General features: G+C 46.3%; 29 protein-coding genes and 1 long non-coding RNA gene across 79 annotated transcripts in view; 16 read left to right on the forward strand and 14 right to left on the reverse strand.

Moving 5' to 3' along the window:
* The window catches only part of mosmoa (modulator of smoothened a), a 25,721-nt gene extending 6,676 nt beyond the window's left edge, over positions 1-19,045 (reverse strand). For all 3 annotated transcript variants that reach the window (XR_009770117.1, XR_009770118.1, XM_061701414.1), the window contains exons 1-3: positions 18,196-19,045; positions 7,676-7,888; positions 1-540 (exon numbers count right to left, since the gene is read on the reverse strand). The exon at positions 1-540 is cut by the window's left edge. Coding sequence is in view for 1 of the 3 variants with exons in the window: in XM_061701414.1 (XP_061557398.1) it covers positions 356-540; positions 7,676-7,888; positions 18,196-18,301 (504 nt within the window). In the remaining 2 variants the exon portion in view is untranslated. The remainder of the gene's footprint in view (positions 541-7,675; positions 7,889-18,195) is intronic.
* A 449-nt stretch (positions 19,046-19,494) lies between these two features.
* Positions 19,495-25,638, forward strand: si:ch211-256e16.3 (kelch-like protein diablo). The gene is made up of 12 exons (XM_061700273.1): positions 19,495-19,583; positions 19,851-20,120; positions 20,441-20,575; positions 21,444-21,635; positions 22,085-22,228; positions 22,316-22,502; positions 22,672-22,818; positions 23,416-23,544; positions 23,684-23,860; positions 24,083-24,229; positions 24,875-25,040; positions 25,121-25,638. Exons 2-12 carry the CDS (start codon positions 19,872-19,874, stop codon positions 25,275-25,277), a joined length of 1,830 nt encoding a protein of 609 aa, XP_061556257.1. The 5' UTR covers positions 19,495-19,583; positions 19,851-19,871; the 3' UTR covers positions 25,278-25,638.
* A 1,191-nt stretch (positions 25,639-26,829) lies between these two features.
* Positions 26,830-33,978, forward strand: LOC133414718 (cytochrome b-c1 complex subunit 2, mitochondrial). Its single transcript, XM_061700279.1, has 14 exons — positions 26,830-26,899; positions 28,550-28,651; positions 28,729-28,878; positions 29,157-29,221; positions 29,306-29,362; positions 29,472-29,596; positions 30,163-30,260; positions 30,568-30,625; positions 30,728-30,823; positions 30,896-31,095; positions 31,577-31,657; positions 31,740-31,816; positions 32,038-32,191; positions 33,668-33,978. Exons 1-14 carry the CDS (start codon positions 26,867-26,869, stop codon positions 33,749-33,751), a joined length of 1,380 nt encoding a protein of 459 aa, XP_061556263.1. The 5' UTR covers positions 26,830-26,866; the 3' UTR covers positions 33,752-33,978.
* An 888-nt stretch (positions 33,979-34,866) lies between these two features.
* Positions 34,867-38,211, reverse strand: anks4b (ankyrin repeat and sterile alpha motif domain containing 4B). Its single transcript, XM_061700861.1, has 2 exons — positions 38,035-38,211; positions 34,867-36,076 (listed from the first exon to the last, which is right to left on the reverse strand). The coding sequence occupies exons 1-2, from the start codon at positions 38,193-38,195 to the stop codon at positions 34,954-34,956; spliced, it is 1,284 nt and encodes a 427-aa protein (XP_061556845.1). The 5' UTR covers positions 38,196-38,211; the 3' UTR covers positions 34,867-34,953.
* Positions 38,212-38,924: 713 nt separating this feature from the next.
* slc25a17l (solute carrier family 25 member 17-like) lies at positions 38,925-47,054 on the forward strand. Of its 2 annotated transcripts, XM_061699966.1 has the most exons (9): positions 38,932-39,214; positions 39,327-39,387; positions 40,741-40,807; positions 40,888-41,042; positions 41,180-41,296; positions 41,380-41,525; positions 42,226-42,321; positions 43,244-43,326; positions 44,555-47,054. In XM_061699966.1, the coding sequence occupies exons 1-9, from the start codon at positions 39,140-39,142 to the stop codon at positions 44,700-44,702; spliced, it is 948 nt and encodes a 315-aa protein (XP_061555950.1). In that variant the 5' UTR covers positions 38,932-39,139; the 3' UTR covers positions 44,703-47,054. The 2 variants fall into 2 exon arrangements, with proteins under 2 accessions (XP_061555951.1, XP_061555950.1); XM_061699967.1 differs by lacking the exons at positions 42,226-42,321; positions 43,244-43,326; positions 44,555-47,054 and adding an exon at positions 41,695-42,199 and having other exon boundaries at positions 38,925-39,214; positions 41,380-41,559.
* On the reverse strand, positions 45,808-51,019 carry LOC133414538 (decapping and exoribonuclease protein-like). The gene is made up of 7 exons (XM_061699965.1): positions 50,777-51,019; positions 49,903-50,201; positions 49,025-49,254; positions 48,219-48,438; positions 47,135-47,270; positions 46,962-47,056; positions 45,808-46,395 (listed from the first exon to the last, which is right to left on the reverse strand). Exons 1-7 carry the CDS (start codon positions 51,002-51,004, stop codon positions 46,287-46,289), a joined length of 1,317 nt encoding a protein of 438 aa, XP_061555949.1. The 5' UTR covers positions 51,005-51,019; the 3' UTR covers positions 45,808-46,286.
* A 7-nt stretch (positions 51,020-51,026) lies between these two features.
* Positions 51,027-57,058, reverse strand: LOC133414537 (decapping and exoribonuclease protein-like). 6 transcript variants are annotated; one of them, XM_061699964.1, is made up of 7 exons: positions 56,742-57,058; positions 55,231-55,688; positions 53,967-54,193; positions 52,863-53,082; positions 52,583-52,718; positions 52,416-52,510; positions 51,029-52,338 (listed from the first exon to the last, which is right to left on the reverse strand). In XM_061699964.1, exons 2-7 carry the CDS (start codon positions 55,680-55,682, stop codon positions 52,230-52,232), a joined length of 1,239 nt encoding a protein of 412 aa, XP_061555948.1. In that variant the 5' UTR covers positions 55,683-55,688; positions 56,742-57,058; the 3' UTR covers positions 51,029-52,229. The 6 variants fall into 6 exon arrangements, 5 of the variants coding, with proteins under 5 accessions (XP_061555944.1, XP_061555948.1, XP_061555947.1 ...); XM_061699963.1 differs by having other exon boundaries at positions 53,967-54,226; XR_009770043.1 differs by having other exon boundaries at positions 52,249-52,338; positions 52,863-52,991; positions 53,967-54,226.
* A 205-nt stretch (positions 57,059-57,263) lies between these two features.
* Positions 57,264-62,249, forward strand: stk19 (serine/threonine kinase 19). Its single transcript, XM_061699660.1, has 7 exons — positions 57,264-57,596; positions 57,943-58,038; positions 58,486-58,628; positions 59,331-59,566; positions 60,423-60,520; positions 61,461-61,608; positions 61,879-62,249. The coding sequence occupies exons 2-7, from the start codon at positions 57,945-57,947 to the stop codon at positions 61,922-61,924; spliced, it is 765 nt and encodes a 254-aa protein (XP_061555644.1). The 5' UTR covers positions 57,264-57,596; positions 57,943-57,944; the 3' UTR covers positions 61,925-62,249.
* LOC133414370 (ras-related C3 botulinum toxin substrate 1-like) lies at positions 62,166-67,267 on the reverse strand. The gene is made up of 6 exons (XM_061699661.1): positions 66,947-67,267; positions 65,349-65,420; positions 64,723-64,840; positions 64,588-64,650; positions 64,308-64,467; positions 62,166-63,423 (listed from the first exon to the last, which is right to left on the reverse strand). The coding sequence occupies exons 1-6, from the start codon at positions 66,979-66,981 to the stop codon at positions 63,293-63,295; spliced, it is 579 nt and encodes a 192-aa protein (XP_061555645.1). The 5' UTR covers positions 66,982-67,267; the 3' UTR covers positions 62,166-63,292.
* An 820-nt stretch (positions 67,268-68,087) lies between these two features.
* Positions 68,088-69,381, forward strand: LOC133415442 (small integral membrane protein 10-like protein 2A). The gene is made up of 2 exons (XM_061701504.1): positions 68,088-68,756; positions 69,181-69,381. The coding sequence occupies exons 1-2, from the start codon at positions 68,577-68,579 to the stop codon at positions 69,199-69,201; spliced, it is 201 nt and encodes a 66-aa protein (XP_061557488.1). The 5' UTR covers positions 68,088-68,576; the 3' UTR covers positions 69,202-69,381.
* Positions 69,382-76,214: 6,833 nt separating this feature from the next.
* LOC133414407 (cytohesin-3-like) lies at positions 76,215-104,915 on the forward strand. 5 transcript variants are annotated; one of them, XM_061699741.1, is made up of 13 exons: positions 76,215-76,780; positions 92,067-92,149; positions 92,284-92,348; positions 93,463-93,529; positions 93,911-94,029; positions 95,410-95,490; positions 95,696-95,808; positions 97,286-97,434; positions 97,706-97,817; positions 99,756-99,832; positions 100,716-100,787; positions 101,717-101,871; positions 102,753-104,915. In XM_061699741.1, exons 1-13 carry the CDS (start codon positions 76,762-76,764, stop codon positions 102,823-102,825), a joined length of 1,185 nt encoding a protein of 394 aa, XP_061555725.1. In that variant the 5' UTR covers positions 76,215-76,761; the 3' UTR covers positions 102,826-104,915. The 5 variants fall into 5 exon arrangements, with proteins under 5 accessions (XP_061555725.1, XP_061555727.1, XP_061555726.1 ...); XM_061699743.1 differs by lacking the exon at positions 76,215-76,780 and adding an exon at positions 82,435-82,564; XM_061699740.1 differs by lacking the exon at positions 76,215-76,780 and adding an exon at positions 87,526-87,688.
* A 2,401-nt stretch (positions 104,916-107,316) lies between these two features.
* Positions 107,317-177,209, reverse strand: prkcab (protein kinase C, alpha, b). Of its 3 annotated transcripts, none has more exons than XM_061699737.1 (16): positions 177,040-177,209; positions 176,935-176,966; positions 154,682-154,764; positions 129,942-130,053; positions 127,579-127,707; positions 118,534-118,690; positions 118,216-118,350; positions 117,386-117,479; positions 114,149-114,463; positions 113,223-113,314; positions 113,059-113,121; positions 111,948-112,086; positions 111,040-111,120; positions 109,948-110,055; positions 109,002-109,142; positions 107,317-108,443 (listed from the first exon to the last, which is right to left on the reverse strand). In XM_061699737.1, the coding sequence occupies exons 1-16, from the start codon at positions 177,207-177,209 to the stop codon at positions 108,279-108,281; spliced, it is 2,016 nt and encodes a 671-aa protein (XP_061555721.1). In that variant the 3' UTR covers positions 107,317-108,278. The 3 variants fall into 3 exon arrangements, with proteins under 3 accessions (XP_061555721.1, XP_061555723.1, XP_061555722.1); XM_061699739.1 differs by having other exon boundaries at positions 117,356-117,479; XM_061699738.1 differs by lacking the exons at positions 111,040-111,120; positions 154,682-154,764; positions 176,935-176,966; positions 177,040-177,209 and having other exon boundaries at positions 129,942-130,047.
* A 939-nt stretch (positions 177,210-178,148) lies between these two features.
* On the forward strand, positions 178,149-281,380 carry cep112 (centrosomal protein 112). 8 transcript variants are annotated; one of them, XM_061699733.1, is made up of 27 exons: positions 178,149-178,194; positions 178,498-178,603; positions 179,592-179,782; positions 179,893-180,056; positions 184,374-184,461; positions 188,258-188,326; positions 192,226-192,273; positions 192,347-192,421; positions 198,771-198,857; positions 203,213-203,312; positions 203,745-203,863; positions 204,184-204,327; positions 208,742-208,896; positions 209,627-209,756; positions 210,502-210,594; positions 210,678-210,737; positions 212,235-212,314; positions 223,870-224,005; positions 227,620-227,727; positions 233,384-233,566; positions 239,726-239,944; positions 249,680-249,742; positions 257,898-258,047; positions 274,827-274,916; positions 277,790-277,891; positions 279,193-279,257; positions 280,146-280,235. In XM_061699733.1, exons 1-27 carry the CDS (start codon positions 178,165-178,167, stop codon positions 280,147-280,149), a joined length of 2,859 nt encoding a protein of 952 aa, XP_061555717.1. In that variant the 5' UTR covers positions 178,149-178,164; the 3' UTR covers positions 280,150-280,235. The 8 variants fall into 8 exon arrangements, with proteins under 8 accessions (XP_061555717.1, XP_061555713.1, XP_061555716.1 ...); XM_061699729.1 differs by lacking the exon at positions 279,193-279,257 and having other exon boundaries at positions 280,146-281,380; XM_061699732.1 differs by lacking the exons at positions 274,827-274,916; positions 279,193-279,257 and having other exon boundaries at positions 280,146-281,380.
* A 9,887-nt stretch (positions 281,381-291,267) lies between these two features.
* LOC133414377 (axin-2-like) lies at positions 291,268-353,825 on the forward strand. Of its 12 annotated transcripts, none has more exons than XR_009770008.1 (14): positions 291,268-291,526; positions 292,330-293,266; positions 294,709-294,834; positions 297,625-297,727; positions 299,288-299,428; positions 299,510-300,018; positions 300,198-300,371; positions 300,801-301,022; positions 301,099-301,242; positions 301,675-301,818; positions 305,011-305,249; positions 307,812-307,908; positions 309,745-309,860; positions 329,835-330,091. XR_009770008.1 is itself a non-coding variant. In XM_061699672.1 (14 exons), the coding sequence occupies exons 3-14, from the start codon at positions 309,847-309,849 to the stop codon at positions 350,879-350,881; spliced, it is 3,534 nt and encodes a 1,177-aa protein (XP_061555656.1). In that variant the 5' UTR covers positions 305,137-305,249; positions 307,812-307,908; positions 309,745-309,846; the 3' UTR covers positions 350,882-353,825. The 12 variants fall into 12 exon arrangements, 10 of the variants coding, with proteins under 10 accessions (XP_061555664.1, XP_061555663.1, XP_061555665.1 ...); XM_061699672.1 differs by lacking the exons at positions 291,268-291,526; positions 292,330-293,266; positions 294,709-294,834; ... (6 more) ...; positions 301,675-301,818; positions 329,835-330,091 and adding exons at positions 340,494-342,126; positions 342,743-343,015; positions 344,228-344,579; ... (6 more) ...; positions 349,539-349,659; positions 350,729-353,825 and having other exon boundaries at positions 305,137-305,249; XM_061699678.1 differs by lacking the exons at positions 291,268-291,526; positions 292,330-293,266; positions 294,709-294,834; ... (6 more) ...; positions 301,675-301,818; positions 329,835-330,091 and adding exons at positions 340,494-342,126; positions 342,815-343,015; positions 344,228-344,579; ... (6 more) ...; positions 349,539-349,659; positions 350,729-353,825 and having other exon boundaries at positions 305,137-305,249.
* A 412-nt stretch (positions 353,826-354,237) lies between these two features.
* LOC133414380 (uncharacterized) lies at positions 354,238-355,009 on the reverse strand. The gene is made up of 4 exons (XR_009770011.1): positions 354,820-355,009; positions 354,608-354,703; positions 354,399-354,433; positions 354,238-354,304 (listed from the first exon to the last, which is right to left on the reverse strand). It is a non-coding gene; the product is annotated as an uncharacterized LOC133414380 (long non-coding RNA).
* Positions 355,010-355,140: 131 nt separating this feature from the next.
* On the forward strand, positions 355,141-371,557 carry LOC133415163 (serine/threonine-protein kinase/endoribonuclease IRE1-like). Its single transcript, XM_061701001.1, is given in 23 exon segments — positions 355,141-355,381; positions 360,632-360,752; positions 363,098-363,131; positions 363,265-363,337; positions 363,455-363,527; positions 364,153-364,275; positions 364,675-364,776; positions 364,849-365,113; positions 365,500-365,578; positions 365,832-365,991; positions 366,072-366,187; positions 366,328-366,522; positions 366,747-366,854; positions 366,856-367,012; positions 367,100-367,190; positions 368,343-368,532; positions 368,627-368,726; positions 368,806-369,005; positions 369,216-369,363; positions 369,449-369,576; positions 369,822-369,945; positions 370,277-370,344; positions 370,427-371,557. Coding segments are annotated over 23 exon segments (3,129 nt in total). The 5' UTR covers positions 355,141-355,306; the 3' UTR covers positions 370,826-371,557.
* A 73-nt stretch (positions 371,558-371,630) lies between these two features.
* gaa (alpha glucosidase) lies at positions 371,631-380,890 on the forward strand. 12 transcript variants are annotated; one of them, XM_061701437.1, is made up of 19 exons: positions 371,642-372,815; positions 372,909-373,060; positions 373,627-373,792; positions 374,074-374,170; positions 374,262-374,381; positions 374,469-374,587; positions 375,015-375,146; positions 375,225-375,335; positions 375,421-375,534; positions 375,660-375,744; positions 375,926-376,043; positions 376,414-376,547; positions 377,288-377,439; positions 377,509-377,657; positions 377,928-378,069; positions 378,146-378,244; positions 379,351-379,515; positions 379,884-380,036; positions 380,113-380,890. In XM_061701437.1, the coding sequence occupies exons 1-19, from the start codon at positions 372,333-372,335 to the stop codon at positions 380,200-380,202; spliced, it is 2,781 nt and encodes a 926-aa protein (XP_061557421.1). In that variant the 5' UTR covers positions 371,642-372,332; the 3' UTR covers positions 380,203-380,890. The 12 variants fall into 12 exon arrangements, 11 of the variants coding, with proteins under 11 accessions (XP_061557424.1, XP_061557425.1, XP_061557418.1 ...); XM_061701436.1 differs by having other exon boundaries at positions 371,640-372,815; positions 374,074-374,381; positions 375,015-375,130; XM_061701435.1 differs by having other exon boundaries at positions 377,928-378,285.
* Positions 380,522-383,653, reverse strand: galcb (galactosylceramidase b). Its single transcript, XM_061701445.1, has one exon. The coding sequence runs from the start codon at positions 383,651-383,653 to the stop codon at positions 381,533-381,535; it is 2,121 nt and encodes a 706-aa protein (XP_061557429.1). The 3' UTR covers positions 380,522-381,532.
* Positions 383,533-408,649, forward strand: tbc1d16 (TBC1 domain family, member 16). 2 transcript variants are annotated; one of them, XM_061701443.1, is made up of 13 exons: positions 383,533-383,935; positions 385,772-385,973; positions 386,697-386,859; positions 387,673-387,924; positions 392,646-392,822; positions 392,896-393,043; positions 394,279-394,443; positions 396,069-396,217; positions 398,505-398,639; positions 400,677-400,863; positions 400,954-401,133; positions 402,267-402,413; positions 403,528-408,649. In XM_061701443.1, exons 2-13 carry the CDS (start codon positions 385,802-385,804, stop codon positions 403,795-403,797), a joined length of 2,145 nt encoding a protein of 714 aa, XP_061557427.1. In that variant the 5' UTR covers positions 383,533-383,935; positions 385,772-385,801; the 3' UTR covers positions 403,798-408,649. The 2 variants fall into 2 exon arrangements, with proteins under 2 accessions (XP_061557427.1, XP_061557428.1); XM_061701444.1 differs by lacking the exon at positions 383,533-383,935 and adding an exon at positions 383,962-384,457.
* A 27,288-nt stretch (positions 408,650-435,937) lies between these two features.
* cbx4 (chromobox homolog 4 (Pc class homolog, Drosophila)) lies at positions 435,938-444,272 on the forward strand. Of its 2 annotated transcripts, XM_061701145.1 has the most exons (5): positions 435,940-437,080; positions 437,237-437,280; positions 437,773-437,838; positions 440,718-440,784; positions 441,734-444,272. In XM_061701145.1, the coding sequence occupies exons 1-5, from the start codon at positions 436,844-436,846 to the stop codon at positions 443,138-443,140; spliced, it is 1,821 nt and encodes a 606-aa protein (XP_061557129.1). In that variant the 5' UTR covers positions 435,940-436,843; the 3' UTR covers positions 443,141-444,272. The 2 variants fall into 2 exon arrangements, with proteins under 2 accessions (XP_061557128.1, XP_061557129.1); XM_061701144.1 differs by having other exon boundaries at positions 435,938-437,280.
* A 7,747-nt stretch (positions 444,273-452,019) lies between these two features.
* On the forward strand, positions 452,020-456,286 carry cbx8a (chromobox homolog 8a (Pc class homolog, Drosophila)). The gene is made up of 5 exons (XM_061701465.1): positions 452,020-452,163; positions 452,255-452,298; positions 453,111-453,176; positions 453,487-453,553; positions 453,760-456,286. Exons 1-5 carry the CDS (start codon positions 452,095-452,097, stop codon positions 454,426-454,428), a joined length of 915 nt encoding a protein of 304 aa, XP_061557449.1. The 5' UTR covers positions 452,020-452,094; the 3' UTR covers positions 454,429-456,286.
* A 3,860-nt stretch (positions 456,287-460,146) lies between these two features.
* arhgap17b (Rho GTPase activating protein 17b) lies at positions 460,147-477,568 on the forward strand. Of its 5 annotated transcripts, XM_061699903.1 has the most exons (21): positions 460,147-460,491; positions 463,708-463,747; positions 467,821-467,943; positions 468,876-468,952; positions 469,038-469,149; positions 469,221-469,297; positions 470,409-470,511; positions 470,603-470,671; positions 470,772-470,853; positions 470,928-471,055; positions 471,286-471,397; positions 471,494-471,575; positions 471,659-471,739; positions 471,841-471,954; positions 472,047-472,138; positions 472,476-472,608; positions 473,147-473,377; positions 474,240-474,361; positions 474,872-475,249; positions 476,889-476,940; positions 477,365-477,401. In XM_061699903.1, the coding sequence occupies exons 1-20, from the start codon at positions 460,439-460,441 to the stop codon at positions 476,894-476,896; spliced, it is 2,217 nt and encodes a 738-aa protein (XP_061555887.1). In that variant the 5' UTR covers positions 460,147-460,438; the 3' UTR covers positions 476,897-476,940; positions 477,365-477,401. The 5 variants fall into 5 exon arrangements, with proteins under 5 accessions (XP_061555887.1, XP_061555885.1, XP_061555886.1 ...); XM_061699901.1 differs by lacking the exon at positions 476,889-476,940 and having other exon boundaries at positions 477,365-477,568; XM_061699902.1 differs by lacking the exon at positions 476,889-476,940 and having other exon boundaries at positions 467,839-467,943; positions 477,365-477,568.
* Positions 477,569-479,706: 2,138 nt separating this feature from the next.
* slc5a11 (solute carrier family 5 member 11) lies at positions 479,707-486,476 on the reverse strand. The gene is made up of 14 exons (XM_061700075.1): positions 486,447-486,476; positions 485,858-485,962; positions 485,713-485,772; positions 485,535-485,639; positions 485,353-485,458; positions 484,415-484,495; positions 484,115-484,320; positions 482,878-483,013; positions 481,838-481,945; positions 481,603-481,753; positions 481,317-481,485; positions 480,598-480,813; positions 480,021-480,135; positions 479,707-479,936 (listed from the first exon to the last, which is right to left on the reverse strand). The coding sequence occupies exons 1-14, from the start codon at positions 486,459-486,461 to the stop codon at positions 479,707-479,709; spliced, it is 1,803 nt and encodes a 600-aa protein (XP_061556059.1). The 5' UTR covers positions 486,462-486,476.
* A 4,097-nt stretch (positions 486,477-490,573) lies between these two features.
* On the reverse strand, positions 490,574-520,766 carry grid2ipa (glutamate receptor, ionotropic, delta 2 (Grid2) interacting protein, a). Its single transcript, XM_061700980.1, is given in 27 exon segments — positions 490,574-490,870; positions 491,173-491,337; positions 492,708-492,826; positions 492,898-493,027; positions 493,651-493,737; positions 494,057-494,212; positions 496,105-496,301; positions 496,449-496,538; positions 496,665-496,752; positions 497,052-497,597; positions 497,652-497,712; positions 497,714-498,265; positions 498,365-498,951; positions 499,018-499,260; positions 499,735-500,069; positions 500,851-501,001; positions 501,100-501,206; positions 501,801-501,959; positions 503,060-503,211; positions 503,308-503,604; positions 504,077-504,146; positions 504,250-504,335; positions 505,540-505,815; positions 513,790-513,944; positions 516,109-516,441; positions 517,763-518,016; positions 520,685-520,766. Coding segments are annotated over 27 exon segments (5,562 nt in total). The 3' UTR covers positions 490,574-490,786.
* Positions 520,767-521,887: 1,121 nt separating this feature from the next.
* e4f1 (E4F transcription factor 1) lies at positions 521,888-531,161 on the reverse strand. The gene is made up of 14 exons (XM_061701502.1): positions 531,029-531,161; positions 530,684-530,805; positions 528,676-528,754; positions 527,814-527,998; positions 527,609-527,729; positions 527,375-527,527; positions 526,657-526,838; positions 526,336-526,560; positions 526,072-526,171; positions 525,289-525,506; positions 524,191-524,389; positions 523,937-524,118; positions 523,639-523,701; positions 521,888-523,009 (listed from the first exon to the last, which is right to left on the reverse strand). Exons 1-14 carry the CDS (start codon positions 531,123-531,125, stop codon positions 522,629-522,631), a joined length of 2,307 nt encoding a protein of 768 aa, XP_061557486.1. The 5' UTR covers positions 531,126-531,161; the 3' UTR covers positions 521,888-522,628.
* A 902-nt stretch (positions 531,162-532,063) lies between these two features.
* narfl (nuclear prelamin A recognition factor-like) lies at positions 532,064-538,426 on the forward strand. The gene is made up of 11 exons (XM_061700233.1): positions 532,064-532,172; positions 532,915-533,010; positions 533,086-533,229; positions 533,403-533,535; positions 535,261-535,395; positions 535,515-535,633; positions 536,281-536,410; positions 536,486-536,558; positions 536,644-536,781; positions 536,843-537,000; positions 537,996-538,426. The coding sequence occupies exons 1-11, from the start codon at positions 532,107-532,109 to the stop codon at positions 538,235-538,237; spliced, it is 1,434 nt and encodes a 477-aa protein (XP_061556217.1). The 5' UTR covers positions 532,064-532,106; the 3' UTR covers positions 538,238-538,426.
* On the reverse strand, positions 538,402-542,768 carry LOC133414692 (hydroxyacylglutathione hydrolase-like protein). Its single transcript, XM_061700235.1, is given in 9 exon segments — positions 538,402-539,748; positions 539,819-539,899; positions 539,986-540,092; positions 540,643-540,746; positions 540,832-540,940; positions 540,995-541,099; positions 541,101-541,113; positions 542,445-542,509; positions 542,611-542,768. Coding segments are annotated over 9 exon segments (840 nt in total). The 5' UTR covers positions 542,716-542,768; the 3' UTR covers positions 538,402-539,597.
* A 148-nt stretch (positions 542,769-542,916) lies between these two features.
* LOC133414691 (hydroxyacylglutathione hydrolase, mitochondrial-like) lies at positions 542,917-549,572 on the reverse strand. Its single transcript, XM_061700234.1, has 9 exons — positions 549,451-549,572; positions 548,829-549,013; positions 547,753-547,817; positions 545,231-545,348; positions 545,054-545,162; positions 544,813-544,916; positions 544,034-544,135; positions 543,887-543,966; positions 542,917-543,807 (listed from the first exon to the last, which is right to left on the reverse strand). The coding sequence occupies exons 1-9, from the start codon at positions 549,515-549,517 to the stop codon at positions 543,708-543,710; spliced, it is 930 nt and encodes a 309-aa protein (XP_061556218.1). The 5' UTR covers positions 549,518-549,572; the 3' UTR covers positions 542,917-543,707.
* A 641-nt stretch (positions 549,573-550,213) lies between these two features.
* Positions 550,214-552,047, forward strand: fahd1 (fumarylacetoacetate hydrolase domain containing 1). Its single transcript, XM_061700669.1, has one exon. It carries the CDS (start codon positions 550,255-550,257, stop codon positions 550,915-550,917), a length of 663 nt encoding a protein of 220 aa, XP_061556653.1. The 5' UTR covers positions 550,214-550,254; the 3' UTR covers positions 550,918-552,047.
* A 6,073-nt stretch (positions 552,048-558,120) lies between these two features.
* The window catches only part of LOC133414892 (heparan sulfate glucosamine 3-O-sulfotransferase 6-like), a 13,069-nt gene continuing 2,433 nt past the window's right edge, over positions 558,121-568,756 (reverse strand). The window contains exon 2 of the mRNA XM_061700595.1: positions 558,121-558,808. Within this exon, the coding sequence (XP_061556579.1) occupies positions 558,190-558,808 (619 nt within the window). The 3' untranslated portion in view covers positions 558,121-558,189. The remainder of the gene's footprint in view (positions 558,809-568,756) is intronic.

Below are 568,756 nucleotides of genomic sequence, written 5' to 3' on the forward strand. Positions count from 1 at the left end.
CGGCTGTGTGTCGAGGGCGACGTGGCCCGGCGGGCTGCGGCGGCGTGGGGGTAGTCGAGGCCTTCAGTGGTCCTCCGCTATCCCTGCAGTTGCCATGGCAGCGGCACCCTTCCCAGTAGAACCACAGAGGCGCCCATGTATGAAATGAACAGTGGCAGGATGCCCGCCTCCCCCGCACCCCTCCGCGCCCCCTTGCGCCCGATGGACGTATTGTCATCATTTAGTAGTTCAATACTTCACCAGGTCCCAGAAAATCTCGGCCCAGAGTTTGTCATGTTAAGATTTTCCGTCGTTGCGTGTCCCGTAAATCCCGACAAATTAATTGGTGTGTCCAAAGGCGGGCACGGTCCAGACTTCAGCCCGGGAGGCAAACTTTGCCGGCGAACAGCAGTCCCACTATCGTGAAGAAGATGGAGAGGACGAAAAGCACGTAGGAGGAGCCCACCACCGTGTTGTTGGGCAGCTTGTACGGCTGGCCTCCCACCTCGTTTATGTAGAAGCCTATGGGGAAGATGAGCGCCGCCATGCAGAATAGGATCACTGGGGGAACGACACAGAAAACAGATCAAGAGGTCAACACCCACATTCATCAGACACTTTCTTAGGAACAGCAAGATAGAAGGACCCCATTTTGCCTGAAATGTTTGTGCCACACGCCTCTTTCCTGCCGAGCAGATTGGTTAAGTAAATGCTCCCTAAATATCAGACCTGTACGTATTTCTTGGGGTACCAGTCGCAGTGGTAAAGCGTCAATTCATTCCTTAAACCACTATGGGGACAACTGATATTTCTGTTTCAATGCGAGTGTCGCAATAAGCAGAATAATTAATATTGCTCTGAGTCGACAGGAAAAAATCCAAACAATTTTTCATAATCAATTTCTTTTCACTTAACACTCCTCTTGTGTTCATTTTCTTAGGTACACAGACATTGGTTATGGGTCAGTGTGAGCCCCTGTACATGTATTCATCCCAAAATATAAAAAAAGATCATGTAAATTCACGTTTCTTTAAACAAAAGGAAGAAACAAGGCCAGCAGAATAAATTTTATCTCATTTTATTTACTGATTTTCAAGAAATTAATTTGATCTGCAAAATAATCGGAAGGTTCATCAATAAATTTTAAATAATACATTATTTTTAAAAGTTTATTTTTAACATAGATATTTTTTAATAAATTAGATGGTTTGACAATTGTAATCTTTTTTTAAAAGAAAATTCATTTTCAAGTTTTGAACCAGTGTCTCCTAAATGCCATTTATTCTGAAAGTGTGCACTAATATGAGTTGGTATTTACATTTGTGGGCAGCTCTGTACACTGCAGAAATAATGCTCATTTGTCTACATTAGAAGATTGGACGCTGTCATGAATCACTGTCAAAAGCATGAAGTTTGAATTCTCTGCCGTCTCTAAAATGTTGCTTATGTTTTGTTAACATTGCTCAAAGTAAGCGAAGGCAGCATCTCCCTCCACAATAACATTTTTAGGTTTTGGATCAAGCTCAAATCCTCACTTGGATCCTCAAGCTCAATTCTCACAGTAAATGTTGTTCCACAGACACTAAGTAAGCTCTTTAAATCACTTCCTATCTGAAAAACAGATTTAAATTCCTCAGCAAGCTTAAAAGATGAAAAAAAGTAATCACGTTTCAAGCTTCCAAAAGAGAACAATTCCGCTCCGTATATTTACAGCAGGTAAGACGGATCTTAAAATAGTGAGAGAAACATTGCCGGAAAAAAAACATGTCAACGTCCTCAGCGGGAAGTTTAGGATCTCCTCAAGTGGAAATATTCACCAATGAGTTCTTGGCCGTGGTTTGATAAAAGGAAAGCAGCCTGTACCCTTTACCATTAACAGTAAGCTGGTCTGTCCGTATAGGAATATACAAATATGGATGATCAGGATCTCTGCTTCTGCTAACAAGGAGTAGCTCTAGTCGCAGGTGGAGTGGCTTAATCCACCTACTGGTGCTGTAAAGATGAATTGAATAACTTGATTACAAAATAAACCACAAACAGGTAGTAAAGCACCTTCATACATGAGCTGAGCGCACACTCAAGACGCAGATTGGCTAACGGTTAAACGGTTAACCAGGCGCGAACCTGAGCTCACAACGGCCGACTTTACACTGTCATTCGCTGACGCCCTTGTCACTCACCAGGCCGGGCTCCGTCTTTTAAAGCCACCGACATGCACAGTTAAAGATATTATTAAAATGAGGATGGCGACTTCAAGTGGACAACAATACTTACCTGCACCTCGCAGGATTATTTTGTTGTTGACTCCATTGATCGACGGAATAATTGATTGGAAAAATACTTGATAGTGGCAGCACCAAAACCTATACCAATATGATTCCATACTCTGTTTGCATGACATATTGTCTGAGCATCGTCATCACGATGTACGTGTGCACAACAGTCACATCGCTCTTCAGAATGACACTAATGCACGTCGCAACAGATTGCATTTGATGAGACAGGGAGGGATGAGAGCTATGGCTACTCTGAAGAGACAAACTTCAGGTGTATACAACAATGTGTGTCATTTTATACTAATGCACTCAGATATAGAAATATGAATGCATATTACATTAAAACACGAGTTTAAAATAACAGATTGATTAAAAAAATATGTATTGTTAGAAATGTGGTAATGACAATACAGTATAATTGGGCGTGAAAAGAAATTCTTTCAACTTCATGTCTGGACTGTTACCTACTCAATACTACAGTGCATTTAAATACTGGTAGACTTCACGCAAATGACTCGGTGTACTTTTTTGCATAATTTATTTTCTACCAAAACTACTATAAACTGCCCAAACAACATAGAGGACAAAAGATAAATGTGTGCTGATTTTCACGTAGAAATATGTTACCCTGAATTTTTGTTTTTGTTTTTTACATTGTAATATATATCCAGAAAAAAAACATTTCCCCCCCCAATATCATGCAGCCCTATTCCATACATACTGTTTTTGATCCGCCTGTGTTTTCCATTCGTTTTACTCATGGTTCTGCACTGACATGCTCCACGTTAACCACATTCATTGTTTTGGGAAGCTAACAGGTCGGTGTAATGAACAACATCTGGCCTCATTTGTTTGAGCTGGAGCTAAGTGGCGATATAAATATGCATTTGATGAATAGATTGGGGAAGAATGTAAAGGTCCAATCGACCGAGCTAATGATAAAATGTCTCGTCTGGGTTATATTTCTTCAGGGAAAACAATGTTGGGGACACATAATCAGTAACTGTTAAGGCAATGCAAGCATTTACTGTTGATTGGTAAGAATATTAGTGCCACTCCACTCCCACAGGTCACACCCAAGAGAAAACACCCAAGAGAAACACTCAAATAGTTGCTGTGGGTCACACAAAGCTTTCCATTCAGTACTAGTGGCTGAGAGCCCAGTTCAACTATTAGCTAGACTGGCCACCTACTGACCTCCTTAATCACCTGCTTGGCCCACCTGCATCGCCAACTCGTCGACTTTCTACCGGATTAATTTAACCCGGTGCTGCTCAAACCTTTTACTTTAAATACCACCTCATAAAAAGTCTTGACTGATATTACAATACAGTAGTATTGGTTAAATATTCATTGATAAAAGGCATTATTTAATAATTAGACTTTGTAACAATTAAAATGTATTGCACACACGTAAAATGATGACTTGAAAACAAACCGTTCTAAAAGATTAAATGTAAATGTATTGTGGTTAAAACTACAACTGAACTGTACTTAAATGTACTGTAGTGGGTAAAAAAAAAAAAAAGGTTCAAGCCACAGTAACATTACGCAGTTTTGATATTTAGTTCAGTGATTCTTTACGTATGACTATAGGGAGTACCACACTTTGAGAATCACTGACAAAACACATTGTTTTCTATTCTATTTGGGTCTATTTCTGCTGCATTGGGAGGTTGCATCCTGGTAACTTGCACCCAGGAAGCAGTACGATTCCATTGGTGCGGGACTACAACTCTCCGAGTCACTTTTCGGCACTCTTTCAATGGGGTACGGTTCCCAGTACTACGGTAATGTTCGGGGTATAGGGCGGAGCATGACCCTCTGCTCTCGGTTGATTGGTTGAAAGACAATTACGACTTTCAAAGGCAAATTCTAAAAATATATGGTGGATTACGACGTGAAGAGGAATTTTGTCGCCTGTCTCGCTTGTTTACAGAAACTTTCTGCACCCAACACTGCTCCGCAGGGATGTCCCAATCCAACTTTTTCACTTTCGATCCGATACCAATATTGCAGCCTTGAGTTCGATCCACTTTCCACTTTCAGCCATAATCATACATCATTTACTTATTTTGTAGTATGGAATGTTAGAAAAGGCTTGATGAAGTGATACAGTATTACTCAAACTGAGAACAATAATCAGCAACAGTACATAGAGGAAAAACGGACCCATTTATTATTAACTAATAGGGTACATAAAGTAACTGCTGTGCACATCTTGACCTTTGAGGGGCACTGTGGTACATGCAATGACATACACAATTGCAGTAACAAAGAAAGTAGAAGTCACGATCGAATATTGTTATCATTATTATAACTCGTTTTTCACAGTTGGAAGAATATATGCCAGTGACTATTCTTATATTGCCTTTTTGTACGTGTTTATACAGCGTTTGTGTACCAATATTATTTATTTTGAGAGATATAAGTGCCACAATTTCGAAACTAATTTTCGTTAGCTTGTCAATGGTGTTTTTTGTTCATTGTGTGTTAGCTTCGAGCTAGCAATTTTTGTGAACAAAAAAGAAGAAAGAAACTAAGTCTGTGATGTATTTGAACATTCAATAGGTGTAATTCTTTTTCCATTTGCATTTAGTTTTACAGTGAACTTCAACTGGAGTGTCAATAAAGGATTTTAAGCAAGCAACATTTACTCTTCCTCCTTGCTACTATGTTAGCGCCTTAGCAACCTGTTGTGATCACGAGGGCACTTGCACACCGTCCAGTACTGGAGCGGTACATGGAATGGACTGATTGTATAAGAATAGTAAAATTGGACATTTTAATTCCAGTCCGATTCGATCGTTGTTTTTCTTCTTGACATTGAACTCCTTTTCGATCTTCAAGATCGGATCGGGACATGCCTACTCCTCCGAGTCACGTCTCCTTTGTTCAAGTTAGATCAGGATTTTCTCCACCCAATCTTACGATAGCGAACCAGACTGACCTGAATCGCTTGATGGTGTTTTAATTAGAGTACCGGTGCAAAGGTTAACGAGTCTCTTCAGGTTTCTCTCTCTAGCGCTCAAATTCCAGTAATTAGTAAGTGTCATATTATATTACATTAGGCTATCTAGGTTGCATCCAGCCTAATTTGCAGTGATCGTTTTTTCTGCCAATTGGCCAAGTAACACAGCTGGTGCTCAGGGTGAGGACTGTCAATTTAATCTTTTTATCATCCCTCTGAAATCCCTCTTTCTCCTTCTCATGTTCAGTGGCCAAAAGGTGTGATGCTCATCATCACAGCACAAGCTCAGCAACCTTGAAAGGACAAAAAAACACATCTACCTCCTCATCCCTCTGAAGCCTAAAATAGAATGTTGACTGAGCAACTCTATCTTTGTACTTTTTGTTCCCCACAAAAATATATTGCAGCAGTTTTCTTTTTCTCATTTAACCGCTTATGATTTCCATGCTTTAATGTTGCGAGGAAACAATTGTAGTACTCTATTAATACATCTCATGTCTCGTTTGACCACTTGCAGCATGGCAATGGCTCATGATTGCCATGGCAACAGCTTGCTTTTTACTCTACTGGGTGTAATTGTTTGGATACAAACTAGGGACATTACATACGTCTGTATTCATACTGGTAAAAACACTGATACTACAACACCTATACCACTTCACCTGCCTGACATATTGTATCTGTATACAGTACATAGGAGCAACGTCGGCTGTGTGGAGAAACATTAAGGTAAACACTTGGGGTTAAACTCATTAGTTGACTTTACAACTCTGCATCGACATCAAAACGTTATGTCCAATAAAGAGTAGACAACAACTGTGTTCAACTTTGTAAGAACAAATTGGACGACGGTCGCAGACGGGGGAGATGAAAGGCACACAAGCTGAGACCGGCCGGCCCGTTAAAGAGAAACATGCAGGCTCCCACTAATTACAACATCTATATTCAGCATTATGGTGAGTTGGATTTTTGATCATTTGTTTTTATTTGTTTTCTAATCCCATTTGTCAAAATATGTCTTCACTTAAAACCGGTCAGTGACACAAAAAATGTTTGAAGAGCCCTTTGCTGTCCCGAAAGAAATATCAATGACACCATAGATTAATCAACTTCGACTCAACTTTCATCACAATGGCGTTGACTACAAAAAATCTATAGTCAAATCTCACTATTCATGGGGAAAGTACTCCAAGCTTTCAGGTTTGAAGAGTGCCTTCTGCAGACTTGATGTTCCAGCTCCTTTCACAGATGTCCACCAGTATTTACATCAGGATTCTTCAAAATTGTCCATGTTTTGTTCTTAGCCATTCTTATTTATTTTATTAGCTATGTGTCTGTGTCTTTATCCTGTTGGGAAGACCCTAGACCTACAACTGCAACCACCCTCCAGAATCTCTTGTTCGCTTGAGGTTTATTTCCACCCAACACAGGTTCAAGACATCATGTGCCAGATTTAACAAAGCAGTCCCAGAACAGAAATGAGCCCACAGCAGTGTTCTTTTCTTGGTACATTTCAGCACATCCAAGGCTCACCAGTTTCACGTTATTTCAGTTATGATTGTGGTGGATTTTTTTGTTCTAGATGTTATTCAATCTCTGATTTAAAGAAACACATTTTCATCACAACTGCAAGATGTAATGGCATTATCAAATATCGGTATGTGGTACTGACGAGTACTCAAATGTAAGTACTTGTACTCGATCTGGGGGGAGGAAAGAAAAAAAAAAAAAAAAAAAAAAAAGTCTGCGGATTTACCCGAGGACACAAATGTGGTCACTGAACATAGATATTTTACTGTTTTAGATGGAATTCTTGGGGGGGGGGGGGGGGGGGGGGGGGGTGAAAGAATCTGAATCAGCTTTTCATCTGACATGTAAATCACAAGGGAGGGAGCATGTGCTTGTCGAAACAGCCAAACACAGAAGTCAGCATTATAAAACGCATCCGGCAATCTAACAACGCATCCAAGGCTACAGTATGCCGTGGCGTCATCTGTGTAAACGTGCTCGCGGCTGTCTATTCTCTCAGCTGAGCGACTTTCCAACTCCCACACAGCCTCATGAATGCGGCCCTGTCAAAGAATGAGATGGAGAAGCTCATCTATTCTACAATTCTGTTGACAAAACAACGAGTGGTACTGTTCAAACGAAACAAATGGAGAAGACCACAGTATCTTACACAGAAGTGGGAAAAAAAATGCCTTTTGGATTATTCAGCTGCAGGGAGCACACGGGTTAAATATAATAAATAACACTGTTCTCTTCTATATGGCAGACTTAGAAGAAGAGCATAGTGCAATAAATTCGAAGAAGCCAAAAAATACTGTGTGGGAATATACTGTCATGGCGGATTCACTGAGACGAAGCAAAGCGGTGAATGTTTCGGGGAGAATATGCTGACAGCGAGTCCAGCAAAGCGAAATTAACTCTCATTGTGGAGCTCACTTACTGCCAGTGAAGGCAATCCAGCGGGCGTATTTAGTGGCCTCTCGGCGCCAGTGTGATGCCACCAGGAGTCCGCAGGTGACGGTGAGGGAGATGATGCCCATGATGATGAAGAAAAGCGTAGTGACCCACTCAGGGGGCAACCGTGGAGGGATGCAGGTCCGGTCCCTTCCGTGGATGGTCTGACATTGCCGGACTAGACCGACCGTGAGGGCACCTGGAAGGAGAAATTGCATTTGGATTCAGTTCAGCTGAGCTATCAAAATTTCTGCAAATAGTGGCCAGGGCAACTGCAGATGGGCAGGGAGGTCCATCTTTTACGGGTGTGCCATTTTTGGACCACATCATCACCCAAAAAAATGCATGGCTTACAGATTGATTGGATTTTTGAAAAAAATAAAATAAAATGCACACGCAGTGAAGACTATCCTAACCTCCACTAACAACCCAGGCTAAACTTAGCTCCTCCCCAACATACAAAGCTCGTTTTTCCAGTCAACATATACAGTATTATTTCAATATACTTCATTGAGGATAATTCCTCCACCATCTTTTGGCGTCTCAGGGCTTTGTAAAATGAGCACAAAAACTGTCAATATGTGAGTTTTGAAGCGAATACAAGCGCAAGGAGCTGCGCCCTGACATAGAACCGGCCGGCATTCACTCGGCAAGGAATGCATCTTGGGGGAGATATGGAGAAGGACGAGAGCCCAGGCTAAAATGAAGTCAGAGAGAGACTGAATGGGGAACTTGAACCTTTCTTTCTGTATGTGTGTTACTCGCCAACAGACGGACTTATGGCTGCGTGTAGACTGCTGTTGTTCGTTTACATTCAAACTTTAGCTTGCAGAGTGTCATCATGGACACCCGGTGAATAATTGAGGCACGACCAAGTTTTTACAGAAATACAGTATTTGACGATCTATCCATGGACATTATACCGGCCCAAAGTCCATCTCACATCAGTAACCTCTGGGCTGACTATAACTCAGGGGAAAATAAGCAAGGGAAGTTAAAATAGGACAGTGTCACACTGTAGCCACGCAGCGACAATTTCAGGGAATTTGTGTCTAGAATAATGACATGAACCTTAGAGAGAAGACCAAAGACCAACTCGACAAAGCACGGCACAGGCCAAGCAGGAATGGAAAGGCTTCTTAAATTGGACTGCTGAGGTGAGGTGATGTCCTTCTCCACAACACTGGCTCTAATTATACCAGTGCCAGAAAGACTGACTTGCTCATACATTCTCCATTGTACAGCAGGACAGCTTGGGAAACAATCAATTACTGATGACTTGTGCATTGTTCATATCAGCCTTTCATTATTATTAATTGTTATGTACCCCAGCTAAATACAATGGCAGTATATCATAAATCTCCGGTATATATATGGGTGCCAGGGGGAATCACATTTGTAATTTGGTTCAGCAGCAGGAAAGGTTGTAAAACTCTGGTTTGTATTGACATTACTGTGATAGAAGGCATTGTAGTTCCAAGAATAAATTATATTGCAACAATTCTCTTATCAATTTACACTAGCTGACTTATTTAAACAAACAAAAGAACAAGATGGCCAATAGAAATCAGTGCAAACTGAGGTTCAAACGTTTCAACCAAAGGTATCAAAATGAAGTCTGACAACCTCACGCCAGTCATACCAATTGTTGTTGTAGGTGTATTTTTGGGCTGTGCAAAACGGTCCTGCACCAAGCTTTTGCACTCTTCAAATTCTTTACGTTTGTAAAGCAGCAAAGTTTGTTAGTTGGGCCTGAATTGCTCCTTTTTAAACTCCTTTCACATTGAAAATGAAAGCCAGCTTTTTCACAGCGTTTTCCCCAGGTTGCTGTCCTGCGTGAAAGGCACCGATATGGAACGGGTGTTAAAGTTGACGAGCAAATTTGCCAGTTCCAGACGTAGTGTCAGAGGCATAAACGGGATAGCGGGAAGCCGGAAAAACTCATGAACTCAACTCAATTCTGTTTGATTTATAGAGCTCTTAAAAAATAATCGCAGCTGAAACAAAGTGCTACGTAAAAATCTAACATAAAATGTAAGACAATTGAACATAACATAATTTACATATATAAAGTCTGAACCCCTCTGAGCTTCTGCATGGACTCTGGTACCTCCAGGAGGAGCTGGTCAGCTAACCTGAGGCACCAGGCAGGAGGGTAGGGGTGGAGCCGCTCTGAGCGGTAAAGCGGGGCGAGGCCATTTTGAGATTTGACAACAAACAGCAGAATCTTAATATTAAAATGCACAGGCAGATGCCAGAATAGGAGTTATGTGCTCACTCTTGTGTTCCAGTTAAGAGGTGAGCTGCAGCATTTTGAATCAACTGAAGAGGTTTGAGGGAGGGCTGGCTGACTCCAAAGTAAAGTGCATTACAGTAATCCAGCCGAGACGTAATAAAGGCATGGATTACTGTTTCAAAGTGCTGCTGTGTAAGAAAAAGCTTCGTATTTGCCATCTGCTTGAGGTGAAAAAAGCTTAACTAACACACCAAATTTGCCGATCCAATTTTAAAATCACTGTTCGATTTAAAGCTGTTTAAAGTCCACAGGAATGTCCCGCTACAGCGAGTTCTGTCTGAAAAAAACAGGCAAATAAATGCTCGCCCTACCTCTGATGCGCCGATTTTGCGGAAAGGCAGTGTATAAGTGGCTATTGTATTATATATTATATATTGTCAATCAAACATTGACCCTTGAAGGTTTCTCCCACACCGACTTTAACCGACAACCCTTAGAACTGCAATCAATCTGTTGACTTTTTGCACATCTAGCATCACAAAGCACACTGCAACATGACGCGAGTATACTGGACATGATTACCATATCGGATCAGACAGAGCGACAAATGTATAGCCTTGGGTAGCGAAATGAGGAAGAGCGGCGTCACGGCAAAGTGTCAGCAGTCAGAGCAGGAACCTGCTTCACTGGCACTGGTGCAGCCACCCTAGACGGCGGAATTCAATTAGGCTGTGCCTCAAGGGAATTTCTACCTGACTAAGCAAAAGCAGATTAGTAAAGTGCTTACTTGATGCCTGCTCGTGCTTTCAATCAGTGGGTTAGCCGTCACACGTAATTACCAAATGTAGACAAATAATGGGGTGCCGCTGCTGCTCCACTGTGTAAACCCATGCAATTGTCTGGCATTGATTACAATTAGGCAGTACAGTCAGTCAAACAAAAAAAGTTTAAAATGGTTCTCATAGTGTCATCTGGACACTGCAATTGCAGGCTCTGGTAGTGGAAAACTACTAAGCTCTGGTAGTCTAAAATGATTAGACAGTGATGGTGGTAAAAACAACTGTTCCTTACTACCTGCCAATCAAATTGATTTGAATCCATCAAAATGCCAACCATAGACTGAAGGACGGAAACATATATGTGTGTGACGTCCATTTTGGAAAGAGCCATTGTCACCCCAGGGGTGTGGTGGGTTCTGGCGGTCGAGAGGAAATCCTGCCCCTTGTATAAACCCAGCGATAGCCCGACTTTTACTGCAACAGCAAAACACAACCTCTAATCAGCCCATTCAAAACATGCCAGTGGTTCTAAAGTAACACAAATCGTATGGTTCAATTTGAGCTAAATACGACAGCAAGGGGAAGTTCTGCCTTAGAGCATGTCTTATTGCCATGGTAATTCCCTTGTCATTCAGCAGAACACTTATATAATAACTCCATGGGGGAAGAAAATGGAGGTCACGGCCAAAGACAAAAACGGCACCTAGATGACTCACAGGCTATTTCTAAAGTCACCCTTCTATTACAGAGTAACCTTGGCCATGTTGGAGAACAGGAGGTGAGCGTGGCCAACTTGGGCTGAGAACAGGAAAAGATAGGACTTCATGGCACCACCACTTCCCCAAGATCTCTGGGTATCCTGCTGTTTCACGGGCTCTCGGTGGAATGTCTGCCAACCAGAGGGCAGATGCGTAACATTCTACATGGACCACGCCACAGAAAACAAGCAGCCTGTTGCGGTTACAACTTTTTCAGTGCAAAATGTAGGGTTTTCAGATCAGCAAAGTCTGAGTGTGTTGTGACAGGATATACCCTTTTTTGTAGTGCTTCACTGCAATGTTTATTTACACAGAGTTTGTACAAGTCTGCCTATGTTCTGAGAAACAAACTCCCCCTTACCGATTTGAAACAAGGATTTTTTAAATGTGAGAGACCCCACACATGACTTACTGCTCTTATAGTTCGTGATGTAATCAACATGACCAACATCACACACTTGAGGTTGAGCTGATTGCCAATCACACGTTTTGGCATTAACAACACAGATGCCTCCCTGAAAACAACTGGTTGTGGGTCCACGTACAAACAAGCACCGGTGCCTCAAGCAGTCACTTGCAAAGTATGCCGGGCAGATCTGGGGGAAAAAGAAAAACACTTTTAACACACCCCACACCACAGGATAATCACTCAGGATAATCTTGGAGACATCCGAAATTTGTTTTTTGCTGACTTTGATTGCAAGGCAGTGAAAATGTTCATTTTTTCCCCCCAGATTGTTGGTATGCGTGTAACCTGCTTAAGTCAAGCATTACTGTTCATGTTTGAACAAAAATATCAAAATTGCAACGTATCCTATCATTATCTGTATCACAGCACAGTATTGATACAATAGAATGAAAGCTCTATGCATCACTCTACCATTGTGAACACTACAAAAACAAACAGTAACAGACCAGCAGTGAACGGAAGTTTGTTTCAGTTGCTTCTGCACAATCAGCTGAATTCTTGATCATTAATTAATCGATTACTCATTCCATCCTACTTGTGTTACCTTCTCCAGTTACAAAGATCTCCCATGTGTTTCCTTAAATAGCTTCAGTTATTCTGCGACTGCGAGCTACAGTTTCTAGTTCTTCCTGGATTTACGTTGACATTCACTCAGCTCTGAGACAAGATGTGGGTCAAATGTGTATTAAAATGAACGCCCGAGAAAATAAAAACCTACACGGAAAAGGTGAGAAAGAGCTTCAACCACTCTTAGTGATCCGAACACAATGTTCACACGGTGTCGCATGTACACGCCTCGAGCTTTTAACATCCAGAACCGACAAAATGTACGCCCATTAGGTAGCAGACATTGCCTGCATTACTTCCCTGTGGCTTGTTTACAGACACTTTTCAATGATAAGGCCTGCTAACTTTCGCACCTCTACTGTGCCCTTCTGGCCTGCAATGAACTCACATGGATAACAATGAGCCACTTTCCATGCGTCGGTCCAAATGAGAGGAAATGACTGCGTAACTGCCCGTCCTCAGCACGGCGATGCTATCATTAGCGGGGCATTGAGGGCACTGCTGTTCGCAAACTCTGGAGGGATGAGTCAAACGGGCTTCTGAAATGCGTGGTGGGCAGAAAGAAGAGCAGCCAGAAGCTGTTTCTTGCTACTGCTCGGGGCTTTAACAGCGTCCAACGACCCTAGAGCACAAATGAAGCCCATATTTGTTCATACGTTCTCTTAAAATGGTAAATAAACCTTAAAAGTTCATGAAAAACATCTCTTTTCCAGGGTCTTGACACACACTTACTTAGATTTGGAAGAAATGCCCTTGAAAGGTGTTTGTTATGAATCACAGCATTTGCAAACTAGCATTACAAATATTACTTTTAGGAAATGGGTTCAGTAAACCAATGTGCACTAGGCCACTGAATAACTTTTGCCTTCATATCAAGCATTGCAGTCTTTCAAGCACAGCATCCAAATGCAAGCATGACAGAAATTTAACTACCATAAACTTTCTAATTTAAAAATGAATCGTTGTGAGGGATGCGCCTTTAAAACTACAGTTTGATGGACTGCAAAATGTACAAATGAACTCTTTTCTATTAAAGTTGTCAAGTCACTGGCAGCTGAAGAGCATCTTTCATTTCAAGCAAAGAGAGTCGAAGCTAGGGATGGGCATCATGATGGATTAATTGATTGTAAAGATTAGATTGTGAAGGTATCTCAAGCCTCTTTACTAGTCAAGGCTGCAGTTTTCCGTTTCAAAATACACACCGAAGCAAGAGAATTACACGTTGTTTATTTAACCAAACACCACATAAATTTGTCTAATGAAATGCCGCTAGCTTGATGCTAACACACAACGCAAAACGCCATGAATAGGCTAACGGAACTTGCATGAGAGTTCTGTCTTGTTGTCTTTAACCAACGGATATTTGAAGCAACACAGTGCCCCAACACAATATGACAATCCTCAAAGGCATTCTCTCTATCGTCTGGGAAAACGACTAATAGTAGTGTAGCTTCCTGAGCAGTTTCGACCATCTTCATACGTATGCATGCATTATACTGCCCCCTGGTCGTCAAGGTGCGTAGCCCAGAAGGACAATGAAGGCGTGAAATCATGATGCACAAATTGTTTACTTCTTCACATTGCATTTAATTATGTTATTACTGTGCATTTTTTTAAGTACCATGATATACAGTCCTATTTTTTCAGGGCTCCTTGTATATAATTAATGTCACTTAATTCGTACCAAAGTTCAGGCCAGAAGGATGTACTGGCATCCCCCTCTTCACTTTTACACTTTTCAATTTGTACTCGAGGTATTTATGGCATTGCATATCCGTTTCATTTCCACCAAACAATGCTCTCTTCCTTTTTCACATTCGGTTCGATATCGACTTCTGCGTAATTATGCAGCGAATGAGTTGGGCCTGCATTCATTGTAACCTATCCACTGCCAGTCGCTGCAAGGTAGGGAAATCTATTATACCTCGCTTATATGCTTCGAGTACACGTAATCAACTTGTTGATAGGAGCATTAAATTGATTAAACTGCGTTGGTTGGAACAAATCCATTTCTCATGCCCATCCTGTGTTAGGATTCAGCCAACAGAATTCACACTACTTCCATAAACAACAGGAAAGATGGTGAGTGGTTAAAAGAGGCTGGTGAGGATAACTTGGGGGGGGGAATGAAGTGCCAGAAATGAAACAACGAAACGTACGAAAACAGCGTCGTATTTCGCTTCTTGTAAGAATCCATCACTGGTCTCGGGTCGTAACGTAAGGATAAGATTGGATATGATTTAGCAGTTTTCAGATGGGTGTACAGAATGATTCAGAGGTTACTGAGGCTCTGGAGAATGACATCCATATTAAGTGGAGAGTATGGAGGGCAGTTGTTCAGCGGCGCTGCCAAGAATCACACTTTTCTGTCTGCAGACTGCAGCAACAAAGGCTCAGCACAGGAAATCAGCCTCAAGTGTTATTGCCCGAGGATATCACGCTGACGTGAGGGCAATGTCAAGGCTCTACACGTCTTTGTGGTCATTCACTGCACCCGTTCTCATCTGACGTGTTTCTGCTGGACTGTATGTTGATTCGCTGTATGACGCTTTGAGGATCACAGAGACATTTTGAGCTTCACATTTCATTTTTTTCCCCCCAGCGTTTTGGCTCATTTTAATTACAATATATTATGGAATCATATGGATCCAACTCTTGAGCGTGATAGAGTGGCTCCGGTCTCATTCAGTGGTACCAGGTACTTATCTGATAAGAATCTTGAACTGTATTCCTCAAAGTGTACAAGAAAATGTCTGGTTTTGATCAAATTTTCCTTTCCCTCCATTAAAGTATACTGAAAGTGATACATCTGCTTATTTATGTTAACAGTCGAGTGATTCTTAACTCATTCACTGCTGTGGAAGAGGGTCTCGCCCAGCTTGTCTGTGAAATTCAGCTTTGCAAACCACTGTAATGACTAATAAATCCCAACGAGTTGGAAGTTGGACAAGTTTGGGCACCTGAGAATCAAACAGAGTATGTATATGCGTGGTACAAAGGAAGACTGTCACGGTAGGTAGTTTAGAGTGCGTGTCGCCATCGTGAGAAATGATGATGCAGTTCATGAAGTGAATAAGGAACACCATGTGAAAAAGCCACCGATGTTCAACACGAGCCATACAATGAGTCAGTGTCCTTCACGGCGTGTTCTTTAATTGTATGTGTGTAAATTACATTATTACGCCATCAAAAGTCCTCTCAGTCTTGTTTTGTTGTTTTATTGTCTGAGGTGTCACAAAAAAAAAAAATACAGTACCAGCGTCAAAGTCACTGTTCTGCTTGACATGTTTTCTCCACTTTTTGTTCAGAAACCAGTTTAGGGTGAAACCGACCCATGTTCGACTATTGATTACTAAAGATTGTAAAAGGCTAAAAACTAACTAATTATGCTCATAACGTCATATAAGCGATTGTAATAAATATCTGAACTAAAAGGTGAAGTGTGCCAGGCTTCAGATCCTTAAACTGTGTTTCTGTATGCAAATGACTTCCGAGCAGGTTGTGTGCATCAGTGCGTGACAAATCTTCGCTTCAGTTCAGTGAACCTCTCAAAGATAAACTCCACAAGGAGGTTTTACTTTTTCATTGAGTTTTGATGAAAAAAAGAGAAATTTGATGACGACCGCAGAACCAGAAATCACCCTTTTTGCGACTTAGGATAGAAGTACAGTTAAGTTAAAAATGACCTACGCAATTATGCTATTAGGCTAACGATTTGAAGACCTCCCAAGCACTTGTACCGTAACACGTTTTTAACTGTGTCACGACAAATTAAGGAGACTACACATTTGGTGGTTTTTAAGTTTTAATATGCAGTATTTAACTAAGAATGTTAAAATGTTACTTAAAAAATTGCGTATACCGTGAAAAGGTTTTACGAACTTGACCAGGGAACTATGTCATTCATTTTTTATTATTAGGAAACAATTGTTTCTAAATACAAACAAATCGAATGTTAACTAGCGTCCTGGAATGGAAATAGGATTTTGTTTTAAAATAAAATGATTTTTTTTCAAGTCATATTTAAAAAAATGTCCGTCAATTCTTTCGATAGAGTAAGCCTAACCATTGTGCAATTACTACTTGTATGATTAAAAGTGACTAACTGTCCAACGCAGGTGTTTGCTTATTAAACCTAAAAGAAACTACAATCAGTGTCAGTGCTGGCACAAACACTTTGGCCTAGAACATGCACATAACGAGTGGAAAACAGTCATTTGGACGCTTGTTCATTTGTCTGCACTTGTCTTTACAGTCATCCAACGCACAAAGCACATCCAAATCAGCCCGACACAATGATCATAGAGATAAGGAAGTGACATCTGAAACAGTCAGACAGAGGAAGTTGGTCACTACTCGACACCCACGTCGCCTTACAACACTGTATGGTCGTCTATTTTGGCTGCGGGACAATAAAGCGAACAGCATGGCAGCCATGATCCATCACCATTAACTTGCATCCCGTAATTCATTACATGCAAAATTGCTAATTCTGTGGCGTTAATGCGTTGCGGAATGCGTGTTTGTTGACGATGAACCCTCGCTGACCCAGTTGCTAAGCTGTCATCCTGTAGCGGGAACAAAGACACACAGCTGTCTATCAAGAGAACCAGCACGTTTTCAGGACAGCCGCTTGAATGCCACATAAGCTTCTGTTCAAAATAAATCGCTCAGGACAAAACTAAACTAAAACAACAAGCTTTGGAGCATTAGGGATGGGCATAAGAATCGATTCATTGAGTAATAAGAATGTGGCCTGTGTGTGTGCAATTGAGTTGATTTATGCAACTGAGGCAAAAGAGACTTGGCTGATGATGCGCTGTCGATTTGGTCTCAACCAGTTTGCTGTCTAAAGAAGCCAATATGGTATCATATTCTGATTAGGGTTGTGGCTAGGCAGAGGCCCATATCAGACTGACGGTATGATAACCGTGAGCAAAAATATTGTGGGTTCACGGTATCACAAGCACAGCTCGAAAACGTATCATTTTGAAATGTTTGGATATAGAACTCATTTCCATTGAATGCACTACGGACATACATTAGTAAATGTAAAAAGACAATTAAAAAATACAATTAAAATGCATAGGATGAACATAAAGTATACGGTACTTCATTTAATGATAAAATGTTTCAAAAAACATGGAAAACCTGAATCAAGAAGTCAAAGACATTCATTTTGGCAGCATGATACTGCCACTCGCAGTCGAATATATTTACATTTCATCTTTAAGAGTTGTTGAGGACCTGAAAGCAGATGTTCATGTTTAGGAAGTTGCCACATTGATTGATTCTCACAATATGGTATGCATGTGAGGATCAAGCGGTACAGAATGAATGCATGGATAACACTTGTGGAATCTCGCCTTAGTACAATTCAGTTGGACTATTTAACTAAAGTTCAATACATTTGCATGCAATATTTTAAGAACTCATTGTTTTAAACATTTATTAAGGCAAACAAAAATTCTATTGTTCTTTACGTGTTAATTGAATGATGGTGGTACTGGGAGAACTAAGTATTCTTTTTAGGTGGTAAAAGTTTGAGAAGCACTTCTGTATGGGGCATCAAACTGCACATAGATGAAAAGAAAACACAATTCTGCGGAAGGACTTTTTAGCGCTTGTCATTGTATATCTGCTGATAAATGCACCTGCAGCTCTAAGAGAAACAGGACTAACTGAAGCTCCATTTACCTGCTGACTCGCCAGTGTTGATCCAGTCTGGGTTTGCAATGCTGGCGATTGCAAAGATATCCGCCGCCAGAAACAGGCACCCTGAAATGATGGTCAGCTTATCCATATTTTCTCCTTCATCCAGCGAGGCTGTCAATGACGACGGTGGGGAGGGAGGCAGGGATTAGAGGGGGGGAAATGTGGCGGCCGTTGTCCAAGTCTGACCCCGGGGAGAGGGACACAGTGAGCCGGCTGTTGTCGGTCTAACCTCGCCCCCTTCTACCACCACAGCGGGAGCCCCGCTGTTGTGCTTCCCATTTTTTTCGCAGCAATGTTTCAGCGCCCTTCTCCACGCCAAAGCATCACATCTCAAATGCGCCGCACGTCAAACAATAGCTCGCGGCTAAAGCGCTTGTGTTGTCGCTCGGACGCATCGGGCGCAGCTGGAGCTAGCTACTTCCCAGATTCGGCCCGTAGGCTGCTCGAAGGCGGAGACCACGACAGCATTTCACACACTAACCGAGACGCCTGAGAAGCGGAGCAGTAGTATCCGTTGGGTTTCGTTGTCCCCCGAAGTCACCGTAGCTAACGAGAGCTCATCACCGTCTCGGCTCCCCTGGTTCTCCGTCAGTTTGTTAGCCGAGCAGGCTCACTCCTCCCCGCTCCGTGTTCTTCTTCCATGGAGCGGTGGTGGGACACGGGCGTATTCAAGTCCACAACACGCCGTTAAAGGTCCGAAAAGTGAGCGTCAAAATGGCACCGCGGTTGTCATTACGCCTCCCAGCCGTGTACCCGCCGCCGCTAGCCGTGCCTCCCGTTCCGCCTCATGACATCAGGCCGAACATGAACACCCACTCTCCCCACTTGGGCCACACACTGCCCCGCGGTGTTCGCGTCCTACAGGGGGGGGCTTCGTGCACAACTCTCGCGATATCGCTTCAAAATAATTCGATGGGGGTCTGGTCCCAAATACAGTACCACGGAGGACAAAGAGTGACAAAATTAAATCAATCAATATATCATTAAATGAACAACATATTAAATAAATAAATATGTGTCATGAAATATTTAAGTATTCCAACATTTTGAAGTAGGTTTTATGTATTGACATATTTATTTTTTATTTCCATTTTCCTGTGTTTATTCAAATATCATGTATTCATGTATTTTTTTTAATGAATACATACTGTTTCATTGGCCGTCTGAGACGTGTGGAAGAAAAACTAGCACAATCCTCTGTTGCACCACACTTCTCTGCCGGCGAGTGGCAGTATTTAGCCTGACAAGCTGTTGGCTAACCGCTTATAAGGAGAGGAAGAAGCAGCGACCTGCTCAGTTCACTTGTGCTGTTTACCTGGCCGGATTGAAAGTGTTCTTAAGCAACTGGTCCTTCACGATTATGTCTACAGGTAAGTTGTTTTGAAGTTCGTTATTTCACCACTACGAACTCTGTTGTAATGAGGGGGAAAGGTTACTCGAATGCGTCCAAATACCGATCGTGAAACTATTACCGTAACGCGGCTAAGCCTAATTAGTGAGCGAGCTAACAAGCCAATCCCAGGTCGTCAGCTGTTAAAATGGACTTTTCTTTCTTGACTAGATCGAGTCACCGCATTTCATGTTGAGCGCATTTGAAAAGTGTCGCCTTTTCCTTTCTTTCCGGGTTCGACTCGCAGGTTTGCTCGCCATCGTCGGAAATGTCTGAGCTTGTGGCAGCCGACTCTTTAATTGGCAACATCCAGGAGGAGGCCAGCGCCCCCGCTGCTCCGGCGTCCCCGGGCGGCGAGGACTACCTGTTCGTGGAAGCCCGGCATCCCAACACGGTGCTGCAGGGCCTCAACAACCTGCGGCTCGACAAGACCTTCTGCGATGTGACGCTGTGCTGCGGCGGGCAGGAGTTCCCCTGTCACCGCATCGTGCTGGCCTCCTTCAGCTCTTACTTTCAGGTTGGCCTGAGTCGATGTCACCACACTTCCCCAGTTCGCCAAAACAAACAAGCGTATTCAAGTACTGTAGATGTTCTGCTCTTAACGCGTTATGAAGCGCCTTATCATTGTTCGGGTAAGTGTGCAAATGTTTGGCACCTTTTTAATAAGACCTCAGAGTTTCATTCTTCTGCTGCATTTGAGTGAATACTGTCACTTGATTCTGACGAGGACACCAGAGGCACCTTATAGTGCTATTGACCCGCTTGCTACTTTTCCTCACTCCTGTGGGAACCTGTGCGTAACTGTTTATTGTGCGCGTGCCCTCTCCCTCCCACCAGACCATGTTTACTACTGACCTGAAGGAGGCCAAACAAGAGCGGGTGGCCATAAACGGACTTGAGCCGCAGATGGTTGGCATGCTGGTGAGCTATGCCTACACATCAGAGGTGTACATTTCCAAGGCAAACGTACAGGTAGGTTCTCCCAACCGACTGTTTTGCGTTTGGGGGACGTGTACGTGTGCCACAAATATGCGTTCATCATCTTAGCGAGGCAAAAGAGGACGTGGCCAATAACACGCCAGCGAAAGGCAGCCCACTGGTTGTCAGTTTAACAAAAGCCGGGCTCATGCAGGTCTAATTTTATAGTGATGTTAAAAAAAAAAAAAAAAAAAATGTATGTGAACATGAATTTCTTGGACTTGTCTGGTTTTGCAATGAAATTACATCTAATACCGCTCTGAAAGACTTTCCAGAAGTCATTTTTCTTCCGATTTAGTCGCTCAATTGCTTACTATATATTAACTGAGAATAACTTTTTAGCCTTAACCTGGATACCAGAAAAAAAGTTGTTTGAATTTGGGCAAACATCTTGGGAGAAGTACTCGGCTGAAGTCTTCTTGTCATAGGAGATCGCAAGTCAGTCTGAAGATGACGAAGTCTGTTACGCTTTTTGCACAAAACATATTCCAGAAGTTGGTGTGCTGTTGTGCACGAACTTGGCGTACTTCGCAAGAGAGCATTTAATTGAAGACTGAGAAGTTTGCCTTTTCTTTGACCTGTGTGGATTATTATTTTTTTTAATAACACTAAAAGACCAACATGAAAAGAATGTATGAAGTAAGCAGTCTGTTATTCAAAAGAATGTAAGATCCCAGCATCACGACATGTCAATTGTTCTCAAATTTGGGTTCGTGGCAAAGGCATCTCCATCCCACCTACACGCCCCGCGGTGGACACGAGCCCCGCCAGGCTTGACCCTTCCGAACCATACCTCGGCATGCTCGACGGAACCGTACCGTTTGGTGGAAATGTAACTCTTAACGACCTCTCCTCTGTCCAGGCGCTGCTGGCCGCGGCCAACCTGCTGGACGTGATGGCCGTGCGAGAGGCCTGCTGCCGCTTCATGGAGCGTCAGATGGACGTGATGAACTGCGTGGGGATCCACTGCTTCGCTGAGGCCCACTCCTGTAAGCTGCTGGAGAAACGAAGTATGGACTACATCCTCGAGCACTTTAGCGATGTTTGTCAACAGGTGAGAGGTCACTAGTGCCCCCATACAGGAGGTCCTCAGTTTACGATGGTCCGGACATCCACGGTTTACAGGTTACGAACGACGCACAATTAACTTAATCAAGAAGGCACGCTTGCTGTACTTGCTGTTTATCATTTACGTTTTGTATTTCTGTCCTAGAAGTATATTGTCTCAATAGTTATATACAATCTAATGCTAACTTCACTACTGTTTTAGTGATGCGTTCAGACTTGCGTACGGTGTCGTAGGAATGGAACCCTAAAGTCGAATGCCCCAAAAGTGCTACAGTTCAACCAAAACGCTTAACGCGAGATATCATCGCAGTCTCCCGCCGCTGTGCACACCAGTTCTTTGCGTGCCATTGGTGTAGTACTATGACATGGCTCAGACAACATGGATGCGATGTTTTTAAGCAGCAGTTTAATCAATGCTTGAATTCTCTCTCCTAGGAGGAGTTCTTAACTCTGTGTGTGGACAAACTAACGGAAATTCTTGCCAGTGACCACCTCAACGTGTGCAGAGAGGAGTTGGTGTTCGAGGCCGCTTTACTGTGGCTACATAAATGCCCGACTCGTAAGCAGAGCTTTGACAAGGTCGGATTAAAATACAGTAGTACAATATACCGTTTGTGTGCCCTGTGCAGTATTTGAAGCGCTCTATTCTTCACTCTTTTCTCAAAGGTCTTGGAGCATGTCCGCCTGCCCCTCGTTAGCCCCTACTACCTCCATGACATGATCGAGTCTTTGGATGTGGTGAAAGAGAACCAGGGCTGCCAGAAACTCATCTCCGAGGCCAAAGACTACATGCTGCTGAAGGACCGTCGCAGGGAGCTGTTCTGCTCCAGGATGCGGCCGCGCCGATCCACAGGTAAACATTATTACCATTTAGTAAACGATGTGGCGCGTGGGAGTCATTTATTTAGTTTACCATAAAATAAATGACTCCCGTGTGCCACATTATCATGTGATATCACATGGGGGGGAGGGAGGTGTTCTCTCGCCTCTTTAATACTCCTCTTCTGTTTCCATGGCAACAGGGACTTCGGAAGTCATCATCGCAGTTGGCGGGGAGGACGACAAAGTGGTGCTGCGCAGCGTGGAGAGCTTCGATCCTGTGACGAACAAGTGGCGGGACCACGCCTGCCTGCCGTTCGCCGTGAGCAAGCACGGACTGGTGGTGTCAGGTGGGCCGGCACGCCAAATCACGTACACGAATTGAAATTGAGCCAAGACTGAGCGCAGGACAATATGGTCTTAAAATAACATCTCCAATGTATTTATTTTTATTTTTTTAATTTCGTTTACAAAAATCCAATTTCAGGTTTTAATATCCCCCCCGATGTCTGGGATTTGCTTTATTTCCTGCTACCAAACAAGCTTAGAATTTTATTTTTTATTTTTTTTTTCTTCTCCCCCTTACAGATGTGGAAGACTTACCAACATATCAATTAATGCGTGGTTTTTGGACATAAATGGGTACCATTTTCTGTGGCAATGTTCTGAGCGATCGACACTGATTGCGTTCCACCGGGCTCCTTTCTTGTGATACGGAATCCAACATGAAAATTATTCCGCTCATGTTGTCATTGACTTTTTGGGGAAACTAGCTCATCTCCGATCATACTGTAAGCTGTGCATGACAGCCAGGACTCACTTTGAAAGCCTCTTCCAAAATTATTATTTTTTTTTTATATAAATCATCCTGACAAACTACAATTAAGCGATAAAATTGTTGAATGATCGAGGCCTACTAAGACATGTTGGCTTATCTTCCCCTGCAGACTCCATACTGTATTTAGCGGGAGGAGAGTTTCCTGACGGCTCGGCCAGCAGGGAGATGTGGCGCTACGACACGTGCTTCGACACCTGGATGGAAATGGCTCCCATGAACGCTTCTCGCGCTGAACTCGGTGCGTCCGTCTCAGTGTGCGCCACCGTTTAACATCACAGCAGTCGGCAACGTCTCCCCAACAAGTCTCCGTTCCCTGACTGCTTTAGCGCTCATTTATCCGAAACGATGAAAATCAGTTTCTCGCTGTTTCCTGGCAGGCCTGGTGATGCTGGATGGTTTCGTGTACGCTGTGGGCGGCTGGGAAGGCCGCTTTCGTCTGGCCTCGGTGGAGTGCTACAACCCTCACACAAACTCCTGGCAGTTCACGGGCTCGGTCAAGATGGCCGTCACAAGTCCCGCTGTTGTGGCCCTGGATGGGCTTCTCTACGTCACTGGTAGGACATGCCGCTGACGTACTGGAGTTGTAATTGTACAGGGGTATCAGTCATAAAGGTCATTACAGTTGCCTCCAAACTTGAGGCGTGTGTTTGTTTTAATTAGTTGAGACATGGCTTATACAGTATTTGCGTGGCGGTCCCTATGGGAGGCTTGAAAAGGTTCTGTATTGTCAAATGTACCTGCCCTCATGTTGACTGTGTGTTTTGTCTTTCTTGCAGGTGGCGCGGTTCTGGAGGATGGCGACGGCACGGACCTCACCCAAGTGTACGACCCTAAAACCGCCACGTGGACTGAAGTTTCCCCCATGCAGATTCCTCGTTCTGGTTCAGCCGCTTGTACGCTGAAAGGGAAGATTTATGTCATAGGTACAGTATTTCACTTGGCCGTCCTCCCAACACGACTCCCATGCATGGTTTAGGCTTTTTCGGGATTTTCAGACCTGTATCCCACTGCAATAGATTCGCCCTGCACTGAGCGGATCTCCACATTCAGAACTAAAACGAACAATCCGTAGTCAGCTGACGATCTTAAAAGCAGTATCTTTATTCAGTGGGTGTGAAGAAGACAGGTTTTGTTACGGTTTCAGTTGTAAATCTATTTATTTTAGTTTTGTTTTTAAAGAGCTTTTCTAAATGTGTATTTTTTTTTTTTTTTTTTTTTTTTTTTTAGTGGTGGTAGTTATCAGAGGTGTTGCAACCCCCTTTTGGTTTTTTCACATCCACACTTGAATCCGCCGGTGTGGAATTTCAAGTGTGCCCGCTGCATGCTAGAGCAGTCATTCTCGGTCTACTCTAAGGTGGGCGGGCTCCCTCTAGTGGTACATAAAAGAATCACTAACTTGAATGTTCAAACTGCATGATGTTCCAGTGGCTTGCATTAATATAAACGTACATTTTAGGAATCAAACCTGCCTCGTTTTTAATGAACAGAGGCCTTCTACGCTACTGTATTTTTTGAGTTTATATTTGGTGTTGGAGAACTAGAGTAAATCATGCCATTTTGAACTGTAGGTGGGTGGCACGCCTCAAAGGAAAACACCGACAAGGTGGAGTGTTATAACCCCAAGACCGACCAATGGACTATGTGCGCCCCCATGAAAGAACGACGCTACCGGCCCGGTGTGGCCGTGGTGGACGGAAAGATCTACGTCCTGGGAGGAGAGGAAGGATGGGACAGGTGAGGTGAAAACAAAATCCGAAGGCACCTCGCATTCTGTCAGGTGAACTTGCCACCCGATCACCCCCCTCCCCCGTCAGATATCACGACACCATCGAGAGGTACTGCGACGAGACAGACTCGTGGGAAATCGTCGGGGAGATGTCCACCAGCCGCAGCTGGCTCAGCTGCGTGTCGCTCCTGCTGAGGAAGGACATTTTGTCGCATATCTTCCCCTCCACGTCAAACGGCAGCTAGGAATCGCGCCCCAGAGGGTCGCCGTTTTTGCCAACACACACCCTCAAGGGGGACACGGCACTACCAAGCTCAGAGCTGTATTTTTCTAGTATTATTATTAGCTACTGTATTTATATGAACTGTATATAACTGTGAGAATGAGATGCTGACATTGTTTGCTGTCCACGAGATGCTGTGTGGTCCCAAAACTACAACTGTGAATGTTTTTAGTAAGGGGCCTGTGCAAAATGTATGGAAGCTATGCTTTGTATTCAAAATGTTTTTTAAGGATTGTATTAACTTTCTGTTAATTATATTTTTGTAACTTGTGTCAGTAACGTTAATTGGAAATGACTAATAAAATGTTAAATTCTCTTTGAAATGCCTACCTGCAGTGGTGTGATTGCTTAGTTGAAGATATTCATTTTATACGCCCAGCAAACCAATCGTTAGGGGGGGGTGCGTCAAACTTTGTCATCCTTAATCAATTGTCGAGTGGGGCTGTGGTTTGAAGTTTTTCATCGTTAAAAAAATAAATAATCGTCGAAGGGCGTGAGGGTGGATCGATTGCTTCCTCCCCAGGTGTCTATATGTCGGTCTATATTTTTTTTTTTTTTTTTATTTAAGGATTTAAAACAACAGTAATACATCAAATGTAAATGTACGCTAGTAAAAAACATAATGAGTCAGCCACAGCAACCAATGTCTTGTATTAAAGCTCAGATTTGGGCAGCAGTAGCACGTAGTAGAGGGTGACTGTTCAGGTCTTGCTTCTTGACTACTGTTGAGGTGCTCTTGTGCAAGGCACCAACTCCACCCTTGAGCTCAAGATGTTCACCACTGTCTGCGCACTCCTTTCATGCTGACACTTCATTTCTCTGTATGAGATGTGGTTCACTGTATGCTATGCAGCACAAATATGCACACAAATGGAATTTTCCCTTCAGAGATTATAATAAAATAAAAAAAAAACACCAGAATTACAGTGGCGAAGTACTGAAATACAGTTTAGTTAGGTCTCACAAATTGGCAACAAAATGCTCAGTTTTGATTATGAATTGAGAATGCATTTACACTAAATTGTGGTTGCATTTTGCATTGGGTGGCTAAAAAATATTTTTAAAAATCGGTTAGTTCTAGTTATTCCAGGTTTTTTTTTTTTTTTTTTTGTGGTTTGGCTCAAGAGATTTAATTCCCACATCTGTAAAGAAAAAAAATGTATATTATATTTCTATGGAAGTTGAAGCTCAGGGAAAAAAAACAAAAAATATATTCAAACATTGTTTTGAATAATGTCATTGTCATTTGTGTTTTCGAACAGGGGAGGGGTGGAAATAAATAAAAATCTGCCCATTATTTTGAGACCATCTCGACAAACCTTTGATGTTTATTCTACAATAATAAACATACACAATTTGTATTTCCCGGACAGCGTCAATCAAAACCTGACCTTTGTGAAGGCAGAATGTTTGATAAAAGATCTTGTAACTTTGCCCAAGTGTAGCTAATGTGGCTGGTGAATGGGCTGGATGCCGAGTTGGATTGTGGGTAATGACGTCACCCGTCCGCCATATTTGTCCTACTGTGGCTGTCAGCGGGAGTTTGGAGTCATGCGAGCAATTCGCCCTTTAAACAATTTCTCTGTGAGTTGTGGCGTTTCTTTTTCCTCCTCATTATGTCACGGATGTTAATTTCACGTTGGTCATCGCGTCGTTACTTGACAAATATAAACGAGAACTTACATTTAGTTAGTCGTTAGGCGGCCGGCTAGTTAGCCTCCGAGATGTCTGGTTAATGCGGGGTATTTTTATTGTTATTTTTTCTTCCCCCTTTAAATTAAAAAAGCAGTGCGACCGTTTGTGTCCATTTGTGTCAGTCGAGTCATGACTAATGTCGTGGAGCTTTGAATATGTATCAATGTGCGTGTTTTTATTTCTGCTCTACACGACTTGAAGGTCACGTTCGGACTCTGGCAATTGCACGTCAGTCTTTCACAACCTTTATTGAGTCCATAACATATTTTACAGGAGAAAAATCTCACCAGAATGTATATGGATTGAAATAATAACAGATACACAGTTTAATTGTACCTTCTGCCGTCCTGTGGAAGAGCATTTAATTGGTCTGCCTGTCACTATACGTCGCTGGCATAAAGAGATGAACAGCCATCCTTTGCAATGGATCCAACTGCATGTCAGCTAATTGGGTTTCCATGTTTAAAAAAAAAAAAAAAAATAGTCTCTTTACATAAAAAAGCAATTGATGAGCTATGTTAATGAGATTTGTTTTGTTTTGTTTGTACTCTGTGGTTATCAAAGTTTTTAATGACGTGTGTATTTCAGGTACCCTGTTGATAAAGTCGCCTCACATAAATACCCCCCCCCCCCCCCCCCCCCCCCTCAAAATACTGACTCTAGTCTTCATGGTGGTTTTCTGTACTTAATCCTGTGCATTTGCTGAGTCTGTGTATTCCATTTAGGTACAGTGAAGCACGATACACGTCATGCCTTTACACGAGGAGTCACCATTTTTAGGAGTTTATTTGTCACAACCGTTTCGTCAACAGAATAGCTGAAACACACAAATGCGACGTGATTCATGACTTTGACAACCACTGACTGACTGTGTAAAACAAATCTGATCAACATATCTCATCAATTGCTTTTGAAATCCATTTTTTAAATTTGTAAATAGCCTTCATGGACACACTATATGTTTTCACTAGATATTATCCTCACCACTATTTGTAGCAATATTGAACTGATGCTCAAATGATATGGTGTAATAATCTGGTTTAGAATACACGTCCTCATAATGTAAAAGTACCTGAATTACACCTACTCTGAAATTTTCAGTAACTATTCTGTTACCTCTCATCAAAGCTGCGTTTGCTCCAGTTTTTCTGGGGGAATGTGTGCAGTTAAAAGTTGTTTAGTGCATTTTTGGTAGGGCTAACTGATTGGTCAATATTTTATCAATTTCTGTTTATTTTTTCAGGACGATTTATTATTTTCATTCCTTGCTGTAGCTCTGAGTGCGTCCTCGGTAACGTGCACTGCTTGCGCTAACGATGTGCTAGGAGAAATAAAACAATCCTAAAAGAAAAAAGCCAAACGGTGATCTTGTTTTGAATGATGTCACTGTCAAATGTATATATATATTTTAAAGAAGCAAAATGGGAAACAAATCTATTTAAATCAGTAATTGTGAAGGGGGGAAAAAAAAAGGTATTTTATTTTAATGCCATATCGCCGAGCCTTCATTTTTCTTTTTTTCTTTGGTCACTCATGCAGAAACGGTGCTATGCTGCTGCCAGGCCAAGTGACGCTCGAACTGAGGCCGACGCAGGACATAAGTCGTCCGCAGCCGCGCTGCCCGCTCCTCAAAATGTCCAGGTGGGTGCTGCTCTATCGCACGTGTAAACTGGTTTTCCTGCCGTTCGCCACGCATAACCATTTAGTTTTTGTGTCAGGTGTCCAAGCTCCCAAACGGTTTGGTGATAGCGTCCTTGGAGAACTACTCCCCAGTGTCCAGCGTGCGGGTGTTTGTGAAAGCAGGGAGTCGCTATGAGACTGCGGAGAACCAGGGTGTGGCTCACGTGCTGCGACTGGCTGCAAACTTGGTAATTTGTCAGGCACTTGCCTTGTAACATCCGTTTGTATCATTTGTGTATCATCGCCCATACATTTGAATCTGTCGTAAATTGCCTTTCCTGGATAAGTAAAGGTTTATTAAGAAAAACACTAACAATTAGCATGCTTTTTTTTTTTTTTTTTTAATAGACAATTTTAACACAATGAACAACTTGGGTTCGAAATCTGATGAATACGGGACAAACATTTTGATTGACTATTGAGAGGAGGAAAACAGAATTCTAAACACCATCTTTCCATTTTGCAGACTACTAAAGGCGTTTCTGCCTTCAAGCTCTGCCGCGGTGTGGAAGCGCTCGGAGCCAGTCTGAGGTTGGTGCGCCCGGTGCCGACCAAGTGCTTATCTAACAAGCGTTGAGCGTAATCCCGTTTGTGTTCTCGTGTGTTGGCCTGCAGTGCTACATTATCCAGAGAAAACATGGTCTACACTGCGGAGTGCTTTAGAGATGACCTGTAAGTGCGGATGCCGTGAGGCTTTTTTTCTGTGGAGTTAGCACCAAAAGCTTTCCGAGCTGGATGCTGTGCCGCTGCTGACGTAAATGTTGTATTTGTGTGTGATCAGTGATAATATATTGGAGTATTTAGTCAACGTGACCACGGCGCAGGACTTCAGGCCCTGGGAAGTGAATGATCTGACACCCAGGGTGAACATCGACAAGGATCGGGCAAAGCAGTCTACTCAAATAGGTCTGTACCAACCCCATTACCAGGGGCTTCAAAGTGGGGGGCTGGGGCGGACAGTCCCATGGCCGTGAGCATTTGCAGGGGGCCCTGAGCGGATTGTGTTGTTTTCACTCTTTTGTCCAGTGTAGTTAGTCTGGAGACTGTTCCTTTTGACTGGTCAAACGCTTTAGAACGTGCCAATTTTTTCCATACATATGTTTTTTAGATTAAAACTCAAGTAGTTCAAGTCCAATGAGTAGGTTGAAATGATCCAAACCAAGTGGTGAATTTCCAGAGATTGAAAAAATGAGGCAAGGTTACACAAAACTGAAAATGAATGTACATTTCAGAATGATACAAAAAGGCACAGTCTCCAGACTTGAACTTTAAACTTGACAAAAAGAGTGAAAGAAACACAACCTCCAAGTGCCACAAAGTTAAGGGAACTTCCACCACAGAGATGGCAAGAAGTTGAACATTATTCACGTGATTTTTGCCAATGAGGTTGTTGAAAGTGATGGCATTTTGTCATCCGAGCAATTGTGCTTAATACAGATTCTCAAATGTCTTTTTCCATTTCCTCCATTCAGGTGTCATTGAGAAGTTGCATGAAGCAGCTTACAAAAACGCCCTGTGCAACTCTTTGTACTGCCCAGACTACATGCTCGGCAAAGTCTCTCCTCAGCAAGTATGGATCTGCATTTTTTTAATTTAATTTAATTTTTTACTTAAGAACTGGCTTTTCCAAACTTAGTTTCTTGACGCAAAATGTTTGTGGGTCATTTTTTTTATTGGCAAACAAGCAAATCTTATTGATCGTGTCATTGATACGTTAGTACATTTGCATCAACGGGAGGAACCAAAATTCATATTTGGGGTCTTCTAGCAGAAAAACGTTTGTTGAAACCCTACTTTAGAAGATGAGGCAGACTCCCTCAGAACTTTTTCCATGAGTCTCACCTGAGCGCCTCCATGCTGTTTTCTTCCACACGAAGCTGCACTCATTTGTCGACGACCATTTCACGACTGGCAGGATGGCTGTGGTCGGGCTGGGTGAGCGTGTGCTTCTCGTGGATATATTTGACCTCTTTTTTTTGTTTTGTTTTTTCTTTCCTCCAACATTGCTCATCTCGACGCCGATCTGTTTGCATTTAGGTGTGGCGCACTCCGACCTGAAGCAGCTGGGCGAGAGGTTCCTCAGTGTCCGCAGCGGGGCCGGAGCTCCTGCAGTTAAAGCATCTTACCGCGGAGGTAAAGGCCGCCGTGCTCGTTCGCCTCATAAGAGAGCCGTCCCCGTCTTCTATCACAACGGTGTTCGTACAGGCGAGCTTCGTGTTCAGACCAAGGATGACCTGGTTCACGCATTGGTCGTCAGCGAAGGCGGCGTGGCGGGCAGCGCGGAGGCCAACGCGTTCGTCGTGCTGCAAAGGATGCTGGGAGCAGGGCCACATGTGAAGCGGGGCACCAGCATCACCAGTAAACTGAGCCAGGGTATCGCCAAAGCAACCACACAGCTCTTTGATGTAAGGAAAACTTTGACGTGGGGAGTTGAGTTCTTTTGTCGCTGTCAGATCGTAACCTTTTTTTTGGTTTTGTTCAACTGTTAAAAGGGGTTGGTAACAAAAGAAATGCTTGCAATATCTCAACATTGTTATTTCTTAAATATGACCATTTAAAATTTTGGTACAGATTTTATAAGTTGACGCACATGATTTTGCTTCCGCGGGCCACAGCAAATTATCTGGTGGTCCAGATCTGGTCCCCGGGCCTTGAGTTTGACGCCAGCACATTGAATGACTGTTGTTAGACAGAATTGGCGCCACACAAATAAATCTGTCCCCAGGCATCACTGTTTGTTGCATGTGCATATGTTTCAATGTTCACACAGAATTGTCTGGAAGGTGATTAAAAGTTCAAATCATACGGGCATACAAGGTTTTGCGGCACACTGATCAGTTCATCTGTTGCCGTTGTCCCGCCTCAAAAAGACCGCTTTTCTTTCAGGCCTCAGCCTTCAATGCCTCCTACTCCGACTCGGGTCTGTTCGGCGTCTACACCGTCTCGCAAGCCAATGCCGCCGATGGCGTGAGTGCGCGTGCACACGAAAATGTAACTAATCTTCGCTCGCAAATCACCGAACACTCCTCGTTGTCGCCACATCGTACAGGTGATCAGAGCGGCCCTCGCTCAAGTGGGCGTCGTGGCCGAGGGCGGCGTGACGGCGGATGACGTCGCCAGAGCAAAGTGAGTTTGGATTGCGGGGTGTGGAGATGCAGTGTTGGCGTCAGAGCACATTTCACGAAAGGGCAGCGTCGCTCAAGACGTGTTTGAGATGATTCCTTTCCAGCCCCCCAAAGAACACCAACAAAAAAAGATTTGTCACGTTTTGACCGTGAATGCCCCCTCCCCCCACCCCCCCATGGCAATGCGGAGATGTTCACTGGCGGGCAATACTTTGTGTGCAGGACTCAGGCCAAAGCGGATTATCTGATGTCAATCGAGAGTTCAGACGGTCTGATGGCGGAGATGGGCGCTCAGGCTCTGGCGACCGGAGCGGACCGGCCGCACGAGACGCTTCTCCAGGCCGTCGACGCCGTCACCCTCGACCGTGTGGTCAAGGTGGAGAACGTCTTAGCGCCTTTCGCTGTTAGCCAACATTGCACACATTTTTATTTGAAATAATAATAACAATCGTTTGTCACTGAATGAATATTATTCAGAATCTATCAACTTGAATCTTCTTTGACTTAAATCTTGTTCCGAGTCCAGAATGTTGTCATGTGGGGGGTGTACACTTTAAAGGAATTTTTTAAATGAGGAAATAAGAAAGGATGAAGGATGGTATGAAAGGAAGGACAGAAGGGAGGAAGGAAGGCAGCAGGCGTACAGGATGGAAGGAAGGAAACAAAGGCTGTTATGAAAAGAAAGAAGCAAAGATGGATGGAAGGAAACAAGGGTGGAGGGAAGGATGTACAGTGGGTACGGAAAGTATTCGGACCCCGTTAAATGTTTCATTCTTTGTTATAGTGCAGCCATTTGCTAAAATCATTTGAGTTCATTTGTTTCCTCATTAATGTACACACAGCACCCCATATTGACAGGAAGAAAAAAAATGGAATTGTTGAAAGTTTATTAAAAAAAGAAGAACTGAAATGTCACACAGCCATAAGTATTCAGACCGTTTGTTGTCACACTCCTATTAACTCGGGTGCTGTCCATTTCTTATGCTCATCCTTGAGATGGTTCTCCACCTTCATTCTGAATATTTTCCGTACCCACTGTATGAAAGGAAGGAAGGATTGAGACCTCTCTTTCCCTCCCTTGTTTTCTTTTGTAGGAGAATGGATGGAAGGAAGGAAACAAGGGAGGGAGGAAGGAAGGATGGATGGAAAGAAACGATAATATGAAAGGGAAGGAAAGAAACAGGATGTATGTCATGGAAATGAGGGAGGGAGAAAGGATGGCAGGATAGAAGAAAGGAAACACGTTTTTTTTAAAAATTATTCATTTAAGGGACATGGGGCATACATGCAAAAAAAAATGCAAAAATGCCCTTGTAAATGCAAAAATGCACTTGTAAAGTGCAAGAGCATTTTATTCCTTTTTTTTAAGTGCCACTGTGTAGTAGAAAATACGATTAAATAATCCATGTTGCTCTACCGGATATCACAAAGAAAGTACGGCTACATATGAATATTGAAGTGCTATATTGCATATTAATAAGTTTTACAAAAGTACTAAACAATATTGCAGGTTGCCCTATTTAAAAAATAATAATAATAATAATCACTTTACAAAGCTACGAGTTCAAAATATAAAATTGCACACTGGTCTGTTACATCAAGTATACATAAGCGTATGGTCCCTGATGCGGTTTGTGTTAATCTGCGCTTAGTTTCGGATCCTGCTGCTTAAATGTTCTGAAGCTGGGAGAGTTTGGGACAGAGTGGAATTCTATTCCAGCGCTTCCCATGGCTTGAAACTCCGTACTTTGAATTTACAAATAGTACATATCATTGTAGTAAGTGTAAAATGAAGCTACTTTTGGTCCTCGTTGTATGTTTACATCTAATTCAAGTGTCCTTTCTCTTCAAGGCTGCAAGAAAATTTGTGGAGGGCAAGAAGACCATGGCAGCGAGTGGACATCTTATCAATACACCTTTTGTGGACGAGTTATGAAAGGCCTTTTTATTTTTTTAAAGATGGGTAGGCGTTCAGCGCCCGTCAGGTCTGTGAAGAATAAGGAGGAGGACTTGAATTTCATGTGAGCAGCCATTCTTTCTGTCCAACCGCGGTGAGTCTCATCAGCAACAAAAGGCGGCGCCGCCCCATCGAGCCACTTGTTGCTCTTCTTGTCCGTTTCTGTGAATAGCTGTGTAAATTAAACACGATGAGAGTAAAACCAAGCGTGTGTCACATGTTGTCTTTTGTCTTGAGGCGTGTTGACTCGCTTACACAGTGGGGAGCCCAACGCCTCTGTCTTCCATCTACATTGAATATAAACAGATTTGCGTACAGTATTCCACTCACGGGACATATTGTTAGGTACACTGACGCAATGTAATTGAAATGTCTGTCATGAAAAAAAACCCCATCCTTTTTAGTATTGGATTAGTATCTATCGCATATTGTGTTACAGTAGCATTTGTTGTTTACTATTAAGTTTACTTTTCCCATTACATGGCATCTTCCACGATCATTTCCATTAGCCAGTCTATGGCGTTTGGCATTACATGTTGGCTTTATTTGGAGAACTGGGGCAGCTCGAATCCCAGGCAAACGCGCATACACACGGTGCACACACACACACACACACACAGACTCGCCGAGGTCACACAGCACACCATCAGGCCCCGCCTCTTAAAGGCACATGACGATACATGAGTGTTTTCCAAACATTTTCTGCTTGCAATTTGTTTTTGGGTGCACTAATATGTGCATGTGCAATGTGCTTCAAAGGTGTTTTCGTGAGTTGAAAATATGTTTAAAGCGAATGAGAGGCAAAAAAAAAAATGTATAGAAATGTTTGACTTTTGCTAGCTGATGTTCCCAATTTTGATTTGCTGCTCTACTTCTGACGTCATGAAGCTCTGCCCAGCGCCACAATTCCATTTATTTTGGCTATGGTTCAGGTTATTGATCCGGTGCCATTAAGCAAGCATGTAAATTGGACACACAACCGAGAAGAGTAATGTTAACTGAACTAATGAAAAAGTGACCAGGGGACGTAAGTAAGTTGAAAAATTCGGTACAGCCAAAGAAAGTCAAATTGTTAACATTTTATTCTTATTTTTTTAACATATAGCTTGTTTGATCACCGAATCGTCTTTTGTACATTACAGCAAACACCCGATTGTAATTGTCGTCTTTTATGGAAGTTCTCACAGGCAGCTGTCTCCCATCGCGCCCGGCCTGTCCAGCGCATTCTTGCGGCGCGCAACAGCTTCCAGGATCTTCTTCCGGGGCCCCAACTGGATGCGAATGCTTTTCAGGTCTTCGTCGGAGCAGAGCATGAGCGCCTCCAGGTCCAGGTGCTCTCTGGTGAACGCCAGGGCAAACTCGGACAAGGAGACGGACGACAAGAAGGCGTCGAGCGGAGACGTTTCCTCCTCGTTGTCATCCAGGCCTAGATCGTCCTGCTCCCACGGGACCTCCGTGTCGCCGTTCCCTTCCGAGCCAGAGTGGTCTTCCTCTGCCTCCAGCGCTTCGTTCTGAACCAGGTAACCGAGGTTTTCGTTGTTCCCGCTCAGAACGTACTCTGTCTCCAGGCTCATCCTCTTCATGAAAATAAGACCGCCCAGGCCGGGCCTGTTGAAGATGGACTGTTTGACTTGGCCTGATTCGTCGTCGCCACAGCCGGCCTCCTCTTCCTCTTCGAGCGTCCTCTCGTCCTGCTCGTTGAAAACATCCAGAAACTCCGGATTCTCCGACGCTGCGTCGTCCTGCTTGAGGAAGATGACGTTCCCGTCGCCTGCAGATCTCTGGAGGGTTCCCTTTTCTTTCTTGCCGAGCTTCTTCTGCAGTGTGCCTTTAACCCTGGCCGTCAGCGAGCCAGATTTGTCAGAGGCGATGAGTTTGGAAAACTGCTCGTTGACGCCCGACACGGCGCCGACGCCCGACGAGGCCGACGTATCGCTCGCCTCTGAAGCGGACCCGGCGGTGTCTGCCCCGCGGTGCATCTTATCCATCTTGCTCTGGTGTCGCCGCTTCACCTTCTCGCAAAGCTTCACCCGTTTCTCCGCTTCCTTGCCGGCCTCCTTCTTTAACCTGACGACCCTCTTTGGATTCTCGTTGGTCTGCTGGGAGGCGGCGGCGTCCAAGAAGCGCACACACTCCATGCGGTCCCGCGAAGCAGCCACGTCCATCGCCGTGTGCAGCTCGTTGTCCAGCGCGAAGAGGTTGGCGTCGAAGCTGACCAGGAAGCTGAGGATGTGCATATGGCCGTTGGCGGCGGCGTGGTGCAGCGGCGTGTTTCCCCAGATGTCGCTTCGGTTGGGGTCTCCCCTGTCAACACAGACATTTGTTTGGGAGACAAAGTATTACGTCAATAGTCCAAACATCGCTATCCGTTTTCTCGAAGGCTCATCGTCCTGCGGGTCACAGGTAAGCCGCAGCGCATCCCGGCTGACTTTGGGACTGCTGGCCAGCCAATCAGATTGCACAAATAGACAAACAAGCGCGTAAACCCACATTCACACCTAAGGACAATTTCGTCTTCAAAGAACCTAACATGAATGTTTTTGGAAGTGCTATTGAAAATGAATGACTAGAATCTTGGAGCATTTTTGATGCACAAGATCACAGGGCTTGAAACGACTAGTTGACTCTAGTCATCTAGTTGACGTGTCAACTTTACCGCTCCGCAATGACAGCCAGAGCTTGAAGTCGATTAATCGGCAATAACTAACAACACAGACGCCTCACTGACGGCTACGGGCGGTGGGGACAAGCGCCAAAGTACCGGCGGTGCTGCACGTGTGTGGAAAGACTTGACTGGAAATGAGAACACTGTCACTTGCAAAATATGCGAGTCTATCCTCAAATATCACAAAAGCACAAGCGCTACGAACACCCCTCTGAAAAGGCAACTGCTGACGCTAGCTGACAAACAGCCTACATCCTCGTGCTACAAATTGCAAAAAAAGTCCCTCCTGTGATTTCTCCATTTTTAATTCTAGCACCAGCGAGTAGCAACCCTAAATTGGTGTTTGAGTTACATAGGGTACGACTATCACCTAGGTCCTGAAAGTGTCCAAATGTGATTGTTGACAACTGAAAAAATAGCAATAGAAATATCAACGGTGAGTCAACATCAACTCGACTATCGTCGCACTTGCGTCAAATTCAACAAACGGAAAGCCGTTCGACCCCTAGAACAGCGAATGTTCGAAAATTAGATTAATAAGCGCAACGAGGCCCACTAATCCTTCGAAATTCAAACACAGACAAGAGTAATCGGTAAGCCATTAAGATGTAAAGTCCTCTACGGGTGCGCCTCGGTGTTCCAGCAATAAAGGTCAGTACAGCAACGACTGTCGTGCGGGTCGTGAACAATGCGTCAATTATTTATGGCCGCGTTATTGAAACGAGCCTCGCCTTCCACCGGGAAGCTCATCAGTGAAAATGACGTGCTCGTTAGTGACGTGCAGGCTCCTCTGTGGTGTCTAATGAGGCCTGGAAATGAAGAAAGAGCTCTTTTGTTTTGCTGGGATTTTTTTGGGTGCTTGCTAATTCGTTGGGCCCAGCCCATCACACAGTGGCCACGTAAGTGGAATCAAGTTTTAGTTTGGTTTTGACAAACATCGTGGACAGAGGAGGACTCATGGCACAACACAAAAACATCTTGTATCTCATAAGGAAACATTAGAGCTTACTTTGTTGGACTTTTTAGGCTCGGTAATCGTATTATAGATAGATAATTAGATAATAACAATTATTTCATACATAATGGCAAAATATTTCAAACGGAGAAATCTTCACTTTGCTGCACTGGTCCCATTTCTTGGTGTCCTCTTGAAGAATAAAATAACTGATAATCATAACATTTGTCTCAAATTTGGCCAATCATTGAGAGGTAAATACCGGAAACACTCAAGTATAAAAAGGAAATTCATTGGGGTTTGAATGAACAAAATTGAAAAAATAATGGACTTTTCAAATAATTACATGCACAAGTAATAAAGAGTAGGGAATAAAAACAACGATATGATTTAAACTATTTTTGAAAAAGCAAATAAAGTAGAATAATATGTAAAGTATTTCGCTAAGCATATGAAATGTGTTCAAAATGTCACGTGTGGTGATGCCCCTTGAAAAACAATCATCGCCGGAGGATAGGTGGGTTTGATCAATTATGATCGTAACTCAGCCATCACACTTCATTTCTCCCCCGAATAAACGTGTAATGCACACACAAGGATACTGAGACTGAGATAAATGCGGTAAGGCGCAACAATTCTCACCCTCTGCCGCAAATGAGCTGGAGCGCATCCACATGCCCGTGAAAAGCAGCCAGCAGGGTGGGCGTCATGCCGTCTTCGTCCGGAGAGTTCAGGTCCTTCCTGGTGGCCTCCTTCAAAAGCTCCAGGTAGCCGTCAACGGCCGCCTTGTGGTACCGAGACATGGCGCACAAATAAACGGTTCACTTCGTCCGGGGGCACGGAGCCTGCGGGCCACGTGAGCTGTGCGCGCAGGGCGTCGACATGCCAGCAGCTCAGAACCATAAAACCATAAAACCAAAAAGGCAAAGTCCGCCCGGTGCTGCATTAGGGGACAATTGGCCTGCTTTACTGACTCCAGTCGACAATACTTCTCTCTTCTATGACAACTGCTACAGATGGTCATTTATCATTATTATTATTATTATTTTATTTTTTTACCATATCTACGGCTCACCTGCCCATTTTTAATATCAAATATGGCCACCCCTGCCTCTTGAGCGATGTGATGATGATGATGACGATGATGATGGAAACCTAATGTTGCTTGGACACCCTGTACATCACTGTCAATATTATATTTGTCCACTTTACACTTGTACAAATATTACCGTAGCTTAATTAGACAATGTTTTTAATGTTCTGAATCTGATTTAATAATTAGCGTTATAGCATAATTGCCCAAGTCATTTTTAACATAGGTCTACACATAAAATATCATTAAAAATTCAACGTGCTTGCTTTTTGTTTTCTGGAAATGTTCAAATATGACTTACTTAGACAACACTATTAAACTAAATAACTTATACCGACCTCCAACACCCTCATACTCTATCAATTTATCGATCTAGCTTTCTCCAGTAATCGGCAACAATCGAGTGTACTTCCCTCGCGCGGTCCTTAGATGGCGCGCGCGTGTAATTCATTCTCCGCCGCAAAGAAGAAGAAATGCGGAAGTCAAATGGATGGGGGAGTTCGCGGCGGTTTTGTGTTTATGTGACACTTTGACATGTCCGCGTGAATGTTTGACGACTAACAAGCATTTACTACGCAAGTCGGACGGATCCGACTCAACAGAGTTGTTGCCGGTGTTTGGTCCGCGTGCTGTGACCGGGAAGAGGCAGTAAAAATGTCCACTAATGGAAGCCCAGCGGTCGGCTTGTTGTCTTACGAGACTCTGGTTCACGCTGTGGCAGGTGCAATGGTGAGTTGCCAGAGAGGGAGAAGCACGATAACAAGGCGCCGCGTGCTCTTCGCGTGATATTACGGTTTACTAACTTGTGAGTCTCGGTTGGTCATTTTATTTGTGATTTCAGGGCAGCGTGACAGCAATGACCACATTTTTCCCCTTGGACACAGCGAAAAGTCGCCTGCAAGGTGAGTACCACCTGAAAGCGAAACCTTTTCCTGTCATTAAACAAAAAAATGTGATATTTAAAACGTTAACTTCTGAGCCCCTTTGAAAGCCGTTGCCAACCAAATCAGCAGGACCTTCTGAGGCATCTAAACAGTGTCAGAAGAATTAAACTGCGGTGTACTAATCGCATGTTGCAAATGCGTTCACTGCGCAGTACTAAAGTTGATCTTTTGTAATGTGGTGACGTCACCTTGCTCCGCAATGTTGTGTCCATGTTTATGTTCCTGGCAACTAACTTATTAAACTTGGGGTGAACTTAGCGTGTGTTTTGATGCTTTTATTTTTTGTTATACAGTTTCATAAATGATGTAATATTCTTAATGGACAAATGTATAGACGTCTAATATATCCCTCCTCAGGGCAGTTCCAACCTCATTTTCTTTATTCAAATATTTTCAACCGTTTCTTATGTAACATTCAGATTTCTTGGAGATGCTAAAATGTGGCTCTTTTTTTTTTTTTGTTCGCTGTAAGCTAAAATCATCAAAACAAGAATAAAAGCATAGAATATTTTACCGTGGGCGGCACGGTGAGCGACTGGTTAGAGCGTCAGCCTCACAGTTCTGAGGACCCGGGTTCAATCCCCGGCCCCGCCTGTGTGGAGTTGGCATGTTCTACCCGTGCCTGCGTGGGTGTTCTCCCGGCACTCCGGTTTCCTCCCACACCCCAAAAACATGCGTGGTAGGTTGATTGAAGACTCCAAATTTCCCGTCGGTGTGAATGTGAGTGCGAATGGTTGTTTGTTTCTATGTGCCCTGTGATTGGCTGCCGACCGGTTCGGGGTGGACCCCGCCTCAAATATTACAAAACCTTCGCTAATGCTAATTCCAATGTGCTTGCTAAAAAATGTTTTTTATTAAACGTTGTCTGTGGAGATCAGGGGTGGGCAAACGTTTGTGCTCAAGGGCCACATTTGATTTTTAAACTGCACAGGTAGGCCAAGTCATGTGGAAATGAGTCAAAGGAAAAAAAAGTGTAAGATATGCAAGATAGTGTATTTTAATCATTCATACGCTTTAATTATGATAACCAATATCAAAATTATTACCGCAACCAATATTACAGAACTCTTGGTAATGTAAATGCACAGTGGGCCAAAACTTTGCCCACCCCTGGTGTAGGTTGTCAGTCATCCAAGTCCTTGTTATCTGTAAAGGTTGAATGAAGGCAACACGACTCTTCGTGTTTGTTGAATTGTTTGTTTTTTCTTGTTTTCCAAAAGTGTTCAAAGTGATTTATTTATTTATTTGTGCACAATGGACTGGATCTGATGTTTTACTAAATAATAATTGCTTCTTTGCGATGCTTTTCAGTTGACGAGAGTAGAAAGTCTAAGTCCACCCCCGTCATCCTGGCCGAGATAGCGCAGGAGGAAGGCGTGTAAGTATGCCGCTGGATTTGAGGGGTTGGGGTGACGCGCGCAGATGAGCGAGCACTCTTCAAATGATGCGTCCTCGCAGGCTGGCTTTGTACAGAGGCTGGTTCCCGGTCATCTCCAGCCTCTGCTGCTCCAACTTTGTCTACTTTTACACCTTCAACACACTGAAGAGGCTGACGCCCACTGCGCCTCACCAGTCCAGGCTCAGCATAGACCTGCTCACGGGCATCGTATCAGGTGAATCGCAATCCGCTCCGGTGACTTCCGAATCGTTCCTACCATAGCAAATATTGCTAAGCGGATTTGTTCCATGCCCGAACTGTCGCCACCGTAATTGGGACTATAAAAATCATTGGTCTCTGTTGCTCGTGCAGGGGCGGTGAATGTGGTCCTGACCACGCCCATGTGGGTGGTCAACACTCGTCTGAAGCTCCAGGGGGCCAAATTCAGAAATGAGGACCTTCAGCAGACGCACTACAAGGGCATTTTCGGTGTGTGTTCTGTCACGCTCAAGGTTAAATCAAAGTTATTTTGGGGGGCGGAGGGTTACTTTACGGTTGCTTTCCCTCTTCAGATGCCTTCTGCCAGATCATAGCGAGCGAGGGGGCGGGCACGCTGTGGAACGGCACTCTGCCCTCCCTCATCCTCGTCCTCAACCCAGCCGTGCAGTTCATGTTCTACGAGTCGATGAAGAGGAGGGCAGGGAAGCGAGGCAGGAAGGTGAGAGGAAACTCTTGCACCATAAACTTGACAGGTGAACTTAATTGGACCTTCTGTAAACTTTTGGATGCATGTCCAACTGCAGTGGCGGTTTCTGGCATGCGCGTCATGTGCGGCCAACTGTTCAATGTTTTGCTACTTTCCGTTTGACCCTTGGCCGGACCACTAGATTTCCTGCTTCAAGAGCGCAGAATTGGTACTCAAACATTCCTCCTCATCATGCTGTTCTCATTTCCACCTCAGCATCAGAATCATCTTTATTTGCCAAGTATGTTAAAAACACACAAGGAATTTGTCTCCGGTAGTTGGAGCCGCTCAAGTATGACAATAGACAGCCACTGTAACAAAACATACTTTTAGGACATAAAAACACACGACGGAAAATCACTGAGCAATGAAAGGTTACCGGTAATGCTGATGCAACTTTAATGATTTTTTTTTTTTTTTTAGCAGTTTAGAGCAGTTTGAAATGACAAATAGAGCAAAAATCTAGGACAGTGCCAACTGTGCAAATCTTGACGTCTCAAGACGGCTCCTCACAATTAATTGATCGGTTCTTTTCCGTTCTTGAAAGCATGGGCTGAAAAGGGTTTTATTCATTTCCCTGCATGTGTATGCTAGAAACGGGCTGGCGAGTTTTCTCATGAGTTCCCTGAATTCTGAAAATGTATGAAAACTACTCGCTGGCACTCTTCCACAGATATCGTCTGCAGAGATCTTCCTGATCGGAGCTGTCGCCAAGGCCATCGCAACCACCGCCACGTATCCACTGCAGACAGTTCAAGCCATCCTCAGGGTAAATACTGGATGGGATGGAAAGTCACCTTTCTCTGGTTTAGTTGCTTCAAGTGTTAAATGAAAGTCGATCCTTTTTAGAAACTACTGGGTAAACGGAAAGCCTCACAAATGAATGGACAACCATTTAGTCAGTCAGTCGTGTGGAATGTTGTGATTGTTCGATATTTGGTCAATTGTGAGGTTAACCGATTTATTGATTAATTGAGCCTGGAAAAAAACTGAGGCAAAATGAAGTGCACTTTGGTTGTGACCAGCAGAGGTGCTATTGAATAATGATTTTCTTGTTTACGATATAAAGAAGAACAGCATGATGTTGAGTTACATCCAGGCAGTATTATTCAGCGCTTGAAACAGGAATATCAGAACATTCAGAGAGCAATTCTCTTATTAATAGCCTCAATAAATAATCAATGAATTTATCATTAATTGCCTCGCAATGAACCTCCCACGTATCATTACTTTTGCAGTTTTCAATTTTTTACACATGGATGTAAACTGATATTTAACTGCCCATTTAAACTGCCAATTGCTCATCAAAACATCAGCACAGATCGAAGTACATAAGAAATCTGCCAGACGACAAAGTGTCCAGACGTACGTACTCATGACGTAAAAGATTTTGCTGAGAAGATTTTACCTTACAGTATGCGATGATGCCGTCTTGTGTGCGTTATGTTCCGTTAGTTTTCCCCGAGTTGGTAAAAGTCTATCAGATTTTGTAATTTAGTTTTACATTTTTTTTTTTTTTTTTTTTTAATTATTGAAGAAAGTTTGTACTTCTGGGGCCACGGTAGATTTTGCTTCTGCTGAGTGTTGTCGTACTCGAGCGGCTCCGACGACCGGAGACAAATTCCTCGTGTGTTTTTGGGACATACTTGGCAAATAAAGATGATTCTGATTCGTCTTTGCCGTCTTCTCAGTTTGGCCAGTACAAAGGTGATGGCAACGGCGGCCTGATGGGAAGTCTGGCAAACATTTTCTCCTTGCTGATGGAACGAATTAAGTAAGTGTTGCTCTCAAAACACAAGTACACTCATACTGTTTGGTTTGCTTACTGTTTTGCTAAAGAGGAAATATGGAAAATTCAGTTTTTGGATAAGTGCATAATTATACCAAATTGTTTTTTAACCTTTCCACATATGTTCTGAAGCAAGCCATTCATATTTTGGCCTTCGTGTTGCATCCAATTGGAATAATCCTGAATTTGTCCAACGGTGATTTGCGAACAACCTGGGCGAAACTGCAGCGTATTATTATTATTTTTTTTTGTGTGACAGCGCCGCTCTCAAGTCAAAGCCAAAAGCTAATCAGAGCGGCAGTGTTGTTGAATGCACAGATCACCGCAGCCAGAAAAACTTTGCAGATGTGCCAACATAAAAGAACAGAACACAACAAACCACAGTGACATCATGTTAATAAGTTCAGTAACATTCTGTCATATCTTTCGCTTGCTTTGGGTCTGACTGGTTCAAATATACAGTGGGTATAAAAATGGGATTTTCTGAGGCCGATGCCAGTTCCGATATTTGTCAGAATAAAATAACATACTGTATTTCGTGGTCCTTTAACACTTGCAACACTAAAGATATGAATTGCAACTTGCAAGCAGAACATTTGACAGTTTTACGATAGTTTGCCCTTTAGTATGAGTTTAACTTTCCAACCTAGACATATTTGGCCATTTTTGTTTTGTTTGCTTCCATTTCGTTATCTTTGTCTTGCATTGTAATGTGTTAATTTGTAAAAAAAAAAAAAGAAATGTTGCGGATTTGAAAAGGGCTAATATCGGCCGATTGCATCGTCCGGCCGATTAATCGTTTGGGCCCTGCTACGTTCAAATGGCAGGTTTTTGTGACGCGCATAATGAGAGCAAGATAAATCATCGCTGTTCTAGTAATGCAAAGCTGTACTCGCTCGGCATTGGCGTAGCCTGCAGTAGATGGGTGCACTTGCTCCTTTGCACGAGCCAGTGACAGACGGTGAAAAGTATGCTGTCATTCTTGATCATTGGTTTTTTTTGACTGGAGCATATCGGGCATCTATTAATGCATCTGGGCACAGTTTTTATTTGTTGGAAAATCACATAATATTAACCGGAGTCTTTGTTGCGCTGCAGCAGGAGCTAAGTAGTCTGGTAGCAGTCTGAAGTCCAGATCAGATTTGGAGCAGCAGTCCGTGTATGATGGCTGGCTGGTGGCTCATTGAAAAACAAGGTGTTCCTTTTGTGACAGAAAGCACGGTGTTCTCGGGCTGTACAAAGGCCTGGAGGCCAAGCTGCTACAGACGGTGCTGACGGCCGCCCTCATGTTCGTCGTGTACGAGAAGATGGCCGCCGCCACCTTCGAGCTCATGGGCCTGCGCGGCAAGCTAAGGAAGTGAGCGTCGCGCAGCCGCCTGCCGTCAAAATGCGCACGTGCCGGTGGATGCGCTGACAGATGGAACTGGCGCAACTTCAAATAGCCACCGTAACCAGAAGGAAGTGCAGTACGTAAAACACACCAAATGTTTCATTTGTGCATTTCCGTGCAGGTGGACTCTTAACATTCAGTTTGGTTACCATGCTAAACCAGCTAACAACGAGATGAAACAACTGAAATTACCGGCAAGTTACCTCTACTAGGGCCGCTACCGAACCATTCCTCATCCAGTTTTTGTATTTTAGAGATTGCTTAAGATGACTATTCATCTTAATATGATTGGATAGGGACGTTTAATAAGTTGTCCAAATGAATGAGCTTAATGAAAAGTGCTTTTAGGGATGTTGTTTTACACAGTGAATGATGTAGCAACAATCCTCATTACTGTCAGCGTGAACTCTTTTGAGAAACATGATGCTGTCATATTTGTGTGTGTTATATAGATGATTGTCACGATACATTTAAGCCAAACATTATTCATACTGCGGCGATGAATGGGATATTGTAGCTGGAATTGAAGCAAGAATGTGGCAAGACCTGTTAATATTTGTTGATTGGCTATTTATTCATATCCCGCCTCTCGCCCAAAGCCAGCTTCGATCGTCTCCAGCTCACCCGAACCTTAGCGAGGATAAGCGCTACAGAAAGGGAATGGATGGATCGCAAACGCAGCTTTTGCCATGTTCTTGAGTTACTTCCAGCCCGAAATCACCCATTCAACTCAAAAACTGTCAATAATGCCGATGTTTCTTCCTTCAAATATTTCTGAAAAACAGTCCAATGTCTTGTGTTTGTTACACTGTTAAAGTCGAGATGTTTCCTCTTTCACGGCACACTGAACAAGTGCCTGTGTGGTGCGAATGCTGCACCGGACACGCTTAGCCTACATATGGCGCTGCCTCGCATCACTTGGGTGCAACGTTTACATGAAAATAACTTCTACTTGAAGCCGTCTTCACTTATTAAGTACATTTTTAAACATACTGTAGATGGTCCAAAAATTCTGTTCGGACTGTTTTTATAAGAATAAAAGTGGGTTAATACAAAAATAAATCAAATACAAACAATTCCAAGTCAGAGACTGCAGGTTTATTTCTTATCTTAGAAGCAGGACAACACAGGAGTTTCTCAGTTGTTGTTTTTATTGTACGTAGCAGAACGTAACGCCGACTGGCCCCCCAGATTTACCGTAATTTGACCCATTAAATACGAGCCGCTGACGGGCACACTAATACATTTCATAATCCATCATCAGTTTAAAAACAAATAAAAATAAAAATGCACCAGGCGACGGTACTGATCAACAAGCACGCTCCTGTTTTCTCTCCATGACTTGTCTGTCAGCTGAGTATTGGACTCTAGCTTTATTACACAGCGGTGAACTTATTTTCTAATTCATGACAGTTAAAATGTTAATAAAGGTTTTATGATTGTGTTAGTTGCATCAAGGTAAAAAATTGCTTTGCATAAGAACAACTTGTAAGTCCCACAGCATCTCGCAGACTTTGTGGAGCTTCCGCTCTGTTGTTTATGCAAGCGTGACTCTTTATCTCATTTTCTCGACGTACCAGTCTGGCAGGAAGGAATAAGGGGAGTCCTTGTGTACGGTGTAGGTCAGTTCACAGCGCTCTTTCCGGGAGAACAGATACACCACACTGGAAGACCAGAGATGAATTGTTATAAAAAAAGATTACAAAACGAGACACTGCTACTTCTGTACAAAATTGTGTGTGAATGCTGAAGAGCAGACACTGAACTGAAATGACATGCAAAGGGGAGGGACAGTAGAGAAACATGGAAGGATTCGATAGAAATCTGTATCTATTGGGGAATTTTGTCTTGGAAAAGGTGTGGAATACTAAAATTTTGTGGATTGTGAAAAATATTTCCACAGATGTAGCTGAACAGTTTGAAGTTGGAGAGAAATGTGGAAGGATGTACATTGATTTCAGTCGGCTTATTTCATGAAACATTTTGAAACGTGGGAAAATTGAGAATTTGGAGAATGTGTAAAAGCGGTGCCCGAATGTCCCGGTTTTTGGGAATATTTTCATGTTGGAATGGTTTGAATCGGTTGAGAAATGTGAACAAAAAAGGCCCAAAAAGTGGTAGAAAGATAATAAAAAGAGATATATTTGGTGCAGAAGGAAATATGTGTGTCAATGGTCTTCAGCAATCGCACAACTAAAAGAAAGTACCGGTACTTCTACTGGGAACTCACTGAGGATTGTCCTCGGTCACCACACGCTTGACATAAGACAGGAATTCGCGGCAGAAGTTCATGCAGACTGCGGGCGTCCACCCCAGGTGCTCGCCCTGCTCGAAAGACGCAAACCTCGTGTGGGTCTGGTTCACTTGCACTGTCTCGCTGCGTAGTTACAACAACAAGTATACCTCAACCAGCTGTGGAATTTCGGCGGTGCGGTAAGTGCGCACAGACACGACGACCCCGTCGTCGTTCTTGATGCCCGCCACGATGCGAGGGACTCCGAGGAGGAAGGACTGTGCCCACCACTTGAGCAGCTTGAACCTGATGAGCAAACGAGCCAAGAACAAAGTCACGGCCGGGAACGAGTCGCTGAGTTGTAAGATGTCGTTCGTCGTCTCTTGGGGAGAGTTGGGGGAACCGAGTCGCAGGACTTGGAACTTGAGTCAGACTTAAGTCGCCAATTTTAGGACTCGGGACTTGCTTGGCTAAAACCTGTGAGAGACACAACTTGACTCAGACTTGAAGCACCGTACGTGACTTGACAAGTCTTGCCTGTTCACATTTGAAAATCTGCAGAGAGAAAGTAACATGCAAGGTTTTCCACTCCCAAGACAAGACAAGAACGAAATCGGACTTCATCTTTCACGACAGAAAGTCACGAGCACGGGTAAGCTACACTAACTTCGTCATTTGATTCACCGATAGCTGGTCAAGCATGAACTCAGCTTCATGTCGGTTAACTGTTGGATTGAGAAGACGAGAAGTAATACACAATACAGAAACTCTTGAAACTCATGCTGTAGCTAAAACACACCGAGTGCAAAGTGGCAAATGTGCGAGCATATGTTGTGACGAATGACTTGCTTGAAATTTTGTGGGTACTCGACATCGTTGAATTTTGCCACAGCAACTTTGGACTTGCTTGAAACTTGAAGGTTAAGACTTGGGAAAAGTTCCAAATGTTACTTCAAAGATTTCCCTGTTTGAAGTAATCCCCCTGGAGTCCAACGCACTTCCCCCTCACTTGAATCCAACTAGCTTTTGTGACAGTCCTGGAACTTTACTGACAAACCTCGCATGTGACTTAGTACCATCAGTTACGCGGCCCCTCCCTAATCCATCTTTAAACAATTTGGATTTAATCTACATTTGTTATTTTTGAACAGCAATGCTATTAGAAATGAATAGAATTGTCTTTTCTTCCTTTGTCATCTTTTTACGGCGCTTTCAGATACATTTGTCCCATCTCAGCGATTAGGCTTCTCAAACCTGTGGAACTTGCTACGCTGTTGGCTCGTGTGGATCTCTCTTGTTGTCTTGAGCTCCAAGTAGCAGGCGGGAGGAGGCGGAGCTTTCCGATCTTTGTCCCGGCAGTCCACTTCGCCGGAGAACAGCAGCCGGTGGTTCGAGAGACGAGTTCGGACCACGCTGTAGAAGGCCTCGTTGGAGTTGACCACGCCACTCGTATCGGGTAAGCCGTCAATCGTGTCTTCGGGGGGGAATGTATTTTGAATGGAACAGAACAGATTGGTTGTCAGTGTTGAGCAACTTACTTTCAAAATAAGTCATGTTTGATATATTACTGACATTTTGAAAGTCATTGGTTATACAGTATATTTTTGTTTTTTTCTGTGGAACCCATCTCCAGCTATCTGCTGGGAAAAAAAACTGTGCTCTTTCTGAAACACTGATGCCGCAAAATCCGTGTCGTAATAGGAATTGGTGTCAAGGAAGTATGTGGACGTGCTATAGCTTGACTAAGAGATAAGCTTTGTATATTGGCGAAGGGCTAAGTTTAGCCTGGGTTGTTCGTGGAGGCGAGGTGAGTTTTCGACATCTGTAAGGCATTTATTTTGAAGGGTAATGCATGATGAGTTTGAAAAGATTCAACTGTTTTGGAATCACAGTTTGAGGTATAGTAACCTTTTAATATACGGAATTGGGGTGTCAAGTACTCGGCAAGGCTCTGCAGTAATTCACGGTGGACTACTCTATTATTGACTGATATAATATTCACAAAATTAGCTGTCCACACATTAGTGTAACAGCAAAGAGCTAAACGGAGCAAATCCTACCTGCGCATATGTACTGCTCAAACTTGTATCCCCAGTACATATTCTCCTCGTGACTCTCAGTGCGTTTCTCTCGGCCCTGGCGAGCACTCGCCGTTTCCACTTCGTTGATGTAAAGTACTCCGTTGAACTTGGTGACGCTCAGCTCCCACTCGGTTAGGCTTTCGTAGGGTGTGCATAAAACTTTGGTCAAACGGCCTCGCGACGTCACAAAGTCAATGTCGTTTAAAGCTCTGGGGAGAGAAAACACCAAACGTCATTTCGGGAGTCGGTGTACACCGGTGCCTTGAGATACGACTTGGACGTGTTCCGTGACCCCCTTCGCATCTCAAATCACATTTCCCCATTGAAATACCATTAATCCCTTCTAGCCTCCTCCCAAATAAAAGCAAATTTTTTAATTAGAATAATAGCACTCAATAATATTGCACTTCATAAAAGCATACAGCAACAACATAATTAACTAGAATGTAAAGAATTAAAACAGTTTTTACCACAATGTTTACTTCAATTCAACGGACATTGCGCTGCTCCTTCTGTTGTGCGTACCTTGGTCGACTGGGGGCAATATTATATAGACGTACGGCAATATACAGTACATGAAAGAGACGGTCACAATTGCTGGGTAAGCAGGAGGAATAGGAAACATTCTTTGTAGAGGATAAAGAATATATATCGGATATGTGTTGCTCCACCGTTCGTGTGGATTATTGGAATGAAATTTGTTAACCCGTCCGTGGCGTTTTGCGTTGTTTGTTAGCACTAAGATATGCTATGTGGTTGTTTTAAATGCACGACGATGGCTCATATCTAATAAAAAAAAAAAAAAACCGTAAATCTGGTCAGTCGTATCTCGAGGCAGCACTGTCGTCGTAACTTACGATGTGGCCGCATTCTGCATGAGTTTGGATTGGTTGGCCAAGATCCAGTGCAGGATGTGTTCCATATTTTTCCTCAAATTCTCGTCTCTCTTGATGTAGCGGTCGTTGTAGCCGTCCCTCAGGTCAAAGTTCGGAGCCGTGTCGGGTTCCGCGTAGTATCTCATCTGACTGTTGTCGTGGTGGAATTGGCGCTCGGTGTCCAGGGAAAAGAAACCCACCTCCACGCGCTCCTCGAACCGAGGCGAGCCTCCCTCGTAAGGCACCTTTCTGGTGCTCAAAGTCTCGCGATACATTGTCGGCTGAAAGGGACACAACTTCAAATCAAAACCGAGGAAAGTCACGCAATATGCGCGTTCCGACGTTTGGAAAGGTTATCGTGCCTTTTAGGTTCATCCGAAAGGCCAAAATGCCAATTTTTTTTTTAAATTTTTTTTATTTTTTATAGGTGAGTTTAGGTCTCATCATAGATTTTCACTCCAGCACAACACATTTCTGCTTGATCGAAATACTCGATAAAACAAACATTGTGTGGTTCCCCACTTCCCAAAAATCCGAATCCATAATTGATACTGCAATCACGTTTGTTCAAATGCCCGCCATCCCGGGCAAAACCATACGATCACACCCCTGGCCACAAGTTGGACTTTTACAACACTGCCGACTAGAACCACAATCGTTGTCTTACTAAAGAATATAGTCAGCACTGTCAGGCCAGTACCACTGAATATTCAATGGGAGATTTTCAGCTAAAACGTTAAAAGCACCAAGAATATTTGTTGAAACCCATGATTCATATATATCCAAGTATATTTCTGTTGCCCTTTTCTAGTCTATCAGCACAAATGAAAGCAGGTAAAAATGCGGAGGGTCTCACCTTAGCTGTGCTCGGGCGTGACGATCCCTCAACACTGTCAACACTTGCGCTTCTTCTCCGAGGCGGTGCAAGTCTGACTTTCGTTTCTGCGGAATGGCGCAGTTTCAAGGCGAGCCCCGCCCCCCCTTCCCGTTTTCTCTTCCGCGATGTCTCTGTGCCTCCAACACGCACGCGCACACGCACGCGCACACACAGTTTTTGGCCCGACGTGAGACAATTTGAACCCATAAAAAAAAAAAGAAAAACATGCCTGCTGTTTGTTTCAATTCCTCTGAAGAGAAAGTCACATGACCTGAATGAAACTACTTTTCCCAAAGTCAGTCTGAAGGAAGACAAAGAAAAAAAGAACAAACAGAAACAAAAAACAAATGTGGCCCAGATGTCAAATTTGGCTTCATTGTCATTAGAACTTCAAACCCCAATAAAGTGAATTCAGAGATTTGTTTCTAAATGCATGATACAAGTTTGAAGGTAACTGGTTTAAACGTGCAAACTGTATGTTGTGCTGAATGGTGGAGATATCAAGTTGAAATGTTTTTCGCCATTTGCTTTCTACAATTTTTTTGGGGGGTGTGTGGCCGAAACGGCGCCCGGTGACGCACGCACGAGTCCCTCCTCCGCCACTGTCAACGGACACCTTTTCGCGGCTCAAACAGGTACTGTCGGCAAAGTGCGGCTCACGCATTCATCCGACATGCCCGCAATGTTTGAGAGCGGAAACAAACGCTTGATTTTTCCCAATTCTGAAGCCTCATTTTATATACTTATCATTCCAATTGGCAAGGTTGTTAACAACACTCATGTCAGTTTCACCGATGACAAAAAGGAACCCAAAACTTCTCAAGATTTGCCGTCAACGTCGATGTTTATTCCCCTTGTAAAAAGAATACAAGGCTTTTTTTGACCGATTCAGCACAAGCCGTCTATCCGCCCGTCGTGATGAGCACGAAGCTGGCGGACTTCCCGCGTCAGCTCCTGAGGTGACGCTAGACAAAATGATAGTTGCACGAGTTATATAAAGTGAACCAAACACTGAGAAATGTGTACTGTGTAATGTGTGTGTGTGTGTGTTTTTTAGTTTTTATTTTCCTGAAAATGATGACAAATAAAAGTGACAAACGATCTGAGTTTTACAATGCACTGCCTGTTCTGAGCGGCTCTTCAAAAGTGACTGTGACATTTTCACACTCCTCACACTTTTCTCCCGCCCTGTTGTGTTCGTCACACCAGGCGCAATAATGCGATTGCGCCATGCCGCATCGCTGGGTTCTGTATAAATGGCACGGGCGCGTACACGCCGTTTCTTCCGTGATGGCGCTGATGCTGCAATTTGGCGGAATCTTCGGCGCGTTTGTTAGCATTGTCCTTGTGAATGGATGGAAAAAAGAAATGCAGCAAAAATGGATCAAGGGTCTTTGCCGAGCACATCGGGGAACTTCTCGGCCGAGAATCTTTAGCTCATTTCCTTGACGTACCAGTCTGGCAGGAAAGTATAAGAGTCGCCGCTGTGGACAGAGTAGGTGACGTCACAGCGGGGGTTCCAGCAGAACAGATGCACCACGCTGGAAGAGGGACAACAACTGTTAGAACCCAATAGATTGTCATCATACGTCCGAGTAGCGCCGTACGGGAAACTCACTGGGGATCGTCTTGGGTGACCACACGCTTGACAAAAGACAGGAAGTCGCTGCAGAAGTTCATGCAGACCGTCGGCTTCCAACACTGGTCCTCGGCCTGCTCCCAAAGACGCAGATGCGTTGCTGCGAGCGTCCGCTGCCCGTACGCACGGCCGGCGGCGATACCTACCTTGACGAGCCGCGAAATCTCGGAGATGTGAAAGGTCTCCACGGAGACGACGACGCCGTCGTCGTCCCGGAAGCCCGCCACCACGCGAGGGACTCCGGGGAGGAAGGACTGTGCCCACCACTTGAGCAGCTTGAACCTGATGAGCAAACGATCCGAGAGGTTATTCCAAGGCGAGCCCGGAAACACTTTCCCGACCTCCGTCGAGCCGAGGCACATCTTGTACATTTTTCTAAATGCTGCCGGTCACCACGCCGCTTTCTTCTCATTCTCAATCGATCACCTGTGAAAGTTGCTCCGCCGTTTGGGGGTACAGATCTCCGCCGACGTCTTGAGCTCCACGTAGCAGGCGGGAGGAGCCGGAGCGTCCGGACCTTTGTCCCGGCAGTCCACCTCGCCGGAGAACAGCAGCCTGTGATCGGAGAGACGGGTTTGGACCACGGTGCAGAAGGCCTCGTTGGTGTCGACCACGCCGCTCGGATCGGGAGAGCCGTCCGTTTTGTCTTTGAGGGAAACGCATCGTACATTTGAAATGGATACAATACCGGCGTTTGCCACGTTCGGTTGTGTCGCATCAGACACTGGAACAAACAGTGCAGCAAAACGCAATAGACAGGCAATATCACAACATTCTTTATCCTAAACAACTAATATTACTGCAGCTTGCCGAGTTCAGCTGGGAATGTCGTCCCGGTGTATTTGTCTGTATTCTAATGTGCGAAATAAAGCAGGAAATCATGACGCACAAACTTTGCATTCTATTTAGAAGTGCAACAATTATTCGACAAATTAATTGACAGCTATTTTGATAATCGATGTATCGTTTAGAGACCTTGCTTAACTCCAAAATGTCCAAATCCTTTGAATTTTGCTCTCAACAATCTCCGATTTCTGTAGTCATTTGCAAACATCTGCGTTTACTTCGGAGAACAATGGTCAACATTTTGCCCATTTTCTGACAAAACCAGAAACTGAATCATAATCCATTTGTTTGTGCATTTTCTACCCTGTCAATTTGAAATAATCTCCTGTTTTGGAAGAAAGAGATGGAAATAATTGTTTTCCCCGTCATCGATTCATTGAAAAAAAATAATGGGCAGATGAATCGATTATTAAATGAATCATTATTGTAGCCCTAGTTCTATTTAATTATGTTTCGAAAAAGAGTGCCATTTTATTTATGGCAAAAATGTGACACATTTTTGATGGTCCTTTTTGGGGGGCTGAAACGAATGAGTGGTATTTTTATTTCTTTTGCATTTCTGTGGCGAAAGATGATTTGAGATATGAGGGTTTCCAAGTCCTACGTCAAGGCACCACTGTACTATTATGTCTCAGTTGAGTAAAGAAACACACGTGGCCACTATATGAGGTCATAGCTCGCTACCTGTGCACATGTACTGCTCAAACTTGTACCCCCAGTACATCATCTCCTGGTGCCGGCCGGTGCGATTCTCTCGGTCCCGGCGAGCGGCATCCGTTTCCACTTCGCTGATGTAAAGCGTCCCCTTGAATCTGGTGACGGCCAGCAGCCATCCTTCTCGTGTCTCGTAGGGTGTGGTCAGAAGTTTGGTCAGATGGCCTCGCCACGTCACGAAGTCCACGTCCAAAGCTCTGCGGGCGAGAAGACGTGCTTGTCGTCTCTTGCTGCCAAATTGTGGAACAGATGATACTGTATGGATACACATACTGTCAAATATTGGCAAATCATCAAGTTTTGCTTTTCTAAAAACATCATTCTGACAAATTCCAATTTGTAATCGCGGAGCGCTACCATAAACAAAGGCTTATTTTAAGTTTTTCTTCCAATACAGTTGACCCCCACACAATGTCAATTCACCACCCGCAGTTTCAGCTATTGATGGATTTTCTTTTTTCAAAAATGTTTTTCAAACTTTGTGATTTTTTTTTTTGGGGGGCGGCAACCGACCCAAAATGCTTATTGGCGGTTTATTCCACTTATTCAATAATTTTGGGGATTAAACCCCCCCCCCCCAAAAAAATGTAGCAGATTTACGCTATTCACAGTCCAGCCCGATTCCGATCACCTGCAAATTGCGGGGGTCCACTGTTACTCGATCACCATGTACCCCCAGCTATTAGCGATTCGCCACTGGCTGGCCACAAATTCACTTCTTCACCGATTTTGTTTGGTTTGTGCTCTTTCTGAAATGCCCTAAAATGCCACAAGATGGCACCTAAGCCCTGGCTCACTGGAAAGTAGGGCTTTGCTACCATCTTATTGCATACCTAACCGTCCACTAGCTTAATGCTAACACACAATGTCAAATGCTAAAAAACGGGCTAATGGAACTAGCGCTGATGTTGCAGTCGTTAAGCCACATATATATATTTGAACACAAAAGGTGCAGCAGCACAAGAGTACTCACAGGTATACATTCTTTACCCTCTGCTAAACACGACATTGTGGCACTCTTCTTCGTGTTACACTCAAAAATAAATGTATATCTGTCCGTATCATGCTACCCCCTGGTGGGCAAGGCGCCCGGAGCAGGCCCATTGAAATCAAGCATACAATCACGATGCAAAAACTGTCTAATTCTGTACTTTATATTACTGTATGTGGAATTGCGGAATGAATTAAACTGGTCAATCGGGTGCGTACGTCTGCGATTCCCACGTCTACTTACGATGAAGACGACGCGTCCGCCTTCTGCGTGAGCTTTGGTCTGTTGGCCAAGATCCAGCGGAGGATGTGGTCCAGCTTTTCCTTCACGTTTTCGTCCCGCTTGATATAACGGTCCCTGTATCCGTCGTTCAGGTCAAAATGCGGACTTTTCTCCGGTTTGGCGTAGTACCTCATCTGCCTGCTGTCGTTGAAGAACCGGCGCCGAGAGTCCAGGGAAAAGGAACCCACTTCGACGGGCTGCTTGTACAGGGGGAAGTGTCTTTCGTAAAGTTCCCTTCTGGCGCTCAAAGCCTGAGCGCTCGGTGGCGTTTGCCGAGCGGACGCCTCGGGGCGGTGGTGGTTTGCTTTGGAGGATTTATGTCCCCTGTCGTTTTGTTCACGATCATCTCTCCATCTCTTGGATGTTTGCCGCTGGTGCTGAAAGCTGGAATTGTGGGAGTGGTGCTGATTCATGGTCGCCTGACGGGGAAAGAAGTCACGCTGATCAATCGTGCTGATGCGGTGAGGCTGAAGACACAACCATCCGTCCGTACGCTGCACCGCTTAACCTCACTGCCATCTGTCGATTATCTGGGACTTTCTTTTATTTCCATCCCTTCATTCAACAAGACGTTATTTCAAATTGACAGAGAAGGAAATGCACAAACAGAAATGAATGATGATTCCGTTCCCGGTTTGGTCCATAACGTGTCAGAAAATACACAAAAATGTTGATCATTGTTTTCCAAAGTAGAAGCTGATGTTTGCAAATGTCTTATTCTGATTCAACACAAAGATAAGCAGTCAGTTTTCATGGAGGACTGCAGAAATCGGACAATATTTACTGTTGAGAGGCTGAAATTCCAAGGGATTGGATAATAATTGGACAACTAATCGGTGAATTGTTGCACACGTCTTTTCAAATGCTATTTTTGAACAATAGACATTCTCTAATATTCTTAACTTTCAGAATTGTGTCGCAAACTTTGCAACAATGTGAAAATGTTGGGCCAATGCACGAATGTGTGCACATCCGGTACCTAGGAAATGACATTCAATTCAATATACGTACTGTAGGTTTATGACATATATATATTTCCGCACTCATTATCATCATTTTGCAAACTCCAGTGTTGAAAGCAAGGTCCAGAAAGACTTTGGTACACCCTCGATGGACTCGACTGGCTTGCAACAGAGTCCTGACTTCAACCCGGGCCTTTGCGACCAACATCAGTGTGTGACCTCACAAAATGCGAAAACATTCTCCAACACACTCAGAAACCTTGTGGAAAGCCTTCCCGGTAGACTTGAAGCTGTTATAGCAGCAAAGGGTCGACCGACATAATATTAAACCTTATGGATGAAGAATGCGATGTCACTTAGGTGCTGAGCGAAGACGTGCAATAAATGTGCAACACATGTTGATGAGCTGACATGCACACACGCCCATATGCAATATTACCACTGATTCGCTCAAACAATTACAATATACTTATTATTAATATATAGTCATATTTTTTTTACGCAACTCACCTCAGTGAGAAGTACCACAGCCGGTATCGCTTAAACACGAATCAAGAATGCTATATGGGCGACATTTATCTGAATAGAAAAGGGAGCGTAATGGAAGCTAGCAAGCTAACTAGCGTTGGGAGCTAGCCCCCAAAACTGCGCTACCTCTGCTTCGTTTGGGTTCCGAAGCGGCGTTCACTTTAATTATTTATCACTATCGTCTATTCCGGAACCTTAGACCACATGCTAAAAGTTTAATGCCGATTTATTCTGCTTGTGATATTCAGAAAAATCTGCCGAAAGAAACACAACAACAGTGACGCGACTTGCAGAGACCACGTTCCACCAAAGGGGGCAGCATTGCCATATTAGTGTTGTTTCGTTCGGAAACGGAACTGCTGAAGGGGTCTGTCGAAGGGTTCTGTCACTCACTTCTGAATCTTCGGCGACTGACCAATGAGCAGCCAGCGTGCAGACGGGGGCGGGTCTTCATTAAACGCCCTGCCCTGTGATTTGCGATTCGCCAGCGTTGTCAGTCTGTAGTGAACACATTCAACTTCTACTTCAACTGAACGATTCGGTGAACAACTCTTTTAATGAACTGATTGGAATGATTCAGTACACTCAAAAGAACTGCGTGCCCATCACTCTTGCCATAGAAATGGGCTTGACTTCAGTAGTAGAAGAACCCATAACAGTACAACGGGACATGTAATCACGGCTGTAACCAGAGGGGGCAGCATTGTCGATCGGCATGACTAACTTTTCAAGAGAAGAAGACTAGTAGGCCGTAATAGCATTCGAGCTAACCCCATCGACACGCAGTTGGATCGAAATGATGTATATTATGTTGTTTTGTCCACAACAGCTTTCCAGGTGAGCTATTTAACGTGCATAAATACGTGTTATTATGTTACTTTCAATTCAAATCCCACCATTTCCTTCTGATTTACGATATATCACGTAAATAAATGTAAATAAAATCACCACCTCTGGAATGATTGGGCATCCCATTTCACACAAACCTTGTATGAATCAGATCAGTGACGTTTGTACTCTTGTTGTGATTTTAAATAGTTCATTTTCGTGTTCTCAGTCGGGATAGAACGCCAGTAAGCGGTAACACGGCTACAATAAGAATGTATTTGTCATTGTAATTAATCGGCACAATGACATTTATGTTACAAATCAAATGTGGATAGCCGCTTTTCTACTTTTGCAGGTATGAACAGAAAACGAGCTCTGATTTCTGACATTTTCAAGGTGAAGAAAAGACGAACTGGTGCTGACAAGTTTGGTATCAAGAGTGATGAACTAGGTGGGTGCCATTTCTCTGAGGAATGGGCGAGTTCCGATACCCTGGTATCGGTATCGGGCAGACACCGGCCTTATTTCAAGGCTTCAGGTACTCGTGAATGCTTTTGATACTGGCTACCGGTACTTAAGGCAAAAAAAAAAGAAAAAAGAATAATCTGATATCGAGTAAGTCCTCCTCGCCAGTAGTTGGCGCTACACTGGGGCGGTGATGTGTGTCAGAAAGAAAGAAAACTCGTCCTTCACAATTATTGGGCATTGTGCTAATGGAAATGTTATGTATTAAAAGTACTAGTGGTATCAATAGTCTGTATCGGTGAGTACTCAAAAGTGAATAGCTGTACTGGTAACAAAACAAAACAGTGGTATCGACCATCCTTAATTGTTTTAAAGTTGTTGTTCAATTAGAGGGTAACATTCAGGGAAACTGAGATGTTTGCTGTCCCAAAAGGTCCGACTGACGTCCGAGCCAGCCTGGAGTACCTCATGACGCTGTTCCCCAGAAAGCTCTTCAATGACACCTTACCTCAAATTGTGCTCAAGCACCAACTGTACAGCATTCATCATGACAAGACTCTAGTGGACAAGGAAGTGGTAAATTGACTTTTGTTTCTATATTGAAAAACAATCTCCAGGTGCTGTCTTAATAACACATCTACGACATGCTTTTGCCAAGGATCAAGAATGACATTTTACACACCCTGTTTGTCTTGATGAAATTTGTTTTTTTCTGGGGTGCAAATGGGCCACTGCTCACCGTGCCCCATGTACTGATGGGCCATTTGCGACTCCAGATTTTGTTACCATGACAACTAGGGGCAGAGCTAAGCGTGGCTGCGTGTTCAGCGAATGTTAACCTTTGAAGCGCACACGAGCCCCCACAAAGAGTGCGTGGATTTTATTTCCCCCTTGTGCAGGCAGGACTTCATCACCTTGCCAATTAATGTGCGAATCCGTGAATAGTGAATCAACAAAAGTAATTGATGCATCAACAGTAAAAATAAATGTTTTACAGATGATTTGATTTTGAAAAATGCATTTAGGCAATTTCTAATCCTGCAGAACCTCCACAAACAATTTGGGCTAAGTTTAGCATCTCCCTGACATACAAAAATTTTAGTCTCTCATTTGAGATGTATCCCTTCAACATGGTTCCTTGACACCAAATACGACTTTACAATTAGCCAAGGCTTTGGTGGCATCTTGTGCCATCCTTGAGCTCAAAACCGAATGGGGAAAAACTACTGAATACAGTTGTTCATTGGGTTAATGATTGCGTAAACAAAACGCCTGCAGAATAAGCTGCGGGAAGACGGGGAGCTGCTCATGTTCCAGCTCGGCTTCGATGCCGAGGCTTTCGCTTTGGTCTTCACGGCCGACTACAAGGCCAAAGTGTCGGCCGGAGAGGAGGGCAGAGACACCCGAGGGGCCGTGGACAAGTTCTTGGAGAAGGTGTTATCACCTTGCACAGACCTGAGCTTCAACAAAGACCAGATGATCAGAGAGTTCCTCTTCACGGACACAGAAATCACGTATGTAAAGAAAAATCACTTTTCATCTAGCCTGTTAAATGCCTCAATAGTTGATGGTGAAACTAAATAGGACCTTTGGTAGTGCCGTGGAGTATTGTGGCATAGGATCCATTCCCAGCCAATATGCTTTTCACGGTCGCCTTTGTGATGGCAGCTGCATATAGTACAGGGTTAGTGGATGGATGCTTTCGATTTTTATCTTACAAGATTTTAATAATAATAGTATTGAAATATTATTTAGACAGATTTCATCTTGATTCCGTAACTCAGATTGGGAATGAGCATTGGTAAAAATGTCCTAGGTAAATAAATAATAATTAAAAAAAACAGATTAACAAGCTTTGATGGATACTTTGTTTTATCACTGCCATAGTATCAATTCAAAACAATCTAATACACATTTCCAATGTTATTTTGTTTTAATGTACAGTATCACAATTTAATGTTGACATACTTGAATTTGTGTATTTCAAATGGTATAGTTTTATTTCAAATGTATTTTTATAAATACAAATGTGAAATGAATCAATTGTAACACCATTTTTCAATGTAATCTGTTTATTGCATTTTATTGTATGTTTTAGTTTAATTTATACCTAAGAATTTAGTTATATTTCTAGATTTAAATATTTGTCTTTGAGTATGTAGTGCTATTTATCACCTATGAATTAAAATGTGTATTTCTCAATGCGCTCTATTTTTTCCGGCTTTTGTAATAAATGTGTTAAATTATAAAGAGACTTTATGGACGCTGTGTTATTGATATAATAAGGCACAGAAGACCAAAAATATTTAGTGGAAGCAAAGTAATCCCAAACAAATGGCGTCCAAAGCACGTTGTTTTGCTGCCTTTCAGGCAGCTGGTGAAGGCCGGGGTCCTGACCGTGAGGGACGCCGGCAGCTGGTGGCTCTCCATTCCCAACTCTGGCAGATTCACCAAGTACTTTATACAAGGTGGGCGACGAGGTCGGCAAAAGCAACACCAACACAAGATTTTTGTGAGCGGGTACTTCCGGGTGGCAGAACAGTGAGTGCCGACCACTGACCTGAACTGAAACAATGACAAAAACCTGTGCTGCAAGATATATACCCCAAACAGTTCAGGTTCGATTAGAGAGAAAAAAAAAATAAAATAAAATAATAATAATAAAATAATTAACTAAATTAATCCAGCGTAACCTGTGGGTGAGGAGGATAAATCGAGTGGATGTTGTAAATAGTTGTAAAAGAGAAGAGCGCAAAACGGCCTAGCCACTTCTAAGGGGACAGACTGCGAACCAAACCGTCCATCAGCAGGTTTGTGGAGGACTTTCCGCAATTTAGCAAAGTGGGATGACTAGCCTGCTAGCTAGCGACAGATTAATTTCCATGCATTTCAGCATCAAAAAATCATGTCCGTGCCATTAATCCAAGCAACAGAAAAGTCAATTCATGAGTCACTCAATGATCATGTCAACTACAGTGGATATAAAAAGTCGACACACGTCAGGAAAAAGCCCACTAGAACATCAGAACTTTATTTGGAGTCGATCAGAAACAGTTTAAATAGTGGCAGGTGTGTGCTGACTCTTGTTTAACAGCTTGAATGTGATTGGTTAATTCTGAGCACAGCCACATACCCAGTTATAAGAGGGTGTGCACACTTTTGCATCTGCATTTCAGTTTATTTGTGCTGATCCTTTCGAAAATATTTCTCTCTTGTTCAGTTGCGTTGTACAAGTTGCAAGTCACAATAATGGATGTAAAAAGTTTTGAATTTTATCTTGGTCTCATTTGTACCTGGAAGTAGAGTTCGGGTGACAACACATCACGGTGAAAAAGGTTTGCACTAATATACTTTAACGGAAAAAGGGTGTCCCTTATCGCCTCCTCCCGCACTATGCCCGCTTGCTAGGTCGTAAAGGCGCGCTTGGCATGGTGAAGAAGTCCCGGTACGGAGAAGTGTTACAGGCCGAGCTGGAGGGGCGGCGGACCGCCTCGCACGTGAAATTCCACATCAAGTACCACATTCACGATCTGGTCGGCGCCGAGCTGGTGGACAGGTAAACGGCAAAACTGTAGCACATCCTTGCCGTCTCTCATACTTGACTTTTATTCGAAAATTCTGACATTTACTGTGGAACCCCACAAAGTAGAAACATTTGGAGTTTAAACAAAATTTTGTGAAGAAAAAAAAAAGGGGGGGGGGGGTGTTTCCACCTTCTGGCAATTAAAATACATTTGTAAAAGAGGGTATTTAAATTGTGTGAGGATAATGTTCAACTTGGGGAGGTGCCACTGTATCAAATTCATTCAGCTGTTTTTCTCTCCAGCATACCGACAACTTCGGGGACTTTGTTGCGATTTGTTGACTCCTGAATCGCTGAAGATAAGAAATAATTTCATTTTGTAAACACAAAAGGCCTTACAAAACCCCGTGGGTTTAAGAAATATACTTGATGTTCCAAACCTTATCAGGTTTTTGCATTATGTAATAAAAATTATCTGCATTATTTGTTTTTCTTTTTTTTCTCCATTCTTCCTGGCACTAGCTGCTCAACCTAAGATACAGTAAATGCCAAACTAAAGATAGGAGTAAAAGTGACAGCGCACAAGCTGGTTCAATTTTGTTGAAATTTATTGGCTTTTTCAAAAAAAAAAAAAAAAAAGTGACAATAGCTTTGTATCTGTAAATCTAAAGGAGTCACAATGACATTGGCTTGAATGATAGCACAGCTTGATGTCGGAATACAAAAAACAACAGATAAGCAATGTGTTCTTTAACCCATTTGTACTAGTACTTTAAATACATTTTGTAAAGAGGCAAACAAAATATAAATGTAGCGATCCTAATCTTAATGTTTTTCAGTATACGTCGCACATACATGCCATCAGCGTAATTACACAAAGATAGGCTTGGGAGAGTAGTTAAGGTTGCGTTAGCTGTAAAAGAGGTGAAAAACAAACAAAAAAAAAAACCATATTCATAGTGTTAGTCCAAAAATACAGTGAGTGAAGTGTAAGATACAAAAACAAAACAAAAAAGTCAAATCACGATTATAACAAAGAGTACACTGTCTACTACACCACAACCGACAGTAGCTTTGTTACTAACAGGCACGGATGCTCGTCTAAGTGATTTCGCTTCGCCAGTAGTGATGCGATAAAAAAAAAAAAAAAACAATGCTGATAAATGCCCAAGGAGCATCGAAGGTGCTCTTGTTCCCCACCACCAACAGTTACAATAATCTACAATGTGACATGGTTTGAGACATGTCCGGGGAGAGGAGGAAGAAAATGCTTTGTCTGGATGGTTTTAGGAGTGTTTAAGGGTTTTAATAGCACTGTCGGTGTTTAAAAACAAAAAACTGCTGGTGAGGGACTTGCGAACGATTGATTGTGGGAGCTAACAAACAGCAGCGTGGATGTGTTTTCATAGCCAGGAGAGGGGGTGTATTTGGCAACGTGACTCCCACTGAAAAGAACCCAGACTGTAAACAAAATGAGAGCAGGGGGACCACATGGATCTGATGTAAGGCCTCATGAAGTTCAACATTTTCAGACTTGTCTTTACAGTATGCAACGTTACAATCCTCTCAATCTTGATTCAATGTCGTAACAAGGAGGGGGAATATAGTCGCTAGAACCGCTGCAGCTATGTTTACGTGAAGCAAAGTACGTTATTGTGTGGGTATGTGTATACTGGCGTTGTTTCAACCTGCCCCCACGTCGCTACGAGGACTCCCCTTAGAGGAGGCTGCACTTCTTCCCCTTCTTCTTGACGGGCGGGGGGCACAAGACAGCGCGGATGGCTTCGTCAAACACCGTTTTAAGGCCGCGCTGAGTCAGGGCGGAGCACTCCAAGTACTTGACGGAACCTGTGGGAGTGGAGAGGGGTTAGAGACCTTTAGAGCTGGGCCTCACTCCCCCTTTTAATACCACCACTATCGCATCGCTATTATAGAAACCAATATGATACAATTATGTAATATAACAGCACAAGTCTGTACCACGTACATCTGGAGCTGTTCACAATCTAATACAGAGGTACTTTGTCACTATACAGTAAATGTGTTAATGTGTACAGATAGCTCTCGACTTTTTTTTTTTTTTTGCTCGTGGGAGTTGGTTGTAACACTTATTCCTTTTACCAACCAACCAAGACAGAATAATGCTGATTTCATTGAGAGCCAGATGACAAATGTGAAATCAGAAATTTAAGAGAGTGCCATTGCTCCTGTAGTTGAGCAATGGCCACGACTGATTCTGAAGGCCCTGGGCAGCTTCGGCCTGCCGCACGCTGCGCTCCAACCTGATCAATTTTGGCCACAAGCTTCGCTTTTTCACCCACAGACCACAAGCGCATTAGAAATGATAAATAACGTTAAGTATTGTTGTAAAACAATATTTGATGGCTCACTTAAAACCCGAAAATGTATTTTTAGTGTGAGTGAAGGCTTTGTGCCTTTTGATTGGCTGTAATCTGCGATGGCAATTCAAATTTTGAATGGCCGACTGATCGCTCACTCATGCAAACAGTTGCCAAACTACACACGCACACACCGCGCAACAGTTAGTCTGGTTCAGCTGTGCGGCAGCCTTTAGATTGACATGGCAACACACACAGGCTGAAATCTGATTTGGGGGGAGGAGGAATCGAATCAATAAATAGCAGTGCAGCCAAGCGAAATGCTATGAAATGAAGAGAATAGACTACTGGGAATACATGCTTGGAGGGAAACGGCAGGAGTAGAGTGCTTACCGATCTCTTTGGCCATGGCCAGGCCCTGGGGGTAAGTGATTGGAGCCAGTTTCTTCTCCTTGAGCTTCTCGATGGTGTCTTTGTCATCTCTCAGATCCAACTTGGTGCCCACCAGGATGATGGGAGTGTTGGGACAATGGTGTCTCACCTCAGGGTACCACTGCGTGCGCACGAGGAGTCAGGAGTTTAGCTTCCAAAAATCACTATACTCCAATCCTTACAGCTTCTGTTCATCATGACGGGTCACAAAACAGATCCAGGCAGCACCTCATTGACTCACCTTGGCACGGACGTTTTCAAAGGAGGCCGGACTCACGAGAGAAAAACAGATGAGGAACACATCCTGGGGCGTGGCAGAAGAAACGATAACGTCAGTCTAAAACGCGAATTCAACCGTGCCGTTCCGTTTCCTTACCGTCTGAGGGTAGGAGAGCGGGCGCAGTCTGTCGTAGTCCTCCTGTCCTGCCGTATCCCAAAGGCCCAGGTTCACCGGCTTGCCGTCCACCATCACATTGGCCGAGTAGTTGTCAAAGCTGGTAAAGTGCACAATTGTTCGTCAACTAATGCGAAGGGCTTTCGGAAAAGTAACAACAATGATGTTAATGAGAAGCTGGCTGATCCACTTTCACACACCTGCGGTGAAACCCGGCCACGGCGTAAACAATTCATTCACCTTTCGTCAAATGAGATCATTTTGAGCGCTTTCGAGGTTTTCCAGCTGCTTAAAGCTGGAATAATCATATAAAAGGAATAAATAAATACTGAAACTTATCTTACGATATATATGTGCAAGTTTTACTGTGTAATAAAATCAACGCGTGCAGCGGAATAAATTCTAATATGTACAGATTAAACACTTTTCAAGATTCTGACTGAAGTTAGAAGCGTACCATATCAAAATCCTACAATTTCCGGAGTTTCACGCCCCCTCGGGAAGCTTGGAAAATGATTCGAACCGGTTCTGCGAGCGGCAGAGATTTCCATCTCGCCGGGCCGCAAATGCTGTTAGCGGGAGGGTTGAGGCGGGCGGCGGCTACTCACACAGTGGGGATGTACTCTCCGGGGAAGGCATTGGTGGTGTAGCTGATGAGCAGGCAGGTCTTACCCACGGCTCTGGAGGAAGGAAGGGGGAGGGCGACCAAGTCAAACGCGGACACTTGTTGGATACACGCTAGATCTGCAAGGCTCATTTGGAGTTGAAAAATGTGCCTCAGATTTCAAACAAAAGCCATCAAACATGAGTGATGTGGTTCTTCTTTGGCCAGAAGGTCCCACTGATAGCAATGAGGAAATGTGTGACGATAGCCAAACAGGAAATACAAATTCAAAGCCACATTCGCATCTGCTCGGTAAAACGAGAGTATTTATATTCGTCCGTATTGTCCTATAGAGCAATACAGATTAATACAAAAAAAAAAAAAACTTTTTTTTTTTGTCAGTCTGTCGGTCTCTTCAAAAGGGCGAGCGGATTCAGTTTTATTGTACTCTTTGAACCTCTTTGAAAGTTAATAGTAACCTACACGGTAAATACAAGTTTTATGGTTACGGTTTAGCCTGGAACAAATGTGTTCTCCTTCCAATGGGGAACATTCAAAAAAGAAATGTCAGGGATCTTCAAAGAACGAATAGTTTTACTTTGTTTCAGTTTTATTGTACAGTGGTTAACACTTGTTTGGCAGTTAATAATAGTTCTTTCTTTAAAACCGGTTTTATAATGGTAACAGTTTGAACTTGTTTGATAGTTAATAGGAACTGAGAATAACAATGACATCATTAAAAAAAAATATATATATATTCCCCTTCTGGGATTTGCTTTATTTCTCCTGATACAAAAGTAGCTTTTAAGAAAAAAAATCATATTTTCCCGAGCATCAAATTTACTGAATATATAGAAACAAATGTAATCTTTAAAGGTAGAGTAGGTTTACTTTTTTTTTTTTGTATTATATATAAATGTGTGTGTGGCCAACACATTCCACTGCCTGTTACACATCTGTCATGTCTTCTCTTTCCACTTGTCTAACAGTTAATAACAGTTTTTTTTTTAGATGTAATGGTAACAGTTTGAGCCTGGAACGGTTTGGTTCTACTTCCTAATGGCGAACTCAATTGACCGAAGTAGGCAGGCAAATTGTAATGTGGATTTATGGCGGAATGCTGCAGTTCGCTCGAATCAAGGTGAGAAGGAAGGCAGATAGATCCACGCGTGACTCTGCCGCTGTGGCATCCGACAGCAGCGCCGCCACACCCAGAACAACAAGTTCGGGGCGTGGGCGCGACCTCCCACGCGCGCGCCCATTTTGGGCCAAGGGGGAAAGGAAGGAATGCAAACAGAACAAACTGTGGCTGCGAAGCCTTGCAAACACCAAATCGCCGAGAGAAAACTTAAGAGTGAAAGCTGTGTAACAACGGAGGCACACGCGACATTTGGATCATTTAGCGAAACGGAATATTGGATCATACGAATGTGCTGACTTTTAAGCTACTTAAAACAGCCAAGTTGGGCGAGCGTTCGAGAGGCTTTAAAAATGTTAACACGTTGGTTGATGCAATCGCATGGAAACGCTCGTATAAGGCCTCCGTTCAAAATAAACACAATACGGGGAAGAGGCCCACTGTCTCGCCATAAATTCACTCACCCGTCCCCGACAACGACACACTTGATGGCCTGCATTGTGCCGCACTCGAAGGAGGAATGCTAAGCTTCGCCCCGGGAGCTAGCCGACGTTAGCTCACAAGTCTTCCCTTTGTCCGCTCCTGCTTGGCCGCTGAAATGTCGCTCGAGGCGCTCCGAAGATACGCAAAGAGGCAGTCGGGCAACTTGCGGGGAGTAAGGAGCACTTCGACGCAAATTGTATCCGGGAGATTCCCTCGCTTACATTCCCATGCTGCCGAACGGGAAGTTAACCGAGCAAAACAGCGGCCACCACCCCTGAGAGCGAGAAGAAGAAGGGGGAGAAAGGGCAAGCTACCACTATAGACAGGCATATGTAGATGCGACACACCACTTTCGAGATGCGTGCCTACGGCGACGCTAAGATAGGAGGGTCAAAGTCGTCAGTGCATACCATGGGTGTGAACGGCAGCAAGATGGTTGCCGGTGATATTGTGCTGCTGACTGCTGCGTACGGTTGCTCACAACGCCGTACAATTAACAACTGGGAGTAACGTTTCACGGGTGAGAAAAAGAAATACATTTTTATGATTTTTTTTTTAAATGTCCTGTAGTGATAGCAAACGCTTTGACCATGACAAAAATAATAAACCTCATGGAAAACGGTTGAGAAATGTGCAAATTACGACTTAATTTCGATGTCCAAGCATCACCCTTAATGGGAGCGTCGACCTCCCCAATATGGCCGCCAGGTAAATACGTTGCGTAGCCCGGTCGCTGGTATCTAGTCTTCAAATCTATGGGTACGCCCACGACTTGTCTTAAACGTAGATACGGTAACTTTCACTTCACTAAATGAGAATGTTTCTACGACGATCAATAATTTCACATGTGAATCAATGTGAGGTAGTACTTTGGACGAAAGCGCAAGTTTAGTTCGGGGTACGTTAAAGTGGTGGGGTGGGGGGTGGGGGGGGGGGGAGAGAATGGCAGGCGGACAATTTAATATGTCACACATTACGCATAACTGCTGCTGAACCCAAAACCTATTGCAAGTATGAAACAAACAAATATTTATGTCTTTATAGATCACAATGTTTTGTTATCAGTTTATTTTTTTTATGTACATTACAAATATGCGGTTGATTCCAAAATATTGACCTATGGTTTTAATCCTCTTTTAGAGGAAACATCCAAGCGTTCTGTTGATGCATTGATTCAAAATGGAATAAAATTCACCATAGTCATATTACTTTGAGAAAGTAATTGAAATAGTTCCACTACTATTACATTTTCAACGGGGTAACTTGTCATTGTAACCAACTACATTTCCAAAGTCATCTTCCCAACACCGGTTGGGGATAATGGCTTCTTTTCGCCTGACAGTCCGAACTCGGGGTTACGCTTGACAAACGCGCTGACTTCCGTGTGTCACACCGTTTTGGGTCCCCCCGAATGACAACACCACCATCGACAGCCGCCGCGGTGGAGCGGGTGGAGCGCAGCTGCCAGCTGCCAGCACAGCGAGTCAAACAAAGCCGCTGTCAACACTTCCGCTCGGTTGTCATTGGGCGGCGGAAGAATGAAGAGTCGTTCCCGAGGCGCCGCTTCTGTCCGCGCTCAGCCCGCCGAGTGAGCCCGCGGGCCGGGCATCTATGACGGGGCTGTCTCACTTGGTGCTCCGCTTCTCGGGCACCGCGGGGCGCACCTACGGAGTCTTCTCCAAAGGCCTGACCAGGACTTTGTTGATATTCTTCGGTCTGGCCTGGCGACTGCGAATCAGGTTCCCGTACATCTACCTCGTCGCCTCCATGATGTTTAACGTCAGGCTCCAGGTAGGCAAACACACACGGAACGATTACGGTGGGGCCGCGAGATGCGAGTCTCGTGCCTTCCTCGTATCTCAAATCACGGTTCTCCCACCGAACGCGTGGAAATGCCGTTCGACATCTGGATCCAGCACGTGCGCGTCTCGCGCGTTCATCAAGCGTCGGGAAATCCCGAGGAGCCCCGCCCCCTTCGAAATCCCAAACCACATGCTGCTGCGACCTCAGGTGACCGGGGAGCCCACTGCACGGGGCCGCGACGACCGATCCAGGTTACACGTTCGTTTTGCATTCATTCCGACGGGGCACCGTGATTTGAGATGCGAATGTTTGGAGTCGCCAATGGAGCTCGGCTCGTATCTCAAGGCGCCAGCGTATTTCTCCTACAAGTTCCGATTGTTGACTTTCCTCGCGTGTGCTCGTTGGTCGTCAGGTCCACATTGAGATCCACTGACGCCGGCGGCCATGACTCGTGCGCGACCGAGCGCCGCGCCTCCGGACGAGGACGACGACGAGGACGCGGCGTTTCCGGGGCCGTTCGGGGGAGAACGGTCGCGATGGCGGCGGGCCCGGAGATGATGACGCGCGAGAGGGGCCCGCGGGCCCCGCGGGCCCCGCTTGAGCTTCCGGAGCTGACCCGTTGTTGTTTTTTTTTTTGATGACGCTGCCTTTCTGATCTCCGCTTGTCAGAATATCCACCGTCGACTTTCACACACGACTTCAAAACAAGTTTGGGATATTAAGTTTGCGGCTGAAATGTTCACCATGAACCTCAAACACAATATTAGACTGATTCATGAACTTTTTACACCTACCAAAATTAGTTTTTTTTTACCACTCTCATGACCAACATTAACGTACATTAGGGTAAGTAGTAAGTCTTAATAAAAAACACCTAAAAAGTCCATTTATTATTATTGTAAGCCACTGTAACATTAGGCATTTTGAACATCAACACTGCGCTTGAATACAGAAAGAAGACAAACTTAAATGATTCAATTAAAATGTATTGCAGCCAGTTACCAAAGCTGGTCCTAAATGAAAAAGAATATCTTAAAAATGAGATACATTTAGGCACCACGGTGGACGACCGGTTAACACATCTGCCTCACAGCTCTCAGGACCCGCGTTCAAATCCCAGCCTCGCCTGTGTGGCGTTTGTAAATTTTCGCCGTGGCTGCGCGGCTTTTCTCCGGGCACGTGCCAAAAACATGCGTGCGAGGTTGATTGAAGACTCTCAAATTGCCCGTAGGTGCGAATGTTTTTTTTCCCTATGTGCCCTGCGATTGGCTGGCGGCCGGTTCAGGGTGGACCCCGCCTCTCGCCCGAAGTCAGCTGGGAAAGGAAGCGATATGGATGGATACTTTGATATTGAACTTCAAAGTTCAATACAACTGAAGTGTACTTAAGCAGTGATCCTGTCAGGTAACACTAGAGGGAGCCTGCGTACCACGAGTGTTATTCGTACCACACTTCGAGGCTCAAAAGCAGTACAACCTTTACAGATGAACTTCATGTGACCTTTAGTGAACTTCGGAACGCACGTGGCCAACCGCAGTGGCGTTCCCGGCATGTGCGTCACGTGCAGCCAACCGTGCGGCGTTTCCGTTCTTTTTGCCTCACGGGCTGCGAAATTCACAGCAGAAGTTCGACCCGCGCGTCGACCAATGAGCGTCGCGGTTCGATTACGAGCGGTGTTCGAACAGCCCTGCTCATCCCGCTGTTGGCATTCTCACATCGTTAGCCGGATTCCCATGCAGACTTTTTGGGTCATTCCGATTGCAGATCTCGGGTCGACTTTGTGACGTACGCGATCTATGAAACACACGTTTCATCGGAACAGCCGTTTTACAGACGTGTGACACCCACAGATCAATGTAAACGCCACGTGACTAATCAAGATGGAGGTCAGTCGTCTATTTAACACAGTAGTTATGATTGTTTTTACAATCTCACGAAACAACAACTTGATCAAAACGTGTCGTTAAAAACATTTCCGTCTCCGACCAGCTGCGGTCGGAAGCCGCCATGTTTTCAAGTCCGTAAACGGTGACGTCGGCGCCATTTGCGTAGCCAGACGCAATTTCGATTCGCCGTTTACTTGACGAAAATGTACTCCTGATCGGTGCGACGAAAGGAATACTCCGCCGCCGCGAATCCGAATGAAATTCAATTCGGAATCAGCCTGTTGATTCCGATGGAGGAGTTTATATGGAGCGTTTTCATTCGGTTTGGACGTTTCACCCGATTCCAATCTGAACACAAGGCGCCGTGGAAACCAGGCTACTTTTGGGCCCGGCTGATATTCGCCCTTTTCAAGTTTTTTTTTTTTTTTTTTTTTTGGCCCGAGTTTTTATGATAGATTCTTACTTTCTCACGAAACAGCAAATGCTGTTAAGTGTTGGAGTCGCGCAGAATGATGTTTGCACTGTCTGTCCACCAGATGGGGCGCTGCCTTCATTCAAGCCAATAGCATCTTTCCTGATGATGTGGTCGTACGAGGCTTAAGAAAGGAAGCGGCCGCCGAGCTCGGCGTGTCGTCAGCACGCTGCAACAGAGAGACTGGAAGAGTCACAGAAAGGCGTAAAGTGGAGCTCTTCGTAAATGTTCTCGGATCAGACACCGATTGTGAATTTTGCCGTTCAGCTCTTTGTTGTCGAACAGCAAATTGCGACAAGAGTACTGAAAGTTTCAGCAGTTGGCCACACATCGCGCACATGCCAAAAAGGTTCGAGTGCGTTTTAGCTTCATCCGGAAATTCTCCCCAAATCATCATCATATCCCAAACTTTTGGTGAGCAGTGTATCTTTTGCTATCAAGTTTGACCTTTGTGTGTCTGCTGTGACGTGTCCACACAAGCGCACAAGCGGGACTTTTTGTGTGGACGCTTGAATTGAGGTTGCGCCTTTGAAGTACTGGAGAGCGAGTACACCGGCTACCTCGACACAGCGCCCCCTCGTGGAAACATGTGGGAAATGCGGCACGTACTCATCCAGTCATCACCTCACGCTTTATTTCTGCTCATCACGTGGTACTGGGAAAAAAAAGAAGAAAACAAGGGTGGCATTGAGAAAGAAAGAAAATGTTCTTGTTGTTTTTGCTCAGTCTTGATTGCGGCAGGATCAAGAGGAATGAATTTGTAAAAGCAATAAATTCATCCAATCAAGCATCGGAGCATTTTCACTGAATCGCTGATGCAAATTCGACAACATTGCTTCCAAAAAAAATGGTTTTTTTTAAAGGCAGTTAATTTTTAGAGGTGTAAAAAAAAAATTATAAAAAAAGCTGTGATAAAAGTCACTGTCGTCGTTGATGAGTATTCATACATTTTTCAAAAACAAAAACAGAAAAAAGCCAAAGAAAAAGCCAAACTCGTGGACCCTTCAGACCAGGAGTGGGCAGACCTTTGTGCTCAAGGGTCAAGTTTAAATGTGCACGTAAAATGTTATTTCAATGATAAAATAATAATTCATGCTCATTTTGTAATGGTACTCAATATTCATAATTAGCTAATTATTTAATGAAATATATTTAACTAATATTTTATTTACAATCAATCGATTAACCAATTAATAAATTAGACGAATGAATAAAAAAAAACAATATTAAGAAAATTATAATCAATAAAAAAAGGTTCAAATATACTGTGTACTGTTTGTTCTTTCTTTTTTTCATTTGTTCTATTTTGTTTCATTTTGGAAAGCAAAAATTGTCTCTGTGTAGATATAATTATTTCTTTTACTAATATTTTTATTATATATATATATATATGTATATATATATACATACACACACACACACACACACACACATCGATCTCTGGGTGTCACGTCTGTACACACACACAATTTGCAGTAAATCAATTAACCAACTAATGCGCTAAATAAATAAAAATAACAAGGAATGAATAAATACATTTGAAATAACCAATTTTACGACCAAAATAGCTCAATTAATGCATCAGCTATTTCAGGCCTGGTGATAATCGGAAGGACTCAAATCTGAATTGGTGTAAAACTTCATGTGCTGTAAAAACCGATTTGTCCACACGGGGGCAGCAGAGATGAACTGCATTGCTCACATCCATCCATCCTTTTTCTCTACTGCTTCTCGAAGACTCTAAATGTGAGCGCGAATGGTTGTTTGTTTCTATGTGCCCTGCGATTGGCTGGCGACCAGGTCAGGGTGTGCCACCCGCCTCCCGCCTCCCGCCTCCCGCCCGGAGATAGCTGGGACGGGCTCCAGTGCGCCCGCGACCCGCGTGAGGAGAAGCAGAACCGAAGATGAATGAATGAATAGTAAATAACAAAATGAAAAGAATTGTAAAATAAGTCATTTATGACTTATTTTTTTAAAAAAGTAAATAATTGGTTCATTAATAATAACTACATGAATGAAAAACATGACACTTAAAATGAGCATGAATTGTAAAATTCAAAATCCAAATAAACTATTTTACATTCCATATTTTTTTTTAGATCTTTGAACGAATAAGGGGTTAATGTGATTACATTAAGTAGACATTTTAACCGAAAAATGAGAATTAACTATACATGTATTATTAATATAAACCTTAACATCATTTTACATGAATTGATGCATCTATATTATTTATCGATATTTTTCACTCATTTACAAATTGTTCTTCTGTACATTGCCTCGGCCTCACTTTCTTTCATTACCTTCCTCGTCGTTTTATTTCTTTTATATTCTTTGTGTGAATTGAGGGAAACGAGCAAAGAATTCCATTGCTCAGTGTTACTGTTTATGTCTTATTTGAGCACATCACAGGTAAACGTTGTGAATCTTAAAGATGATCTTTCCCATCAATCCATTTTCAACATCCAATGTGGCCCTTGAGCACAAAAGTTTGCACACCCCCGTTTGAGTCCCAAATGAATGTTTCCACGAAGAAACCTCTTGCGCTTTGTTTCCCTTCTTTTCCCAACTCGTGACTTCCTCAGCGGGCACAAAATGTTCCACGCGGCAAACGCCCGAGCCGGTCGCAAACACCATCGCACGTTGCCAGGGCAACCGCATTTCTCTTCGTGACAGACAAGCCTTCCCAGCCCCCCGCCTCTCTCTCTCTGGGGGGGGGGGGGGGGGGGGGGGGGGGGGGGGGGGGGGAAGAGGATTTATTTCTCAGGGATTTGCCAGAGGAAAATATTTGAATATACTTATGGCGGAGAGGAGGCTGGCAAGCGGCGACGTCTAGATGAAGGATAAGTCAGCTTGTGCCCGCCCCCTTTTATTGTTGTTCCGGTTTCAAAACAATTTCCAAAGTGGAAACATCTCTTCCAGCTACAACTCGTCACCGTCGGGAAACTTTTACCGGCGGGCAAGGATAAAGACGATGAGATTTGACGGATAGCGACGTTCCTTTCCGATCCGATGAACAGTGCGCACAAACATAGCGCACGGATTCATATGACGTTTTTGGAATAAGAATTCGAAGCGATGAATTCCTCGCTTTTCGTCCGTCTCGGGGGGCCGCCGCGTTGGCCAATATCGCCCTCTGCTGTCGAGCAAAGTTCACGCCGCGTCGTTGCGTTAGCTAGACGCGGTAGCTAGCATCACTAAGCGTTGTTGACATGATGGTTTGAGCCCAAACTTGCTCCAATTTGGGTTCAGAGCGTCGTGTTGTGGGCCGCCTACGATGTATTCTTGCATTTGGGTTCCCTTTAAGGGGAGTTCGAACGTACAATTCGAAAGAGTGCTATTTTTGTTCTCTAATACAAAACAAAACAAAACAAAACAAAGCAATGGACCGATTTTTTATTTGGAAGAAATGAAGACATCCGGGGAACGCTTTTCAATTGCGAAACGACGTTCTATGTCTCCTTTAAATCCTATTCATATGAAAGCGTTTGACTTATTTCCATATTTTGAAGTTTGTCAGTTGACAGTTTGAGGCCGGAAAAGATGAATTGACTTTCCGTGATTCCAGTTGGGATTTTGTGTTTTTTGCCGATCCCACTCAGACTGAGTCGGTACGCGCGGGCTGGCGACGGCTGCGGCGCCCCACGGCGGTCGGAACAACGCAGAGTGGGAAATCCTGCCGCTCTCCGCTTCCCGTTCCAAACGGGGAGCCCCCCCGGCCCCCCGGCCCCCCGGCCCCTCGCCCCTCCGCCCTCCGCGACAAGGAGGATGCGCGAAAGCCGCTCACATCCTTCATAGCTTGAGGGATGAAAACAAAGGCAGACCGGGTCCAACGGGGCCTCTGCGGAAAGTTCCGACACTCGTTTTAATCGACTAACGTCCAATGAGTGCAGAATTAAGAGACAGAAATTGCGCTGACGTCATACCCGTTGCACGTAATCCGGTTGAGCCCCTTCCGGGTTGGCCAACTCCGACAGCCGTGAATTCAAAAGTGTCGAGTTTACAGCCGAGCGCGAGTCTAAAAGACGGACTCGCGGCGCGGCGCGGCGCGGTGTGCGAGCCTGCCTCGCAGTTCTGAGGTTCGGGGTTCGAACCCGGGCTCCGGCCTTCCTTCCTGCGGTCGCGGGGCCTGATCCGCATCCAGAAGCACCAAGCCCACCTCGCCTTTGACTCGGGTTCGCAGCGTTGACTCGAACAGGAAACTGCAGTAAAGCGAGTTGACATCACGTGTGCGCGGTCTTTTCTTTATCGGGAAGACTATTAAGCGCACCGGACACATTCGGGTAAACACTTGAAACACATTTTCCGCTGGAATACGAAAATGGAGGGAGGCAGGAATGCAATCACGGGGAGCGTGTGTGTTGTGCAAACACACCTTCGTGTCTTCCGTTCGTCCATTTCCTCACCTGACTGTTCTGCACGATTGCGGAAGACTCCTCGCCGTCGAACGGAGAGGCAAGCGGGCAGCTCGTCTGCCTCGCGGTTCTAACGTTTGGGGTTTGAAACTCTTACTTTTGTTGCCCTCGCGATATTTGCGCAAAGAAATAGACGTTGAAGAAAATGGAAGAAACAACGGGGGTCTCATTGTTTTTTTCCCCATGACCGAATGGATGGTTCCCTTCATTTTATTTCATGATCCCAAACTTCCATCAAATTGTCGGGCTCGTATTTGGAACATTGGACACAAGATACAAATCCTTTCAATGGACAGATTGAATACGTTGACCTCAACGTCAACATTTCGCAGCTCCATCGCTGGAGAGAACATACCGCGGTGTGCGTGTGTGCCAATGCCAAAACTAAATCTTGACATTGATGCTTGAAAAGGGAATATGCCACTCGATGATGTGCGTGAATTCCAATTCCATTGCAAAAAAGTTTCCAATTTGGAATATTTCCAAATGGGCCAAATTGCCTGGAAATTCACCGTCAAATTTCCCAAACTTGTCCGACGCCGCAACGCATTTCATTCTGTCCTCCACTTGGAGATGGAGTCATGGAGCCAGTACGGTCGATGCGAAAGAAAAGCCGAGCGTCCCTGAACGCATCGCTCGCAATCAACATGACCTCGAATCGCAAATGGCCTCGTGAGCCATACAAAGCCTCGTTTGTTTCAGTTGAGTTCGCGCAAACGGCAAAGTGTTGCATCGAAGACGGCATTCCGTGAGTTTATTGGCAACCGCGCGCTCACGGTTAGCGCGCGTGAGGCGGATCGGACGTCGAAAGACAACACATTCCGGTTTCGCCTTTCACAAGAAAACCAAAAGCGAGTCGCCTCGCCCGAGTTTCGCCGTTCGAGTGGACTGTTTCATTTTGAAATGACACCGCCGCACTTCCGGGTTGAGCTACGCGGGGAGTGGAAGCGAGTTGGGTAGTTAGTTAGTTGCCCGTTAGCATTGGAGAAGAGGAGGCGGACTTGAGGACCGACGACCGAGCGACGGGGGCTCCCGCGTCCTAAAACGCAACGGTGGCGGTGGGAGGTGGCCGGAAGGCGGTCGAAGCCCAAATGGCTAGCATAGCCCCCCCAAACGAGACGCGCTTGAATTAGGACGCGCGATTCCAGCCGTAAATTGAAAGCTCATCCGTGGAGCGGAACTTTCTGTCAGCGGCGATCCTGAATGTGCGGGCGGTGAGCATGGACGAGGACAACCAAGGTAGCGCACTTTCCTACGGAATATGGAATGAATGCCAATGCCAATGGGTGACATTTTCCCACCCTGCGTGAGTGTCGCGAAGGCATCTCGTGGCTGAGTTAACCGATGCGTCGCGCGTGATATCGACGTCCACCTGTATTGTATTGTCCAATGACGCTCGCCGACAGCCCTCCATGCGACGTCATCGTCATCATCTTCACCATCACCATCACCATCACCATCACCCTCATCCTCATCCTCATCATCGTCATCATCAGTAGTGCACGTGAAGCAAATCAAAAACATTCCTTCCCAACAAGAAATCAAATCAAACTGTAGCACGAAGGAAATATCTTCGAACCGGTGCCAAGAACTTGAAGGGAGATACAAATGAAAGTACACTTACAGTTCAGTTGTATTTCACTTTGAAGTTTGCATTTAACATCTTAGAATGGTTTGGTTTTCACACTTATTTAGGGATCGTTTACACTGCATTGATTTATTTTTATTATGGGCTGGGCCTAAACGGGACTTAAAAAATGAATGATGATGATGATGATGATGATGATGATGATATTAGGCTGCAGAAGAGGTCATGCGATATCAGGATTTTATTCTTATAACATGACATTTCTTTTCCCTTTCTTTTGTAAAATCACAACTTTCGACACACAAATTACAAATGTAGTCTCATTCAATTATGAACTTTTTGGAATATTAAGACTTCAGTCGGTAAAATGATGCATTTCCCCCCATCAAAATATTACAAATGTATGCATATAAAATGATGACATTTTGTGTGGAATATGATGACTTTCTTTTTTTCAAATTACGATATTGTTTTTTCTAGAAAAACAACGGAATACTGTACCATAAAGTGAAGACGCACACGTCTATAAAATTGCAACTTCTATATAATAGTATGAATTTATTCGAGTAAAATGCCGCCTATGTTTCTTGTAAGACTATGGTATAATTCTTTGAAATGAATACCTTTCCCCCATAATACTACAACTACTCCATACGTTGTATTACTTTGTATTCTACTAAAATGTTTTTGTCTTCCTTAATCCATAAAATTGTAGCTTTTTTGAAATACTGTAATTTTATTCACCTTAATGTATGTCTTTTTTCTTGTAATATTATGACTTTATTCTGTAAAACCTTTTTTTTCTCCATGTTACAAATTTATTCTTGTAAAACAAATACTTTATTCTCATAAAATTATTGTATTGTTGTAATCTGAAATTGCATTTTCCTCCTGTAATATTAGGAATGTTGCATAAATGTATGATTATTTTTTTTCTCTTGGTCATAATATTACAATTTTATTCTAGTAAAAGAATGACAAATTGTGACTTTTTAAAATTAGTTATTTATTTATTTTTACACATATTAGGACTTTATTCTATGTCATTATGACTATTTTTTTTCTCGTCAGAAAATATTAAGTGAAATCAATACTTTAATCTCATAAAATGTAGCCTCTTTTTCTTCCTAATGATGATGCTGTCAAGAAATGGGAGACAATGCATATCATATAACATCACTTTGAGGAAATGAGGACTCGCTCGCACAGTTCTCCAAATAAGAGGCGCAGCGTGCTTGCTTCAAGCTGTTTGCCACAACAGTTGAAGTTTACTGCAAAACCATAAGAAAATGTTCAAGCCCACCATGTAATTGTGCCGAATGAAAGTCCGCTACCTTAATGCAAATATAGAATGTGAAATGCCATAAACAGGCTACAGGAAATTAGCATCGATGTTACAGTAATTGTAATTCTTCAAGCAACTGCTACTTAACACGCACGGAGCGGCGACGCTCCGGAACGTCGGGAACCTCCGAGCGTTGTCGGAGCGTGCCGTTCGGTTATTCAGAGCGCCGCAATTTGGGAGTGGCGGACGGAGCGCATTCCCGCCGCTCTGACTGAGAAGACGGAGCGGCGGGCGGGACGAGACGTTTACGGGCGGGGCTGACGCATTCAATACGGCGGACGCACTGACGGATGCCTGCCGACGGCCGAGACGCTTGTTCGTAAATCCATAGAAAATGGAGCGCGCTCTGCCTCTCTGAACAGCGAGAGAGGCAGATCGACTTTCCGAACGTGCCCGCTTGTCTCTTCTTCTTGCTGTTAATTACGCTGCTTCCCTTCCAGTAGACATCACTGCTGCCTGCTTTGTTGTGGCATAACTCGGTACTACACTCTAGCCACGCAACTTTAAATCGGACTTGCTAATATTTTGTAAAAACCCACAATAAAGGAAAACATATGTATGAGGATGATAGGCGGTGTGAAAAATGTGTGTATATATAGTGTTTGTGTGTGTGCGTTTTCTCGGATGTACAATAACTAGGTGTACGGCTGGGTGGGGGGCGGGGCATAAAGCCATTACTGCGCCGTGTGCCGCCGGCTCGGCCTCCGGAGGTGGCGCACGCGCGAGCGCGTGGTAAAGCAAACGACCATATGACGCAGTTATTCTTGCGGACGTGTACTCGATGCCTGGCAGGGCGCAAAGGTACACGCGTGCGCCGCGTCCCGCCTGCGGCACTGTCGCCGTTCGTCTCTTTTTTTTTTTTTTTTTTTACTAGCACCCACTCGAACACCCCCGCATGCACCCGCACTCAAGTTGGCCATGGAGGGAGGGAGGGAAGGAAAAAAGAGCGAGAGGGGGAGGGAGAGAGCGAGAGAGAGACAGAAAGAGAGAGTGTGAGAGAGAGTGCGTGGAGTTGGGAGAGAGGGAAGTGAAAGAGAGAGTGGGGGGAGGGAGAGAACTCGGGAGATTGGAGGAGAGAGTGAGTGAGAGAGAGAGAGTCTTTTCAGCCATTTATTAAATGTCGGGAGACCAGCCAAGCCCATAAACACTCACGCTGTAGCTGCTGTTGGCCACAGCTCATGAGCAGACACTCACATGCAGACTTGCAGACGTCAACAGAAAGTCCATCCATTTTCTGTCGCGCTCGAGCTGGAGACGCTGCCTGTCGACTTCGGGCAAGAGGCGGAGTATATCCTGGACGGTTCGCCAGCCGATCTCAGGGCGGGCCTGAAGTCGTCCCACAAATTTAGCAGCTTCTGTCGTATTATCAGAGGCGTAACATAGGCGGGTAGCGGGAAGCCGCGGTCCGGGTGAGAAGTCTAACACCTAAGACTCGCTGCCTACGCCGCTTTGTGTTGAAAACAATCGTCTCTGTGCCACACATTGGCGCTGACGCCGTAACGGGTGTGTGAGCACGCGCTACAGGCGATGTCTTACTTCGGCGAGTTCTGGCAGAAACCGATTTGCCAGGCAGGCGGACTTCGCTCTCTAAATGTTGGGTGCTGAAGGACGTGTGTTTGAAACATTAACATTCGCTGCCATTAACGGATGTTGAATTCAAATCTTCATGTTATCATGGAGGACTGGAGGTGAATGAGTTGGGGAGACCCTACGAGGTCCAGGGCTTGCTCAAAGATGAACAAGCAGGAACCAGTCCATGTTTTGGTCCATCACAGGACTTTAATTTGAACCAGTGCCAGTTTCATGGTTCACAATCGGGTTGGACTGGTTGATCGGTGACCAGTCCAGGGTAAAATCCCTCTGCAGCTCGTCTGTTAGCCAAGTCTTCCAGACAGAGCTATGGAGGGTTCTGTACGTGTTACAATGAGTCGACTTGTTTCAAATGCTGGCAAAAAGCTATCGGCCTTGGCTTGTGTTTGGGGCTCTGACATCAGAGCGCCCTTGTGGAGCTCACAGATATCACAAATCACATTAACTTCGCAGAGACGTCCTCTCAGTCAGGTCAATTTCATCAGAGATTACGCCGGACTGAGCCATATGGAAGTCAATGTTCTGGACTCGGGCGCCTCCCATACATGATAAGCCTGAATTGGTAAGAGCTACTTGAACCTCCAGTAGTTTGGACTTTTCATCAGCGGCCGGTGCTGTTTTTGTGTCCGGAGCAGCTAACCGAGAAAGCGCACGTTCTTTTCGAGTACGTATCCAATTTCCTCTCAGCGGAACAAACAATGACATGCGTTTAAGATCAACTGCGAGAAGATTGAGTGGAAAAGATCTGAGACAAATTGGGCTATTTTAGAGCGTGCTTAATGTCTCGTGAGTCTGGAGTCTTGGATACCAGACTCCAATTGGGGCCATAGTTGCGAATGAAGTTTTAGTAACCGTGTGGGTAGTGGCGCGGCGTTCAGGTTCACGCAAAGGAAGAGATTTTCTTTCAGATGCCGTTACTTTCTTGGTGAACGTTGACGGATCCGATGCGCGTCCCGTGAAACTCCGTCCGGGTTCCCACTTAAGCCACGGATCGCTTGGAACTGAACTGAACTCACAGGGTCAAGTGATCGGAAGTAGGACATTTCTGACTTTCGACAAGGAAAAGTGCAATGTGCGCCCTTGGGGAGCCTTGAAATCGGGGCCAATCGGTTTCACCCCGAAGCAACAATGTGATGTCACACAACAAGGCGCTCACAGTGGATGTAAGACATGAATTAAGATTAGGATTGGCGTGCAATGAACTAGTGTGCTCAGCGGTCTGAGGATACGTCGTCATTGGACACGAGGAGGCGCACATCATTACTGGGGGGGGGGGGGGGGGGGGGGGGGGATTTATGGCCTACAAGTGTTTTTGGTACAAATATTAACTGTGAGTGACTTTGATTAGCGCTGGACTGCTGCACGTTCCAACAAATCGGGGTCACGTTGCCGGCGTAGGAGCGGATCTCCGTTGTAAACTTTCAGCATTTATCACAACCTGTTGTAGATTGTAGATTCTGACAGAATAATCGGTCAGAATATCTACTAGTTTTCCTCATAATTGACGATGTTGATTTTTTTTTTCACCATCTGGAATGCTTTGAGGTCAGAAGTTGTATACGTCCAACTTTCCAGCTGTTTGAAATGCGGCAATGGAATTTGTTGAGCACAGATCACCGTTCAAAATGGTGTCAAAGGATTTACATGACCCCAAAATGGTATCTCCCGCTTCAAATTGGAGGACATTTCCTCTCATCGTTTTTTTGCTGTCATTCCACAGATTCTCCTCGGTTTGGTTTGAGCCGACCTCATCGTCGAGAACTGATTCTTTTGACGCTTTTGCGGGACGGATCATCGGAGGGTGCCTGGCGGAGGTCATGGATTTTTGTCTTAATATTGATTGCTTTCCTAGTCCCTGTGTGTCCTGATCTGCAACAACCAAACAACATTTATGATAATAATGTTATACAGTATGTCACAGATTGTTGTTTCATTTTTTGGGCTCAGTACTAACAAAAAGATCATTGGGCGTTTTATTCAAAGTGTGTGGGGGGGAAAAGTGTTTTCTTGCAGGGGAACCTTAACACGGATTTCTTCTGATAGGCTTTTTGCAAGTGTTTGATCGCTTCCAGCATGCCTTTGAATTTGCAAAGCAAAAGCAAGCTTGTGTTCAGCCCTCACCTCCGTTGTTTTGTGTGTGTGTGTGTGTGTGTGTGTGTTTGTGTGCGAGCTGGCCGGCCTCCAGCATCTCGCAGCCCCTCTGGGCCTCTGGCCCCTTCGCTGCCACAGAAAGGATTTGTAACACTCAGTGAGTCGCTCAGTGGGGGTCAGTGAGTCGTTCGAGTCATTGACATGGCTCAGCACATCTTTGCCATCTTTTTGATTGTTTTATTTTGTATTTTTTCGCCACAGTGCGCATGTTTCTGCCCCCGCAGCTGCAAAATTGCTGCGACGGCGCTGACGGTGCCGCGGAGGAGACGGCGGCCGCGTCGTCGCTCTGTAGCGCCGAGAAGGACGGCGGGGCTCGCGGCGGCAGGGCGGCCATCTGAGCAACCTGTCGGTGTGTTGTGTGTATGCGCAGTAGCTTGGTTTGTATACATCCAGGAGAGGGGAGACGGGGGATGGGAAAAATTGCAAGAGGAGGATAGCGAAGCGGACTCTGCGATCAGACGGTCGATGTCACGAAACATGGCCGTGTATAAATCTCGCTATCTCACTTGTGGAGGCATGTTCGTGCGCGGGCATGGGCACGCACGGCGGTGTGTGCGCAGTCAACTCTCACTATTCATCGCGGATAGGGAGGGAGACCTGCTGCGAAGAGCCAAAAACCGCCAGTAATTGATGCCTCCCAAGGGTTTAGAATTGCCAATAGACCTATGATCTATGATCTATGATCATTTCAAACTCATCTTACAATATTACCCGTAAGAATAAACGGCTTACGGATGATTTTATTTTGAACACCTGCAAATCCGCCAAAGACGCTCCGTAACTTCCACTAACAACCCAGGCTAAACTCAGCTCCACCTCCACATACGATGACGGTCACAAATGCAATTTAATTTTTTTTTATTGAATGGGACAAACACTAGAACACAAATACAAAATAAAAATACACTCGCGAGGAGCACGGAGAAGGCGCTAACACTAAAACTGAATTCTGTTTTGTTTTTATATTTATTACCCAGTTTTTCTTTCTTAAAGATGTAACTTATTTTTTTCGGTGGGGGCCGGAACAGATTGAAGGCATTTCAATTCTTTACAATTTTGAAAAATTGAATATGTAAGTCAATACAGAAAATGCAGCTGAATTTGCGAACCACGAATAGGCAGGAGTTCAACGTGTACGACACGCACACACGCGCACACGGGAGGGTTAATGTGTGCCGCGTAGACCGGTACACGAGATCGAGTGTGAAGGGTAATGGATGACAAGCTAGTGGATCAACGGTTAGCGCCGCCTGAAAAACAAATAAAAGAATTTCCCTTTGTGATCACACACTATGAAATGAATCGCTTTCTGAAAACCTCCAAGCAAACGGAGCATTATTATCTTTGGAAGAGGCCCGCTTTTGGATACACGTCGGTTGTCACGAGATTGTGCCGGTGTCGCTAACGTTGCGGCCCGTGGGAGATGACGGGCCTTGCCGGAGCGGGTCACGGTGATGAGCGCCACGCACGCTGCACCTCAGGCCGGCGTCTTGACTCAAGTGCCGTGCGCGCACAATCCTTTCATCCGCAAGCACATAAGTCACCGCTTGAGCGTCACCGGCACGCCCACAGATGATGATCTATTATGATTGATAAAGCAGCGATGAAGACTTTTAAGAACACCTGCCAAGGATGCGGGGAATCGCCAGTCTGAACCGAGCGGGGTACAGTCGGTGTTCACCCGCTATGTACGGTCATTTCTATCCATTTTATTTTTTGCAATTTGTTTTTTTTGGCCTCAAATATTGACGTGGTTAGGAAAGGTATTTTGATAAGTTGAAAATGGTTTAAATTGAGTGGGAGGGAAAAGAAATATATATATATATATATATATATATATATAATAAGCTTTTCATCTAGTCTGTCTATATCGCAGATTTTCACGTATCGCGGGTGAGAATTTTTGTCAACAAAGGTCTGATTATCGGACGGGTCTCAAAAATGATCCTGAGCGATTATCCTTTCGTATGTTAAGAGTAATATTTCCTCCCCAAAATGCTTGGAAAACTATCGGGGTGGATAATAGTAAACGTTAAACCTGTTCAATAGTTCCGGTGGCAAATTCTTGTGTGTGTGTGGGCGGAGCCATGGGCTCCACGATAGCCAATTAGGAAGCTAGCTGAAGCTCAAGCTGTTGTCGGACATAAATGGAGAAGCAAGGGTTTGTGTTGAGTGTTTGTATAAAATGTTTCACAAGCCATTCGCCGCAATACAAATGACAAGGAAAAGAGTTTGCAATTGTAATGTAGTTACCGAATACGCAAACAGCTAGCCGAGCTTCTATTTTTTCCTCGTTTTTTTGTAATTTCTGGCAGTCAAGGTGGCACCGTGCTGCCTCTTATAGGTCAGTCTTGGTACTACGACAGAGAGATTCGGGTGAGGAGGCTCGTTCGCCAATGTCAGCGGTGTTGTGTTGGTCTCTCGTGTTTTAAAAATTGGTGAAGATGGTGCAAATCGTCGTACGTCTGCCCAGCGGAACTGTTGTGGTTTTGCAGGGATTACATGTTAGTGACATTTCCATCCACTTTGCCACACGTCCTTAATTGTCGCGTGAAAAGGGCGCCTTAATCTGAAGCAAACGTTAATCGAATTGGATGTTGCCAGAATGTCGAACGATTCCAAGTAGGAGGCTCAATAAAGTGTGGGGAACGTCGCGGTCAGGCTGAGCCACCAGACAAGGAAAAAAAATCAACCTGTCCACCTCCTCTTCCTCTTCTTTTTTCCCTTTGACTTGGCAGCTTCAATATCCTCTCGTCTTCCGTCTTCCGTCTGTCCGTCTTCCCCAGAGTCACGGCTCGGACTCCAAACACGTGTTTGAGCGCTCAGGACGTCGGTTATTTCCTGAGCGAGTCGCTCAGGACCGAGGCCCGCTAAAGTGTTTTCCGAAGACGTGTTTGTCCTCACGGCGCTGTTGCTTGCTTTGCGCTGTGGATCCTGAGCAGCCCAATTGGAGAACTTTGAGCGACACGTCCCGCCAATGTCAGTCGCTGGCACCTCTCTGTAGGCAAAGATCGCAAATGCGTCCTGTATTAGTGGAAAATCTGACATTTTGCTGGCTTATTTTTGTTTTGTCCTTTATAAATCATATACCGTCTCTCGGAAACTTTAAACACTGAAGTTGTTGCCGTTTATTTGATATATTTGTATTGCTTTTTCATCGCAAAATATAGCTTTGTCTACTGTGTTTGTGGCCAGGCCCTGAAACATAAAATGCTTATGGTTTTTGTATGATTTCGAGAATGAAAGTGATTTTCAATGGGGAAGTGTTACGACGAGTGACGGATGTTTGACCGTCTTTGATCGGCTGTGGGGAAAATTCTTGTTTGATTTTCACAGGGATGGAAAAGACATGCTGATTGTTGCGAAATTCTGTTTCTATGCCGGTGTCGTATTGAACGGAGTAATGCTGCGCGGACGAGTTACGCCACAGTGAATGTCTTGACATGCTCTTTAGGCAGCAGATTCGCTGACCTCCATTTGACCTCAGTTGCTTACCACACCGAATAAACAATCAATTCCACGCAGAACTCTTATCATCAGATCAATAAATGGATTTGTATGCCCGTTCCTATTTAAGAGCACTGCAGTCATGCGCAAATGTCTTCATTTAAGGGACGTGATGTTATCTGCGTAACAGCGGACTAATCTGCCAATTAGCAAAGAGGTAAGAGACCGTAAAGACCGAAACCACCACGCGGCGATGACAAAACAAGGCAGCATTGCGCTAGACGGCAAGCACGCATGCCAGCCGATGCTTGCCGTGGATGAAATCGGGCCGTTATTGTGAAACGTGACAATCGGGCGAGCGGGACGTCAAAGTCTGTGCGACATGGGGACAAAGTGATAAGAACGCTTTCCGTCCACGGTCGACAGATGGCACGCTGACGGATGGCCTCGTCCGTTATCAGCTTGCGAAACAAGGTGACGACACATGTAAGGAGGAAATGATGACGCACGAGGTAAAAGGCGGCCTTAACGGAGCAACACCCCCCCCCGCACTGACTGTCCTGATAAAGCGAAGGTGAAGAACAGGGAATTGTGCCGCCAAAACCACTAAATAAAATAGCCTTGACTTTGCCTCGGCGTCCGTCCGTGGGAAGGATCGCAAAAAGGCCTCTCGTCTCAGAAACGGGTTTAGTCTAAAAACAACAACAACAAAAAGCATTTTACGTTGACAAAAGTAACGTAGGCCCGTTTTTGTTTTGAGCTGAAGTGAATAAAAAAATATTTTAAAAAAAAAATGGCGTTCACACAAAACAAAAAAACAACTACATTACTGGAGTAACCAGTTCAGATTGTGGTGCTTACACTTGATCGGTTAAACTTACACTATCCGAGCAACTGCACAGAGTTCGGGTTGTAGCATTCACACTCGATCAAACTAGTTGCGCTCGGTGACCAAAAGCACAATGACTGTGTGTCAAAGGAACCGCACCATTCGAGCAATTGCGCCAGAGTTCAGATGATTAGTACACGCTTTCGCAAATGAACTTGAAATGCTCTCATTCTTCACTTTCCCGAGACATTTTGGACCAAACCAATTCCGAGCAAGTGCACCAGAGTTCAGCGGAGAGCGTTCGCACTTGATCGAAGCAACTGCATTATCGGACCAATCACAGGCACATTTGTATAATATTGTTCACACGGGAAATTTCCTAATTCTCCATCTTCCCACGACATTTCTGGGCCACTCTACGCTTCCTTTGCGGGAACGGCTCAACTGGATGCTTGGATACGAATTTGCAACAAGTGCACCAGAGTTCAGATACTGGCGTTGGCGCTTGATCAAGCAAACGGCGTTGTCAGAGCAATCGTGCCACAGTTGGGATGATTACGTTCTGATGGTACCAGAGTAAGAGCAAACCCTAAATCTGAATCTTACCGAGGCATTTTGAACCGTCCTACGCTCGTCTGGATGAATGGGCAAAAATTCACTTCAAGTCTTGTTGTAAGTGGTGCCGGGAGAGAGCACGCAATTATCGCTGCGAACAGGAAACCGACTCGGTGTTTTCTGCCGTTTCCAGCCCCCGTAGCTGATCTCAAGATGCTGACAGTAGGGAACGATCTGAACCGCAAGCGGAGGCATCATTCTGCAGACGCGAGATCTTTTCGGCCGCCTGCTTTGTGTTCTTGAGCCAAAACACGGCATGCCTCTGCGAGACTGACTGAGAAGAAAAAGCGGGTGCCGACGGACGCCAGCGTGACGAGAGACGAGATGAGTAGCGGCAAGGTGGACCGGTTTGTCTCGACCGTCTGGTTGCTGTCGGAGGAATGCCGGCTATAACTGTCACGTGTTCGGAGCCGTCGTCGTGTGTACGGGTATGCTAATCTGCTCCCGCGTAAGCATTAGTGCTAGTTGCGAGTGGGTGTAATGACATGTAGCGCACTCCGAGGTTGTACAATGTTCAACTCCCCAAGGGAATACGTCCGCTGATGGCACGGGAGCCCGACAGTGGAAGAGGCGATGTGGTAAGTGAGTATTTTCGTCCGGCGTAAATTTGTCCTCAGCTTGTGTCGCGGTTCCCAAACTAGCTATACCGTGGCGGGAAATAGCCGCCCGTTTACGTGGTTGCCATTGTTACGGGAAGGACCTGCCCAGCACGCCCAATCAAAGCGTTCATTGTCTTGCCGAAAAGCTACGGAAAAATCAGGAAGCACTTTGCTGCTTTGTTTTTTGTTTTCATGTTTGGCTAAAACGCTCACTCTCATACATGAAGCCAATCTGCATCAAAATAATGTTTGCTCATCAAACAATAGGTCGCAAACCCAGTTTTGTTACTTTTGAGTCGGCCGAATGCAGAATAAAGTGCGATGCCTTGCAGTTGTACAATTCGGAGTTTTTGCTTCGAAATGTGTGCCCTGAAGTGCATTTTGGGGCATTTGAATGCTCACGTGAGCTCTCGGTGCACCTCTATGAACCTCGGCTGTCGTGGAGGCCTTCCGGAATGTTTCAGGGCTGTGATCGTCGGAGACGATCCCCAGTGGTCACACGAGCAGAAGCGTTTCCGTGAGCTTGATCGTAACGCAATGACCAAGGTTTTGTGAGTCGGACGACTCTGACTCGCACCTGCTCTGACTCCGTTTGAGTCCATCTCTTGTGCTGAAGGAGAACAGAGGGAAGATGGAGAACGCTATGTTCGCCGCCTTGGGGATGTCACTGCACATCATCGAAGGTTCACTTTCAAATGAGCGTAGATGGTTTTTTTTGTGAGCATTTTATCATTCAGCAAGTAGGGTCATTTTTATTCAATATTAGGATTGCGTTTAAAAAGGAGTGATGGGGAAAAATGAACAAAATACACAGTGGAGGTAAGCCATCCTAATATAAAGCTGCATCTCAATAATAAGAATAATATTGGTTCATTAAGCACATGGGAAATGCTAAGCTCGTACCTAATTGTTAGAAATCATTTTGATTTGACGGTATGTCGTTAGCTCAACGCTATTATGCGAAAAATACAATTGTGGAATATTTCACTCTGTGCTTAGTGAATCTATGTAAGTCATGATTTTCACTTTTTGAATTGAACTACGGAAATAAATTCTGTTTTCCGCGATAATATCCAAATGTATTGAAGCGCGCCTGTATTTGTTGAAGTCGACACGGCGTCGATAATATACGGTGTGTCCGTGTGATGCCTTCAGGTGCGCTTGGAAGATTCAGCGTGCCGTTGAGCATTATATGGGTTTGCTCTGTTTGGGAATGTACACAGCGCAACTTGGAAATGTCACGTTTAATACATCAGTTGTACGATCTCCCGCCGACAGACGAGAAGCGAATGATATCCGGTGACTCGGCACTTCCCGCATGCGGCGCGGCGCGTGTCCATCATCTTTGCAGAGGACTTTTCTCGTCCTCGGGGGCCCGGTCGGCCGCTTTCCGACCTCTGCGAGACCGCGAGATCTTCATCGCGCCCAAATGGGAGTGCGTGAGTTCACAATGAAAGTCGACTAGTGCCTCGACTCACGAGCGCTCCGACGGACGGTTTTCCAAGTTCCGAGCGACGGCTGGGGCATTATATTAAATCTGCAAAGTAGTGACCAATTATTTACCATTTTACCTAAAGGTACAAATGTATACATTTCATATATGCATCTCAATACTGATTTGTGAAAGTGCACTTTCGAGAGAGGTGCAGGTATTTTATTTGTCCACTCGAGGTCACCATCCGCGCACACACGCAACACAAGCCAAGCACATGCCAACTAGGCATGGCCTGCTTGAATGACATGAACAACTGCCCGTGGTGTGAACAGGCGGTTTTCCAGTTGACCATTTGCACCGTTCCTCGCGCTCACGGTCCTGGGAATGCAGTTAGCAAAAGCATTATGGGTCCACAGAATACATTGCGCTATTTTAAACCACAGTACTGTAGTTGTAGAAAAGCAAGCTAAACATTGCTCTTTACTTGCATTTGTTCGAAATGAGGCTATTTGAATGCATCCTGGGAGCATATGTGAGCCTTTATCACCTGTATGGCAACATTGACATTTTTCTTAGTTCAGTATCTCAATAACATTTAGTCAAATCATCTTTATTTTCCTCACACGGCGCACTTGCGTTAGTGGGAATGTTTGGGCCCGAGCATTTATTCAGCACTACAAAGGCATACAAGCAAACCCAGCGTAGGGAATAATAATCTGGAGGCAGCAAAATGAAGTCTTCCAAAACGAGATGAATACCTCTCTGACGGTGGCGAGACAGAACCTCATACAACCGTTCTAATTGTACGACTCTCTCAAGCGAAACGGCTCCCCCTTGGTTTCCTCGCATTTTCTTCATCAAGCGTGATGGACCATTTGTACGGCTCCGTAGCCCCTGTAAATGACGGCGTTTTTCCCGCCTTCGGGATAATCGTTTCAAAGTCGTAACGGGTCTGTGGAGCGAAGTCGAACTCCTGAGACTCATTCTCTCCTCTTGTCGCGTTAATTGTCCAAATTTGGCAACCACCAGCCGATGATTGCAAACGGCGTCCCGCTATTATTGTGTGTAAAAGGAATTGGGAGATTGGTTTCGAAATATGAGATGCATATTTGACAACAATTGCTGAGAGACATCATCGAATCCTAATTGCAAATAATCGAATCGATCGAATAATCCTTGCAGCTGGAAAATCAGTTTACAATTCGCAAGTCATCCGAAGCCATCTGGATCTCTGCTCTCTTGACCGTCTGTAAAAAAAACAACAAACAAAAACAACAGCAACAACAAGAAAAATGAGCATCGTGCCCTCAAAGCTGATTGGCCAAATGGTCCGCGCTGCTCCCGTCGCGCTAAAGCACAAACGAGAGCTGTGGAGGTGGCTTTGCAAAGAACTGCGAGTTAAGAACGGACAGTGAGATCCTGCAGATCGGAAGAAGCGATCATTATTTCCACTTAAGGGGAAACAAAAGCGGCGGGGGGGGAAATGTGTGAATTGCAAAGCTGCTTAGCGAATGATTCACTCGGGGCTTTTCAATCGGCGCACCCCCACTTTGTGCTGGCCTTGTGTGCACATGTGTGTGAGTGAAAGCACAGGAGACGCACATCTGCTATAACTCCATGTGAAAATGACCTACTTCCTCTCTCAACCGGATTGCTGTTTTTTGATGTGTGTAAGGGGGGGATGGTGTGTGCGCGTGAGTGCGTGTGGGTGTGCTCGCACGTGCGTCCTGCAGTGGAGGTTGCCGCGGCACGGTTAAATGGCGGATAAGCGGGTGTCCCTGGGGAGCTACAGAGCAAGATAGAATATATGTTTGTGTGCGCGCATGGGTGTGTGCGCGCTTACCATCTCCCTGCAGTGTTAATTAGCCAAAAACAAGTCAATCAAAGAAAATATTTAAGCAGCCAGGCTGTGACAGATGCTCAGATGTGTGTGTGTGTGTGTGTGTGTGTGTAACTTGCTCTAACGTAACACTCTTACTCTTCCAACCGTGTCCTCGTGCTGTCAAGCGGTAATGCAGTTTGTGCCTTGAGATACAAGTGACCCAACTTGGTTTTATTGACATTTTTTTTGCTTTGACTTTCGAGTGCAAATTTGAGATGTGAGCGTTCAACTCAATTCAACTCGCTTCACAATAAGCAGCAGTTAGTAAATGGCGAAGAATTCATCAAAAAAGAGCCTTCATGCTGATTAACGCCACTCCCAGCTGAAGTTTACTGTCAAACTCAACATGAAACAAACTACAACCAAACCATGTTGCCTTAAGAGCAGCCCGCTAGCTTAAGGCTAACATATCAAAGAAAATGTCATTGACATCCTAACACTGGCAAAGATTGTCACCGTTTTGGAACCCAAAAGATATTTAATTGTAAACGGTGGAGGAACAAACGCACCCAAAAAGGTTTCTCACAGGCATTTTTTATTTATCCTCTCCAAAAAATGATTAATATTACAGCATCGTACAGTAGTTGTAGTAGTAGTAGAAGAAGTCCTGCTCTTCTTTGTTTGTGTCTGCGTGACTGTATCATACTGCCTCCTGGTGGTCAAGTTGCCCACACCAGAAGGTACAGCGAATTATGTTATTACGCTATGTTTTTACAGAGTACAGTATTACAGAGCTATTTTTCCTCATTGAAGAACACAAACACACGGATTCATGGCATTTCCGTTCATTTCAATGGGGAAAGATGATTTGAGATCCGATTGTTTTGAGTTGCGAGCATGGTCGCGGGACAAGTGAAACTCTTATCGCAAGGCACTCGTGCATTGTGCCGTCTTTTGTCTGTTTTAATTTAGGTCATCGTCACGAGTACATTAGCTGTGCGGCGCCAGGCGTAATCCGCGCGACTGTGACTGGCGGATGGTCCTCTTCGCATATCGCCGGGCTTGCCTCCTCATCCTCACTTTCCCTCTCTGCACATTCCGCAGTACCTGACGACCTGTCGCCGGAGGAACGAGATGAGCTGTGCAACATCCGACGCAGGAAAAAGGAGCTGCTGGATGATATTGAAGTGAGTCGTGGCGGCTGTTTGTTTTTTCAGCAGCGTGTCATTCCATTTCATGACTTGCGCTCGCTCGCTTACAAAGATGCCCGTTTCCCACCATACTTTGCATCAACAGCTACTTTTGCTTTTTGGTCCTGCAGCGGCTGAAGTTCGAGATAGCGGAAGTCATGACGGAAATCGAGCAGTTAACATGCGTCGGGGAGAGGTGAGTTTTCATTGGGCTCCAGTTTAATCCTCCTCGCGATTATTGTTCCTATTCATTTTTTAAAAAACATTTTTGTACTTGTACTTTGTAGTTTTAGGTTGCAGTTCGAGCACCTCAAAAGTTGTACAATTCGGATTTGGGACCTAAATTTCATAGGGGAGCACGGCGGCGGGGTGGTTAGCGCACCTGCCTCACGGTCAAGAAAACACGAGTTTGAATCTTGGTTCAGGTCCTCCAGTTTGGAGTTGGAACTTTCTCTCTGTGCTTGCGTTGCCCCTTTTTTTTTTTTTTTTTTTTTCTCTCCTCTCTCCAGGTTCTCTGACTTCATCCCACATTCAATTCCATTGCATCGATGTGAGCGTGAGTGTGAATGTTTGTCTGTCCATGTTCGCCCTGCGATTGGCTAACGAAAAACTGTGCAAATAGGTGAATCCGTGAACGAACGGCGAGTCTACGGCGGCCCACTGTGCACTGCATACAGTATGTGTCAGTTGCATTTGTGGTTCGTTTAATTGTACAATTATGTGACTGTAAGAGCATACATCACCTGCCCAACAGGAACATATTGTGTTGTTGCACACAAAATCTGGACGCAAAAGAGGAAAAATTGCAAAGATGCACAGCAGCATTAATGTTAATCCGTCTCTCAGCAATTGTACACTAAGAACACAGTTTGCGCTGTCGCTGCTTTCCCTCTTGTGTGAGGAATGGCCTGTGCGTGCGTGCACGCGAGCGTGTGCGTGTGTTCTAATCCCCCAGACTAAACATTAGCTCGGCGCCTGGCTTCAGAGGCTTTCATCTGATTGGTCGATGAGGTGGGGTGAATTCTCGTGTCCCAGGTGCAGCGGCTGAACCGCTTGGGACCGGTTTGGCTCCTAGCGACCATGGGGGACCTGCGCCAAGGTGGAAAGCTCCGTGCAGGGCTCGCGCAAAACGTGGCGTCGACCGCAATTCCGGCTTTTACTGGACCGGCTCTATAAACGTGCTCCTAAACAAGCGTCGTTGGCCAGCCGGCGAGGTGTCAGTTGAGCAACGAGCAAACGTGGCGAGCGGGCTGTCAGCGCCGCGCAATTCAAGTGTCGCGTCACGGCGGCGTCTGTGTTTTTCTACGCAGCAAAACCACACAAAGAAACAAACAGATCGCCATGGGGAGGAAGAAGTTCAACATGGACCCCAAAAAGGTCAGCCAAGGCCCACAAATGATTCCTTTTCCGTGCGCACATGGTATGTTCCGAGCTATTTTTGACTTGTGTCAAGAATATACTCATATTCATTGTCTATATCAAATGATGGACGACAGAGTCTGTCCTGTCTGACATTATTATGTGGATGATCCCCCGTGACCCTTCAAAGACAAACGGGTGCATGTTTCTTCCGCATGCGGTGGGAACACAGACAGTTCTCGGGATGGTTTCAACCCCGCACCCTGCGAACACTGTCACCTCTTTAGGAAAATTCTTCACATTTCAGCGAGAAAGAAGGACATTTAGGGTCTTTCCATTGGTGTCACATTGAACCCAAACATTTTGTCAGAGTTCAGATGATTTGTGTTGTGCTCGAAGGGGATCCAGTTCCTTCTGGAGAACGATCTCCTCCAGAACACACCGGAAGACATCGCACAGTTCCTGTGCAAAGGCGAGGGCCTTAACAAGACCGTGATCGGGGACTACTTGGGGGAGCGGTGAGTCCTCGTCCGGCAATTTCCATCCTCTCATCATCACTCTGTCACGTACGGACGGTATGCTTCATTGCTTCGGAGTGAACACGAGGAGAAATTAGTTGTGGATTGGCGATCAATGAAGCGGCGATCCAATCGTAGTGCGTCGCATTGGGTTTCCTCTCGGCTCTCGGCTCACCTCGCTCACCACCGCCCGCATTCTTCGTTCCGGCGGTTTTATTCTGCACTACTTTCGGGCGATCTTCTTTTCAATTTTCGGCGCCGAACGACTGGACCACAAATAATAAAGCTCGCCTCGTTCGTCCCAGTAATATCGTTTATTAAGTTTGTGAAGGATAATACGCATGATCGCAGCGCCTGCTTACGACCTTTTATTCACCAATTGCTAAGAAGTAATGTAATATAGAACGTTATCACGCAGCACAATTTGTTGTCTATGTATTTGTATTTGCTTTTATTTTGCGTTGTTTTGCGCCGTCATCTGCTGCCAGGTCACGTTCCAAAAGAGAATCTGTTCTCAATTGTCTTACCTGGATAAATAAAGTTAAAGAAATGGAAACTACAAAAATAGCAATTTGAACACAGGTGGCAGAAATATTCACATTCTGTAATTGAGTAGAAGTACAGGTACTTGTCTAATTCGAAGTAATGTGAAATGTGCCTAAGCACGAAAGCCGAGAGTCAAAAATGGATTTTTACTGTCGATTATATACAGCTCGTGTTTTAATAACTTCTTAAAAACCTCTGCACATTTCCCCCCCCCCCCCCCCCCCCCCTCTTTTATTAACTTGCATAATGCTTGTACTGGGAAGAAGGGGGGGGGGGGGGGATCACGTTATATGTAGTTGACTTTTATGAACATTATCAGAAATTCTTCGTATGACTTTGTTAACATTTTGGACTGAGTAACACACACACACAAAAAAAAAAGAGCTAATGATAATGACTGAGAGAAAATACACCTGGTGTATGTTTTTTCAGATTAGACGGAATTTTTGAACGTCAGAAGCTGTTTTTTTTTTCAGGCTGGCACAAGACACAACACATTCGCCACGAATCACATCAAAAATGCTCCCAAAGAAGTGCACGGATGGCGACTGCGTTGCTTTTCCCAATTTGTTGTCGTGCTCCCGAATGCCCCCCGGTCGATGTTCCTCCATGTTGCCGCTGTCCCTCTTTTTGGCATCGTGTCGTCATCCGTTGAGGTTGAAAAAAGTAACAGCGGAGTAGAAAGTACAGAAAATCGGTTTTTAAACTGAAAGTAAAAGTAAGAAGGAAATCCTCATGTAGACAGTAAGTGAAGTGCTCGCACTTTGTTACTTGAATTTGAATGGCAAGCGTGTCGCCGGCGGAGCTGACGCGGCCGTTCTTCTTCTCCGTCAGGGACGACTTCAACATCAAGGTGCTGCAGGCGTTCGTGGAGCTTCACGAGTTTGCCGACCTCAACCTCGTACAGGCCTTAAGGTGAGTTTGCCCGAAGCGGCTGGAGCCATTGCAAATTGCGCCGTGCAAAACTCATTTTGACCAAGTGAAAAGTCACGAGTAGGACACGTTGCAAACGAGACGTCCGCGAATCGTATTAGAGTCGAGGGCGGCGGCGCTCGTGAGAAGAATCCTCACCGCACGCCCCAAACAAGAATGCCACAAAATGACCGTCTCCGTGTTGCAGGCAGTTCCTGTGGAGCTTCAGACTTCCGGGCGAAGCTCAGAAGATCGATCGTATGATGGAGGCCTTCGCCTCCAGGTACTGTCAGTGCAATCCTGGCGTCTTCCAGTCCACAGGTAACGCACGCCCGCACACACTGTGGTTGATATTTGAATCTACTCGGCCTCACATCAGTGCAGCTTGCCGCCAAAGTATCTTATTAGAACTTCGTGTACAATCTACACAGCTTTTGAATGAATACATATCGTATTTTGGCTGGGTTTAAGCTCTTTTTCGCCTTGCCGCCGTCCGTAGCTGCGTTCGCTCTCACGTGTTTGTGCAACAGGTGAGCGAATATTCCTCCCATCGACCACAGCCGAGAACATTTCTCAGCGTGGACGCTTTGCGAGGCAATTGTCAAGTCTCGTTCGTACGCTCCATTGGCAAAGTCGTCAGCATTTACGTCTCCGGCAGCGATCAATAAATCGATCGGTGGGTCAGCAGTGGTCCCGAGTGCAGACGTTGCTCATCCCTCGTCGCCTCCTGTCTTTACACGAGGGATTGTCGAAGGGGGCCGGGGGGCTTCTCCAGGCCAGCCCGCGGGTCGTGAATATCGATGCGTTTCCGCGGCGACCCGTCCAGACTTTAGTTATTGGCCTCGTCCAAGACGGCCAAGCGCGCACACGGGGTCATGCGTGACACCGCGGCTTGACCGAGGTGTCTAGCGTGGAGTCGTGATGATGATGATGGTGACGATGATGGTGATGTGGCTTCATGAGATCAATGCCGCAAGTGCGTCTGGAGGCTGTTTGTCGATGAAAGCGAGTCCAGCGGTGAAGGGAAATGAGAGATTGCCGTCGTCCAAATCATTCGTTCTTGTCATCTCGCTGAGGGGGGAAATCAACGCCTTCCACTGTGCAGCCAAGGAGAAAACCGCTTTCTAATTGTGTCCACTCGGGAGACGCTGATTTGGTTTTGCAGTGTGCAAAATGTGCACAGACACACTACATGTAGATTTGGTGACGAAACACAGAAGAAGACCGGAGCAACTAAGCTGTAGTAACATTACGTTGTATTTTCTTCCGAGGATAAAGAATATATGCATGTCAGCATTGTTGTATGCTTTGGCTGCTGTTGTTACTACCGCTTGTGTTCAAATACAAATCTTTTCAAGGTGTAGAAGTACTGCAACGTCGATGCTAATTTTGCTGGTCCGTCTGTGACGGTTTGCATTGCGAGTTCGCATGAAGCTAGCGGACTTTCGTCAGGCAAAGTTGTGGTTCGGTTCCAAGCGCGTTCTGAAATTCGCAATGCTATATTGACTTATACAGTAAACGTCAACTGGGAGTGGCAGTAGGCGCCTCGAAGCAAGCACTTGGCCCGGCTTTGAAGGATTTTTCGACTATCTGCAAAACTGCTTCTCGTTGTGACCATCTAGCGCGTGTAACTCAAACGTTTGCTCTCAACTCAAGACAAAAAGAATTGGTACCGCCGTCATTCATGTCTACGACTCACTAACTATCAACCACGCTAGTTGGAGAAACACTATAAAATAGCAAAATGGAGCTTGTGAGTGTTTGCTGTTGAGTGTGCGTCTGCGCTCGGCCTGGGCAGACACCTGCTACGTGCTCTCCTTCGCCATCATCATGCTGAACACCAGCCTGCACAACCCCAACGTCCGAGACAAGCCGCCCGTGGAGCGCTTCATCTCCATGAACCGAGGCATCAACGAGGGCGGAGACCTCCCGGAGGAGCTGCTCAGGGTGAGGCCTTCCACGCTGTCACCTCCGATATTTCCCCACCAAAGCTTCGCGGAAGCTCGATCCGGCCTCCCGTGACTCTCTCCGTGTACTCCGCGTCTGACTTGAGTAGAAAAACGGGCGCCGCGTGTGCTCTTGAAATCAAAGCAGATCCCGGAGTCACCGATCACGACCTGAACGCCGATCGCTTGGCGTCTTGAAATTGGAAGCGGAATCCGTCAATGTCGTCTTGCGCGCTCATCCGGCCAATGTGAACGCGTCGTCTTTTTGTCAGAATCTGTACGACGGCATCAAGAGCGAGCCCTTTAAGATCCCGGAGGACGACGGGAACGACCTGACGCACACCTTCTTCAACCCGGACCGCGAGGGCTGGCTGCTCAAATTAGGTTGGTGGCCGCACCTCACTTCTTATCGATAGCCGTCACTCCCCCGCTTCCTCATCGACAACTTTTCCTCCGCTCCACACGTTGTACGCGGTGGAAAGGACAGTGAAGTCGAAGTGCGAGGAAATCATGACATTTTGGGTGTATTCATTCATGATGTATTATAGATATTCTGATAAAACCACACGTGTCATTGGACTTTTTACGACAAATTGTATCTATGTAATGATGATTGTTGTAAATACAACAATTTGATACATTTAGTTCTTAATAATATTGCAACACTTCATTGTTTTTTTTTCTAGGTGCGCGACGGTGCAGAAGTCAGGATTCATGTTTTATTATTTTTTTTAGAACCTTAAGGATGCTACAATATCAATTTAGCTGATTGTATCAAATGCAGAAATGAGCCTGTGCCGTTCAACCGACGTCGGAACATTGACAATTATGGATTGTAATTGCTGAAAAAGGGATCACGTAACGTTTCATCCCGTTTGAAACCTTCGATTTCCTCACATTGCGGTTGTCCCGCTAATAAACACCACAGCCCAATTTGTCAAAAAAAAACAACCCCAAAAAAACACAATTTGTGACCAATCAAAACACCCCCAAATAGGCCCCTCCCCTTTCCACTCAGAAGTAAAACAAAAACCAAAAAGCACAACGGCAATTTGCTGTCATCAACACACACACACACACACACACACACACACACACACACTGTTCACGTTTTGAACACTGTGGTCAAATCTACTTTGGACTTTGAGCGTTATCAGCAAAAGGGGAAAGGCCTTCCCCAACCCAATTCAGACCAGGTCCCATCTGCAGTTGAGTCACTGACTCCCCCTGACCACTTTGGGGATTTATTTAGTCCTATTTGTAATTGGGCCATTTTAAATAGGACATTTTTAATTCATTATTTTGGACTGCAGAAGGAAACAGAGGATTACTAATCTGTGGACTGTTCTCAGTAAAGCGTCTCTCGCACGCACGCACTCGCTTGTGTGTGCGTGTTAATAACGGGTTAACTATACGCTGTTTGTTTCCGTGCGGTTTGAATTCGGAGCACGTCATAGGTTTGGGACGTTTCCTGCCGCTCCTTGCGTACGTCACTGAGAAGCATCTTCACCTTTCGAGGTCTCAGCTCACCTGATTCTTGACTTTCGTCACAGTCACGGCGTAAAAGCGACCGCGCCATTCGCCCGCGCATCTGCCGTTACGTGCACATTCCGCCGCTTCTTGACGTATAAACTAGCGAGTATGGATGCGCGTTGCTCCATTGCGCCTCACGGACCCGAACGCGATTACGTTCCGGAACGCCCCCCCCCCCCCGCGCTCGCGGCCATATCTTGCACCGGTTTCTGCCGTAAGATCCCTCATTTGACTCTCTAAAAATAACGCCCCGGAGGCTGCGAAGGGGATAAATGCCCGTGTACGCATAGCGGAAAATTGGCCGGGCTATCGTTCAATAGCCGGAGTCTATTGAAATGGAAGGAAAGCCACTTGTGGCCCATATATTGCGGGCTCGTGATCGGCGCCAAGGAAACAGGAAGGAAATGCTGCAGCAGAAAGCTGGGTCCAAATTGCACGGGATTTTAGGTCCAAACTGTTACATGGACAAAAATATTTTGGTGGCAAGAATACAGTTTTAGTGTTATGAGAAAAAGAACCAAAAATTGTATGAGCGCTAAATCAAATACATTTCATGAGAAAAAGGGGGGAAAAAAATCCATCCATCCAAATGATATTCCAAGAAAATGCAGAATTGGATGAGAATGAAGTTGTAATATGACACATTTGCAATCCACAATTCCGAATATTATGTATGTGGACCGAAAAACCTATTTTGGCAGACTAAGTCTGACTATCAGGAGAAAATCCTCAAAATGAGAATGAACGTCCAACTTGCTGCTTCCTGCCAACTTCCTGTCTTCCCCTCAGGCGGCAGAGTGAAAACCTGGAAGAGGCGATGGTTCATCCTGACAGACAACTGCCTCTACTACTTTGAATACACAACGGTGAGTTTGACACACAACCTGTTGTTCAAATTCAAGGGCGGGACTTCGCCTACCTCTTTTAATACAACCGCGTGGCAAAAAATGTGACGGCCTGCAACTGTTCCACGTGGCTCCTCTGAGTTCACAACGATTATTTATCTGATAGCATATCAAAATGAAAATAAAGTACATCGTACTCACCAGAGGCGGCATTAATGAGTACAGACATGTTTTGCTGGTCGAAGTCGGCGCTGACCAGTTTTTCTCTCACCGACCAATCAGAGGACGGAGAAATGCCGATGTCATCGAAGGCCAACGCTCTGGCCCTGCGGAGTCGAATTAGAAACGAGTTCGTGAAACGGCGCCGTTGGCGACGTACGCGCGTGGTTGCAGTTCCGTGTGCGGGCGCCACTGATTCCGAAGGCCCTGGGCACCTTAAAACGACATGGCAACAGGTAGAGGCTGAAATCTGATTGGACGAGAAAAATAGAAAGCCTAGATGTACTTGAAGCGGTAAAACAAAGCTGTACAGTGTACTCTTAATAAAGGGTTTATGGTGGTGGCGTCAATAAATTCGCTTCACGTTATTTCCTCTGAGAGAACAAGACTTCCGTTCCGAGCTCATTCGTTTGCGTCGAATGCGATTGTGTCCGCTTTACGCGTCTGTCGATTCCCGCCTGTCGGTTCGTGTCGCAGACTTCATCTGCGCCCGTGTCCTCGCGAGCTGCTACATGCGCGCCGGCTATTATCCTTGAGGTTACGACCCGCCGCTCGCGCGACGACGAGGCCGCTTAAACGGCCGAGTGACGGAGGGCGTGGGCGGGGCCGCGTTTCTGTTGACTCCAAAACGCCAACACGCTCATCTCCTCGTGCGCTGCTCCTTTCTTCTGGCTCTCCCGTCCAGGACAAGGAGCCTCGCGGGATTATTCCCCTGGAGAACCTCAGTATCAGGGAGGTGGACGAGCCCAGGAAGCCGGTGAGTGTCGCCCCCCGCAGGCCAAGCGCTCAACTGTTATTAGCAGAGGTGGCGAAAGTGCGTCGAGATCCTGTCATGCCAATTCACAGATTTGTTTTTACAGACATCATACATGTGTGAAGATAATTGCTCAAAACGTACAAAGACTGAGAACTAATGGAGTCATGAATTGTGGAGATATAGCGTTAAACCGTTTTTCTCTTTTTTTTTTTTTTTTTTGAAATCTCCATCATTCAAATGTTCGCAGGCTTTTTAACAACGTTATTCCCTATGGTGTGTCAACATTTACTAGACACAGTATATATGACTGCAGGTAGAAGTGCAGATAGTTTAAATAATAATAAATGAATTTTGATACAAAATAGTCATTTTGATAACCTGGCACGATGGACACAAAACTCATTTGCATGGTGCTCCTTCTGAGAAGAAAAAAATGGGAACTCCCAAAAGAACAAATGCCAAATTAGCAAACGATAGCAACTAAAACAATGTACCTTACCCGTTTGTGTTTTCTCCGATGAGACGGATCATGTTTTCATTTTTGAATGGCGGAAAGTCCGTTTTTAGGCCGGCACCGCGTTCACCGTGAATCGTCTCGGAGCCGACAGCATCGAACAATAATCGGAAATCGGCCACGGATGGGAAACTCGCAGTTTAGCAGCCGCGCGGTCACCTATTTGTGCCTTTATTTCCAATTTTATTGTATTTTTTCCGCCATTTCCCACCCCGGAAAACGCTCACTGGCTATTTATATGGAATCGTCATCCTTTGACTTCGAAACAAGCAACGAGTCTATTTTGACAAAGGAGTCGCCAGCGCAGATGTTTTCAAATGTTGACAGTTGAAGTCTCCAAACTAAATAGCGACGTGAACTTGTTCCGTGCAGTAACGTCGCGTTTGCACTCGTGTCGCCGTTTGCCGTCGCGCAGAACTGCTTCGAGCTGTACAACCCCGACCACAAGGGTCAGGTGATCAAAGCCTGCAAGACGGAGGCGGACGGCCGCGTGGTGGAGGGCAACCACGTCGTCTACCGGATATCGGCGCCCACGCCCGAGGAGAAGGACGAGTGGATCAAATCCATCAAGTAAGACGAAAAGTGCACATGAAACGGTACGAAGAGCGGATCTCGAGCGCTCGAGAAATGAAACGAAAGCCCCAACGCACGTTGAAAGCGGCGTTCGGAGCGCTCCGAGTGCGCGATACGTCGGAGGTTAGTGCCGTAGTCGGCAGAAAAAAACGAACGTCCCGCCGCCGTCGCGCGATAGCTCCGAACGGGCTCGTGTCCACCGCGTCTTTTGGGAATGAGTGATACATATTTTAAAGCTACGTGAACCTCCCCAGACTCTTATTCATCTCCGCCACACTCCTATTAACATCCGCTTATAAACACTTAACCCAACTCGTGAACATACAGCAATGGACAGTAGTGCTGTACGCCGTAGACTTTTTATTCCTTGTAATATGTGTTTTCGTGATTTTATTTTGTTCCTCTTGATTTTGACCGTTTTCATGTCTAAGGCTAAGTAGTGCTAATTGTACCACCCCAAACAATTGACAGGATACCCTCAAAATCTCACCATATGGCAAATTATGCGCAGTATGAATATGACAAGTAACCAATGCACTGCATCCGCAACGGGCGAACGGCGATATAGCAAGGGAACACCGCGTCCCCGTTTTTCTCCACGTGTTTTGGCGCACTTCTCAAACCCGATCACGGCTCGTCGTCAGCAAAAAAAGCACGCGAGATTGCGTTTTACTCCGTACTCGGCCGCTGGAGGTTAGCGGGCGTCACTTCCGCCCAGAAAACCATGGAAACCAAACTAGGTCACCGCACAAACTTCTTCCTCCTTTTACCCCCCCCCCCCATCTAATCAAAGCAAGGGTTTGTATGCGCTTACATCATTTCCATATCAAAGATGCTCGAGACCCCCCCCCCCCCCCCCTCTCGTTCCTCATCTCCAGGGCCAGCATCAGCAGAGACCCCTTCTACGACATGCTCGCCACCAGGAAGAGACGTATCGCCAACAAGAAGTGACGAAGAGGGCCAAAAATGGCGACGGTTTTTATTATTTTTTTCGGAGAGGGGGGGGGGGGGGGGCTGAATGGGGGTGCGCCCTGTGGGAGGGGCCAGCTGTGTGCACGCACACACGCAAGTGGACTTTTTGTTCACGCGCGCCTCATCCTCCCTCGCCTCATTCTGCTAAAACAAGTTCCTATCATAGACCGATGTGTTTCTTCTCTCCACTGTGCTGCATGACGGAGATGTCGGACTGTGACCTCAGCAAGTGAGCAGGTTTGGATTTTTGAGAAAAAAAGAAAAAGACAACCCCAAAAAACAACAACAACAACAACAACTCCAGTCTTGAGTCAGCTGGACTGATTTCGTCCAATCGTGAAGGGCGGACAATTGCCTACTGTGCCGCGCACCTTTTGTTTGAAGTCAAGAGCGTCTCCTCCGAACGCGCGTCTGGGCTGCACTGAAAAGAACGACGCCAAAATACATATTACAGCAAAGCCGCAAAAGTTGTTTCGCATCAAGCGAGTTGTCATCTTATGAGGAACAAATGGCGCTGAACAAGAATGCAATTTTACAAGAATTCTTCATATTACGAGAAAATGGATTGTGGAAAAAGTATTTTACTAGACTATGGTCTTAATATTATCATGATAAAATTGTAATTTCAAAACAATCAAGTTGTCATTTTACAAAAAAAAAAATAGTTTCAATTTTCCGGAATGAAGTCATTATTTTATGCTCATAAAGTTCCAATATTACAAGAAAATAGTTTACATTTTTTTGTATGTATAACAAGGATAGTTTTAATTGAACCAGAAAAAGTTGCAATTTTTAAGGAGGAAAAAGACTTGACTGAACTTGACTTTATTTGCTGAAGTAACTTTACTCTTAAATATGTGTGTGTGTGTGTATATATATATATATATATATATACACTTTAAATATAAGAGTAAAGTTATTTACGCAAATCATGTCAAGTTCCATTTGACAAGAATGAAGTTATCATTTTACAAGGAAGAAGTTTTCATATTGGGAAACAGACGTGGTGATATTTGATTTCGACTTTATTTTAAATTTTGCAAATCCAAAGATATTTTATGAGGACAAAAAGTCGTAGTTTTTGTAATGGGAGAAAATGTGGCGATTGTACAAAAAGAAAAACAGTACAAAAATATTTTCAGGAATAAGGACGAAAGATGAACTTGTGGATTTTGCCAAGTTATCAAGTAATATTGCAAATATATTCCTATAAGACGTTTATTTGCCCTCAATACTCCATTTTGAGGACTTTGTTGTCTTCTGGTGATTCTTTCAATTGTTTTCAGTGTGGCCTTGGCAGTTTCCAAACTTCCCGAAGGTTTTAAGAGGACGCCTGATGAAGCTTTTGTTTGTTTGTTTGTTTGTTTGTTTGTTTGTTTGTTTTGCCCCCGTCGTTGTCTTAACGTGTTTCGGTGCATAATTCGCCGATCTTTGCTTGCTTTTTGTGTTCATATCAAATATAACCTAATTCATCTTTTTTTTGTTTTTGTTTTGGTATTTATTTCATCCTGTGAAACGATTTGATGCCACCTGTAAATGTTCAACAATGTATGCTTAAGTTATGTACGTGGAGCGTTTTGTTATTTGCTTCGGTTTGGGGGTGGTCTTCTTTACAAAACGCCTTAAAAAAATCAATCATTCAAAAAAACAAACCAAAAAAAAGAATGAATGACGACAATATTTGCAAAGTGTTTTTTAAAAGCCATGACTGACGTGTGACTGACTGGGCGATGCATTTGCGATAGTCAAGAAAATGGTGCTTGATGTGACATTTATGATGATGAATTAATTCTAACGCTATATCTCATGATGATGATGATGATGATGATGATGACGATGATGATGACGATGCATATTTCCTGGATAAAAATGTCAAAAATGAGCAAGTCAGAAGTTTTCTTTGTAATTGTAAATTCTAAGGAGATGCCTTGTGGTTCAGGGCACATTGTTATTGTTATTATGATTATTCTTATTATTATTATCATTGTATTCATGTTTTGATGGTTTTGTATGTGAAGCGATCGGTGGCGTGCACGTGTACATAAAGCTTCCAGCAGATGTGTCGATTAGTCACGCCTGAGTTTTTGACCTCCATATTTGCATGCGTAATGAGCGCTCATGAATGAATTCTGCATATGCAAATCCATATCGCGAGGAGCCGGCGCGTGCTGCATTTGAAAGAGTTTTTGGGGACATTACTATCAGAAGGAAATGGGGGCGACAACCGTCAGGACATGAGTGGGGGGGGGGGGGGAGCGAATGAACACGTTTCATTTTGATCGAAGGGATCAATTATTATAATTAATGAGCAATCGGGTGCTAATTTGCTTGTCGTAACGCTCAAAATAAACTGAAATATTTGTATTTTTCCAACTAAATCTGATATTAGTGCAAATGTGAGTTGGCCCATCTCAGGCAACTTATTCCCCCCCCCCCAAGTCATTTGTTTCCTTGGAATGAAACTCCTCGTTTGAGTAACAGAACTGTCTGAAAGGACCAAGGAAAATGAAAATGGCGCTTGACGTTTCGTGTGCAAATTCCAGCTTGGGTGACTGCGACAATGATGCAAACGTTCAAACAAGTTAAGACCCACAGTGACGCACAGGTGCATATTGTTCATACTTTATTCATGTACCGTAGACGTCAAATAGCACACAAAATAAATACAGAAAAAAATAAAAAGGAGGAGGAGGAGGAGGAGCGGGCCAGCGAGGGACGCAAACATTCCCGACATCCGACTGGAGCCTTTTCGGGCGTCAGGCAACGGAAAACTCCGGGTAAAATAACACCAACAACAACAATAATAATCATACAAAATGGGAATTGGTGGGAATGAACGTTAGGTGAGTGTGGAACTCGGGAACTTGAATGTTGTTTAAAACGCATATCGAAGCAGCAAGATGATGAATCGTCACTTCGTGTCGATTGGAGGCAACTTGCACGTTTTCGCTGGGAAATTTCACACCAAAACCAAAGCAATTTGATCGCGTGTCGGTACGAATGAGCGCACATTCCCAGGGAAATAACGCGAGAGAAAATACCATCAATGTGGACCGATATTTCTGAAAATAGGAATACATCAAACTCAAGATCATTCAAACTAATCGACCAGTCATCTGGCTCCACCTTTCCTGTCAACTCGATAAAGGATACAAAAGAAAATAGAAGACAATAAGAAGAACAGGATCAAATAAAATGAAACAGTCAAAGAAAATGGAATAAAAAAGAAGGAGGAGGCCTGGATCCATTTTCCATTTGCTCCTTTTCGGCTCAGCTCGGAAACGTTTTAGCTCGCAGAGTCTTTCCTAGCTGGCTCACATCCCGCTTACACCGCTTGGCGCAAACATGGAATCCAATCAAAATGATCGGATGACAAGTTTTCCGAAATGCGCCGAGGCGTTTCGACGTTTGACGATCTCGCGGCATCCGAATTCCTCCCGTTCTGATTCTCAATGTGAGACCCGTTAACGTTCTTGTTTTGGTGCACGCGTTGCGAGTGCAGCAAAAAACCTGCGCCAGTCAATCCAGGTGAAATTTGGCAGTCGTTCGAGCGCAGTTGGATAAATCTGCGTGACAGAATTGACCGGAAGCGAGGCGGCTCCTTTTTGTCTGTCGGAGTTCGGAGTTTGTTTTTGCCGGCGAGATGGAGCAGACGACGAAAACGCAGGACAAGCGCGAAAAAAAAATGTACGGCGTGCTCCGCCCCCGAACGGAAAACGGACGACATGCTCCTCCCACAAATGCAAAACGGAAAGCACGTGGTGTCGCGTCGCGAATTGCGGCACATCGACCACGCGGACGTTTTTGTACACGCTTCGAACACGCAAAGAAATCCGGAAGTGATTCTCAATGCGGGCTCCCTCTAGTGGCGCGCAAAAGAATCACTGTCAAAATACAGTCCAGTTGTATTTCACGATGAAGTCATTTTTATTGACCTTTTCTGTGCAATACATTTTAACTGAATTATTATTATTATTTTCTTTAAGAGCTGTGTTCATGTTGAAACTGCATAATGTTACAGTAGTGTATAATTCATTGTGTGACTACATACACTAAAAACGTAATTCAACAGAATCTAAAGAGCTAAACAGTTTGTGGATCATGATTCATTCATTGCGCCGTGTTCCGGTGTGCGTGTGGCTTGGCCACCGGGGGGCAGTATAATCATCTTGCAGACAAACCAAGAAGAGTTCATTTGCTTTAAGTGACTCAGTAATATTTTTTGTTCCGGAAAATAAAGAATATATGCCTGTGAGTATTGTTATGTTGTCTGTCTACTTGTGTTGTTGCACTGTTTGTATTCAAATATCCGTTGTCCCACCATCACATGCTATTCGTTAGCCTGTCTATGGCGTTTCCCATTATGTTTGAGCAGACCTGCCGCTATGGGTGGGCCCTAGACACTTGTGCCCCCCCACTGGAGACAACACAGCTCTCTCTCTCTCTCTCTCTCTCTCTCTCTCTCGCCAAAAAAAAAAAAAGAGTTCACTGCCGCCATACAGAGCTCATATCTCAAAAATTTGCCCGCACGTCAAAGCAAAAAAATCTGTCCAACAACCGCACGGCTCGGATCCGAAACACTCTTAAGTCGGGTCACTTGTATCTCAAGGCGCCGGTGTGTTAAAGATACGTTCCAGAAATACATTTTCCGTGTTGCTTTTAATGAATATGTTGGTCATGACGGCGGTACTTGGCGAGCAAAGGACTTTCTGAGGTGCTACTTGGTGTAATGAGTTGGAGAAGCACGACTATGGGGAGTAAAGCGTTGCGTTACAACATTACTGCAAAGCCAAATCTCACCTTGGCAATGTCGAAACAGACGGCTTGAAAAAAGCACATTCAGTTCTTCATAGAAAACCTCTTTTTACGCGGAAACGTATTTACAAAATTGTTAACAGGGACGGCCGACATACAGCACAAGAAACCTCGCACGTCGTCGTAGGACGGAATCCCCATGAGAGTCGGAAAGTAAGCGCGCGACAGCGTTGGGTGTTTGGAAATAGCTTCACGATACCGGATGAGGCCGCCGCCTGGCCGCGCGTCGCCCTGCGCGGCCTCGCCTAGCGAAAGGACACAAAACCAAAAGTTGTTCCGCTCAATTTGCGCAAACTGCGACGGGAATTTCCATCCGCTCGCACTTTGGCACTCGCGTGTACTACTTGTGTTGTTTGGAAATACGTGGAGGAAATGTACAGCGGATGTTCTCGTCGTGCGTTGCAGCGTGTTGCAGGAAGGAGAACGGGGGAGGGGCAGGTTCGGGAAGGGGGCGGGGTCTGCGCAGCACGGCCCCAGTGCGCTCCTCAGTCACGTCTGCGCAGTATACAGAAGTAATACTTCCATGTCTGACGTTTGCGGAGGATTACGTCAGATGGTTGTTTTTTTTTTTTGGGGGGGGGGAGAGATTTCGAGTCCGCCGTGGTCCCGCGCGGCGCTCACACGACGCTGTGCAGCGACGGGGGCACGAACTGCGGGTTGATGTAGGAGAAGCCGGCGAACTCGCTCTGGTCGATGTTGGCGATCATCATCTGGTCCGGCGGGGTTAGCATGGGCTGCGTGCGCGTGAAGAACTTGTCAAAGTTTTCCGCTCCTTTGCCACCCTGCAAACAAAAAAAGTTATTTCTCGTGTATAATGCGCTTTTTTTCACCGACAATTCATACAAAGTCGATAAAGCGCGTTATACACGGCTATATGGAAAATTAAACATTTCTTCCAAATTGTATAAATGCACACGTTTGGCACCTGCAGAGTCACCTCGTCATGGGTTAAACCGAATTTTAAACCATTTAACCTCAATGAAATGAAATGTCATCCCTATACAAGTATGTCCTTCTGTTGACTTTTTTTTTTTTTTTTTTTTACCATTAGAAGAAAAATGTGAATGTGATACACCTCAAATGACGAGAAACAATCTTTAATTAAGAAACATATGTTTGACAAAGTTGTATTGATATGAGTCTGTCTTCATCATATTTGTAGTTATTTCTAGTTCTGAGTTACTTCCACTCAGGGAAGTGTATCGCAAAATGAACAAAGACTCACAATTGAATAAAAAAACAAACTTGTATTATTATTAAAACACCAGCATTCACTCATCTGCCGTGACTTCTCAATGTTGATTTTGGGCGAATAAACGGAACCGTCGCTCAGCACGAACCACTTTGGGCTTGAACGGCGGCTGTATCTCCCCGTTGGCCAGCCGCTCCCAGTCGATGCGTCGGAAGAAGGCCTGCTCCCGGACGTCGCGCTCGCCCTCGGGCCCGCAGCCGAGCCGCTTCGAAGGGTGTTTGGTCATCAGCTGGCGGACGACGACAACAATGTGACATCGCCAAAGGGAATCACGTCGCGCTTTTGCAAGTTTTCATTTCTGTCAACAACACGATGCAAACGATACGCGTTTCCACATTATCTCCCGTGCCGCAGCTCCCAGACAATAGGGGAGATCTTTATTCATTTATTTATTTTAAACTAAGGGCTAGCTTTAAAAAAAAAAAAAAAACTACTAAAATGGTACTTATTTGTGCAAATAACACGAAAACGGGGTGCAGTCAACCCTCGTTTGTCATGGGGCACACATTTCCAGACCGACCCACGGTAGGGAAAAATCCACAATATACAGACCATTCAAAAAAACGCATTTGAAAAGGTTTTCCCTTCCAAGGCGCTTTAAACATTTCAACTTAAAACAAACCCACACACACATTTGAAAGTATCCTTCATGTCTGTTGTCACTCTTTGGCTGTCAAGGAATGGGAGCCTATCGCATAACATCACTTTGAGCCATATAGTCTATCTATTGCATCTTAGTAGGAGACCTTATCTGCCTCTTCTTCGTGCTCTTAATCACACTGTGTCCTTTATCCAGTAGACCTTAGTGCTACCTGGCATCTTGCGGCAGAATTTGCCCGTATACTGTAAAATCCCATTCAGAAAATGCTTAGAAATCTCCATATAGCGGCGGTGCGAAATGTGAATGGCGATATAGCGGGGGTGCGAAATGTGAATGTCGATATAGCGGGGGTGCGAAATGTGACTCAATATAGCGCGCGTTGACTGCCATGACCGTGACAGCCGCAATGTGAGGTCCTTCATTCCGCGCGTACCCCTTTGCAGATGGACACGGCTTCTTTGGACATGGACTTGGGGTAGGACACGTTGTGCTCCATGATGGACTGGAAGAGCTCGTCCTCGTCCTCACCATCAAACGGCGGCTGCAGAGGAACAAATAGAAATAGTGGTACGTAATATGTGAAGTCAATTTAACTTGAGGCACGAGAAAAAAAATGATCAAGAAATCCTGTTGGAATTGTCGAGATCCAGCATCAGTATTTTCTGTTGAAGCGCTAAGTGATAGCTTGTACCTGAAAAGAACAGCATCGAATCCATGAGTGGCTCTGTCGTTGCCATGGCAACCCACAGATCACCTGTTTTACGCCGTGTTTACACGATGTTCCTGGCGGCCACGTCAGCCGTTTGCCCGAAACGGGATTTTGTATGTCGTTTTCCTCCCTAGTAAAGTCTTGAAAGGTTTTCTGACGGTCGATGACAAGCTCTGTGACGGGCTGTGGGGGAGGGGGCGGGGCTGCTGAATCCCGCAGGCTCAGAGGCGCACTTTGATTTGGCTCGCAGTTTACCACGGATGTCTTTCTACAGATGCAACGTGGATTTGGGGGCAGTTGTAGAGTACGGTTGTTTCCCCGGCGGAGTCATATGAAGCTCCTGCCTGGCCTGGCCCCAGAGTCGGCATCAGCGCAGGAGGGGGGGACACCACGTATACTGCCGTTCAACGACTGTTTGTTGAAATTTCTAATTCACCAGTCCATCTCATGTACCAAAGCACGTGCGCGAGAGTTGGTTATTCACGTGCACACACTGCACAGAGCGTCTCTCTCGCTCTCTTTTCCACACACACACACATTACCACACCTCCAAATCCAACATTAAGCATTGCAATCAGGTATGGCACGGTTGACGGAGACTGGATGGCTTCATCCTTATAAAACAACAACTGCGGGGGAATTCGCAGACATTCTTCGAGGTGTTGGGAAAAGCGGAACCCGTTCTGTTGCAGCATCTACGCATATGTCGTAATATACCATCAGGAAGTCATCGGGAACAGCTTGCTCATCATTCGTGTCTCAATTGTCTCTCAGCATTGACATTCATTTCATTCTGATGTTTTAATATCGATTTACCTGTCCCGCCAGCATCTCATACAGAAGAACTCCGTATGCCCACCAGTCCACTGACTTTCCATACGGCTGGTAGGCTATAATCTGACGGAGAAAACAAGAGTGGGGGTTGAAAATAACACCTGAGGGTTATTGGGGGGCAAACAAACCCGGGTCGTCCAAGCCCAGCAAATCGGAACAAAATTGCAGCTGCACTTGGCGGGGGAAAAAAAGAGAAAGGGATCAATTTGTGCTGGCCCCTCAATTTACAATTCGAGAGGAAAGCACAAAAATAGACGAGTGTACTCTTGAAACAACACGACTATTATGTGAGTGACGACAAACACAATTCAGTGTTGTCAAAAGGCAAAATGAAGTGACACCACCGTACGGCAATTCCTCAGGCTGTGGCCGAGGCATTTATCCGTTATTATTATTATTATTTTTACGATACATACTGGAGGCCGGTGTTGAGGAGTAACGAATTACATGCAACAAGATCGCATCATTTAATTACAAAATGTATTGAAAATGTGTCATTGAATTACAGTTGCCTTTGGATATTTCCACGTTTACAATTTTAGTTACGTTTAAAAAGAAAACAGCCGCGAAAGCTCCAATTTAATTGTATTTTTTTCATATCGAAAGCCGCCGCTGGTGATTGGTTCTCTCTGGTCATTCTGCTGTCGTCTGAAACGTGAAATATTTAAGCGCCACCCCGTGGCGCAATCTATTAGTTTGTCGGAGATTTTGAAAAGGTCGGACTCACAGTTACACTTCGGAAGACATAAAAGAACATCGACTTTTGAGCAGTTGCATCTTCATCCTATCATTTCTGAGCGTTTCTTATGGTACAAAATGACACAAGATGGTGCGCATGGGTCCGGCTATCTTCATTGTGGGTGAGCGTTTCCTCACCGTGGGCGCCTCACCTCTGGTGCGATGTAGTCGGGCGTGCCGCAGAAGGTGCGCGTGGACATTCCTTCGTACATGTTCTCCTTGCACATGCCGAAGTCGGCGATCTTGATGTGGCCTTCCGAGTCCAGCATCACGTTGTCCAGCTTCAGGTCCCTGCGGCGCAGTCGCACGTGTTCCAAATCCTTTATTATCAGTCTATTGTTCTGTCTTGAATGCTGCTTCGACTTGTCTTTTTGTGTGTTTGGCACTCATTTCCCCTCCTAATCCATCCCGTTTCCTTTTCCTACATTTAAAACTCATCGGCCACACATTACGACATCCGCGAAAAGGAAAAGTAGGAGGTAAACATTTAAGTTACAAAAATAAAGTTGTGCGATATCAATTGTCCACAACAACTTCATTCTTTTCTGTTTTTGTTCATTCATTAAAAAAGAAAAAAAAAAATCAGTCCTGAAATTGGGACTTTTCCCTCATAAAGTTCATTAAATGTATTTCTTTTTAAAAATATATCCTATTTTTTTAAGAAGAAAAAAAGTTCCTCCTAAAATTCAAACATTTTTCTCAAAAAATCATGGCTTTATTCTTAAAAATAATTTGACTAACGCTCCCACTATTCTTGACATAATTCGACTATGACTGTATTTTCACGACTTAATATCATTGCACAATTTATTTTCCATTATGTCTCCTCTTGGAAATTACAACATTTTTATGACTATAGCACTTTTGTGTGCTATAGTCATAGAAAGTGCGAAAGTTAAAATACCCAAACACAGACATAATAACAATAATCATAATAAAGAATATCCATCCATCCATCCATCCATGCGGGTACTTCCAAATATTGTGTCCCTTGATTATGACGCAGCGCAGTCGAACGCAGTGCTAACTGCAAACGACAAGCACGACGGGTGCGACATCTTGGCATTCCCATGTGAGCTCTTGCCTGGGACCCTGTGGGTGTACCTAACGATGTGGCCAGTGACCGGACCGCCCTCAGTGTCCACCCTTTCCATTTAACGTAAGCGTTAACGAAGCAATCCTAATTTGCCGCTGATTCGAAAGTGTTATTTCATCTCATGCCTCGTTTACCGATAAGCGTGCGTTGCAGTCAGTCTCACCCACCTGTAGATGATTCCCTTCCGGTGCAGGAAAGAGAGGCCGACGGCGATCTCGGCTGCATAAAAGCTGTCGGCGGGGGGAAGCCAAGAAGGAATCATAAGCGAACAATAATGAGTCCAATTGTATTGCATTGCAAGAATGAAGAGAAAAAGCCTCCTCCAACGTACACGGCCTGCGGCTCCTTGAACTTGCCCATCCGCTGGATGTGATACATGAGGTCGCCTCCGTTGATGTACTCCATCACAAAGTAAAGGCGATCCTAAACACAGAGGTGAGATTCGTCACAAATGAAGGAGGTACGAGCACAGCAGTCTGTTATCGGCGGAAACTCAAGCCAAAGTCACAAAATAATGACTTAAGTATTCAAAGTACTTCCGCTTGATCTCCTTTTAAATTCATGTCGAAGAGACAAAAAAAATAAAATAGGAATCTGCAAATTCAAATAAAACAATATCTCCTTGTTTTCAACAAAATCTCTTGATAACAAGCGATTTTTCAAATGAATGGCCTTCAGTGAACTTCCTCGCTTTCCACGTGAAACAGCACAAGCGGAGATGACGAATGATATCATTACAAGTACACTGATTGCCATTGATTATTCACCCACATTCTCTTCTTTCGTTACTGAAAAACAATTGGAGTTGTGTCAACTTGCACGTTTCCCCTCGGTGCCGAAATGGGCGTACATTGCGGATCGCTTCTTCTTCCGGTTCCGAGTCCCGCGATTTGCATTCGCAGAGCGTTAGCGTTTACAAATTTTGGGGGGAAATTGGCTCCAAAAAAATTGCGTTTACAGTTTGCAAAGGCAGACCGAGACAACATTTAGCCTCTCAAGCTCCAAGTGGAGCCCTTGTAGGCTGAAATGCCGACGCAGACGTACAGTGGCTGTTGTTTTTCGGAATCCGCCCCATCCATTTTCTATAGCTTCAGAGGTGGAGGTTGGCGAACGTTCCGGCACGGGAACTTGACACTTGGGGAGAACCCGCGTCTCCGCGTACTTTCTGGGCGCCGCGAGACTCGGGGGTGTGCTACTTGTGAGAGCCCTTGGCGACTTACGCTATGATGTCGCAAAGCGGTGAGAGTTTTCACCCACCACGGTCTGGAAGCAGGAGTGGAGCTGCGTGAGGAAGGCCGGCTTGTCTCTCTGCGCCAGCACCCTCTTCTCCACCATGGTGCATTCCACGTCGTCGTCCTGGATGACCACGTCCTTCTTCAGGATCTTGACGGCGTACAGCTCCTCCGTGGACTTCATCTCGGCCAGCATCACCTTGCCGAAGCTCCCTTTCCCCAGCAGGGCCAGGAAGTTGAAGTCGCTGAGGCGGAGGCGCTCGGCGTTGCCCGACGGGAGGCTGAAGCGCCGGCGGTCCGACGGCGCGATGACCTTCTTGCCGTGGCCCAGCTTGGCTTTCTGCGGCGGTCGCGAGCACACGCGGACAGCGCGCGCGGCGTCAGCGGCGTGTCGACAACTTTCACGTTTTCTATTCCGTTTCGCAGCCGAGAGAATTGAGCGGGAAACTGCGTCTTCACAAACACGTGCCGGGCTAACAAAGAGAGCAATTCCAAAATGTTTTTTTTTTTTTTCCGACGAATGACAGTATGAAATCCGACGAAATTCTCAAGGTGACAAGTTCAAATGTTAAAAGAAGATCCTTATTCGACAAGACGGTTGTTTTCCTCTTCAGTACAAAAGCGTATGAAAGATCGCTTACTCGCCCCGTAGTCTTGAATTTGTTTTATTTCTTGTATCATTCTGTTTTTAACGTCGTTTCATTGATGGACGTTTGTCCTTGAGGGCCACCGAAGGCGCTTGTCTCCTTGTAATAGTGCCCATTGCAAACGGCCAAGATTTAAATGCGATGATGATCGCATTTTCCAAATGACGTCAAGCTCCTCGACAGTGACCAGACGACAATTTGCCCTCACTGAAACAGACGCCGCGTGTCGTTATAAAAACTGTCTCGAAGGTGTCTTTGAACGACGACGACGAGGGGGAAAAAAAAGGCAATTAACGGCCTCACCCGCTGTCTGCCAGCGTCAAAATCCAAGGCGAGCAGCTGTTGCCAGGCCAACGATCTCTCGGATGTTGCCGATTCCCCTCCCACCCTAGAAATAAGGAACAATCGAAGTAGCGCTACACGTACGCTCGCTTCGGCCAATCGAGCGGCCGCTGATGTAGGCGACGGCGGGCTCTCGTGGAGAATAATGGCAGCGCTCGTCAGGGGAAAGCGACCTTCCGAGGGACGCAACTCCGCTTGTCAACTGATCAGAACAATTGCGCTTTTCCTTCCGTGGCGGATCAAAAGGACAACAAAGACAACGAGCGTGTCCGAAGCGGAAACAGTGCTGCCTCAGATCATCCCTCCCCTTTCAACTGAATGGATATGACAAGAACAATGTGCTTCATAAAAGCGTACGGTCATAACATCATTAAAAGAATTTCAAAGTTTGTACATCATGATTTCCTGTTTCAATGCCCATTGACGTTGTGCTCCTTCTGATTTGCCACCAGGGAGCAGTATAACAAAGATGTACATATCACACGGAGAAGAGTTTCATAACTGCGTGACTTGGTAAGCTGCGGTAATATTCGTCAAGGATCAAAAATAAATGCCTGTGAGAATTGTTACAGTCTCTATCGACACCATTGCTAAACAGGTTATTACCCTCACGCTAGTTTTGTTAGCAGTTTATGGCGTTTGCATTGTGCATTAGCATTAGGCTAGGAGGCTTTTGCGAGTAACGTGGCTTGATCAAACGAAATAATATGTAACTCTTTGTTTTATGTTTCAACTTTAACTTTGAATGGCGTGAAACAAGCACTTAGCTTTTCTGAAGAAGCTGCTGAGCCTGACTGATTGTAAGACGGCAGGGTGAGGGCTTGGATCACACAAAAATAAAACCCGAAGTCGTGTCACTTGGAATTCGGGGAACCGCTGTTTATTCACATATATATATATATCAATATACGAGTAGTACGTCGCGAGCGTGACAAAACTAAACTCTCGGTATCGACCGAGAGTCCGAGGCACGGAAATGAACGCCGGCGCATTTGACCGCGTCTCGCTCTCGTTCCCATGGCAACTGCGCCGCGTTGTATAAAGGCGCGGTCCTTCGAGGCGAGGCGAAAGGCGGGCAGGCAGGCAGGCAGGCCGGCTTATGAAGAGAAAGAGGACAAAAACAATACGAGGCTGCGCGTTGAGACGGGCTAATATTTTCACTTGGCATTGGCAAACATGAAGATGGATTTCATGAGCGTGCCCACACACGTCTCCATTTGCATGATGAAGTTCGGCAAGGGCTTTCAAGTGAGTCTACGCACTCCAACTGGCCACAATCGAAGGTACTAGTTCGACAACAGGTGTCACACTCGAGGCCCAGGGGCCAGTTCCGGCCCGCCACCTCCTTTTTTTGGGGTGCACATGAAGTGTTGTTTAGTTCTAAATTGATTCTTGTTCTTTTCATTTTGGCTGAAAATCTGAGACAGAAAACAATCTTAGACACAAGTAGTGCTTTGCTGCCATCTTGTGACATCTTGGTGTCAAGGAACTATCTTCAAATGAGTTCACGAGCTTCATTTAGACAAAAGCAGTGCTTTGCTGCCGAGGAACTGAGTTGAAATGAGTTGAGAAGCTTCATTTGGATACAAGTAGTGCTTTGCTGCCAACCCGTGGCCCTTTTTTTTTTTGTTTACTGGTGACAGGGCTCGGTCCCGTCAATGTGGCCAACTATGGAAACGAGCTTGACATCCCCTGTGCTGTTCCAATTTGATCCACAATAAAAATCTCGCCTTTAAAAAGACAATATTGCTCATTTATAATCGTCATATTTTGAAGTATACATTGAACCTTGTTTATGTTTGTGGTTGCCAGCAGAGTACGGTGTGTCTAGATATTTTGGTTACATATATTCTGTATGTAATGTGATACAGTTCTTCTTATTAGAGTGTGTAGGTGTACCTAATTAAGTGTCTGTGCACGTGCAGCTCAATCAATTGGAATGACATAGAAAAGTTCATTTATTTCAGAAGGTTCACTTCAAAAAGTGAAACTTATATGTATTATATCAATTAATAAAACAGGAAAATACATTTCCGAAAACCAATTATGACCTCATCTCTATGCTAAAATGACGTTGTATTATTTCTTGTATGTAATTCAGGCTTAGGTTTATGTCAGCTATATACTATAATCATCAAAATATATACATAAAAAAATACAGTATATACAAAATATTGAATCTGTATAATGTGTTGAGTTTCACTTTTTGAGATGAGCTACTGAAACAAACAAAAGTTTTCCACCTTTATTGAGATGCCACAGTACAAGCTGACCTCAAACTTTTGTCGGAGCTCCAGATCCACGTCGTCCACCTCTGGGATGGGCACGTTATAATACTCGCCCTCCTCTTGGTTCAGCAACTTGTACCTGAGAAAGAAAAACACGTACAGTATTTACATTAAAAAAAAATATATATATATTTTGGCGTTTTTAAACAATTCTATTTCTTTACATTTAACCTCCACTGGTGGTAAAATTGGCTCAAAAGTCAAACAAATCTTGTGAGATCAAATCGTCACAATGCGGGAGGTCATTTTGAGAGATGTCAACAAATCTCGAGAGACTTCAGCTCCATGTATGGCGAACGTGGTCCACGTCATACATCCAACATCTCTTTTGTACTTTGTCACATTTATGACACACACAAACGTCTGCTAACTCCCACAACCCATACTCTGCGAAATCTACAGACAAACATCATCTGTGCAAGTGTAAAATGTTTCAACTTTTCCGCCTCCTCATACATTTCTCCACATCTGAATGGGTTGGCCTGAACAAACTGGGAATGATCTCGATTCTAAAACGGCGCATCGCTGCCACGTGTTGGCGATTGTGCCTCATTACCATTGTCTGCAAGCTTGACAATGACAGGAGAGCAGCATCAGACTGCCCGTGAAAATATGTCAAAGACGTGAAAACACGTTCTTGGCACTGAACATTCTGATTCTAAAATTCGCATTCACATGGCCTTGGTGCTGACAGAGTTAATGAGATATCTGAGAGCCTCCTAAAAGAATGGCTGCGATAGATATACACCATTGTGTCCCATTTCATTTTGGAGCTGGCCAATGTATTTGCTGGCCTGAAACATGAGCCAACTGACCAGCCGCACGTGTGAGCTTTCATCAGCTCGGACACTCCAAACGACATCGAGCCCATGAAGTCGTTCCTGGTGGTCCGGTCCCAGTCCCACACCTCGATGGACAGACGACGGTCCTTGTCGGATACTTTCATCTTACTGAGCGCACACGCAGAGGAGGGAAGATATTTTATGTGAAACTCGAGACACCAGGAGTCAAGCAATGTCTTTAAAATGTGACACAGAAAAATAAGATTTCAGTTGGACTTTTATTACGTTTATGTAAATGGGGAAGCGCACAAAACAAACAACGGCAGCACGGTGCGTCGGTGCGTGACTCACAAGGTGAAGGACTCGTTCCAGCACGGGTTCAGGGATGAACGGATGGTCCTGGTCTTCTGTTTGGTTGCGTTCTTTGGGTCCGGGATGAGCTTGAGTTTGACGTAAGGGTCTGATAAACCGTTTGGGTCCATAGGGATCAGGTTTCTGGCTTCGCCCACTGGGGGAAGGAGAAAAGAGGAGATAAAAACAACTTGCGCAGATGGTCACCGCTACCGATAAAAAGGGGACGGCAGCGCTTCAGTGGGTCTTTGCAAGTTATCTTGAGAGACACAACAGACGCCAGCTCATCGAATGAAACCTCATGGAAAAACTGGAAGTAGTGGGTGTAGCAGTAGTAGTCGAAGCACAAGTAGTGGTAGCAGTAGAAGTAGTAGTAATGGCAATAAAGAAGAAGGAGTAGTATAAGTAGAAGTAAAAGTAGGATTACTATTAGTAGTAGAAGTAGTAAGTAATAGAAATAGTAATAGCGGTTGAAGTAGTAGTAGCTGGAGTAGTATTAGTCGTAGTAGTGGCAGTAGTAGGTGTAGTAATTGTAATAATAGAAGTAGTAAGTAGGAGAAATTGTCCATATAGAAGTAGACGCAGTAGCAGTAATTGTAGTCAGCAGTTACAGTAGTAGAAGTAGTTGTAATAGAAGAACAGCTGCTTAATGATTTTATTGAAAATGTATTGCACACAAGAGTTAAATAAACATTTACCTACATATAAAAGATTAAAAGATGACATGCAAATATATTGAACCTAAAAGTGAAATACAACTGAACTGCACTTAGGCAGGAATTCCTCTGTGCGCCACTAGAGGGAGCGTGCGTACCGCACGGGTGTACAGAACCTGGTTCTTGCAAACACAGTAGTAGAGCACATGTACAGAAATGTCATCCGCCACACGCCGCACTGTACGCCGGCCGCTAACGGTTGCCGGGAAACGGCCGACGTGTCGCCATTCGCGCGGCGCGAGACAGCCGCTGCATCGCAGCCGCCCCGAGTGGGCGCCGGGCCGGGAAATCGTCCCGAAAAAGTCAACACGCTGCGAAACGTGCAAGCGTGTGTCTCGCACCCTTTTGAATACGAGGCAAAAGAACAACAAAAGAGCCGACGTCACGTTTTCATCCGCAGGGACGCTGAGGCAAAAGTGTGACATTTCCTGTGCGATAACGGACACGTGGGAGGGGAAAGAGGGTTGTTACATAGCAACAGCAATGTCATGGAGAAGCAGTGTGTGCGTGTGTGTGTGTTGGGGGGCTTGCCAACTTCACCATGGCGACAATGTCTACAGTAAATGACCAGACAGGCTCTCCTCTTTTGAGATAATAACAAAGGCTGGAACAAATGGAATCTTTCACAAGGACATTGAAACAACATTTGGGTCTCCTTTTCAATGTACGAATTGATGAAGTATATCCCATCCATTTTCTTCCACCGGGGTCGCGGCAGCTCCACAGCAGGGAAGCGCACACTTCCCTCTCCCCGGCCACTCGGTCCAGCTCTTCGGCGGGGGATCCCCGGCTGTTCCCGGGCCAAGCCCGGGGCACCCTCCCGGTGGGACGCGCCCGGGACGGGGGCAACTAACCAACTCGCTCACTCCTCATCTGGCTCCTCCCGGATGAGCGAGCGTCTCAGCGTCTCTCGAAGGGAGAGCCCGCCCACCTTGCGGAGGAAACTCGTTTGGGCCGCTCGCATCCGCCATCTCGTTCTTCCGGTCACAACATTAAGTATATTATTGTCATTAACTTTCGTTATCAGAAGTTATTTCGCAAGCAACCACAGTGTTACATTCTCCTCTATTTTCAGCAGCTGACCTTCAAAGTCTGTGGCAGTTCCTTTAATAATGGAACAAAGAGAAGAAATGAATCAAAGAAACTAAGCAAAATAAGATTCACATTTGAGCTTAGAATCGAAAGAAGTGCCCCATCTAGGATTGAAGTAAACTTCCCCTTCAAAGTTCCATCCCCCCAACAGAGGGCAGTGTAGTTTGTTTACATGTTTCCATGCACGTGACTCAACCGCATCGTTTCCATCTATTTCCAATATATATATACAATCGCTTCGATGACAGATATGTCATCAAGCACACACGCGCGTGCGTGCGCGCAAGCACACCAAAATGAATTGCAAGGAGGACAATTAGGAAAAAGCTCAGCAGCCCACGTTATTATCTCGACCCTGCTCCCCATTGCTCACTTCCATGGCAACGCGGAAGCAACTTTTTGCATTTAAAAAAATCCAGCAAACACACGCACGCACGCACACACAAAAATGGCAAGTGCGGGAAATGTAGGAAACCCAAAGAAGGCATTTGCACATTTATTTACGATCCTTGACGTGCAACTTAAGGTCCATGTACTAGAGCGCTCTTTGTCCTCACTGTAAGACAATTCAACATACTAGTAACATTTTTTTCAGACTACTACTGCCACTGTTGGCCTACTACTACGACCGAAAGCTTGATATCAAGAGGTTATCGAATAAATGCTCAACTGGCTTTACCGTGAGCCGTTGGAGCATTTATTTGACATCACTGATATCGTATTAAGCCACTGTAACATCTTGCACAGTTTGAAAATGTTAATTCCGTGATTCTTTCACATACCAGGAGAGGGAGCCCACGTACCGCACTTGCGCTTTATGAGTCGATGAGCTCTCCCAGTAACATGTCCGACTAGTACGACGCCAAAGCTGTCCTACTAGCGTGCAGAAATGTCACGATAGCGGAAAGACATTACCGGCACGACGCGGGTGTTCGACCAGTGGGCCCGAGTTGTTCTCCTCGTGTGCCGAATTGTCTTACTCGTGGGGACGAAGCGCGTGCTACTACATGGGCCATAAACTGGGTATCGAGGTTGTGAATGAAATGCTCAAAAGGGCTTTCCGTAGGCAAGCAACTTGTACTGAATTTAATAACAAGCGCGCGCACACACAACAAAACTGTGATCAAGGACCGACTCGACTGTCGGTTGTTGCTTGGATACGAGAGCGCGTGTGTGCGTGTTTCGTCCCCTCTGCTGGCGCCGTGTGTGCGACTCGCCATCGCAGAATATGCGTGCACGCGCTTTCTTGCATCCGTTTGCTTTTTGCGACTCGTTTGGACGAAAACGATGACAACACGCGTGGAACGTGAGTTCCTGAGCACGCAAGAAAGAAATTACAAGAAATTATTTGTATATAATATATCGTCTACAAAAAAAGGATCACTGTTCATGTTGCCCAGTGTTATTAATTATAACATTATTGCACAAGTCATTTTGAACTTATCTGTCACCGCAGCAATAAAAAAAATACCAATTTCCTTGCAAAAAAAAAAAAAAAATATATATATATATATATTTATTTTTTGTTAATGTTTGTGTCGATTCTTAGTCATCGGGGTCATCTGTAAAAGGTCGAATCGAAGCAACTGCACGCTTTGTTGAATTAGCTGTTGTTTTCATTAATTTTTTTTTTGCCCAAAAAACGTTCCATAATGATTTAGGCAATTATGCTAACAACAATATGAGCGATACCATGATTTGAAATTTCACACAGGTTTTACATTGTTGTAAAATTGTATTATATTATTGTTATTATAGAATTATTTTAAAATATTTAATAAAGTGTGAATGTGAAAAAAGACAAATTGGATTTTCAAGTTCCTCAGAGTTGAATTGTGTCAAATGTTCAGAGGATAGTTCGATTAAATGTATTTATTACCGTATATTGTTGCTGTAACTTGAATTGTTTTCAATTCATGTTTTATAAAATGTGAAATGTTTTTAAAAAATAGTGGAAACCTCTTTTCTTCAGGTTTCAGATTAAAAAAAGATTTTTATTGGACAGCAGCAATATTTTACATTGTAACACAATTGAACATTGCAGCCTATGTTACACTCATTGTCCACTGTGAGTTTTTTGTTTTGTTTTGACCATTCTCATAAACATGTAAATTGGCTCTTGCCTGTACCAAACTTTTGGTTGCGCTGCGCTTTATTATTTTTTATAAAGAAGCCTCGTTACATAATACTACATTATTTCATCATATTTACATTGATTATGCACAACAATCGCAAACGTTTACCGTGTCGACTGTATGTACAGTAAATGGAGTGGTTCCCAAACGTCAAAACCCAGGTTCATAATCTATCGAAACAAATCTTTGACACCTGAGTTCAATAGTTGCTTGGCATCCGAAATAAAAGCGGCCAAATGTGACACGTCACCCGGATCCCCGCTTCGGGCGGCCGTGCGTGCGGTGCAGCGTGATCTCACGAAAAGGCTTTGAAATTCAAATGTGTCGTTGCATAACAATGCCATGTGCGAGTTAAGGATGTCTGATAATCTGGAGGGGGAGGAAGGAGGGGGTGGGGGGCAGCGAGGCCAAAATATGAGCTGGCCGCATCCCCGCTGTGCGCTGCCAGAGATCCGAGCGAGCACGCAGCGACGACAGCGAGCATTTTGTTGTCTTCTACTGAGTGTTAAATTTGAAGTTAAATTGGCAACTTTATTTACGTACCTAAACACCTTTTGAACCACTGACCTACATTAAACAACCTGCATTCACACGTGAATTTACATTCATTTATTTCCAACAGTCTATTCTCTTCATTTTGGAAACATTTTGTTGCACTGCGTCCAGCCAATGTAAATGTATGGTCCATTGTTCTGTCCAATCAGATTTCAGCCTGTGTGTGTGTGTGTTGCCATGTCAATTTAACCTGCCCAGGGTCTTCACCATCAGTCGTGTTGGCCCATGTAACTTCAACTTCATTAGCAAGGGGCACGGCAACATTCACTCCAGAAGCCCGATCGTGACGGAGAGTCCGCTGCCGACCCGAGGCGAGCATGTCAGCCGTGGGAAACCTCGCCCTGAGCGAGCCACTGTGTGCGTGAAGCTCACATGCGTGTTTGCAGGCCTTTTCTTGACACTTCAAAATAAAACATCTGCCGATGCCCTCTGGTTACTTCTCTGGGAAAAAAAAAAAAAAGTGGTGGTGTTGGCAGGAGGTAAGGAGCAGACTTTAGCAGTGATGACAGAAGGAGGATGAAATGAGCAACACTACATCATCAAAACACCTGGAGAGCTACAGGAAGTCAAAATGGAGGAAAATGTGGAATTTGGAGCAAGAACAGCTCCTGGGAAGACTTTTTACTGGGAGCCAATGAATGCAGCTCAAACGATTTCTCCTGGTGTTGCCCAGGGCTCCGTCTGAGAGCCTCTTCTCTTCATAACTACCTCCTCTCTACAATCGTTCCATCAGTTCAATGTACATGATCAGCGTTAAGCAATGTAACTTCAACCAGGGGTGCTTGAAGGGGAGGAAAGCGATGACTTCTTTCACGAGGCTGCAAATCACTGGCCACCCTGAATTCCACTTCCACCTCTGTGCCAACAAACCCTTCCTCCTTCATTGCTTGTTGACAACCTCTCTTAAATGACATCCAATTTGAAACGAGTCCAGACTCATTCATTGAAGATGAGCATATTTCAATGAACCTCATTGAGGCTCACGCATGCGGTGCCTTCTTGGAATCGATTCGCTCCGTTATTCGTCGTCATTAGTTTGCAGCTGTGTGCATCCTGGTGAAAATTTGAATTGTTAGCACTTAGCAACATGAAATCTGGTTGGCATGTCGAGCATAAGTTGACCTACCAAAAAGTCACGCTTGAAAAGTCTGTCATTCTGGTGGGAAGTGGCCATTTCCAGGTGTTCTTCCGATACAAACTTGTGCTAGATAGTGTGTCTGATTGCTACCAGCCGGAAGGGTGACGTTAAATTGCTAAACATCGGCGTTTTTGTCATTGCATTGAAACTCTAATAACTCAGCTCCGCAAGGTCAGAGCTTGACTAAACGCTTTATTCATAACGGTCATTTCCTGAAAAGATAGACGCAATAACTCAGCACCTGATACTGTACAATGGAATCAAAGCCAGTGAGGACGAATGAGGGCTAACTGGAAATGAATAGAGAAAAGGCAAAACTCTGAGGAATACTGGTCTGAATCAAGGTTTAGTTCCAATTTGGACATTTAGCGGGCAGTCCGTTGTTGCGCTCAGCACTTTTTCCTGATTCATCAGTGCAACAACTGGGCCAGCTCCCATTTCCAAGATGGCCACACCCGTGAAACCAGGCTTCACCTGCCGCAAAAAAACATCCCGCAAAATACGGTTGCGATATTGCCGGAGGACTCAGAAAGTACAGGAGGTAGTGCTTGAGCTTGGCTGCCGGTGCACGTTAGCCAAGCGGATGTTATTTACCATCTTTCGTGAAATATCCATACATCGTACAAATGTCTAAAGGTTAGAAATTTAAATTCAGGGGCAACAAAGAGAGAATTCAGGAAGAGTTGTGCCTCAATACTTTTGTCCGTAGAGTCGTGCAGGATTTGCAATGAAGCCGAGGGACAAGCGACGTTAATATGACGAGAAGGGAAATGATGACGAGGAACGCGGTCCTGCCCGGGAAACCTGACAGATTTGCATGTTTTGTTGTCTGGAAAGATTTCATCGAGTTCACGCTGAACCACACAGAACCACCCCCCCCCCCCCCCCCCCCCCATCTCCCACCCCACTTGTCCGCAGAAGCCAGAGGGCAGACGGAAAAAAAAACAAAAGAAACAAGAAGAAGCGGCTCAGGCTGCACAGCGGCCATTAGAGAGCTGAGCCTGAACCAAAACACGACACACACAAAAGAACATCCACTTCCACTGCCTCCAGTTCTCTTTTCAGACCCAACATATATTGGAGCAGTGATTTTGGTTCTTTCCTAATGCTATACATCATCCACATACGATAGTTATTCATTCACACATCTTACTTACTTTTCAACTTTTGCCATACATCAGTTGTATTTTTTTGTACATCATTATTTGACAAAACGGACGCGTGTCGGCCTTTCCGGTTCGGAGAAACGGTCGCTCCCCACTTTGAGGCCGACAACAGCGTCGGCTCGTCTTCTGCCCCATTTTGCTTTTATTTTACGGTTCCCACTCATTGACGACGACACGCAGGACATCAAAAGGAAACATCGTCGTCCTCAGGAGACGAACTAAACACTCACCAGTGTAAATGAAGTGTGAAGTAGAGTGTACGCACGATGTAAGACCACCGTGGATACACGCCTTCTCCATTTCCAGCGGGGGGGGGAGTCCACAAATCAATCACACTCTCGCTTTCTGCTGTGTGTGTTTTTCCTGTTTGAGAATCGCTCAGCACCGCATCAATCACTCGCACCTCATTTCGCTGCGTGCGTGTGTGTGCATGTGTGTGCGCGCGACAGAGAGAGGGCGGAAGAGGTTACACGAGTGACCCAGCTGTCACTTTCCGTTACCTCCCTAAGGGTTATTATGCTGCGCTCTTCTCCAGTCCAGGTGCAGCTTTTGAGTGACGGGCTCTTTCGGAAGCGTTGCCACGCCAACACACAATATAGCGAGGGAACACTGCATATACAATATAGATAGATACTCATCCCGCGATGGAAATTAAATCAAAGGTTCCATTTTTTTGTACGGCTCTTGTACTGGATTTCATGACATTGTGCAGTCGTTCCTAATAAAGTGACCTTCCCTTTTTCTGAATGGCCGTCAGAGGCCTTCTCCGCTCCCATTGGCCGTCGCCTCCATCTCTGCGCTCTGCGTTTAATTGGTCCCCTCTGACGGGGAGCCGCACTCTCGCCGCTCTCCTCCTGTGAGTCTTGTGTGTGAGGATGGTAACCATGGAGACGGCCACTCTATCCCTCCGGGTTCAACTGTATTTTCTTTCAATGGAGACATGCCTCCCCCCCACACAATTTGAAACAATTCCTACATATTTTAATAACAAGGTTGTTACACGCTTTGGTTAAAATACTCCAAGGGTTAAAAAAAAAAATACAATAAAGATACTTTATACACCCTATTTTTTTGTCTTGCTGATATTAGCCAGTTTTTAGAGGCACGTCGAGTGCAAGTAAGTGACGGAACAACTAATCAGACTCCAGCTCCTGATGTCACTCACTCGGCCACACCCATTAAAGGCACACATGCAACACAAGAATACAACGGTACATAGACTAATTACACTTTTAAAGTTGATTGATTTGCATTCTCTTTTTTAAATGTTTCATTATTGTCACGATGAGGGTTGTCGAAGGCGAGGACGGCAAGGCAAAAAGGTGGAGGTCCCGAGTGCAGGGAAGCAGGGACGCAAGGCAGGAATGCAGGAGTCTCAAAAAATTATATTTCATTTCCAAAAAAGGCAAACAGGGAACACCGATAAAGCGAACTCAACGAAGTCCAACAACAGATAACCAAAGAAACACTTCGATAAACCTAAAACTGGAAACCAACTATGACTCTGGTGGGTAAGGCGTGGAACAGACAGGGACAATGACATAGTGCAACGACAATGAACCGGCAAGAAGTGAAAGAAACCAGGGAACTAAATACAAACAGATTGACGAGACAACGAGGAACAGCTGGACAAGACACCAGCCGCCGGAGGGAGCCGATTGGTCGACACGAGGCAGAAGGTTGACCGCAACAGGCGGAAACAATGAACTAAACGAGCGCACGACAAACATGGAACACAGGAAAACATGGAACAACACTAAACACAACCCAAACCGTGACAATTATATTTGTATACAATACAGTGGATTTTGTTTTTGGGGCAAAAATCAAGGTAGCGCTTATTTTTTGTATCCGATTCATTCAAAAGTCCATTTCCCATAGGACGTCCTCTTAAAAGCTCACCGTGGACGTGAATAAGTGGTGCACCAAAGACAGCCTTCCTTTTTAAAATTCACCCCTGGTCGTTATTTTGCCTGTTTTGTCCACATGAGGTGGCACATCGAGGTCGAGGCGGCGCATATGCGCACCCAGAATGCATCGGCCGTGTCCCAGTGTGCCCGGCGCACGAACGCACGAGTCCGAAACCCTCCGCTTTAGAAACACCAACCAGCACGGAGATTAGCGTGAATAGCGCGCAAATCTTTCACAACATCTCCCAGTCACAGCAGGGGAGTCGCTTCCGCACGTCATCCTCGCACGCGCGCGCGCGCGCGTCAGTGAAGCCACACTGCGTTGCGACCGACCTGTGACGTGAAGCCTGTCGCCGCTGACCTCAATCTTGAGGAAGAGGCGACCCCGGCGCTCCGTGTGGTCCGTCCCGCACAGGCTGGGCACGTTGACCACGCACGTCTTGTGCACGTTCATGTCGCAGGCTGGACGCGACGAGATGAAAGGCAAAGGAGAACAAAAAGCGGTTAGCTTTCAAAGAAAAAAGAAATAAAAACGATCAGCATTGAGACGTAAACAGATGGAGATACTTGGCTTGCATTCAGGAAGGAGGAGAAATGAGTTGGAAAAACATCTTCTGCGAGTTGATCTGACGGTGGTGTAGGGCAGCGTGGGATCAGTTCCCACTCAGTGACGGTGTGAATGTGAGTGCGAACGGTCGTCCGTGTCTACATGTGCCCTGCGACTGACTGGCGACCGGTTCAGGGTGTAGTCCGCCTTTCGCCCGAAGTCAGCTGGGATAGGCTCCGGCGCTCCGCGACCCTAACCAGGATAAGCGGATGGATGGAAAATGGACGGAAACGGATGGATCTCTACCGGCGACGTCTATCGCCGTATCTATTTTGATCTACATCGGTACATACTGTATGGAGTGCACTCACGGGACAAGTCATTAGGTACACTAATGATATCATTGGAGGGGATTATTATTATTATTATTACATTTGTGTGACACTTCATAGATCCACCACACCCGCAACCCTGGTGAGGATAAGCGGTACAGCAACTGCGTGGAAGAAACTAGAAAAGGTGCTCATTGGATCGGGTGTACCTAATGCTGTGTCCTGTTAGTGCAGAAGATCGTACATGACAAAGTACACGCAAAGAAGGAGAAGGGACATCGTCTCTCCAGCTCCTGTTGATCTCCCGCTCTTTTCCCCAACACTTCACGTCACCTTTCCCGCCTCCGCTCGGCCGACCTGTAAATCCGACACGCCGCGAGGAGACAAGGACACGGACGAGCGACGGGCGGGGGAGAGACTCGCCATGGCGATGGCCTCCCCCGTGCCAATTTGTTCTGCCCTGCTCCCATTACCATCTGCGATCAGGCCTCCGAGCGGAGACCCGCAGATGGATGGAGAGAGCCAGAGAAGGCGATGGATGGAGATGAATTGAAAAGATGAGGGGGCCGCCGTACCGAGAGGAAAGAAATGTGAAAAATGGGGGAGAAAAATGGGGATATAAGAGGAGGACAATCCATCCATCTGCCCATTTTACAGACAGTGAACCCCCGTTTTAGACACACTTGCCAAAGGTGAAAAGCTGTGTTACAGAGACCATAAAACACTTTTTTGGAAACATATTTCAAGAGCACACATCCATCCATCCATCCATCCATTTTCAACCGCTTATCCGAGGTCGGGTCGCGGGGGCAGTAGCTGCGCAAACCACTTCCGCATTCGGCAAACCTGGTCAAAGCCCTTCCTTCTGGTGACTGGCGCAGCCCTATGGCAGGAGACCCGGGAAAAAAAAAGCGCCCGCCGAAATAGTCAACGTCAACGCTGTCTTTTGTTTTACACAGGAAGTCTTCAAGAGCTGACAATATCCCATGTTTGGGCTTTGTTCATGTTTACATTTATGATATAAATTTGTCCCAAAAAATGATATACGTTACACATGACTATATTCCGCATATAGCGGATTGTAAGCATAAAATGTATAGAAGATTCAAACACAGAACGCAGACACGCTAACCACTGTCGTGTGGCGCAGAGGACTATACTGTGGTAGCTCAAACGTTTGGTGTTTGACCAAACATTCTGTGAAAAAAATATAGCCTGAAGTTCCATCTATTTTGCATACGTGAGCCGTCAGTGGCCCTCAGTCGACCTCATTTCAGCCAGCATCGATGTGTGGACGACGCATGTGTTTTTTGCTTTTTCTAGTTTACACCTTCACTTGACTTGTTTGCGCTGTTTGACAAGAAGGACCCCTGAGTGAAGATATAGACTATCATGCTAGCTTCTCATGCTCACGAGCTAGCTTGTCACTTCATCAAAAGCTACTAGTCAGTCATCAGCCAGCTAGCTAGCACAAAATGCTAACATAGCAGTCAACACCTTCCATCTGTGCTCCTTCACGTCCATCAGCACAAACAGATGTGGACTCCGAGTTCTTTGTCATATGCGTGTGATATGTTTTCATGTTTTCCATGACATTTTATACAAGTGGCGTGGTTCAAGTTTGGTAGTGCAGCATTAATTAGCCCTCTTCGAAGTAGGAAGAAGAAGGCACAGGATGTGAATCCTACTAAGAAAGACGGCGAGAGGCATTTGAGCGGAAACTGTGGACTCGGGTTCATTCTTTGACCGTTTACTGCACTCCCATCTGTTCTCGTTAGGGATGGTACAAAGAGAGGATCCACGGGCGCCGCACTCACTGTCACATTTCATGCCCTGGTGGATGAGGCCGTACAGCAGAGAGCCACAGTGGTCGCAGAAGGTGGGACTGCCGTAGGAGTGGATTTTGAACTTGTGCTTGCTTCTGGGATCCTGGAAACACGACAGCACGAAGCACGGTTAGCATGTTAGCGCGAGATCGTGATGCGCAACCAGTCAATCACTTCATTGGTTCCAAAATGATTATCGATATTTATGACAAATAATAGATCTTTGTAAGGTAGCGTCCTGTGAGACCTTTCCAAAATAGAACGTGCCCAGACACCGGTGTAATGAACGCCTTACGGCTGCATAATCTCAATAGAACCACTTCTCGCTGAACTTTCCTCCTGAACGGTAGCCGCAGATTACAAAGAATGTAAAAGACCCATCCGTCCATTTTCTGTGGTGCTTATCCTCAACAGGGTCAGAGGTGAGCTGGAGCCTATCCCAGCTGACTTGCAACATCATCTCACAATTACACGCACAAACAGTGAATGAATGGCCAGGCGGAGGAAAAGCAAATAAAGCAGAAATATCCATCTGGAAGGGAAATGTCAGGCCTTTGTCAGCGTGTGGGAATGTGTAAAGTTTGCCTTGCTCGTGTGTCACTTCTCTCCATCTTGTCATTCTGGAAGGCGTCCCGGCATCTTTCGCCCATTTCGGTGCGCCAGTGTTGCACGGGCACAAATACGCGCAGTGAATGGACAGCGCGTGCCGCGTGCCGCGTGCCGGGAGACGGCGAATTGAGCAGCTGTTTACGTTGGCCGGCACATCTGGCGCAAAGATCTTTTCTGCAAGCAACTGGGGATTGATGCTCTGATAGCCTTCCTGGAACCCAAATTCAAATGTTGACACTTGGTTTTGATTACCTCTGCCGAGCGCCAACGTGATAGGTTTGCTCTTCGGATTGCACGAATACTACCAAGACGATTTCCTTGAAAGTGTGGAATGGTGTCGCGCGCAGGGAGAAACCATTTGGGGCGAGAATAGAGAGAATTACGGAAGTTTTTACGGAGAATTAATGGAAGTCCTGTCGATCAATTTCTTTTAATGAGCCGGCGACACATCGACAACCGCACTGCAACAGAAAAAGGTGACCCCGCATCGGGTTTTGAGGCTGCACATGCAATATGCTGTCCTTTATTATTCATTTTTGAACCACAAGAACGTGGCGCGATTCTCAAGGAAGAAACGGACGGCCACAAAACAGCAGGCGAGTTTAAACATTTGTTGTCGGATGTCGGCAATGATGGAGCCGACGGCACAGAGACTCTCCACGCTTTGCTTTCCAGCCACAAGTACATATAAGCGCAGGTATTTATGGCCAATCAAAATAGCAGATTACTGTACATAACAACAATTCGCAAGAAAGCCCGTCCGCCAAGACACGCTATTCACAAAACATTAGCGATGCAGGGCTTTCAGATCAAATTTCGGGATTCACCTAAAATGCACAACCTGCTGTTCCCTAACAAGAACCTGAACAGCAAAATTCACAACAGGTGTTTTTCCTTTGAATTTCCAAGGGCGCCCACTTCTGTGCCTTTCTGTGAGTCTCCCAGTCTCTGCGTCTCTATTGCAACCTGCTGATGACGCTCTGTGACACTCGAAACTCGGTGGCCACTTCCCTCCGAGGAAATCCTGTTTGAAGTACTGTTGATCAACTGTTACGTGTCGATTTGAATGGAATCAGGCAATACTGTGTATTGGTCCAATCGACGATCAAAAATGTTGCTTTTAGCCCTTGATGTTAACTCATCGGGCAGAATGGATTACGTTTGATCTCAAAGGACCTACTTTCAACATTAGTTTCTCTCCATGTTGACACGCACTTATAAAAAAATAAAAAAAATAAAAAATGCATAACATGGCTGCATAATGTCGAGTAGTTATTGTGCGATTGGCAGGAAATGACGAGTCCAGGAAAATTCTAATTGGCATGATGCCTTGCTATTTTTGCTCGTTGGCACCAGCCCAACTTGGGGGATGAGGGAGAAAAAAACAAACAGATGGTGCAGTAATTTATGCCTCTTCTGTCTCGGGGCCTCCTGGGTCTTCCTCCATTCTTTTGGGCTCCTTAAAGCCGTTCAACAATTGTGAGGATAGTCAATTTATCCTTAAAGAGCCTCGCTGAGAGACAGCAATAACGAAGATTCTGGCTACCTTCCGTCGATTTCTCTCATTGCCATTATCGTCCTTCCTTTACTACAGATGAAATATTTACAGGTTTCTCACACATCTGCGCCTTGCCCTCACTGTCTGTGTTACAATGTCGCTATTTTGCATCTTAAGTCACAGGTCATTTGAGATCCTGCAGAAGCGCAAAGAAGTCACAGGCGAGACGTTAATTCTGTTTACGGACTCGCTCGCGTGCGCGCCTTCATTATTTACCCTCCCTGCCCCGTGTTGATGTGCAAGAACCTGGAAAAGCGCATATAAACCCATTTCGTCACCTCGTCTGACCCATATAGAATCAGTTCAGTTCGTTTGTATTGTTTGTGTACACACAATTGGGTCTCCAGGGTGCCTGCCCACCCAAATGTGAAATTAAACAACCGAGTGGGCTTAAATCTTAAATTTGCCCATTTGTGAAAATGTCTCTTTCTCCGGCCAGCAGACGACATGGAAACACTGACGAGTCTGTCGTGTCCAAGCCAAAAAAGTCAACGGGGCTGCAGTGTTATTAGCCGCTAGCATTAGCTAACAGCGCTGCCAGCGTTAGCGTCTGATAACTGGCACAAACTCAATTGTCGACGTGGGGGAGGCTTGCTGAAGTCATGCGCCAGGCCGACACGAGCGCGTGCACGCACACACAAACGGACGAGCTCATTAGAGGGGGGTGGGACACGAGGCCTTCTCTGAAGCAGGCTCACCGGATTACAGATCGGCGGATTTGTCAACGATGAGATGCGTCGTCGATTACGGGGATGATGTCGACGTCGTTCTCCGATAACGTCGCGTAAATTGCTTAGCAAAGAGGTGGGAAAAAAACAAACAGAGAACACGCAGGGCTTTGGGCCTTTATCATGCCCGCTGTCGCTCTAATTAACAGGGGAAATCCCGTGTTTACATGGACGCACGCTGCACCTTTCATCACAAACCGACTTTGATCATCAAACACGGCATTTAATGAGGCCGACTAGGATATACACTAAAGTTTTCATCATTTTTGCAAACAATAGGAGCCGGGGTACTTCCAGATGCCCGAAAGTGACTGACTACCGCTGACCAGAACTGAAAAGCATAACAAAAACATTTGGACCAGCACATATACATTGAGCCCCCGCTCTTCGCAGGGGTTGGGGTCTAGGCCCGCTCACGAACAGCAAAAATCCCCGGATACCCATTAGAATTGCATTGAAATGGCTTTTTTTGTTTTTGTCCCCCAAAATATTATTGAAAAAGCAATAAGACAAACTGCCACTCAGCGTTTTTAGTGTTATTCCCCCCCAAAAAAAGAATAAATTGAAAATAAAATTGTAAAAAAAAAAAAGTGTTTTAAAATAGTGAAAATCAACCCAAAAGATAGGTGAATCTGCAGGTGCCAAACCTGGAGTATGCGGCAGTCTCGTGCTAGCGAACATCAGCGCGCTATTCATGTCACCGTCAAAGGAGCATTTTGCTATCAATTCAAGGTACAAGGAATCAAAAATAATAACCAGACAACCAGCAACCCTTTATTGCTCAGTGACTGTTTTTTTTTTTTTTTTTTGGTCATTGTCTTTATGTCACAAAAGTGTTCTCTGTCAATTGACCGTCTGTTGTCGTACTAGAGCGGCTGCGACTACCGGAGACAAATTCCTTGTATGTTTTTTGGACACACTTGGCAAATAAAGATGATTCTGATTCAATGAGTCAATCCCTCATTGATCATGTCTACCTGTCCTCAATGTTATTTTTTTAATCAATTTACCTGTTGAAATGAAAATTTCAGTCTGTATTCCCTCGGAAGCAATTTGTAACATGAACATGTAACGTCTTCTTTTCGACTTCGACTTTCCACATTCAAACAACGCCGGTTGAGAAGAAGCTGCTGTCCAGTATTTCTCCCGTTGTCGCAATTGTGCTGCCTTGGTCAAATGACATTTTGTTTGTTTGCTCGTAGTGTCGAGTTATTTTTTGCCACCCGGAAGAACAAAGTTTCAAGGGAGCAAAATGGGGATCAACAAAACTTTTGCAGACATCAATCGACCTTTCTTTTCTCCCAATGTGCTTTGCTGAGTCCTCATTTTACATGTGCTTTTATTAACGCTTCGACTTTGCTTCGCAAAGAAAAATAAAGGAGCGCAAACCTTGCTTTTTACATGCCTGCACATTAATCAGTGTGACATTGCCATGGAAACCGTGGCAACCGCATCCCCAGGTGGCTATTTCTCTCGATCCCTCTCTCACACGCATGCCGACGTTGCCTTTTGTTCCGGGTAAATTTAGGGACGTTTATTAGACATTTAGAGTCATTTGTGTGGGACTTCCAGGAAAGCATCAAAACTCAGCTTGTTTGTAATTGGCTCGAAAACGTTGTTTCACAAGTGAGGCTTTTATTTCGCATTCATTGCAGCCTTTCATCCACGCCCGGCCGTGACCACCTTATTCCGTCGTGCGCCGCTGAGGCCTTCTGTACTGCACACCACCCAAATGACTCAGCCTGAGAAGCCACAACTTCTTTTCCTTGCTGCTTTCTGCTGCGGACGAAAACATCAGCATGGAATAAAATTGCGTACCCACACTGAGATTTCGCTTCAGATGGAAATTGAATGTGCAAAACATGAACCCTGCGCTTAATTATACGAAAATGGAAAAGAAAAACTGGACATGGACAATGGGTCTTGGACATAAAAGTTAAAAAAATGAATCTAAATACATTTTTGAAAAAAAACCTTTTTGTTAAAGATTGAATGCCAATGTATTTATGGTTAAAATTTAAAAACAAGTGCAATGTACTGCATCTTCGAGTGTGCCTAACAGTTTTAAATGCACTTCATTTGTATCTCCCTTCATTTTATTGCCATCAGTTAGGATATTTTCATTCATTTTAACATGTTGGATTGTATGTTATAAATGCAATTCATGTATTGTAACCATTTTCTATTCTATTTAATTCAGTCACTCTTTTGCATACCACTAGAGGGAGCCCACATACCACCCTTTGAGGATCACTAATAGAGACACAGTATATTGATAGCAAAATAACTTTTTAAACTTTTTATTTGAAACATCGTTTGCACAGTTAATAAAGATGTTACGACGATTTTTTTCCCCTTCAAAATCTCTTGGATTTTGTTTGACAGTTCCACTGACACGAGAAATTATCTGGCCTATGTGTGTTGAAATTAAGAAAAACAATGTCGTTTTTGGGGTACAGTAAAAAAATCCTGCACAATTACACACACTAAATTTGTGTGAGAACATATGGATCATTTTTTAATTGATATAAAAAAAAACTAAATTGGGTGGTTGACGGAGCAATAGTATGGATAAACACTAAACGTTCAACGAATGTAACAAACTCAATGTCAACTGTCGAGAGAGCACGCATCTACTGTACCGGATAACACGACAACACCATAACCTTCTATTACAATAATCACAATACATTTGAAGTGACAGGCAGCACCCACAGGATTCGATAATAATCATCTTTCTCTTCGCTGAGGATGAGCGCACGGAGCGCAGGGCTCACGGGGCATGGAAACGTCAACAAGGCAACGAAGCCGGGGGGATTTCGGGATGCATACTGAGTTTATGGAATACAGAAGCTAAAGAGTTTGAGCCCCATTGCAGCATGGGATGCAATTAAGCACTTCGCACCTCCGTGTGCATTCTGTGACAGTGATGTGTTAGGGTTAAAAGTTGGTTTGATAATATTGTGTATTGAGGGCAGAAGTAACGATGGTGCTCAGAATTGTCCACTCGCAACTATCATCGAAATAAACCTTACCGATGCCATTTCTGCACCTGTAAAGTTGAATGAATTGAATTGACTTCATTTCGATAGCATTTACAGATTGGACAATAGGGGTCTCAGGATTGACCCCTGCGGAACCCCACAGGTCAATAAAAGACAATGTGAAGAAATAAACTGCTTTTTTCAAGTGTACTGTACATTTGTGTGGCATTCGTGTGTTGGATTTGTGCCTTTAAGGGGTGTGGGCTAGTGAGTGACATCAGAAGCTGAAGTCAGGTTGGCCAGTTAGTCTCTGTGTGAGTGTCTGGGCGTGTGTTGTGGCTTACAGCAGCTAGTGGCTCCATTTTCTATTTGTGTTTGACTGTTTGTCCTGTTCAATAAATGACACATAGTGCATTGGCGACTGTGGCTCTCCTTGCCCACATCTGAGGGCATTAAACCACTTGAATTGCTCCAACTTTCAATCAAGCGGCGGCGACTCTTAGGCTTGCTCGTATCTTGAAGTTGGGCTAATATACCAAAAAATGACCAGGCGACAGGTCGAAACTTGAAAAGTTGGGGCACAACCAAAACCAGGGGAGAAAAAGTGTTTAGTTAACTGTTTGGTTTATCGAGAAAGAATGTACTCAAACTGCTCACATTCAAATGTTTTTGTTTTTTCTCTCACAATTTTCAGGCACTTTATTTCATTATATTAGAGCACTCCTCAAATATTTGTAAAGAATCAACAATTTGCATTAGCGATTATTGATTCTAACCCCAACCCTAACCCACCTAATTTCTATATTAAAAATCACTTAGTTTCTTATGTAATATTAAAACTTTTTGAGTTGGTGAATTTCCATTAGCTGTCATTCTAGCCGGCTATAATCATCAACATTATCCCCAAAAAATATAAAATACAAATTATTTGACTCTGTGTGTCTTGAATGGATTATATGAATTTCACAGGATACTCTTATTTATTAAGATGCAGCTGTACGTCTCAAACATCCATCTCGGCCATGCGTACGCGTTACGTTGGAAGTGCGAGCGACCACTCTGGCCGTCCAGCAGAAGATTACCGATGCGCCGCCGCTCCGCTGCGTACGCTATGTGCGACCTCACGATTTACTGCGGGGAAATTGCGTAAGCCGCAGCTGTTCTCTGTTGGCTTCGTCGTGAGTGACGGAGACGCAGCTTTGCTCCCGACCGACTAAGCTCCAGGCGGCTTACGAATCTGACCATTTCATCCGAGCCCCTCGCCTCCTTGTTGAATGACGTCCTTTTTCTCCTATCTGTCAATTAATGACAGATAGGTGAAAAAAAAAAAAGATCGGCGGCGGGCCGCTAATCCGCGAGGTGTTAGCGAGTCGGGAATGCCGGATGATCCGTACGATCTATACTTTCATGATTACACGGGGGGACGTGATGACATGAGATGATAAGATGGCCTACGACTGTACAATTCACTCAAGATAAATGCATACAGCTTTGCAATACTAAAGCTTTACTTGTGCTTTTAATTCGCCCTCTACTATGTTCATCTAACACTGTGTGTTCTCACATTACGGTGAAAATACCAAACAGAATTGATAAGGTTAGAACGTAGCAAAGAAACGTTTTATTTATCGATCAATTATTTTTTCGATGAATCGAAGAATTGGATAAAAAAACAGTTTAATTTCAATCCCTTTATTAAAAAACAGGACATTTCAAATTGAAAAAGTGCACAAACAACAGGTCTTAAAGCTCTTAAAGTCAGTCATTGCCAACTGTGGGCCTGTGAAGCCCTTTGAGACTCTTTTGGGATTAAGGGCTACACAAATAAACTTCAAGAAAAATAACATTTCATAATATTTGACTGAAAACACATGCAGTAATAATGTAATTAAATAGAATGTAGCAAATTAAACAGTGTGTGCATCATGATTCATTGAATGCCGCTCCTTCTATTGTACGTGACGTGACCACCGGGGGGCGGTATAACACAGTCATGTGGAGACAAACAAACAAGAGTTTTACAACTGCTGTAAATGACTCAGTAAACTGCAGTAATGTTAGTCAGTTTCCACAGGTGATATGGCTGTGAGTATTGTTATATTGTCTGTCTACATGTGTTGCTGCATCGTATCGTTATAACGCCGCCACAAACAAGCTCCTCCTATTATTTCTTCATCTTGATTGAGGCAAACTGATGCGTCAGTCAGAGTCCCCGCCAAGCCGAAATATTCCCCAGAAACACAAGCGCCAAACACCCATACGTCCCGAAATAAACACTCCCTCCGGGGGGGGGGGGGGGGGGGGGGGGGGGGGGGGGTTGACATTCAGCGTCTTCACCGCCACTTAACGCAATGGTGAAGGTTGAGGATGAGACCCGTGACGTCCCCGGCGCAGCGCCGCAAACTGGCCCGGCGCCTCGTGGGGAAAATTGATTGCCGTGCTTTGTCTGTACTTTCATCTGAGGGAACCGGCAGCGCGGCTCTCCTGCTCGCGCGACGACGTGACTTACAGTGCTTGTTAAAGGCCTACGAGGAGCTACAGGAGGATTGCAAATGTCAGCTTGTCGCTCCGAATGAATGCAAATGTGACTCATGCCGCTTTGCGTAAATCTTACGAATTGCGAACAGACGGAACAAAATCTCGTTTAAGGTGGATAAAAAAAAAGCAAAGGGTCCAAGTGAGAAGGCCCCGTAAAACACGGAGGCCGTCAAAATTACACACGGCATTAATTCTACGCAAAAACGCAGTATAACAGCACGCAACAGTGCCACGTACATCATGTGGAGCAGTTCACAATCAATAATTATCCAATAACATGACAAAAATGCTGAGTATCAAATGTATTTATTAATGGTGCAGCTTGCTACAAAGTCAAAGTTGGCAGTAATAAGATTTGCTCCTACCAAGCCATTCGAGGATGGAATTTGGCACTGGGAGGGCGAATTTGAAATCTGATTTTCTTTTTCATTTCTAAAATTGTTTGTTACCTCGACCAGCACTGTTGTTCTTCTTCCTGGGCAACTGAGTTTGGCCTGGCAACAACTCCAGGCTGTAATCTGATAGCATGTGGTTCATCATTCGTTTATATTGCACATTTTTAAGCTGCAGTAACAATCGTTGCAAAGACAACACAAGGAATGTCTGTAAATACTGTTTGTATGCTTTGTTTGTATGCGTTGCTGCTCCGTGTGTTTTAAAGTAGCAGTTGTTTGAAGATTTATTATTAGCCGACCATCTATGTTAACTTCCGTTAGCCCGTCTATGGTGTTTCAAATGATCTGTTAGCGTTAAGCTAGTGAACTTCCATTTCCGAAAATTAGTTGAACATTTTGGTGTTTAAATATGCGATGTGGAATTCAGTTTTACAATAAACCTCAACTGGGAGTGACAAATAAACACAGGTTGCCTCTGATTTGGACAGTCTTCTTTTCATTTTCTCAAAGTGATGTTATACGAGAGGCTCTCCTTTCTTGCCTCCAAGAGTGAGAACAGGTGCGAAGGAATACTTTAAAAAGTGTCTTTTAATAATAATTACTAATGCGATTAAATGTGTTGGAAGTGTGTGGGAGGGGGTAAAAGTATTTTTTAAAAAAATTTCGGGTCTCCCTATATTGCAGATTTTCACCGATCGCAGGTGGGTCTGGAATGCATCCCAGCATGATAAACATGAGTTCACTGGATTGGCCAAATATCACAAATAATAATATTGCAATTGTTCTGTGCTTCCCATAGCAACACGTTTTTGCAAATGAGCATTTCCAGCCTTTGTTCAGTTTCCAAAAACCCAGAGAGCCATCGTCAAATATTTCCAAGCTTCTGACAAAGCAAAACAAGGGTGGCAGGGGCCCGCAAGGACTCTGCGCCTCTGTTGAGTTGCAGAGGACAGCGGCGGCATGTGGAGGAGTCAAACATCGGGAAGCAAAACACATTTTTTCACACCAACACGTCAACAGCTTGTGACTCACTTTCCCGGGAACAAAACTGGGAGGTGACGACTGCGGTTACTGGTCACAACGGGGAAAACGTCGACGTTTTTAGACATCGATTTGGCACAAAAACATGAAAAAAGCCCCCACAAAACACATCGCCCCACCCGACCCCGACTGATGTCCCCTGTGGTCTCTCCCGGTGGTGACATTAAACACTCCGCCGTCTCCGCCTCCAGACGGAGGAATAGGTCAGCTCCCCGGCTGCATTCCACACGCGCGCACACATTGTTTACCTGTTTGTTATGAACACCATGAATAGACGCATTTCATTGGCAATATACAGTAGCTAGCCAGCTCTATAAATGATTCATTAAATCCCATCGGATCAATTTTATTGCATGGCATTTACAGATAAGCCAAAACAAAGATCATTCGGGCAAATATTTGCTCTACTTTCATGTCTGCAAATTATTTTTTGGCTTATTAGGCTCCCTTGCAGCTAAAATGGTCGCCCCAAAATTGAATCATGTCGGCAGCTTAAGAAACCAAGCCAATACATGTTTACGTGCTGAAACGTGAAATGAAGTCTTATCTGATCAAATTTGCCTCAAGGTTTCCACAGATGTTATAATAATATAGCGCACAAGTTGCAAAAACACGGCAGCTACAACATTGAGCCGCCTCGTGGTCACAAACGCAAAATTGTTCCCCTTTTTTTGGAACCGAGTGTTCAAAAGGATGTCGGATAATGAGCCGCATGCTGCTTCACCAAGTCTACAAACAGACATTATCATCATCCGATCAAATGAAGCAGCTTGTTCTGGTGCATTTGCAATACCTCGTTACAGAGTCGAAATTGTGCAATGGTAAAATCTTGATGAGCTCCTTCAGTGCCAACCGTTTTCAAAGCCGAGTTCCCCGTTTTGCCTTCAGACGTTTTAGAGCGTTTTGACTGATCTTGTGAGACTCGCATAATATTGTGTTCTGTCACAGTACAAGCATGAAACCTATCAAAAGAAAGAGAAGACTCTTCTTTCAACCGGAAAAAAAGGGTTTTCTACTGCTTTTTGTTATTTACTAATCAGCAGAAGAACATGGGTTGGTTTCAACAAAAAACAGCGGTTCTCCGACCACAAAAGCAGAGAAAAAAAGGTTTTGTTGTGAAAAGAAAAACATGTCAAGAAGAACAGCGACCATTAAGTGCGTTATCTTTTCTCACACTGGGGACACACACTTTCTACAACTACTTCAACAAATACTCTGTTTATACCATACATACACTGTTGGAGCGTGAGGTGAATAAGTTTGTCCGCAAATGTTTATCTTCTACTCAAAAGCTGTGCTGATCTCAAATCCACAGCGATGCAACATCGCCATCTACAGGGATCTGTTAGTCGTTACAGTGCTTTACATACATCATAGTCATAGACAAACTGGGTGAAAAACTACCCGTTGAAAAACGTAGCCGACGTATACATGCGTCGATGGCAGCGAACGCTTTGATTCCATGTGCCGAATAGAAACGTCCGCAAAAGTGAATGACTTAAACGTGCTGGATATGTTTTAAGTCACATTTTAACATTGTTAACCATCACTCAAGTATAAAATCAACCACGTATGTAATCTTAATTTGTAACCCGCATACTTGTGTAACCCTCAACCTTTCAATCACAAGCATTTGGGAAGAATAGCTAGCGTGCAAAGCTAATGTCCACATCTTTTTTTCAGCGCTCCTTGTCAAAAAGTGCAAACAGATGGACTCAAATGCTCGACACCAGTCGAAAAAGTCTGAAAGTCGGTGAGACTGAAAGTCCGATGAAGCCAACAGCAACAAAACGCGAACTCGGCACGTTCGAGAGTGAGTTGTTGGCACCTGCTGACCAAATACTTCGCACGCACACACACATGCTTTCTTTGTGGGCGTCCATAATAGAGAAACGCATTTATGACAGCAAAGCAAATCCTCCGTCCCCCGACAGTCTTGAGGCTGGCGTTTGTGATGACGGGACGACAATGAAGGCGAAGTGCAGGAGTTGCAGGAAAGAAGTAAAGACTTCCAGGAAACATGAAGGGTGGAGGGGGCAAAGGGAGAAGGAAAAAAAACAAAACATTTCTGATATTAAACAATTACCTCCAGTACGTCAGAATTGGTCAGCTTTGAAGGTGACATTATGGAAAAGGGACTTTTTATTGTTCTGAAAATGCTGTTCTGCACGTCCACAATACCGTTTTAGCAACAGTGGGGGTCATTTGCATAATAATAAGCCCTTCACAGAGTTTCTCAGTCAATGACATGGTCATCTAGGCCGTCGGAAGATCCAGAGCAAAATAGCTACTTTCAAGCAGCGGCCCAAACTTCTCTTTGCCGAGAAGCGGCTTGATCGCAGTACGGTGTAAAAACTGCTGCCTCCAGGAGTTCGTAAGGGTGCTTTTGTTTTCCACAATCAGAGATGTAATTGCAATACAGTGGAACCCTGCGTACGTGCGCTTCGGCACCCGTCGATTTAGCTGTTCGCAGATTCTGTTTCCAGATTAAAAAAATAAAAGTTGTTTCTTTTTTTATATAGTTCATTTTGTGTGCGTGTGTGTGTGTGTGTGGGGGGGGGGGGGGCAATTCCCCCCATTTTCAACACAATTATAATGGCCATCAATTAACCGTGGATTGTGGCTATTCGCGGTCCGGCCCAGTCGTTATCCCCGGCGGCCCACTGTACTGTGATAGTGCATGACCGCAATATATTTGCTTCAGGTTATCATACCGTTGGAATCTGGACCGTGGCTCGTCAGGATTATGCAAAAATACATCTTCCACAACTACCATATTTAAGTTCCCTAATAAGAGCCAATCTTTCATTTTTGGTTCATTCCCGTAGATTTTTATTTTTGAAGAAGCTGTTTTCTGCAAGATGGGAAATAAATGATACTACAACTGCAATAATACTTGATTATTGTGGTAGTTTGACAAAAGCATGACAGACATGTTATCAAGATGCCTGAAATTGTGAAAAAAAAAAAACAAAAACAAAAAAACGTCTCCTTTAACTACTGGTGGAGAAGAGCACAAATCCACAGCCAATCTTGTCGTTCTTCTGCAAGCAACAAAGAAAAATAATTCGGGACTGGAGAAATGTCAACAGCGAGAAACTGTCACGGTCTGTGTTTTGGTTTGGGTTGTGTTTAGTTTTGTTCCATGTTTTCCTGTGTTCCATGTTTGTCGTGTGCTCATTAAGTTGTTGTGTCCACCTGTTCTCGTCTGCTTTGTGTCGACCAATCGGCTCTCTCCAGCCACTCATGTCTCGTCCAGGTGTTCCTCGTTGTCTCGTCTATCTGTTTGTATTTAGTTCCCTGGTTTCTTTCAGTTCTTGTCGGTTCATTGTCGTCGTCACACGTCTCTGCCATGTCATAGTCGTCAGTTGTCTTATCATTGTGGTATGTCATTGTCAGGTGTCATTTTCCCTTTCTATTCCACGACTTACTCACAGGTCATAGTTTGTTTCCAGTTTTAGATATTCGAGTGTTTCTTTGTTACTTTGATTTGATTGGTATCTGTTGTGGGACTTTGTTCAGTTTTCCCTTTTCTAAGATTAAATATTGTTTTGAGACTCCCGCACTCCTGCCTTGCCTCCCTGCTTCCCTGCAATTGGGTCCACCATGTTCTTACCTTGTGTTACTCGCCCTCGCCCTAACCACGTACGTGACAGAAACACATCCAACAGTGGAATTTGAATGTGTAATAAAACTTCATTCGGAGAGCAATTGCAAAATGTCTTTTGTTTGCATTATTCCAAAGTTTCAGTCTGCGGGGTGCAGGTTGGACTGCAGCGATTCATCCGCGACCGTTCGTCGGCAGGAGGCACAACGCGACGCTCTCATTAGTGCGTCGGCACTAAACGAGACTCATTAAATCCAGCGAGCGCAGAGAGAAGTCATTGGGTGAGGCTCAAGATCTTTGCGACACTTCACACGCGTTCATTCCCGTGGTTCATTGCGCCAAAGGAGCCCTGACCTCTTCCTGGATGTAATCAGGACTAACAGCTGCTATCATAGCCCATTAAATAAGCTAATGTATATTGAGAAGGGCCACGCTTTTGTTGTCGATCGGACAGAGCGGACGTTTGCTCTTGAGGACCGGCGGCGATCAAACTGGGTCAGCGCCAGGTGCACGCAACCCGTCGAGTGGACCCGGGAGACGTAAACGTGTCAGCTGAACTCTTTTTTTTTTTTTTTTTTTTTTATACTACCTTTCGAAGAAACTAGCTTCCTCGCTCATAAAAAAACTGTGCTGTGGTGACATTTCCAGGGCAGCGATATGTGCGTGTATGTCTCTCTTATTGTGGGTTTGCATCCTTTTGCGGTCATTTCTATAGCTGACTGCAATGCAACCCAACACAAAGAGAGAGAGAGAAAAAAAGAGTCTGCTCCCAGGGGATTTTTGTAAAAATTCTGCAAATCATCCCAGTATAAAACAAAAAACAAACTTTAACTTACCAAACCACACTTTTTAAAAGCCTTGTAAATGTATTTGAATTCATAGCAAACAAATTACAAGCATAAAACGTACAGAAGAAATGTGTGTGTTGGTCCGTGTACATGTATGTGCCTTTAAGAGGCGGGGCCCGGTCGTGGCGTGTGAGGTCAGCAGGTAGCAAAGAGTTCTTCAAAAACGAGCCGCCAAGTTGTGGCGGTGTTCTTCCGCTTGAAGCTGCGGATAATTGAACACAAACGATGCAGCGACACATGTAGGCAGACAACAATGCTTCCAGGCACATATAAGCAATATCATATGAGCAATATCACTGCAGCTTACTGAGGAGTGACCGCCTCATGCATATCTTTTTGTCTGTATTATACTGCCCCCAGGGCAGGGGGGGGGGGTGCTTCAATCCATTTCAATGGTGAAATCTGATTTGCAATGGGAGATATTACTTGTCCCAGCTTCTATTCCACCACCGTCTTCTTTGTATGATGTCATCAGGCCGGTTGAGTGAGGACTTCCTGTCTTGCGCGCTTCCTTCATGTCGCACTTCATCCGTGACATTCATTAGCAGTCCTCCCTGAATGTTCCCTAAATCGCTTTCTCTCTTCTCGCCCCGCTTACTCGATTTAACTTACAAAATGTAACGAAACAAGCCCACGTGTGCTATAACCTCTTTCCCCCCCCCCCCTTATTTTTTTTCCCTTGTGAACTTGCGAAGACAAGCGCGTTTCAGCACATGCATTGTTATTAAAAGTGGATTCCATATGCCCATTAATTAGTCGGACATAATTAGCATGCGTGTTGATTGGCGAGATTAACCGTAGTTTATCTTTCATGATCATCGGGGTTTAATTAGCCTGCAAAACAATCACACTGAATATGTCGTTTGGGGGGGAAAAAACAAAACAGTGGAAGTGATAAGAGCGCTGGAGGATTTTCTCTTGATTGCGTTCTCGAGCACAAGTGCATTATTGCAAGTCACCCGTGTGGGTTGCGGGTATGCCATCATCGCAGTTTTCCAGAAGCGGCACGATTCCTTCAAGTTAGCGAGCGATGACCTCGCCGCAGTGCTGAAACTCTCCACTTAATCTCCTCCATCCTCCTAATTGCTCGGCTCTCATCTCCCGCTGCTGCGCGCTCATCTGTCTCAGGTCTGCAAGCTCCATTTCGGCAAAACGGCTTCCGTCGCCGTCAGCCGGCGAGACGACGACTTTTAATGACACGCGACGTTAACGCAGGGGGGAAAAGCGCACGGGCTGCTGTTACATAATCGCATCATCAGACGTGTTTTGGCACGCGGACGAGAGGGGATGGACGCGGTCGGTGTTGTTCGAGGCGGCTTCGTGTTCATGTTCCGCATTTTCTGTCGCTCAATGACAAAGGGCAGTTTTAGTTATTGTCTTGACAAATACAAACACCAGGCGTCAACAAACTGAGAGCGACTTCTTGGGTGCTGCCAGTTTGAGACACACTTCTGAAATAACACATTTGGTCAAAATGAATGATATCATGTTCATCACAATCGTCATCAACAAGGATGGGGAAACGGGTCATTATCAAGCCGCATTTTCAAAGGTTCCCTCCTACAACATTCCTAGGACGGCACGATGTCCCATTACCGGTGGGCTATTTTTAGAAGAAGCGACTCACGCGAGCCTTTGGGGCCGTGAGAAAAGCAATCGGCAGAGAAATTAGTTGGGAAAAAAACCACGCAGCTCAGTTTCTGTTTGTTTGTCCATATCAAAAGGGCAAAAAGGGATTCGCAACAAATCACAACGAGTCATTAAAGTCAATTAAAAAGTCAATTAAAGCCCTCGATGAGCGTTTTCCATATTTGTAACTATAGTGTAAATATTCCCTCATATGATGACATCATAACAAAAGCAAAACCTCCCAGAACCGAAGCCCCGACTCACAAATCAGCACTGAATCACTTGATGTTCACCATATATACCTTCTTTCATTTCCAACTGAACATTTTCCATACGTTTTCATCCAATCTTGGTAGTCGATAGCGATTTGATCAACTTTCATCGGTAACAAGGTCAAAAATCTTTTCCCAACAAACTACATTGAATCAGATAGCAAATTAAAACCCTTGATTAGGCCTTTCCGAATCTGTAATTATGATGGTAATATACCTTCATATGTTGACCTCAAAAATCTTTTTTTTTAATGAAAGGTCCCCAATCTGAATTGATCAGATCAGCTCTAAATCACTTGAGATTGATCATATTTCTTTGGATCTCTGGTTTGAAACTTTCAATCGACCGTACTACCATCTGATGGTCTCCTTGCTCGGTGCATACAAAAGCAGACTTTTATCAAGTACCGCGGTCAAAAATTCATTGGCAACTAAACTACACTGATTCACAGCTCTTTTCTTTTATTTTTTTTTTTTTTATTTTTTTTATAGATGCTGCCCAAAACGCAAGCGTGCTGAATTTTCTCAATATGTTTTCCAAAACATTGAATAAGTAACACAAACTCACTCTAGTGTCAACTACTCACTCAATTGTACGGCACCTAAACTTCGTGTAGAAATGTTGGTCTTATTCCTTCTTAATTGACTTTGCCGACCTTAACATAATGTCATAATATTAACATAATTGGATATAATAATATTGTAGGGGACATTTCCTCAGCTGTGGGGAAAAAACATCATAACGTCACAGCGGCGTTGGTAAGATGGACATTTTTAGCCACGACAGATCATAATAATAATGATGACAAGGAGAGGGAGCTGACACATTACTTTCTGTTTCCACGCAGTACTGCCTCGACACGCACGCACGCAAACGCTTCTCTTCACACTGCAGCATTTAGACATGTGCCGCTTTCATCAACGACCGCTGACACCAATGATTACATCAACACACTTCTTAAAAAGGGAAGCGGTGACAAGGATAACACAAACTAGACGTGTTTAACAGGAAAGTAGACAACAACGCATTTTACGGTGTGTAATTTAACCGTGCCCACTTGTTTACATGTCCTCTGCAAATTCCTAATTTATGCAGGCCGTACCGTAATATCCAAGACTCACTTTGTTAGCTGACTAGAAAATTGTGGGATTGTTGTTTTAGAGGTGTCACAGTGCATTTCACTTATTCTTGTTGACAAATGAAATCAAACATTTCAAAGAATGAGGACGTAACACATGAATCACTTCCAGCAAGTACATTTTGGTCATAAAAAAAAAAATAGTCAGAGTGACCAAATCGCACTTCCCTAATTAGCAATTATGTCGTAACTTGTGACTAATTGCGACGTTGGAAGGGAAGTTATTATTGTAACATAATGTAACATATGTTTTTTCAATGTGGCCCCAGTAGTCCTCTATATATTCACATTTGATGGGATGCAGAATGCCATCAATGCCACAATGCATGTTTATGCAATCACCTTAATAACTACAGTGAGTAGTTTGTTCATTTTATGAGGCACAAAGGGCTTGTACTTTCTTTACTTTAAAATGTGAAAGGCCAGTTAATGCTTCTTGCATCATGTAACATGTTGTTTCCTCAGTAGCACATTGCTGGAGAAGCGCTTTCAGCCTGATGGCTGCACTCGGTATGATCTGCTAAATGGAAAAATAATCGGAACATTTACTTGTACCGGCTTCAAGACATATGAAGAGACTTCAAAGCGATAGCGTTGGGAGCATCATCATCGTCATCACACTTAATCTAACATGCGATCTGTTACTCTCGAGCGACCTCCGTACAGTTTAAGGCCTCCTTAAAAGTTAAGTCAGCGTATCTTGATGATCAGCGACGTGTTGATGAGGTGAGAGAAGGTGAGAGAGAGGGAGAGAAAGGGAGAGAAAGAGAGATAGAGATATTTGGTGTTGCGTAAGCTTGCGAGTGGAGGGTGGGTGTCGCCCGTGGAGCTCTTCCAGCTGTTGCTGCAGGTTACTGAGCCGCCGCGGAGATGTGACGGCTCGAGACGGCTAGGAGACATCCATCCATTCATCCATCCATCCATCCATTTCCTTTAGCGCTTCTCCTCACGCGGGTCGGGGGCGTGCTGGAGCCTATCCCAGCTATCTTCGGGCGAGAGGCGGGGTACACCCTGAACCGGTCGCCAGCTAATCACAGGGCACAGACCCAAACAACCAAACAACCATTCGCACTCACATTCACACGTACGGGCAATTTCGAGTCTTCAGTCAACCTAGCACGCATGTTTTTGGGACGTGGGAGGAAACTGGAGTAAAAAGCCACTCAGGCACGGGGAGAACATGCAAACTCCACACGGGCGGGGCCGGGCTTTGAACCCCGGTCCCCAGAACTGCGAGGCAGATGTTCCACCGTGCCGGCAGGCTCGGAGACAGCACAGCTAAATACATAAACACAGTAGGCTCCTTTGTACAGAAGACACATGGATATACAGCTTTGCCTTGAGAAACGAGCGACTCCACTTATGAGAAACCCGATTGACCGAAACGAGCTGTCGTTCGGTCAATCGAAAAACTTCAGGTACGAACACTGTAAGGTGGACGATTGATCAAAAAAGAAGTTTCAAGCCGTTTAATGCCACTCCCAGTTTGACAGTTTACTTAACATAAAACCAAGAGAATGACACCTTGTGTTTTTAATATAATCACACAGCTTTGCCTTAGAAATGTTCATGCGAACAAACAATGCAAAGCACACATGCTAACACTTAGCATTGAGAGTCGCGGTTTTACAAATAAAGGCTATTTAGCACAAATGTTGAAGCAACACATGTAGACAAATATAGCAACACTCACAGTGTATCTCCGGTGGACTTGACTATTGTAATGGTCTTCTGACTGGACTCCCCCGGAAGAGCATTAAAGAGCTGCAGCTCGGTTTCTGACCAGAACAAAGAGGTCAGACCGTAATACGCAAGTTTTAAAGTCTCAACACTGCCTCCCGGTCAGCTAAACAATGGACTTTAAAGTTCTGTTACTGGGCTATTAGTCACTAAACGGTTTAGGTCTTGAATACAGGACTCTGAGATCTGCAGACTCAGATAGCAGTCAAGTCAGCCCCAAGTGTCAATGTTTTGAAGTCCATTCTAACAAATATTCTTTTTTTCTCATGCTTATGATCGAGCAGTTTTATGGAGAAAAAATCTTTCTTGCACTTTACGTTTTTTAAAAAGTAATTTTAGAAGCTGTCGTTTCTGTACTTGGTTTTAAAATGTCTTTTGCTGTTTGTATTTCAATGTTTTTAATCATGTAAAGCTCACGGAGTTACCTTGCGCATGAAATGCGTGATATAACTACATTTGCATTGCCTATTCTTCTTTGTTTGTGTCTGAATGAGTGTATTATAATACCCCCTGGTGGCCAAGCCGGGCACACCAGGAGGAGCGACGCAATGAATTGGATTGCAGCATTAAATCGATAAGCACAAACTGCTGAATTATTGAAATTCTATTTATTTACAGTATGTTATCACTCTGCGTTTTAAGAACACAATTATGTAGTGCTACTTTTCCAACAACAACATTTTTTTGGGGGGGATTGGAACGGATTACAGGCATTTCTATTCATTTCAATGGGGAAAGAGGATTTGTGTGGTCAGGGAACGAATTAAACTTGTATATCGTGGCAGCACTGTGTTGTATAATATTAATAATAATAATAATAATGAGTTATTATGGAGTTATTATTCACCACTGAACTGGAGTCTTCTGCATGGCTGTTTTGCATAATGACTGCGCACATTTGCAATCCCCGCAGGGCCAAATGAAAGCAGCGGCGTGCGTAATATATTTAGAATGATATGCCGTACATCTTCAATTCGCCAATGTGCATCTTTTCCATTCTCGTTCTTCAAAAGAAAGGTGAGTTTTTTTCAGTTAAGAGGCATGGACGGCAGGAAGTTTCAATAACCATTATGAAGCTGCCACGTATGTCAACGATGAGACGAGGAGAAAGAAAGAAAGGCAGAAGTTGCGTCACGTCGGTGTGAAGCAACACGAGGCTTTCAGTCCGCCAACGTTGTCCCGCATTGTGAGCAACAGAGTATTATTTTCGACAGCCTAAAGCATCCGCGTCCAGGATATCAGAACGTGTACTTTATGACGAGTAACACGCTGCGGTTTCTGACTTGATCACGTGTCGTCTTCCCCGGTTGACATTTTTGGAACTTGGGCAGTCGCAAAAGTCATCTAAGTGACAAATTGCAGCTGATTTACACGCGACCTCGTTTGGCTGCAGCTGATTTGTAACGACTGAACTGGAAGCAGAGGCCCAATCTCGCTTTGCTTTTTTTTTTGCTGCCCTCGCCGTGGATGGACACGACATCTAATGAGACACCAAGATAACAACAAAGCTGACTTTTGATAGACAGATGCTACTAACATTAGGCAAATACGTGGAAATGAAAGGTTTGACCCCAGAGATGTTACTTCAGTTTTACATTTATTGAAGTAATAACTAGTGAATATTTTTTGATTTACCAAGAGGTGTTTTTGAATTACAATACAATAGAAAAATTGTTCTGCGGCCTCTTTACAAATGGATGTTATCATCTCGCTTTTCCTCTTCCTGCCACCATCGGTAGACTTTTGGGGCCTATTTTTCCAGAAAACTGCTCGAATGAAACCTGATTTTAAATACCTCCACTGTGTTCTTCCTTTGGACTGAGTGCTTTCATACATCATTGATTTCAATAACAGACACTTTCACGAGGAGAGCCCATAAAGTTGGTGAATAGTTCTTGCTCGCAACTCCTTCCATAATCATGTACGCCACCGAATTGAAAGCTTATTTTACGATGATGGGAGGAAAATTAACAGAGACATTCATTGGGCGAATGAAATATCGAGACAAAATATGCAAAGTGAAATCATAGTACTCTGTATATTAGGGCTCGGTATTGTTACAAACCTCATGGTTCAATTTCACTTTTTTTAGGTTATGACTGAATTCGATTGCAATACTTCAGGCTGTGTTCCCATTTGATTCGATATTGATTTAAGCGCTTTGATTATTTGGTAAGAAGAAGAAATACAGAAATAAATAGGGTACCAGTAGATGCCCATGTAAAAATATTCTATGTCACCTCACGTTATTAAGCAATAAATATCTTTAAAAAAAACACAATAATAACTTACAGTATTTGTGCATATGTAGTACAAAATTACAAAAACGACGGTTCTGTATAGACATATAAAGTGAAATAATGTTTCTTTCTTCTTGGAAATTGTGAGGAAAAAACAAATTCTGCTTCGCACAGCTTACAAAAGACATTACTTTTGTTTATTCACGGATGGTGGTCTGGATTTACCGAAAAGTTGAAGGCGCTGGCTTCACGCCGTTGCGGCTCGATTTGGTCGCTATTTTGTTGTCACCTCAACTAACGCGCTAGTCATTTTTTACCACCTGTCGGCGAAACCACTTTTGGGTCCCGAACCGCCAGTTGAGGATCACTAGTTTAGAGTTTTCAATTAACCTAATGTGGATGCTTTGGGAAATTGGACAAAATGCAAACTCAAACCCAGAACCTCCCAATTGTGGGACAGGAACAGTAAGCACTACTCCACCGTGCCGCCTATAGCAGCATCTCATCTTTGCTCAATATTTCTCCAAATTTGTCCAGGAAGGCATCGAGGGACACGTGACGCAAATGTGCTAACACATGCTGTAAAACGCCGCGCAGCCGTGTCGCTAATCAGGGCAAAAGACAGATGGTTGGAAAGAGGATTTTGCAAAGCGAGTAACGGCCACATGCAAAACGCAAACTGAGCCCAAATCTATCAGCGGCATGAAGCTGCATCAAAAAGCAAGATTTGTTAGCGACCTGAAAGACGAGCGACCGTCGTTTTTGTAACGTGGTTGCGAAACACGGGATTGTTTCTCTGTGGCTGAGTCACAGGTTTCGGCGGGGCCCTCGACAGACAATACCCGCTATTGACCACCTCCACTCCACAAAGCGCTGAATGAAAGCGCTTTGCCCTCAAATGCTAATGCCAACATCTGTCCCTTTCCGACGTGTGAGCGCATCAAAGCATCTGCCGGGCGCGTGACGCCATTCACGCAGTGGGGCGGCCCACACGACCGCCGTGCAAAAAAAAACAAACAAAAAAAAACAAAACGTGTGCATGTGATGACACCTGACTGATTCAGAAGATGACGAGCAGAGATGGAGGAGTGGCGGAGCGATGGGGGGACGACGGACGGATGGGCGTCAGTGAGTCAGAATCGCTCGGTCGCCGTTGATGTGTGTTTCCGAAATCCGCCCTGTGAATAAACGGGTCAAGTTCTGCTTTCACCACTCAGCTTGTAGTCATTGATTAAAAAGGAACACGAATGGAGACATATTATGAATTGATTGGTTCATTTTACAGAGTTCAGGTGTCTTAACTCATTCACTGTCTGCCGTTTTAGAACATCTTGACTCATCTTTGACATGCCGAGCTTCACCGCCTAATCTTTATGTTCTACTGAAAAGCTGTGCTGACCTCAAATCAGAAGCGACGGAACGCCGCCATCTACAGGCATCTGGTCGTCAATACAGTGATTAACGAACATGAATTTCACAGACAAGCTGGGCGAGAACCTCTTCCACGTTGAAAAACATACTCGACGAATATAAACGTCCACGGCAGTGAATGTTTGAGGCGTGTCCAAATACTGTATGTACCCTAGCCATTTTCAAGCCTCCTGAGACTTAGCCTGTTTTGAGGGGGCGGGGTCTTGTCTCATGTCAATGACTGGCTTTAATTACAATGACGACCGCTTGAACGAAGCAAGCGGCTTCTGTATGCGGAAGCGCAGCCCAAAGTGTGGGGAAAAAAGCGAGTTCCCGGAAAGACGATCAAAGCATTTTCATCTGTGGAGGCAGCACTTCCAACACATCTAAGTAGTGTCAGCTCATGGACACATTATTTGGACTTATTTTTAGATGAACCTAAATCTCTCTGCTTCGGATTCATATGAAAATATGACATTTTTCTTCGGACAAGTAATCATAAGATTTGCATAAATTTGGATACAAATCAGCCTTGTAGCTGTAACAAGACTTAACAGACTCGACGGCCGTCCAAACTCTGGACGCGCCGAGCGCACCGGCGGCTCTGCTTGATCACCACCTCTCCGTTAATGAGCACAGGGACGAACCAGAACAAGGTCGAGGGTCGTCCGCGTGAGCGCATAAATACTGAGAGGTAAAACTTCCCCAGCGGGGGCAGCACAGAGTTCAGATGTCAGCCTTGTGGGAAAGAGCCGCTAACGAGAGGCCAGTGTTGTCGCATCTGACGTGTTGATGGAAACACGGTGTAAATAGCTCGCTTGGATAATGCGACGCCTGTGCGGGAAAATGTGCGCCGACGCCTTGATGTGGTCATCAGAGTTCCATTGATGAAAAACAAACAAACAAACAAAAATAACAATCTGGTGGCTAAATAAGCCATTGAACTGTGAAGAATGACGCCAATTTCAAATGAAAATTTGAATGCATTGTTATGATGACTTTGTGAGCTATGTGGAAATACAGTGGATAGAAAAAGTTTACACAACCCTGTAAAAAAAAAAAGAGAGGAAAAATGAATCATTACGCTAACATTTCTTCACTAAATGTTACCTATAACCTGTACAACCTAATTTATATATATATATGTAAGAGAGGAATTAAAAATAAACAACTGAAATAATGTGGCTGCACAAGTGTGCACACCCTCTAATAACTGGGAGTGTGGTTGTGTTCAGAAATCACATTTAAACGTGTGTTAAATGGGAGTTAGGGCACACCTGCCACCAGTTAAAGGGACTCTGATTTACCCCAAATAAAGTTGAGCTGTTCTAGTAGGCTTTTGCTGATATTTATTCTTTGCTTTTTGGCAGAAGGCTGAAGGTTTTGAGCTAACTCTGACTGCTATTTGGAACTGTTCCTAATTCCCTCCATCTTGACTAAGGTCCCAGTTCCAGCTGAAGCAAAACAGCACAAAGCATGACGCTGCCACCATCTTGTTTCACTAGCTAGCTATGGTGTTCTTTTAGTAATGAGCAGTGTTGTCTTTGTGCCAAACATGCCTTTTGGAATTATGGCTAAAAAGTTCCACATTGCTTTCATTGGACCATAAAACATTTTCCCAAGTGTGCTTATTGGCCAGTTTGACCCAGCATTCGGTATTTGCGACGGGGGGGATGAGTTTGTAAAAATGGGCTGATTTCAGCAAGACCAGAAATAGGGTGTGTAATGTTTCTTGAGCCTTTGGGTATTTGCACCCAAAAAAATGTTAAGACCCCTGGGAATTGTGAAAAACAAAAGAACAGTATGTCTCCTTTCTTCAAAATTGGCCACCTCCAGAGGCCGCCACACTTCGCAATACTGAAAAGGAAAACAAACAAACAATTCCTGTTCTTTGGAATAACTCCATCTTTAAAACCTTCAACTAACTGAATCAGTCAGCGAGTGATTGTGACTCACAGCGAGCGAGCCACAACGCCAAGTATTCAGTACTTACGTCTGTGTCGGGACCCTTGTCAGCTCCGGGACAGGAGAAGGTTACAAACTCGTGGCAGCGCTTGTGAACCACAAAACAGCACACTGGAAAACAAAAGAGAAAGGGGGCGCTTTTCAGGTCACAAACAGAGCAGGCTGTCTTCAGCAAACAAAAACTGTTGTTTTCCTCTATTTCAGTCAAGGTCAGCAAAGGTCAGATTGTCTGATGTCGCCAAAGGTTTTCCTAAGCGATCAGCCAGCGTGTCAAGAGTCATTTTCCCTCCCCAATCGGCTCGGAAAACGGTCAGTATTTCCGATCGATCGCAAATCCTGGGCTAAGCCGGGCACTTTGTAATTGTGACATGAAACTGAACGATAGCCAATCAGGAGGCTCGCTGAAGGGCGCAACTAGACGAGCAATCGATTGTATTGAGCACTTTTATAACACGTCTCGCAAGTTGTTCACCGCATTCAAAGGAGAAGAGTTTGCAAGTGGAGTGTAGTTACTAGAAAAGCTAGCGAGCTAGCTAGATAGCCTAATTGCGTCTGTTGCTTCCTCTACTACTGGCAATCCTTCAGCAGTTTGCCATTCACAAATTCACCTGGTCACCTTTTTTATGCGGAGCCCTTCCTCAGCTACCCACTGAAAGCGAGTTGAGGAGCATCATACAGACAAAAGTAGTGCTTTGGTGCCATCTTGTGGCATCTTGGCTCCAAGGAACTATGTTGACGCGAGTTGAGGAGGTTCATCTCGACAAAAATAGTGCTTTAGTAGTACTGCTCGTGTATTTTTGGTATTTACAGCACAGCTCGGTCCTGAACACGATAAGAGCAGTAAGAACGCACGTGGCGTTTTTTTCCTCATGACGAGTAGGCTCTCTCACATTTCCGAAATCGTTGACGAAGGAAGTTAAACATCGCTATGTGCGCAGCCCCGCGTTACTCGTAAACAAGGTGCACTCGCGAACGATTCGCTTTGCTTTCGCGTAATCGAGCTGGCGCGATCCCACGCACAAAATCTCAGCGTCGTCGGCTATTCGCGAGGCTCGGGCGGCGCGGCCGACGTGACGCCTGAGGCGCCTCCCGTGTCGTTTTTCTTATCCGGGGGGCGGGAAAAGCCAACGCACGGACATCTGTGACAACACCGAACTCACTCCCTCCGTCTTCTTTTGTTTGGAATTATTTGTCCTTTTCTCACACAATCTGTCTGCTTGGCTTCGTGCCCGAACGCGAGAGAGCTCGTCGCTCACGTGCGCTTTATTTAGTGCAAAGTCACGTTTGCCGCGACATTTGCCCACTGAGAGGTCCAGTAAAACAGCAGGAGGAGTTCTTCTGCATAACTCTCTCATAATGAGCATTCTCGGGAGTAATGAATGTTTGCGCAAGTCCGGTCAGGAGTCGAATGCTCTCCGGGAGATGAATTTCCCCGCCGAGTGGTCGGGCAGCGGACAAATGAATCTCTTTCACTGATAAAGAGCAAATGCGAGCGACAGGAGAGGGATAAACAGCTCAGCAAAATAGTTACCCTCGCGCTTGTCATTTTTATGATCAAGCGCGCCACCAAAATAAACTGTAGATGCAAACTGGATTTAGCCGGCACACAACTGGAGCAAACAAGCTCGCAGAGAATAAAGAGGACGACGCCGGGCCCAGATAACTTCCATTTTCCACGAAAGGTCCCCTTCTGTCAAAATGCAACTTTTGCGCTATTTCATGCAAAACACAGGTCAAAATGAGTCTGTGACCCGGTTCAAGTTTGACATCGCTGCGGTTTGTCCATTGAATGCCAAAGCCTTTCGTCACCAAACTGCTCGCAAAACGCACACATTAAAATTGCCGTCATTGTTGTGACGCAATATCCGCCCACTCGGCTGCATCTTGTACAAAGCTTCAACTCTGCGTCGCCTCCCAACCTCGGAGTTGAGGAATACACGGCTTCAAATTTTATTTTATTTTTTTTGGGGGGGGGGGGAAGAGATTTCAAAGCACGTCACTGATGGTGTAGCGGTCCACTCGCCTGACTTTGGTTTGGGCAACGTGGGTTCAGTTCCCACTCAGTGACGGTACGAACGGTTGTCCGCGTCTATATGTGCCCTGCGACTGACTGGCGACCAGTTCAGGGTGTAGTCAGCTGGGATTGGCTCCGGCGCCCCGTGACCCTAACGAGGATAAGCGCTGTTGAAATCGATGGAATATTCGAAGCGCAATTGTGCTTTGTTCGGATCAATTTGGCGGAGGATGACTTCGTTAACGTGAACTTAACGAAGGGGTTTGGCGCAAGCGACCTTGTCTCAACCATTTGTTATTATTACTTTTTAATAATCCCACAAAATATGTCCATTTCATATTAACTCCACATGATTTAAAAAAAACAATAATGTTACTACATTCTTCTGAGAACAGGGAAGATGTCTTCGTGGAACATTCCGCCGCCCTTACGCAAGCATTGCTATCTACTATGGTCTCCTCTTTAAGAAATACTGTACTTTGTCATTGTTGTTTTTTAATTGATTTTCTTTCCAAAAGATATTCAAATGAAACAACATACAATAAAATATTCAAACAAAAGCCTGGTATGTTTTTGAAGTTGAGTAAATAAATGAAATGAATAGTGGCCACGATTTGAAGAAATGCAGTACGGTATCACAAGCCCCTCAAAAATATAAATTCAGCTTTTCAGCTAAAAAAGCTAAAAAAGTCATGAATTTCAGCTCTTTATTTGGACAAGACAAATGTTACCGCGACCCTTGTGATCCACACGCTGCCACCAAATGTGACTTGTGGGCTCACACCAGATGGAAGATGCTTTGCTGTAGGAGAACACTCCCACAAGCAGCCCTCTTCATTCTTCCAAACGAGGAAGAGACCAAATACAGATCACAACCTAAAAGTCCTGGTTTTTTTCCTTTTTCTCTTCTTTAGGCAAGGTTTTAAAGATCTCCGCCGTCAACGAAATGAAGAAAGCATTTGCATTCAGGAACAAAAGCGGGAGAGCGTGAATCGTCCTCGCTTTTGCCGCAGCGATTAAATAAGGACGAGGATTCATTGTCGCCGATCAGGTTTCTCTTCTTCATACAATCTGGGAATCGTCGACACTTTCGTCTCGCGATCCAGCGGTCGCTTCTTAAAACACACACATGCGTACCGTACACGCGCACACGCAGAACTCACACTCTCAGTACTGGGATGTAATTACGGGTGACAATTAGCTGGCAAATGCTCAGACCTGCCTATTGGCACACTGCAATGGCGCTTGACGGTGGAGAAGGGAAAATCCCTGAAGCCTTACTTGGTCAGCAGCAGTCTGACATGACGCTGGGGCAGGTCCTTGAACAAAAAAAGACTTTGGGGAAATTTAACGATTCATATGTACATTATTATTTTGGAAGTCAGCATTGACGAATTTGCTGATTTTTTATTTTTGTTTTGTTTTGTTGGGTGAATCTCTGCTCTCTTAGTCACTGCAAAACAAGACAAAACCATATGTGATGTACAAGTATTGCTTTGGCACCCTCTGGTGGCACCTGGGTGCCGAGCAACTACGTTGAACTGAGGGTAGGAGCTTCATTTAGTCAGGGCCTAGCTTTGTCTAACAACAAGAAGGAATACAACTTTTGTTCCTGTATGCTAAATGCCAATGTAAAAGGATCTCTTGGATCTGTTGAATTGATTGTATAATTACCGGGATTATTTTAATCATTGTCTTTAATGTTGATGCACTGCACTTTGAGCTCTAGAGTTAAAAGTTGATTTGAGTAAAGTAAAAAATCATGTTCCTCATATGTCTCCTTCACTGGATGCGACAGACGGAACATCCGATTTTTATTCCAAAACCGTTTCTCCTGGCACTTTCCCACACAGATTTGTGAGACATTTTGTCAAATAAACCTTCTGGCGTGTCAGGTTAGCTTTTAGCAAACACGCGGCGGCAAAATGACACCCCGGGTCGTACCCGTAATTGTACAATAAACTAATAACGTTATCCTGACAAGTTGGACGGGAGAAGAAGGAGAACAAAGTGAAAAGGAATAAATCTCCTGGATGACTCATGTGGCGACTGGCGAAGTGAAAGGAGCGCGGCTCTCCGCAGAAGCTTGCGTCCAAACATCGAGGAGTGTGCGAAGAGAGGCGACACGCTGACATACTGTCTCGTCCGCGATGCTACGATTCATTACTGTTAGCTTGTTTTGTTTTTTACCAGCCTAATTGCCTCGGCGCAGAGATAAGGCCGTTACAGAGCACTTTGCGCAACAGCGACGCTTCCTTCTAAGGGGATGCGTGTGTGTGTGTGTGTGTGCTGTGTTGTGTGCGTCAGGCAAATAGAAAAAAAATTAAATAAATAAAAGATCATTTCGCATCGTGTTTGTATGAATAACACTTCCACGTGAAAACGTCAGACATCACAGTGCGGAGTCGGCTAGCAGTAACCCTCTTCGCCCTCGCTGACCCTTTTCAAGTGTATTTCAACAGCGGCTAATCTGGTGATCTACCAAGTTGTAGCTATAACACAATTATGGCAGTTCTCCAGGAAAAAGGGTTATGGTGGATGGAGAGAGAGCGAGAGAGAGAGAGAGAGAGAGAGAGAGAGAGAGAGTAAATTGACTGTCTGTTGTACTAGAGCGGCTCCAACTACCGGAGACAAATTCCTTGTGTGTTTTGGACATACTTGGCAAATAAAGATGATTCTGATTCTGATTCTGATTCTAGCGAGAAAGATAGAGGGAGATAGGAAAAGAAAGACATTCATTCCAGTCATCACATCCTTTGGGGAGCCGGTTGGGCCGGGCGGGGGTCATCATCGCCCCGTGACCGTCTCGCCTCACCTCCGCCAGTCTCCCCAATTTGACTGCGTGGTGCAGGGATAACAATAGTAATAGGGTGGGTGGCGGGTTTTCACACTTCTCTCGCCTTGACTCCCGGGGCCCTCCCGGCGGTTGTCGGGCCGTGGGGAGATGGGGGTTCTCGACCGTGTCCCGTTTTGTAAGGAGCTGGCACGTTGCGGCACGAGAATCTGCTTCTTCTCACGACATCCTTCAACGGAAGAACAAGGCTGAAGGCTGACCATGCGTCCGCCCGCAGCGGCAATCCCCCAGTCAGCACGTACTCACAGTTACGCTTACTTCAGTTACTTTTGGGATAAATTGTATTTGTCAAGAGTAGTTTTTTGACGACATACGTTTTACTTCGACTTGGTAGTAAACGCCCATAGAAAAGAGATGATCAAGATGTAAGTTGGCAGAAGTCAACTTGTTTCTGAGTCATAAAATAAATGTCAGCGTTGCAGATAAATGTGCACGGGTGCATCCTGCTGGTGAAGATCAATATCATCAAATGATATATCATTCATTATTATCTCTGCCTTGTGGCCCTATTGCTCTGTTTCATATGTGTAAACAAAGTTAATTCGAGAACATTAAATGTGGCTGAATTCGCCTTAGTTTATGTTAGAAACAAAAAAGCAGTGGACTAGAGGTTGGCATGTCGGCTTCACAGTTCTGAGGGTCTGGGATCGAATCTTGGAACAAGTTTGCATGACCCCCACCCCCCCACATGCACAATTTTGGAATATGGGAGGAAGAAATGACCAATAATGATGCACGACCGTCTTTGTCCATCGTATAATATAAAACACTCCTTTTTTCTTTTGAAGGGGAGAGGCAAGTGCATTACCTCCCTCGGTTATTTTTAGAAGCAGGTTGGAACAGAGAGCGAGAACGTTTCCTCCCCACCTGGCTGGCGGATATTCAGAATTAGTACACAGGTGGTCCGCTGCTGATACAGGCGTCCGTGTGCAAGCAAACGCCGGCACAATGTGTGTGTGTGTGTGTGTGTGTGAGTGTGAGAAAGAGAGAGCAGTGAACGATGAGTCCGACGCCATTTCTGTCATCAGCTCACAAGTGGTGGGGGGAAATAAAAACAAAACAATGGTAGATTCATACAAAGGGCGAGCGGGAGCGCGGCGCAGAAGCGTTTCCCCACTGGGCCTGTGTCGGGCTCTCCTGAAAATTGGAGGAGTTCAAAGGTGAACCGTATCTGTTTACCATCGCCAGCACTTGCGCTCAACAGCGCCTCGGCACTGGAGCTGCTACAGGCGAAGTGTAAGAGTCAGAAATTCAAGGTGCTTTCACACTCACACTTTGGTGCCATTCCTGTTTACGTCAACGTCGTGCATTCGAACAAAGTGCAAACGACACAGGTCAAAATGGCTTGTAATACGCCGAACTTTGAATTGTGGACATTTTAAAACTTAATCGAAATAGCCACAGATGAGAAAAACACAATTAAAAATTATTTCACAACATTTGGTGAGATGTTAGTCGTCTCTAGTCAAGATTTGGTCCAAATAAAATCAAATAACCCAGTTTTCAACTGTGTCCCGTTCCTACGGTGGCCACATCACCTGAATTTAGACGGACGTTCGAATGGTCTATCACTAACTTATGGTAGCGCAGCAGTGAAGTCCTAATTACAGTAAATATTTGGATGAAAAATACTTCTAGGCTTTAAATATGAAACAGTTAACGCAGTGAGTACGGCGGAAAGCAGCATAATAATGACGTGACGAAGAAGAGTTTCACAACTAAGTGACTCAGTATGCTTCAGTCATATTAGTTGTTTATTGCGGAAGATTAAGAATAAATACCTGCGAGTATTGTAATATTGTCTGTCTACATGTGCTGTGTCCCAGTTTATGTTCAAGCCGACATTGAGCTAGTGGACTTTTCTAAGTTATGTTCTTTGCTCAAATGCACAATGTGCAATTCTCTTGATTTGAAGTTTGAAAAGCTTGAAGCAAGCCGTGTGTATTGACACCATTTTGTGCTCTGAAGTCACATTTTTATTCGCAACTCAAAAAACAAAACAAAACGGCAGAGTGACTGCCGAGGTACCACTGAAGTGTATCCATCCATCCATCCATCCATTTCCTTTAGCGCTTCTCCTCACGCGGGTCACGGGCGCGCTGGAGCCCATCCCAGCTATCTTCGGGCGAGAGGCGGGGTACAACCTGAACTGGTCGGCAGCCAATCGCAGGCACATACAAACGAACAACCAAGGGCAATTTAGAGTCTTCAATCCACCTAGCACGCAGGCTTTTGGGATGTGGGAGGAAACCGGAGTGCCCGGAGAAAAGCCACGCGGTCACGGGGAGAACATGCAAACTCCACACAGGCGGGGCCGTGGATTGAACCCGGTCCCTCAGAACTGTGAGGCTGACGCTCTAACCGGTCGTCCACCGTGCCGCCAGGGAACAAAGTGGTCGGCCAAAACAATTACAAGGATTACAAATACGCGAGCCTCAAGCGGGGGAGAAGTACAAAGAACAACGGCAGCCGGATCCGCAAACCGTGTAACCTCGTACGCACTCGTAAAGCGCTTCACAAAGACCGCGGATTGGAATAAACACGCAACGCTCAAAGAGACCAAGATAAGGTAGGCAAAACGATGAATAATCTTCCTCCTTGACGCAAAGAACGAAAAGTTCTCAAGGATTTATCATCCGCCACAACCTCAACATTCGTCTGTATGAATAGAACGACAAATCGCAGAGCAAAGCAAATCGCTCAAAAAATACTGCGCCAGTGTGCCTGCACAAAGAAGGGGGGGCATGGCAGGAGTACATTCGGCCTCCTAGACGGCCCCCGCGTCTGCTTCGGCACTGGGCTAAGCAAGCTTGACAGGCCGCGGCAGTTATCACTTTCTTCACAGATCTGTGTTTGTTTAGTCGTGTCAAAAACGCATATCAACATTTTTCTATGCCATTGTACACACGCTCTGGATACCGCACTAAAGCGTAATCAGGTTTTAATCCAACTATTACTCACATGTAAGTCTTAGTCAACCTTTCCCATTGATATACATAAAATATGCGGATGAATTCAAGCGGAGGTCTGGATCAATTATTCCAAACTGCAGGTGGGAGTGTTTGGCTGCCAGACATTTATGAGTCACGCAGTAGATACAATGACAAGGCATCATGAATCAAACATGATTGCGAATGTGCGCGCGCACACGCAGACACACGGCTACACGTTTATGCTAATGGGCGGACACTGAATGAATGCACTGACTTTTTTTCTTTTTCTTGCAAATACGACGTATTACATGCATAGGTTTTGGTCTTTTGCTCTCCTGAGCTGCAAGTATCAGGTGCCACATCGGTAGTAAGCTAATGCATCTGACTAATTGTGAGCCTTCTCGACGCTCTCGAGTCTGACACGGCGAGACGGGCTGTCGACGGGAGGCGATAACGAGCGCACGTGTAAACACGTGCTAAAAAAAAGCACAAACCTAATTATGCATAAATGTGGTAACACAGTCAGTGGCCGGGGGGCAATGAATTTCTTTATGGCTTCTAAATAGCAAAGGCTGAGGAGAAGATGAGGGACAAGTCCAGTTCTGGTACCTGGGGAGCGTCTGCTTCTTGTGAACACGATGAGTCCAAAACAAGGAACCTTTCTTACTCTTATGACCGCAAAGTTTGACATTTAAAAAAATACAAAAGCAGCAATTCAGGCTGCACTCAAAGGCTGAGAAAACTTCTTGCATCACCTTACAATTGCATCTTATGACAAATACCTCATCGGCTGAGAGACTCGTCCAACTTACGTATATCAATTGCATTTGACGAAACGGTGCGAGACGTCAGCTTGAACATTAACTCCGCATGACATTTCTTTCTGGAGGTGCCTCGGCTAAGTAGCGTGAATCAAACGCCAGCTCACGCAATAGTATGATTCATATTGCTACGCGCTGTGAAGAGGCAGGTCGCTCGGGCGAACAAACACGGCGCTCCAAAATTAGGCTGAATCATTCTCACTTTTGGCGAGTGTGGAAAATCAGGTAGGAAATCACAGGTGGAAAAAAAAAGAAAACAATGTTGGAAAACAAATATTTATCTGTCACATTCACACGCGCACACGCAGCCGCAAATGAAGATGTTTACAGCAGAAAATCACACGCAACAGCTCGTTGGGGGCAGGCCAAAGCGCATATAGGAAGACGTTCGGATGCTGCAATGACGACGGGCAATAGCTGAAACAAAGACTTGAAGACAAAGTTACTTGCGCATTTATGAGCTAGCTAAGAGGTGACATAATTTTGACATGGAGGCCAAGAGGGGTCTCAAAGACGCATTTTTATACCTTCGCATTAAATGATCACTGCTGCGATTCACTATACAATATCAAATGTGAACGTTTTCAACACAACCCCTTTAAGCAGTAGTAAGAAATATCGTTCTACGTTGCACTGTGGTTTTCATATAGACAACAAATAAATGAGTACAAATAAACGTGGCAGCATAGAGGAGATGTGATTAAAACCTCAAGAAGCAAACAGAAGTTTCTTTGCAAGCGTTGAAGATCAGGGGCCGGATCGATTAGTCGACCACTCACGTCTCGTCTTCCTCTTTATAATTGGATTATATTGTGCACAAACTGTTGGCTCGCTCTGCAGTGCCATCCAAGTCCATCTTTAGTTGTCTGCCGATTTCGCTGTGCACTCGCTCCCCAGCGTTACGGTAACACGCGAAATTAGCCGAGAGGTGACTGCGCAAGTACTTTTTATTTGCAGTCTGAACTGCACATCAAAGCCAAAAGGTAAGCGGTACCGCATGGAGTTTTGTCGGGTGTGCAGATTAGCGCCGGTTGACGGCTTCTGAAAGGCCTCGAAAATGGGCTGATTTCAGCAGGACGAGAAATTGGGTGTCTTCTTGAGCCGATTCCTTTTCACTAAAGCCTGACATTAACTTTAATGAGCCAAAACATCACAGCACCCCAACAAACAAGAATGTCAAAAAAATGCGAAACTTTATAATAATAATAATAATTTTAAAAAGCTCTCAATTCACACACAAATGCACTTACTGAATGTGAACTGTTTAGTTGAAAACAAAGCAGATATAGCACACAGAGATCTTCAAAGAATTTTCAGACCTTTTGGCACGAATGAAGTGAAATGAGATCATTTCCCGTGGCTCAGCGGTCCAATTGGGAATCACCGTGTTAAGACACCTGTGAACTGTTTACAAAACAATCCCATTTTGCATTCAAATAAGCGGTACAGAAAATGGATGGAAGGACGACTTGATGGCTGCCATTTAAGGGCAGAGCTACTCCGTCACGTTGTTACTTGAACAGCGCACTTGAAAGCAAACGCAGTGTGCGCTTCTCTGTGGCGTTCTTAAGCCCTCGAGAAGTGTACGTTGTTGTTTTTTTGTGGCATGAAAAGTGCAAAGCCCCAGAGAAAGGCAGTCATGTCGTATTGAGGTCAAGAGACTTGAGCCAGAAAACCTGGCCGCTGTGAGCGTAAAGCAATTGGCTCCACTGTCGTGTTGCTTCAGCAGCTTTCGTGCTGATTCACGGCACTGGACGGGCAGAAAGAACAAGAAGAAAGAAAGGGGAAAAAGAGCACGGCTCCTCTCATCACTCTGGATCTCCGCGCTGCTGCGAGCTAATTGGCTCAGTTCATCCACGCGGGCCGCGGCTTCGGCGGTTCGGAAGAGAAGAGGAACTCAAACAAAAGGCAGCAGCTGCGGTGAATTGGAGTTTTTTTCTGCTCACTGCCTCAATTAACACTTGCAACCTCGCCCATTTCTTGCTTTCGATCGATTATTTCGGTTTTTTTTGTCATTTCATTTCCAAAATTGGTAGAAATGCTGTCACTGAGCTGAAATGCCAAGTTCAGAAACACCTTGGGAAAGTATTTCACAGTGCTTCACTTTTTCCACATTTTGCTATGTTGCAACTGGGTATGGGCCGGTTACCGGTTTGAAGGTATACCACGGTTTTACAAAGTCCCGGTTAAAAAAAAAAAAAAACACTAAACACTACTTCCATCAGAGGTATGAGCTGTTTTTTGATTCTTGAGTCATCGGTGCTGGCAAAGCGTCATGACTCGTGACCCCCTCCGGCTCGCGACGGCGCCACCTCGGACTCCTTCGCTCGTCGAAAAAGTCGGTTCTATCGGGAGGAAGCGATACGTCCGACACGACGTCACATTTACTGTACAAACTCAAGGTAACGTTAATATGTATATTAATATAACACTGGCTTTGAATGAGCATTTGCAACCAGCTATTAGAGGTGACAACTGGTGAAATGAATACTAAAAACTTGCAGACTGGCAGATAACATGGCTAGCTCGTTTCCATATATATATGTATGTATATATATATATATATATATAGTGGTTTACAGAAATATAGGAATGAAATCCAAGCAATCTGTTTAGTAAGCGCTACAATGTTCCCCGAGACCATTCCATTATAATAAAAGGAAAGAATGCTGGCCACGACATCTCAACTGAGCGTTTGTGTATGTCCACGGATCAATAATGACATCACAGCAGATGTCCGCCAGCGGCGGGCATCACCGGGTAATTAGGAGCAATTTGAGATCCGCGGACAGTTCAAGGTTTGCAGCGTTTTTGTGGCAATCCACATAAATTGCTGCAAATACATTGAAAACACGAATGGGCCCCCCAAAAAATGGAGATAACGAAAGCTTTTTAGAGCCGGGTCTCTTTCCACTATGACCCCGTCCTTTTGATTTGGATCGCGGGCAAACACTCTTGTGACTGCGGCGGCGTCACGTATGCAGTTCACCCCTCCTTTCAGATCCAATTCCCCTCACCTAGTTCCGCCACCTCCGCGGCCCGCCGGGACAGATGGAAGTGCGCTGTCTTTTTTACTCCGCATCCCACCGGGACGGACTCAGCCGGCTGCCTTCCGACGAGCTGCCGACCGTCTGACATTTTGTGCCAATTACAGTCTGGAAGGGCAAAGAAGTCCGAATGCGCTTGTCGCGGCTACGGGATGGAATGTTTCGTATCAAAGGCAGAAGGCGCTTTGCCTTGTCATCGCATTTTGAACATTGGAATGCATGTAAATCAATGGGAACAAAACCAAAAATGTACAAGATCTCAGGTTGGCTCCTGATAGGTAATTTACTGCCAATTTACTGGAAATTCCCCACCCCTTCAATCTATACTCACGCACCCTCATTGTTGGATTCTAAGGTAATTGCTGATACCATTTGCAGAAACACAAAGGTACCGGTGCCGGTATGTCCTTTGGGAATCCCCGTTAGTGCTCGTGCAGCGGCATTAGCGCCTAAAAGCATCTCTAAGATGAACGACAGGGCCGTCCGTCCCTATGGCAACCTTTCCCTGCAGCAGAACCATTCCCACGGATTGAAACCGGCCGATCGACCAACTTTTAATTCCTTCGTGCCGAAGCGACGCTGAAGTTTCTTGCAATGTGATGTCAACTATCAGCCAAGGGTCGGGCTAGCTCCGCAATGATCAATTTATCATAATAATACGTTGAATGCGTCGTTTGTGAATGTGATTCAAGCGAGGCGTACTTCGGCCTTGGTTCACAACATTCTCAATCACGGGAGAGCGGAAATCTCAATGAGGAAACAAATCCACACAAAACAAGACAGAGTCCAAGACAAACTCCCTCTGGAGACTTCATCGGTGGGACCCTGTGCAAAAGAAACGCTGATCAAATGGAGACGAATTCCTTCTCTTCAATGTTATGGGATGGCAAAATAAACAGGGTGGCATATCGCTGACTCTCCCCTGTGGTGCCTGTTGCTATATTTGCTCGGAGCGGAGCAGGAAAGGCTGGGAAAGACGAGGACGAGGACGACGAGACGCTAACGTGACACCTTCAATTACACAATTTTGAACCACCGTTGGAAACATGATGGCATTCCCATAAGTAGCTGCTCGGCTCTTTACGTATTCAATTGCAGATGAGTGGAGGCCTTTATTTGTATGCATTTTGCCATCGTATGAAACATTATTAGCAGTATCTTCCAAATCCCGGGTGAAAGGCAGGCAAGCGTACGTAGGCGTAACACAAGCTCACACAAGCTTTTCCGCGTGTGTGAGCATTTTTGAAATGCCAGAAACAAAATGTCATTTTTGGAGCAATGCAATTTTGCCGCCTCTGAATGATGTAAAAGCGGACTCGGAGCCAAGTCGCAAGAAGGAGTCAGGCCGTATCTCTTACGACAAAACCGGGTCATTTCGGGTCACTGTGGAAATTGGTGCTGGGCACTTTTCCAGGTGTGCTGTCCCAAGTTTGAAAGACAATGGGCACCTGCATCCACGTCCCATGTACTCAGCGAGCGCTAAATCAAAGAAAACTTTGATGCAGTTTTCGGCTTCCCCCAAATTATCGGAGCGATTGATCGTAATTCATCATTTTGTTTGCCTCTTCCACTGGCACTTCCAATTCCATCACTTCAAACTTGATTTTGCACGTGCGGTCTTCACCACTTTTGCACCCGTTGCCAACAGTGGGGTGTGCGAACACATAAGTTAGCGGCCGCTATTTGGGATCTTAGTAAATCAGGCACTTAATGCCTTTGTGTCAACAATAACGTCTAGGAACTGAGATAATGACCCAATCCCAAATCTGACTCTTGCGTGTTTGGTGGAAAAAGTTCGATTTTGTGCTCCCGTCTTCACCAGGTCACTCTTGGAAAAGAGGTTTGAAATCTCAAGGAGGTTTTTTTCGGGTTAAATAAAGGATACTAATTTTCAGTCACATGAATGCATTAAATCCACTTTATAGGCATTTTCTGTATCGTGGGCTAATGTTCCAAAAGCAGCACGGTACCGAGCGGTCAGCATGTCCGCCTTGCAGTTTTGAGGCTTGGTGTGCAAATTTGAGCAAGATTGTAAAAACCTATGACTACATGAATTTCCCTCTTAGACAATCAAGGTGATGTATGTAGCCAATTGCCCAACTCGGTCTTATTTCCAGTTTAACAGTTCCTGAATGAAATGCGACCCTACTTGAAGTTGACAGCTTGTGAAAAAACAAACCATTTTCAGCACAGTGTGTGTGTGAGGTCACACGTGGGAGCAAATGTGCATATTTTGATGTGTTTACAGCATGGGATGTGTTTCCTGTGATGTAGACAGATGGAGTGGAAGGTAAAAAGAAAAGAAAAGAGCGAGGTGTGATGATGACTAAAAGCTGCGCCTCAGTCTCTTACTGGTTGCCCCTCAAAATGCGTACACACACGCACACGCTAGCATCCAGCACTACGGGAGGAGGAAGGAGGAAAACACGCGTCAGCAAACTGGCACACACATTTTCTAACCCCCCTGGATCTTTGTCCTGGTACACAAATATGATTTCTCTGAGGCTGGTGGAGTCCCACGTGTTCGTCTGAGGCCGCCGCTCCATTCCAATATTGTGCTTTTTTACACCGCAATACATTCGTTATTTAGCTTTTCCCGCGGATGTGTTTATCTCTGCACATGATACACTTTTCCCTTTGGCTTTTTCAGGTCACTTCACGAAAGAAGGACGATGCTGAGTGGCGGGAAAACAAATAAATAAATAAACTTCCACAACTGGTCTCACGCTTGTTTGATGAGAAGGCGCAAGAGTGAACCTGTAGACTGCTGGGTTAGCATCACGCGATAGCCGCTAGCTAGCTACCCTAACATCCGTGCGGAGATACTTTCAGGTAAACATGGCTGACAACGCTTGTTTTAGCCGACTGGCAAAATGGATGACGAAGTCCGCTCGAGTTGTGGCAAGTTTTCGTCGCCCACTTCGCTTCCCGCTGCTCACAGCACGTCGAGTAAAGAGGAGTCAGCGATGAACCATCGCTTCAGTTATCTTGTCAGTTCTATTTTAGAACTTGTTGGACTCTAAAAAGCAGACTTGTATTTATTTTGACTCACTTTTTTGTTGTTGTAGTTCACACACAGAGGTTACATGGCATCTTGTATAATGTGTAACTCGACCAGACTGTACTTTCTTCTTCATCTCTCATTTCTCCTCTGTCTCTTATCTATGTACTCCTTTTACACAGTGCCCCCTAGTGTTCAGACGGAGAAAATAAAATGAAATTTATGGCATGATTGTTAGAAAAACCTGCAGTTGGATGTTAAAATGACAGTAATGACAAGTTGTTACTGTAACAAGTTTGAGCAAAAATTTGAGCAAAATCTATGTCATGTTCAAGAAAATAGTGTGTTTTTGAACAATGATTGTTTCAAAAAAGAAAATCACATTTCATTAGGGTTAGTTTTGCCAGACACAACGGCATTATCAAGTGTCGGTACTTGGTACTGGTCAGTAATCAAAAGGAAGTACTTATACTCCTAACCAGTGTGAAAAAGTGCAGTGGGTTTTCTCTGGCTTCCTCCCACATTCCAAACAAACCCAAATGACGAAAAGTGCTACAACAAATTGTAGGACGACTGTTTTAAAACAGAAAACAAAACAACCTTTCCTGCTCGCTACTGACAAACACACACAGTATAATCTGCAACATACTGTATATGATGGCGTTCATCTCCCAGTGATCTTTTCATAGACGAGTAACACCTTTTATATGTATTAAAAAAAAAAAGGTCTAACTGTAAGCCTGATTACTTTCTGTCCTTGCAGCCTCAAGCATCTCTCATTTAAACGGGCGGCCCTCTGCTCGCTTCATGTGGGTCAAACCTGAACCTCTCTTCAACCCCAAAATTGCCGCAGGTGTAATCATTCAGCACAGCTGGAGAGGTGCGGCGCGTCGACGCGAGCCGAGCGCTCCGCTCTAAATTCCCCCCGTGGAAACGGCAAAGCACGCACGCACGCGCGCACACACACAGCACTACTTTATTGATCTATTCAGCGCCGGTCCAAGACGTGAGGTCACACCGACGGCTTATGATCCGTTGTTATGGCAACTGATGGGCAAGGTGGATAAGAGTCGGGAGCGTTGACGGGGTTAAATGTCTCACGCTGATTCCGTTTTTGCTGTACATCCTTGCGGGCTTATTACGCACTTCGCTCGAGAAAAACACATCGAGCGAGTTGTATTCCCTCTTCAGGGGGCCTCTACTTTGGACAATGACGGCGACGTGTGTCACATGACCACTCGGGAACGCAAACACATTCGGCCTGTTCACTTTTTACTGCGCAAATTCACGGTTAAAGTCCCTGTAAAGTGAAGATAAATATGTCTTTGAAATTTGACGCACCAGAGAAGAATGTTGTTAAATATTAATGAGCAGACAGGGTATCAGTATTTCATTTTTTTTAAATCATGATTATTATTAATAGGTTTTCACATGCTTGAAATAAAACTGACTAAACTTAAACTGTCTTCTTTCATCTGTGTATGTTTGCCATGTTTTGCCTAGTTCTCGTCAGAACCTTGTTTCAGATTGCAGAAACTGTCACACGCAAATAAGATGCTTGATGCTTTGAAGTATTTTTTTCCCCTTTTGTTAATAGGTATGGGCTCACACACACACACACACACACACACACACACACACACACACACACGTAAGGAATAAAGCATCCTTTCAATTTCAAAAACAAAAGCAGCCACAAGACTTCTCGTTTCTTCAAGTACTGTTTTGCCTCTTATGTCAGAGAGGGAGGTTATGAGGGAAAGCGCATGTGTCATCTTGTTACACAGCTTTGCGTCTCAGCGAAAACACGGCGGCAGCTCTCCCGACAATTAACGATGCACTCCCGCCTGAGCGATGCCTCCCCAAAAAGACGTCTTCTGAATGTCACCGGATGAATTTGTGTTATGCAAGCACAACACGCTGACATGATCTTCTCAGACAGTCAGCTAAAATGAAATATTGCACTTGTGGCGGTCACTGCTGCGCGGAGAGATGTGAAAAACATCCTGGTGGGGCGCACGGTTTGGAATATCGCGGCAACGTTCGTTTCGGATTCAAAGCAACTACAGAAATGAACGCTGGAGAGCCTCCGGCGAATCCTCGCTTATGGATCGTTTTGGATCGAAGGGATTCATCAAAGGAAATGCTCACCTGGGGTACACGAGCGCCGTTACCTTGGTAACCTTGACACCCCACGCTGCCTTATCTGAATCAGGAAATCAGGCAAAACGCCGGTGGTGGACTGCAAGATTGTGTGACAAGGCAGGACAGCGTGCAGGCCTCACGCGTGAGAAGTTGTGGGTCACTTGTGGCGCTGGGACGGGCGGGCACGGTGGCTACTTGCATATGCGCCTAAAAGTCGGTCTTTTCTGGCCGATTAAGCCCGCGGGGATTTACAGACGCATGCTGACACACAATATGCTGTTTAGATACTTGTAGTACACCACGAGATTGTAACGTTCTTGATGTTGCCTTCAAAAGCAAAATATACACTATGTTTTTTCTCTCAACCGCTCAGTCAGGAAGTCGCGACGGAGCCATTTTGGGTGGGTCACGGACATCCATCCATCCGTTTTCTGTGCCGCTTCTCTTCACGCGGGTCGCGGGCGTGTCGGAGCCCATCCCGGCTACCTTCGGGCGAGAGGCGGGGTACACCCCGAACCGGTCGCCAGCCCATCGCAGGGCACGTAGAAACAAACAACCATTCGCACTCACATTCACACCTACGGGCAATTTAGAGTCTTCAATCGACCTATAGAACGTATCAGATTAAACGATATAAAATCCAAATCAATTACATATTGATTCTTGATCAATGGATGTGCAGATGGAATGTTGGCCATACGTTGGCAGCCGTCACATGACTTGCGACCCGGCACGGCCGGCGCCGGCGTTCCGAACGCCCACGCGCTTCTGCTCCTCGATCGGTTAACGAGGCCCGCCTACGTGGCGGCCATTGGGGCTCGGCGAGCGGCCTTGGCGGAGTTTTGCGTTTGGACCGTGTCACAACGCGAAGCTGACAGGAGAAGACGCGGCGGTGCCCACGTGCGCGGCCGGTGACCCGAAGAGCGCCGCGGACGACTCCAACCGCGCTCGGTGGTGCGCTGATACGTCGACGTTTCATGTGATTGGAAAAAGTTTGGAAAATAAAACTGAACAACAACACGGACACTTGGACTGTTACTACAGGCTGCAATATGCTTCGTTTTGTAGAGCATCATAAAATACGTCAAACACTGAATAAAGTCGCAACTAAACTACAGTGGATACGTTGTACTGCGGAGATTAAAGTGCTGAAGTTGTGTTTTGCGCTTGACTTGCACTTGAAAAGAGCAGAAAACGTGCGTTTTCATCAGCTCGATATGGAATGACCCATTTAGGGACATTTGATTTTGGCCATACAGAAAGAAAGAAAGAAAGAAAAGAAAGAAAAGACAGAAAGAAAGAAAGAAAGAAGTGCCTTTGTAACAAAGAGATGAAGAAGATTTGCTCCACTAAGAAGCAAACAGGGAGCCAACGGTGCCCTGAAGGTCCAACGTAAAGTAAACTGAATCTTAATTCACTCCTTATTCATCTTTGTCCTGGATGTTAAAAATACACTTGTCTCCAATATGTAAATGTACGCATTTATTTCAGCTAAAGACTCACTTATTACCTATTAAGGGCGCTTTATTTGTACAACATTTGTGGAATACTTTTGACATTAAAGACTCCACATATTGTAACATTATAGGGAACTGCTTGACAACATTCTGTAAGATTCCACATTTGAATTAATCTGACAGACTGTTTAAATGGCGCAAGAGGTGCTGCTGTTTTGGTGAGCAACAGTCAATGTCCGCATGTGAACAGTAGCAGCCGAGAAAGCGAGGTCGGGAAGCTTCCTCGAATTGACACATTTGACGGTTCCTTTCCATCCTTTCACCCTCGTCTTCTTCCTCCTTTTCTACTTCCAGCATTTCTCCCCATCGCTCGTGTTCAGCCACGTTTCTTGCTGCCAGACATAGGGCCCTCCTCTCACCCCTCCAGAAGGCGCTCTGATTTCCCACAGACGCTGAACTTCAGAAACCGCGGGGGGTTGGGAGGAAGAGTACAGCAGACCGCGCTAACCGCGACCTGCTCGTTCGCTTCTTTATGGCCTAGCCAAAATATGTTTTTCATACTGTTGTCTTAAAACTGGACATCGAATGTGTTGATATTCCCGACGGGTGGCGCATGGGCTAAGGAAGTTTAACTTGGGCGGATAGACAAGAATGGATTTGACCTGTTTGACTCACTGAAGCAGGGGCATCAAACTCATTTTGTCTCTCCGAGGGCCATTTTGACTGGGAACTCATCGAAATGTATGAACGCCTCACATGATTACGTATACACAACAAATTGATGGATCATCTGTCCATGCAAGCACAACACCCTAAGAGATCACACATCTAATCCGTGCAAATCAACTAAACTAAACACAAACATTGGAACGCATGCGAGCAGGATGAATTTATTCCTTCCCTGAATTCAAAGTTCAGTAGCCGAGTCGTTCAAATGAAAATGTCTGCCCTAACTGCCGTAACGTATTCAAACGCTGAGACGCCAACAGACAAAGTCACATCCTGGATTATCTGTAATGTCAGAAGCCGGGAATTAAAAATAAATCCTCGGACGAAATGGAGCTTTCCTGCTCGTTAAGGCGTTATCGGTACCGCGCAGCCGAGCCGAGGCCTCTCGTGCCGTGCGGTCCAGCTCGGGCCGCCGAGCATTTGCTAGGCAGAGCGCTAAGCGGTGTTTGGCAACAACGACAAGCAACTGTTTGCTGAAGAAAACATCTTGGACAAAAGAGAACCACTATTTACCTTTCCCTGAAGGTTTGGTCGGGAACTCATTAACTGTTCAAAACGTTCCGAATTGTGAAGCTCCAATTTCTCCAATTTACAGCTCGTGGCAAAACAATGCAAGTCTACAAAACCCAACTTCTACCGAGTCCTCTGAATTTGTGATGCATTTGACTTCATTTCCTTGGTAACTATTGGACAATTAGTATCGCGATTAATTGTTACTTTTTAAATCATGTTTTAAATGAATGCTGCCGACCAGTTGAGGGTGTTTCGCCCGAAGTCAGCTGGGATAGGCTCCAGGTGTCAAACTCAAGGCCCAAGGACCATATCCGGCCCGCGGCAACATTTTAAGTGGCCCACGAAAGCAAACGATGTGTCAACTTTCACGATTCTTGCTAAAATCTGTGCCAAAATTACAAATTGTCTTATGTAATAAATAATGTTGAAATATTGCAAGCATTTTTTTTTTTTTTTTTTTTTTTTTACTAACCCCTTTTCACAGTAACAATAGTTGAACAAACCATTACCCTTCTGATTTCAGAACTAGTTATCCATCAATTTGTAGCACGCACAGGAAGTCTGCTATCCCGTCTTTGGGGGTCGGTCACGTGACCTCGTGCACAGCGCGCAGTCCAATGGCGAGCGTCCAGAATGCGTGCAGTCCGTCACACCTGCGCCTTGTTGAGCACTAATTGCTCATCAAGGCGCAGGTGCGCTGTTGCTAGGAAGGATAAGAGCGAGCCTCGCACGCTTTCTCTCATTTCGGTGCTGCCTTCGCTCAGGGTGAAACTTCTGAGGCGTGCATGTTGCATTGACTTTGTTTGGGTTTTTTCCCCCCTTCTCAGCTGGCAGCCATGACTCTTCGAGCTCTTTTATGGTCTGTTTTATTCATTTGTTATGAGACATTTATAAGGCTACTTTAAATTCCCTATGGTCAATCTTGACATTTTAACAAATGCTGGGATATTAGTGATTGAGTTGTAATTTGAGTTTGAATTGTACTGTCCAAAAGAAGTATTAAAGGCTTTCACAGTGATTGCAGACTAATTGCAAATGAAGTCCAACTCTTGAAATAACTTTGCAGTGCTGTATGTTGCACCTGCGGCATCTTTAACTTTTGAATTGCTGATTTTTAGGGTAACTATGGTCTCTTTAGGGAAGACGTCATTTTAAGAGGAGGTGACTTGGCTCAATTGTAAATGGAGACCAGGAGTGTGCAATGTCGGAAAGTTTATATAAACTTAGAAATGTTGGGACTTTTTAATATGTAAAGTATGAAAGACTTTGTTTTAAAAGGGGGCTTTTGCAGACTTGAGTACCCTGAGATGACCTTCAATTTGGTGCTATATTAAAAGTCTCCTATTTTATTGTGACCCTCTAACATGGACTTGGTATAAAAGTGTCATTCATTTGGGGGGAAAAACCACCTTTTGTTTTGTCCAGAAAAGGCCCCTCCCTCTGACAGCGACTTCTGTTTGAGCCACTTTTGTATCCACTTTGTCTGTATTTGGCTAAGACCGCCCCTTTCCTCTGATTGGTTGCCTCCGTGTCGTGAGCGTGCGGGAGTGGAGCTCTTTGTAAGTGATTTAGATAAGCTGGAGAAATTTCAATGAGCTGATTTTAAAAAAAATAATAATAATAATTTGCAACTGGGGAACACGTGGACCATTTGGTTTCATATTTCACCTTTGAGGCGCCATAGACATTACCTCCCAAAATACTAGAAAGTTTGGCAAAATGTCCTTTATTTTTAATGACTGGTTTTAACTAAAAATAATAATTTGAGGACTGTTATTTATTTTTTTGCAGTGGTTCCCTGGTTTGTTGTCTGCTCTTTAATGGCACTGCTGGTTTGTCAGTGAAAAAAGGTGAGGCCTTTTATTGCAAATCATTCCATTTAAGCAACATGTAATTGATTCCAACTTTTTGTTGTAGTTTACGGAGCTGGACAAACTCCTAACGCGCAGAACCCACTGGCTGCTGAAGACCCTGCCAACGTCTGGCAACCTGCCCCACGCACACTTGGGGCTCCTGATGCAGAGGGGCCCAACATGAGTGGGTACTCTGCACCGGCGGAGCCTCGCAGCGCTCCAGAGTACCTGCCGAGCAACCCGGGGCGGCCTCCTCGCCGCTTCTATCCGCGGCCAAGCGGGTCTAATGCGGCGCGGTCTGGTCCCGGCCATCGAAACCAGAACGGAGGCCGCAACGATCCCTTCTTTGAGAGCGTCTATCAAGTCCACCTCGAGGGGTCTCCGGTCTTATATTACCCCCCCGTCGGAGGTGTCCGACCTGCATACCCATCCGAGACTGGGTGGCCCTTCAAAGTTCCAAGAGACCCCTCGCCCGGCGTTCCCGCCTGGCCTCCGCACGATGAAGAGGACGAGCTCGAGGATGAGCTGGAACCGGAGGAGTCGCCGACCTACGTGGTCAAGTCCAGAAATGGCCACGAGCGAGGCGGCTTTGTGTTCACCAAAGCCAGCTACACGCCTCGAGTTGTGCACCCACTGGCTGGGTACCCCTACTACTACTATGCCAAGAAGCGCCATGCAGCCAACTGAGGGCGTGCACCGAATTTGTCTTCATTTGTAAACTTTTCTCACGTGAATTAAAACGTGCACTTTTCACATTTTGGTGTTGGAATCGTCTTTGCGATCAAAATGGAGCAGCTGCACAGTAGCGCGCCCCATTTGTAAACTAGCAACCAGCTTACTCCTTTCTGCCTGTAAATAAGACAAACTGGCATTGTGCCAGAATGTCACGTTTCAAACCATGCGTGAAAGTTTACCTTGGCATTGGAATCCTTGTTTGCCGAATCCCCTGCAATGTAAACAAACGAGTCAGAGCTGCAGCTAAACTTCAGTTGAAAGCTGAAGCCCGACTGTGAACTCACCAGATGAAGTCCGTACAGTGGCTGCAGAAGGTCGGCTGCTTGAAAAACCTCGCGGTGAATTTGTGATTTTTCACTTCGTGCACGTTTTTCTGCCGCAAAGCGCCTTTGCGGGCGAATCGGTTGCCGATCCCCGCGGAGTCGTTATAATGTAAAAGGTGGTGGTCTGCCATTGTGGGTGGTGGGGGGGGGGGGGGGGGCAACTAACCCAAAAAAAAAAAAAAAAAAAAACCGTAGACTGCGTCAACTTGTGTGGAGCTGTTGCCTCTTCACCCCTCTTGACAGCTCGCACGTCGCTTCTCTGTCTGAGCCACCGGCAAGCGCTTCTTTTTCATTCAGGCTGACGTTTGCGACGACGCGTTCACCGACTGTGGGATTTCCTCGTTTCCACTGGTACAAACCCGAGCAGTGGCGTACAAGACCACTATTGAAAAGAGAAATGGACGTCACAGTGCTGAGTATATTATTCGGGCTTTTTGTTTAAAATCCACTCAAACGGCCTGAATGGTAGGTAACACAAACTGTCATTGAACGCGGCAGAAACCAACCGAAGCCTTGCAAGTTGCAGGTGTTTGGCGTCGCTGTGTGGACAGAAGTAGTGTTGCATCCAAGTTGTCCGTAAAGCACAATGTGTGGTCACGTAATAGACTTGAAACTTTTACTCTCGGTTGACCAAAGGGTGATACAGTAATGTAAATACTTGAAAATGAACGGTGAAAGTCACTGAAATGGCACTCGGATCCCCAAAATAGTCACCATTTGTGTCCAATTTTATGACCCATATTTGTTTTATGGGAACCGCTGTGTTATGTATTTATTGCTTGCTTTTAAAGTGCTTCACAAGTACGGATCGTGGCTAACATTTTCTTGATTTACAGACTATGAGACCGAGCTATGCAACTAAACAAACACGCAGTTTATACATGTGCGGGTTAAACAAACAAACAAAATCATTCCGTGTCTTTATTTTACCTTTTTTTTTTTTCCCCGTCAAATTTGGGATAACTACCACCTCATTTCAAATTTAAGAAGAATTTGCAGACTAAGAAACTAGCGAAGAAGAAGGTTTCCATAGCAACCGTCATGGGAACCGGAAGTGGCGTAAAGCGGGGGACGCTGAGATTTTGAATGGAAGTCAACTGTGTAGCGCTTCTCAAGGTAAAAAGCAAACGTAACCAAAAGTCAACTCATTTGATTTTGCTGCGTACTTGTCGCCATTATTCATTTCCGCTTATGAAGTGGATGTTGCGTTGTAAGGAGCAAAAATGTCTGGCGAACTTTTACGCTGACTTCCTTTCACTCTGCTTGTTTGTTGTTAGCCTGCAATGTTTTGTTTGCTGTCAACAATGTCTCTGAGCTCCCAAAACAACCTTATAACAGATTGTATCAACCTAACGGGACATCATGTTGTGCTGCCGGCACGACGCAACTATCATTTGTCATCTTTGTTTGACCTTTCAGGACGTGATGAACAAAAATGAGGATTCGGTGGAAAGACTCAACTCGGAATTGAACAATTGGGTTCTGGAGATGAAACCGTATGTCCTCAAACACCCCAACAAGACTGGTAAGAACTTTTACTCGATGTGTTTTAATTTGACATCTTTACTATTATTGGCAGTTCTACCGGTGTCAAACTCAAGGCCCGGGGGCCGGATCCAGCCCGCCGCATCATTTTATGTGACCCGCGAAAGCAAATCATGTGCGTCGACAAAATGCTTTTTTGCTAAAATAGCAAAATTGCAAATTGTCTTCACTTTTAATAATGTTGATATAATGTGAGCATTTTTTTTGGTTACCAAGCTCCTTTGAACGTAAATTGAATAATAGTTGAATAAATCATATTTTACTGGCTTTGTTGTGATTTTCAAACTATCCATCCATCAATTTGTTGCGTATATGTAAAAATAAACATTTACATGGTCTTACTGTCATAACGACCCTCTGAGGGAAAACTTACCTACGATGGTGCACACGACAAAAATGGCTGTGACACCTTTGCCCTCGTGGCTCGCACGTCTGCTTCACAATTCTGAGGTTTGAATCTGTTTGCATGGTTTTACTCCGGGTACTCTGGCTTCCTCCTGAATTCCCAAAACAAGCATGCGAGGTTCATTGACGACCGTAAATTGTCAATCTGTGGGAATTCAAATAGTTGGTGGTCTCGATATGTGCCCTGCGATTGGCTGGCGACCGGCAACCCTGACCCAAAGTCAACTGGGATCGGCTCCAACTCACCCGCGACGCTAACGAGGGCAAGCGTTACGTTTACTATTATGGTTGTAGTTTTCAGAGCTGTAAAACTGCATCTGTGCACAGCAGCAATCGACCGAAACCGACGAATGCTACCGTTTATTTTTAAAGGCAGAATCTGTGCTTTTGTATTGGAGCCCACTACATTGTGTAGGTTTATCAACACTTTATATCCCCAATAATTTTGTATCAAAGGAGAAATAGTACACATTTTTCTTCGGACGCCCAACTATTTGTATACAAGCAATGTAAATGATTTTCCATATATGTTTTACAATATATACCTCCTTCTTTGACAACAGAGCGTCAGCACTGCGCCCTGTGGATAAAGAAGCTGTGCGACCCGGCAACATGCGGCTCAAGTCTTCCGGGTCACAAGAACCGCAATCTGCACGCCCGTTTGCTTCTTCACATGCTTCAACGAGGCGTCCTGGAAGGCCCGTTTGCCAGCAGACCACCTGCCGGCAGCCTCAAGACACTTCCCGCGTACATGGTAACAATAACCAGTGACACATCTCAAGCCTTCTGCGTTGAAACAAAATGAAAAATGCTCATTAACTGACAGAAAAATCTTAAATGCGCCATTTTGTATGAATGTTTTAGTCCATTTACTTTGACGAGCCACTGATTGGTCGGCCCGTGGACCACAGCGAAGCGACTCTGCCCGCCTGGGTGGCGGGAGAGCTGGACGACTGCGCCGATGACAGTTTGGGTGCCGCCCTGCTGAAGGACAGAACCGCTTCCACGCCAAATGCTGCTTTTACCAGGTACTGTTTTGCTGTACCATTGTCCATGTTTAACTCATTCACTGCCATGGACGTTTATATTCGTCAACTGGAATCCAACTTCTTTCTGCCACCTACATACAGTGTATAGACATGAAGTACATTTCAACGGGTAGGCGTGGAAGAGGGTCTCGCCCAGCTTGTCTGTCAAATTCCGGTTTGTAAATGACTGTAATGACAAACAGATCCCTGTAAATGGCAGCGTTGCATCACTTTGGATTTAAGGTCAGCTCAGCTTTTGAGTAGAAGATCAAAATATTGGGCAAGCCCCAATATCCCGTCGAGTGTGAGGAAGAGAAATGCCGTCACGATTTAAAGTCCGATGCCTGGGCATGTTTCTTTCACAAAAAGCTTGTTTTCTCTACTTTTTGGTTGAAAGATTACAGTGGATAGAGAGACTGCTGTTGTGTAGGCAGAACAAAAACCCTGAAATTTTCAGAGCAAAAGCCTTGAAACATTTCAATATTGCTCTGGAAAACAAAAGAACTATCTGGAAAAATGATTTTCAAAATCCATTCATTATCCATTTTTTTTTACCACTTATCCTCAGTAGGGTCGCGGGCTGCTGGAGCCTATCCCAGCTATCTTCGGGCGGGAGGCGGGGTACACCCTGTACCGGTCGCCGGCCAATCGCAGGGCACATACAAACAAACAACCAGTCGCGCTCACATTCACACCTACGGGCAATTTAGAGTCTTCAATCAACCTACCACGCATGTTTTTGGGATGTGGGAGGAAACTGGAGTGCCCGGAGAAAACCCACGCAGGCGGGGCCGGGAATTGAACCCCGGTCTCCAGAACTGTGAGGCAGATGTGCAAACCAGTCGCGCACCGTGCTGGCGATTTGAAAAATATGTAATATTATTTAATATTATGAAATTGGCCTTGCCCCTGATATACACCCTCAGAGAAGTAAAGTTGTGTAAATAACCCCCCGACCCCCCCGTCTATAGGAGGATATACAGTACAGCTCTCCTGCCTAAGACACATTCCATATTTACTCAAGCAGTTGCTTTTGATGCTCCTTAACCGTGTGAAAACATTGAATGTGGCAGCGAAGGCAGAAATTCATGGCTTATTTAGAGATGGCCTTCACATTTGCTCAGCGGCGCGATATCTGAAGAGCGAAAGGCATTGCCCGCTCCTTGCATCAGTCTGCGGGAGCTGTCCATTTGGACTGTTCAAAGAGGCAGCGCTTCAAAACAGCAGGAGAGCACTGGGAGACGCTCAAATCTTTTTCTTTTTTGTTTCCCATCCGTCCTCTCCTCCCCGCGCTTTTGCTGTCATTGAGGAGAAGGCTCAACAGCTCGTTTGGCCAACCAGTCATGCGATGTGAGCTTTTGATTTAGGGCGAGGTCGAGCCGATCCCAGCCGACTTTGAGTGAGAGGCAGGGTACTGGTCACTAGCCAATCGTAGGGCACATTATAGACTGCTATTCACACTTGAATTCAACCCTATTTGAGTCTTTAGTGAAGCTAACATGCGTGTTTTTGGAATGTGGGAGGAAGCCGGACGACCTGGAGAAGGCTGGAGCTGAGATTCAAACCCAGAACCTCACAACTGCGAGGCGGCCCACTGTGCTGCCCAGCTTTTTATTTACTGTATTCCCACCTTTGCCTTTGTAGCTAGGCTGGGCGAAGATCCAGAGCCACTTTCGAGCAATGGCGGGCACATGCAACAGATCTGCACACATATTGACAAGCTGGCGGCTTCGTAATGAAGTGCTGAAGTCTGCCTTTTTACACGCTCATTTGACCAAGAATTGCCTCTGTTAAAAACTATCAAATGATGTCAAATTCCATGTATAATTATTAAATATCTGATTGGAATGTCTGAACGCAATGCTGGAAACCTCATTACAATGGGGGCGCAATCCTTAAAGGAGCCACACGATGGAGCCACTGGCTAATATGACGCCCGGGTCCAAGTGGAGGAATGTCGTGGAAAGAAATGTCTTGGAGGCGAAAGGATCATAGCAGTTAGCTTTGGGGATTAATGTCTAGTCTGATCACGTTTCACTGATGTCACATTCTGTCCGGACAAGGCAGGCGATGTTTGAAAGAAAGAAAAGCGGCCATGTCCGAGCTCATTTTGACCGTCTGGCTTCCAGCGTTAAGTTCACCGATGTAGTTGAGTTGATAGCTCCACTCTCTTGGGCCTCCCTTTTATGTCCTTTTTTTCCCGTCTGACCTCTGTTTCCCATCTATGTGCTTTTTCATCCGCATGTGAGAACTTTTAACCCTTCACCCGCTTTCCCGTCGTCCTCCTCAGGTTTTTCTGCGACAGTCAGATGGTCCTTGCGGTGGCAGAAGACGGTCACCGGTGTCGTTAGAAAACCCCGAGCGGCCCCTGGCTGGCTCACTGATCTTGCCTTCGAGGGGGTGCGCGTTTGGCGGGGTGTTTACGTCCCAAGGTCAGACTGATTTCCTGGTGCTGCCCGAGGCCGGCTGCGCACCTGGAGGTCAGGCCGGCGCAGTGATGTCAGGCTGCTTTAATCAGCCGAGCTGCAGCTTCTGAGGCTCTTCGTGCTGTTCTCATTTTCCTCCCTACGTGCGTGTGCGTGTGTGTGTGTAACTGGCCTGACTTGCCACAGCTTTGATCTTGGAGCCTCAGACTCCAGACACATCTGATTCAATTATCCTCATCCACCTGTTGACTTAGAGGCCCGAGATTGCGAAGCTCGACACCCACCCGCTACCCCCCCGGTCCAAGTTTCATGGCTGGATGTGCTTAAGCACGACTCGCGCTGCAGCTCAGACATACCAGAATGTGAGCCAGCACACAGTGAGACATTTTAATAGCAACGTTTCGTCAGGAAAACCAATGAAGCAATATGAAGTCATTAACAAGTTATTTTATTTATTTATTTTGTTTTGCGCTGTCTCAGTTTGGGCTGGGCATTCAGGCCTTGAAATTCAATCTCAGATCTTCCTCACAAAACTCGTAATAATAATAATTTTAAAGACCCTTTAAAGGGAGTTCAGAGATTTGTTTCAAAATACATTATCCATTTGTTATTGTTTCCAGATTTTTTTTTTTGGGGGGGGGCATGACTAAAATGGCACCCAGTGACGGCCAGCGAGTGCTTTCGTTTGCATCAACAATTATCCAGCGTAAATGTTAGCTAGCTGTGCTTAACCCCGAATCTTCCCTTCAGATAGTTCGCTGGCACGGCCGCTTTAGAGCGCCTCGTTGTCAGCCATAAGTGTGCGCACGTTCAGCAGATGAAGATGGAAAAGGGGTGACTAAATAAAGAAGTCGTCGTGGCAGCTAGCGTGTTGACCGGCACTTTCGCGCTGTCGTGTCTGCTTTAGAGCGCCTCGTTGTCGCATGTGTAGAAAAAGCCTTATGACGATATTTTGGCGATGTATTGTAAACATTCAATTTTGGTAGGTTGTTATTTGTCCTTTGCAGCGACTGTAATTGATTTATTTCCCCTTTGCTTATTTAGATAAGCAAATGACAATTCCGCCATTTAAATCAAGTTTTCCTTTTTGTTGTTTTTCACCTTCTAGGATTTGCTTTATTTCTCCTGATACTAAAGATGCTCGAACCTTTTTTCTCCCAGCAATTTCTTTTTCCTAGCAATAACGTGCATCCACTTTCACAGAAATGATCGAAGTTTGTGTTTCCTTTACAGACTGATGGCCTTTTATTGTGTGCAGCCTAAGGCACACCTGTGCAATAATCATGGCATCTAATCAGCATCTTATGTGAGGGAGATCAACTATTTTGGCAAAGGAGAAGTGCTCATAACAGATTTGAGGACAATATTTGAGAGAAAGAGGGCTTTTTGTTGTGTTTACCTACTGTCCAAAAAGTTTGAGATCGTTCAGTTCAGCTCTTGAAAAATGGGAGCAAAACGAAACTGTATTTACATTTCCTCTGAATTTGAAGAATCTTTTTGCTTGCATACTTTTCACCCAATGTGTTCGTGTCTTTTGTCAGCCCGAAGTGAACCGAGCAACGGTGTTCTGTTGTGAGGGCGCGCGTGTGTGAACCTAATTAGGTTGTACGTTGCTTGTTTGAGCCACAATTGATGTGAAGAGGCTCTGATTGAGGTGTGTGACGTTGAAAACGCTGATGTATGGAAACGGGCTGATGTATAGCTGCGGTGTTTATCATCCAAATGGGATGAGATGCAAACCGCAAACTATGCAAGCAGTGCCAGATGTTGATGTGTATACAAAGCGAGGAGGCTGCCATTGCGCGTGCTTGAGCATAAACTGAAGCTTTATCTTTTGCTGTATTTCTAACCCTTTTGTATGACTTTGTCCCATGAACCCCCTCTTTTCCAGGGCCAGCCATTTGAATGAGGAGAAGACCCCACGAGGAGAGAGCGCCTCCAGCCCACGCAAGTCTTCACCCAGACATGAAGGCAGAGCGGTGAGTTCATTCAGTCTCTGGCATCATCATTCTATATTTGATCAGCATATATAGGATGCAGATTTATACGTCCCCGTGAGGCGTTTGTGGTGACACGTTGAATTATTCGTAGCAAACCCGCTGGTGCCATCTCAAATAGTCGCCGCAGTGATTGGCTTTCTTCTTTAATGTGGGCTGAGGGGGCATTTTGGAAAGTCCAGAGGTTTGTGTTTCCCACGAAGATCCAGGAAATTCCCTCCATGTATTCTGTGCAGACAAGAATAAATACAAATCTTTGACCTGAAAATGTTCCAACATTTACGTCATAATGTCAGGGGGGAATGTAAAAGCTCACAGGCTGGCATCCAAACGCCCTTCAAACTAGGACTGGGCGGCACGATAAATAGTTTGAGCATCGTCATCGCAATAATCACCTCGTAGGGTCCTGCGTATTGATATGCAGTCAATCAAGTGTAATATTAATAGGTGATCAGCAGAGGGACCTGGTTGGAAAAGCTAATAATATTAGCACCAATGTTACGGTAAATTATAACCTATCAAACAACAAACACGGAGCAGCCCAGAGTGTTTTATATATATTTTTTTGTATGAGAACTATTAATGAGGACACGCCTGAATTGTCTCTATCTGTCTTCAGAATGTGACCAATAGAATGCATGCCGTAACAGATAAAACTTGGGGGGGGGGGGGCATTATTGCAGGGTCAAACTTGAGGCGTACACAACGATGTGTTTTGCTAAAACTCAAATCGAAAAAACACTAATGCATAAGTTAAAACATACGTGTAAAATAAAAACAAATGAATAGTGTTGGGAATGTGCTAATGACTGGACAGTATAAATGGGCATGAAAAGAGAGGATTTTAACTTCATTTCTGGCTGGACTATTGCTCCATGAAAGTAGACTGATAAGCTTTGTGATTAGTAAAAATAAGCCATTTGCAAACATCTGCTTTTACTTTGGAAAACAAAGATCAACATTCTTGATGGACGTTACAGACCAAACCAGTAACTGAATTATAATCACTTTATGTTTGTGCATTTTCAGCACTGTTAATCTTGATAATGTCCTATTTTTGAATAAAGGGATTTTTTAAAATCCGATTCATCGATTAAACCTAAAAAATAATCTACAGCTTCATCGATTATTCAAATAATAGTTAGTTGCATATTTGTGTAAATAAATGATATACATGTATTTAACGTTTGCCGAAAGACACCAGCCATAAAGAAAAATCATTACAGTCATGTAATCAAACCGTAGTCATGCTCGTTAGCGTAGCATACGCAGAGGTCACGTGACGTTCCGCATATAGCGGATTGGCCGATCGGAAGACGAGATGCCAAAAACACGATTAGCACTGAGTGGACTTGACACTTTAAATGTCTTCCCGGAGTAGGAAAGTCAACTCATCGGTTCAACCTCCAGTATACATGCAACTACAAATTCCATTTTCACTAATGTCCTCTTTGATATAAATATTTCCATGAATCAAACCCAATCCCTACTTGAAGCATACATTTACAGTACAAGTCAACATTTAGCGATGACTTCTGCGAGGCACAATTTATTCGTTGAACTGGCGGCTGGCATGCTGCAAATAACCCAGTTTCAACATTCTGAGACACTGCAATGAGAAGTTTGCGCTATTTGTGTCTAAAGTGTCTAAAGCTTTTAATACCCTTTTAATCAGTATTAATCGGTCATTTCATCCTTAGGTATTCCATTCACTGATTCCTGGGCAACGCCCTGCAAGTCCACGTCTCTTCTTACCTTATCACTCTCTCTTTGTGTTATTAGATATTTCCTCCTCCTCAAAACTTGCCGCTTGAGTAAACTGTGCTTGTATCAACACGCACGCACACACGCACGCACACACACACACACACACACACACACACACACACCCCCCTCGAAGTTGAAATTATACAGTATAAAAGTAACAGCAGACTGTGGGAGCGGGAATGGTTTGCCATTTTAGCTGCATTATTCCCCTCTTGTGGAATTCCCGGCGTGACAGAAATTTCGCGGAACCGCCAAACATCTGGAGCGCCGAATGTGCGAGGGAGGAGCGTGACGGCGCGCACACGGTGGTGAGATGGGAGATAACGAAGGGAGGACAACACTCTTACTATTGGAGGGGAACACCTGTGTGTGGGACGCTGTGTGTTTAAGTTTTGAAAGAGGCGGATTTGGGGACATCTACCCCATGAATGAGAATAAGAAATGTGTGGAATTGATGGGGGAATATTAACGTCTTGTAGTAATTGAAACAAAATGTGCTAGGACTTCTCTGCTGCACGGCTGGTTGATACCCGGAGAGAAAAAAACGCAGGGAGCACATGCGACTTCCACACAGGAAGACTCGAGCCCCGAACCTCAGAAATGTGAGACAGACATGCTAACCACTAGTTCACCCTCCTGCCAAAATCTTTACATCAATAATCTGAAAAAACAACAACAACAATCGATCAGTTCATCTTTAATTTGACCAGTAGTCAATCAATTTACTGTAGATGGATGTCCTTTCCTGTAATACAAACCCAACCAATTTACAGTCACATACACACTAATCGATACATACAGTATTGGTATACTTTATTCATTCAGGAAATAACGTCAGGCGGAAACCTTGCATGTCCAAATGTGGTCAATTTCCTATTTTTCCACAAATCTAGTGATTTGCCGTTGGTCTGGTCCCCCACGCCGTCTGTTGTTCTCTGCATTATTGACCAACACAAAGTGTTGCAAGTCGCTTGAGAATAAATCTATTCACGCTCTGGGACACTTGAACTGTTTGAGACATGTTATAAAACTCCGCAGGAGCTGGGCGGCATTATGTCACCTCAAGTTTGAAAGTCTGTATGCTTTCGAGACAATAATGAGTGAAAAGAGTTACGTTAGATACATTTGGAGTAAGCCTATTTTGTTAAAAATAGTAATCTTAGTCAGCTCATTGTTTCATTTATTGCATCACTCTTTTGGGAAGATGATTTGCTTGTGTGAAGTTTTAAAGGCTATTTCTCTGGTCGGGCGTGTAAGCGTGAGCGCAGGTTATTTTTTTTTTTTAATTATTGACTGAAAAGTATTGCTTTTGGAGATTCCGCCTGACCGCGACGCTATATAAAATATGCATAACATATACACTCGTATTAAGATATATGGGCGAACCACCGAAGACACAAAAGCAAAACGAGCAGAATTGAGGAGGAATTAAAGGCGTACGAAGATTAAGATACCATACAGCGAGTCTTTATTATATTTGTACATAAGTTCAAATTTAAGCAGTACATTCAATTATAACATACTAAATATGTGGAACAATAATATGGGACAGCTATTAACGTACATAATATTGGTGGTATATTTCCATGGCATATTATCCAAGAAAACTTTCAAGAGGAATTAAAGACAAAAAAAAAAAAAAAACACACCAGCAAATGAAGCATTTATGCAGTGGCTTACATGCAGGCAAGATTATCCAGTGAAGTATGCTTCAGTCACATCTGGACAATGATAACGATATTGTGAATGTGGACTTTGGTAAATGTGGAACTGCCTTTTAGAAGCAACAAAGGGATGATGATGTTGAAAATTGAGGGCCGGGCATCATCTGTCTGCATTTTTGCCAAAAGGGTTTCTCTGCTGTCACGATAATCGACTTCTTCAGGCCGAACTGCCAATCAAAGCGCGGCCACGGAATGTTCTCAATTCCCTTGTTTTATTGCATCATCTGCATTTGATTCCCAATTTGTAGCCACCTGTTTTTTTCCGCCCCCCCTCCCCCACTCATCAGGGGGATGCGGGGCAGATGTCTCCCGATGACGGCGACCCGGAGGCACGACTCAACAGCTGGAACCTGGAGGTGCGTCCACAGGCTGCTCACAGCGCACGTGTAAATGTCACCCAGCGTGCAACGTATGTTCAGTGACGGCAACATCTCAACTTAGTAGGAATACGAGACAACTTGCTGAGTTGACTGTATTGTTTTGTTGTACCATAGATATGAAAAGTCAACGCACCTCTACTAGGTGTAAAAATGAGACCTAAAAATGAGTCGGCGAGAAGTATAAGGAAGTTATTAATAAGCAATTGTAAATGTGTGTATGCAATGTCCAATATGAAAGTGTTTAATTATGTCCTCTTATTTTGGATAGATTTCTATTGAATAGAATATTATACTGCTACTGCATACATTTAATTTACAGTATCTTTATATTTGGCAACTTTAAGCTCCTGCCACACTTTATGATGATCTGTTTTGTGGTTTTGTGTGAGCCGCTGCTATGAAAAAGTGGCAAAAAGAAGCCCTGTATACATAGAAATGTAAAGCAGTTATTTCCTACGAACGAAGGTGTTTTGGCATCACTATTTGGCAAACAGAGGGTGACTCTTGCTGTTCCGATTTGCCCAGTTTATTTAACAAACAAATGTACAATGGGCCTAGTTAATCAGTTAAATGCACAGCTGTGTCTAGATGTTAACTCGTAGTCAACACAAAGCTACTCGCATGAAGTCACTGACAGCCAAAGCCATCCGCGGTCCAAATATGCTTGACCAGATTGATTTGCTGCAAGTTATCAGTCAGAAGTGTCCCGCGGAATTTCTAAGGCGCTGTACGTATAGACCATCCTTTCCCAACCTTTATGGCGCCAAGGTACATATTTTCCCGAAGAAAAATCCAAAGGCACAACTAAAATGTCATATAATGATGATCTTGTCTCAATTTACTCGCAAATGTATTGACTGTTTGACTGTATCTTCTGCCATCTAGTGGAGGAGCATTTCATCCTTCTCCCTGTCACTATATGTCACTGGCATAGCTCGATGAACAAAAACATTATGAGTAAACCGCAATTTTCGGACCATCCATTTTCTGTAGCGCTTTCCCACATCAAACTGATTTGTTGGAGATCGCTGTTATAGACGACAATCAATAGTGAAAAACGTCGAGGAGGAACATGACAGATTTCGAGCACTTCTGGCAATTTAAAGGCGTGCACGCCCCTAAAGGTTTTGTGCGGGTATTCACTGAGGAGAAAGAAGGTTGTGCAATTGTTTCTCTCGGTCTCATTCATTTCACATTGTTGCGTCCAAGACCACCTTCTCTGCTGTTCTGGGTGGTGAGCGTGTGGCGGTGTAAACTCACCATCTGAGGCATATTTGCTTCTCTTATCCGCTCGGTCTGGAGTGCATGAGGCCAGAGCTCAATAAACACTCTTATTCCCCCATACTCTCGCTTTCTGCACCTGTATGACCCACGTTCACAATCCAAACTTTTTCTCTGCTGTACCATCCTTAAACCTGATCTCTCCTTCAGTACCGCACTCATCTCTGTTATCCATCAGGAGTTGTAAAGCCGTGGACACAGTGGAGCTCCTCTCTCCTCGTGTGTTGCGATGCTGATAACGGTTATTGCTTGGCTGCGCTCCCCCCGTGACCGCCTCCTCCAAATCAACAGATGTGTCTCAGCACATAAATGCACACAAGCCGACCCCTTCAAGTTTAGAGAAGTTTTATTGTAGTGGCTCCCTTCAAAGCGGCCTCTTGGTGTGGAATCGCGGCAGCGACGAGCCTGCACATGCTCTCGGACGGCTTCAGCTTTTGCTTCAGATGTTTTGAAGCTGCTCAAATTGGTTTCGTTATTTTACCTGAGCTGTAATGAAATTGGCTCGGTGCACGAATACTGAACACTTAAAGATTGCCCAAGACGGTTTTTGTTTTGTTTTGTTGTTCCTCTTTCAAAGATGAAAACATTTACTCAGCTTGTCCACCATCCCTTTCACATGTACTTTGGGAAAAAATAACATTATAGAATGAAACCCAACAACGGTAGAAAGTAAGGAAGGAACCGATAAGTCGACTAATCCACATTCAACTCTTGAAGTCGACTAATTAATAACTAAGGCGCCTGTAATAGATTTTTTCATGTAACGACTTATGGGTGAGCTGAATAATAGCGTTTGTTTTTTTTTTTTTTTTTACCTTAAATGGTAATCGCTAGCACACTAATGCTAATCGTGAATGCTAACCATTTAACAAAGGCTATTTTTTTGTCGTGCTTATACCATACACTCGATGCCAACATATGCGGTTTAAGGATAGAACTCCAGCCCGCAGGAATGAGTATAAAATTCATGTTTATAGTAGAAAAGTAAAACATATATATATTTTGTTCTTTTACTCTAATACTCGACGGAAATACCTATAGGATAATTGATCTAAAAAAGATTCGATCGTGACAACCCTAGATCCAACCCAACTAGAACACGCATGAGTCTCTGTGTGAATTTCAACATCCATTGACCTTGCAGTAAAAAAAAAAAAAAAAAAAAAAAAAGCAACAACAATGCTGACTGTTCAGCGTAAGTCCCTGCCACTTGGCCCTCCATTGTCTGTGGTCAGGCGGGAATACTGAGAGGTTATTCCGCGCTAAACTAGGAAGCCATCAATCACGGCGTGTTTGTTTGGCCGGCAAGCCAGGCCTTGTGATGTGGAGCCTTGTCGTTTTTTTCTGTGTTTGCAGCAGAGCCGTCCATCCGCATCAGGCTTCAGTGATGCCCTGCCAACTGGAAGGCTAGACGTTGCGCGTGTGCACTCTAACGTGTGTGGGCACAGGGGAAGGTGTGTCTGCGTAGCACACGGGCACACGGACAGGTGTAACACCGCTTTGCCAGAGGTGCACCGCAACATTTAGCCTACTTGTCTATCTTGGCCCGCGCTTGATTTCAAAGCTGCTATTTTAAAGGATGTTGCTTGATTCATCGCTTTAAGGATTCAAATTATAGCACCAGTGATTCCTCGCTGTACTGACTATATTTTTCTGCATTCTTAAAATGTGATTACAGTCAAGCTAGGCATCCATCATACAGTACATCAGAAAAAAGATCCAATTTAGCCCGTATTAGAATTAGGCAGATGATGCGTTCATCTATTTCCTGACGTCATCCCTCTGCAGAAGATGTAACAATTTTCCATCCCAAATCCGTCTATTCCTGTCCCCTTATCTTACATCCATTGTGGATTATCTTCCTGTGCCACTTGACAACGTCAGATGTTGTTTTACTTGCGTACTTTCCTCCCTTCTCCTTCTCCTCCTCCCGCTTCATCCTCACGTCGAGGAGATAAGCAAGGCAACTGTTTATTTGGCGCCACCGCTGTCAGTCATCTCCAAAGTCTGTTTGCAAGTGCAAGGCCGTGATCGACCCCTGCAGACACAGAAAAAGGCTTTATGGACGGAGTTCACAGGGATGTAAGTGGGTCATAAACAAATACAAAATGGTGTAAGGAAAATGGCGAAACAATGTTCTTTCCCTCCCTCCTCCAAGTCAAATGTGATGGATGATTTAATGCTACAGAATCACTTCAACTGTGACCTTTATTCTCTCTCATGTGGTTCGCGTTTGCTGTTTCTTGAACTCCGTGCTCGAATCAAAGAATGTCAGTTATTGGCAAGGACGTATACACATTAGCGTCCATCTGCAAGTAAACAGAGCGGAGATGGCTTACGGATTAGCGGTCCCGAGTGTTGACAAAAGACACGGCGAGAGCGGAAATAGAACCGCTCGCATACACAATGCCTGTTTTTCTAAACAGACAAGATTTGATGGAAGAGATTCCTGCCACAAGCGTTTGATGTGCCTCCCGCATTGTTTGTGACAAAGTGAGAGAGTCTGGAGGTTAGCCTCGTTGCGGTGAGGGTTTGTCTGGAGAGGAAGGTGATAACAAGATGACTAACATGAGTCTGTTTTTGTCCTGTTTCAGTTCGAGAACCCGAGGTACTTGCGAGAAAAAACTATGCCCCTGTCGCCGGTAAGTTGTCTCTTGTGGTCTGTGTGTTTCCCCTCCGTCGCCGCAATTCACTATTGCAGATTTGGTATTGTAGCTTTTCAAGTCCAGCCTGGTAAGGAACAGCGCCTTGACTGATGATGTGGACTTGCAGCTTTTGGAGAGCAAGGAGGTATGCACTAGAAAGACGCGTATTGCAAAGGACACAAGAGTTGCATCCATCCATTTTCCGTACCGCTTATCTTCACTCCGGTCGTGATGGCGTGACGGCGTCTATCCCAGCTGAATCTGGGCGAGAGGCGGGCTACACCCTGAACCGGTCGCCAGCCAGTCGCAGGGCATATAGAAACAAACAGCCGTTCGCACTCACATTCACACCTACGGCGAATTTAGAGTCTTCGATCAACCTACCACGCATGTTTTTGGGATGTGGGAGGAAAGCGGAGTACCCGGAGAAAAGCCACGCAGGCACGGGGAGAACATGCAAACTCCACACAGGCTGGGCCGGATTTGAACCCGCAACCTCACAACTGTGAGGCAGATGTGCTAACCGGTCGCCCACCGTGCCTGCCGGACACAAGAGATGATGATGATGATTATTATTATTACTACTATTATTATTATAGTTTTGTTTGCATTTTATGCCCAAAATATTGAACCATAGTTGAAAATTAGCATATTATTTTGGGAGAATTGGTCAAACTTGAATTTACTTTTTTTTTAATTACTTGTTTAGCGTCAAATAATAGATATGACAAATGATGGGCATTTGAATGGATTCATTGATCGGGCAGAATTCAGTCGGTTGTGTGGAACTGATTGTTGATCAATCGAGTCTAAACGGAACTATTTTTGTCATTGTGCAGGACAGTGCGTTAAAGTTGTACGGCTGCAGGATTTATATCTTGGTGATTTCTATGGCAACGATTACTTCTGGATACTTGTTTTTATAGAATTTTGTAGTTTTTACTCGGATTTTGACATTTTGTCAAATGTAATCATTTTGGACTTGGATCATATTGAATATTTGAATTATCATATCTTATATTGCAAGCGCTAGTCTTATCTACAACTGAGATACTGTCATCATCTTCAGTTTCATAGGTTGGATCCCGGTCAGTGTCATCTAAGTTGCCTGAAAGAAAAGAAACAAACTGGAATTAGAAAAAAAATCCATCAATCACATTTCACATAAGATGATAAATAACATTCACTTATGCCAACATACTGATGCACTGTCACCCAAGCTAAAGTACTGCATACTTTTGGATTCTTCTATTAACCCCTGTACCTCAATTTCTGGGATATATTTGAGGGAGCTGTAGCCTGGTTTCCAAGGGCGTGGCCGTCTCAGAAATGGGATTTGGCTCAGGGATTTGAATCAGGAAAAGAGCTGTGTGAAATTAAAAAAAAATACAACAACTCCACACTGTAACCAGGCTGTACCCAGCAGAGGTGCTGTTTATTCACGCTCAAAGGTTTTGGTGGTCAAAGGAAGCCCGACGTAAAATGAGCTACATCCACGCAGAACGCCAGGCAGCATTCTTCTGCTCAATACGACACCGGAATGGAAACCTCATTGAGGTCAAGGGCGAGCTGGCGCCTGTCCCAGCTGATTTTGGGCGAGAGGCAGGACACACCCTAGACTGGTCGTCTGCCGATCGCAGCAGTCGAGAATACCTTACTAGGATTTCAGAAACTCTTGAGTTTCACAAGCTACAGCTTGTGACCACGCGCGGTATTTTGCTACGCAATAGGCAGCAAATCTCACCTTAAGCATGTCGCCTTCGCTGTTGTTCCCGCAAAGAAAAAGAAGAAGAATCTTCAGCGTTGGATGTTGCTTCGCAATGACATCACTTCCCCTTAATCCGCCTGGTTTAGCTGAAAATTGACTCAAGCTTTAAACGTATACGCCATATGCCATTGAACTCACGGCGGCTTAATGAACATCTCAGCTTTCTCGCTCAAGTCGTCCTCATCCGTCCGACCGTGCCAGCAGCTGCATGCGCACAAATCTTCTCTTCTCTTCTTTTGCTTTGGAACAACGAGTGGCAGCTGAGAAATCTTGGCGTGAAGCCGCCTTTGCTTTGACTCACGTCGTGCGCTGTTTGAGGAGTTGAGGAAAATGTCTTCAAGTGCTCAGCGTTAAGTGAACGCCCCTTGAGTTGGAAATTCAATTAAATGGCGACGGATGGCTGAAGCTATTCTCTTGAGAGCCCGGTGATAATCTACTGATTAAAGCACCCCCGTCATCCGCGGGCGTATCCCGAAAACGAGAGCCGCTTGCTACCTGACCACGCGCGTTGCTGTCAAGCCGTCGCTCTTTAAAGGTCACGAGTCCCCGACTGGGGATCAGAAGCCTTTTCGCTTCCCGATGCCGTCGTGATGCGATCTCCCTAATCGACGGATCTTCTGGGACGGAGCTTCAGCTCAAGCCTGTGATTTCGATGAATTTCTTTTAATGGGGATAAAGAAAGAAAGAGAGAAAAAAAAAAAAAAAAAAAGCCGAGTAAGAGATGATTTTATAAGAGGACCATTTCTCAATTCAACTTCGTTGATAGAACACTTTAAAAAAAACAACAACCGCAGCTGCAAGAAAAAGTAGAAGAAAAATACAATATTTCAAATAGTTTGAGGGTGTGCGTGATGTCACTCACTATGGCTACAAGCTGAAGTTTGAATGTAAACAAATAATCAGTTTGTCTTCAAAAAGGCACCTTACAGTGTGAATGGAAACACGAGCGTGAGGCTAAGATAGATCCGCACATACTGGAAACTCACACTGGCCATCTAGTTGGCTTCTTCCGGGACGGGAGCTTGGAGTTGACCCGCGAATTTGCTGACTTCTCGTTCGTATCAGAGGTGAAACGGTTCATGATACCATATATAAAAATGATCTTTGTAATATACTGCTGAGCAAGTGGTGAGTCTGGCTGTGGGGTCTCCTCCAGAGCCCAGAGTTAGGAAAATAAGCAAGGACCCGGAAAGACAAAAGACTGCATTTGCAGTCTTGAAGGCAGTAATTCCCAGTTTATGTGCTGCATGGACACATCACAACTTCACCGAGCAATCAAGTAAGCGTCGCTTACCGGAAGCAAATCTGCATCCAGAAAAACTCAGTGCAGCTCTGCTTACCTTTTAGCTGTGCCACGATGACATGTTAACGCACCCGCGGGGATGAGGGTCTTTCTCCATGATACTATTTCAGACTTTAGCCTCGAAAGTGGCTCTGGATCTTCGCACAGCCTAGCCGATCATGATATGGGCGGAGAAACTTGGTGTGGGGGTGGTTATTATGTACATTAGCCCCACTGTTGTGTACAAGTGTGGCGGAAGCGCAGAACAGCTCACTCGCAGACAAAATTTCATTGGTTGTTTAATGTCACACTTAATGCGTGGGAGAGAGAGAGATCCAAGTACTTGTATATAATTGATTCAAGTCCATGTTCCTTCAAATATCCCCTTTAACATTGCGTTTATCATCACCGTTCATCATTATTGTTGTTGAACAATTTTATAGGACAATTGCAGTGCTCTTCAAACTAATTAGGTCGGATTACTTCCTCATCCTTTGACGGAAAGTCGTTTTAGGCAGTAGGCTGTACAGTAACAAGCAATAAATACCAAAACCATCGCCTTGCGATACTTAATACCGATAACATAAAATACTCGATGATCAAAGATTTAAACGCAGTGACTATTCAGTGTAAGCGTTTGGACAAACTCCACTGAATGAGAACTGTTGCCAGACGGCATCCGGCTGCTTGCCAGTCGACGGCAGAATGCCGCACCCAGACTATCCTTGAGCGTCTGTGTTTACAAAGGACGCGAGAACATTGTACGTCTCAGACAAGACAAAAGGAGATGCACAAAAGCAACCTTGCTTTTGAAGGCTGAACACTTTGCAGGCGTTTTGCGAGCCCCCCCCCCCCCTTGACCCTGCGCTGGTTTGGAGGGCAACTGTTTTCCATCTTCGCCTCACGTTGCCTCTCCCGTACACACACTCCCGCACACCATCGCCTGCTTTCAAGAAAAGATGGCATCTTACGTCTTGCGAGCTATGACTCTGAAGAAGAGAGAGCGGTGCGAAAAAAGCAGCACCACCCAGACGCGCTGATTGATGGCGTCTCTGAAGCCTTAGGTGTACGACATTCCTCCTCCTCCCTCCTTCACTGACGCCTTTTATAAACAAGTTTGCAACGCTTCTCATCTAGTTTGACAAACTTTCTCAAAAGCGCATTTGAAGAGAGGCTGCGAAAGTGACACCTCCACATGTGCCTTTTTTTTCCCCCCCCCCCACATCCCATCCATTTTTTGTGCGCCTGCAGAATCAGGTCTGCGCTATCTCTCCTGCTTTTCGATCACCGCCATCTTGCTATCTCCCTCTCGTTCTTGCCTGTCCTTTGCAGTTTTTCCCCCCTTTTGTACTCTGACAGCGCTCTTGTGGTCCTTTCGCTTGCACCAACAAATGGTGGCGAATCCACAAAAAAGAAGGCAGATGACTAAATAGAACATCCTCAAGGGTACACTTTTCAGAATGGAGTGTCGTCTAAGTGCATTAATGATGAATGCACATCTCACAACCTTATTTTTATACTCATGATAGCTTGATACTTTATCAAGCCCTGGGGGAAATTACATCCTGATCGTGGCTATTATTAATGACAATGGAACCTCAGTTTTCACATGCTATAGTTATCGTATGATTCAGTTTTCAACAATTGTTTTAATCCAAATTTTGTCCTGGTTTTTGTCCTCCCAAAAAGAAACGCCGCGTGACTCGACCATTCATGTCTCGGGATCGATGCGCGTTCATCTGAAGCATTTTGTCAATTGTGTATGAAGGGTTCAACGGCGGGCACGCCGTGTTCCACGACGCAACACATCCTGTCATGAGTCGGATCTTCAATATCACAGCATGCGGAAGAGCAACACAATTTCACCACACGTTCTTGAGCCACGTGGTGGCTTACTTAACAGTTACACTCAATAACAAGCACAAACTAGTTTGAGTGTGACTGTGAAATAAGCCACCATAGGGCCCAATAAAGGGTGGGGAAAGTGCTATTATACTGTCTTGCTTTGACTTTTGACCACCTGATTTATATATTTACATTTTTTTACAGGAAGTTATGTCTATTTTAAGTACAGTGGAGCCCCGCGTAGTCGCCACCCGCGGATTCACCTATTTAGCTGCGGATGTTCGCTCTTCGCGGTCTGGCCTCGCCCCTATCCCTTGCGAATAGCGGTGGTCTACTGTATTCTGTTACTTGACTGTGCTGGAAGCATTGTGTTGGCAGTTTACTTTAAGACAATGAAACACACGCACGCACGCACTCAAAGGCCTTCCAGTTGTCACTCTGCCCCGGGGATGATGAACACACCGGGACCAGCCGGTGACCAAACATGAGTCGCCACATCAAACCGACTGGCGCCTTTCCTTCCATTGAAGCTTCCCTTTGTCTTTGGAAGGAGAAACACATTGTGTCAATTTCCAGCTTAAAAGAGTAGAGAAAATACGTCACGTTCCAAGCAGGATGACATAGTAATCAACCAAATAAAACAACAGTATTAGCAGTTGGCACTCATGAATGCTGCTTGAAATAACGTGGCCATTGAGAAAGAGCCTAGCAAACATAATTGTTTATACTTACTTAGAAAAGTGTTCAAGAATAACCTTGAACCATGAGTAAAAAAAAATATTATCTGAATGCATGTAGCAGCCTTTTCTTGTTAATTCCCATTAGAATTATGAAAGTATTTTAAAAACTCCCAATGACCCATTATTGATTAGCAGTAGCTACAATTGAATCCTATCTGGCTCCAACTGTATTGCAGTGATGAGCATTAATGTGAACATTGGGGGCGTAAGTTTCCCTTTATGAATGAAATTATGGATTTTATTGCATGTCATTGCAAATATTAAATGGGCTGTATTTATATTGTGCACAAAGGTTCATGAACTTTTTTGTCATCATATTTTTACCAATAAATAGCTAAAAAGGCATCGGTTTTGGTATGCAACATAGCATGACCTGCTTGTCACTTGTTTCACCACAAAGCAATGGGAATTTAGTCCAACACACTGTAGATGATACTGAACTTTTCGACAATATTGTTCATGCCTCCCCGATATTCATTTTGCTCTGATTGTAAATGAACAATTGATTACAAACATTTGCGCACCTGAACACGCATGAGTCTTACACATTTCTGAAGCTATGCGTGATTTTTTTCATTTATATTTTTTTAATTGCATGTTAATGTGTGCCATTTCATCATTGGGAGCGAGACGGAGCAAATGTGTAACTTCTTTCATTTGGAATCATGTTATCTTTGTCATCCTGTCACTCAGTGTGATGATATGATATGAAGATGTTCGGGTAAAATGTGTTGTTTATTTTGATGCTCGACAAAAACGCTATTTCACCCATTATGCAGATTCTTTTGCTTAGCGCGACTTCTTATGCAAGTAAGAAATGAATGTGATTTCGCTTTTCTCGCCGGTTCCTTGTTTGCAGGTAGACATGAGGGTGAAAGTTTTAGAGTCCAAGCATCAGGAGGAGAAACTAAAACAGCAGCAGAAACACGATGCAGATGTCGACAAAGTAAGAACCCAACATTAAAGAAGTCAAATGCCTTTTTTTTTTCACAACTGAGAACAGTTCCCTATGCGTGACATGCTTTTGTTAAAGGATACGAATAGTACACTTTACACACCGTAAAACTGACTATTTTGCTCATCAGCAAAAACCTCGTTTTGTAGCGAATAATATTACTTCGTACAAGTTAACCCTTATTTAAACGTAACTTTCGAATGGAAAACTGTTTGTTATTCCTTGACCAATTGCATACATGTCACAATACCGTAGTAAGCAATCCTTTGTATGCGCCTATAGCAAATTCAAACATGGAGAAAATGTAAAGGCAAAACACGACTTACTTGTGTGACAGTGAATTAATGACTTAAGCGCGAGTCAGTTGGTGCGCAGGCATGACGAATCCGACCCGCGCCGCTGAAATATGCGGGGCGCAACATCACGCGGCTCGAGCGGTTTCATTAAGTGGCCGAACTGCACGTCTTCGACCACAGAAGGCGGCTGGGAATCTTTAGCGCTGCTCGGGTTTTGTTCATTTGTTTCTCTAAAGTGCTACGGTTGGTGTGTTGAAAAGCGTTCCCAATATAGACGCTTGTTGTTTAGCTGGCGTTCACTTTTCGAGTCACTTCTCTGTCGTTTGTTACGGCAGCATACGACCACGGGAAGCTTGGTCATGTTGCTTGTGTATACTTTATATAGTACGACACGTTCCACGTCACGCTTGCGGACAGTAACATTTCTGTCAGGTTTTTCGCTCTCTTGTCGTAGTATTCAACGGTTAATCCACATTGGAGATTTGAATGAAGATGGGGTGCTTCAAATTTGAGTAAAACCAAATTGCGAGTGGTTTTACGTTTTGCCGTGTCCGTGAGCTGCACTTTGAAGCCGGATACAATTACAAGCTGTGAGTGTGTGAACGCGCAACAGACGCGCACACACGCAGCGTCAATGCAAAGTGAATGGCGGAACTCAAAAACCGCCATCCGGAAGAATGTATTGTCCCGGGCAGAGCGTACCGAACCCTACGTGTCCCATCATGTGACGACGAAGAACAAAAACTGCTCTATTTTTCATTCATTTGAAAGCGGTTAGACTTCGGGTGTATTATTTGAACCCTTCTAAATTACCCTCCTTTTTGGGTCAGCTTTCAACTACTCACAGTGGATTTCTTTCCACATAAAATGTTGCTTGGGGACTAATTGAGTTAAGATATAACCCAGTTTTGATCAATTGTCATCTTTTCCAGTGGTTGCCATATCTTTAGGGTTGCCAACTTGAATGCTCTTGACATCTAACTGCATTATAACACCCACGATGGTCTCTTATCCCCACTTGGTGGCTAATGAAAAGGAAAGGACTCGCTCCTTTCCTCTCCTTCCAGCCTGCAAACAATCTTCTCTTCAAAGCGTCGGAGACGGTGTACTCCGCACCGGGCGCCCGTGCTGCAGAACGAGCACCTGGTATCTGTCACGTCCACGGCACGACTTTCCTTTGCTGTGACAGAAGCTTTTAATAAAACGGCAAAGAGAGAGGGGGAGAGAAAAAAAAAAAATCTCTCCTCGCTTTAAGATGCCCGTTGCTTTGTGCTTGACGAGACGGAATGACAGCTAGCATCTCCCTCCCACCCTTTAATTAAACACAGATGGTGAGTTATGTCTAATTTCATTTCCTCTGAATCCGACTCTGTATTCCATCTAATGGCTTCAAAGAGAAGGGGCGCGCTCGTGACGAGCCTCATGGAAGGTTTCATTTTAATTAGGACCGTTTCAATAACGTAAAGGGCGATGAAGGGCTGGACATTGTCCTCCTCCCTTTTTATAAATGAAGAAAGGCCAGACTGTTGTTCAATCATGTTAAAAAAAAAAAAGTAGTGTACAGTAAGCCCCCGGTAGATTGCAGTTCAGGCTTCGCGGTCATTTTTTAAACCATTTTCATTTTTGAAATATTTTTTCTTTACCAGGTAAGGCAATTGATAATAGTCTCTGCGGGATGCAAACACATTTAAAAAAAAATAAATAAAAATAATCTAGTTCTGTGGGTATTTCCATATCGCGGATCGGGGGTCTGGAACGTAACCCCAGCGATGGAGGGGGACTTACTGTATGCATATAACTGGTAGCTTAAAGTAACAAGACGAACAGAAGTTGTTTTGAGTTCTACCAAAAGGAAACGATTTAAAATGAATTTGAGTCCACTTTTTCTAACCGACGTCATTGCAGGATGGCGAGTGTTGCTGACAAACGTCTCTCGTGCAAAACTACTATTTGTCAAGAAGGACGACAAAAAGCGCTCCTCCGATCCATGCGTTCTTGTCGTACTTATTTCAATCAGGTTGTCGCCCACACCGCAAATGACTTTATCGCGGACCTTTTCTCCCGAGTTCATTTCTCCCCCACGCAAGAAGACGATTTTGCTCCAACTGTGTCCAGACCGGAGCACGAGGATGAGGTATGAAAAGGAATAACGAGGCCAAAATTGCCACCCTAAAAGCCGCCATTTCCCAGCGTCCCGTGCACTCTCCCTGCCACTGTGTCATCACATTTCTTCATGGACTCCTCAAAAATACATTTCCACTGGCTTGGTGAAATGGGGGTGAAAAATGGGGTATTCCTAAATGTGTTATGAACTTTGTTCCAGCCACTCCCTCTTCCTTTCATCACGCGTCCATTTTCCAGCAAACACAATGACAGGGTTAGCTGCTAAGTGTGCTGCTGTAGAAAAATAAATGATGGTGGAAAAAAAAGACTGCACTATTGGCTTTGGAAAAACAGTCTCGTCTAATTATGTGTTAATGATTAAATAGGAAATCCGTATTAAAGAAAAATGGTGTCGTATTATACGGTATTTACCCATAATGCTTTGGAAGCCAGAAAGCTTGCTGTGCTTTTGATAGTCTGCCACACACAATTGGCAGCATCAGTCGCGTACATGCCGTTAGCGCGTCGCACCTCAGCACAGGTGCTGCGTTCAGGGGCCATTTTGCTCATTTAGTGGACGTGCGACATCCTAAGAAAGTGCTGTGCGTATGGAACGAGAAGCCGTTTCCCATCACACGGACAATAATAAGGCCTGAGTCCCGCCGCCCATTTCTGTGCCAGCATGACAGTTACCCGGGCACAAAACAACCCCCACGCAGGCATGTTTGCTCGACTTTGGTGCAGAACTGTATGGAACACCATCGGAGCCCTTTCGAATCTAATAGAACAAATATTGTCAAGTGTCCGCAGATCTTGAAAACATATGAAATTACATTTTCCGAAATAAATGTTCAACAGTCCTAAACATGCCACATTTTCATCTGAAGCGTGGCGCGTGCATTCCGATAATTGGCTGTATTCGAGCCTTTCGCCCTCATTCCGATCAAAGTCAGCAAAGACGTGATCTCGTACTTCTGTGAAAGTTGAACCTCCGCAATATTTCCAATTGCAAATCTTTGCATGCGGTCTCCACCGAGTTGTGCCGAGCCTCGGACTGCGTGATTGTGATGTGGAACGTAACCGCGGGCGACTTGAAGCTCCCGCTGTTGCCGGCCGGACACAAATAGAGGAGCAATTTTGCCCTTTTTTTTTTTTCCCCTTGTCATGACATGTATATGGGGTATGTCACGTTTTCAAAAATCCGTTGCAATGTTACAAGTCAGTATGTGTGTACCCAGCTTAGGTTAAGCGAGAGCAATGTATAACACCAAAAGGTTCTACTAAATAGAGTAACAACTGTCATACAAATCTGCAATATAGCAGGACAGCGAAGCAAAAGAAGCGTGATATCGCATTGGATTACTGTATCTGTCTTTCGTGATGATAAATTGCAGGGACTCATTGTTCCAGGGCTGGGTCTCGTGTCCAATCATGTGCATTCTTGGACTCGCATAGTTTCAAGTGTAAAATGATCTATGGATATGCAAAATGTATTGAACCCGATAGACTAAAAAATATTGGAATAGTTGTTCAAAGATTGTTTTATGATCTTCAGCCCATCCTCACCCATTCTTTTTCCTTTTCATTTAGTAAAGGAGAGATCTTCAATTTCATCGAGGTGACCTTAAAAAATGTCTTCAATTTGGCTTCCTTCCACCTGCAGATACCCTTGAGAGCGCAACATGAACATGGGCCAAAAATGTTTTTCCTCATAAATTCTACATCACTCGTAAAACACTAAGTTTACACTATTTTCAGTCCTATTGTTGATTTATTTTGCTGAATAATATTTCACAGTTGGAGGCTGCTCAATACAACATATATTGTTGCTTTTATTCAGACTATGTCCCAACGATGTACATTTACATCCAACATTGTTATGCAATCATAAATGTTGGTCTCGTTTGCATTGAAGATTATCCCGCAGTCAAATCTCCCCCTACTCAGATTCTGCACCGACGGAATGTGGAGATTAGCGAGTTGAAGAGTCGACATCGGGCCCGGCTGAAGGAAGCCGAAGAGATGATCCACAAACTGGAGTGGAAAGGTGAGGGGGGGGTCACAGGATTGCAGGGTTAACTGCAAGGATGTTTATATGAATGTCAGAGAACACTCAGGGGGAAAGCCCCCCGTCACCTAGAATTCCTTGAGATGCGCTGGTGCTCAGTGACGCTCTCCAGCTGGGATGCTCGATCCAAAATGGAAGTAATCTTGTCATATTTTCATGGAGAGAATTCCAATTGTTCAGTTTTCTCCCCCTGAATTCTCTTCAAGCCACTGATGGAATGCAAAGAAAAGCACCACCGGCCATCTGACAGTAGCAATTATTGACATTGATTCACTATTGCATCAGTCGGCATGTAGCAGGACGTAACACGTCTTGTGTTTGTGTGTGTCCATGTGCTGCAAAGCCCGAGGCGCATGCTGAACGCTCCTTATGCTTTTTGTATTTTTTTTTTGTCTGTGCGCTCGCCCGCAGTTCAAAGTGTGCTGAAGGAATCCCAGGTCATCCGCGAGAGCAAAGACAAGCAGATTGCCGAGCTGAAGAAGATGACAGATCAGAGCGCCGACTGCTTGAAAAATGAGTGGGAGAAGAAGGTAAAGTCGAGGCGCTTGGATGTTCTGCTGTAGCCTCGAGCCAAAGGCGGATGGGCGGGGGGAGTGTACAATTGCATAAGACTCATCACGAACATCGCTGCAAGTGGTTGACCTGGTATTGTTTTTAACAATATGAAGTTTTATTGCTATAAAATTAGCATCTATTGTTCACTTTAGCTGACGACACTTTTGAGATGAATCCTTCAATTTTACTCGAAAGCCCATATTCTTAACTTTTTGTTCGGGATCTATGTGTGTGCAATTTCTTCCAACAAATAGAATATTAGAATCATTCGATGTGATTTTGCTTGCACTACTAGCTGCATGCAGCGGTGGCCGAGGTGGAGAAGGAGAAGTTTGAATTGCGGAAGAAGCACACCGACGACATCCAGGAGCTGCTGGAGAACACCAAGATGAGGCTGGTGAAGATGGAGGCCGAGTATAACGCTCGCTCACAATCCCCCGTTAGTACACAAATGTGTGTGTGTGTGTTTGTTTAGATTCCGACAGCTTTCAAGCCTAATTAAGCGTAAGATTTGTCAGCACGTCCGATTACATGGCTTAAAGCCACTTGGAGCATTCAACACAATGCTGCATGTCGAAACGGCTTCATATCTAACAGGTGAGAAATAATCTCGCCATTGTGCAATTGCATCCTAAGGAGCTTACAATATTAACGGCACTCTCTGTGTGAGCAGATGATATTTTCATAACACCGCCAGTATTTCATTCCAAAATAATAAAGCAGACATTGACATGATAGCTTTCTATTTGTACAGTGAAACACAATCTGTTGCATCATGCTGGTTGTCTTCCAAGTTGTCTTTTCATTTTAAAACCAATTTTCCACTGGGAAATAAAGTCAAATGAATTCATTTGATCCGGGCCCAAGCTGACAGTATCGTGAAACCCTTCCTTAACAAAAACGTCGAACGTAACGCACTAACATTCTTAAAGACCGTGTGCAGTGAATGCAGAGATTCGTTTCCAAATGCATGATACATTTTTGAAGATAATTCCTGAAAACGTGTAAAGATTGAGAACTTTGAAGAACCGAACTGTGGAATTTGTAGCGTTAGAGGAGGGGGGGTTAAAACGGGGCCCAGTGATGCACTTTGGAGTCCCCTCCCCCAATACATAAACGCCTTGGTCAGCAGTTTTTAAGTCTACTGGGAACATTTTAAGTAATATTTTAACTTGCTTAACTGCTATACAAGTCTAAAAATGATTGACCTACGGCTCGTAGTTACCTATTTTTAATGACGAAGAAACACAATTTCCGAATTGTCCAAACCTAATGGGTGTTGCACTTCCACTGTACAGAGAACTCCAGTTTATTGTGGAGTACACCCCAGACCCGCCCGCGATAAGTGAAAATCGGTGAACTATAGAGAGAGAAATGCACCAACAAATGGCTCGCATCTCAAAATGTTGGGCCGCTCACAAGTCAAGATACAAGTGTGTCCTGTGAAAATTAGAGGTCAAACAATTCATCGAATAATTCGAAGCAACATCTCTCCCTCGGAGCTTCGCAGTGATCCTTTTTCCACACAGACTAAAGTTAGCAGCATGGCGGACGACCGCACGTTCTCTCCGTGCCTTTCATCGGGTACTCGGGTTTCCTCCCAAATATTCCACAAACATCCATGCACACCCGCAGAACACCCGCGACCCGAGTGAGCGTGAGCGGGACAAAACATGGATTTAGTCTGTCCATTTTCCATGTTACTGCAGACTTGAGCGCCACTCAGCTTAGAAGTCAGTTGGCGCGATGGTGGCAAGTTAGGAGGAAAGGGTGCGTAAAAGTCCGAATGTCAAAAGATTGGGATCATCGATGTTTGCTAACTTAATCTAGCGTGCCGCTGCGAGTTAGAACGTATCGTAATGTCACAAAAATAAACACGTCATAAGCACATTCGTACACAAGCTGCTAACGGTTAGCCAGTTAACAGCTAGCTGCTAACGCTCACGCAGCCAACTCTACACTCTCATTCGCTGACTCCCACGTCACGCACTAGGCCAGGCCCCGCCTTCTAAAGCTACACACACTCAAAGTCACAGATATTATAGCGCGGAATGTGAAGATGGCGACCCCAAGTGGACAACAATAGCACCTCGCATCCACGTTTCGCTGTTTAATAATGCAAAATACGTTTTTATCCGATTAATCAATGGTATAATCGATTAAAAAAAGGTTTGATAGCGACAGCCCTAGTAAAAACCCTTTAAAAAAATATATATATATAATAATCATTGCTGAAAAAAATGTGGGACCACTATTTGAAATTGTTTGTGCTGCTCTGTCACTAAGTTCCCAACAATAACGCGTACGCATCCATCCGCACAGCGGCCAAAACGTCAGGAGATGGTTGACATGGTCTGTCATCAAGTTGCTGTTTATTATTTTGTCACATGCAGAATATTTTTGGGGGATCTTCAAAGGCTTCACTTTTGACTCTAAAGGGCAGAAGGAGTCATAATGTGGCTTATGGAGCCTGTAGTTCGCACCTAGTAATTCACGTTGGGAACACCTAATTATGGGATGTAATTTGGCTCCCACTGAGAGTGTGCAGGTGTAGAAGCCGAGTTTGGGCAGGTGCTTCTTCTCATCTCCTGCCAAAGTGTCAGCGAGTGCGTGGCAACGCAACACAGACCTCTTTCTTCTTTCTTCTTTCTTTCTTTCTTAGCACGTTGCTCTCCCTCGCCGTCTTTGCGCCCCCCGCTGTCATCGTGGGCCTCTGTCATCGTCCACATCTGCGAGCACGCTCCATTTTTAATCAGAGTACCGTCATCGGCCTTTATCCGCCTGCCCGTGCAGACTTTCGAGCTGTCGAAGTATACACAGCGTGCGCAGAAGCCATATTTCTTTTCAAACCCCCCACCCCCAAAAAAATGTCCGGTATAACCTGTCTGCACGCACAGGACTTGGATGGTTTTTAGTTTAAAACTGAGCGCTTGACATTCAATTGCACCACCCAAACCTTAGCAAGACTTTTTTACAGACACGATTTACACTGCAGGTCCAAGGCTCGATTCCAATTTAATATCGACTGTATATCTTTCTTTTATATTTTTGGACTGTCTCGTTTCTGCACATTTCAAGGGACGCATATCCGAAATCGTCACGGAACACGTGAAACAACGCACACGTGAGGATGCATAAATTGAAAGTAAAGTATTCCACAAGCAAAGTATAATACATTCATAATTCATATAAAATATTAGTATTAAATGTTACTTATGCATATTCACATCTTGCCATTTGACCAAAAAAAACAACGCAATTGTGTCACGTGAATTATGCAGTGTAAATCCAGACAAGGACAAATGCAATTGTAATTTACAATATTTAAGAAATGGATTTCCCAAACTGTTTTTTCATCTCGCCATCATTGTGAATGGTAAAGAGAAAATAGAATTTAATCGGATTTGGATTACAGCTGTTACATAACTAAATGGAACAAGTGAAGGGAGTTGACAAATAATGCCAGGCACTGTTAGCATGTTCCTTCTACTAATTGTTGGAATGTGAAGGGAAAGTTTCAAACGTGGCAAATAGGGTGCAAACACGAACACTACTTTGTTCATTTCAAAGTGTTTCGGATCATTTGTATACATGATGAATAATACAACAAAACTTGGACAAACGTTCGAACAATTTGTACAATTTTCGGGTGTTACAGGTGCATCTCAATAATATAGAATATCATTCAAATTATTATTATCTTTAGTTCAGTTCAAAAAGCCAAAGTTATATCTTATATATAGAGAGAGATTTATTCATTCATGAAGACAATTCCTACCTCATTTCTGTATTAAAAAATCTAATCATTTGGATTGTTTCTTATATTCTGTTGCTTATATACTTATGTACATCGATGGATGGAATGTTCAAATTGCTCGAGATGAATTACAATTATGTATTTATTCATTTAACTGAGACATTGTCCTTCGGAAAAGTATATTCCTGTGTGTTAAATGAATCTATATAATGAGAGTACTGAAAGAAATGAACTTTTCTGCTATATTCTAATTTGAAATGTACCAGCATATGAGTTTCACTTTTTGAAATGAACTACTGAAATAAATGCAATATTCAACCTTATTGAGATGCACCTGTATGTGCAAAAATGTTCCAAATGAAAGACTGCGTGGGATGTGACTTTACTTGTCAATTAAAACAAAACAAAAAATGTGACTTACTAAAGAAAATGAAACATTGATGAAACATCCTTGATCCACCTGTACAAGCCTTGAGAAAACGCTGGTTTTAAATGTGCAGTCTGCATCCAAGCAAACACCCATTTGCATAATGTTGCATGTTTTACTGACGGCAATGTTGATGTATGTCCTTGAAGTCGGCCGTGCTACTAGTACGCTGTAAGGATGTCCCAAAAAGAGTGTTTTTTTTTTTTCTTCCCCCTCCCTCCTATCAGTTCAGCCAAGACTGCTATTTTAAATGACGGTAAAAGTATAGCTTGAAGTCACAGCTCCAATGCTCAAAGCCGCAATACTTCACAAACTGCTGTAGTTGAGGATTTTTTTATTTTTTTCGTTTACAGTGGGGGGGGGAGAAGAAAAAAAAAAAAAAGTCTTCTAAGACAGTTTCACACGATAAGATCTTTCCCATGCTGCCGCAGTGCTGGTTTGACCTTTGGCACAGTTTGTGTAGTGAAGATGTTTTTTGCTTTTGATGACTCACATATCTTGGAAGAAAATCAGTGCGAGAGGGAGTTTATTTGAAGTCGACCTCGCCGCAAGTTCAGACTCGCTCCGAAACGGCAAACATGCACCAGCTGACAGACTCGCACTTTACAATATATCAAGTGGATCTTGCGCATGTGATGATATTTTCCTCTTCACGTGTGTGGTCTATAGGTGCAAACGGCCCGCGAGCTGGAGCAGCAAGTGAAAAAGCAGCGTGCCGACGTGGAGAAGAGCAACGCGTCGCTTCAGAAGGTCACGCAGGAGAAGGCCCAGCTGGAGAGCCACCTTGCGGCCGTCGCTGCCCAACTGCAGGAGGCCAGCAGAAGGTCTGGAGATGTTGGGCACAAAGTTAGCATTTATTAACCCTTCGCAGGAGGTTTTGAAGAACATTTTCGAAAACCGACGTACGCGTATAAAGACAGGTTGGATGAAAAAAAAGACATAAGAGAGAGGCAGGCGGCACGGTGGGCGACTGGTTAGCACATTTGCCTCACAGTTCTGAGGACCCGGGTTCAAATCGGGCCTCGCCCGTGTGGAGTTTGCATGTTCTCCCCGTGCCTGCGTGGGATTTCTCCGGGTACGCCGGTTTCCTCCCACATCCCAAAAACATGGATGGTAGGTTCATTGAGGACTCCAAATTGCCCGTAGATGCGAATGTGAGTGCGAATGGTTGCCCTGCGATTGGCTGGCGACCAGTTCAGGGTGTAGCGCGCCTTTCGCCCAGAGTCAGCTGGGATAGGCTCCAGCATGCCCGCGACCCCGCGTGAGGAGAAGCATTGCAGGAAATGCGACCGTATTGAGGACAAACGTGAGAGAAACCTGATAGATGGAAGGAATTGATTGTATTGTAAATGTAAATGTATTGCTCATATTATGCTCAGATGATTTCCTGTGCTGTTTCCGGTACTGCCGTTGTCCTTCTACTTTTCCTCTTAGCCAGCGCTGCTACTCTAATGTGGTGGCGTGAGAAACAACACACAAGAAGAAAAAACAAATTAAATCCAGGCAAAAGTGGTGATTAAGTGGCAGGTTTGATGTGTGTGACTTTGTTTACAGAATGACGGTCCTCCAGAAAGAGAAGGCTGAGCAGAGCGCGTTGTTTGAGGAGACTTTGCAGAAGTTCCAAGCCAAACACCAGGCCGATTTGAACCATTTACACCAGGAGCACGCTCTGTCTGCCGCCAAGGCAATGCCTGAAGAATTTGATTTCACACCACACTTGTGTCAAACACTAACTGTGCCTTTGCATCCCAGCACCAAAAACCTATTTTCGCCTTCATCTAGGAGGAGTTTCCTTTTGCAAAAATATCATGCAAACAGTTCAAAAATACATATTTTCAGGACTACGTGAAAAAGAGAAAAATATTGGAAATCATGGGAAAATAAAGGGCTTTTTGATTGTAGTATTCCATTCTTATTTATGGAAAACGATCATCTTTTTCCTGATGAGATTACACCTTTTTGCTTGAAAAATACGACTATTGAAAAAAAAAATGCACGTTTAGTTTATTGTCGTCAATATCTTCCTTAAAACATTTGGACGTTCTTATTTTTTACGGAAATCAAAGTTTTCTAAGCATTTTCAACTTAAAGAATACAACTTTGTTTTACCACTTTTATCAAGGCAAAAAAGATTTCTCATTAAATGACAACTTTTTCGTAAAAAAAAAAAAAAAAAAAAAATGAGTTCATCTTGTAAAAATAGACTTAAAAACAAAAACAATTTTCTGTTCATAAAATTATGTATGATGACTTTTCTGGGGGGGGGGGGGGGGCAATGACTTTATTCTGGTGTCTAAAAAGTCTCGAAGAAAATGAGCACACCATTCCATTCCTACATGTTTTATTTTCTTTCTATTGTGTCCCTAATATTCCATTGCGCTTACTAAATTCAAGGTCAAGCACGCTTGAATTCTTTTCTCTTTCTGCAGGCCTCCGAGGTGATGGAGGACTTTGAGAAAAGTATTGCTCAGCTCAATCAGCAGCTCCTGGTCAGTGAACATCAGAGACAGACACAAGTTCGGGTATGAGACGCATGATAGTAGCGTTGCGCAATCACATTTGTGATTGATTATATGTCCCGCCGCTCTTCTCCGCCTGTGTTCAGGATCAGGATTTGAAGTTCCGGGAGGAAAAAGATGAGCTGCAGATCAACTATGACAAAAAGGTGCCTTGCGCGCTCCTGCGGGGAAACTCATCAACAAAACTCCGACTTGAGCAAACCTAGAAAAGAGGATTTTGGTCTAGTGGAGATCAAAGTCCCGAGTCACACGTTCCTTTTTTGGGTCTCCCACGCGCGTCTGTTCTTGTTAAATCGGCGGTGATTCACTGGCAGTCTTCTATAAAGTTCCGGAAAGCGATACTTGAGTAAAAGTCTCAACAGAGAATCATTTTTGTAGAAAGTCATCTTGTAGAATATTACTGGAGTAAAAGTCTTAAAGAGTACGATAACTAAAAGAACGTTGACACTTTGACTTCACCGGATTAACAATTTAATTGACGAAGAACAATTGTGACTCTCTAATGGTAATAAACAACGTACAGACAATGGAAGTCTGCATGTGTTATACAGTGAAAAAGGTTGCACATACTGCACTTGAGACATTAACATTAAGTCTCTTAACTAGCCGAGATTAACTGACAAGTTATCACACAGCAATAGCAAATGGTGTGACGTAATACAACAAATGTGCACGAGACCTCGCTAGCAAACAAGCAGGTACTCAACCATGTACATCCAGCTCCCTTTTTCACAGTCATTTTAGTCGGGACTGTTCTTCTTCTTCTTTATGCTCCATGTTTCAGGCATTATAGCCGTAAGCAATTGATTTGGATTTTACTTTGTAGTAACATAGTAAGGATGGTTGGGGAAAATGTGTCCCCGTAAAAATATACTAAAGAAATGTAGTGGAGTAAAAGTGAAAGCTGCCATGAATATAAATAATAACTTAGTCGAGTGTTGCCTTGAAATACGTTACATTGCAAGAATGCTAACGGCCGGAGGGGCTTGCACCCAAACGTTACCACGAGAGGGTCATTTCTGTACAAACACAAATCCCCCAAATCCAGGAGAACAGGAGACATCCACAACATGAAATTTTGGCCCGCACCTAATTGCGAGCAGCACCGTTCCGAGCATGAAGAAATCAATCCTCTTCAAAGCACTCGTAAAGTGGCCTTCGTTAATGAGCTGAGCTGGACCAGACTTTTTAGGTTAAGATCAGGTTTAAGGACTGGACCTGCACCTGGGTCATCTTCAAAGTACAGTGCGTGTGTGTGGCATCCCCCCTGCAATAGTTGATACACCTGCAAGAACTTAGCAGACCCCAGCACCCTTGATTCGAGCGCAGTTGAATTGAAGTCTCTGGAGATGAAAGGCAGTCATGTCTTATTGATGATTCTCCAATAGTCGAGGCCACATGCTAACAAGCTGTGTGGAGTCTGTCAAGTATTTCCACAGTGGTCACAGGGGCAGTATGTGGACATGAAAAGGGGCTCATATGGCAGCCATACCCTTCCACGGCCCTGACAGGCCCAAATGCTACTTTTGATGGGGCTCTCCAAGGATGGCAGACAACCTCGTGCACAAGGTCACCTACGCCTTGTTTGAAGGCCCTTCGCATACGCTTACCTTCCTTTCTCTTGGCTTTTGCTCTCTTCTCAGGTTCTGGCGCTGCACAATGAGGTGGAGAAAGAGCGAACACAGTCCAAGAGGAAGATAGCCAAACTAGAGGATGCACTCAGGTACATTTCAAAATACTTTTTTGGGGTGTGATATCCCTGTAAATGTGATCCTCTTACTTCAAATTTGAAGCATACTAGCAGCATGTTACCACTGAATGTCAATACAATATTCGTAATTTGACCTCTTGTGTGGCTGACAACTGACTGTCCCTTCTTAAAGAACTCAACACGATTCACGTTTTCTGCCTTTTCTGATGATACAGCCTCATACCATTCCCCCCCCCCAGGACATGCAAAAAACTAATCCAGACTTGAATTCACTTGAGACACTGCTTACATCCCTCACGAGGTGCTGCTGTTTTGGTTAGCAGTGAAGTTAAACTGTTAAGTCTGTTTGTGAATGACAGCGCCTATGAACTAAGGTAACTAAAGTTGGAATACTACCTGTTTCCCTTGGGGGGAAAACTTACCGTTTGTCTAAATTGGAGTATAGCAGGGATCAGGAAATGCGGAATAAGGTTTGGCTCAAAATGAGAAGCTCTTGCTCTACCCCGATACCCCAATCACGCATTTTAGCCTTTGTGATGTCAAACGGTACTGAAACCAGTCTTTGATGTTAAGAACAGTCGCTATGAATCCTGATTGCAGGTTAACAAGGCAGCCCTTTCACTATTCCCTTTGAAGCGTTTCAAAAATGTCTCTGAAGAAAAATGACTCTAAAAAGTGAGTTGAGAAGCCATACTGATCAGGACATGGTGTGAAACTTTGCAAATTCGTATCATTGCTTTACGGTCCAAACACTAACACAAACACTCCTGTGACACACACAGTGTTCTCAACTTAAAAGTGGACTCGACTTGGGGATTTTTTTTCCCCCTTAGCTGATTCTTTTTTGCTTTGACCTGAGAGCAGAAATTTGAGATACGAGCGCCAGATGTCCGCAGCGATTTCAACTCTCGTCGCACTAATCAGCAGAAAGAGAACAATTCTTCCAAAAAGAGGCTTCAGGCTGTTTAAGGCCACTCCCAGCTGACGTTTACTGGCAAACTACAAATAAAAGAAAGATAATTACAACCAACCACAGAGCCTTACCTCAGGTATGTCCACTAGCTTAATGCTGACTCATAATGAAAAATGGCATAGACGGGCTTTCCAATAGCATCAATGACAAATGGTAGAAAACACATCCAGACAAACAATATTACAATACTCACAGGCATATATTCCTTATCCTCTGTGAAAAACAACTCTTACTGCAGCTTACTGAGTATTTGTAACTGTTTTTGTGTGTGTGTGTGTGTGTGTGTGTGTGCTCGCGCGTGTGTTTGTATTGTACCCCCCCTGGTGGCCAAGGTGCACACAACACAAGCAGCTTAATGTGGGTCTGGAACCGATTAATGGCATTTCCTTTCATTTGAATGGGGAAAGATGATTTGAAAGATGAATGTTTTGTGTTTTATGTTACAATGTTACTTTCTTATCAGTGTTTGGCCAGTTGAATAAATCGCAGAGAGAGGAGAACTAAAGTCATTTATGGAAGTAATGCTTCAGTTGTCAGAGTAGAAATTCATAACATGTAAACCTTTGTTTCTATGCCCTTCTGTGTCTCCCTCTTCTCCGTGCCATTTTGCCGTACAATAGCACAACATTCCCCACTTAGCAGACAGCACTTTCAATACAAAGCGGAACATTAAGGGAACTTCACAAGCACATTACGCTTTCGTCGGTGGAACGACAGCAGAATGCGGAGCTCCAACTAAGCCCATTCTGCAACCTCAGGCCGGCTCCGAGCCCTGCGCTGTCCAGTCATGGTGCCGTCGGTCCCGTTGAGAGATTTAAAACTGCTTGGCTCAATAGCAACTCAGAAGAGACAAGAGATTTAGCTTGTGCGGGGCTCCATTTTCTTTCTTGGATCCTCATCAGTGGTTGGAAGCGCTTTGTGTCTTCGCCCAGTTCTCTCTCCAAATGTTTTTGCTATTGCACACGTGGCAAACCAGCCCGAGTTCTGCCTTGCGTAGCCAAAGACCCCCGATAATTGACGACCCCGCCTAAAAATCTTCCTTGGTGCCTATATTAATAGTTTAAAGTGTAAATATACCACAAACTCTGATCCCAAAATAGTGTGCTGTATTGCCATTTCAAACTCATCTTGTAACATTCGTATAACAACATTGTAACATTAGTTTAAAAAAAAAAATACCCCGTAAGTGCAAGACCTTCCAACGATTAAACCTAGCCCCCCCCCCCATCGACATACAAAGGTCTTACAAGATGTAATACTTCAACATACTTCCTTGCTACCAATTACCACCTTCCACTGAGAAATGTATTTGCCAAATATGTTTTTCAACTGGTAGGCGTGGAAGAGGGTTTTTAAACCACTGTAATGACTATCAGTTCCCCGTAGATGGCGGCATCGCATCGCTTTGGATTCGAGATCAGCACAGCTTTTGAGGAGAAGATAACGATTAGGCGGCGAGTCTCGGCTTGTCGTGTCGATTATGAGGGAGAGAAATGCCAACACCTTGGAAGTTGGACAAGTTTAGGCACCTCCCACTCCAACAGAGTATGTACACAACATGTTATCATGCTATCAACAGAATGTGTTGTTGTTGCGGGAGTGAGTAGAAAGTGTGTATCACGTTCGCAGAAAAAGATGACGCAGTTCATGAGGAACGTCAGCGTTGCTCACGGCGCGTTTGATAGTTGTATATATGTAAATTACTTATTATTTTGCTATCAGAAGCACTTGCACACTTTTGTTTTTGTTGTTTTACAGTTTGAGGTGTCACAAAACTGAAGACTATTACCGTCAAAGGCAGCGTTCTGTTGACGTTTCTTTTCACAAAGCGGTGCTTTTAGTGAAAGCAACACTGCTCTACTGCTGATTACTAAAGAATGTCTTTTTTTTCTGGTAAAAGAAATCTGTCCTTTCTCTTGGTACGTTTGTTGCTTCTATTGTCACAGAACACGATATTTTATGGGTCTTGAAAGCTCAATCAAGCTGGCAATAAGCACAACTCTGCTTTGAAAATGGCTGCCAGCGTATGCGTTAATATGTGCCTAATTGAGTTGAGTTGGAGGATATACTTTTATTTACAGTCACTTTGTGTTCAATAGAATGAAAACTCACTTGATATTCAGCGTACAACTCACAAGGGGACACTTGATGCCTACGTCCGCTTATGTTTGCGCTTGTCGAAGTCCGCCCGGCAACAAAGCTTTTAAACGCCAGCAGACGCATCCAGCGGCGCCTTAACGACGGGCGCTGTTAGCGTCAGTGAGGAGTCAAGTCGCTGCCTCGTTTAGCCGTTAACCACCGAGAAAGTGGCCCATCAGGCTGCTGTCTAATTAAGCGCTCGTGCTCGGTGCGCCAATGCTCTGAAGATGTGTGCTACCTGCCTGCTGCCGTGGCAACAGCGAAAGGCCTTTAAAGGCAATCCGGGAGAACTTCAAAGTCAAAGCGACACTGCATGCGTGCGTGTCAAGATGGAAAGACTTAAAGATACAATTAAACGAGCACATCTACTCAACATGCCAGCGAGAAACGTAAGGTGTGCTCGCGAGTGTCTGATGTACACACGCTGGGTATTATTCTTTGTATTGCGGACACTTCGATAATATATATATATATATATATATATATATCCACTTTTGTTTCCTAGCATCACTAGTCTTCTACACTAACCATTTTTCTTCTTCTTTCTTCTTCAAAGTCAACCTGTCCTGTCATGCAAATAAGCATTGCTGCATCTATTTGAGGTTTTGGGTGATGTTACCATAGCAACAAGAGGGAGCACTAAAAAGGGAAAAAAAAAAAAAAAAAAAGCAATGTTGAGGTGATGTTTGCAGTAACCGTTTTAACTATAATTTGGGTAAAACAGAGCTATTCTTTTCAAAATTGCAATATTTAGGCGTCATATTTCATCGGTTGTACTGAATCCTACAGAGAAATTTATATGTATACGACAGATGAGAGGGTTAAATGATGAGCAACACGCCTCCGTATGATGTAGCCCAGTACAACTCACTAAAAGCATGAGCACATTGACAACAGGATTTCTGCACAGCCTTAAAAAGGGGCAAATTCCATTTACCCAAATTCTGTAATTCAGACATTAGGAAAATGTCATGAATGAATACATCTTTTTATTTTAACATGATTGAGAAGACTGTGGATAAAAACACAGCAAAAAAAAAAAGTGTGAATCACTGTTTGAAAATCAGTACCTCAATTACATTTCTGATAATTCTTCATTCTTAACATTGAAAACAACACATCAATAAATAATATTGGAAAAAGAAAAACAACAGCTCACAGTGCAGAATATCGACAATAGACACTTTCCTATTAAAAAAAAACAACAAAACAATGCTGCCATAGCGATGTGAAGAATTTAATGAATTTGTGTGTTTTAAAATGATGGTGGGATTGACAGAAATATGTCTCACTGAAGCCCGAACTGGAGGTGGCGTGAGCTGCAGTGAAACGTGTATGGCACTTGTCGCTTCCTGAAATAAAAGCTCTATTCTCTACCAGTTTTACAGAGGCATTTTGCAGGTTTAGGAAATGCGACATGGAACAACGCCGCGATCTATTTTGGTCTCAACGGCGCTTGTCGGCTTTTTGCGCATGAACTGGTCGCGTTGGTCCAATCCTGCGCATGCTGTGGGCCTTTTTGGAAATCCTCAAATGAGAATGCATTCTCCGTTTGTGTAGCATAAAGCAACTGTCCTCCAGCTTGGATCCCTGATGGATGGCAGCCTTTGAACTGCTAAACAGCCAATCTGACTGTTAAGTCATTGCTTGGTCACGCATGCCACGGTGCTCGTCTACTTTCAGGTGGATCGTGCACGCGCTGCGTTACTATGTGTGCGTGCGCAGCTCCGATTCGTGTTTTTGAAGTGGTCTTATCTCCCCCAGCATTGCTTCTCCCACAACAGCGCTGACGGACGAAAGGGAAGGCAGGCTCGGCGGTGTAGATGATGGCGGGCCACAGAGGGAACAGGGCTAGTCAGCAGAGGTTTAGGATGCTTCAGTTAGAGCTGAGCTGCAGGAGCAGGTGGAGGTGGAGGTGGAGGTGTGGATCCGGAATATTGGAAAAGCCTCACCCGACTCAATATTTGACTCCCATGGAAACTGCTAGTGAGAGGTCTTATTAGGAGGTGGCTTAAGCATCAATTCGATACCACCAACCTGACAGGAACAAAAACATTTGAGGCTCCTTGAGTTGCGGGTTGTTCCAATTCCAACAAATCTTATAATATCGATTTTAGCGTTGATTCTTCGTGCCTTTTACGTACTGTACACTCACTGGACAGTTTATCTGGTACGCCTCCATATTCCTATGCGATCCAAACAGTTTGAAATCAGCTTTTACATTATAAGGCTTGTTATGAATTGACACAGCCAAACAAATGTTAATATTTCAAATAAGATCGTTATTGTATTGTTGTCTTGTACTGGAGAGCCGATAGAGCTGGAACCTCCAAACAGGAACGAAATTGGTTCTGTGAGATGACGGTTGACTTCAGTGTTGTTCTGATTTCAAAACAAATGTTCCCAGGAGGAAATAATGGCAAGGGAATTCATTTGTTCGAGACTTAACACTTTCATCTGTCAATTTCAGCGACTGTCTACCCCCACTGCGCACCTTCATTTACTCCTGGGCTCGTGTTGAGACCAGCTTTTGACACCAAAAATGTTGTGGAGGCCGTACTTCATATTGTGTGAATGTGTCGCGGGGACACATCCCCAAACTATTAAGAAACTATTATAATGAAGTGGAATTCAGTCACACACACACACACTGGAGTACACGGATGCGTTGTGCCTTTCATTGGCAGGGCCTAGAGCAGTGATTCTCAACTGGTGGGTCGGCACGCAAAAGTGGGTCACTGAGCCATTTTGGGTGGGTCGCAGACTGGCGCTCCAAAATGACAGGGGGTGTCTCGGTTTCTGATGGTACCAACATACAACATTTTGAGGTTACAAACGGCGCAAGAATACGTTTTCATAGAAGGCACGCTCAGTTAGCGCTTTCTGTTTGTCATTGGCTTGTTTTATATTTTCGAAGTTTGACCGTCAAATGAAAGTGACTCTGAACCTTCACCCAGCCTCGCCGGCATGTCACGGGCGGAGAAACTCAGTGTGGGGTTTGGTTATTGTGTAATTATGTAAATGAGCCCCATTTTTGCATAAGAGTGGAGCGGAAGTGCAGAATGGCTCGCTCACAGACACATTTTTAGAAACAGACGGATAAAGTTTGAGGCACTCACAGACCGCAGATCATTTTGTATACAAACAAAAGGAAGTCCACTTGAACTCTTGTATTGGATCTGATGACATCCTCTTGTGGAGGTGTACTTAATGGTTTGGCCCGCCATGAGCTCTTCGTGAGCACGCTTGCGCTGGTGTGTGTTTAAGCCACTTAATGCTTCCCTCCTTTATGACATCAGTCATTGCTTTTCTTCTACGTTCGCTTACTCTCTTATTCTGCCTCAGTCTTCTTTCAGCCCACCTCTCTCTCTCTCCCTTTCTCTGGGGATGTGGATGAAAACCAAGCCTGGTTTATTTTCTTCTTCAGAGGACGCTGAATATTTCAGTTTTGCATTTTGCCTCTTTCCGTACGCTCCCTCTTTTGTTTCATCCCGGGCCCCTTTGAAGTGTCTGCGGATTCGTTATCATTCCTTTTGAATGAGTTCACAGACGCAAATGCTTTTATACAATTAGAAACCAAAGGCATCTATATTTAAGAATGCTTTCTGGCGTGCAGTGCTCTACCTACATTGCGTCTTTAAACTCGTAAATTCTTCTTCGCAAATGAGCGTGAGCAAACTAGAATAGCAGCCATGAGAGCGGAGGGAGATTTGTGTCCTGCTAAAAGTTAAGTTAACCTTTGAATTAAAGCCATGTTTCCCACGAGTTCCATTCAGTTTGCCACGGCTTGGGTAAACCTCGATAGCCGCTGCCGCGCGTGTCGGCGGGGTAGCGTGGCGTTACATTAGCATTAGCATACCACTGAGACAGCGTGTCATTTGCCACTTAATTAAAGAAAATAAATGTATCCAACAGGATTTCTTTCTTTGAAATTGAACTTTTTATTTTCTTCCCGTTCAATCATTTTTTTTGTTAGACTGGAGACAGCGAGTGGCACTCCGATGACGGACCACTGAAAAGTTTTGTGTAATTTGGGACCTTTACAATGGAAATGTTACCGCACCAAACTGGCCCCAAACAGTCCTGCTTTGGCGGAAACCTCAAGAACACCAATCCTAACATGTAGGATGATGTACGATAATGTTACTTTCAGTCATGTTCCTCAAATGAGGGGTTTCAGGACAGTGGACCCCCACATACTCACGGTTCAGCTCCCACGGATTCACCTGTTTGTGGATTTGTTTCCTAATTTTTTTCCCAGTTTTTGTCTTTTTTTGGGGGGGGGGCAACTTGGAAAAAGCTTATTGGCGGTATATCCCCAATTAATCAATAATTTGGGGGGTTTAAAAAGCAAAAAAATGTTTTCCATGCAATTATAATGGCCGTCAATTATCTGCAGATTTTTGCAATCTGCGGTCAGGCCCCCCCCCGTCCCCCGCTGTACTGTTCAATAAAACAATAAAGTTGTCTGAGATGGGCTGAGTAATTCAATATGCGTATTATTAGATTTAGAGTTGAAAAGAAGACAGACATGAGAGTGAGAACAAGCAGAGAGCACAGATTGGGTGGCATGGCCCATAACTCCTTGCTGTGCCATTTTTGCTGGGTGACGTGCCGTGAGATTTTGACTCATGAAAAATGTGCGCCTTGGCACAATAAAGGTCAGCAAACACTGTACGACGCAACCGACAGACATTCGCCAGAACAACACCCGTCGCCCTTGCCGGCGAATTAGCAACGGCGCGTTTATTTCTAGCACGTCTGTCTATCTCCGGCCCGTTCCGCGCGGTCACCTCAGTTCCGAAAATACCGCAATCGTAGATTGCAACGCCTTCCCGTCTGCCTTGCCGGCGGTTTGGACGGCAATGGACGCTTCACCCGGCGCTTCCCTTTCACCTCCCCCTCTTCCTGCCCGTTAAACAGCCGTTGAGAATTGAAGGATGAGAAGACTTCCTCTTTGGCCAAGGCACATCTTTAATTTGAGCCTCGTCTCCTTCCAGTTTCCTGACCAGGGATCCGTTTCAAGCCGCGTGGCCGACCCTGGCGCTGGCACCCTCCGTCTTCCTGTCGCTAGCGGGGCTCCCCGAGTCTTTTTCTCTGTCCTCTCATCTTGCCCTCATTGCTCTGTTATTGACGGTGACACGCTGTCTACCACCCTTATGACCACACACACACACACACACACACACACACACACAGAGAGGAATACAGTTCTTCTGCCAGGAATGGCTGTCGGTTCCATGTGGTCACGGACTCTTCGGTGTTGGAGGAGAATATGTTTCAGTGTGTCACACACTTTTGAAGTTTGTTGCGGGGAATTTTGGTGTGCGTTTCCAGCTTAGCCAGCTCCCAACCTAGTCATTCCGCCAGTGCGGCTGTCAGTCAAGTTCGCTCGTCTTTTCCCACTTTTTTTCCTCTCTCTGGTGCAACTCGCAGAATTCATTGCCGGGCTTTCGCGGAAGTTCCACGAAGACTCTCTTTATTCCCCTCGTCACTTTTCTCGTCTTCCGGCTTAATCTCTCTGCGTATCCTTTTTGTCTGTTTGAGCCCGTGAGGCAGCGGAGTCATTGAGACTGATTAATAATTACAGAGTACACAAAATTGGGAAAGGCAAGTAGAGAAAAAAAAAACAACAATTTCTTTTATGTTTGATGTCTGACATGAGAGAGACCAAAATTATAAAGACGCAGAACTCTATAAAGAGATGTGAAAGCGTACATATTCTTTTTTTAAAATCCTCTACCCTCATTCCTTTTTTATGTTCTCCGTCCTTTATGAACTGTACACACACACTCGCACACACAAACGCGCATACACTTGATAGTCTGCTAAACACAGATTAATGTGCAGCACTGTATCTAAGTGCTCCCTCACCCCCTTTGTGTTTTTCTTGTAATTGGTTTGAAGTACCATCCGCCAACCCGAAAAATAGATTCTCCCTCCCGCTCTTCCGCCTAAAAGCAAAAATTCATCATTCACATTCAGAATATTCGTTAGAAGGGTGCAGGAAGTGAGGGTTGAATTTGCGCTGTGTATGTCCAGTTCTGATTTAGTGCCAAAATGCAATCGATTTATATGCATTTTCCTAATAATACTGCGTGGGCGAAATTACCACAGAAAAAAAAAAAGAAGAATAATCAACATTTCAAACCATTTCGTTGGCCTGGACTGACTCTTTACCCGTTGGTTTAAATGTCGGTAGTCTACGTGTTAAGATTAAAGGATAGAACTCTCCTTTAACCAGAAAGTTTGTTTCTGGCTTTTTGCGTGTTTAGCAGTACAAGATGTGTCGCTTTCACCAAAAGCATCGCTTCCTGGCCGAAGAGTATTCGTTGATCTCGAATTCTTTCGCGGCTGCTCCATTCCCATGTTCCTCCGCGTAACTGACAGCTTGCGGTTTAAACTGTGCTTCGTAAGCGTGTCTCTTCGTAGGCGCCATTTTTGGGGGTCCTTAGCCAAACCGATGTCGTTTTGCACAATGCACATACCGGCGCTATATACCTACTGGGCGCGTGCCTTTAGCGTCCTCTGTCACACGCACCCTTCCCCCTTTAACGTCCGCCTTTCCTCTATATAAGCAGCGTGTCGGCAGGAAATGCTCCCAGTCGGTCAAGCGGCGCGCTCATCAAAGTCACACAACATTTACAGATTTTGGAACTCGCCGCCGCATTATAAGGCGCCCCCGTCCATTTTGGAGAAAATTGAAGACTTTTAAGTGCGCCTTATGGTCGTGGAAATACGGTATGTGACACGTTAATCTACAAAACAACGAAACAAGACCGCAAAAGGTATTTTGATGGGAAAAGAATCATTTATTTAGAGATGCACAACTAAGAAACTGAACACCAGCGGCTTTTTTCGTTCGTCATTCCCTCCATTTGTCACGATCATGACACACATTTGCAACCTACCGCAACACACTGTGTTTATAGCAGGCATATACATATTCTGTTGGCGTGTGAGGGGACTAAATTGATTTCCAACGTGTTGTCATTTCTCGCTCACCCTCTAATCTGTGCGGATCGCAGATCCAAAGCGATGCAACGTCGCCATCTACGGGGATCGGTTAATCATTACAGTGGTTTACAAATCTGAATTTCACAGACGAGCTGAACTGGGTGAGACCGTCCTCCACAACGACCCGTCGAAAAACGGACTTGATGAAAATATTGTATTCGTCGGTGGCAGCAAACGTTTGGGTTCTAGTTGACGAATCGAATCGTCCACGCCAGTGAATGAGTGAATGAACAAGTGGTAGACACACACAAATGGTGATTGAGTTGTTTAGATCTCAGGAAACACACTTGGGTTTACTCCGTCTTCAGCCTCGCCTGACTCTAAAATGTATTTTACAAAAATATCACCTTCACCTTGAGCTGCTGCGTGCATCCACCCTGGCGCGCACACGCGCCTCGCAGCCCACCTGGAGACTTGACAGCTGCCCGCCGCTGTCGCGCAGCACGTTGCGGGCGGCTGCTTCGGCACTGACAGCTCTCAGTATGCCTGTCAGTCGGCTCGCCCTGCAAACCGGATGACCTGACATTTGCCAGCGATAGCAGCGTGAAATCTGCGTTGAAGACACGCGCGCGCACAGCCCAGGTGTCAGGGGGAATATATTCAGAAACTTATTTTGTCAATACACAAAATAAGAAACACTAAAAAAAAAATATATATATATATATATATATATATATATATATATATATATATATATATATATATCAAGAAAAGGTGATGTGTATACACGCTCATAGATTAAAATGTACATTTGGATTATCACACGGATTTATGACACTTAAGCAATGTGACCAGCATCACACACAGATCGTCTTCTACTGAATTGCGATGAGGATGATGGAGTCCTCTCGGCAAGCGGTCGTTTGCACATTTATGATTGTCCAGACCTGTTTGTATGTCTTGTATTGTCGCAGAACAGCCGGTTCATCTCGGTTCATGCTTGACACATCCGCGAGGTCCGCACGGCTAAATTGCGTCATTTCACCAACTTTACTGCTCTGTGCGACGTCTGCATGGCCCACAATTTCCGCACCGCGCACCTACAAAAACCTGCTTTTCTATTTCTATTAAGGTGTAGTGTCGTTCGTATGCCGTAGAGGCTCCACACTGCCGCCTATCGTCTCGGAAAATATTGGCTAACAGCGCGGGCAAGCCGCGCACAATATAAATGCTGCAAAAGTTGTGTCGGCCTGGTTGCGCGTGCGGGTCTGCTTCAGGTACCGTGACTTCCTTCCACATTCAACGTTTCTTCGGTTAACCGAAGACTCTACATTGACGATGGGTGGCAGTGCTCGTCGTCTATAAACAGTTTACGCCCCTGCCTCTCGGCCAAAGTCGCCTGGGATCGTCTGCGGCTCCCCCGCAGTTCTAACGGAGGAATCGGCGTCGGCTTGCCGTCTCCTTTTCGTGTTGACCCGTGTCCGTCTTGGGTCGGCAGAGACGCGGCGAACCGGCTGGACCGAACCGGAGAGAGCCATCTTGTGCGCCTCCAACAGGCCGACACGGCGCTGGAGCAATTCAGGAGGCAGGTGAAGCTCAGCTCCGAGAAGGCCGAGGCTGAACTCAAGCTCCAGGTTTGACTGTGACACGCGCACGCATGCGACGCATACGCAACAAGCAGAGAGACGCATAATGCAGTTGAAAGCGCAGAAGCGCAACACAACAAGTGCACCTGTTTCTTATTATATTTCTGCTTCAGCGAGTTGCCGACAGTCATGCATTAAATCCATTTAGTCTTGCATGCCGCCGCAAATGCATTTACATTTATGTGCGTTTAACCTCCCTGTTGTGATTACGGCGCCGTGAGCGAGATGTTCGGAAGGGTTTCACCAAGACAAAGCGGACGCACGCACTCGAGCGCCAGATTTTGCTTTGGAGCGGTGGAAGCACAGCCTGACCGCAGCTGTACGAGGGCGCCACGCTGGCTGTCCTGGAATTCTTCTTCTTCCCTCGTCACTCCTTTTTATTCTCCTCTTTTATCCACTTTATTACATCACATACATACTTGTTATTTTGCATGCCCGGCCGGTCACCAGCAAAAACTGGAGGTAAGAAGGCGTGCAGAAACAGCAACGCATCATACTTGAAAGTGTTTCTCATATTTTGACCCTCGTACGGAGTTTAATAACGGATCTCGCAGTGGCAGGCCGCGCGTTTGGTGCCTCGGCCCTCGGTGGGGATTTACGGACAAACGCATACAAAATTTACACTTAAAATACATAAACGAACGACATCACCAGAGAGGATGACTAAGAAATGTATTAATATGTGAAAATTGCTACAGGCGTTTTGCTCATCGAAGTTGGGCGCAACAAGTAACACGTTTTGCTCTGACCAACCAACGAGTGGACGCAAAAATGCTGATGTCATCGAGGGCCGGCTCAATTTGAAATGTGATTGAGTTCAAGAAACAATCCCATTGCTAAAACACTTTTTAGTTACGAGGGCCAGCACGACTGATTCTGAAAGTCTTCGGTTGACAGAGGCCGAAATCGGATTGGCCGAAGAATCTAACATCCACATGGACGCGGTGTCGCCAATGGAAATGCTGCCAAATGAAGAGAATGAATAAATTCACACAATTTAATGGAACAAATATTGTATTAGAATTGAGATTGTAAATCTGATAGCGTTATTGATACGGAAGTACGGTATATCCGAAACAAGTGCAACTCAATACTGCTACAACCGCAAGAATAAACGCATACCTCACCAATGACATAATTGTAGGGTTGTGCTTTTATAATTTATCAAATGAACTTTTGCTCGATGAGCGTGATTGCTCAGATGTTTCTGCAGGTGCAGCGGCTGCGTTCTCACAGTCAGCGGGTGTGGCAGAGGCAGCCGCTGTGTATTCCGCCAGACAACGCTTACAACGTCAGCCGCTCTAATTAGTGCCTCACTGTCAGCCCTCCAAACCGCGTGGGCCGCCGCCGCCGCCGCCGCTATTTAGGCAAAGCTTCTCCGATCGATGCAGCTTTAAAACTCCCAAAGCTGTCCAGAAAGTCAGTTTGGCTACAGGCGTTTTTCTTTAGCGTGCGTGTTTTTAAAACATTTTTTTCCACGTTGCGCGTGTGCGTGTGAGGCGGCAAAGAGTGTGATCATGAAAATTTGAAAGACTTTCATGTGTGGGAGAGCAAGCAGTCTTTCTTTTGAAACACTAATGAGTGAAGATTGTTTTTTTTTTTTTTTTTTTCCAGTGTTGATGGAAGAGCAGTGATCGCCACCCACTGTCCCGCGGCACATTAGTCGGATCATCATAAGTTGTGCCACGGGAAATGATCCAATTTCACTTAATTGGTCTAACAATGATTATCAATTACTGCAAATACTGTTCCAGTGACGTATAGTAACTGACAGAACCATTAAATGCTCATCCACTAGACTTGTGTATTCATCAATTTTTAAGTACAGTGGTGCCTTGAGATACGAGTGATGCGACAGCAGTTTGGCAGATCGGAAGTAATTTCTTAAAAAGGAAACTTTCAAGCCGTTTTTTGTCACTCCCAGTTGAAGTTTACTTTCAGACTAAAAATAAAACAAAGACAATTACATGCTGCGCCGTTAAACAACCACATTGTTTGTCCTTTCAGCTTAATGTTGCAATGTTCTTACACCGATGATGTTGCCTGACTGCTGCCAAGTAGACCGGGAGGGTTCTTGCCTTGAGTTGTTATTAAATGTTTGCAATTTGGAAAACACCTTGCCATCTGTTGAATTCACCAAATGCTTCGGATGAACGTGCATCGATTCTGGCCGAGTCACATATTTTCTGTTTGCATTTTTAATTTTTTTTTGTAAGGAATCAAACCTGGACATAATTTAGATGACAAAACAATTCTGAAAAAAGCAAGTTTCCACCGACCATCTATCTACCTTATACCTCACAAATGATCTTGTGGATGCAAAGACAGAAAAACGCCACTGACGCACATAGTGGAAGCTGATATCGCTGCAAAGATAACCCAGCAACAGATTTTCTTCCATCTTCACTTCCTGTAGGCATAATTTACGTGTCCCAATACTTCTGTGCACTACATTCTGTCTAAGGAGTCGAGATAGAATGATGGCCAGCTCGTCTTTTATGGCAAAGTTTCACAAAGACTTTCTTGCTTTCAGTTTTGAAGTGTTCTCTGTCTATGTGGAGGATTTCATTTTGATGCTTGGAAAATGTTTGTATTGATGTCTTCCTCCCCGCCTCCTCCTCCATCCTTCCTCCCCCTCGCATGCTTCCATCTCTTCTGCTGCTCCTCCTCATCTCCCCGATGTGACTTCGTCGGCCCGCATCAAAGCCACGGGACAGAGGAGAACAACCCTGTCATCCTCGTCCTTTTCGGCCTTTGCCGCTTTCAAACATGCCCCCCGTCATCGCAGAACATTTTCCAAATAACGTTTCCATCCTCTCTCCTCCTCTGCCTGTCGTTCTCCCATTGTCAAATGTCAATGTGTGCTGCATTAGCTTGGTGGAAAAAAAAGAAACCGCACAAAATAGAAGGCATTCTGTGTTATGTGAATGGTTTCAAAGGAAGATTAGCATATTTGTATTTGTTTTGGAGAGGGGGGGGGGGGGGGGGGGGGGTCCGTCAAAAAAGTCCAGAAGTCCACTCACCCGATATGACCCACATACAGAAAGCGTTCAGTATTTCGTGATTAATTCCTCAACCTGAAAGTGTTGCAGATGAGTCTGTTAGTTTTTGTGAATTTAGAAGTAGAGGAGAAACAATGAATCGACAACTCAAGGATTTATCAAATGAATGGACAACTATTTTGATGATCGAATAATCGTTTCCAGACTTTGTTTACCTTCAAATTGTCCAAATCCTCTCAATTCCTGCCTCTCAACAGTAAATATGCTCAGATTTTTGTAGTCCTCCATGAAAGCAGACCGATAAGTTTGTGTTTAATCAAAATAAGACTTTTGCAAACATCTGCTTTTACTTTGGGAAAGAATGATCAACATTTTTACGATTTTCTGATGTTACGGACCTTGAGTAAGTGAATCAAAATCAATTTGATTGTGCATTTTCTGCACTGTCGATTTAAAATAATGTGCTGTTTTGGAACAAAGGGGTGGAAATTAACAATGTGATTCATTGATGAATCCAAAAATGAATCGATTCTTCAAATAACCCTTAGCTGCAACGCTATTTCGAATGTCCCACACGTTGTTGTCATATTGGTGTTGCAGATGGAGAAGGTGGAGGAGGACCTGCAGCACTCCAGGTGTCTCCGTGAAAATCAGTCCAAGGAGTTCTCGCTACAACTCGACACCCTCCGACAAAAATACGAGCAGCAGGTCTGTGTTGACATTTGAACTCCACGTGTTGTTAGCACGCTTCGTGGCTAGCAGCCGCCGGAAACTATTTTGTCTTTCTTTCATTTTCAATTGGCGAGCCTGCCACGGTGACTGACGTCCAAGTGGAATCGTCTTGTTATTCGTCGTCGTCCCCTCCTCTCATCTGATTTCCATCAGATTAATTTCTCGTGATAAGTAACACGCTTTTGATTAAGCTTCCATCGCGTCTCAATAGCTAAGCTGCCGCCAAACTGAGAGTGAAAAGTGAAGGTAATCCGCATCGCAGATGCGCCGTGACCTGATCATCCCAACCGTCCTCCCGTATTAGAGGTCGAGAGAGCATTTTCAAAACCCATTTCAATCTTCCCCGGGGGTAGGATGACATCTTTATACGGAGTACTGGATTCAATTAAGCCGCAGCTTTGGATATTATCTGGGGAGGTCACGCAGTAACCGGTTATTCTCGAGAAACACATCGCGACTCGAGTATGGCTTCGTTCGGCTTTTACGTCAAAACAAACCCTAACGATGAGAATGAGAATGAGAATGTAACAGTTGACTGCAAAAAAGTAAATATACAGTAATGGCTGAATTCTTAGTTTTTGTCACAAGATTTTCTTTGAAAATCCCTTAAAAATGCCACAGAGGAAATAAATAGCACTGACATCATTTCCTGGAAATGTTCATAAATATTTGATGAATATGCCTTCTATTTCTTGTCTTTTTGCACAATGATGCAAAACCACAAATGATCATATCAACAATATTAAATCCAAATTTTCTGATATAATATTGAGCCCATATCGAACGGTCGTGTTCAGTATTGGCTTTAAAAAATTTGAAAAAGTCTTTCGACACACGACACACCGTTTTGGCGGTATATTAAAAAGCTCAATTTTGCAGTAATGAATTTAGACATTGTTTTGTTTTGGATTGTCTCAGTCGAAACATCATTACGAACAGACGTACGGATATAAAGTACACGGAGTCCGTGACAAATTGCGGCTCTGTAAGCCGCAACAATAATTACTCGTTCTTCGCAGAGGATAAAGAATACATGTCTGTTTGAATGTCCCTTTTTGCTATTTGTTAGCTTTTCTATGGTGTTTTCCACTGTTTCTAAGGGTTTTGAAAATGCTTTCTCGACCTCTCTTTCCACTGTTTATAAGCATTAGGCTAAAAGGACTTTAATAAGGGCAAGATGTGTAGTTCCATTAAATACACAACGTGTAATTCTCTTTGTTTTATATTTGTTTTGTAAGTAAGCCTGAACTGGGATGGACAATAAACAGCTTGAAGTCCGGGGTTCAATCCCCGGCCCCGCCTGTGTGGAGTTTGCATGTTCACTCCGTGCCTGCGTGGGTTTTCTCCAGGCACTGCGCTTTCCTCCCACATCCCCAAAACATGCATGGTAGGGTCATTGACAACTCTAAATTGCCCGTAGGTGTGAATGTGGGTGCGCATGGTTGTTTGTTTGTACGTGCCCCACGATTGGCTGGCGACCAGTTCGGGGTGTACCCCGCCTCCTGCCCGATGACAGCCGGGATAGGCTCCGGCACGCCCGCGACCCGCGTGAGGAGAAGCGACTCAGAAAATGGATGGATGTATTTAATTTTTTCCTCGTAAGTCAAAGCAAAAAAATCGACCGAACGATGGCTCGTATCTGGAAACACGCAATGCAAGTCAGGTGTGTCGTATCTGAAGGTGTCACTGTTCCGTGCACTGAAATAACGATGAGCTCGTCTCACCGTTGTACAGGGAGGGAGGGAGGACAAACTCCACTGAACTTTTAGCATGATTTCCTTCAAACTTTTCCCACGAGCATGTTTCTTTGAGCGGTGCAGAATCAAACCTTTTCCCTTGCATGCAAAATAGTTGCACTGTAAAATTTGTGATTTATGAAATCATGTCGCCTTTGATTGCCGTGAAATGTCCTTCAAGTAAGGATTGACTCATGTTTTTCCTATCAGAGCCCATTTCATTTCTTGTAAATTCATCTGAGGACTGTGCTAAATTGATGCAAGGATCAAACAACTGTTTATTGTTATATCTTGAGAGCATTTGTGGGCTAAATGTTTATCGGCCTTATGTAACAGTTGCTGTGAGCTTTTATTCGTTTTTAGAAAGCACGGCGGGCAGCATGAAACGGGCCGTCGCCAAGCGCCCCTGCTTCAAATAATAGGAACGGTTGCATCTTTTGTTGTCTTTTGAAACAAAATGAGCACAGCGTGCATCGCTAACAGGTGTGACGTTGGTATTTACCAACCGTATCCGTGTTCACAAGCGTGTGAACTCTCATTTGCAGAGCGGAGTAAGTTGTCCCGCCGCGTGGAAATTGCTGCAGATCGAGGGTGAAAAATTGGAAATAAACATGCAATATGTATTCATTGTATGCTTGAACATTTAGGGAGGTAAATTCAGACATCATCACACAAATGGCACTTAAAACCATCAAACTGATTGCATTTATTTATAGAATGAAACATATTCCGACTGCTGTGCAATTGAAGTAATTGTATAGTTTTACGGCTGCTTTGAATGCCCACTTCCCATTGTCACTAAGAGAAATGATTAAGCCCGTCGCGTAAGGAAAAGGTACACAATCAAAGTGGGAATTGTGGGAAATATGGCAGAGTGGCGGGGATGCGGTTGACAGTAGGCTACAAAAGGTTAGCGGCACATCAGGAAACCTTTTGTCTTCGAGATAAGGGATGACGGGCCTGTCGGCGTGACGACGGGCCCGTGAACGCTTGTGACGCTGATTAAAGGGAAAGCAGGAAAAGTACACACCGTGCCGTGTGGAGATTATTCAGGAGACGCTGTCATCTGGGTCGTCTGAATGGAAACTTAGAGAGCGCCGTTAGAAGTTCAGCCTCTGTAAAGATAGCATTGTCCATATTTTTCAATTAGCCCTTGAGGGGTATTCATTTATCAATCTGTTTATTATTGTGGTTGTATTTGCCGAGGTGCGAAGCTGAGAGAAAATAGACCAGTCGTGATTACATTTTGAATATGTGGAACTTTCATTCACGATATCTGTAACGTTAATTGTGACGAGTCGAGACATCTGCGACGTCATTTCGCATATGACGTCACTTTTGCCATTCACGTGTGTGCAGTTTCTCATTACGGATGCCTACAATATCGCCAATGAACCTGACAAGCATGTTTTTGGAATGTGGGAGGAAGTCAGTTGAGAGCAAAATCCACGCAGGAAGGCTGTTGCCGAGATTGAAGGCCCAAACCTTAGAACTGTGAGGCACCATAATGCCCATTTTACAGTTTATGTTCTTGCAGCTCCATGTGAATGTAGATTGTCTCCACGTGGAATGCAAAGTATCCAAAAAACAAAATCCATTTTTTTTTCCCCCTCGTCAAAACGTACCCTCAGTGCATGCCGGACGCTCTTGCTGGCATGCGGGCACGTGCGGCCCCAGAGAGTTTGCCGTCACGACTTGGGCAACGGCTCATTGCGACATCCATGACGAATGTTCTTCAAGGGCGGCCTCAGCCACGCTTTCAAGCGGGATTTTTCTATGACCGAATTGTTTTGCGCCTCATGACTCCGGCGTGACGCGGTGGGGTTTGACGGCCTCTTGGGAATTTGGGATGGCCTTTACAGTAAAGGGAAGCGCTTGTCAAGGCCCGTGTTGTTAGTTTGTAGAAATGCAAGCGCGGGGAAGTAATTTGCACACTTTGATCTGCGTGTTGCGCCCACTTGACGGTCATCGGCGCTGGAGTCGCAACAGCGAGAGCTGTCATCCTCTCCTCTCCTCTCGCGGTCACCTTCTGCCGAGAGCAGACAGGTCATCTGCTTGATTGTCCTCCGCAGCCTCCCGCTTCCCAAACATTTCTGATCGCGCCCGTTATTCGCTCAGTGTCCCGCGCACGCATCCACGTCCGTCGAGGCAGGCCGACGGGAGCCGCGCCGGGCGCCGACACGCCGCACCGCTCGGCATCTGTGGCACCGAGCTGTGCCGCGACCTCCTCTGCCTTCCCTTGGAAGCGTCGCAGCGGCTCCTTTAAGAATCGCAGCATCCTTTCGCTGCGCTGCATGCTGGTACCGTGTGATGTCACAGTCAGGCGCCTCGCTGGGTCGGCTCTCCGTCATCTCCTGCCCGCCCGTCGTCTTTCCTTTGCTTTTCCGTTCAATGGGTGTTTCTCGCCACTTTCTTCTTCATCCTCCTTTCGCCTCTAATCCCTTCTTTTCTGCAAATTCCTATTGGTCCAGGGACAGTTAGCAGGCGCGTGCAGTAAGCCGAGGATGTCCTCCACCAGTGTCTGTTTCCGCATGTCCCGCTGAGGAGTTGTCAAAGAATTTGTCCGCTTACGTATCAGTCTGCTTTCTGACCGTGGATTTGATTTGATTTTCGTTTAAGAAGCAAGTGCTAATTTGGCCGCAAACAGCTCGCTCGCAGAGTCCTCTCATAGCATTTTCTGCCTGTGTTTGTCCGCCACATTGGTAACTGATCCCAAGGAATTCAATAACTTTTATCCGACTGTCATTCTCCCCAAAAGCCTTTTCGGAAGCAATGTAACGAAGCGGCCGAGAAAGCTGCAGGCTTGATTCTTGGCCACTAAAATAAAGTGTCCGTTGTGGCCTTCGTCTCAAGAGCGAGGACGGAATCCGGCTTCCTTATTCATCCCCTGCTCTGAATAGCACACGAGGTCTGGAGATAGGTTTAGGGATAGACCAGGCAGCGGGCAGAGAGACGCCGGCGAGCCAGGTAGGGTGCCGTCAAACACAATGCGCCGGGGGGATTAGCTTCAAAGCGGGGAGGCGAATAGACCCCGGGCCCCTCGCTCTCCTTCCAAGCCTCCGGCTGGGGCCGCTCGGCACGCCGGAGCGGGGGTTACCGGTCCCCTTGGCCACCGGCCCCGCCACGGGGGGCGTGAGGAGGGGCACAACAGAGCAGAGCCTGGGAAAGGCTCGCTGGCTGCTGGCGAGACTCACCTCTCAGCAGGTGACTTTGCTCTCAGCTGTGATGGGATATAAACTTGAGCTCGAGCTGCCAGCATGATTAAGCTCTGACAAAGAGCGGAATTGAAAAGAGAACAACAGAGAAGCGGGGAATTGTTTCTAGCGTCTTTTGGAAACTACTGTACATTACTGTCCTCGGTTGGGGTATGCAGCTCGTTGCTTCATTAAAACCGGATTGACCCAAGATATTTCAGTCTTTCTTTACCTCATTCAAGTTTCTGCCGTCTCCTTTTTTTCGTAGTCGTCGCCTAAGCCGATTTTCACATGCTGTCAGACGCTTAGCACGGGGCACGGGGTAGTCGCCGCAGCCAGATGGCTAACCCCTGCCAGCTTTCATACACGGCCCGAGCTCGATGCTCTTTTATATGCCAATCACACAAGAAGAAGGTGAGGGGGGGACAGATTGGAAGAGAGACGAATGGCACGTTCAGTGCCGGCCTACGCAGGCGGGCAGGCGAGGTGAGAGGGCGGAGGGACTTCGCCAGATGTAAACACGCCACCTCGGGACGACAACGCCAAGAAGAAGCCGGGGCAACTTTTTGAGGCGGTCCCGCCGTCCGGCCGAGCCCAATCGTAGGGTCGCGGACCGGACGGACGGGCAAGTTGTCATGACGACAGGGTTTGCCGAGTATGTGTTGGCTGATGAAGTCTTTCTTTGCCCGCTTGTCCAATCAGATGGCTGAGCAGCGCGTGCAGCACGAGCAGGAGAGGACGCGCCTGCAACAGCGGCATTGCGCCGAAAAGGACAGCCTGGTCCAGGAGCGCCAGCGGGAGGTGAGCAGCCTGGAGAGCCAGGCAAGGGCCGCCCTGCAGACGCACCAGCGGCACACCCGGGAGTGGAGGAAGCGTGACGGCCAGGTAGGGGGTCTCCACTGATCCGCGCGCGCCGACTCGCCTGTAGACCGCCGTTTCGTAGCGTCCCCGTTTTCCTGCTGTTTCCAAGGCACAGCGGGTTTCCACACTTGCTGCTGATATTCCAACCTCCTTGAATATCAGTTGACATTTGGGTAGTGCTACTACAGAAAATAAAGGCTTAATAAACGCGGTTTTAATTCAGACAATTTACAGCAACGCAAACTGACTGACTGCAAATCGGTCGACCCGAACTTTGGATTTTATTGAAATATTTTCGGGAATTTGTGCTAGTATTGGAAGAAATTCAGAAATCAGTGGTAGTTGAGGTGTAAAACATATTTTCCTTTAAGTGCTTCTCTTTGTGGGCCCAACCGGTTAAGCTTTTAATGCTTTTTCTATATGTTCGTCTGGCACTTTTCCATATCCCTCTGGTTAATTTCTGATGACAACATGGACTGCCGCAGTGTTGTATGACGCTTGGCACCATATTAACGACGGCTGCTTTTTATTTTCATTCGATTTTTGTTGGCCAACCAGCAGCAGGTCTTCACCCCGTAGCCCCCTCGCTGACATTCGCCTCGTCTCTCCAGCCGCGGCTCGCTTTGCGCTCTGCGGGAAGCCATTTGAAGAACCGGCATGCAGTTGGAGATGATAGAAGCTTCAGACTTTGCTTTTTGGCAGCTGGCAAAAGACGTCCATTGAGAAATGATTAGAAATTCAATGTAATTCAGAGAAAGCGTTGAACGCTTTTGTCACTCGTCAACGGTTCTTCAGAAGAAAACAAAACTGCATTTAAACTTTAGACGACTTGGATGTTTTGCATAAAGAGTTGTTGTTTTGAATTGCTTTCAGGTAAAAGACTATTGTGGATAGCGTAAACGTAGCAATATTCTCGTCGTCTCTTAGCTCCTTTGAGAACTATGAATTGTCGTTTTCTGTCCCTTTCGTTGTGGCGTTAAAGTAAAGTTCTCCGTGACACGAGCTAGAATTTGTCCATTTCAGCATTGCTGTTGGGAGGCGACAGAGAACAAACTTCCTGTCCTCTCATCTCGCCGTTCAAAATTCTAGACTATAGCGATCAGATCCCTGCCGAGTGTCAGGCGTGGAAGGAGCGAAGATCCCCAATTTTCATTCAGGCTTCACACAGATAAAGGACAGGACTGCGATGTTCTTGAAAGTCACTGGCACGACCACTTGTAGAACTACCTCCAGAGAACTCTGGAGTCTGCCACATGATAGCCAAATCACTCCGAAATCCTCTTTTCATCATGCTAAAATAAAAAATCTGTTACTTGTCACTGCACACGGCAATTATAGCAGTATAGCACTGCAAATATGTCACACGAGTGCGTTGCTTTCAAAACAGTGCATTCTTAGTATAAGCTGCCACATCGCCTCATTGGCTTTCTTTTTCCCCCCACTGCATCGCTGTCATGTGTCAATAATACGCACATTAAACAATTAAAGCACATATGTGCACCGGAGGCAACGTGGTCCGACGTGCAATCTTCTGGCTCGTTTCACATGATGTGTGTCCGTGCTATTGTTAAAACAATGAGTACGCACGCCGGGCTTGTTTGAAAATATGCAATTTAAGTCAACACCACAACAAGTCGACAACACTTTTGTCATGTATGCATGTATGCAAGACAAAGACCTGCTCCACCCTAACTAACACATTGGCAGCCATTTTAGGGGCGCCCTCTGGCCAGCCCTAAAAATACCCCCGGATGGAGCTTTCATCATATTTCCTACCTTTCACAATCAGTCCCAGTGTCATGTGCTTTTTGAGAGAACACTACATGTCCCAGAATGCTTTGCAAAATCCAGTGTGTTTCAGTTGAGTATCAAATGATGGGTACCAAGGTCAAATTTGAAGTGCCGTAACGTGAACATGAACGTGTTTTGTTTTGTTGCAATAGTAAGAATTGAAGAAGTTAGCTTTTTTTTGGGGGGGGGGGGGGGGGAGAGTGAGAAATCTGCAAGTATTAAGAAATAAACGCTTTTGGACACTTTTTTTGTCCAGTGCTTACCATAAATGAGTGCACTGTAGTTATTTGTTGGATAAGCATGAGTTTCCTTTACCAATCAGTTTATGCAAAGATATACTCTCACAAATGTGGGCCATTTATTGCAAATGAGATGAGTCAATGTTCACGTTGTCCTTTTTTTGACAAATTCATTTGTCATTTGTTGTCAGTAACATGAGTGTGTGCTAAAGCCTGATGCCAAAAGCTACAAAAGCTAATATTCCATACATTGGCCAATATATCGGCCGATATATCGGTTAATCGGTCGGACTCTAGTACATACCAATGAATGTCTTAAAAATGATGAAAATTGAGAAACGCATAAAAAGCTTCCGTTTCAAAGGGTGTGTACTCATTTATGCTGAAAACTATTTCTGAAATGGCATCTTACATTTTGCCACCACTTTCTTGTGTCATTTCCAGCCAGCCCAAAGATACTCACGCAACACATACAGATTCCCTTTCATCTCACAATTTGGCCAACGTACGAATCGTTTGGGGCTCCACCATTGCTGCTCTTCTTTCGGCCGTGTTACCTTAGCACTCCTGCAGCTCATTTGAATCGAGTTTGTCTGCATTTCTGGGGTGCCAAGTGCAGATTAGAATCATGAGTTTTGGCCAAAGTTGTATTGACTAGGATTTCATTATTGAGCGCCAATGTGTTGACGTACTAATACCAAGGTACTGCATGCGTGACATTGTGGAAGTTGACATCCTAGAATCGCCTTTGTGAAGAGTCATTTTAATTCAAGATGGTCATTTGACATGTCCTCGATCGATTTTGGGGAAATAATCATTTTATATATAGATATATACACACACACACACACACACACGTGTATTATGTCAAATGGAATGGGAGAAGTAAACTACATAGTTAAAACTAAAACAACAGCTTCTTTGCCAGTCGCAGTCAAGTAACCCGCTCTACTTTAACTCTGTTGCTTCAAGACAATCATGCCCATCCTTTCGCTGAAAACATAATAGCAAGAAGAGTGTTTTTTAGTCTGTATGATAATCGCATCAAACATGGATATTAGGGAACATTTAAAGGGAATTTTCCTTTAAATGTTTTTACAAGCCTGCACTGCCATTGTACTACGATACATTCTAGTTAAAGCCTTCTCAGCTAATTGTGCAACCCGCCGCTGCAAGGAAGAGGAAAAGACAAATCGGGCATCATTATCTGTGTCCTCTGGGAGAGAGGAGAGGAACAGGTGCTGCCGAGAAGTCGGGAAAAGTAGCATCAAATGTCAGAGGAGGGCTGACTCCCACTTCTTCTCATAAATAGCATTCATGACGCTCGCCTAGAAGATGCCAGTGCTGACTAAAGGAGTCCGTCCCCTGGAGAAGTCGCACAGGGACACGTTGTCGGCATGGCTGAAGTTCACCCCCCCCACCACCATGTGGTTGTGGTACGCTGCAGATAGAAATTGCAAGGATGACAAGTTGAATTAATGACCGCCACAGTTTTCTGCTGGAATGAGGAACATTTATAGTCATTGTTGAAGAAGTACAGTGAAATGTCCAAAGCTGAATAGACTCATTTTAGATTGTGTTTGAAGGGGGCTTTTTTTTTTTTTTTTTTTTTTTTTTTTTTTTTTTTTCTTGGTCATTACCAGTTATGGCCAAGGAGAAGAATGTGAGCCGTAGAACTAGAAATTGAATTGTGAAATAGGAAAGGACGACTTCACAGAACATAGTCTTCCCCTCTTTTTTAAAATTTGTTTGCATACTTTAAAAGGATCATTGGATTGCATCAGGGGAAAAAAAAACATTCTGAGACATTGACCGATGGGCCAAAATTGGAAACATTCATTTATCTTTGTAAACAATGGCGTAGCTGTTCCATGTGAATGTCATTTTTTCCCCCCGTTTTTCCTCCACCATTAACTCAAATCGTGTCTTGACTAATGATCGCTTCTCTAAGTACGTCCCATCTGCTCATCAAACGGCACCGAGTGCCACTCTTCTGAGCGCTTTCCTCAGACTGAGTAAGGACGCTGTCAGTTTTTCAAAGCATTTCAATCCCAGGAACTTGATTAAGACGACAAAGAAGCGTGACAAGGAGAACAAGGTGCACAGCGTGACAGATTTTTTTATTGAAATGTTTTTTCTCCCAGTTTGTGTGTATTGTCATTGACTGTATGACTGCTCCCTCAGATTTCAGATTGTCAAGGTTCTGATTTGGAGCAGTAGACAAGTGTCCCGCCGAGCTCGCGTGGCAGCGTTTGATCGTCGCTTTTGCGATTGCTTGTCGTCTCACCACTATTGATTCTCCTTTAGAACATCGGCCAATCATATAGGAAGTCATCGATGTGTTTTGAGAGCTTGAAATCAGTGTGAATGCGAGCGCCTCCATTACATGTGGAATTTGAGCCTCGTGGATTCTGTTTGACCGACAACACTCGAACATTAATGAGACTACCGAACATCCGGCTGGAGTCGCCACTGAGCTGGGGTTGCATATCTAATGTGAACCTTTTTCATATGATACTCTCAGAGGCGGGTTTTTTTCAATAATTGATGACATAATACTATACATACATAAATGCCAGAGATTTGCCCATACCCATTCAGGGTGTACCCCGCCTCTCGCCCGAAGTTAGCTGGGATAGGCTCCAGCACGCCCGCCACCCTTCTGAGGATGAAGCGGTACAGAAGAAGATAGTATCATCCATATTTGTTCGTGAGAGAATTGTGCATTAAAGACTGTGGAGCCAACAAACAATGGAAAATGCCAATATGGGCTAACAAATAGCATCGGGCGTTATAACCCTTCGTACCCTTGAACAGATCATTTACAAATCCTCAAAGGGACGTGTTCTTTATCGTCTGCATAGAACAACTCATATTATTGCCATTTATTGAGGAGTTACGACCGGCTCCATGGAAATCAGTCCGTCTGTATTATACTGCCCCCCGGTGGTTCAGGGCGCATACCAAAACGAGCAGCACAATGTCCATTGAATTGAAGCAAGAAAGGTGGCAAAAACTGTCTTTCCATTCTAATTGTCAATATCGTACGTTTTTATAAAGTACAATATTAGAGACTGCTATTTTTCATATTAAATAAGACAAGGCACTTTTTTTTTTTTTGGTGGGGGGGAAGGGATTAATGGCAATTCCGTTTATTTCAACGGGGAAAGATGAGATGGTGTTCTGAGTTAGTCGTGGTGATGGAACATATTAATGAAACTCGTATCTCAAAGCCTCACTGTATATACCGTTTGTGATTTTGTGCTTCTACGGTGGTGTGCCGTGAGATTTTTCAAATGTCAAATATGTGTCTTGGCTCAGAAAATGCCGGGAAACCATGAGTCGTTTCAATTTGTTTCCACGGGCAAAAACTAACACTTCCCACCTGTAGGGGGAGTGCAGGTGCCAAAATGAAAACAGTAATTCCCAACATGACTGCTTGAAGCCATTGAAAAGAATCATTCGTTCAATCGTTGGGGCAAAAAGCGCATTAATTCCTTTTGAAGTGTTGACACGTTCCAAACTCTTGAGATGGGACTTAATTGCATCTGTCAAGTGCGGGTTATTTCTGGGGTTTCCGTGGATCTCGTTAGCATTCCCTCTTTGTAATGTTGACGCTCCCTGGCAGCTATTAGCGGGCTCTTCCGGGCAAAGTCAAGGCTGAAACGTTAAAAAAAAAAAAAAAAGGTCAAGAGAGGTGGGCGGCCATTTTAGAGGTCCTCGCAACTTATGTCAGTGGCACACACGAGGAAAGCAGATGACTCAAGTGTGTTATGTTTGAGGAAACGCTCCACGATGTTGCCATCCTAAGCCATCTTTTCCTGTATGTAGTGCGAGTGGGCTAGACACACACAAAAAAACATGAATACTGTGTGAGTGGGACTTGGACACCATGGGAATGTCCAGCCATCATACCTCTAAGAAAGGAGACAGGTTCTGTGTCCCAGAGATGAACGTGCTTCGCGTATGTGTCTTAATATAGTGTACGTAAAAATCTGGTTTCAACTGTAATATTGACTATTCCACAACTGCTGTAAGTGATACATATGCAGTATCCAGTATCCAAAGGCCAGTAATATGAAGTCAATGTGTAAGGAGCCACACATCTGTTCTGATTCCATAAGACAACACCTGTATCTCTTAATCTTTCCAGACAATTTCGGAGTTGGAGGCCCAGTTGTCGTGTTTGCGCGAGGAGCTCCAGGTGGCCCGCGTCCAGCACAAGCAACAGCTGGCCGAGATGGCCGCGCTCCGCGAGGAGGAAAAGCAAAGGGCTCACCTGGACAAAGAGACGCTCCGCTGCGACACGGAACGCCTCGTCCGTGACTTTAAGAGAAGGCAGCAGCAGGAGAAGGAAGCGGCCGAAGAGAAGGTAAACTGGCAATTTGGCACGAGGCTTACGCTATCTTGCAGAGTCTTCGTATAATCGCAAGCAAGCACATGCTGCAAGGTTTATCCTACCAGCTGGGGGCCGTAGACTGACCTGACCCACAAATACGCATTTCCATGTAACTTTGCCTCCATCGTAGTTGTAAGACAGCAAATGTATTGAAGGTCATCAATTTTTGATCATAAACTCATTCACCGACTGTCATATTCAAAGCGCAGCCGTTTTAGAGCATTATGGTTACTCAAGAGGAATAGAATAGAAACGAAAAAGACACGGGGAGTATAATTGGGAAACTTCTTCACAAGTTCCAGAAATTTCTGTAGGGGTCAGGCGTGGAGTGGAAACGGCACTTTTCCAGTTGATCCTTCATCCAGCTGTGCATTTTTGCTTTCTCACGCAATCCAGGTGAACTTAAAACGTGACGCACGTTTTACCGTGCCGCCGCCGCTTCCGCCGTAATTTTGTGCGGCCCTTGCAGGAAGCTAATTTAAGGTGCTGTTGATCAGACGGTATTTCCCCCCAGCCAAAGCCAGCGTTTTTCATGAGACACCATCCATGCTCCAGATGTGCAGCATTAACTCCCAAATTCAGGGAGCACCAAAGAACCAAAGTGGCCTTTTCTGGCTTCATGTGGCACATAGAACCGGGGAGGAAATGGACTGGGGGGAAGAGAATGAGCTTATTACAGGGTCATTCTCATTTGAAAAGAACCAAACCATTTCCCCTTACTCTGCTTTTGGATACGTCAAAGCACTTTTTTTTTGGTATCTAATCTTTCTTCTACTATTTGTCCCGCAGTCGTGTGGGAATCTGGAGTGGATTCAAAGCGATGAGTGTTGAACTGGACTGATAACACTATCAAGCTATGTGCTGCTTTTACTTTATATTTAAAAAAAAAAAAAAAAAAAGATGATTTCACCATCCTTTTTTGTCAGTGTAGGCTTGTTGAAAAGGGGAAGAAAAAAAAAAGACCAAACGTCTTTTACCTATGTTTTTTCCCCCTACTTTCTAATCCGACTCCAAGTTTGGCTTGGTAGTGGCGAGGGAAAACTTCCTACTTTGTTGCGCCCTGTTTTTGCTCCCACATGGGACAGAAGTCAGCCAGGCGTCAGATCTATATTGACTGCATCGCCCTGTTCGCCAAGCTTCAAATGTCTGGTTCTTTTTGATGCACACGAAAAACGCTGTCCTCTGCAGTCCACTGTGCTCTTGGAAGCAGAGCCTGCACAGGCCATTTTTTTTTTTTCCCTACAAACACATCCCCCAGATCGTGGAGGAAAAAAAAAAAAGGCCAGAGAAATCCATTAAATCCATGAATGGATTCTCATCAAAGACATTTAAGAGAGGGGGAGACAGAGTGGTGGGGGTGTTTTGGGAGTGAAATAAGGAGAAACAGAATATCAGAGATGATAAGAAAAAGCTAGTCCCCTGCGGTTTAGTTTTATGGTGAAAATACTGAGGAAAGGGATGATGAGGAGAAGGTGTGTAGGGAGGGGCTTCTGAGGTATTGCCATTGAACTTTATCTTTGCGAATGTGTGTGTCCTCCAATCTTGGTGCTGCACTGACGGGCCTGTGAGGCCACGTTTGTGCCTGATAAAGGCGCCTCATCTCTGGGCTGCAGTGGAGCTCCGACTCCCCTCCCTCACCCACACCATGGAACCTTTCTTTTTCTCTCGTGCACACCGCCCTGTGACATTTGTGTACGCGCACACAAAACTGTCTCCTCCCAACAAAGTGCGGTTTAAATGGGATGACAAGACTACCCACATACACATACAGTTGTACTTCTAAGTTTGACAGCAATACGTTCAGTGAATCGGCCTTTTATTGGAACTCATAATAACTTATTCCAGAGTCTAAACTGTTGTCATCATTAAACCTGTAGTCAGAGATTTGTTTCTAAATACATTGTACGTGTTTGAAGATAATTGCTAAAAACGTGCAGAGACAGAGAACTGTGTAGTCGTGAATTGTAGCGAAATAGCAAACATTTTTTCACCATCATCACAAATACGACGTGCAGTTTGCTAGCGAGCTATGCCGACTCCCAAAAATGAGTCTGTCTTTTGGCTAGTCTGCTGATGTGGCCGTTTTGGAGCGCCTCGTTGTCGACCCTGAGTGTGCGCACGTCATAGAAAGAAAGCGGAAGAGCTAGGTGGGCGGGGGAGTCTGAAATGACAGCCCACGTGTGGACCGGGGCTTTGTGTTGGCGCGGCCACTTTAAGAGTGTTTCCCAGTCGATGGTCAGCGCAAGACGCTAACATAGCGGTCTCTATTTTCACTCAGCTGCAAGACAAACGATCAGATTTGAACGTGAAATGAAAGTCCTTTGTCCACAAAAAGCTGCTTGATAAACGGGGTGAGACTCCAGTCAGGTTTTCTCACATTGCACTCGCCTCTCCTGCCCTGTTGTGTCAAAAGCAATTCTCGTTGTATTTTATACAGACACTCAAAGAGCACACTTGCGTCTTGTGTGATGAGGCTTCCAACTCAAATTTCAAAGTACCGCTGTGTGACTGCTCCTCTGTACACAGGCACCTTTGTTTGCTTCGAGGTTGCTAATGAGGCAAGCCGCTATAGGAGCTTCAAGTTTGTTTCGTGGAGAAAAGAGTTGCGCATAAGAAACTTGCTAAATAAGATGAATTTCTGATGATTATTTTTTGAATACACGTGTCTTTACCCTTATTGATGAATTGATATGATAATGAGCCCTATTTTCGATCCCAAATTTGCCTGCGGACTCCAACTGTGTATTAATACTTTCCGACTTGCTCAATGAGGACTTTGCGATTTGAGAACGAAGTTGCAGTCAGCGTCAGCGTGACTCGTTCATCTCCTTTGCCCCCACCCCGTCCGTCACTGCTGACTTACCGGGTCGGTCCTCTGCCATTTGGAGATACACTAAATCACATTAGGCCCTCAGTCATGGATTAAGATGAGGAACATGGGCCAAAGGATGATCAAAGAGGGCCCACATTCACCTCGTGCTGACAAACCAACTTACGGGACAAAAGAGATGACGGAGGCAAAGAAAAGGATCCCAATTTTGGAGAGAAAGAGTTCAAGTTTAAGAATGTGGGCGGATGAATCCCGGTTAACCAGTCAGGTGCTTTGATGTGACTGAACTTTGACTGTTGTGATATTATTATGGCTTTGTTTCAAAGAGAAAGAGATGTTCCCCGTTGTTATTTGTTTTATTTTGATACAAGCATTAGTGTTGATTTGAGCAACCGGGCCCGGTGGCGGTGAGGGAGTGACTCACCCAGCAGATGAAAGAGTCAAAGTAAAGGCTGTGCCATAAAAAACATCACACTACTCAGTTACTCCCTTTTTTGAAGTCCTCCAAAAGGAGGGAGGAAAACGACACACTTTCCCAATCGCATTAAAACATGGCGTCAGGCCGCTTCCATCTTGTGGCGCGCTGCGGATTACACGTCGGTTTGAAGTGGAGTCTTAAATGGGACACCAGGATGTCGGGCCGTCCGCTTCTCAGTTCCTCGTTCAGCTCCGAATCGTCTCGCATCGTCACATCAGGCGGATTTGCTGATCAAAGCGGGTAAGCAGGCGTAAATGGGGGGACGCGAGGGTCCGCCTTACGCAGGAAAACAGAATGTTGACCCAGTTCAATCCCAGTTTAATGACCAATTGGATCAACTTGATTCTCTTCACCGGGCTTGCAGTGATTAACCTTTTATCGGGCAGGGAACGTATTTGATCATTTACTCTAACTAAGGGGCGGGGGTTCATAATGGGCCCGTCACGCCTCACTGTGTGGCAGTTGGAGCGTGTTTTCTCCAAGCCAGTCGGCGATGGAAAGAAACAAGAGCATTGTAAAGTCAGTGAGTCTTAAGATGTTAATAGTAGAGCTACGAACGAATCAGTGGTGATTCCAATACACTTGTGAATCCCCAATAAAAAAAAACAAATCCCGAATCTGAATTTTCACAATTGAATCAGAGACTAACATACTACTTACTTTATTCTGACAAGAGCTGCTATGCTGCCACTTCCGGTGTTTTACGGGTGCCACCATTTTGACTTAGTGTGCATCGCTTCTGCTCATGTACGCATTCTAGCTACAACGAGATCTCCATAAAGTTTTTTTTTTTATTTTTTTTTTATAAAAGAGCTCTCCACGGAAGGGTAAGTCTAGCTCCAATGACTTGTAAAAATAACATTGAAGCGCCACCACGAGAGCCGAAAAGGAGCCATCGCTGGAGGGGGTGACCGTCGCAGATTGAAAGGAAGAAAGTTGAACCAGCACGGCAAGAAAGATGAGGCGAGCGGCGAGGTAGCCAGCAGGCTAAATAACACAAGGCTAGCTGGAAAGGCGGCAGCTTGGTCAGGTCTGCTAGGATTTATGGCACCCCCAAAAAACATTTCTTTGCCCCACACAAAAGAACTCCTTTTTGTCCAAAAGCCATCATCTGAGTTTCTAAACTTTTGGTGCGTTGTACTCGAGTTGAAGTGGCAATTCTAACCAGACTCAGCATTTTGACAAAGTGTCACTTCGGCAAATCTTGTCACGTTGTCTCTATACGATAATAAAAGTTTTTCATTTTGTTTTGTTTTTTATCAAGGCCATCAGAAGGGTTTGCGGGACGGCTTGTTGGCGTTTTTTTTTTAAACAAATGAATTCATTATCCACCTGTGTAATGCAATGATGCTATATTTTGTTTAACTAATATTTAATTCATATCAGGTATAACTCCTGCAGGCGTCGTCCTTCTGGATTTTTCGGGAAACGAGGCATCTTGCGCGTCTTGTCCAAGAGGAGAGAAACAGCCTACGGCCACACAACAAACCATTTTGCCCAATATCGCCAAAATCCACTTACAAAAAGCCAAAAACTGAAATCTACCTCAGGCCCGTACTATAGGAGACGCTGGTTAAAGACCTAGTGTCCATAAGTCTTGTGACGTCGATCAGTTGAAAGACTGTCCAGACTTTGTTTTCTACAGATTTGCCCCTGCGTGATAGTTCCCGGTAGTGCTGCCATCATTGTAGGTTTTCCAACCCAGTAGACCTTAAATGAGTGCGTTAGGTGCCACGTAACTAACGGTAATGGTGTCAGAAGCGGGACGGAGAAGGGAAAGATGCGCAGTCACGATGGTTGACTTCTTCTACGCATGCCAGAGCCTACCTGGTGTCAATGTCACGTTGAGCCGCCTGCCGGTAGTAATCGGATGGATACCGGTTAAAGATGTAACCAATATTTAGCGTCTAAGTCTTCTTGCATGATGTCGCTGTATGCTCACACGCACCTCATCTGTGTCGCGTGGCTCCGTAAGCAGGCGGGGATGAGGAGAATTTCTACTGACAGACAGCCATGGCGCGCTGAGAAATGTAACAAAGTCTCTCGTCATTACGGCAGCAGCTCCCTCGCTCGCAGACGCCGCTACACAGGGAGTGCAGCAAGACACCGATGATTACAGACAAACGAACAAATAGTGTCTCCCCCAGCTCTTCCTCGCTGCCACATCGAACTGTTTTGCGAGACACGTTGGAACACACGGTCGTTTTGAGTGCTCACAAACGCTGCTGTCACTGGAATTGAAGGCGAGATGGAAGAGGGAATTCGTTTTCCGCGCGAGCCCGACAAATCGTCATGAACGCGCGTCGCCTACGCCCGTGAGCCGATTACCTGCGGACCAACCCGGACGTGTCCTCGCCCGGCGCCCGCGCCGCTGACGTCATCCTCTTGTCAGCGAGTCTGCTTTCATATTCCCCACCGAGTTCGGCTGTAGGACAGTGCTGAAAACCACAAGTGCTCCTCAGCGATGCGCGATGATTGGAAACATATCGGAGGGGTGGGTGGGGGGGGGGGGGGGGTGGGGGGGGGGGCTAGTGACATATGGATGCAATATCCTGTCCGGGGTTATAGACAGATTGTGAAAATTCTTTCCCATTGAGTTGAAAAGGAATGTAGAATTGAATGTGTGTTTACGTGAGAGGTTTCTTCCTTCTTTGGTGGTAACATTGTGGAGTGACTGAAATGAGGCTCACACCTTGGGCAAACTTCCTCTCTAGAGATTATTTGTGGCTTTGGCCTTGAAACATCATTTCTGTCCACTGTGTGTGTGTGTGTTTGGCCTGCTTCCCATTCCTGATGATTATTAAGTATGGTGAACGCGGCATGCCTGCCTTTAAGATCTGCACTGCTAAACGCACACGCTCTTCAAAGCGGCGGCGGCGGGATGACGAGGCGACTCGAGAGCCCGATGTGGCCGCAAAGTGCCTTCAGCGCTATGAAAATGCCTTCGGCGAGGCACAGGTAGTCGCTTTGAAAGTGCACGCACGCAGGCACGGACACGTACACTAAAAACGGTTCGGCGTTCAATTTTGCGCTCAGTGTTTGTGTTTTTCTCTCCCCTTTTCACCTCTGTCGTATTCCTTGCGTGTTGCACATTGCGATCCGTCTTCATCAGTGGTCGTCCACTGACTGGGATTGTTGTGTGTTTCCAGGGGCGGCCGTCGCTGAATAATGCATGATGTTGTGTAATTCTTCCTGCTTGATTCCCTCGAGTGGCTGTCGGTAAAGGGAATTTGATAGTCGCGAGCGTTCTAACAAACATCTGAGCGTGTTGACCAATGTTGGGCAAGTTACTTCAAAATGTCTACAAATTATTACTTGAACGTATTTACGAGCAGGCTGTGACCGTAAGTCATGAGTATCATTTTTAACCCACGAATGACGTATTCGCCAGGTGTTACCTGCTTAGAAAGACTGTTTAGCTGAATCATCCATCAACAGTCAGTGGAAATTCAGCCAACGGCTGTGCAGACAAATGTCGTGTAGCATATATCTTGGTACGATATAAAAATGTTATTTTGACGTGTGGGGTGTTGGATTAGCTTTGTTGCTACGCTAATGTTATGTCCGAGACGGTAACACAACAGCGGCTTTCTATTAACGCCGTCCTCGTGCCCGGAAGTTGCGGCGCAGGGATGACGTGCTAAAATGTTGTGCTACGCTCTTCACTCCAAGAGAGTTTGTGAGTTTGTGAGCGGCAAGAGTGACTTTAGACGCCTTACACTTCAGACACTAATGAACGGAGGTGAATGTAACTGCAGCGACGCCACTACTTTGCGTTAGCAAGTTTACGTCACCCACAAATTTGCGGCACTGCTAGAGGAGCATTGGATGTCAACAACTTTGTACCTTACAACGTAAACAACAACAGTGTATATTACTTGAAAACTAGTTGTACTAGCAGATACTTTGAATGCTATTTTTCCACCGTATATTTGTGTTTTATTGTATTTTTCTCTATACAATGTATTTTGTAAATAAATAAGAAAAGGTAATTTTAAGGAACAATATCACTGTAAGGAATTCCAAACGAGGCCCGAGATTTGCCCAGCTGCCCTCGCAAGAAGAAAAAGTCCTGATGGAATTCCTCCTTCCTGGTTCTTTTCATGTTTGCTCGGTTATCTTGTTTGCAAATAAGAATTCTGATACACTGAACTTGTCTTTTGAGTATTTAATACAACGCAATCGCAAATACAAGTTAACAATGCTTTGGTCAAGTGGAAGACACGACGCGCTGGACTCCCCCTTCTTTCGTGATATCCGGAAACCGAGTGCGTCCTCTTTTCAGTTTCAGCCAGTCCCCTCAGCGGCTCCTTATCAAACCGGTTCTTGCCTGTTCTCAGCCTGAATGTTATCAGTATGCCTGTAGTCCGTGTGTGTGTGCGTGTTCATGACATAGTGTGGTCACTTTTAACTAACAAAAAAGCTAGTGTGTCTGCGTGCTAGTGTCCTCTAAGCAGCAGCATAGATTTTTATATATTTTTTGTATTTTTATATCATGATCAGGATCTAAAATTCTGTCCATATCGCACATCACTAGTGCAGTGATGTAAAATGGATTTTAACACACACACATAACACATTGTAACAGGTGTTACCACAATGATATTAGTATTGCCTTACTTACAAGCTAGAACTACTGTATTGTTACTTTTGTGCTCTCAGTGGACATCAAGCATGCCTCCATGAATATACTTTTATGCAGAAGCAGACTCATAACTGATATCTGCTTTGGAAAAACACTTTCCGCTTACTTCTGATAGCAGAATATTTGATTGTTCTTCGTTATCTTTCTAAGACGGACTGTCGACAAAGCCATTAGGAGATTTAAAAAAAAATAAATAAATGAAGCGAAATGATAACGAAATAACAATCTAATAATAGCTGCTGCATTGTCGGTTCAGTCGCAATACATAAAGACAACAAATGTGTCAACTGCAAAGTAGCTTTCAAGGAGCCCCGCCCCCTCCGAGCCCCTCTCCCATTCGCCGCCGCCTTTGTCCGCCCCTCTCTCATCAGCTGCAACGGGCCCCCGAGGGACGAGCGCCACCGCTGAGTCCCGGCACAGGAAAACAGGCGGGCCCGTATCCTTGGCGATGGCTTTGCGTTACCGTGGTGACAGGCGTGCCCGCTCCGAGCGGGACGTCAGGAAGCGTTTGGAGTCCAATGGTCGGCTTTGTTGATTGTAGCCGGCGGTGTGTTCACTGACGCTGTGTTTCTCAAGGGAGTGAGTCGTCTGCCTGTCGCTGGCTGTCAGGACAAGAGGATCGACTTGGGAAAGAAGTGGGAAATAAAATCCATCAACTTGGTGCCAGAAGTACAGTGAGACCTTTTGTGACATCCCCTGTTAAAAGAAAGACCGAAGACCAAGACAGTGTCGGGGTCAACTGAACGGACCAAAGTTCAAATCCAGTCAGTTCAGTGACAGTTGGCGTCAGAAGTGGGCTGGAACCGCGGGCCACATAAAAAGATGCAGCGGGTTGGATCTGGCCCCCCGGGCCTTGAGTTTGACAACTGTGCTTTTTACATTTTTGCTACCTTGTTTCATTTCCATGCATCAAATAAAAATCAGCCTTTGACTTTAAACCGAAGAACAGAAGTTCATAACGATTGTGTGTGTGGTGTGTGTCCTCCATATACAGTGCTGTGAAAAAATGAGCCCCCTTCCTGATTTTGGATTTTTCAAACTGCAGTTTCCTATTTCACCAGCCGTTCAAGATCTTTCAAGACCCACAGAATATTGCGGTTCATGACAAGAGTAGATGCTCTGCTTTCACCAGACAAAAAAAAGTTTTTTTTGAGCTTCTTTCATTCTTTAGTAATCAGCTGTCGAACGAGCAAAAATGTGCTTTTTGTGAAATGTCAAGCAGAACAGTGACTTTGCCAAAATAATCATTTCTTAACGGTACATTAGACAAATCTGAACCGTGCTGTGAGCCCAGTGTCTTTATGGGTGAGTCATGAACGGTGACCTGAACTGAGGCCAGTGTGGCCTGCAGTTCTTTGGATGTCATCCTGGGTTCTTTTGCGAGTCGTCGTCGTCGTACTCTTGGACAGGTACTATTTAAGGCACTTCTTGTTTCAACAAAGCTGGCGGTAATCAGACCTGGGTGTTGCCATTGAAATATTACACAGCTTTCTAAAAAAATGTGGCAGTTACCTTTTGAAAATATGAAAGATATAGGGTCAAAAGGGTTTGGATTACATTTCACTTTAGAAATAGAATTATCGTTTAGAAACTGCGTTTTGTATTTACTTGGGTTGTGTTTGAAAGATTAAAATTGGTTTAATGATCAGAAAAGTGAAGTGGGCAAATATTTTTTCATGGCACTGATTGATTACAAATCTGAGCACTGTGCGATCTCACTCTCTCTCTGTCTCTTGTCTTTTTCTCTCTCTTCAGACCAACAGCAGGTTGAAGCACATTGAGAAGGAGTACAGCCAGACGCTTGCCAGGTCTGCACAGGTAATCACTTGTGCACACCAACGCAACGTTGCATGCCCACACAGACAGATGTGAGGGTCTGAGGTGACTTACTAGCTGACTTTGGGGAGAGGCGGGGCACACCTTGAACTGGTTGCCAGCCAATCACAGACAAACAAGCATTTGCACTCTTGTTCACACCTATGGACAATTTAGAGTCTTCAGTGTTCACTCACTAATGCATGCTTTTATCTCCAGTAGACTTGACTATTGTAATGGTCTTCTTACTGAACTCCCCCAAAAGAGCATTAAATAGCTGCAGCTCATTCAGAACGGTGCAGTTCGGTTTCTGACCAGAACAAAAAAGTCAGAACACATTACTCCAGTTGTAAAGTCTCTCTACACTGGCTCCCAGTCAGCCTCACAATACATTTTGAAGTTGTTCTTCTGGTCTATTAATCACTAAATGGTTTAGGTCCTGAATACATGAAAGAAATACTAATGGAATATAAACCCAGTAAGGCTCTGAGATCGACAGACTCAGATCAGATCGTGGAGCGCAGAGTCCAAAGCAAACAGGTGACATGGTGAAGCAGCATTTGGCCGTTTTGCTGCACACAAATGGAAGACGTTGCCAACAAAAGTCAAGTCAGCCCCAAGTGTAAATGTTTTGAAGTGCAGGTTAAAAACGCATTGAAATGCTTTTCATCACGTAGAGCACATTGAGTTAACTTGTGCACGAAATGTGCCGTATCAATAATTAGCCCTTGCCTCACTGTAATAAGAGTTTTCAGGTGTAGAAGTGGTCGAGTCCACTGTCGGAAAAGGCGGTCTTGTGCTTTAGGAAGCTCTGACGGGTTTTGCCGTGGAACGTTTGGGAGAGCACCGAAAGCGCAGAATGAAGTTTGAAGTGATGGGATCGGAAGTGTGAGTTGAAGAGGCAAACATTTTGGGGAAGCCAGCAATGGCATCGAAGCAATGTTTTGTTTGATTTAACGGATGCGCAGATGCAGTGGTGTGAAAAAATGTCTGCCCGCTTCCTGATTTTTTATTTTTGCTTCCCTAGAATCAAACGCTGAACCTCTCGACTTTGAGGCAGATGCGCTGTCCACTGGGGTCACCGTGCCGGTGCCACTTATTCACTTGAGTGCAGTGTGTTGGTTTTACGTCCGTCGTCCGCTCTCTACGGCACTTCGTGTTGTTGTAAATACGTTTATGCGGGAAGTGGGCGTTTTTGTACAAACAACTGCATATGTGTGATTAATGAAGACTATTTGTCACAGGTTAAGTTTTCCAGAGGTAAACACCGGCCAGAGGGTCCCGTGTTTGCGTAGGCCCTTGGGGGCCAGCCCAGTCAAATGTAAACAAGAGGCCTCTGAACCACAAAGGCTAACCGCCGTTGTTAAGCCCTCCTCGTCTGACAGGGTGCACGCCGCCGCATGCTTAATAACCCATTAAAAACATACCGCGGCCATAGATTATCCGGAGGGAGCTCCATTAAGGGCACGTTTACACCAGCGCACTCCCACGTCTCCGTATCGCACGGTGCCGCTCGGCTTTTGTCTCACGTACACAAACTGCCGCTAATTAGCGTCTCCTGCGCGGCATCTCCCTGTGAGTGGCTGACCTGTGAACCTCTCTCTCTCTCTCTCTCTCTCTCTCTCTCTCTTCTCTCTTTCTTTCTTTCTTTTTCTTTCTTTCTTTCTTTCTTTCCTCCGCCGTCGGAATGATGAGGCTCCGGCGGGTTGGTAGCTGTGATACTGCTGGGAGATCATTACTTTTATCCGTGACCGTCCATCAAGGGAGGGAGGAGGCGCGAATTGGCCACGGGGGGGGCAAACCGCACCCGATACGGAACGAGGATATATCACGCTCTCGGACGAAGAGGTCAAACTTCAGCTCGAGTATGCAAATATGACTCATTTATTTCTGCCGTAGCATCACTCGATCAGCTACTCGAATGATGTTCACATATCACCTCGGAGGCGCCAATAAACAAAATAAGATTTATTACTTTGATAAATTTCACTTTTGTAGGGAAATACTTGGCAACATTTAATGGACATTGGCACGTACTTCTTTCTACTCCTTCAAGCTTTGAGACCGTTTGTGTGATGTTAGCTTTTTTTAGGCAGTGTCCACTGACACATTTTTTTACGTTTTGCCTTTCTCCCATTCAAACTGAATTGTAAAAAAAAAAAAAAGATGAAAAATGTTCTAACATTCTGTGTCCCATTGATCATCTTTTGTGAAACGAGTAATTAGTTGTATTGTTTTTAACTTGTTTTACTTTATTTTCACTATTTATTGTCATGGTCAGCTCATCAGATAATGAAATTTGATTGTCGCAAATCTGACAATGAGCAGGACAAGGTAAAGAGACGCATTCAAAATGTAAAAATGCTCTTGTCATATGTCATTTTGCCTTTTCCGTAGATTCCTTTCTTCGAGCTTGTGATTGGCTAAAATTCCAGTTTGGGGTTTAGCCCCTCCTTCTGCTTTGTCTGGATAAAAGCGTGCGTTACGGGATTTTTTCTAACCATTTAATGGAACCATTGATCACCATGAATCATGGCAAACAGACACAAAAACACAAAAGCAACACTACTGAATGCACTCTGCAGCTATATTGTGGCCATCATAGCGTTGCCAAAACAACAAACATCGTCTATCATGCAATCTGTCGTGATGGTGATGTCTGACATGTTCAAGTATGTTGTAGTCCACTATGCTATCAGTCCACACGTTTTCCTTCCATTGTTGTTGTTTTGGTATTTTCCGGGAATTCCTTTCTTCTGGTTCGTGATTGGCTAAAATTTGGTTTGGGTTAGAGCGCCCCCTATTGCTGTTGTAATACCTTGACTTCTTGAGAATGCATACATTTTATTATTACGCCTTTGATATGTGCAGAGATCTTGGTTTGTTTTTAATCGCAAAAAAATGTTTCTTTAAAATTACGTGGTGAGAGTAATACAGTTAATTTGCACATTGTGGAGTGGCCCTTTATTGTGGGCGACCTGAGGCACACTTGCGCAATACTCATGCTGTGTAATCAGCATCCTGATATGCCACCTGTGAGGTGCATGGATTATCTTGGCAAAGGAGAAGTGCTCACTAACGCAGCTGTTTGAACAATGTTTGAGAAAATTTGGACTTTTGTGTACATAGAAAAAGTCTTGAGATCAGAATCAGAATCAGAATCAGAATCATCTTTATTTGCCAAGTATGTCCAAAACACACAAGGAATTTGTCTCCGGTAGTTGGAGCCGCTCTAGTACAACAAACAGTCAATTTACAGAACACTTTGGGGACATAAAGACATTGACAAAAAACAATTGTGCAAAAAGATGCAGAGTCCTCTAGCACTTAGAGCAGTTCGAACGACTAATATTGCAATAGTCCGGTGCAATGACCATTGTGCAAAGGGCGCTGAGACTTCAAGGAGTGTATGCGGTTTAAAGTGACAAGTAGTGCGATCATCTGGGACAATGTCGGTTGTGCAAATGTTACAGATACTCCTCAATCAGTGTGCAAATGGAGCAGATGCTACTCTGGCATGAGTGGCCAGTATATGCAAATAGTGCAGCATGGCGAGACAACTACAGTGAGTGCACAAGTAATAAATAATTGGCCCCACAGAAATGTGACAACGAACTCAAGTCAAAAAATTGCCAGCTTGTTGTAATGGAATTATAGGTTAGGTGTTTAAGAAGTTGATCGCAAGAGGGAAGAAGCTGTTGGAATGTCTACTAGTTCTAGTTAGCGTTGATCGGTAGCGCCTACCTGAGGGAAGGAGCTGGAAGAGCTGGTGACCGGGGTGCAGACGGTCCGAGAGGATTTTGCACGCCCTTGTCTTAGTTCTGGCAGCGTGCAAGTCCTCAATGGTGGGTAGGGGGTTACCGACAATCCTTTCAGCAGTTGTGATTGTCCGTTGCAGTCGGAGCTTGTCCTTTTTTGTAGCAGCACCAAACCAGACTGTGATGGAAGAACACAGGACCGATTCGATGACCGCTGTGTAGAACTGTCTCAGCAGCTCCGGTGGCAGGCCGTGCTTTCTCAGAAGCCGCAGGAAGTACATCCTCTGCTGGGCCTTTTTGAGGACGGAGTTGATGTTGTTCGCCCACTTCAGGTCCTGAGAGATTGTAATTCCCAGGAACTTGAAGGTCTCGACGGTTGACACAAGGCAGCTGGACAACGTGAGGGGCAGCTGTGGCGAAGGATGCCTCCTGAAGTCCACGATCATCTCTACCGTCTTGAGCGTGTTCAGCTCCAGGTTGTGTCGCCCGCACCACAGCTCCAGCCGCTCCGCTTCCTGTCGATATGCAGACTCGTCACCGTCCTTGATGAGGCCGATGACAGTGGTGTCATCTGCAAACTTCAGGAGCTTGACAGTCGGGTTCGCTGAGGTGCAGTCGTTCGTGTAGAGAGAGAAGAGCAGCGGAGAGAGGACACAACCTTGGGGCGCCCCAGTGCTGATGCTGCGTGTGGATGAGGTTGCCTCCCCCAGCCTGACCTGCTGTGTCCTGCCCGTCAGAAAGCTGTAAATCCACTGGCAGATGGCAGGTGAGACGCTGAGCTGGAGAAGCTTGGTTGAAAGGAGTTCAGGGATGATGGTGTTGAACGCTGAGCTGAAGTCCACGAACAGGATCCTCGTGTAGGTCCCTGCACTGTCGAGGTGTTCTAGGATGAAGTGCAGTCCCATGTTGACTGCATCATCCGCAGACCTGTTCGCTTGGTAGGCAAACTGCAGGGGGTCCAGCAGGGGACCTGTGACACTCTTGAGGTGGTCCAGCACGAGACGTTCAAAGGACTTCATGACCACAGATGTCAAAGCGACAGGCCTGTAGTCATTCAGACTAGAGATTGCAGGTTTCTTGGGGACTGGAATGATGGTGGAGCGTTTGAAGCAGGATGGAACTTCGCACATTTCCAAAGATCTGTTAAAGATCTGAGTGAAGACTGGAGCGAGCTGGTCCGCGCAGACTTTGAGGCAGGATGGGGACACATGGTCCGGTCCTGTTGCTTTGTTAATCTTCTGTTGTTTGAAGATGCGTCTCACATCCTGTTCATGGATGGTTAACGCAGAAGTCAGAGGTGTGGTTGTGGTCGCGGGTGCGGCCGGGTTGGTGTGTGGAGTGAAACTGTCCTTTTCAAATCTGCAATAGAAGGTATTCAAGTCGTTGGCTAGTGTGCTATTGTTCTCAGCTCGGGGGGATCGTCGCTTGTAATTAGTCAGCGATTGGAATGCACGCCAGACTGATTTCGAGTCGTTCGCGCTAAACTGTTTTTCCAACTTTGCTGCATAGATCCTCTTTGCAATGTTAATTTCTTTAGTAAGCTGGTTTCTAGCTCGATTATACAGGGCCCTGTCCCCGCTCTGATATGCATCTTCCTTAGCTTGGCGAAGCTGCTTAAGTTTAGCAGTGAACCACGGCTTGTTGTTGTTGAATGTCCGAAATGATTTTGTTGGTACACAAACCTCTTCACAGAAACCGATCTAGGATGTGACAGTGTCCGTATATTCCTCCAGGCTGCCAGCTGAATTTTCAAAGACACTCCAGTCTGTGCAGTCTAAACAGCTTTGAAGGTCCATCTTTGCTTCATTGGTCCACTTTTTGACTGTTTTCACTGTAGGCTTCGCACATTTAAGTACTTGCTTGTACGTCGGTATTAAGTGAATTAAGCAGTGATCAGACGAGCCCAGGGCTGCACGAGGTATAGCACGGTATGCGTTTTTTACCGTAGTGTAGCAGTGGTCTAAAGTATTATTTTCCCTGGTAGGACAGTCGATGTGCTGCTTGTATTTAGGGAGTTCGTGGTTGAGTTTAGCTTTGTTAAAGTCCCCGAGAATAATGAGGGGTGAGTCAGGGTGTTTTTTTTCAATTTCGTTGACTTGTTCGGCGAGCGTTAGCAATGCGGCGCTCGTGTTAGCTTGCGGTGTGATATAGACTCCAGCCAGTATAAACGATGCAAACTCACGTGGCGCGTAAAATGGTTTACAGTTCAGAAACAGCGACTCCAAATGCGGGCTGCAGTGTGTGCTGAGCACCGTGACGTCCGTACACCATTTTTCGTTTATATGGAGGCATATCCCGCCGCCCTTCGTTTTTCCCGATGATTCCATGTCGCGGTCCGCTCGATGAATGTTGAAGCCGGGAAGCGTGACGGCGCCATCGGGTACAGCGTCGCAAAGCCAGGTCTCCGTGAAGCACATGGCCGCGGAACGTCCGAAGTCTTTACTGGTCTTTAACAGAAGATGAAGCTCGTCCATTTTGTTGGGTAGGGAGCGTACATTCGCGAGGTGGATCGACGGGAAGGCCAATCTGTGTCCTCTCTTGCGGAGTTTCACCTGAATTCCGGCTCGTTTTCCTCTGTGGCGCCGCTTCCGCATCCATGCGCCGAAAACCGCGGACGCCGCTCCGGTGAGTAACTCGGGGAAAAAACTGAGCGGATTTTCGAAAGTTGGTGACAGAAAGTCCGGAGTAGCCTCCTTGATGGTTAGCAGGTCTCCCCTTGTGTAAGTGAGTCGTGTAAGGTCTCCAAAGACGGACGAAAAACACAAAAACGAAGACAATACTAGAGAGCGCGTTACCGAGGCGGCCACACTGGTAGGCGCCATCTTGAATGTGTGAGTTTAAGCTCATGGACATGGAAGCAAGCATGAAAGTGTTTTGTTCAGTTTTTATTCCGTTTCCAGCTAAAAGTTAGAAGAAACAAAGCAGGGCCTTTTAAATAAAAAAGAAAAGGTCCTTAATACTGTTCCTCCTTATACAAAAACAAAGATCAACTCATCAGTGGTGAATAAGAGGACATGTGCATTTACAAGCGAAAACGCCGCGCCAGAGCTAAACGGAATCCGTATTGCAAAGTCATTATTCTATCTGAAAGTGATGTATTAGCTTAATAATGTGTCATCAGTAGGGCTCATGCGGCGATCCCCCTGACAAAAAAAAAAAGCCTAATCTTCCTCCTTTTTTTGCGTTTCTCTCACACAGTGCGCAAATTCCAGCAGGGCTGCTCCAACAGTAAACAATTATCTGTCTCGCCCAAAGCGAGGAACAGCGCCGCCACGCCCCCCTCCTCCTCCTCCTCCTCCTCTTCCCCCCCCCACCACCTCTCCATACCTCTGTCTGCTCGGCTTTCCTCTCTCATCTCGCCTTTCCCTGACGCCGCCTTAAATAGAACGTTCATTTTTGACTGGGAGATTTGAAAGCCGAGGCAGTCCCTTTTCATCTTGCGCTGCACCGCAAGTTCACCAACACAAAGTGGCGCAGCGCTTCCGGAAGGAAGTTGCATTTCTACCCTTTCTCATCCATTTTGTTCTTCCTTCTCCTGCTTCCTTTTTTTTTTTCCTATTCCAATGTGGGATTCCACGATGATTGTAGGTGATCATCTAAATCCATGGCACATCGCATTTTCATGATGACTTAGATGAAGAGGCATTTTGCTAGAGAGAGTTTGACATTTTCCCCTTCTGCACGTTGATCACAAATCGGGGGGGGGGTCAATATTGTCATTGAACCCCCAGTAATTAATGTCCTGTCATTCCCAAGTGGATGTTGTTAACCCCGCCCCTCCCTTTTTTTCTATTGGCTGGTGAGGGAACGACATCAAAGTGATTTTTCTGTTCAACTTGTTTTACTTATACCTAATGTATACATACTGATGCTTGAATATATGACATTCAGATACAGCTAAAAAAAACCAAAAAAACAGAATAGTGTCAAAATCTTAATTTAGTTAGGTAATTCAATTGAAAAAGTGAAAAATGCACAACACACACTCAAAGTGAAATACTTCATGATTTTTACAGATATGTATCATTTTGATGATTATCGCTTACAACAAACGGAAACCCAAAATTCTCAATGTCAAGAAACTCGATTATTGTAACAAACGATGAAGAAAAAATGGTAATGATTTTTAATGTAGAAATTAGGCAGGAATTTGCCATTTGAAAAGTATTTTCCAAAAAGTGTTCAATGAATCGATGTAATGTATGAGTAGTGAAATGTATGGACTTTTCTCCCATACTCCAATTAAGTGAGCTGTACCTGTGTATCATTCCATTTTCAAGTTATTTCTGTGACCACTTTCATTAAGAGTGGAATACCAACAGTTTTCTCCTCGTGTGTATGTCAAATCAAGAGTTGACGGTATTCCCAATGTCCATTTCCCCATGATGTCTGCTCTCCAGATAATTGCGGAGCTCCAACAGTCGGTGTGCAGCTGGAAGGAGGAGGCCGTCGGTCTGCAGCAGGCGATGAAGAGGCAGCAGGAGGAGGCCAACGATCGATGGGCGCAAGACAGGAGAAATCTAACCCGGCGGGCCGAGCAGGCCGACAAGGTCGGTGCACGCGACGGTAACCGTTAAGCTTGCAAAAGGAAGTATTTCTCATACTGGTAGACATTTATTTCCACGTAGCGAACTCCTCTCTTTTTCCATTATCTCCGATATTGTTTAAGAATCGCGGCCTCGTCTGGCTTTGACTTCTGTGGAGTAGACAGACGCGGCGTTTCGTTTGTCGAAGCGCACGGTGAGCATGCGTGTGCCCTGTCGTCTTTATGGCGACTTGCAATCCTCCGTCGAGTCTGTTGGTGGCGTGTTTACTTCCCGACGTTACAACATTTGTCCGCTGCATTGCGCGTCGTAAAGTGAAAACCGTGGGTTTCTTCATGAAAATAAAATCCCTACACTCTGGCTTGATTCAGAAACAAGGTTATGACATGGAAGAACCTCTTTGACTTGATTGCTTACGCCGAATAATTCGTCTATTTAGTCTAGTTATTCTTTGGCTGATGCCCAAAGGAAGGCGACAGGGACACAGTGGCAGTTGATTGGGTGTGGCTGGCTAACTAATGACTTGTTGTTGTGTCTGGGATAAGGGACATGTTCCCAAACACAAACCTTGTCTGTCTGCAGCTGCCTCAAATAGTCAAAGAGGAGCAGGTCGGTGAGGCTGGAGATCTCCTTTCAGGCCCTGACAGCCAGCCCCCCCCACAACCCGAGCCCCCCCTCTTCCCGAGCTCTCTCGCGAAGCTTTTCCTCTCTCCGAAATTGCCCAATTTGTTCAAAGTTTGTCTTGTGACGCCGTCACAAATAAACGTGGCAAACGTTTTAGCTTGACTTGTTTGGTACAGGGCGGAACCATCAAAGTCAAATATGATCCGTTCAGGCTGCTGGTTGAAATTCAATTCATCAAATCCAAATCATAATAAAACATTCTGAACGCTACAGGCACAGTTTTATGCTCATGCCGTTCCTGCTACCCTTCTGTGGTGGAAGCACAAAAAAGCCCGAGAAAATCCAAAAGCAATCGTTTCGATCTGGGGTGGGCAAACTTTTGCATTTTCAAATTTGCATGGATAATATGTGACATACTTTTGTAATAGCTCTTTTTTTTATGTCTTATTATTTATAATAAGTTAAATATAATTGAGCAAAATAAACGAATATGGGACATTGCTTATTATACAAATGATCATTTACCGGTACAATAAATCCATCCATCCATTTTCGGAGCCGCTTCTCCTCACGCTATCTCTATCCCAGCTATCGTCGGGCAGGAGGAGGCGGGGTACACCCCGAACTGGTCGCCAGCCGATCGCAGGGCACATACATACAAACAAACAACCATTATAAACAAACAACAAGTGTTCCAGGACTGTTGATAATGTGCCGTAAATTAAAGATCCAAGCGGCTTCTTTAAGGTCATATTTGGCCCCTGGGTGCTTCCGATGCTGACTCAGCTGAAGTCGGACACGATTTTAGGTTTGACTTTTGTGGCATTCGGCTTTGCGTGTTCCTCCGTATGAAATTGCCACAGGATTCTTTCTGGATGAGTCGCTGACGCCTCGGTAAATGTTTTTCGATGACGATCGTCAAAGCCCCGGGACGTCGTTTTCAGACGCACAAAAAAGATTTGACGGCGAAGGAGCAGATGAGATGTTGCCTTTTCTTACGTCACCTATAAAAGTATCCCGAGGCTTTTCATTTGCGTTCAGGTAACACGCAATAAACATTTCAGCCCACACGTACCTGTTCATATTTCATACTTTTTGAGTTGAAGACAACTTCATACGAGCAGCGTGTCACTTGTTGATAATCCCGATAAAGTTGTTCTGCTACTGCAATGGAATCCGATATTTCGCTCTACTGCGCTTGTTAAATACATTTGGGTGTGAAACGACAGAGGCCTTTGAATGTCCTAAAGTCCCTTTTTCGAGCGAGGCTATTGCACTTACTGTAAGTACGCTCGTTATAAGGTTTGTACTTCTATATGACATTTAGGAGGAGGACAAAACAAATTCACCACAAGGCTTTTAGGTATATTTGAAATGTAATGGCAAGTTCATTAGTGTGGGTGTTTTTGTCTGCTACCACTTGCTGTGCTACGCGTCCGCCAAATGTGACAGAGCTCCAACCCACATTACCCTTGCCAAGTGAAAGGTGAGGACACGCGCGCGCGCACACACGCACAGCCTGTCTTTCTGAGACTGCATCTCCGAACTCTTCAAACTCTGTTCACACACACACATGCAGAGGCGCACATGCTCCCGTCATCTTGCCAAAAGGGAGAAGGTGGCTGGTGAATAAACAATGGCATCCCGCCCACGGTGTCACCTGCTCGGGCTTTGATCAGCGCCGCTGTTCTCGCCGCGGCAGCGCGTCCCGTCTCTTTCCAGCCCGCCGTACACATTCACACACGCGCTCACTCAAGTCTTGTCTTCCGTGGGCCTTCTTCGTCCACACACGCTTTCGGTCCCGCGAGCTCCTAGCGCAAACGCAGCTTTGAGTTAGTGCCCTTGTCTGCACGCGCCCACATGTATACTAGTGTGTATATTGCGTTTGATCCAGGCCCATTCCCGCCTCGCTCGTCAAAGGCAAGGCCGTCTCTCGACGTCCTCCGGGCGAAGCGAAGGCGTACGTGACGCCACGCTGACCGTCGTGCCGTCGTTTGAGTGTCACTCGCTAGCCAACGAGGACCACGTCACAGAACTTAGCCGTTGCGCCGCGCCGCGGTTAGCGGTGTTGAAGGCTTCCTGTGGCGCAGGCAAACAATCCGAGCGGGCCCGTTGCGGCGGCTGCGGCTCCGTGTGTTCTTGCGGTGCTGTTATATATACAGTATGCATTAGTTTCTGAGGGAGTTGAAAGGATGGAGGACTTTGCCTGTGGGAAGAAATGGCAGCAGTGGATCAAGAACAGGTGCTCGGGATACGCGCAGAAGCAGAAACGGCGTGTGTGTGCGTGCCTTTGTTCAGACACATTCCCAACCAAACATCGAACCAAATGTCTTCTCTTGTAATGTGGAAAACGTTGCTGACGAAGATACGGTGCCTCTGTTTTGACTCTTACAGTAAAGCGGACGTATTATGAAAAATGGACTTTTTGATGGACTCGTATACAAATAGTGGCATCAAGATCCAATTATTTGTGTACAAGCGTGAAATTAATCAACCAAATGTATCTTTTGTTATGTGCCTACATCCTACTTTAAAACTTGTACCCAAGTAAGGGTACTGTTACATACCAAGTAAAAGTTAAAAGTAGTCCTCCAAATACTAAGAGTAATAAGAGTAAGTAGTAAGGGGGGGAAAAAACTACTCAAGTACTGAGTAACTGATGAATATGCTCTGTTTTTTTTAATTTAATATTTAATCAGAGCATGAATGTCAAATAGACAAAAATACAAAATACGAATGTGCAACTTCAGCTACTGGCCAGCAATATCATTTTAACTAAAGCAATGATTTAAATCTTTGTAAAACAAGAAATAAAGACAAATTCAGCCCCAAACATTTGTTCCTTTCTTTAGGCTGGAGGCACAGCAGAAGTGAGAGGACATAGAAAACCACAACGTGTTCCCAAGTTCAAAGAGGAGTTCTTGGAGGCGGAAATGTGAACATTTTTAGGCAGACTAGACAACAGCGCACCGTTGTTTCTGCTTTGCTTCACGGAAATTTGTCAAATTTGTCACTCTGAAAACTTTGCTTGAGCCGAAGACCGCGCGCGCAGTGAGAAGACTGCCTGGCTGGATTTGATTGGTGAAATTATTGAGTCGCGTGGAAGCACCTGAGGCACCAGTCTGTCTGAGCGAGCAAAACAAATCCACTGCGCAAGCAATAGATAGAAAGATAGAAATAAAAGTAGGCTGCAAGGCTCCTGAAGAGGGAGGGAAGCGGCTGCCTTTTACCTTTTACTCCTCAGACAGTTCAAGCTTTTAAGGGACTTGATAGATTTGTCTTCAAGGTATTTTCAACACTTTAAAGTACAACCCAATTCCAATGACGTTGGCGCGTTGTGTTAAACAGAAATAAAAACCGTGAAGAATGATTTGCAAATCACGTTCAACCTATATTGAATTGAATACACTCCAAAGACGAGATATTTCATGTTCAAACTGATCAACTTGTTTTTAGCAAATCATCTTAATTAACTTCGAATTTGATGGCTGCAACACGTTCCAAAAAAAGATGGGACAGGTGGTAAAAAAGAGTGAGAAAGTTAAGGAATGCTCCTCAAACAGCTGTTTTGGAATGAACATCCCACAGGTGAACAGGCTCATTGGGAACAGGTGGGTGCCTTCCCTGAATTGCTCAGTCATTCACAAGCAAAGATGGGGCGCACTTGAAGTGAACAAGTGCGTGAGAAAATAGTCCCAACAGTTTAAGGACAATGTTCCTCAACCTTACTGAGTACCTTACCCGTTTATGACGCAAGCCACAGTCAGAGTTTTATGAAATAAATTCACAAATACCAGCCTTAGCCCGACTAATAGCTAATGCGCAAACAAATGCAAGTAAAGAGCAATGTTTAGCTTGATTTTCTACAACTACAGTACTGTAGTTTAAAACTACCGCAATCAATTCTGAGTACTCCTAATGCGTTTTGCTGACTACATTGCCGGAACGGTGCAAATGTTTAAACCAGGAAATCGCCTGTTCACACCATGTCTAGATGGGCGGCTGTTAACTTCATTCAAGCGGGGCGTGCGCAATAGGCATGTGCCTGTGTTATGTGTGTGGATGGTGACCTCAAGTGGACAAATAAAATACCTACACCTCTCGCTACAGTGAGGTTTCACAAATTGGGATTGACGTGCACATTTATATACACTTCTACATTTATAGAGTAATGTAAGAAATAATTGGTTGCTTCTTCGCAGATTTACTGCAGGGGTTTTCTTGAAGGTCACCCCCACGCTAAACGAGGGTTTACTGTTCTGACCAAAAGCCATACAAAAACGTTTGCTTATAAATTGGTGACGTGTCTTAATGTTCGCGGGGGTATATATATATTTTTAAAGTCTCCTTGCTTGTTAACATTACACTCCAACCAGTACGTTTGCCCAATTCTAGTCGAGGTTATTGAAGTGCTGGTTTTTCCATGAAAGCGCGTTTGTCTTTCTTGTCCATGCTGCTGTCAGCAAAAGCCGGCCAACATCCGACGTCTCCCTTTCCGTCAGCCTTTGACTGGCTTTATGTATCTGTTAGCACTCACCCGCCTGCCTTAACACTGACGCGCACGCTGTGCTCGCGACGCGGCGCGTCGGCCCGGTGTTGGCGGATTGATGGCTCTTCCGGCCGTGAGTGAGGGCTTCCCGGCCGCGTTTGATCCGCGTATCAGACGGAGGGGGTGGAAGTAGCAGCCGGAGAGATAACATTCCAGGATGCTGAGCGGGAACGTGGGAAGTGGAACGACTCACAGGGACCATGCGCCATCGCAGACAACAAAGGGAAATTACTCATGAAACCGCAGAAGCCTTCTTCATTTGTGCTCGAGGACTTTTCTCAAAGGCCTTGGAAAGTGACCAAAAAAAATGTCCTGTAAATTTCCCACTGGACAGAGAAGAATATTGTTAACAAGCCTGCCAAATTTGAATCCCCGCAACGTCGCGGTCGGCAACTGTGAGGCCGACGACCCTGGCGCCGTTCGCCGGACCGAGCCGCCAGTCCCAGCGGTCCGGCGGCGGTCGCCAGCTGCCACGGGCGCCTCGCTACGCGCCGTGCCACGCACACGGCAGAGACGCCGTAGCCCAAATAACATATAACACTTGACGGAGGATTTTATACTTTTGGGGAGTTGTAGACATAGTTTGATGCCTAACTGCACGCTGTAGATGTAGAACTGGGCCAAGTTATTATCAATAAGTAAGAGTAAGTAGCAATTGCACGGAATAGCCACTGCAGGGATACGGGCGCTTGGTACTCACTGTTGCTGGTTGCTTCACCTCACCGCCGTTTTAGCCTGACGTGGTGAAAACGTGTTTAATGCTAGCTCAACAAATAAATTTGTCAATTGTTCCCACTCTCTGCACGGTTTTCTGTACTCGTCTTAAAACAATTAATGGATTGAGAAAAACAAAGACCAAAATGACTTTACTGCATCTTTAAAAGTATGTCATCAGTTGCGGGCGCAGATGCCCTCAAGACATTCTTCAGTTCCAAAGTCGAACTATCGCTATCATAAAAGCTCAATGTTTCAAGTAGCATTGGAACAATCTTAGCTGGCGCACGACGTTATCAACTGTCGATTCAGTGGAGTGTCGCGTTGCAGCTCCTTGGAAGGCACCAACAACAACAAAATGTCGAAATATGTTTTTTCATATAGGTAAAATATCGCTCTACTGTATTGTACTTGAGAAAAAATATACAGTAATAAATCAATGAAATAGAATCATGATTTCATGCATGAATCCATCTTTCTGCCATCTTGAAATCATGTGAACGGACGATGCGTTTTGATTGGCCACCTGAACTCGGCTAGCACGCACACGCTGAGTTTGATCCAATGTTAGATATTCGTCTTGAGGCCTCGTCGTCGCCAGAAAATGACGTCATGGAGTCATTGGCGACCGTTTGCTGAGCAGATCGCTCCGGTGCGCTGCAGGCTTTACACAATAGACGCTTGCAAACGGGCTGTGACTTTTATCTTTTTGAACAAAAATGTGAACATCATTCCATTGTGATTTAAATCTTTCAAAAAATCTAGTTTTTAAAGTATTCTGAAGTCTTTTTAGCCTGCAGTGCTTTTGCTAAACTTACTTAGCATCTGTGGAGCTATGCACTACTCGATAAACCTGAGACAAGAAGGTAGCAGGGCACACACACACACACACACACACACAGGCATATGGTGCATATTTCGCATATTTCAGACGTGTTTCCTATTCTCTTTCTACTGTTGCTCTCAGCAACAGCTGAGAGACAGAACAGTGTGTTCCCCTTGTGGGCTTAGCTCGCCTTGCAACGCGTCTTCATTACTGGAGCGATTGTCAGACTATTTTCATCAGTGGCGTCGCAATCGGCTGGGGCGGGGGGGGTATAAATGTTTTTTTTTGAAGTGGTTTTTTTTTTCTTTCTTTTTTGCCTCTCGAGGTTTTGTGCAGAAACGGTTAATGGGAAAGTGCTGCCAAAATCTTGACAGCCTGTATTGTGGTGCGTACACGCAGACAGAGAGCAGAAGTTTCTCCCCTCTCACACCTCGGGAGGGAGGGAGACCTCGCCGCCGCCTCCTCCTGCTTCTTCTTTACCTTTCCTTCAGTCGTTTTGAAAAAAAAAAGTGCAGTTAAAAGAGAGTCTCGTCGTCTCTCTGGCCGTCCGTCTCTCCTTGAGGTTAGCGCCTCGTTCATTATTTACAAGCAGAATAGTTGAGCATCGAGCACTCATCGACTCACTCACTCGCGCGTGCGTGTGTGTGTGTGTGTGTGTGTGTGTGTGTGCAGTCCATACGCTGCCTTTTTTTATGAACTTTTTTTGCCGTGTGTACTTTATGCCCCTTGTGCATGTGTCTGCTCCTAGCCTAATGCGTGTGCGCGCGTGTGTGTGGCTGGAGGCAGCGGCGTTTTTTTCCCTCGCTGCAGCCTCGGTGTCATTAGAGGATCTCTTTAATCCAGACTTTGGGAGAAACTTCTGACAGCACGCTGCAAATAGAAGGCCCCCGCCGCACTTGAAGCGGCTCCTAACAAAACAGCCGAGTTTAAAGAGGCCCCTGGCATTTTTCTTTACCTCCTCCCCTCCTCCTCTGCTCCTGCCTTCTGTTGCTTTTACTCCGCCCGAGGGACACTCGCTGGCCTTATCTGCGGCGAGGAAGGAGACCACCCAGGAAAAGACCGAAATCCAAGGCGTCGTGTATGTTTGTGTACAAAACGCAGAGATCACACCGGTGCTCGATTGACGCTTTATCGCTCCTATTTTGGAGCCGTTCCTCGAGTTAATATGAATGCGTGCCCGTACCTGCTCGCATGGCTGGGAGCACTCTTGAGTTTGTGATTTTCCGTTGAGCGCCGTAATCATTGTATCGCTGATAGAAATGCCTATCGGTCACGTTTTCAGACGTACGTCCAAACTGCCAAATACTGTTTGTGAGCAAGCTGACGGCTTGCAGATTTGTGGCTAATGTTAGCTTTTGAGGACCTTCGCTGAGCAACGGCAACAATGCTGTTGCTAGCTGACTGTGTGCTGTTGAAAGAAAGAAAACTTACTCCGCTGGCAATTTCTTTTCTTTTTTTTACTTATTTCAAGCAACAATTTGCTTAAATGTGAAAATTGTGTAAAAGCTTTTTACTTTTTTGTTGGTGAGTCTTATTTTAGTGTCATCAGATTACCTTTGAGACTTTTGATAAGAAATATTCTTGGTAAGATTTTTGCAGTATTTTATTCATGTCTGCAGTATATATAAAGCAAACAAATGAAAACTACTTTAAAAAAAAAGCAAGAGAGAGAAAAAGAAAACTACGGTGGTAATTGAGCGTGCCTTCTTGTACCACGTGGCCGCGTATTTTTATGCCACCCAACAAACCCGTTGATTGTGCAGCATTTGTACCCTTAAAAACCTCATCTGTCGGAAACCCAGGACCCCCGGTAGTTTGTGTAAAGTTTCTGTCATCAAAATATCCCCAAACTGTGTTGTAACCTTTTAAAGCACACTACAAAAAGTTTTTTTGCCAGGTTGTTGTGGCCTAAAGTTGACTTTTGCCGTTTTTCCACCGCACGATAGCGCCTCAACTCGGCTGAGGACGACCTGCCCCGATTTGGGGCGGTTGGGTTTGATCTCAGGGTGCTGCAAAACCCATGCCACTTGAAACAGAATCAGAATCAGAATCATCTTTATTTGCCAAGTATGTCCAAAACACACAAGGAATTTGTCTCCGGTAGTTGGAGCCGCTCTAGTACAACAGACAGTCAATTGACAGAACACTTTGGGGACATAAAGACATTGACAAAGACAATTGTGCAATTGTGCAAAAAGATGCAGAGTGCAAAATAACAACAAATAAGGGTCTCCTCTACAATGGACCCCCGCTATTTGCAGGGGGATAGGGCGCGAATAGCGAAAATCCGCGGATAATTGACGCCCATTCTAACCGCATTGAAATGTTATCTTTTGAAAAACAATTTTTGGAACCCAAAACATTCTGGAATAAACAGCGATAAATCACCACCAAGTGTTTCTTGAGTTGGTTCCTGCCCGTAAAAAGAAGAAAACTGCAAACAGATTTGAAGAAACGCAAGTGCGCGGGGGTCCGCCGTATTTCCTTCTCGGCATGTGGCTGTTGGCCTGCGGCATTTTGGAGACGGCGGAGTACAACACTACATCCAACTACAACTGCAGTCGTGCGTCGCTTGTTTCAAGCCGCACGTACGTACCGTGCAGTGCACAAAGGTGGATTCGCTTCTCGCATTACAGATTGTCTGCAGCGTTGACCTTCTTTCCTGCTTGCATTCTCTTCTCTTCCATTTCTCTCCGTCCAGTTTTCTGCGAGGACATCAGATCCTCCCGCATCTTGCCGGACCGTTTCCCAATGATCCCGGCCCGCATGGCAGATAACGAGCGTATCGCGCCGAGCATCTGGACGAGCTTAACCGCAATCCTCCGCACGCACGCGCACACGCACACGTACACGTAGGCCAGCTTTTAAGAAGCATTTGAACATTCTGGACTCTCATGCGAGTGTACAAATACTGTAAGCTAAATCCATGACGGAGAACACAATATACATGAATTTATTACAACATATATGAATCAAAAAGCCCTCAGTGCTTATCAATAATAGCACATTAGTACTGCATTATTCTTTGGAAAAGTATAAAAACTCAAGCAGAATCTGTTTTTGGGAAAGGCTGCTATGGAAACAGACAACACGTAGTAATAGCTATCATGTTTTCTTCTCATCTTTTTATGTGACTTTTATTGGCCCAAATATGATCTGTGACTGTTTTTGCCGTGACTATCATTCACGTCCGTCTGCCGTGGTGGCTAAACATTTCCCCACCGTCTTTGCGTGATTCATCAGGGGACCGATTTTTACTCACGATCAGTCTCTATTATTGTAATGACTTCAACCCTCAGAGATGTTTTTGAAGAGCATAAATACAGACGCCACATGAAAGAGACAAAACGTGACACCGGCGAGGCCCGCGAGAAAGTCTCACTTCCCAGAAAACTTGCAAAAAGGCTGCGTCACACAGCAGTTGCGGGAATGTCGGGAAGTGGCTTTATCGGAAGGATGCGGCCGGGGGCTTGTCGGGGGCGACGGCCGCGATCGATGCCAACTTTACCGGCCCGCTGGATACTTTCCGGCCGACTCCAACTTGATTTATTCATCTGGCATTTTGACGTGAACCGGCGACAGTGCATCGGTTGTGAAACAATCGATGTACTGAGCGGCATTCGTGACCAGAATATTTGGGATTTTGTTTCATAAATCGATTTGAGCGGATAGAAAGTGTTCGAAAGAGGGGAACAGATGCCTAAACCAAGAGTAAGTGCAAGGGCGTCTTACACATTTACAGTGCGTTGCTTTCATGTAGCGTAGCGGTGCAACAATTCGTCAATGAATCGACAACTATTGTGACAATTGATTAATTGTTCCCTTGTTCAACTTAATCGTCCAAATCCTCCGACTTTCAACCTCTCAACAGTAAATATTCTCCGATTTCGGTAGTCCTCTGTGAAATCAGACAGATTAGCTTTGTGTTGACATTTGCGAGCACGTGCTTTTACAATCGTCAACGTTTTTTGCCCATTTTCTGACGCGACAGACCAAACCAGTCACTCCATCATAATCCATTTATGTTTGTGCATTTTCAATTTGAATTCATGTCCTGTTTTAATAGAGGGATGGAAATGAATTTTTTTTTTTTTATCCAATCCACTGAAGAAAATTCATCGATTATTAGAATAATCGTTAGTTCCGTTACTTTGATTTGTTCTGTGCGTTCATTTCAGAGTACAATCAGACATTGAACTGCTTTAGTTTCAATAAAACATTGGGGCATTCTAAGACTTTGGACCCACTTTACGCCAGCGACGTATAGCAAGCGGTAATGAAATGCTCTTGTGTTAGATGGCAGAAGAACACCAAAACCTTGTCAGACATACAAGAGAATAAGTGGTGACTCCCTGTGAGAAGATCGACTTTTGTCAAAGTAGGAGCCCGCAATTCGCGGCTTCCAAGCAAAATGGCTTCCATCTTCTCCAATGATGTCATTTCAGGCAACTATAAAACGAAACTGGCTGGCATGTTTTTATTCCATCTGTTTTTTGTGAGCATGTTTGCGTGATCAAACATAATAAAAAGTTGTTTTAGGGCACGGCTCCAAAACGAGGCCAAGCAGACGACGGCCGGCAAAAGTCGTCAAGTCTTGTCCTTACCTCGTTTCCCCCCCCCCCCCCCGCCCCCGATTCCGAGACGACCGCTCTTTGGCTGCAGCCGTGCTACGAACCCGTTTGGGCGCCACCGATGTTTACCCGCTGTTAGTCCCCGTATCGCTTTTTGAGACACGCCACCGCCGTGGTTTGTTTTATCTGGCGCAGGTGTTTCGGTTTGAAGATTGCCACGATGGCTTTGCGTGATAACGACGCCGTCTTCCCGCCGTGGCAGTTGTAGCTGTGTAAAAAAACTCATTTGGTGGAATTTGCTCATAATCTTTGCGGGCGCCACCAATGTTTACAAACTGTCAGTCAACGTTTCACTTTGCGTGGCACGTAAAACGACGCCCCGAAGCTGCCGCCGTCTGTTTGATGTGCCGTGGTAGCATTATCGCTTTGAAGCTTTGAGAAAGGAATTTGCTTAATAACGACGCTGTATTGCCGCCAATGCAGCTGCCAGGCAAAGGTTGTAAAACTGGCGAAACGGGGAGTTTTGCTCTGCTGCACCTCGTCGTCAGCTTTTTAGATGGCATGAGATTGGTTGCGTGACGCTGATGACATCACTTTTTCCTCATGAAAATCTTCTTTTCCTTTGTGGGCTTGTCCCTTTAGGGGTCGCCACAGCGCGCCGTACTTTTCCATGTAAGCATCCTTTTCTCTTGCATCCTCTGTCTTCCCTCACGACATCCATCAACCTTGTCTTTGGTCTTCCTCTCGCTCTCTTGGCTGGCAGCTCCATCTTCCTCCATCTTCCTCATCCTTCTACCAATATACTCACTATTTCTCCTCTGGACGTGCCCAAACCATCCAAGTCCGCTCTCTCTAACTTTGTCTCCAAAACATCGAACCTCGGCCGTCCCTCCGATGAGCTCGTTTCTAATTTGATTCACTCCATTCTTGCTATCTCTTCTCCCTGGTGCCTCACTCTTCCCCCACCACCCCTCTCATCCAAGCACATATATTCTGTCTTACTTCGGCTAATCTTCATTCCTCTTCTTTCCAGTGCATGCCTCCCATCTTTCTAACCGTTCCTCCACCTCCTCCCTGCTTTCACTGCGGACGACTATGTCATCTGCAAACATCACGGTCCACGGGGATTCCAGTCTAGCCTCATCTGTCAGCCTGTCCATCACCACTGCAAACAGGAAGGGGCTCAGGGCTGATCCCTGATGCAGTCGCACCTCCACCTTAAATTGGTCTGTCACACCTACAGCACACCTCAGCGCTCTTCTGCCGCCCTCGTACATGTCCTGTATTATTCTAACATACTCCTCTGCCACGCCAGACTTCCGCATGCAGTACCGCAGTTCCTCTCTGGGTCCTCTGTCATTGGCTTTCTCGAGATCTACAAAGACGCAATGTAGCTCCTTCTAACCTTCTCTGTACTTTTCCATCAACATCCTCAAGGCAAATAATGCATCTGTGGTACTCTTTCTCGGCATGAAACCATACTGTTGCTCGCAAATACTCCCTTCTGTCCTGAGTCTAGCCTCCACTACTCTTTCCCATAACTTCATTGTGTGGCAGTAGACGTTGCACTTTATCTTCTTTTTTTAAAAGATCAAATGATCCCACACTTCGGACATTGTCTTTCTTTGATGGCACTCTTTGTTCCCGTCTACGCACTTGGGGTTGCTACTGGATTAATAGCACTTCCATTCATTTCGATGGGGGGCAGAACAAATTAAACTTGTACGTCAACTTTTGTCGCGTTTGCCGTGTTGTACTGGGCGGCCATGACAGACGCATCATTAAGAAGCCAAGGAAAAAGCAAAACACACTTTTGTTGACTTCATCGCTTGGACGATTTGAAGTCTCGCAAGGTTGTTAGTTTGAGGCGCATCTGTTGGTTGAATTTCACGAAATGTTTCACCTAACGGACAAGCTGTCTTGCGTCTCATTTGCCGCAATCCCCGCAATCCTCCCCGATGTTTTTCGCTGAAACGCAGTCTTTGATTCCCGATAAACAAAATAGAATGATGAAATCGCCGGCAACGGTGGTAGCGACGTGGACAGCGATGGGACGGGATGGCGAGCGTCTGCAAAGTAGCCTGATTAATAAGAGCAAGACGGGAAACGGCAGCTCCTTTTTTTCCATGTGTCTGTTGATCTGCGAATGATTCGCCGCGAGTTTCGAGCTCTCCGTTGCATGAGAGGAAGGACAGCAGGCACGGTGTGTGTGTGTGTGTGTGTGTGTGTGTGTTTTGAATGGGTTTCTAATGATCAAAGACCGTGATGGCGCATGGAAAGAGAAAATGTCATGTCTCAAACTGTGACTCACAACAAATGTGCCGTCTGCTTTTCGTTTTGCCCTTCAAACAAGTACAGCGCAACGAAATTCAAACGCGTAAACATTGTACAAATCAGAGTTTCAACTCCATTTTCGGGAACAGTTTCGCCAGCAAATATTTGGTGAGATTCAAATGGACGGATGGATGTTTCAGGCTGTTTGGTGATGCCACCGCAGAAGGGTTCAGATGATAGCAAAGAGGAAAACAGGAAATGGAGGCTCAGCACAATAGGAGCGATACAATGAATTCAATGTCAATTAAGCGGGTAAATGTATTTGTAAATCTGCACACAAACAACACTATGGGACAGCAATGTTCTGACAAACATCTTTCTGTCTTCAGAAGGTGAGTTCTTTTGTTTTGTTTTAGTTTTATTTAGTTGTATTATGCAGCAATTCTCAAAATGTGTTTTTTTTTTAAGCTCCCTCTAGTGGTATCCAAAAGAAACACCGCCTCATCGCGCTTCAATTGTATTTGACTTTTAAGATCAATATATTTGAAATTAGTGTTGAAGAACAGCTTGTTTGTAAGCATTGAGTTCATTTTTTATATGAAGATTTTATGCGTTATACATTTGAGTTAAATCATTGAAGTAAAGATGTGTTTTTCCTATAAGTGTTGATATTCAAACTGTGCACAATGTTAGAGTGGCTTAAAATATTAAAATTACTTTTCAGGAATAAAACTTGTGTCCTTGAACACGCAAGACTACCTGGCTACTGTACTTATTCTTGATGGTGGTACTTTTTCAAATTTGAAATGTATTTTTTCGGAGCTGCTTGGTGTGAAAGTTTTGCGAGCCACCGAGTTGGTGTAAACGTGCAATTCCAAAGTGGATGCGCATCGTGTCCTTCCCGGAATGCGGCCTTCGGGTTGTCGTCGTCATATCCCGTACACGTGGGCCTCAAATGGCTTTCTGGTCGTGATTTCATTTGTTTTTTTGTAAATGTTCAAAAGAGATTAGCTCACCTCCTTCAATCTCTGCTCCAGCAAATAAACACATCCTGCCCCAAAAACCGATGCACTGACCCCCAAAGTCTTTCTGACGTGTTGTCTTCCCCAACATTGAAATGCTCTTTGATCAATAAACTGTGACTAATAATGTTCCTGTGTGCGTATCTGAGTACATTAAGTTTTGCAGCAAACATAGTGCAGTGTTTTCTCATGACCTCGCCAAACTGGGCCAAAGTTTTAAGTATTGGTTCTTTCTCCAGTCGTAGCGGGCAAACAAACCGCTGCGTGGTTTGTCAAGAGCAGATCCGGTTTGCACGAAACCCGCGAAATGTGCGACGCGTTGGCGAACGGCGGGCAAGGGAGGGGGGATGAAACGCCGACAAACGCTGATGGCTTCGGGTCTGTCCGAATGATGCGGAAGACAACATTCAAGAAAGGAAGTGTATTTAAAAAAAAAAAAACGTTCTCTCTTCAACTAACTTTTCTACACTATTCAGATTTATTGACATACACCTTTGTATGCTGCAGTCGTATACCGTGAAAGTTCGGTCGCTGCCCGTTTTGCGTTCCGCCGTCGTGCCTCGCACCCGGCGGCCCGGGAGGCGCGAGGAATCAGCTCGCGCCTGGCCTCGCTCGTCTCACTCAGCGACGACGGAGGTCAGTGATGCTCGTGACGCCCCGCCCCTCACACACTTGTTGCTACGTGTGTGCGCGTGTGCCTTTCACTCTCAAAACTCCAAGCCGACGTGTCCACATGCGCGTTCCGAACGTCTGCTTTTGGGCTTCATGCGCAATCTGCGCCGTTCTTTCCATTCACACACACACGCAAACGACGCATGAATGACTTTCTTTCCTCTCCGTCTTTTTTTCTCTTCTTTTCTTGTCGGATTCTTTAAAGAGGCAAATTGACTGAAGCTGCCGCCCAGATGGGAAATGTAATCAAGTTAACAAATGCGCAATGATGCCCCGCTTTTATTGCCTCCAAATATAACCCGATAACAATCCCATTAATGATCGGCTCGGCGACGCCTGCGAAGGTTTGCTGATCCCCAGAGCGAGAGAGTCTCTGCTCTGGTCTTTAACAATGAGGTCAGCTTTGCCGTAATGACTGTTGTGACATAATTAGGACCCGTCAACACGGGGAGCAATTGGCTTTGATCACTTTCTTTGTCTTGAATTATCTGAGGAAGATAGACACGCTTTAACGCCAATCGGCTCACTCGCCGCATTGCCACTCACTCAATTCCTGTGCCAGCGTGATTTGCAACCTTTCGGGGGGGGGGTTAGGGTTAGGGTTAGTGTTAGTGCAAACTGTGCAAACTGTTTGGGGAAAGCCCTTTTCTTTTCGAGCGTGACGGCGCTTAGATAAGTTCGGAGCGCTAAAACCCGAGAGTCCTGATCTCTGAAGCCGGGCCATCTCGTCCGGGATTGTCCACAATCTTGTACAAAGTCTTCCCTGAGGAGAGGAGGCTCTTCCTCTATGGAGGCGCACGTTTCTTTTGTTTCCACTTCCTGTCTGTATTGTTATTGCGAGCAGCCTAATGTGACTGCAGGAAAGTAAGTTGTTACAAGGACTAAGCAGTGCCAGCTCCAATAACGCTGACTGGACGCACTCAAAACCAACCTATAATTAATGATAACACACAACAAACATCTTCGCGCCGTGCGTACAGGTGCATCTCACTCGGTTACTTTGTGGAATACACCGGGAGAGTTTGTTGTATTCCTGCATTGCAATTCCAAAACCGGTGGCCGATGTTCAGCTGCTCATGAAAACTAGTTGCCGAACTCCGCACGCTGCACTGCGCGACAGTTTAGTCGGTTTGCGTCGCTCGGTGTGCGGTGCGCCTTGGTGAAAAAAAAATGCTTGCAAAGATGTCTCAAAAAGTACAGAAAATTGTAATTGTGGAACAGATTTTCAACCTTTTTTTTTTTTTTTTTCTTAAATCAATTTAGCAAGAAGCATGATGTTGTTGCACTTTATTTACTTTAGTGGGCCACAAAAAAATGGATGTGTTGGGCAGGATGTGGCCCCCGGGCCTTGAGTTTGACACCTACTTAATGGCAATTGTGTTTTCGGCGCTCCCGTCTGCGTCCGTCCGCGGTGATTTCTGCCCGCCGCCGTATTCGTATTCCACCGGTGTCTTTCCCGCTCCGATTGGGCCTCGCCGTCCTCACCGCGTCGTCCCGAGCCGACGGCGCTCACCGTCTTCTGCCTTCCCTCAGGCCCTGCGGGAGAAGACGGAAAGTCTACAGCGGCGGCTGCGCAGCGCCGAGAAGACTCTGCTCGGCAAAGAGCTGGAGAGCCGAGAGAAGGTAATCGGACGCCGCTCGTCTGCGTTGTCGCTCCCCGCGGCTCTGGACAATGCTCTGTCATCATCAGGCCTCGAAGAAAGCGCTCGCGACTGTCGTCGCGCAGGAGGCTCTTCTTTGTACACCGGAGGCGCTCGTTCTCTCTCGCGTACCCCGGCACCCCTCGCTCTGATCCGCGCGCCGGAAATCTGCGCCGAGGGGTCAGCGGGTTTCAGGAGGCGCCGGTCAGCGAGCCGGTCCCACAGGCGCTACTCGACGTTTCTTCCGATTTTGGGAGACTGATGAGCACTCGTGCTGTTTTTTGTTTTTTTTTCTCCTGCCTGACCAAGGATGACAAACTCCAGATTGATTATCTTATGTTTTATAAGACTACGCAGAGGTCTGAGGGGTGCTAAGAGTGTATTTGTGCCAATGATAGGGCCCAAAACGGGTTGGAGCTAGCTGACAATCTTAAATATGAAATGTGCTCAATATTGCTACCAAAAATAAGAAAGTCACAGATATACAGCGAGAGAATATACACCTGTGAGTGTTGTTGTATGCTCCGTCCGTATGTGTGACGTAGCAGTTGATTGAAGGTTTTTGAAATTCTCCTAATGCCTCGGCTCGATGAGGTTTGGGAAACACCGTGTCGGTTCCCACACCCTCAGCCGGATCCGCGGCCGCTTTTAAGCTTCCCGACCTCAACGGATGCCGAGGCGCGAACTTCGCGACTGCCGTCGTTTTTGAAGTGCCGACGAGGTTTTTTTCTCACTCGTCCCACAAAAATGTCTTCCAGGCAACGACTTACACGCGCCTTCATTAGCATACATCAACCTTGGCGACGACGTGACAAACTTCACGTGAATGTTGAAAGTGTTGCGGGCTTGTTCCTTTCCGCTCGCAGCTGTCAAAAAACGCGCCGTGTGACAGTAGCGACGGGGCACCACCATCGGAGGACTATATTTAGATGAAATGTTGTAATTTCAGGATGACTGAGCGGGGAAAGTGACTGGCGCTCGTCGCGGCACTCTTCAAATCAATCGGAATCGCACACTTGATCGGGAACTATCGCTGCCTTTCGAAACGGGCCGCAGTCGAAGTTTTTCAGTTGGCTGCTTCGAGAAACGGCGTTGCACTTTTTCTTTTGCTTTGTTCCAAAATTCCGGTCATTTGGCACTCAAAGTTGATCTCGATTCCACTCAAGCGTGCTTTACCGTCGTCGATTTCGGCGGTCGGCAGCCTAATCGCCAACATAGACGAGCAGTTAAGGTAACCGTATCTTCTGGACGCTTTAAAGGCGTACTCAGTACTTTTCAGTATTTTCTTGCACGGCTTTCCTCATTCACTCCATCATCTTTTGTCACGAACGCGACCCACTTTCGACGACCTATTTCTTCTTCATCTTCTTCTTCTTCTTTCCCTTCGGGCTTGTCCCGCTAGGGGTCGCCACAGCGCGTCATCCTTTCCCATGTCGGCCTATCTCCCGCATCCTCCTGTCGAACACCGACTGCCCTGATGTCTTCCCTCACGACATCCGTCGACCTTCTCTTTGGTCAACCGACTCCCGAGATTTTCCTGTCGTAGTCCCGACATTCAAAGTCCCCACATTCAGTTCTAGGCTCTGTGCTTTCCTCTTCTCTTTCTGCCAAAGAAGCCGCTTTGCACCTCGTCTTCGATACATACAGTGGACTCCCGCCGTTGACAGGCAATAGGGGACCAGGGCGGACCGCAAATAGTCAAAATCTGTGGATAATTGACGGCCATTTTTGTTGTTTTGTTTTTTTTAACCCAAAAACGTCTTGAAAAAGCAGTGATAAATCACCACCAATAAGCATTTTTGAGGTTGGGACACCCACCCCTCAAAAAAAAAGGAAAAAAATGTAAAAAGATTGAAGTCAATTTGGAAAATAATCTTCAAATAGGTAAATCCACAGGTGCACAACAGCGCGCTGAACAGCAGCAAGAATTTGGCGTGGCACTTGGTCCGTTCGTGTCATCCGTCTAACTTTTGCTCTTAATTACAAAAAAGGAGTGAGTCAGCAAGCGGATTGATGCCGCACATGCTTTTATAGCTCGCAGGCTGCGTTAGCGCGCCGCGCTGCTATAAGTGAACCCCGGCGAGCTTTCCATTCATGTGTGTTTGTCGGTTTGAAAGCCGTTCTCAGCTTCTATAATCAGACGTGTAATTTCGCCCCAGACAGACTTCCTCCAGTTCCTCCCCCGGCGGAGATGTAGCGCGCGAACTCGCCGGCCATCCGCCGTCGCATTGATGCGTCGTGTCGCGGCGTTAGCGAGCGACGCCAGACGTGAGCTGCCGGCAGGGGGCGTCGTGCCGGCCCGTGCGGGACCCCCCGCGGTGACGTGAAGGCGCTCTGACTCGTGAGGGAACTCTGAGCTATGAATAGAGCAGGAATGCCTTCTGTGCGTGTGCGTGTGCGTGTGTGGGTTTTGCTGCCTGGGCCAGAAAAAGTTGCGTATACAATCGACACCACCTCGCATTTATGCCAGTCAGGTACAGCGGTGCCTTGACTTACAAGATGAATCCGTTCTTTGACCAAGTTTGTATCTCAATTTAGTGATACATTTCGTTCATTTTCAGAATCCGAATTGGAATCGGAACAGAACATGAGAGCCTCATAGAGCAGACTTTTTCGACCGAGGGAAAAGCTGTAAGAAGTCTCGTGAGTGACGTCAAGGAAGAGCTTAAGTTATGTTTGACGGGAGAGCTGTTCACTAGCGCATGGGAAAGCCTTTTAGGTTGGCGTGAGAGCCATTCAGTATGTTTTCAGTAGCGCGTGTGAGAGGTAATTGCCTCTCGCGTGTGCGCGCTGGAGCAAAGGCCTTTCCACGTACGCGTTTCCCCTTCTCATGCGGCGGTCTGACGTCTTTCTCAGGTCACGGCGGTGCGTCAGGAGTACGAGGACAAAATTAAAGGTCTGATTCCCGCCGAGCTCCGACGGGAACTGGAGGATACCATCGCGTCGCTCAAAGCTCAGGTGGGAACTTCGAGCTGCAGATTCAAATTGTGCATTCGTAGGCTGTTGGCGCCGTGATATACAATGCCCGCGCTGCAAGTGACTCAATTCCAATCTTGGGTTCTCAAGTGGCGTGATTCGGATTTTTGTGGAGCGGCATTTTAAATTGAATCAAAGCAAGATTTCTTACCAATCGGGACTTTTCTAATCGACGGTAAAAAACGGATATTAAATATCTGTCAGTGCAAATGCAGCAGGATGGATAAAGTGTTCCCGTATTGGTTTTCCATGTTTTCTGAAAAAACAACCACATTTTGGAATGAAGGGGAAAACATTTTGGTTTTTCAAGGAACAAATAAATTGTAAATTGCGTGCTTTTTATTGGGCGGTGATTATGTGCAAATATTTAAAAAGTGCTATTCTACAATTTTGAAAAACTGCTATTCACACAGCTTTTGACACACTCGCTAACCGAGTTACAGTTAGCGCCTAAATAATTGTGCGGAGGGGAAAAAATGTGGCAAAATGTACAAAGGCAAATGAAATCTTACAATGTGGGCATCGCCAGCCGCCCTTGGCAGGCCAAAAAGCAAATCCCACAATTGGCCGCGTCATGCGACTGGCACGATGCTTCGCATATCTGCGGCGTGCTCGCGCACAATCCCGCCTTCTTTGAACGCACGCCGAATTATCCGTGAAACGCACGCCGGCGTGTTCGCGCGGCTCCCCAAAATGGCCAGAAAGCTCTTTCATGTTGACAACATTTACATAATACGTCGAGCGTTATACTCGGACGCTGTGGGGTCGCGTCTCAGGTCGCACTTCAACGCTGTCGGCTCGTGTAAACTGCGGCGTCTTTGGAAATGATGTCGTTATCCACTGGCGGATGGCTGTCAATCGTAAAACCTTTATTACCTTTACAGGCCGTGTTTTAAATCGCATTTTAACATGCTGGACTACGTTCCGAGTGTGAAAAAAGAATGGAAGGTGTCAGGCACTCAATGTGCAAACGGAGATGGAGTTTATTTTCCCATTGGCCAGACACTTGATAAATAAACGCCGGCCCGCTTTGGAGCCAAACGAAAGGCCGTCCGAAACTCGGCCGACCCGCCTCCGAAGCTTTCCTGCGGTCCCCGCGTGGCTTGACCCCTGTGCCCTCATCTCGTGACCCCGACCCTTCTGTCCTGACCCCCCTGGACTCGACAGGCGAGCCTTTCATCCGCCGAGCCGACTTGTCTCGGGCCCCTCTTCTCCGGCGAAAAGCGCAACTCGCGCAAAGTTTTCATATTTACGACGGTTGATGACGCGTGTTGATGTCGCAGGTCGATTTCCTTCAGAGGAGGGCCGACTTCCTGGAGGAAGACCTGGATGCGTGTCGCAACAAGAGGTTAGTCGTAGTTAGAATTAGCATTAGCGTGAGGCTTGAGATTGGCCGGAAATGTGCGATTTGGAGATTTGCAATACTGGTGTACTGCTGTGTATGAACAAACTGTATATTGTCATATTATCGCATCGATTCTTTGACACACAAGACACAAGTCACCTTTACCTTTGTGCTGTGATAAAATGTTGGGCCTCTTTGGAAAGTCATTATCTCCAAACCTTGATACAACCTTCCTTAACCTTTGTGGCAAAGGTCATGGGGTCAAGAAGAGATGAAAAGGTGCTTCCTTTCCGACATCCGGAAAAGATGTTTCAAACGAATTCGACTCCACTTTTCCTTACCGACGTTACCATATGCGTGTCTATTTTTAGATGAGTAGGATAAATAGCATACTGTGAACGAGCAGTCAACTTGATTGATTTCCCTTCCGGTTTGGGCGCTCAGCCGTTGTTTCCCGTGAAATCGGGACGCGCGGGGGCGGGCTCATGTGCGACGCCAAAGATATTGCCGAATAAGTTGAACGTTAGCGATTAGCAGGAGGGGGCAAATACTTTTTCACGGCACGGTATGTGGGAGCTCGTCTGAGGTCATTTACAGTCTGGACGATTAAAGCTCTTGTTGAGAATTGCCGATGTCTCGGCATACTTGTCGACGGTATCGTTTGATTCGTATAGCACAAGTACGACGAGAGGCTTCATCGAACGACGCGACCGCACAAGCGACTCTCGGGACAAGTACGGCACTCCTCGCTACTAAAAAGTCAGTCGGACGTTGAGAATCTCAAAGGAGACATCGGTCAGGAAAGCGGTTTTTCAATATTTGTCCCCATGATGGCGCTCTCAAGAAAGTCTTTTGGCGTAATGTTGATTGTTGCTGCTCTTTTGTCTCCAGGTAACCCCAAAAGCGGGACAGCGGTCCAGGAGACACGAAGACGTCCAATCAGATGTGAGCATTGATCGTTCCGAGCGTTTCCGCATCATCATTTTGGATGATGTTGGCGTGATTCATTTTGTTGTGACACACTCACCGGCCTCAATATTAGGTACACCTACGCAATCTTAATGACATCAAATACGAGGAGGAAAACAAATCTCAGTATTTATAGAACTGTGTGTTTGTTAGAGCAAAATGGGCCAGAATTGTGTCATTTATCAATTTTAACAAAGTTGTGACCATTTCTTTTCACATAGATTACATTTTAAGCTTAAATTGAGCTTGCCTTTTTGTTGAAAACAAGCTTTTTAGTTAGCCAAACGTTTGCTTAATCACATAATTGCCTAAGTCATTTTTGTAGGTTTTCGGGAAACAAAGAATTCAGGATACGACAACGGTCTCGTTGTCCATTCAACCTTTGTGGATGACCATAACCTGGAAGACTGAAAATATAGACAGACATAAAGATAAAACGAAACACAATTGTTAGCAAGCACATGTAACATTTTTATTGATTAAGTTAAAAATGACATCGACAATTATGCTATTCGGCTAGTGAAATTTTTGCTCATCTTAATGTATACGGTGGACCCCCGCCCGCATATTCGTGCTTTGGCATTTGTGCATTCGCCTATTGGCGGATTTGTATGGGCAAGCGATCCCCCGTTATTCACAGAAACGTTGCTTATTGATGTAATTTTATTTTTTATTCCCCCCCCCCACCCCCCAATCCTCTGTTTATTCGCGTTTTTTGCTTCTGGGGGGGATGACTGAAAAAAAAAAAAAAAAACAGTTTGAATGCAATGATCGTGAGCATCAGTTATTTGCGGATTTTTGCGATGTAACCACTTGATTTGCCTGCACTGGCTGCATGTATGATGCAGTGAACTTATATGTACGATACTATATCGATTATTCAACAGAATTTAAATTTTGTTGTTTACATTAACTAATACAATTCTGTGGAACAGGTTTAAGTTAAAAAAAAAAAAAAAAAACTCAGTCAGTTTTTTGTGTACAAAACTTTGTTTCCTTTTGTCTTGAAATTGTTTTTTTCAATTACATTTTATATTCAATTCCATTAATAGTTCTATTTTTTCAATTTTTTATTTAATTCCATTATTATTTCTATTTTTTTATGCAGCTCAGCTTTGGATCCTAAAACATTTCCAAGGTTTACTTACTGAAGTGTCCGCTGGGTGTATACTTGTATTGTATCATGAATATTATTAAACATATTTTTGTTGGAATACGTCATCTGTGCGTCTTTTTTTTTTTTTTTTTTTTTTTTTTTTTTATACTCAAAGACATTGCATCATTTTCTGTTTGCATTCTTTGTTGTGTTTTTATTTTCTTAATGAAGGAGGTTTTGTAATCATAATAATATTTCCCGTTGGCATGTGGTGTAACATGGTAGCCAAGCTGCGCATTGCTTTGCATACATTCCGTCTATACTTTGTGTCTTGTAAAACGTCCATAATGGCTTTTTTTTGGTTCTTGTTTTCCCCCGCGACGCTTACACCTCCTGCGCGTGTGCAAGTGCGAAACCTGCTCTGCTGTCTCCCAATGAAACTTGACACCCTCCTTTATTTATGTGGAGGCCAAATTCAAAAATTTGTGCAAAAAAAAAAAAACAAAAAAAATGGAGGAATGTCATCTTGAGAAAAAGGACTGTAAACGTGAAGTCCTTTTTCTTGAGCACGGCTTCGGCGACATTTGCTCATCGATGGATGGACCGAGAGGAGCCGTTGTAGCAATCGGTCAAGGAACCGTATTTGCTAACTAACTACTACTAACTAACCCGCACAAAGAAAACTTGAGACCGTATTTCCCCAAACAGACGCAGTGCCGCAATTAATCAGGGACTGCTCTGTCTGTTACTTTGGTGCATTTGTACGAATAAAGGCGCTCAATAAACGCCTCAACTGACAGCAGCGCGTCTAACGCCACCTTGAGACGAGGAGTTCTACAAATAAAAGCCTCCTCTCAAATTGAAGCCTCCGTCAAATAAATAGTATTTATCCAGTATCTTCGGCACAGCGCTAAGCCATTGTGTCACCCGATCGACTGACAGCCGCGTGGCTAGCTCGAGCTCCTCCCGTTTACAAGCGTTCCCAAAAACAAAAGCCTCCACTCAAATAGATGCCTCTGCAGTTGAGAAACGGTTTACAGGAAAAAGTAGCGCCGTTGTTTGAACGCTAACAATTATCTGTTGAGCAATAAACTGACATCGCATCTGGTGGCTCCACCCTTAAAAAAAAATATATATATATATATAGTACAAATAAAGACATCCTCTCAAATAAACGTAATACTTCCGATGCAGGTACTCTCTGCAGTTGAGTCGTCGTCCTCCACGATCTACAATGGGGGGGGGAAAACCATGTCAAATGAAAGTAATCCTTCACTTTTTGTTTTGTAGCTTGGCTTCAATGAAAATGATTGAGTGTACGTCCTGAAAGTTTTGATTTCATGGATCCTATGTTTGACTACCGGTGTTAGCCAGAACGTTAGCACGTGCTAACTTAGCTCAGTTGAGTTGAGAAGCACGGCAGGGAGGTTTAGAGCTCGCACGCATACGAGCTTCCGCACAAGGCGCAAGAGCGGTTTAGCGGTTCGATTTGAGAACGTTTAGCGGTTCGATTTGAGAACGTTTTATGGCGTGTTTCAAGTTTATCAGAGGGAAATAGAAACGTTTAAGCAGCAGCTCCTCTCGTCCTCCGCCGGGCCTGCACTCACTCCCCGGACAATCGCCGTCGGAGTCAAGGACCGAATATTACGTTCGGTCGAGGAGGGCTACATGTTGAAAAACATACGTGACTTGAAATGACCAAAATGCAAAGTCGATGCGTGTTTTTGAATCAATGTGAACGTCACTCCTCCTCCCGTCCAAATGTGCAATGCAGCAGCAAATCACATTGAATTGAATTCAAATGAAATATTTCATCTTGGTGCCAAACTGTAAATTTAAATTAAATACATTGAAATCACCAAGTAAAAATGTTCGACAATTTGTATTGAACGTGTGACAGCTGTATTTTATTTGTTTTCCCCCCACTTATTACGCTGACAACTAATTGATCGTGTTGATTGTGTAAATCCGAGACGCCCCGGATGCGCGTCGGCGGACGTCACGGATGAAAGCGGCCGTTTATCTCCGCATCGCGGGCCGACGCTCGTCCGGGCACGTATGCGATTGATTTGAGGCTGCCCGACGACACTCGAGTCGCTCGTGCGTTTGCCCGTTTGTACTTTATTGGCCGGAAAAAAAGAAAGGCCACATGAAATTGCTTTATGACACACTGTTAATCCAAGATGGAGATTATTCGGTTTATCGGGCATTTTCCCCTTCAAAGCTGCTTTTTGTTTTTGTTATCAGTGTTCTTTTGTTCCCGCGTCAAGTTGTTTGAGGATAAGAGGCCGAGATAAGCGAAGTTGTAAAAAGGAGGTGACTCAAGGTCATGGCGTAGCTGCCGCTTTTTTTTTTTTTTTTTTTTTTTACGCCACTTGACACCGGCACCTGAATGACAACATCGTTCACGTGCTCTTTTTGTAGACGCGCACCTGAGGAGGCCTGCCTGTGGCCGCTCGCAGAAATAAACCAACCTGTCGCACAACGCCGCGCTTTCACTTGCGCACTTGTACCATCAGCTCCTTTGTCTCCGCGCCGGCTGGTATGATTCTTTGTCACTTGGGTATTTATGGCGTGCCGTTCTTTCTTTCTTTTTCTTTCCCTCCCCTTTTCCGCGCCCCGTCACTCCAGCAGTGAAAAGGAGATGCAGCCGTGCGCTTTGAAAAGCGGCTTGATAGGCGACATCGCCTCGGCCGAGAAGGCGCGGCGGGTCGCGTCTGCGTAATTGCGAGAGGCCAGTGTGGACAAGAACGTGTGCCTTCATTTTCGTTGTAGTAGCTGTTGTTGTGTATTACTACACAGGGGAACAATTTGGGAAAAAACATTCTGTTGAGTTTGTTTTTCTTTATGCTGATTAAAACAAAAATTGGCATGCTGATTCCAAAATTGCAGTCGTTTTTGTTTTGGGTTTTTTTTCTCCACCGCTTGCCCTTCAGATAAGCAAAATTCCACTGATTAGCTGCAGCGAGACTTGCCAGCTGATTACGATTGGACTCATCTACAGCGACGTGGCAACTTGTTTGTGCAGTCACAATCGAGACTGCGCGCAGTTCCCGATAGGTCGCTACTATCAATATCTGCAAACAGAAAGCTAGCATAGTAGGAATTCAGAGGACTTGTGCCATATTCTTTGTAAAACATAATAGTGTTAAATAAACATTGCAGTCATGCCTGTTTCTTTCATTTTTCATTGAATGTCAATATTTGAAAGGTTTAATAAAGCGAGCGCACGTCTGGCAAGTACAGATCTATAGTTCAAAAACTCGTGATAGAGAAAAACGGAGATCAGTTTTGGATTCCGCACGCAAAAATGAGTTAAAAACAGCTGTCAGACCTAACTCAACAAATCGGATGTTCCCCATTGTTGTTACTATCATTATCTATCTTTTATTGTACAATGTGGAGAGGAACATGTGCTAGTAGTAACAGTACCATGATTTTTGGAGTAGTAACGGTTTTTCAGTTATTAGAGTAGTTTTGTTATTTTAGAAGTTGTAGTAGCCGGACAGTGGGGAGTCGTGATTCGAGCCGTCGCCCTTTCGGTCACCGGATGACCGGCTCTACCGACGGAGCCACGTCTAGGATCGAACAGTAGCGGAGAATACATTCCTGTCTTGTCTGCATCTCAGAACCGTTCTTACTTCCGCTAGTTGAAAACTGCCGCGTAAATGACCGCGGAGGGAAGACATCGAATGTGGCGTCAGTTGAAGGAGCGAGCGAGTTCATCGGCTCGCCGGGAGCCCGAGCGGGCCGAGTGATGGATGAAGGATGAGCGAGGGAGTCCAGGGTTGCGGGTTCAGGCCGGTCAGGGAGGAGGAAGGTCCGTCCCGTCGAGCGCGGCGCAACAAAGTGCGTGCGCGTTGCCGGAAAAGAGGAAATGAAAGTCATTACTGTCAGAGTGCAGCCGGCTTCATGGCCCGAACAGGATTAGACGGTGCATCCGACATTGTTTCTATACATCGCTAGACTTAAAAGTCAAGCGCAAAATGGGATTAGAACAAGGGAGGGGCATAAATAACCTTCAACTACCCCCACCCTCCTCCATTTTGTATTTGTTCACAAGCTTTCATGTCTCCTTCTTCCTGGCCGTCCCACTCCCAGTTGATGCCTCTGACACACGGCGCCTTTCCCACGTCCGTCTCGCTTGCGCACACTCATCCTATCATCAAACCGCACAGGTGGGCGACGGCTCCCACGCGGACTTTTATCTATTTCGACACAAGAAACGCATCGTTCTGGACTCAATTGGCGCCTCAAATGATGCAACTTTATTCCCCTCAAACTGAACCCTTTTAAACTCCTCTTTCTAAACACCCGCCCGCCCCCTTCCCCTCATAACAAACTGGCGGATTGTTGCCACCCCTTCACTTTTTAAGGGTATTACGCGCCATGTCCTACTTCAAAGTCGGTCTTAACTGCACTCGTAATTGTCTCGCGCGGTTCCCGGCGTGCCTTTGGAGTCTGCTGACAACAGGACTTCCCTTCTTTCCCGTTTCCTCATCCCACCCTCACATCCTCTACTGGAACAACTTTTTCAGGCTCTTTTCCATCCATTCCTGTCCATCCGTTGTGACTTTGGCCGAGAGGCCGGGTAAACCCTGGACCGATCGCCAGCCAATCGCAGGGCACGTACGGACCCACAACCGTTCGCATCCAACGACAATTTAGAGTCTTCAGTGAAGCTAACATAAATGGTTTTTAGAACTGGGAGAAAGCCAAAGTACCCGGAGAAAAGCCACGCGCGCCGCCGTGCGTTTTTCCACCGGTTTGGTTCAATTTGGTCCACGATGTTTCCGTGTTGTCATGGTCGAATACGACACCCTTCCACCTGGAGTGTAAACGGTGTTCAAACATCGTGTTTTAGTCAAGACCGTTTAAACCACGCGAGACTGAGTCAAGGACGAGGCAGGTCGAGACCAAGGCCAGATTAAGTCTTGCATATATGGTACGCCGATGTTTTGAGTCAGAGACAAGACGGACTAAAAATACAATCGATTCGATTCTGAGACAAAGTTGTATCCCCAAAGTAGTCTTCATACTGGTCTCGAGATCCAAGACCAGTCTTCCTCCTAATGGCGCATAACAGTAGAGCTACGATTTAGTTTTGCGTTCAGCTAAACAGGCCCACATTTCACATGGAGTAAGCACATTGTGGATAAATTGCGAAGAGATCATCGCAATCGTGAGCAGAACTCACAGGAGATGCAGCTTTGCGTAGTCCGATCATAAGATTTGTCTCGACATCGCTGCGATAACAGCGATTGCTTTCAACACCAAAGTACGCGGACAGCGAGCCTCTGTTCCCGTCGCCGAAGACGGCAAACTTGTAAATCGACTTTTCTTCGGGCTGAAATCTGTAAGAAGTATTGCAACGTTGCCGTGACGCTAATTAGACGCTGTCACGCAGTTCAGATCGAGGTTTGCCATTCTGAACTGGAAAAGCTGATCGGCGCTTGTGGGCGGAAGCACGGCCTCGGCGCCTCACTCGTCTGACGCGTCGACCGGCGTGCGGCTCCTCGCCCCCGTCGGACGCCGTCGTCCCCCTCCTGTTGTCACCTGCTGTGAAGAGCGAGCCTCCGTTTCCTCGGGCGGCGGCCGCTTCTGGTCCGGAGTGTGTGTACGCCAAACAAACTTGAAACGGAACCGTCTCCCACCCTCGAACCGCAGCTCCCGCGCTACAAGGACTGGCCGGGCTCCCTCCGTTTATCTGCCGGCTTTTCCTTGCCGGGTCCGCGTGAGCCGACTTCCTCCTCGTGGCCCTGCTTGATAATTGCCATAAGCTTCCCTCTCGGTTTCGTTTTCCATTGTCCCCCCCCCCCCGCCCCCCAAATTCTTGGCTCCGGCTCCAGATAAAGGGATGAAAACTTCAAAGGGGTCTCGCAGAAGAGTTGAACCCCGAGCCGTGAGGAACGGCACACAATACCGTAATTGAGAGCAGTTCGTGATCACAGGGCCGCGAGCGCCGGCCGGGACAGCGCCGGTAGACGTGCGCGCACCCGCCCGTGTTTATGGCGCCGACTTACGACCGCCAAAGAAACAACATTTTTTTTAAGGCCTTTAAAGTTGTTGAAAAGGATGTGTTTTCATGACTTTGGGCAGCAGCGGCAGAAGAATCTGCGCCTCCCCTACGCATGCAAAGAAAAGAAGCAGAATTCATCGGACGTGTGATTTATGCGCGCGCCTTCTTGTCTGTTGATAGCGCTCTTTGTAGCGGAGCTGAGTGCGGCCTATCCCGCTAATAATATATTCTCCGACCGAGCGACCGTATGCCCCCGGACGTAGGCTATCGCCCTCCGAGCCCGCTTCCGAAGGGAGCCGAGGACGGTAGGGGACCTCCCGTGAGCCACGACGGGGGTTGACGAAGGCCGGACTCGGGAGCCGAACTGGCCCCGGAGCCGCCGGCGCGGCGATGCTCTCCGCGCCGGCGGCTTTCCCCGTCTCGCGCGGGGTCGAACGGCTTGTGTAGCGGATCTACATCTGCCGCGTTGTGTATCTTGGCCGACGGAAGCGCCAAAGTGAGATTGATGGCATGGATGTTTTCACTGCGATTCAAATTGTTTCATGACACCGCATAGTTACGGCGCAAAGAGTACACACTGCGTTAGCCATCTGTCGCTAAATAAACAGGGACGTCGTCTGAGTGACGTGTTTTATCGCCGTATGACCCACTTGAGGATCTTTGAATTCGGCCTGTAAAAGATGCAACAGATGGACGAGCTGCTATCTGTTTATCTGTAGTTGTTGTTTGCTCTCACTGGACACTTCATTGATCTATGGCCAGACATGAAAAAATCTGCACAAAGCGCTATGAATGTAATGTCTTGATCATCACAGTTAGAGTTTGAAGTGGTGTCGCGGGCGCTTCCTAACGGTTACCAGATTGAACGGCAGGGACAAAATTGCCAGGACGTGACCGACTCTGACACTGTGCAGTTCTTCAATGAAAGGAAACATCTTGTGCATTTTTGTCCCGCAGTTGAAGTTAGCAGTTCTTCAAAGTACTCCAGGGATGAAGAATTAGCAGCAAAAGCAAATACGCCGCCACCGCGTCGACAGCTTCGCCGACCAATCGGCTGCTCTGTGTGCCGCTTATCGGAAGCAAACGCTCTTAAGCTAACGCTAACTTGTGCACCCGACAGAACTCTGTTTGCTTTCATGTAGTGTTTCGATCCCTGAAAGTGGCTCTGGATCTTCAGCCACCCGAGCTGCCAAGTCGTAGGCGGAGAAACTCGATTACCTTTATCCGATATGCGTTTTAATTGAAGTTGTACTGTACACTTTTTTTTTTTAATCCCCCCCAAACTTTTTGCCTTTATCTACCGGGCAGACAATTTTAAATAACAATGTGACAATGTGAAGTGTGACAAGAATTTAACTCTCATAAAATGTAAGAAAATCAAAAGAAGGGGCAGCACGGTGGACGACTGGTTAGAGCGTCAGCCTCCCGGTTACGAGGACCGGGGTTCAATCCCCGCCTGTGTGGAGTTTGCATGTTCTCCCCGTGCCCGCGTGGCTTTTCTCCGGTCGCTCCGGTTTCCTCCCACATCCCAAAAACGTGCATTAATTGGAGACTCTAAATTGCCCGTAGGTGTGACTGTGAGTGCGAACGGTTGTTTGTTTGTATGTGCCCTGCGATGGGCTGGCAACCGGTTCAGGGCGCACCCCGCCTCCCGCCCGACGATAGCTGGGATGGGCTCCGGCGCTCCCGTGACCCGCATGAGGAGAAGCGGCTCAGAAAATGGACGGATGGATGGATGGAGATCAAAAGAGTCGACCTCCACTTTGATAAGAGGTGATGAGGCGATTGCCCACGTCAGTCACTTCCTGTGTTTATTCCGCATTTCTTGTTCTCGTGGTCTTCTTCCCTTCACACCTTGTTCAGGCTTCTACTTCTCCGCTTTCAGAAAAAAACAAAAAAGAACACGCCGTGCTCACTGAAGACGATCGTGTGTCGCGTGTTGAGGTCTCCGTTTGACCTCGGGAGTTTTCGTGCTGCCGTGCTGAGACACCGCATTTGATGCGTAAGGTATTTTTGTGCATGGAAGTGGCGATAAAAGCGACAACGTGTCCTCGGAATGGGGATTGACCTTTCGAGTCATCTGTTCGAGAGATTCCGCCAAATTCACTGTCATGAGAAATGAAGGCCGAGCGTCGAGCGGCATCTTGCGCATCTTGCGTCGGCGCCATCGATCCTTCTGTCGGTCCGACAATTGAAGTGACATCCATCTATGCGGCGTGTGACGCTTATTATGATCGCTTTGTTTATTTCAGCGCGTCCGTGCTACCCTTTTTGGTCAAAGTCTTACAAAAAGGTGTTGAAGTGAAGTCTTGTAAGTATGTCGAAGTCTGAGTTGGAACGCGGATTGTCGATAAAAGTGGCCTCCGAATGGGGGCTGACCTTTTCGGTCATTTCCTCAAGAGCTGCTTCGTCGAGGTCAGTGTTTGACGGTGGCTCACCGCCAAGCAAAATTGCCACAAAACGTTTACAGAGTCGACCCTCGCTTTGCAAATTCAATTCGTTCCTTGACCCCAACCCGAAACGTTCGCAAATGAAACAATTGTTTCCCATTAAAATGAATGGAAATGCGATGAATCTGTTCCTTCTATTTATCGGTGTAGGGTTAGAATAAATCCTGTAGAATAGTGGTTCTCAAACTTTTTACACAAAGTAGCGCCCAAAAAAAGGCCATAGTTCGGACACCGCCGGTTTAAACCATAAATACACATCAAACCGTGACATACGTGAAAAGAAAAATCTAGCTTTTAAAAAGAACAACAATGCAAATAGGCGGGGTTTTCCACAAATAACGAGGGATGGGTTCCAAAAATAAAATCGGCCAACGGGTGAATTTGCTGAAGTCACGATGACCTCTTCTCAATTTATTCACCGATGTACTTACTCTTGTGTGAAACGCGGTCCTGTTTCGCCGAACACCGAGCTTTTATTGTGTCGTATGAACGGCAGCGGTGAATGAACAGGTTAGTTAAACTTCTGTCATCGAGTCGCAGAGCAGTTATCGCTCCGCCCGTCGTTATCCGTCACTGGCATCGACAGACGAACGACGCTACGTTATTTGCGGTAACTAAGTAATCATCTTCGGGCCGATGAAGGAAGTTGGATGATTTCCTGCGGCGCGCCAGGTGATCTCACAGGTGACGAACGGTGGCTAATTTAGTGCAATCTCATCTTTTCTGCTCAGATTCCACTTGTCACGTGTCGCCACTGGCGGGCGCTGGTGAGTGATGTTTTCACTTTGCAAATGTGCAGATGGTCTTTTTTTTTTTTTTTTTTTTTTTTTTATGCAGTGCTATGCATAAACTTTTCGCCCGCGTGTATTTTCTGCATAAACAAATAGGGTGGACGGCGTCGAACAGGCGGTGTGTTGTGCTAAAAACCCGATCGGGGCGAGCTATTTGTTGCAGGTCGGTGCTTGCTTTGTGCATCCCCGAGGCTTCCAACGGGTTAATCTCGCAAACTATGCAGAGAAAAGGAGAGCTGGAAACGAGGGGTGAAAAAACAAACAAAAAAACTCCCTTTTCAAGTTGATGTAGCAACAGAGGGATTGCAGCGCTAATGCTGGTGTGTTTTTTTTTTTTTTTTTTAAGCTAATGCTATTGGGGCGGCGGATGAGTTACTTGTGACGCGCCAAAGCCTGAGGGGACTTGGCGCGAGATCGCTCGCCTTTGATCAGGTCCTGGCCGCGCCCGCGCACGCAACAGTCGCGGCGAGCACGAGCGCGATCCGGACGAGGCCCCCCGCGCGTCGTTCGCCGTGAGGACCCCCGGCGCACATTTGCGCCGCTTGGCTGGCGGTTCTGCGCGACGCGAGCGGTCGATGCCGGCCGAGGCGCGTTATGTAGCTTCCAGGACCTGCCTGTCGGCTCCCCGCTTTGAAGTGCGGCGGCGGCGAAGAAGAAGAAAAAGAAGAAAAGAGGAGGAGGAGGAGGAGAGCCGCAAACACACAAACACTTTTGCGCCATAGCAGCCTGAAAAGCAGGAGGGAGGAGACTGAGGAAGAGGAGGAGGAGGAGGAGGAAAGCGGCGTTTTTCAGCCCCTTTCTCGCATTTTGCTCCCCGCCGAAGCGCGGACGGACGGACGGACTCGAACGCGGCCGCCGAGCGAGGAGAGATTGTGGATTACAAAGGTGCCCCGGATCCCATTTGGACTTTTCCTCCCAGGCAGTTTTGTTGCTTTCCGGGCGAGCTGGTAAGTTTTTCTTGTTCTTCTTCGGCGGAGTTGGCTTTGATGTGCCGTCGCCTCGCCTTTGAAGTTTCCGTCAAGCCGGTTGGGAGGAGGGAGCGCTTATTTCCCAACATTTCCGCGCGGAAGCCAATCTTCTCACTTCTTGATATACTTAACTTCATATTTTGACTGGAAAGCGTTTTCAAGAAGTACCGCCATCGCCGCGCGCGCCGGGCCTTTGACACACATTTGGACCTTCAACGGTCAAACGCGCGACAGCGCTAAACGACGGATCGGGAGCGATTGATGCCGCAGAAAGACCGAAGGAAGCCTCGAATGAATTTCCCGGTGTGTGCAAAACTTCTTGCCGTATTTGTCGGTCAGCTTTTTTATTTTTTTTTTGGCCTTCATTTGGGCTCAGTTTGCCCCGCGGCGGAGGCTCGCAGGTGCTGCCTGCGGCTCGGAAGGAAGACGCGGGACACGACGCACGTGTCCCGCGTCGTCTTCTGACAGCCGAGCGGGAATCTCGTCGACCTCCAGGTGCATTGCATTCTCACGACATTGATCGAACTCTGCAGATCGTTTCCCAGCCCGCTTCGGCTCTCGCAACGGTGCCACTAAGTGTCTTCGGGAATCCAAAGCGTCCAGTTCAGGTGCAGCCCAGGTGCATTTGTGTTGATGACAACCGAAATCAAGTCAGAGGTTCTCGATTGTGCGCGCGCGTGTGTAACGGGGCTGCAGAATCGCTCCCGTACCGTGCGGACTGCTTTGTTTTACTTGTAAAAGTTTCGATCCGCTTTTGATGAGATCAATACTTTGTGTTGTAGAGTGAAGACGGGCTGCCTCAGAGAAACTCCCTGCGTCCATAGGAGGGCGAGGAGGTCGCAGGCGGCGAAGCTCAGCAGGCGGAACCGCACGCGAGGCCCACGAACGCGCACGGGCGCGCCCCCCGCCCCCGTCGAGAGCCATGAGCCGGCTGCTCGTGGACCGCATCGCCGGCAGTTTCCGAGAAGATGCTCCTCGACCCCCGGTGCCCGGGGAGGAGGGCGAGGCGCCCCGCTACCCCGGCAAACGCGCCGCGATGAAACCGGAGCCCGGCAAGCCCGTCGCGCTCGGCCCTCCGGGCTCCTCGACCGGGAGGAACCAGGACGGCCTCGGGGAGCCCGAGGGCAGCGCCTCCCCGGACTCGCCGCTCTCCCGCTGGACCAAATCTCTGCATTCCCTCCTCGGGGACCAGGACGGCGCCCTCCTGTTTCGGACTTTCCTGGAGGCGGAGAAGTGCGCCGACACCTTGGACTTTTGGTTCGCCTGCAACGGCTTCCGGCAGATGGACCTCAAGGATACCAAAACCCAGCGAGTGGCCAAGGCCATTTACAAGCGCTACATCGAAAACAACAGCGTGGTCGCCAAGCAGCTCAAGCCCGCCACCAAGACCTTCATCCGGGACAACATCAAGAAGCGGCACATCGACTCCGCCATGTTCGACCAGGCGCAGACGGAGATCCAGACCAACATGGAGGAGAACGCCTACCAGCTCTTCCTGACCTCTGACGTTTTCTTCAAGTTCGTGCGGAGCGGCGGGGAGAACCCCGATCACGTCAACGCCGACGGCCTGAGCGACCTGCGGCTCGTGTGCGGATACCTGCCCACGCTCGACGAAGAAGAGGAGTGGACTTTGGATTTCAAAAGCAGAACGGCCGTCAAGACCTCGCAGAGGGTCGCCGCGCCCGCCAGGGGGCTGGAGGTGATGGAGAGGGGCTACGGGTAAGACTCCACTTTTTCACATGCGTACCGGAACCGCCATTCGCTCCGTAGCGCTCGTCGGTATCGAGCACTGATAGTCGTGAACGAAGACAAATGACGATCGGCCGAGGAGGTCTTACTCCGCGTCGTGGCGTTTTTAGCCTTAAGTATCGGCGGCCTTCGCGAGTACCCGGTAACCGGAAATAAGGCCGCCGCGGCCCGAGAGCGATGCCCGTGTCGGTGCTCGCCCGTTCCTACTTCGATTATTTGGAACGTTGAAGTTGTAAACGGAATGACACCTTGGAATAGTTTGAGGCCTTTTCCGTTCCTGGTTTTTGCCCCGTCACCGTCCCGCGCTCCAGCAGCTCCCGCGGCTGCCGCTCGCCCGGATTTCCGGTGCTTTGAAATTGGAACCGGGGGTCGGAGGGGGGGGGGGGCGGGGGGGGGGGGGGATCTTTCTCGTGGCCTTTGTCATGAGGGCATGCAAACGCGTTTTTACAAGCTCATAAAGTAGATAATCTGCTGGTGAGTCAAGTGATCTCCAAACTTGAACAACGTGTGCAATGACGAGTTCGCCTTTGCGGATCGTTTCTGAGCTTTCGGGCTCAACTCGACTCGGCGGATTCTTTTTCGCCCCCTCCTCTCGCTCCCGTTGTCATCGTCGAGATTCAAAACATTTCCCCCTTCTCCCCGTCTCTTTGCATCTTCTCATCTGACTCTTTGAAAACATAAAACACAAACCAAACCCAAGTGGCGGCAGCTACAGTTGAGACTCAACCCCCCTCGCCCCCCCTCGCCCCCTTCCCATAGCCCTCGCTCCTCTGATTCCCGCCTCCTTTCTCCACTTTTATCCCTTTTCTTTCTTTTGAGAAGTCAGGGATGCATTTGCAGCGAAAGCGAGGGGAAAGGAGCTGAAAAGGAGGGGGGGAGGAGGGGGGCCCGTAATAAAGCGAGGGAGGAGAAAGGATAAATGAGAGGGGAGGAATGCGAGGCCAGCTGTGCTTAAAGACCTGACTCTTTGCGAGCCCCTCTGAAGGTCAAGCCCGCTACAGTGTTAGCGGTGCCAAGCCGCCCCCGTGCCCGCTCCCAACGTGCACTCACGCATCCGCTCGCTATTTCTTTTCTGGCCACTCCCCCCGGTTTCCTCCTCCGCGCCGCGGCGAGGACGCGTGCACAGCGGGACGTCGGTGCCGAGGAAAGAGCGAGCGCGAGTGGAATGAGAGAAGCTGCGAGCATCTTGCGACGGAAGAAAGAAACGGGGGAAACTTTTGCCATTGCAGTTGCATTTGAATTTCAGGTCGCTAAGTAGCCATTGAGAGGCATTAACGACTTCGGCTTTGTGGCAAAACATGAGTAAGAAGCGGCGTCGGGGGGGTCAACGCAGGGGGGGGGGGGGGGGGGGTTGTATAAGACGGCATACGGGTGGTGTGTTGCATCAGCGTCATTGTGGCTGCGACTTTCAGGTGGTCCAAGGGAGGAGAGCTCGTCTGCCGCGTGGGCTCCTTCGCGCCCGTCAGCAGCACCAACGACAGCGAGGTGTCCAGCGACGCCCTGACCGACGACAACGTGTCCGTGACGGACGGCAGCGTGTAAGTCAACGAAAGGCTTGTCTGCCCCGGTCGGCGTTTTGATGCTCGTGGAGCTTTCGTCCGACTGTTATGTTGCACAAAACAAATCCATACTGTTTGTCAATCCCCATGAGTGAGTCTGTTATTTTTACAAATTCAAATCTAAAATGTTAAAAACAGCTCGATCCTTTGCAAGACGTGTAGTAAATCAATAGATAGTTTTTGTTTGTTTGTTTGTTTTTGTTTTTTTTAAATCTCCTGAAAAATACTGGTTTTGGAGGTTTTGAGGATTCGGCCCAACAGCGATGATATGTGCATTTTTAAAGGGATGGCAGACAACATCTGAATGTACTGAACTCCTATTTCTCTGCCCACAACTGAGGCTCAAGCTTTTTTGAAGGTATAAACATTGTATTCCTCCACTTGCGTCACCCGCGTCGTCTGTTTGAGTTCGCCATCTCTTCTGGGCCGAACCGGCGTTGCGTGTCTGTTTCGCCACTCGGTGTGGGCCAATTGGAACAATTCTAGCAATATTAGCATATGGACTCGGTTGCTCTGGCGTTGTTGTCTTAAAGGCCATAAGTGTGTTAAACTTGAGAATGTTGAAAGTTGTCAGTTGCTAAAATGTAATACAGGAACATAATATGGAGACTAATATTAGAATGTCCACTAAAAAGATGTTTGAAGCAACATGTCCCTTTTTCAACACTGGCTTGCAACGTCAGGCAGACTAACTCAACAAATGAAGAATGTGTGTGCGCGTCTTCGTTTAGGTTCGGTTGGATGGGAGGCTTCCGAGGTTTTTCACAGTCAGAAAAAAAAGGAAAAAGCCAGACGCAGCGAATGCTGCCATTTGGGTAACGTTCAAGACGCATGATCAACAAGCCGCTGGCTCAGAGGTCGCTTGCGCTTCCGACGATAATTGCTGAAAGGAGCTGTCGTGTTGCGCGTACGTGCCGGAGGCCTCGTTCCTCCGAGGGATGACGCGTCGCGGAAGTGACGAGAGGTCGTCGGGTCACGCCGGTGTCCTCGCTCGGGGCCGGGAGCGCCGCGTGTCCTTTCGGCGCTTTTGGACAGAACAAGGGAACGTTGCGATGAACCGCGACCGAGCTAACGGGAGCAAGCGTCAAAACGGAAGAGACGTTCACGTCGCGTATGGGCTTCAAAGACGCCGTAGCACGTATTCTGTTTGTCTGTACTTTGCTCCGAACGGTGACACGCCCCCCGTCGTCTCGCTTGCTCCCATTTCGGGCCGATCAGAATGTCGGTTTAATGGGCCCGCAAACATGTGAATCCCGTGCACAGATAAAGTGAACAGAAAAGAAGCGGGGGGCCGGGGGGGCGGACACAGCAGGAGAGGACGCAGTTGGGTGGGAAGAGAAAGAGAGCGGCGGAGGGGGAATTTTTGCTTATATCTTATTTATGGATTTGCTTGGACGCTGGGGAATGCAGCTGCGCGCAGACTTCAAACATTACCTTATCTTACAAACCAGCCTTTTGATGTGCGGAGATCAGAGGCAGCGCTTGCCAAATGAAGATTGGGGGGAACGGGGGTGGGCGGGCGCTTGTGCGCATGACTGTGGCATTTCAAAGCAGAAGTAGAAAAGTGCTGCTCTGTTGGGCTCGGTCACCAGGAAACGGCTGCTCGGCGCCCAGAAAAGAGAGACGCTCTGCTCTGTCAAACCATTAAAGCGGTCGGCCCCTCCCTCAGATAAGATTTGCCCAGGTGAGCGACTCGCACGTCTGGTGTGCAAACCCGACTTCGGCGAGCGCCGAGAACAGAATGCGATCGTGCTGTTGGACTGGTGAAAGGGAAATGGAAAAGGCGTGTGCGCTCGGGGCCCGAGCTGGAAACGACTCTTTCATCTAGCGTAGGATCGGTTTCAGGCAAAGTCGGACGCTTGACTTCATCTTCGACTTCGCTTTCGTCGCTTTTCGATTTAGTTGTCAGTGCTAGTGTTGTATCGATCAGAAGAATGCGTCGCGGATTGTAGCTCAAACCCTCGTTGTCGGGGTCGTGTCTTCGTTCGTTCGACCGCATACGGAAACCGAAATGGTGATTCTCTGAGACGAACCCGTCGCTTTTGAAATGTCGGAATTTCCCAAAGTCCCAAAGTTTGTGCCTCCAACCCGGTACAGATATGTGAGATTTAAAAATAAAAGTAGTTTGAAGACTATTACTTTCTGGGGATATCTGACCGGAGTGAGCAAAACTGCGCCGCCTGCTAATCCTAGTTCAACTCTGCGAAGCGGAGCAGAAGAAAGAAATTCAAATCGTGTATCAAACCGCAGCTCACGAATCCAGATACGAACGGAGTCCTAAACTCGATGGATCGTTGCAGTCGCGCGGCAGACCGAGACGCTCGACACGGCGTTTGCCGGTCTCAGCTGAGCAGTGCGCTCCGTTTAGCCGCGGTCGGCATCCAAATAAACGTGAAAAGGCATCAGTGGGCGGAGCTAGACACAGTGCCGTTGTTATGTGTGAAAGAGCACAAGTGCAACCAGAGAGAGGATTCCACTTTTCCTCTTCCGAGTCCTCCGCCATTTTCCTTTTTCCGAGTTCAGCGGCGGGTTAAAGTGTTGGCCCGCTACGATCATGTGACGCCGCTAACGGATGCCCCTGCCAAGGTTCAAATTCAAGGATCGAATTGACGTCATGGCTAACTGAACTCGGCTCACTCTGTTGTTCTAAGACAGGAATTGCTTTGGAATTTTACGTTTTTCAAGATGAGAGAGGCCGTCTTCCATGAGGGCTGTTTTGATCTTTGAATTTGTCTGACAATTATTCTGGTCTGTCTGACGGTTTTACAGCGATGCCGGCCCTCCTTACAAACTGAGCTCCAAGAAGCTGCTTCAGAGGGAGATGCAGCGGAACGTGCGGATGAACAGCCAAGTGTCTCTGCCTGCTTTCCCTGTAAGTAGATTAACACACGCACGCGAAAAAACTGCGCACAGGCCGCGTGCGAGACTTTTTCAAGCCGGGTTGTATGGTGTCATTTCCATAGCACCCTCTGTTGCGGGTCTCTTGGTTGTGTGAGTAGTCGCGTGCGATCCCACAACACCGGCGAAGATCTGAGGAGAAACGTCAAAGACCTCTCCTCTCGCTCACACGCACGTGCACGAGGCCTCTCGCTACCTTTGGCGTCACCTCCGCCCCCCGTTAGGGTTCCTTGAAGTCTGCGGGAGAGCGGGAGGTTTCTAAGCTGTTTATCGCCGGCGCGCTCACGACACACCGGGGTTCTTCTTCCCCGACCGGTGATGCAAATCTGGAGAAGAGACGAGGGAAGGAAGATCTTCTGCCGCTTTATCCCGAGGGCTCCGAAACGAGCCCAACAAAAACACAAAGCTACTCAGACGCGTTCGCACGCGGCGCTTTGATCCGAGGATGACTGGAGCGCGCGCGCAGGAAAGTGACAACTTCCCACAGAGCTAACCCTTTCCCCCACCGCAACCCCCAGAGGTGCGCGATCGAAGGGAAGACTTTCCGCGTGTCGTGTGAGCTTTCAGTGGGTCAAAGGGGACTTGCTAGCTTAAGGCTCTTAATGGAAGCTGACTTGAGGTTTCGCAGCTTGCAATAAGCCTTTAAACAAGTATCTGGCTAAAATAAACTCGGCGTAACCTCAACTTTTGTCACCACTTTGACATGCACCAATTTGGGGGGGGGGGAACAGATCTGCAGATGGGCTCTGGCAAGTCGTCTCCGTCTCCGGTGCTCCCGCTTTGCGTTATTTTCCCATTCTTGGCCTTGTTGTTGTTTCCCCGTCTGATTTTTGGCGATGGCTGCCGTTCCCTGGGTGCCGCACGCAGCCTCGGGCTCCATCGGAACGCTTCTTTTGCTCACTTTCTTTCTCTCTCCTCGCCTTCATCTCTACTACAAAGGGATGGGAGAAAACAACAAAAAAAAGAGAGCCTCAGTGCAAAAAAATGCAAATAATTTAATATGAGCGCACGTGTGTGTGTGCGTGCGTGTGTGTATTCTGTCACTTTCGTAGCTCAAAGCTGCCCAGTGTGTGACGGGGGAGGGGGGGGGATACATTATCTCAACCTTTCTGATCTCCCATCCTTTTTTGTGCCTCCTTTGCTCTCTTCACGTTCCTTTTCTCTGCCCTCCTGCGCTCATCTTTGCATCTCCGCCTGTTTTTAATCCCTCATCCGTCCTCCCTGGAGCTCTCTCCTACCCCCTGTCGATACGTGCCTTTTTATTTCGAAATGTAAAGTGACTGCTTCCCATCTATCTCCGCCCAACACACACACGCGGCTATCGCCTCGTACCGTCTCTCACTGCGTTTTGATTTTTGACGGGGGGGGGGGGGGGGGGACACTTTGAAGTGAGATAGATGGCTTTAAGGACGGCTGAGGGAACCCACCCGGTGTGAGCTCCAACCCCCCGACCCCCTTTTGAGGATCGGACAGCTGTACGTAGCCTTCGATATCGGACGGCGGCACGGCCAACATATTTTGCTTGTCTCCGCAGCGCACCCGCTGCCCTCCCAAGGAAGGCGTCCCAATGGAGCCGGCAAAGTTTGCGGCCCAGCTCATCTCGCGCCTGGAGAGCCTGAAGAGGGAACAGGACACCCTCAGCTCTCTGGAGGTGAGGCTGCAGCAGATTCAGGAGGTTTGTGTGCTTCTCAGTGGACGAAAGGACACCTCAGTGTTTTGTCTTCTTCGAGCGTTGAGACCTTCTGCTTTTCGCCAGGAGGAAGAACGGGAGGACACCGAGATCGCGGGAAGTGCTCAGCAGATTCCCCCACACCCGCTGAGCCTCCTGCCCAGCTCCTCGGAGGAGGACCCCCAGGCCATCCTGGACGAGCACCTCTCGCGGGTCCTGAAGACACCCGTTTGCCGGTCGCCCACCGTCATCTGGCACTCGCCCCGCTCCAGCTCACCGGAGCACCGGCCCTTCGCCCGGCCGGGATTCGGACTCGAGGCTTCCCTGTCTAGTCCCGACCGGGGGGCTTTCACGCTCACCCTGGGCCCCGGCCGCACCCTCGTGAGCAGGCAGAGCACGAAGCACATCCACCACCACTACATCCACCGTCACGCCGGGCCCAAGACCAAGGAGCAGTTTGAGAGGGAGGCCGCCCTCCAGGTGCGCACTCTGTGCTCCTCCGGTAGTGGCGAGTGCGCGCCCTGCCAGCCTTACCAGCGCAGCCGCAGCCTGGGCCGCGAGACGTGCGGCGCCGTCTCCACCGACACCAGCATGGGGTCAGTTCACTAAAGACGACTCCCCCTGTTTATTTCCTCCATAAGAAAATCCTTTCCTGATGCCCAGAATGCAGATGGATTTTGTCCTTCACCCTCCTCTCAGCCTTCCTCACCACCTTGTTGAGCGTGTTGATTTGTTGAGGGCGTCAACGTGAACCTTGTGTCGGCTTTGCTCGCAGGCGTTCCAGCTCTCTGTCCAGACGCGAGTGTCGCTCAGGAGTTGAAGAGGGGGCGTCCGAGAGGTGCGCGCAGGAGTGCGGCCCCCTCCAGCTGCCCAGCGACACGGCGGACCCCGCTCAGAACGTCTTGCAGTGGATCCTGGAAAGCAAGCGACAAGGCAGGCACAAGTCGAGGTGAGCTCGGCCTTTGACACATTTTCATTCAATGCAACGAGAAGTCCGTTTTGGGATGAGGTTAGAAATGGCTTACGGCGTTCATTTTACTGCAAGGATACGAAACCTTGCTGTGAAACAAAGCCAGATGTCTGGTTTGGGGGGGCAGTTGCATAAGGCAGATGATAACCGCTGTTCATGTGTATGTATGACACCTCGCCGAAGGAGAAATAGGCCGACAGTCATCCTGCTTGTATTTGAAGTGGCTCCTTGCAGGCTTTTTATAGTTTTTATTGAATTGTATATCTTCTGTCTCCTTGTCGGTTAAATTAGGGTTGACTGTTTTTCTCTGACAGATCATCTTAAGGGACTTTTGTGATAGGCTGTGTCCTCAATTCATTGATTTCTTTGTCCTCAATTCATTGATTTCTTTGGCATTCTCCCTCGCAGCAGCACCCAAAGCACCAAAAAGTCTTTCGAGGGCTCCTCGACGCAGACTCAAACGTGGGGCGGCGGCGGAAACTGCCTTCACCTTCGCAGCCACCAGCCGTCCCAGCCGTTCATCCAAGACCCCGCCATGCCCCCCCTGCCGCCTCCCAACACTTTGGCCCAGCTGGAGGAGGCGTGCCGCCGACTGGAGGAGGTCTCCACCACCAAGACCGCCAAGCAAAGGTACAACTTGCTTTCTAAGCCGTTAATTGGTCTCTCATTCTGTTATTGATGATGATGATGATGATGATGATTGTAGCGCTCTCTGCAGGCATTCGCTGTCCGGGCTCCAGCGGGACAAGAGCCACCTCGTGCCTGTGCAGAGCGGGGGATCCGCCCCCGTGTCGCCTGCCGTTCCTAACCTCGCCCCCGCCACCAGCGGCCTCTGCCGCCAATCCGACGAGTACGTTTGCCCCAAAAACCTTCCACGATGATACACGTGCACGCCCTCGCTCAGAAAAGGAGACCCGCTTATTTTAGTGATCACCGTTCGATCTGGAGCCGGTCTGTCGTCGCCGCAGCACCTGACCGAGACGCGCCTTTCATTTCTGTGTGTCATTTTTACTGGTCGTCCTTCAGCGAGCTGCCAGTTGGCCGGGCCGAGCAGAGCTTAGCAAAGAGACACGGCTCCTCTGAAGTGGGCCTACAAAGCCTTGGACCGAGCTGAAGGGGAATCGATAACACTGTAGCCCCCCCTTTCGTCGCGCTCCTATTTATATGGGCACTACTGGGTCGCACGGTTGCAACCAGGCTGGCTTGAACTGTATTTGTACTACGGAATTTGTTCCTTCAAGCTTGTTCTCACGCCATTTGTCTCCGTCTCGATGTTTTGCAGCGCTGCGGAGTGTCGGAAAAGCGGGGAGACGGTGGTGACTTACTTCTTTTGTGGGGAGGAGATCCCCTACCGGAGGACCATGAAGAGCCACAGTCTGACCCTCGGCCACTTCAAGGAGCAGCTGCGCAAGAGGGGAAGCTACAGGTGTGTACCATTACTTAGGACGCATTATTCAAAAGACGTTTGAAAGTCGTGTCAACCTTTTCATACGTCAGGTGGCAACAGAGAGCGATTTTTTTTTGACGGCGCCACTAGTGCTCCACTCGATTTATCGTCATCACCCAAGGGTTGCAGTGGATTCATTTTGGTTATTTTGAAGGAAATCGCAAATCAAACTCAACCTATCATTTGCGGCCTGGCGACACGTGAGGTGTTGACACTGCGCAAATCAACAGTTGCAAGCGTGCTATGGGCAACTTCAACTTCCGCCACTGCCAAAATAATCGCAACCAAGGTGGCGCAGTTTTCGCAGTTCCCAGCGGATCGCTAATGAGGCAAATAGCGCTGAACCAGCACGTTGTTTGGGGCTCGTGCCGAGGAAGAAACCGACATCGGGGCACAGATTTGGATTGAGGGGAGACTTGAAAACATTTGGTATCATTCCCACATGGGTTAGAGGTGGCAGTGTCGAGGTTAGTGTGAGTCCTCGTGTTTGTCTATTTCTCAGTGAATAAAGCGTGAATATCGGTGACGTCATTCTTTTGGAGCTGATCCGGTTTAGAATGGTTTGTCCTTGGGGGGGAGGTCCGTTCGGCTGATAAGAGGTTTTTGCCACACCGATTTGGCTTGAGGGGAGCGGTGTTATCGGTTGGCTTGAGATTCAGGCCTGCGTGTGCGTTTTGGGGGCGAAATGAGAAGGACGAGAGGGCGAGGGAGGACGGTGTCGGGGTGAGCGGGAGAGCTTGAACTGCTGCGATTTGGGTCCCATCTGGTATTGATTTCCATGCTAAGGCACACTTAATACGCCGCTTTGAAGCCTCGGCCGCTTTCATTTCAACCAACAAAGACTCTCACAAATGGCCAGCATGCAAATGCTTCACTGATGCTATTGGGGGGGGGGGGGGGCTTTCCTCCCCCTCCCCTTTCAGCTGTGATGTGTGCACATTTGTGCTCGCATTGATTGTACGCGCAACGATGTTTACACAAGTTAAAAAAAATTTATGGGGGGGGCGGGGGCGGCACCAGATCCGCCTGCATGGGCTGCGTTAGCGGACTTTGATTGGTTCTTTACAAGACCAAACGATCAAGCGCCCTTCGTTGGCGCCACGCTGGCCTCTGAGAGAAGCGCGACGTGAAGAGCAGCGTTCCTAATCGGAGAAATGTGGCGGAACGACGGCATCTCGGGGCAACAGTTGTGATGACGAGCACGCCTTCCCCCGTTCTTCCTTTCCCTCGGGCTCGCTATGCCCATTTCCCGTGTCATACCGTCCGCGTTTTCTGTCGGGAAGGGGCAAAGGAGAGCCGAGCGGCAGGCGCTTTAATAGCAGCCAGAGAATGTGCGGAGTTGGGTCATTTCTTCAGCATGGCAGCGGTTCAACAAAGAACAGTAATGCTGCGCCCTGCCAGACGATATTGGTGCCAGATGTCAGCGCGAGCGGAGAGAGAGCGAGGGAAGGAAAAGAGAAACGAGAGAGGGGGCAGATGGAGCCACATAAAGCGTGTTCCGATGGAAATTCCGTCCGTCTCTTTGGCCGTTTGTCCCCAGCTCAAAACCTTTTGATGCTTCCTCTTTAAAGAATAGAAAGACATAAGGTTTAATCATGATTGTGTCAGAGCGACGCTGTTAATTCTCTTCCGTCTTCTGTCGTCAACACGTCGACGCCTCCTGCGTGTTCGCTGCTTTTCATTAATGGCCACCCGCGTGCTCATTGGCCCACGTAGAGCCCACCTCCCACCCGCAAAACACCCCCACACCTTCCTCGCCCATGTTTTTCTCAGGACTATACTTTTAACAGAATCGTGTGTTCTCGTTAAAAAACAAAATACGCACAAACATTCCAGACGAACCCACACACGCACACGCGGAGCAAATCGAGGCATTTTTCCATGACATCGTTAATGGATGAATTCGGAGTGAGACCCCCCCCCCCCCCCCCGCTGCTTTCTCTTCCTCCAGAATGAGGATGGTGGCGGCCGGCATCATTAACGGCCCGCTGAAGTCACGGCACACATGAACCAGCCCTGCCCTCGCCTCCACTTGCGAAGTTTGTTGACGTCCCGAAGAGAACACCCCCGTGTTTTGTAGGCTACCCGAAAAGTCAACCTCCCGCCAAGGACTCCCATCTTATTCGCGTCCACTGAAGTCAACATTCGGTTTAAGTGACCGATGCCCTCCGAAAACGCAATAATGCAGCATCCGCACGCTTGAAAGGACGGACGGGATTTGAAAAGTTGCGGTTTTATCAGTTTTGGGGGCTGGCAAGGACCCTCGGTGCGGATTTTGGGAGAAATGAGGCTTTCTCGGTCCACTCTTTACGTACACTACATACGACACTGGTTGGTCATTCGTACGAAATGGACTCGATGAGGGGCAGTGGCCCGAAGGTTTGAATCTTTTGGAGGCCTTGCAGCTCAAATATCACCGATGACAAAAAAAGAGAAGTCCTCGGTTTTCAACACGTTGAGGTGACGCACTAGTTTGTGCAGCGGCGTAAGAATGCGCGTTGATGTACGCCCAGTTCCCACCGTAATTAACAGCGTTTCATTTGATTGCTCAACATTTATGATGTGAAAGGTGCGGTGCAGTGCGGTTCTGACAGGACTACTACGTGAGCGCAGGTTAGCGATCGGCTGCGGCCTCTTCTAACTTGCGTACGAATTTGGGCGTCGTCGCCATCTTAGGAACAAAACTCCGTCATGTTCAGCGCTGCCAACGCAAACGGTTCCACAAAAGTGGCATAAAATCACAGTGTTAGCTGTTAGCGCCACATGCTAACTAGCCAACGTGTGGGCGTCAACATTGACCCCCCCCCCAAAAAAATTAAACAAACGATGCTCGTATGTAATGTAAATCAGCACTCATGGAACAACTAAATATTGTTTATTACCAAATATCTTAACACATTTCTTTTAATAGATTAACAGTCATAATAGAGTAAATATTTGTACGAAAAGCACTTTTAGACCCCAAATAGGAAACGATGGAAAGGAAGCCAGTAAGTACGCTGCTAACTGAGCGTGTTTTCTTTTGCCGACGGCCGCGCTAACTAGTTCATTGCGTGCGGTCGGAGTCCTCGTTTGTCGGAACAGTCTGTAACCGAGGACCGAGTGCGTCATAAAGCCACAAAGAAGAGCTCGTGTGTCCTAACGCCATTTCCCGTCTTGCGTTTGTGGCAGGTACTATTTCAAGAAGGCCAGCGACGAGTTCAAGTGCGGCGCCGTTTTCGAGGAAGTGTCGGACGACGGCTCCTTGCTGCCCACCTACGAGGGCAAGATCCTGGGCAAGGTGGAGAGGATGGACTGAGAGACGCCGGCGGTCCGACGGCCGCTCGGGAGCCGACCGACGAAGGACGACCCAGCGACTTTTCTCCAGTGGACTCAAAAGTTCCCCACAAACGCGGCGACAGACTGTGAAGGTGAATGACCACTCGGCAAGCGAGCGGACCGGACTGGCACGCGGCCCGACACGCCCCGCCCCCTGTGACGCTTGTATTGTAGTGTAAAGATCTCTATTGCTATTTATTGAAGACGGTCCCGCCGGCCCCACAACGGACACTTGCGCCGTGGACATGCTGCTTGGTGATGGCCACCAAAGGAGGAAACTTTGCTTTTCTTTCTTCTGTGATCATCACTTCTTCAAGGAAATTCTCTTTTTTTAGGCTGCAAACTTCACAAATACCTCTGGTGTTTCATGGGGGGACAATCCTAGATTTACTACTGCAGTGCTATTTGTGCCCCCCATTTTTTTCCCCAAGAGTCACTTTTAATTTCATTGAATTGGCCTCTCTGGGACTCGCCTTGATCCGACTGGTCGCAGTGCCTTTGTTTGAGTGGCGCAGGCGTTGCACAAATAGCCTTCGCGTCCACAAAGAGCTCTCAACAACCCCCCCCCGCCCCCCGCCAACCACACCCACCCAAAAAACAAAAACAAAACGTGTTTACATCCCGAAGATTATTGACCAACAGAAGCTCTCGGAACATGCTCCCCAAATGCGCTTATTGTGTGTGCGCGCGTGTGACTGAGTTGATTTGTGTGCTGCAAGGATGATGACGACGATGATGATGATGTACACTACGTCCTGTTGGGATGGAGTACAGCAGCTGTGCCTACATGGATTCTTGCCGTGTTTGACCCCGTTTTAAGGGGTCCCCTTACTCCCTTGGTTTTCACAAGGGGCCTAAAAAAGTAAAGATATTTTTATGCATTTGTATCCGTATCTTATTACATCATCCTTTTATGTTTTATAATATTTTACATGGCTTCGTCAGCTCCACTTAAAACTGTAAATTATGCGTTCTATAGAGCTCGGTACTTTAATTATTGTAATTATGAAGAGATGTAGCCTTTATTAAAATGTTCTATTTTTTAAATGAGCAAATGGCTTCCTATGGTTTTGTTGCGGTGTGGAGTCTATGTATGGATGGAACGCCATTTAATTGGAATGTGTATGTGTGTGTGTGTGTGTGTGTGTAACTTCAATCCACACCCACCCTGCTGCGGCGAGCGCAACTCGCCGGATCCTCGCTGGAGAAATCTCTTGTCAGATTTGCATCCATTATCAGCTCTTAATTTACTCCCCGTTGGAAATTAAAGCGCATTGCATTAATTTGGCCGCCAGAGCCCGGCTGTGTTTTTAAGTGCAAGCCAAGCGTGCGTCTTAAAGTGCACGGTAATGAGACTGTTAGGCAAAACATGCTATTTACACGCTAAACCGTTTGGCCTCCTGTGGCAATGTTTTTTTTTTTTTTTCTTCAAACTTGTTTGGCCTTAAAACGTTTACACGGGACGTGACGTCATACGCTGAAACAACATGGCGTCGCCAAGTCAACAAACAACGCGTTACCTAGGTTAATAGCGACTTCCTGTCTCGGGGCTCGGGCACGCCGCATCCATTCGGCAGAAGACGTGTAATTACAGCGGCTCGCAAATATGTAATTTTAATTTCAGAAATAGCTCGCTTAAAACGCCACCGTGATGTCGTCCTTAGCAAACACGTAAATAGGGAATTTTTCCATCTTATTTTTAGCGGCAGATTAAAATACACGCCCACTTGCATCCGGGTCTACAAATATAGCTAAGCGCCACGTGGGAGTCGGTGACAACAGAGGAGGATTCAAAAGTCTCTTTCCTGTGCCAAAATGTGCTTTTGATATGTTTTGTATACAGTCACATGGAAATTTATATTGCTCACAGAAATGAACAGCCCCCAGTATTTATGGTTGTTATTTATAATGGTAATAGACAGATTTTGGGGGGGGGGGATATATACGGTCCTCTCCAAAAGTATCGGAACGGCAAGGTCAATTCCTTTGTTTTTGTTGTATTCTGAAGACATTTGGGTTTCAGATCAAAAGATGAATGAGACCAAAGTTCAGAATTCCAGCTTTCAGTTCAAGGTCTCTGGATGGCAAAGCACCTTTTACTTGAAGCCACCCTCTTTTCAAGTGAGCAAAAGTGTTTCGAGTTGCTCGGGTGTTCCCTTTTAGATTGGTTGCTTAAACATAAGAGTGCTTGTTTTTGGCTTTGGGGTTCACGTGAAAACTGCATTTGCTGTTAAGCAAACATGCAGACCAGAGAACTGTCTATGGGAGAAAAGCAAAGCATTTTGAAGCTGAGAGAAGCGGGAAACTCGGATCAGATCTATTATAGAACTGTGAGGCAGATGTGCTAACCGCTCCTCCGCCGTGCTGCCAAATTCGGAACTTTCGTCTGATATTCCTCGATTGATCTCAAACCCAAATGTCTTCAGTATATAACAAAAAGAAAGGCATTGACCTTGCCATTCCAATACTTTTGGAGGGGACTTTATCAGTATTTGGTTCCCAACAACTGAGCCAGAATGATATGCTCGCGCGTATTGGCTGGTGCGCATGTGGCTGTTGTGTACATTCCGACGATTATCAATACTCCTCTGATCTCAAGTGGACATATGTATGAAGCACACCTGTTTGACGAATCGATTTCTTCTCCTCTCTAGTCTAACCCAACAAAAAAGGAAAAAGGAGCAGTCAAAAGACGGAGAGCCTGCACAAGGCTGGACTGGGTTACGAAAGAAAGCGGCAACATAAAGCTTGGTAAGAAGGTGCCAACTATCGGTCCTGTCACTTGGAAGTGGAAGACGCACCAAATGACCATCAATGGCCTTCGCTCTGCAGCTGCATCTAAGATCTTGCCGTGTGGAATGAGGATGATTATGAAAAGGCTCAAGCCGCGCAACAGCTCGAAATATATCCACGCGAACTTCCCTTCGTGGCTGACCACTTCCTTGGCCGCCAAAGCCTTACACTGATCCGTTTTGAACAGAAGAGGCTCACTCCAATGTATCGAACCTATTTTCACTTATTGTCGAAAAAAACATCCGACTTTCAATGTTGAGGTGACATAATGCCGCACGGCTTCCGTCAAATGAGGTTGAGCCGCAGTTTTACGACATTCCACAAAGACAGTTCCAAGTGTCCAAGAGAGTTAAGAGCTCGGTTCTCGAGCTGTTTGTATTGTAACACTTTAAATCGGATAATAACGCATCAAAAAATGACAAAGTGCGGACACCCCGATTGTATTGATTTGTGAAAAATACGAAATTGACCCTATTTGGACAGAGGCGGTTTCCGCCCGACAACGACGATATGACCATCGACAAAGGATATGAATCATTTTGGACGAGGAGCGTTTTGTCAAAAAAAAAAAAAAAAAAAACATCAAATAGCTGCTTTTTGAATACAACACAATGTCATTGAGTCTTTTATCACTTCCCTGCCTCATATCCAGCGAAAAGATACCCATCCAATGAGTCGTTTTGCTCTTAACTGGTCTTATCACAGCGTTTGCGACGCCGTCATCCGTAATTCAGCGTAAATATGTAACAGCTCTCCGGCCGGCGTCTGGCATGCGCACCGCCTCCCTCCTTTTTCAAGTAGCGTGTCTTTCATATTGAAAGGGCATCATGAGATTGTTCAAATACCATTTGGGGCCTCCTTTCATCAGCAAAGGTCAGCGCATACACTTGAAGGCCACCCTTTGGACTCTTCACAAGCGCTTGCTCAGCGCCGCTCCTCGAGTCAGGAGGACCTTGCGAACGCCTCTTGTGTGTCGGCGACTATTTTAAATTGACTCCTTTTTCATTTTTTTGGGAAGAGCCGCGCACTTGGTTGAACTGCGACACGTTCAGGGGCAAAAAAATAGAAACGGTGCGATTTTTAGATTGAGGAGGCATCGGAAGGTCTTTCGAGAGGACTTGGACAATTGATTGGAAAACCACTGCTGGTTGCTGATTGGCTCCGCAGTCTGCGCTTTGCTGCAGCAGCCCCTTTTCTTGCTGCCCTTAGTGTTCTGTCTCCTTACCCAGACCTCAGTCTTAAGGGGGACGCCTAAAATTCACGGGGGGCACAATTCTTGTTACTCTGCAGACCGTAGCCTTCCTATTTTTGCTCATCCTATCGCCGAGTCTGTTCGCAAACACCGACGCAGTACAGTAAATCATTATGTTAAACAAACGGCAAATATGAGCAGCTATAACACCGGCCCTGCTAATTTAATAGCAACAGTATACAAAACACATACAATATCCAAAGCACCACAGCGGGAGCAGGTTAACGGCTCAACGGCGTTTTTGTTTGTTAGCGAGTCTCGTTCCCGCTGATCCAAACCGCTTCCCCTCTCTTGTGAAGACTTCCAACAATATTTCGCAGCGTGTCTGTGGGAGTTTTTTATGGCCCTCGCTTTGCGCACCAGGGCAAAGTCTTACTGGAACGCAAAAGGGCATTCCCCAGACCTTCCCACAACTTTGGAATGCACACAATTGTCTGTCATCGAATTCAAGCTCCAAGATATGCGTGTCCTACGACGTACACTTCTGTTACAGCTCTGATTGATTTGATTATTTATTGATTTGTTCCTTTATGTCCTTGCAGGATGTCTGCGTCGAAGCGGCTTCTGATTGCCGACCGGTCCAGGGTGCGGTGGGACTTTTGTCGGGTGACGTGATCCTGATTGGGATATACGATAGAAAACAAATGGATGGCCCGAGGTCAGTAGGATTCTTCTTTTTTGTACCACTAACTTTTTACGGAGTCTGTGCAAGTCGGCCATTTGCTGCCTTTTTCCCCCGCCGGGTCGATGTTGTGTCAAAACAACCGTGACGCGGATGTCGTGCCGCCGCTTTCCCGTCGTCTGAGGCAGTATCGGAGTCGGTGACAGGACGAGCTCTTTTGTAGCGAAAGCTATGTTGTCGTCCGACATTCGTCAAAGCAGACAGCCCTGACGTGGTCACGCGTGTAATTATTTGCTCGCGGGGTGGGAAAAGCACAGGTAGGCGCCTTAATGCCGGATCATGCGATGGGGCCGTTTTGCGGGGTCTCCGTGTTGAAGGAGGCCACTGACCGCCGACCGGTCCGGGGTCGCGGTGCGCTATGATCCCGAAAGGGGCAAATGATCCTGCTTCCCAGTCCTGGCAATCCATCCCTTAATTCCCATTTGGTTCCACACTGCGTGTCCCAACCTTAGCAGGAGCGCCTTCTGGACCTTGTGCATTGTTTTGTGCTTTCTGTTTACATTCTTGCGACGCTGCTGACACGCCGGTCTCGCTGCCTCCCCGTGACTGCGTGCCATCCTGCCGCCGCATGTCCGCATCCTCGCACGCTATTGTTCCCCGCCGACGCGATCCAGCATCCGCTACCTGCGGTCTGAATCAAAGGCTCCGGCTGTGAACGTCAGCGAGGCGGCAACCTAAACAGGAAGCGTAAGCGGCATCGCGCACCGGTGACTTGATTGGCTGGAATCAAGGCTTTGACGTCAGCACGCGATTGTCCTTTTCCAAAAAAGGGGGTGTAGACCTTTCATAATGTTTGTATACAATAGGCTTCAGGGTACTTCTGGGTGGCAGAAAAGAGAGTGACCACCGCTGACCTGAACTGAAATGATATGAAAGACTCCAATTTACCCCAAAAGGTTTCGGTTTCCGATTGCCTTCAAAAAAAGTCTAAATGAATCCAGTGGAACCCGAGCGTGAGGAGGCTGAGAGAGTCGGACGGATCGGATCGCAAGACGTAGTAGCCACTTCGAAAGGGACAGACTGGGAACCGAAGCTCAATGGAAGGCGGCATCTTACAGGGATCTGTCAAATGTTTGGCCATTTAGCAAAACAACGGCTAGCCCGCTTGTAGATGACTGCCTGCCATTTAAATGCTCGCAAGCCATTTACTTCCTTCCTACTTACATCTTTTCAATTGACGCTTCACACGTTCAAGTGACAATGGTAGAGCAGAAGGCTCAAATCATCCTTCAAAATCGCTCTGCCGTTGTCAAAAAGTTGGTTTCTAAATGGTGCCAACTGAGATCGCTCTGTCTCCTGCCATCTGGAAGTACGTGTGACGTCTTTGCGACAAGGTCTGTCGTGTCTATCGAGTCGGGCCCCCGACGTGAACCCTAAACCCAAAAGCGGTTGTGATCGCGGCCCGGCGGAGGCTCCAGCCGAGGCCTTAGCGAAAACACAGCTCCCTGTCAGTCTCAAAAGCACTCCAAACATTCCACCAAAGACGCGCACAGTATATGAGCAAGCTAGACTCCCAATTTCGGGCCCCGGACCCCCTCATTTGCAACGTCGCTCAGCCTCACGGCCCGTTCCGCACAGGCGTCGTCCCGGACAGCCGTGGGAGACCGCGGTCTAGCCAAAGGGGGGCCTCATCTGGAACCTGGCCAGGCGCCGCCGCGCTAGCCGTGCGACCACGTGTCCGGTCATATGACCTGGTATTCCCGCGCCTTCGGGCTCCAAGACAGACGCCGTCCGTCGAACTGGAATGGACAGGGTTGTGATCGCAGCGTTTGCCGGCATCAAGGCCTCACTTTGATGGGCATTCGAGTAGCGGGAAGTCATAAAAAGATAAGATACCGTTAGAGGAGATGACGACTGGCGGGTCGGAACAATGCACTCATTTTGTATTTCCCCGTAAGGAAGACGCTGGATTATGTACAGTGGAATCCTGTAACTATCTGACACTGTACAGTTCAGAATTTGGGAAAATGTTTCTTTGTCTATTTCAATAGTTCCAAAAGAGGGCGTGGTCAACTAGTCAGTCTACCTAATGTCCGCCGCACACCGAGCGATGCGACCAAAATCAACCGAATTGTCGCACTCAGTCATTGCCAACTGCCCAGCCTCTCAAAATAGCCACACTTTCTCTTCTATTCTCCTCCGTTTCTTGTCTTTGTGACCACCGCTTCTTCCTGGACAATTGCACCACGTTTTTGCGGTTCAATAAAAAAGATATTGATATTATATTGAAAATCTAAAAATATGTGCATCCTCAAACCCCGCCACAGGATGGCAGTTCTTCCGTCGCAGCGTGCCGGTAGGCGAGCGGTGTTCGATCGCTTGGTGTTCGGAGAAGAGTCGCCGACTTCAGTCGCGTTCAGCCACGTCGGTCGGCGTGCGGCAGGCCGAACGGTTCCGAGAGTTCAAATGTTGGCTCCGTCTGCCCGCGCTCGCGTGGGTTTTCTCCGGGTACTCCGACTTCCTCCCAGATCCCCAAAGCGTGAATGTTAGGTTAATTGAAGACTCTAAATTGTCTGTATGTGTAAATGCGATGATGAATGAATGAATTTTGACTGGCAACCGGTCCAGGGTGTAGCCAGTCCCCGTCCAAAGTCATCTGGAATTGGCTGCAGCTCGTGCTAAACCCTGAGGAGGGTGCACGCCGTAGAAAATGGATGGACGGGCACTCGTTCAAAATGAGGTGAAGATTTGGGCGGGCGGCGGGGTACGCCGCGGACCGGTCCAAAGACACCCAGGTCTTCAAGTGCAATCTGCCACCTGTGCGGCAAAGCGGCCCGGTGAGCAGACCGAGGTTGGATGCCAGGGGACATCAGTGAGCATCCTCCCCTGCGGCGCGACGACGACCCGCGGCCACCTTCTCGCCGACCGTCGCCAGCCTACATAACGACGCCCCCCCACGACGCCTTTGTTTTTGCCCGCCAGACGACTCAGATGGTCGCCTCGTGTGGCTTCCCCCTCTCCTATTGTTTCCGCGGCTCCTTGCGGCTCGGCGGGCAGAGCGCTCGCAGGCGATGGGAGTCTGGGCTTCGGGAATGACGAGGAAGGAGGAAAAGCGGGGCAGGGAGGGGCGGGGGCTTAGGGGTACTCAGAGTGCATGTGAAGTTTTATGGCTAGCCACATGTGTCTTTGGATCTTTTGCGCTTCCACGTTCTTTCCCAGGGTGAGAGGTTGCTCTCTTCCGCGGCGGGCCGTGAAGAGAAGCAGAACTCGGGGAACATGTGCTTTCTGTTTGCGCATGCCGAGATGACTGCTTGTCTTCACACTGACCCGCATCCATCCATAATCCAAACATCTCGCTGATTATCAAACGACACGGATGCGCTCGCGCTCGCCTCCGGTGAAACCGAACACGACGGAGCCCGGCGTGGATCTCGGCGGGTCGACCGCACGATCCACGTTATCGCAAAAGTCAGCAGGAGAAACTTTTGACATGACGACGATCATTCGCGGATGTGCTTCTTACAGCGATTTGTCATTTTTGCTTGTTTTGTTTTCTAACATCTGAGACGTCCAGAGTTTCAAGTTTCTCCGCAGCCCCTCTATTGGCTGAGAGTGAGTGGGAGGATATTAGCATGATGCCTGCGGGCTCGGTGCATTTGCCACAGTGGAAGCTCGAGAACACTAAACCTGCCTTGACTCTGCGGGAAGGAAAAACACCGCACAACTTTTTTTGGGGAAGGGCCTCATTTATATGCATGTGCGCTCCAAAAAAAAAACACACTATGCTGGGAACGCATTATGCTGATGATGCTTTTTTGCATCTTTGCTTAAGCACACCCGCCGTCCAAAACGTCGACGGATATCCGACGTGATTTACACCCGTTTTTCAAATCCCCAAATCTACGGCACATCCATCCATCCATTTTCCGTACCTTGTCTCGCAGCTGTCATAAATAATCCTACCAACCGGTCGCCGGCCAATCGCAGGGCACCTAGAAACAAACGACCGTTGGCACTCACGTTCACATATATAATATATTTATTTTATCAGAGTGTGTGCTAACTGAATTTCCTGGTCAGTGTGCGTCCCACACGCGCAGGCCGGCAGAAGAAGCAACGGAGCAATATGAAAGTGACAAGCGTTTGCCGGTTTTTCCAAAGCAAGGCAGTGCAAGGTTTTAGAAAAATCGAAGCGAGGGAGGCTGTGATGCAGATGAAAAGGAAAAAAAAAAGTCTGACGTGTAAGGAGTGGGGGGGGGGAGTCGCTTCTGCTCGTCCTCGGCCGGCAGACGGGGCGGTCGGAGTAAACAAACACACGTTTGATGTGTGAAACACTGAGAGGAGTAAACAGAAACATCGGCTCGGTCAGCGGCATGCGAGGGACGCGTCGGGGGGTTTACACACCCAAACATGTTAGTTGTTCCAAACGGAGCAGGATCCTCGCGGCGGACTTTGCTGACCGCAGTTGGGCCTCTCGAGCTGCCGGTGAAGCGCGCTTGGATGGGAATGTGTACCGCAAAGACTTCGCATCCGCTTCAACCCGCCGTCTGTTGCTTCAAATAGACGATTGATAGAACCGTAGTAACCGCTTTGTTATTTGATTTGACTCGTGGTGATGATGGACGACGGGAAAGGGAGAGGGAGCAGTCGGGTGGCCGGGGTGCCACCGGAGGTCATTTTTGGGTGGGACGTACCGGATGTAGTATCAGTAGCCGGAAACCTGCACGCGATATATCATTGAATATTCCGGCAGAAGTTGAACCATCAAATACGCATTCGACGTATCAAAGATGAGATTCTCAGCCTCGTGCTCGGACTGCTCCGAATGCGCATGTCGAGCTCAGCGGCGCGACGGGTAGCAGGGACACACCGCCTTTTATTCGTTAATGGCTCATTAACACAGAAAGTAGAGGAATCCCTCGTTTATTGCGGGGGCCACCACCACCCCCGCAAAGTAAAGTAGCCACCGCCGCATCTTTTTTCCAATGTATACATATTTCAAAGATGTATGAAGCTCTCCAGACTTATTCATCTTGCCTACGCTCTTATTACCTCTGCCTTCCGCCTACGAACACTTTCTAGACGCTTAAGCACCTTTTGAACTCTTGAACATACAGTTCTACTGTTCTATAATGTTCTTTACCGATGGGCGCTGATCTGGGCTTTCGCACTCGTGTCTTCTTTCTTGCTCACCTCCGGTACCCCAACATTGACGTCCTATGCAATTCTTCTTCTCTGTTTTTGGGTGACTTCCTGTGGCAGCTTGACAGCGCCTCTTCAGGCCTGGCGTATAAACTACAGCCTTTCAGCGTCTTCGTGCGGACACGCACGTTTTAACAACGGAGTCTGAATCATTCCCTCACCTGGTCACACTTGAAATCCAGACGCCCAACTATTTGGAGACAAGCCATTAAAAAGTCACGTTTGCATAATATGTCCGATATTGCGCTGAATTGTAATCCCGCAGGCAACATGTTTCTGTTTTTACAATGCGATAGCTCCCGGCCGGCGGAGCGTGATATGATATACCGGCGGAGTTCTCGTTTAATCATGTACGGCCTTCATTGTTGGTTTTTCTTTCTTGTTTAGCCTCGATGGTAAATTCCGACAATGTACGGTGAGCCGTTTTCAGATTGCGTTCTTCCAACATCAAAACGATTCAAAGAGCACAGATCTGTTTTAGCGGCGCGACGATCGCTCCGCATTAGGATGCACAAAGTCAGCGGTTTAAACACCCTCCTTATGTCGGCCACTTACCGAGGCACGGCGGCGTGTTTATCGATCGGCGCGCGTCAGAGGGCCGCCGGTAATTTGGCGGACTTTTGAACGGCCGCGAAAGGAAGCACGCCGGGCGGAAGAATCTTAATGACGTGCCTTTGCCTGTTTTTGCAGCCTTGATGAAGTTCAAATTAGTCTTTGAAAAAGGCAGAATTCAAAAGCGGGAGCATGAAAAGGGGCCAGACTGAAATGTCGGCGCTGCGGCGTTAAAAGGGAGATGGGAGATGAGAGATCCCGGGGTCTGACTTTGGTGCGACTTCAAACGGGCGTGTTTAAAGCGCCGGGCCTTAATGTCGGCCTGATCGCACAACTGTCACGTCTGCGTGACCTCCCGCAGCTGGCCGCGAGGGGGGGGGGGGGGGGGGGGGGGGCGTTGTGTCCATGTGTGTGTTTGTGACATTTGTTTTCTTTGCCTTTGTGCGTGTCAGCACTCTTGTGGGTCTTGATGCGATTGTCTTCGCGGCCTTTAATGTTTGTGTTTTTGATGTCGGCCAACGTCTTTTCCTTCGTGTGTGAAGATCTAAGCCGCCGGGCTGTGGCCCTCGCTCCCCATGCGCACAGGCCTCCCCCTCCCCCCCCCCCCCCCCCTCTCTTTCTTGTTAAGATTCAAACGCTGATAGGCTTTGAACTGCAGCTGGAGACTCTGCAGTCATTTTGCCACTTTAGCCCCACAAAGCCAAAGTTCCCCTTTTAGCGCACCGCCCGCCCGCCGCATTATCGCCGCCGTCGTTGCGCATTAACGACGTGGCACTCGAGTGATTTATTAATCAATTGGAACGTGACAGTAGATCTCCGACAGTGTCGTAATTCCGAAACATTTGTTTCCCATTGGAAAGACGATAGAGCAGCAGTGCGGTACGGTTGTGGTTAGCACATCTGCCTCGCAGTTTCGAGGTTCGATGTTCGAATTTCAAGTTTGCGTGCGCGTTTGTGTGGGTTTTTTTCCTCCACGTATTCCGGCTATATTAACGGACGGATTCACCGACCGCGTGCGAATATTCTCATTCATCCGGGTCATTTCATTCTCAGGGCTTTGACTCGATCGCAACCGGACCGTTCTGTTTGTCTCGGAAGACATTTCGCCTCCCGTCCGAGCGGGCTTCATCAGTTCACGCGTCGCAACTAAACTGATTCAATTCATCGATTCTTATATTACAAAACAAAAGCAAATCCATATTATGGATCGTACAGCGTTTTAACGCAAGCATTCTGATAAAACATCATCATTTTCCGAGTACTCCGTTTTTACAATTGTGTACTTACTGTATTCCAAAAGAACACGTTCAGTCCCATTTCCGCAGTGTCCCCGAACGCACTCGGCGCACTCGTGCGGCTGCCGCCAGCCTGCAGTGGTTTGCTTCTGACGAGCGAAATAGGAAAAGTACGTTCTTTCCCGTGTCGTCTTTCATCGTTATCATGCAAGGAGATAAGTATACAACGCTCTGGCCTGCTCCGTCTGTTGTTTGAAGCGTTTTAATTTGCCAGACCATGAGTGCTAATCTTATGAGCGTGTCCAAACAGGTCCCTCTGCTGCTCACTTTTAATATTACACTTGATTCACTGTATATTGACAGTACACCAACATCGCAGCAGACCCTGCGATGTGTCGTAATCGCGGCGACGGTGCTCGGACAAAATATCGCGCGGATATTAAATCAACTCATTTGTTATGCGGCTCGTTGGTCTCGAAGTGCGATTCTCGCTTCGGGTGCGAGGGGTCAAATCCCGGACGAGGCCTTTAATTTAGGTCGGCGGGAGCACATCTGTAAGGAATATGGCTTTGGAACCGGAGGATCGCAGTTGCAGACACAAAAGGCAACTCCGAGTTGAAGCGATCCCGGTCCCCTTCCTGCCTACTGCCGAGGTGCCCTTGAGCAAGGCAATACCCGCCAATCGTCGATCTTTACTTGCGTACGGACACGCGTGTGATCGGGTTCTCTGTGCCGGTGTGCAGCTGAAAACGTCCTCTTTCGACTATTCTTGTTGAGGTTTGGGGGAGATATGCTCATAATGAACATTTTGGTCCCGATTCTTTGACAAATGAAACGAACAAATGAATTTAGCAAGAAACCTGATGTCGACAACGTTTTCACTTTAGCGGGCCACAAAAAAATGATGCGGCGAGCCCGGTTTGTGTGGCGACATCCTCGTCGGCTTCCTGTCTATTTCCCACGATGCCGTCGGGTTGCGTCTCGAGAAAGAAAGAAAGCAGCCTCCCGCTCTGGGCTGCTGACTGCTGGGAGCCGCTTTTCTTCGCTCACGTTTGTTCTCATGCGTGCGCACGTCCGCGCGCGCACACACAGGCCTTCATGTCTTGTGCACATCAGGGAATCTTCGGGTGGATGCGCGTCCCGCCACGTGCACATCCTTCATTCCTGTTTTCAAAGGTGGGTGAGATGGGCCCAATGTGTTGGTTCCTATCAGCTGATCAAATGAAAAGTATGCAGCGGTCCTCGCTGCGAGGTCGCCCGGGACGCGGCGGGGGGGACGGGGGGGCAGGGAAGGGTGGGGAGATGCTCCTGCCATGCGCACCCCTGTCGCTGCTTTGAGGAGTGGCATCAAAGGTCTGGAAATGGCGTGCGGGCGCACGCGTGTGCGTTTGTATCATTCATTTACTAAATGTTCGCAGCGCTCAATGGAATACACCGTTTGCATTTGGGTCACAAAAGAGTCCATTTTAGTTTATGTATAAAAAATGAGCTCTCCAAAAACACGTGAGTTGGGTCGCTCGTCAGCGAAGGCACCGCTGTAATCATTTCCAAATATGTTTACCATTGTGATTGTGGTTTGCGGTGAGCCCATTGAGGCGCAAGCGAAGGGCAGGTGCGTCCATCCACGCAAATTTCCTTCTTCCGTGCTCCTGCGTTTATCGCCTCCCCATCTGCTGTCCGTGTCGTCGTGATGAAGGTGATCAGGCGTCCTGCGCCCGCCTGATTAAAAATGCTCAAATCCCCCGTCGGGTCTTTGATGCGGGACCCCCGGCCGCAGGAAGCCAGCCGAGGTTAGCGAGCGCTCGCGTGATCCCCGACACCGAGGGACACCCGGCCGAGAGGCCCGACGGTCGCAATCAATCGTGTCCGGCACACGTCACTAAGGTCGTTGACCCGCCCCCGTCCCCCTTAACGACGCACTCCGCTTTAATGAGCAAATGAAGCGACACCAGTGGAACACATATGAACTCCGCTACACACCAGGGAAAGGGGGGACGAGAAAGCATCTCGCCAAGGGCTTGGACCTCGAAGGAAAGATAGTTTACTGAACTCTTTGAAAAGGAACACAAGCGGACCTGTGCTGAATTTCAGCCAATGGGTCAACACCCAAGTGGTGTCTGGCTCCGCTCTTTGTGCGGATCACTTACTCCGCTGCCCTTTACGACTTTTGACCGCGAGACGAAATTGTGCCGCTTGGTGCGTACAAACGGGGATTAGGAGGCCAAGTGGACCGAGCCCGCGGAACCGAAAGGAATCCCCCCCCCCAGTGACGGCGACAACCTTTCTGCTCTGTAATGTTCTCCGGTGGTGAGCCGCTACCGAAATGTCAAGAATGCAGCAAAGGAGGACTCGTTTGACCAGAGGGCATTTGTGTTTACACCAGTTGTTAGTTGCGCGCGGAGTTCGTCAAGAGGTAGCGTGACCGTCTAACGATTGCAAGGTTACGGCTTTCATCCGTTCGTCTTCCTGTGAGTCGATTTCTGCAACGGAGGAGCTACTTGGCGCCTTGCGCGACAGCGTCCGACACGAGTGTCCATGAGGTGTTGTTTTGTCGGGCTCGCAATAGTCTCAAATGTAAGATGAGACCAATTAGTGGTTCCGTTGAGTTCAGGAACAGTATCTGCACCGCAGCTGCTTTTGCTTGCATTGCTGCTAAATTGGAGCATTTAGCGGAGGAGTCGGGATTTATTCGCTTCTTACTTTCACACAGATCTTGCCAAAGCGCAACATTACCAGATGGGAAGTTTGTTTTCGTACAAAGACGCATTTCACACCGCGCGATGAGTTCATCATTCGATATGTGGAAACAGTTGGACAAAAAGGACAGTGACAAACAAAAAATGTCAAATTAGCTTATGATGGACCAGTCGCCAGCAGGGCAAATCAACACAAGCACAATAGGGACAATTTAGAGTCTGCACTAACCTCGCAGGAATATTTTCGGAATGCGGGAGGAAGCTGAAGTACCCGTGGAAAACCCACCCGAGCACTGGGCGAACAGGAAGACCGGACTCGAGGTTTGCGTCCGCGACCTCGGAACGCCGGTGCGACGCTTTCTGGTACGTGCGATACGTGTGGCCGCAAAAAAAAGGGTTTTCTGTTGGCAAATCATTGGCGTTTGTAAGAAGATAAGATCAGGAGCGGACAAACTGTACCGATTCCCTGTTGACCAAAGCTTGACGTATGTCAAAGGACAACTGGATACCAAGAATGAATACCGTATGGATCCCTTTTGTGCTTTTGACAACATTCGACAACGCAGAAGCAAAAGCCCCGAAGTGCCTCGTGGAGCCTTCGACCAAAGCGGCGGAGCAAATTGAATGTTGTCTTCCTCTGTGATCCAAATGCAGATGTCATTTTAATCACAGCTCGCTTACTCTTAAAAGAGCATCTGCATGTCTGAAGCTGCTGTCTGCGCCCCGACAATGAACCCTCGCTCCTTTTTAGATCTTTTCCCCGTTCTTCGTCTGTTCTCCGTCCAAAACCGAGATCAACTGGGCCTGCTCAGCATTTTTATACACACATCACAGGGCATGTTGTTATTTTGATTTGCTTAATTGTAGCGTGCAGTGTGTGTGGGTGCGTCAGGATGGAAGACGTTTTTCCTCTTCATTTATTCCCTTTTTCCTCCTGTAATCTGAAGGCCGGCGTTATTGGCAAAATATAGACAAGCGGAGGTTGTTCAATATGTCGACGTGGGAATTCGAAACCCTATTTTGTGGGCGTATGGCGGTTCACACCGTGTGCGAAGGAGCCTCGACGCTTCTCTGACAGCAAAGCGGCGACAGGCATGGAGATGATACTGCGTGCGTGTGAGGGTTGAAAGAGCGCAGAGGATTAAGACGGGGGTTGTTTTGAAGTTTGTTTGACATTATGTTAACAAAGCTTGCCTCATCTCCAGATGGGAGGCTGGCAAAGAGCGTGCGTCTCTGCGTGCGCGCGTCTTATACAATTGGAACGTTAACTGGCACACGGTTGTAGAAATCCATTTTTACAATAACACTTAACTGAACGTATAATTTCACGTGCGGAAAAGTGCCGCACGCCGAGAAAAGCAACGACAGCCCGTCAAATGTCCACACGCTCGCCTTTATTTCTCGCGCTTTAGCTGGCTAATACCGTGACAATCGTGCCATCGTGCTGTTTGTGGTTCAATGGCAAATAATAATATCAATAAAAGCATATGCGCTGCCTCCGAACGTCCTTTCCCGAGGGCTCGCAGCCAGTTCGCTTTGTGTGCGAAGGTCAATCGCCTGATGCGCGCCCACCGTGTTTTGCCAGCCGCGTTCGGTGTGCGCCGGGCTTAACAATCTTGTGCGATAAGGTTCTCGGGTCGTAGAGGTGAAAAATCGTCATAAATACAACCTTGGGCTGATTTCTTATTTTAACGACGTGGCCGTAATTGTCTGATTCAAAGCATTGTCCCACCTCGACGAAGGAATGCCGGAATGCTAGCCGGTCGGTAGACGCGACGACGCGACGCGTGTCGTCGAAACGTATCGCTCGCAACCTATTGAGGGATCCGCGTGAGGCAACGATTAAGGTTTAGCTTTGTCGGCTCGGTCGCTCTGTCGTCGCTAGGGTTACGCAACAACTACATCGACTGTTTCCCGGGAAACACGTAGAAGCGTAATGAACTTTGAACGCTTCAGTTGTGCGACTGTAAACATAAAGCTGACGTGACCAGTCCAAAAGGATTTTCTCCCAGGAGCTTTGTGTCTTGTCAAAAAGCATTTTGGCAAACTTCAGTCTCATCACGTTTGAGTTATTTCTGCGACCGTTGTTTTTTTCTCCCCTCTTCCTTTCTTTAACAAAAGGGTACCAACGATTTTGCCTGTGGCGTGTGTACAAAGACAATTCTGTAGCTCCCGTGAAACATGGCGGAGGCTCCGTTACGTTCAGGGGCTGCTTGACTTCATCCGCCACTGGTGGGTGTCTTGTTTTATAATAAGAAGAATAATACATGTCTTTAAAAAAAAATATATATAATATATAATATAGAAATATAAAAAAAATATTAAAATATATTAAAAAAAACAGATTTACCCTTTAAAAGCACTTTGGAATAATACGGGGGTTTCAGTTGGGATTTGAAGGTAGAGAGATGTGAACAGTCACATCGGGGTTTTTGGGAGCAGAGATGGCGAAGGCCCCGGAAACCCCCCCAAGGGCCGACCGACGCTCCGCCCGGACAGGAGGCTGTTGTCGGAGGAGGGGGTGCGGCGGCGGAGGAGCTCGTCGGAAAACGTTTTGCAATCTTTATCTTTCAGACTCCGCTCTCAACTTCTCAAAAATGTATTTACAGGCTGACTCTTGTGAAAACGTACCTGCACCGATGCCCATAAAGCATATGTGGCTCGTAAAGCCTTTGACTCGACGGGGGGGCTCGTGTGATCTTTCTTGCCGTCGTCTGGCATCTTGGAGCCAAGCAACTACGTCCGAGTGAGAGAAGGCGCTTCATTTCGTCAGGCCGTAGCCTTGTCTAATAGAGAAAAGACCCTTGCTGCCGCCGTGTGCCATCGATTGGATATCACAAAACTTTTTGGGTGGGCATCAATGACGCCACGAGTTTTGCGACTTGCGTCAGGGCTTAGTCGCGCTCCCCCTCAGGTAAGGAAATTGACGCAGGAAGTGGCTCATTCGCATAGGACAGGACTGCCCCCTCAAAACGGGCTAATTCAATCAAAGCTCAAAATTAAGGGCAAAATGTGTTTGATTTTCATGACGATTTTTGAAGTCTCGTTTTATGTACGTGCAATTTTCGTTTAAATGATGACTATTTGACAACATTCTTCTGTGCGCTGTGTCAAATTGCCAAGAAAGGTTCACTTGACAAGGACTTTCCTCCTTCTTGGTGGGACAAGGAACTGTATTTGGCAAACGTCCAAGTATATTCATGAGGAAAACAGTAAAAGTAACGGATGCTTTTGGTTACGTACTGTACCACCTGAGAGGTTTTATTGTGTGTAGCTTCAATCTAAATTCAGTGGAGGCCTGCTGAGGAGCAGAGTTACTTTCCACTTTTTTTCCAGAATCCCCGTGCGGAACAACACCTGAGCGCTTTTTTTCTCCTGCTGTCATGCTCTGCTTTTATTTGGATATTCTTAGCTTCCTCAGCCTTGAGCGCTTGGCACTAAGCTTCTGTGTGTGTGTGTGTGTGTGTGTGTGTGTGTGTGTGTGTGTGGCTTCACCACCACTACCATCACCATCATCATCATCATCGTAGTCGTCTTCATCCTCGGTGCTCCAAAATATACCGTTGCGCTCGCTCGACGGGAGGCCACGCCGAGCGGCCTTTGCGCGTGCGTGTGTGCGCGTGAGCCGGCAGGTGCGTGCTGGATCGAACGTGATTACTTCCCGATCGGTTTGGCGCGAAACAGCCTGTTACCTGTTAATGCTGCGAAAGGGAAACGAACGGGGAATGTCGTTTTCCCTGCAGCTATTTGGTAGGCTTGGATGACCACACACACGCACGCAAGCACGCACGCACGCACACAAGCACTAAAGTCTTTGTCGTGAATCTACCTCTTGTCTCATTTTTGCGCATTCCTGGTGGCGGAAACGTGAGACCCACACGTGCTGGAGGGTTTGGCCGCAAATAAAAATCAACACATTCTTAAGCCTACAAGGAAGTTGGCGTCCTGTCGTAAGAGGCTAAGCGGAAGTGCATGTACGAGAGAACGAAAGCCACGGCAACTGATAGCGAGCGAGGCCCGCGGCTGGGAAGAGAAGAGGACGGGTTGCGGGTTACCAGCAAAGGCGGGGACAGCGAGAGGCTAACACCATTCAAATCACATTTGAAAGTACTTCTCGAAAGAATGACTTGCTAGAGAGTAAGCAGGCACGCACGGACAAAAACCTCCTCGAGTACCGGTGAGTCACTGTTAATTCATTATTTGTTCACTAGGAAAAATAGAAAATAGGAATATACAACGTCAGACAATATCACTTGAACTCCAACAATTGCGAATCTATTGTAGGCATGCGATGTGGGCATTGTGAGGGTGACGCGGAGACGGCGCGTGACACTGCTGCTCTTTTTGGTAGCTCGGATGTGAGGCCGGGGGCGTCGCGCCTCTTCTGACTGCCACTCGCACACGGTCGTTTCTACGTGGGAAAATGCTGTTTTCGGGCGCCACCGTGCGACTTCCTGGCTCCGTTTGATCGGTGAAAACGTCGCTACTGGCGACGTTCCGTCGGTGGAGCCCAACAATACAATTGGATCACGCGAACGGTAACGCGTACAAATAAAAGTAGCGAGCGGAATGTAGCTAACTTTGAAGGAGTCCAAGTAGTGTTTCTTCTTAACAAAAATAAGAAGCATCATTTTCTTAAACCGACTCTCGTACTAACAAGTACAATTGATCCCAAAGGTTCATTGTAACCAAATGTAGCTTATTACTGCACAGTCAGTCGCCTGCCAATCAAGTCAACATTTTGTCCATCTGTCAATCAAGAAGTGCCGAATTATCCGGACGCGTCGGCTGTCGCGCTGCGAAATGCTGCGGAATGCCGCGCCCCCTCGCCTCATCCTTCCGGAGCTTCGGCAGCGCACTTTTCAACACGCCTCGGTTCTCGTCTGCGGGACTGTAAACATATCCTCTTCGTCCTTCCCCCTCCCCACAACCGGCGTATGCAACCTACTTATACTTTTGGATCCTGCAGGATTTGAAACAAAGCAACAATGGCTTACTTTTTTTAAGGGAGGAAGTTGTGTACTTGCACCTGAGGATAATCCCCCATGGATTGAAATGCTACTTGTCATTTTCTTTGTTGTCGTCTTTGGATATAGCCAAGTTTTTGGAAAACAAAAAAAAAACAACAACAACTTAAGTTCTCAGTTGGTTTTTTTTTTGTTTTGTTGCTTTTTTATTTACTTTTGAATGTTCCAAGTGCATACGTGGTGTGCAGCGCCCACTTTTGTGCAGCCTTTTTCTAAACTCGAGGTCCCGGGCTCAGTTTGTCAGAGTGAAATATTCTATAATAATTCTTTTTTTTGTCCGCCGAGGTGGAAAATTGTCTTTGGCCCACCAACGAAGAAGACAGACAGAACTAAAATACAGTACTGTAGAATATTGTTGATTGTCAAGAAGGCACACACGGAAGGAAGGCCTTCAAGTTCACGTTTGCAAATGTCGCTTTTCTATACGTCAGTCTTATGGCACTTTTCATTTTGCTAAATCACATGTGCCTCACAGTTGTGAGGCTGCGGGTTTAAATCCAGCCCGGCCTGTGTGGAGTTTGCATGTTCTCCCCGCGCCTTTCCTCGCGCGCATCCCAAAAACATGCGCGCGAGGCCGATTGAGGACTCTAAATTGCTCGAAGGTGTGAATGGGAGTGCCGATGGTTGTCTGTTCCAATGTGCCCTGCGATTGGCCGGCGACCGGTTCCGGTTGTACCCGCCTCTACGCCCGCACTTAGCTGGGATGGGCGCCAGCACGCCCGCGACCCCCGTGAGCATATAAGCGGTAAGGAAAATGAATGAATGAATAGTATGTCCGGGCTTGTGTGGATTTTTGGTCCGTTTATGAAGTCGGCAATGTTGGACACGTGCATCCATTACAGGTGCAAACTGGAGATTCGAACCCGGATCTCATGACTGTGAGGCAGATGTGCCAATAACGCGACACTCCCCCCAAATGTTCTGTTTCGGCGATTCCACGCAGTTAGTTCCATTATGTTCGTTAAACAGAATGCTGTGTCGATAGTTTCTACAGTACTGTAGTAAACAGCAAAACAACAAGTTATGGTTCTGCTTTATTCCTCGCAAGAAAGAGGAGAGCTCAAGCAGACAAAATGCACGGAATGCGGCTGCTGGCTCGCTTCGCCTAAACATGGAGCTACCTCGTGATCACATACGCTATTGTTTACAGTTCCGAAAGGAGCCAAATGCTGCAGCGGTCTATTTTCTGAGCCCGGGCCAGCCCTTTCGGATTCATTTCCATAACACGCAGCGTTCGACGAGGTTTTCACTGACGTGAACAGAAGACGAATCGTTGTGAAGCCCTTTGAGACTCTTTTGTGATTAAGAGCTATAGAAATAAAGTCGACCAAAGTGCGACCCAAGATTCAAAGGGTAAGAGAGATCCAAAAAGTCTCAGGCCTTTTCGTGAAGTCACGTCTCCCAACTTTGATGCCACCTTTCCTTAACCTTTGACGGAATACGTCTCGGGGTCAAGGAGAGACGAAACGGCGCTGCCTTTGGACATCGGGCCGGCCGGCGCTGTCGAAAATGATACCGACTCCGCGAGAGTCCGAAGAGGTCCGCTGTTTCATAAACAGGTCAGGTTTGGTGCACTGGTAGACACTCAACAGAATCCAAAAAGAGAAGGTCAATCATGAAACGGGGTCAACGCTTGCTATGAGTCAGTTGCAAGAATAAGGAATGCTTGAAAGTCACGACAAGTTACAAGGAACGGATGATGAGTCACGAGACGGAATGAGACACAAAGTTAAATACGAGCTAATCGGGGCTAACGAGGTGGACGCACGACGCCCACCGACCGGACCGTTTCAACAATTGTGTCCAACGATCACGGTGAGACTCCGACTGAAATGCAAAGAGCTGGCGTGGCTACGCAATGTCCAGAAACATCGTTTTCTTTCATTTTGGATGATAGAGTGACCCGCGGCAGTCCCCGTGGCGCTCGTGTTTGCGCGTCCTCACTATCTTATCTTGGCCATTCCAAGGTAGCGACCTCTCACCTGCACATTCTGACTCAAGGTGTTCTGTATCCTCGGCCGAGTACGGCCGCTATGCACAAACACGCACAGGTGCGGCCGACAACGGAGGCTTTTGTGCCGGCTTGGCGCGCCGCCTGACCGGCCGCGCTCGTATCGAGGAGCGCCATCTGGACCGGCCGAAACCCCCGGTTTACGCTTAGTTTGCGCGGGTATCGTTTTTGCCGATGAGCCCGAATGCGACGTTATCCCAGAGAGGATAAATACTCAAGCGGCTTCGGAGCATCTCTGTGTGGACACTCTATGTGCTAAATATGCAATGACGTCGGAACACTCGCCGACATGAACGCACCCCTAACCGTGTCATCGTCACCCCTAACATACTAACCGTAACCGCGTGAGCCGAATCTCCTAAACCTAACGCCACAAACCTCATCCCATAAATCTAACCATACCACCCTGATTCCATAATCCCTTAACCCGAACCATCCCCAACCTTCATTCCGTAATCCTAACCCTCACTTCTAACACCCTTCCCCAAATCCCCTAACCTAACCCAAATACCCCAATCCTAACCCTCTCGCCGAACACATTAATCCATCCTAACTAGAATGCCCTAATTGTTAGCAGCAAACGCTAACATCCCAACCTTGACCCTTTCCACTAAAACTCTCTAATCCCTGACACCCAAACACCCGAACCCTTACCCACTAAACCTTTAAACCTAACCGTAGAAAGAAACGGGCTTCTGTTTATGCTACAGAAGACAATGATTTGAGTCTTTGGCAGTGAAATCCTTTTTCACCCCAATGTTGACTAAAATGGACGCTAACCTTCGCCAGATGCTCCTCGATCCAGAACGGAGCGCAACGAGAACGCCCAACCGCATTGCGATTCGACGGACGCAGCCGGAACGCATCCATTATTTTCTTCCGGTCGTCAATGATCGTGTAGAGGGACTCGCCGGACCTCCGTGCAGGCAGTGTGTGTTTGCTTGGCACGCCGTGAAAATGGACGGTTGGATAAATGACTCCGAGTCAACATTTGTTTCTCGTTGTTCATACTAACGTTGTCAAAGGGGTTTTGTTTGGAGTTTGCATGTGGATCTCCCCCACTTTCCAGTTGTGACAGCCACAGCGCTACATCCGGGCTTGGCTGGCGTTTGTACGTTCTCATTTTGAGCGTTTTTTGTGGGGACAGCGATATTTCCTGAAACAACTGAGTCTTGACATGATAGCTTTACGGAAGAAGGGAGGGGAAAACATTCATCCAAAGACTGTCAAAACGTTTCACATCACGTGCAGATGTCATTATGCTTACGCATGTTCCTTTGACGAAGAGCAAGAAGAAAAGTCAAAGTCGGCAGTAAATGGCATCATAGTCATTACGCCGCGGAGCCCGGACCACAGCTAAGCCGTGCGTTCGACGCTTCCCAGGGCCTCAGACGTGACACGCCTCCCCGCGGCCATGACATCACCGCCCAAATGACACGCTTGTTTGGAGGCGCCCTCGATCGTCCGAGGGGACGAAAGGGAACCGACGCCATCGGATGCGTTTCGAAAGGGCAAACCTCAGGCAGCGTGACGACGGCGGTCGAACAGCAGCCGATGACATCCCAGAGGGCACGGAGCGTTTGGCCAAAGGACGCCCGGCAAACGACAAACTAAAAGCAGAAGGAAGTGGGAAGTCTGAGGTATCCCCCAAAAATAAGACTGCGAGGGCATATTTTGTTACCGTGGAACATGCGCTGGTGGAGTTCATCATAGATGTGTTTTTCAAATGGCACTTTGAAAAAACTCCCTTCCAATGATGTCCTCCAGTGGGGAAATGTTTGCTTTCCGTCATGCTGCCTTGAAGTGCAAACATGTTAGGAGGCTTGTGTCTGCAGCTCTTCTTCCCGATTCTCATGATCTCATTGGAGCCTCCGTGTGTTAGACATTACATTTATACAGACAAACGCTTCAGGACACCTGCACATGACACCTACAGGAAGTGAAAATGGGTGAAAATATGCACTTGTAGTCCCCAAGCACGCACTTTTCTGGGAAGTCTTCCTTCAAGATATGGAAGCGAAGAGGTTTCATTGGGTTAGGTCACTGGCCAGTCCGGTTCTTCTGGTTCATCCAAGCGTACCTTAATGGATTTTACTTGGGACATGCGGGAACTGAAAAGCAAAGTCTTGGTAGGATACGTGGTTACGACGAGCGCATGTGCCTCACAGTTCTGAGGTCCAATGTTTGAATCTCAACTCGGGCCTTCCCGTGCGGAGTTGCGTGGGCTCCCTGCGCTTGCGGATTTAGTTTACTGCTAGCGATCAAAAAGAGAATCAACCTTTCTCCTTTTCAGACCAGGGGAGTTCAGAGACCAAGTTGGCACCACTGGTCTCAAAAATCCAAAGAATCCCAAACAAACATCGCCAGTCCTCCATTGCCCCCCCCTCCTCTCGGGCTTCCCTCCTGTGGTCACATGCCCCCTCGACTTCTCCTGTTTGTCTCCAGGCAACCGAGATGTGGACGGTCAGACGCGGAGATAGTCTGCCGCTCTCGGTGCTATGCCAGGAATGCAAGGTGCCTGCTGTGCGGCCGTCTCCGCCTAGGGAACTTTCCCAGGGGACCTGAGAGGCTTTTGTAGGGATCACGAAGCCCCTTTCCACTGGAGGAACTGCAGGGGATGCGTGCCAGGTGGCGTGGATATTTTCAGGGGTGGTGCTTGATCTTTCGTTCCACCACGATGCCGAACCGTGACATGGATCTGTGGCTCTCAAACTGCGTTACTTACGTTATGTACCACCGACACAGTACTAATCCTAAGAAGTATACTGAACATTATTGAAAGCCGCCGTTCTGTTACGCACAGCTCAGCTCGTGTGTGCGTGCGTGCGCACGAGAGCACGTGCGCGGCTGCCCATCTGCTCGGTGAAAGCCTGCGGCCCCTTCCGGCCGAACGACTGATGTGATTTAGTGGCGCGGGTCGCAGGTCAAGAGCCCCCGGTCTCCATCTGCGTCTTAAAAAAAAAAAAAAAAAAAAAAAAAAAAAACCATCAGGAAGGGTTTAGCCTGAAGTCAATGGTCCTGGTGACACGTCTGCCACCACACGCGCACACATGCAAATACACAGCTAAATAGGATTACTCCAATACATAGGTTGGACTCGACCCCTGAATCGTTTCTGATCGCGTAGAATTAAAAGTTAGTCAAAGAGAGGAGTGCTATTTGGATCATAACAAACTTTCAAACTTGTGTTAATGTTTATGATTTGCACTTCAAACATTTCCCGCCTATGAGGAATTCCAGATGTAAAGCTTTGGAGGTTTTCCACTCTCTTCGTCTTCCTCTTCCAGGCGCAGTCGGAGGAGCTTTCTGTTCAACCGTCTTCTCGAATCCAGGAAATGTCAGGAGAAGGTGCCACATCACAGACAAAAACCAATTTCCGGACTTTCAAGACAATAACTTTCATCACGGGACGTCGCAACTTTTATCTTCAAACGACGCTTATCCACCTCTTATCTCCCCCGCACTGCCAGTCCAACTAGTTCCATGTAATCTTACGTTTCTTTTTGTCAGCATATATAAACAAAGCCTTGGCAAATACGCACTGGCCCGCTTTTTCCGAGGACTCGATGAAGTCCGCTGGCCGTCTTCAGAGCGAGCTTGTTGTTAGCGCTTTGAGAGAGGCCTATCGTAAAAATCCGGGGGAAATTACGCTGAGCCCGGCAGCCGCGCGGCACACATTCAAATGGAAGCTTTTGCATCAATGCGAGGCTTTGAAGAGCTTTTAATGAGCAGATAGCCCCAGTTCATCGTTTGAGGAGGCGCCATCTCGGAACGAGAACGGGGCGAACGGAGAGACGAGGCGAGCGAGACTTTCTAATCCCGAATGATACACAGGAGTAATACGGCAATCCATGAATGAATTCGTCAATCAGTCAAACGTTAGCCTCGCGTCAGTTTCCCCTGAATCCTAACTCCGGCAGCACGGCGAGTTAGCGGTTCGCACGTCTGCCGAGGTTCCGGGTTCGAGTCTCACCTCCGGCCCTCCCGCGTGGACTTTGTGTCATGTGTCCCTCGAGTCGTGAACTACTAGGTTTGGAACTGACATGTCCGGTTGTTACCGGCTTAGCTAACACTTAGAAACAGTTGGAAACGCGTCGATAGCGAGTACAGTGAACCTCCGTTTGTTACGTTCCAGAGCACCCGCAATAGGGGAAAATACGTGATATAGAGACCGTGCTGAATAAATCAACTTTTAGTTTTACGGCTAAAGACCAAAATAATTTCATTGACAGTCTTTTCGATAGCTGACGAGGAGCCAGTGTAGAGACTCGTGTTCCGGTCAGAACGCGAGCTGCAGCTGTTTAATGCTCTTTTGGGGGAGTCCAGTCAGAAGACCCTTACAATAGTCAAGTCTACTGGAGATAAAAGCATGCGTTAGCGTCTCCTGGTCTGCTTGGAACATGCAACCCTTGTTCTTCAACTGGGAGAAGGCTGTTTTAGTGATTGATTTGCTTTGACTGCTGAAAGTCAAATTGGAATCTGTCAGCGCGCCAAGGTTTTGGACTTGGTCTCTGTGGTTTTTAAAGAGAGTGAAAGACTGCAGCTCTCCCAGACAGCGCAACTGTCTCTGAACCTGTTGTGAATGTTCTGCTTTTGTCTGTTCGAAACTTTTCACTGGTTTTGTCATTTTGCTTGGCCAGATCGCTCTTGTCTATTTGGCATTGTCATGCCAATGATCCTCGTGGTTAAATAAAGGGTTTGAATTGAATTGAACAAATTCTGAAGTCATGAAACCCCTAGTACTGAAATCAATTGAGGCGAGGCAAGCCAAATGTGTTTGTATAGCACAATTCAACAAAGTGACTCAAAGTTCTTTACAGAGACATTCAAACAGAAGAACAAGTGAAGACAGTTCAAAGGTGCAATATACAAAAATCATTCAAAACCAGTCAGTTAGACATTCAAACAAACAAACAAAAGTTAACATTTTTAGGATTGGAGCTTAAAACCCCCCCCCCCCCCCCCCACAGTAATACACTTTACAGACACAGCGAGCCAAGAGGATACCAGGCAGCGGACAAAGGGGCATTAGTGTTTCAGCATTGTGCAGCCATCTGTCTCAGAACAGTGGGTTGTTTTGGAGGGTTCGCCCGTCAAGGCTTTGACCGGGATCCAAGGTTAGCCGGGACTCTCTTACAAGCGAACCCGCAGGAGGACGGCCCTCCCGCTGCCGCCGCGCATTGATCGACGTCACATCTGAAAGAGCGGCACATGTGATGAAGGCGGCGTGGACTAACAAAGATGGTGCACGAGAGGAAACGGAGTCAAAGGGAATGGAGTCGATGGCGGATGGAGTCAAGAAAAAGGGGGATGGAGTCAAATAAAGAGGGTGGGGGGGTTGAGGGGATCAGTGAGAGACTGCAGACTGACGCAAAGGATAAACAAACATCAGGAGGGCGCCGGAGACCAAAGTGTTGTTCCTCCATCTCGGCAAAGCGGCGGGCGAGAGTCTAGAGGGGCTTTGAACTTGGCCCCCCATTAGAGGCCCGACGACGGTTTGAAGAGAGCGGCTGAGACGAGCCGGAGCGTTTTCCATGTTAATTTGTTTTTGTTGCGAGTGCGCGGGGGCCTTATTTTTTTCCTCGTCCTTTGAATCTTTCCTCGTCACGGCCAGTCGAACGCAGCGGGATCAAAATTCCTCCTTTAGCTCGGCTTTTTTCTTTTTTTTTTTTTTTTTCTTCGCCTTTCATCTCACTCGCTCACCTTTTGTCTCAGGGAGGTGAGGAGGACGCTGCCGTAGAAGTTTTGGAAATGCTCTTCATTGTTTTAATTTGTATCACTTGTAACGGCAAGACGGGTCTCATTAAAAGTTGAACGTTTTGTGGACTTGTGCAAAATGAGCTGAGATGCTGTAATACGGACGCCAGGCCACTAGGCGGCAATGTCACTCGATAAAGAAGAACAAGGAGCATGTCGTAGGTCCTTTTGATGCAGTGAACCCAAAGCATCAGCAAATGCGCTGCGGCACATTGTCCCATTTCACTGAATTTGTCCGAAAATGACGTATTTACTCATACTAGAAATGTCCGTCTGTCTATGCCAGTAAGAGACAGAACAACAAACTCGTTCCCTGCTGGGGACCGTCAACTGATGAATATATTCGTCAAGTCCGTTTTGAGCCAGCTGGCGCGGAAGAGGGTCTCGCCGGGCTCGTCTGGGAGATTCAGATTTGCTGAGGTGACGAACAGATCCCTGTCGATGGCTCGCGTCGCATTGCTCTGGATTTGAGATCGGCACAGCTTTTGAGTCGAAGATGAATCCATCTCGGCTCGTCACCGTGAATAGGAGGGAAAGGAACGTCGACACGCCGGAAGCTGAACAAGTTTAGGCACCTCGCACACCGGCAGAGGGGGTATCGGTAAGTGAGCGTCGCGATCGTGAAAAAAGTTGTCGGAGGGATCGGCGAACGCACGGACCAACGGAAAGCCGCTGTCGGCATCGCGTCTAGTGCGTTTCACAGCTGGAGCTCCGTAAATAAATGATTTTGCCATCCTGAGCCTTTTCTCAGTCGCGACATAAACGAAACGCTCTTCCACTTAAGCGTTCTAGCCCACTTTTTTGTGACGTTTTTGTGCGGCGGGTTGCCGTGAGATTTTCTTCTCGAGGCTTCGCTCAGTAAAGGTCATCTTGTGGCTACTGACTGGACATACCCACATTTTGAGATGAAGAAAAACGGCCTGGCGTGGATTTTACAATCGTTTTGGATTTCATTGTAGAGTGGATATACAAAGTCCACACACCCCTGTTCCTGTGAATGAAAAAAATAAGACCAAGATCAAACATTTCAAAACGTTTTCCACCATTAATGTCAACTATAACCTGTACAACTCCATTTAAAAAAAATTCAATAATCTGGTTGCACAAGTGTGCACACCCTCTAATAACCGGGCTCATATTCATGCGAAATGGGACTCAGCGCACCTCTGCCATCATTTAGTGCTTCTGATTAGCCCCAAATAATCATATTTCACTTTTTGAATTGACATAAAATAATCAAACTTTTCTCCGATATTCTAATTGGTTGAGATGTACCTGGACGCATAAAACTGCTCATAGGGAGACTACAGTAATGACCTCACCAGCGAGGCTGAAGATGAAATTCTTTTTTTAGAAGCCACTTTTTAAAGAATGTTTTGTGGCTACATAAAAATACAGTATTACCGCGTGTTTATTATTCCGTCCAAACTTCAATAAAGCCCACCCTTTATGAATGATGCTAATTGTTTTCTCGTAAAAGGCTACAAAGGTATTAATGTTACACGTAAGAAATGTTTTTCAGGCTCTCTCCAGTCACGAAAACAACTACGCCGTGTTATCCATTTACACTTAAAAGCGGCCTTTAAATCTTAGTTTGTCTCTCAGTGGAGGGACGCAGACTTTGAGGGCAAGTGTAAAAATCATCGTTTGCCCTTTGAAGTATGAGCGTAAAGCCCAGACGAGTGGAGGTCGTGACCTCCCTTGGATTTATACAACGTTAAATCAAAAGTGTGTGCACGCGTATGCGTGTGTGTGTGCGTGCGTGCGTGCGTGCGTGCGCGCGTGCGTGTGCGTGCGCGCGGGTGCCCGGTAACCAAAGGAGATCAGTTGACACTTTAACAGCCTCTTTGCCCTTTCACCTCTGGGCCGCATCCGCCATCAGGTCGGCGGCACGGCCTCAGACCGTGAGAGCCGCTCTGGCACCGGGGCCTCCAGGTTGACTGGCGGCTTTTGTCCCCTGGCCCCCGCCCCCGCCCCCCCCCCCCCCCCCCTCGCCCCTCCCCGGCCCGGGTGACAGGTTCTGGGGGCGGGAGGGCCCCTTGTCGTGCGTCTGTAATGCGGCGACACATGAAAGAGGTCGACGCGGGGTTGCCGTCTATATGCCCCACGCACACACGTATTATGCATTACATACGCAGGCAGCAGATTTATGTATTTATGTATTGCGTCGGCACAGCTCAAAGGGAGACGACGGCGGGGGGCAGAGGGGGGCTGTCGACAAAGACGGATGGGGTGACGGGGGGGAGGTGGGGAGGCGGGAGACATTGAAGTGCGTGAGAAGGGGGGCCGCCGGGGTGGGCGACATCTGTGGCGTGATGGTGCTGCTGATTCTTTGCTCAATTCTACATTGCATTGATCTTTCAAATGACGTACGTGCACAATACAAGATCAATATCACGTGTGGGGAAAGATTGTGATTTGTTTTCCTCATGATGCATTTGCATTATGCATTCCACCTCCCAAAAGAAACATACAATGGAGAAGAATGAAGAAAAGCGGGTGTTACAGCATGTGAGAGTGGGAAGAAGGTGCGTGCGGGAGGGTTACGGACGTTGGGTTGTAAACAAACCACTTTGGAATGATTACGTGATTTGACCCCGATGAAATTTGAATGCGGCGGTGCCTTGAGAAACGAGTTCAATTTCGTCCGTGTCCAACTCTAAACGTTTGTATCGTAAATCATCTTTCCCTATTAAAATGAGTAAAGAGGCCACTAATCTGTTCCAGCCTCCCCCAAAATGTGTTCCTTTATGTGGTATTGTACTTAAGAAAACATATAGCGATAACATAATGAAATAGAACAGTTTGTGCATCATGAGTAATTTGAGTGAGTGACTTAGCCGTTGGATACAGTGAGCCAAGTAAACTGAAACTGCTGTTTTCAAACGGTGATTTCATCTAAGGGGGAAAAAAAAAAAACAGCGATTCAAAGTTACCTGGCCCTGCGTAGAAAAAGTCATGGCCCCAAACCTAAGAACTGGTGGGGCCACCCTCAGCAGCAACAACTGAAGTCAAGCGTTTGAATGCTGGAACGGCTGCTGACGTGCACAGTGTTTTCAATCGCTTTGACAATAAAAAGCTAGCGCTGCAAATATTCGAGATCCCGAGGCTTTGTCTGGTGAGTTTTCCTGCGGACAGTATCGGCCACACAGATTATTTCAATTCCGTGTGGAATTGGAGTAGAATTGACTCTTTTTGTCAAGCGGCCAACCTGAACGACGGAAGAACGAGGGAACGAACGAAAGGTCGCTCTTCGGCTAACTTCAATAGCCTCTCTGTGTCCGTCCGTCCAAGATTCCAAGATGGAGGGCGAGCACGCCGGGAGTTGGCCCAGTCCATTCAGACGGACCCCAAACGCGTAGAAAGCTCTCCTGCGGCCCCAGCCCGAACCCCCCGACGGCCCGGCTGCTTCGGGCCCCTTCCGCGGGAACTTGAAATCTGCAACGTAATCCCACTTTGGCCCCCGGAGGAGCCTTTCCAAACAAATCCTAATATCAGGACTTCACAAGTGGCTCCTGGCTGGGCGCCACACCTCCACCAGAAGTACCGCGGTCCTCGGTCATTGTTTACCCCTCCTCCCCCCTCCCTCCCCGCTTCCCTCGCGTTCTTCTTTCCGGGGATATACGACAAAAGAGAGGGATCTCCTCCTAATTGCTTCGGAAAATTGAAAAGCCGAGAATTGAAGGCTCTCGAGGAGAGCGGGGGACCGCGGGTCTGGCTGTGCCCGCCGCGGATGCGCGGCCGCCCGGAAAAAGGAGCTGGCGGGGCAGCCCGGGCGGGAGCGGATCAGAGCGGAGGCCAAACGCGAGAATGCGGAGGAGTTGGAGCGACGCGGCCGGAGGCCGCTTCACGCACGGGAAAGAACGCGGGGGCTTCGGGAACCGTCGGCCCGCTCGTCGGGACGTGATCTCAAAGGGGACGAGGGTAGAAATGAAAAGAGAAGCTTGGTATTTGGAGCTCATCATCTCATCCCATTCATGAGAAACCAAACGATGAACGCAAGCTTTGCTATTTCGCCCGCTCAGTCTTACTTCATCAATTTCAAATATCAGGATTATTGTTAAACACAGCGTATGTAGTATTTTATAGACTGTATTTGTGCGCTCGCTGACATAAAACCCAGAAACGTCTTGTTGCCGTTCAGCTGAGTTAGGAGGGGAGTCGAAAAGCGGGAAAAAGGGGACAACTGTCCCGGGGGGGGGGGGGCTGGCTGGCTGGCTGGCTGGCTGGGGAGGTGCTGTATGGGGGTCCAGAATCTGGCGGTACACCCTTGGGTGGGTACCAACCGTGAAGCGGGCGGCGAAGCTACATCACAATGACGGCGATTTCAAATGCCATTTATTGATTTTTGCATTCAATGGACAAACCGCACCGATGTGCAACTTCAACCTCGTCACAGATGCGTCCATCTGTGTTAGGCGGAGGGCAGCAGGAGAACGAACGGATTCTGATGGGAGGGGGCCTTCCTTTTGTTTATCTTCCTTTTGTACCTGAAAAATAAACCTTTTCTTTGATGAGATTGAAATGACTGATTGCAAGCTCGTCCAAAATAAACACACCTGCCGCTCAATGCGGCCGTGTGGCGAAGAAAGTCCAAAGGGTTTTGTCATGCTGACATGTCCACATTTGACCGCTAGATGGCAGCATGTTGCAATAGAAACACCGACACAAAAGTCCAGGATGGATTTGCAATTCGCTTAGCTCGAGTGTGACCGAAAAGAAGGAGCATTTGAATACTAATCATCTTTTTTGGGTTTTTTTTTTTTTTTTTGCCTTTTTGCCTCTCATTTGAAATCCCTAGACTCCATTATTGGTGCCAGTGTGCGTGTTTGCTATTGGCAAATTGTATTGGCCGAGTTGAATTTGAGGAAGGGGACGCGCGCTCCTGCGGCGCCATGACGCAGCTCGCGTCGCCGTCGCGCGGACGTGCGTCGTCGTCCTTCCTGCGGCAGTCAAACATCAACTCGAACCGAGGCGGTGCGGCTGGCGCTGACCAGCTCCCATTCAGCAAAGGCAAGACTAGCCCGGCTCGGCTGGCGTAATCGCGCCAGAGAGACGTGCCGCGGCGCAGGTCGGCCCGCTCGGCCCGCTCGGCCCGCTCGGCCCTCCCCCGACCCGTTGTGTGCGGGATCCGGCAGATTTGAAAGCCTGCCTGCCTGCCTGCCTGCCTGCCTGCCTGCGTCGGACACCGCCGACATGAGGATGCAGTAACCGAGGTGAGCTCGATTCGGTATCAATTAGATGAGCAGCACGAATGTTCCACAGGAATAAAGCAGCCGTGATGATGCTACACTACTGGACGCCAATGCGCGGTCCTGCCCCTTTAAGACGATGTCGACGGCAAATCGGGGGATTCATTCATTGGAGTGGCGGGGGTGTGGAACACTCGGTTATTACACATCTATGACACCAAATAACGCTGCGACCAATATGATCGTCGGGCATGTTTTGGAAGAGTTTCTCAGACGCCCAAATTCACGCCAGTGCATGTATCCTGGGCAAAATGGGGGGGGGGGCAATGGTCCGAGGGCGCTGCAAAATCAGTACTTTCTCTGGTTTGGGAGTCAAATGAACATTTGCTCTATAAACTGACAACATAACACTTGGAGCATTCATTTGCAAAAGATCACGCAAAAGGGTCCAAATGAAGGATTCAATTCGGGATCGTGTCAGTGTAAATCTGCACTCGGAAACGGAAAAGCGTTCCGATACTACTACGCCGAAACCAGCCTGACCTATAGTCTCACTTGCGGCCCCCCAAAAATGTTTGGAGCAGCCTCGTTTCTTCAATTGTGGTCATTTGAATGCCCGCAAAGCGCTAAAGCTACATGACCCGAAGAATACAATCAACACGGAGAAAATGCGCTCGCTGTCCCGTCGATTTTGGGCAGCATCAAGAAAACTACGAACGCTGCGGCGATAGCGGCTCTTCGTTGTTATATTTGCCCAAACAAATGTACCGGACATTCCAAATCAACAAGAAACCGACGACGCTCACACCTGCGCCTAATTACGACGTCCCTACGATGAGTTTTTCCGTAATGTGAGGTTAGTTTCGGCTTGAACATCGCCTACAAACTGAAGTGACTACCCATATGGGTTCAATCTTTTTTGTGTCTGAAAAAAGATGAGTGTCAGCGTCAAGGCGGGCGTGAAGGCACCATGAGCCGCGGGAGAAGGTCGAAGGTCGAGTCTTAAGGTAATTTGTCCCTTCGTCCCAACTCGAGTCGCGTCCTCGAATCTGTCTGCCCAAAATACGCAAGGACACGAAAGTCGACCGAAACCAGATAGAGCGAGGTCAGGTCGGGTACGCCGGAACTAGAAAGCCACCGAGTGGAGTTCCGAATCTGTCGAGGTCAAAATAAAGTGTGGCATTTGTCTTGAATTGGCGATTTGTTCGTTAGTTTGCAGCCCACTTCCCGGTTCGCAAAGGACGACAAACGCAGGTGTTCGGAAAGTTCATTTTTCTACGCAAACTACTTCAAAGTTGACGTCAGAAGTTTTCAAACGAACTCGAACCATTAGAATTGGAAACTAAGTTCACTGTTCGAAAATGAACTCGCTCCTCGTTGTGTTTTTCAATATGTTGCCCGCCAAACGCCGGCATTTCCCTTTTTGTCGCCGACCGTCCGGTCCACGCTTGCCGTTTGCGGCCCGCAGTCTCGAAAAACAAAGCTATGCAACAGTTGCCCTCACTAATGTTCTTCTTCCGTGTCGGTCCAAACGCTCCGTTGTGTTTTAGTACATACAAAGCAAATGATAAGTCTCACATTCACACCAATGGACAATTGAGATCCTCAATTGCCGCGGCGCTCGGAGAAAACCCACGCAAGGGCGGGCGCCAGAAGGTCTGAACTGAGATGGGAAGCCGGACCCTGCTTTTGCGGAGAGCTAATTGTTGACATTTCAGTGAAGAAAAAGGTCCGCCAAGATCTTCGCAAACAGCAAAATGTAACCTTTCTCCATTCTGCTCAAACAAATAAAAGGCCGCGAGGATGGGAGCCGAGCACAATGAGCTCATCGCTGTCGGCGTGGCAACTGCCACGTTAACGGCATCTCGCGTGCGCTGATGTTTTGACACGTGGATTGTAAAAGGATCGAGGTTCCTTGGGGTTTTTGGGGCTTCGGAAAATGGAAACGTTGCAGCTCCGTGTTCAATTCCGAGCGCATTTTGTGACATTTGGTAAGACGACGCGCATCGTTTTGAGGTCGTTTGTCGTTGACTCAGCTTAACGCGCACGTTTTTGGAGTGTGCGTGGAGAAAGGCCACCAGTAGAAACGCTGAAAACTTCGCAAACATTTCGATTCCATCATCATGATACATTTTATGCATGTATTATTTCTGTAACAATCAAACTTGAAGGTAAAATGACGCTTGGCTATTTGCACAATTTGTATCTGGAAAGTAACTCTGCAGTCAGTGGAAACCTAAGTTATTTTTTGAAATCAATGAAGTCTGCACGACAGCATTTTGTACAGAAAAGTAATTCGCTGCCATAAGTAAAACCTTTTTGGTTGAGGAAGTTGACCGAGATGTCGATTATTTTCTTTCAAAACGTTACAGGGGAAACGCGCACGCACACACCAAGACCGCCATCCCAACAAGAAAGTCCCGAGCGATGTTTTCACCGTGAACGACAATCTGGCATTTGTCCCGCCTCCTTCCATTAACGGCCATTTGCAGCAAGCCCCCGGGGAGAGGGCAAAGTGCGCGCGTGTGTGTGTGTGTGTGCGTTGATGCTGGAGAGGGCGGTGCCATGTGCAATCTGGAAGAACAAACACGCACGATTGACAACACGAGGCCTCGTCGAGTCCAAATCAGCACATGATGGACGACTTTGCGCTGTGTTGCGGCTTCAATGGAAGCCGTGTTCCTGCAATCGCATCGTTATGCTTGAGTGGCCTCGTGAGTGATGATGTCTTTTAAATTAATCACAAGATTTAACAGTCATGCAACCCAATTTCAGACAGTGAGCGGGCCCCTGTTGTTCTGTTCTATTGTTGAGATCTGAAGTTCTCTTAATACACACAAAATGTGAAAAAGGTCTAAACTACAACAGAAAAAGATCTGAAATTCGACGGATCCCAACGTGGTCCGAGCTAGTTTGCGTTTTTCCGCCACAGCGGCCGTGTTCCCCGTGAGTGTTTCATGGCGCTGAAGGCGGCCTGCCTGTGTTGTCGCCCTCCAGGCTGCGAGCGGCGCGCCGGACGGCGATGAGCGGTCCCGGCGTCCGCCGTGCCGACACCCCCCCCTCTCGGCACGCGCCGGGACCCAAGCTGCAGGTTCAGCGCTCCCTCTCGCGTGACACCATCACCATCCACTTCTCTGCTCTCGGCAAGGAGGAGGACGACGAGGAAGAGGAGCTTTACGGGGTAGACTCCGGAGGGAAACCTGGGCTAGATGGTGCGGGAGGTCCGGAGGTTTCCAGGCCAAAAGAGAAGCCGGTTTTTGAGTCTGAGACCACCACAGGAGATCCTCCCGCAAACGCCGCCTCTTCTGCCGTGACAATCGTTCCCACCTTCAGCAGTCCTCAGCCCAGCTCCTCCTGGCCTTCCGAACGTCCTTTAGCCAATCTCCAGCCCACGAGCTCCGGCTCCTCCTCCCCTTGCAAGTCGGCCGGCCTTTCATCCCCCAGACCTTTCCTCAGCCCGGTCAGGTCCTCGTCCAATGACGCGGAGGCCCGTGAACCCGCCCCGCCGCCGGCCACCGTTGCGCCGTCGCACGCCCGCCACCGTCACTTAATGAAATCTTTGGTCAAGTCCCTTTCCGCGGACTCGTCAAAGGCTGAGCACCAGGAAGGGTCCGTTCACCAAGTTCTCCATCATGTCCCCCATCAGCAACAAGTACAGCCGTGCCAGCGGCCGCCTCCTCGCAACATGCAGCTCTTCAAGCAGTTCTCCCAGCCTCGCCTGTACTCCGCCCCCGTCGTTGCCACTCAGGTCGGCGGAGACTCCAAAACGGCCCCCTCGTCTCCCACCGTGTCCCCGGATGGTAGGTCCTTCTTCAAGGTTCAAGAGGTGGAAGCCAAGATAGAAGATACAAGGAGACGTCTCTCGGAGGTGATGTCGGACCCGCTGCAGCTTTTCACCAAGCTCATGGGCGAGGAATCGGGCACAGGTGGCGTAGGAAGCGGACCTCACCGAGCCAGGTTGCTATCGTCGAGCGCATCGGAGCTAAGCGGCATAACGGCGGTTAACGGGCAATCCGAAGGTTACGACTACAGCATTAAGGAGGAGGAGGGAGCCGAGGGGGAAGAAGATGACGAAACCCCCGTCGGTAGAGGACCCGATTCCGTCTTCTTCTCCTTTCCCTCGCTGACACCAGCGCCAACTCTCAGCCGGACGTCCACATCCACCTTTGCCAGGTCTCCGTCGCTCACTCTGGGTCGCTGCTCCATGTCGGCCCTCGTTGCTCGTCAGGAAGACGAGGACTTCTGTGAACTTTACAGCGAAGACTTTGACTTGTGTACTGACGCGGAGAGTCCAGATGGGGATCATCCAGGATCCCGGGGCCTCCGCACCGGTAGCACCGGGTTGTGTAGTCAACTGGATGTTGAGGAGGAAGAAGAGGAGGAAGTGGAGGCTGCGCCTTGGATCGGCCTGGTCTGCCTGACGCAGTTGGTGTACTGCTACTTAGTCCTTCCGCTCCCACCGTATGTACGTGCGCTGGTCCACGGGATTTTTGCAGGCTTCACGTTGGCCGTTCTGGTCCTTTGGCTGTCAGCTCCGAGGCGCTCCAACTTGGGAACCAGGAAGCAAAGACGCGGGATAGAACCTTGGAATGTGGCCCGGCTCGATATCAAAGAACCAGACGTAGTCAAGGTGAGACGCAAACAATATTAAGATTAAGCCTTAGGCCCACAAGTCTTTGATAGATTGGCAGTCACACTCAGTTTAGGCTGATTGGTTCTTTCATATCTTTTAAAATCTTTTAACGTGCTGCCTCCTAGCACTGAAATTCACCCTGTTGTTTTCAGTTCTCCGACATTCTTTGGGACTGACAAGGGCTTAGCTACAAAGTGAGTAGTAGCATTGCACCTTTTCTCAAGTGTGTTGAATCCTTCAGTCGGGTGGGAAAGCAACTGTATTTTGCACTTTACTCTCGGGAGACCTTCAGAAGCGAGACCTAAGCAAAGGATTTGCATGAGCTCAAGTCTAGAGAGTATGGATGCAAGTCTGGAATGGACGTGTTGAGAAAATACCAAAATAATCACATAGGAACCAGTGAAAGCAAACCTGCCAGAATCGGGTAGATCTGCAGCTCGGGTTGTCTCCTCGAGTTTGTTACTCAATCAATACACTGACTTATAAGTTCAATTCATGAACAAAAGGGAGTCAAATGCCAATTTTCCAACCCTTTCGAGGTGAATTTTGTGGATGTGTCCCGGTCACCTAATTTGAAGCAATCGTTTTTTTTGGCTTTCTTTTTTATTCTCAGGTATCGCAGCCATCTTTTGTTTGGTTCAAACAAATTGTGTTTCTTCCCTTCTGCGTCCGCGCCTCATCTCAGGGCTGGATGAACGAGATCCACAGCTACGACCCGGAGATGTACCACGCCACCCTGACGCACTCCGTGTACGTCCGCCTCGAAGGTTCCGTCCTGCGACTGTCAAAGCCCAACCGCAACATCTCCCGGCGCGCCACTCACAACGAGCCTAAACCCGACGTCACCTACATCAGCCAGAAGATCTACGACCTGAGCGACAGCAAGGTGTGTTGGTAATGACTGGATCAGTGTTTGATTTTGTGAAACTGCCAATCTACAGATATTTCTGATATTTCGGGGAAACTCCAACGCTGGAGTCGGGAGTTGATTTCCTTCTCCCGTAGACAAATCAAAACAATGCTACTTGTGTGTGGCGTTTAGTGGTTCTACTCTATAAACGTGGATTTTGTGCGATGGCGAAGGCTTCCTCCGCAGATGTTGATCTTCAACTTGCCGATCAAAATCACTCATCCCAGCCGGCCGCGGGCGACGGGCCGTGTGCACCCTGGACCGATCGCCGACCGATCGCAGGCGAAGGACCATTTCAATTCTAAATGACGATTCTATTTAACAGAGGGGAAAGAATTCAAACCTATTCTGGCCCCCGAAACCACGTAACTGGGTGTACCACCCTTGGCAGCAATAACCAGGCTCGCTGGAGTCCCAAATCCTTGGGAATGGCTTGACCTTGACCTTTTCCAGACTGATACAGATTTCTCTTTTCTCTTTTTCACTTGTTCTTGACTTTGTTCGGATCGTAGCATGTTGCGTTTCTTTTTGAGATCTTGTAGGCTTTGTCTGACTTTTAGGTCATTCCTTGAGTCAACAAATCTGCCGTCGGTGTGGCCAGTGAAACGCAACTCGGCTTTCCAAAAACTCACAGCTACCTTATGACTGAACAAAGGAAGGCAATTACTTTTTATACGTTATCATTTACAAACTGCATTTTGTATCAAGCTGGGTTCTGTTTGTGAGATATTAACATCGGTTTGATAAATATGCCCCAAAACGTTTTTCCCCAAAAATCAGAAATTAGGAAAGACTTTTTTTGAAGACACTGTATTTTAAGAAATCGCAAACGTTTTGGAAATGTGAAAAAAGAAACAAGAACTCTGCAATTGGATTTGCATGTTTTTTGCTATATTTTCAAGATCAGAAGCTGCACGAGTAAACCAACTCGAATCCAGAACAGATCCAGATTGCTCATTTGGCAGCAGTGTAAAGTAAAGACGCTTATATTTCTGTCACACTCGCAGCTGATCAGATGAGGTTGCAATTGAATGAACTCAGTGGAAGTTATTATTCCGAACATTTGAAATCCTAAATTGAAGCCATTTGACGGTTTGTGGATATGAATGGATTCCTGCTCTTAAAATGACACCGATAGCGTTTTGTTGCCTTTACTTCAATGTATCGCCCGCCCCCTCTCCTCCAAAGATCTACCTGATGCCACAGAGCCTAGCGAGGAAACGAGTTTGGAACAAGAAGTACCCTATCTGCATTGAGCTGGCCGAGCAGGGCGACTTCATGTCCAAAGCCCGGGGAGAAAAGGTGGAAGGTGAAGAGGGCAGACCGACAACGCCGGCTGAGACAGCAGAGCGAGCGGACGCCAAGGTGGTAATAGCCGAAGCGGCCGCGGAGGAGCGCGGGAAGCCGGCGCCCGGAGGAGGGGATCTGACAATCTACCTGTTCGGGAGGACGGGTCGGGAAAAGGAGGAGTGGTTCCGGAGATTTCTGCTCGCGTCCCAGATGAAGTCTAACGGGCGAGGCGGCGGTCTGCCCAAGAGTGGTCGGTGTACAACACACGCACACGCACACGCACGCTTGGGAAGACGTACTGCGCTCTGTTTTCGTGACTGTCGGAAATCCAGCGCTGCGCGTGCATGACGCAGCGCTGCCATGTGGCGGGCAAGAGCGGGACCGGTGTTGCTCATTTTGCTAACCGAAACAGCAGCGCTAAAACATGTCAACGGTCTCTCAGAGCAATTCAAATCGGCCCTCCCTTTATTTGATCCGACACGAGAGCTGTATCAAACATTGGCCTTTCGTCAGATTAGAATGGCCAGCTGTGGAGACTGGTGTTCAATTCATAAAAGTGGATTTAATGAGCAGAAATTTGCTTAATCACACGTGTCTTCATTTCTCATTCACTTGCCCTTAGCATCTAATGCCACCAAATTTGTATGGCGGCGAGTGTGCTTCCTTTCTGTGACGGCCGTTATGTTTGTTGTTGTGATCGCAGCGCTCGGTCTCGTCGTGAGAACTTCTTCAAATCATTTTCTTCTTTGATGTCGCCGAATAAAGCAAGCAAAATATTAGCCCCAAAGTGAATGAATGCGAAATTCGAGGCGTAGTAGGCTAAGCATTCGTGCATAATGCCAGGGTTGGGCCATATGCCCAAAAATAAAATCTTTGGATTTTTTTTCCCTCACAAAAATCTCATTTTTCCCTTCTTCACTTACAGAAACAGCAAAGGACAATGACATTAATCATTAACACTTCCTCTTGAGAAAAAAGTCCCTTTTGTAAAACAAGTCCCTACGTAAACACAAATAAATGTTGATAAATGAACACTGAAAAGGTTCAACAATGTCACGGCTGTCCTGGCCCGTACAGTATGCCTGTCGCCCGACAGCGATCCCGTCCGTCACGCTTGCAGGTGAGGCGAGGCGACCTCGTTATAATATTTGCATTAGGCGCAAACCTCGGGTCAAACGTTTCCGTCGATAAATAACTGCTTTTGCCACGCACGCATGGGCGAAATGTTCAAAATGAATGAGAAAATGATTTTGCTCATGTTGCAGAAATTCAACTCGCTTGTCTTGTTTTGACAAAAAAAAAAAGAAGTCACTTAAGGGTTTGGAAATAGTTGCTAAATTGGCGAAACTGACTGATTTTATAAACAAGCTCCTCATGTTGTTCGTTCCCGCATCGCACATCAGCGCAATGCGTAGGCGCGATCTGAAATGATACTGACTAATAAAGACCAATTCAAATATAAAATAAAATCAAAAGCAATTCAAATAAAGACGAAGTAGTCAATAAAATGGATTAACCTCCCAGCCGTACATAATCCATATGAATTGAATGGAATTGCACAATTTAATACTTCCCCCTTTGTATTGTTAGCCTCGCAGCCCCCCCCCAGCCACAGCGACCAGTCCGCCGGCGGCCACGAGGCCGACGGCGGGAGCGGCGGGCGAGGAAGCTCCGACGAGCCGTGCCACCCTCGGCCTCGCCGCCGGGACGCCTCCTCGGCCCCCTCCTGGTGCTCCGCCGGAGGCGTGAGGCGCAAGATGCTCTTGGATTATAATCTGTACATGGCCGAGTACGTCGACCCCCGGCCCGCACCCACGAGCCCGGCCGCCGCTCAGAGCCCTGGGCGCAGCCCCGAAGGAAGCCCGCAAACTACCAGAAAGGTGAGGAAGACGCCACGGGGAAAGCTTGAAGGCGGTACAGGGAAGTTCCGTATATTCGCAGTTCGGCATTCACACGTTCGCAGAGTTCACTCAGGAACCTATCCTGTTATTGGATGAAAAACTCACCACGCTGCTTGGCCTTTTTGCCCTCAGTCCAAAGCAATAAAGGTCGTGCTTTGCCGGTGCCATTTTGGTGCCAAGGAACTATCTTGAAGTGAGTTGCGGCGCTTCGTTTAGACAAAAGTAGGGCTTTGCCACCGTTTTTGGGCATCCTGGTGCCAAGGAACTATGTTGATGTGAGTTGAGGAGCTTCACCTAGACGAAAGTAGGGTTTTGCTGCCCTCTTGTGGCATTTATAAGCCATTGAAAAAGATTGTGTGGGGGTGTCAATAAGTCGATTAGATGTGATCTGATTTTTGCTATTTGGGTATCGACCCCTGCCGCGTATCGCCCCTCAAGTCACTCCACGCTGTTCCTGCCATGCTCTACATTTCACGTCTACCTGCTTGCATGTGTATGGGTGTGTCTGTGCCCCCCCAGATGCCCGGGACTTCAGACGAGCCGGCCGAGGCAGAGGCCTGGGTCAACGCGTTTCTGGGAAGAATATTCTGGGACTTCCTGGGAGAGAAGCACTGGGCCAACGTCGTCTCCAAAAAGATTCAAATGAAGCTTAGTAAGATCCGGGTGGGTGGTTAGTCTCTTTTAAATCACACTCAAGTTTCGGTGCGGTTCGTTCGGTTACGTGCGAACACAGTACTTGAAGCCGTTCCGTCATCGGATAGCACGAATGTTCTCAAGATGTCGCCACCTGGCTTTCTGCTGCTGCACCGCAGCCTCGTGGCTCAATCGATCGATTGAGCCTTCTTCCTGTTTACCGACTTGCCACCAATCCGAGAAGAGCTCCTTTAACATTGGCAAATGTCACGGTTTAGCGCGACGACGACTAAATGGCAAAAAAGGTGGAAAAATACAAATAAAGCCTGTTGCAAGAAGTCACAGGCGCCTCCTTGACGTCACTCCCAATGAAACATCATTTTTGCTTTTGGAGACTAAAGCCGCTTCAACTTTCGGGTGTTTTTTCAGCTGCCGTACGTTATGAATGAGCTCACGTTGACGGAGCTAGACATGGGCTTCTCCATTCCCAAGATCCTCGGAGCCTCCGAACCCTCCGTTGACCACCGAGGTAGGAACAGATGTTGTCGAATGATGCTTTTATGTTTGTATTCTTTGTCGGCTATCCGGTTCTACTTCTCCACATTCTTCTGTCCCTCCCTTTCCCTCTCTGATCTTCTTTGAGGATGAACCCATTTCCCGTATTACCTCGCTCTACGAAGCCATAAGCATTCAACCTCATGTCTTGGCTTCCCCTCATCTATTAGTGAGTTCTGCCGTGCCTCCCTCCCTGTCTCCGGCTCCGGCTCCAATGAAAAGCAAGGTTCAAAGGGCACGCTGCATTCTATTCATTTGTCATGAGTCAAAACTCATGGTCAGGTCATAGCCTCGTCTAACAGCAAAAAGTGCTTTGCCGCCACCTTGTGTCATCTAGCATCAATTACAAAGCTTTTTGAGTGCGCATCGATGGCTTGCGGCTTTTCGCCGGGTCTCCCGGTTGGCTGCGATCGCACTTGAAGGGACCCTCGGACGAGACTAGGACACGTGGCGCCAACGGCGGCGGGGATGGAAGTTCACCCAGCGAGGAAGTGCAGCTGCCCCGACCGAGTCTGACCTTTTCATCCGCTACGGGATAAAAGCAGTTCTCGGCAGGCAGCCATGCGCGGGACAACGTTGCGTGGCGCGAACAACAGCACTTTCTTGACTATGAGCATAAGAGGCACAATCACAGTGTTATAGCTGAAAGGTTTCGTTTCTGTTTGCCTCGCTGTCTCTCCAGGTTTGTGGTTCCATCTGGAGGTCTCCTACACGGGCTCCTTCCTCATGACTCTGGAGACCAAGATGAACCTGGCCCGTCTGGGCAAGGAGGGCGAGGGCCTGGGCGAGCACGGCAGCGAGTGGTGAGCCCTTCGCGTTTATCGTGACGCTTTTGGGTCTGTGGCGTCGTACGCTCGATGGCTCGAAGGCCGTCGGGAAAACAAAAACGGATTGAAGTGGAGATGTTTCTGTTGGAGTCATAAGAGTCCCAATTCCTCCCCTTTTATACGAAAGCATCTCTCTGGACTGTGGAATTACCCAACACACGGTGAGTCTCGTGGGTCACTAAAACGAAGCGGGATTCGTTTCCCGCCTGCCGTGTGGGCCCTACAGCCACATTTTGTTGTTGACTCATGTCTTGTTGTGACAAAAAAAAAAAAAAACAACAACAACAATAAATGTTCCGGAATAAGAATAAAACTCAACAAGAGTCAAAGATTGGAAGCCTGTTCCAATACTTTTGTTTGACTTCCGTGATGTTCCTTTCAACAAAATGAAATGCTATTTTTAACTTTGCGTGTTTCTGCGCGTGCGGCAGGTCAAGGCCACGCGCTTATTGTTTGGCGGACAGCGACGAGGAGTCGTCCAGTGCCGGTTCCTCAGATGAGGAGGATCCGCCGGAACTTTTCAGTGACAAAGCTGTTCTCCCTGGAGGCGAAGGGTGAGCAAACATCCCTCAGAACAATATTGTCGAAACACAACGTTCTAACCTTCGGTTTACCCACGGACGACTCGCTGCTGATGTAACGTAGCGGCCGCCCGCTCCTTCCCATCACGGGGGCTTCGCGGCAGTACTCGCTGTCGTTAATAAATAATCAACTTGACTCACTGCTTCCTCCCGTCTGCCTCCGCTTCTCTCCGTACGTATGCGATCTCGCCTCCCCTCGCTCACGCAGCTACGTGGGAGGCCACAGGCCCGGCAAGATCATGCGCTTTGTGGACAAGATCGCCAAGTCCAAGTACTTCCAGAAGGCCACAGAGACGGAGTTCATCAAGAAAAAGATGGAGGAGGTGGCCAACACGCCGCTGCTGCTCACCGTGGAGGTGCAGGAGTGTCGAGGGACTCTTGCTGTCAACATCCCACCGCCCCCTACGGACAGAATATGGTAGGTTCACTTCCTGGAGGTCCCGGTTGAAGGATTGTGCACGGCACCCTCTGCTGGGTTACAACACCTTTGCAAGAATATGCTCGATTGAATAGCGGTGCCAGGTTGGAATCTCAGCTCGGGCCCCTCTGCGTGGGGTTTGCATGTTTTCCCCACGAGGACAAGCGCTAGAGAAAATGAATGGATGGATAACAAAATCATATTTCATCACCAGCGTTGACTTGCTTCTTTTCGTCAGCATGTTTGCGTAATGCAAATTCGAAATCCCCATTCACGTCTCCTTTGGACGCTCAGGTACGGTTTCCGCAGTCCGCCTCACCTGGTGCTCAAAGCGCGGCCCAAACTCGGCGAGAGGGAGGTCACTCTGGTCCATGTGACCGACTGGATTGAGAAGAAACTGGACCAAGAGTTTCAGGTACACTGTGATAGAGATATTCAACTTGAATCGCGTCGTATTTCCGCCGCCGATATGAAAGTTTATGGACTTGACAACCTTGAGGGCGGCGCACGGTGCAGATGTTTCATGCTGCCAATGGAAGTGCAATTCATTTATGGCTGCTTCCCCGACACACACTTCAAAGCACCGTAATAAATAGCCAAGGCAATGAACGATGTGGTGTGCTTGGCGCTGCCCTGAGGCACTCCTTCACACTTCTGCAGCAAAACCTTCGACGCACTTCCGTGATGGCTTATGGCTTCATTTTTTCAGATTTGCTGTGATCGACATCACGCTCAGTTTAGATTCATAACAAGACTCAGCGTTCGCGTGAAAAAATAAACAGCGCCCTCCGATTAGTGCACTCGGTGTCTGTAATTATCTTTACTGTGACCGCTAACCAGCACGCGCGGCGGTCGTCGTTGCCGCGCCGCCGACGGAGCCGACGTGGCATCTGTACAGCTGACTGTGATGTTTCAAGAGAAAGTGCTGCTGCGTGGAGCACAGGACAGACCTTTATACAACTTCTCCAACTTTTTATAAAATCTTGTCAAACGCAAAGTCTCTGTGCTTGAATTCTTTGCAACAAAGTTCAGTTGGGCTAAGCGGTTAACTCTTTATTGTCCGTGCGTGAACAGCTGCGTCTCGGATTTAAAGTCATTACGGTTGCTACTTGTTTGTTTCCCGATGGGGTCAAAGGGAGGCGTCTATTTGGGGAGAAGCATTTATTGGAGGACACACCAAATAAATTGACTGAATTTTTTGAAATATATGTTTGGTGTAAAAATACACAGATAAAGGGTTCCCCGTAATATAGTTCCACTAGAATGTTCACCTCATAGCATAGTTGCCCAAGTCATATTTCGACGTTTTTGGAAAAGAAAAAAAAAAAACAGTATTGAGCAAGCACATTGGTATCTTTTATTGATATTCTTAGTTAAAAAAGAATTTGGCCATTACGGCATGTGGCTAATGTTATGAGGGAAATGAGATGATGTTTTTGGGGGCTACTCCGATGCCTGTCACAATGTGTTTGTCCTCCCGACAGAAAATATTTGTTATGCCAAACATGGATGACTTGTGGCTACCCATCATGCACTCTGCCATGGACACGCGTTCAAATGCCAGCTTGATTACCGAGTCAAACGATGCCTTGAAGGGCCCAGAACCTGAAGAGTCCGAGGCCTCGTCGTGCATGTGAAGAAGACGTCCGGACCGCTGCTTTTCACCATGGCAATATATTGACTTTGCGCCCGAGAGAGAGAGAGAGAGTGTGTGTGTGTGTGCTTGTGTGTTGGGGGTGGGGGGGTGGGCCCTCAAAGTGGACGTTTTGTCATCATTTGTGGCCAATTCCAAAAGTCTGGGCGTGTCTAGGCTGTTCAGCAAGTATACGTACGTGCTGGCGCTTTGAGAAATAGCCATCGGAGTGACCAATAGCAACCATCAAACCTGTGAAGTACAGCTGCACCAAACTCCAGTTGTAGATTTTTTTGGGTGACCTTTAAAGTGGCTCGCGAAAAGTGTGTTGACCTGTGTGGAATGATGACGAGAAAATAACCGCCGTGTCCGTGTATGTACACGCATTTCCTCTCCGGATGTATCAGTCCTCACGAAATGCAAACAGGACGATGGCGATGTGAAGAGTTTGAACCCGCGCAGCGTGGGTGCTGTCCAGGCTGTACGCTTTGAACTGAAACCTTATGTAATGCGTAAAAGGACTTTAAAAAGGAGGGGGTGGTACGACTTGAAATGTATGCGCAGACACAGCAGCCAAACCTTTGCCGAAATCTGATGAATGTATTTATAAGATTCTCTCATTCACTTGACAATGTGCTTCTTAGCAACAATTTTCATTCAAATTGCAGTTATGCGTTTCTATTGCCAAAGCATTGTTTCACTCTGGCTTGAAGGGTAATTAGTGGCAAATGTCTGGGGCGCTCTTTCAGCTGTGTACATTGAGTTTTGGGGGTCAAAACGTGCTGCTTTCTGGATTTTAGCCATGTTGTTTCAGTACTGTCATCATATATTTGTTGAATAGAATTCTAAAAGGTGAGACGGTGCCTGAGGTGAGGATGAGAAGTGAGCTAGTAGCACCCATTTTTAAGAACAAGGGCGATGTGCAGAGTTGTTTAGAGGAATAAAGTTGATGAGTCATACAATGAAGACATAGGAAAGAGTAGCGGTGGCTCGACTCAGGACAAAAGTGAGTATTTGTGAGCAGCAGTATGGTCCATACCAACGAGCAGTACCACAGATGCGTTATTTGCCTCGAGCGTGTTGCTAGAGAAGTACAGAGACGGTCGGAAGGAGCTGCATTGTATCTTTGTAGATCTAAAGAACGCATCTGACAACGTACCCAGAAAGGAACTGTGTTACTGCATGAGAAAGTCATCAGGGATCCGTTCCAAGCCCCCTTCCTGTTGCCTATGGCGACGGATAAGCGCACAGATGAGGTTAGACTGGAATCCCCATAGAACAAGATGTTCTCAGATGACATTGGGATCTGCAGTGAGCATGTGGAGGAACATTGACAAAGGTGGAGGCATGCACTGAAAAAGAAGGAATGAAGAGGAAATAAATGTGCTCGAATGAGAGGGGTGGAGGAGGGAGAGTGAGGCTACAGGGAGACGAGACGGCGAGGGTGGAGGACTTGAAATACTTGGGGTGAACGGTCCAGAGCAATGGTGAGTGTAAGGAAGGAAGGAAGTCAAGAAACGAGTCTGAGCAGGTTGGAACGGGTGGAGGAAGGTGTCAGGTGTGTTACGCGTGACAGAAGCTTCCAGTGGCGCTGAAGAGACGACAGGAGGCGGAGGTGAAGATGTTGAGGTTTTCTTTCGGAGGGACCAGGAGTAGCAATGGACCATTCAGAGGCACAGCTGAGAAAGCATCGGAATGTTCTCGGGGAAAAGTTAGAGGGGCCAGACTTTGACGGTTAGGACACGTTCCGAGGAGAAATAACGAGCGCAGTGATGCCTTGAGATGTGAGGGACCTGACTTTCGAGTGTTTTGAAATAGGAGTCGTAGGTTCGGACGATTGTTTGCTTCGACTTGCGAGTAAACATTTGAGATTCGAGCACTGTATGGTGGCAGTGAATTCAACTCGACTCACTTTACAACAAGCGGCGGCAGTTTGTGAGCAATTCTTCAAAAAATCAACTTCGAGCTGTTTCATACCACATAAGGCGGAGAATTACATGTTCTGCATCTAAAGCACCCACATAACTTTGCCTTTCAACCCGCTATGCTAACACGTGATGGGAAATGCAAGAGACGGACTATGTTGCGGTGTTGTGACTCTTTAATCAATGAATATTCAAAGACAAACAATATAAGAATACTCGCAGGCGTATGTTGTTTTTCCACTGCTAAAACAACCAATATCACAGCAGTTTTTGGGCCACTTAAAGTAGTTGTTAAAGTCTTCCTTTGTGTCTGCATGGCCGTAATATACTGCCCCCAGTGGCCAAGTTGCGCACACCAGCAGTAGTCACAAAAATGAATCATCGTGCACAATCCTTATTCAAAACACATTAGGAAAATATTTATTGGCTTATTTGGGGAGGCCGGAACAGATCGATGACAAGGAACGTGTTTTGAGTTACAAACGAACCAATTAAACTCGTATCTCAGGGCACCACTGTTTGTTGTGATAACGAGGTTGTGGAGCTGCCAGGCAGGAGAGAGAAGGTTGATGGATGGGCTGTAGTGCGGTCGCGGTCGCAGAGGAGCATGAGGAAGATGTGCAAAGCTCCGAACGCGACGGGCCGAAAGAAAAGCAGTCAGGTGCCATCCGGCCAAGCAACGCTTCTTTTGCCATTCAAAACCTGTTCGTTCCGTATCGTGCGCCAAGTCGCATTCGTCGCCTGCCGTTGTTTACTTCGTTGCTTTGCAGGCGACTTTGTTTCTGTAAGTGTATGAGGCAGAAAGTGCCTTTGTAATAAGAAAACATTCCTCCACAGGGAGCCCCCCCCCCCCCCCCAAAAAAAATGTTGGGCCATTATTGTCGTACATCTTGTTTCCAAAGGTTTTGGCGTTCATTTGCACTGTGAAGAAAATGTCCAACATTGCTGTTGTGTTCAGTGACGTCAGAATGTTATGGTTCAGGCCATTGTGGATTAATAAAAATATTTTTTTGCACTGATAAATGGGGGGTTTTAATTAGACAAAATGGTGACAGTAGTACAAAGGGCTTGTACTACATTATATCCCTTTAGTTAAGAGTACTTACTACACCTAGTAGAACAGATACCTAGTATTCCACAGTTAACCATTTGTAGTTAGTCTCACACTTACCGTTGAAGGAAATTAACGGCCAAGTAATTGTAAAAAAATAACACTGGCTGTCACTCGTGTGACACAATGTACAACTGTGCCATGTTTTAAAAGAGAAACTTGGGAAAACTGCCAAGAAACTCCAGTTATAACAGGACTTGTGATGTTCTTGCACCATTTCTGTTTTACCTGCATGACCACCAAACATGTCAATCAGGTTTGAAGTAGAGTGCATTATTCATGGAGCAAAACACAACAGGAGATGAATCAAATGAGAGACGTACAGTAGGTGGAAAATGGGCTTTATTTAAAGATTTATAGTGCTCTTCTGAGTCAAACGGATCCAGGACATCTGAAGGGGAATTAAAACAAAAAAGCACATTTTATATCGGAAGACATTGGCACATCTCATTCAAAAATGGCAAACATCATTCTGTACAACTTACTCTTAAGTTATTCCTGATCCAAAACGGCATTGAAGCTGCAAATGAAAATGGTGGAAATGTATTAATATACCAGCTATAAAGCTTCCTTAAACAGTGTATACTGTTGAATCAGATTTGAAGTTGACTTCATTGTACATCAGAAGTCTAACGCACTTGGATCATCATTGACAAACAAAAAGGCTTCTTATACATTATAAAAGCATACCTACATTTTAATAAACTGCATTCACAGAAAAGCGTCCACCACGTGCTCCGCCACGTGGCTGCAACGGCACGACAATTTCAACACGGTTTAACTTTCACACCTGGACAAAATAGTAATATTAATAATAGCAATAGAAATAGAAATAATAATAACATGCGCCAGGTTAACATTGAAGCCTCTTTATGAAATGTGTCTGTACTGAAGAACATTCCTTACCGTGAAATGTTTTCAATCGATCTGGTCACGTCGAGCGCTGTTATTAAATTTGCAGATACCATCATATTTAAAACGTCATCCGACATAGAAAATCACCATATAAAAAAAAACGTGAAGTCAATTTCGGCGATGAAGCAGAAGCTGTCGAACCGGCGAGGACATTGCTTTGCCTGACCGCACTGATCCCGGAACAAAGTGCAAGGCACCCGGAAGTTGTTGATCCCTCTTCCGGCGCATATTCTCGTCTCCTATTGGCTGACCCCGCCTCCACTCGCGTGGCACGTTTACCACGAAGCCCCACCCCCACCGCTTTCATTTCAGGAAGCGAAGCTAGCTCGGCTCGGCGGCGTATGGTAGCCGCAGCGCCGCCACAATGTCCTTTTTCACGCTCGAGGAGCGAACCTTTCGCAACGGAAGCCAAAATGCGGCTTGTATGGAGTGAACGCGCGTCGAGAGCCGTCGTCTCCTTTGGGTTTTGAGAGCGCAAATGATGGACTGGACGCTGAGCAGCCGGGCCCTGCTGTGCTGCTTTTTGCTTTACTCCGCCGCTCTGCCACTAAAGGTAACAAGCAGCTGACCTTTTAGTTCACACATTCTCCTGTAAGTGAGGAATTATGTCTTCAAAGTGTATATTGGTGATTAGCTTGCGACAGAAGGAATAGAAGCACTTCATGAGATCGGGCGCTCCAAAGGACATGACGAATAAACGTGAAATGGCGTAATTGGTAACATCCGAGCGACTGTGACTATTATGGTGGTGCAGTAATCATGAACGCAATTGTACGCTAAAGCAACATGTGAATCTCTTATCTGGAATGTTGATTGGATCATGTTGTGCATCCTCCACTCGGCTATAAAAACAGCAGTCAAGCTGTGATGTGATGTGAAAATGCTGTTCATCTTGTTAGCACAGGCACGATGGAGACCACATTGGAGTCGCATTCATTGCAGTGCAGCAGGGGAAGTGTCAACGTGACTTTGTTTTAGAGGGCTCCACGCGTTTACACAGGAAGGCAATCAAGCCATTGCATGTTCGATCTCGATTTTATTTCACGTGAAATCCGATGATTGGTTGATTTTCATTTTTTTAATGAAGGACTAGCATTCAACAACGGATATTGATTGGAGGCAAAACTGCATTGATGATTTGGGAATAGCCTGAGTGCCTCACAAGAGGTCCCGGGTTCCAATCTCGCCGCAGGCCCTACCAACTGTGTTCTGTGTCCTTGCTCTCCCCCTGCACGTTTTTTCCCCCCTGGATACTCCAGCTTCCTCCCACATTACAAAAAAACATGCATTTTTAAGTTCATTGGAAACTCTAAAGATGCTTTTGGTTTACAAGCGTTCCCACATTTGGTGCTGGTTGCTAAGCGACTGAACGGGAAGCAGCCAGGTGCATTCAGCTGGCGGTTTGGAGGTGAAGTAGACCTCAGCGCGGCAATATAGTGAGCAGCAGCTAACAAGGGAACGGCTTCGTCTGATTCTAATGGCACGGCAGGATCTGGGGGAGTTCAGGCTCCGTTAAGATGACGTTTGGCAGCAGTTGGAGAGAGTTACCCCAAATTCACCAAGCGTCGGCTTGTGCTCTGAAATCTCTCGACGCCATTTCTCCTATTGGATGCCATGAGATGTCGTTTTTTTTTTTTTTTTTTTACTTTTGATGATTTCAAATTACTACCTTGTGACATGAGAGTGCAACTTTCTTTCCAAAAAAATTGCTGGTAAAAAAAATCCACTTTATTGTGAAATTATCTTTTTTTCTTGGAATATTATGCTGTTTTTTTCTTCTTCCATCCATTTTCCGTGCCACTTATCCTTACTTCAAATCTTTTTCATTCATAAAATTAGAACTTTACTATCTTAAGCCCTTTTTTTTGTTTGTTTAAATGGCAACCCTGTAGAGAAAAAAAATCTGTTTTTATTGTGTTATACCCCCTTTCTTGTAAACAATGCATCTTTATTCTTGTTGAATTACAACCTTAAAATTGCAAGATGTGCAAAACTCCTGTATGTTCTCGTCAAATGAAAGTTTTCTTTGAAATTGGGATTTTAGTCTTGTACAATCATATAACCTTGTATCTCAAAATATGAACTCCAGAATGATATCACTACTCTTGTAATATTTCATTTTCGTTTGTGAAATTCTATTCTCTTGTTGTCTTTCCCAAATCGTGCTGGGCCCAGGCGCGACCTGGGCGCAACCAGCACGCCTCGCCGCGTTAGCTTGAATCAACAAGCAATGTTAGCTAAACAGATGATTCAATGGGCTTTATAACAGCTCATCCTTGTAGCCTGGTCTGCCACCCAATTTAAATTCTGTTAATTTCGAGGAAAATTAAGAGAATTAAAAAATGTTTTTTTGGGCCCTGTGGTTTTAGTTTGTATTTTGTGCACCTGTGATGTCTTTATCGATAGGACGACGGCATGTGCCTCAGTTAATGTTTGTTGCCTTTTGCTGGTCACTGTGGCCTTCTAATGCTGTCGCATTGCTTTTGTCACATAAATAAGTTGTGGTCTTGTTCTATCTTATCACAGCTGCAGATTGGTTGTGCTTTGACAAAGCGCGCCCGTGTGGGGGTCCGGGAACACGTGGGCCGCACTCTGCTGAAACGCCACCACGTTTTTGATAAACACATACGCGACGCTGTTTGACATGTGCTGTTGCTCTCAAAGAGTTCAAATCCGTCCGTGGGCAAAACCTGAAACGTAATGGCCTGATGATGGCTTTGTCTAAATGCAGATTATTTTACCGCCTAATATTTGCTTGTGCAGAACTGCAGATTTAGCTCATGTTGTGTTACATATTAGCATAGTAATTATCTGCCTGGCTCTCATTCTTCATTTGTGTTTGTTATGAACTTGAAGAAAGCTAAACACCCTTGGGATGGTCTTGTCTTTGCACAGCCCTTGAGGGAAACTGGCAATTACTCATTTCATATTCCCATTGTAGTGCGTGTGGATTGTGTGACCAGTGGTAGTGCTGCATTCCCCCCAATGTTTGGCCCCATTGTTTGTTTGTTTATTTATTTTGTCTGCAAACGGCTCATTTCCATTAAGTGGAGAGTGGTGGGCTTCTCAATAGTCACATTTAAGATGTTCGGTAAACTGTGTGAATAAAACTCCTGTTTCAAGCCCCATTCCGAGCCAGTCGACCGATTTTTGAGTCCTCAGTCAATTGGGTCATTGTTTGTCTGATGGTGCGGTTTCGTTGATCACGTGTGAACGCTATAATTCAAACTCTTAAGAATTATCCTGTATGTTCATTTAAAATACTATTTTTAGTATTATTGGGTTGGCTCTTGGAAAGAGTTTCTCTCACATGTTCATGTAAGACGACCACTGCGGAGTTGATTCCGAGTTTCAATGAGCAGTTTGGTCTGTGCAGATAATTCAACTGGATCTCTCCATTTCCCCTAATTGTGCTTCTTTGTGTTGACATAACACAATAGTCATTCTTCTCAGACCTTTTTAGCACCGTGACTTGCTTTTACGTCAGTGCCCGGCAGAGCGCTTAATCCCCCAACTCAACTGTTGGTGGATGGCTTGCTTAAGAATTCAGAAAGTCTTCTTAAAGTGCCGGTCAAAGCCTCGTTTCCATCAAGTAATTATGCAACTTCTGGCTGTTTCATTTCAAAAAGTTTGGAGGGTACTGAAATGCAGTTTTTTAAATCAACAATTGAACACAATCAACCACCGTATTATGCCTGTCTCAAAACTTGTGAATTTGATCAGCCTTTTCCTCAACTTCTTCTCAAACAAATGTCTCTTTGTTTGTACTTATCGACCATCTGTCCATATAAACTGAGAATTGCTGCGACTGGAGCCGCCCAGTTCTCCAATATTATGAAATCATCTTACACGAGAAATGGATGCCATGTTCTAGGTGGAACAGACATTTTTTCTTTCTGCATCATAACGCAAAACTGATGTCCTTCAATGTTTTTGTGTTGTGAGCTATTATCTGTCCTGCTTGAAATGTCAGGAAACAGAAGACTGTGAGTTCAGTTCTTGCAGTGGCAGGTGCACAATATTGACACAAATGCTTGACTAGGATGTGAGATGACCGCAGTATCTTTCATGTTACAGTCCAGCTCTAATTTACAGCTTCTTCTTCCTGTTTCAAAATGACGTGCATGACATTGCATTGCTTTTTGTTTTTGTTTAGCATGAGACCCAAGAGGGTTGCCCGATGTGAACTGGTGGGCGCATTTGCACTCCATGACAGACTTGGCAACCCTGAAATACGCCCGCCCCGCCCATCAAAATGCTAAATGCTGAGATGAGTCGAGAAGCAATTATCGATGGGTAATCTGCATGATATGCGAGGGTTTATTTGCACTTCACTCCAGACGAGCATTCGAGGGGATGAGTGAGAGATTTCAATCCGTACCTCAGAGGTTCTGCACAACGAGTGCTCGGTTTTTCTTGGCACAAAGAAAATATATTTGACAGCATTGAAACTTTTCTCTTTCCCAAATTGGCTGTAAAACCGGGCCCCCCATAAAATGAAAAAAGAATACCACCTACATAGAAGAAAAGCTAACCCAAAACCAGTTAAACTCAGTTGTCAAAAGCTGCATTTTCCGAATTCCATCGCAGCTGAAACGAGCAAATGGCCTGAACTATCGTCCGCTTCGGAAGAAGCCAAGTCACGTGGGTTACTCGCATGTGGAAACAATCCTTAGTTTTAGTTTAGTTTAGTTTAGTTTAAAAAAAAAAAAAAAAAAAAAAATAAGGAAACTATATTTAGTTGACTTGGGTTCAAGGACGATGCGGTTTCAGTATATTTGCATATCATTAGCCTAACAGCATAATCGCCCGTATCATTTTTTATTTCGTCACACTGAAAAAAAAATCCCAATGCACTTGCTAAATATCGTGCTGTTTAATAATGTCTGTGTTGGTTGTCAGTCATTCATCCTCGGTAATCCACAAAAGTTGAATGGAGGAAACTGGACTCTTCTTGTTTTTTGTTGAATGTGTTGCGTTTTTGTCTTGTTTTTCCCTAAAACATAAAAAACAATGACGCTTTCAGGCTAACAATATTTAGAATTTATGTGTTTACATTGCATCTGTGGCACACTTGCGGGTTCATGCATTAGTCCACAGCTACGCAATACGTTGAAAAGCATTTTCCCCCTGAGGGAGGGAAATCCACTCACGACAAGCCAAACATGTTTTTCCTTTCCTACAATCAAACCAAAGTTTCTAAAACCAGTTTTTGGAAGTTCCCACCGGCCACTGTCCAACAATTGTGGTTTCGGGGCCCTAGAACACAAATGGCTTGTGGCGTAAATGACAGAATGTAAGGAGAAAAATCATACACACTTAACACACATACTGTAGATATGACCTTATTTTTTCCAAGTTTCTTTTGTGGCTGGTATTTCTAATGTCAAGAAGTAAATCAATACTTTTTCTTCGGATCTGGAGCACATGTACAGGGGTTTTCACTTATTTTGACCCGAATCGCTGATATTCTCGCCGGGGCACCTAGCGCCACCTACGGGACCCGAGTGGAACATTACTGATCGCCGTTTGCGACATGGCATTGCAACAAATGAGCAAATTCTCCAATTTTCTTCCTTCTTCCGTCCCACTTTACTTTACATAAGGCATGAAACAAGTTTTGAAGACGTTTGGGAATGCCCTGGTCTCGATAGCTGGCATTCCCTCTCTTGTTTTACTTGTAACACAGGAAATGTTGTAAGTTTAGAAGCTTAAGTTGCAGTTAATGACAGCGTCTGTGATTTGTTTCAAGCTGTTGATGTTCACAAATCAGATGTTTTTTTTGTGTGTGTAATCTCTTCAGGTGTTTTCCAGTGCCAGCACAGTTTCGCTGCCTGAAAGTTTGCTCTTTGTGTCCACCCTGGATGGAAACCTGCATGCCGTGAGCAAGAAGTCTGGCTCAATCAAATGGACGCTGAAAGAAGGTAAAGAGGAGAGGACCAGAGAGAATTTCCTTTTTTGTTGAATCCACCAACCCCAAGCCACCCACTCTTGTTTTGTATTACATTTGTATTCTGCTTATGCAGTGATTCAAGCATATATGTAATGTGAGTATTCAAAATGGAATGGATAATCAGACTGCCTGCAGCTTTTAATCAACAGTACAAATAGAGGAAAACATATCAAGACTTTGACTTTTTACTGACTCGATGTTTGCGTAAGTTTGCGCATGAAAATGTTTCCAGGATTACTACATATTTGTGTTTGGGCTGCACTTGAGTCATGTCTGTAAGATCTTCTGTTGACTCCCGAACTTGTGTAATAATTAACCGAGAGAGGGACAAATATGGCCGCCTGTGCTCAAGGTCAGAGTGGGCAAGGGCGAGCCAACATGGTGAGTTTCCGTGCCGGTGGAGGCCCCGCTCGCTGTGGACTTGCAAAAGATAAGCTAGACCTCGGCGGATATGCCCGTGCTCTCCTACGTTAGAAGAAACAAATGGACAAACTCTTGAAGATCAATGTTGGCCCCATTTCCCATTCTTTGGCGTTTAAAACAACTACCGCTATAATTTCAATGTAACGGGAAAGGACTCTGGAGTAACAAAGGCTTAATGAGTCCTACGTCTCACTTTTCACATTCATAACTGTTGCACAACTATAAAACCTAGTTAAAAAGTTAATCGGGCAATAATTAAAGATGACTAGATTCAATGACTCTACCTCAGAGTTATTCACTTTACGTATCTTTCATAGTACAATGTTATATGCCGTCTTTGCGTTGCGAGCACGAATTTGGTGTAGTTCTTTCTCGAGATGCAGCATAGACAAACAATCACCTCACCCAGAGCGTTCCTAATGACAAAGCAGCCGCCTTCACCGCATCTGTTGAAGACATCGACCGGTGATTTACGCGTTCGACATCAAGTCGGCACGGGTGGGAAGCAGAAATCCTCCGCGGATCATGCCGAATCCACTCGCGCGTGCTCCGCTCCCACTGTGACATCCCGGTGGCTTAACACGGCTCGAGGCCACACAGAAAATCTTTGTTGTTGTATTTCTTTCACCCCCTGTCCGCAATTACACTCCATGAATAGTGACACTTGTTTAACGTAAGAGTTTCTGACCAACCTCAGGTAATCCTACCCCCCCCCCAGTCTCGTTGACTCAGAATCAGCGCCATCTGGTCCACGCCCTGTATGGTCACACGAGTAAAAATGTTGTTTGGTACATGTTAATTTTTCTCGCTTGTTTTGAAAAGATTTTCATTAAACCAATTTTTCAAGACAATAGGTGGGATGGTGATTTGGTTTTAGAAGATTAGATAAAATATGAGGGGGGAGGCAGCGGCGGCGGCAGTAAAATCCAGATGTCGGGGCGTGAAGCTGGGCGAGAGACTAGTTGCTTGGTGTGGTTTAACCGAATGCGAGAGTGTAAAAGTAAGTCTTAAATTGAAATTTAAACATTTAGTTTCAGTTAGCCGCTCACATTTCAGGTAGGTAAGGGATTCCAAAGTACTGGAGGTGGAATAGAGAATGTTCTAGAACCTGCTGACTTTTTAGCTCTTGCAGTCACCAAAAGATCAGGTGCTAAAACTAAAACCATGTAATATTTTATGCGTAAGAGACAAAAATTTGATCAAACTTTCTAGTCCTCGGCAAGAGTCGAACTGCAGTATTTCGTACTAACTGCAGGCTTGGAATACTAACCGGGGGAAGACCACAAGTATTCAGTTGTTGCTCGTGCAAGAAGCTAATAATAGCTTTTTTAAAAAACTATTTTTTTTTAAACATTTTGTTAGACTTTTAATATATAGGAGTTAATTGGAATCAACGGAATGAGAAAGAAAAGACGGGGAATAGAAAATGAGCAAAAGAAAACCACAAAATGTCAGCTTCTGCTCAGCCAGCCTTCATGGCGACTAGTGGCAAGTCATGTCGAGTCAAGTTTATTTGTGCGGCCCTGAACCACAAAAGAGTCGTGCTGGGTGCTGATCATCTCCGACTGGCACTGACGCACTTGGTGCAAAAAAATGGCACAAAAGCCCCAAAGAGATAAAGGACCAAGCATAAGACGCACTCCTCCGCGTTAATCCTCGGTTTTCGGCGCAGGTGGATTTATGGTGGTTCCGCTTTATCGTAAAGTTTCTTTGGGATTGTTAAGAACCTTAGATTTTTGAGAGATATTCCATATTGATCTGAGTTGATCTTGCTTTTGCTGGGGTTAAATGTTCTCGCTCTCCTGGTCTACTGGTCACAGTCTATTTTGTTGACTTCTGCTTTTGTCACTCTTGCAAGGCAACTTACCGGTCTCCAATTTTCCGTCCTTACAGATCCAGTTCTTCAGGTCCCCACGCATGTTGCAGAGTATGTAGCTTTGAGTGTACAATGGTTCAACTGATTTAGACCATTTTAACTTCCCTTTAATTTACCTGAAACTAATTACTGTTCATTGCACTCGTCATTGGTGTAATGCAACCTTTTTTTTGTTTTTTTCCAGGCCGGCTTTTCTGCCTGACCCCAATGATGGCAGTCTGTATTCTCTGGGTGGAAAGAACAACGAAGGCCTCACTGTAAGAGGAAATGACTTCAGCACAAACACTTTTGTCTCACTTCTCCCTCTCATTTGTTATCATAAATTAAGGGAGGGCCTTCTGGTTGGCTCATGTTTATTCATTGTTCTCAAACAGAAATTACCATTCACTATTCCTGAGTTGGTGCAAGCGTCTCCCTGCCGCAGTTCCGATGGAATCCTTTACATGGGTAAGGGCGATTTCAGTCAAACTGCTACCAATGTAAATCAAATCAAGTAGCGGAGAACCGTTCCTTGAACTGTATATTACAGTTGGGCATTTCACTACATTTCCTTCCTGGAGAAAAATGAACACTCAATGAGTCATTCTCGCACACATTTTTTTCTCACCAACTCGATGGGCTTGACTCAACCTCGACTGGTCACAGCGGAGTAGTTTACAGTCAGTTACTGTAAATCATTACCACACAACCACGTGCGGGTCCTCTGTTTACAACGGCACTTCAAATGAACAATCAAACACAATTAAAGATGAAAATGATCAAAAATGAAAGTGTGTCACTTGAACCTGATTACAACGCACTGACAATTTTTTGGGGTGGTGTAAAAATTTGGGGAATGTTTTGTGTGATACCGTCTGTAGAAAATAAATAGCAAAATCTATCTATCCCCCGCGAATAGGGCGGCGACCACTGTATTCTTACGCGTAGCGCGTCGTTGACGACCTCCAACCTGCGTCTCTCGGAAAGCGTTTCCAATGCCCAACCGTATTGTATACTTCAAAGGTTTTTCCAACTATTGACAACATTTCTTCAGCGTAACGACAGCGTTAAACGATTTTGTACGCGTGTGTAGGCAAAAAGCAGGACCTTTGGCATGTGGTGGACCTGCTGACTGGCGAGAAGCAGCAGACGCTGACGTCGTCCTTTGCCGACATGCTGTGTCCGTCCTCATCTCTGCTCTATCTGGGACGCACAGGTATGCAAAACGAACGCATCGTGCCAGGCAGCTTGACGCTTTTCCTCCTGCACATTCATTCTTATGTCGGTCTATTTGCATTGGCACCCATTCCATTCCGTCCACCTGGAGTGTTTCAGCAACTGTTGACTCGTATAGCTCCTCATACGCACTTTGACCTGCACCTACAAGGTTTCGTATTATTGGAAGCAAAGGGGGCTTCCTGATAATGAGATTTTGGTGTTGACCAGGGTTGAGTTTCCCTTTTTGACCCACTTCTTTGTTTTGACCATCTGAAATAGATACTGGGCACTTTCCGGCATCCCGTGCCTGGCTTTTGTCTGTTACCTAAGCAAAACGATACATTTACTGTGTCGCGTCAAAGTGGATCCGTTCTCATGGCTTGCGTCTCTCTCGCAGAATACACCATCACCATGTATGACACCAAAAGCCGAGAGCTGCGCTGGAACGCCACCTATTCGGACTACGCCTCCACCCTTCCCGATGACGACACCAAGTACAGTAAGTCACCGAGCCGCCGTCGCTCTTCCGTGACTTCACCCGACGCTAATCCGCTCCGTGGCGACATTGCAGAGATGGCCCATTTCGTGTCTAACGGCGACGGCCTGGTTGTGACGGTGGACAGCGACTCGGGCGACGTCCAGTGGGTCCAGAACTACAACTCGCCGGTGGTGGCCATGTACATCTGGCAGCGCGAGGGCCTCCGCAAAGTCGCCCACACCAACGTGGCCGTGGAAACGCTGCGCTACCTCACGTTCATGTCTGGAGAGGTGGGCCGCATCACCCAGTGGAGGTACCCCTTCCCCAAGGAGCAGAAGAAGCCAGACAATAAGTTGATGTAAGCAAACACAGTTCACGTACAAAGTGACAAATACCATGGTGGCTGTAGCTTTGTTCCTTTGTTCTGCTGAGTAAAGTACCACAAAGTAGATGAGACTAAATCAACAGCAGTCATTTCGGCTCGATTCGTTAATTCCAGGCAATCTAATGAAATGTCATGATGATGCCCATCCCGAGTTCTGTAGTAACAAACAGTTTCACGCTGCAGTGCTGTTTTATAGCGATTTTGTATTTTGTTGACGCCTTATTTTAAACATGAAAACCAGTACTTGTTGATCGGTGGAAATCTCCGGATTTTCATTTTCAGTCCAAGCTCACGCCTGTCAATTCACCAGTGGCTCTATGGTATCGTATATTTCAAAAAATGTCCCTCCACTGTTTCAGGGACACTTTGTATGTGGGTAAATACTCGACCAGCTTGTATGCGTCCCCCTCCCTGGTGCATGACGGCGTCACAGTGGTGGTGAGTGACACTTGTGTAGTTGTTCACACTCCTTAGGAAATGATGTGACCGTAGCACATTTCGATATTTGTAATTACTTTCCTAAGCGACACTTTTTATTAATGGACTCTAGCTGAAAGTGATGGAAAATAAATTGGAGTCCAATCTCAAGTAACTTGCTGTTTTAAAAGAACACATGCCTTCATTGTACTCTTAGGACACACGTGACCAGAAAACATTTGTGGATTCCTTCAATATTTGTTTGCGTATGCAGCCTCGAGGCAGCACCTTCCCCATGCTGGAAGGTCCAGACGGGCAGGAGGCGGACGAGGACAAAGAGTGCGTCATCACGCCCAGCACCAGCGTCAAGTTCAACGCTGCGCTCCGCCAGCGAAACCGCATCAACTATATGCGCAACTACCTGCTGCTCATCGGTACAAAGTCTTGAATTGTCCTTTTAGCAAACACCACACACTGTTTGCAATTTTAATTCAACACAAGACTCACTTTAAAGGTCATCATGAGACGCCTCCCGAAGCTCACAACAAGATCCTGGAAAGATTCCCTGACAGCTTTCCTCGTAACCAGGGCAACGTCATTCCACCTACCAGCAACAAGAAACCTGAGGAGGTGTGCGTGGGTTTTTTTTTTTTTTTTTTTCCCTCCCCTCTCTCTCTCTCTCTCTCTATCTCTCTTCTTTCGATGCCATAACACTGCCCCCGGGTGTAAATGATTGTTTTCTCCACTGCCTGCTCTCTTCATATTATTAGAATGTGAAGAACGTTGTCATGGATGACATTCCGCCTTCTCCCATGCCGGAAATATCAGTTCAAGAACCCGGGCTGAGCGGTCGCACTGTGCGCCCGGAAGCCTCTGTGGACTCCATGCTGAAGGACATGGCCACCATCATCTTTTGCACCTTTCTCCTGGCGGGCTGGGTGGCCTTTGTGATCACGTACCCCAAGGCAGGTTATATACCATACCGCCATCTAGTGGACTGCGGGAAAAGCTATAGTATCTACACGCTGACATTTGACATCTTCAAATTTGAAGGGTTGTGTCACACAAATGTAATGTCATGTGCTCCAGTTTTGCTAAAACGTACGGATAAGTTATCACGGTCGTCTTCAGTTCCACTGTGTCTTGTTTTGTGCCTTTTGAATTCTTTTTCTGTCTGCTGTTGTCACAGAGCGTCCACAAGCAGCAGCAGCTGCAGCATCAGGAGTTCCAAAGGCAGATGGAGGAGAGGTTGGAGCTGCTGCAGAGGCAGCAGCCTTTCCCCCCTGCGGACATGTCGCTTCCCTCTGGTCCCGGACGGCGACTACCTGGAAGTGGCTCACGCTCGCTCGGAATGCTCGGACCACAGCAGCCCGAACGTCACCCCGCGTGCCTCCAACCACTCCGATCTCTCCGTTTCGGAGCTGGGCAGCTCTGCCAATGAACACGAGGAAGGAGGTGGAATCAAGATGCCGTTAGCGCTAATTGTTTGCGTATGTCTATATAAAAGACAACTTTGACGCTTTGCCCTTTTTGTCTCATCAGACGACGACTCCAACATTGTCAGAGTGGGCAACATAACGTTCCATCCCAAACAAGTGTTGGGCCATGGTGCTGAAGGTACCATTGTGTACAAGTAAGTGCGAGAAAGACGTGAGGATATTGCAGGACTGGGGAATTTGGCAGTAAAATAACATTCTTCTTTCCCAAAAAAATCTTGATTCCATATTTTAATCAGTTTCTCTCCCCTTTTGCTTCTGGAAAAATCAAATGACAATGAAAACAAGGTTTTGCTTTTTTGCCGTCAGTCACGCTGCATGGCTCGGCTGCTTTTTCTCTTTCACGCGGTTGAACAGGTGAGCTAAGGTGACCTCCAAACGGAACATTTGCAGTTTGGAAGCAAACGTTTCCAACATGTCAATAATGGGCACCGTGTCCTTGGCAGCCTTCGGCCCCGTTGACTCTGCGATTGGCTTCCGCCAGGCTCCGTTCGTGTCGTACAAAACGGGATGTTGCTCATGTTGTCTGCTTCTTGGTGGGAATTCAAGTCGCTCGTCGCTTTTTCCAAAAATGGTCGCTAACAAATCACTAGGGATGTAACAATTAATCAATTATTGGTTATCAAATGATTCAACAACTATTGTGCTAATTGATCAATCGTTCAGAGACCTTGTTTTAACTTCAAATTGTCCAAATTCTTGGGATTCCAGCTCGCAACAGTAAATAGTCTCAGATTTCGGTCGTCCTCCATGAAAGCAGACTGATGGGTTATCTTTGTGTTTCATCAAAATAAAACATTTGCAAACACCAACTTTTACTTTGGAAAACAATGGGCAACATTTTTGCCGATTTTCTGACGTACAGAGCAAACCAAGTGAATCATAATCAATTTATGTTAATGCATTTTCTGCGCTGTCAATTTGACAGAATTAATATTGAAGTTCTTGAATAAAGGGATGAAAACAAAAACTTGAAATCTGATTCATTGATTGATTGAATTATCAACAAATTAGTCTTTTTTTTTTTTTTTTTTTTTTAAATAATCATTAGTTGCAGCTCTACAAATCACTAATTAATTCTGATTTCGCAAACTAGCTCCTCTCTGTTTGCAGCCATGTTGTTAGTTTAAGCTGTGCTTTGAACTATGAAAGCTACTTTAAAAAAAAAAAACAATAATAATAATAATAAACATCCTGACAAACAAATGCGAATCAATTGATGAACCGCCCGGCCCTGGGAATATTGTTCATTGTTGATTGTTCAATGAAAGTTTGTATTGCTTCCCCAGGGGCCAGTTTGACAACCGCGCGGTGGCGGTGAAAAGACTCCTGCCGGAGTGCTTCAGCTTCGCAGACCGCGAAGTTCAGCTGCTGCGGGAGTCGGACGAGCACCCGAATGTCATTCGCTACTTCTGCACCGAGAGGGACCGCCAGTTCCAGTACATCGCCATCGAGCTGTGCGCCACCTCCCTTCAAGAGGTGCGCCATCATTCAGTCCCACACGAATCCCCCGCATGAATGTGGTTACGTAAGCAGTTGCGCCGTAAGCCGAACTCCTCTTTGCTCCGTCCAGTACGTGGAGATGAAGGATTTTGACCGACATGGACTGGAGCCGGTTATGCTGCTTCAGCAGGCCGTGTCCGGACTGGCTCATCTGCACTCGCTCAACATAGGTCATTGTTTTCAAACGCTCGTTCGACATTAGACACTACGTACAGCGCACCGTTATTCAACTTTGACCTCTCCCGGCAGTTCACCGAGACCTGAAACCTCACAACATCCTGGTGTCCGTGCCGAACGCCCACGGGCGGGTCCGGGCAATGATCTCGGACTTCGGCCTGTGCAAGAAGTTGGCGGTGGGCCGGCGCAGTTTCAGCAGAAGGTCCGGAGTGCCGGGGACGGAGGGCTGGATCGCTCCCGAGGTGCTCAGTGAGGACTGCAAAAACAACCCGGTGAGTAGCAGTAGATAAGCAACGTTTGTAGGTTTTTTTTATTTGATGAGCAAAAAAGATGCGACGCGGGTGTCGCGGTGTCCATTATTACAAGTGAGGCCACTTTTTGAAGAGATGAACTGCGCGAAACCACCAGTCAGAAGAGTTGAAGATGTTCAATGCGCGGCCTCTACTATGGTATTGAATGTTTGTTCTCTCGTCGTTCGGAAGACCTGCGCCGTTGATATCTTCTCTGCCGGATGCGTGTTCTACTACGTGGTGTCTCAAGGTCGCCACCCGTTTGGCAAATCCCTGCAGAGGCAAGCCAACATCCTGCTGGGAACGTACAGCCTGGACCATCTGCAAACCGACACGCACGGTGAGGCCCGAACCCGACCTTTCGGATTCCTAACCGGGCTCTGTGGAGATTTGTGAGCATCACCCTGTGCGGTTGTCTTAACCAGGCGACATTGTAGCCCGAGACCTAATCGAGCAGATGTTGAGCGTGGAGCCTCATCTGAGGCCCTCGGCAGAGTGTGTTCTCAAACACCCGTTCTTCTGGAGCCTGGAGAAGGAACTGCAGTTCTTCCAGGTCTGGCTTTTTTGCTCATATTAACACAATTTTAGTCATTACAATCGTAGCAGACGGAACCTATACGGCACTTTTGATGATACTCAGTCGTTTCTAAACGAATGCAAAACAAAATGTAGGATTCTTGATCATGTAAAGCTTGGAGTGGATACTTTGCTGCCCCCTGTGTTAGCTAGACAACACATTTATTTGTGTTTGTGGCGCACCGGCCGCTCACCAAAGTCCACGCTTTTCGCGGCTCGCAGGACGTGAGCGACAGAATCGAGAAGGAGCCGCTGGACGGAGCCATCGTGAGGCGGCTGGAGCGAGGAGGGCGGCCTGTGGTCAAGAGTGACTGGAGGGAGCACATCACAGTGCCGCTGCAGACGGGTAGGACACGAGTCCGTCTTCTCACAGCGATGGCTCGTTCGTCCGTTGGACTCGTTGGCGTTTATTGCTAAGGAGGACATATCTTTAAAGATATCAAACGAGCCGTGCAGTTTGACGGCTCATTTGCAAGCATTTAAGAACATGTTAATTGTCTTTGTTTGACAGTCAATTTAAACCGGGAGTGGCAATAAACGCCTTGATGGTTTGTGTCTGGAAATCTATCTATAATATTTCAAGTCCGTATGGCCGAGCTCTGTGTTGTCATGTTATGACTCATCTCTTTGCACTCCCATTATTGTCTCAAGCCTCGTGTCTTTTTGTCGGCTCACAGACCTGAGAAAGTTTCGTTCCTACAAAGGCGGCTCAGTCAGAGACCTCCTTCGCGCAATGAGGAACAAGGTCAGAATGCCGTCTTCTCGTTTCGGTGCACCGCTTCACGACTGTAGCGTTTGCAACCCTCAGACTTGTCCTCTCCGAACAGAAACATCATTACCGGGAGTTGCCCGCCGAGGTCCAGGAGACTCTGGGCTCCATCCCCGACGACTTTGTTTCCTACTTCACGTCCCGTTTCCCCCACCTGCTAATGCACGCGTACCTGGCCATGCGGACCTGCGCCACGGAGAGGCTTTTCCTGCCTTACTATTCCAAAATGGCAAAAGTGGACCACGCCCCAACAGACACGTCACACCCCCAAGAATCCACACATTCGTCGCCGCACGAGCCCGCCGCTTCTTCAGACCCGCCGGCCGAGACCGGCGAAGCGTCACCGTCGGACCCGCACTGTCGCGCGCTTGCCTCGGAACCCCCGACGTGGCACGTCGGGCCCGACGGGTCCGGTCCGGCATACGCGCAGCAGCCTGCGGACGGCGGAGCGGCGTGAACGCGCTCGTTCGGCGCAGGAACCGGGAGCTTCGCCTTAAATGTCGCAGGCCAATCGCCGCTTTTGTGTGCCGGCGGCGACCGGGCCTGCAGTGCCCGGGAGCCGCTCGCCCGCGACGGCCGCTGCGCCCCGCATTTAATAAGTGCCTTCCTTAACAGAACCATCCGCAAGGTTGACAACCACATCGCTTGTTGGATTTTGTGTCGTAGCTGAACTGAGCATTTTATAAGTCCAAAAATATTATTTGTCCCAAAAATGTCCGGCCTTCTATTGTGGGAATTATTGACAGTTATTGTTAAACGTGGGGTAGTTATACAGGTATTATTGCAATGCTGTATTTTATCAGTGAGTTTGTTCACTGCACAGATACTGTATGAATATTTTTTATAAACTTGATCCATGTGGCAAATGTGCCTTTTTTTTTTTTCCTTTTTTAATAACTTGACAAAATGAAAAACAAGACGCGTCACTGTGCTGTATGGCTACAGATGGTTCAAATGGACTCTTTGGAAGCTGCTTGTTAAGCTGCTCGCGCTTCTTTTTTGTCAATCAAGACTTGTGCGGATGGGCTACAAAAGGGACTGTCCTCTGAGGTTTTCAGGATCGGAACACTGTACTGCAGGTTTTTTTTTTAAATAATGATGTGATTATTCAACTTTGACTTTTAAGGTCAGTCTGCAGAGAGCTTGTGCTTTGGAACTTTCCACACGCGTCTTAAGTGCAGTTGGTGACGTGCACATTAAATTCTATTTTGTTTTTTACCTAAATGCACTTTTGTTTTCTCTCAGATGACAGAATCTAACTAGCTGAATAGTCAAAAGACTTCCATACTTGCAGCGTTGGCTCAGTTTCCTCTCAGTGACGCCGGGACGTCCAGGGTGGAGTCTGCCTTTTGCCCCAAATCAGCCGGGAGAAGATCCAGCTCCCCCGGCACCCTAAACACCATAAGCGAATATGGAAAAGGATGGAAACGGGCTACGTAACTATAAAATCTTACGTACACTGCATAGTTTTAATAGTGAGTTTCAGCTCCTCACACAAACCGGCGGATGGAACAATTGTCTAGTAAAGAAAGCTGTTGACGGAAATTCAACATCTAAAAATGGCTTAAATCAGTCTCGATATGTTGTACACTGGCTTCGAACAGCGAGGAGACAATCATCTCAAGAAGTTAAAGAATAATACATTGAGGGAAAAAACGAGTACATTCAAGACTCTTGATGATGAAAGAACGCCCTTCGCTGCTTTAATGTTGCAGAATAAACCCCCCAAAAATCCTATTATTCCAAATATTCTTCGAGCTATGGAGTGTATTTAGCTGTTTTGGATTGCTATAGGCCGCCCGGGGTAACGTTTCAGTTGTGCTATTAGGCCATTTTGACCTCCTTCGCTTGCCGTTCGCTGTGTTGACTACTTTAATGACTGTGTGAAAAATGGGACGTTGCAGTGCCGTCGCGAACGGACCGCTCCACTTTGAACCGCTTGCGAAGTTTTGTTCGAAGGCTCCATGGCGCGCTGGCTCAAGCTAAGCGCAGCCGCGCTTCTGGCTTTGGCATTTTCGACACTGTGCGACTTTCGCCACTCGCTCATTCTCAACAGCAGACTCGCTGGAAACGGCGGGCCGCCGAAGCCGAAGCTCGGGCGCACGCTCCGTCACAGACTCGAGCCAGCGGACAACGACGCGGAGGCCCGACCGCCGCGCTGCGTCATGCCGCCGGAGAGACGCTTCGACTGTGGCCGGGACCGAGCGCTCGGTCGGCGGGAGTGTGAGCGGAGGGCTTGCTGTTACGCTCCCCTCGACGACTCCTCAGCGGCTCCGTGGTGCTTCTACCCTCACCCGTACCCCGGCTACCAAATGGGCGTCCTGACGCCCACCCTGCGCGGTCGGGAGGCCGCCTTGACCCGCGCCTCCGCCTCCTACCTGCCGCGAGATGTCGCCGTTCTGCACCTGGAAGAAACTCGGCAGTCGGCGGGCTGCTTGCGCCTCACAGTGACAAACTACTCCGCGACTTGAGTCGTCACATTTCAACCCAATGTGCACTCGCGTCGTCATATTTCGACCCAACGTGTACTTTCTTTCCAGTTGAAGGATCCGTGGTCCGAGCGCTATGAAGTCGAGCTCCCTGGTGGAGTTCCTCAGGGCAAAAGCGGCAGCCAAGATGCCCTCTATACCGTTGCGTACAAGTCCAAGCCGTTTGGATTCATCGTGAGGCGCGCATCCAATGGAAGGGTCATGTGAGTATGTGAAGCACCACACCGCTGTTTTGGTGAGCAACTGGGCGCAACTTCGTATACCAAAGAGTCTACGGACCGAAAGAGAGAAAAGTTCAATTCTACACAGCCCTTTTTGCGATGGAAAGAAAATGAGACAGAGACAAATCATTTCCGATTGTTTTCCAACATTAATGCCAACTATAAACTGTACAACTCAATTGGTGTTTTTGACCACAATAGAGGCCGTCGGGTTGCAAAAGTATGCACACCCTCTTGAAACCGGGATGCGGTTCTTCTCTGAATCAACCGATCACGTTTGAACTCACCTGCCGCCGTTTAAAGAGCCTCTGACAAACACCTCATATAGTTCAGATGTGCTAGCAGGCTTTTCCTGACATTTTTTCTTTCTTTCTTTCTTTCTTTCGAGTAGAAGCCTGAAGGTTTTGTGCTGACGCTTGACTAGTATTTGGAACTGTTCGTAATTCCCTCCGCCTCATCCGAGCCCCCGGCAGTCGCGGCTTCTTTATTGGTTTCTCCACAACCGATCATCCATCACGATTTCAATGCAACGCATTTTCCCCGTTTAGCATGAACAGCACAGTGGCTCCTCTCTTGTTTGCTGAGCAGTATCTGCAGCTGTCCACCACTCTGGCATCCTCGCTGGTGTCCGGCCTGGGGGAGCATTACACGTCCCTCCTCTTGGACCTCAACTGGACCTCCTTGACCCTCTGGAACAGGGACATGGCTCCTCATGTGAGTATGTTGGGCTCAGTCAATATCAACATTGTATGCTGGCGTACCGGTATCTGTATGTAGTGAAACCTCGTTTATCGTGGAGGATCCGTTCCGGGCAAAATCGCGATAAGTGAAAATCGGCAATACAGAGACGCGATACAACCATGCAAAGCGGTGGTCCCCGACCACATTTGGTAGCGGGCTGCGCGGTCCCGTTGACGAATATAAACGTCCATGGCGGTGAATGAGTCATACATCTGTGCTGTGGTGGGACTTTACTGTACTTTTTGTTTCTCCAGGCCGGTGCAAATCTCTACGGCTCGCACCCGTTCTATGTGGTACAGGAGGAGGACGGACTCGCACACGGAGTGTTCCTTCTCAACAGCAATGCCATTGGTGCTGACTTTGTTCAGCAGGACACGACGACAGCCACTTATTGCTGTTTTCTCCTAATATTGCACGTGTGTGTGTGTGTGTGTGTGTGTAGAGGTGGTCTTGCAGCCTCTGCCAGCTCTCACGTGGGTGTCCACCGGCGGAGTCCTCGACCTGTACGTCTTCATGGGTCCCGACGCTCAGACCGTTATTCGGCAGTACCTGCGAGTTATCGGTACGGCACGGCAAGTCGGAAACAAATCACCGTGCGAATGCAATTAACGGCGTTCAAAGAAACACGCGTTGATGTTTTCTTCCGTAGGATTTCCCATGATGCCTCCCTATTGGTCACTGGGCTTCCACCTGTGTCGCTGGGGCTACAAAAGCACGAATGCAACGCGGCAGGTGGCTCAGCGGATGCACGATGCCAACTTCCCCATGGTGCGTTCGTGGCACGCGACCCTGAAGTAGACGTCGAGCTACGTCGTGATCAACGCGCACGCCCGGTTTGGTCTGCGTGTGTGCTTATTTTGCACACGTTTTGTAACCTGTACAAAATTACAAGTTCATAATTAAAGAACAAATTATACAATATAATAAAATTATATATTGTACAATGCATTATTAAATGAATGATGACTAGTAATCAATGAATCGCAATATATTTATTGTATTGTATTTTGATATTTCAAAATATATTTAAAAAAAAAAAAAACATTTCAATATTTGTTTATTTCTTTGGAGAGTGACAGTACGTAGTATTGTCCTATATAGATCAAAAGTATTGATCATGAAATTAAGAAAACAATGGTGCACGATCGTCCAATGTTGTCATCGGGTTCGAGATTTGTATCGATTTATTTTTTAGGATGTGCAGTGGAACGACCTGGACTACGCGAGCCAAGGCAGAGTCTTCACCGAGGACCCGTTGCGATTCGGGGACCTGAAGGAGATGGTGGACGAATTCCACCAAAGAGGCATCAAGTACGTCCTCATCCTGGTGGGTGGCGTTCTTCTCCCCACTAGGTGGCGAGAAGACACTTCTTCAAACGTGTGTGTGTGTCGCGGCCCACTTTAGGACCCTGGGATCAGCGCTACGAGTCCTCCCGGAACTTACCAACCCTTCGACGATGGACTCAAACGAGACGTGTTCATCAAAAACGCCACGGGTCACCTCCTCTTGGGCAAGGTCGGACTCGGGCTTGAGTCTTTAATGTCGCGTATGTGTGTTGAGTTGTACAATAAGCGCATCCCTTGTGTGTGTGTGTGTCCAGGTTTGGCCCGGTTTTACGGCCTTCCCTGACTTCACCAACCCAGAGACCAGACAGTGGTGGCAAGACTGTATTGTGGATTTTTATTCGGAAGTGCCTTTGGATGGATTGTGGATTGTAAGAATACCGGGATGTTCGATGTCACTTTTTTCCCAGACCAGTATTCGCTCTTGAGTACTCACTCAAAAAAAACAACAACCCATGAAGCCGTTGTATGAGTAACGCGGTCCAACTCCACGCAGGACATGAACGAACCGACCAGTTTCGTGTCGGGCTCAACGGAGGGTTGCCCCGACACCGAGCTGGAGAACCCGCCGTACACACCCAGTAAGTCGGCATCACCGCTCCCCTTACACGCTCATTTCCTGCCTTACGAAGAAGTACTTGGTATGGATATAGTGGCTACAGATCAGGACCAAAACTGTCTATGAAGGATGTGATTTATCCATTTCAAGGTGTGTTTGTTCAAGTCGCGTATGGTCAATATTTGTGCGTGCGGTCCAAACAGGGGTGCTCGGCGGCCGCTTGAGCTCGTGGACTCTTTGTATGTCGGCTCGGCAGAAGCGCTCCGCTCACTACGACCTGCACAACGTGTACGGACTCACTCAAGCGTTCGCCACTCACAGGTTGGTTCCAATAGTTGACGGTAGTCACGAGCTCGACCACGTCGCCGTTCGCACTATCGCGTTTCGGGGGATTTTTGCAGTGTACGCTGGATCGCTGCTTTTTCACGGAGGATATCGGCAAATAATTGACACTCGTAATAATTGCCATTGAAAAATGTGTCGCTATTATTTTGTTTTTTTCCCAAATGTTATTTTCCCCGAAATAAATGTGAATAAACGGGATCGGGGGAAAAAGACCACTAAAAAGCAGGGGTTTCTGTAAAGAGTGGGGGATGGGTTCCCGCCCCCTCCAAACTCCGAGAACAGATGAATCCACAATTTACGCGGGGGTCCATCGCATACGATTGTCATGTTATCGTGTCATTCGCAGTGCGCTTGTGAAAGCGCGAGGGAAGAGGCCGTTTGTCCTGTCGCGCTCGTCCTTCCCGAGCATCGGACGCTTTTCCGGAGTGTGGACCGGAGATGTTCGGAGCGACTGGGAACAACTTGCCTACTCCATCCCTTGTGAGTACGTGTGTGCGCGTACGGTGGGTGTGTGTGTGTGTGTGTGTACGTTTGCTGACATGCTTGAGGGCAAGTGATTTTCCAAAGTGGGTCACAAGCAGGTAGTAAAAAAAAAAAAAAAAAAAAAAGTGTATAGCATAATAATTCAGACCGTGAGAATTGCTGTTGGTCTACAGCGTGCAAGTCCTAAAAAGAAGACAAACTATTGATGTTGAACTTTCCTAAAAAGAAGAGATGTCTAGGGGGGTGTAAGAAATGGAAAATATATATTTTTAAAATACAAACAAGGAAAAGTTTCATTTCATTTTGGAGGGAATAAAATGTACATTATACACAAGAAATTATGGTGATAGCCTGTTTTTGAATGAAGGCATGAAAATATTTGTTTCCAATACATTGATTAATTGAAAAAATAATCAACGGCATAATCGATTATTCAAATAATGATTAGTTGCAGCCTTAATGTTTGTTTTGAGAGTAACCTTTAACCGGGAGTGGAAATAAACGGGTTGAAGCCTCTTTTTCCCAAAAATAAAAAATTCACTCTCCGCCAAACTTGTCAAGTGAATCGAGTTGAGGACGGCGGCGCGGCCATCGAGCACTCGCATCAATCGCAGCGAAACAATTGTCGGGCCGACGGGGAAGGAAAAAAAAACCCCCCTGCATTTTGTTAGAACTTCAGATCGTTGCACTTTTGCGGCCTGCCACTGTGTGAAAGTTGTGCCCGTTTTCCCGCACAGCGGTGCTGCGGTTCGGCCTCTTCGGGGTCCCCCTGGCGGGGGCGGACGTCTGCGGCTTCGGAGGCGACGCCAGCGAGGAGCTGTGCGTGCGCTGGATGCAACTCGGGGCCTTCTACCCGTTCATGAGGAACCACAACGACCGGCCGAACGCCGTAAGACGCGCACGCTCGGGTGACACGTTCTCCTGCGTCATCGCGCGTCTTCACCGTTGCCCTCCGCAGCCTCAGGAGCCTTACGTCTTCGGGCAGAAGGCCCAGGCGGCCATGCGGGACGCGCTGAGGCTTCGTTACTCCCTGCTCCCGTTTCTCTACACGCTCTTCCATCACGCGCACGCCTCCGGAGACACGGTGGCCAGGCCGCTCTTCATGGAGTACGTCGTGCGCCCTGGCGCTTCTTTCTCTTCACTCGGACGAGATTCCCAGCATTTACGTGATCAGAAGTGCTTTGTGGCATTAATTAGCAGGGAATGGCTTCACGAGCTCATGCACTCGCTGCCAGCCCTTTTACAGCATTTTCACTCACCTTCCGAGGCCCACGGAATATTGCGTGTTTGAAATGAACTTTTCTCCGAATGAAAAGCCCAATGCGCAAAACCTTGCCCAGCTGTGCTCCTTTTTGCACTTGTCGTTTACCATCTCAGGTTTCCCGCCGACCCTCGCTGTCGGGTCATAGACAGGCAGTTCCTCTGGGGGAGTTCTGTCCTCGTCAGTCCGGTTTTGGAGGCGGGCGCGGCGGAGGTGTCCGCTTACCTGCCGCCCGGCACTTGGTACAGCCTGCGCAGTGTGAGCCGCGCGACTTCGATTCATCGATTTATGGGCTCGCGTCGACCAAAACGATCGATCCGTTGCTCTTCGTCAGGGTCGGCCGACGTACAGCGAAGGCGAGGACGTGCTTCTGTCGGCCCCTCTGGACACCGTCAACATCCACGTGAGGGAGGGACACGTTATCCCCCGGCAGGTTGGTGCGGCACTGTCACGACCCATCGACATTGTGTCAAGGTAGTACTACACTGCAGAAAGGGATTGCCCTTAAAAGGTACTATTGGGCTTGAGGTAGATACAGATAGTATCTCGGGGCATCTTAATTACTGAAATGTGCGCGGGGACTGAGCCTCGCCACAAATAGTGAAAATCCGCAAGCCATTGAGGCGTCCTAAAACTCTTTAGAATGGCCAAGATGCTGGCTAAACACTCCTTTTCTGGAAATAAAGCCCTGTAATTGCTCAGCACCAAGATGCCACAAAACAGCAAATAGCTATTTTTTTTTTTTTTTATAAAAGCAAATAATCGGTTCCCCGACAAGATATCCGCGGATATTTGAATTTGCTGAATTGTGACTTTGTGGTCGGGGGGGTCCAATGGGTGCCACAGTCTCATTACAAGCGTGGCGACTGTTAGATGGACAACCAACCAATATTTCAGGAAAAACAATATGTACATTTATTTTGCAATCGAATGACTATTTTGTTTGTGTCACCAACGCACCGTCTGCCGCTGGGGGTGGGGCACTGCCCCTGATGCAATAATTCCACTGCGACCGAAGAAACGACGACTCCAGACTTTGACAAGGAAAGCAGATCAAATTCAATCGAATTGAAGATGAGGAGTTGAAATGTGGAGCGATTCCGTGCCTGCGTGACGCAGCAGATCAAATTCAATCGAATTGAAGATGAGGAGTTGAAATGTGGAGCGATTCCGTGCCTGCGTGACGCAGCAGGTGCAATCTGTTTTCAAGCCTGCAAAATTGTTGCGCTTGTGGCGTGACTTCAAAACCGGTTCATCCGGTCGACATCCTCATTAAAACGTTCGTTTCCTCATTTCTTCAAGACGCAGTACAAACGGATTTGTTTTCGCTCTCGGGCTCAACCCTTCAAGTATACTTTGAAGATATGTCTATTTATTCAGCTAGTACTGTACCCTAGTTGGAAGCCATTGTGCAATCAAAATCATTCATATTACAATAATGATGATAATGTTAATAGCTAATGAATGGATGGCAGGATGTACCTTTTTAAAGTCAAATGAGTACAGAATCGCTAATTCTATGCGCCCTCTCTCTTAAAGGAGCCCGCTTTAACGAGCGCGGTGTCGCGCAGAAACGCCTTCTTCCTGACGGTGGCGCTCTCAGCGGACGGCACGGCCCGGGGCGACTTGTTCTGGGACGACGGCGACAGCGTCGACACTTTCCAATCGGGAAATTACTCTTACGTCCTCTTCGCTGCTGGACAGGTAGACAAAAGTCAATAAGCTTGAAAACGTTCATCATCAGCGTTCATTTTTTTTTTTTTTTTTTTTTCCGACTTTTGTCTGGACAAAATCTGGAAATCCAAGGCAAAGTCAACGATTGTACTGGTGAATTGTATTGCAGGCTATGAACCTTTTTTATAATGTTTGTAAACGAGACACCAGGGGGGCAGAAAAGCGACCAGACGGCCACGAAGAAAGCTCAAATCCGCGTTCGAGCCGTCTCCCGCATCGCTCGAGTGACGTGGAAGCGTTTGTTTCCCAGCGGTGCCGTCAGAGGAACTTCTGCGTCTCGCCACCCAGAAGTACGAGCTATGTTTTTCTTTGGAGCTTTTAATACCTCGCCGCTTCAGTCGCAGGTGGCGAGTGAGCCCATCCGGCTGAACGGAGCCCTGGACGGTCTCGTGCTGGGGGGAACGCGGGTGTTCGGCGTGCCCTCGCCGCCCCGATACGTGGCAGCCAACGGGGAGGAAGTGAAGGATTTCACGTATAACGCTGACACGAAGGTTAGCGAGCGAACACCAAAAGATAGTGAGACCACTTTCCCGGAATCCAACACTTTTTTTTTGTTCGTTCCCGCAGGTTTTAAAAGTGAGCGGTCTGGCCTTGCCCATGTCCAAGATGTTTACAGTCCAGTGGGCACTGACATGCGCCGCTCCCCGTTACCCATGATGCCGCTTTTTTGTATATACAGGTATAGTCACAGCAGCTTGGATGTGAACGTCTCATTTCTTTGTCACCGCTCGACTGGATCTTACGTTTTGCCCACGTTATGTCAATTATGTGCATAGTTAAAAGATAAATATACACTGTAGTATTTCTTAGATAAGGATTTGCTTTCATTCTCTCGTCGGTCACTTTATTTTTAAGATTTTGAGTCACGTCATTATTTGAACAAAGAGTATTGCGTTGCATTTTAGAATATACTGTTGAAAAAGTAGGAAGTAGGACATGAGGTGCTACATCAGTATAAATTAAAACACAAAACATATCCCCCAAAAAACATCGCATTTATTTGATCATCATAAGATGCACATTTTGGGATTGCAAATGCAAACATTCAATTTAGAAAGTCAACAGTTTAAAAGCAGAAATAATATAAAGACTCTCAATGAAAACTCTTGCCAGGAATCTTAACACCAACTACTATATTATTATGATGTTGAACAGTTAAAGTTTGGAATTGGTTAAGGTTTACAAAGGTTTTTTTTTTTTTTCCCCCCAACAGGAAGCATTTATTTTCCCATCTGTATTTATTCTAATAATTCAGTGGAAATTGAGTCAGGAAAAACTTTTAAAATACATTTTCTTTCATCCAAAGCTTGTCTCCAATCAAAAATAAAGCAAATTTCAAAAGGAAAAGAACAAAACTTGTTGTTGTTTTTAACGATGAATTATTTTATAAATGTACCTTTTTATTGTATGAGGTGAATTTAAATAATAGAGTTTGAAGCTCGTTACGCAGGGCATACACTCCAAAAAAAAAATGATCAGCGATCCTTCCGGCACGCAGAAACGGCGTCGGAACTCGAAATGTCGTCGGCGTCCTGCGCTTCCCACAAGACGCCTTCGAGCGCTACCAAAGACGACGACGACAGCCGATGTTAGTGTTTGCGTCAACAAATGATACACACGTATTGAACTTTTGTCTGAAGACACCAACATTTGAGCAAGTTCGGTTTCAAACCGTCGCATCGCCAATCGCTCGTTATCGCGGCAGGAAGTCCACTCGGCTGTTTTGGGGGTTTGCTCGCGTACAGTCGGGACGTCGGCGCGATTCTCATCTTTTGGGCCACAATAGATTGGAGACACGATGCAGTTTCACCGGAGGGTATTTCCATCCGAATCAGGCGAGCGGCGGACGATTCACAACAGTTTGCGGCGCCCACAAACTACCGATGGTGGTCGCAAATCCTTTGCGGTCAATTCCCGCCACGGGGGGCTTCGAGGCAAAACGGGCGCCATAAAAAAGTAGCCCGTCAAAGTGTATTGATTGAAACGCTCACAATTTAAGACGCGCTTCTCCTTTGGTCGCCTTTACCGCAAAATTGTCAAACTGGGCCAGCTCGAAGGAGCGCGTCCCGATGGCGGCCCAGCCGTTCCCGGGCGTCAGCGCCACGGCGTTCTTCCACAAAACAAAACCGTTCAGCCTTCCCGACGCCAACGTGCCCCGTACGCTGAGCGAGAGCGTGTGCCAGTCGCCCGCCCGCGTGCCAGACGGCCCTTCGGCCAGAATCGTCAGACCGGCCAGGTCGTCGGTAACTTTGTACGTTCCGTCGGCAAAGATCCAGAAAAAGACGCCCTTGGCGCCGCGGACGGCCTCGCCGCCTTTGTCGACCCTGGCCGCGATGAAGACGCCGCCCGTCCGGGCGCGCTCCATGAAGACGTCGCATTCGACAGTGAGATCGCGCCACGCGTAGTCACCGATGACGCTCAGGGTCTGGTCGGCGTCCGCCGCCCAAGAGACGGGCGGTCGGGTCACGACCTGGCGTAACGTCCGGGCGTGAGGCCCGGGATCGGTCAGGTTGGCGTAATATTCAAAGACCCCGGTCTGGTCGGCGAAGTTGGGAGCTTCCGAGAAAGGAGCTTCCCGGACGTTAAAGTCGTCCTCGTACTCGTCGGGGAAGGGAGCGGGGGCGGGCGGATCCGGGTGTTTGCCTTTGTGCCCCCCCGTGATCGTGCTGACGGTGTAAACTTCATCTTCGGCGAGACTGAGGGTGAATTTGCCATCGGTGAGCGTCAACGGTCTCAGCCGCTCCATAAAAGCGGGCGCTTTCGTCGTCTGGAAGTTGAAGCGGGACCGCCATATTTGCAGCCGCCGGATGGAGGAAAAGGACCCTAGCAGCCGGAAGGTGGCGTTTTGCGGGCTCACCGAGTACGGCGGCAGCGGCGGCCTTATGCATAAGGAATGGTCGTGGCTCATGGTCTCGATGACGAGCGTCAGATTGGCTTCGCCGTCCGTCAAGGCCACGTAGCTTCCGCCTTTGGCCAAATGCCCGACCGTCTTCAGGTAGGTCCAGCCCGGCCGGCTGAACTGCGTGGTGTGAGCCGTCATCCAGACGGGAGACTCCACGGCGTAGTAGCCGCTCCAGGGCTGGGCCGCGGTCATCAGGCCGTCTCTGGCGAAGGGCAGCGCCTCGTAGTAGCTGGCGACCAGATTCCAGGAAACGGTGGCGCTCATCAATCCGTTGACGTAGTTCTGGTTGACGAGGCGCGCCCAGCAGCCTCCGCCGACCTCGTCGTTGAACGTGCTGTAGTCCTCCGAAGCCCACAGCCTCTTCCCGGTCTTCAGGGCCGTCGCCGCGGCGGCGGTGCCGGGGTAGTGGGCGCCGATCACGTCCACGGCTCGGCCGAGCTCCGGGTCCAGCAGGACGGCCCGGGAGATGGGCTCCCACAGGTTGTCGCTGGCGATGATCCCGACGCGCTCCAGGCCGCTTTTGTCCAAGGTGGCGCGCAGCAGCTTGATGTAGGCGCCGTCGAAGGGGCGTTCGTTCCAAATCCCCACGTAATCGATGTCGAGCTGGTGGAAGCGCTTGGCGCCCACGATCCAGCTGACGACGTAAGCCGCGGTGACGTCAGGGAAGTCGTAGGGCCACTTCTTACCTCGGCCGACCCAGCCGGGGAAGGCCCACGGCAAAGCGACGAGCGTCACGTTCGGATTCCTCCTCTTGGCCTCTTTCATGAGCCACCATTCGTAACCCCGGAAGTAGTTCTCGTCGTCTTCAGCGTGCATGTGCGACGGCTCCGTCCCGTCGGTAGTTTGCGCGTCGCCTCCGATTTCCACCTTCAGCATGTGCAACGAGGCGCCGAAGTTGGGCTTGAAAAGATAGTCGAGGACGTGGCTTCGGTAGGGCTCCGCGTAATTGACCAGGAGACGCGTCGTCGCCCCTCCGCCGCTCAAGCCTCCGATGCCGTCAAAAACTCGTCCCAAGCCCTCGGCGTCGTTCAGCACGTAGGTTTGGGAAACGCAGGAAACCACCAACAAACTCCAAAAGTTTCCAAGGAAAACAAGGCTTCTGGACGCCATGGCGGCCGCGCTCACCTTTGGACCGAGGGTCATGTCGTCACTTCCGGGGTCGCGATCAAAGTCGAGCGAAATGTCAAGTGGAGGAAGTGACGACATGTGCCTTTCGACTTAAAACAACAGCGGCGTTCCTATCCGCCCTTCGACTCCGTCACGCAACGAGGGTTTACTTTGAAATATTTTTCCGGAAGTGGAATATTTGCCGGCAGCGAACGTTGGAGTGACACCAAAGCGGCGGTGAGAAACGTGTGGGTGACGTCACAGTCAGACGGGACACAACACTCGGAGCCCGTCGACGGCGCCGGTCGTCGTTCCCGGAGACCGAGAGAGGCTGTCGTGGACGCCCGCCGTGGGCTGTGGACTCCCGCGGTGGAACCCAAGGTGAGGCCAGGCCGCTTCTTGGCCGTCGGACACGGTCGGGTGCGTGCCGACCGCGCTCGCTAATTACGCGTCGTCGTCGTCCAAGAAGAAGAAGACGAACTTGAAAGTTAACCTGCGTGAAGCGTCACGTGAGGCCTTTGCAACCCCGAAGGTGCGATGCGGCGCGAGGTATGCGGGCCCGTCTGCGCTGGCGCTGAGCACATCAAGTGCTCCAACTGAGTCCTCGTTGACATTTTAGATGCGACGATTGACTGACGCACAGAACAACAACAAGAACCTCATTAGCGACACTGAAAGTGTACAAAAGGGAAACGTCTGGACGATTTGGACCAATATTTCCGACGAGTGTCTCGGGGCCGCCGACCGGCAGCAGGGTGTACGGGGGGTTCCCGACAGCGACGCGGACTGCGCCCCTCCTCGCAAGTCAAACAAATGCCGGCATTAACTATTCACCGGTTTGTGCTTTTTCTTCGCTGGCGCCTTCGTTGACACTGAGGCAAAACTCGCTTTCATCTGAAAAAGGTCGGTGGAACATCTTTTCAAATCAATAGAACACTTGATTTGGCTCCATTGATCGTTTGAAAAGTGCGATTGGTCACGTGCCGATCAAACCGTGAACCTCCGCTGCATTGAACTTCTCCAACTGGACAACATTCAAAATCAGAAGTCTACTTGCTTTGACAATGACAAATGGAAACGAGATTGTCGGCAAGTTTGGCTGCAAGAAAATCGGTAACGATTTCAACTCAGACCTCTGGAACCTCAGCCTTGTTGTCTTGTTTGGGGGAAAAGGAAATAAATAAATAAAAGAGTAGTACAATGGGAAAAATTAACACCTTTGACATCCATGAGTTAACTTGTCAGATATTTTCCACAATCAATGGAATACTCGTTTTGACTTTGAAAAAAAAATGCACTTTTTAGAAAGAAAAAAAAAAAAAATCTTATGTTGCCAAACCAAATTCCCACGCAAATGGTAATGCGCCAGACGCACAAAAGCGAGGGTGCGAAAAGCCGGATTTGTCCACAGACAGAGCAGCAACACATATAGACGGATACTCACACACATTCACACATTCATTATCCTCTGCAAAATAAAGTGACTGTTACTGCAGCCTACTGGCAGGAAAGTTGCGGTTTGATTTCGTCAAAAAGGCCTCAAAACGAACGGGACAACAACAATCCCTGCAAGTAAAATGGTTAATATTTCAGACTGTTGCTTCGGAGAGAAAAAAAAAAGTTTAGTTTGGCGCTATGCCAGTTTCACTCTAAAGAGGTGGAAACAGACAAAATAGGGCGATCACTCCAAATGAATTTTGTTTGCCAGGGCACTTCCCTTCTACAGCCCGGCATCAGGAAGTAGCCTGCCCGCTCAGATGCACCGCGTGAGCGAGGCGGAAGAAGCGGAGAAAATTTTTTGGACGAGGCGAGTACGTGTCGGCGAGTTCGGCCGACGGCGCGGCGCAAACAGACGTGCGAAAAGTCACGAGAAAGCACGTCGAGCTCGAAGTGACGGAAAGCACTTGTTTGCTTGCGGCGTCACTCGAGCGTGACGAGTAATAATACGAATCGCTTCATTTGTATGGCGGCTTTAAAACATGTTCACAAAGTGCTTGGACAGACCGAATAAAAGTGGAGAGAGTCAACTTTTTTCCACACGTCAAGTGACATCTGCCGGTTGCCGACGTGCGCTCGGATTGTCGCGCGTTTGCTTTGTGCTACTAGTGCGTGTTGTTGACTAACGGTGGCGACAAGCAGCAGTTGCCGAGACACAAAATGAACACGTGGAAGGAGAAGCGTACAGCTGACGTTTCCTTGGCTTTCTCCCCCACGCAGGATGGGCCCGGCGTCCCGCTTTCTGAGGAGATGTCTCTGGGTCGGCTCCTGCGCCGCGCCTCCTCCAAGGCCTCCGACCTCTTGACCTTTAACCCCGGCGCGACGCTGCGCTCGGGCTCGGACGGCGAGATAGTTTACTCCAAAAACAACGTGTGCGTGCACCCCGCCGAGCCGCTGCCCGGCCTGGCGGAGCACCACCCGGGTGGGTTTGCGCCCGTCCGCTCGACTCGGCTCAGGGCTTCGCACTTCGAGTCGGTGAAGACGAGAGTGCGAAGTCAAAGTGGCCAAAGTTGATTCCGTTGGGGGAGCAAAAGGTTTTGGGGAACATGCACCACGAAAGTGAAGAGAATGAAGCCCAAGTCGCGGGTCGCCACCTCCTTGTGTAGAGGTGCAACAGTAATTTGATTAATCGATTATCAAATTATCCGACACCTATTTTGATCATTGTGTCGCGACATCGTTCAAGTTGAAATTGTGCAAATGCTCAGAATTTCAGCCAATATGCTCCGATTTCTGTCATCCTTCATGACAGCAAAGTACAGCGGTTTGACCCCGGAATTAGTTTTCCATTATTCTTTGATTCGGTTGTAATGGTTTTGAAGGGCAGCACTGTGTCCTAGCGGTTGGCACACCTGCCTCACAGTTCTGAGATTGGGGTTCAATGTCTTCCATGTGGAGTCTGCGAGTTCTCCCAGCGCGTTCAGCGGTTTTCTCTGCGACATCCCCAAAACGGGCACGTCGGCTTCACCGAAGACTCTTAAATTGTCCGTAGGTGTGAACGGCGGTTGGCGCTGAATTGCCGCCGCAGGCGTCCCGCAACCGACTGAGCTTCATCTGTACTCTTCCCTGTTGTGATTGTGCCACCGCATTAGCTTCTCCTGCCGCTGCCTCGGCTGCGCTCACTGTCGCCTGCCGCCCCCTGCAGGCTACCTGTGCGTGCACGTGGAGAAGGACGAGTGCCTGGGCACCACTCTCATTCTGACCTGGGTGCCCAACTCGCGCATCCAGAAGCGGGACGAAGAGGCCATGCGCTACATCACGCCCGAGAGCTCGCCCGTGCGACGGAACGCGCGCCGCGGAGGCCGGCGGTAGGCGGAGCTCTCGCTCTTGGCGGTCGTGAGACCAGCGCTACGACTAACCGTTCTTTTAATAATTATTTCAAACTGGCAGTACACTAAAGTGCACAAACAGGTTGCGGCATGAATATCCCTCGAGCTCGTAAAGTCATACATTATCATTTAAAAAAACACACACTAAATGTTCAGGTCCAATTGCTTTAAATAGGCCACGGACCAACACAAAAACATAAAAATGTATACTATACAATAGCCGCAAAAAATCGAATGTTCAGAAGTTAATGACATGATCTTTTCAAAATGACTTTAAATATTGTCACTTGTAAGTTTGTTTGGCCAGCAGAGCATAAATCGGATTTGCCTGCAATGCGGGCAGCCATTTTGTCTCCTCGGGGCGCCGCTGCGCATCGAAAGCGTCAAGACTCGCTTGCGCTTGGTTAATCGGGATCCGATACTTCACCAGCAGCGCTCACGTCGTCCAAATTCAGCATCTTGATTGGTTTAGAGATGCAAATCTGTGATGCGCGGGAGAGAAGCGTCTGGTTCCGAGGCCGCGCGCGACCCTTCGGGTGATTGATGAAATAATGGCGCCGCGCGACCCATCGAAAATGCCATTCGTTGCCGACGCTCTTAATTATTTGTTGTTGCGGCCCCACGTGAGAGACAAGAAATGAAATGGCACCCAGGGGAAGAAGTAAACCTTAGTTAGACGCTAGAAAAGCTTCAGGATGCAAATTTGGAAGGAAGTCATAAAAAGTGTCCAGGCAGCGTATGTTGCGTTTTTCCCTAAATGCCACCGGTGCCGTCTTAACGTCTCCCCTGCAGACGGCACTCGCGCCCCCCCGCCGCACAAGCGGAAGACGACGAGGACGAGGAGAGGAACGTCGCCCGCGGCTCCTCCGCCGACGAGGCCGAGGCCGAGGCCGACGAGGGCTCGTGCGAGCTGTCGGACGAAGTGAGCCGCGACAGCGCCACGGGCTCCGACTCGGACACCTTCTCCTCGCCCTTCTGCTTGTCGCCCGTCAGCGAGGCGCTCCGTGAGGGCGGCGGCTCCGTCTTCTTGGACAACGACTGCAGGTCAGTGGATTGAGATATCGTTGTCGTTGTCGTCCCGCAAATTAGGTTCTTCTTTTTCGTCGCCGTGGAGAACATTGACACACGAAGTATTAGCGATAGACTGATTATCGGCCGGGCACGTCATCGGGGCCGATCGTCGACATTTTAGCACAGGTCGGCGTCGGCCTTCATACGGCAGATACTTGGCCAGATTGAAACTGGCTCAAACTGGATTATTCGGGCCGGTTTTGGCAGTGAATGAGTTGAAGTTGCTTCGTGTAACTTCGACTGAAATCTTAATGTGAGATGCAAAAGCATAAGTTTTCCCCAAAAAGTAGCTCCAAAGCGCATCCTTTTTTCTCCATAACGAGAATGAAGTTGAGGATTCTTACAGGCTAATTCCGCCATCGTTCATGTTTCTTGCTTTCGGCCTGTAGACCGCCCCGTGAACCGCCGCATTATTGTTCTCGTTATTATCGAGAAGTGATATTCTTCCCTGATTTGCGTGGGAGCGAGCGCTGAACGCGTGCTGACCCTTTCTCCCGCTTACTCCGTTTTGTGTAGTCAGTGATGCATTTGTTTTGGGATGTTTTTATTGTTGTGGTTTTTTTCCATAAAAATAAACTGGCGAGGTATAAACAAGTTTGATTACTTTTACGTAGGCTTAAATGAATCATTTTTCCGAATCATGTTTTCCATTTTAACAAAACGTTTTATTCGTCTGTGCAAGACGTTCCCAGGATGCTCGAGAAGCCGTGCAAAATTGTAAATCCTACAAAAGGGGCGCGCGCTGTCCGTGTGGTTGGCAGTCAAGCGGCCCCGGGTTCGAATCTCCCGTGTGGAGTTTGCAAGTTCTCCCTGTGCGTCTTTGGGTTTTCTTCCTCCCACGCCCCCACAAATGCATTTTAGGTTCATCGAAGCCCCTCAATTGTCTGTAATTGTTATTTGCTTTGTGATTGGCCAGGGTTTCGCTACATCTAGCGGAAAAAAAAAGATATTCCGTCGTTACTTTTGTGTAAATGTTCTGACACTTTTCTTGTGTCAATTAGGGAAAAGATACACGTTCAGCAAAGGAAAAACAAAATCACTCCAAAATGGGCTGAACTGGGAGACTTTTGCACCAGTTGCACCAATTTGCCACAAAGTGGAGCCAAAAGGAAAGGACTCGAGCCCCCAGGTTGCATTACCGCCCGAGTCCGGGTGGCGGCTCCCTTCTTTGTCTCTAGACGTCGGCTGCAGGTCGATGACGTCACGAGGCGGCGTGACGCACAATGGCGTTAATCCTCATCCCTCACGCGGCTCATTAGCAGTTTTCCTCGGAACGGTCGTCTTCGGCGAATGTTCGAGCACGCCCGCGCCGCCTTTTTCACCTCTCGGCACCCGGCGTGCGACTCTGCGGCGCTCCGGCGCTGCAACATTGACTCTGCGCCCCCCTGGCGCCTTCTGCTGCTCTTTCGCTCATCTGTGTGCGCGCGTGCATTTTCCTTCCTCTCCGGGATTCTCCTTTTCCCATATTTGTCCCACCCTTGTTTTTCAAATGTTCCATCTTTTCCTCTCTACTTGCTCATTCCGAAAAAAGTTTTTTCCCCTGCTCAAGTATTGCCCCCGCCCTCCTTCCCTCCTTCCCTTCCTAAAGTCTGTGTGAAGCCCTTTGATTTCCAGCGCGCCTGGGGTTGTTGTGCTGGGCTGAGTGTCAGCTCGTCGGATTAGAGGACGGGAGAGGGGGAGCGACACGGAAAGAGAGAGAGAAAAATAGCCGGCCAGAACCCTGGAACTGTCTCCAGCTCCCTTTCTCTCACACTCACTTTAATTGACAGTGTTAAGGGGCCAGGAACTGGAAACATGTCACTTGGAATCATTCAAAGAGAAAAGGCCGCCGATGGGAGAGCAAGAATTGGATGAAAGGAGGGGGAGGGAGGCAGAGGAGAAGAATCCGCAGCAGAGCTTTTCAAGGAGTTTCTTGACACTTTTGACCAAAGTAACAAGTGCCAAATGTCTGCTGCCGGCCAGGCCTCAAGCCAAGCGTGCTGGGACACTTCATTAGGTACGCCGGCGCGATCCAGTGCAGGGGTGCGCCTCATGTGGGCACGAGAGAGAGAGAGAGCATCTGATCCGGCCCCCCGTCGAATTCTAATCACAAATGAAGCCCCGGGAAGGTTTTGAATGTACGACCCCAATTCCAATGAAGTTGGGACGCTGTGTTAAACAGAAATACAAACAGAATGCAACGATTTGCAAATCACGTTCGAGCTATATTTCATTGAATACACGACAAAGACAAGCTAGTTCACGGTCAAACTCGATTTTTTTTCAATCAGTTTGAACACGAAATATCTTGTCTTTGTAGTGTATTCAATGAAACATAGGTCGAACATGATTTGCAAATCATTGGATTCTGTTTTTATTTGTTTAACACAACGTCCCAACTTCATTGGAATTGGGGTTGTATTTCAACCACAAATGCTTTTGATAAATAACAATCATTACGTTCTCTTTTGTAAATTCTTATGTATACACGATATAGAATTACTGTGCACCCTTTGAAATTGCAAAAAAAAAACAAGAATTTGGAAGCGGCACACTGAGACAATTCAACCTTATTTGCTTTTGCAAATGTATGTGCTTTTAAAACAAACAACAAATAATAACGACGATATTAATGGTTTGAACGTTACTATCCTTGATTCATTTATCATTGCTGTCAGGCAGAATTCTTGCATCTCCAAAATCACACTACTTGTCAGGAGTAAAAGAAATAAGTCCATCTTGCCCGAGTTAGTCCAAAACGCGTCTTTCAAGTTGTTTAAGTACCTGATATTGCTGTCACAAAGCACTGTGCACTAACATCGACACAACGCCCCAAATTTAATATGATCAAAAGGGAAAAAAACAAACGATCACTAATTATTAGCCGTCCACATCAAAGTGTGCGCTCGTGCCGATCGGACGCAAGGCCTCGAACGCTTCACTGAAGCAAATAACCGCGGTTACATCATCTTCCCAAAATCCTCAGGGCCACGACCGATGCGATAAATAAAACACTTTAATGGGCGCAAAAGAATCCGCACGCAAGTCGCCTTCGTGGATGATGCGCTTCCTTCTGCACTACATTGCATTACAGCGATTTATTATTATTATTTTTTTCACAAAACAAACTTGGTCAAATGTATCCGACCTGTTTTCACTCGTTGTTTAAGAAGCTTCCAGACTTTCCATCTCGAGGGAACATAATGCCGCACGGCTCCCGCAGAGTCGTTTGAGTTTAAGAAATGTAGGATTTCTCCAGCTTTTATCGACACTTCAAACTGCTTAATAAAGACCCAAAATGTAAAGGGGCAGCACGGTAGCCTAGTGGTTTGCACTTGTGCCTCACGGCGCTCAGGTTTGAGGTTCGAATCTTGGCTTTGGACTTCCTGTATGGAGTTAACGTTTTCTCCCCGAGTTGGTTAGAGGCTAACATTTCATTTGACATCATGCTGCATGATTGTTTGACTTGTGAAGACGACTCTTCAAGACTTAAAAATAAATAAATAAAAAATAAAAATTAAATGATGATAAAAAGCGCCGGAGTGTTTGGTGTTTACAGAGGAGCGCGCCGTTGCGCTTCTGGGGTTTGTCCTGGCTTTATTTAGCGAACACTTAGCAGAGCGCTAATCCTCCCGCTAACGGCGGGGCCGCGAGGGCTCTCGTCTCCTCTCGGGGTCGTAGCCGCCGGCTTCAAAACAGCCCGTTTGCGTCACCTTGTCGCCTTGCTTGCAAAGTGGAGCGGTGTGTATTTCTCCCTCATTGTATATTACGGACATGGAAGAATGCGTGAGTATTTGCTTATCAAATGGCGTCTTTCAGGCTTTTTTTTGTTGGTTTTGTTTTGTTTTATTTGCAGCCGGTTTGGCCGCAGTCTGATTAGTGGTGTGACGCGCGAGACCAGCGCAACAGATAGCAGGGGGGAGAAAGTGTGCGTCTGTTTCCGTCTGCTCACAGGGAGGAAAGCTTTAACAAGACAAGAATGGAGTGAAGATGTCAGACGTTGCTCGCCCCCATCAATCGTACTCGTGTTTTACAAGTTCCAGATAGGACGGACGCCTACGTGTCTTTTGCCTGAAGCGTGTTTTTGATTTGTGCGCATTCTTGCAAACTTGGCGGGCAGCTTGTTACATGAGAAAATATCCCTAAAAGGAACGAATAAATAAGAAGAACGCGATGACTTTATAGAATGTTTTGAATAAAGTGTGACTTGAGTGTGGAATGTCAGCGGGTTGGACGCGTGTCAGCGCTTTTTGCTCCAGTTCTCACCGCTCGCACGTCAGGAGACGTGTTTGAAAGTGCGTCGTGCTCATTAGCTGTGGTTCATTAGCGTCTGTTGGAAAGAGTCACTAATACCGGCCGCTCAATCTTACAATTTCACAACTCGGCCCCGTTAGGCTTGTTTTTTTTTTTTTTTTTTTTTTGTAGTTCTCTTCTTTCCATCCTTGTTCTACCATTGCAATCCTACCTTTTAGTGTGTGTGCGCGTACTTGCGTGTGCGCCGGCAACAGAATAACTTTTGTACTCGAGTTTCAAAGCTGGGAACCGCAAGGTCGCCCCAGGAGAATTGCAGTTGAATGGAAGACGGCGTGACGCTTTACGGATGAAAGTATCGGGACACCTGGGCTAACGTCATCCAATCGTGCGCTGGGCTTTTCATCAAGTGCCATCTTCAGAAGGGAAAAATGGAGAATGAATGAGACAAATTGTGTGGGCAGGGAGCCGTCCGAGGAGTTGGCGCGCCGCTCGACGAGCTCCGCCTCCAGCCCGGAGAGCGACGGCCAGTCGCAGGGCGCCCGGTGGGAGGAGCGACAGAAGGCGCTGGCGCTGGAGCGGCTGCGGGCCGTGTTCCGGGTGGACCTGGGTCACGTGAGGTCGCTGCGGCTCTTCTTCAGGTCTGCTGGGGAAAGCGCCAGGGGAATAGGAATTTTCCAGCGGGACTAGAACGTCCTCGCCGTGCCGTTGCAGTGACGACGCGTGCGCCAGCGGCCAGCTGGTGATAGCCAGCCGAGAGAGCCAGTACAAGATCCTCCACTTCCACCGCGCCGGCCTGGACAAGCTGGCCGAGGTTTTCCAGCAGTGGAAGTGCTGCAGGGAGACGCGACTCAAAGACCAGGTGGGAAAGTTCACCGAACACGCAAAAAAGAAATCATGAGTAACAAAGATGCAAAAAGCCGTCATTAATTAGACCTCAGCCGCAGCGCAACAATTTTCGACAGTGGAGGATCTCAAACCAGGTCATCTTTCTTCTGGATTCGAGGGAACTCGATGTAGTTCAACTTTTTCATGGCGAGTCCTCAAAATAATCGTCAAACGTCGACACCGCCGTGCGCCCGCATTAGCGCACCGGGCGACTCGGAGTGACTGAAGTCTCGCCGAGTGGGCGGAGTTCTGCCCGACGTCGGCGAATAAGTTTTGCTGTGATTGAAAATTGGAATCGCAGGCGAAAGTCCCGTTGAATCGGGATCTTTCACAGCAAAAATGACGTCTCCGCGTACCAAGCGAGATCCAGCCGGCCGCCGCCAAACGGGACCGGTCATGCGGCGCACGCAGCATATGTGCTGTATGTGTATTGTGTTTTACAATCATATTGAACTATAATAATGATTTCATACGTACGTGGGGCTAAAAAGCAAAGTGTGGAGAGTCTCGGGTTTCTTTCTGTTGTAGCGAGTTAACGTGCGTGACGGTTAGTTAGCAGGTGTCCAGTTGAGTCGCCGACTAATTCGCTTGCGGTTGTGAGTAGAGTCGCGTTGGGCCGCGTCGCCTGGCTTGTCGCGGGCAATTTGGCGTCGAGGATCCCTGATTCTGTTTGGGGCTCATTTTGGCTAATGCCTTCATAGGAATTCATCCCAAATGGCCGCCTCTACTCAAAATGGCCGTCTTTCTGTCCGTTTTGTGGACGAGAAGCCCACTTTCGTGTCGGTCGGTCAAAATTGATGTCTGGGGCTTTTTTCTTTTCTCCCCCCCCTAACTTTCCATCGGGCGCCACTTAATGAGATTTTTGATTTGTTTCATTTTTTTCCAGCATATCATGGCAAAGTCATGACAAAAATTCCACTCCCTATATATCAAAAAGGGTTGGCACCCAGTCGTATGAAAACGTAATCTCCTAGGCAGAGAGACCCGATGAAGCTAACATTATGTTGATGAAAATGTGCAACTTATGTGCAGCATGTAGTCCTTTTGCAATGTGAGCTATCATCACTGTGCAAAATCCACATCTCAACTGTATCGGTGAGGAGGTGAACTTTTCCAAAGAAGGTTGGTTTTAACGCCAATCTGTTGCATTTTCCGCCTTTTCCCCTCGTCGTTCCGATGCGTCTGCTGCCTTTCCCCATCATTCGCCAGGTGCCCGATGAGAAGACCTGCATGCAGTTTTCCATCCAGAGGTCCGCGCCGCCGTCGGCCGAGAGCCACCCCGAGGAGAAGCTGTACCGCAGGCTGGATGTCGGCACCTGGCTACGACACCTCGACGACAACGGCCAGGTGGAGGAGGAGTATAAACTACGCAAGGTAGGCCGCCGCGCGTCCGTCCGTCGTTCGGGGTGAAGCGGGTTTACGCAATCGCGTTCCATAAAAGGCGGTCTTGACCTCGAGCTGTGAGCGAAGGCTCCCGTCGTCCGTGTTCGCAAAGTGGCCCGGCCTGCTTGCAACCTCCTCAACGTGACTGCATGTAAAACATCAAAATGGGAGTTGTTGCGAGGGCGATATATCTTGCGAAGCCACTCTCTCGAAGGCACCCCGTGATTATTTCAGGTTTGTATACATGCTGCGCTTTCAAATAATGCTCAAATTCACACTCTGGCTTCTAACTCTGTCTTTAGAAGTGCAAATTGTTGTGCGCATCGCGTGCGTGTGCGTCTCTTGGCCAGTGACACGCTGTGAGTCATTTGAGACCTCTGGGGTTGACTCACTCCAACGTTCAGCATTTACTGCAATGACTCAGCTCTGATTACGTGATGACTTTTTTTCATCGGCAAACGAGAACACTTGAACTTTTTTGTTTCAGCATTCATTCTTCGCAAACGCAGTCGCACGTAAATCCGCCGCGTCAGGCGAACCCGCACATCTCACGAGATCCAGTGCGAGAGCCGTATCTTTCAAATCTGCCTTTATCAAGTCCGTGGCGCTCGGTTTTGTTTAACTCTGTGAGACGGACGGATACGGTGGAACCTTGAGCAAAATGGTTTCCCCCCCATCCGTTTTCAGTACCGCGTATCCCCACTCGGGTCGCTTGCCCAGTTGACTTTGGGCGAGAGGTGGGCTACGCCCTCAACCGGTCGCCAGCCCCGAGTCCAACTGTCGGCGTTATGAAGCTTTGACGGACCGCGCTGGCGCTCTTTGAAGGAACGACAAAACGTGTATTGAGTTAACCGCTACAAGATGAATGAAATTAGGTGTAACGTTTGGAAGTCGAGAAGCAGGTTTGCTTACTTTTGCACATGCTGTCCAAGTTCCGCTCCAGGGGACACACCCACAAGGCATAAATAGAGGGAGTCCTGCCCTCAAATTCCAAAAGCGAAGAAGCCTTTTGGGTTGAAGATGAAACCACTTCCGTTGATTCCAACTTTGTGGGCGACTGACAAACGGCCAACTCCGCCGACATGCTGTGCAAGTGTCAAAAGAAGCCAAACGATGACGTGAAATCAAATGAAACTTTTTCAACATCCGTACAAGTTTAAAAAGATGTAAACTGCGTCGTGACACGAGACGCCTCACTCCGTTACCAGCATACTTACTGTTTTTCATTTGATAGTTTGATATTTAAGGCCTAGAAGTGTTTTGGTACCGATATTTGCTGTAGTTCTGATCCCATTTTGGTTGTATTGGCGCCATAGGAGCGGGGGTCCCTCGCGTATTGACCCGACGGCGAGCGGGAGAAAAAGCCATCTTGAGGCAATTTTTTTTTTTTTCCCCCCCAAATGTCTCATCTTTGGGACGTTCCAATTTGAAGGTTCCCCTTTATTATTTTTTTGATTTCAGAAATTGGTATATAGCTTTTTTAAAGTGGATTTGCTTTGTTCTGCTCAGGAGGCGTTTAAGCGCAGATCCCGAGGTGGCGGCGTCTCCGTTACGATCCGATACGTTCCCCGTGACAAGCGGCTCTTTGTGCTCTCTGCGTTTTTGCCCTGCGCCAGGCCATCTTCTTCGGGGGCATCGAGCCATCCATCCGTGGCGAGGTGTGGCCCTTCCTGTTGCACTACTACACTTGTGACTCCACCTCGCAGGAGAGGGAGACCTGGAGGCTACAGAAGCGGGTGCACTACCATGACGTCCAGCAGAGGAGGTGAAATGGTATTTTTTTTTTTACACCTGAAAAAGGAGGTGCGGGGGATTTGTTTTGGGTCGTCGCTGCACTTTACTCGGCGGCTCAATTGTCACATGGACGCGTTATTGGCTGCCAAATGTTCACTCAGTCAAACATCAAACCGTATGCGAGTGTGCTGTGGCTTCTCGTCGCAAGCGCCGAGCAATCAATAGGAACAATGAGGGAAGTGTTGAGGGGAGTCGGCGGCGGGTGCGAAATAAAAGGGCCCTGGAGAAAAAACATGTCAGCGCTTATCAGATCATATTCTCCTGTCAGTAAGAGTTAAAAAAACAGCTGTGGTATGCATGAACGCACGCACACACACACACACACACACACACACAGGAGCGCGTCTACCCAGGTTGAGCGTGCATTGTGCGCATAATTCCACGTGACTGTAAAGAGGCTGATAATTGGGCAGATTTGATGTGCGTGGCCCATGAACATGTAGCGTTGTCCCATCAACGTAATTAAAGCCCTTTTGTTCAGACTGGCGGGGGGAGGGGGTGGAATTCCTTTTGTAAAGGGTCGCTCGGCAAGAGCCCCCCCCCCCCCCGCGGGGCCTCCGCTCGGTGATTAGCAAGAAGGATCCGCGCTTCTCGGCCGTCCTCGCCCGCCAAAGCCGAGCGGCCGCGGGCGGAAACGTAGCAGCTGTTCGAAAAAGTCACTTGAAGCCAAGTGAAGCGGTCGATCACAAGAAGGTGATCAACGTGACAACCAAGAATGTCGTCCTTCTCAAATTATATGAAATATACTTGGCTCAAAGTATGTCAGCAATGTTTTAAGTTCCTTACACTTAAAGTACTCTCATAATGTGATGTTCACATAAAACTCAATTATTGGATTATCATGCTCCATAAACAAGGCCAAGAAGAAAAGTGCACAGACAACCTGGACAAGGACTTCAAGAACTGTCGATGAACATTTTCACATTTGCGTGTGCGCGGAGGGAAATAAATATGATATGATGTAAGTATGTCGCATATACGTGTACGTCGATAGATAGGTGACGATTAATCCACGGTGAGCGTTCGGCCGTTTCAGTGGCAGGTGAAGCAGTTGAAAGCAGCAGCGCAGAACAGAACGTTTCAAAGAGACGCTCAAGAAAATACAACAAGGTGAAAAGGGGAGGAGTCTGTGAAAATGAAATACTCGACGCATTCATATATTGTAGTCATAGTGATATTAAAATATGATGATATTCACAATATGTTAAACTATACATTGTGTTTGTTTATGGTCCTGCATTTCGCTCTTGTTCAATCTCATTAAATTGCGCCGGTGAAGCTCATCAGCTATCCAGTGAGTTTCTGTTTATTAGTTTCCATGTGAACACAGATACATACTGCAGAATCATTGCTGCTTAGCGATACAACTCTGGAGAAGCAAGCATGGGAGAGGGAGGGAGGGAGGGAGGGAGGGAGGGAGGCGCCCGGCGACACAAACAGGCCACGAATAAAGAGTTGCGTGGCGTTGCATCAGGTGCCCGCTCGTTATTCCCGGCGGGCCGCGGGCAAAACAAACACCGCTACTCAAATCACTTCTGCGTGTGATGACTCGACTGCATTTAGCGCGCAACATAAACTGCAGTAGAATGCAAAGCCGTCGAAGACGTCCACCTCGAGAGCCTTGAAAGTTCCTGGAGAAGTGTTGTTAAATGCCTGCCAAATTTGAATCATTAAAAAAACGCCAAGTATATAAAATAAGGCTCAACATCATGAAAAATCAAGTTGTTTTCTCCCCTCTCAAACGCTGTTGGCTTGTCTGCTGAATTCACTGAAACTGCTGCTTCATTGAGCATTTTTCTCAGGATTACAAATAACTACTGGACGTGCGCGCGCTCACGGCCGACAATGAGGCACTCTAAAGTGGCAACGCCAGGCGAAAGGCCCGTCTCGCTTTTTCACCTTTTCCTGTGTGACACGCGCACACTCACAGCAGACAACGAGGCGCTCTGGCCACGCAAGTGGACTATGCCGAGGGAAGATGATGTCAGGGGTGCGGCCATAGCTAGCTAGCTAACTGCACAGCGCAACTGCACCGGATAACCACTGATGTGAACAAAGGCACTCAAGTCCTTATATATTGGGGGCATGGAATTCAAAAGTAGAATTGCAACATGTTTTAGCCACGCCCCCCAAAAATAAAATAGTTTAACCTTATGTTGTTGTTTTTGAATTTATTTCATAAAACTCTGACTGTGGCTTGTGTGTTAAACGGGTTTCAGGTGAAATGTGTAAAACATTGCGCGTTGTTCCCCCGGCAGATTATCCATGAGCCCCGAGGAGCACAGTGACTTCTGGAGGAAGGTCCAGTTCACCGTGGACAAGGATGTGGTGAGGACGGACCGCAACAACCAGTTCTTCAGAGGCGAGAACAACCCCAACGTGGAGATGATGAGGTGAGGCCTTCTCGCCGTCTTCTCCCCCCCAGCCCCTTCGGGACCCACAATGGACTTTGGTGCTTTTATTAGCTTTGACTAAGCGAAACACTTTAGCATGCATGTGCTCAAAGCTAATGGACGTCCAAACCGGGAGCGAGAGAATTGAAATAGCAGATCATTCCTCCTTATCTCGCATATTTTTCCAGTTCTCTCTCATCTGTGGTGCAGAAATCGAATAGATAAGCCCCCCGACTGCGTCATTTGAATTTCGAAAAAAACAAAATGCTGCCAAGCTTATCTTTGCATCTTTAATCATCCAAACCGCTGCAGATTCTGCTCCCTGCAAACATCTCTGAGGCTGGTTTGCGTTTCCCTTTCTTGACACTTTTTCATATTTGTGACATGCACAGAAATGTCCTCAAGGTTTTCCTCCTCTTGTTTTTCAGACAACTTAATTATGCATGAGTGCTACCAGAGACACTTTAAATTGCTATCCATTAAAAAAAACACACATGCGCACTCGCACACAAGAAAAAGATCATTAAAGAGCTCCCTAGTCACCATAAGGTTGGCATGGCAACCACTTAAAGTAGGGTTTGGCGTGCGTGTGTGCGTGTTGTACTGAAACACATGTCGGAGCGTTCAGTATGTCTGGGTGGGACCGCGTTTCTGCAGCAGTGTGGTCGTGAACACGTCCATAAAAGACGGCGCCGTGTTTACAACGTCACGGTGCCGCTTCCGACTTGCGCTTCATACGTGTGGAACCTCCAAAGTGGAATACGCTCGGTTCCCTCGCGCCGGTCGACTTCCAACTTCTACGTTCTAATGTCAAACAAATATCTCGTGTGGTCGTGGTCATCAAACGTTTATGAATTGTTCAGGAAATGGTTTAAGCAACCTTTTTAACAACATTCACTGTCAAAGAAGGAAAATGAGAAGTTATTTATGGAATAAAATTCCAGCTTTTGAAGATGCCTGACAGACATCTACTAGAGAACAGGAAGAGTGTGAGTGCAGAGCGAAACCGCGCTTTGTAGATATTGATTTGAAAATGGTGGAATGTAGATCATGTGATCTGATGACGTCACACATGATAAACCTAAAGAACTAAAGACAAAAGATTTGCTTGACTTTTGAGACTCATTTCCCCTCCCAAAAAAAGTTGATCTTGACAGCAGTGAACTAGTGTAAGCATGTTTGCCTCGCAGTCTGCTTCAAGATGTGTATTTATTTCCTTACTTCTCGATGTTGTGGGATTTTGCCCAGTTTTCCGTATTTCCCAAGGAAGCTAATATCCCCATTGTATCAATGTTTATTCCAGTCTGTTCTTCCTTTTGCGTGCATTGCCTGATATGGCAGCACTGGGGTTCGAAAAAAGCAAAAAAAGCACATGGCTCACAGTGTCTCGGTGGCTGGAAAACTCATTGAATCCTCTGATGGGTACCTGCGAAAAACTGGTCCTCCAAAAGGCCAAAAGCCACACTGGTCTGGGTAGGAAATCCTCTCCGATGCTTTGGAGGTCCTTCCCTCTGGCCGGAGTTTTACTTTCCCCTTATGCGTGTCTCAAAGGACCACAGACAAACAAAGTTGCAAAATGTGCACAATACCACAAACAGCTGAAGTAGTGGTGCACGGTGTACCGGTACCCAAAAAGTACAGCGAGGCCCCGTCGGAGGAAAACCATAGTACACCATGTTTTTTTAAGTCATGGTTTAAAAAAGAAAAAGAAAAAAACATGCGATGACATCGCTCTCCAAATTGTCGAGAACTGGCAGCACCTTTTCCAGTGAAATACGGGACAGAGACACGGCTCCACCTTCCAGACTCACGCAGTTTCATCTGGAATTATTTTGCCAACATGGCCGAAAGGCGTGCTAGAAAGCTGCACGCCATAATTATATCACCAGTTCAAAGCGCGACAGGTTAGCATGTGACACGGTTCAAAGACGAAGAAGGGGCCGTTCCACTTTGGGGGCGTTGCGCTTTCGGGGGCCGTTCCGCGTGACCCGCGGTCGGCCGCTCACACTGCCGAATCTGCCGACCTGTGGCCCGTAGGCGCGTGCTGCTCAACTACGCCGTGTTCAACCCCGACACGGGCTACTGCCAGGGCATGTCGGACCTGGTGGCCCCGCTCCTGACCGAGATCCAGGACGAAAGCGACACGTTCTGGTGCTTCGTGGGCCTCATGGAGAACACCATCTTCATCAGCTCGCCACGGGATGAGGACATGGAGAGGCAGCTGGTAGCGTCTCATTAGATCGATCGCCGAGCGCCGTCTGATACGTTGAGCGAGCCGTACGAGGTGTGCGTGTTGCGTGTGCTTGCGGCGTAGATGTACCTGCGGGAGCTGCTGCGCCTGATGCTGCCTCACTTCCACCGGCACCTGACGTCGCTGGGCGAGGACGGCCTCCAGCTGCTCTTCTGCCACCGCTGGATCCTCCTCTGCTTCAAGCGCGAGTTCCCCGACACGGACGCTCTGCGCATGTGGGAGGCGTGCTGGGCTCACTACCAGGTCACAGGAAAAGTCGCTTTCAAAGAACAACACACACACACACACACACGAACGTAGGCGCGTCATGTTTCGCCATTTCTTTGAGGGAGCCTCGAGCGCAAGCCGTCGACTTCAAAGCTTCACCGCAGATGACCGTATGCTCTAATAGTCCTCACGAAGGCCCCCTTATTATACATCTCGATCTTGCGGTATAATCATCATCATATGAATAATTCGCATCGATATACTCAATCAGGGTTTCCCGACCTTTCTCGAGCCACGGCACCCGTTTTTACGTGACCCACCGCCAAACAGAAGTCAAATGACGATCTGGTCTGAATTCACTCCGTGTGAAATCTTGGCCCGTTTGACGGAACGCACAGCCGACCGACCGACCGATTCTGCTCGATGATTGCGTTCGTTGTGCCTTCTTAGCGTCTAATGGAGCGTCTGCCTGTCACGATACGTCGCTGGCAGAGGTGCATGAATAAAGATACATTTGTCATTCATCGCTAGTTCCGCAGCAATGAGATGATCTGTCGCGGCAATCGCTGTGTATCCATCGTGTAGAAAAAGGGTTTTATCTTTCAATTCTTTACTATAAATTAAAATGAATGGAAGAATTCACCCAAAAGGACAAAGAAAAAGATTGAAAACAATATGCTGTGTTTTTGCATCCGCTAGTTAATGTTACAAATTCTTTCAGATTTAAAACAAAATGATTCACTTTGTAATCTTAAATAATTACCAAAAATATTGTTTTGGAATATAGAATAATTGAAGTATAACAAAAGACAGTTAAATAGAAGTGGGGAAAGTAATTCCAGATATTTAGGATAAAATTATCTGTGGCTTTAGGGAACATGACCTGTCTTTTTCTGACATTTCATCTTTTAATTATATTACCATCATGATGATGATGATAAGAAAGAGTGAACATTGAGCATTACGAACGTTTTGGCAGCGGCAGGTCTCAGAGAGCGAGAGAGATATAAATAATATCAATATAAGACCATCGTTAATACATTTTTTTTTTATTAATCAAGACATATTTGATGACATTCGTCATTATTTAGCCACAATGATGCAAATCATCATCGAGAAGCTGCAATTGTGTGTGGCCAGCAATGAAGAGCGCAAATGTCCTTTCGCAGACGGATTACTTCCACCTGTTCCTGTGCGTGGCCATCATCGTCCTCCACGGCGACGACGTGACGGATCAGCAGCTGGCCACCGACCAGATGCTGCTGCACTTCAGCAACCTGTCGATGCGCATGAACGGAGAGCTGGTGCTGCGCAAGGTGACGCCGCACACGGAAGATTTCTTTTGCTTCCATACTATTTCTTTACAGGAGATTTAGGTGTTCAAAATGGACGTATTCATAATAATTAACAGTGGGGGAAAAGAAATATGACCAAACAGGGGAATATCATTCCAAAATGCAACTTTTGGGAAAAATAGCGTTTGGCGATGTTTAGCTTCCACCGGGCATAAGTTGAAATAATTTTGGAAAGTCATGAGTCTCCACATTGAGAAATAGTTGCAAGAGGCTCACAAAAGTCACAAAACATAATTCAATACATTTGAATTTGGCAACGCCGACTTATGCTTTTGAAAAGCAGCTCCGCTCCGTTCGCGGTCGTGTTGTGCAGCTAACAAATCTTTATTCGCACTGTGTATTCCAAAAACTAAACTGTCCTGACAAACTCAAAATGAATCGATTTAAGAGCTGGGGCTATGCTGCATGCTAACGCAACAAGTCGATGTCATGAATTTCATCTGTCACTGCGTATATATTTCAATTTCTCACATTTTGTTATTTTTAGTTATGTTTGAGTAAAATGAGTATTTTTGTTGGATTAACTACGGCCAACTTCTCAACTGGTGAAGTCTTCAAAGGCTATTTTCGAACAATGTGAGTGACAGCAGTTGAGAAAACATCAGAAGTCGTTCACGACACGAGGTGTCCTGGCTCGTAAGCGACGTGGGGTTGCCGTGGCGACAGCCCAGACGCTATTCCCCTTATTGCGTGCCACTTTGCCATCTGGAAGACTTTAAAAGTGCCCATTTAGGCTCAGTTTGATCCATATTTTGGTTTTGAATGAAGGGAGTGTTGTCGCTGCATTCTGTGAGTGATTTTCTTGCCTTGTCGTGCGGCGGTGAAGATTTATGACGCGCGTGTGTGCTGCCTCCCGCATCCTCATGTTTATGGATGCCGCAGCCATTGCGTTAGCATGCGGCTGATGTTCTCCTTTTGTTTATCTCGCGTTGGCATCTTTTTTTTTTATATATATACTACACAGCAGGCAAGCTAGAGATTTTTTCCCCTCAAGGTCGTCGATTATATTAAAAGCGGTGTGTTCTGTTGCTTTGCTTCACAGCTCTCTGGCTTAATGTTGTCTTCGTCCCTGCAGGCTCGCAGCCTCCTCTACCAGTTCCGCCTCCTACCCAGAATCCCGTGCAGCCTCCACGACCTGTGCAAACTGTGCGGCCCGGGCATGTGGGATAGCCGCTACGTCCCCGCCGTGGAGTGTTCCGGCGAGCACCCGGACTCGCAGAGCTGTCCTTACGGGGGCACGTCTACGCCGCGGCCGTCCTCGCCCGCCCCCTCGCCGATCCGCACGCCCGACCCCTCGGGCGCCGCCAAATCTCGTGAGGCTTTCGCCTTCTGGAAACAGTCCTGAGGAGGAGCCCAGATCCGCCGGGATTCCTGGAGTATTTCCCGCCGCGCCGTCTCGCTTTCGTGCGTCACGTGAAAGTCGAGGTCGGCGGTGCCCTCTCGTTCGCCTTCTGAAGCGGCGGCCGTTCCGGCGGGGGCGCTTCCGCGGGCTTTTCGCGGGTCGCGGCGGGGTCGGAGGTGAGCCGCGCGGGCTTCCCGCGGATCTGACCGACGCGGGTCAAAACAGAACCACTGAGAATTCATTCACAGCAAGTGAGCTTCGAAACGCGCTCTCACAAAGGCGCGTTTGTCTTCAGCTATAAATGCGCAGATCTTTATTCGAAGAGAAATATTTTTGAAGACTTTTCTCTCCGCATGTACAAATCCGTCCGTTTTCCGTAGTGCTTCTCACGCGGGTCGCGGGCGTTCCGGGGCCTATCTCAGCTGACTCTGGGCGAGAGGCGGGCTACACCCCGAACCGGTCGCCAGCCAATCGCAGGGCACACGTAAACAAGCAACCGTTCGCGCTTCCATTCACACCTACGGGCAATTTAGAGTCTTCAATCAACCTACCGTGCATGTTTTTGGGGATGTGGGAGGAAAACGGAGTACCCGGAGAAAAGCCACGCACGCAGGCGAAGCCACGCCGCCTTTGAACCCGCAACCTCAGAACTGTGAGGCAGATGTGCTAAAGTCAAGGAGAAAACTAAATACAGAAGTGAACCTAAAAATGAAACAGAGAAACAAACAAAACAAAGGAACATAAAACGCAAACGGAGGTCGGGGTTCACTGGGCACAAAAACTCTCACGCTCACGTTCACACCTGCGGACAATTTGGAGTCCTCAATCAACTTAAGAAGCACGCGAGCACACGGAGAGCATGCAAGTGTCAAAGCAGGGAGATTCGAACCCAGATCTGCCAGTCGTGAGGCAGGAGTGCCCACCACTACGCTACCTACCATGCTGCCCAGTGAAAGCAATGTAAGGCAAGGCAAATGTATTTGTAAATGTATTGATCTCGTGCATTTCAGACACAAGGTAACGCAACTCAATTTGCTTTACGTGATTGAAAGCATTTCAAAAGAACACATGAATAAAAGATGGGAAATTAGGCTTCAAAGGTGTCGTCGCGTGACATCGGCCGATCCCGTGACACTTCGGCGGAAGTCTGTTTTGCTTTTTCTTGAGCTTGCATGTTTATGCGAGACAGCGGCGGCGAGCTCACTTGCCTCGCAGTCCCGAGGTTCCGGGTCGGAATCGGCGCGTTTGTCCGAGGACCCGCTTGTCCTCTTTGCGCTTTTGTAGCTTTTCTCCGGGTATTCCGGCTCCCTTTCAAACAACGTCGCGTTTGGACAGCAAACTAGTTGTCGCGCACTCCGTTTGGCCCGAGTTGCTTCGGGACGCCATTGAGCAACCGTCAATTGATTATTATGTCCATCCTGAATTCCAACTGGAGGATACCACCATAAATAGCGCGACATAGTAGCGGGGTCGCAAGGAATTTATTCATCCGTTATCAAATGAATTCACCGCTGCTTAGACCTCGACTTCGACTTCAAAATGTGCAAATCCTTTGACGTCAGCCTCTCGACAGAAAAACTTCTCCGATTTCTGTCGTCCTTCATGACAGCAAACCGATCATCGAAATATGACGTTTGCAAACGTTTGGGAAAACAATGACCAACATTTTTGCCAATTTTCTGACGTTACCGACCAAAGCAGAAACGGAATCAACATCATTTTCTTTTGAATTTATCACGGAAATAATGCTTATTGGCAGCCTCAGAACTTGTCAGAAGTGGACATGAAACTCGTAACCCTTCGCACGAATCAGTCCCCAGGAAGTAGCTCTTCGTTACAAAAAGGTTGGCGACGAGTAGTATATCATCACTCCCTCTCGTGTGAGTAGTTCTTCATTGTTGTTTTTTTTTTTTTTTTTTTAAATCGTTAAGCAGTATAATAATCGGTTCATAAACAGTAAAAGAAAAAACAGGATTTTGCACTAATATTGATCAAATGATAGTTTGCCCTCGCATGTGGGAAAGCAGAGCCACGTTCACCGAGGCACTGTTATCGTCGACCGGACAAACGCAGTCCGAGCGCGTGTGCCTCGGCTGCTGAAGGTCACGGCTCACGCTCACACACTCACACCAGGCCCCGCCTCTTAAAGGCGCAGTCACGACAATACACAGACAGTCTTTTGTATACATGCTGTTTCCGTGTGTGTTCAAATATGTTTGCAATGTCGAACTTTTCCACCGTTTAACGTGACTGACGCTAGAATCGTACGTGAAAAATGGGGTGGACGACAAATTCGTAGGGTGGCCGCAGCCTCTCCTGTGTCGTGTGTTAAGAATGCCTTCAGGTGCCAGTACCGCTGCCAAATATATCGGAAATCTACCGATCCCAAGTTGAACTAAACTCTACCTGCCGCTTGCCGGAAAGGCTTTATGAGGTCAAAAACAAGTCACGGAATGGCTTGTTTTTTTTCGCAGCTGCCAAAATTGGGATTGTGTGCCAAGGCGAGAAGATTGAAGGTGAGGTTTTGTCATGTGCGCTCACCTGTGGCCACGCAGGAGTGTGGCAGATCGTCAAGCGTTATTTGTACTTTTCTTTTTCCATTTTTTTTATCGACACTCTGTGTCATGACTCGCAGTCGCTCCAAATGTTTGTGTGCTTCGCTCGCACTTAACAGGCTCCTACGCTTTACTGTGTGTGTAAAGTGGAGTGACCTTTTAAACATCTGGTAATAAGTGGAGCATAGAAGCCCCCCCCCCCCAAGCTCAGTCTCTGTAATTACACCATTCATCTTTGGGATTGAGTTGAAGCAAACCAAAACTTTTTTGCACGGATTGTGGGCGCCATATTCAAACGACTATCTGCTATCATGTTTCCGTATTAAAAAAGAAAAAAATCAAGGTGAAAGTCCCTTGACCTTCTAAATATGTTTTACATGTTCAAAGAGAATGGGTGAAAACATTTGCAAAGACTGAGAACTATGCACTTCTGAATTGCGGAGCTATAACGTGAAGGTGTTTTTTCACCATTTCACTTTCCAGGGATTTATTATTCTTACTTTTGAAAAGATGGTTTTGAAGGATAGCTGGCAACGTGCTGCCGGTGGCTAAATTCGAATGAGTGCATTTTCAATTCTCACTGCCAATTTTGATACTTTGTCATCTATTTTGCTTCTGTCCCTTTTGCATCATTCATGTGCATTTAAAAAAAGAATCGGAATAGAAATAAACGTTTGCATGAGCTCTCGACTACCTAATCTTCTCCAACCTTGAGGGATTGTTGCTTTTTGTCAGTGACCGTCACCCAGATAGCGACGATTATTTCCAACTTTCACCGGCTGCAAATTTCAAACATTTGGGCCGCATGCAATGGAATCACCAGGGGGCAAAGTGCGCGTCTGACTGACGGGCTGCCTTTGCACGACTAACTCGATTTAAAGCGGTCGAAGTCCAAACACGTCGTCGCTGAATGAACAGTGTTGCCGTTCGCCACCGCAACATGTTGTACGACCTCGCTCGGCACCAAAATGAGCCTTTTCAGAGGAAAAATTCAAAATAAAAGCTCGGCCTTCAAGTACTCGCTTGACCTTTATTGAACCAATGAAGAAATGCAAAGTATTTGCCAGAAGGGCACGACATCCTCGGTTGACGTCAGACGTAACCAAACATTCTGCAATCATCTGCATCTGCATCTGCAATGTCTGACTAATAGTCAAGTGACATTTTTGGGAGTATTGTTTCTTTTTGATGGTCCATCTCGAATTTGTTCTGATTTAAAAATAATAATCATAATAATAATAATTAAAGGAGAATTAATCTGTTCATTCAAACTCTCCCGATCGTAAAGTTCTTCAGTCTGTCTGTTTTGTTGTTTTTTTTTCATTCTGAGTTGAGCATGCTACGTGAAGGTAAATTTCATCTTCTAACGTCCTCAACAGGTAATCATCTAAATATTACTACGCTAAAACAGTAAAACACTAACTGTGGTAGAAGTACAGACTCGAAAAGCCAGTTCCTTTTGAGAATCGATTCCCAGTAATTCGATTCCTAGGAATCTTGTTGGCTTGCCTGACGATTCGCCGCGTCGATTCCTCCAAGAAGCGTATTTCGGTTGTGAACTTTTCCAACGTGGCGTCAAGGCACAAGCGCTCAAAAGTTTCGACGGAAAAGACGATACTGCAAAGCTTTCGTTTCGGCCAAATTGGGAAACACTTCCGGTGCGGACAATTTATGTTATGTCATATTACGATAATGACATCAGTGATGGCATCTGCATTATTGCATTAACTCAACCGATGAGAATCAATAAAGAATCGGATCTAAAATGGATTCCGAAGCCCTAAATCCTTCTCGATTCGCCTCCCTCGCTTAGTCAAGTGTGAAAAGAAGTCAGCGACAGAAATGATATCGTCTCGAAACAAGGCGTGATTTCATTATTTTAGACGAGAAGAGAAACGTGCTAATGCGCGTGCGTACATTGTATGGCTCTCGCGTCTCGGAAGAATGTTTTCGTCTACGGGGGAATCGTGTTAATTCACGCGCGGTGTCGCTCAAATAGCTTTCCGAGGGAAAACGAGCCACAAATGACTTGAACCCGGACCCCGACGTCGCCCCGGGGGCGGCTTAATCTGTCGTAAGCAATTTCCCGCTGCACGTGTGATTATTGTGCTACGTACGCGGTGCTCCCCATCCGTCACCGCTTGCGATGTTCAGAGCCACCCGCGTGCAATTACAAGCCGTTAGCCCCCCGATGGATCGGCTCTCTGAGGACGAATGAGATCAAGACAAAATGACAATCAGGATAGAAATGAATTACACGCCAGCTTTTATGAAGTCATATCTTTCAACCTTTTTTTTTTTTTTTTGCCGGCTTTGAGCAAAAACACACACACACACACACAGGCTGTGACATTTGGTGCATCTGCGCAAGTTTAAGTCTACCTAGCCACACGAGACGGGCAAAATATTGGCGTTTAAATTCACTCCTGACGGGAACGGGTGCTCTTAGTTATTCGGGGGCCCGAGGCAAACGCGGTCACGGGGCCTCCGCGTTCGGGTGCTGCAAAGATTTGGAATCGATAGGCGTGTGACAATATAAGGCCACCGAAAGAGTCGACGTTTGTCTTTCACCAGAAAAGGTTTTTTTCCAATTCTTTAGTAATCAGTGGCCGGGCAGTTTGCGGGCAAGGGGTTCTCGCACGCTCCCTCCCCTTGTCGACCCTCCGAAGGTCTTACCGGAAAGTCCCGAACTTTTTGTGAGTGCTGTCGTTATTCCAAGTGTCTGTGACATCATGCGGTCTCAACGTGAAACTGAAGAGAGTAACAGAATTTAGCGATTGTCAAGATTTGATTGATGGCCTATTACATCACTTGGTGCCCCGCCCACCGCCACTTGCGAACATGCGGTCAATTTCCGGCACAGCTGCGAGTCAGGTCGTAACGCACGGGAGCAAAAAAAAAAAAGGGTTTTTAATGTCGGGGTTAGGCCAGCAAATAAAGTCTCGCTGGCCCACGTACGTGCCGATGACGTTTCAGATGAATGCGCGCATCATGTATGGCATCGCCAACAACGGGCCTGTGTTCCCTGCAATCATTTTGTTTTGTTCTCAAGAACAAAAGTCCTTAAATTTGGGTAAACGAACAGCATTCAAATGTGGGCAAACGGACGTCACTTTTGTATTATTACGTTTTGCGGGCTTGCTGGCCCTTAAAAATAAGTGATGCAAAATTGGAACGTAATTCACGAGCTCAAATGGAGTTGTGCAAATTCAAGCGTTTAAATTTCGCCGCACGTTTGAAGAGAAGTCAATCGTTGTTTTTGGTTTCAGATGGGAACACACACGTGAAGGCTGTAACTTTCCACCAATGAGTGTGTGTGGCGCGCTAAAAAAGCGTCTCTCTGAGGGGTTCCTATAAAAAGCGCGCGTGAAGTACTAGCAGGCCGCGCAGTGTTCGCCGTCTTTCCCGTGATGTTCCGCCACAGCTCCCGTGCAGTCGGAGCCTCATCGCGCACCGTTTGCCTCTTTTTGGGCGGGCCCTCGTGTTCCCTCGCCGTATGAATAACGCTAACCCGGGGGACGGGGGGGTCGTGCGTTTAAGCGAGGCATGTGGGGAGGGCCTCCTAAAGCGGGATTATTCCCCCAGACCCGCAGCCGCTTGGATTAGGGAGGGGTGAGGTCGTCGATTGGAAAAAGGGCAAAGTCAGCACTCTTCCCTGAGCGGATTAGAGGGCCAGCCTTTTTCTTTTTTTTTTTTTTTTTTCTTTCCCCCCCCCCCTCTTCTCGGCCTCCCGTGAGTCTCCGCGCGCCAAATATGGAGACAGAGAAGAAGGTCAAGTCCTCGCTCGTGCTGCGCGACCAAATGAAGTTTTCGCCTTTTGACGCACGCGAAGACGCGTGGTCGCCTCCTCGGCGCGGACATTTCCATTGCACGGTGCCTCCAACATGTCGGCCGTTTTGAGGGAATCGTTTTTGATGCTTTTTTTTTTTTTATTTTTTATTTTTTTATTTTTTATTTTTTATTTAATTTACAGTGTACCTACTCTAGTGCTCTAATGTACTCGCGAGTGGGAAAGGATAACCAAGAAGCATTTAACAGCTATTTACTTTCCCAAAAAGTCACTGATGGTGTAGCGGTGCACTCGCCTGACTTGGGTGGGTGCAGTTCCCACTCAGTGACGGTGTGAGTGCGAACGGTTGTCCGCGTCTAGATGCGCCCTGCGACTGGCTGGCGACCAGTTCGCGGCGTAGTCCGCCTTTCGCCCGAAGTCAGCGGCCCCCACCGGGATGAGCGGGGTTGAAAGTGGACGGATTTTTACCTCCGTTTATATGTTAAGTGGTCTTTTGCCATTTTTAAATCCAGCCTTGTAAGCCTTAGTTTTCATACAATTGCGTTTACACCCGCTTGTTTTTTGTACAAAAAAAGAAAATGCGTGACATGGCCATTCATTTCCGTTCAAGAATTTCGGAAGTTGTGTAAAAAGGTTCAACAGACGACATCGCGTGCGCATAGTCCCCAATGCCAGCATTTATTTACAACTCGAGGCGATAATAAGCCTCCCGGTCCGCTCGGCAACATCCGGGCGACGTCCTGTCAAAGGCTGCTTTTATTTTGAAGGTCTGACTTTTGACAGGATGTTAGGCCGTGTCGCCCGAGTGTTGCGCAGCACACTTGCCAGCCATTTGATCAAGACGATAGAATCGAAGAAACAAAATGCCTCCCGTCTCTCCTCCTCGCTGTATACGCCATTTCACTCAGTTTTCTGCATGTAAGACTGTAGTTATTCTCCATGGAATGTATTTTTATCTTTTCAGGTATCTGCAAATATTGCTTTGTCTTTTTCTCCAATTGGGTTTTAGTCGGACATTTTGGAACATTTACCAAAAAGCAGATAAAACCGAGGCTCTGCTCCAGTTTTACAGTATTATCACCGTGCAGCGCGGTGCGCTAGCGGTTAGCACTTTTGCCTTCCAGGTCCGAGGCTTCGGTTGGACTCTCGGCTCGCATCGTCTTTTTTGCTTGCGTGGCTTTTCTCCGAGTACTCCGGCTTCCTCCCACATTGCCCCCAAAATCACGTTAGCGTCATTGAAGACGACATTGTCATTAGGTGCGAAAGCGAGCGTGACTGGTCGCTCGGTTAGATGCGGCCCGCGACCGGCGAGCGACCCCCGCCTCTCGCCAAAATCCGTAATTGAAAATCCTTCATTTTGCCATCGTCACACCGGCGGCATGTTGACAAGGCAACACAGGAGATCCTCGGTGTCCTCCTCCGTTGTCGTCGTCTCCTTTCCACTGTTGCGTTCGCTGCCGTGGGGATTTCCCAGTTTCCCCAGGTACCGCCACGTGGACAACGGCGGCCCCCGAGTGTGCCGCCGCTGCGCGTCGGAAAAGCAACCTCAAGGACACGATTGCCTCGCGGGGTGCGGCCACGCAGCTGCAAACCGTCCGCACGCCGGCGTCGTGATAACGCATTTGCACGAGATCCGTTCGCGACATCTCAATCGCCCGAAAAGTCGCTCGGGCCGGCGGCCGCCTTCGGGAGGTCATCGGCGACGGTCGATCGCGAAGTCGTCGATGGCGGCCGATCGTCGGCGGAGACTTTGCGGAAGGCGGCCGGCGACGGCTCGAGTCTTTCTTTCGTATTGTACGTGTCACGAATTGCCGACGTTAATTTGTTCCGATGTTATTTTTGGGTTTGTTTTTGGACGAGGTTAGGAAGGTCACCAGACACTTCATTAGGTACACCTGCATAATCAATTGCTGTCGTGTTCAAAGGTTTTCTTCCACGGATGCAGGAAGATCTTCTTCTTCCACATCCTCATCTTCTTCCTTTTCATCCTCTTCTTCCTTTTTTCCTTGCCCTCTTCATCTTTCTGTTTTCTTACTCTCCTTCCTCTACCCCTTCTCCTTTCTTCCTTCTCTTCTCCTGCTTTGCCACCCATTGTCGAAAGCAAATAGCTCTGTTGCTAACCAAAACAGCAGCACCTCTACCGAAGCACGTAAACGGTCTCTCAGAGGAAGGAAAGTGTTGAGTTTTAAACGAGTTGCCCGCGCAACGTTTAAGACGATTTTGTCTTCGTCGTCGATTAGCATCGGACGCGACGGACGGGCGGGCGGGACGGATCGCTCCACGACGTCGCGCGCGTCCGTCTTGACGTTCTGGGCCGACTTATGAGCTCGACCCGGTCCGCCTCGCTTCTTGCTGTTTACACGCGCTGCGCCGTAATCGCGAAACAAATGAATTTCGTTTGAAACGTTGACATGTTTTGCCCGACTGCCGAGAAAAGCTTCGAGCTCGTTTTCCTTTGTGGAGGCCCAATATTTGATACAGCGGGTGTGCACGCGTCATCGCCAGCCGCGACCGCGACCGCACGCCATCTACGCCACGCAGACAAAGAGGCCATATTGGATTTGCCAGGTGCCTAATTCGGTCTTTGTCGCTCATAATTGAAACCGCTCATCCCTCCCCCACGCCGCCAAAGGGAGACGGACGGAGAGATAATTGCCTTATAAGGCAGTCGGCGGGTGCGCGAGTGTGTGTGTGTGTGCGCGCGCGCGTGTGCGCGTGTGTGTGCGCGTGCGGCGTTTCCAGCAACCCGAAGCAGATGACGGATCTGAGACGTAAAGATCCCGTCGGAATGCTCGGATGACTCCGGCCGTCTCAATTGTGCTCCACGAAACGTTAGCGACCGCCGTCAGTCAGGAATCCGACAGCATTGTAAAACGTAAAAGCGCAATCATCGATATTGCGTCAGAATCGGCGGCGGGCTGCCCATTTGGCCTTCAGTGGGGATTTACATGGCTTCATCCCCGTCTAGTTTTTTGTCTCCAATATTATGAAAATCATCAATACTATTGAACAACAAATACCATCAATACTTAACACTGATATCATAACAAAAAACAATCATCCACACAAAAGATGCCGATTATTAATGACATGAATGAATGGAGATGTCTACAGACGTTTTGCGAGTCGAACAATTTTGCTCCGACTCATTTTTTGTCTCCCAAAAATTGTATTGCGCAATGTAGCCTGTTGACTTGTGTGTGTGCTTGAAGGAGAGGAATTGTGTGTGTGTGTGTGTGTGTGTGTGTCAAACATGCACATTGTGCGAGGTTATTACGATAATAATAATTGTGTAGATTTATGGAACATCTTTCAAGGGACCCAAAGACGCCTAACAAGGACTCATGACTGCAATTAGAACGTGCGTGTGTGCGTGTTTGAAGATGGCGGCCTCGCAACATATTCATCACCAAATATGCTTTGAAATGATTTCACTCCATTTTGATGACACCACTTTTAAAAATATTCACTCAAGAAAAACACACAAAATGAAAAAGATTTTCTTTGAACATTTGGAAAATAAATGCATATTAGGCCACAAAATGTTCAAATACATTTTTTAAATGTAATATTTGTTGTATTAATGTAACTGCAATCTCGCAGTTAATTATTTTTGAATATACATTACAGAACAAATGGATAAAAACACGTTTAGTCAAGTTTACATTGATATATGTTTTTATACAGAAATAAAATCACGTATTTCATTATTTTATGTACATATTGGTTGAATCATTCAACGTAGTGTTGGTGAGGGCATGCTGTATAATTATTTGTGTGAATTAGAGATGGAGAGCAATGAATGTGTGTGTGCGCGCGCGCATGTCTAGTTTGACATATGGCATTGTGTGTTGTGTTATTGACTTCCCAATTACTCCTCTGCAGGGGGGCTTTGTTGGAATGCGTGTGCGTGTGCGTGCCGGCAGGAGTACAGCGGTGATGAATCGTGACGGAGGCCGTGCCGCTGAGTCAGGTGGCCGTCGCCAGCCCACCTTTGTTGTGCAAACATTTGCCTTCACGCGGATGTTTTGCCTCCGAGCTCCTTCCGCCCGATGCTGCCGCTTGCGCGCGTGTGTACACGCGGCCGATTTCGGGCTGCGTTTGCGGTGCTCCGCTCTGTGCCGGCGTCCCGGCGTGCCCCTCCCCCGTCCAGACAGCTGGGCTGGATGCGTGTGCGTCCTCCCAGCTTTGGTATTCTTTGGGGAAATATGAGGATGAGGATGAGTGTGCTGCTGCTCATCTTCGTCCTTTGTGGTGGTCTCGCGCCTTCGTTTCTTTGCTTTTTTTTTTTTTTTTTTTTAAACAACGGATCTCGTGTTTCTTGCCACACAAAATATTGCACTCGCCCTCCACCTGCCCTCCCACCCCCCCCTTCATTGACATGCCAGGATTTCTTGTTTTCTTTCTGTGCCTGCCGCTGACACTTGCTGCATGTACTATGTGTGTGTGTGTGCGTGTGCGTTCCCAGTAAAAGGCCAGCCCTCTGCCCTCCTCGAGCTCCTTCCAATGATCTCCGCCTGCCTCGGAGTTGCTCCGAGGCAGCCTTTCCTGGTGCAAATATTTGCCCTTCATAAATATGGCAGCATTAGGTGTGTGCGTGCGTGCGTGGGCGGACGCTGCGGCGATGAAATGTTCATTGCGGCTCGGCGCGTACATTCCTCCCTGACGCAGGAATCCGGCGAGGGGGAGCCGGGTCGCGGACGGACGTCTGGGTCGGGAGATAGGATGGCGGGAGTGCAACGGAAGAGGAAGGGACGCTGCGGTAATTGCAATATCAAGGAGAAATCGTCTTCTCCGATCGGGTTCCGGCTTCGCAATCTCCGCGCATACCTGTCAAATCCTTCCTGAAGGGCATAAAGGTCATTTGTTGTCTTCCCAGGCTTGCGTTTTGCCTGTTTTTAATTAGCACACGCTTCAATTTTCCATTTCCTCTTCAACTTTGCACTTAATGAAACATGTGTTAGCAATGAGCGATCGCCGGTATTAAGGCCTCGGACGAAAAGAACACAAAAAAAAGACCAAAAAGTCACGACGAGTGGCGGAGAGATGGGAGTTTCCGTTGGAAGCCACGAAAGACGGCGGCGGCGCGGCCTCGACCGTCCGCTGCGAGTCGGCGCACGGCGGCGGCTTTTGTTTCGGCCGCAGGAATGCGGACGTTCTCCGGCGCGTCTGCCGCAATCTTCGTCACGCCTTCCGCCGCCGTTGCCGTCGAGAAGCGTCCGACGGGTTGGGTTGACCTTTAAGAGTCCTTCTCGAAAGCTTTGAACGCGCGGCATATTGTTTCTGGCGTCTGCGTTACGTGCGGCCGGCTGTTGATCGTTTCGGTACTTTTGGCGAAACTTGTCGTTCTCCAGCAAAGAACGCGAAACTGAGAACTTTCCCGCTTCGATGACCACAGTTGATGTTTAAACGGGACTCGTTCTGACGTCATGAGATCGAGACGAAACTGCGACATTGAAATTTGCAATGGCGGCAAAAACAGGAGCCTTCCGATCGGCTGCTCGTGAAAACATTTGCGCGCGCACGGCGCGACGCTTCAGTCGGGTTCTCGGAACCGTGGCCGCCATTTTGAGTGAAGAGCAATGTAACGCGTTACTGTATCGCGGAAAGTAATCAGATTACAGTTACTTTGTCAAACCGCTAATTGTTACGAGTGAGTCGACAATGATTCTTCACAAGCAAACATTTACAGCTGATGGCGTGAAGAAGCAGCAGCCCGTCTGTCCAGCGGCATTTTGCCAATTTGGCAGACCGCTTCCGTTCTAACGTTTTGAGGAAAAACACTGTGAGGTCGCCGTCGTCGTTTATCAGACAATCCAGAGTGAAGTTGCGCGAAATACTCCACTCTATTTTGGTTGTTTTCTGTCGTAAAAAGTGTATTTGATTGCTATGACTTTTCTGTTTCCACATTCCAAATCGACTTTTACTGGCGTTTTAAGCGCAACGCAAAGTGCGTTAATTATTCATCCCGAAGCGCGGTGTCAGAAATCATCACGGAGGTAAAACCCTGACTCACTGAAGAACTTCCAATACTTAGCTTCAATGATATTTTCAATGACAGGTGAGAGCTTTCAACGTCGTTCTACTGAAAGCGAGCTGTTGTGTCCATGTTGCGTGAGGTCGAAGTTGCGAAATGCGTCTGATTATCCGAGTCAGCCCTCCCGGAGAGACAATGACGACAAAGCCTCGTTGAAAAGCGTGTCCACGTGTGGCAAAGAGCTCGGCGAGATTTGCGTGCCTCAACAAGGCGTGGCGCCTCTTCACTCCACGAGAGAAATCCTCCCTGCTCCTCCTCCTCCTCCGCCTTCTTTTTGAGTTTTGTTTGAATTAACCGCTTGAGCTTTTTCATCCGATTTTCTACCTGACGTTGTTTTGACGCGACGAGTCCCAGCCGGCCGCGCGAAGGATCGGCGGCCGCTCGCGTTTCATCCGTTCCACGCCATAAATTCGCCGCCTTTGTGCTTTTACGACATGATTGTTTGCGTGGCGGGGGCGGAATGGATTTCACGATACGTTAAACGTGTCCAAATGTCATTGATTTGCATCGCGACGACCCGTTTGGGGAGATTTGACTTCTGGCGTGCGTGTTCGTCTCGTTTCTTATCGCTTGTTTTACATTTGCTCAGGCGGGAAAATTAATTACGCGGGAGAAATAAAATGTGCGTGCGCTCATTATGATGGCAAAACATGTTTGGTTTTGAAAGAGCAGTCACATTTGTTTGAATTATTACAAACAAATGTGACTGCTCTTTCAAAACGCGCGCGCGCACCCGCTGCTAATTGGCAGAGTGTTAATTGTGTTGGGCCTCGGGGCAAAAATAAGATGGCAGCGGGCGTCGTGATGACGATGTTTCATTGACTTTTTGGGAAGGTTCTCCTTCAGGCTTCTCTCGTCGCTTATTTACCGGCTTCAACGCCGCCCCCGCGAATCCCGAAGGGCGCTGTTTTCACAGTTCTGTAACGGTCGATTGATTGTTGCTAATTAGCAACGGACGCGTGTGTAGGAGTTTGCGGCGTGTGCGCGTACATTACAAAACATTACAAGCGGGCGTTGAAAAGCACGTCAACGTGTGTGGCGTCGCGAGGGACGTTTACTATCGTTGCGCTTTAAATTGTGGATCAAAAATTGGGCCCGTTCGGATTCATTGCGATGGTGCGCCGGCTTGGATTAGGGAGGATAATCTGTCTGGTTGCCACAGCAACACTGAATCTTCCATTTTGGTTTTCCGTATCGGTGGTTCTCAAACTTTTTACACCTCCAAAAATATTTGTGTTCAGGCAGAGGTTTTATTCCTAAAAGGTATATTTCATATTTTTGTGAGCCACTGTAACATTTTTTGCAGTATGAAGATTAACACTGCTTTTAAAAATCGCAAAACAAAAAACTGTACCTCATGATTCAATTCAAATATATTGCTCATAATAGTTGAATAACAATAAATGTTGCAAAACAAACTAAACATCCATCCATCTCTCCATTTTGTGAGCCGCTTGTCCTCACGCCGGAGCCCGCCCCGGCTGTCACCGGGCAGGAGGCGGGCTACGCCCTGAACCGGTCGCCAGCCAAGCGCAGGGCACATGCAAACAAACAACCGTTCGCATTCGCACCTGCGGGCAATCTGGGGTCTTCAACCAACCAACCAACCTACCGCGCGTGTTTTGGGGACGGCCGTGCTAACCGGTCGCCCACCTGTACCTAACCGTTCCAAATGATAAATTATGAAATGAAAATGTCCACTGTCACCTTTGAACATTTTAAATTCAGTGATTCCTTCGCGTACCACCAGAGGGAGACCGCGTACCACTTGCGGTACACGGACCACACTTTGACAAGCACGGGACACCTTGCGTTAGCGTTAGCGTTAGCACGAGTGCCTGTTGCGGACAAAATGCAAAAATGACGATGTTATATTTCGCGAAGTCGAGTCGTGTCCTCAGTCGGCTTGGCCGAGCGTTTGCGTGATCGACACTGCTGGAATCCTATTTTCATCTGTTGCGTTCGTTTCTCGGTTGACGACGTAACCGTGGCTCAAACCGACCGCTGACGAAGTTTTGTTTTTAAAATGTCATCTAAACTGAAAAGGAGGATGGCCGTCAGTCATAGTTTTAGTCAACTAATTAATTGCTTGTCATGTCAGCGTGCGTACATATCATCGAAGTACTATTACGTACTAATATTACGAGTACTAGTTACTCACACGTGACAGTAACTGGTAACTTCTTTTTATTTTAGGCTTTTTTTTTTTTTTATGTTCCTTAATTGAAATGCAAAAGATGTTTGAATCCGAATGACAAAAGGTATTTACGGTGTACACCAACGGCAAACGTGTTCAAATCGGCGCTGATCCTTTGAAATGGTTTTGCGCGTCACAATTCGCGCCCGAGTCACGTGCGCAAGTGCTTTGTGAAGGCCAAATGTTCCCCCGGACACCTTTGCGCGTGTGCAACGTGCACGTCGATGCACTCCGGCCATAAATCCTATCCTGATGACGCGTTGCTTGAAATATCCTCCCGCAGGACGGCAACGACGCAACGCGCACGACAACCGCATTTGAGAGTGTTGAAAAGTACGATGAGCGTGTTTCAGGTCATCGTGGTTGCTCGTGTTTCCCGCTTTAACAATCTTTTTGTATTTTAACACCGAGAAAGTAGTTCAGCACTCGTCCTGTTCTTTTCGTCGCCTTTTTCCACAGTGACATTTTTTTGACATTTTGAAAGTGGCTCAATATTGTTGTGCAATCGTTTTTTGTCCCCCCCTTGAATTTTCGTTTGAAATGATTGTTTGAAAGTATTTTTGATAGACCTTCATAGTGAACTCTGTCACGCAGCGGCAGGAATCGTTCTGAGGGACTTTGCGCCGCACGCGCCCACGGCTACTTCTTTGGTACCGATTCAAGCGAAGGGTTGAGCAAATAATACATTACCTTTGATTATACATGATCAATTCCAAATGATATTTGTCTGTGCGAATGATTTCTCCCAATAATGATCAAGAATGACTCAAGCAGGTAGGAAACATCAATGTCAAGATGCACATTTGGATTTCGATACACGTCGCTTTTCAAATGAGCCTTCCTAGGAAATCACAATGTCCCGCCGCCGGGGAGCTATTTTTCCGAGTGGCTGGCAGGCCCCTCATGTTGTGACCTCTGCTGTACGGTACGCACTCCTGTTTGGTCAGGTATTCATCGTTTGATATTTTAGAAAACAGAGCTGTCCTAACAGTCTTGCAAACATGAATATTTTTCCACACGCGAGTTTCCATTTTCCATACTTTCCTACGCACCCTGGAATTACACAGTGCGTTTATATTTTCAAAGTTCTGTGCCTGAGCATATCGGGCCGATCGCTTGAGCGACGGGCGCCTGTGTCCGCGTTCGTTAGGCCCGCCTCCGTCGCCACGGTTACCAGCTTCACGCCAGCGCAGATTCGAGTCTCGTTTCCATGCGAAAGAAGGAAGCGCGCTCGGCTCGCTGGTCGGAGCGCGTTGTGCGGCCGAGGGGTCGCTTCATGCTTTGTGGCCTTTTATGTGCAACGGAGTGGAGCGGAGGGATTTGCTCCCCCCCCTCATGAGGACACAACCTGTTTCTGCATCAGCCCCCCCGGCCCCCCTTTTCAAATGAACATTCATTTGATGAAAAAGGCCAATGCAGTCTTCAAGTGTCCGCCGCATCTAATTTGATGTTAATGAATCATGTTCAGAGTTAAGCTCACCGCCAGTATTGCGGATCGCCGTTGATCGCGGCTAATACGTTCCGGAACCGCCCGCAATTGGTGCAAATGATTTCTATGTATCAAACCTTTTTGCTCCTTTTACTCCTCTTCCATTCCCTAAACACGTAGGAACTTTGAATACGAATTGCATGTAAAAATGAACATCAAATAACTTACTATTGGGCAAACGCGCGCAATCGCCTGGGGCTCCAAAATTTCCAGGTGCCCCCAAACGTGTCATAAAAACGGATTCTTTTCCATTTCAAGTAATGATCAGTGCTTTAGTTGTGCTTACCAATACTTCCAAATGCTTCATGGCGATCGTTTCCAGTCTTCCCCTCTGCTTTCTCCTGCAATTCCATCCGACTTGAAGGATGCGGGAAGAGTCGCAGTGGCGCCGCTGTCCGTGTCGGTCGGGGGCCGATGACGTCGAGAGTGACAGAGACGAGATGACGAAAGTGCTCCAAATGCTCGAGTGGCGTTTCTGTTGCTTCGTGTTTTCATCAATTCCAGTCAAAACCTTGAGTCGATTCCCTCGTGTAAAAAAAACCCTCAGGAAGGATTTTCAGCATTCTTAAAAAGTGTTGCAATTTTCCCAGAATTGCAGTTCGTAATTGCCGATCGACATTTCGACGGATGTGCGTTGGGCCGCCAAATCATTCAACTGCGCGTGAGTGTCTGGGTGTGAGCTGTGGCTGACGGCAGCTCCTGCGTGAGTGTGTTCATGTCGTTCACATTTATTCCTTTGTTTAATAAACAGCCGAAAAGCACGTGGGCACCGTGGCTCTCCTTTGCCACAGTAGATGAAGTCGAGTACTTGGAAAATATAAAAACGGAATTTAAAAAACAAGATAAAGCACAAGACGAACAACTCCACAAAGGAGGACGGGATTCACGAGTTGAACCCTGAGCCTTAGAGCTGTGAGGCGCAAGTGCTAAACACTTGCGCAAAATATATATGATATTATAGAGGTATATATTATCTCTGCTATTTCCATTTTTTCATAGGGGAAAGTTGACTTAAAACACGAGCGTTTGAGTTACAAGTGTGGTCACGGAACAAATTCCGCTCGTAAATTGAGTCGGTAATCCCTCGCGTGCGATGTCTGCGAATTATGTTCAAAGGTCATCAAAAAGGAACGGCGAGGAACGGCCTTCTTCCGAATTGTTCCGCGCGGGCGCTTCGGCCTCCGAGAACCGGATGGAACCGGTCAGCTCGACCGGTCTGCGCTTAGCCGAACGTCAGGAATGAGAGCGAGCGTTTCAAAGGAGAATTGATGTATGTCGCGTGTCACCCTCGCATGAAGAGCCGACGCGAGCGCCGCATGAAAATCCCGACGTCCTCTCGACATATTTTACATTCTTCAGGCGGCGACACAGCGAACTGGCGATCCTCCTCGTGAATGTTAATGTCTGCTACGGTGGGGGGGGGGAATCCTCCAAATTCTCTGCAGATAAAAATGAGAGGGGACGAGAGATGATTACACGCTCGCTCAGCCAAATTTCATTTTTGTCAGACGTGGATGTAAAGTATTGACTTTAACACGTCACACCTCTTTTTATGCAAGCAACAACGTGGGGGGGGGGGGGGGGGGGCAGCTTTGTCTTTGTAATGCACCGTATGTATCACTGTCATTTAAACGCAGCGCGAGATGGATGACGCAGCGTCACAATGGGACTCTCGCTGCCTCTCCAAATGTGCGTGATGGAGGAGGCCGGCCGGTCCTCAAACGCTCCGCGGGGAAACTAATTTAGACACGTGCCAGACATGAAAACATGGTACATAATGTGGTTATATGAAGATGTATGGGCTTTTGATGTTGTTTTTATATTCATACCCAAACAAAGTTATTCCTCTGGGCTCTGTGCTTGAACCACTTGAACTTTGTGAATCCAAATGTAACGGAACTTCCCAAAGGTGGAGACTTTTGTCTCATTTAGTATTTTCCAATTGCAACTCTGTAAACATGTCAATAATATACTGTTTACATCAAATTGTACCTTTTGGCACTATTGTGGCCCATTTTCCCCGTTTGAAACCCACGAAAAGTACATTTGTCGTTTCCTGATTATTTACCAGACGGAATCGCACGATTTGGGTAAAATGGGCCTTTTTCTCATGTCGTCGTTTCGAGGTTTTCTACTAGATGACGTCATTTATCCGTTTTTTAAAATGATAATTTTGTTATTATTATTATTATTATTTTAAAGGGAGCAATTTCATGTCATATTTTTAGTTTCCGAAAAGGCTTCCGGCACGTCAATGGAGCAAATGAACGACGTGCATTCATTTCGAAGTGAAGAAGTGAAAGCCCCTCTGCTGACCATGTGCAAAGATGCTAGCTATTAGCATTGCAGCCATTTGGCAATCGCAAATTCCCCTCGTCGCAGATTTTTGACTTTTGACACGCGAATGCCTCAGCGCAAATATGCTGGGCTCCGCTGAATACAAACTAACCAACCGGAATTTGACATGTTGAAAAACCAAAATGAAAATATATTGAATATGAATGACGAGGTTCAAAACTTTGTGCAATAAAAGAAGCAAAATGATCATGAATCTAAAAAGATGAAAGACTGTCTGTGGCCAAAACCGACCACGAACGAGACGACAGTGTAGTACAGTATTGTGCGGTAAGAGCGAACGAGGCCGAGGTGAACCGATCACGGCGCAGGATTTGCCCTCTTGATCCGCGACACCCTCCGCCGTCGTGTTTACCATCGGCCGATGGCCATCACAGCGCACGCGGCCATCGATAATCCACGCCGGCAATTGTTCTTGTGGTCGTTGGGATCAATAACTTCGAGACAAGATTCCCCGGAGTCTCGTGCGCTGACCCTTTGGGTTCATTCGCTTTTATTATTATTATTCTCGGTCAAATGGAGCGTTCGTAAATCCCGATTCATTTGAGCATAAACGCTAGCTGTAAACTTGCCCCATAAAATTCGCGTTTGCGGCCTTTTCGCTCAGAAGCGCGTCCGCGCTTGCGCCGCATCGTCGGTCCGAGGCGATTCCGCTCGATCCTCGGCCGCCCCGGTCCCTTGGAAGCGCGTTGCCGTCGCTCAACGGAAACGCCTCGGGGGATCTTGTCTTTTTGTTGTTGTTGTTGCTGCTCAGGCTGCCGTTTTGTTGCCTTTCTGCTGTAACCTGGGAGGTAGGAAGGGAAGGTGTTGCGCAATCTGAAAATCTCCCAAAAGACGTGACGACGGTTTTCCTCCGCCCCCCCGCCAGCGAGACACAAGCAGTGGAAACGCTCCCACGTGATGGGAACATGATGTCAGACCTCCACGTACGTGTGTGACTTCGCCATGGCGAAGCACACGCGGGAGCGTGTTATGTATCAACACACCACAGGGACCTTGTCTTCGTGCGACACAGCTGAGCTGATATTCCAAAACAAGTTTTGTTTTTAAGAGGGCGTGAAGTCAAACCAGTCGTTTCATTTAAGAACGACGCCCAACCGCAGTACGGGCCGTAATCTACATTTTTCTTTTCTCTTAAAACATCTTGAAAACCAACACGATCGTTGACAAAACTTCCGAACCGCCCCAAAGGCCGATCAATAACATCGGCCGCTTGTCGCCGGGCGGAGTTCATCGAGCCCGACGTGAAAAGAATGGGCGACGTACGCCGGTCGCTTCGACTTTCGCCGTGGGAGCGGCAGACGCGCAAAATCAAACGGAGCGAGAATCAGTCTTGCAATGGACTCGCTGCTCTGTATTCACTATAACATTCCCATCTGGCGGCGCACCGCCTGGCCTGCCCGCTCCCATCGCAGATATTTGGATCGCATTCAAATGTGGTGTGTTCGCAAGTCAGACGTTGGTGCGAAGCTTGGATCTGTCTTCCAGTTTGAGAAACGTATCACACGTTGATCAGAAGATCAGTTTAGCCTTTCGTCCGAGCTAACATGATCGCCACCTGATTGGAGACTTGAGGCCCATTTCTAAAACTCCTGCCTTCAACTTGAAATTGTGTACAACCTTGCCTTTCCATTTGTAACCGTGACTCCATGTATGGCGACAAGATCGCTCGGCGGATTCAAACTCAAAGAGTCCAATCAGATTGCCCGCTTTCGTCCCTCACAGTCCCGAGGGAGCTTCCAGATTTCGAAGACAAGTTTCTTTGTATATGAACCGGCCGTAGAGCCCCGAACTCATTTCCTTCGCATACGAGTGTACGGCAATTTACGTTTGGCCGAAGTGCTTTCTGATTTTCCGCGTCAATATTTTGCAGTCACTGCTGCGCCGCCGTACGAAATGCGCGCTCTCGCTTTCTGTCGGCGCTGCGTATTGATTTGCCACGATGCCGCACGGGGGAGAAAATCCGCGGCGGCTCTGGCTTTCGATAAGCGTCGCACCGGCGCAAGAGCGATGTATCGCGCACGGAGAACATTGAATGGAAACGCATGCGACGCAGCGTGGAAGGAAGCAATCTCCTCACTGCTTCAAGATGAGCCTTGTGAATTAGGCCGAGCTTTGCTCAAGCAGGCTTTTTGTTTGTTTGTTTGTTTGTTTTTTGAAGAGCGCCGAGCTTCTATGTCGTCTTGTGAGAGATTCCTCGCACACTCGCGACATTCGCATGTCTTTCGGTTCGTCAGCACGAATGTACTTACATCTGTATTCCTGTTTGCTCTTGACCTCGGAAGCACAAGCGCGACCCCTTCGCTTCCTTGCCACCGACACTCGTTATGATGCGGACTGTCGGCCTTTCCCTTTCAATGACGTTTAAGTACGACTGCGCTGTTATTGGTTAAAAGCAAAAACAACTTTTAATGAATTAGTGTCATTGTAACAATGACATGCCTCAACATTAGCTTGAACTTAATATGCGTGGAAAATGTAACATCATGTAAACGGGTGCGTTTGAGTGTTTTACTGTATCTATTCTCTGGCTTTTTGCGAGGGCAGAAAAAGAACCCTATTCAGCAGAGGTTTTGGGACATCGGCACGGTCAGCGGCGTCCCAATACTTTTGTCCATACGCTATGACGGTGGATCATGTTCAAATGTCACTTAAAGGTCGCGTATTTTGTCTATTTCCACCTCCATAGAGCCACTCTCTTAGTATCAAAGCGTCAATTTCATGAGTTTTGTGGAGAAAAGGCTCCTCCCTCTGACAGCGACTTCTGTTGGAGCCCCGTTCGGATGCGCTTTGTCCACATTTGGCTGGCTGAGAGCGCCCCCTTCGCCCCCTTCGCCCCCTTCGCCCCCTTCGCCCCCTTCGCCCGCGTCGCGTTTGTTCCGTCGACAGCGGCGGCTCGGGAGCGCAGATCTTCGCTAGCGACGTCGATAAGCTGGGGAGGTTCCGATCGTCCGGACCGTTTGAATTCGTATTTCACGTTTACTGGCGCACCGCAGAGAGACAATATTACAGCCCGAATATGAGGAAAACTAGTTTTGGCAAAATGCGGCACCTTTGAAATTGCGTGCGGAGTTAAGAAATGTTTCAAGATCGTGATTCAAATGGAATTCTCGACTTTGATGGAAAGCTTAACGTAGAGAAATGTTGCTCGGTTCGGATTTTTGCCTGTAGGAGTAGGAACTGAACATAAGCAGCAACCGTTTTAAAATAACCAAGTACAAATACTTCCTTCCTCGTACTAAAGTGGAATTTTCAGGTATCTGTACTTTACTTGACTATTTAGTTTCCTGTCAACTTTTTCCTTTGACTCGCTACATTTGAAAAGAGCCTCGTAAACCTCCGCGGATGACAACATGACCTCAAACAAAATGCAATTAGTGGAAAAGTCAACAATGGTCGAGATCTTGCTTGAATAAAAACAAAAAGAGGGACGCCGGCGGAACGGAGGAATGCCTTAACGACCGCGACGGATTCCGAGAAGCGAGAAATTCCCGATCCGTGGCCTCGTTGAAAGGAATCGTTAGACATTGTCTGTCGGCGCCAAGACAGATTTGTGGCCAATGCGTCGTACGCTGCGCCCGCCTAAAAACCGCCAGCTTCTGGCTTCGAAGATTCTCCGCCTCAGGTGAAAAAACACAAGTCAGTTGTATTTGCTGTCGTGGATGGGAGGAGTCGCGCTCGAGGTGGCGTGTCTCTCGCAATCTTTTCAAAGTGGGCTGAGGGGCTTGCGGGATGACGATGCAACAGGTGGTGGCAAATGCTTTGGTGCTCCTTTGGAGGTTTTGACCGCATCTGCTTCTGTTGTTGTTTCGCATGGTTTGTCTGTTTGCCGTCCCACTCTCCAAAAGGAGATGCTTCGGCTCGCTGAGGTTTTCCTGCTACAAATAAATGCGCTAACTTTAGCATTTCTGGTACTCCATTCCCGAGGTTAGCAAAGCTACAGGAATGTTGTTTTCATCACATAAACGTCGCTTGTTAGCTCTTAGACGACAACGTATGCTACACGTGACGTGGTTTTTGCTCTTCCTCTTCTTCTTCTTCTCATGATAAAACTGTTCTGCGTGCTAGGAAGTTTTGTCATTGTGCCAATGGGTACTGTATGTAAGTAGCAGTAGAACGTTAGATTTTTTTGGGGGGGACCTAAGAGACAGTTCAGTCTGTACTTCAGTAAAGGAATTGAATTCTGACCTCTGCTTTTACCAGAGAAGTATATATATATAGATATAAACTTATCACCTGCGTTTTTATTTTTACAATCGGTTGAGGCTTGAGATGTTTTCCCCCCCAAAACCATCGATTTCCAAGCACAAGAGCCACTCGTTGGCTTAATGTGACAATATTTGAAGATAAACTGAATTATTCTTTGATATCCATCCATCCGTTGTCTTGCGCTTATCCGAGGTCGGGTCGCGGGGACGCCCGGACTTCCCTCTCCCCAGCCACTTCATCCAGCTCTTGCGGGGGGATCCCGAGGCGTGACGTAGTCTCTCCGGCGTGTCCCGGGTCGTCCCCGGGGTCTCCTCCCGGCGGGACGTCCCCGGAACACCTCACCGGGGAGGCGTCCGAATCAGATGCCCCGGCCCCCCTCATCCGGCTCCTCTCCATGCGGAGGAGCGGCGACTCTACTCTGAGATCCTCCCGGGTGACCGAGCTTCTCCCCCGTTCTCTAAGGGAGAGCCCGGACTCACTTCGGCCGCTTATTCTTTGATACTTGAACGTAAATTGTGTAAACCTTCGCTGAATTCTAATGGCCCACGAAAGAAATTGATCGGGCTCGTTCACGAGCGTATCAAACAGTGACTCGCTCGGACACCCGCAAATGACGTCGGCGTATCTTCGTGGATAATTCAACCCGTCTCGGAACGGCGTCAAACATTAAATTATACCTCAATACACGTCTTGAGATGAGGGAATGCTAAGTTTTAGGTACGGGCGAGCCCCGATACCAGGTATCGGGTATCGGGCCGATACCGGCCTTACGTCAAGGTATCGGGTACTCGTGAAGGCCGCCGATATCGGCCGCCGATATTGTCCTCCTCGCCAACAGTCGGCGCTACGCTGCGGCCGTTTGACACAACGGCAAATCGTCACGTGCGTCAGAAAGAAAAAGTTCGCAATCTGTCACGATGTGTGAAATTGTATGTTTGTAAACGTAAGCAAGTGTAAAAGTACTCGTGGTATCGGTACGCTAACGATGGGTACTCAAGAGTGAATACTCGTACTGGTATCGGTCTGAAAAGAAGCGCTGTCGAACATCCCGAAATGGTCTCGAGAAGACGAATAATATTGCCAATAATCATCCCGGTGTAAACCAAACTGGGAAAAGTCACACAAGCTTCCTTAACTACCTTGCTTTTTGTTAAGGGATCAATTATGGATTTGATCACTTGCAATTTCCGAATTACCGAAGATATCTCAGAAACGTTGATGTCGTCTTTCCAACGGAAAGACGAGCATTCGACACTGACGCTATTGTGTGTCAAAAATACCGTCTTCGGGCTTTTATGGCGAATAGAGAGCTGAATGAACGCGTCCGATCCGTCGCAATTACAGAAACCAGCAATGCCATACATGCAGCATAACAGCGTGCAAGCGTGCCGACAAACCTCACAAAAATATAAAGATTTTACGTCACGCTCAGCCGAGATGCTGATTATTAAACGTAATCGCGTGCGCGGATCGCTACAGACGTGTTTTGCACTTTTGCCAAGTTGGCGAAAACAGGTTTTGCTCGCGCCAACCAATTAGAAAACGGCAAAATGCTGACGCCATCGAGGGCCACCACTCGGACTCCGTGAGGACACATTTGAAATCGGATTGGTTCAAGAAATAGTCTCGTTGCGAAAATACGCGCTGCTGATTGTGAAGGCCCCCGGGCGGATTAAGTGGACATGGCAACACATCGATGCTGAAATCTGATTGGACACCCAAAAAAATCTAACATCCAAAAGTGTTCTCAAGAAGCAGTGCAGCCAAGAGAAATGCTACGAAAGGACAAGTATGGACTGTTGCAAATACATTTATACAGTTTCATCAAAGACGGACGACAATTTAGGTTGTAAATATCAAAGTTTGTCAATGTAAACGTGCCCAGCGCACTGGAGAAAAGGGTTGAAAACAAAAGATAACGTTGAGCCGCAAGGTGTGCGTGTCGGGATCTCGAAACTGCCGCCGCATCAGGCGCTTTTTTTATTTATTTTTTTGCTCTTTTTTTTTTTTTTTTTTTAGGCAAACAATGACAAGCGCTGCGGCCGCGGCGGCGGCTCGATTATCTCCGTAAACGTAATACAAATCTCTGTTGCGCTCTTGTGCAAAGAAGCGGGCGCTTTATCGCTCCGCTCGTCCTCAGACGCGCGACAGCCGACGGAAAGCGAATAGTGAATAAATCAAAAAAGAGGGCGGGGTACAGTAGAGTGAACGCACGCGTGTGGCTGAATTTCCATATAGATAGACAAGCACATTAAACGTAGTTATCTGCAAGCTCGCTATCCGCGCGTGCTCTTCGATGGACACAGATGGCTGCTGGCTCGGATTTTACGGGACCAACCCCCCGCGCTCCTCATCCGCTGTGCGTCTGTCTGCCCTAGACGCTTCATTTGTTATGGACCGCTGTTGACCTCCGGAAGAGAAAGCAGGGCATGATTTTCCCCATTTCTGATTGGCTGAATTGGCTCGCCTATTTTCTACATTTTTCCTCGCAAAGCTCCGTCGTACCACAGGGATCGCAGCTCGCGCCACTTTTGGATTTTAAACCTCCCATCGCAAACCCCTTTCAAATGGCTGGAATTCATGTCAGATGACTTCTATATTGATTAGAAAAAAGAATGACCTCATATTCCTATTTCCACGATTATCATCACGTATTGCGCTCATGACATTTTGGCATATTCCTTTTCAATATTAGCAGCTGATATATTTTGTGCTTATAAAACGCCAGAAGGCAATACTTTTCTGAACCGTGGAAAACATCGGAATTGTACTGTTGACATTGACGGGAAAAATTCAGAAACTGTCACGTTGGGGGGGAAACATCGGAACTGACCGTCAGTGTGAACGTAGCCTAAGATGCTAGTTCACATTACGTGTGAAGAAAGTGATAGATTCGTTGGAACGTGCGATTCAAATGTGGCTTTTTAACCAGAGCGCGAACTGAGTGCTGTATTGTGATTTATGTCTTCATGTCTTGTTCCAGCTTTCGCGATGCCGTGCTTTTTACCCATAGCAAATAAGCCGCAAAAAGGGACGGCAATCTTTCTTCGTAAGGAGGAATTGCGGAAAATAATGTTTTTGGCCTTGGTTTTTTGGGGGGGCGATTTCCGAGTTGGTGAGTTTTTCCAGTTACAAGCCGTCGCGCAGCAAAAGCTAGAACGCATTACGTTCACGACAACTTCGTTACATGCGCCTCTTTCAACAGTCACACAGAGAAACACGACGAACATTTTAGCCATGTTTCGTAATTACCTTCGACGAGAGCAACACCGATGTCTTCATCGGTCTGCAATACTGCGTAAGCGCCACTGCACGCAAATCAGCCTGAGAGTAAGCTAGCGACCGACGTTAGCAAACCTACTTTCAACATTACAAAGGGACGACGAGATGGAAAACTTGCTATAAATAGATGTCACGTGTCAAACGTGTAACGAGAGCCAAGGTCAAGACTTGCGGGCCCTCAGATTGGAAATACGTCACGAAATCAGACAACTGAGATGAACAAAACAACTTGACTCATGATGAACTATATTGTATTGATCCTGTTCATCGAAAAATATACATCGCGTACATATATTTCAAATGTCTTGACTTTATGACGGCGCCCTCTATTGACGCGCACGAGAGCAAGAAGAGCCGCGGTCGCGATGCGCTTTCGGCCGTTTCGTGAACAGCACCGTCAGTCGAGCGCACAAATCCAAAATGAAAACACTCGCAATCAGCTGCTGTAAGCCACGACTCGCGCCCAGGTGCTCGCACGCAGACTAACTTGCTCCAGGGCCACACCCCTTAAAGACACATCCAACACACGGATACGACAGTATGTGCGCTAATTCCGCAAATCGAAATGGGCCATCGCCGGGTTTCTTCTTGAACTTCCTGCTCAGCACCAAACGCCGAATGCGCCGCGGGCGAGGAGCAGGAAGAGAGAAATAAAACGCGTAAATGAAAATGCAATTAGAGCGAGGCAAACGGGCCGCTCCCGGGAGATGACGAAGGCGGGAAGAAAGGGCTCTCGGGGATAAGGGCCCGCGTCACTCAGCACCGGACGCCAGGGGAGGCCAATGTGAACGCGAGCTCACGGGCACCTTTTCTTGAGGTCTCCGCGACGACACATCCAGGCGGGGTCGAGACAAAAAAGGAGCGTCTATCTACGCCAGCGTGCGGATCGCTGTCGGTGAAAGTTCCCATTGCGCGCCGCCTGGCTTTTGTCTCGACGCCACCGGCGGCATCGCCCGTCAGCGCTCCGCGTCGGTCTACCTCGGCTCGATACGGTATCGACGGGTGTCCGTTCTGACGGAAGCAGGACGACGGCCCCCCTCCTTCCCCCTTGAAGTCCGGCGCACCCTCGCCCTCGCTGCCGGGGATCAGCGGGCGCGTGAGCGCACGGTGGACGAACCCCGCACGACGGCGGGCATGTGAGGAAGAGAAGGGAAGGGGAGCCCGGCCCGGCGGACGAAGCAGACCCGTCGCCTTGCTGCAACGGCGGATGTCCCAATGACCCCGGAGGAGGAATTTCCGCTGAAGCCCCTTCGCGCCAACGCCACCCCTTTTTTCCTGGCAGGGCAGACTCAGCGTGAGGCAAACCTGCGCGAAGTTGAGTCATTGTTTTAGTCAGAAGTGAAGCATTGAAATCATCATTTGTAGTGAGCCCCACCCCCTTCTCGTGCAATGGATTATTCCATGACTTGATTGAGGGGTTTGGCTCGCTCACAGCGCAATGCAAAACAAAGATTGGAAAAATAGTCAACTGTCCAGTGAAGGCGATCGGTTGGAAAAACTGTCCTTCCTTACAGTCGACGGCTGAGTAAGAAAGAAGAAAGTAGTCAAGCTGGCCCACAGAATATTGGAGGCTCGAGCCTTCTTCACATTTGCTGTACCTCGCTATTAAACTTGAATTCAATTGTTTCGTGGACAGTTTTGATCACCATTGTCGAATATTTGACTTTTTATTTTTTTTTTTTCCCCCCCATTGGTCTTATGGATTTCACTGTTTTGTTAAAGTTCCTATTTTACTGGATCGATGTTCTGTTCTCATCGCTGCCACTGTTTAATTTGGAAGCATGTTATTTATCGGCGGCTCTTACTCTGCCGGCTTTGCCGTTTAGAACAATTTCTTTAATTACGTCCAAACGATCTCATGGCTTCTGCCTGGGCTTTATGTTGCGCGTTGTGTGTGAACGTTCGCGGGCGTCTCCTGTTGTAACAAAACGGAGCAAGTGCGGCAGTGTTGTAGCATCCAAAGCGAATTTTGCCTCTGGGAAGTTTTTCCTGATCCTGACCTTTCTATATTCATTGTTGATGAATGTTCTTATCAACGACAGTAAAAGCACTGAGATGATTTACTCATTCGAGAAAAATCCTCAAGAAGGATTTGGATTTGAAGAACTGGCTCAGGAAATAGGAGCGTTTTTCCTGAAAGTCACACTTTGACTTGGTGCTAATCTTCTTCCCAAAAGACCAAATTTGCGCCTGCCACGTCGAATAGCGTCCATTTCTTCAAATGATCTTAACCAAAGGTGATTTGAAGAACAACATTGTGTGTTTGCAGCTGAAGCAAGAAGGAACGTGAGGACGTCGTTTTGTTGTTGTTGTTGTTGTTGTTGTTGTTCCTCTCCACGGCTTCATTTCGTCCACACGGCATTTGGAAAGCTAATGACGACGCCGGCTCGCGTGGAGGTGTTTCCGCTGAAAATTTGGTTCCTTCTCGCGTCTGCGTCCTTGCTGCTTGATAGCGTCTTTTAACGAGCGGCGCCGGGCCGGAGAGCCCTCTTAACATTTTTCTAATACCGCCGCCGCCGTCCTTGCAATCGCCTCTTTTCTTCTCGCGCAGGAACGAATCGGACGCTTTGCTGAGCCAATGCGAAGGTCTCTCATCATGGCCTCCTCCTCCTCCTCCTTCTTTCTTTTATCCCCCACCGCCCTGAACTTACTTTACCTCGAGCCCTTCTTTTACACAGTCACAACCCCCCACCACCACCTTCCTTTCTCCCCCCCCCCCCCCCCCCCCAAAAAATATCTCCATTCCCTCAGCTGGCACTCCTGGCACCGTGGGTGGCAGATGCCAAAGCGGGGGAGGCCTCCCGGCTTTGCCCGGGCCGCTATTTCATTTTGGGAGGGGGGTATTGGGCTCCAGCTGTGTGTGTGCGTGTGAGGCGAGGAGGTCGGGGGGGGGGGGGGGGCAAAATAGAAAAAAGGAAATGGAAAAAAAGGTTGCAGGGTTGAGATATCTGTGTTTCCTGCAGAGACGGTGATGGTGACATAACCTGACCCCGGTCCTCCCACTCCCACACGAATGTAACATCCTAACTGGCGTATAAAATCACATCATTATTCCTGCAACGCTTCACGATCGCTGTCGAAAACTCGCTGGTCGCGGGACTTTTTGATTCCAGCGCGTGGCTGCCCTCCGACCGAACATTAAAACAGAGGCAACCTTGTCAACGCAAAACAAGGCCACGTTGAGATTAGAAAAGAGGGAAGAAAAAAGAAAGAAATACAAATGTAGAAAGTCCGACCTTGTGTGCTGCCGATAAGAGTTGCTTTTTGACCTTGGTGGGGTCCGACAAGGTCAAAATAAACTTGCTGAAAAGAAGCAGTTGACAACATTGTAACGCTGTGAGAAATGGTTGGTGCAGGACTCCAAATCCCAATTTGGAGTCGCTTTCTCTTTCGCGAGCTGAACAAGGAGGTTTTGGGACACGGGCCCGTGCGTTTCGTTCCACATTTGTCGTTGACTTTGTCTCCTGTTAACTTGTTTATTTGGACAAAGCTTTTTTTTTTTTTATTGATTACCCGCTTTCCTCGCCGTACGTCCGAGGCGCAAAATGTAGCAGCTCTCGGATATTTCCCTGAAGAAACAACACAACACGGCACGGCACCAGGAGAACATTGTAAAGCGCCGCGGAGGTGACGGCAGCCCGGTTCGGGCCGCTCCAACCGCAACATGGGCCAAGACGGAAGAACCGATGAACGCTTTGAAAACCGGAGAGGAAATTCCGCCTCCGGATCGACGAAAGGATGGCTTCGCGAGATGACGATTACTTTCACGACGTTGGTCGATGCGACAATACAAAGTTTTATCAGGCGCCAGCCAGAGCCGAGACCTCAATTCAAAAGAATAGGAGCCGGGGCCAGGCCAACGTGTGCGCAAATCTCCAACGAAAGAAGTCCAGATGTGTCGACGCACCGGACGCCGCAGCCGAAGGTTCACGTAAACTTCCGCTCAAGTCACAAAACATCTCTCTTGTTCACGACCCTGCCAAATTGAAATGATTAAAAACGAAACGTCGACTTCCAAATGGCGACGATCAAGCCGCCCGATGCGCCGCGGATCAAATATCGTTTCCACGACCCGGAGAAACGGATTGCCCATCTTTCGGCTGTCCGCGCATAACGACACAAAATATAGCTGCTTAAATCTTCCGGTGGCTGGAATAAATCCCACCGCGACGACGAGGCGCTCTGAAGCGGCGCGAAGCCCCTGTCCGCATGCTGGCTGTCACGGTGGACTTTGAAAAACTACTTTTTACTCGCTCTTCCGCCCTCTCTCTGTGACGTTGTGCACTCAAGGCGGACAACGAGGCGCTCCAAAGCGGCCACGCCAGCGTAGGAAAGATGCGTTCACCGGACGCGGGCAAAGGTAGGTAGCTTGCCGCACGTCGCAATTACGCCACTGATGCCAACAAAGGCGCACCGGTTCCGATATGGCGGCGGAGGGGCGCCCGAGTGCGTCGTCACCGGGCCCCGTTTTAGCCACGCCCAAAATCGAGGCAAACCCAATCGTCGAATGCTGAATTGCCACAATTCAGTACAAATGTTCACTGCGGTCTTTGTGCATTTTCAGCATTCATCTTCGAATGTGAAATTACAAACACATTTCAGAATTCACTGGGAAAGCTCTTTAAGAAAGAAGAGCAGACTTTTGTATTGTATTACTTTGTATTCCTTCGATTTTATCATTGCGATGGCACCAAACTGGACTTGTTGCACCCGACGCCAAATGTTCACATGAGACACAACTGTGGCCTGAGCACAAAAAACACTATAGCAATTATATATGATATATGATATATTATTACACACACACACAGTATATCTATTTGGGAGCAAAGGGAACGACTGCATTTGGATGACGAGATTGGGATTTTCCCGTAGCGGACCTTGATCGCCCCCTTAAAATGAGTCAATCATGCGTTATTCCCTAAATCGGAATTTTTGGTGGACTTTTGAAGTGCAGTATCACGGTCCACAATATGAACATGTCAATACTGCATATTGCTATCTAACTCGTCGGTTCCCTTTACAGACATTCATATTTATTTGGAGTTGACTTCAGCCGCTGAAAACCGCTTTTCACTTATCCTTCATGTCGTTCACCTTTGCCGTGGAATGAACGCAGTGAACCAATTTGCCAATTTCTCTTCTGGCTCAGTTGCACGCACGTGGGTGACTGACTAACTAACTAAAACGAACGAACATACACGTAAATCCACAACCGCAATGGCGTTAAGCTTTTCCGACGAAATGCGATTTTTCCAAATCAATGTGACGTGTTGGCTGTTGCCCTCCAATGGAATTGGCCTGCGTGCCACTCGTGGTGCGTGTCAGCTGTTGCTAGGGAAGCAGGGCGTGTGCGCGCGCGCCGCGGCCGCGGCTGTCGGGGGGGGGGGGGGGGGGGGAAGAGCAAGTGGGGCGCAAACTCCACGTTTGAAGGGAGCGGCTCCCGTCCGTTTGCGCTGCGGGCGCATCGGGGCGCATTGGGGCGCAATCGGGCGCATGCCCATATAAGGCGAGGCAGCGCTGGCTCGTGCCTGCGCGCGATTGGCTGCGCTTTGCAGGCTCGGTTTTAACCCTTCCGATGCTGAATTACTTTGGGTGCGCTGCAGCTGGCTGCTGATTTTGGGGCTTCTGGGGCGGGCGGGCGGGAACAGCAATTTTGCTTTCTAATCAACGTCCCGGTGGTCTTCTTCTTCTTCTTCTTCTTCTTCCTTTTTTTTTTTTTTTTACTTTTACGGCACAGAAGTGTAAAGGTACAGAACGACGTGGTTAATTGACACGTTTGTCGCTCACGAGACGGAATTAAAGGAGAAATAAAAGCCTCCGATGAATGATTGGTGAAAAACTGAATTTGCCGTCTTGCAGCGTGTTAAATGGACGACAGTTGAGCCCAGAGCACATGGCACTGCTCTCCCAATGCGCGTGCGCGTGCGCGACCCCTATTTGCTGAGTGCAGCGAGCAGATCGAACGCAAGCCTCCGTGCCGCATTCCGGGCCGTCGGGATTTCCCGATTTGAAGGTCGAGCGCATACACGGTGAAATGCACGAAGTTGCTGACGAGACTTTGCAACTGTTGCGGCGGGTTCGAAGTCTTCACGTGGCAAATGGCGCATTTGCGCTTTGGGTTTTTTATGGCGCGTCCATGAAAAGTCCAATTCGAAGAGAAGGCGAACACGAGTCCGTTTTTGCATTTGACCCCCCCCCCCCCCCCCCAGTGACGAGTTAGACGTCATAAGGCGTCCAACTTGTCAACAACTTTGTCAGTTGTGCTTCGCGTCCCCGTGACCTTCGCGACTGCCGTGACCTTGCCCTTTGAACGACGTCCTCGCCCCTCCCCCCAAAGTGCACCTTATCAATAAAGTGCGGCCGCTTTTGGGACGTCGTCGGCGAGGCAAACGTGCTTCGTTAAGCGTGTAAAAAACAGAACATTTTGTGGGGCGTCATTGAAGGGAAGGGGGCATATTTGCCTCCAAATGGTCTTTCCCCATCCGCACTCGGGAGTTGTGGAAATGCACTTGAAACTGAGCAACTTCCTTCTCGGTTCCTCCCAAACGCAAGCCGACGTCGGCGTTTGATTGTTGTTTTGTTTGCTTCGAGCGGACCTCAAACTGCACCACTTTTGTTTTTGTTTTTTCACGTCGCGTTTCAGGGCACTCGACGCAGTCGAACAATCGGTCTTGCAGAAGTGAACGCACCCTCGTCTGAGTGTTGATTGTGCTTTTTTGCGTCGCACCTGCAAGCTCGACGTCTTTGCATCCTAATTGCCTTTCTCGTCGACGTCGCCAATGCTCTTAAAAGCAGCACGACTTGCGAATCTGAAATGTCGATTGCTTGTGAACAGACCACTCCCCCCCCCGACCACCACCCCCCTCCAAAAATGTTTTGCATTCCGCCCATACATGAAGCAGACGAGAGCGTCGGTGCTTCTCGGTTCCTGCCGCGAAAGTGACGAGCGGCGGCGCTTACGTGACACTCCAGCGGAGGATTTATTTGAATTCCCACAGCAAGAAGGAGCAGGAGGGATGGAGCAGAAGCGGGAGAGGTCTCCACCCCTCCGGTGACGTCATGCGGCAGAGAGGCGCTTTTTGCACGCCCGGCTCGGTTGACGTCGCGGGCTCGCTTGTGCTTCTGGCTGTCGATGCAAACCGGCGGCGGGACGACGCGAGCGCCACTTCGGATTCGGACACGCACCGGAAAAGTAGCGAGCGAGCGCGAGCGCGCGCGCGCGCCGAGTCTCGCGTCGTCTTTTTCCTTCCGTTTCTTCTTTTCCTTTTCTGCTCTCGCTCGAGGTCGGATTGCGGCGAGAATGGAGCTCCCCGCCGCCGGGGGGCACGTCTTCGCGGTGGAGGGCATCGAGAAGAAGCGAATTCGCAAGGTAAGGCGCACGCACGGCGGCGCGTTGCGGGGAAAGCAAGCGAAAGCGAGACCGACGGTGCACGTCTCGCAGTGGCGCGTTGCAAGCCAAGCCTCCGGGGAAACATGTTGTTGTTGTTGTTGTTGTTTTTCTTTTTCTGTGTGTCTTCCGCCGCAGGGGAAGATCGAGTACCTGGTCAAGTGGCGGGGGTGGTCTCCCAAGTAAGTGTCGAAATGCAGCAAACGCGCGTCATCGCGCTCGCGTGAATTTCGGACCGCGTTTCGTGAGGGCGACGCGCACGCGCACGCGCGCAGCCGTCCGCTAATTTGGGCGAGGGGAGGAATTTTCGGGCGTGCTGGCACGGCCGCGTCATCCCGCTTGAATGGTTTGCGCTCGGCCGACGAATTGGCCAGACGGCGAGCGCGGCTGCTAAAATGGCCGACTGCACGCGCGCGCAGCAAACACAGCTGACTTCTTTTTGCCTCATTTCAGCTCATCGTCTCCTCCGATGTTTTCTTGTCGAATCATATGCGAAGGCTTGTGTGACCTGCGCACCTTTTTTTATGATTTACTCAGAATAACGAGCGTTATTTTGCTTTTTTTTTTTATGACTTATTCGGAATAACGAACGTCATTTTGCTTCTTTTTTTTTTTTTTTTTTTTTTTTTTTAAATGACGTACTGGGAATAACGAGCGTTATTTTGCCACCGCAGATACAACACATGGGAGCCAGAAGAAAACATCCTTGACCCGCGCCTCCTTGTGGCATTTCAGTACAGGTGAGAGTCGTGGTGGACCTTGACCATATATGGGCGGCGGGGCTCTGATGCCCCTTGACCCTCCGCTGTCCTGGGAAAAGAGTTTCTTGAACAAGTACAACACCAATTCCAACGAAGTTGGGACGTTGTGTTAAAGATACATAAAAACAGAATACAATGATTTGCAAATCATGTTCGACCTCTATTTCATTGAATACACTACAAAGACGAGATATTTCATGTTCAAACTGGTAAACTTGATTGTTTTGAGCAAATAATCATTCACTTAGAATTTGACGGCTGCAACGCCTTCCAAAAAAGCTGGGACAGGTGGCAAAAAAGACTGCGAAAGTTGAGGAATGCTCATCCAACACCTGTTTGGAGCGAACATCCCACAGGTGAACAGGCTCATTGGGAACAGGTGGGTTCACCTCTTTGTGAACAAGTGCGTGAGAAAACAGTCCAACAGTTTAAGGACAATGTTCCTCAACGTACAATTGCAAGGAATTGAGGGATTTCATCATCGACGGTCCATAATACCATCAAATGGTTCCGAGAATCCGGAGAAATCGCCGCACGTAAGCGGCGAGGCCGAAAACCGACATTGAATGCCCGTGACCTCAAAAGCCGACATCGATGTGTAAAGGATATCACCGCGTGGGCTCAGGAACACTTCAGAAAACCAATGTCAGTAAATACAGTTCGGAAGTGCAACTTGAAACTCTACTATGCAAAGCAAAAGCCGTTTATCAACAACACCCAGAAACGCCGCCGGCTTCTCCGGGCCCGAGCTCCTCTAAGATGGTCCGACGAGTCCGCATTTCAAATTGTTTTGGGAAATTGTGGACGGCGTGTCCTAAGGGCCGAAAAGGAAAAGAACCATCCGGACTGTTATGGACCCAAAGTTCCAAAGCCGGCATCTGTGACGGTATGAGGCTGTGTTAGTGCCAATGGCATGGGTCACTTACGCATCTGTGAAGGCACCATTCATGCTGAAAGGTACATACAGGTTTTGGAGAAACATACGCTGCCATCCAAGCAATGTCTTTTTCAGGGACGCCCCTGCTTATTTCAGCAAGACAATGCCAAACCGCATTCATACAACGGCGTGGCTTCGTCGTAAAAAAGTACGGGTACTAGACTGGCCTGCCTGCGGTCCAGACCCGTCTCCCATTGAAAACGCGTGGCGCATTATGAAGCGTCAAAGACGACAACGGAGACCCCGGACCGTTGAACGGCTGAAGCTGTACATGGAGCAAGAATGGGAAAGAATTCCACCTCCGACGCTTCAACAATGAGTGTCCTCAGTTCCCAAACGTCTGGTGAATGTTTTTGAAAGAAAAGGTGATGCAACACAGCGGTAAACGTGACCCGGTCCCAGCTTTTTGGGAACGTGTTGCAGCCATCAAATTCTAAGTCAAAGACTATTTGCTCAAAACAATCAAGTCGATCAGTTTGAACATGAAATATCTCGTCTTTGCAGTGTATTCAATGAAATATCGGTCGAACATGACTTGCAAATCATTGCATTCTGTTTTGATTGACGTTTAACACAACGTGCCAACTTCGTTGGAATTGGGGTTGTACTTGTGAAACATCAGTTATGGGATCGGGAATTACAATGGAAGATCTTCTTTGGTGGAATGTCCTTTCCGAAAAGAAGCACTGGAAGTTCCTCGCTGGTCTACTTGGTCCCGTCATATATGGGGCAAACTATGTCATTACATATTGTTGAATTCGACGCTCTCCGATGATCGTCCCGGTCCACCGAATCTGACGAAAAACATCAACGTGCGCGCCGCTGCGAAGTGTTTCTGCCCGTTCTGCGTGTTTATCTGTAAAAGTCCGGTCGGCGAGATCCCGGCCCATCTCGGCCGCCCGCGCTCCCTACTTTTCATCCAGCGTCTTTTGAACTTTCTGCCCCAAACGAACGGAACCAAAAATGATCAAACTCACCTCGGTCATCCCAATCTCATCGCTTCAAAAGTTAGCGCCCGCTTCGAGCTCGCTCGCTCGCTCGGAACTTTTTTGCCACCGAACGCTCTGCTGTGACTACGTCGGTTTGTTGTCTTTGTCTGCGTTTTACTCTGCTGTCTGCTGCCAGGTCAGCATTGCAAATTGCAATCCGTTCTCAGCCGCCTCACCCGGACGAATAAAGGTTCAATCACTTTGGAGGCCAAACGCGGCCTGTTGAGGCCTGCGTAATCATCGCAAACTTGAAGCGAATACTAAGACGCTCCCGGCGTAAAAAACACATTGGAATGTTCGAAAGAGGCTAATTGTCCCGCAGGCTCGCGCACTGTGGCTAGGGGCCGCCTCGTGGGATTTTGCCTTTGGGAAGAAGCTGTCGAGCAGCCTCCATGTCTTGAACGCGCCGAGGCCCAACGCCCACCGTTGCTCATTGACCAGTCGGAGACGAGCGGAGGTTTCTTCCCGGCTGTCATATTGTGTCGCGGCCAAGCGCATCGCCCGTCTTCTGCTCTCCTTCTGCTCGCCCGTCTTCTGCTGCTTTCGCCCGACGTACATCCGGCTAAATGATTGGCCTGCATTCTTCCCGGAGGTTATTGGCGCGTATTTATCCCGTTTGCCATGAACCCGATGACCCTAATTACAGTTTCGCAGAAGTGAGGATGTTCGAAAGACAAGCGGCGCGGCTCTTGATTGAATTTCTGCAGGATAATGAGAATACGGACTGGGATGATTATCCCGGAGAGCTATGCAAATAAGGCCCGCAATGCTTTGCAGTGGGTCACGCGTGGGCTTTTCTCAGCCAAATTGCACATTTGACCTTGAATAGGTGCAGGAAAGTAGATGACCCGAATGCCGTTTCTTATCGGATATCGCTTTAATAAAGAGAAGAAGACGCGAGAGGCTCGACTGACTCCGCTTTGTGTTCGCAGGGAGCGGCAGGAGCAGCTGATGGGATATCGTAAACGGGGGCCCAAACCAAAACATCTTCTGCTGCAGGTAATTTTCATCAGCGAGAGGGGGAGGGGCGCGAGGTTCCCGTCGGGTGTTGCGGAGCGGCTGCTATTACGGCGTCCTTATCGTTTGCGTTCTTCGAGACGGAGGCGGGGCGGGGCGGAGACGTTCTGGCGTGTCCTCACAGTTCGTTTGCCGAGGTTGCGCGAGCGCCTCCCGAGCGAACTTGTTTTATCTGCGTGTTTATTATTTGCTTATAGCGCCTCCCTTCGGATGAGGGATATGGTTGACTCGTTTATTTATGTACGTATTTATTTATTACGTAGCGCTAGCAAATCAGCAGGTTGTCGAGCGCTTCAGTCCCGGACGAAATGGCTGAAAGTAGCGCCGCGTCACGCTTCGGTCGGTCTCGTTTTCAGCGCTTCGGTCGCTACGCTCAGCTGGCGTCAGACGCGGTCAGGAATCAGAGACGAAGCGTGACATGTCCGCCGGCACTCGGCTGACCTGAGGTCGCAGCCGAAGGGTCCGGAGCGTTCCGCGGCAGTTCGGGGTCAGCCCGCGCCGGAGGGAAAGCAGGCGGGGCGGATCCGGTATGGCGTCGGCCGACATTTTAGCTCTGTCTTTTATCCGCGCGAAGGCCGGAGATGCGGTCGATTCCTTTCCTATGAGAATGGATTTTTCGTAGGGTATTGATCGCCATCGGATGCGCTCCTTTTGGAACGCTGTCGTAAGTCAGCGAAGCGGCCGAGGCCGAACTGGTAAAGTCGAACATTTTTGGGGTCGAGCGCTGTATTTGTTTGTCGGTTGGCAGGCACGCCCTCGCCATAGCGGCAAACGCTCTCCGCGTACACGTCTCCCTTACCTGACCCCTCAGCAAATCGTGTTATTTCGTAGAGGTGGCCTGCAATATTTCTTTACATTCGTAAAAGACAAGAATTCCACCACCTCTTCTATTTTTACGTCGCCGACTGAAGTATCTCGTCGACTGTTTTAGGTGCCTTCGTTCGCCCGGAGATCGAGTATCCCCGCGGGCTTCGAGGAATCCTCCGCGGACGCGGAAGACGGCCCGAAGTCCGACACCGCCCCGGTCCGGCGCTCCCGGCCCCAGCGGTACCAGCTGAACAGCAAGAAGCACCATCGGTACCAGCCCGGCGGCCGGGAGGTGCCCGTCGAGCAGCCGGCCGACGGCAAGAAGAAGTACATCTATCGGCTCAACGGCAAGAAGCACCACCGCTACGAGCCTGACCCCAACATGTACGACGCTCAGGCCTCCGGGCCGAAGAAGGCGGTCAGAGTTCAGGAAGCGGCCGGTCGGCCCGCCGACGCCGGCTGGGATCTGCCTCTTGCGCTGCAGCAGAAATGGGTTCGTGACAAAGACACGGGCTGCTCGAGCAAAGCGAAAGAGCTGGCAGCGGCGGTCGGAAAACCTGCTCCCAAAGTCGCGGAAAGCGAACGAGCGCTGAAGCCCAATCCCAAGGACGCCACCCTGCCGACTTCTGTTAGCGGCAAAATGAAGATCATCAAGAACAAAAACAAGAACGGACGAATTGTTATTGTCATGAGCAAGTACATGGACGGCAATAAAGTTCACGGAGCAAAGGCCAAACACGGCGAATCGTCGAGCGGAGAGAAAAGCCAAAACAATCCCGCGCACGCAACCGAAATGGTGGAGAACGGCATTCCCAAAGAGATGTGCAGCAGCAGTTCCCTCCCCGCCGCAGAACACCCCCAAAAGTGCTCCTCCAAGGACAGACATTTCTTCAAGCCTTCGCCCAGCACGGCGGAGGAGTATAACACAGAGGTCGCCCGGGGTCAGGCCGACTTACCCGACGATCTGCCGCTCCGGCTGACCGCCGGCTCGCCCCCGACGTCTTGGCCGGCCGACGGCAACGTGGCCACGCCCGCCGTCGCCGACCCCATCAGGATTCCGTCCTACCCCGGCAGCCGGAAGAGGAAACTCTCCGAGCCCGCGGCCGAGCGCGGGGTTTCCGAGACGCCGTTTACTTCCGGGAGCCTCGGCGTTTCCAGAGCTTTCCGGCTCAGTCCGCCTCAGGACAAGCCTATGGACCTCCACTGCGCCGGACGCGTCGGAACGCACGCGGCGGACCGCGGCGGCGGCCAGGAGGAGCCGATGGATCTGAGCCGCCCGAAGACTAAGAGGCGGACGGGGCCGGAAGTCGGACCCGAGCCCGAGCCGCGGCCCGAGCTTCGACCCCGACCCGAAGCGGCTCCCCGAGTCGAGGCCGCGCCGACGCCCGCCGTCCGAGAAGCCGGCCGGCACTCGCAGAAGACCGCTCAAAAGATCTCTCCTTTTATGGGCAATATCGTCATCACTGATGTGACAACAAACAGTCTGACGGTCACCTTCAAGGAGTACGTTTCTTTCCGAGGAAGCCGCTGACTCCTTCTGTCCATTTGTGCATACTGTAAAAACATGGAGATTTTGTACATATGCAAAGTTATAATTTATCATTCAAATTGAATAGGTTTCTTACAATGTTTTATACTGTAACTCTGAAACGTAGCCAAGCGAGTGCCCTCGAGGATTTGAGTGAACACACGAAACGGGACGTATTCCGCTAGTCTGTATGCTGTTGTCTCATACCTGTACCACACTTGTAATCTCAGATGTATGAAGCTCGACACCGATTTTTTGGGAATCGATCGGATGGATCATTCGGGCGCGCTACAGAGGAACTTGTCGGGTCGACAGAGATCGAGGATCACGTTGAAAGCACTTAATGACCTTTTCGCCTGCCCCTTATTGTCATTTGCCGTCATTACTGGGGGACAAACCGCCGCTCTCTCTGAAGACATTGTCATCGGTTCGGACTCGATTCGGGGAGGAGCGTTCGAACCGATGAATCGATCGTTAGAATTTCGGTCGATTGTGTGGACTTGCCAGTGGATCGATCGTGTCCTGAAGCGACTCATTGATCATTCGTCAAGGAAATGGAGTCAAATGCCCAGCCCGGGTTCTTACCCGTTAGGGATCAGGCAGATACGGTTCCACACAGAAAAGTGTCATCTCGCGAACGCGCGATTCCACACCTTATTAGCATTATTCATCTCAGCTCCTTGGTCAAGCTTATGAATATTACGTGATCTGAGAAGGCACGTGACTGCTGTTTGTTCGGGGTTGCGAATTACTCGTCGAAGCTTTGCCGCATCCGGTTAAACAATTTATCGTGAGCGCTAGCTGTTTTGTTTTATGCCGCTGAGAACGCAGATGTCGAGTCTGTCGGACGTACAGTGGGAATCACCTTCTCTACGCACACTGAATGCAAAACCAGTTGAAGAATGCTAAAATCCTACGAGAATGAAACGGAAACGAGCATATTTATTGAATTTGTCGCGGAAGAAGCTGCAAATGATCTTTTAACAAATGTTTTCGTGTGTCCGATGACTAATTTGGCTTCTCTCGGTCTTTTTTGGTTTCGCTTTAACGAAGATCGTCATGACGCTGGTGAGGAGGGAGTCTCTTGGCTTACTGCTGTCGGCGCAGTTTCACAATAAAGAAAGAGAAGTTGTTATTTGTTAAGGCTTTTTTCAACGTGAAAGTCAATTCTAAATTTGACACGCCACACACGACGGGAGTGTTGTTAACGCATTTGAAAGCTAGAAAATGAGGCGTCAAAATGGTGACAAATCAAGCCGCTGTCTCCACTCTCAAATGCCGTGGGCGTAACCGCTGGAAGCTCGAAACCACGCCCCGCCGAAAGAAGAATGGACGCGAGCAACTTTCTCTCTTCCCCCTCCACGTTTGCGCCGTTAAAATATGTCGACTTAAAACCTCCGGCGGCAGGATCATATCCCGCCGGGTTGTTGTGTTTTTGTTTTTACACCACAGCGAGAGCGGTGCTAGCTCGCGGGCTGACAGGCTCGGGCTGAGTAAAGTAACTGGCAATTGCACCAGATAACCACCGACGCGTTCATATATTGTCAGAGAGAGAGAGGACTCACGCCAAAGTGCGTCACTGGGCCCCCGTTTTAGCCATGTCCAGAAAATCCGCAAAACTAAAGTGGTGAAAACAGTTTCACGCAATACCGCCACCGTTCACTGCTGCGTAGTTCTCGGTACGTCGCATGTTTGCAGCAATTATCCCGACACGTGTAAGGTATTTACAAATGGCGCACTGCCTTCACTTTACAGGGACTTTAATGGGAGTCAATGGTTTTCAAACTTGTTTAAAACAAGTCCCACCCCCAACAGTAAAATACAAGAATATTTCATATGATTGTAAGCCACTGTAACATTAGGCACGGTTAGTAAATATAGTAAAATCAACAACCGCTTCAATCATCGTTCGATGGAAATGCAGTGCGCATGAAAGTTAAGTGGAAATCGTGCTGAAATAAATGTTTCGACTGCAAACAACTCAAGTGGAATGCAACTGAAGTGCACTTCGGAAGTACGAGTTGGACACGCGGGTTGCGCTTTCGGTTTTGACTTTGTGGAGTGCGAAGTCCAAAAAGGTCACGTCGCACCATCAGACGCAATCCTCCGCAAAGGTCACTTGCTCGCGTTCGTAAACTTGATGTCCACGCTGTCGCGACTCGGCGCCCGTCGCGTCACCCTTCTATCAAGCGTCGATCGGGCAGGCGCTTGAAAAGGAATCATCGCGACCCCTGAAAATGGTCGCAGTGCACTCCAGAGGTGTTTCGAATTGATATCGGTGGCGTTTCCGTTGCTGACCGAGCGTCCGGGAGAAATCGCACCGTTGACTGGCCAAATATGGCCGCTCGCGCTTCCGTAAAGGCCAACGAGCGGCAGGAGTGTCGAAACAAGCCGGCGACATTTCAAATGTTTCTCCAGGCGCACTTGAGTGCCTGCGGGCCCGAGGTTCACGTCGCTCTTCTTTTGTCTTTTGCTTCTTTTCTTTTCTTTTTTCAGCAGACCTTTTTCACCGTGACGAGGCAGTTCCAGCCACATATCGTATCCTCTCGGCTAATGTCGCGCCCCTCCTTGCCTCCGCGGCAAGGAGGGGCTTTTGGAAGGTGATCGCATGACGCCGTTGCGTGCGGGTCGCGCGTGCCTCTCGCGTTTCTTCCTTCGCCGCTCGGCAGCCAAAATGACTTTGGAAACGGACTCGCTTACAATTACAAGTTAGCCTGGTGAAAATGGGAGAGTTGTTCGCGGAACGATTCCAATGACCTTCTCAAAGTCATATACAGTGCCGTGGCCCCCTCGATTTTGCCATAGTTTTCCAAACACTTGAAGGTCGAGGATCATCAAACAAATGTCAATATCAGACGAATACAACACAAGGGTACTTGAAATGCTGTTTTTCAATGGGGATTTCATTTATTAGCCTGGGTGAAAACGTAATGGCCCCCTAAAGCTAAGAACCGGTTGGGCCACGCTCAGCAGCAACAACTGAAATCAGGCGTTTTCTAGAACTGGCAACGAGTCTTTCACATCTCCGTGGAAATATGTTGGCCCACTCTTCCTTGCAAAATGCTTTGAATTCAGCAAAAATGGAGGGTTTTCAAAGCATGAGCGGCCTTTTGAAGCTTATGCCCCTGCGAATCAAGTCCGGCCTTTGACGAGGCCACTCCAAAACCCTCGTTGTGTTTTTTTAAGCCATTCGGAAGTTGTTGTTTCGAATTGTTATCCTGCTGCGGAACCCGAGTGCGCTTCAGTTTAAGGTCACGAACGGATGGCCGAACGGTCTCCTTCGGGATTTTCTGTTCAAGGGCCGAATTCACGGTTCCATCGATCACGGCAAGTCGTCCAGGTCCGGAAAGAGCCAAGCAGCCCCAGACCGTCACACTACCACCGCCATGTTTGACTGTCGGTATGATGTTCTTTTTCCGAATGGTTGTGCTACATTTACGCCAGATGTAACGAGACACACACACCTTCCAAAAAGTTCAACTTTCATCTCGTCAGTCCGAAAAGTCAGTCCGATGTTTTTTTTTGGGCCAAAGTAAGACGAGCCTTTATGTTGTTTTTGGTCAGGAGTGGTTTTGGCCTTGGAACTCTGTCACGGATGCCATTTTTGCCCTGTAGTCTCTTCGTTATTGTTGCGTCATGAACACTGACCTCGACTGAGGCAAGGGAGACCTGCGGTCCTTTCCAAGTTCCTTTGTGTCCTCCTGGATGAGTCACTGATGTTCCCTTGATGGAATGTTTGTTTTGCAAGGTTCACCACTCTTCCATGTTTTCTCCATTTGAGGTGAATAGCTCTCCCTATGGTTCACTGGAATCCCAACGCTTTACAAATAGCTTTAATAACCCTTTCCAGACTAATAGATGTCAATTACTTTATTTCTCGACTTCTTCTTTCTGGAATTTGTTTAGATCGTCTCACTTTGTCACAGCTTTTTTCGATCTTTTCTCCATCTTGATTTTGTTGGGACAGGTTCCGTTGAAGTGATTTCTTGATTGAACAGGTCTGGAGGTAATCAGGCTCGGTCGGGTGTGATCAGGGAAAATGAACCAAAAAATTGGGATTAGCCACAATTAGTTCATGATTTAACAGGGGGGTAAATTACTTTTTCACACAAGGCCAGGTCAATTTGAATCGGGTTTTTTTTCCCCTTAACAAATGAAATCACCATTTAAAAACAGCGTTTAATGCTCACTTGTTATATTTGTCTGATATTGACATTGATTTGATGATCTTACACATTAAAGTGGTGAAACTATACAAAAATATGACAATTTGAGAAGGGGGCCAATACCTTTTCACGGCACTGTAACTAGTAACGTTTGGTTACATTTTCAAGAATTCTATTCATTTTGAACCCACCCAAAAAAAAACAACAAAAAAAGTGGACTCAAATCACAGATCATTATTTTGGAATCAACCGCATATTTGTTCTTTACACAATTCATAGACTGATAAGAAAACATGATGAAACGTAAATCCACAATAAAAATGTGACTGTTGCCTTGCATGTGGGGGAAAATGATAGCGTGTCAACCTAATGACAAATGTGCAAAAATTAGACAATACGGCTTCATGTGGCAACTAGATAAAGGAATGTTCCATAAAAAGTCCAAAATTATAAAGTTGAAACTGTTCAAAAGGAAAATCTTCTTTCATTTGTTTGAGAAAGTAAATATGAGTCGAACCTTTTCAAAATCTCAGACAACTAATCAGTTGCACCACAAGGTGGCGTCTCGAGGTGATTTCTTTATTTTATTTTTTTTAAGACTCCAACAGAATGGCACGTGACCAGAGAGAGCCAATCACGAGCGTCATTTAGACGGCGGAAGCGATATGCGGCAATTTTTCAAATGGAATTCAAACTGTAATCATTGAAGTTTTCCGAAAGCAACTATAATCGCATCACACATTTTCTCCCATTAATGTAATGCATTACAACGACATCAATTTGGCAATTAAATTGCGGAATCTAGCTACCGCCCAACACTGTCTTCATCTATGCAAGCGCATCGAACTCATTTTTGTCGCGGGTCACATTGTCTTTCTGGTTACCGTCCGGTTCGTTATGACCGTGGAAACATACAAAGGGATAACGGCTTCATCGGAACTTCGGTTTTCATACGAGCTAGATTTCAACATTTTTTTCACAGAAATTTGGACCCAGTTTTCGTACATCTGCTCGGTTTTCGTGCAGTTGAAAATGGTTCAAATGGCAAAACGCATCCGCCTGCCAGCGTCACGGCTAACTTTCGTATTTGAAGAAAGTTCGCCATTTACGGACGATATTAAATGCGATGACAACTTGAAACTTTGGTACAGAGCGACATGACGTAGACGCACATAATTTACGAACGCGGGCCGCATCAAATGGGCCGGATGTGGCCCACGGGCCTCGACTTTAACGACCTTGATGTACAGCATCTTCCCAACGTGTTTTCTCTCGGTCACGTGACCTCCTGCTTGTGAACATGGAGTCGCCGCGCGCGCGCACGATCGTGCACCCGCAGATTCATAGAGCAAGTGCGATGTTCCGCATCCCGCCTTCGTCATCGTCCTCATCGTCATCCTCATCGTCATCATCAGACCTGCCAACGAGGTTGGAAAAGATTTTAGGCCTCACCGGCCTCCTCCCAAGGCCAAATAAATGCGGGACAAAATCTCATATGTTGTACTAAATGTTAACTATTCACATTCTCAAACGTTTTACAGCAAGTAGCGCCTCCAAACATTCTTCGCTCTCGCTCCAAAATAGCAACATTCAAATACGCAGTTATTCATCAAAAGTGAGAAAAATGCTTGATTTCTAAGTACCATATTCATCTTTGACATTATGCACACTTTGAACATTAGCACTATCGAAACATGAAAAAATAGACGAATCAGACTTTTTTTTTTTTTACATTCAATGCAAATGTATTGTAGACCTATGAACAAAAAAGTTAAAAACAACTGAACTGCTCATAAAAAATGAAATGTGCACATATTTTGTACATTTGCATTTAATTTAGCGATTCATTTGCATACCACTAGAGGGAGGCCACGTACCACTACTGCGGTATGCGTAGCACACATTTTGAACGCCAAAAAAAAAAGAATAAAGAAAAACAATGTCAGAAATTAAATAATGACATAAATATATTGACTTTCTCCTCATGCTCACTTGACACTTCAACAAAATACGTGCAGGTCAGAAGTTGAAAATATTGGAAAAGCCTTTGCGGTATGATTGACACGTTAACGGATCACAGGGGCGATTTTGCTGACATTTTGTCGAAGCGGAATTTCAAACGCGGAGGCAATATTGCGCAACGTCACGCATGAGGTTTTGCCTCCCATTTTGGAGCTGCACGAGAAAATGGGGTCCAAGGGTGCGACATGATGCAGTAGTTGCCCAGAAACCACACAGCCAATGGGCTCGCTCGCTCGCTCGGTCTCTCTCTCTCTCTCTCTCTCTCTCTCTCTCTCTCTCTGCAGGCTTGCTTTCTCCTTTTTTTGTTGTTGTCGTTGCTACATTTCGTCAGGCGCCCTCGCGGCTCCTCGCAAACACGCGCGCCTGCACGTCCGCGTCGACTGGCATCCAAATATGGAGATGCGTGCGTGCGCGCGCGTGCGTGCGCGTGCGCACCAACCTTCCGCAGCTTCGTCAAAATGGCGCATGCAGCAAGCGCGTTTGGACTTCATCACGTTTTTTGAAGCTTCCGCTAATTTGCCGGCGTTCTCGACATCGTCTAGAAATCGACAACATTGGCGATTATTATCGTCATAAACGGCCGCCATATGCATTCTGATGCGTGAACATTTTTGGTGGTCGGAGCGACTTGAGAAGATTTTAAACGACAACGAAAATAAACACGAGCGGCAGGCTTCAATGAAACTTTGAACTCCAGACTTGAATTGTCTGACCAGCACACGTGAAATCCGACACGTGAGCCCAGAAAAAGTCTCCGGACTTGAGAAATGCAATCAGAAAATAAGATCAAATTAGGCTACTGATTTGCAGGTGCGGAAAAGATTTGGAAGCAGCAGAAATGCCTTTTAATGTTCATTTCATAAGTGACTTTTTAGAAGGGCCGTAATTCCCCCCCCAAAAAAAAAAAAAAAAAAAGACAAGAAAAGAAAAGAAAGAAATAAAACGTCATGGAAGCCGCCCTTCTTATTTGGAAATAACATTTGTCAGGTTTCGCAGCAAAACGACAGCACAGGAAGTTGCTGCAAATGTCAGTTTTCACGACATCTTCGAATTATGATGATTATTATTTGAATTTCTAAATCTGGCCTACGTATTCTATCGCTTCAAGTCATCAGGTGAAAACGTTCTCGTTCCGTTTCGATCATTCCTCAATTCTCGTTAAAAGAAGGCAGGAAATGCCTACAAATCATCATCATCGTCATCATCCTTCGTTTTCATTTCATGATCCAAATGCTGCGTAAAAACGTCGCGTTTTATTTGATTTTGAATGAACTAAAAACAAAATGTAGAATAAATCACATCATCCGGCGTTCAACCTAATATGTGATCCATCAAATATTATTCTCACCTTGAGAAGGAAGAACAACGAATCTAACTTCGTGATACGAGGGAGCCTGCGGAAAAACAAGCAAACAAACAAACAAACAAATAAACAAGCAAAAAGCGAAAAGCAAAAATCCAAAATCAAAAAGCCTCAATAGGTTTTGTTCGATGCATATTTGCGAGCTCCAAATGTATTTGTGCCCGCTCGTCAACAGTCACATGCAACAAGAATATCTTGGCTCAAATCTCCTTCCTGAGCAGCGTTTTCAACTCTTTTAAGTTCTGAAATCAAAACGACATTTTTAAAACGCGTTTTTAACCACCGGGAAAATTCCTCATCGGAAGAGAGAGGAACCGTTTTTGGTTTTTTTAAATATTATTACTATTATTATTATTTTTTTTGGGGGGGGGGGGGTGTGGGTTGTTTGTTTTGCATTTTGTAGGAAAGGATGGTTTTGATTGGAATGTAACTGATTGATTTGAAATTGTTTTCGAATATTCGCGAGTTCGATGAGCAATTAAGAGCTCGCACGATGTGCGCTAATGAACGACTCCAATTCGAAACGAGGCTCCCGTGCGTCAAATTAGGAGCGATTCGAATCAAATTGTTGGACATTTTGTATTCCGGCTTCGCACAGTTGCGAGGTTGCGGGTTCCAATCCGGCCTGGCCCGTGCGGAGTTTGCATGTCGGCCGTCGCCGTGCCTGCGTGGCTTTTTCTGCGGGCGCTCCGCTTTCCTCGTGCGAGGTTGATCGAAGACTCGAAATTGCCCGTAGGCGCGAACGCGCCCTGCGATTGGCTGGCGACCGGTTCCGGGTGTGCCCCGCCTCTCGCCCGGAGACAGCTGGGAAAGGCGCCAGCGCGCCCGCCACCCGCGTGACGATAAAGCGGTAAAGAAAATGATTGGGTGGATTTTGCATTCCCCATTTTGTGCAACATTTGTAGCTGATTTGGATTTGTTTTGTGATTGACAGCCTGCGGGCTGCACTTACGCGAGCAAAGTTGGTTTCTTTTCTTTTCTTTTCTTTTTTTTGGGTGCAGTTTTCTTCATATCGCGCGCTGGGAACGAAGCGCCATAAAGGACAGGAGTCGTGCCGTCCTTTTTTCCTTCTCCCGACACCGATCGCGATCGAAATGCTCCATTCGGCATTTTGCGGAAAAACAGAAATGAAATGAATTTTCTGGCCGGGCGGGCGGGACTCGGTGCGCGTCCGCGGCGTGCGCGTGCACATCTCAGCCGACTCCGGAGCGGCCGGACTCCGCCCCCTTCGCCCGTAGCAACAAGTCGGCCAATCGGACGAGCGCGGGGCCTGGCGACGGCGCGTGACGTCGGCGCCCCCCCCCGCCCCCGCCCCCGCCGTGCGCGCCAGATTGCGTATTATGGGATGTGCGGAATGAAGCAGCCCGACCCGACGAGGACGCGAGACGGAGCGCGCGCAGGTCGTCATGGAGCTGTCCGCCGTCGGCGAGAGCGTCTTCGCCGCCGAGTCCATCATCAAGCGGCGGATACGACGGGTACGCGCGCGCCCGCCGCCGCCATACTTTTTGGCTTCCGCCCGTAGGAAGGCGACGGAGCCTTTAAGCCGACTGCGTGTGTGGTTTGCAGGGGCGTTGGGAATATCTGGTGAAGTGGAAGGGCTGGTCACACAAGTGAGTGCACGACACCATCGCCTCCGTAGCCAAGACGGAAGCTCGCGGCGGGGACAGCGACGCCGTCTGGCTGCGCGCAGAACTGCAAAAATAACTCTCGCACGTCCAGCGACAACCTTCCATTTGCTCCACCAAATTCGATTCCTTGACCCCCAAACCTCCATTTCGGAGCGTTTCTCGCTCGCTGTTGTCCAATCAGATTTGGCCGCTGGAAGTGTGTGGTCACGTGCGCCCAACGTGTAACTTCAACCCCGTTCGCGATGGCGCTCGCTCTTCAGCCAATCAGGCTTCCAATTCAACGGCAGCATTTTTCCATCGTCTCATTGGTGGAGAGCAAAACTAGTTACAGCTAACTTTGGCCATCTGCGCGTATGAAAACATTTCATATTGGCCGTCTGTGGCGAGTAGCATGTATTTTATGAGCTTGTCACGTCCTCAGACAATTTGAATTGGGAACGTCTCCATATGTTGGTCAACGTTTGGATTCTCACTGTTAGTGACTGAAATAAAAAGAGCAACGCATCGCTTGAAAGATACAAAGTTTGGCAGACTGCAGGGGCGCACCGTGAGTCATTGGGGGGGGGGGCGGGGCCCGCACATGCCCCCCCTGCGAGGTGGGTCCTGTTATATTGCGTTTCGGTATTTGCATTAGAGTTTTTGATGGTTTCTATAATTGCGACGCGATAGCAGTGAATCGAGTCGCCAAAAGCCCGGCTGGCAATCGTTTAGCGTAGCGCTAACTCGTCGGAGTCCCGGCGTACGGGCGTGGCCTTTGTGTTGCGACCGCGCTGACGCGCCTGGCCTCGTTGCAGGTACAGCACGTGGGAGCCGGAGGAGAACATCTTGGACGAGCGCCTCCTGGCCGCCTTCGAGGAGAGGTGAGCGATCGAAACGGAGACGACCTTCGTTTGCAACATTTCGGATACCGCACGCCGACGGAAGATTGTCGAATTACAACGTGTAACGAACAAACTCGGCTATAGTACTTGCGTTTTCCTCGAGTTAGCTATGGCTAAATAGCTAGCTAGAGCGATAGCTAGCTAGATAGATAGCTTTAACATCATCAAGGCAGCTAACTAACCAACAATACAAATATTAGACATCATCGTTTCACTGTTTCCCAAATACGAAAGTACTTTTAAAACGTATTGTTATTTTTATTTTTTTTTCTGTATTTTTGTCTACAAGGGAACGTGAACGAGAGCTTTTTGGGCCCAAAAAGCGAGGACCCAAGCCCGAGACGTTTCTCTTGAAGGTTAGTTTTTTTTTCTCTCACGCACATAAAGTCTCTCTTTTTTTTCCGTCACTAAACCCGTTCAAAATTTCCGCTCGTGGAGACAGATTGACTTTTGCCGGGGGAAAAGTGAGGCTAAGCGGTACAGAAAATGGATGCTCGGGTGAAAAGTGCTTCTGCTCAAAGAATCGCCGCTTGTGTCCAGTTCGCTTGTCTTCCTCACGCAGGCCAAAGCCAGAGAGAGAACTTACGGATTCCGGCGAGATCCGGCCCGGTCCGTCCAGGTCTCCTATCCGGTCCCGGAGCCCGTCGCGTCTCCGAGGGCCCGGGAGGGTTTGCGCGCCGTGGTCCCCACCATCTTCCCCCCGAGCGCCGTCAACCGAGGGGAGAGCGTCGCCGGCCGAGCGCTAGAACCCGAAAGGTCGCCCGGACCGGCGGCGAGTTCTCACCAGGAGCCGGGTCCCAAAAAGAGAGGACGCAAGCCCAAACCGCGTCCGCATTACGACCGCGATGAGGAGGAACGCGCGGACCCTGCCCCTAAAACGTCCGGACGCTTACCTCAGGACGGGGGGGCTTCGGACGCCGGCCTGGTCCAGCTGACCAGAAGGTTCCGGGAGGAGACCACCATCGCGCCCATGTCCGGCGGCCGTCCGGACCGAGGAGGCGGGACTCGTTACCCGGCCGTTCCGAAGCGCTCCGACGAACACGGGAACCCGCCGATGACGACGGGAGGAGAACTCGGGGAGGCGTGCCCCCCCGCGGGGCCCGGCCCCTCGTGGATCCCCCGCTTCGCCAACGTGGACACGGTGACCGTCACGGACGTCACCATGAACCTGATCACCGTCACCGTCAGAGAGAACTACACCGACAAAGGCTTTTTTCGGGGGAAAAGATGAGAGACGCAGGAACCAGGTGTGGCACTGAAGTTCCAGGACGGGGGTCCCTAAAGATTTCAGGCGAGGGACCAGACTTCCGTCGGACGATTTTTTTGCTTTCAATTAAAATTTTCGGTCAAATTAAACGTAAACCAAAACGAATTTCACGTCGTGTGTTTAGAACAAAACACCTAAGGCTGTTTAGCTTAATGCTAACAAACAATCCAAAACGCCATAGATGAGCTAACGAAGCTAGCATCAATATTGCCATCGTTATAAACCTTTAAAGAAGTGATATTTGAACACAAAAGGTGCATCAAGACATGTCGACAGACATAAGAAAACTCCCAGGCGTATGTTCTTTATGCTCTACGAAAAACGTAGAGCAAAAACGAGAATACGATACGATATCAGTAGTTGTGAAACTCTTCTTGGTTTGTCTGCATTGTTGTATTATACTGCCCCCTGTGGCCGAGTTACGCACACTAGAAGGAGCCACAAAGAATTAATCATGATACACATACTGTTTCATTCTTGACCATCTATTTAATGATGTTATTGCTATATATTTGCATAACGGACAATATGATAGAGTGTGATTTTCCTTATTATAAAATTTTTTTTTAGTTTTTCGTTTGTGAGGGGAGGAAACGCTTTTTTCAAGCGTTCAAAGGGCTCGTCGAGAGGGCTCGTTTTAAAGACGACAAGATGGCCGCTTTGCCGGAACCGCGGAAGATCCTGACGAATCGTTCCGGGAGTGATCGAAGTCCGGAAAAGCGCGTTCGACTTCGGCGGGATTTCCTCTGAGGGGAAAACTTGAAGTTTGGATTTGAAATGTTTTTTTTTTTGTTTTTTTTGTGAGACCGGTCCTGGAACTTTTCTGACACACCTCGCCGTCACGCGGGCGACTTTATCCGCCACGGCTGGGACGACGCCGCGATCGGACGACATCGTGTCATCGCGTTCCTACTATTTCCAAGCGTGGCGCGGAATGAGCAAGCCAAAGTCGAAAATGGTGAGAGCAAACTCACGATATAATACGGAGCGAGACAAAAGGTGGTCAAAGGCCTGCGCTTGCCTGCAGATGCCACAAGATGGCGCCAAAACAATATTTTTCTATTCGACATGGCTTGGGCCTGAGCACACAAACTTTCCTTCCTTTCTTCCCTCCTTTTGGGCCTTCCTTCATTTCCTCCTTCCTTCCTCCCAGATCCACTTTTTCTTCCGGCCTCCTTGCAACCTTCCTTCCTCCGCTGAAATCGGCTTTTCTTCCCTCCTGTCCAATAGAATCAAGTTTCTTTGTTCTTGACTCAAACGATTTGCCATTATGATTTTTCACAGTACGTGTAAAATAAAAATAAAAATAATAAAGGTTCATTTAAAAATTGTATTCCTACTTTTGGCCCACCCTGTATACATTTTCCATTATTTTGTATTGTGCAGGTGTACCTAATGTTGTGGCCAGTTAACAAAGCGACTAACAACTAAGCTACAGTCTTCATGCTAATATATATTTTTATAAATAGAGCTGTCAACCGCCAGTATTAAATTTTTCAAAAGCCAATTCTTGTACATAGACTAAGATCTTGCTTTTTTTGCACATTGTAATGTTGGCCAATTTTAGAAAGCATTGTTGCAGTTTTGCCTGTCAACGCCACTTCAAATCTGTCACTTTGATTTTGTGTACTTTAGTTGGTTCACTTTCATTTATGTGTCCAATAAAAATGAAAATAATCAAGGCAACCTTTGATGCTGCTCATCGATCAATAACATGATGAATTCTTTTGATATTTATTCCCACGCGTGCCGAGCTGCAATATTCATGTTGAAAATATACACGACGAGGTTTTGTTTAAGAGCTGTTTGGAATAAAACTATGATGAAAGTCGTTTTTCCTGTCGTGTTTTCCCATGCAGAAGGCTGGGCCTAAATTGACAATTTCATGCCCCCCCCCCCCCCCCCCCCCCATTATTAGAGAAAAAAAAGTGGCGAGGGCCTTTTCGTTGACCTCTCTCCACTTTTGGCACTGGAAAATGTTCAAATGGAGATTTTCAGAGCCGATGCAAAAGGCCAATATTTGGATATTGGAACTTGATTTTCCCACCACGGTCCGTCAGTCGCATTCATTCGTGCATTTCTCTTCTGTTTCCTCAAAGGACCACCAATCCGAGCCTAGATTTGTACTTTTCTTTACAATTTGATTGTAAATCAAACGAAATTATTCAGAGTTGTACGGAAACTCACATTTCTAGAAACCTGACTGAAGCAATAGCACAGTGATCCAACGTTCACTTCAGACGAAATCTCGCAAACTGCACATTTCATCATCCGAATAAATGATGGCGATAATAAAGCTTTTTTTTCCCCCGAAAGCTACGCTGCATAAAAATGAATCATCTGTTGAACATAACAGACTAAAATCATTTTCTACACTGAACATAAATAATGCTTGCGGGCCTTCGTGCTGCCCACTTGCGTCCACAAGAGGGCGCCACTCGCGACAGTTTTGCTGTTGTTTTGTTTTGCACAATAAACTTGCGGGGTCGGCTGCATCCAGCATGCACGCATGCGTGCAAATATACATTTGGAGACAAATCGCTACATCGTCGAGGTGGAAAAACGTCACTTGCCATATTTGCAGAGGGTTGCGTCATAGCCTCCATTTTGTGCCTTTGCAAGCCCGCCACGCACGTGAGGGGGAAGCTGGCGTTTCGTCACCCGGCCGCTAGATGGCGCTGCAAACATACCGAACACGTGCTCGTTTTGCAATCAAGTGAGCTGCTGTTCAAATGTCAGAACAGTCAAAAATGGGATTTGCAAATGTCGGAGGCAATTACTTGAACTTTGGGCCATGCAGCAAACAACACAATTGGGGAGATGTTTTCCATTTTTGAAAGAAAACGAGAGGTCTTATCTTCTTTTCAATAAAATTCAAATTCAACTAAAAGGCATTTCAGAATAGCACAAACATTTAATACATAATCATACAAAACCACTTTTTTTTTTAAAAAATCTCAAATGATGAAACTACAAGTAAGTTGCAAAGCAACTTTTTTTTTTTTTTTTTTTTTTTTTTAATGGTCACATACATAATATGCAGTTAAATGTTCCTCTGAAGCTCTCCTAAGACTGTGCATGATAGAGTTAACTATTTTCTAAAGATTTATGCAGTTTAGGTCAAATGAAAATCAAGGAAATGACGAGCGAACAAGAAGGAATTTCAGGTGACGAAAGGTCAACCGGAAGGAATTGAACCCTCCACGACCAGCTGACTGGTTAGTGTTTTACTAAATCAAAATCACTGTTGTTTTCAAAGTTCATTAACATAGCGTTAGCTTTTTTTGAACATTTGAAAACAATGAACTGTGTGTATGTGCGCGTGCGCCTGCAGAGCACGCGCACGCGCACGCGCCTAAGCTCCCGAATATGCACGCGTGCTTCTCTTCTCTCAAAAGATGCATTCGTGTAACAATGTACGTTGTGGATTGAAGCCACCGTATTGAAAGGAGACCTCTTCATGAAGCAATTCAGTTGTACGTACGTCACTGCAATGATCAAAAAGATGACCGAATGGCAATCAAAACATGATTAGCTTTGTAAAGGCCACATTTTGGTTGCAGCTCATCCGATCGAAGTCAAGCCGAAACGATTTTGGAGCGGAGGCGGAGGACCTTTTTCTGATCGGACGCCATTTTAGTTGTTATGAAGTCCGCTGAGGACCATAAATCATATCAAAGATGATGCAAACATCAGTCAAAACATTATGATTATTATTGTAAACTCTGAATACATAAAGGCAAATATGCACATCGTCGCATGTTGCGGGCGCACAACATTGCGTCGTTTGACCTTTGGCTTCCTCGCTCGGGGGCGAAACGAGGCGCGATCGGTCCCGAGTCGATTGCGGGCTGCAGACGTGACACTCGGGCAAAAAAATAATAATCGACTATATCACAGGTATAAGGAAAACGAAAAGGTCAACTTTAGGGGCGCGTATTATACACGAGAAATGACGCTCTTTGAATTAAACCCGGACGATAAGAAAGATGGCAAAAGGCAACCGGAAAGTAACATGAAGGCTCGTCTGTTGTCATGGCTGACACACGCACATTCATATAATATATAAGAAGAAAATGCAATAGAATGAATAAATATTTAGCGTTACTAGTGCCACAATGGGGACATTTGCACGGTTTAAGCGGCAATAGTCCATCGAGGAAACCGAAAACTAGTGTGCCAGCGAAGACATTTGGCTGCAATTCAAATTGGGAATGGAACAAAGCAGGAGAATAATAATCCAAATAAAAATAAAAAAAGCTTCAAATGAAAACATCAAGATGAAAAGGCCGTAAGGACCCAAAGGTGCCCGTAGATGGCGACCGTACGCAAATATGGGACGACTGCCGACTTGAAGGCCTTTTACGTTTCCAGTTCGGATTTTCAGGACCGCGCGAGACCTCCCGAGGACTTGCCAACATTAGGAAAAGACTCAGAGAGTTTGGCCAACATGACAGTTGAAATCAGCTGCGCCGCTCGGGTAGCAAAGCACAAGAGGCACAAAAACTTTGCGCTTATGACTAACCGCGAAGGTCCAGAGGTCGAGAGGCAGGAATCCCAGGCCGATAAGGTCGAGGAGTGCCACGGCTACCGCGGAAAACTTTTGTTGACTCGTCCCGAAACGGCGGCGGGTGTTTTAGGGAGGAAAAGTGCAACTTTCTTAGTCCGGAGGAAGCAACTGATCTCCAGTCGGCCGCTGCGCTCGACGGCCTGGAAACATTTCATACGACAATGCTTAGGAAAGTAGCCGTCGCTTACCTCGTCATAGCTTTGATTTTATAGACACGTGCAAGCAATTTTCCTGAATAATTCACAATATGGCAATGGCCACCTCATTAAGGACACTCGAAAACGCCGCAGCGCAGACGTTGACGCTGTCGATCGGTAAAGTTTGCACCCAAAAATACTGAGCTCTCCAGGTAACACCATCGTGACCAAATTGTACCGAAAAAAAATAGATGGGAGTTCTAAAAGATTAAATGCAACTGTTATGTACTCAAAAGTTCAATATAACTGAACCGTACAAATGTACTGTACCGGATTTAAAACATCATAATAATTGAGGTGTAATTCACTGTAAAACTCACTTTATTCAGTGATTCTTTCATGGACCACTAGATGGAGCCTGCGTACCGCTATAATACTACTACCAATAATATTAAAAATCCATGCGCTTTGGTGCCGGTTTGTCAAAATTCTTCTAGCGAATAGAAATAAAATAACATTTTTACAGCTGTCGTTTGCTACGTCTCTGACTACTGCAAAAAAAACAAAAACAAACACCGAACCTTTCGTTTTTTGACGTGTTTTTAAAATTCAAATACTGCCTCGCCTCACTGCGTAAATTTGCACGATAAAATACAAAAAATATATAGACTTTTGACTTTAATTGAAAAAGATATTTAAGTCATATATTTGGAGTCTTCTGTAGTGAAATGAGCTCAATCCAATTCATATGATGCCAGAAACTACTGTGCAGTTTTACATCACTGCAAACAAGGCCAATCCTCAACCTGTTAGTTAAACACTAATATCTCTCAGGAAGTTATTATTTGCGTGTAAAGGCGGAACGTTTGAAGACATTTCTCGTAATGCGCGCGATGAGGCGGCGGCGGCGGTGTACCTAATCAAGTGTCTTTGCCGCGCGCGTGCACGCGGAGCGTCGACTCACTTCCTGGTTGTGCTCGCGCAGCAGCTGCACTAGTAACCGGCCACGGAGTCACTAGTAGTGCTCGCTGGCACGCTGGCGGCTGTCCGAGTCCCAAGAAGTTCCGCTCGACGTTGGCGTCTTTCGGCTTTCCGTCGTCAACTCGTCGGGGAAGTTTTTGGCGCGGCGGCCACAATGGCGACGACCTAGCCCGACTTTGCTTCTTCCCCCCCCCCCCCGCTGCCGCTTTGACGGCCAAAAGTTCCGCGAACGTTTCTGTGGCTTTTGCGTGCTTCAATTTCGAGTGGACGCAGGAGGGCGAGGAACATGAAGAAACAGTTCAACCGAATGCGGCAACTCGCCAACCAAACAGTCGGGAGGTGAGTTTTGTCTCCTTCTCTCCTTGATTCGCACAACACGCGCAGCTTTCATGTCCCAACGGAACATTTGGCCCGTCCTACGTCACGCGGGCGAGGGCCCTCGTTTACCGGCCGCAAAGTCGCTCCAAGTACCGCTTCGCACCGGAACGCGCGAGGAAATAATCGCAGGCCACTAGACTTGCAGTAACAATGTGTGTTGATTGTTGTGCTTGTCGTTCGCAGCGCCGTAGCGCTCTGGTATGGAGCCGAACCCGCCCGCCCGTCCGACCGAAGCCCTAAACCCTAAACCCTAAACCCTAAACCCTAACCCGGCCGGAGACCTTCCCGCTCAAACCCCGATAATGTCCCAGTTAGTTAGTCCACCCGTTTTAAGGCTCCTTTCCTGTCTTCAGCGAACCCAACGTTCTTGTTTTCTGGGAAGAGCCCACGCCAACTCGTACGCTCGGCCCCGAGTCCAGATCGGAACCTGGCACCTCTTGACCGTCACTCCGATCGGCACTAAAGGCTTCTTTATTCGTCACTGCTGCAGTTCTCCTCCAAGCCGGGGGTGTCGCTACGGCTGCTGTCGGCAGGGACGCCCTTCCTCCTCTGCATTGTGTGGCCGTATTTCCTTTCCTTTCCGGAACAAGGAACAAAGCAAAAACAACGGCGAGAGTCCGCTAGAACAAACGCCCAGATGATACGTTTAATGATGCCGCGAAATCGGCGCAGGCGGTATGTGGAACCGAGGGGCGCGCCGAGTACGTCGTCACGGCATGTGACTACAACGGACCAATCGCGAGAGATGATCGCCGCAACATTTTTGGCCGTGTGCGCATCAAGCGTCGGTCACGTGATGCGTGTATAAAGAGGCCTTGAGCCGCTACAGAAAACTGAACTCGGAACGCTAACGACCTTTCGAAGAACGCGGTTATTTGTCCGCGGTGCGCGCAAAAGTATCGGGACATCCGCAAGATGTAAACGCAGAAGAAAATACGCTATCTATTTTTGGATGCCAACTTTTGTTTGATGTGGTTGAGGTCAGAGGTCACGGCAGAGGCGAGCGCGCGCCGCGGCGTTCCTCCGTAGATCGTGTCGGTGTCGGAAAAGGCCGCTGACGCCCTACCCTGCAGTGCAGGCAAAACCCGCTGGTGAAAGCTTTTTTTTTGGCCGCAGAGGGAACGAGCGGCGTGAGCCATTTGTGGCTGTTGACGGCCCGTCGTGCCAGCGGGCGGGGTCTTAAAGCGACTTGACTGGAAACGTTTGCAAGGTTGAAGTGTACGTCTTTGTTGCGCGTGTTTGGCCGCACGTTTTCCGCTCGGCGGGATCAATGCGGGCATTGTGTGGCGTTTATCCTTGGAACAATGGCTGCCGGTCAGGGTGACACTCCGGTGCAGGTGAATCAAAGCTAATTCATTTCTGACAGCGACCCCCCCCAAAACAACAAATCAAACGCACGTCGTTTTTCTTTCCCAGTTGAGCCAACAGGCCGAGTAAGGCAACGACGCAAATCAGGCCGCAACGTTTGGTCCCTGGCTTACTGTTAAAACAACGCATTGACTTTTGCCATACAGCATGATAGATTTACTGTTTGGCTTACTTGACACAGATAGATAGCAAAGCAACGCAAATTTATTTATATAGCGCATTTCATACCCAATGTGCCTTGCATGATGAAAAGCATTTAAAAACAAAGAAAAAAACAGCTTATAAACATTTAAAACAAGGAGGAAAAAACTAAAAATACAATTAAAACAGCATACAGTGCAAGAAATATCATTTAAAAGTGGAAATGCTCGAAAATGCAAGGGAAAAAAAGAAGAGGTTTTAACCTGGACATAAAAACATGCTCACTTTGTGGCTGACGTCGCTCCTGTTGGCAACTTCTTCCATTTGTGTGCAGCATAATAGCTAAAGGCTGCTTGACCACGTTTGCTTTGGACTCTGTGCTCCACCGTTTGACCCGAGGTTGTCGATCTCAGAGCCCGACCGGGTTTCTATTCCATTAGCATTTCATTCGTGTATTCAGGACTTAAACCGTTTCGTGATTTATAGACCAGCGGCAGAACTTTAAAATCTATTCTAAACGGTCACAACCCGAGCTGCAGCATTCTGAATGAGGTGCAGCTGTTTAATGCTCTTTTTAGGGAGTCCAGTCAGAAGACCATTACAATAGTCAAGTCTACTTGAGATAAAAGCATAGATGAGCCTGTCCTGGTCTGCTTGACGCATGCAAGCCTTCACTTTGGATATGTTCTTCAGATGGTAGAAGGCAGTTTGAGTAATTGATTTGATATGACTGTTGAAAGTCAGGTCGGAATCCATCGGAACACCGAGGTTTCGGACTTGGTTTTTAAAGAGAGTGACTCCAGGTGTTTACTAACAGCAATCGCCTTTTCTTTATTGCCAAAAAGAATGATCTCAGTTTTGTTGTGGTTTAATTGAAGAACAATTTGTCTCATCCAGTTATCGATCTGTTTTAGGGAGTGACACAACACCTCAATTGAACTTCTGTGGTCCTCTGGAGAGACTGCTGGATATAACTGTGTGTCATCTGCATATATATATTTTTTATGTGTATACAAACACCGGATAAAATGATTAGGTTGGTAATAGAGATCGTCAACATTTGCTTAAGTGACATTTAACGAGCGTCGGTCAGTGTGTGTTGTCATATCGTCCGGCCTTAATTTGCACATTCTCCAGAGAAGCTTTGGTACGATGTCACCATCTCCCGAACGGAGAGTTTGAGATGTCGAGGAGCCGCTCGACAACGTCTCCTGTTGCAATAACAAAGACGGTGACACACCGGCGGCGTGTTGTTGGGACACGCCAGAGGAATCTGACAGCGCCGTCATAGAAATGCTGCGTGGCTGGCCCTTTCCAGTAAACGCTTGATTTGACTGTGCACGTTATTCTTATTCTTCTCGTCAAGTGTTACACAGTGCGATGCCTTTTTTCAAAGAGTCAAATTCTGCCGTGTACACAAAAGAAAGCTCGGGATCGATTGACTTGCATCAAGTTAAGTCTTGTGCCGTTGAACTTGGAAATGTGCAGTTGATGATCAGCACAAAACTAGGTTATCTTTTTTTTTTTCCTCATACGAAAGAGAGCTTAATTCTGCTTGAAAACGAATCCGTTAGTTCCGAGGCACTCCTCCCTTTCTAATCTTTCTGTATTGTGTTGTGCTGTTGTTTGCATTGCAATCCGAATTCACGCTCGGCTTTCTCTCGACAGGGCCGAGAAGACCGAGGTGCTGAGTGATGACCTCCTTCAGGTACATCAATTTGCCTTGGGAATTTGATCGCAGTTTATCTTCCTCAAACACAAATAATGTCCACGGTACTATTTTCGACGAAAGATCAATATTTGCCGTTGTAATTAATTAGGGTGTTTAGCTCCTGAGGCGCTTGTTTGTTGTGAGGCGTTAGGCGTGTTGTTGGTTGGTTAGTTGCACAGTTTCCACTTTGTACAAAGGTGGCGCAGAATTTCATTTTGGTGGAGATCTGGGGGAAAAAAGTTGTGCATACAGAATTGGATTTTTCCATTTCAATTCATTGGAACTTTTTACAGCGCACTCAAATATTCAATTTTATTTGGTCTGACGAACATTTTTCATGACTTCACCGATTAACTCACTCGGGTCTCCTGCATCTGTTACCAAATATGTCCCGATAAAAGTCTACATTTGTAAAAGTACGGATGGGTGTATTAATTCATCAATTATCAATTGTGTATTAATTTAATCAATTCATTTATTGTTAAGAATCACGTGTCGAACTGAGGCAAAACGGAGTGCGTTACTTGCTTGCGACCAGCCTAGACACTGTTGCTTGAGTCTCAACTCGTTAGCTGAGACGCAAGTTGAGAACATTCAGAGAAAGACAATTTGCCATCTCATCCAAATATTTAAAACGGAACACGTAATCGACTAAGGCCATTTCGTCAAAAGCCCATCCCTATCGTACTGCAAAACCGCTGTAGTGCAGAGGAAGTCCTTTTCCTTTTTCCGTCTGGTAAAGTCATCTTCACTGGCGCCAAGTCGCTCCGTAGTCTTGAAGCCAAACTCTTGGGATTACAACATCAGCGCGAGCCTTCCATTCGGGGCTCCGCGACCGCGGGGGGAGGAGACCTGGCGAAAATCGGGCCAATGTTCGGCTATCTTCAAAATGTCGGCGAGCGCGCGTCGGAAAGGCGGAAAGTTCTGAGAAACGGCATTTCACCGCTCGGAGGGAGATTTTGTGAAATGAAAGGCTCGGTCTACCGACCGCGGGAATCGCGATAGCTGAAGCGAACGGAGCCGGCCCCTCCGGAGACGGCTTTTCCTCCGCGGCTTTGTGCTGCGTTCGGACATTCCTTCAGCGAGGAATGTGATAGTCGGTGCAGCGCGAGGCTCGCGATGGCTGCTTCGTCAGTCCTCTTCGAGACGCGCGCTCAGACGAGAGTCATCTCTTTTGGGGTGCGCTTCATTGCGTTCGCAGCGCCACTCGCACATGAGCAGTCGAAAGAGACGTTTCTCTCCCTTCCGGTTCCCACACCGGCAAGCTCCTGCATCCCCCCCCCCTCCTCGCAGGCCTCCCGCGTGAAATTCAACGCTTTGATTTCCTCGGCCACATGAGGATAAAAAGAAGTCGGTAATAGTGGCCGTCTTGTAAACCTTTGGACAGCTCACCTACTTCAGGTCTGAGGCTGCAGGGATTGCGGCCATGCTCTGTTAATCGTTAAATTGTCCGTGCCGCGAGGCCACATTTTTTTAAAACGTAGGGAAAATGGTGTGAAACTAAAACACTTGAAAAAAGGATTCATGTACGGCCTGCAATACCTGCTTTACACGGCTAAAATAAAATGCGCAGCTTAAAAATACAATGTCTGGCATACGTTATGCAAAAACAAGCCCTAAATGTGTTTTGAACTGCTTTTTAAATCTGTCTACACAAGAAGGCAGCCGAAAAGGACATGCATTCCACAATTTTGGGGCAGCGCACTCCGAGACTGTCGTCACCTTTAGCTTTTAATCTCGTGGGAGGAACGGTAAGTAAAAAGTCATCAGCAGACCACACTGACCTAACGGTGATCCTCAAATTATGGAGGGGCCTGACCATTTAGGACTCTGCAAGTGAGCGTTCAAATTTTGTAGACCGGGAGCGATGCGGCCGAACCTACGAGATCCAGACGCAAGCCGAGTCGCGGCTTTCTGACCCAGAGGGATTTGCAATGGTCACGAAAGCATGAATGATCGTTTCGAGCTCACGATGAGATGACGTGCGCCGAAATCAATACAAATATTATAATATAAGTGTAAAAAGCAGGTTCAAGTTGCTACTTTTAAAGCTGAGCAGCACATTTGGGGGAAAAGGTGCTCACCTGTCGGTTGAATGTGTATTTCTGGAACATTACTCTCAAACTTGTTGGTTTCCACCGGCTGCTTCCATTTCTTCCAGCAGGCCTGCAGGTTGAATTGGAACATTGTTGCCTTGACAAGTTGGACCTTGTTTGGCTTCTCTTACAACACCACTAAAGAGTGTCACTGCAGAATCTTTGTGAGAAGAGAGTGAAAATGGGGCCAGGTAGGAGCCCTGGTGCATTCCAGAATCCCACTGTCATATACTGGAGAGTTAAACCTCTAAGGTTGGCAAAATCTGTTCCGTTTTTGCAAAAAGAATTCATCCATAAACCCTTAACAAGCTGACCACAAAAAGCCAAAGAAAAAAACAAAAGGCGGAGCATTCTCTTTTGATGCTTGCTGAATGTAGGTCAAATGACATCATGCACGGTCGCGGTTTCAACTCAAGAGCGCTCCGGGGCCGAGGGTCTTTCCCGTTTGGATGGGGTTCCCGAACGGGAGGGTGCTCCAGTCGCACGCCAGACCCGTTCGAAACTTTGCTGACAAATGGCGCCGAGACCTCGGCGGTCTACCGGGCCGCCGCCGTTCGTTTCTGGCTTCGTGACGGGATGCGGTGGAGCCGTCGAGGAGCTCAAACTCAGCCCGCCGTCGGCTAAACGGAGAGCTAATGAATCGCCCCCGGGCGGGGAAGTTCATCTGCGGCTCTGCGTCGGCGACTAACGGGGAGGAGGAAACGTCTGCCGTGAAAATGGGAAGATGAGAGAGTAAGATGAGAATCTCGCACATAATCAGGCGCACTGCTTGTTTATTTTGAAACAGGAAGAGGAAGTGTGCTCTTAGATGATGCCATCTTTCGCAGATGTGCTTTCCAAAGTTCAAAAAGAAACTGCTAATCGGGAGAATTTGGTCGGAAAAAGATGGCCGCTGTAATTAGTTGAAAAACCACAGAGAGCGTCCTTTTTCAAATGAATTAACTCCAAATAATATCAGGTGACCTGTGCCACTGCTATTAACGTGGCGAAAAAGAGCTTTTAAGGAATGGCACGGCACGGCAGGGCACGCGCACTGTGCACTGTGCACTGTGCGAGACACTGCTTTCCTGCTTTGCCTTTTCCGACTCAATTCTGAATGCATTACTCAATCTTGAGTAGGATTTCCTACGAAATGTTTACACTTGTGTTTATTTCCAAATTGACACATGGCCTTGCGAATCATACAGTACGTGCTCTCGGAGTGCGTTAAAGTTTGCAGCTATTTTGCCATACGACAATAATGTGCATTCTAAAATAAGACTTAGTAAATATACAGCCACCGTTAGCTTTGTGGTTTTGGCGTAGTGAACGGGTTTTTCGAGAAAAAGGTTCCTTGGAAGCTGACAGTTTTTTTCCAAATGTATGTTTTTGTCTTGCCTGTCTGTATTGTATATTCGTATTATTGTTTTGAATAATAGTAGCTTAATACCTTGGGAATGGGTAATAATGTACATTTCGCTGCACAGTTAACTTTTCTTTCCATGTACGAGACAAATAGATTAGCGCTTTAAGGGATTTCACGCGACAAACTTGCCACTTTTCCTCTTTTTCAACTCCTATTCTTATAAAGAGACTAAGAAATAGTCATCAAATCTAATATCTAACAAATCTTAACGGAGGCCTTAGACGTTTGCACGGTGTTGCATAGTTTGAATTCAAAGATGTACACCGTCGAGGCTGTAAGTGGTGAATAATGACAACGGAAAGTGACGATAAAAGGCCCCAATCCATCCGTCTGTTTTGTTATTTGCCCGTTTTGCGTGTCGCCGGCAACTCGAGCTCGACGAACGCCCTCGACGCCCTCGTGTCGTCTTTCAGTCACAACGAAAGCAGGACGGAAAGTTGACGGAGGGATGTGCGTCGGAGAAGCATGCGTGTTTGGATTCGGAGCCCTCCGCCGTTTCCTTGATGAGAAGCTGTTTCAACAAAGCGTGGCATACGTGTGTGTGTGTGTGTGTGTGTTAACGCGTGCAGTGTTGTGTTGCCGCGCAGATCGAGAGACGCATGGAGCTGGTGCGCTTCATGTCGCACAACGCGCACAAGAGGCTGGTGTCCTGTCTGCAGGGTCAGCTGGGCACCGAGACGGAGAAGAGACATGTGAGTCAAAGAACACCGACGACAACGTCGCACTTGAACACACCTTCACGCTTTGCGCTGTCGTCAGCCTCTCACGTTCGCGCACGAATGTGAACGTTCTTGAGAGAACAACTCCAGATGTCAGAGTAGAATGCGTTTCGCAACGGACGCATCAGTGCTGTCAAAACGTGCACTGATGCGTCCTTGTCTTATCACGGAACGTGTAGATATGAGAGGAACTCGGCGCAAAATATGTGACACGCTCACATGGGCAAATTCAAATATGCGTATGTACGTAGAAATGCAGGAATATGAAATTATATATGAGGCGACACATTGAAATTGGTGAAATTGTGTCGTATGCGTGTGCATTCCAATTGTGCCATGATGGCACGTTCATTAATCTGCCACTAGTGGAAAGCGTCCATAATAATAAAATTTTTTGCAGATCAAGATTTGCTTTTTATGTCAATGCACAAAAAGCAACAATAATAATATAAATATAATAATAAATAAATATGATCTGCAACATTCTAATATGATTCTAAATTTCTAATATGATAGAAAGTTAAAACATAACTGTAGGTGACTCAAAATATTTAATCATCGTTGTTATAATACTCATAATGATGATTCTAACTTTTTAGACAAGATCATTAGTGTTTGCGGCTGATTGGCTGTGAGAAATCGTGCGCAATGTGCACTGCAACCGTATCGGGTCGTACTAAACGCGACACGTTGTAGCATTTAGCCGGAGCCAACATGGTTGCCGTGAATTAAGCGTTTCCAAAGACCCTAGCCCTGTTCAGTTGAGGTGTAACAAAAGAATTTGGGAAAAGTGAAGACCTGAAACAGGTTTGCACTGACTATGGCCCATTATTAATCAGATAATCAATAGTGGGGGGGATAAATAAATGAATAATGCTAAAGTTGTCTTCTTCATGTCCCTTCAGAAAAGGTTGCCCCTGACGGCGCTGTCTCAGGCCATGCAAGAGGGCGGCGCTCAGCTGGGGGACGAGAGTCTGATCGGGTGAGATATAAAATAAACCAACGCAAATGGCCCAATCAGGAACGTGTTTTGTGCCTTTTCTTCAATATCCGATGTCGGTGAACAGCAAGATGATGGACGTGTGCGGTGAGGCCGAGAGCAGGTTGGCGAGCGAACTGATGCAGCACGAAGTGCAGATCGAGCGAGACGTCCTGGATCCTCTCAACACGCTGGCCGAGGTACGACAACCTGCTGGCGTCTTGTTTTTACTGATTTTGTTCTCATGCTTCCTACTTGTGATGTCTCACAGGTTGAGATACCCAACATACTAAAACAGAGGAAGCAACTCGCCAAACTGGTCCTGGACTACGACTCGGCCAAGACCAGGTTGTGTTTCAGTTATTCTTGCGATATGCGAGCCCAAAGGGTGACAGAGGTGCTTGGGTTTTGTTCTGCATTTGTTAAGCATCCTAAAATTTGTGAAGGGATGGCGCGGAGGCAGAGGAAGAAATGGGAGCTGCAACGATCGTTTGACTCACTCAAATAATTTGATTCGAAACATAGTCGAAGCGAAATCTCTGCCTCGAAGCGTCGCAGTGGTAATTTTCCTCACAGACTAAGGTTACTGCAGACTCGCATAAAAAGGAGGTTTTACACCATCACCATTTTTGGGGCCAATCACCGATCAGCAAGTTTATAAAAAAAAAAAAAAAAAAAACGATCACAAGACGGAGCAATGTGTCTATTTACATGACTTGTTCATTTATTGTCTACACTTGTGTACGGTATACTGCATCCATCCATCTTCTGTAGCGCTTCTCCTCACAAGGGTTGCGGGCGTGCCGGAGCCAATGATTCTCGAGCATTTTCGACAAAAGTTAAAACACCAATGACCTCTAGGGGGCATTCAAGGATTGGCCACTGGCAGATGTTTAGGTCAAATCAACGTTACTACTGACAGAAATAACGGATGCCGACTTACTGTAATTAAATGACTTTATTGCAATGAAATGACTTTAATAAATACTGTTAATGGCATGCTTACTCTAACTTTCCCACTGTCCCGGCCGTATGGACGGGTGTTGTCCAGAGTTCGAGTCAGTTTGACACTTTTCTCCGTCCCCCCAGGCTGCGTTGCTTGAACGCGGCGCGCTCTTCCTCGTGTACGTTCTTCAGGTGCCCGATCAAATTTGAAGCATTTGGATGACGTTCCCCACGACGTACTTCAGTTGTGCACAGACTGCAAATAACCTGCGTGTGGTTTGTCTGAGACACCGCAAAATAGTCCCCGTCGACGTGTTTTTTTTTCGCCAACAAGATTGGAAAAACTTTATTGGCCGTCAGATAGTTACAGTACTGCGCAACAAGACACGTGACAAGGCTAAAACTAAACTAGCTGTTGGATTCATACGCGACGAAGACGCAGAGTAAATGTCTTTTGCAGAACATTTTAAACTTCATGATCGTTTTGAGAGTGCAATGATTGGCTGTTGTGCAGGTGGTACCAAGCAACCAAGTCTAGCAACCAGGCCATGGCAGCCAAGGTGGACTCCCTCAAGGATGAGATGGACGAGGCTCTGAACAAAGTGGAAATGTGTAAAGTAGGTTTCACCTTCAATCTCAATGCAAACAAATTCATGACATCAAATGGTCCTACTTCTTCTGTTCCGGATCCTGACGCTTTGCCCGCAGGACCAGTTATCGGCAGACATGTACAACTTTGCGTCCAAAGAAGGAGACTATGCACGCTATTATCTCATGGTGGGTACAGCCATGGCTAAATTAACTTTCTTTGACAGGAGCGACAATTCAGATTTAAAAATTAAAGTGATCTACATTAATACTTGTAAATGTACACCAGTTACTAGAGGCCCAGGCAGACTACCACAGAAGGTCTCTGGCAGCTCTGGAGCAAGCTATACCGAGTATTCAATTACAGCAAGGTGAGCAGCAAGACATTTGATTACCAGAAGATGACGTGAGCACATCAAGAGCCAAAGTTGACCTTTTTCTGAAGACTCCTGGACGGAGAAGCCGGCGTTCGGCACGGCCCTGGAGGAGCACCTGAAGCGGAGTAACCGTGACATCGCGCTGCCCATCGAGGCCTGCGTCATGATGCTGCTGGAGACGGGCATGAAGGAAGAGGTATCGTCAAGGGAGGGGCAGAAGGCTTCTTTCATCATCGCTCATCTCAAATATATTAATCGGTGGCAATTGACGAATATAAACGTCCATGGCAGTCAATGAGTTATGTAGTTTTAGGCAGTGATTCTTTTGCGTACAAACTAGAGGGTGCCCATGTTCCACATTTTGAGGATTACTTCCCTTCTGTTTGGGTTCTAAGTGTACTAAATGTAACTCGCATTCACCTGCAGGGTTTGTTCCGAATAGCAGCGGGAGCTTCAAAACTAAAAAAGCTGAAAGCCGCACTGGACTGTTCCACTTCCCAACTGGAAGAGTTCTACTCCGACCCCCACGCCGTCGCCGGTAACCACCTTTCTGTCTTTACGACCCCACAAAACCAGAAACCTGATCTGCTTCAGATCATTTTCGCAACACTTTTACCGACTCGTTTGTACACAGGAGCCCTGAAGTCGTACCTCAGGGAACTTCCGGAACCTCTCATGACCTTTGGCCTGTACGACGAGTGGACGCAGGCATCCAAGTAAGAGGACACCAACACCTGCGGCTGTGTGTTCTCGGGATGCAGCAGTGATTCCGGTGTGTGTGTGTGTGTGTGTGTTTCAGTGTGTCCGACCCTGACAAGAGACTTCAGGCTTTGTGGGTGACGTGTGACCGTTTGCCAAAGACTCACAAAGCCAACTTGAGGTAAGTGTTGTCTGACTTTGCTCACAGGTGACGGAATGCGATGCGATCCAGTAAATACAATTCTGCCGTTACAAAGATAACTGCTGAATGAATACTTTTAGGTACCTGGTGAAGTTTCTGGCCAAACTGGCTCAAGAGCGCGACGTCAACAAAATGTCTCCCAGCAACATCGCCATCGTCCTGGGCCCCAACCTGCTGTGGGCGAAGACAGAGGGGTGAGCGAACTTTGCGCTTTACGCTCGCACGACTTTATCTTCATTCGCCGTCATCGTTTTGAGCGGCCCGCTCATCTTCCGGAACCCTGTAGGACGCTGGCAGAAATGGCTGCGGCGACGTCGGTCCACGCGGTCGCCATCATTGAGCCGATCATCCAGCACGCCGATTGGTTCTTTCGTGAAGGTAAACACTCGGTAGTGGTTAGAAAAAGACCTCTTCTCTCGTGCCTCAAAAGTTGCTCGGACAAGAAAATACAATCCAAAGTAGCGGTGAAGCAATTGCGAAGGCACGAGAGGTGACGTATCTAGAGGCGTCACGGTTAAACGATCATCCAATTAATTGCCGACTATTTTGATGATCGATGAATTGTTTGCAGTCATTTCAGCGAGGGCGGCTTATGGAACCAAATAAAGCCGCCTGTGTAATAACGTACAGTCGCTGACAGCCAGTTCACCTGAACGTCCTGTCGTAGAAGGCAAACCGAGCCGTGACGCTTCACTGCCGTCTTTCTTCCGCGCAGAGGTGGACTTCGACGTGTCGGGCATGTTCGCCATGCCCGTCCACCCGGCGGCGTCGGACCCGGAGCTCGAGAGGAAGCGCCCCGGCAGCCTGGTGGGGCAAGACGGGGACGCTCACCCTCCCCGCAAAGACAGGTACCTGTCTCGCGCCAACCTCAGCCTCAGCCTGCCGCTCCCCCTCCCGTCGCGTCCCAAGACGCCGAGCGGGCAGGACCCGCGGGGCCCGGCGGTGTCGGCCCACTACGTGGTGGCCGACGAGTCCGTCACGGTCACCGAAACGCCGACCCAAGAGCTGCCCGCTCCAAACCTTCAGCCTGTGCTCTAGTCCAAAGTAGCTCGCGTGAATGCTTTTTGTGTTTTTTCCTACCTTGAGTATAATCCTTTCACATTTCTTGATTTTGCAACATGTGGTCTGAATTCCATTGTGTACTCTTGTGTGATCCCCGTAACTTTCAATTAAAGCTTAGGTCCCATGGAGCTCGCTGGTTCTGTGTCGGCTTCCTGGCGTCTGTCTTGCGCAGCGTTGTCGGTTCCTTTTTGAAGCGCTGGTGTGTTTTGAGCTTTGAGGGGCCATCTGTGTCTACCCTCCACTCTCTGTCCCTCTGGAGCTCTCCCGGGCCTTTTCATACAATTTTGTGTGTGTGGTTTGCCCTCTCCCCTCTCACTTCCGTAGCACTGTTAACCAATATCCGGAGCCCAGCCCGCGTAGAGCCGGCACCGCGATTAGAAAGCAGCCGCAGCTAACCTCGCCCGCCTTCCGACCCCTACCGCCCCAGCGGGAAGGCCACGAGACCCGGCCCCCGGGCGCCGCCCCGGAGGCCGAGCGGCCGGGCAGGGGCGCCGGGGGCCCGGCGGTCGCCGCGCAGCCTCGGCACGTCGGCCAGCTCGGCGCGGAGGAGAGCAGGTAAGCGGCGAGGCAGCCGCCGATACGCCCGCGACGCCGCCCGCTCTCAAGCAATCCAAGCCACCCGGATCGCCCTCGCCTCTTACGTTTGTCGGAATCCACCAAATTCCAAAAGCTATGACGAGTTCAATCGTGACGCTTTGTTTACAGGTGATGTTTACGTATTCGTGCCTGTTCGCCGTCTTGGTCGTCTTGGTCGTCTTGCTCTGCCTTCGTCTCGCCTGCTTGGTTGTTTGAAATTGATGATTGATCTGATCTGGCATGACGTTCATTGATAAATGTTGCATCGTCCGATTTTGCTTTTTTCTCCTCATGTTGAACCCGCAAGCTTGTTTTCACGTGCACGACAATTAGAGATCGACCGATATGGTTTTTCCGGGCCGATACCGATTATTAGTAGTCGAGGAGGCAGATGACCGACATTTGGAGCCGAAATTCATTCCGACCCTAACCCGAGTCAAAATATTGCTGTTAAAATTTTTCATAATACAAACGCCAACACTTGGTTTAAACAGCTTTTCGGATTTGCAACATGTTGGTTTATTTTTAGTCTTGGACATCTTTGTTTTAAAATTCTAACAAGTGTAGGGAGCTCCCAGACTGTGCGTGGGAAAAATCATTATCGCAATAACGTGTTCCGAAATGTCAATCTTTCACTTATTTTTGTTCAAACAAAAACACAAAGTGCAGGGAGTTCAGGGTCGGCAGCATTTCTCATACTTATACTCGGTCAAATTTTGATATTAAAAAAAAAAAAAAGGCCGTCTATTCAAAATGCCAAACATCGGTCCATCCCTAAAGACGGCGCCTTAAATGTCGGTCCCGGCGCGGATCCTGATTGGGACTCGCTGTATTTCCGCAGCCCGGCCCGGGAGCTCGCATCCACCCCGCCTCCGCAGAGGAACGGTTCGGTCCACCTTACGGCCGGGACGCCGCAATCCCAAGGTGGCTCCAGGGGGCCCAGCCCTCACATGGTCCGCAGAGGTGAGTGCTGTTCCACGCAGAATTGCGCATGCATACCGCTGCTGCTGCCTTTCACGCGGACGTCGTCTGATCGCCCGATATTTAGCCACTGCCGGGGGTAAAGAGTTACAAAATAACTATAACGAAAGAGAGCCTTCCTAATTGAACATTCCTAATTAGAAGTTTTTTAGGAAGCATTAAGAACTAAAAGTACCTGAAAATATACGACAGGCACTTTGGCTTCATCGGCGGGTCGATGAGCCGCTGTACTAATAGAAGCCAGGCCTCAATTGACCGCACGGGTACAAGCTGTGATGAGAGGCGGTTCCGCATGACCAACGCAACAGTACATTTCATATTGGAAGCCATCATTTTTAAAAGTTCTTTTAAGATTAAACGCAAATGTATTGAACAAACGTTAAATACAACTGAGCTGAACTGTACTTCGGCAGAGATTCTGGTACTCACTGCGCAAACTCAGTAAATGAGAAGAAATACACTTTGTTCGCTTTTCTCATTTTGGCAACGCAGGCACCAAGAAACAGGCGCCGGCACCGCCCAAACAAGCCAGTCCCTTCGCCTCTCAGTCCGTCAACCAAAGTTCAACGTCCCCGCACCACCCGCCCGTCGCCCCGAGGCGCCACCCGGGCAAAGAAAGCCCCATCCACGCGCCGCCGAGCCACCCGCCCCCGCAGCCGCCGTCGCCGCCCAGGACGCCCACCCCGCCCGGCACGCCGCCTCAGGACGGCCCCTTCTCCCAGCCGCCCGCCTACCACTACGGCTCGCTCCCCCGCCCCTCCCGGCCGGCGCCCAAGCCGAGACCCCGGCCCAACATGCCGCCGCCCCCGCAACCCGCCGGCGGCGACGACTGCAATGGCCTCTTGGGCTCCGCTTCGAAGATCATCACAGGTGAAACGAGTCTCGCGTGTCACGCGGCTGCAGCGCACTGTACGATGAACGATTTGGCCGTAGAAGCACTTTTCAAATCAGCCAATTTTTTTTTTTTTTTTTTTAAAACAGAATAACAACATTACATCATGGGCCCACAAAAATCACAAAATCACACACCCTTGTCCTCCTCTTTTATTTATACATTTTATTACAACAAAAGAAACAATGACATTCAAACAAACGCACACAAAAATCGACCGATATTTTAACACATTACAACATAATGACCTTCAAACAAACCAAAACATGTTTTCGGTATGTTTAAGCATTTATATATACACGTACACACCCTACTATTGTCAAGTGGTGAGCCGCGGAGTACGTCCGCGTTTTATGACGAAACCCACAACAAGTTCCAGACAGCGTAAGAATGAAGAAGGCGCGCTCAGTTTCACTGTTTTTCATTGGATTGTTTTATATCGGGACTAGATGAGTTTTCCATTTACAGTAATTGAGTATCGCACCAAATTGTCGGCCACTGGAAATTTGCATTCTTAAATCTGAAAAAAATGTTAACGCAATCAAGAACACAAAAAGCGAGACGACAGAGAAATGATGTGGCGAAAACGGCGACCGCCGTAAGCGATGCGCTTTGGGTTAAGATTTCCCGATGAATGCACTATAAGCTTTGCAGGGTCAACTTAATTTCAAGCTTCTCTAACCTTTGAACGGACGTGGCCGTTTCCGCCACGTGCGGCCAACTGCTCAACGTTTTAATACTTTTTGCACAATTTGCTTTTTTCCTAATAAGAAGCCGCTTGACCTGTTAGGGGTCGCCACAGCGCGTCATCCTTTTCCACGTAAGCCCATCCCCCGCATCCTCCTCTCCAACACCGACTGCCCTCACGACATCCGTCCACCTTCTCTTTGGTCTTCCTCTCGCTCTCTTGCCTGGCAGCTCCATCCTCATCATCCTTCTACCAATATACTCGCTCTCTCTCCTCTGGACGCGTCCGAACCATCCAGGTCTGCTCTCTCTAACTTTGTCTCAAACACCGAACCTCGGCCGTCCCTCCGATGAGCTCGTTTCTAATTTGATCCGACCCGGTCACTCCGAGAGCGAACCTCAACATCTTCGTTTGCTCTGCTTCCTGTCGTCTCTAATCCGTACATCACGGGTGGCCTCGCCACTGATTTATCAACTTTGCCCTTCATCGTAGCAGAGACTCTTCTGTCACATGACACACCTGACACCTTCCTCCAACCGGCTCGGACCCGTTTCTTCACTCCCTGCTTTCACTGCAGCTCTGAATAAAGCTGAATGGCAAAATTCACAACAGCTGTTAATAAAAACAAAGAAGTACTATTTTACAATGAATCTGGGGCAGCACGGTGAGCACGTCTGCCTCACGGTCGGGATAGCCTCCAGCTTCCCCGGGACTGCAAATGGATATATTTCAAAGATGCCATTCGATAGAAACAAGAGCTCAGTAAACTGTTTGTTTGGATGCCTTGCTGGCTGAGTGACATTTTCAGATTTTTTTTTTTTTTTTTTTTTTATAAACTGTCTGGCTTTTGGGTTTCACATGACACGCTTTATGTGACTGCGGTGACGTGAAGCATGATTGGATGCGCGCGTGTGTGTGTAACATTGCAGATGTCTGAGGCGGCGGTCTGCCCGTAAGACGGGCTTTGCAAGGCAGGTGACGGTAAGACTCGTACTGGCTGAGCCGCCTGGTTTGCTTGCATGCGTTTGTGCGGGCGGGGTTCGGCTCCTAAGCGTGTCGCTATACACACGACGGACTCAGTAGATACGTTGTATGTATTGATGCCGTTTTAACACCGCTGTCCAGAGAAACTAACACCTACCTCATGTGTGACTAAACAAAAACTGTGTGCGCTGTTAATTGCGTAGAGCTGGGTGCCGTAGATCACCGGCCGTGCACACCGAGGACTCCAAAAAAACATCACGTGATTTTGAGACAATCCACAAAGAAAGGCAGCGTCGTATTTTTATTCATGACACTGTTACGGAGTCCTTGGTGTCTTACACTGCGCGTTAAGATACACAGTAGCGTATAGTGTGAGTTTGCGTGTGTGTGATGTTGACTTTTTCCCATGTGATGCGTGCAGACGGCGGCCCGGACCTAAAGGGGGTCAAACGAGCGTGGATGCCGGAGGTGATGGCGGGCCAACGAGCGGAGCCCCCCGCCAACCTCGACCTACACGCGGAGAGCACCTCGCTGTGAGCGGGACATCGTCCCGGCTCGGCGCCGCTCGACTCTTTTGTGACAATCTGCCGCCAGGCTTGGGCGATAGTATTTTTTTCTATGAATCTATTTAATGCACAGCCAGATCAATTAAAGTGCAAGTGAAATTGAGGACCAAAGAAACGCGATGAGGACGAGTTGTGGTTGTTGTTGAGCAAAGGTGCAATAAATATTCAGCACATCTTCCATGGCACATATTTGGCTAGTGTAGTTCTTATGCAGTAGTACTATAGCAAAGGGACTACCTTGACTTACATTTGTATTTTATCGGACTGACTTATTACACTTTAAATTGCTCGGAGGATAATATTTGTTCCAAAAGTGGTTTATTTAATGAATATATATATATATATATAATTCCAAGTCTTGACCAAATATATGAAAAGCAACATGTTTTCCTTTCATTCTGTTGACAATCCTCAACTTTCTCAGACGCTTCAGCTCGTTCATTGAGATGTCGATTTCTTTGCAGCGTTTTCATGTTTGTTTTTGCTGATAATGCTGAACACTGTTGCTGCATCGTTACTTGATGATTAAAGTCTTACAATGTCACATTTGGAGTGGAGAAAGCATTATATTGAATCTATTTACATCATTTCAAATAAAGCTATATAATGCCACATTTCCTTCAAGTAGTGGCCTCAGTAATTTACAGGGCCCATTGTAACATGTATTGCTGCACGTTAAAGAAATAACTCGCTATACGATGGCTGATTTTTAAGTGTCGCATCTGTAAAGCTGACGGTGCTGCTGTATTGTAGCATGGATTCATTTTAATCGGGACACAGCTGAGAAACAAAACACATTTCATATTGTAAAGTAGGTTTTAAGTCACAACAATTTGAATAATGCATTTGTACAAATCAAGGCCGCCTCCTTTTGATAAAACCCCTTACCCCAAATAGTAGATGCCTGGTACACTACACTTGAGTAAAAAACACACTATATGATGAAGAGGAAAAATAACTTTCATAGAGCTGTGAATGCTTGAATATGTAATTCCTCACGAATCTCACTACTTTGATTGCACAACTTGTGGATTTAAACTAAATCATCAATTTAGTGCAAATTAGATTGGAGGCTTTGTATTTTTTTTTGCATTTGAAGAAGATATTTGACGTGAACTTCAACCATAAAGTTTATTTTCCATCAGCCTTTTGAGCTGATAATATCCACGGGGCCCAAATGCACATTTTTAAAGGGCTATTTGTACTTACAAAAAAGAAAGAACGCTGTTGCACTATGGGCCGTAACTTTTTGTTTTTAAACTTATTACATCTCCCAAGGGGAAATTCAACTCGTACTGTGAATAACTGAAAACGTTTTAACTTCTCATTTCAGCGAGTTAAATGTGACAAATTCACCTTGCTCACCTGTAGTAGAATGGTTGACCAACGTTCGTTTCACTGTCCTTGTGAAGTTGTGTCAGTCTTTTAACTGACTGAAAAAATATTATTATTATTATATGTAACTTTTGTACTAAAGTACATTTCAGTTTTCTTTACTTAAAGCTTTAGTAACTTTTGGCGCCCCCCGAAGCTCGAATTCTACATGACAACAAAACAGCCATCGCTTATGCATATGACGGAGGCAATGCATGTGATTCGACAACATTTTTACTATGTTTTGAAGGACACGCGTCATCTCCATGCCATCATTTGCAGTGCGCGGGAAATGAATAGGGCAGTCACTAAGCATCAAAAAAATGTCGATTTCTGACAAATACAGCAAGATGTTGGAGGAGCTGAATGGCTTAATCAGCATTGTGTCATCTCCTCTGGTAGCGGCTTGGGTGAAAATGACTTTTTTTTTTTTTAACAAAAAAAGCTTTAAGTGTAATCATTACTTCTCTACTTTTACCTGAGGTTTTTTTTTTAACAGAAGTATCTGTACTTCTAAAGTCCAAAGTGAAAGCACTTTTGCCATCTCTGAAGTGATCATTTCCCCCCACGGGGCTCAACTCCCTTGCGGCACGCCAAAGAGGGGCAGTGGAAAGTGCAAATAAATCTAATTTTTAAAACGTTAAAGTATCCTGCCTTAAAATTGAAGTTATAAAAGCATTCATTTTTCAAAGCACCTCTTTTTTAGTTTAGTAGAAAGGCGGAAATGTTTTAAAAAAAAAAAAAAAAAAAAAAAAAGAGTACACAACCTTGTAGGCCGTCAGGCTCCTTAAGACATGTTTGAGGAGCACGCCGGTGTGCCCGCTCAAGCCCAGTAGCCGATAATGAACGCGGCCACGGAGAGGCAAACGATGAGGTTGGCGTTGACCACCTGTTTCAGACACGGATTTTCTTTCAGTTGACTGAGGTCAGGGGCCACGGGCGTCGCGGGGCTCCTCTCCGCTTCCTTCTCCCGTCTCTCCATCCCACACAGCCAGTAGAGCGCCGAAGCCAGCCTGAACCGATGTCGCACGTCGGAACGCGAGCTTGATGAATCTGGTGGGTGGAGGGGAGGTGGCAAATAAGCAGTGGATGGAACAAGGTTGAATAGATGATAACAATAATTCCAGATAAAATGACCTTTTCTTGTGTGGTCTTCTTCCTTTCCTGCCATCTGGTGACCTGTCACCTCCTCCAAGGGCGGCTCTTTGGCCTCAATTGGGGCGCATCTTGTGAACCAAGTCAGACCACGAATCTAAAAGAATGAAACAAATACATTCTCTTGTCAATACCGTCACAAAATTTAGATCTCAGATTTTTTTTTGCCCCCCACCTCCTCTTAATAGAAAAGCTGTCAAACAGAAAACTGTGAAAATGTCTGTAAAGAACATCTAAACTTTATTTGGGGTGAATAAGAGGCACTTTAAATATTGGCAGGTGTGCTGACTCCCAATATGAGTTTAAATGTGATGTGATGTTTATTCTGAGCACAACCATGCCACCAATCTCAGAGGGTGTGTAGACTTATGCAAAAGTGTTTCTAAAGGAGTCATGTTTTTATTTCACAAAAACCTGGCATTTGAACAGGGGTGTGCAGACTTTCTTTCTTTCTATATCCACTGCTGTACCTTTCTGTTCGCAACTATGTTGTTGTTGTTGTTGTTGTTGTTTGTCGGCGAGAGCATTGAGGCGGTATCAGCACGACGTCGGTCGTCACCTGCTCGGCTTTGGGCTCCTCGGTGGCCAGACTGACCGGAACGGCCACCGCCAGCGTGATGAACGACAGCAGCGTGGAGAAGTAGAGGTAATGGACCGATTTGACCACGGCGGGCCTGTCGTCCCGCTCGAAGCACAGCGGGGCCGGGTAGATGAAGTCCAACAGCATGCGGGTGCAGCCCGCCGTCAGTCCCACCACCACGCCCCAGAATGCGCCCTGGGGGTGGCCGACAAAACAATTGGGACACCTGCTCCGGAAAATGCAACAGAATATGGCGCCGCTCTCAACATCTTTATGCCAAACATGCCCGGGGGCGGGGAGCTTTTTGCTGGTTGGAAGCACTGACCTAGCGAAATGCCATTAATCCGTCCCGTTTTCACAAAATAATACAACAACAACTAATATTTTGCTATGTGATTTTGAAAGAAAAACAGCACTCTACAGTATTACACCATGAAAACAAACAGCAGTGGCATCATTTAAAAGAATCTCAACAAGTAAATAGTTTTTGTCACATTTATTTGCTTCAATTCAACGGGCATTGCGCTGCTCCTCCTGGCGTATGCACTGCGGCCACCTGGGGGGTGGGGGGAGTATAATACCTCCGCTGTATAATTGCGATGTGATGCGAGTGGCGGGATTAAGAGGAGAGGATTAAGTCCCCGCTGAAGGTCTCGGTAGCAAATGGACAGCCCGCCACAATCCACACAATGCTCTACCTTCTCATTGGTCCTGGTCCAGAAGCAGCCCAGGAGGAAGATGACGGACACGGGGGGCTGCAGGTAGGTGCTGATAGACTGGATGTAGATAAACAACTGCCCCCCCTGACTGGCCTGGATGACGGGAATCCAGAAAATGGACGCCACCACCATTACGAGCACAAACACTCTGGGGATATGGGTATTATTATTGAATTAGTGGAGTTATTCGCTATCCATCCACGTAATTCGATTACGCAAGTAGTAAGTACGATCTCAAAGTTTTCTTTTGAAACGAGGCACGCACCTCCCCACAATCATAAGCTCCCACTCGGATGCGGCGGATCGGAACGTCTTCCACAGGTCCATGGTGAAAATGGTGCTGGCGCTGTTAAAGACTGATGTGAGGGAGGACACGAGCGCAGCGATCATCACAGCCATCATCAGACCGCGCAGTCCTGGGAAAAAGACACAAAACGCGGTTTTGGTTGATATTTTGGGCAGGGGAGGCACGGACAGGAAGTGTTTCGAGTGGAACTAACCAGCGGGAAGGAGTTCCATGACCAGTCTGGCATAGGCGGTGTCAGTACATCCTACCGGGTTGTCGCAGATCTGCTTACACAACTCCGGATCGGCACACGCTACCTCATCTGTAAACATTTTTCAAGCACATCCGTGAGATCCAAATGGGTGTTCAAGGCTTCTGCATTTTCGAGGACGGAAAACGATTGATCAAATAGCTCAGATAAGTTGATTACAAAAAAGGTAGAGCCGGCTGCTAACCTGAGCCAACAAAAGACAACTACATTCTCATTCGCTGACGCGCACGTCACTCACCAAGCCAGGCCCTGCCTTTTAAAAAGCACACACACACACACACACACACACACACACCACAGTACATAACATCACGATGGCGACCCCAAGTGGACAAAATAATCCCTGCATCCCACATGCACTTTATTGTATTGCGGTTTAATAATGCAAAACCCATCTTAGACATTTACGCAAGAGATCAATGGGCTAATTGGTGGAATAGAAAAATATTCAATAGCTCTAGCGATAGTATTTCCTTACCTCTACTAGGGATTGCAATTAGTTTGCTCGTTATTAGACGCACAACTACATGAGTGGTTTCTATGAAACCGTTGGTCTTGTTCAACGTGCGGAAGAAGGATTTGGTTTTGTTCACAATTTCAAATGGCAATCTGCTGTTAAGAGCAAAACATGAAACTTAATGATGAAAATGAGATGCTAATGTTAGCATGTTTGTTTAATTTTCTCATTTCTAGTTGTGTATCCTCCAATATTACGACGACGTGACGATACTCTCGAATGATGCTCTGTAAAGAGACACACGCAAGGATGCAGGTCATTTTGAATGTTTGACAAAAACAGAACAAGAATCCTGTTGCTGTATCATTTGATCGGTGTCGTGTCACACGGTCACTTGTGCAGCATTTTCGTCTTTGCCTTGATGCAACCAATTTTCCATGCTCTTAAATCTGGAATCACGTCACATGCATGACAAAATAATTTTTTGGATTATTGGACTGGATTATTAAATATGAGCATTTCCCACCTGTGTAAAGTATCCTGCTGATCATGCCGGGCAACATGATGGTAAAAAAAGGCAAAATCTTGAGGTAACTGGCCAATAGGGAGCCGCCTTTCGCATGAGTCAGCGTTTTGGCAGCCAGTGAGCGCTGCACGATCACCTGAATCAAAACCACACAGGGACCCTGAGTGGAGCACATTTTAGGGATTTATTTGTGTACATTGATTTTTTGTGTCGTACATTTTAATAATGTCTTTGAGATCACTCATCTCTGAGCGACATCTTTTATAACGGCCCACAGAAGCAATAAAAGACTGAATAACAAGGTTTTCAGAAGTGATTTTGCGTGACGCCACAAGATTTTTATTTTTTTTTTAGTAGTGGATATTTTAAATTATCTATGAGAATCTATGAATGTAATCTTTTATATACAACAGAAGGAGAAATTAAAGACAAAATAAGGTTTCTAAAAGTGATCCTTGCTGGACGCCACTTTTTATATATATTTTTTTAATCACACACGGTACCTGATCACAACCAAACTGGACTTCAGTGGTGCACATTTATTTCATTAAGGTTTTTTTTTTTTTTTTTGTCTTCAAGGGGTGTATATTGTAAAATATGGATAAGATAATGAAATCGATGAGTGTCATTTTTAAACGCTAGGACCTTCTGTTTTAGCATAAAAAACAACAGTAGCAATTGAGGACAAAATAAGCTTCTCAGTAGTGATTCTTGAGGGATGGCGCATGGTCAAGTTAATTTTTTTTACATTTCTTACAGACCCTACGTGATCACAATCACAATGGACCTCAGTTGTGCAGATTTGATTGACTTTAGTTATTTTTTTTTAGAGGTGTATATTTTATATCAATGAGCTGATGACTCTATGAGTGTCATCTTTTAGATAAAACAGCAAAACCGTCTATGAGATTATGAATCTATAAGTGTTATCTTTTAATAATAAGACAAAAGGAGCAATTAAAGACTAAAGTGATCCTTAAGAGACACTACATGTTGCCGTTTTATTTTTTTTACAGCCCCTACATGATCACACCTGCTGCGGACATCAGTGGTGCACATTTTAATTTTTTATTCATTTTTTAGTGGTGTGTATTTTAAAATATCCACAAGGTGATGAATCTACAAGTTTGATATTAATTAGACAAAAGGAGCAATTAAAGACTAAATAAGGTTTCTCGACGCGATCCTCGAGCGACGCCACGTTACTGTTCTATTAAAAAAAAAAAAAAAAACTAACCTGATCAGAGCACCAGTACCACATGGAAGGAACGGACATGCCGATGATGAGGCCTGGCCACGGGAGGTCAGAGTCCACCGGGTCCCTGAATATGTGGAAGGAGTCCCCTCGAGGGATGCCGCACGTCGTGTTCGGGACGCGAACCGACGGGATGGCGTCGAGGTAGCCCTCCATCAGAGCATTCCAGCCTCCCACCTTAGCAAAACCTCAACGGGGGAGGCAAAGAAACAACAACAACAAAGTATGTCAACATAAAAAGATGTCACGGCATGGCCGGCGACCACGTTTTCGGGTGCTTACTAAAGCCCATAAGGATGAGCGCTCCCGCCAGCATGATAACCGTTTGAGCAGCGTCGGTGTAGATGACTGCAGCCAAACCACCTGAGGAACAAAACCGCACATTCAATTTAACTCGAGACAGCTTCCAAAAGATACACGGTAGCTTTGTCGGGCACAAAATTAAGAACACCGGATTTACTTAAATGGACACCGGCCTGCCGGCACGATGGGCGACTGGTTAGCACATCTGCCTCACGGTTCTGAGGTCCCGGGTTCAAATCCGGCCTCGCCCGTGGGGAGTTTGCATGTTCTCCCCGTGCCAGCGTGGGTTTTCTCCTGGTACTCCGGTTTCCTCCCACATTCCCAAAACATGAATGGTAGGTTGATTGAAGACTCTAAATTGCCCGTAGGTGCGAATGCTTGTTTGTCTATACGCGCCCTGCGATTGACTGGTGGGGCCAGCAAACCGCGACCCTCGTGAGGAGAAGCAGTTCAGAAAACGGATGGATGCACACTGCCCTCAGTTGGTTTTGTTGTCCTCTCAGAGAACTATTTATCCACCAAGTTAGAGGCAAGTCATTTGTTGATACCCACGTCACTCACCAGGCTGGGCCCCGCCTTTTAAAGCCACACACACACGCACTCAAAGTCACAGATACTACCGTAGAATATAAGAATGGCGACCCGATACCTGGATCTGCAACCCCAATTCCAATGAAGTTGGGACCATTGTGTTAAACCTAAATAAAAACAGACTACAATGATTTGCAAATCATGTTCAACCTTGATTGAATTGAATACACTACAAAGAGAAGATATTGAATGTTCAAACTGATAAGCTTGATTGTTGTCAGACACAACGTCCCGACTTCATTGGAATCGGGCTTGTAACATGAAGGATATTGTCGAACAATGCAAAATCCATTTTCTCCAGTAAGGCGAGAGCAGGGGGGGATCACCTGCTATAGTGTAGAGCGAAGTGACGGAGAGCAGGAGCACCACAGCCAGGTAGATGTCCCACTGCAAAGCCAGCTTTATAAACAATGCACCGGCATACATGTCCACCTGACCTCACACACAAAAGACATTGAGTCGTATAAACCCGGATACACTAAATCGAGTAGTAGAGGTAATATCATACTGAAATCTTGGTAAAGATGTAAATAAACAAGCACAAGACGGCTATGAACAAGTGCGTTCGTCTCCCGCCAAATCGCCTCTGTAAATATTCCGGCATGGTCGTCACCTGGAAGGAAGCGAACAGGAAAAAAGTGACAAAATGATGCAAGGAAATGAATGCGCGTGTGGAAGCGTCTTACCCCAGAGGCCAGATAAATGGGCAGAAAGAGCCACGCGAGCAGCAGCACCATCAACATTCCCTGTCACAACGCAACACGCGAGCTTTGAGCACGCCGAGGCTCGCTGGAGGCGTTTCTTATGGGTAACTGACTTGGAGTATCGTACATTCCACTCGTAGGCGATCGCCCCGATTCCCGCCGCCGCGCCGGAACCGGCCAGACCGATTAGGTGCCCGCTGCCGATGTTGCTGGAAAACAGCGAGGCCCCCACCTGCAAGTCCGACTGCACCTTAAAACCTTCAATCCAAGCTTTTTCAAATTTTTAATATCGACTACTGCACCGATTATATCATCGATTAGTCGAGTAATCTGATCAAATTTGATTTAGCACGACACAATAATGTGCACGTAAGGTTTACATATTTACGGTCACCGTCCTCACGCTCTACCGTAATATCCGTGACTTTTGAGTGTGTATGTCTTTAAAAGGTGAGTGATGTGGATGTCAGCGAACGGGAGTGGAGAGTTGGCTGAAAACTTTATCAGCAGCTGCAGTCTCTCCTTTCCCACGTGCGAGGCCATTACAGTCAATTCTAAGCTGTGTGAAGGGGATTTGCAAAGAAAGACCTTTCTTGCGCAGTGCAGCCAATTTGTTTTCCAATATAAAAACACCACTGATAGAATTGTAAATACTTACAGATTAATAAAAGGTGCTTAGAGTCAGTCTAGTTGCATTTTAAGTTGGTCGGACTCACCGGCCACCAGGTCATGCTCTTCCCTGCCAGGAAGTAGCCATCCACTGTGCCGCGCTTCGTCCTGCACATGGACTAGTAGACACAGGACACAAGAACGCAAACATTTTATGAAATTGCATTGTCCCCTTTCAAATAAACTGATTAATAATAATAATAATAATAATAATAATTACATCAACTTTAAATAAAGCATTCGTTAATAAATGACACACAAACCCCAATCCGAATGGACACCCCCATACCATCACAGATACCCGCTTTTGAACTTTGCGCTGCTAACCGGAGGACACCACATCCATGATTTCCCAAAAGAATTTGAAATGTGGACCCATCAGACCACAGCACACTTTTCCACGTCGCGTCAGTTCGTCTCAGATGAGCTCGGACTCAGAGAAGCCGGCCGGCGGCGTTTCTGGGTGTTGTCGGCTTTTGCTTTGCATGGTAGAGTTTTAACTTGTATTTGTAGATGTAGCGACCAAGGGTGTTAAATGACGATGGTTTTCTGAAGTGTTCCTGAGACCACATAGATTACTCTGAATTATCCTTTACACAATCCTGCCGGTTTTTAATGCAGTGCCGCCTGAGAGATCGAAGGTCACGGGCATTCAATGTTGGTTTTCGGCGTTTGCTGCTTACGTGCAGAGATTTCTCCCGCTTCTCGGGATGATATCAAGGAGCGTAGCTGATGAAATCACTAAACTCCTCTTCAATCTTCAAGTTGTGGACTAAGTGGTGAACCTCGCCCCATCCTTCCTCGTGAACAACTGAGCCTTTCGGGGATGCTCCATTTATACCCAATCATGACACTCACCTGTTTCCAATGAACCTCTTCACCTGTGGAATGTTGCAAAAAGGTTTTTGGAGCATTACTAAACTTCACCAGTCTTTTGTTGCCCCTCTCCCAGATTTTTTGGAACATCAAATTCAAAATGAGAGAGTATTTTCCAAAAAAAAAAAAAAAAAAAGTTCATCAGGTTCAATATTCAATCTCTTGTTTTTTTTGTTTTTTTTTTAGTGTATTCTATTGAATATAGGTTGAAAAGGATTTCGGAATCATTGTATTTTGTTCTTATTTACGTTTTACACAATGTCCCAACTCCATCGGAACGGGGGTTTGCATTTCCCGATAACAACCGTCTTCGACTTACCCAAAAGCCCACAGCCAGCACAAACATAAAGTAGAGCACCAGTACCACTATGTCCACAGCTATGAAGGAAGTACTTCCTCCACCTGGAGACGGCGTCGTAGACATCGTGCTCCCTTTTTGGGTTACTGCAAGGTCCGAGGTCATCTGGAAATAATCATGGCGTGAACAATTGTGGTTAAAATGTAATGCCGCTCCATTATTGATTGACAAAAAACGTGTTAGAACAATTCACTTGCAATAATATCTTTGTACATGTAACACGCACTATTTGCACATTTAAAAAGAGGCGACGGGTCACTAAACCTACAGTTTATTTGGATTTAAGTGCTGTCAATTAAAACAAGTGTATTAACTTGTAAGCATGGTGCATCTGTAACAAACAATTGCAAAATAGCAGAATCAACAGAATCAGCTCACCTCTGTCATGTGTAAAAAGGCTGCGTTTTATAGAAATGACGTAAACTCACCTCTCGACAAAGCACGTCCAACAATTAGCGGAGGGTGAACACATGGGACGCTTGCTTCACGCAGCCGGAGATCAAACTCCACTTTCAACATGAGCATTAGTTAAAATGTAAAAGATTTATTGCCCCTTACACGTACGCAACGCACGCTGGAAGAAGTGCATGAAACACAACACATCTCTTCATTCATCTCCTCAAACAAGGAATCACATGCACAAACACTTTGTCCCAGGTAGATTTGATGTGGCTTTATATTGTTAAAGCTATATTACAAAATACACATGGAATATATTTCAGGTCAGAAAAGGTAGGTGCAAAAGGAAAAGAGCAATACGGATTGTTTATTTTCATTATGAGATAACTCATCACTTCAAAAAATACATGCCAAAGAATGAGATGTCGACGAAGGTGTGTCGGGGACACGGGGAAAAGAAAAGAAAATCAATACCAGGGGAGAGTCAAGTCATTCCATCGGGGGAATAAAGTCGTAGTAAGATATCGGGAACAACATTTCAAATTGAGAAGAAAAAGTTGTCATTCGAAGAGAATTAAGTTCAAGTTTTACCAGAATAAATTATTTGGATTTCATGGGCAATAATGCCATCATTTTAGAAAAAAAAGAAAATGAAACTAATTATTATGGCGCAAGAAACAACTTTTCCTTTTCAGAGGAAAAAATTGTAATTTTACAAGGTTAGATTATTATTATTTTTTTTTTTTTTATTGAACTCAATATCTCGAGAATAACTTCAGGCTTCACGAGAATGAAGTTTTTTTTTTTTTTTTTTTTTTTTGAAGTATTGAGATTACAGTTGTTCATTTTACAACAAAAAAACCCACCTCTGATATTAAATGTCAACATTTACATAAACTAGGTAATATTACTCAAAAACTTCAGATTTTGAGGAAATGATCATTTCCTTAGCCTAAGAGCATGATTGCCTAAGTTACTTTTAACTTATTGTCACGATATCAACAAAAATACCAGTGTAATCGCTAAAAATGTTTTCTGATTTGTTGTTTCTCTCGGAATATTACAACTTTCACTGCAAAAAGAAATATCAATTCATTCCTGTAACATTGAGACTTTTTCCTCTTAATACTACTCGCTTTTTTCTTTTTTTTTTATCCGAATTGCCGCGACTTTTCTTGCGTGTGTGGCCCTGATTGCCCTTCATCCAAGCAAACAGCAGCGTGAGTTGCACATAGAAGAAAATTATTTACAGTATTGTGCCTACATGAACTGTTATTCTTGACAGCAAATAAAAGCTTGACCTTTATTTTTTTTAAACCATGCTACATTTCTGATATGCCACCCTGGCCTGATGCACATGAGGTAAATAAATGTAGTCTGTCATACATGATGAACGCTTTCGAATAAGTATTTGCTGTACTATATGTTCTACAACGCACCGGCTTGTATCAGAGGAGGTGGTTTGCCGTATAATTAGCTATTTATGTACATTGCTGCAGCTACTACATTAAAAGTCAACGTATCTGCATTACAGTTCTCATAAGAGCGACAAAAAATAAAGACGCATCCTAGTATATATTTTTTTTTTCCTTCTAGTGGCGTGGCCCGCAAGGCAAACATTAGCATATTGCACACTGCCCACTGTCAGCTATGTCTAACCCACAAAGTATCAGAGCCAAGTGGCACCTGTCCTCATAACGTTTTTGAAAACAACAATCCCGAATGTGAGCTACACTTATCGAAGAGCTTACATTACATTCAGTGCGGTGGGCTGCTAAAGAAATACGCACGATCAACTCATGAGAAAGCCGCACTTTTGGGAATACATCCGCATATTCATTCCCGTTTCAAATCCATTTGTCGTCTGCAAGTTATGCATTATGTTACACTTAACTGATTTTATGGTGGTATTACAACACACCCGCATAAGGGTAGGCGTTTAGCGACCTTTGAAAAGAAAACTTAAACGTGAAGCCAGCTGGCACCTCTTTACAAACAATATTGTACACGGTTAGTATGAATACATCATCCATCTTTCATGCATCTTCCTTGATGGGTCCTCCAAGCTTTGTCTTGGCTCATAAAAGTGCAATAGGTTACGTATCCGTAACAGTACAGTCAAATATTTTCGACACATTCACAAAACATTTCATTAGATTCGGCTTCACGATCTTACGGCAATCTACAAACACTATAATAATAAACATAGTTGAATTATGGGTGTCAATCAACAGAATTGAGCACTATTGTCTGCGTAAGGGGAGAATATTTGTTGCAAATCTGGTGTCGGATAAGGCAAGCGTACCACATGAAGTACGCCGCACGACTTTTGTGCCCAACGGTTTTTTAAAAGAAACTGATGGGCCTTGTCAGTAATTAAGTCTTATCGGTTTGTTTTTATAAAAAAAAAAAAAAAAAAAAAAAAAAAAAAGAATAATTTATTCTCATTTGAGATCATCAACCAATTATTCAATAAAACATATGTTTTGTATTGTACTAATATTTTTACATATAATTAATCAATTGTGCAATTATTTAAGGAGATAAATGAATAATTAACAAAAAAGAAAGACATTTTGCTGAATTAATTTTTAGGCTAAAATAATGCAACAATTATTAGATGTCTTTTGATAATGTAAATTCTTGTTGGGGAAGATTGTCGATCGGAGCGGGCCGTATGTTGCCCGTAGGCCATACTTTGCCCACCCCTAGTTGCTACAATGCGTGTGTGCGTGCGCGTCTTCTGCGAAGGCGCTACCGGGCCAGCGGGGAGGCCGTTCTCGGACTTCTCGGGCTCTTCCTCGGGTTTTCGGCCGCCTGCTGCTCGTCGAGAACCCTCTGCGGCAAACAAATAAACACGTATTGCGGTCACTTTTCGATTCGAGCCTGAAGGCAGCAATATTGCCTCGGCGGAGGTTTAGTGTAAGCTCTGTGCCTGTATTGCGTCACCGGATGCTGCTTTTGTAATCGAAGCAATCAAACTTGAGGAGGACGAGCACTTCAGGAAACCGACAATAAAAGTAGCAATGGAGGTTTAGGACTGAGCTAACGCAAGGTTGCAATTGTTTTATCTTCAAACAGGCGTCACAGGACAATTCAAGTTTGTAAAGTGCATTCTATAAGACTTCTAAACGAAGCACCTCAAACCTGTCGATGAATTGAGCGAAGATGCCGAAGAAGACCTCCGCGTTGGTGCTTTTGCCGTCCTCTCCGAAGTAGGAGGCCGTTCTGGAAAACTCCTCCATGGAGCTCTGCTGGAGGGACTCCAGGGACTGCACGGCCGGATGGCTGTTCTCCAGAAAGGTCTGCGCACGTCCAAGTCAAGGGACCGTAAGCTCTCGTACACCGGTGTCCGACTCGTGGCTCGCGGGCCAGAGCTGGTCCTCCGTGTCATTGCCACAATTCCTTCATCGACTTCTGTTCAAAACTGGCCTGAAAAAAAACAATAACGGATTGCAGCCGCAATTTTGTAACACGATGGGGCGATCGTTAAGATTCCGACAAAGAACACGAGGTAAGTGACGAGAAATAGCCACACGCCTCATCTGCAAACACGGTGCAGCTTAGCTTCTGGCTAGCAGATGTGATGGCCAGCCATATCTAAAACAAATAAGGAAATCAAGAAAACTAAAAAAGTAGTATCGTGAAAATGCAATTTCCAGCAGAATTTAAACAGGCTCTCCCTGGCTCTTCAGATAACATGCCATTTTTAGTGTTGATAATAATTCACAGTATTGCACTCTTTCGTTTCCTAAAACAAAAACAAACTTCACTTTCCTCAAAAGAAAATGAAGCTGTTGCTATTTCAGTTGAAACACATTGAATCTATTCCAGTTACCACAAAAGAGAAGCAGTTCTTTCGGCATTCTGTTCCCTCCCTGTACCCAATGTGAACCGAATCGCGATCTGAAAACTAAGCTACGTAGCCAACCGATTTTTGGCGTGCCGTTGCAACCCTAACGAGTAGACATTTATGTGATTTCATTGTGACAATCTTTTTTCACCACGGACCAGTTTCGCGTATCGAAAAATTTGGACGGATCGCCATAGAATCAAATGATTAAATCTACATTCCACTCACATTACGCTGAATGTAGTTGTGATTAGTGGGAACTCTGCGCTTCGGTTCTCGGGGCAATGGTTTTTGTCCCCCCCTTAAATAAGGTTTTTCTTTCACTGCCTGGTGTTTGGGCTCCTTGTGCCAAAGCGCTTTTGACGGCCTCATTTGCGAGCCTGTCGCAATATATTACGCAGCGCGGGTTTGGCGCGTGCGAGTCAACTCGCGACAAATCTTAAGTAGAATTGCAGATATTGTCTCGAAAATACAGCTCTCTTTTTCTTGGAAGTTGTCGGCTCCTCCTTTTCTGTCATTATTTGTCCCGTTCGTGTTTTCGAAGAAGCGCTCCAAACACGTTTGTTGTTTTTACTAGCTTGTGGGCTTACTTGTTTCCAACATGGCGTGACCCAGTTGAGCGTTTTGACAGAGGCGCAGGCAGATGCAACTTTTTCAGACTCTGATGACCGATAAAATATTTTGTTGTCGCGCCCGGCGGCGGGGACCCCCTGTTATAACCGATGCCCCGAGCCCGACCATAACTTCGACGCGGCTCGCGATGAAAACAACTTTGACACCCGTAAGGCGTCGACGTATTTCCGCCGTAACGGTGAAGGATACGCTCATGACGGCGGCGAAGCGGTCCTCGGCTGTGGCGGGCATTTTCTGACAGGCGGAGCGGATGTCGTGGATGGTTCCGTGTAGGTCGTTCACGTCGGCTGTGATAGTCCTCTGGTTGACTGCGTCGATGGAACGATGACAATTTAGGACATTTGGTTGAGCGATCAGAAGTTGTAGTGTCAATATTTACCTTTGGCTGCAAGAGGAACCATGGTGAGATCTTTGGAAAAATTCAACACATCGGGAAAGTGATGGCACAACGACTTGACCAGAATGTGCAGGAATGTCGACTTCCCGTCCACCGTCTTTGTTGTGCTCAACTGCAGAGATAAAAAAAAAAAAAAATGAAAAGAAAAGAAAAAGAAAAAGAGTGCTCCAATGTGCTCTTTACAATGTATTTTTGTAATACCTTTTTGCCACTGATTGTATGTCACCCCGGCAGGCGATTGTGTTTGGATGTTGTGTTTTATGAATAAATAATTTAAAAAGTCCTTTTTTGCTCTCATTCTAAATTTGATCCCACACACACACGTTTCTGTATTTAATATTTTCTGCTTACAGCAATTGTTTTCTGTACGGAGAGTAATGTTAGTCTTTCAATTATTGAGGCAAATTTTCGCTTCACTAAGACTTGTAGTCTTGATGCCTGATTTTATATATATATATATATATATATATAGACAGTCACTGTTCTGTATATATATTTTATAATTCAAATAGAAGTTATTTTTAAAGTCTCTAGCATGAAACCCTCAAGCGTCTTTGCGCAGTCTGTAAATGTCATCGGTGATCTGTTGCTTTAAATATTGCTGCCACAAAAGGATTGTGGGTAACATATCACCTTTGCTTTTGTAAAGCGAAGCATCACAAGCAAGGCATTCACGAAGCACCTCGCCATCTTAAAGTTTGCCAGAACATTGGAGACGCAGACTGGTTTGGGTACCTCGGTCAAGAAGTTAATCTTGAAGCCGGTTGTCTTGCTGGTTTTAGGCTGGCTGTTATTCAAGTAGTTGCCCATAGCCAACACAAACTACGGAAAGAAGCGCGACAGACAAAGTTATCAGAATATTCCTGCAGCTAAGAAATGTTGACAATTTGAATGCACCTTACCGATCCCTATATGACCTTCAATATATTTACAAGCAATCAAAAGCCATGAATAATGTCAGAATATAAGAAAAAACATTTTACGTTTACTGGAATAACTACATTTCTGGAGAAAAAGACATGATGAAAATACAATATAGACAGAATCTACTGTGTGAGACTATACCGTTTTCATTTTAGGTGAGAAGAAAAGAAAGAACGTGAATAAAGTCAGAATATTGCAAGAGGAACGCGGATTGTACCTCTAAAATCTTGGCAAGCTTCTTGCTGCTCTTGAGCTGTGCGGAGGCCTTGCCAATGCACTCGTAGGCTCCCCTCAGCTCTTCCGTCTTCTCGTGCAGAGAGCACTTGAACAGGAGGCTCTCCAGGCGGGTTTTGTACTCCGGCACTGACAGCATCTAATTATAAAAAATAAAAATAATTGTGAATTTTCAGAAGGCAATTCATGAATATGTATGTATTCTTTTGATTCTTATGCGTGACAAGAATGTTGTCGTTTTTCATTAGTATGAAAAGGTGATCATTTACATGAAATCGTGAATACGGTACCTCAAGTTCCTCTATGACTATGAACCACCAGTGTGTGAGTGTGTACATATATATATATATATATATATATATATATATATATAGATTTATATGAAATTTGAGGATTAGTTATACACGTAGAACAGTACTGTATTATTTTTCTTTCATAAAGAAATGATTCGACTTGATTGTTCTTTTGCTCTTTCGTGTATTAACTGCATGTTTTTCGACTCAGTATTTTAACCATGTTAAAGCACTTGTATGGATAAAACTTACTTATAAAGACATTATTTGATGTAAATAGCTGATCTACCCTGTTCTGCTGCATTTTCATAAAAAAAAAAAAACCAAAAAAAACAACAACAACAACAACAACAACAAAAACACACATATCCCTGGCATCGGACAGAATCGTCACATCTCCAAACCCGTCACTTTTAAGGAAACCCAAAACAAAAACAAAACAAAAAAAAGAAATAAAAAGCAGCATTTTCGTTCAGCCATTACGAGCCTTGCATCGTTCAAGGGAGAAAATCATTTCACACTTTACATTGGTCAATCATTTCAAAAATTATAACAGACCCACATGCAGACTGGCCAATTGCATCAATTTATGAAAAACATGAAATTGACCACATTTGGACATAAAGGCTTCAGCCCAACACCAACAATATAAAAGGTCATTCAAACCAAGATAAAAATGCAATAATTAAAGCTATTTTAGATCAAATTAAAGCAGATTTGTTTGTTTTTTTAGGTCAAAGACACCATTATGTAACAAAGCCCCATGTTAGCATCACAGAGTTGTTCCTTGACTTAGGGGTTTAATTAGGACCATATCTCAAATCAACCTCTCTTATTGTAGTGACCAGAAATACAATTAATCTGTTCTAGCCCCCGGCCCCCCAAAAAAATTCAACACATTTTATTACCGATTCTTTTTTTTTTAAATAGCACTTAATAGTACTGTCATGTATAAAAATCTGAAACATCTTTATTTGCCAAGTATGTCCAAACAACTCTCAAGGAATTTGTCTCCGGCAGTCGGAGCCGCTCTAGTGCGACAACAGACGGTCAATTGACAGAGAACACTTTGGAGACATAAGACGTTGACCAAAAAAAACAGTCATTGAGCAATAAAAGGTTGCTAGCAATCTGGTAATGCCGGTACAATTTTCAAATTAGTTTTTGACAATTGTGCAAAGAGAGTCCTCCAGCACTTCGAGCATTTTGAATGACTAATATAGCAATAGTCCGGTGCAATGAGCATCGCGCAAAGGGCGCCGAGACTCCAAGGAGTGTTTGCGGTTTAAAGCGACTCGTAGCGCGATCATCTGGGACAATGTCGATTGTGCAAATGTTGCAGATACACCTCAGTGGATTGTGCAAGTGGGGCAGAGGCTACTCTGGCATGAGTGGCCGGTATTGGTCAACAACAGATACGGCGAGACTCCGGCAGTGAGTGCACGAGTCATGTATAACAGAAACGTGACAACAAAGTCAAGACATGGAGTAATAACATGATTAAATAGAGGGCACTAGAATGTTCAACACTTTATGCATCATGCCTTCATGCTTTGATTCAACGGACATCGTGCAGCTCCTTCTGGTATGCATGCCTGTGCCCTGACCTGATATGTCGTGCATTGTTTGTGTTCAAATAGCAGTTGTTCGAAGGTCGGATGCTAGTTTCACGGGTCCATCTGTGGCGTTTCGCATCAAGCGAGTAGACTTTCGACACGAGCTGCGCACGCTACTGTACCTGCAGTACAAAGCGGTCCGGCTCGCTGAGTTTGCCGGGGTCCTCTCTGTACTCTTGATACTTTTTGACCTCCTCTGCATCGGGGGCGTACAGCAGCAGCTGCTTAATGTGCGACGGCTCCAGCCTGTCGGAGCTCATGCTCATCAGCACCTGACGCAGCTCTCCGGTGGACAACTTTAGGTGCGCTATCAGGATGGCTGGGCGAAGAATGGAGGGGAAACCGGGAGCAGCGTTAGCGTTCTCTCATTCAACAGAATACTACAGACGACTTCAAGCTTAACTCGGAAATAACGTTTGACGACAAGTTTACATTGTGAAGACGCAGTGCACATTTCCACACTTACATGCGTTGTAGGCCTTCTTGTGGGACAGAATTTCAATCACATCTTTTTTCTTAAATGTTTCCATTTGTGGTAAAGGCTCTGGAGCAAGCACTAAAAATGTGATTGTTAGTTCAAAGCCAAAGTAACAATACCATTTTTTCAAAAGCTAATGGCGTATATAACATTTGAAGTAGGTAAGGTGTACATCTCACGAGTGAAGCCCGCAGATAAACTTACAAGAACTCTTCTGTGTCCCAAAGTGCATCTCCAGATCCAAATACTTCACCATGTCGTGCAGTTTCTCGTGGTCGGAATTTGCGCCCAACTACCCAGACATACAACAAGGGTTACAGTATTACGAACCATTCCAGGACTAATAAATAAGCCAAATACTGCACATACATTGGAACCTCCAGAGTCAAAGACAATTTTTCATGAAGTACTTCTTCCTAACAGCCATACAAGTGTGAAAAGAAGTCCATCCCAATACTGTCGCTTACATTTGTACCACTAATGGTGCACTAGACTCCGGAGGTTCCATTGTATACATTTAACGATTCTTGTCAATTTGAAATTCATAAATGACGCCTTACACACCGCATGTGCTAAAAGCCCACCATTCACCTGGCCCCAGATGGTGCCTTCAGAGTTCTCCACCTGCTCCCAGCGCAGCCTCTTGACACTCATGTGATGGGAGTCCATCCTGGAGAGGGTGGGCCTGGGTAAGGGGGGAGGGGAGCAGGGTGGAGGCAGAGGTGGCGGTAGCGGCGGAGGCTCCAGGTCCTCTGTGGGCGCGGGGTCAGATAGAGAGTGGGGGAGCGACTGGGGCTGACTCGGGCTCTGCGTCGGTATTTGCTGGGACTGGTGTTGGGACTGCATCAGGTGGTGGGACGGCTGGGAGTGAGGACGGGCGGTTTGGGGTTGGCCGTGCTGGGGCAGGGGCTGGAACGTGGAGAGCGCGGGCTGGTGTGCCTGGAGCGGCTGGAACGTGGACAGGAGGGGCTGGGATCTGTGGGGTTGCTGTGGCGGATGGATCAGGTGAATCTGGTGTTGGTAGTCCTGCGGTGGAGGTTGCGGAGTCATGTGGTGGATGTGGTGGATGTGGGGAGTGCTGGGGGTGCTGGGGTGGTGGTGAGTCTGCTGAATTGAATGGGGCCTCTGGGGAGATGGCTTGACGGGCTGGGGGTGATGCATTTGGTGGACCGTCTGGCCTTGGGGTGACGCTTGAGTCTGGCGGTGACTTTTCAGACTCCTGCGGCTCTGGTGCGAGTGGCTCTCCCGGTTCAGGCTGAACCGGTCGGGAGGAAGGCTCTTCCTGGACTTGATGCAGCAGCTCCGCGGAGGAGTGATGATGGGGCTTCGCTTGGTGCCTCTGATGGGACTGGTGGAGCAGCTCTGCGGAGGAGTGGTGGGGCTGGGGTTTGCGAATCTGGTGGAGCAGCTCGGCGGACGAATGGTGGGGCTGCCCCCTCGGCATCTGGTGGGCTTGATGGAGAAGTTCCGTCGAGGAGTGGTGAGGCTGCCTCTGCGTCATCTGGTGAGCTTGGTGGAGGAGTTCCGTCGAGGCGTGGCGGATCCCGGGCTGGTGTATTTGCTGGAAGATTTCCGCAGAAGAGTAGTGACTGCTGAGCGGCTGTTGCATCTGCTGCAACATGTCCACCGACTGCTGGTGGACCTGCGCCCGTTGCAACTGGTGGAGCATCTCGGCCGAGGAATGGTGGGGCTGGGCCCTCGGGCTTTGGTGGCTTTGGTAAACGCCCTCGGAATAGTGCTGACTCTGGTTGACCGTGGGTAGAGGAGGCGGGTGATGCGGAGGCGGGGCCGAACGGGACAGGCGTCTGTGGTGGTGCCCCGGGTGGGCCTGCTGCTGCTGCTGCTGCTGCTGCTGCTGCTGCTGCTGCTGCTGCTGCTGCTGCTGCTGCTGCTGCTGAGCTTGCCGCAGCATATTAAGAGGATGGCGAGAATGGTGGTTGGTGGTTTCGGGCGCAGGGAGCGGAGGTAAAGACTGGTGTAGTTGCTGGAGTGGCAGTGGTGAGGGGGCCTTCTGCTGGGTGGGCTGGGCAGGCATTGAATGGTGACTCTGGTAGATCTGTTGCATCAGTCGGTCCTCGTAAGCTTTTTGCTCCTGGAAGGCTCGTTGTTCCTGAAACATTTGCTCCTCGAGCGCTTTCAGCTCCTCGAACGCCTTCTGCTCCTCATAGGCTTGTCTCTCCTTGAACATTTGCTCCTGATAGGCCTGCTGTTCTTCCAAGGCCTTCAGCTCTTCATACGCTTGCCTTTCTTTATACGCTTGTTGCTCCTCATAGGACTCTCTTTCCTGGTAGGACTGCTGCTCTTGATAGGACTTTAGCTCTTGTATGGCCACCTGGACCTGCAGCTCCTCTTTGGTTGGCAGCACTTTATGCAACGAGTGTCGTTTTGGCGGCAGATTACTGCGGGGCGGAGGTGGGGGAGGCGGTCCAGACTTCCGGCGGATGGGCACGTAAGCTCTCGGGGAGTGTTCAGGAGTGTAGCTAGGCTGCTGCTGCTGCTGCTGCTGCTGATGGGGTTGCGGTTGAGACGGTGCACGTGCGGGCGGAGGCGGAGGAGCCGGCGTGTCGTTGAAATGAACCGGCGGAGGCGGAGGAGGCGTCACGGGGGGCGGAGGGATGTGGTCGGAAGAGGAGGAATAGGTGAGGGATGAGGCATTCTCGTCCCCGCTGCTGCTTTGGATGTCACTTGGGCTGCTCAGCGCCGGACCCACGAAACCTCCATTTTCTTCCTCCTCCATCCCTAACTCTTCATCATTATCGTCCTCCTCTTCATCATCAGGGAATGCCATCTGCCCAACATCCTGCCATTAAACAGGACATGTAGAAAATGGAACAGCTTGTATACAAATAGTTGGGTGTTTAGAGTACATGCGCACCCATACAATGTGAAATTTTGCTTTCGCCAATTTCTGGAAATGAGCCGCTCTGCAATTCCGTGGCACCGTTACGTAACAGCGGGCCTAATTGACATCATAACTGCCCCACAATTTCTCGACCCCGTGATATGACCAGAAGTTCCACAACTACTTTCGAGCGATGGCCAGAGTCTTTGTGTTTGGTTGATGTGTACGTTCACCCCACGACTGCACACTTACAAGTAAGTGTGCTCACATTTACAGTTTTACTGTTCTCCCGGTGTTCAGTAAACAGATGGAAAGTGCATCGGCTGCTGCGGCTCTCCTTTCCCACACGGGCGGGCATTAGAGCAAGTATGTATACTGTAAAGCACATCAAAAACGATCTCTTTTAAAAAAAAAAAAAGGCGCTATAAATACCTCTTCGTAGTCGTTTTCCGGAGTGAGAAAGTCATCAACGATGGCCACTCGCTGGCCCAGCTGCTCGCTCAGCGCATCCAGAAAGCGATCGGTGTCTTCAGACCGTGGTGGCTTGGAGAAAGTGTATCGGCGTTTGCTGCTGCGGTGCGGCGGGGGGCTCGACGGGAAATCAATGAGCTCGGGCGGCGACGGCGGCGGCGGACTGTCCAGGCTAATGTAGGGGTTGGACTCCCCGCTGTTCTGGCTCGTCAGGCCTGATGAGTAGAACTGGGACGGGGGAGGGCTCGGGAGAGGCTCTGGCCAGGTTATAGCAGGCGGGGGGCCCTTACGACTACCTGCAACAAGGAAGACGTGTGGGTTAAGCCTTAAGAACCCACATGGTAAAGCCTGAGCACGATGAAACATCGTTGAGGGGGTTTAGCCACGTTCCCCGCTGTAGGGTTTGGAACAGAAAATCCTCGTGTGGCTTTTGCTTTCAAAGCAGGAGAGTGACAGTGGCCAAGAATGCAGCAAAGACCAAACACACGACAGTAAGCGAGGGACAACAACGGCGGGCGTCCATCATTGGCGTTTGAATGTAAATGAGTCAGTTGGATTTGTATTGATGCATAAGAGGGATGATTTTCTCTTGGCCAATCAGTGAACGTGTGTCGAGCGCCACCCTTTTGATACTAGATCAGTGGAGTTGCTACCCCAACAGAAGGGTGCTAAAAAGTGCTACAGGAAGTACGGGTGGTGTGATATCGATGCCCGAGCAAACCTTTGAGAGTGACTATGCAGAAATGTTGCGTTCGAGCGATCCAAATGGAACGCTTTGGAGGAATCGGGTATCTTGTGTGTTTCCGAGGTCCTCTTCCATCACCACCAAATCCGAAAGGTAAAAAGTTTCAAACGCCTACCTCGCTTTGTGTTTACCTAACAGGATGTCATCATCGATGTCAAATTCGAGGATATTCGCAAGTTTTGGAAATGGGTTAGCTGCTGGAGGACTTAGCATTGCTGCATCGCTGCACTCTTTCCGTCATTCCACCTAACCTCTCTATCCCTTTCCAGCTTGAGAAAAACATAAGATGATGCATGCATGAAGTCGGGACAGTGGAACGAGTTCCTGGTGGCTACCTGTGTCGACACGCGCTGTAGGGGAAGCTGTGCGAGAGGGCGGGTCCAGATCCAGCAAAGTCTCAGGGGCGGGAGGAGGGCGGGTCTTCAGGGACTTGGATCTCTTGGCCGAGTACATGTTCTCCAGTTCGGCGTACACGGCTGATAGCTTGTTTGGCGGAAATGTACAAAGAGACCATATTTTAGACCCTTTGCCCTAAATGGCAATTTGGGATTTTACGCCAGCGGAAACGGGCCGCTTCGTACATTTGTGAGGTTGTTGGGAGTCTCGGGAAGAGAGGTACCGTCCCCTGACTGTCTTTCCCCCGGAGCCAATCTCATTCCTGCTTCCAAAAGAGAGTCTGCACGGAAGCCTAGCGTGTTTCAGGCATTACACTTAGCTCACTTAAAAATAAAGTTCCAGTCAGAATTACAGTACATAAGCTTTTGGAGAAAATACTAGAGCACCCTTGTTTCTTAAGTTTCTTGTCCATTTTAATGTTGGGTATCACAAAGGATATATTTCCTCAAAAATGCAGCTGATTCCATAATACTCGATGTCCTATTTGACATGTATTCCCAGTGATTGTGGTTATTATTAAGAAAAACATGGAAAATGGCTGATATCAGCTCTTAAATTCAACTCGTAAGAGCGATTTTTGTCGTCATCATATTTGTACAAACAAATGTACATTTAGTTGTAGCAGGCATTAAAAGAGAACAAGAAACTTCAGAAACAAGGGTGGTGTAATCATTTTTACCATGACTGTAGTTAGAGAGAAAAAAAAACAAAAAACAGATGGCTGTCTTGAACTAATTTTCTACTAGACCCTCATGAGAATCTAAAGGTGTACCTAATGTCGTGGCGTTAAGAATGAGGATCACTACACATGGTGGACGTCATGTTAGTCGGCGCGTCAGAATAGAAATGATCATTTAAAAAGAAAACGACAAGCCCGAGTCTGTACCCATGGCCAAGTGTGTGCCAATGAGCAGGTCGTCAGAGCTCCGCCCCCTCACACTGCTCCTGTACGTGGTGCCAGTCACCCTCACGGAGCTGCTACGGCGATGCGGCTCAGGGACGACCTCGGGCTCTGGAGGAGGGGGAGGAGGCGGCGGCGGTGGAACTGCAACACACACACACACACACACACACATCGGCTACGAACAGGAACAGACGCATCGACGACCCGCTGAAGAGGACCGAGGTGGGAGTGGCGCAAGGCGAAAGTTTACTCAATGTAGCATTAGCGGTCCATAAAAAGCAGTGGCGGGCCTTGCATTTGGTACCCGGGCCTTCAGTGGGGATCCGACTCTTGACATCACCAGTATCACGTCACAGTTCTGAGGAAGGGGGTTCAATCCCCGGCCCCGCCTGTGTGGAGTTTGCGTGTTCTCCCCGAGCCTGCGTGGGTTTTCTTCTTCCCACATCCCAAAAACACGCATGAATTGGAGACCCTAAATTGGCCGTAGGTGTGAATGTGAGTGCGAATGGTTGTTTGTTTGTATGTGCCCTGCGATTGACCGGCACCAGCTCGGGGCGTACCCCGCCTCCTGCCCAAAGATAAGCTGGGATCGGCTCCGGCACGCCCGCGACCCGCGTGAGGAGAAGCGGCTCAGAAAATGGATGGATGGATGTTGTTTTGCAAGTCGAACTGTGGGTCGGATCTGAAATCTGATTAGTTAGTGCTAATATAGTGCTACTGCTAATACATTTGAAGTAAATATAGTTACATCAGCCAGAACTACCCAGTCAGAAGGCCCTGGACAGATTAGGTTGACTTGGTAACACATGAATGCGGAAAGCTGATGGGACATCAAAATCTAGCAAAGAAAAATGCGTGGAAATGAAGAGAAAAGCCTGTTGGGAAAACATGAATACAGTTTCATCCAACAAGTATTCCAATTTTGGTTGTAAATTGACACTTTTGGCTCCTATATACAAATTTGGCCAATTTCAAATTGTTTCACAAATCTATACTATTGATCAGTCCCCTCGTGGGTCTATTATTTATTGATTGATTTTTCTAAATGATTGACCAATCTAAAGTGATGAAAACAACTCGCTCTCTTTGACGATGCAATGTTGTGCCGATTTTTTGTGTTTCCTGTATTTGGAGGTGCGAGGATTCTGACGGTGTTTAAGAACGCAAAGAAGCTTTGCTGGCCTTGACCGGCCACCTGATAAAAACAAACCATGTAAAACGACAAAACGTTGCACTCCCACCTGGCACCTTGAATCCAAGAAAGCGTGAGATTTTGTTCTGGCAGTGTTCTTGCTCTTCATACGTCAGCAGCTGGTAAACAAATTGCCAGATGACCTGTTTGGCGGGAGTATCCAGCACCGGGAACACATCCACGATCAGCGTGTCCACGTTTCTGTTGGCATGGAAACACCCCATCTTGGAATTGGTTCCCCGACACACACACACACACACACTTGTTTTTTTTCCCTTGGTTGTTTGGCTTGCCCACCTGTGCTGGAAGAAGTTCTCCAGGGCTTTGCAGATGGTGTACCTCTCCTGGATGGTCAGCAGGTGTTCCAGCTGCTGTCCGAAGGTGCGGCCTTGGACTCGGATACTCGGGGGAAGGATCTCGGCCACCCACTGCAGGGAGCTGAGCACGGGGGAGCGAGCTCGCTCCGCGGGAACGCCGCTGCCTGCCAGGTCCTGCTCGGACATGCCCAAAGAGGGGGGGCCGTCCTCCACTACCAGGGTGGGCATGGCGCCGCTTCCCTGCAGCATGGACACCACCTTCTCGTGGGAGGAGGTCCTGCGGCCGCACACGTGGTTTTAGGGGTGACGTTGAAGGACAGGCGAATGTTAGCCTTTTAACCGTGCGCGTGAATGATAACGTCTAGAAACCCGGTGGATGACACAATCGGGTCTTGGCATCGATTTGAAGAAATGCGGTATTTAAGTTTGCTCCGCAACCAATGACAGAATCCGGTCAACACAGACATTGTAGGTTTAAAACACAATTTCAACTTAAAGATCCGTCATTGAAAAAACAAATCTTTTCCATAATCTTGGATGTCTTTCTACTCGGTTGCAAGACAATTTGCGGCGCAAATATCCTTTTTCAAGCTATTCTCGTTGGTCTTTTACAGCTGGCATTTCTCCTTCATATTCCACATGTAAATAAGCTTTGCTCAGACTCATTTGGAGCCATTTATGCATAAAACAGTCGAAACAAAATTGGATTTTGATGGCATGCGACCCTGAAGCGTTCGACTGGTTTTTACCTCATATCAAGTCCATTAAGGAACAGGATGCGATCTCCTGGTTTCAGACCTGCCTTGTCTGCTGCGCTCCCTGCAGAGCAAAACAGGTCAAAACATGACATTTGATCCTCTATTTAAAAAAAAACCCAAAACACAACAGAACAACGTACTATTACCCTGTGTGTTCAGCTTACCCGGGATGACCGAGTCGATCCACACGGGGGCGTGACCTCTGAGAGTGAAGCCAAAGCTCATGTTGCCCTTGCACACTCTCACCGTCCTAAAGAGAACAACGGAGCTTCTACAGTCTGAACCAGATGCAACAGCAACACACGCAAATGTTAACAAGACTCAACACCTTTACTTGCAGAATTGTGGCTCGCTTGGCATCATGACAGAATGTAGCATGAGTTACGTCTTCATAGATTTACACGCAATATACATTATTCCTCCTCCTCGTCCAAAATTCCTTCTGCAGACCACGCTCGTTTGCCTCCAATATTCCAAAGTGTATTCCCAATTTGAGGAAATACGGAGGTTGGCCACAACATTAGGCACACCAGCATCTATTGAAAGGATGCGCCACAACTTCTGCCTTTAAAAATAGAAACAAGGCTCACTTTTGAAAGACACTTTACTGCACTTTAGTGTAATGTCTGGTTAGTGTCAACCTATAGAAAAGGTTTGTGTTACCACACCAATGAGAAATTAAAGGGCGTTTCATACAATTATAAAGAATATATAATGATATTCTATTATTATTATTATTATTGTTACATTAAATCAAGATGGCGATAAAAATGTCTTGCAAACGTGGGAAATATAGAATAATATATTGTTTGTTAGCTACAGTTTTATGCACATTTTCAAAGGACTTTCAAGCAAACAAGCAAACTTAAGTCGACAGCGGACGCCGCATACTTGTGGTTCAGCACCTGTGGATTCAGCTCTTTGCAGATTTTTTTTTTTGGGGGGGAGTTTTCAGTTTTGGGGGAGAACCAACCCCAAAAACGCTTATTGGCAGTTTTCTCTGCTTATTCAAGAATTTGGGGGGTTCCCCAATGCAATTATAATGGCCGTCAATGATCCACAGATTTTTGGTTCTCACAGTCCAGCCCGGTCCCGATCCGGCGTGAATAGCGGGGTCTACTGTAATTGTGTGCTTTAAGCTACAAATGGACATTCCAAAGGACTTCTTTCGAAATGGAAGCAGTCCAAAAGTAATGACAAGTTGTTATTTACCCTGAAAACTAAAAAATAAATCAAATCATTGCAAGACGAAAGATTGCAAGATTTGGAGTTCCTGTGGAACCCTGTATCGGTGTCCGTTTGTTTTGTGGGATCAGAATGGATTCATTGCATTTTCATTTATGTCAATGGTCGAAAATATGAAAAAGTGTGATTTTTTTTGAGTCAAGGCATCAGTGTACTCAAGTAAAGAAAAATCAACATCAGTACAGTAACGAAGTATTCCCAAGACTGACCTGCAGCTGGTTGTGGAGCCGCCGGAGTGGCCAGCTATCAGCGACGTGGTCTTCCGCATCCCGCGGGACGGGGGGGCGGAGCCTTCCTCCGCGTGTGTGCGTGGTACTGAACTGGCGCGCGTGGAGACAGCCAGGTGTTCGGGGTGATCCTCGCTGCGACTGCGGCGCATTTGGCTACGGCTCGGGTCGCTGAAGCTCCGCCCCTTGAGGCGGCTCATCAGGCTCTGGGAAACCGCCTCGTCGAAACGCTCCCGGTGCTTCTTGGGGATGAAGATCCTGGCCGACATCGCAGAAGAGAAGAGAAGCACGGAAGCGCTCACAGTGAACTTTGCAGTTGTACAAAGTGAAAGGAGTATGCACATTGCCTGGCAGCATATATGCAAAACAAAAAAAAGAAAAAAGAAACAGCCACAGCACATGTGGGAGCTCCGCTTCCCATCCGCTCCCATAACCAACTTCTGGTGCAGTTTTCTTCCGCCCCCCAAAAAATAAATACATCAAATAACATCCTAATACTGTAATCTTCAAGGCTTCAGCTACACCAAATTCCACCCGTTCTTTGCGTTTCATTTCTTGTTCAAGAGCGGCATGACGGCGCTCTCGCTTCAAATTTGGCACTACATGTGAAAGAAAAGCAGCAGATTGTCTTTGCGTCTCATCACCAACAGCAGCCCGCCAAGCCCGACAAGACGTCTCTCGCTGTGGTTTCTACGACGCCAATTAACTGTGAGCGCTAGAAAACAAAAGGCAGGATTGATGCAGAAATGCAGGAAATTGGACAGTCAACGCAAAGGCGGTCATGACAGGTTTTCTACGGTCAAAGACACACAGACAAGCAAATTGCTTATGCGGACTCTGATTCGGCCCTCAGCTTGTCGGTAAATGTAGCGCATCCCTCCTCCTAAATGATGCAGCCACCACCATCATCCTCATCCTCAACACCACTTTTCCGCCTCCTCCCCACAGTGCTGCCTTCCTCCAAACTCTGCAGGGGTGCTTCGCATGTTCCGAAATGCCCCACTTCCGCAGAGCATCCACAGCACTCAAACGCGAGCAAAAACAACAACTTTTGCTTTCAAAGGTGCTGCGCGTCGCTTTTGCTCATTGGGCTGCTGCGAAGACGGGAGGATTAACCCTCTCTCCGATTGACGCTTCCATCCTAACGATGTGCGGAGAGTTGATTATTTTTTAATGCATGGGGGTGTTATGCTGGGTGGCCTCCACGAAGATTCATCAGTGCCAGCCCTCCCAGTTAACGTGGCTATTTGACTTCTAAAGCAGTCAATGGAAGCGAATGTGTTCACTGACACGCTGGAGTTGAGAGAGTTGAAGGAACTTCTTCACTTGTACACAACCTCTAAAAACGCTCCAAAACTACAACACCGACACCACTTTAGCAGCCTGACAATTAACTTCCTGGCAGTTGTGTGGAGATACGTTTGTGGTTCTCAAACCTTTGACACCACATACCACCACAAAACATACTTGGCTCTCCAAGTGCCACCATCATGACAAACCATCAAAAACAAGGCAGACGTTGAATTCTTAAAAAGTATATCTAGTATCGAAAGCCGCTGCAACTTTTTGCACAGTCGGAACATTAACAGGACACTTGAACATAGCAAAATAAAAAAACCTTATGTCAATAATGATTCAATTAAAACGTTTAGCATATAAAAATTGAATACAAATTGGACCTAAATCAATGTTTAAGAGTTCTAAAAGAGTCACTGATGGTGTAGTGGTAACACTCGCCTGACTTTGGTGCAGGCCAGCGTGGGTTCAGTTCCCACTCAGTGACGGTGCGAATGTGAGTGCAAATGGTTGTCCGCGTCTATATTCGCCCTGCGACTGACTGGCGACCAGTTCAGAGAGTAGTGCGCCTTTGGCCCGAAATACCCTGGGATAGGCTCCGGCGCCCCGCGACCCTCACCAGGATAAGCGGTGTTGAGAATGGATGGATGGAGTTCGAAAAGATGAAAAGCAAATGGATTCTACTTTAAAGATAAATTCAACTGAATTGTATTCAACAAAAGTACTGTCATAGGAAAAATAAAATTGAAGCCATTGTTAACAATATGCACCATTTCAATTCAGTAATTCTTTCAAGTACAACTAGAGGGAGCCTGTGTACCACCAGTGATACTGGTACAACACTGAGAATCACTGCAAAAAGCTAAACATGGATGAAAACACTTCGTTAGCCAAGTGCTAACTTAATAATGCCTGCGTGCGCAAAGTTGCGGCCGCAAGCGCCGCGTTTCTCGACTCGCCGGCCTGGTAAAAAAGTAATGACAAATTGTTATTTACATTTTTTTATATATTTGAGTGAAACCTATGACATGTTCCAGAAAGGTTTGTAGTTTGTGTTTTTGAACAAAATAAAAATAAAAAATGATCACATTGTTCTTGTTCTTATGGCAGGTGCGTTTCTATTATCAACACGGATTTCCTCAAACGTTCGGCAATTCATGATGTCCACTTTGACCTTGAAGAAACAAATGTCCTCTTTGCTGCAATTGTGGATCTGATTTGATAGCAAAGGGTAAATTTTATGGCAATACTCACAGGTTTATATGCAGAATGCAGACCTTAGTGGGGCAGGCCGCTACCAAAAATCCAAAACCAAAACAAAAACTGCCACGCAGACAAGCAGCAGGAAGTCGTTCATTAATATCCGAAAAGCTTGAAACACATCGTTGACATACATTCCAAGAAAGAATTGAGCCTGCGGAGGGACAGTAGAAAAGATAGAATGTGGAGTAGGATATTTTTCTGGGCCAGGTCACGGAACACGCAACCATTGGGAACATGGTTGTGCTTATTGGTTGATGTAGGCCACGCCCGCACGACTTTCACTTGCCTACATTTATCCATCGGCGGCGATTGTTGTGTTGTAACAGCAAACAAAACGCGTGGCGGAAATGGTCACCGATTGGGACATTCGGAGCCCGAAGTTTGCAGTGCAAGTTGGATTGAGGACGGCCCCAATTGGAAGCAGAGCAGCAGCAGATTCTTTCATTAGGACTGATGAGGTTTATCAAGGATGACCATCAGACGGTCCCGCGATGATAGAAAAGGTCACGTCGAGCCCGGAAAATAAGCTGCCCTTATTCGTTTCTTCACAAGTTGCTTCCAGAATATTGCAGACATCATTTTGTTTATGTGTTGTACAACATTGTAACTTGTCATACGGTTTTTATGTCATATGTATTATTATTATTTTTATTTTATTTTTTTAATCTGGAGACTAACTAGTGCTTCCCTCTCAAATAGTTTTTTTTTTTTTTTTTTTAAATAAAAGATTTTCTTGCTGTGACATCAGCAATGTCAATTAAATGCTTAACTGACTCCGACAGGACATTTTTACATATTCTTTAGATGAACTCAAGCTGCCAAATGGTCTAATTCTAGCAGGGGATAAACTGGAATATAATAATTACTACTATTGGCCAAAATATTGAGTTTTGTTGTTGTTGTTTTTAATCAATGGCAGCTTGCCTTTAAGAATAATGTAACAATAATAATAATGTCTTGTTTTAAAAAAAATTGGGAAAATTTGAGAAATAAACTTTATCGCTCTTTAGACAAGAGCTGAACATGATCTGTAAGATTAGTTTAACTTGAAACACTCTTTGGAATGAGTCAAGTAATGCAGTATTGCAATATTATATACTCACTGTAGTAATGTTTCATTCATGTATGGACAAGAAATGCGTTTTGAAAAAGTGCCACTATTTTAGCTGAAAAACGATGCTACACAGTTTAACTGAATCGTTCGAGGATTACATTGCACATTATACAAGTCAATGGCAATCTGAAAAAAACGTTTGGATAGCAGTGACTGACGAGCGTACCCGTCGCCGGGTTCCTCTTTGCAAATATTGACGTCCACTGCGATTGTTGCCATTGTCGTGTTTCTACGCTGACGAGAATGTAACGCAAACCCGAGTGGGAATCGAGCACTCGGAAAGAAATTCCACAGCCTCAGCATCTCTCCACACAAGTCAGCACAAACAAGTGTGCGAAAAGTGCTGCGATCAAAGCAAAACGTCACATACCGAAAACGTCTGGCAAGGCTCCTTTCTCTTCCCATGGCTCAGCGGAAGCGCCTGAGTTCAGTGAAGCGACGCAAACGCCTCCTCCCGCTATCCCGGTGAGTCTCCTATCCGGCGTGCGCAGGACAAAGTCTCCCGGACAAGAAGGGGAATAGAAGGCAACCACGAGAAGCAGAAGCGATCTCAAAAGCGCTCGCCGCAGGCCGGGCGAAGACGGCAGACGGACGACCAGGGACGACGAGGGAGGGAGCGGACCGTTAAAAGCGGCGCGCTTCGCTTCCCTCCTCACCTGCAAAATGTTCCTGAGTAGCAGCAGCAGATCGTCAGCGACTTCACCCTCGTCGCCGACTTTTGCCCAAAGTCACACACGTGCCGGTCACCGGTTGACGGGCTGACGCATCCATCATTCAGCAGCAACAAGAAGAAAAGTCACAATCCCCGCTTCTCTCACGAAGACAGGAGGAGAGAAAGAGGAAGAAGAACTGAGGAGCAAGTGAGGTGGGCCCCAGCGGACCGTCTAAGCGTACGTGCGTGCGTGAATACAGTGAAGCCCTTCAGGGCATTCATTGATGTATTTTCAAAATAGAAACCCTAGACAATGATTGGCGCACAAAAACATTTCTAAAAATGTTCAATCACCCATCCAACCATTGTCTTTACAGCTGGACCAATTGAGGGTGCTGGGGCCAACCCAAGCTGACTAGCAGGCTTCACTTTAAGTAGACAAAGTAGTAGTGGGGAGGAGATATGATTTCTTTTTTCCTCATTTAAAACGTAGGGCCAGGCAATATTGCCTTTAGATAAAATCTCTTTTTTTGTCACCAAAATCCAATTTCAAATTTGAATTTGTTTCCCTTCACTAATAGAAAAAAAAATGACAATGGCATAATTCAAAAGATGTTTTGCTTTTTGTTCCTCGCTGATGTGCACTGCTTACACAAACAACATGGCCGGGAACCGGGAGGAGCTACTGGAGTTGACAAAGGGACAGTCAGTGTTGCACACTCGGCAACTTTTCCCACCCCTCAAGCATCTGGTTTTCAAAATGTTTAAGTGCCACTAAGAAACAAACAAGCGGAATCGCTTTTTTTGTTTCCCATATGACAAGAAAGAAGCCCGGTAGGAGGCAATCACACACTCAATTGCGCGGATCATAACCAAGCCCATTCCTTCCTGTCCAGTTGCAAAAAAGCGGTCATGTGCGGACATGTGGGAAACTTTGAACCCGAGGTGTGGTGCTTCCAAGACCCAAAGATTTTGCCGAGGTTGGAGCGCTGCAGAGGGTGCGCTGTCACTCGACGACAAACACGGACAAGCCGAGCCGCGCGGTTTGATGCCTCGTTAAATTGTTGAACCGTTCCAAAATTCATGAATTCAGGATCAACTTTCCATATTGTCTCTAAAGAAAAAATATTTATTTCCAATATTTCTGTGAAAGTTGCTGCAGGTTAATGTTGGTACAAAAAAAAAAAAGCTGGTTCCACAGCTTGTTTGGTGTCAAGACCAAACGTTATTTTTTTATTAGTTATTTATTTTGAATAATGTCTTTCTGCTTTTTTGTTCATAAGTGAAAAGGGGAAAAAAAAAAGAAGAGCTTTTCATTTAAGGCAATCTGAGCCTCCCCACACAATGTTTTTCTGTGCTGACAAATCGCGCTTCTACTACCTTGCTTATATTTCCTGAGGTTACAAATTTGATTTAAAGCCTAATAAAGGGTGATGAATGGTCATGCGTGTGGGAGGCCTTCACTGAACCTTCACCTCTTTCCAATCTTGACTTTTCATCACGGCTTTGATCGTTTGAATCATTTCGAAGCTTTGAACCCTAATTACGTTCGCAACAATTTCACTCAGCAGCCACAAAAGCGCCGACAGACGTTCCAGGATGGTCTCGAATCACACGCGGCGGTTTTCGTGCGCTCCCTCACCGCGCGATTCGAGAAGTGTTTAAGAAGTGTCACTGCATCTGAAATGAAAATGTATTAAAAGAAGTAGGCTGCTTATAAATAGAGCGTATCCCGTGGGAGAGCGAGACAGCGAGGGGGACAGAGGCAGCATGAGCGGCGGCAAGTGGGAGAAATACCAAACAATATTTGACACACCTTCCATCAATCACAAGTTGACGTCAATGCCTTTAGTCAGCCCCGAATCTTAACTCGTCTTCTTCCCAAGATATTTCGGGCAGTTGAGCGTGAGGAAGGCCTGTTACTGTGCGGAATGACCCACGGAAGGCCCACAAACGCAAGGTCGAGTGAGTCCAGAGCCCTGACCTCAACCCAACCAGAAACCTTCGGGATGAAGCAGAACAGAGAACGGCGAAGCCAAGGAAGCCCTTATATCTGCAAAGAAGTTTTCCTTCCAAATTCACTTGCTATTGCTGAAATAATTAGGTGCCTGTAGGAGGTTTTTTTTCATTGTTTCCACTTGATTTTGCTAATGTGAAATGGAATCCATGTGTTGTTTTTAGTTGTGCATCGCGTATGAAGAGAAGAATGATTAAAAGGAAAGAAAGAAGACGATCTTCAGTCTTCGACCGTTACTTTTAATGTTTTGCCAGAGGCTTACTATAATTATATCTTTTGTAATGATTATGTTAGTAAATAAATCGAGGAGGGCGAATCTCAAATCTGACGAGGCGAGGCAAATGATTGATTATGGCTCTTTTTAGCCAACATGCCCCAATGACTGCAACTGACAAAGCAGTCAACAAGCAGCCCGGCATAAAAAGTGTGCCCAGTATGTCAACATTACTTCGACTTCCCCCAGATGTCTGAGCCATCTTGTTGTCACATTAATGCCAACAAGCACCTCGGGGCAACCTGGAGGCAAAACTCCGCAAAGCTCTCGGCAGCAAAACAACATCACGCCACTCTGCCGCTGCTTCCAAATGCGTCGCTATCATCATCTGCCTTTCATGGGGGGAAAAAAACCCAAGCGTCACCTTAAAAAAACTCAATGTCACAACTCCACACGGAAGAGGAGGAGGGATAACTTTGCATATCAAAGTCTCAGAAGGTCACAGTGCACCTGAGCGAGAAGTAGGACGACGTAATTATAAGCAACAACAGCTAAAGTAAGACTTAAAATCGTAGTCACTGCAGCGATAACAACCCTCGATGGATACAGCCGATGCATAATAGATGAGATGCCTGTGCAAAAACAACATCCCACAAAACATTGTCACAGGCGCTTTTCTGAAAGGACGACACTCACTGGACAAAGCATTAGGTACACTTGCACAATAGAATGTAAAGCAAAAGAAGATTCCCAGTTTTGATAGAATGTGTATTTTATTACTGTGGTTTTCGTTTGCGGTGGTGTGTACAACTGCACTGCATCATATTGAGAGTCGCTACAGTCCATTTAGTTAGCTACATGCTAGGTGCAAAATATTAGAAAACAGCCCTGACTGAGAATGATAGTGTGGTTGCACCTTCAAATTACAACCACAATCGTAAACACATTTAAGTTAAAGTGATAACTCTCTGAAAATGGACTTTGTAAAGGCAGAATTTTGGATAAATCTTTTCTCTTGGCTCCCATTACATTGTGCAAGTGTACCTAATGTTGCGGCCATTGAGGATGCCATTAAAAGTGTGCTCCAAACAGCTATGAGAAACTGAGCACATTATTTTTAGCCAGAAAATGGCAGGATGAAAAGGATTCGACTAGACCCACGCGAGCGGTTGACAATGACAATCCCAAACCTGGTAAGTGAACACATTTACAAAGGATTCCTGAAGTGCTCACCTGAGGCAGCAAGTCATCGTTTCCTCCGGCACACCACTTGCAAAGCTACAGAACCTCGTGCACGTGCCACAAAAAGTGCCACTCGCATGTTTCTCTCAATTTTAAATCCCAAAACCGCCGAGCCTGCAAACCGCCTGGAGCGGCGAGGACGGCTCTGCGAAGAGGAGGAATAAGGAGGAACCAGCAATGTGCTCCCCACACACCCGCGCGCATACACACACACACACACACACACACACAACGCGAGTATCAAAGAAAGGATGCATGACAGCAGATGGAGAGAGACGAGGAAAAGAGAGAAAGTCAGACAGAGAAGCCGGACGACAGGATGACTGACAAAACACTGCAAGCATCAGCAGAGTTGTTGTGCTGGCTTTCGGGTTTCACATCAGTGCTGAGAAGAAGAAAATGCTCGAAATATTTTTCATTTGCACGGATCTCACCTGACGCTTTCAACCAGCTGCTGATGCTCTTGTGTGACGAGGATGTCCGGCAGGGCCTCGGCGAGGCTTTCCACATCCCGGTCAGCGGCGTAGCCCTTCAACACGTCGAATAGCTGCTCCTTCACATCGGGATCCTCGCCGAGCACTTCCTCCACCTGAGGGCCCGAAGGTGAGCGCAAAGCACGAGATCGTCGATAGGATCTCACAATACTCGCTGGAGGTTGTGATTGACAGTTGTCAGACAGGTTACATTTAAAAATATGCTTATTATCTTTATTATGTGGTAGTAGTCGCGCTCAGAACTTTTTCCAATCGTTTGGCTGCTTAAATGATCTCCTTTCTGCCTGTGTCAATCAAAATGGAGTATTTTTATTCGCTTTGCAAAAGTGAAATGGGGTTGTTTTCCTCCACATGCTCGTATTCGTTCATCTGTGCACTAAATTTCCTGTCTACATTTGTTGATACATTATCTTTTTTTTTTAGCCGACAGAAGATGACAAATGTACCGTTTTGCAATCAGGATTAAAAGGACATTTGCAAAGGAAAGAAATAAAAAGCTTTAGATTAACATCTCTGTTGATTGCAAATTTCCCAGTGACCATTTTTAATCTCCCCAATGGGATTAATAAGTATCTATCTAATCTATTCTTTCATTTCCCCTTCCTGAACATAGAATGGTAAGATGTCCCAATACATTTGTCCATCTTGTTCCCATTAATTTTGTTCACCAAAATGAAAATGTGAAAGCAGTCGACAAGCAGCGCAGCATACAAACTGTGACCAAATAATTTGATTGGGCTGTCATTTATTGTGCTAGTCTAAAACATTCTGACATGTTGTTTCAACTTCATTGAGTTAATAATATCATTATAAGGTTTGTTGCACTCTGTGCTTTTGGAATGCTCCTGACAAAACATCTTGATCATTGTGCAGGTGTCCCTAATGAAGTGTCCAGTGAGTGGAAACAGTCCACCAGGAGTGGGAAAATATTTGTGTTCAAGGGTCACATTTGATTTTTCAAAATGGACAAAATTGTTAAAATAAATAAATCAACAAACAAACAATAATACATCTCTGTTTGTGTGCGTGTGTGTGTTCATGCTGGCCATGTGTGTCCCGAGCATGGATGTAGGAAAATGTTTTACTGCTTTAAATTGCACAGTTTTTGTCAGTTTTAATTGGATCATTTTAGATTTTGTTTGTTGTTTCCACCGTTATTGCTTGTATCGAAATTGAAAATCAGATTTGCCTTGTGCACAAAATGTGCTTTATAAATTGATAAATACATTTTTTAAAATTCTTTAATTTTATTATTGACAAATAGGTACTTTTTTCAATGAATTTATTTTAAAAAATAAAACACATTCACAATAAAAATCAATTAACTCAATTATTGTTAATCCTATTTAAAAATAGTAAAATAAACACCTTTACATTAATTTCATAGTTATTTATTTAAATAAATAGTATTTCCTAGTAAGTAATAATAATTACATCAAGTTTAATTAATGCATCTGTTCATCTCGTCCACCGGGGTGAACCCCAACGTACATGCGCTGGGGGGGCAATAAGTATACCCACACCTGCTCTGCGCCTCTCACCGTGGGCAACTCCAGAGTGGAAAAGAGTCCGACCCCTCTCGAGAGGACTGGTACCAGAGCCCGAGGCGTGTGTGGAGGCGAGCCCGACTAAATCTAGTTCGAACTTCTCAACTTCGCAAACCAGCTCGGGCTCCTTTCCTGCCAGAGGTGACATTCCACGTCCCCAGAGCCAGTTTCTGGAGACGGGGATCGGATCCCCAAGGTCCCCGCCTCCGCCCACCGCCCACCGCCCGGCTCACACTGCACCCGACCCCTATGGCCCCTCCCACAGGTAGTGAGCTCATGGGATGGGGGACCCAACGTTACCCTTTCGGGCTGTGCTCACCTTTCAGCCCCACCTCCAGGCCCCTGGGAAACCGAGATCCATTGAGTGTATTCTTCATAGGGGTTTTGGGAGCCGTGCTTTGTCTGGTCCCTCACCTAGGACCCGTTTGCCACGGGTGACCCTACCAGGGGCGTGATGCCCCAGACAACTTCGGTCCAAAGATCATTGGGACACAAAACCCCTCCACAACGATAAGGTGAAGGCTCAAGGAGAGGTTAATTAATTAATTAACTAATTAATTAATTAATGCAATTAAGAACTTATTTAAATTAATCAAAAAATGAACACATACATTTGAATTTACAAATTTGTTGAAAATAAACCAAGCTCTATGAATGCAGCAAATATTCTCGAACTCTTGATATTACAGGACTGGTATGACAGAAAGTTCACCTTCTTGTTGAACTCCAAGGCCTTTCGAGCCCGAGTGTCCCTCACGCTGTCTCCGCTCTGCGAGAGAACCCGCATGCTGCTGCTCAGCCGCTTGGGCTGCCGCGCCATCCTGAGCACGCCGAGTCGCAGAGGACGGTACTGCGCCGCTTTGATCACGGCCGCCGCCATCTCGTGCCGCTTCACCGGGACGCCGTCGACCTCCATGACGTAGTCCCCGATTTTGAGGCCCCCGCGACCGGCCGCGCCGTCGGGCACGCAGTCGTCCACCATCAGAGGGCTGTCGCCCACCAGGGTGAAGCCGAATCGGCCGTCCGGACTGGGAGTGATGTCAATCTGATGGGGAGAAAACATGGAAACTAAATCAACTCAAAACACCCAGACCTCAAAACATCTTTTGCCATTTGGAATGAAAGGAAATGCAATTGATCAGACAAAAAAAGGTTTTGTATTGATAGCACAGGCTTTGGTGCTGACAAAAAGTAAAACTCATGTATGTATGAATGAAAGTTATGAGACTTTTTTCTTTTTTTTTTCTTTTGTCCTGTTCGCCTGTTAGGTCAAGCAGAATGGAAGATCTGTATTTCTTTTTTGCCGGAAGAGTTTTACTGTGTCACAGTGGAGTTTTTAAGCTTCCACTGTGGTTTCTAAGTATTATAATTGAAGTTTATTGAGAATCGCAGTCGATCAGTCGAACAAAGTTTCTAGAAGAGGGGAGAGAAAACAAAGACAAAAGACAAAGCACTAATTATAAACAGGATGAGAGAAGTGACAACAATTAAATATTAAATATGAGTGTTGCATAGGGCTGTAGTGCTACACCCTGTGAGGGAAGGACAGGACAAGGATAGGAGAAGAAGCATGCAGGACAAGGGTCGTGAACCCTGGCTGTATAACTGAAATGTGGTGGGGTTAATTAACTATGTCAATTATAAAAGTCTATAGAACAAGAGTATAAGTGAGGGGATACACAAGCGCTTAGCATATTTATGAATTATTTGTCGCAATAAGTGCGTGGCCCCAGCCCCAGTGAAAGAGTCCCAGGGGTGTGTGCCTGCGGACACATGCAAGTGAATTGACACCGTTCTACGTGCACAAAGACTGACAGGTGTCCTGTAATTGTTGTGCCCGCAATTTCAATGCCCCTGTATTGGCTTGGACGGGAACGTCGACCTCCCCAACATGGCCACCACGTAGGCACGTCGATTAGCCGGGTGCTACAGCAAGCTGGCGTACCTTGTCATCATATCGATGGTGTTTCCCTTCGTAGGCTAGCATTAGCATTTAGCCAGCAGAGTAAAGGCTAATCTATGTGGTTGTTTTTGATTCATCGAATGATTGAATTCTTTATTTTGCACATGTGTAAAAGTGACATAAAAAGAACAACAAAACAAAACAAAATAAAATGAAAAAGTTAAATTATACATATTCGAGAGAAGTAGGAAGAAGTAAAACTTATTTACTACAACCCCTCTCTCGACGTCAGTGAGGCAGTGATTCTTTCACATACCACTAGAGGGGGAGCCTGTGTATGACACTTCTGAGAATTACTGAGCTAACCAAAGCCTGGCGGCAGCATTTTGTGTCATGGACGTACAATCGAGTAACGTAGTAATAATAACAACGGGGTGAATGTACTGTGTGTGATCCAGGACACCTGTTCAATCCGCGACACCACGCCGATGCTGGGCGGCACCGTCTTGAGAGTCTGAGCCAGCGCGACGAGTGCCGGGGTGCTGAGGTTGGTCACGTCCTGGCCTTCGATGTCCACCACCTGGTCCCCGGGCTGCAAACCCGCCAGGAAGGCGCTGCTGCCTTCCGCCACGGACAAGATGTAGCTGGGCCCCGCGCCGCCCAGTCGGAACCCGAAAGCCTCGGGCCAGTTCTGATTGGTTACGGGAAGACCGAGAACTGAAAAGAGGACACAAGGTGAAATGTTGAAAAGTTGTGATCTTGAGATACATGATTGTAGAGGCCCAAAATGATATGACCTTAAAATCAAATCTCAGGTGTTTTGGAATTTTTTTTTTTTTTTTTTTTTTTTTTACACAAAAATCAGATTGCAGATGTTTACCCAAAAAACAAATGTCAATGAAATATTTCAAAACAAGTTTAGCTCTGCCCCACCCTTTATGAGATTTGCTTTATTGCTCCTGATACTAAACAATTTTGATTATTTTTTTTTTTTTAAACAGATATTGATAGTCCCCTTCTTGAGCTGTCACCTTATCGTGGTGGAGGGGTTTGTGTGTCCCAATGATCCTAGGACCTAAGTTGTCTGGGGCTTTATGCCCCTGGCAGGGTCACCCATGGCAAACACAGCTCCCCAAACCCCTATGAAGATAAAAAAAATTCAGGAGGATGTTTTCCCTTGCCCGTACTCTGGTCACCGGGGCCCCCCTCTGGAGCCAGGCCTGGAGGTGGGGCTTGAAGGCGAGCGCCTGGTGGCCGGGCCTGCACCCATGGGGTAACGTGGGTCCCCCTTCCCATGGGCTCACCACCTGTGGGAGGGGGCATAGGGGTCGGGTGCAATGGGAGTCGGGTGGTGGCCGCAGGCGGGGACCTTGGCGATCCGATCCCCGGCTTCAGAAGCTGGCTCTAGGGACGTGGAATGTCACCTCTGGCAGGGAAGGAGCCCGAGCTGGTGTGTGAAGTTGAGAAGTTCAAACTAGATATAGTCGGGCTCGCCTCCACACACGGCTTGGGCTCTGGTACCAGTCCTCTTGAGAGGGGTTGGACTCTTTTCCACTGTGGAGTTGCCCATGGTGAGAGGTGCTGAGCAGGTGTAGGTATTCTTATTGCCCCCCAGCTCGGCGCCTGTACATTGGGGTAACTGTACATATATGCACTCATGTACCCCTGTCATATTGGAAAGAAAGTGTAGGCTACACCTTTTTTATAACCACAAGGTGGCGGTGGCATATTAGAATGAAAGTGTACACCTTTCTGATAACCTCTAGGGAGCGGTGCAGTTTTGGAATGAAAGTGTACTGCTTTTTTATAACCACTAGATGGCGGCATACGTTTATAAAATGTGAAAGTTTTTTTTTCCATTTGCCCGATAATGCGCACTATTGACTTTTGACAATTTTAGGGGGGGGGGGGAAATGCACATTATACACGCTTCACTTGCTTCACTCCAGATGACGGACAGGTGGGTGATGCCATTACAATTCTGTGAGGGTGGATTGTTCCCTTAATGGTGCTTAATTCCACTTAATTACTGTTAATTGTTGATACCTGATGTCCACAAAGTTTTGAGGATATCAGATTTGTATATTGCGTAATCACATTCCCTGCATCGATCCCATTTGTTGTTTTATGTCTAATGAGTGCTGTGAAAAAGGTCATTCAAACAACAAATCAAGTCATGAACCAAGACTCATGACATCGTATGACACGAAAGAATGTTAACGTTTCATTGGTCCACACAGGAACAGGCCGTGAGGTGTGAAATGAAGGTCGAGGTGTCCTTCACACCTCAGCCAGAGAGCTGCTGCGCAGCAGTAGCAAAACAAGCAGGGAAAGGGAGCTTCTGAGTGACGGTTGCTATTTAGTCCACTGTGCTGCCCCCTACTGGCCTTCCCTTTGGTGGTCACTGACCTCGTTCTACTGGTGCTGGAAGGAGTCTCGAGGGGCTAAAATGACATCTGGATACATCAAACCTGACTATTTGAGGAGAGGGGATGATTTATTTTAGCAGTCACTTCAGAGGCAGTCATTATGGTTCTGATGGGGGGGGGGGGGGGGGGGGGTTCCTGAGGGTTTGACCTCTCTGTATTGTTCAGTGCAATTCTACAACACCGCAAACAACAACCAACCAGTCAGTGTCAGCTAATTTGCGAACGGAACATCAGCTTTGTGAAGGCTGAATTTTTGATACAGCTCTTATATTGGATTCCAAAGCAATGTGTGAAGTAAGGGATCCATATACTGTTTGTGTCCTTCAAATTAAACTCAAGTCTTTGTCAAAAACAATGTTGCTGGGAGGTAAACTTAACCTAAGGGGAAAAAATGATGATGTTATACAGCTATATTTTAACATCCAAACTGTCATAAAACATGACCTCCTTAAATTGAGGAGGTGATTTAAGATGTGGACAAAAATAACTGCAATGCACAAAATGAGGATTAAGCTTGATATTGCAAAGGAAACATAACATAGCACTCTAATTGGAACGAAAGTCATCCATCAAAACAGAAGGAAAGAACCATTTTTCTTTTGTGTAACTGTTCAGAGGCGCAGGAAGTGAGACAAAGCGAGGTAGCCCAATTAGGAAGACCAAAGTCAGAAAAGTAACAAAAACCAAAAGACAAACAAGTGAACGAGAGGTGGAAAACTTGAGAACGGTACAGGAATTTAATCAGGGCTACATAATAGTCTGAAATGCGTCTGGGTGAATTAAATATACATATAAATCAGAACAGAAGATGGTGTCAAGTCTGTGAAAATATGGATCATAATCTTTACATCCATTCTATTCTCTGTCCTATTACAAATAAATGTTGGGTTCTTTACACTGGCAGAAAGCTCACGTCATCATGTAAAAACGTTGCCGAGCCAGAAAATGTCACTTACAGAAATCCTTAGAAGTACTCCGGGTGCTAGACTTGCTCTGGCGCAAGGAGAAGCGACCCTTTCTGCTCAGGAAACGCCTCATCCTCGCCCGGCTGGCGGCGGGGCACGTTCCGGCCAGCCTCACCCTTCACCCCCCGGCCTGGGGGGCAGCAGACGCGGTCGAGGAGCGCCGCCGCGGGTGCCCGAACCTAACGCGCAGGCTGAGGCTCACGCAAGCCTCCGTGTCTGGATGATGATCGGAGAACTGGGACAGTCAGTTTAGAAATGGTTCTTTGCGAGAAAAAGGTACAGCGAAGCCCCATTTTTCTATAAATACCTTTCCCTCCTCTCTCTCTTCTCTCCATGTTGTGCCGGTGGACGCGGGGCCTCTCAGAGGGCTGAAGAGTGACCCAGAAACGGCAGCGTGTACCAGCCAGGGAAATGATTTGAGCGTCTGCCTTCACCTCGGCGATGTTAAGAGATGAAACGTGCGGCTCCTCCTCAAGGTTGCACACGCACAAAGGGGTCAAAGCAAGAACAATGCAAGCAGCCTCTCGTTGCAGGTGAGACCTTAAAATAAAGTCGCCTTAAAATAAAGACACAATGAAGCAGTTGTTTAGGAAAGTTTAACTGACTAACTACAAACTCATGGCATGGACCAGTGTTTCTCAAAGTGTGGTACGATTACCGCACGTGGTACACGGGCTCCCTCTAATGGTAATGGTAACTGCGTGTTTCAGTGCCGTACTTGAGCCTTTTTTTTTTTTTCCCCCAAATCTAGTACAGTACATTTGTTGAGAACAGTTCAGTTGTATCTAATTTATTAGTTCAACAAATGTGCATTTAATCTTTTAGAAATGTTTGATTTTAAACATTTGGGTAAAATATAAAAATTCGGTGTTATATTAGGTATGTGCCAGTATTAGATTCTGACTCCGACCGTAGGATATGAGGAAAAGTATCACAGTTTCACAGTAAAGCAATAAAAGCTCTAAAATTTATTATTTTGCAATGTTTGGGTACACAAAACTTTTTTTTTTTTTTCTCCATTGAACGGGCTAAGTAGGTAGGTTAAGTGGATGACATAGAAGAAAGAAAAAAAAAAAATCTAAACATAAAAAAACGTTTTTAAATAAAATACAAATGTAGTACAACTTCAACAGCACTTCTAGGAAAATTAGTAGATACTTCTTTTGCTCTTTACCGCTTTGTAAAGATGACAGACAACTTGGAAAGGTCATCAGGCTCACTTGCGCTCATACCGCTGATGGAACGCTTTAACGGTTTTGAAACGATGACTTTAAAACTGCGAAACCCCTTGAAACTGGTAACCGCCCCACATCCCTAGGTTCAATACATTTTAATTTCATCATTATTTAATTTATCCTTTATTGAAGTGCAGTGTTAATGTTGAAACTGTATGTTACAGTGTCTTATAATATCAAATTAAGAATATACCCTCTGCCTTGTTTTTGATGACTACTTGGGCTTAGTCATTATGATTGTTCATGGAGAGGTTCGTATTGTTTTTGGTGGTACTTGGTGTAAAAAGTTTCAGAAAAGCATAGACATTTTTTAAGAAAATAGGATTTATTTGATGTTGCCTAATGAGGGAAAACTGGGACTGCAAAGGGAAGAAAAGACAGCCTGTGATTTGGTTACCGCGCAGCAGGACTCAAAGATGTTTTGGACTGCAGAGAAGCAACAAGGCTAGCAGGTGACATCAAAAACATGGTAAATAACTGCGGATTTTGTTTTAGAGGACTTTCAAAAAAATAAAAAAATAAAAAGTTTAGTTGCACCACTTTTGCACGTAACCCATCACGGGTATTCCACTGCCCTGTGATGTGAATTCATTCGGTGTACAAATGAACAAAAAAGTTTTTGCTTTGAAGTTTTTTGCAGCTTTAACCGCTTTGACCTTAGTTTTGCTTGTGGAGTCGGTGCAATGCTGCTCCTCTTCGATCACACAATGACAGTATGAATCTCCACCTCTTGGGGCGTGGTGATCACATCGTATTCCTCCTCCTGCTGCTGCTGCTGCACCAGCTGGATTCCCTCCTCGACCGCCTCCTCCATGGTCACCATAGCGACCGTCCCCTGCGCGGTCTTGACGGCGTCGGCCAGCAGCGTGCCGTCGCTGATGGCCGAGGCCAGCGTCATGGCCACCTGCTCCGTCAGGCTCTCGGGCGTGGCGATGGTGATGGTGTCTCCGCAGTCTACGATGGACGCGCCCTCCTCGCCCCCGCTGACGTTGCGGAGGATGATCTGGTGGCTGCCCGTGCTGCCCGCGCTGTGCGACTGGCTGACGATTTGCTGCACCACCTTCACGATCTGCTTTCCCATCTGGCACGAGTGGTAAAAAGGAGGTTATGGAATCATGTGACTAGCAGCTGGAGGGACTTTCACGCCCTTTGACAGAAAGTGAGACTCTCTTGGCTGTGTTCGGAATCAATCGCTCATTTCCTACTCCTAATCACTTGACGGTTTTGCCTTGAGACACGAGAAAGACTCAACCCGTCCCGCATACCTTCTCTCCATCCGCTTCCCCTTGGGCAGGAGGCAATGGAGCATGTGGTGCAGGACCACCACGCTGAGGAACAGCTTCTTAACATTCAATTAAAAATTAAGAGTGCTATTTTCCTTCTTAAAAAAAAAAAAAAAGTGTGTTTTTTTTGGTGGGGGGTTAGAACGGCTTATGGAAATGCTTTGAGATAAGAGTCACGAATGAAACTCCTACCTCAAGGCACCACTGTATTGCTTTTCTACTGATTATTGTTCACTACATCTCAAGATGTATCGTGGGATACATTTAGGGCACGATATAAGGGATTAACATACTCACTAAACATTCGAACAGCGCTATGAAATGTAAAATTCACTATATAGGCTGCTAGAGTATGTACAGTGGACGAGTGATGCTGAACACAGCCTCCGATATGATGAAGCGTTTCAAGCAGGCTGCTGATACGGACCTCATTTTGGCTGTCCTGAATGAGCGTAACCTGTTCTTCGTGCACATCCTCATCTGTTTGCGTCTGGGGGATGCATGAGAAGAGCATGAGTTGAATGACACAAGGCAACAACAACAAAAAAGCTAGCTTAAATGTTCAGGAAACTCCCGCCAGCTTGCAAATCACCATTCCGAGGCACCTACTTGCCAGTTGTTTTTTGTTGAACATCACTAAAGCTAATGACTGAAAAGTGTCCACATATTTTTGACAGCTACAATGTCCTGGAACTTTCCATTTGCTCGGCCATCTGCACTCTCACCTTGATGATGTACTCCTGCGTGTCGGCCACCACGGAGGAGAACTCCACCAGCAACGCGTGAGGGTCTTCTGTGATGATTGCCGTTGTGGCGAGGTTCTCCCCGGAAACCTGTTCCTCTGTGACCACCAACTCCTCTTCCCGCTGCTGCTGCTGTTTGCCGGATTCATCCCTGTGGCACCCCCCTAGTGGATGTCACACCATCTGAATTGTCAGGCCTGCTGACACACAATCGGTCTCATGCACACCATACAGACCTTTAGCGCGTACGTGGCGATTCAGAGTCCCGTGCTCGGCGAAGCCCCGACCGCACTTTGGGCACTTGAAAGGCTTTTCGCCAGTGTGGTGGCGAGTGTGTCGCACCAACGAGCCTTTCTCTCGGAAACCTCGGAAGCAGAACTGACACACGTACGGCTTCTCCTCGCCGTGGGTCCGCTGATGCACCTGCAGAGCGTTCTAAACGAGATTAAGACGTGCAGATAAAGAAACAGCCGCAAACTTCCGTGCTTGTCCGCAGCTCGTTAAGAGGCGCCGAGTGAGATGTGGAAACACTCTGGTTACACGGCCGGAGTTAGTTACACACTACAAACTAAGTCAAAGCCTGATCTATCTATAATATACAACCAGCCACGCACAACTTTGCGTGTCACAAAAGAATTCACGCTCGTTACGCCTCTATTTGAAGTCAGGTTTCAACTCTTTGACGATGCCGTTCAGGGAGCTTTTCGGCTACATTTAATTAAGACACACGATTTTAGATAACGATGGACAGTAAATGTATTATTTACTTTGGAAGAAATCAAATGTGCTCAAATATGTCCTGCATAATATATTTTCATATATACTTTTCATCTTAATCCATTGCCAAGGTATCGGCTCGGACTCTGTATCGGGAGACGATCATAATCAAGTGACTCGACTCAGATGCTGGTTCAAAAAAAATGTGATCGGGACTTCCCTAGTATACAATTGTAAGAGCTATACAGACGTCTTCATCAATTCACCTTCTTTCTTCGACTTTTTTTAGGAGACATTTTTTAATTTATTTTGGGCATCGCAATTGCCAGACTGGATTTATTCTGTTGAGGTGTTGTCAGGGATCAAGTACTTTCGAGAAAACCACACACAGTTGATGACATGTAAATTCACAAAATTAATTGATAACAATAAAGACCATGTGTCAAAAGTGTGCTTGAGTGTAGAAACTAAACAAACTGGAAATGTGTTATTATAATATTATTCTAATTGTGACCCCCCCCCCCCATCCCATTTGCTTACTTTTGCACCCTCATTCCTGTATGTTGGAACGGAGAGTCAGGTGATTTTCAGTTCCATCAACTTGGAGGACAGCTCACCTTGGTCTTGTAGGCTTTCTTGCATCTGGCACAGGTGTGGGGTCGTTCATTGGAGTGGGCCCTCATGTGTTCCTGTACGTGTCCACGTGTTTTGTACAGCTTGCCGCACTCGCCGCACTTGTAGCGCCTCTCGCTAACGTGGACGTCCATGTGCTTCTTCAGCAGGTACCCACTCAGGAAGTCCCGCTGGCACAGGGTGCACCTAAAGGGTTTATAACCTGCAAACACATTTGTATTCATTCACTAAAAATGATGCTGATATTTTCCCATACTTTCATACATAATATAAATATGAAATCTCTTACAGTAATTGCAGCTTGTAGGTAGCAGCATTTATCAATACAAAGTACTATATCAACACTCACAAAATTAAACACTGACTTCAAATATTTAGTGGTCTTTTTTTTTTTATTGAGTCAGTGGTATTTTGTCACCTTTTGAGTTTGTATTTATGGACTGAGTGTAATTTTTTGGGGCTAATTACTGCCTCAATGTAACACTTTTTAAAGCTGAGCGCAGTCAGCAGCCATACCGAGTGGACCGTCAGAAGCTGGAACAGTTTGACGGTTAAACTTGGAATACGGACTAAAATGTTAATGTATCCAACAAAACCCAATATATTTCACTAGTCTTGAGATTTATTGGGCTAATCTGGGACGCCAGGCAACAAATTTTGTTCCATATGCGGACAACTGTGTTGGTGTGACAATAAAATTCCCTAAATCCTTGAAAAAACAAATTCAGTACTCGTGTTTTTTTGCAATACAGTGGAAATGGACTTACCCGAATGGCCTTTGACATGGAAGCGGAAGTAGTTCAAACCCTTAAAAGAGCGATTACAGTGTGGACATGTGTACAATTTGGAGGCAGTCTGCCCCGGTTCCTGGAAAAACAAAGGAAATAAGCCTGCTTTGAAAAGGTTTCTGTGCAAATGTCTGAAAGTATTGCTTCAATAAACAAGTGTTCCCCTTCTAGAATTTGAGTCCCCCCTAACACACAGAGTGGTAAAACAGTTGGTTAACTCCCCTTTTTCCTTTTCCCGCTTACCCGTGGCACCACTTCCACTAACTCCTCTTTAACTTGGACCTCCGTGCCATCAGCGCCAGGACACTCGATGACCATTTTCTCCAGTTCATCTGTGGCCTGCGAAGCGTCCACGCCTTCCTCTGTCCTCAGCGCAATGCCGGAGTTGAGGATGGCCTGACAGATGAGGTTATCGCCGGCGGCAGCGGCGGCGGCGAGGGCTTCTGCCTGAGACTGGTCCACAATTACCTGGACCGCGAGAGAGAGTAGACACTAGATGAAGCACGTGTACCTAATGTTGTGGCCGCTGAAGGCAGTCTACCCAACGGCCGTCTGGACACTCACCTGTTGCTCCTGTGTGGTGCCGTCCACCTCCATGGTGAAGTGGACCTGGTGGATGACCTCTTGGGAGCCCGCCTCCACCAAACTGATGACGGCAGTTTGCGCCTCCACCGCCTGCTCCTCTGGCGGCTGGTCCTCCACCACCTCCTGCTGACCGGTCTCAGCTGGGCTAGCTGCGCCGAGTCCTGAACACAAGTCACGTAGAGTTTTCAGCTACATACAGCGGAGTAACCGTGACTTGCCATCGTAAACGCTTCGGAACGTTTTTGTGTGCTATCGCCTATGGAAAAACAATCTGGTCCAAAAAACCCTTTCAAATTACAGCAAAACTAAAACATTGGTTCAACATGTCTCCTCGACAGTCTCATTTGGTCTGCTACTCGGCGGCAGCCCTCCTCGGATTGGCTGACAAGTTTCAGTTGAAAAGATTTCCCAATCGCTCGTACGGGCAGAAATTCTGATACAGCAATGCGTCAAAATTACCGTGACGTTTTTAAAGGTGGCATTTGCAATAAAACTCAACTCACGCAAATGGAACAAAGTTTTCGTCGTAGAATAAGATAAAGCATTCACACAAAAACAATGTGCGGGGTAGAATAGGTCATGTACTTCAGTAAATCCTGGGGGAATCTTAATGATAAAGTTCAGAAAATGTGGGAGGTGGGTGTCTCTGCAGGTGTGGTATCCAAAAAAGGATTTCTTTCAGCTTTGGTATGAATACCTTTCTTCATTCCATCCTTGCTCACCAGAATCTCCTTGCACTGAGAAAAGCGGATCTTCTCAATGCACGGTGTGAGGGACTTGAGGTGTCTGGTGAGGGCTCCCGACTCTCTGAACGACTGGCCGCACAGCATGCAGTGGTACGGCCGCTCATCTGCACCACAACAGCGAGAGTTAAACAACAGGATATCTCCCTTTTATTGATTGAATTGACACTTTGAGGACTTTAGCATACCAGAGTGACGCCGGTTATGACGAATCAAGGAGCCTTTAGTGCGGAAGGACGTGTCGCATAGTTCACACGCAAAATTCTTTTGATCGCTGTGAGTCTTCAAGTGAGTTTTCAAGATGTTGCTCTGTTAAATCCAAAAAAAGGTTTTGGTCGAAATCACCTCTCCTGCTTGAGATCACTCGTAATGTGACTTTTATTTTTGACACACCGTTTTAAAGGTCTTGTCACAGAGCTGACAAAGGTACCGCCCGTCTACGTTGATTTTGTAAACGGGCCTGTCGCTCTCGGCATTGTCAGAAACGGACACTTCAGGCGTCTCAGACTGTTTGGACACTTTCAGAGATGTGCTTTTCTTCCTGCAGCCTCGTCCCAACGCAGCAGTGCTTGCATTTGCTTGGAAAACAAACGCAATTCGGTCAACTTGCAGGTTATAGAGAGACAAAAATAAATCAATATAAAATGTTTCCTATCTTTCCAACCGCACTCAGTACTTCCACCTCAAATCCCGGTCATCTCCAGTTACTTCCAGTGTTCTGTTCTTGGGCACCTACGGTTTATCATTTATCTTTTCCCCCTTGGAAATAGCTTTCGTAAACATAACATCAATTTCCACTGTTCGGTGGATGACACCCAGCTCTACCTCTTCAATTTTTCTGAAGTGGCTTCTGCAGTTCATAGCACTGCTTATGCAAACAACATGGCGTTGTACGTGGGGAAAAAAAGATTTTATTTTAAGACCATATTACCCAGCCCTCCCGCTTTTCCTGTTCAGGGTCACGGGGGAACTGGGGCCTATCCCAGCTAACTTTGGGAGGACTAGACACTGGACTGGTCACCAGCCAACTCCAGGATTTATCGAGACAGACAAGCATTCACTGAGTGGGAATTAAACCCACGCTGCCTGCACAGAACTCAGGAGAGTCAACCGCTTTACCAACAGTGCCTCACTAAACTATTACCTCTCAGAAAAGGAGCATTATTGAGACTTTTTAACACCTTTCATCTATATCATCAAATTGTACACATACACCTAAGGGTGTCATGAAGGGAGTAGTAAACGGTACACTTACTGTTTTTAATGTTGGTGCTCTCTGGCTCACTTGAGGCAGCGTCTTGCACCGCTTCGGTGCTTCCATTGGAAGCCTCAACCTGTTGAAACAGTAGCCGGGTTTACATCGATAATTCTTTGTCATTCCGACCGACATCATTCCGACTGAGTATCTCTTAATAGTTGAACTTAATTTGACCCTTGCTAAACTTTTGAATGCACCTGTCCAACTGTTCAATGTTTACGTACTTTTGCACTTGCTGTTCTCTGACAAGGAGCTGGAGGCCAAATTCGCAACAGGTGTTTGATCCATGAATGGATGAATGAATTTCCTGGTTCAATAAGAATTGGTATTTAAACAGTCCTCTTCATCTTGCTGTTCACATTTTGACGTCAGGAGATCAAGACAACACCCAACCAACAGTACCTCAAACAGGATGTTCACAGGAGGTACAGAGAGACTGTCACAGAAAGGCATACAAGTGGACGTCCTTGCAAAGTTTCATGGGTCACCTTGTGAATTTTGCCCTTCAGCTCCTTGTTTTCGAAAATAGCATTGAGCAGTACCCAAAATCCTGTGCATACAGTGCCGTGAAAAAGTATTCTCAAATTTCTTATTTTTTTTTGCATAGTTTCCCCTCTTTGTTTAAGATCATCAAACAAAGATAACCCATGTAAACAAAATGCCGTTTTTATTTTATTTATTAAGGGAGAAAATCTATTCAAAGCTACCTGGCCCTGTGTGAAAAAGTAAATGCCCCCCTTGTTAAAGTATCAATTATCTGTGGCTTATCACATTTTCTGGACAGTTGAGTTCATTTTCAATGACCACATCAAGCCCGATGACCAGAAGACCTTCTCAATCAAGATATCACTTAAACAGAACCTGTCTGACAAAATGAAGTTGGCCAAAACATCTCAAAAAAGCTGCAACAAAATGACACGATCCAAAGAAATTCGAAAACAGATGAGAAATAAAGTAATTGACATCCATCAGTCTGGAAATGTATACAAGGTCAGTTCTAAAGATTTAGGATTCCAGCAAACCATAGGGAGAGCCATTAACCTCACGGAGAGAAAACATGGAACAGAGGTGAACCTTCCCAGGAGTGGCCGGCATATAAACATTACACCAAGAGCACAGCGACGACTCGTACAGGAGGAACCCAGGACAACTTCTCAAGAACTGCAAGGCCTCCCTCACCTCAGTTAAGGTAAGTCTTCATGACTCAACAACAAGGAAGAGACTGGGCAAAGATGGCAAGTTCCAAGGCCAAAACCACTACTGACCAAAAAGAACATGAAGGCTCGTTTTACTTTTGCAGAAAAAAAAATAAAGACAAAAAAATTGAACTTTTTTTTTAAGGTGTCCGTCTTGTTACATCTGCTGTAATTGAAACACAGCATTAAAAATTTATTAAAAAAAAAAAAAAAAAAAAAAAACATGACTGGTCAAACATGGTGGCAGTAGAGTGATGGTCTGGGACTGCTTTTCAACTTCAGGACCTGAACGACTTGCTGTGATCGATGGAACCATCAATTCTGCTCTTCTACAGAAAATCCTGTCGGAGAATGTTCGGCCATCAGTTTGTGACATCAAACTGCAGCATACTTGGTTTAGCAGGATAGCGATCCAAAACACACCAGCAAGTCAACTTCTGATTGGGTTAAATAAATAAACAAGCAAACAAATAACGGTTCGGAGTGGCTTACTCAAAGTCCGGCCTTGAATCTGATTCAAATGCTGTGGTATGACCTTAACAAAATCGTCCATGCTCAAAAACCCTCCATTTTTGCTGAATGAAAAAAAAATCTGCAAGAAAGAGTGGGCGAAAAGATCTCCACAGAGATGTGAAAGACTCAGCTGTTGCTGCAGTTATTGGATTTAGGCGCCAATTACTTTTCACACAAGGCAAGGTAGCTTTGAATAGTTTTGTTTATTTTTTCTTTAATAAAGAAAATCACCATCTAAAATGCAAAAATATAACAATTTGCGAAAGGGGCAAATACTTTTTCACGGCCGGCCTTACCATTTGCTCTTCACTTTGACTGCTCGACTCTCGGCTGCAGCTGTGACGCAGCTTGTGTTGAATAAAAGCCTCCAAGGTGGAAAACTCGTTCTGACAGCGTCCACATTTGTGCACATCCTCATCTGGTAAAATGACGAGACAAGTGTGAAGTGTTGATCTCAAGCAGCGTTTAAATATGGAGCTGTTTGCAAGTTCACGTATTCCTGAGACGTACTGTGAAAACTCATGTCGCTAACGACAGGTAGCTGCTAGCTGCTAACAACGTCGACATTTGGAGGGAGTTTAACTAGGCCCAAACATTCAAAGACAACATTTAAGGCGTGTTTCGAGAGCAAGGAGGCTAACCTTCGTCTCCGAGGTTGGTGTGTATGGTGATAGTTCCGCTGCCGTCCTCCGCGCGTTGCCGCTGCTCATGTGCCGTAAGATTCTTTTCGACATTCATGTCGTTCAAGGTCTCCGACTCTCCGTCTGTGTCGCAACGCTGCCGCGGGGTGGCAAACATGGCGGATTTACGACCCCGTCGTCATAACAACACGACGTCTCTCTCGCGCGCTCGCTCGCCAAAAGGGAAAGGCACTAGATCGAATTTACTAGTTTGCATTCAGCACTTTCCCAATTTACTAGTTTGCATTCAGCACTTTCCCATTAACGCGTAAATTGACAAATACCATTTGAGTTTATTATAAAATTTAAGATGTCGAGCATAAAATGGCCGTGTTAACATTTAACAATCACATTTGATGTTTTGTTTTAGTGGTTTTTGTATAGGGAAAATTATACCGAATACATAAACACAAGGAAGTTGCTGATATTACTCGCTGTGCTGGACAAAGACATTTATAGATGCCGCCTTGGGTGCTAATTCGTCGACGCCATATTGGATGTGGCAAAGTGGAGCGATTGCTGCAAATGCTCTGTCAAGTGATTCTTTCGCCATCTGCGAGGAGACTAACATTATTAGTAGCAGCATAACAGGCATACATGAAGTCATTTGGACTTCCACATCCGTGCTGCAAACATTTTCACTATTAACGCTTGTCATCATCACGTCAATGGTGTAGCGATACCATTCTTCGGTGCTGGTAACGTGACTGAAATGTGCCACTATAAGCTGAATTTCATGTTTGTGAATTTCGAGTACATTTACTGCAATCTGCACAATCTAGCCGGTGTAGTAAACGGAGAAACGGGCAGGTTTGCCATACCCAATATGGTTGGCGTGCTGACGTATCACAGAAACGTTTGTGTACACATGTCTTGCTATCAAAGGTCAAATTAAGCAGCGCTTTTTGTTTTTCAAAAATGAACGTGTACCGTCTCTGTAAATATTGAAATGTTGTTTGAGTTTATTGCAAAATATTAGTCGTATTCTTGTATGACGACGAGACGTAAACGGCGAATCGCTTTACGGCGGGCAGCAGCCATGTCTTCTGTCTTTAGCGGCGTGCTGCAGTTGACCGATCTCGACGATTTTATCACGCCGTCTCAGGTATTGAAATAAACATTTCACGCATAGTTTTTTTTTTTGGGGTGAGACGATGTACTTCATCGTGACTGAAACGAAGCTGCTTTTCGCTCTTACGCAACAACGCATGTCAAGTGCGCATTTCTCCTCAACTCCCCTTAACGCAAGGCGCATACTTGATTGGCGACGGACAGCAAGCGATAAAGCCATCATTTCATAGTAAAGCATCGGAAATGTCGCGTTTTGCATCGGCTTCATTGCGCAATATGACGGTTGCTGCATAAGTCATCTTAGTTGACTTATTAGCGATAACTATTAATAGTATTCCTTGCGCTTCCTTATATCAACGGTACTCACTCCAGTCTTCCCCTTATGATAAATATTGCCATCAATTTTGCAATTTCATAAGAGCTTCTCCTCGTAGTACATTCATTTGGAGTATTGCAATGGCTTAGTCGCTGTGCTAACTAATGCAGGTCCTTTTCTGAACTCGACCTCATTCGTTGGGTCTTTCACACGTTAAGTCCCGTCTGGCTCACTTTCGAGTTTTGGGGTTCGAATCTCTGCGCGGGCCCTCCTGTGTGCACTTTTCGTGTGTTCTCCGGGTAATCCGCCATCTTAGCACATTCCAAAAACATCCATGTTCGGTTCATCGAAGCCTCAAAATGGTCCCCATGTGGGAATGGGAGCGGGAACGTGTTTGTTTATGTGCCGTGGATATTTTTAGTCAAATGCGAAAACGGTTAACTTCAACTCTGTTTTCTAGGAATGTGTCAAACCTGTCAAAGTAGAGAAGAAAGCCGGCAACTCTGTGGCCAAAATCCAGATAGAAGATGATGGCAGTTATGTCCAAATCAACCAAGTGAGTATTGATGAATAATTGTTTTGTTTCTTTTTTTGCTCAACGCCGCCCATTGATTGGCTTGTTTATTTCAAGTCCGGGCAGAAGCAGAAGCTTTCAAAAGCAAAGATCACGTTGAACGACTGTTTGGCTTGTAGCGGATGTATAACTTCGGCCGAGAGCGTCCTCATCACGCAGCAAAGCCATGAGGAGCTCTTCAAAGTGTTGCGCAACAATAAGGTAAATAGTGGCGAGCTGAAATAACACGTACATTGGAACCCCGACGAGCTTCGTACGTTACGCGACCAAACTCAATTTACACACGTTCCCCATTGAAATAATGGCAAATCCGCCCCATAATGAGGTCAAGCAGTAAAGGAAATAGTGCTTTACCAGACATGCGACTTCCACAGGTGAGCGAGACAGAGAAGAAGGTGGTGGTGGTGTCAGTGTCACCTCAGTCCAGAGCGTCGCTGGCCGCATTCTACGGCCTCAGCAGCAGCAGCGAGGCGGGCAGGAGGCTCACCTCCTTCTTCAAAGGCCTCGGTGAGGATCGGCTTCATTCATTCCCAGCGTCTGTTCTCTTCATTTTCACAGCATTTGTCTTGGCTGTTTCCAGGCGATACTCAACTATTCTGTCATTTTGGACCTTATTTTCCTTGAAATTCTAAGTTGATTCCTTCAGGTTGCGTTGGTGCACTTCATACGTCAATGTTATGGCAAGACATCAGAATCAGAATCATCTTTATTTTGCCAAGTATGTCAAAAAACACACTCGGAGTTTGTCTCCGGTAGTTGGAGCCGCTCGAGTACGACAACAGACGGTCAATTGACAGAGCAATAAAAGGTTGCTAGTAATATGGTAATGCCGTTACAATTGTTAATTTGCTTTTGCCAACTGTGCAAAAAGATGCAGAGTCCTCGAGCAGTTCGAATGACTAATCTCGCAATAGTCCGGTGCAACGAGCGTTGTGCAAAGGGCGCCGAGACTTCAAGCGAGTGTATGCGGTTTAAAGTGACTCGTGGCGTGATCATCTGGGACAATGTCGATTGTGCAAATGTTGCAGATGCTAACTCAGGCACTTGAGTGGCTAGTATTGGTTAACAACAGATATGCAAATAGTGCAGCGTGGTGAGACTACCGCAGTGAGTGATATATAATTGGCCCAACAGAAATGTGACAGCAAACTCAAGACAAAAAATTGGCATCATGTTGTAATGGAATTGTAGGTTAGCTGTTTAAGAAGTTGATCGTAAGAGGGAAGAAGCTGTTGGAATGTCTGCTAGTTTTAGTTTGCATTGTTCGGTAGCGTCTACCTGAGGGAAGGAGGCGGTGACCGGGATGCGAAGGGTCCGAGAGGAGTTTGAACGTTCTTGTCTTAGTTCTGGCAGCGTGCAAGTCCTCGAAGGTGGGTGGGGGGGTACCGACAATCCTTTCAGCAGTTTTGATTGTCCGTCGCAGTCGGGAGTTTGTCCTTTTTTGTAGCAGCACCGAACCAGACTGTGATGGAAGAACACAAGACTGATTCGATGACCGCTGTGTCGAACTGCCTCAGCAGAGAGAGAAGAGCAGCGGAGAGAGGACACAACCCTGGGGCGCCCCGGTGCTGATGCTGCGTGTGGATGAGGTGGCCTCCCCCAGCCTCACCTGCTGTGTCCTGCCTGTCAGGAGGCTGTAAATCCACTGGCAGATGGCAGGTGAGACGCTGAGCTGGAGAAGCTTGGAGGAGAGGAGTTCAGGGCAGATAGTGTTGAACGCAGAGCTGAAGTCCACGAACAGGATCCTCGCGTAGGTCTCCGCGCTGTCCAGGTGTTCTTGGATGAAACGCAGTCCCATGTTGACTGCATCATCCGCAGAGCTGTTCGCTTGGTAGGCAAACTGCAGGGGGTCCAGCAGGGGACCTGTGACGCTCTTGAGGTGGTCCAGCACGAGGCTTTCAATGGACTTCATGACCACAGATGTCAAGGCGACAGGCCTGTAGTTATTTAGACCCGAGATTGCAGGTTTCTTTGGGACTGGGATGACGGTGGAGCGTTTGAAACAGGATGGTACTTCGCACAGTTCCAGAGATCTATTGAAGATCTGTGTGAAGACTGGAGCGAGCTGGTCCGCACAGACTTTGAGGCGGGATGGGGACACGAGGTCTGGGGCTGCCGCTTTGCCGCCCCCCACGCCCCCGTCCCTATTAGTCCGTTCTATCGAGGTCCCACAGTAAAAGTGAGTGCGCAGAGTGTGTTCATTGGGAGGTTTCCCGAATGTTGGTTTTGCAGGCGTCCATCACGTGTTTGACACAAGCTTCAGTCGGACCTTCAGCCTGCTGGAGAGCCAGCGGGAGTTCGTGGAGCGCTTCCAAAGGAAGGAGCAGGACAGCCGATCCTTGCCCATGATGACATCAGCATGTCCAGGTGCGCCACGAAATAAAACGTCAACCTCTCCTGTCGACATTCCACTACATGAGAATCCTCCCCAAATGTGTGTCGCCTGCTGAAGGACGCCGACTTACTTGCACTGGATTTTTGCTCAGGTTGGATCTGCTATGCGGAGAAGACGCACGGAGAGTTTATTCTTCCTTACATCAGCACCACTCGCTCACCTCAGGCGATGATGGGCTCTCTGGTTAAAGGCTATTTTGCACAAGAGCAGGTACACACGCACACTTTTAACAGATCGCTCTAGTTCTAATTTCACACTACCTATCAGCATATTACCCGTGGTGTGATCATTCTGCCTCAGAAAAAGAATAAACAAGTAACGGGAGTGATTCACATTAGATAGCAGCCCAATAATATTCATTTGGTTCATCTTCTTCATAACATTTTCTCATTAATTTATTCACTGAGAAATTAAGGTGATAGATAGATAGATAGAGCGGGCAGGTGTGGAAATAAATGTTTGGATACTGGACCAACATTTATTGGCTTCTTGTTTTCTCGCGAGTAGTTTTTGTTTCTGCTTACAGGAAAAAATGAAATTAGAACTATACAGGACAGTATATTTTTAGAAAAATAAAACAACCTGTATTGATTTAGGCTGATATGACTGTAATTATCAACTTCATAACTTTTCTTTGTTAGTATCCTTTGCCTTTTTGTTTTTGTTTGTTACAGTACATTTCCCAGCTGTAATATTACTGACCTCTCGTCTTAGCTTTTCAACATTAGGGTCTTTTATTTTCCGGTATGGCAACCATACCAGAAGTTTAGATTTGTTTCAAATGATCCCAACTTGTAAGGCATACTTGACTATCCACATATGTAAAATATATTTGCAACCGAGTTGTGTGTTGTCAGGGCCTGAGCCCACAGCAGATCTACCACGTGGCGGTGATGCCCTGCTTCGATAAGAAACTGGAGGCCTCCAGGCCGGACTTCTACCTGAACGAAGCGGAGAGCAGAGAAGTGGACTGCGTCATCACGTCTGGTACGGCCTTCCGCTTCCGTCGTCATCGTGCCGAAGTCGATCACCGCTTCCGTTGTGTTTGCTTTGCCCTCTTAGGAGAAGTTCAGAAAATGCTAGAGGAGGAAAACGTGACTCTTAATGATATCCAAGCGGGACCTCTAGATACACTGTAAGTGTTTCAAATACAAATACTTTTTATCCTGTGACAAATAAGTTCTTGACCCGTGTTCGTGCTATTTTTATTCTCTGCCCAGTTTCAGCCGCGTACGAGACGGCAAGTTCCTTAGCCACGCCGGGAGCGGCTCAGGCGGTTACCTCCATCACGTCTTCACCTACGCGGCCATGCAGATATTTGGAGAGGAGGTCAAGGAACTCACCTATAAGATCCTCCGGTGAGCCTTTGCACGCTTTGCGGTGGTAATTGGCGATTGCGGCTCATGGCCGTTGCCGCAGGAATAAAGACTTCCAGGAGGTGACGCTGGAGAAGGACGGAGCGGCGGTGCTGAGTTTCGCTTCCACTTACGGCTTTCGCAACATCCAGAACCTGGTGCAGAAACTCAAGAGGGGGAAGTCGCCGTACCACTTTGTGGAGGTTATGGCCTGTCCCTCGGGTAGGCAAAAAAAAAAATCATACAAATTCCACAAAACATCCGCTGTCAACCTTGACATCAGGGTGTCACACTACATAAAGGCTTTATAAATCGCTTAAAATTACGGTAGAAGTTCGCTGTAAATCCTTCATAAAAATGTTAAAAATATATATACCGGTACTTTACAACAATTAGCGTGAAGCAAAACAGAGTGAATAGACCCACATTGATAAGAAAATCACTATAAAAAAAACAAAAAAAAGTCAGTATAGCACAAGAATGGATAAATGTAAATGTCATGAGAATAGTTTCATTTATACCACAAATAGGTTGCTAGTTATGATAAAGTCAGAATTTTACAAGTATCAAGCTGGATTTTGATTTGAAAAATGCAATCGTATAGGATTAAAGGCAGAGTACTACAGTATAAGAAAAATAAGTTGGAATACGGCAGCCTTATTCTGACAATACAATCATATTTTCAATCTCAAAAAGATTTAAGTCCTATTTATACCAGAGAAAAGTTGTTTACAAGAATAGTCATTTATTATTTTGTTTTTAAGTTTGATTATTAGTAGGATGAAGTTATAGTTTTAACAGGAATTTTAACAGTATTTTTTACGAAAATAAAGTCATGTTTTTATTTGTAAAAAGTCTTGTCAAGATAATAAAATAGGATTTTTACTAGAAATGAAGTTGGATTTTCCTTTTACGAGTAGAATAATACTAATTCCATTTTTCTTTTCATACCATTATGACCTATATAGAAAATTGTATGGACGACTTTTTTTCTTGTCAGTGTGGCTCTGATCGTCACTATTCCGTTATTAAACGATCAAAGCAGTGGGCTCAGTATTTGGCAAACTGTGGTCATTTAATGATGGACAGAATTTTGTACAATCTAAGTGATAAGTCGCTTCATATGTTCGCCCTTATTGTAAAACGAGGCGCCCTGACACGTGTGGCCGTCATCGGATGGCTTCCCCTTAGTTGAAGGCGCTTTTATGACTCCTCAGGATGTCTGAACGGGGGCGGGCAGCTGAAACCGTCGCCCGGTCAGAACCCGAAGGAGTTCTTCCAAAAGGTGGAGGCGCTCTACCGAGCCGAGCAGGTCCCGGCGCCGGAGGACGACGCCGCCGTGGCCGAGCTGTACCGCTCGTGGCTCGGCAGCGTGGGCCAGGAGCGCGCCAAAGAGCTGCTGCGCACAGACTACCACGCCGTGGAGAAGATGATCAACGGGCTCGCGATGAAATGGTGACCCCGCGCAAACCGCCAATCGCGTGCGACTGCAGTACTTCAGTGGCAAATGAGATTTTAAGTTAAGTGTCAAGTCAAAGGTATTTTATCACCTTAAATGTTTAAATATTAAAGAAGCTTGGCACCAAATTCAGTACCACTCATTTAAATATTATACACATATATTTTGATCAAATAAAAACATTCACCAAAACTGTTTGTTGCGTCTGTAGTGATGTTTTATTGATTCAATGTAACATCTTGCAAGTATTTTTCTAATAATTATTATGAGCACATCATACTGGAAAAAAATGCATGTTGGAGAACATAACTATATGTCAATAAACCAGCAAATTTATTTGAACTGCGCTGGCTAGTTACAGAGGATACAAAAAGTCTACACACCCCTGTTAAAATGCTAGGTTTTGTGCTTTTCACAAAATGAGACCAAGCTAAATCATTTCAATTTTTAAAACTTTTTCCACCACTAATGTGACATACAAACTGTCAAACTCAACTGAACAAAAATCTTAAAATAAAAATGGCCCCTTTAGTGTCAGCATTAACCAATCACATTCAAACTCACGTTGAAGAGTAGGAGGATGTTCTAGTAGGCTTTTCCTGACATTTGGCAATCTAGCGGAAGCCTGAATGTTTGTGCTATCACTGACTTGTCAGGAAAAGCCTACTAGAACAACTGAACTTTATTTGGGGTTAATGATAGCCTTGTTTTGTCTCGAGAGCTTTTGCTGCTAACCAGACGGAAATAATTTGGACAAATAAAAAGGTTTGCGCGAGACTGTGCCATGTGGCCACAGCAAATGATGAACACACTATTGGGTCGCGCCTTCCGTCTCTCCACTCTCTGATAGACTGGTCCTATTGCGCCGGTTTTAAAGTTTTAAAATAGTAAAAATTTAAATAGAGGCATAACATGGGGCCTGTTGTGGTGGGACAAGTTTTACAATCATACAAATTTAAATAGAGACATAACATGGGGCCAGATAGTGATTAATTTTAAAACCATCATTTTAATAATATTCTACTGTCAGGTCATACAGTAGTTTTTTTTTTAATTATTTTTTATTCATTTTTTATATTTGTGTGTGGATGTTTTATATCCACAGTAAACACAAACTAAGCATTAATTATGACAAAATAAACAACTGATATAACAAACTCAATTGGTCTTTTATAATCAATTACTTCTCAAAATTAAACATTTGGAACATATATACGCAATTAAGTGATACATTTTTATTTCTTTTTTTTTTTTTAAATACGCGAATAAGTGGTTTTCCACTGGCCTTTTTGAAGCAGCAAACCCTTGTGAAGGTGAAAGATGACGTCACTCTTCATCATTTGCAGCCTTCGGCCGGAGGTCAGCGTCCGAACAGCCCCCACTCCAAAGCCAACATGGCGTGGGGAGGAAGGCTCTCCTTGGGCTTCTTGAACTTGTCCTTCTCCTTGCGCAGGACCTTCAGCACCTCCACGGGGTCAGTCTTGCCCGTGAACTTCTGCACCCTTTCCTCTCTGCGCGTACAGAGAACGCAACGAAATCAGTGTGAGCGGTTACGCGTCTGATCGACAAACCGAAGCGTACGTGAGGCGTAGAAAAGGGTTGTAGTCAAACTCCTCCCGCAGGGTGGACGGCACTGGGTTTGTCGTCTTCATCTCTTCGCCTGTGAACACGGGCGTGCAGCAAGAGATACAAATAGAAACAAATACATTTGTCACACTGGCTTGATGACGCGACATTGGGAAACTTATCTCACCCTGGCCCAAGCGAGCATTTCTTTAACCTTCTCCTTGTCCGGTTCCACCAGCAGCGCAAACTTCAGGTTCTTTATGGTGTACTCGTGTCCACAGAAGACCTTCTACACAAGGACTCAAGAGTTACAAGGCCTGGACCAGTCAAGCGGATGACGGCACAGAAGTCAAGGCGACGCCCGAGAAGTCCGGTGTATCGTTCTCGAAACCGACAATGAAGACACACCTCAATTAATGTGAATACACAAACTGGATTCTGCATCGTCCGCCCGGGCCACGTCCTGAGGAAGAACCACCTTTCTCGAAGGCATCTACCAACGGCGCTTCATCTAACCTCTTGAAATGGACTTTCAGATAACCGCACTACGATATGAATGTTGCCCACTCCACATCTGTTGCAGCCCGGGTTAGGGTTTCATCCTGAAACGGGGATCCCGCCCGTCCGAGGTCCCTTCTCAAGGTTTATTCAGTTGTGGCCGTAGCAGCTTGTGTATGAACGTGCTTATTACGTGTTAGCGTTTGTTCAATAGAAAGTGCACCGGCGCCCGTTCTATAAAGTCTGCACTACATTCCCATCTATGAGTGTATCGCGATGATGTGTAGAGGCAAAACATGTCCATATGTTGGGAAGAAAGGAAACGATTGTGTTCCACTTACAGTGTCTTGAGGCAGGGAGCCCAGCACCTGAGTCAGGTTGCGAAACATCTGCTCGGCCGAGCCCTCCAGAAACCCGCCGCGTCCGGCGATAAACAGCGTATCCCCTGGCAACGGAAGGGAGGGCCGGTTAACGTGCAAAAAAGGTGACTGCTTTACAGCCCCGGGTGATTTTCCGTGCAGTTTGCAGACCTGTGAATACAGCGGGGGCGTCCGTGCACTCGTCCTCCCAGATGAAGTAGCACATGTGTCCAGATGTGTGGCACGGAGTAAACAGACACCTCACGTTGATGGAGTTGAACTGCAAATGCAGTCAAATGTACAATCGAGACACGAATCTTTTGTGCGTCAATACCTTGAGTTCCTGAGCGCTGGTGACTTGATCAGTCAGACCCTCGAAGCGGTCGTCTCCCCCGAACACCCTCAGACCGGGAACATCCCTCAGCAGGACCGCATTCCCCCCGAGCGTGGTCCCTGTTCAACGCAACAACACCCGGATTACTTATTTGTCGAGCTGGCGATTTATCAATTTTAAAGAATAGTTCTAGGTTATTTTGTTCAGGACGATTTCATCCAATTTATTCGCAGCGTCTCGACTTGCTTCCAATAACAAGATGGTTGCGAGCAAAGTGGAGCTATCTTACAAAAGCACAGCAAGTGTTGCTACATTTAGTGACGTTTCCAAGTCCTAATTCAACTGCTGTATTCTTTCCAAAAGTCAACTTTATTTCCTGCTACGAAGCAGACGCTGCGCGGAAACCTTTTCACATTGTTTTCCTGGAGACATTGAAGGGAATATAGAATACTTTATATTCTAATATGTAATTCTAACTAGTTTGGAAGAGAATGTGTATTGGAGTATAGGAGTATATTGCAGGAAGGCCCCAGCGGGGGGTATGTGGCCCCCATCAGGGGGTATTTGGAGACAGATGGCAAAGAAGAAAGGAACTGCGGGGAGCCACTATAAACATTGAATGCAGGAGACATCGGCAGGCGACGTCTGGACCCAGATCAAATAGTCATCATTTGGCCGAACAACGATGACGTCAGATTACGGACCAATCGGACGACAGCGATTCCACACCGGCCTGTTTGGAACATTGTATAAGTCTGGGGGAGAGCCAGATAGTTTTGTTCTACTACTGTATCTGCTAAGAATAAGTTAGGGTAGTTACGAAGCCAGAGCTCTGCAAAATGTATAGACTCCTCTGTCAGGAATAAATTGGTTGCTTTTTATACATTGTTGTGAACGACGTTCTTTCACGAAAACGAACACGCTTGGAACCACGGAAGTTCGGAGATTTTAAAAACACAGGTTCCTTCAAAAAGTAAAGCTCTGCGGAGCTCTGCGGATGGCAATCACAGAGTGAATCGCACTGAACGTTGCCAAAGTTTACACGTTACAAAAGCAGCAATTTGTCTAAGCCGACATTTTGCGAGCTACAAATATTTTGCCAAGATCGCTTACCTCAATTGTACAATTCTACATTAGAAAAGACCGGACCTTCGACCAGTGGCGCTTTCTGCATGTGCAATAAATGCAGCTGCACAGGGAAACGATGGCCATTGAAAATGTTCATTTATTTCTAAGGACCGAGTTAACATACATGTTTAAGGAAACTTCACATAATCTGCGAAGATTTTTTATTATTTTTTTTTTTTTTTATTCCTGTGGAAGTCCCTGAAGGGAAATTGAATAATGTAATTATCATTTGCGTTTTAATATAAGCAAAGTGTTTGAGGGACATCACACCTGTTCCTATATGCATGTGGTCTTTTATTTGCAATGTAGACGTGTACTCTACCAGTGACGATGTGCGGTGAAAACCGCCACCAATGTCAGCTTCTCTCGAGTCACTATTTCCAGAAGCTGATGGAGAAAGATTAGAGTCAGATGATCTTCCTACAAGTTTAGCCCCAAGCCAAACATTATCACTTTGCAACACTAATGAAGGCTAAAGTGTCTCCTACCCGGTGAGGGACTGCAGGCTCCACAGCTAAGGCCAGTTTGGTCTGCTCCTCAATCACCAAGTACATGTAGTTGTCCTCCAGGATGGAGATCACCTTTACCCTCATGGCCTCGCCACCTCCCACGCATGCGCACTCGTCGACGCTACAGCAAGAGTACGCGATTCGCCGTCCGATAACGAGCTAGCTCAGGCAAACAAACGCAAACTAGTGCACTAAAACGGCAAAATAATGCAACAGTAACAAATAAATGCCAGACACAAGACTGTATCGTTACCTGCTGTTGTTTTTATTGACAACTATCAACATCCCGCTGTGAAGCAGTGGGAAACTACATTTCCGCTCAGTTCAAGTTATCGCGAGACCACAGACATTACGACGTCGCAGCAAGTATCAAGACGTTTTCATCGAGCCAGAAACATCGATAACGCGGCGTCAGCGCGTTCCACAAATTCAACGCTATCTCCTCCTCAATTTACACGTAAATATAAATTAGCTTCGCAGATAAAGATTTAGTATACACAATCAGCAGCATTAAGATGAACATTAAGCGAAATGCTCATTTCAAAATTAGCAAGGTTTGGTGTAACTGCTTTGGGAAATAATTACAAATTTACAATATGTACCATTTGTATTTTGCATGCATATTTTATGTTCTCGTGCAAAAACTAGTGTTCAGCGCATCGAACATTTACTGTCGACACACTTAATGAGTAAAGAATGCATTGTTCAGAGGCGAACAATTTCCCATCCATGATTGAATTAAATGATAAGCGGAAACATCCCAGCTAGGAAATAAAACATGGTTTCAACAGAATTTGTTCTTGAACATCCATGTTTACAAAACACACCTTAGCAGACTCTAAAACTATTGTTCTCATTAAAAGTTAGCCCAACCCATTAGTCATTATTTGGCCATATATTCCTGAAAACAATCCCATAAACACAACTTGACTGCTCCTTTCTAGCCTAAGTGGGCCTCAAAATATTGAAGAAGAACGAACGTAGTCGATCCTGTTGTTTCACGTGACTTGCAAACTGTTTTTGTAGTGCGGATGCAGTGCAGTGTTAGAAGCGCTTCCAAGTACACCGGTACATCGTCACTCCTTCGGCACTCGGAAGGCGTCCTTCTCTTTCCGGAGACTCCTCATGGCTTCGATCGGATCAGTCTGCTTAACGTGATCTTGCACGGTCTTCTCTCTGTATTGAACATAGAAAGCCTTGACGGCAACCGAGCTCTTGATTGCGTGTGAAGCGCTAAAAGACTTGCTGCACATACTTGACTCTCATAAATGGGTTAAAGGTGAATTCAGCTGCCAACGTGGATGGGATTGTTGGGTCGCCATTGCTGCATTGCTCCTATGGAAATGAACACATTGACGCTATCGCGACGTGCGTGGATGTGATGTGACAGACAAATAAATACCTTTGCCCATGCCAGCTTTTTCTGAATGACTTCATTGTCTGGCTCAACGTGGCGTGCAAACTTCAGATTGCTCACCGTGTACTCATGACCACAGTAGACTCGCTGGAAGAAAATAAGATTGCTAACACCATTTTCTTTCCCTCTATAAAGGCAGTGCTTTATCACATACAGTGCAAAGTGAAACATTTTTGGGGGAAAAGACAAAACCTCCGACTTGGAATCACTGTCATGCAGGAGCATTGAAAGGGTTAATGCACAGCTGGGTTGTTTTGTGTGTGTGTGTGTGTGTGTGTGTGTTTTATGATCTGTTTGTATGTGTTGCTGCTCTGTGTATAGAAAAGTAACAGCTTTTTTTGAAGGTTTATAATTATAGTAACATCTATGCTAATTTCCTTTAGCCCATCTATGGCGTTTGGTCCAACATTTTGGTGTTTAAATATATAGTTCAATGTATAGTTTTCTTTTCTGTGTAAGTTTAACAGTAAACTTTAACTGGAGGTGGCAAATAAACAGCTCATTTTGCCTCTTATTTGGATAGCTGTGAGAGTTGAGAAAGTGAGAGCAGGCACTAAGGAAAACTTTAAAAAGTGTGATTTAATAAGTTTAAACATGATTAATGTGTGTATAATAAATTGAATATTGTGGCTCCATATTGCAGACTTTCACCGACTGCAGGTGTGTCTGGAACGTATCGGCCACGATCAACGGGGGTTCAATGTACAGTATACCGCTGCTAGTATGGGTTGGCGGCGACGCTGCGCGCATTGTTTGCTCGCTACCGTTTCAGCAGGAAGGCGTCCCAGAATTTCGATCAAGGCTTTGTACATCTGCTCCGCGGTGCCCTCAAAGAATTTCCCGCAGCCGGCAACAAACAGTGTGTCCCCTGCATGCAGAAAAACAAGAATGGCCCTTGAGGCACAAACACGGCACACGGCGAGCTGCTGACTTTTGGAAAGAACTTCCTCGGACCGATTCCTCAAGCAAGACAGAGAAATTCAGTATGTCCTGCTCGGGGCGTACCTGTAAAAACCGCCGGAGGCTCAGAGCTGTCGTCTTTGGTCACGTAGTAGCAGATGTGGCCAGTTGTGTGGCACGGCGTGAACAGACATTTGACGTTTAGCGAGCCGACCTGGCGAAAGGAAGACGTCCACGATACCAATATCGTCTCGAACGCGGGTTACACGTTGACCTTCTTACTTTGAAACTGTTGGAGTGAGAGACTTTCTTTGTGACGGCATCGACGCGATCGTCTCCTCCGTAGACCTTCAGGCCGGGCATGAGCTTCACCATCTTCTCGTTCCCGCCGGCGTGATCCCTGAGAACAGACGTTGTCAAACTTTAGCATCACCTCCAAAAATATTTCAACGACCACCATCATGACCCACATTAAAATAGAGTAGGCGTAGTGAGAAGTGTTCAGCAAAACATGAGGCAGATGTTTTGTTCCTAAAAAGTAGATTTAATATAGTACATGTATAGCATTACAGTAGTATTTTAGTGTAGTATCTAGACCTAGATCTGGACTTTTTGTTACGAAATGAAACGTGGTTAACAGAAAGTAGCTGTAATACCATTTTAAATGAAGCAACACCAGCAAATTTGTCGAATAGGGGGAAAAGGCGGTGGGATTGCTGTTATTTTTAAGTCATTCTTTCTGCGTAAAGAAATTATACTGGGTGATTTGAGCTCTTTTGAATATCTCTGTTTTTTTTAGTGAAAGGTGATCCAAAAGTTATTGTTTTAATAATTTATAGGCCTCCAAGAGAGAATAGAAAATGTATGGAGGATTTTTCCGAACTGCTGTCAGTTATTTGTTCTGACTCCAACTATTTTGTCATAACGGGAGACTTTAACATTCATGTTGACAATAACATGGGGGGGGGGGGGGGGGGGGAATCAAAAGAACTCTCTGCTATACTAGACACATTTGACCTCTCACAACACATTAAGGGTCCAACCCACACTCAAGGTCACATCTTAGACCTGGTCATCTAGAAGGATGTTGAAATTCTATCAATTGACATTAAGGATATGGCTATTGCTGACCATTTGTGTGTATTCTTAGAATTACAGATTCTTCCAAAAGTTCAGACAACCGCTATGTCTATTAAGAAAAGGTACATAAATGAGAGTACCGCCACTTGGTTTATGGAGACCATTGCTGTGCCGCAAACTGTGAACGCTGAGACAGTTGATGAACTTTGGGATAATTTCACCTGTAAAATCTCAAATGTCATGAATGCTGTCGCTCCTATTAAAACTGAGACAATCTTGAGGCGACCTAGAACAATGATGGGAACGATCTCAAAAGCAAAGTGTAGGAAAGAAGAACGGAAGTGGAGAAAAACTAAACGCCAACTTGACTATGACCGCTACAGACAAAGTCTTTGTAATTTTAACCAAGAGTTAGTCGGGGCTAGACAGCAACACTTTTCTGAAATCGGTAAGAACTTCAACAATACTCGCACTCTGTTTGCTGTGGTCGCCAAGCTCACAATGCCCCCGACTCAGTCAGATAGCTCCAGAAGCCCTAACAGCAGATAAATGCAACGTATTTGCTTGTTATTGTAGTGAAAAAATACAATCCATCAGGTTAAATATTAGCACAAATCAGTGCTAATATTTACAGTTCTACAGTTCAATTGAGGTGTTGTGTCACTGTCTAAAACAGATCAATAACTGGATGAGCCACATTTTTCTTCAATTAAACCACAACAAAACTGAGATCATTGTTGTTGGCAATAAAGAAAAGAGGATTGCTGTTAGTAAATACCTGGAGTCACTCTTTTAGCTATTAGCATTTAGCTATTACGCTGCACACAAATGGAAGAAGTTGCCAACAGAAGTAACGTCAGCCCCAAGTGTATTTGTTTTTAAGTCCAGGTTAAAAACTCTTCTTTTCCCCCCATGCTTTTTAGAGCATTTCCACTTTTAAATGATATTTCTTACACTGTTTTAATTGTATTTTTATTTATTTTCTCTTAGTTTTAACTGTTTTTTTTACCATTGTCTTTAAATGCTTTTAATCATGTAAAACACATTGAGTTAGCTTGTGTATGAAATGCGCTATATAAATACATTTGATTTGCTTGCTTCAGGAAGCAACTGTAACATATGCACTGTTTGAAAAAATTCACATGCTTAAGTTAAAACAGGAAAATAAACTACTTCATGATTTAATGAAAATGTATTCGAAGTAACTTCAATAACATAAACTACATAAACATTTGAAAACAAACAGTTCTCAAAAGTAAACGCAAATGTATTGTAGCCTACTTATTGTACTTAAGTTAAATATAGTGAAACTGTACTATACTGGAATTACAAAAAAATAAAAACTGTTTAGGAAGCCCCACGCAGCACTCACTAATGGTAAATTTGGAGAATCACTAGACAATGAGACGCTAGAACAGAAAAAAGTTTTAGTACCATATTATGTTCAGCTTTACAAACTACATTGCCTAAATTCAAATATTTCGTTCTGTGGGTTGATTAAAACACGAATAACTACATTTTAATGGAACGAATGGGACAGATATTACAGGACTCTTGACAATGGCAAAGTGCAGTGGACTGGATCAAATAACGAAGTGGGCCCATGTGTGAGCTACGCGATACTTTGCCCATCGCCGCCCGACTTCGACTACTCTTGATCGCTGAAAACACTTGAAATATTAGTAGTGCAAGTTTCCCTTCGGTCTTGTTGCAATGCGGCTTACCAGTGGTGGTGGGTGGTCAGAACTGTTGTGAGCTTGACTCCATGTTTTCTGACTGCTTCCACAACCTGTAATTAAAAAAAAAACGAAATAAAAAAAACAAAAAAAATCCCAAAAAAATCAACATCCATTGAATCCAACCATTTTCTATACCAATTATCCTGTTGCGTTTCAGTGAGCCTTGCCAATTGGAGGGCACAAATAGCCAAATCACACTCACATTCGCAGCTATGAACAATTTTGGGGTTCTCCAGTGAACCAAAACTTTCTGATTTTGGGAGGCAGCCGGAGTACCCGAAGAAAGTATGGGGAAAGCATGCGATTTCCTCACAGCACGAACTGAGCAGAGATTCGATCCCAGGAGAGTTTACCGCCAACTTACCATGCTGCCGTCACTGCACGAGTGTCAAACTCAAGGCCCCGGGGGCCAGATTCGGACCACCACATCATTTTATGTGGCCCACGAAAGCAACTCCTATGCGTCGCCTTCATGTTTCTCGCTAAAATACCACATTTTTAAATTGTCTTCACTTTTCATAACCTTGCGTTTTTTTTGTGTGTTACCAATCCCACTTAAAATACATTGAATTGTTGAACTTTTTTTCACTTGCTTCTGATTTCAAAAGTAGTTATTCATCAATTTGTTATGTAAATGTAATAATACGAGGGGATCATACATTTATATGGGTTCAGTCATAACGGCCCTCCGACGGAAACCAAAACTACGACGTGGCCTGTGACAAAAATGAGTGTTCAGTTTAATAACCTCGAAAGGATAAAAGCTTCTGATTTGAGATTTAATTCTGCACAATCATCATTATTTTTGTGGTACTTTACAAATCACACTAATTAAATAAATGAAGGAAGGACAACGTAGGTTTGTTAAATGGGCCAGCACACTGATTGTGAAGACTGTGACTGACATCATGACGTAGCAACACACAGAGGCGCAAATCTGATTGGACAAAAAAAAAAAAAAAAGTCTAACATGTACTGGAAGCGGTGCAGCCAAGAGAAACACTACAAAATAAAGAGAATAGAATGGTGGAGATAAATGAAAACTATTTCATAGAAGAGACCTTCACGGGCTCCACGGGGTCCACTATTGCTGCTTCTTTGGTGTCTGTGTCGATGAGCAGGTACATGTAGTTGTCGCTGAGAGCCGGCAGAAGTTCCACCCTCATGTTGGCTTGCTCCAAAACTTTTGTTTTCCTCGCGGTGCTGTGCAGCAGAGCCGCTGCTCGGGCCTTGACCTCCACGGGAGCTTCGGGACAACGCAAAAGTCAATCATTCACACACAGTTAACCTGAAATAAGTTGTTGTTGTTCACATGACACAGGCTGGTTTCTCCACCAGTTGGACAACTCATCTTCAACAACGATCTTACTTATAGATTAGATTAGATTAGATTAGATTAGATAGATAGATAGATAGATAGATAGATAGATAGATAGATAGATAGATAGATAGATAGATAGATAGATAGATAGATAGATAGATAGATAGATAGATAGATAGATGTTAGGGAAGAGACAGCGTCATGTTTTCTGTCAGGCCACCAGTTGTGTTCATGTAACAACTCGTCTTCTCCACATGTCATAAAGCGCAAGAATGTGTCGTAATGTCACAACAATCTAAGAGCTCAGCCAAACAAGAAAGACTGAAGAACGCGAGAGGTTGTAGATAAAAGTGTATTCCTACCGAGTTTGAAGGCTGTGGCAGCTCCTACTAGAGTGCAGGCACTCGCTACGAGCGATTTAAGTAGCATAACAAGAGCCAATGTTATCAGTTTGCGAGAGCCAGAAAAGTTCGGGGGCGGTTTAGTTCCGCTTTCGTCACCATTCACCTCGCAGGCTCGACCAATCAAATTCGGGGGAGTGGATGGAGGGGGGGTTTATGTTGTGATTTTTTTTTGTTTAAATTGATGATAGCAATAAAATGCCATATTAATGTTTACATTTGTGTTTTGAATATAAACATTGTCGTTATCTTGAGTTTTGACAGTTGTGCGAACCTCCTTGTCTTTAGCAGTCAAATTCATGGAGTGGATGTATAAAATGCGTCTGTTTTCCTTTGATCACATTACATAATGATGTTCGTTTCTTACTTCTTTAAATGTATGTTTTATATTTGATAAATAGTTGTTAGGTTACTGGAAACCGTAAAGGTTTTTGTTTGTTTTAAGAGTTAAATACGGTACTCAAGTAGTGTCTGGTTTTATTCTTCAAAATGCAACTCAAGAGAGATTTTTGAATGTTGGAATTGTGCTGGTCGTCGCTCAGTCCCGCCGTGGTCACCGCTCGACCAATCAAATAAATTGGAGTACATGTGGACCGCGTTCGTCTCGAAGTTTATTAGCATGAAACCACCACGTTATGCATCCATTTCTGTCTTTTACGACACATACGCGAAAGGTAGTAGCGCCATGTTGGTCCCCAAATTGTCCCTGAAGGCTTGCCGTAGCTCGAAGCTGAGGACGTCGTCGGTCAAAGTCGAGCGGCCACCATGTCCGCACGCAGCATCGCCCGCTTTTGGGAGTGGGGGAGGAAGATCATCTGCGTGGGCCGCAACTACGCGGAGCACGCCAAAGAGCTGAAGAACGCCGTCCCCGCCGAGCCGCTGCTGTTCTTGAAGCCCCCTTCGGCCTACGTCCGCGAGGGCTCGCCCATCCTGGCGCCCGTCTACTCGGGCGAGCTGCACCACGAGGTGGAGCTGGGGGTGGTGATCGGCAAGGGGGGGGCGGACATCCCGCGCTCCGCCGCCATGGAGCACGTGGCCGGCTACGCGCTGTGCCTGGACATGACGGCCCGGGACGTGCAGGACGAGTGCAAGGCCAAAGGTCTGCCCTGGACGCTGGCCAAGGCCTTCGACACCTCCTGCCCGGTCAGCGACTTCATCCCCAAGGAGCGCGTCCCCGAGCCGGGCGACCTCGAGCTGTGGCTGAAGGTCAACGGGCAGCTGAGGCAGCGCGGCCGCACGTCGCAGATGATCTTCTCCATCCCTTACCTCGTCAGCTACATCAGCCACGTCATCACCCTGGAGGAGGGCGACCTCATCCTGACCGGGACGCCCGGCGGGGTGTCGGCCGTGCGGGAGCGCGACGAGCTGCAGGCGGGCATCGACGGAGTCGTCACCGTGACCTTCAGAGTCGAGAGGAAAGGTCGCTAGTTCACGATCCGCGCCGATGCGGCTCTTGTCCAGCAGGGAGCAGCGGTAGACCGCACCGCCTTTCAATTCAAACACCAAATTGTGCCTTTGCTTTGCTTTTTATTGCTATGCGCCATTCATGCACACCCAAGACGCAAATCAGGACTCGTTCAGTGAAAGGATGCAAATCAAGATCAAATCCCAACACGAATCGAGCGAGAAAACATCATCTGTCCCTCTGCTGTGCTGCTTAATTGTCCTCATTACGGACGGGACGGCCCGGCCCGGACCGCAAAGGACAACCAGCGTTCCCACTCGCATCCTGAATCACAGTTGCTTTAGGATGTGGCAGGAAGCGCACGCAAACGCCAGCCACACGGGGAGGCCGGATTTCAACACGCAACCTGTGCAACGGCTCCGGTTAAAAGCATCAAAGATGTCGGAACCGCAAAAGTTTCCAATGTAGCACACGGCAGTCGTTGGGGATGTTGCTCGCACAGTTGAGGAGCCTGGAAAGAAAACGCCGCTTGGCCTCGTTCGCTTCTGAATCAGAATCAGAATCATCTTTATTTGCCAAGTATGTCGGAAAACACACGAGGAATTTGTCTCCGGTAGTCGGAGCCGCTCAAAGTACGACAACAGACGGCCAACTGACAGAGAACCGGAAACGCTCAACGAGCCTGCGCCCGACCGACCACCTGGAGGATCCGCGAGTCTCGGAAGGCGGCTCGAAGCTCTTCAGTGTGTTTCCGTCCGAGCCGCGATAAAATGTTCTCATCCGGTCTTTGACTCACAGGAAGCCGGTGCCGAGAGCTCGGGCCTGCTCAGATGTAGTACCGGTACCGTGGAAAACCTCTGTAAAGGATTTTCTTATCTAATCCTTTCATAGCAGTCGTTTGGACATTTAACGGTTTAACCCTGTGGCGAGTACTGAGTTCGACTGATATCCATCCATTGTCTGTCCCGCTTCTCCTCACGCGGGTCGCGGGCCGCGGGCCGCGGGCGTGCCGGACCAGCCTATCCCAGCTATCTTCACTGAACTGCTCGCTGGCCAATCGCAGCGTCAAACTGATATATAGTATATAAATACTGTCAATAATTGTAATTTAATTGCAAATTCCTCATTTTTGCTTTCTGATTAAACATTTTTGAAAGAGTCATGTCAGAGTCAAATTTGCTCATTGTATTGAGACAGACCACTTAAAAAACTTCTTTTGTGCCTTCTCCTTCATAAGATGAGTGAGGACATCAGCAGGTTGTTTTTTAACAGCTCAGTAAAAATCTTTAGCAAGAAAAACGAGCAGGCACGTGCACAGATTGACCCCAAGTGGCGCTCAAGCACCAGCCCTTTTGCCCTGCAAGACAGAAGTGCCCTTTTTGCAGCCCACTTATTTTCCCGAGCAGATGGGAAAATTGTACGCGACGACGCTACCTCGCGAATCCACCCAACTTTCCGTCCACGACTGCCAGATCATTTGTCCGTTCATGTCGGCATTTTGCTCAGGCTTTTGTTTCCTGGTCCCGTGGCTGTTGGAGATTCTGCTGCAAAGACAGCAAAGTGTGAGTATGATTAAGACAACAATGAAAATGGAGCACTTCCTGGCCTGCCGTCCGCTGGATTATGGAGCATTACATGACTTTGACCCAAGACAAGATCCCACTCCTCAAAGCCTGACCCTCTCGACAACTGCTCTGCGTCCTGGCTTTGAAGTTACCCGTCACAGCTGCGATGAAAGCGATTTCCGACGATTCTGGCGGTACCGCGAGTCGTACCGTTGCGAAGGAGGATTTCTGAAAATGACATTGAAATCAGCTCGCACTGCGGAAACGGAGCCCCGATGGAGTTTGTGCGGGACCGGTTTGGCAGAGGCCATCTGTGGTTCCTTCTCAAACTCGGACCACATTTCACCGCTGGTCTGGATCGGTCGGGACACGATTTTCCCCCCCGCCGGCGGTTGGACGGAGTCACGCTGCGACACCAGCTTTCTGTTTCGGCGGGACACAAGATGGATACGCTGCGAAATTCATTTTCCATTCCAAAAGGATCGCGTTGCCGTCAACGCTCGCAGACTCTTTCGACGTCCGACTGATGCACATCTGCTCCGGATCGGGTTACGGCGCGTTGCCGCGGGCCTCGCCGCTTTCGGGATCACTCGGACGCGACGCGGCCGTCACGTGCGTGCGCGCATCACTTTCACTCACCCGCCCGCCGGGCGTGATTTGTGTTTTGAGGGCCAGCAGCGCAATTTTCAAGGAGACGCGCTCTCCTCACAAAAAGTTGCGGATTTTCGGCTTTGGGGTGAAATTTCCGGACTAATCTAAAATGCACTTTGCAAGTGGACTTCATTTGATTTGACCTTTCCTTAACTTTCGAATGTGCACTGTTGAATGTTTCAGTACAAGTTGTTGGCCTGTGGTGCACAAAGGATTGAGCCTTATGCGGTCTGCCTAGCAACAAGTGCTCATGTGAGTGTTTCCTTGATTGAGCCATAGGAATTCTGTCTCGCAACAGGTGTTTTTTTTTTTTTTTTTTTTTTCTCTCCACCTGTGTGGCAGTAGTAATTGAGTCCTATCAATTCAGCCCGGCAACAAGTGTCCTTTTTTTCATTGGCCAATGAGGCAGTTATAATTGAGCCCTATCAATTCTGCCTAGCAACAAGTGGCACATTTTTTTCCACTGGCCGCTGGGACAGTTCTAATTGAGCACAATGAATCATTTGTCCAACTTAGCCGTGCGTCGTAAAAGATTGCAGAAGACCGTGATGGGGAAAATGGCAGGTTCATCACTGCCGTTGAATTCAAATATGCATGTTAACATGGAGGACTGGCAGTGAATGAGTTAATACAATCCATGCATGTGTTTCCCCTTCATAATGGCTGTATTTTATTGAAAAAAAGAAGAAAGAAAGAAAGTTGGAAGTGCTCGTGCACTGCGCTGCCCTTAATTGTGTGTTGTGTGTTGAGAAAATGACCATTTTGCGCATTGCGTGCTGCGCTGAATGTCACCAGACTTTGCTGTGGTGAAGCTGAAAGCAAAGAAATTGGCTGGAGGAAGTGAGTCACATGAAAGCAATCACACACTCGCCTTGCTGCGCAACATGCGAAAGAAAGAGAAGTCACCTTTACTACATCTCCAAACACATTCAAACTCCACACTCTGCATGAACAAGTGGCTGAATACTATTATTATTTTCAAACCATACAGTGAATGAAGATTTGTGTCTTTTTCTTTTTTGTTTACAGGCCAAGCTAAGGCTTGTAGAATTATGCGAGGGCTGTGCTGATGAAAATCAAGTTAGGCATGAAAGCCAGGCGCAAATCTTTGAGTGAGCGCACACGTCGTCCAGATGGAGGACAAACGTGTGCCGTGCATCGTGCAACACGTGTAACTGTTAAAAGTGACTTGTGAATTCCTAAAAGGCCACATCCAAACAGCTTCCACGCTTCCACGGGAGGCTTATTTGAACTTTTTGAAGGCCTCGGTGTGAGAACTTTCCATTCATTTGGCAACAGAGCCGTTGTTGGGACCTCATAGGAGTGCAGGCATCTCTGTAAACTTCAGACCGACGGTGGATTTTGTAAACAAGTGTGCATTGAAAACAATCTCGTAACAACTCTTTTTTTGAACACAAATTCAAGCTTCCACAAAGTTTGAACATTCCTTCATTTGGTTTGAGCGTGTACAAGCCAAATGATTTTCTCGACAATTAAAGTTGCGAGTCCCAAGTTGAGATTCCGCGAGGCCCGAAAACCACAAAGAAGAGAAAACTCCTCTGCGTTTCTTCAATCAAGTCAAGGAGACTGCGGTACAGGATGGAAAATGTGTCCCGCAAGCGTCTTCATTTGTGGCTCCTCGCAAGAGAAACCACTTTTTGTTTTTTTTTTACTTTCAAATCCTACTTTTTTGTCTGCTTTGAAGAGATCAACCCTTTTTTGTTTTTTTTTGTTTCTTCCTCTCCATCTTTCCCAAATAGGAGACATGACATGAAATGATCTCAAGTGGCCACGGAGGCCCAATTTTCACTCATGCAAAAAAATCCACAGTGGGAGGAGTTGATGGTATGCATTGAAACTGTGGTCTGAAAGCTTTGGAAGCTGCCAGCTAAGAAAATTCAACAAATGTTCTTCTCCCAATGAAAAGGGGACATTTGAGGAGGCTTATCAGACTGTACGCTAACTTGTTTTTCCCGTGTTAAAATGGGATAAAAGATAGCTAGCTATGCCGACACCCCGACGACACATCTTCCCTTCCGATAGTCTGCTCGCGTGGCCGCTTTAGAGCGCCTCGTTGTTGGCTGCGAGTGTGCGTATCTCACGGAGAGAAGGCGGAATTAAAAAAAAAAAAAAAAAAAGTCTTAACGTGATAGCCAGCGTGTGAAAACGTCCTTTTTTTTTTAAATCCTTCAAATTTGGCGGGGGTTGGGAATAGCACTCTTCTCTGTGGTACATTTTATTTTCACGCTAACGGGATTTCAAACAATAAAGGACGTTTTTTGGAATATTTCAAGTTGAAATGATGAATTAAAAAATGGCATCATTCTACATTGTAATTACAACAACAAGAAAAGTAAAATACAATTATCGTTATGCAGAGACTGTATATTTTATATCCGGAAAGAAATGGTGATCTTTCAACAGTAAAATGTCCTTGTAGTGAATTTGTATATAACCTCACAGACATACTCATCATTTTAAATCTGCATCTTGAAAAAATCTCAACTCTTGAGAGTAGTATGAAGTTGTAGTAGTACAGTGTTTCACATCAGCTGTGATTAATTGTAGCATTATTACAGCATTAACATGAAGATGAAGGCTTGTGTAACACCTCCTTCGGTTTCGTCTCTGAAAACATCTGAAGCATAAATGCACGATCTAAACGAATACGACAGTCCAACCGGGAGCGGCCGGGACGCCCTTCCCCCCCCCCCGCCCCCCCGCCGCCGCCGCCGAGGCGCCCCGAAAACGGGCCACCCGGAGGCGGCCGCGGGGGCCCGACGCCACCCCCGCGCCCAAAACCCGCTGCCCTCCACAGATAGATGTACAGTATGTCGCGCATTCAGAGAAAGGGGATGAGTGCGCGTGTGTGGGAAGACTATGTTGTTGTTGTCGATGTTGTTTGCTGTCTGTTTCCACGTAAAACGCCGTCTTACAACTGCACATCCTGGCTCATTCCGCCGGCTGCTCTCATAGGACAGCGCAAATGCATTTCTCACAGGTAGCGTCACATGATTTGTTCTTTTGTTTGTTTTGTCGCTTTGATACAGGATAACAGTGCGCCACGAAAGGATGCAAATTCCGTTGCTAATTCCAAGCCCATCTTGCGTAACGAAAGGCCTCCGATGGTGCGCGTGGCCGGACTGGACGGAAGTGTCTCCGAGACGCGAAGCGCTTGAGTCACGCGGGCCAGGAGATCGCGAGGGCCCACGACCGGTTTGAACTCGAAACGCTACAGTGCGACTTTTTGCGTGAGGCCGAGCCAGCTCGACTGAAATGAAGCTGGGACACGACGGGCAGTCTCGGAACATCCAGAGTACGACTTGAAAAGAAAACACGCTTGGCACCCTGTCGCATAAAACGTGTTTCCTTCTCAAACGGTAAATGTCGTGAAAATCCAGAACAATCCAGTCGGGTTAATACTTTATCTTAAAAAACACACACACACGCAAACGAAATGGTGGTTTATCACTACAGGTGAACTACGGCATATTTTCACGTCTTGCTGGGTAATAAATACGTACAAATCTTCTTCCAATTGTCTGTAAATCAACACAAACTATAAATATCAGCTTATTGCATTCCAAAAAAGCCCAAGATAAAGTTACAAATATACTTGGAGGCAATGTTTCTCTCTCCTTTGGTTCAACGCTCCTTCTTCTTCTTCTTAATGAAACGCGCGTTTGACGAAGTTGGTCGCGTGGAGCTTAACAGCGTGGGCAGTGTTTACACGACGGCAAAGCAGTCGCACGTCACGGCTCCTCGTAAATTCTCTGGCTTTATTTTTTCCCCGATGTCGGCGCAGGTGTGTTTCCTCTTGATTTGGTGTTGCGGCTAGATTGTCGGCAACAGAGCGGGCGTGCGATGTAAGGGGAACCCCCGTTTGGATACGTCTCTCCTTCCAAGCAGCCACCCTACTTCAATTGTCGCCAAACCGAAAGCTTGCAAGTATCAAGTTTGCTCCTGTTTCCGTTAGCGAGTAAAGTACGAAAATTGTATTCTGATTTTGTTACTAGTTAGCTTCCATTTGATTTGACCTTCCAAGTGAGAAATGTTTGGTTTCTTATTTTGTCCTTGGTTCACGCTGACATCTTTCTGGTAATTATAAGTAATTCATTCATTCATTAGTGTCACACCAAGTCACAGAGGGAGTTTACCGTTTAACATTTTGTCCTATTTGTTAAAACTGTCAGTAAAAACCTGAGAGTAGTACAGTAGTAAAATGATCTGTGAAGAAAAAAAAAAAAAAAAAAAAAGTCATCCCTCTCAGGCCCAATTGTGTACTTTAGGCTACCTCAAATTCGATTTTTAAGAAACAAGAAACAAGAAACGACTCATAGGCGGTCACCAGCACACCCCCCGCAGCCTCGTGCTGACCTGTTAGCTTGGGTTTCGGGAGCTTTGCTGAAACAGTTGCAATATCCAGCTGTGGTAAACAAAAACAAAGAACGCCCATCCCTTGTTTTGCGTTTGCTAACAAGCGGGCATAAGACGAGCAAACGGAAGCAGAGCGAAGGGACCTCGGGCAGACGCAACGCGGAATTAGCAACATTTCTGCTCAAGTCGTTATCACCTCTTTGTGACTTTGTAATTGATGGAATATTCCAAAAAGTCAAATTTAGTGTTCTAATAACACTATTAGAACAAGTCATGCTACCGATGTAGCAGTCGTGGCTAACGGGGCCTCGTTTATAGTGCTAATGCTAGCTTAGTATTGCAAGCGCTGCTATTTTGTTGAAGCTGGACGGCGTTCTCGTCACAACTGCGCACTTTCATAATCGCATGCAGCTATGAAATTATTATGGCCATGTTTTCGAGTCACGCTCGTGCGTGTCCGTGAGGAGCGAGGCTTTGGTCAGTGACTCGAGGGGGGCTGCGTTTCCTTTTAAGATGACAACATTTCCCTTAAAGTGTCTCGTGGTTGCTTGGGACTTGAGGGAAATAGGGAGGCTTTTCCTTGTTGTGTCCTCTAGACGGGCCAGTCCTGAAGGAGGTCCACTCAGAGGATGTCATATCCTCACGTCCGGTTCCTGAGACAAAGTCAGAGTCAGGCTTTTTTGTCTGGCCTATCCTCTCCCGTCAGTCCCATCCGAAGTCTTGTCCGCTCAACTGATAGAAGCGTCGGTTGTAAGGTCTGTAGAAGTCTCTCAGTTTCTGCAAGACCCCGGTGGGAATCCGTGGATGCGGTCTTCCCTTTGACTTCCCCAAACAGTGAGGCCTGCTGCTACCCTCGGGTTTCTTCAAGCAGGGAAACCCTTTGGTCTGATTGAAGTAGAAGTGCTTCTCGGAAACAACTCTCTTCAGGCCCAGGAAGTCCTGAACCCGACCCATCTCCCCGGCGGGATCTGACACCAACCGCTCACCGCAAACAAAAAGAAAATGTGACAAGGGGAAGTACCGAAGCCAGTTCTCCAGATGTTTGGCGTAGAGGCCGATGCGAACGGCGCTCCACGACGTGTCGATCGTTCCCGCCGAGGCGTTCCTCAGGGCCAGGCTCTGGAATGAGGGAAGCCCCGGGTTCTTGGAGAGAGTCTGCGTGTAGTCAGACACGGCTCGGGTCACGGGATCCCGGACCACCACGATGAGCTTGGTTTGGCAGTTCAAAGTGCAGACGCGACTCGGCGCCTCCTTGGTGACGAAGTAGCTGGGGGTCTTCTCCATGGTGATCTGACCGTCCAGGGTCCGAGGCATCAAGTTCCTGGAACAAAACAAAGTAGCGTTACGGTCTTTTCCGATGCGTGAAGGAATTCGGTCTTTTAATTGAGTAACTACTTTGAGAGTGTTATGGAACACGGTCTCTCTGCGTCCTGGGTGCGTCAACACCCACACTTTTCCCGCTGTCATCCATGTTTGACCCCTTCGCCACCTTGTTCAAATGGCTGCCAACTCCCAACCCCTCCACTTTTGCATAAGGGGGTCACACCTCTGGAGAATGTGCCCGCTACAACACCCACATTTCTTCAGGCACAAGGGTTCAGCACCAACATTTTTTTGGCCGTTCCACCTCCCGATCAGCATCTTTTTTGGAACAGTTGGGATTTTTGAAAAGGTTACCGTACGCGTCCTCACACGTTTTCCCGGGAAGGGTTCGACGCCCACACTTTTCCCGCCGTTAACGTCGCCGACATCTGCTTTCCAAGTAGTCAGCAACTCCGAAATGTTACGGTACAACCTCCCTCGCAAACGCAGCCTCAGTCTCATCCAGCAACCACTCTTACATTGAGATTTGTGGGGGTCTACCGTGAGTCTTGAACCTACTCTGATCGAAAATGTAGTCCTCACGGACAGGGAAAGTGTCTCCCCAACAAAGCCCGTTGAACCCATCATAATTAGCACCATCTAAGACACACCAGCCACAGGCTACATAGCAAGAATGCAACAATCGTCTCCCTCTGTCTCTGTTAAATCCCAATGGAAATGTTACGTATAGCACACAGACACAACAAATCATCCATGCATCCATTTTCTATACCGCTCACCCCGTTTAGGCTTGCGGCGGGAAGGTGTGGGAAGGGGTTTGGCAACTGCAGCCTGTCCCGGCTGACTCGGGACAAAAGGAAGACGAGACCCTAGAGTGGTCGCCACTCAATCCCAATTTTGAATTGAGCCTGTGTCAGCCACACCAAAGTCAAATACTGTATGTACTTACGATACGGCCCACGCTAGTCTTACTGCTTTGAATGCGAGTCCGCGTCTCTGACGTCAATTCTGGTGTATATTCGTCTTCTGTTCGTCTCACGTTCTTCTTCCCTTAACTGTGTCTTTGTTTAGGCTACTGCTCAGTAAGGATTAAGTGTGGCAAAAAGACACACACACAAAAGAGCACTCGCTAAAGGTTCGCTAGTCTCGTCAGATCTGCTAACGCACCACGCGCATGGTGACCGATCCACATCCATGTTTTGTCCAACTTTAGAGGTCATCCTTCCTGAAAATTGTGGTCAGTTTGAATTGTACAACTTTTTGGGTGGACTACATTCCAAAATTCTCATTTGGGATTCATTCGAGAACTTCACAACTGAAATAACTTTATGTAGAAAATGCATCAACAAAGAACAACAAAATTGGTCCTGGTCATGCTGCACGTCAGCAGGTCACTTGTTGCCAGGCAGAGTTCATAGGGCTCAATCTTAACTTGCCATCATCCAATGAAAAAAAAGGCAATTGTTACTAGGCAAAGTCCGGGATCCGAGGCATCGGGGTCCTGGAAGACCCACCTTGTTGCTAGGCAGAATTTGCGGAGTGCCAAAATGTGTGCCCAAAAGGCCAATCATTAAAAAAAATGCCCACTTGTTGCCAGGTAGAGATCACGGTCGCTCAGTCAGAACTCTCTTTTTGTGTTGGTTAATCATTTGGTCCACTGCGGAAAATGGACTGAGTTTGTTTAAAAAGGACTCGGACTAAAGTGCCCTCAAAGCCAGTCGGTGGCAGCAAAAACAATCATCCAACTAAAATTCCACATTCTGTTCTTGAGCTATCGCCCTTTACATTTTTATCACAGCCTCAAACCAAAATGACAGACACAAGTTGATTGCCGTCTACTCCCGTGCAAACCTACGCGTCTGGCAAATGTTTCAGACGCTGCCTGTAGCGCTGCTACAGAAATGTTGAAAGGGAAAATGGGGGAGTGGTAGTCATGGTTACGATAATAACAGGAAGTCACAACAAGCAGTACCGTGATGATCCGTCAACAAAACATGTCACTTGTCAGTCAATGACCACAGCTTGAAAATTCTTGTCCTTGGTGGTCAATTCTGAGTTTATTAATTTATTCATGTCATTGGATTGCCGCCCCCCCCCCTCTCCCCCCTCCCCTCCTGTATTTAAAGTCGGTCTTTGGTCTCTACTCTAGCTTGCGGCTACCTTTGCCTGGCCGGGTGGAACACACACACGCTTCATTAGAGCACACCACTTCAAAAAAGGGAACATCAAGAGATAACCTAAACACGTCACTGCACATGGAAGCACCCCAAAATTCGCTCTGATTAAAGCTGCATGGAGTCTTGTGCTCGTGTGCTGGTGTGTGCGAGGTTCTCAACTCCCAAGGCACACCAGGACCCTCGCTCCCCCGTGGGTCCTGATGAGTCAAAACCACAAAGACTCATGAAGCACTTAACGGCAATTTCCTACAGATTTCCAGCCTCCCCTCTGTTCTTCCTGCGAGAACAAGAAAGCGGGGACCTTTCAGCACCCATCCCAATCTCCTTCCAGCCCAAACGTGCGCAGAAAGCCCCCCGCGGCATGGCCAACTGCTGAGATCAGCTCGTCTTCTGAACACATGGGGTGCAACGATGAAAGATGCGTACGTCGGCTGAGGTACTGAGAAGCGTCTGGACGATCGGGGCGAGAGTTCATGTTTAAACATCTCACCAAAGTTGTATCCCCTCGCCTCTTCAGACATTGTGCGACACGTCCCCGGGTGCCAACGCTCTCGCACACAGGCGTTTGATTTTAGCCAGGGCTGTGAAATTGTTGGTTCCGTGTTTATTACGTGTAACGTGGTTCCCCCCCAATGAGCCGGCCGGGATTCATTGATGTGTCAGCGCTCGACACAGACGGACCGTGTGAGGCTGAGCTGCCGAGGATTTCACACGCAAATTGTTTTTGAATGAATGCTCTGCGCTTCGTTTTCCCGACACGTCCTCTGGAGCGCTGCTGGAAAAATGGAGCTTTCATGTGGCTTGCGTTAAAATAAATGACGAAAGAAGAAGCTGCTGTGTAAAAAGAGCGTGCCACAATTGGTTTAGAATCGGAGTTTAGCTTGAAGTGTCAATAGCGAGACGCCGTTCACTCGTGTTGATGATGGATAGAGGTCTATTTCGATTTCAATTGTTCCAGCTATATAGTTTGTGGTAAAATACCTTAAAGACAGAGAAGTTGGCAACGGTGTCATTTACGTACAATTCAATTACAATATATAGGAAACAGATCAAGAATGTCAACAATTATTTGAAACAACAAGGGATTAAGTATAGAGCCTTGAGGGACTCCGCACCAAATGGACGCTTGGTAGATGCATACCATATTTCCTGTAGTCGTCCACAGAAAGGACCAGGTATCACTTAGGGGTAAGGTGTGTGTTTTTTGTTTTTTTTTTAAAGTTGCAGGGAGCTTTATTTGTACTATTGAAGTTTGACAACAATATTTGAACAATATTATATACATGAACAATGATGCTTGGATCATACATAATTCCCTTCACCTTGACTCAGGCCCTTAAATGATTTATCTTGGTCTTATTTTTCTTTTTTAAATCGCAAAAACCTGACATTTGAACAAGGGAGTGTAGACTTTTTATAGCCACTGAATAATGAATGTCAATAGATATAGTAATATATATATATATATATATATATATATATATATATAAATAGCTAATGTCGAGTCAAACTGGAGTTTAAAATAAAACAAAAGGACTATTATCGTTGAAAATGCAAGAACATATGCAGCCTGGACAGAAATAATGTTGAAGGCACGTAGCTCGGCGGAACATACTAGAAACAGACGCACACAACACTGTGGCGTGTTGCAACCGTAATTACAGTTCCCACTCATGGGAAAAACAAGGAGGAGACTTTATGTTATAATAATATTGAAAAAGAAGCCAAAAAATGCAGACACCACTGAGACGCCAAATGCTAATTACAATAACCATGCAGAAGGATTTATTTGTTTTCAAAGGGTGATTAATTGCGTCATGGCGTCGATTAGGGCGGAGGCCGCCGTTTCAGCAAAATACCGCACGTGAAACATTATGATGCGTGGACAGTCGGTTACGTACAGTGGTGCCTTGAGATACGAATTTCGTTTGTCCCGAGACCATGTTGGGAACTCAAAAACTCATCTCAAACCATCTGTTCTCATTCAAATGAATGGAAATACCATGAATCCGTTCCAGCCAGTCTAACCTTTTCAAAATCACAGCTAAACTAATAGATCTCACCACAAGGTGGCGCTTCAAGACAAATTGCCAAATGACCCGAGCGATAACAAGCGTTGGCCTTAGGAGGAGGAGAAGTGATATGAAAAAAAAAAAGGATAAATAAATCCGAGCTTTTGCGACTATTTTGCCAACTGTAACTACAATTGTAATCATGGACATTTCCAAAAGCAACTGTCATCTTTCGTCCAGTCATGTAATGGATGACAATTGCATACGTCGAGTATGTCAACGACATCATCTCATTACATGTCATCGGTTACTCCCCGACACCGGTAAGGATAATGCGTAACAGTTTATGGAGTCCGTCAAGAGAAAATGAGTATTCAAGACAGTTGTTATTCCAGGTGGGATAACAAGCAGGTAGTCTCGCTGAGTCAAGGATGAATCGTTAAAGAAGGTTAAAAAAAAAAAAAGAGAATCCGTCTCTTGAGTCGCCCCGAGTAGTCACATATTGATCTAAAGTTGACTTCGAGTCATTTGAATCCCAAACTATTCCGATGTTCTCTATGATGAGATAGCGTTCATTGATTACTAGCCAAGTAGAGGAGCTGCAAATGTCCCTTCGCCGCCTGTCTGTCCCCACTTTATCTGTGTCGAATCAATATGTCTGTCTCGATATGACACATAGTTGCCGGGATGCAGATGAGGAACGAGAAAAGGCGTCTCCTCCTCGTCTGTATGAGATTTGTCCTCGGGCGAAGTGTCACTTAGGTAATGGACCACAAGTTGTCCATCCGTTGTCTTCATGACTATTTAATGAATGCCGTCGGCCTCATCTCATCGCGTCTCATTATTATCGCACAATCGATGAAAGACATTTTGCCGTCAGAAATTTGCTCCCGTGTGTCGGCTCGGGAGATAAACTCGATTAGTTGCATGATTCATTTCTTGTGTATGGTTGTCACGCATGTCAATCACCTCCTGTTATGCTCGCGATATCGACGTCTATGTATCCATTTTCAATCGTACCGTTTGGATCAGCGGCGGGCCAAGTAGAGAGCCCAGCGAGCGTTGACATGATCAAGATTCTTGAAATATTTGTCGCAGCGATTGCGCCGGTTTCAAGAAACTCTTGAAACGCTCTTGCGGGCTCACTATTTGGCAAATAGGAGCTTACTCTCCGTTAATAGCAATTTACAGCCTCTCCGTAATTTAGAAATCCCTCGTCGTAGTATAGTACGTGCAGTAAACTCGAGGAAGAAGGAACTCGCAGTCGCTCGCGTGTAAATGCGCAGCGGCAGTAAATCAGCGGCCCGACGACGGAAAGCGCTGCCGACTCGCCGCGTTAGTCTGGAACTCCCCGCTGCGGGGAGGATGTTGTACTTTTCCTGCCTGCAGCGATACGACGCTGATTACACTCGTGATACTCCGAGGCAGTCTGGAGCTCCAGATTAAATGCAGACCCCGCAAACGTGGATGCGGCGACGAGACTTCCTGCCCGAAAACATGATGGCTTCCCTCCTGGTGCGCTAGAACAAAAGGCGTCCTTGTGCAGGAAGTTGAGCCGAAAAATATTCTCAAATGCAATTATAATTTCATTTTCTTGAAAGAAAAACACATCAACAATACAGCAGGTTATTAAGTTAGCCAAATGGACCTTTTGGACTTGGAGAATACCTTCTGCTTTTGCCAAGCTTACAGAATGGCTCAGGAGGGGGCGGAAAATAAGAAGGGTAAAGAAAAGTGCACCAACTTTCAATGGCGAAAGTGAACCGATTGCTGTGATTGTAATCCGCTGTTGACTGAGCGACACGAGTGGACTTCTACTGACGTGACTGCGCACAAGCGATCCTGCCTCGTGCCGGCCAGGTGGTTTGGCTCGGGCAGGCTGAGGAAGTCGTGGCTGAGCTCCACGTGACAAGCCAACCTACAGATTTCAAGCATACTGTGAACACTTTCTATTTGCTTTTTCACTCCCCCGGTGGAATAACAATGCGGTAATAGAGGTACAGGAGGTGGCCTCAACAGGAGGTGAATGGCCATGTTCTTCCGCACGGATGTCATCATGTTTTATGTGCCCGATAATTATGGCCTTCAGCAGGATACTGCTGAAGGCCTTTGGATGTGTGTCAATTCATCCTTCCTCATTGTTCAGGTTTACATTAAGTCATTTCATATCAAGGTTGTCTTTTATTGGTATGTTATAAATATTCACGTGTGCTCTTTTTTTTTGTTTGTTTTTTTAATTCCTGTACATGAATGTATATTCATCTCCAGTAAAAAAAAAAAAAAAAAGATTTGTCATCTGCTGTCACTCTGTTGATGGCGAATATAAGCAGGTAACATACACAATGACAAAATAAAATGTCGTGGATCTCCAAGAATACAGTGGCGTTCCGCAAGGATCTGTTCTCTTAACATCGATCATTTTGTCTTTCGACAGGAACACGTTTGCTGGAGTGAGTAAATCCTCTTTCCGTGAAATGAACGGACCGTGTGCCACCCTTTCCCAAATTGAAGATTAAACATGTATTGACATTATACAGGACAGTGCAACAAATAAATGATTATTATTGTTCCAAATGATAAAACCTTAAGAGCTTTTCTTATTCTTATGACAGGTGGTCAAATAGATGTGTTAACAACTTCAAATGAACGATAAAGGACACCACAGACACCCGCAAAACTAAACTAAAACAAAACAACTGCCGACGAAATGAAGGGTACGATTAGACAATAATAATCATTCGCTACGGTTTGGAAAGGTTTCATGAACAGAAGATGACATTTTAAAATTTGCTTATGGTTGTTTTCAGTATGAAATATTGACAATTATAAAAACTACTGGCCTGATGCTCCCTTTTCAAAAGGGACCAAAACAAATGTTGGGGTGTCATGTAAATGGCAAATGGTCCCAAAAGAACCAATGCATGCCTGAAACCAATTGTGGTCACAGAGCTCCAGTATATTTGTGGAATGTTGTGCCCCAGAGAGGAACCAAATTGCAAATTTGAGCTCAACTGGTACCAAACACACACAAAAAAAAGCAGTGGCTAAATCCCCCCCAGACAAAAAAAAAAAAAAAAAACAACCTCAATAAATAAATAGAAATAGAAAGCAGAATTTACAGCATCCACTGCACAGCACCTTCTCCAGGCAGAGGAGCAGATACCTTATTCTCGCAGATGAAAAAAGTATCGATCTATCTATTGTATCGCTATCTACAAGTGTACATATTGACAGTATCTATCCATCTATCTATCTATCTATGACGCTGGGTTGTTCCCAGTTCAGTCGAAAGCTTCTATAGTACAAATGTGAAGCCGCTCGTCTTCTTTGTGCCGTGCTTTACCGCTCGACCCGACTTAACTTCCAGTAATTCATTGCTTCCATCCTGGTTCTTTCCGCGAGGTTTTCCTCACTAGCTCATGATACCAAACGAGGGTGACACAGCTCAACTCTTCGCAAGAACAAGAACAGCAACTCTCGGTTTATTACAATATCCTCCATATGGTGTAAGAGTTTGGCCATTTTTGTTTTTTTTATCCGCTTTATAAGCACCGCATGAAGTTCCGACCGCAGCCGAAACGTTGCCGCTGTTAAAAAATGCATTTCAACACTTGCAAGTCTGTTACTCCAATCAGCCAGCTTCACTAATGGCCTGGAGGCCGGCATTCGGCGAGGTGTTCAAAATATCCCCCTGGCTTCCAAACGTGTTGACCCTGGCGCTATAAAAAAATAAACAACAAAAAAAAGTTGCCATTTTAATAGTGAGAGGTTAACAGTGAGTTGAAAATACCTTGAAGAGATTTCGGTCCAAAATTTAAGGGGCTCGTAATGGATGCAAAACCGCTTTTGAAAATGACAAATTTGAATTGTTGCGAAAACTGGCAACGGCTCGGCTAAGATAGAAACTCAACTGGTCTCAGCAAGAAATCACAGCAAATCGCCGCAATTCTAATCAAATGACAAATATATTTATCGGTGTGTCGAGAAGGGGCGGGCAAACCTCCGTGTCCGACGGACACATTCGATTTTTAAAAGACGCAGAGGTTCAAATAGAAGTTGCTTAAAGGCACACTGACGCTAGTTTCGTTATCCCGCCTATGGCGTTTTGCACTGTCTGTTAGCATTAGGCTAACCGACTTTGGTAAGACAAAAAAGGTTTTCGTGCTTTGGTTCAATACACAATGTAAAATTCTGTTTGTTTTATCTTTAGTTTTCCAGCAAACGTAAAATGGGGAGTGGCAACAATGAATGTAAAACAGTATTATAGAGGACCCGGCATTCATATTTCATATGGCCCAACTAATTTCATCATACAAAAAATCCAAACGAAAGCGACACACGTGATTCCTGAGAGCGGAATCGATCTCCATGCGGATTTGAATCGATCTCTGTGAAGAAGACATTTGTCACTTTCGTCAGCGCTGACATCGCCGCTTGCCCTCAAAGCACTCGCAGCGGGATTTTGGGAGCAAAGCCATCAAAACGTGATCGGCATCGAGACGGACGATTGGCGAGCTTTCAAAAACATCAATGACGAAGTGAAATATTACGGAGACGGACGGCATTTGCGGTATTGATAATTCTGCATCTTTGACTGCAACTATGACTCACTCTTCTAATGTTTAGTTGATCTAAAACTGCTTTTTTTTTTGGGGGGGGGGGGGGGGGGGGGGGAACTAGGGTTAAAAACAAAAATCGAAATCTCAGTATGTACCACTGTTGTTTGGGTTGTCTTTTCGACACCAAACGTAGTTTTTTTTTTGAGTTTAAGTTTAAAGATGACAATTTTTGACAGTGACTTGGAAAAAGGTGGGCTGAATAACACGGAGCCACATGCTGCTTCACCAAGTCAAAAAACATTGCTGACTTTTTTTCAGTCCCCCTCGCTCCACACATACTGTACGACTCTCCTTTTCCATGACTTGCTGTTATTTGCGTGTTTCCTCAAACCACCCCAAAATACTTTTGATTTGAACATTTTCCCTTGAACTCATCAACCTAAATGGCAAGTCACGACAAAGTGGAACAGTTTTGAAAAATCCCGCCCACCCGCAACATAAGCGACTGAGTGCGTTTGAACCGAATCGCGACATCAAACCCAAGAGATAATCAGAGCCTCTGTGCCATGGAAACTTTGGGATCACTTCACAAAGTCGCGTTCAAGTAAATATAACACAAAGAAAACTTAACAATATTACGATGCTGAAGAAATGTAAAAATAGCTTGAAGAAGCTTTCAGGTCGTCTGAGAGAGGAAAAGACTTTTTGATCACGGTGGAGTCTGTCAAGCGTTTCCGGTATGTTGTCAACACGCCGCAGACTTAAATTCGATCACGTCCACATATGCGCGAAAGATGAACCGAGACGGACGCGGCGACGACAAAGCTTGTTCGGCCTCGGCGGCGGCGGCGGCGGCGGCGGCCTGCCGTCTATACTGAGGGTCGTTCAAGTATAAATCGAGGTTTAGCATTTACTGCGGTTGCCGTTTGCGACTGCGCCGCGGAACACCGAGCGCCGTTTCGAATATTTTCACCCTCTCGTGTATCCGAGGACGCTACCGGAAATATGAGACGCGCCTTTCAGGAGGCAACGGTGCAAACAACCAAATCTGCTCGTGCGCCCTAAAACCGTGGAATAGTCCATTGCACGAGAAGGGGGCGGGCAATCGAAATGATCGTGAAAGATGAAGCGTTTGGATGGATTTTAAGCACGGGAATTAAGAATTCAACAATAAAAAAGTGTCGTGAAGCAAAGACAA

This window comes from Phycodurus eques, chromosome 16, assembly GCF_024500275.1.
Source record: "Phycodurus eques isolate BA_2022a chromosome 16, UOR_Pequ_1.1, whole genome shotgun sequence".
In the NCBI taxonomy this organism is placed as follows: Eukaryota; Metazoa; Chordata; class Actinopteri; order Syngnathiformes; family Syngnathidae; genus Phycodurus; species Phycodurus eques.

Excerpts from the sequence above, each read along its gene's own strand:
- anks4b (XM_061700861.1), bottom strand. The coding sequence starts at position 38,195 with ATGTCTCGGTACCACAAGGCGGCCGTTGACGGCTACCTGGAGCTTTTG. Across the intron at positions 36,077-38,034 it reads CAGCTCATTTGCGGCAGAGG|GGGAGACCCCAACCGAAGCG; the intron begins GTGAGAATTGTT and ends CTGTGTTGACAG.
- LOC133414537 (XM_061699960.1), bottom strand. The coding sequence starts at position 55,682 with ATGAATCAGCACCACTCCCACAATTCCAGCTTTCAGCACCAGCGGCAA. Across the intron at positions 53,083-53,966 it reads TGAGCAGTACATGTGCACAG|ACAAAACGGACGGCTCTCCC; the intron begins GTAGCGAGCTAT and ends TTTCCCTCAAAG. Across the intron at positions 52,339-52,415 it reads GTCACCCAAGACGATCCCCA|CGTGGTGCATCTGTTCTGCT; the intron begins GTGAGTTTCCCG and ends TCCCTCTTCCAG.
- cbx8a (XM_061701465.1), top strand. The coding sequence starts at position 452,095 with ATGGAGCTGTCCGCCGTCGGCGAGAGCGTCTTCGCCGCCGAGTCCATC. Across the intron at positions 453,177-453,486 it reads CTGGCCGCCTTCGAGGAGAG|GGAACGTGAACGAGAGCTTT; the intron begins GTGAGCGATCGA and ends TTTGTCTACAAG. Across the intron at positions 453,554-453,759 it reads CCGAGACGTTTCTCTTGAAG|GCCAAAGCCAGAGAGAGAAC; the intron begins GTTAGTTTTTTT and ends TTCCTCACGCAG.
- cep112 (XM_061699729.1), top strand. The coding sequence starts at position 178,165 with ATGGAAGTCAACTGTGTAGCGCTTCTCAAG. Across the intron at positions 192,274-192,346 it reads AAACTATGCCCCTGTCGCCG|CTTTTCAAGTCCAGCCTGGT; the intron begins GTAAGTTGTCTC and ends TTGGTATTGTAG. Across the intron at positions 210,738-212,234 it reads AGATCAACTATGACAAAAAG|GTTCTGGCGCTGCACAATGA; the intron begins GTGCCTTGCGCG and ends CTCTCTTCTCAG.
- stk19 (XM_061699660.1), top strand. The coding sequence starts at position 57,945 with ATGAACAGAAAACGAGCTCTGATTTCTGACATTTTCAAGGTGAAGAAA. Across the intron at positions 58,039-58,485 it reads TATCAAGAGTGATGAACTAG|GTCCGACTGACGTCCGAGCC; the intron begins GTGGGTGCCATT and ends CTGTCCCAAAAG. Across the intron at positions 61,609-61,878 it reads GGCGCCGAGCTGGTGGACAG|CATACCGACAACTTCGGGGA; the intron begins GTAAACGGCAAA and ends TTTTCTCTCCAG.
- slc5a11 (XM_061700075.1), bottom strand. Across the intron at positions 481,946-482,877 it reads CAGCAGGATACTTTACACAG|ATGAGGTAGCGTGTGCCGAT; the intron begins GTGGGAAATGCT and ends AAATGTTTACAG. Across the intron at positions 481,754-481,837 it reads CATGGAACTCCTTCCCGCTG|GACTGCGCGGTCTGATGATG; the intron begins GTTAGTTCCACT and ends TCTTTTTCCCAG.
- LOC133414691 (XM_061700234.1), bottom strand. The coding sequence starts at position 549,517 with ATGCTACTTAAATCGCTCGTAGCGAGTGCCTGCACTCTAGTAGGAGCT. Across the intron at positions 549,014-549,450 it reads TGCCACAGCCTTCAAACTCG|CTCCCGTGGAGGTCAAGGCC; the intron begins GTAGGAATACAC and ends GTTGTCCCGAAG. Across the intron at positions 547,818-548,828 it reads ACCCCGTGGAGCCCGTGAAG|GTTGTGGAAGCAGTCAGAAA; the intron begins GTCTCTTCTATG and ends TTTTAATTACAG.
- fahd1 (XM_061700669.1), top strand. The coding sequence starts at position 550,255 with ATGTCCGCACGCAGCATCGCCCGCTTTTGGGAGTGGGGGAGGAAGATC.
- prkcab (XM_061699739.1), bottom strand. The coding sequence starts at position 177,209 with ATGGCAGACCACCACCTTTTACATTATAACGACTCCGCGGGGATCGGC. Across the intron at positions 118,351-118,533 it reads TGGAACGAGTCCTTCACCTT|TAAGATGAAAGTATCCGACA; the intron begins GTGAGTCACGCA and ends GTGTGCGCTCAG. Across the intron at positions 110,056-111,039 it reads ATGAGATGCTGGCGGGACAG|CCGCCGTTTGATGGTGAGGA; the intron begins GTAAATCGATAT and ends GTTCCTCTGCAG.
- e4f1 (XM_061701502.1), bottom strand. The coding sequence starts at position 531,125 with ATGAATGTCGAAAAGAATCTTACGGCACATGAGCAGCGGCAACGCGCG. Across the intron at positions 528,755-530,683 it reads GTCAAAGTGAAGAGCAAATG|GTTGAGGCTTCCAATGGAAG; the intron begins GTAAGGCCGGCC and ends CTGTTTCAACAG. Across the intron at positions 524,390-525,288 it reads AGAAAGCCTACAAGACCAAG|AACGCTCTGCAGGTGCATCA; the intron begins GTGAGCTGTCCT and ends AATCTCGTTTAG.
- gaa (XM_061701431.1), top strand. The coding sequence starts at position 372,333 with ATGGCGCGCTGGCTCAAGCTAAGCGCAGCCGCGCTTCTGGCTTTGGCA. Across the intron at positions 375,336-375,420 it reads GTCACCTCCTCTTGGGCAAG|GTTTGGCCCGGTTTTACGGC; the intron begins GTCGGACTCGGG and ends GTGTGTGTCCAG. Across the intron at positions 376,044-376,413 it reads CAAGCGTTCGCCACTCACAG|TGCGCTTGTGAAAGCGCGAG; the intron begins GTTGGTTCCAAT and ends TGTCATTCGCAG.
- LOC133414370 (XM_061699661.1), bottom strand. The coding sequence starts at position 66,981 with ATGCAGGCCATCAAGTGTGTCGTTGTCGGGGACGG. Across the intron at positions 65,421-66,946 it reads TGTGTCGTTGTCGGGGACGG|AGCCGTGGGTAAGACCTGCC; the intron begins GTGAGTGAATTT and ends TCCTTCCTCCAG. Across the intron at positions 64,651-64,722 it reads CGCTCTCCTACCCTCAGACG|GATGTGTTCCTCATCTGTTT; the intron begins GTAAGGAAACGG and ends GCCACGCCCCAG.
- si:ch211-256e16.3 (XM_061700273.1), top strand. The coding sequence starts at position 19,872 with ATGTCTGAGCTTGTGGCAGCCGACTCTTTAATTGGCAACATCCAGGAG. Across the intron at positions 22,503-22,671 it reads GCGGCCGCGCCGATCCACAG|GGACTTCGGAAGTCATCATC; the intron begins GTAAACATTATT and ends CCATGGCAACAG. Across the intron at positions 25,041-25,120 it reads GGAGAGGAAGGATGGGACAG|ATATCACGACACCATCGAGA; the intron begins GTGAGGTGAAAA and ends CTCCCCCGTCAG.
- LOC133415442 (XM_061701504.1), top strand. The coding sequence starts at position 68,577 with ATGACGGGGCTGTCTCACTTGGTGCTCCGCTTCTCGGGCACCGCGGGG. Across the intron at positions 68,757-69,180 it reads TGTTTAACGTCAGGCTCCAG|GTCCACATTGAGATCCACTG; the intron begins GTAGGCAAACAC and ends GTTGGTCGTCAG.
- LOC133414718 (XM_061700279.1), top strand. The coding sequence starts at position 26,867 with ATGCGAGCAATTCGCCCTTTAAACAATTTCTCT. Across the intron at positions 26,900-28,549 it reads GCCCTTTAAACAATTTCTCT|AAACGGTGCTATGCTGCTGC; the intron begins GTGAGTTGTGGC and ends TCACTCATGCAG. Across the intron at positions 28,879-29,156 it reads TGCGACTGGCTGCAAACTTG|ACTACTAAAGGCGTTTCTGC; the intron begins GTAATTTGTCAG and ends TCCATTTTGCAG.
- tbc1d16 (XM_061701443.1), top strand. The coding sequence starts at position 385,802 with ATGTCTCTGGGTCGGCTCCTGCGCCGCGCCTCCTCCAAGGCCTCCGAC. Across the intron at positions 392,823-392,895 it reads TCGCTGCGGCTCTTCTTCAG|TGACGACGCGTGCGCCAGCG; the intron begins GTCTGCTGGGGA and ends GTGCCGTTGCAG. Across the intron at positions 393,044-394,278 it reads AGACGCGACTCAAAGACCAG|GTGCCCGATGAGAAGACCTG; the intron begins GTGGGAAAGTTC and ends ATCATTCGCCAG.
- slc25a17l (XM_061699966.1), top strand. The coding sequence starts at position 39,140 with ATGTCCACTAATGGAAGCCCAGCGGTCGGCTTGTTGTCTTACGAGACT. Across the intron at positions 39,215-39,326 it reads ACGCTGTGGCAGGTGCAATG|GGCAGCGTGACAGCAATGAC; the intron begins GTGAGTTGCCAG and ends TTGTGATTTCAG. Across the intron at positions 40,808-40,887 it reads ATAGCGCAGGAGGAAGGCGT|GCTGGCTTTGTACAGAGGCT; the intron begins GTAAGTATGCCG and ends GCGTCCTCGCAG.
- LOC133414538 (XM_061699965.1), bottom strand. The coding sequence starts at position 51,004 with ATGGGTTCAAATTGTCTCACGTCGGGCCAAAAACTGTGTGTGCGCGTG. Across the intron at positions 49,255-49,902 it reads ATGCAGAATGCGGCCACATC|AGCTTTAAACGACATTGACT; the intron begins GTAAGTTACGAC and ends TTCTCTCCCCAG. Across the intron at positions 48,439-49,024 it reads TGAGCAGTACATATGCGCAG|ACACGATTGACGGCTTACCC; the intron begins GTAGGATTTGCT and ends TCCCCCCCGAAG.
- narfl (XM_061700233.1), top strand. The coding sequence starts at position 532,107 with ATGTCTTCTGTCTTTAGCGGCGTGCTGCAGTTGACCGATCTCGACGAT. Across the intron at positions 533,230-533,402 it reads AAGTGTTGCGCAACAATAAG|GTGAGCGAGACAGAGAAGAA; the intron begins GTAAATAGTGGC and ends CGACTTCCACAG. Across the intron at positions 536,782-536,842 it reads CTCACCTATAAGATCCTCCG|GAATAAAGACTTCCAGGAGG; the intron begins GTGAGCCTTTGC and ends CCGTTGCCGCAG.
- LOC133414407 (XM_061699740.1), top strand. The coding sequence starts at position 87,649 with ATGGCACGGGAGCCCGACAGTGGAAGAGGCGATGTGGTAA. Across the intron at positions 92,349-93,462 it reads TTAACATGCGTCGGGGAGAG|CAAAACCACACAAAGAAACA; the intron begins GTGAGTTTTCAT and ends TTTTCTACGCAG. Across the intron at positions 97,818-99,755 it reads GGGCTGGCTGCTCAAATTAG|GCGGCAGAGTGAAAACCTGG; the intron begins GTTGGTGGCCGC and ends TCTTCCCCTCAG.
- galcb (XM_061701445.1), bottom strand. The coding sequence starts at position 383,653 with ATGTCGTCACTTCCTCCACTTGACATTTCGCTCGACTTTGATCGCGAC.
- arhgap17b (XM_061699901.1), top strand. The coding sequence starts at position 460,439 with ATGAAGAAACAGTTCAACCGAATGCGGCAACTCGCCAACCAAACAGTC. Across the intron at positions 463,748-467,820 it reads TGAGTGATGACCTCCTTCAG|TGTTGTGTTGCCGCGCAGAT; the intron begins GTACATCAATTT and ends TAACGCGTGCAG. Across the intron at positions 472,139-472,475 it reads CGATTGGTTCTTTCGTGAAG|AGGTGGACTTCGACGTGTCG; the intron begins GTAAACACTCGG and ends TCTTCCGCGCAG.
- LOC133414377 (XM_061699672.1), top strand. Across the intron at positions 342,127-342,742 it reads AAGAACCAGACGTAGTCAAG|GTATCGCAGCCATCTTTTGT; the intron begins GTGAGACGCAAA and ends TTTTATTCTCAG. Across the intron at positions 348,800-349,034 it reads GTTCTCCCTGGAGGCGAAGG|CTACGTGGGAGGCCACAGGC; the intron begins GTGAGCAAACAT and ends TCGCTCACGCAG.
- cbx4 (XM_061701144.1), top strand. The coding sequence starts at position 436,844 with ATGCAAACCGGCGGCGGGACGACGCGAGCGCCACTTCGGATTCGGACA. Across the intron at positions 437,281-437,772 it reads TGGCGGGGGTGGTCTCCCAA|ATACAACACATGGGAGCCAG; the intron begins GTAAGTGTCGAA and ends TTGCCACCGCAG. Across the intron at positions 437,839-440,717 it reads CTTGTGGCATTTCAGTACAG|GGAGCGGCAGGAGCAGCTGA; the intron begins GTGAGAGTCGTG and ends TTGTGTTCGCAG.